The sequence below is a fragment of the Acanthopagrus latus genome, chromosome 15 (assembly GCF_904848185.1).
Source record: "Acanthopagrus latus isolate v.2019 chromosome 15, fAcaLat1.1, whole genome shotgun sequence".
In the NCBI taxonomy this organism is placed as follows: Eukaryota; Metazoa; Chordata; class Actinopteri; order Spariformes; family Sparidae; genus Acanthopagrus; species Acanthopagrus latus.
In genome coordinates, this window is record NC_051053.1 from 26535810 (window position 1) to 27019542 (window position 483733).

The 483733-nt window shown below is 41.8% G+C and overlaps 1 protein-coding gene and 5 long non-coding RNA genes across 8 annotated transcripts; 3 read left to right on the forward strand and 3 right to left on the reverse strand.

Annotated features, from left to right (window-relative positions):
* Positions 1-27052: 27052 nt before the first annotated feature.
* Positions 27053-32687, forward strand: LOC119033713. Of its 3 annotated transcripts, none has more exons than XR_005079354.1 (5): positions 27053-27202; positions 28371-28520; positions 29236-29326; positions 31288-31496; positions 31844-32687. It is a non-coding gene; the product is annotated as an uncharacterized LOC119033713 (long non-coding RNA). The 3 variants fall into 3 exon arrangements; XR_005079356.1 differs by having other exon boundaries at positions 31288-31333; XR_005079355.1 differs by lacking the exon at positions 29236-29326.
* A 15559-nt stretch (positions 32688-48246) lies between these two features.
* LOC119033068 lies at positions 48247-49982 on the reverse strand. The gene is made up of 2 exons (XR_005079133.1): positions 48651-49982; positions 48247-48313 (listed from the first exon to the last, which is right to left on the reverse strand). It is a non-coding gene; the product is annotated as an uncharacterized LOC119033068 (long non-coding RNA).
* A 5805-nt stretch (positions 49983-55787) lies between these two features.
* LOC119033828 (pro-neuregulin-3, membrane-bound isoform) lies at positions 55788-374516 on the reverse strand. The gene is made up of 9 exons (XM_037124389.1): positions 372037-374516; positions 178401-178530; positions 115235-115308; positions 89226-89249; positions 79505-79607; positions 73872-73998; positions 66642-66757; positions 64058-64243; positions 55788-57760 (listed from the first exon to the last, which is right to left on the reverse strand). Exons 1-9 carry the CDS (start codon positions 372758-372760, stop codon positions 57079-57081), a joined length of 2166 nt encoding a protein of 721 aa, XP_036980284.1. The 5' UTR covers positions 372761-374516; the 3' UTR covers positions 55788-57078.
* LOC119033829 lies at positions 61143-64197 on the forward strand. The gene is made up of 3 exons (XR_005079381.1): positions 61143-61660; positions 63020-63096; positions 64074-64197. It is a non-coding gene; the product is annotated as an uncharacterized LOC119033829 (long non-coding RNA).
* Positions 374517-390087: 15571 nt separating the features above from the next.
* Positions 390088-404839, reverse strand: LOC119033883. The gene is made up of 3 exons (XR_005079413.1): positions 404723-404839; positions 400973-401058; positions 390088-390217 (listed from the first exon to the last, which is right to left on the reverse strand). It is a non-coding gene; the product is annotated as an uncharacterized LOC119033883 (long non-coding RNA).
* A 13871-nt stretch (positions 404840-418710) lies between these two features.
* Positions 418711-429482, forward strand: LOC119033777. The gene is made up of 2 exons (XR_005079368.1): positions 418711-419406; positions 429216-429482. It is a non-coding gene; the product is annotated as an uncharacterized LOC119033777 (long non-coding RNA).
* Positions 429483-483733: the final 54251 nt, after the last annotated feature.

Consider the following 483733-nt stretch of genomic DNA (forward strand, 5'->3'; position numbering starts at 1 on the left):
GTCTCTTTATCACTCCTCATTTTGCAAGACTTCACTAAAGTTACATCAGGCACGCAAACTTTTTCAAGCGTTAACCCTCCCAGAGTTTCTCAAGGACGCATTATGAAATCTTCATGCAAGTCTAATGAATTGTTAATTAAAGACACAAGACTTACACTGAGTAGTGTACTGCTGGCCTGACTGACACCAGAACGGGAGCCCTGGTGAATTTTGCGAAAAAGAAAATGAAGCGAGACAACTTTAGCTTTGTTTGTTTGTTTTTGTGGTTAAAGTTGTCTTAACAGAGTCAGCAGATCACTTTGTTATCAGCCAAATAACAACTGTGATGTCGACTGCTCATATCACGGTATGAATAAACACCATTATTTATTTTATTTGCATTTTGTATTTACTGCTGCATTATTTCTGCTACTTTCTGTATATCGATGTTGAGGACGAAGTCATATCTGCATTTCTGAAGCCAAGTATGTTACAGTGTCCTCTGTGGTCTGGTTAACAACAACAAGTCCAGCTACACTTTGACCACTGTAAGTTTTAGGACAAGATAATGATTACAACATCCTTTAAACACTAGCTTCACTAATACCCTGGTTGCTTGGGTGACAGAGACCTACGACTGAACCACCATAACCACCAAGATCTACTCACATGATCTTCTAGTAGTTCGACAGGTCTATAAGACGCTTTAATAAGGCTGTACATGCCTACACATGACAGCTTTGTCGACATTATTGGGAACAAATCTGCTCCCTCCGAGCCTCTGTGTTATGTTCAGAGTCAGAGATATGACTTTGTAATCAAATAATAATTTCTACTGCAAAAAAAAAAAAAAAAAAAGAAAAGTTTCAGTCTAGTGGTGCTGAACTTCGTGTTCTGTTGTCGAGCCCAGTCAGCCTCAATCATAATAAGTGGAGAGAAGGGGGTCGGCTCACTGGACTGTATCTATAAATTGCCGATGTGGGAATTATCACAAGCAGCTGAAAACAATTTTTAAAAGCTAACCCAATATGGCAGGAGAAATGAATAAAAATAAGTGGGGCAATAAACCCCCCGGTTCAGACTCAAACAAATGAACCCTGTGAAAACTGTTCCCCGTGGGGGGTTTGTTATCGTCCCCCTCTGCTCCCCCACTGTGCTGAGCTTTAACTGTTCGCTTGCGGGGGAGTGACGAGCTCCAAGCCAAGATAACAGATACTATATCAACTCTGTATGTGTTCAGTTCGGTTATAAATCTGTTCCCCATGAGCTGGCTGAGTAAAAGGTACACATGTCAATATGTGTTTGTTTGTACGGCATGTTGTGCCCACCACAGAAGAAGAGACTGGAAGAGGAAATCGAGGAGCGAAGGATGAAAAAAGAATACTGTTTTCCTTATTTTTTGTGTTTGTCAGGGCGCTGCATCGTAAATTGAATTCACAAAGTGCACAATCATATGTTGTTTAAACGTGGTGTGGGGTTAAACATCTGCAGGGAATGATTATCAATGCCAGCAGCAACTTAAACTAATTGTTTATTTATTACAGAGTGGAGAAAAAAAAGGGAGAGGAAAACGGCAGACAGATGAGCATCTCTCCTGTGCACACAGAAATCTCACACAGAGATTAGAAAGCAAAGCCAACAGAGGCGCAGCAGATGCAGTAAACAGTCACACAAAAACAGAAGGGGCTTCACTCAAAGCCACGTTTCCTGTTATTATCATGGATTTATGAGTCCTCTATTTAAATGATTAAAAAAAAACAGTAAACCAACATCAACCAAGAAAAAGTTTTTAAGCTGTGAGTAGTTTCAATCGCTCCGACAACATTCAGTTTTTACCAACACAGCATGCTGTTATGCGAAAGGTTAATTATGCATAAATCCAGTTTCATGGTTTTATGAATGTGATTAAGAAATCCTTATTTACACAAACACACTGAAGAGGGGCAGAGAAGATTTGAAACTTTGACCTCAGCTTATAAAGCGACACTTCAGTCAGGAGAAAGTTAGCAAGTATTTACTGATATGTGCATATTTCATGTCAACATGAACATATTTTTAAAAATGTCTGCAAAACTATGTTTACAGGCTGTAGATATTTGTCTTGTTCATTCATTCTCTCTGCACGATATGGTTCCAGAGCTAGAAATGAGAATGAGCTGCCTCTCAGAGATAGATCAAGTTGATGATTTGTTATTTATACATTATTACTTTTATTGCAGTCTGAAGAATGTCACCATCTCAGGAATAAACATTCCTCGACTGCTCTGACATCTGAACAACCTGAATGTAGCAATACAAAATGAGTACGGTTGGAGTGCAGCCATGCTCGACTTTGAATTAAAAATCTCTTTTATTCGGTAGCAGACAAGCAGTTGACTTTGTGATCTGGCTAAAGATCTAAAATGGTTTACTATCTCTGTGTCATTTCTTCATGTACTTCAGCAGCTCCAGATGAACGTCAGGTCTCATGAGATGTAGGCATCATTTACCCACATGGGAGGATATGATCCATGTCACAAGTACCAGGTTTAACTTGACAAACGTCACTATCCACACCGAGGAACACCAGCGATGAGGCATAACTCCGGCTGTAACGTGTGGGCAGGCGCTAAATATAGGGGTGTTTTGCTAAAGAATCAGATCTGCATGAGCCGCGGACGAGGCCTGGTGTCAGCAAAATATTCCTGAGGTGAGAAACGCCTGCAGTGTGGCTGTCAGAGGTAATCTCAGCACCCGATGGTGGGAGGGCTCCGCTTCTGAACTGTCAAGGTGCTCAGAGTAAAGAGGGCTGCGGCTGAGGTGGATACGGTGTGAGACATATGGTCGTTGTCTTTCACTCCTACAGCCGAAGAGCTAACAGAGAATTAATATTCGCTGTTTTGTTTCATTCCACTCGCTATATCTGGAGACATCCTCACACCTGAATGACTGAATATCAGTGTTCACAAAACATTTTGACCAGTGTACCAGCGACAGGCGTCCCCACCCTCTGTTTGCTAACAAGTTACATTACGTACGTACTTTGTGTTTAACACTGGTCGATAACAGTGACCTGTAATAAGTATTACCGCAGCTAGAGGTCACCGCCTCCCAGCAAATGTCAGTGTGGGTCTTAATAAGCTGATTTCACAGTCAACTGTCATTTCAACAACATTTCAAAGAGCAAACACATTTGCAAACCACTGGTTTAGCAAAGCAGGAACAGTGCTGACTTGATTTGTCAGCCTAGTTTTATTTTAAAATGAGTTTCATGGACTAATGGGTCTATGTGTTTTGAAGGCAATATACTCAACTCAAAACATCGACCTTGAAATAATGTGTTTTAAAAAAGGTTTTCTCACCAGTAATTGCTCGACTATTTATCTGTTTGTCTGCACTTGAAGTCAGCTTCTACTTTTGCTGCGTGGTAGCTGTAAACAGTTTTAAGTTTCTAATGACAACACTTCAATTCTTGCAGTGTCCCAACTGAACACTGCTATTTCTTAACGATTACTACAAAGCGATTAATTTCAGGATGTCCTTTCAGGGCTGGATTGAACAATAATTATGCCATAGCTCATACACAAAAGTAATTATACATCGTATTTCTGCTGAGCAAAACCCAACAATTAGTGCAAGGAATACAGAAACAATGATGTGTATGTAGCCCAAACTTTAAATTACTAAAAACAAATTACTGGAACAGACTGAGGAATGTTTCTGAACACTGTAATATAAAGACACAAATGCCTCATTATTATGCTTAAAGCAGAAAAAGTCGAGTTATAGGAGGAACATTTTTCAGAAAACCCCCCAGGATACAAAAAACAAAACAGATAACGATCAAAGATTATGGACGTGTGTAGGTCCATAATCCACCATCACATTCATTACCCACTAAACAGTCATGCACATTGTAACCCGGCTGATCCTCCTTGGATTTCATCATAAGCATGATCATTAGGCATTTTCCTCTATTGTTATGCATTATTCATAAAATGAACTGCGGCTGACGTAAGTTCCTACCACCGTTCTTAACATGATGAAGGCACGGATGACTTTTTATTCATCGTTCGTGTCGACAGCAAACAGATTATAGTTGGACGAGAGAGTGACCATACACCGCTTAACTGTGAACTGTCCCTTTAATCCATGATGACTTGATTCCTGTATTACCCAGATTCATTTACACCTGGAGGCGACGTCATGTTTGTCTCTGTTGATCTGATAAAACAGCATGTTTTTAAAACTATACCAGGATAATTCTTGTCTCTTTATGAAATCTATATGTTTAAATCAACTGATTGGAGTGAACTCACTGAACTCTGTCTCCCAGACTTTGAGTGTCTTAAATGTGGACCTGTAATCATGTTGAATGTTTTCCCATTGATTTGTGCAATTGGATCAGCTTTGAGAGACTCTCTTTCAAAATTGGCTGCACCAGTCGTGTGTGGTTATTCCTCACCCTCCTTGGCTTAATGGTTTCTTTTCTGTACTGTGTCATTAACAGCGCACCTCACTGCTTCAGTCTTCTCACGTGTGAAACATTTTCTTCTTTGTGAATCTCACCAGTACCATCAGGGTCAGTATTTCATCCCCTCGCTCCCTGCTTACATCATCTTGTGGCTTTTATAACTTCCTCGGTTCCATCCAGTGCATTTCCAGATCTTGCTGACGCCGTGGTTCTCATCTCCCTGGCCTCCTCGCATCATCTCCTTAAGAACCTTCTTGCAACACTTTCTCCCACTCAGCTGACCCGTGAATTTAGCTCTGTTCTGTTTTTCAGAATCCAATTGTTTTGGACAAAGGAATTCGTGTCTACAACCATGTTTCAGCCACGCGGCTCAGCAGGGGTGCTGCCCTTAACCAGCTTTTACATTTTTAACTTGTTGAGGATGCTGGTCGGTTACTCAGTTATCCCCACTGAGCTGGTACGTCTACAATCTCAACATAGTGTCTTGCTCAGTCCACACTGTGTTCTGTCTTCATATCTCTCTCGCATCAATGTGTATTCAACCGACTGTAAATCATATTTCTAACCAGGAATCAGGAATCCACCTGCTACAGCCTGTGAACCTTTATGGCCTTTTTTTAATAAGGAGTCAAAAGGGAGACATTGTGCCCCAATTTACTAAACAGTACGAGTGTTTTAACAACGTGAGAATAAATTGACTTGGAAGAAAAGATTTGACAACCTGTCTGAATCCACCTGTCATTTCAGCTTGTACTTATTAGTAAATGCTCAATAATAAACAAAAGACAACGTGTCTAATGGGTTGACATTTCCCCAACTTTACTCAGATAGCAAGACCTTTGCTGCTGTGGGTTTTTTTTTTACTGCGGGAGAGTAAATAACATTCCATGTGAGCTCAGAGAGAAAGCACACACACACACACACACACACACACACACACACACACACACACACACACACACACACACACACACACATACATACAAAGCTTGAAAACAGGGTCGAGGTGACACCTGAAGATCTCTGCAGGGTTTCTGGAGAGTTGAGTCAGGTTGGTATGATGATGTTTTTTTCACAGACTGTCTCCAGGGTCTGTTGAGACTCACACACACACACACACACACACACACACACACACACACACACACACACACACACACACGTACTTCTTGTTTGCGTTCCTGTTTATGGGTTTGCATGTATGTACAGAGATGTGCAGTATGTACAATATAATGCTGTGAAAAAGCACAACATACTGTATATCAATATATTGGACCTCAGCTACATCCATCGTGGAATATTTTCAGCCTGTTTCAGCTCCTGCCTCAGCAGCTCTAAGATGCTCATCCTGTCTCCAAGAAATGATATTCAAATGCTGCTAATTGCAACTAAACTAGGTTTTTATAGATTAGATGTCGAATCAACCTCACTTTCTTTGCTATCCTCTCGCCCACCATCCCTAAAAATTTTCCCTGGATAGAACACTGCACACAAACACAATCAGAGGCAAGTCAAGGTGAGTGACCATGGAAAATAATGCCTCTTCCTGTTGTGCAATAACTGTGGAAACTCCACATTGCAAAAGAAAAAGAAACACACTGATGGAGTGAATGGGTAGGCTTTCTTGGGGAAATTGGGATTTTTTAGGGGGGTTTGTTGCCAATCTGCAGGGAGCAGCCATGTTGCTAACTCTTTTTCAACAGTGTCAGCAACCATGACACTTCCGGGATATGCTTGGAGGAGGGAGCAGGTAGATATTGAAAAGTAAACATGTTCTGTCTTCTACTTCACTTATTCAATATTTAACTAAGATCATGATCCGTCCTGAACCTTGGCCAAGAGGTGAGATTACATAAAGAAATATGTTAATCCTGCTTTAACCGCTGCTAGTTCTAAGAGTGCTGCTTTGCATATGGACAGTAGGGACATGTCTCTACTAATATAAAGCGAGGACAGATTACCCCCGACCAATATGTGAGCAAACTCTTTGGCATTAGCTTTTGAGTGAATTGATATTAGATAATTCCTACGTGCCCTTCCAGAGGCGATGTCTCCGCGGTCAGCGAGAGAGAGCAGAGAGCTGTGTCTACACACCTCCCCCTCCTGGTTTGGACAGTCTTAATACATTCAAAAAATATATATAAAGCACGATTCTGGCACTACGTTATGTAAGCGCTCTGATAAATAAATGTATTCTTTGTTTTTTCAGACAGTAGCCTGAGGGCCTGCGACCATATAGCATTCTCTCTCAGTGCTCAGTGTTTCACTCCAGTGCTGCCCAGTGCTTTTTTTCTGCCAGACAGAAGAATAATATGGACAAAGAGCCTGAAATAATATTAGTTAGAATGATAACACACTAAAAGCCATGAAAACTAAACAGTGTGAAACAGATATGGAGTAGAATTAAAGCAACATTAAGCAGAAAATTATACATTTTATGTGATTTGGCTCCTCCTCCACAGTTTCCGAGTGCGAGTGTACAAAATCCCAGGTGTGTAATAATTTGTCAGATGTAGCGTAGGTGCTAACTACTGGCAGAACTCATTAGCTTGGTGAATAAAAAAACATTTTCTGGAATCAGGGAAACGCTTCGTCACTTTACGCTGTGAACAGGCTGTTGAAGCGAGGTCATAAAGATCGACTCTGGTGGGACTCAAACCCACAACCCTTGAATCATTTCTTCTGTACTTAATTAGAAGTAGAACAATCCATCCGTTGCACCACTGAGCCTCATGTTCCCTCCAGGTATCATGAAGAATTGTTGACCTCAGACTCATCGTAAAAGTACTGAGAACTGATGCTTATTTTGCAGCCACTTACTTGTTTGAACGTGATTTATGTTACAAATCACAGAGCTTTACTTCACAGGGACACGCTGTGAGGGAACAGTTCCTCTGAGGGACACTGGATAGATGGTGGATAAACATTTCTTGAAAAAGTGTCCAGACATGAAATGAAATTAAGAAATTCATAATAAAAAAAAAATGGAGCTTGCAGATGGAGGTAATGATGAACATATCTGTCATCACATTTCCACAACCACTTTGACAGTCAGTAGTCCTGCAAGACTTTTTCTGACGTGAAGACGTTTTTTTTTTTTTTTTTGGACGCTGACATCCATAAATGTTGTTCCAATGTTTTTTGTTGAGACCGATTTCAACACTGATTTATTGTTATTGTGTAACAGGAAGGTATAAACTTGCAGTAAAGATGGGGCTCATTATCTTTATCAAAATTGTCTAAAGTAACTAATGGAGTAAACGCCTTTTACATGGAGATATGGATGTTTAATAACTGTGCAGCTACCATCAGTTTTAAGAGGATTAAGAATCTCTTAAGACAGACAATAGAAAGAAAACAGGAAATGGTGAACTGCGTTTCCACAGCACTTTGCTTGCTGTGTCTTCTTGGAGATCCACATGACTCTCTGTGATGTTTGAGTCGTTCCTGTTAGATCACTTGGGACGTTGAATAATAAAAAAAAAAAGTATTAATGATCCTCTCAAGATGGATCGAGAGGCCGCAGTCAAACTACTCAGACTACATCTTCAAGTTGAGTGATTCAGCTCATTATCCATGTTTGTCACTCTGTTGCACACAAACACACTCAGAGGCAAGTTTTCTCTCTGTCAGCTGTTAGACACGTCCTCCACCAGTGGGACCGGCAGCCTTTATTTCCATGGTGACACTGAACCAAACAACATGTTGTGTATGAAAGAGACAGAAAAGAGCTGAAACACACACCATCGCTCTCACAACACACACGTACACATTTGTGTCCTTGTGCTTGCGTGAGGTTGTCTCTTTCTCCCACTCACTCACACACGAGCTCCAACACACATGCAAAACAAAACACACAGACACATTTTTAATTGCCTCTAATAGCCAGCATGTACACGCTTCCCTTGTTAGCTGCTGCCTGCGTGGTGTGTAGGGAGCTGCTTAATGATCATTACAAACGGAGGAGGAACATTGAGGTGAACAGGGAGCCAAGCAGCACGAGCTGAGCCTTGCACACATTGTACTATGGCAGTGCGCGCGCGTGTGTGTGTGTGTGTGTGTGTGTGTGTGTGTGTGTGTGTGTCTGTGTGTCTGTGTCTGTGTACATGTGGCAGAAGGGAGGTGAAAAGAAATGCACATGTATTATTTCTTTGAGCATTAGCATTATTGCAGGAGTGTGTGTGTGTGTGTGTGTGTGTGTGTGTGTGTGTGTGTGTGTGTGTACATGTATAATGGAACAGACAAGAAAGGAATGGACAGGAGTGTGTGTGTGTGTGTGTGTGTGTGTGTGTGTGTGTGTGTGTGAGAAACCAAACGTGTGACCTTTAGCTGTCTGTCTTGTTAGCCTTTCAAAGTCCTAATCCCACCGTAAGCCTGCTAATGGTGTACAATTGTGCGACAATTTGTCTGTTTTGTAAAAATCTCTCTGAATAAACATGAAATGATAATGACATACCTCGACAGGAGGTTTGCAAACAACCATGCACCACCAGCGTGCTGTTTGCTGTCTGTGACTGACTGTGGAATGAGCACAGTCAAAATAGAATAAGTCGGAACGCAGTCGTTTCTCACGGAACACTCAACAAATATATATATTTTTTTTATTGGCATGCCTGCTGTTTACTTACTCATTGTTAGCAATTACTCAGAAGTTCATTGACAGACCGGTTGTTAACTCATTTGGAGCAATTACACCTTTAGGTGCCTTTAGACAGCCAGCAGTTACTGCTGTTGTTTCAAACACATACACAACAGAAGCTCTGCTGCAGCAGTCAGTACAAAGAAGAGTGAAAACGACTACCACTCTTGTGTATGTACAGCCAGAGTCGCCCATGATGAACTTTTTCAAACCTGCCGTGTGAGCACGACACAAGATGTAATTTGTATAGTTTCTGAGCGTGAAGAATTATTTTCCCTAGCTGTGAACAAACATTTCAAGAAGTATTTCAGTGCTGGAAAGAGCTATGTCATCCTGCTGGGGTAATCTGATCGTACCTGCAGTGTTCACTGTTCTCTGGCTTTGTAGACGATACGAGCAGGAACAAATTATTTACACAATAGAAAAAAGAAGAGTAGAGCAGCACTCAGCCACGTTGGCATTTCAGCAGCAGTTCTTTAGTTGTTTGTCTCATGGATGTTGTTTTGGCGCTGTGGTAGAGCGACTGATGGAGGGCTAAAACTGAAGCTGCTGCTGCTGCTGCTGCTGCTGCTGCTGCTGTGTGTTTGCCGTGTGGAGTGTAACCCAAACGTCCTCTTCCTCAAGCTCCTCCTCAGGGGAACTTTAAGCTCTCCCAGGCCAACTGAGAGAAGGGACAGCAGCTTAGTACCAGGCCCCGTATGAATCCAAGCACATTTAAGTTCACCACTAATTCATTTCCAGTGAGAAGAAGAAGAAAAAATACCCTCAACACAGCTGCTTTAATCCTCAGTCTCATTTAAGGACACTGAAGAGAAATGAGATCATCGGTTCTTTTACCAAATGTCGCAGAATGACATGTTTACTTATTAGTGGACGTTGGAATTAGGACTTTTGTGGACTGGGAGCAAAGGAAGAAGTCAGGGGACTTTATGACATGAATCTACTATTGAGACCCAAGCTCCCAGGAGGAACACCGGGCTTTGGAAGACAGTTTTACATAGTGGTTCAACTGAATTTCATGTGATGCACAGAGGTCCAAAATGAAGTTCTCCCCATAAGCTTAATTTGAGCATCACAGCTTTTCCAGACAAAGTTAAGAATAGCAGCACAATGAAATAAGTCGTGTTAAAAGTAATCTTGGTGTAATTTTATAAATGGGAAGTCACAATTTTTTTTCCATTGACAGAAACGGGGCTCCACCTCTGATGCTGTATCCAGGTCTCATTATCCGTCCATGTTTAGTACCTGTCAGAGTGCCTGGATACTCAGGCATCATCGTCCTCTGTCATGACGTCCCTGGAGGCTGCCCAGCTCCTTTCCAGCTCTGGGGCCCATTTGGCCGCCACTCCCCACCAGCATTCCCTGCTGGAAAACCTTCTATTCCCATCGGTCCAAAAAGCTCTTGTGCTAGTGGTGTACCACCGTGAGTTCCCAGTCTCACTGACAGCTACAGTTAGCACCAGTTATTTTGGTACGAACTCCATAAATCCTAGAGTTGAGACAGAGCAGCCAGAGAGGAAACTAGAAAACATTTTGTCAATAAAATAGGACCAAAATACTTATTTCAACGTAAGCAGTGACCTTTCCCTGAACCTAGCTAAGTTCATTTGGTGCCTTGACCCTGGTGTCACTACAAACTAACTCTTGAATTGACTCTTTAATGTTCCTGTAAGTAATCTTGGGGATTCTGAGTGGACGTTCCTTCTTTCTCTCCAGGTGTTTCCACATTCCAGACACATGCTGCTGAGCTCGACCAGAAACCAAATCACCACAGAGGTCAGTGTCAATGTGTCTGACAGCGTGTTAGCGCTGCCATGTGGTCCATCTGGTTGTATTCTAAAGATAACCCAAACAAATGTCCCATCCAGACAGGTGACATTTACATGAATTAAGAAATATTTGCTCTGCTTAATCATCACCAAGCAACAATTTCATTCTCAAAGAGTCAAAGAAAAAAAAATAACTTTAAACAAAAGTGATCCCTCTAAACTTGGGGCATGCAGTGTCGAGTTTCTGTACCTTTTTTAAAAAAAACATTTTCTGGGACGTGCTCCAGCCCCGGTCCAGTCCACTGACCCTGGCTCAACCACAATGTCCGTCCTTTTGTCCAAAGCACTGAACCCTCACAAATATTAATTGACAACACCTGCAAGCTTGATGTGAATGCATGAGGGAGTTCACGAGGGTTAAAGGGTTCAAACACGCTGCATGAGGAAAGGGACGGCAGTTTACATCACAAAACATGTTGGAGCAGAGGAACGACTTTAGCCAGGAAAGTAATGAGGCTGAAACTGTAGGCTGTATGTAATTATGTAGTGCGTTTGTTATCCACTCCAAGTTTATGGGATAAATAGTCATTCTGCAGGGTCAAATCAGATACAAACACTTGTGAACGCACAGCTGCAAAATACACACAGTGCTGCTTAATGAGCCTTGTGCATGTAAACTCGTCCTTGCCAACTTCCAATGTCATCCTCGTTCCTGCACATGGAGTTAATGCAGTTTCGGGGCCTCAGTGAACGGCTGCAGGTTATTTCATGAAGGAGAACCCCTCGAACTCAGCGTGACAGCACTTATTTCTCTGAGTGGAAATGTGCTTATATGTGCACATTCGGACCAATCTCACTTGCAAGAGTTTATATCGGCGTGTCTGACGTGTTCTTGAGAATGTTCTCTACAGCAGAGGCTCTATAATTACCAGGTTCCCCGTTTTATAACTGATTTAAGTAAGAAATGAAAGCAGACAACCTTTCATTCCGGTTGTGTCCAGTTTAAACCCAAATGCAACAACCTGCCCTGTACTTATCTGTGTGTGCATGTAACTACTCTCTGTTGAATAGCATCATCACATAACCTCATTAGACTGTTAAATGCATCGCTGTGGTCGGGCAGGAGCCTTTGAGCAGCCAAACGAGCTTCAGCTTGATTGAACTTGGCTGATCAAAAAGGAATCACACACAGGCTTCACAAATCATGACCACTTTAAAAGGAGAAAAATGTTTTGTTATTTTTACTACCCTTCGATCACACGACTGAAGGTAAGTTCCAACAACATGAGCTGAAGCAGTTAGTTAATTGTGAAGTAAAGTTTAATCAATTAGGAAATGGCCTAAAACATTAACCTACACCCATAATAATAATCATGATAATCACCTGAATAAGATGCTGCCAAATTTTATTTTCAGATATTTTCAACTACCTCTCGGTGTAATATATGTCCAACTCAGACACCCTTGAAAATTACTGGACTGCATTAGTGATGAAAATGAAAGCACAAATCTAAGTGATCCATTTTTATGGCTTTCCCAGGTGATAGATGCACAAGTTCAGCTCTGTTAGGTATATTAGAGGAGGAAGAGCGCGAGCACTGGAAGGCATCAAACTGTTTTTCTTTCTAGATTAGCCTCCACAGCTCCTTCTTGCCAACGTGATGTATAACAGGAGCTTTGAGCACTTGGAAAAGCAAGAATATAATCCATTATCATGACCAGTGACATCTCATTATCAGATGTTCAGCTCATTGGATGTAGCGTAACGCTAACACCTTCAGCTGCCACACCGCTCAATTCCATTTCCACGGGGCCAACCCCGGCTTCAAATCTATTGCTTTCTCCACGCTGTGAGTCACTCTTGTTAATAGCATGTGCCAGATAGCGTTAGGTTAATGCCAGTAAACAGCTTTAAATAAGAGAACAAAAACAAGTTTATTGTTCCTCTAAATGACCACGAATTTCACCTCTCTCAGAGCATAGGAGGAAATCACGGCGAGGCAATCGACCATCAGACATTGATCCAATAATTGTTTCTGACTGTAAAGAGCCGGGCGAGGAGTCAGACAGAAATGTGCTCTTGGCAAAAACACTTGAATCTTGATCCAGGAGCTCTCAGCCCAACTCATCTGGCCACCCTGGAATCCCATCAACACTCCAAAATCCAGAAGAGACTCCTTTGGCTCACACGAGTGGGCCAGAAAAGAAGCTTGCTTGCGTGTGCTGTGTGTTATATGCATACATGAGAACCTCTATAATAACACTTCCTTCTTGTGTGGATGCCCATAATGTCTGAAAGAGATAAATGGAACTAATTACTGGCCCTTCACGAGTCTTTGTAGCTCCCGCTGTAGCCTCACGTCACTTTGACAGCAGCTCCACTCTGACACTTCACACCAACACAGATCTGGAATTAACTCGCTGAAAGTCATCTTACAGCGAGGATCGTCCTCATCCACTGGCTAACAGAGACGCCTGTAACTATTCTCTGGAGCTAATTGAAAAAGTCACGTTTCGTCTCTACATTTCGAGAAGAATAATGTTCTCAGGTCAGCTGATACCTCTGCGGTTGTTTTGCATCTGTGTGCAGTCGAGTCTTGTTCGGGGCTGTTTTAGGTTTTGTTTCTTGTATCTTTAAGGGCCGTCTTGCAGATGAAGCAGAACTAGGTGCTACTGAATGGGCTGCATTTATATAGTCCTTTTTTTAGTAGGCTACCTTAAAGGAACAGTTGACCCAAAAATGATTTAAGTCTTTAATCTTTAAGTCTTTATCCACACACCCCCGTGGCAATTCAAAGTCGGGTGAAGTCTTCTGGAGCGTAGCACTAAAACGGTATTGCAGCATTCTTGCTAAACAGCTGATGTGGACTTGTTTTAAAATATCTTGAACAGGCTCCATGCAGCTGGTTTGGTGTGATATCAGTCTCCAGAAGCCCAGAGATCTGAAACTGATTGAAAAAAGACATTATTTATTCCCTTCTTTAGTCGCAGTAGCTCATACACTAAAAGCGCTGCATGCACTCTATCTGAAGAGGGAGTGCACCAAACTGTATGAGGACATTTTTATCTATTCATTTTTTTGCTATTGTAAAACAGTCCATGGCTACTTCAGTTGTTTAGGAGAATGCTGCAACACTGTTTTGCTATAAAGCCCAAGAAATGTTTTGTGGACTTACAGCTTCGCTTGACTTTCCTTCGTTGGAGAAATGGGACATGCATGGTGCCGAGTAAATGATGCCTGCGTTTTCAATTCTGGGTGAATTTTCCTTTAAACAGGTAAAGTGCTTTAGAATATTGCCTCTCATTCAGCCAGCTCAGTAGTAAACACCATCTCATATGGATCACACCACTAACCCTGGGACAAATGGACGACCCACTCTACCTCTTGGCCACGACCCTCTGAACCATCTCACTTTCGTTTACTCTGGACAGTGAACCAAAAAAACTTCACTTCGTATCCTGCATCCCTCCTGAAACAGCCCTCTCTCTCATTCTCCTCCAACCCTTCATGGATCTCCTCAGTGTAAAATAAAGCACTCGAAGAGAAGAAAGAAAAATCTTAAAAAGTTTGCTCAAGGAAAAAGGCCAAAGAGTGAAGTTTTTTTTTTTTTCAAAGTACAAAAATCGCAAAGCTCCAAAGTGCAGCAGCTATGAAATGTGTAAATAAATCAGAAACTGTGCATCGATGGATAAAGGTTAATAGAGGTCATAAAATTGGATTCTTGAATGTCTTTTTTGACTCAGTGAGTGAAAAAAAAAACACTTTTTTTACTGTCAGCGAGCAGAGAGAAAGGAGTAAGACAGTGAGATAAAGAGAATAAAAAGAGAGTTACAGACAGATTGCCGCAGTCAATTACAACCCTGTCCTTCCTCGCAGCCTGTCCTGATTATCAGCTGCCCATCGGCGCTCTATCTAAATGATTCCACAAGCTGAGTAAATACAGACGTCTCTCTCCAGGAGGAAGTCTTGTAGTCTGCAGTGCTGACTATTGACCACTGGGGGTCTCTGTTTCAGCAAGAGATTAATAAAATATGCATCTGCATGTCTCCATGGCCTCCCTCTCTGTGATCTATAGCTTCCCTTTAGCTTTCCTGATAATATTAACACAGGAGTCTGTCTCAGGGGGGTGTAGGTGCCCCAGATATTTGACCATGATATAAAAAACAAAGCTGGCTTCTGCATCACACACACTTGAATCACAGTCACATTTAAAACCTCCATTCATCTGTTGTTGACGGCGTCTTTTTCAGCTACCAAAGCAAATATACTGCATCTTTCATTTTCTTAACGAATACATAAGAAACGTTTTGGTGTGAATGGTGGAAACATTGATGTTAATTTTTTTTAATGGCTTGTATAACTTTGAATTCACTGAGAAAAATGAAGCTACAAAATTGAATTTAATGGAATTATGAAAGTGTCAAATATGACAGCTCATTACAAAACAGTCATGCGACTAACTAGAGTTCTAAGGGTGCGAGTGACAGTGAAAATGAAAAGCGTGTTAACCAAAAGAAAAAATGTGGATAAAAATTGAGGCAATGCAACAATAGACCTTCACTCAAAGAAAGACACTGTCCTCCCACAAGAGGGACACCATCAGTCATTTCAACAAATGCCCCAATCGACATGTTTACATCCGAGTGACAGCCCTCTAGTCATACTTGCCAAAAACTCCAAAAGTTTTGTTTTTTTTTTCTTGTAGACTCCCGTTCTCTTCGCCCTCTCTTGGTTTTCACCCGGGTTCACAATTCTCCCATATTTCTCTCTATTTATGACACATTTTCACACTTTTCCCCCCAGTTATCATAACCTGTTTCTGGCACTGTTCGGTGTGTAGCCTGCTGCACTGTTGTGCCTCACTTTCCTTAGCAGTGAACAAAAAAAAAATTTAACAAATTTCAGATGCCCTGGAGAGAGGAATTGTCGTTTATTCCGTGAAGTTTTTAAGGAAAGGGGTTGTAAAATCTGCCACGTCAATTTTCCTGTCAATGACGGTGGCGCACCGCGTCGATCCCCACGGATAGACTGACAAACACAACCTAAAAATAGTGATGGAGAATGACATACATGTTTTTTCATTCTTTAAATGTCACCAGAATGAAGGAAACAGTCCTTGAAGCTCAATTTTCCTCCCTGTTTTAGACGTCTCAAGGTTTGCGAGCATGCCTCCAGTGACTCCTCCCATTTATTTTAAAAAACGTGAGCAGAATTGTTCTCTGAACTAATCGACCTCTTCAGTGCTTCAACCACGATCTTAACTCAACCCACGTTTTTTTTTCCTTGACCTAACAAACTCAGTCTTTTGCCTACACGTAACCAAACATTAGCTACATCATCGTCACATCATCAGCATACCATCATTCACAACAACATCGGATCGGCCTCCAGTGGATTCTAAACACTCATGGTGGTTGTTGACTGGATGAAGAGGATGGCTGAGAGCTTGATGCACATCAAGAGGATCTGGCTTCACTGAGCTCAGGTGTGCAGCGCTGGATGTGAGTGTTGCAGTAATTTGTACTAAAATGACAATCGACAGCAGCAGGGAGGAGAATGGATGTAAAGTTTGGCAGCAACAATATGAGATTGTACCATTTCTGCCTTTTGGTCTCAACAGTTGACCTGTTGAATGGCATTTCTTTCAAGCATCATAACCAATAAACACCAAAATCAAAGGGACATAAATAAACTCTTATGTTGCTTGTGGCAACAGCAGATTGATAGCTGATAGCCTCGTCTGATCGGATCAGTTTTTTTTTCTTCAGTAACTGGAATTCTTAATAATTTTATTGGATCTCTGACAAACAACTCCTTCCTGTCAATAGGAGTGTCAGATTGTGCTGAATGTGTCGTCCTGGAGGGCAATCGCAAATTCCATTTTTTTTTTTTTTTTCAGTTCAATTTGTACCGTCTGAGCGCCGTACTGTACCTCAAAACAAAACCAACTGTCATGGGAGGAAGAGTGAATCACAATAATAAAGAGTGACAGAGAAAACGGAATAGAGGGAGAGAGGCAAAAGGGGGTGACAAAAAGGTAATGGAACTGAGAGGAGAGAAGAAAGAAAGACTGACACTAGAGCTTTGGAGAGCTGCAGGAAATTGAAATGCAGATGGCTAGGTATTCTGTTAAGCTCCCATACCTCTCCCCCTATCCCGAAAGCACCGTCTCTAATTTCAGTCCCTTCACACTTCTCTTTACGTTTCTTTTTCATTTCCTTTCCCCCCATTCCCCTCTTTTATCTTTCCCCTCAGTTCCCTTTTATAGTCTATCTTGTACTCCATTCTGTGCAGCTCTATCTTTATCAGCCTTACTCTTTCCTCCCCGTTCTCGTCTATCTCTCAGATCCGAACAACACATGGCAATGAATTCTCCTCCCTGGCAATGAGCTATGAACCCTCAGGAGCAGCGGCGGCAATCTTTGGCCAGAAAGAAAGCAGATCTCTTTTCTAAGATCTTATTACACCTTCTGCCTTTGGTTATGACACTGTGGAGCAGGGTACTTACTGCACACTTGTGACAAAGAAGAGTACAGCAGGCATTGCCATGTCAGACACACACTGGAGGTGACTCTTGACACGAAGCAGTGTGCTTTCATCTTCTGCCAGCTCTCCACAGAGGTGTGTCCTCTCGCCACTTCTGCGTTGTATACAAATGAGTTTCCGTGTCGTTGCGAGGCCAGGCGTATCATCAAGTTTGCAGATGATTCCATTACTTTGTCCCTGCGCAGTCATGATGAGCCTAGATGAGTTTAGTGATTGGTGCGAATGCTCCATCTTAGACATAAATGTGTCTAAAACAAAGGACGTGATAAAAGACGGTTGGAAGAAGTCTCCTCCTACCAGTCCGGTTGCTATATATCACCAGGCTGTTAAAGTCATTCAGCTGTACAAAGTATCTGGAGACAGTAACTGGAGAAACGTTTACCTTTGAACCAAACATCGAGCTGGTTCTGCAAAAGCCAGAGGAACTTTTAATTTTGACTGCACCTTTACAAGAACCTTTATTTTTTTTCCTTTCAATGAATCTGTCGTTTATCGGGTCAGACCACTGACCCCAGGTCACCCTTTGTTCAAGTTGCTTCCATCTGTTTGTGTACGATCTTCCAAGAGGGAGAGCCAACAGATTGAAACACTCACTGGACCCCGGTGCTGTTCGGATGTTCAGTAATGTTATGTATTGCCTTTTTTTTTCCTTTCTCTTTGTTTTGTTTTTGTGTAAAATTGTTTGTGTGCTGATCAGTGAGATGATTTCATTACTGCTGGCGGTGCAACAAAGTGCCCCGCTGGAGGACAGTAAAAAACCTTGACATCAGCTATTTTGTGTGCAAACCAGTTTCTCTGGACTTCGGTGGCTTTGGGTTCTGTTGCCTTTGGGTCTGTTGTGATGCAGGGTCATGCAGATTGCAACAAACTGCAACACCACTTATCTCACCTTCCCCTATAGTAGCTGCTTAACTTTATCTACAATCCCCCCCGGTAGATTAAACAAAGCTCATTCTAAAGTCGCAAAAGCACACTCTCCGAAATGCTAAATCTTTCACACTGGAACTTACTGGTATTATAATAAAGAAACATCTTCTATAGCTTTGTCTGCTAACATCAATTCACGAAAATTTTGAAAAAAAAAAAACTTTTAGAAATGATGTGTGGCTAAACATTGAGAACGATATTATTGAGAAATACAAGAAGCAAATGTCAAGGTTCATGACTGAACATCTTAGCAAACACACAATAAAATGCTGTATGCAGTAATGTGCTGCTGATGGAAACTATTTTCCCTCAAAGCAATTCACAGTGGAAATGTATGAGCTGCTCAAGGCTGGATGGATGTGGTCGATTGCTCTGGAGATGGAGTAGTTTATACATTTGCAACTGACAGCAGAGTCTAAAGTAGAAACATATTTGAAATCTGTCACATTAGATATTTTTGATTTTGGACAAATATCTGACTGGTATTCAAAAAAATGTCTATTTAAACACGTTTGTGTTTTGTTTGTTTTTTTCTGATACTGACTCTTACAATTCAGACCCTCTATGTATTGAATATATATACGCTAAATATTAATTATGCAGATATGGACAATGATCGTAGGAAGCTTATTGTAGTGTTGCACTCATTGTAAGCTCTCGTAATTAAATCTAACAATAACAAGTGTGGTTGCAGCCCTCCAACAATAACCCTGCTGTAGTGGCGACATGATGTGGTGAATATTTCCTCTGAAGCTTCAATTGAACCCAACACAATTCATTGTCTGCCTCTATTTTCCGTACAAAGCAGCCATTATTCCGTAGCCATAGGCCATCTGATTAGCTAGTCCTTGGAGGACTTGACCAAGCTGTGTGCAAGGTGATGCTGATAACTTCTACAAAAGAATGCAGCGCTTTGCTCTCTGCAGAAAGATCCACTGCTAATAATAAATACAAATTGACTCATGAGAATTTTTCACTGATATGTTTTGGAAGTTGGGAGACATTTGGTCGTTTATCTGAAACTTGGGAGGTACGAAGAAAATCCAGATGTGGCTCAAAAGAGAAAGTTATTAAGCTCAGAGCATTTATGAGGCTGCGAATACGGCCCGGGTGGTTTCTCTAATGATGACTCCTCTTTGCTATCTTCATTTTGTGTTTCAGTGGATCACTGTCTTGAAGTCTATAATCTCGTCTGTGTTACAGTGTGCCTGTAGTTCTACTGATTAGTTCTCTACTTATGTGCTCTCTGTTTGCTTCTTTGTCTTCACAGAGACAGACAGAGGCATCCCTTATTCCCTCCTCATGCATGAAGGCCAGCTTTTTATCAGTCACCCCCGTGGAGAGAGAGAAACAGAAAGACATAGATGAGGGCGGGAAGTTATATAGAGGGTGTAATGGGTACAAAAAAAAACAGAAAGAAATAAAGTTAAGACAAGGGGCTTAAAATCTGTATGCAACACAGACAGAAAATGAGATGAAAAACATGCATGGCAGCATTTGGTCATGAGGCACAACACAGACTTCCTGAGGACTTCTTTATGTTTCATTTCATGGTTGGATCTGGGAAGTGGTCATTGGGATTTTGGCGGTAGATTAAAGTCAAACAAAGAGTTCATTTCTAATCCTGTGAGAACACAAAACACAGACTCTGGCAGGGTTAAAACCACAACCTGAAGTCCCTGAAGGTAATAATCGTTCCCTGAGAAGATTCTTTAGATAAGTAAGCATTGCACTCCAGGTAATATCAAGGAGTCAGAACACATTGCAACCCTTCTTTATTACTTCCCTCCTACACTCCAGCCAAGTCTGTCTGTCTGTTTGTTGCACCTTGGGATGAATTTATTAATCCTGGTCTGAAGTGTTGCTGAGGGAGCATGACCTCATACATCCAGGTCACGATCTTAGCTTTACACAGCTGCCGGTGGTCGGCCTTCTGACAGCAGTGGGAGTTTGAGCTCTCTTTGCCTTGAAATGACTCGGTCACCACTCGACAAGAAATGACTAGAAATAACACCCGCTGCTCCCAATTGCTAAGAATGACCCCAGAGGATAAGTTCATCCAAAAATGAGAATTCAGTCATTATCTACTCACCCCCATGCCAGTAGGAAAAGTTCCTCTAAACATGTCTGGAGCTAGACTAAAGAACAGCACTGCAGACTCATCCTGCAGAACTGAAGCTGACGGGGAAAATGTAGAAAAAACATCCCAAAGATTCTGACATGACCTCGATGGCCTGACTGGTAACTAAGGCCCAGAGCAAGTGGCTCTTTCTCACTGAATCATATACACTCTTATCCTCCACTTACTGTCATTCTTTCTGCATCACTAGTTTGGTCTCTGAAAGGCTTCCCCCTGCTCTGCTCTCTGACACGATCTGTCTGCGCTCACTGGGACACTGTCAGGCCGCTGCAGCTGACCCCTGATGGCTCTATCACGGGTCATTTTTGAAGCTTGTACCCGATGAGTTTAAACTCATTATAATACTGTACCTTTCGTGTCTGTTTGCAAAATACATCTGTGGATTCAAACATGTTTTTTTCAGCCATGTTCCCTCATCGCAAACACAGAGACGTGTCAGCTCCTGTTGGAAAACAAAATGCACTGACGTTTGTTTTCTACATGCTGTCGTGTTGACCGACCGTTGTTTGGATTTTGACCTCGCTGCAGCGTTTGTCAGTACAAATTTAGACTACATCCTGTACGTCGTGCCTGTGTAATTGTAACAGCTTGATTTCAGAGCGGAGGCAAGAACTCCAGGAAGTTCTGCTTCCATCCTTCAAGACTTTTTTTTTGTCTTATCTGTCACAGCTGGTTATACAGAGAAACAGGTGCTGGGCCCAAAGGCAGATGAGACAGAGGCAGCAGGATAACTTCAGTGATTTATTGAAGAAAAGCTTACATGAAAACAGGCAGGCTGGCAACAGAAACTCAATATACAAGCAGAGGGTGGCTAGAAGGGAGGACCAGCAGAGTGTGAGTGGGGATGGGCTGGTTAAATACCTGCAGGTCTGATGAGGGAACTGAGAACAGGTGTGTGAGTGGGTGTGGCAGTCAGGTGATCAGGTTAACATGCTGCCTGCTAATTTAATGTGTCAGCACAGCAGACCGGTCACACATTTTCCTTTCGCAACATTTTATTATGCAGGCTTAATCAAAAGATGCTTCATGTTTATTTTCAAAACCCAGTTAGCACTGATTCTGTATTTGCCTGGTAAAAAATATGACATCCAATCAGGACGCACTCCGCAGCTCCTCCCTCTCATCCAAATATGGTCATTTCTGCTCCAAAACAAAAACATGGCCACAGCTACAGTATGATGCTGAACTCACAAATCACTCGATGACATCACTGTGGATTAAGTCTAAATATAGCCAGCTTTTACTCTTCTTGACATCCTCTGACCTTCAAATTGCCAAAAACCGATCTTGCTGGACCCCCATCACCGCTAAATTGTAAGAGAAGTTCCAAACACAGAAGTTATTGACAGATAAGAAGTGAGTGACACGGCTCACTGGCTTATACCGCTGCCTGTGTGGGAGGTGGTGCGTGTTCCCAGCCAAGGCTACACGGGAACAGAAGTATCAAAATAATCCTCCTGTGTTCATAGAAGACTCTTAATCAAAATTATTTTCCTTTAAGATCAAGTAAGAGCAATAATTTGATTATTTTGCACAGTCCTTGTCTCTGAGCACTGAGCCATTCGGATGATTTATTTTGGTTTTGAATTATGTAGTTTTGTCCACGTTCCAAAATGAATTAGCTGCAATTTTTTCCCCCCCCAGCCGGCTGCATTTCTGTCCTTCACACATTTCCTCTCTCTTTGTCTCACAGGAGCTTTTAGCGTGCTTGTGGAGTTTTGTGAATAGTCAAAACACACAAACACTGGTTGGCCAGGCTAAGTGTGTGTGTGAATTTTTGTTGAAGATCATGTATTGGGAACACTTAAGAGAGATAGACAGAGACTGTGAGAGGGAGAGAGGGACTGAAAAAAAGAATAGAGGTTGATTGAGGCAAAGAGAATGGAGGGGCGAGCTGGCATTCGGGCTGAGCAGTGAAGATATATTCTAGGCAGCCTGTTTCTTTTCCGTCTATGGAGGCCAGCTCTTTATGTGCTGCCTCTGTGGGCAGACGGAGACAGGAAGAGAGACGGTTGCATGAGCGAGATGGAGGCAGACAGAGTTGCCTGTAACGACCTGGGAATGAGGATAAAAAAAAAACAAGAAAGAAGAGAGACTGAAAAGAGCAGCAGAATAAAATACAAAAAAAAAAAACCTTCAAAGGTAGGAGGGTTTTATATCCCCTGGATATGACAACAAAAAGTATAGGTTTACTGATACGTGTACAGTATATTACAAGGAAAACTACTGATTGCCTTAAAGCAAGGCTTTTGAAAGAAAGAACACGATCCTCCTTTTACAATCGAGAAGTTGAATTCATAAACAATAACAAAAACTTGCTTGATTCAACACACTCAGGTGTTTTACTGCTGCAGCCTAAATACAGTGTTTATTCCAGGTGCATGAAGACAGTTGATGTTAGTCTATATTTTTTTTATTTGTCTGGTCCAAATGCCTGAAGGTGTTTTTCCTCCACCAGTTTTTTTTACCGAGGACACTTTAGGAGTCGACTCGAGGTGATTTTCTGTTAACAAGTATTCCAGTACCGACCAGCGGCGATGCCTTATAGCAGCCAGACACACAACACAGAGTTCATGCTACAGCTGTAAGTGTCCCCAAACAATGTTCGGTGACTCTTCGCTGGATAAATTAGATTTCAGATATGAGTTGATTTATTCACATAGTGCTTGTTTTGATCCAACCTCGGAAAGGAAATGCAAGTCTATTTTTTTTTTTTTTATTAATGTTTCCTTCTATTGCCTGAGTTGAGTTTGGTCTTGCAACACCAGCCTCATCTCATGAGCTGTCCAGTCCACTGCAATCCAACGGATGCTACCCACAGAAGAACAGTCTTGATTTGGCTGAACGTGAAGCAGGCATATATATATATATATACATATATATAATTTTTAATTGAGGAGTCTGATTGATTTGTCAAGTCAACAGTTACGTAGAGGGACGATTACGTCTTGTTCGGCTGCGACCTCTAGAGGCAGCAGTTAGTTAATGTAAGGAAGGAAATGATAGAAACATACGAGACATGAGTTTATAATGCAAGTGATGGAAGATGTTTAATGGATATATTAATGACCATGATGATGTAAGAAAGGTTTGGAAAAAAATGTTATGAGACGACAAACGCACAACTCCTCAGTCTATGTCAGCTTCTTTATCCCATCCACACACACACACACACACACACACACACACACACACACACACACACTGTGAGCAAGAGAATAGTTTTGCAGTTATGACTCTTCATGAGATAATTACCAAGACCTCTGTAGTCTGAGCCTGTTTAAAGGGGATATAGTCTCACACACACACACACACACACACACACACAATCCTCAGAATTAGGAATGTGATAACAATGGCAGATCTGTTGGCATGCATGCTTGCTGTTGTTTGTGTGTGTGTGTGTGTGTGCGTGTGTGTGTGCGTGTGTGTCCTTGCGTCTTGTAGACTGTGACAGAATCTATTCGCCCACCTGCTCCTCTTCATTATCTCAATGCAGAGCTGTAGATGTAGGGCAGAATATCTTGCTGGTAAGGTTCCTCTCCTCTCTCTCCTCTCTTGTCTTCCTCTCTTTGTTCCTGCTCTTCTTTTTTTTTACATCTCCATCTGTTTCCCCTCCTGTTCCTCTCCCCATTCGCAGCTACCTTTTCCCCTTATCCTTCGGGTGGCACCTTATCATTTCCTTGTTTCCTCTACCCTCATTTCTCCTCCCCTCCTTTCGTTTTTTTTTTTTTTTTTTGGTTCCTTTTCTCTCTCAAATCTCATGTTTGTTCTTCTCCTTTCTTCGTTCTCTGTCTTTCCTCTTTCATCTCGTATCTCCTTTACTGTTCTCTCCTCCCCTTGTTCCCTTTCCTCTCCTCTTCTCCTCCCTCTCATATCCTCTCTTGTCTCCTTGTTCCCTTGTTCTCCCCTCTATTTGTTTTCCTTCCTCTCTTTCTTCTCCTCCTCTTGTCTCTTCTCGTTCATACCTCGGCATGCTCGACACGTATTCAATTACTCCGGACTTGATTACACGCTTAAAATGTGACATTGAAGGGCAACCAGCTACTTACTCTCCGAAGGAAATCTATCGGCGTCCTGCTTGCGATGCTGCGAGGTTTCTCCCAGCTTTGGTTTTGTTCACGTGCTTTCTGAGGCGGCTGTCCTACTTTGATGCCGGCAGGTGTGTTGTAGTGAGGAGAAAGAGGGGAGGGAGGTCCATTTCTCTGATGCAGTAGTCCCCCATCACACACACACACACACACACACACACACACACCTGCTGCAAAGGTCTCATCATATCTATTCATTACAGATAACACCTTGGCCCTCAGTTGGTTAAACTGCACTATTAAAGTTGGATAATACAAATCAGTGAGCATGCTCTCGGCTGAGTGGTGGAAACACTCCCAGGTGACCTCCTCTGAGGTTCCCATCACCTGCCTCTTTTCCTCATACACACACACACACACACACACACACACACACACACACACACACACACACACACATGTGCACACAGAAATCACGCTGCGTAGAAGGCAGGTGTATTGACAGAAAGAAAACAAATGTGTTTACTTCCTGCAAATTAGATTTAGTGTGATTATAGTTCGACAAATAAAGATGAATTGGTTTAAAAGTTCATAATAAGTAAGTTCATGTAAGTTCATGTATCCACCATGGCTGGAGACATTAAAAAATATTCCATCCTTAAAAAAGGTGTAACCGGAATGTGTAATTTCTAGAATATGGCCGGAATTTAAAAGTAGCTCCTAACACATAGAGGGCAGCGTATGACCAGAGCAACAAACAACCCGCTGCCATCCTTGGCTGTTGCTGGACACCATTAATAAGCTCATGGCTCAGTTAGCTGTTGAGCCGGTGGCCCGAGAGTTTGTCTAGACGGAGACATCAGATCACAGGGGGAGTAGCCACGGGCGACAGGGAACAGCTCAACTGGATTTGGCAGCCTAAGAGCGAACAAGGCTGGACACCAAACTGGGTCAGATCACAGCCTCTGAGACGGAGGTCAGTTTGAAGACAGGCGATACCTCGTGGAGGAAGTGTTACATTCTGTATCTTTAGGAGGCCAAAACTGTGGCTAAATCCGAAAGTGCTCCAAATTTTGACCGTCCAAATTCAGTGACCTTAAAAATTCAGACAGTGCTGTCGATGGGAGTTATACAACTTTCTGTCAACAAACACACAATGCAGTTCATCATATTTCATACACATCAAAAACACATAGAGAACATGTGTATCAGTAGGAGACCCTGTGTGTGTGTTGGACTTATAATGAAAACAAATGATCCAAATCTATAAAGTAGAACCAGAGATTTTTCTTTTATTAGACACATTCTTCTTCCTTTTCCAAACCCGAAGCCTTACCCACAATGCAACTTATCCCCTATGTGTCATCACTGTAGGCACTTTATCAAATTACATGCAGCTTCCTCTGGAGGCTTTATATTACTTTTCAACATATGCAGTAGAACTCCCCAAGACCTGTAAACACACTTTAATGTGTAAAATTGGTGGCGTTAGCCTTTAAAGTTTCATTCCCCGATGGGAGCTCATGCAGTGAGTTCTCGTACACACACACATACACACACACAAATATACAACCACACGCCTTTCTCCTGCTGTCAGAAAGATGTAGAGACCTCAGCAGAAAGGCTTTCAGCACAGTGAATGCTATATGGGCCAAACACACAAAGACAAGCACACACTCGCTGCTGTCCTTCAGTGAACGCAGAAGTGCTTCTTGACAATTACGCCTTTATTTCCTTATGACATGTTACAGTAGTGAACTCTTAATGTGAAACTCTCGGCAAAATGCAACCAAGGCTTTTTTTGTGAATGTATATGAAAACCTTTGTGTAAAAGCTTAATTACGACAAAAGAGGCACTTTTAAGATTTACCCTATTTTTCGTTTTCGGGTCAAGCTCAGTTTCTCTGTGCTATGGGCACTTTTACGATAGCAACAAAATCTCTATTTTTAAAACAGTAAGAAGTCTCGACACAACATGAAACTTTGCTTGTAGTATCACCAGGGTCTCTACACATGAACACCAGCATTGAGAACATTGTTTGCGTACACAGAGTTTACTGAAAAGAAAGTTTCTGAACAACTCATGTTAGCAGCAGCTTGTTCCGCTCGCTGCCGTCCTGCCAGTCGAGAAGTATCGATCTCAGAATGCGACGTAACCTGGAGGATGTCATGACTCTTGTTTTGTTTGTTCTTGTTTCTGGTTTTTTGGCTTCTTGTATTTGATTTACATATTTGTATCATGTCTTGTGTCTCGTTTTGCTTTCTCCATGTCTTGTGTCTCATGTTTTGATGTTCCATGACTTGTGTCTCATGTTTTGATGTTCCATGTCTTGTGTCTCATGTTTTGATGTTCCATGTCTTGTGTCTCATGTTTTGATGTTCCATGTCTTGTGTGTCATGTGTTTGATTTTCCATGCCCTCATGTGTCCTTTAAGTTCTCCTGTGTTCTCCCCTCTGGCTCCCTCTGTCTGTTGTCTTGTTCCCTCCTGGTCTGTTCTTCTGTGCTCCTCCCCCTCGTTATCTCACCTGGTTTCCTTCCTCCTCTCTCCTCACCTGTGCCTCGTCATGTCATTAGTGTCTGTGTATTTAGTCTCTGTGTTTCCCCTCACTCTTTGTCTGGTCATTGTATTCTGTCTTGTGAATTCTGTTTTTCTGTACCCTTGTTCCATGTTCCTGATTCTTGCTCCTGATCCTGCTCATGCTTCTGCCCCGTTTTGGTATGTTTTGATTTTGAATTTCCCATGTTTAAGTTGAACTTTGAATCTTTGGGTTGTACTTTGTCTGGATGTTTTCTGTTTGCGGTTCCATGCTCCATGTTCCATGTTCCTGTCCCGATTTGGTATGTTTTGGTTTCAAGATTTCCATGTCTTAGTTGAACTTTGATTTTTTCTTTTGAACTTTGTTGAACTGTTTATTTTGCTACTTTGTCCTCTTGGTTTTGTTTGCTACTTTGCCTGTTGAATGTTTGCCTGCTTTTGGTTTTTTTTTTTTTGTAATCAGCTTTTTTAATAAAGCTCGCCTTACGTTTGTTCCCATATCCTTGCCTACCGTGCGTACTGCGTTTGGGTCCTCTTTTCCCTTCTTTAGTTTTCCCCTAAACCCCAACGTGACAGAGGAGATTTACAGCCAACGTGTAAAGATGAATCTTTGGGTTTTCGAGTCAATAACGTGAACACGAACAACTCAAAAACAGCTGGGACAGCTGGGGGATTTTGTTTGTACTTTCTGACAGAGAGATGCTGTCAGGATGATTTATCGTCAGCTAAAGTGAAAATGACACACAGACAGTGTACATATCTGTACACAGATCTTATCTACTTCTTTGGTATCTCGTGCTGTTAAACCTTTTTTTTTTCTTCTGCTCCTTAAGTCATCCCATGTGTAAAATAATCCCTGATTAGATCACTGGAAGGAAAATCAGCAGGGCTCTGAATCCTGACAACCAGGATCAATAACTACCGATTTATATTCATACCTGCGTGCACACGCGCCTGCCTTGTTATACTTATTAGGACTCTCATTGATTACATGAATTCCCTCAGCTACTAACCCTAATGTTCACCCTTACCACTCAATGTCTCACCTTAATACCTGCTGTGATCTAAATGTAATCCTAATCAAACTTTAAAGGACCATGCTGGACGCTGCTTAGCCAATTAACTATGAACCACACACTTTTTTACATTACGGGAAACTGATTTGAGGAAGGATCAATTGCCATTCATGTCAGTGCAGGAGTTGAAAGCTGTTATGGTAGCTGATACATCTTAAAAACACTCTCTCAGACATGAGCACTGAGGTTCATTCTTGACCTCCTTGCACCCCCTAAAAAATCAATATACTTACAGATGCAGCTTCTTAAAACGTCCCGTTCCTCCGTGACAGGGCCCGGTACGTGACGGGTCCGTGCTTGGACCAGTGAGAGTCCGTGACTGGAATGAGGTCCCCCGCCATGACGTAGTGAACACGGGCCGAATCGCATGGAGACCAGTTGCAATGGTTCATCTATCCATCGGGGCAGGTTGATGATGGAAGGTGACCCCTGTTTGTAATTTCACTGAATCTGTCAAATGATCATGATTGCAACATTTTAGGGCTTTTGTGTATGATTTTTGATGACACAATGACTTAATGTCAGTGTTGTTTCAAGGTGAAAACTCTCATCTACTGGAGCACTGAGCATCTGTACAGCCAGATATTTTTCTTAGGACATGGTGCAGCTGAAAACAGAGCGGAAGAGAGTGAATATTAGTTTTACACTGGCTGTAGAACAGCAAATGGTTTGTGGACCCATTCGCCACATCAAATGTTTTTAATGATTTTTAAAAAGTCTTGCCTCCAAGGGACCAATGCAATAAATTGATGCAGGTCAAAGGATTCACTTTCTGCAAATGGCAAAAACTTCTTGTGATTCAGCATGATACCATCATGTAGTTGAGAGCTGAATCAGTTGGAGTCTTATCAACGTTCCTCCCCTCTAGTGTTTCCCTGTGGTATTAATGTTACAGCATTAGCAGCATGACTACCAGCAGTCTGTCCAAAACCCTGCTTGATACAGTAAGCAGGCAGGTTTTTTTGCTGCCTGATATAATAGAAGGAATGCTGATTTGTAAGCGTCTCAAGTCCCGGTCGTAAGAGGAAACCCATGTCACCAGAGTGCTCGCCATGCAGTGAATGCCCCGTCGAGTCTGTTCACTCTTGTTTCACTTCGGTTTTAATCACCCTTTCTTTTCACGGTCTTTGCCTCCAGCATCAGTGGCGTCTTCTTCTTGTTCCAGTTGTTCCATCTTTATGTGGAGATCGCGACCGAGGGAAACAGCCTCCTCCTGTTTTTATTTCAAGTACGACAAACATTAGAATCCTACTGGCTTGAGCTGTGAATCTAATGCATTTTAATTGTGCTTTAGATGATACAAAGATAAATCAATAAAAAAAATTGAGAAGGGTATATTTTTACCCATTTAATAGAACAACAGAACGACCCTCAGCAATTATCCAAGCAGCAATCGCTTGTATAACCACTGACATTCAGGCATCACGCAGCAATTCAGGGCTCAGTTATTGAATGTCACGATCATTCTGATCTCTTTCAGTTCTTGGAGCACGCACCCACATGCCCACACAAACAGTCAGCCTTGTAGAGGAAAAAAAAGTCCCAGTGCACGCATCGTCTTCCCACGGTCTTTATGCTTCACTTCCACAGCCTCTGAGAAGCCCGAGTGAATACGAAATAGACTAAAGTGACGACTAATGATCTGAGATATAATATAAGATAACAGGACTTTTCTTTGCATATCAAACAGACCGTGAGTGCAGATCTGCCTTCTCCCAGGATCCTTGCACTTGTAATGGCATACGAACATGTACTTACTCCGACGCGCTGGGGGGGTACATCAGGGTTAGATATTGCCGTGGAAACTCAGTGAAGTCAAGTTCACGATTAATCTTTCAATGCTATAGGAACCATCCTGTGGCAGAAGGGAAAGGAGTTAAAGTTCTTCTCTTTACCTCAGCACAGAACAGCCTCTGAACTGCTATGTGGGCGGCTTAACATACAGATAATCTTTAAAGTTTGCATACTGTTGTTAATGTCTCTAATCTTTAAATGTTGGGATTATTTGTTCAGAACTAGACTGTATGCACATGTGCTATACATTATTACATTGCACTCTTATCAGCCAAATTTCCAACAACAGCGGTGTACGCTGGGCAAAATGGCCGACAGTGATCGCAGCAGGGTACGATGTGGCAACTGATATTTCCACCGAGCAAACCAAAACAGAGCTCTTGGAATCATAATCTCCTTTGTTGTGTGGGAGAATAATAGGATGATAAATATAGAATCTATTTTACAGTTGAGCTGAAAAGAACAATGCCAATGTTAGATCCGATCCACAGACATATTGTGCACATATGCCTGCCCAAATATCAGTTTCTTTGTACTTTGTCACACGTGCTTGCATGAACTTAAACCAGCCAATTTAAACCAAAAATATGATACAACCCATCAATAAATCCTCAGTCAGCGAGTGACACAGAGCTAATATTTCATGTCAGTAAGACACAGTTGTGGGGGGCGTTGGGCCTCACTATTCACTGTACTGTACAAAAACTGAAATTCCCAATTTTATTCACTGATTTGGATGAAACTGGATCATATTTTTTGGAGACATGAATGTCGTCCAGTTGCTTTTCATGGGTTTAGCTGTTGTTGCTATTGGCTACTATGAGCACCAATCAGTGTCCCTCTCTGTCTTCCTGTTTCTGTTTTTGTCACAAATATTCTGATATTATGGCTAAAAAGTACACCAAAATATAGTCTTCATTCTATCTTGATTCATATTACATCAGCACGTACAGGTCCAAACCACTGGCAGACAGAGTGCTGTTAGCTGTGGTATACAGGTGTCATATATGAGGCTGAGCAGCTCAGTTAATCACGTATCTCGCCTGCAGACTGATATTAGCAGTGCAGAGTTGTCCAACAGAGCTCATCCTTTACCTCCACCTGAGTCACAGACACCAGCCCTCGGGTCCATCGCTCAGCTGTTGAGGATACTCTGAGACAACATGCACACCTCCAGTATTCAGCCTAGCATGCCCCTGTGCCCGGCCTAGCATCTCCCCTGACAGACTGCCCTTCAACCCAGAGACGGCTCCTCACACAGCCAGACAGAGCTGAAAGTGCTGTCCAGTGTCCATGTCGTCATGCCTATAACACTCGGCTGTCTGTCGGCTGGCTTGTTGCTTCCGTCTGTGCACTGACTTTTTTTAATGTATCTGCCTCCTCTTCTGTTCCAAGGTCTTCCTCCTCTGCTCTCGTCAGCTGGTTATCTTCCATTCCTGGGGTTTGTCCTCTCAGCCAGCCATGACATCAGCCTGTTACTACCTCCAGTTTGTCAGTGAAAAACAGATCTGTTAAACTCAGTGAAGCTGGAACAAGTGTGGGGTATCTTCTCATTACTGTAGCTCATACGGTACAATCACACCTGCAACCAATCAGAGGATCAGGTGAACAAATCTGAATCTCCCTCACGTCCGTTTGTCTTCACGGGGGGGGGGGTTAACTTTGGCTAAACTTTGATCTTTAAAAGGGTTTAAAACTAAAATCAATGATTTATCTAACGCATTAACAGTCTCAATCAAATGTGTCAGCTCAAATTTCCACTTTTATATATAACCATTATTCCATATTGCATTATTCTTAGTGTGGCTCGGTGATGCGTGGAATATCAAATATCTTCTTTAAAACTGAATTTTGGACGGAGCTTTGGGGGTAAAACAAGACAATATGGAGGAAATATGTGAAAATATGTGTGTGGCATCAGCTGACTCCGAGGACTTCCTCCTGCCCACAGATGCCTCCACAGCTATAGCTTGACCCCAGCCCAGGTGGATCTCCAGGGATCTCACTGGCTGTCACCTCCCATCTCATCACAACCTGGCTGGCCCATATGTTCCTGTGGCAGGTGTCCTCCTCTCTGTCACCTTTGTGCACCGCAACCCTACTCCGAACCTGGACACTCGAGTGTATTCCATACGGGACACACACTCCCAGCAGAGGAAGCGGCTATTTTTAAAGGACTGGCTGTTTGTGAAAGGAAAAAAAAAGGGGGGGTGGTCATATGTTTTTGTTTATTTAAGCACATTCAGAAAGATGTCACTGTGGAATATTTGTTGGCTTGGTGACCAGAAGAAAACACATTTCACATCAATTATTAACTATAAGTAAACCCATGTTTTATTGAAAACTAAATTAGATGTACAAGAACACTATGGAAGCTCACCTAAACAATATAGTGTATCACATACCTCCCATCACCTCTGCAGAGAACTGTGAGGGAAAATAACCGATTGCTAATTCACCGTGGTAGAATCCAGTCAAAGTCTCCACACCAACTACAGTTTCCTTCTTCCCTTTTCTGTTTCTGTCAGATGCGAGCTGTATCTTCATGCCTCCTTGGCATCGCTCCTCTCGCCTCTGTTTTTTGTTCTCGCCTTTGGTTGATGGATTGAAAGGTTGGTGAAGCCTGAGCCAAATGGATTTCTGTTCTAGACTGAGATGCCTTATTGAGTGGAATTTTCTACCTGCTGGGAAGCTGTCAATATGCCAAAACTTCGAAAGACTGCCTTTGATTCGTTACTCTCCTCCATTCAACCTGTTAGTGAAGAAAAGGTCACATATACGTGTGTGTGTGTGTGTGTGTGTGTGTGTGTGTGTGTGTGTGTTTGATGGTCATGCATTTGCAGCAGCAAAGACAGAAAAAAAGAACAAAAAACAGTTCTCAGTCCATCAATTCAGAAAAAAATAATGATGGCAACACTTCAAGGTTTTGAATATTGGCTGAATAATAAATGACTTCATTATTTATTTTTCTAAACAGTGTTCTCCTTTTGAAGAAAAGAAAAGCAAAGTTCCTGAAAAGTGGCTGTGTGACTCGACGGTATAATGCGTGACGGTCCACCGTCTTGGCATTTTGCGAGACCAAAAGGTGAAACAGAAGTTAAATGAGGAATTTTGAGTCCAGACGCGACACTGCTATCGATTACCCATGTGTGCCATTTAAGGTGAAAATGGTGAGGACAAAAGATTTCAAAGGCTTTCGCTGAATCCTGCAGAAGGTTGATGGTCCAATCAGCTATAGAATATAATAGAATAGAACACATAAACTTTGTTGTTCATCCCAACAGTGACAGAAATTGTCCTTTGTTGGTACGTTTTGTTTTTGATTTTTTGTCTTCATTCTTTCCTTTTCATATTTCCTGAGCAGTGCTGCCTGGTCCAATAAAGTTTAGGACTAGTTTAGAATCTTTGTAAAGGCATTTGTTTGTATTTCAGTCGATAGCGCCCCGGTAGATTCAGTCATTTATTCTTTGTCCTTGACAAAACTGTCCTAATCTTCAGGGTATTTCTTCAGATCTGCACTAGTCATTGTGTCATTGTTTCACTAACTGTCATCATTTCTCCTCTGCTTTCCATTTAGTTTTTGAGTTTTTGCCCACTCCGTGCTCCATGTTCTTTTTATTGGTTGTTTTTGTCTCCCTCTTTGCAAACTTTGTGCAAAAAATTGCCCTCTTTATGAAATATGTTATACAAACACATTTGCATTGCTTTACACTGGAACAATGGTGCATGTGTAAGAATGGAGCAACACTCAAAGGACCGATAGAGATACTCAGAATAAAAGAATGAAAAAAGAGAGAAAACAACAGAGATCTGCTTAACTAAAAAAAACAAAAAGGAGACGAAGAAAGGAAACTACAATGGCGGTGATCCCTCCATCAATTTCTGTGATCCAACGAAACCAGTGATTGTGAATCCTTTACGACGGGAAACATCGGCTGGCGTAATGAATCGTGGCTCCAGTTATTTCACACTGATGGGAACACTGGGGAAATGGATTCACACACAGAATGGTGCTCTGAGGCTTTTTTAATCACAGCAGGAGTTTTTTTTTTTTTTTTTTTAAGTCTCCACATTTATTTTATTTTCTGCTCATGCCAACAAAACCTGACCTGCCAGTTGGGTTGAAGGCACAAAAAGTTCTGCACAGTAGTTCTATTTTTTTTTTATTTTAAGAGCGCAGAAAGTTCAGATTGAAAATCCAATCTGTGTTGACTTTCAGAGTTGCCATGGTGATACAGCCTGGGTAAAAGAAGGCCACCTTCGTGACACGGAGGACTCTGGCTTTGGGGTAAACACACCTCGTTAACCATTAATCTCGCTTTCTTTTACCCCCTCTGGTTCAAACCAGACAATTAGACCTGATTCAGTGATGTCATCAGACACAGAGCTCCCTCACCGGCCGCGGCGTGACGCTTCGCCACTTAACGAGCAGCCGCACGTGACATTTCTTCTCTTGCCCTTTGCAGTGTGCACTCTGTGTCTGCTTCAGAGGAACACATTTTTCACATGAGGAGACCTGAGACATGTGGACTCCCTCCATATAGATAGATGTGCAGTCTAAATGGATCAGTGCATCAGAAACATTAGAAACATCCTATATGGAAGCACACAATCACAATATTGCAGGAACAGATATCAATATTCAAATGGTATTCATTAAATAAAGCATGTAAAGCCGGCACATCAGAGCATGTGTAGGAACAAACGGAGATGCGAGCCGACACATTGTACTGTATGCAGCATAGAGACTTAATAATGAGGTGAAAAACACAGTACTGTGCCATTTTTTCATGCTTTGAGCACCAAACCACATTCAAAAGATTAATGTTGGCAATGAAACATAAACTCTCTTTATGTTGTAGCTTTACGTTTCTTGCAGTTCAGTTATCAGTTTAATGTTTCGACATTGCTGTGCTCATGCTCTGGTTAGGTTTGGAGACAAAGACCCCATGGTTAAACTTAAAAAAAAGATTATGTGTTGACTCAAAACACCTGCTTTTTGTCAGTGTCACGCCTGTAAACTCAACTGAAACTCAAATTTTGACACAAGTTTTGATTTGCTGTTTCTTTATTACACAACCATGTTTTCAGCTTTTTACCTAAGCAGTTATTTTGTCTGCAGTATATGAGATTAGAAAGTGTTGGAACAGAGATGATGGAGATGCTGATCATCCCTTCTGTATGTTGGAGTCTCTGCAGCTGTACTGATGGTGTATACTCACTGTTAGAGACTAGAACTGAGGGCTGTTCAGTCTCAGTAATAGATTTTAGGGGACCGAGAAATCAAAACCATTTGTCAACATCGACAGTTGTGCAGTAAAAAGCGGGGAACCTCCCGACACGCGGGACTGACTTATGAGCTTTGGGGCCTTTTGGGGAAGACAAAAAAACTCTAATTTCTCCAACTTGTTCCTAAAAATCTCTGACTATTTTTAACCTCTTCCTGCTCAGACATCGACTCTGCAACATCAGAGTTTTTTTCACAATGAAAATGTTAAGTCTGAAGTGAGATAATTGCCTAGTATTAACTTTTCTTTTCAATTACAGACAAGCTGATTAGTAACATTAATCTACTTTAGGATGGTTTCACACCTGTGTGCTTCACTTCATCTGGACCAAAGAGAATAATGATCCACATGAGGAAGTCAAACTCCCAATTAGGCAGCGCTGTAATGACTCTGATGTGTACGTATGTTCTTTGATGTCACAAATTACTAATATCATCAGACTGCAAACTGGCTGCATGTTATTGATAACATGTAGAGACAGGAAGAGAAGAGGCTTGTGTTGTGATGATTCTGGGATAATTAATCTGGGACTTTAAAGAACTGCACAGCACTAACTTCTCTGCTGATGCTGTAAAAGTTGTCTATTGCCGGTTTAACTGAGGTCAAAACAGCCAAATGTATAGCTCGCAATCAAGCACCACTTTTAGAGAGAGCAGGAAGCCACAGAAGTGAGGTGAGATTAGTCCAGCTGGCGACTGGAAAAGGAAGGAAGTTGTTAAAGTGATGCAGCTTGAAATAAGAGACAGACGGGCGTGCAGCGCAGGAAGGACATTACAGAATTACACAGGAAGGAGAGTGTTTGAAGTCTGGTCCCACTCCGCTGAAACCATCTACAATTAGATGAGCTGATGTTACGTCTAACATGATTAATATTAACATTCAAATAACCAATTGACATATGACCACGATGGAGTGAGCATCAGTGTACTGTTAGGAAAAATATTTTCTAATCACGCTGCCAAATACAGTCTGCTGCGCTCTTCGTATTTGATTTGAAGGTTATGAGGCAGCCAGCAGGGTGCCAGAGATCGTTTTCACACCAGAAGGTTAATTGTGTGTGTGTGTGTGTGTGTGTGTGTGTGTGTGTGTGTGTGTGTGTGTGTGTGTGTGTGTGTGTGTGATAATGTAAAGAGTTGGTTGGCAATGCGTCACGTTTTGGTTTCCGGGTAACTGTCTTCAAAATGTGACTCTAATCAAAGGAGTGTGTCAAGGTTGACCCTCCTCTTCACCTCCTCGTCACCTCCTCGTCACCTCCTCACACATCATGTGTGCCGTGTTACCTTTTTATCTCTCAATATACAATTACACCTGTTGGCAATCACTGATACAGAAAGCGAAAGAGCCTGAACACTGTCCTGATCTCCGAGGCAGCTTGAGTTGAAGATTAACAGCGGCTGAACTTCTGCAGAGGTGCTTTCAAATATTGATTATTCGACGCTCGATCATTTCTAAAGCACTTGTGTGCACTCTTATGAACCACACTGTTAGATGTGCTGTCTCCTGGAGCTAACTGCCATTCCTTAGGGGTACTACTGCCTCTGTAGCACAGCAGATAACAAGGTGCCCTTAACAGCATGCAGGCCGGATGGAAACTGTGTGGTCCGGCTGCTGTGTCACACCTGCTTGAAGTAGGTGCATGAAAGACTCCTTATCACTGCGATGTGATGTGCAAATTATAATCAATGCCATTCATGAGTTTAACAGTAAAGAGAAACTGATTCACAGTATTCAAGTAATTTATTTACATACAACACATTTACAGTATAGTGAGTACATATTGTTAGTCAACGTCATCTGGCGAGGTGCAAGTAAAATGTTCACTCCAAAGGGAGAGAAGAGACTTGGTCACGCTGATTGATTTGCAGCACGGAATGTAATTTCTGCCTCTCGATCCAAACAGAAGAAGATACACAATTAACACCGGATCATGGGATTTGTTGTCTCCATTGCTGAACAACCACCACGGCTAATACAAATCTATCTACGTGACTCAGACTGGAATGTTCAGAAATGAAGGACATTTTTTTGATTGTTATATTATGTTTGGTCATGATCACTGACTTCCTTCCTCTCTCTGAGAAGTGACTGGGAAAATCACAGGCTTCTATAGGTTTGAACAATTTAAACACACAAAGACATGTTTAATGCGGAGATGTTACAAGTTTAATAATGGTGGTGGTCTGATTTTGTTGGAGGAGCTAACAGATGCTAATGCTCGAAGGTCTGTGCAGCCCAACAACGACGCTGCAGCGACGCTCAAGTACAGAACAGAGAAAGAAATCCCGCTCTGTGAAAGGTGATGACATCATTAACTCGGTGCTCTGCAGAGAGGCAAATTGGTTTCACACTCTTAACACGGTGGAGCCTTTTGACTTCAGTGAAGAAGCACATTTTATTTTAGCTGGATGGATGCCAGACGTGCACATTCTGTACTTTGATCTTTGTGACTTTATAATGCATCCGTCCTCCTCAGGTTTCATATGTTACAAAAATGAAATTTCTTGGTGATGAATGCACTGAAAGATGAATGACATTTATATCTACCAGGACAGAAGATGCAGCATTTCAATATCGTACTTCAAACATTTTCTTCACTAAAATATACAGATCATTAAATCAGTGCTCGATGGGAAACTTGATGGGGAAACAGTTTTGGTTGATGAAGGTTCTGAGTCATCAAAAAACTGAAACAGGTCCAGCACGAGTCCAATTTCTGCTTTGATTTCCTCCCTTTTTGTTTTTCCTTTCGGCTTTACACGTCAGATTTCCTTGAACTGGTTGCTGGATGCCGGACATGCTTGAAAGCGCTCACATCTTGAAATATGTGAGTTGGTTCCATCTTACATCACTTCATTAATGCTTCAAAGCAAACAGGAGCGGATCCAAACACCAGTGCATTTATTATTAAATGTGGGTGTATATTTGAACACCAGCTTAAACACGGGAAAATCTCATTAACTCTGTTGGGAAATATTTGTGTGATCTCATGAAGCGCAGTTTGAACCCGTCGCGCTGTGATGTCCATGTGATGTCGCACCGCTGACTCAGAGGATCTCACTTGTGTCTACATCTCCTGACGAGTCCTGCTTCTGGGCAGTGAGAGTCATCTTCTCTAAAGTGGACGTCTCCTGTCGTCCACCCGCCACGCTGACAGACCGGCTCTGTGGCATGTTTATGCCACGGGAGCTGTTGGCGTCGCAAAGCTGTCACTGACATCTCTGCCACCGTCTCCCGCCTCGGTTTGGACTTCTTAATGATGCTGCAAGAACAAAAAAAAAAAAAAAAAAAAAAAAGCATAGACAAACAAAGTCCTCACAGCACAAAGCCGCCACGCTGTGCTAACCACGCATCATGTGCGCTGATCTAAGCGGTTGTGTCTACACATGTGTGGTCACTGTCATTTATCTTAACGTCTAAGCAGCAGGACTGTTTGGAAAAACAATGAAGTGAGACCAGAACATGTTTCAGTCCACTGAGCCGCCCTCACTGCTTATAGATATGAACAGTGTTCCAGGTACTGATAACAATCCAGTGCATTCTTATGACCTGTGGGCTCTGTGGGTGTGAACACCTTGAACAAATGTTCTTAAGAATACATATTTCTAAGAATATATATACTTATAGAATATAAAGGCCTTTTATAAAGTGACTAAAGTGAATCGTATTACTTCTTGGAGGGACAGCTGGTAGATTTTCATGACTTTGTTTGACCTTTTTCACAGTTGTTTGTTTAATCGTTGTGTCAGGCTCCCGGCGGAACATTTTTTTTATTTTTTTTTTATGGATAGGTTAATATAAAACACCAAGAGGGTGACATACAGAGGAGCAAAGAAGACAAACCTTCAGCCAGGGAGTGAAGCTGCTGAGCATTCAATTGCATGTTTTTGTGTGAGAGAGAGAGAAAAAAACTAATGAAAAAGGAGAAATGTTTAACGTGAGGGAAGAAAGGGACTTGAATAATCATTAGAGAATGGCTCAAGAAGTGCTTTTGACTCACTTCAATAGTTTCTTTTATTGAAACTTTAAGAACTTGGCCTGCAGCAGAGTTTCTCCTTTAAACTACAGTATCATTGCTCGACTAAACATTGAGAGTTTCTATCAGAGCGTCATGTTTAGCCTGTTGGTGCAAATTGCATCTCCAGCCGGTAATAACATTGATTTTTTTTTCCCCTATGCCCCATCAACCTCAAGTTTCTCGCAATGATTGAGGATTTCCCAGCCTCCTTTGGAACATCCTGGCCCATAACAAAGCGTCCTCTGACTGTTATTAGCCTGGTGTTCCTGCATTTTCAAATCCACCCTGTGGCTGCTTCAGCAATGGAAACCGTGTCTTCCGCTTTATGAGAAATGATGCTTTATGTGATTTTATAAGCCGCCGAGAAGCACCACTAGTCCCTGAGCGCTATGCCGTGCAACGAGAAGGAGAGGAGAGGGGAAACTTTCAAGAGAGGTGAACGGAGGATGTGAGGGAATAGGGTGAACACAGGGGAGTGAAAGGGAGGATGTGGAGAGGAGGGGAGAACAAGGCGATAGGAGGGAAAAGGAGAACACAAGAAAAGAGATCGATAAGCTGTGAGGAGGAGGGAAAGGCGAGTGGAGGAAAAGAGGAATCAAAGACACACAAGAGGTCACGATGCTAATCCGCTAAGATCCTTGGAGACTCCCACCAATGTCACCATCAGAGCACCCGGGGAGAGCAGAGGCTTCATGTGGAGCTGTAAAAAGAGGAAGCACAATGGAGACAGCCACAAGCTGAAGGACTGACTGATATATTATAAACCAAGTGCAAGTAGAACCTTGATTTTGTTACTCGAAAAACACAATAGTGGATTAAGTGGAGCAGACGCTCCATTTATAAGGATTCAAAGAAAATAAAAGAAAGTCTCTTTGAATCACTCGGCTTCTCAAACAACAAGCAAATCACAATGAATCAGGAATCCTAATTATGAATAATGTCCTGAATAAAACAAACTCAATGAAACTGAGAAACTCAGTTTAAACTTCTGAGGAATAACCACTCTGATGGATTCAGTGATCGTAATGATCCATCTGCCCCGTCAACATTCTGTTGATAGAGACAAACAAGGCACAATGAATGGATTGATTGAAGCGTCCTTTCGCTTCTGGCTTCGCTTCAGCGCTCCTAACAGCACCGGCGCTGGCGCTAGGTGGCTGTGATGGTCTGAGCACAACAATGAAAGAGAGGAAGAGGTGGGAAGAGGAGCAGGACTCAGCTCCTCAAAGCCCAGCAGACTCTTTACTTCCATGATTTGAGGGCAGGACATGAATCTCCTCTGGGGTTAGAGATGCTCCCACATAGACTGCTGCTCTGAGAGAGGGTAAGAATATAGCTTAGTGTGTGTGTGTGTGTGTGTGTGTGTGTGTGTGTGTGTGTGTGTGTGTGTGTGTGTGTGTGTGTGTGTGTGTGGATGCATGCATTTACTTACGGCACAGCTCCTGTGTATCTGGGGACCAGCTTTAAATTCACCACGACTCCTCTGTGCCTGAGGACTTTAAGTATGCTGAATACAGCGTTTCACTTGAAGCTGCACACATTTCCTGAGCAAAATAAAGACATACTCATTATTATTCACGTGTATGTGTGGCGAGTGGCGAACACAAACTCAGCAGCAAAAGCCCCGTCCGCAAAGATCGCCATGTCCTGCTTCTGAAGTGTTGGCATCTCGTGTGATAGCTCAGCTCAGTCTAATGTCAAAGCGTAAGGACGGACCAGCTGATCCATTAGAGGACAGGATGTGAGTGCCGTTGCCTCAGCTAGGTGCTAAAAGTACTTGTCTACAGACGTGCAGTACCAGCAAGGAGTGATCGTGATGCAAAGGACAAAAGTGACCTTCATCAACGAGGCCAGGGTTTGAATTCCATGTGAAGTCGATAGTCAGAAAAGAAAATGTTGGCTGCAAAAATGTATTACATAATAACTTCTTTCTTTTTTACAATAGAATAGAACATTCTTTAGAGACTACCTTTTATGATTTTTTCATTATTTATTTGATAAGAGAAATGACCGAAAAATAAGGGAAGAGAGATGCAACAATGGGCGTCAGACAGATTCATAATGCAGACGTCGTGGTTCATGGTTAAGAATTCATTGCTGGTGACTCAACCTCCAAGCCACGGCGGCACTCTGCTGCAATCAATTCAGATGATTCAAAAAGTCCTACACTCCAATAATAACAGCCGCCACTTGTTTTCTGACAGCTTGAAAATAATATTCAGCGCTTTAATAGGACTGGGAGAAAGCAGACAGAAAGCAGAATCAACACTAGTTAAATTCTTCTCAAATTTTATGCATCTCACATCTTGAAAATACAGACAACAAGAAATGTCTAAAAAAAATCATCTCCAGCCAGGTGTATGGCGACCAAAGCCAGTATTTAAAGGGATATTCCGGCGTAAGTTTAATGGATGGTCTGACACACCGTGACATCGAGTAAGACCCCCCCTCAAGAGATCAAGTTCTCCGCTAGCTCACGTAGTTTTAGCAACCTCAGTAAGGACCGCGCTATAACAATACACTGCAGTCTATGTCTCCAACCAAGAAACCGCCATCATACCACCACATAGTTCGAGGCATCAGACATCTGCTGGCTTTGCTAAAAATGGACGGTGCAACATAAAGAAATCTGAAGTTTCAACATATCCTTTCATTGCCGTCTATTCTGGAGATTTGGTTGCGTGGAACACTGAGCAAATAAATCCTGTGATTGTCATTTTCTCAGAAGCTTACAGACACTGTGACTTCTTTTTGAAACCAGCGGAGTCCGCCCCGTGCCGGCAATGCAGGTTTGATGGGACTTCACTTTTCAAACCGTCCATATTTTATACAGCTGGTGGAGAAACAGCTGCTGCACAAAGGAAACCAGACAGGAGTTCATACAGTATATCCAACACCTGGTAACATGTTTGGTTGACGTGTCAGTGACGGTGCCATCTCAGCAGCGTATGATTCAATTATGGAATCTATAGCCAACTACTTTCAGACACATAGTGAAGAGTAATGTTATAATTTCTGATTGATGTCAAAAACACTGGTTATATTTGAGGGCTGTGGAAACAGATAAATATATCCACTTGAAGATGTTACGTGGGCGAAGGTGACAGACGAACATTAAGAAAAGAACACATCATTTCCTCATATAGGTTTTTTATTTATGTCTCAGCTCGCCATAAAGGGATGATGAAAAACACGCTTTGACAATGTATTCTTCTTCCTGTCACAGCATGAGGTGTTTTCCCGCATCAAGTGAAATAACACATTGTTTTCTATTTCAGGGCAGATGATTTAAATATCATTCGGCTGTGTGCAGTTCACAAAAAAAAAATAATGTTCAACTTATTCCTGGGTTCTTAAGTTCATGCTTTTATAATGATGCCAAGCTGCCGAGGCGCTCAATTTTCTTTTGCAGCGTTTAACATAAATAGGAGGTATCTTTGTGTCACTGCTGTGCAGAAATGTCTGGTCTTTCACTGCAGTCTCATTAACTGGCGTAAGAAAAAGCGGTGCAGAGAGAAGGGAAATCCAGGTGAGACACTTCTGTTTCAACTCTCATTGAGCTTGAGCTGAAAAGTTTAAACCGTCATCATCAGGAATTATTTCAGTGTCTTTTGGAAACCAGGCCGGGTTGGAGATATGGATTAATTCCTAAGCAAGTGTTCCATGAATTATATCAAAATACTGCGTGGTTATTTGGATTCACACAAACAAAACGTCCGCTGCATGTTCATGTGTGTTTGAAAAACCCTGAGGGAAAGTTGATGAAGTGATTTTCTTATAGGTGGCACACAAGGAGCACCGTCTGCCTGAAGGCGTCTGGTAGGTGATGGGATTCTCCAACCATTAGACTCACTTGCCCAAGAATATTATTATTGATTTTGATCTTGAGCTACGGCTTATTGAATGCACCGACTTGTTTTTTCAACTGCAAACAGCAGTAGTGGGAGCTATCGTTCAGTGCTAATGACATCATTTTGCAAGGATGCCTTCTCTCTCCTGAATGGGCGCTGTAAATATATTTATTTATCTCTTTCACAGGCAAGTTCGAGGGGGGAGAGGAGATTACCTGTCGAGATTATGCCTGATGATTAATGTTTGTTTGGGCAGCGCAAGATAATGCACATTTGATTTAATGACTAAAATGAATCGCTTCTTTGCAACTTGCAACTTGAAATAGCTTTTTGGGGAGGCGAGGGAGGCTGGGGCGACGAAAAATCTCTGAATTTCTAAACACTGGGAAGATTAAAAGACAGAAACGGGCTAAATAGGCCTATACCTCATGTAATCTTGACAGTAATGTCTTGTTCACGCCCATGAAAAAAAGATATGAATGTGACTCATGCATTATAAAGAGAAGGACATGTGCATCAGTCATATATGTTGTTAAGGGTACAATTTATGCATGTGAACATGCATGTTTGGCTGAAACATTACATTAACTTCTAAGAAACGATGCTATATCCAGGTAATATCACGTCACATGACGTCTATATGAGAGCAGACATGAGTTGACAGCTGCACATTTTGCAGCACGATTGCTAGCTGAGACAGCATCAGTATTCAGATGTCTGTTTGTCTGTGGACATCACAACCCATCACAAAGGTGTTAAGTTGTTAAGTTCAAATTAAGTCCAATTCAGAAGATGAGCAAAGACTAAGCAACCTCTGCTTAGATAAGGAGGGAGGTCTGGCCAGACTTTATAGGTGCACATTGTCGGGTGTTGCGGTCAGCGTGATCGCTGGATTTTCTAAGACCATAAAATTGCAAAAACCACAAGATATTGATGCAAAAATAAGCTGTGGAGACAGATAGCTCCCGTCACCAGGTGGAAAATACTGTTGCTTTGGGTTGGTACGTGGGCCGGCCAGCAACCTGGAGCATCAACACTCAACCGCTGATTGTCTTCCAGATTGCATCTTTCAGTGCGTCTCTCAGATAAACCTGTTAATGGAGATCCAGGATGTCTCATGTTGAGATAACAACCACCTTCTATCTTACACGTTTCACCAGAAGACACAAGTGCTACAAAACAAACAAGAAAATCCCAAACTACTCTCACCACGTACTCTTGGGAGGAAATATAATAATATAAAGGAAAAGTGACTGTGGTCAGTTTGATGTCACAACATGCCTGACATTGTTTCAATGGCATGAATAGGTTTAAAGCACTCGTGCAAGGCAAGGCCAGTCCGACTGATCCTGCGGCACATTTCAAACACAGAAGTATCTAAAAGTGGTGCGCAGAGAAACATTTTGAGGGAAATAAAATCAATTAGGAGGAGATTAAATATCATCCACGTCTTCACCTTCCATCTCTATGATCATTATGTTAGAGACATGAGCAGTCGGTTAACATTTGATGTTGTGTTTATTGCATTGACTAAAAAGTGGGATACCTTTAAGATCATGGAATTGACCAGCTGATGGATTGATATTCAGTCATTGCTTCCACACCACAGGGAATGTCTGCAGCCTGTCTTGAGACTTGCACCATAAGGGGTTTGCCGCAAAATCCGAAGGAAAGGAGGTGAGTTTATGAGTGTTTTGGTCCTGCAGCAGAGCCTGAAGCTAATTTCCATCAGTACTCCCATGTTCTCACAACTGTTTCCTCTGTGGTGCGTTCCTGCCACATTAGCAGCATTTATATTAAGTGAGCCAAGAGTCTGGAGTGAGCTCAGACAACCAGAAGTGATGGACCACAGCCCCGCATCAGGCCTGCAGTTAGTTTGCCCCTTGAGAGGGAAACTACTAATAAATGAGTCACTCCAGCTGGTTTGCTCCATGCTGGCTGTAAAGTAGAGAGTTGAAGAGCATGAACCATCGCAACACCAACAAATCTGTTCTCATTAATGTGACGTTTCCTTTCCGTAATCAAATGTTTATTTTTATTTCTCTCATATGCTTCAGGTTCATGTGTGTATGGAACATCCCGCCAGTCCAATTATTTCCTACAACATACCACACAGATCATTCATGTCATAGTATAATAAGATACATCTCTTTAATACGTGAAAACACACTGAAGGTCAACCAACTCACTGTGTCAAGAAGTATGTAGTCTTTACCTTGTCCTTTCAGGTAAATTGGTTATATTTGTTTTGTATGACTCTGAATCAGAAATTGTCCTACAGCAAGGTCGTTTTTAACTCTAAAGTGTGACGTTGTTCTCTCCGTTCTCTGACAAAGCCAGCTGGACTCGAGGTGGGCTGAGTCGTCCAGGACTGACCAGCTACTGGATAAAAAGGAAGACCATTTTGAATTAGAGTTACATTTGTCTCTCGGCAACATTTTCTCCAAAAAAATGCAAAAGAGAAAGATGCAGTGCTGCTGGGTGACACTTAGATGCCACGCTCAGAGTGGGAAAATCAACTGTCGCACTGCATTATGTAGATTGTTGGATAAAGTGCTGGATGCTTATTTACACAATGTTTTGCAAATTAGTATGCTAATCACCATCCATCCGTCCATTATCTGTAATCGCTTATCCTTTTCAATGTCACAGGAGGGTTGCTGGAGCCGATCCCAGCTGACACTGGGCGATGGCAGGTTACACCCTGGATAACTCGCTAGTTCATCACACGGCTACACTAATCATCAGGTTATGAATATTAACACGATCATAACACCAGGCACAAAGACGTAGAGGCACTGTCAAGTAAATGTGCTGCTTCCGGTGGGTCTTCTCTCTGAGGCGGTGCATCATTCCAACTTTCACATGTCTTTGTTTGCACTTCTGAGCTTGTTAAAAATAGGTTTCTCGGCATCCGTGCTGCCCATTAGTGGGTTTTGATTTGCACATATTAAATCTTGTCACACCTGCTGTGAACAGTTGGCATGAAGAAAACCTACGTGTCCTCACCCCTCTCTTCTTTTGCATGTTTTTAATTTTTTACCACCTCCCACCTTCAGCACATATGTGGATAATTGGATGTTAGCATAACTCGGCAGAGCCCAGGGGTCAACACAAGCTAAAAAAGGAAACAGTGGAGCATCCTGCAGGTGGAACGTTAAGATTGATGCCAGCGCTAATATTTCCATCACAACACGTTTTCAAAGATTCACTCTATCTGCCCACCTCCTTACTAAAAATGTGCACGACACCAGCAGCCCAGTGGCTGAGCTAATGTTTTATTACCAAGCCTGCCCAAGTGAATAAGCTAAATGTGTTAAATGAGACTGTTTGTTGCTCTCGGGGAGCCGTGGGTTTATTTTATTATCATGCAGAGGATGTTAATGGAGAAATCTGCAAAATTGTGAAGATTTGAGTGCACCCCAGAGCACAGAGGGTGTTTTGCAGTTGCTGTATTAGAGGTTGTCCTTTAAAATGTCTTTAGAAATGTACATTTTCAGCCATTAAACACTTCATTAGGTCTACACTCTTAAATTAAAAAGACATGATAGGAACTTAACATCCTAATTCTATCATTTTTAAATCCCTTTACATATCTTACCTTTTATAAAAGGCACATCAAACATCCCTGATTCCTGATTATTTTCAAATCTAATACACCAGTGCTATAAGAAACTGTAATTTGACTGCATGTGAATGAACTTCAAATGTCATTAGCCTATAAATAGACCTACACTGAGAAATCGACAGACCAATCAAGGCATAGGAGAAGTTGTCAATCCATCATTACTGTCACTCACAGTACATTTTCATACAGCAGGGATGGATCTGCTGCACACACATGACCTTTTCAGCATATGTGGCCTTGTAGCTGTGGCAATATTAGATTTTTCAAATCTCATCTCACAAGGCCTCTGCCCCTGTAGAGGCTGTGAGGCTCTCAGAGCTGTTTCTAAATATACTGGTGAACAAATATGTCTTAACTTTGATTCGTCTTCTTTTTTCCACACAGCAGAGCTCAGCAACCGCCCCGCTCAATATGTTTTGGAACAGAAGAGTAAATGTCAAGGTCTTCTACTGTTGGCCCGTACTGAGCAGCTCAAGGATAAGTGCAATTGTATTCTTTACACTTTTTCAGAGGTTTTTCAGGTGGAATTCAAGTTTTTATTTAGCATGAGATGAGGGTAACAAGGAGTAAAGTTTGCAGGGGGAGGACAGTTCCCTGAGATGGGCTTATTATCACCTGTAGCTCAATAATATCGAAAACCATACATGATATCAAAAGGTGGGAATGTGCAGAGCCTGTATAGCAGCACAGTGTGAACTAAAAGCAGAACAAATTAGGACATCAGCTACAATCTGAGAGTCAGTGCTGCCAGTTTGGGCTGTACGGTGGACGGTACCTCCTTCACCTTTCACGAGACACTTTTTGAAGCAGGACTTGCCACAGAAGCTACTTTGAGTTTGTCAGCTCTGTTTGCAACAGGTTTCAGTTTGGGTGTCGCCCAGACAGTTCCTCTGGAGGCGGGAGGGTAGGTTAATTTCTTTTTAATTCCCTCAGATTAATTTAACATTGTCATTATAATGAGCAAAGATTGCCATCATCATCATCATCACAGAAAAATTATATTGTAATGAATAGCAAACGATGCTTGTCAAGTACAGATTACAAAATAATTAGTATTTGATGACAAACACGCTGCTTCATATCAATCAGAAGATGTGGCAACATTTAAGAATTTATTTCTTCTATATCTAATTTAGTGGAAAGTGGAACTTTTGAGTGATGCTGGATTTGTGCTTGTTTACAGTCACTGCAGACTTTTAATTGGCTTCAATCAAAATGTCCCAGCGTTCGGAGGTGGGGATTGACCGATCTGAGAATTACTGCAGCTCTTCAGCTCTACTTATGTGTGAATCTGTCAGCCCCCCATGTATTTATTCTGCTTTCAATAAAACTGGAAAAAAAAACAAAAACCTCTCAGTTATTACACTAAAAAGGAGAATGTGCCGTCTGCTTTCCCTGCCAACCGAGACATTTCATGCTCCTCTGTTTTGAAGCTCCTTCGCATCTGAAAGAAAACTGTATCTCCCATGGAAATCCTGTCTAGCCCTCTGGTTGTTATTCCAATTAAACACACAAAAAAAAAAAAAAAACAAGAAAACACAACAGATCATTGGAACAGATGGTCAAAATATGTAATCAATCATTAATTGTTACTTGGCTTCTGGTTCTCTTATTTTGAAAATGTTGTTCTCTAATCTCCCTGAAAAAAAAAGAAAAAATGAAAAGAATTCAGATTTGCCCACAGCAATCACAGACCCACAGTGTCTCCACGCTCCTTACTGAGCTCAAGTTTTTCCTGTTAGTAGCTATATTTTATTAATAATAAGCACAAACTTTGCACATTCTCAGTCAGGTTTCAGAGCGCTGCACATCGGCTGCCCTCTTTAAAGCCGAGACATTTCTTTCCTCCTTCCTGCTGCTGCTAATACTTTTAGTCTCAGGGCGCCATTTTACACCACAGAGCATGGAATTCGACTTAATGTCGTGAACAGTGATTTGTTGCCACATACATCGGTCTCAAATGGTTCAGATCGTACCTTGCTGGCGGGTCACTTTGTGTTGTTGCAGGGACTCCATCATCCTCTGCAGTCAGTGTGAGGTTCTCCCTGCAGGCTGGTCCTCACACTCCACCTGCTCGCCTATTCTATGGAGTGTTTGACTTGATAGTAAATAAAAGCACTGAAGTACTTGCAGCCTTAAATGCTGATGCTTTAAACAGATTTTGAGGCCATTTGTAGTCAAAATGCTTTTTCGGAAGTTAAATGAATTCATCGTGTGGCTCTAGACTTTCTATGTTATAGGACTGAATGGGGTCACATTATGGTAGTGAAAGTCATTTTGAGGAGAGTGGGACAAAGTGTTTTCAGCATCACAATGCTAGTGACTGTTTGTACTTGGTGTTTTTTAGGACCCAAAAGTGGACACCAAGACAGGGAGATGGTTAGAGGAATTTATTTTCAATGGAGGGAGGCAGTAGAAGTGGCTCAGGCTCAAGCTCAGGCAGGTGGTACAGCAAGTGGCTCAGGGTTGTGGCGGGGACTCACACTGGCATCAGCTGAGGTATAGAGCGAGGCTCTGGAGGGAGTAACACCAGGGATCCACAGTGGAGTGAAGGCAGGTTGCAGAGGTGCAGGCAAGCTGAAACTTGGATGTTAGCGAGGCAACAAACACACTGACACAAGCGACTTGAATCACAGGAGACAGCGCTATCACAGAGGCTGTGTACCACACCACCAAGACAAAATAATCCAGCAGTGAACAGAGAGCAGAGTATCTGAGCTGGCACTGATGATCAAATGTGCTGCAGGTGTGTGAGACTCCAGCCAGCAGGGAAGCCACGCCCAGCCTCTGCAGAGCAAAACTAAAAACACACAAAACAGACACAACAAAAGTCCGCTGTTGTAGCTGCTGCTGGTGATCGCATAACTAGCTGGAGGAGGATAGTGAGTGAGGTCGTGTTGTTGATCCAGGAGAGCTACATCAGCTGATTTCCCTCCAGAATCAGGCTTCCTGATGTGAAACAGGCCAGTGTAGTTAACACAGCCGGACATCGCCCTCACACTTCTCCCTTCTTAGCTGGTTAGCCCAGTAGGTTTTCTTTCTGCTCGATGATGATGTCTCTGTGCACCGGCAGCTCTCATACTAAGAAAACAAGATGTCAAACTGTCTCTAGGAATTCATGTGGGTGAGCCTCACAGCAACTCCGATTTGAACATCACCATAATGTTGTCTTGATTCTGCTCATCGATGGGGGAAGTTCTGATTGGAGATCAGCAGCTGTGTCAGGAGGTGGAGGCAGGCCGGCTGCACAGCTGCAGCTAACTACACGGATACAGAGGCGGCTGATTAGTAATTTGCACTCATTTGGTTAAGGGAGAAGGGCTTTTAGGGCTACTTGATTGGAGGTTGTGAACCAGAAGGGAGTTTCCTCCGAGACTTTAAATTTAAAGGTTAATGAAGGGAAGCAGGAGAATAAATGAATGGACAGAAGCCAAGGGGTGTGGCATCAAGGGCATAATGAATGAAGAAATAGAGGGGCAATAATAAAGCGGTTCTCCTGATTAAACTTTTGCTTAGCTCCATTTATTTTGTTATGTGGCGGACACACAGGATATACGAGCATAAAAACAGCAGCGCTGGCAGCTGAACTCATCTAAATGAATGCTTTACACAAATAATGAGATAGACGAAGCTTAAAGCTCGGAAATTTAACTTTTTTTCTTATTTGGCTCACAGAACACAATTAGCCTGGTTCAGCACAAGCTCGGTAAACTGTATTCTGCTGGAAATGATGATCTGAAACCCACTTTATATGTAAATACACCTGATTAATTCTGTCGATACATACTGATAAAGCAATGCATTGCTTTAGATTGTGCTGACCTGAAGAAAGTTAACCTTCTTTCATCAAATTGTGTTCAGACAAATCTCCTGTGATTCATATGTCAAAATCATTTTTTGTGACACATGATTACGCTTGTTTGAGTGCTTATTATAGATGTGTTTGCAGATGTTTCTACATTACGAGTCTAATGGTTTGTTCAAAGTAATTTTCAATCATTGTAGCTTGTAACTCTAGTTTTCCAGAGTAAGTCTCGGGTGTTGTTCAGCGCCGGTGCAGCAGCGTTGGCAGTGTCACCAAATTTAAGTGACGCAAATTTGCCTAATCAGAGCATCAGACCCACCCAATTACGGAGAAATTAACCCAACTGGACTGTTGTGGTGAGGAAGGCGCTGGGCCTGAAGGCAACGTTATTTGGGGTAATTGGCCTTGCATGGCCCCTGCTGCTATCTGTGTGTGTGAATATGGGAATGGTGAGAGGCTAAAACACGATGTAAGTGTTCATTTAGAGACAGGATGAGCAGCCTGGCCAACTTTGAGTCTGTGTTTGCTTGTCTGGCTATATCTGTTCTGAACAGGAAACAGTGATACAGATTTAATACCATGTTGTTGTTTTTTTTTCATGTATTTAAAGAATGATATGTCTCTTTTTAAATCATGCATGTGCTAGCCAGCTGAAGATCTTCATGATGTGTCGATGGAAACATGGACAAAAAAAAAAATGGTCCTTGTGTCCTTGTGTTTTGAAGAATGTAGATTTACAGTGAGATTTTCCTCACTTGTGAAATGTGATATTTAGCACTGTGATAAAGGGCAGGATTTCTGAAAATGTATGAGGCGTATAGCACGATATGACAGAGAAAACTGTTCTTCATTAATTGATTTATGTCCGTTACATTGTTAGCTCCTGTTTGAGAACAACATAATCGGATCAATTCTTCCAACGTGAGCTTCCAACACATTTAAAAACACATGAAAGTGGGTTTCTTGTAGTGATTTCTGCAGCTCCAGTTTCATCATGACATACTTTCCTTCCTCACTGGGACGAAACAGAATGAACCCTGCTGGAGGGCTGTGTTTCATATTGTCCTGCACATTTTTTCACGAAGAGTTCCAAAAAAAATGCTTTTTGTGCAAGTTTGATGTGAAACACTTTTTTTCAGGGGACAAATTTTAAAAAATGGATTTGGGTCAAACATACAAGGAACTCACGTGATAACATTTAATTGGCCACCTGAGGGGGAAAAATAAGCCCTTACACACTGTAATTCATGTAAAAGGTTGAAACTGAATACTCTGACCCGCTGACACGTGTTGCCTCCCACTCCTGATGCCACACACATGCTCTCATTTAAACATTATCCAAGCGTGTTCACCAGTATCTACCCCGCAACCACTCATTATGGGCTGCTGTGCTCTTGAAACCGTGTGAAGATTAGTGGCTCTGCAGATGCAGATGGATTTGCTCCTGGCTGATCCTGACACCAGCAAATTTTGTCTGCAAATTAAAGCAAAACAGGGAACAGTCCGTCTTGAATGACAGGCTAATCTTAGCGCTCTGTGCTTGTTGGTGGGTGTTGGAATCTGTTTATGTCTTGTCCTTTTTTCTTTTTTTTTCCCCTGACAGATTTTGATGTTGTGTTATTGATGTTGTGCAATAACCCATCCACCGCGACAACTTAAAATAATTTCAGAGATTTTCAGTGTAAAGTTTCCTGAATATAAAAGAAAGAGTCTGTATGGGGGACGCTGGCAGGTGGAACATATTGTTAAAGAGGACAAAAGAAGTCTACCTGTGGCGGACAGTCTGAGGTAAACATACACACAAACACACAATTTGGCATGTGAATCCAAAGGCCCGTTATCTCTGAAAGGGATTAGCGTTTCTTTCACACTCCAGACTCCTGCTTTTTCAAAAGGAAATCGCCTGAATTACCACCATGCTGACAGTTTTCATCCCCCCTCTCTTTATCTGTCTCTGTACCTTTCTCAGACTTGTTCCAGTTCAAACCACCTTTGAAAGCAAAGCATCGCTGCATTTTATCTGTGTGTTTGTTATCTATATGTGTAGCTGATCAAGTTATTTTGGGTGGTGGTGGGGGGGGAGGGGTTGGATAAAACAGGAGGACAATCGAGCAAATAAAGACATCTAGACATACAAGCATGCACGCACACAAGTGTAGAAAACACACACAGATGCTCACAGTATCTGGGCTCTGAGCTGGCGTGTGGTTCAGATGAGGTCTGATGGGGTTGCCTGGTCTGGCAGTCCTGCGCTTTTGGAGGATCAAGCTGTAGCTCTTATCTCTCTGGCCTGATGGTGTAACCTCTATTCCCTGCCATCAGTCTTTCACACACTCTCTCTCTAACACAGAAACACACACACACACACACACACACACACACACACACACACACACTGGACTGATGGTCTTCTCACTTTTTGCCATCTGACTGACTGGACTGCAGTTTAGGCCATAAATCTGTGCTTTGGGAAGAGAAGGGGGGAAGTGAGAGCGCAGGCAGTCGGATGTTGGAATAGTGTTAGAAACTGCACAACTGCATACCTCCACACACCCCTACACACACCACTTAGGGCTAATTGCTTTAGTTTTTTTTTTTCCTTGTTCATCAAACTTTTATCAGCTTTAAAAAGGCAAAAGAATGAGCAGTTTTCATCCAGGCTGTGTCCCTGTTTACCCACCAAATGTTATAGTGTCCTCTTTCTGCTGCAAGACGACTATAAATGCGAGGTTTGGTCACGTTTAGGAAAAGATCATATACTGGGTTAAAATAACGGTTCAATCAAGTAACGAAGTTAATGGAAGTTCTGTAACCGACATGTTGTGTCACATGACAGCAAGTAAGTAAGTCAATCGACAATGTCAATGAATTTAGTTGCATCATCTGCGTACATAATGTAACGTCAGTCTGGAATGACTCACTCTTTACTCTTGGTCATAATCAGGATGCAAACCCCGCTCTCTGGAAGGACGGTCCATCCAGCCTGACAATCCCCTGATGTAGATGTCATTATACTACTGCTACAGAGCGGCGGTTCAAAAAGTGTATTTGATGCATCGGGAGTGAGAATGGTCGATGACAATAAATGGTTAAACTGGAGTGTTTGCTATGTTAAAGTCTTGTTTACGTCTCAAAATCTGCAGCGTATTAATAATCAAAATAATTCCCAATTTAATGACTTTGAAGACTGTAATGAATAAAGACAGATGCGCTCTCGAAAACTGTGTCTGATATGAGGAGAAGCCAATGAGGAATACACAACTTAATTTCTCTTCTTGTGCTGCTGCGATTTTAAACAAATGGGATGTGAAAGTATGTAGGGAGCAATGTTCAATTACTGTCACGTGAAACCATTTAAACAGTTCAGAGTGGAAAGCAGAGATGGCTGCATTAAATGAGTTTTTCTTCCCCTTTGTTGTATAATTGCTTGTGCTCAGATGTACATTGTGCTGAAGTACCTGCATGTCAGAAGTAATTGCAGTTTTCTCAAGGTGCAGTAATAACACTTAGAGGAATGTCAATTAAAGGAAAATGGAAATGCCTGTTTGACATTTGGCGTCGACTCATGTTCTCTGTGAGCCTCCAGAGTTGTGTTGAAAACATGCGGTTGATGAATATTTGCGAGGCCCATCTCAGGTAAGAAAACAAATCCAGACAACGCTTGCAGACTTTTATCTGTTAAAAGCTCATACACTGATTACAGTTGGTCAAACGAACAAATTCACATTGTTTTTTTTGCACTGTGTCTGTGCACAGAAGCACACCAACCTCCATAAGTCACCAGTGTTTGTTCTGGTGTGGACATTATGGGTCTCATGGTCATCAGTATCAAATAACCCAAAACTGAGTTGAAAATTGATATAGAAAAGCTTTGTAAGCAAAACTAAATAATGATAAAAAAAGAGGATGAAAGAATTGAAGAAAGAAAGCAGGTGAGCTCTGGGCAGATTTTGTGTAGCCTCACCATTCAGGCCTGGATGAATAAAGCTGAATATTGAATGTTTCCCTGGATCGGCCATTGTGAGCGGTTTGAAGAGAGAGAATATGTGAACTCATCCAGGGTGCTGAATGTTTTAAGTGACCTTTGTGAACAGAGGTGCGTCGATCACACACGGTGAGGTGCGACAGAAAGGACCGTGTTGAGGACAGAAGACGGTAACATGCTGACTGAGAGTTAACAGGATGCCACAAAGCCTGAACGAGGTCTGATTTGAGTGTTTATGTCAGACTCATTTCATTTCAAATACATAAAATGTCCAATGGTTTCCAGGGATAAACCTTGGAGAACAAAGCTAGCACATTTTCAGTGACTGTGATGAGAATTAAAAGAAAAAAAATAATGGTGCTACTTCTGCTTATTGTAGAAGGCTGAAGCTTTCACTCACCTTTTTGTTGGATTATTTTTTCAAATCAAAAATCTTTTAACCAAAAGCAGCTATTTGACTAGCAGGGATTTCAACTGATACTAAAAACAGATGGTGCACTTTTCTGCCTGAAAAACTAACTCATTGTTAAATTTTTCCTGCCAGTGATGTGCGATGCAGTTGAATTGTTATTATAACCACCATAAACTATAATCACAAGCAAGGCCAGCTTTTCTCTTAAAGGGCAACTCTGCCAAGTGTACATATTCAAATTTGTGTCCAGGTCTTGGAGAGTGTTACCGCTGATGTGAAACAAGCAGAATAAAGTCTTGTGTGGTTGCAGAAGAAGCTCTGCATGTAATCTTATAAACTCACTCCAGTTGTGACACTGAGTGGCTGAGTTGCATTGTGGGTAAAAGGCACCAGGTTCTGTAAGGCAGTCCACTGGTCTCCTATTGGACTGTTGGACTCATTATGGACAATTTAAAAACAAATTATCAAAACTGATACAGCAGAACCAGAGATATGGCCTTTCAAAACCCTGTGCCTAAATTACCCACAGTGCACTACTACCCTTTTGTTTACGTAAAGAAATCAAAAAGTACCAGATAATGTTTAAAAATGTATCACGTTGTAAGGAACACTTGTGCTCTGGAGATTCTGATGTGCAGGTATCAAGATGTTTTCATATTTGGATGTACAACCTTCATTCATCACTGATTTCTGTATTTTTGCGCAACTTGGTGAAAAGAGGGAACAACCGGTTTCTTTCATGTGTGAGACAAAAAACTTTAGACCAGCTAATCTGTGAAAAGGTCAGAGGATATTGGCGTAAACTGGACTTATGACCAGCATGCACGTTTGGACAAGGAGTCAAAATGTCTTCCAAACAATCCACCCAAACAACCATTATTTTGAAAAATCTTTACCAGAATTGCAACCATTTTTTTTTTTTTTTTTTTTACTTTTTCCACCAGAAACATTTGGCTGTAACTTCATACAGAGATTCAAAAGCTTCCAATTCATAGGATACAACATAGAGACATTTATTTCTTGTTTCAAGACCCAAACCATGTGGTTCTCCCTCCCATCAACCCCAGAAAGCAGCATTGTTCATCGATAACCAAAAAACTGAAAATAAAACAAACTAAAAAAAATGTCACATTAGCTTCTGTGGTAATCCTTAGCCCTCTGTCCGTCCTTTGTCCCTCGGTCTGTCTTTTGTCCCTCTGTCCATTCAACCATCCAACAGAAAAATAATGCACAGGTGAATGTGTGTGTGCATATGTGTGTGAAAATATCATTTGTAACAAAAACAAAAATAATCTAGACTGGTTGGAAACACTGGCCCAAAGGTGAGTCAGCATCCGGGCTGTCTGTGACAATCTGCCCTCCCAAATCTGACCGATTGTAGAGGGAGCTGTTTCCTGTTTTTTTTCTTCTTCTGCTCCCGCTCGTTCCTCGATGCACCACAGCACACACACGCACACACACACATAGCCAGGGAGTTTTTATGTTTTGTGTCGTAAATCCTCAAAGTGTTGTTGGTAACCACATCGGGCTGTGCTGTATTTCTTGGCTGCGTAAGAAAGCTTTTCAAAAAGGCAAAGAGGGGGTGAAACACGCGTGAAGGCTCCTTCCCTCGCTGGCCATTTTAGGATTCTGTGCAGGCTCGCAGAGTCAGACTCGCGGCTCGCAGACGTGCAGCGGGATGGTAATGAAGTTCTTTTCGTTAGAAGTGAGCGATAACCAAAATGTGACAGAGTTAATACAAAAAAGGGAGAAAGAAAAAAAAAGAGAAAGAAAAATAGTTACATCATTCCTGTGTTCTTCAACTTTGTACTTGGTCACTTTTTGAATTCCATATATTTATATCCATATATATTTATATATATATTTATATATTCTTTTTACAATTAAAAACACCATGGATTTGACAGACTATTTGGTTTCTTTTTGCCTAAGTGTTTCTCTTGTTTTGTAAATAAATGCATGTAAATATTTTTTTCTCTTTTTCCATACTGTCAGTCAGTGTAAAGGCAGCCACTCCAGAAGTGTTTGTATGTTCGTATCCACACGGTATGCATATCATCAGCACAGTTTCAGAATATCCATGATATAACATTTTTTTTTTTTTTTTTAATCCGGCATTTCCATTTGTGTCCCACAGATGCAGAACACCACAGTCTGTCAAACGCTGTCAAACGGAAAGTGAATGTCCTAAACCGTCTCCTTTCATTGGCTGTTTGGGACCAGGTCTCTGTGTGATTGACTGGGGCTGAGTAACTGGGTCTGCGTGGGTCCATTACAGCTCAGCGCCCCAGTGACTCCTCCATTAAGGTTCAGGAAGCAAACAGTTTCTCTGGCCTCCACCAGCGCAGATGTAGAGCCACCGCAGAAGAGCCCACCGTCTTCCTGCTTCCTGTGAGCCAACGCCAATGCCCTGAGCTGCTCCTGCGCCTCCTCCAGCAGCAGCGCCACCTCATCCTGCTGCTGGCCGATGGCGGACGAGCAGGAGGAAGAAGACAGCGTGGCGTGTGCTGACTTCTCTCTCCTCTCCTCCTTGCAGGGCGTGGATCCACAGGTAACTGACATCGCTGCGGCTGCCGGGGTGACATTCGTTTGCATGCAAGACACCTCGTTGTCATGGTGACATTGGACGGAGGGGATGATGGGGATGGAGCAGGAGCGAAATGGTGGCGGCGGGGAACGGCTGGGGCGGCGTCCAGGCCTGCGCAGGCTGCGGGTGGTGGGGTTGGGATCGCTGTGCTCAGGTGGAGCGCACAGGCCTGAACCCACCTCCATGCGGCCACTCCAAGGAGATGACGATGTTGTCTCCATGGAAACGGGAGTTTGCATATGTAGGAAGGCATCTCGTCTGGGGTCACCACATTGCTTCTCTCCCTGCATCTGGAAACTAAAAAGACGAGAGACACAAAGAAAAGGACAAGATAATCAATATCAATAACAGGATGGTATCATATTTCAGTTAAAATCAGACATCCAGATTAATCACAGAATTACATGTCCTGCCATCTTGGTCCCCTTTCATAAAACCTAACTAACTCTTTAGCTAACTGAGTAAAATATTTTTATCTACCAATAATTTGTAAAGTCATTGATTTCACCCTGGTTAAATAATTATGATGCACTCTTGTCTGTTTGTTGTCAAAACCTCCATAAAACTCAACTCAAAATTTTGCCGTCAGGCTTAAAACCAAGTCCAGCAGAACAGAACAAATCTCACTTGTTTTAAAATCACTCGATTTGCTCAACGACCACCTTAGAATAGATTAAAAAGTGGAATGATCCCTTGAGAGGCTCCTAGAAGGCTTCTCACTGTACTCTAGCTATCTTTGGCTGAAGCTAGCTGCCTTTAGCTAATGCTCAGCCTTTCTGACAGGGGCTTAGCTCAACCAGGCTCAGCCACGTCTCAGTGCACGCAGCAGGACACCAGACTGGGACTGAACACTGTGTCATAGAGACCAATACAAAGTGGCACTATGAGAAAGGATGGAATGGGGCTAGCTGGTTAGCATGCTAACTTCAGTAGACATCTGTCCAACACAGTTCACAGACGCCTTTGACAGAACATCCACACTGTTGTTGCTTCACATTTGGCTGATATTTATCCAAAACTGTGGCCACATCTTACAGACTCCAGATATATATTATAAGCAGGATTGTTCAGCTGTTGATAAGAACTTCCTCACTTCACCTGGAAAAAAAAGTCACAGTGTCTGAGGGATTTAAACTTCATGGTCTTTTCAAACTCCCACGCTGCAACCCAGGGGGAATACACAGAGGGACAGCTCTCTGGCCTTCGCCATCTCACCGGCTAACCGAGGATGCTCAGAGGGAAAAGGATGAGTCTGACATCTTTCTTTCATCTCTTTATAACTGAGTCTGCACGCACACACACACAAAATCCAAAAACCTGACCTTCCTTTAATAAGTTGAGAGGTAACAGAGAGTTCACTTTTTTTCAAATTTAACTAGCAATTTAATGTCTTGAAGTATGCTGAAAATGAGATCTGTTGTTTTAAAGTCGAAGCGATGTGCTTCAGTCAAGGAGAGCTGAAGCAATCAGCCGTCATGTGCAGTCATTTATATCGATTTCTCTCTTTTTTTTTTCCCCTTTTCAGACGTTCCACTTTTAGGTCAAGGCCATCTGATTTGTTTGAGAATCCGTTCTGAGTCACTGTCTCTCTCAGAGATTGTATAACTGTACCGGTTCAACTTCTGATAGATAGATCTTGTCATGTTTTAAGTGTTTAATATGTGCTCTCAGTCTTACCTTTGCCTTTTGTATTGCAGCATGTTTAATGTTTTCTTGATCTGACCACCCGTGTTACCGAGCCTCTCTATCAGACCTTTTCAATATGTTGTCCTGTTGTTTGGTTTCTCTCAAATCGAATTATCAACTGATCCCCATTCGTGCCTCCTGCCTGTCTGTCCCTGTTAGTCTAATCCTGTCTGTCGGCTGTTCCTCTGCCAAACGCAATACATTTAACTTTAACTGTTTAATCTGTTGCTTGTTCGCTATTGGAAATTATGATATTTACAACACACAAGAAACCGGGTTACATTAATTGGTATATGTGTATTGACATTAATCAGACTTCCCTCCTAGCTGCAACCGTCATCCACAGTTTCCCTTACAGACGGGATATATCTGAATGTTAGTGTGAACAGAAAGTGACTTACTCAGACTAACAGAAGCTACTCCTTTAGATGGATCTAATTATTCTGGATGCCACGATGCCATGCTGTGAGTAATCATGGATTCCTGCACCCTGCTGCACTGCTCCCACAGCACCTGCGTTAAGCTTTTGTTTTACACATGCTATATTTAAAAGAACCTCATTAGAAACTTTGTTACATGTTTCAACTCCACAGAAAATCGTCAGCAGTCAATGATTCTGCAAACTTTTCAAAATAAGCTCATTTGGAAATCAGAATCAACTGCGGCCCAGATTTGTCAAATATGAAACACAACTTTTAGAGATGTTCACGTGACTAAGACATTTTGGTTTCTTGAGCAGAAATGGAACAAAAGACACAGAGTAGTCCTGTTTCAAACACATCACTGATGCAGAGAGTGGTCACAAACCTGATACCTCACAATTCCCCTGAATACCCTGTTAAGCACTACTCTGCTTTCCAGGGTGCTGATTCTGAAGATGTGTGTGGGAGGGTTCTCCGACATTTGAAAAAGTTTTGGGTACGGATGGCAAAATACTTTGCCTGGATAATCACTTGCCTTATCTGTTAAGCTCACTACCTTCTTGTTCCATATCCTTGTTGTTAAGTCTTAGAGATGCAGACTGCAAGCTTCCCGGTCTGTTGTGACTTTATATAAAGCCACTGAGTCTCTGTTCTGCATGCGGGTCTTGACCTAATTTAACTAAGTCCAGACATAATCTCTTTCTCCCTCCTTGTAAGACTGACCATGCCCTTCACTGTTATCAGTGTCTAAATCTAGAGGCATTCCAGACCGGAGGAGCCTCATTTGTGTAATAATTTATAATCCTCTGCAAAGACTAGCTTTTTCCACCATGTCAGAATCCAACTTTGACTCCCTCTCCCTTGTAATACCCCATCACACACACTTATGCTCTCCATCAAGACGTGCTAAGATAGTGGTGGGAGGAGAAGGTGCTTTCAGACTCAAAGGAAATCACGTCGTCCTTTTATCGCCGCAGTATTTTTCAGAGACATGAAACCCTCACCAAAAACCACAGCGGAGATTTAGCGGGGTCCACAGAGAGGATCCCGCGAGCGATAAGAAAGGATGATGCGAGGGTGCTAATTCCCAAGATAACATTCAGAGACAAATCTCTCTTTTGATGTGTTGAAACACAATCAGATTGCAAAAATCTATGAAGCAGAGTTCAAATATAGACCTCGGAGTAACGAGGGAGCAGCTAGAGGGGTATTACAGAGAGATTGTGTGCAAGTGAGGTGAGATAAGTGAGTGGGCTTTTATCTTTTACGGGAGCTCATTACATGTACGAGTGTTAACAGTCATTTTCATTAATCCATCCCCCTACTGATAAATATATCTCATCTGTTTGCTAAAAAAGTGAAATCTGTGTGTGGTGTGATGCAGTGACCTTGTAACAGCGGGAAATGTTTGCAGAGCAGCAACATACAAACATTAATACATGCATGTAGGTGTGTACGCCCACACACAAGCTCTGCACATTCAACTGAAGGTTGTGTGTGTATGTGTGTGACAAACTCCGACAGCGAGGGAGAAATCGGCGTGTTAAAATACTGCACACGGGGGACAAAAATACAAAAATGCGTGCAGTCTCTCCGTCAGCCATTTTGAAGACAGCTTTATCTTAAAATAGTAGTAACAACACAGGACATTCTGTCTCCCTGTCAGCCATTTTGTTGAGATAACACTAGGCTTCCCTAACAGGCATGGAATAGACTGGGCACCCTTTCTTTAAAGCATTTTCTAACTGTCACATGCTATCTGCACACTCCTCTATCACATCCTTTTACTCCCCTGCTGCTGTTTTTTTCTTCCTTTGCTATATTTCTGAACGCTTCTCCGTCTGTGTCAGAATGGATTCAAACCGGCTGTCTCTCTATTTCTGTGTCTGTCTCTGCAACTCTGCCTCAGTCCCTATGCAGTCCTGGTCAAATGTCTCCATGGCAACCCAGACTATCATACTATGGGAAAGGGAGTTGGTCGTCCGTCCGTCCATCTGCTGTTAAGTGGAATCGTACATTAGAGAGTGAATGAGTGAGTAGGTGGGCGAGTATCTCAGTCGGCATGTGGTCTGATTGAATGCTCGTATAGGTGAGTGAGCACAGCCTGTTTATCTGTATGCCCCAAACTACGTCTGATGGTCATGGAGTCGGCAGTTTCGTGCATGAGAATGTTTTTCATGGATCGGGAGTTGTTTCGTTCTGGGCAGTAGCATGAACAGATGCTCTACGGGACGGGCACAAATAACAAAAGGGGCCTGAGCAGAGCAGCATTCTGGCAGCATAGCGGAGTTACAGTGATCCGAAGACATTTTCTGCCGGCCAGGGAACACTTGAGTGACATTTTGGCTGACCAGGGGACACTTAGGAGGGCCAGATGACTCATGGACTGACCAGAGGATCATTTCCACAAAACAAAGTTCAGTTCAGCTTACCAGAGGGTAGTTGCGTGAGCCAGACGGGCAATTTGGTTAATCGTTTGAAACCTGAAGTTGTTTTGGCCAACCAAAACACATTCTGGCCAACCAGAGATCACTTTCATCCGTGGACTGACTCGCTGGCTGTACACTGTGGGTATAACCCTGCCGTTGTCCTCCATTTTCATGGAACATTCTCCTTTCTTCCACTTTCTCTGTTCTAGATACCTACACAGTGAAAATAGCACCTAACACTTACCTGGTGGCTAACAATAAGAACCTAACCAGGCTAACAGCTGATAGCTTTTCTTTGACAGGGAATTAGGAATTTTAATTCAAGGGCTTGTCCCCGATGTGCTTAACAAGTTTTCACTTGAGACGTTCCACCGCCCATGACAATTGTGATTGGTTTAGAGAACAATGAATGCAGCAGCCAGACCTTCCCCCAGTGCTGCAGCACTGTGGAGATTAGTCTGGCCATGCTGGACTACTCAATCAGAGGACATCTAGTCAAAGACACTGCAGCTACCAGGGGAGGATCAGACTGCCAGGTAACAGTTGGGTTAAACAAAATATCCCTTGGTAGACAGGACGATAGAATGCAACACCTGACGTGCACAGAGGGCACTCAGGATCACCAACAGACAACTAAGGTGATCACACAGGCACTTTCGGGCCACTTGGGCCAACCCAAAGACACTTCTGTGACCCGACAGTCACTCGGGGTTGCATGTTCGGTGACAGCAGGGGGACCTGAGCGCCACTTGGGCAGATGACAAGGGCACTTGTGCTGAGGAGAAGTATACTTTAGCAGTTCAAGAGTCAATCTATAGTGACATTTGGGGAAAAATGACCCTTTTTCTTAAATAAGGATTAAAACAAAAAGGAACATAAGCGCTCTGGGTATAAAGGTGACATGCGGTCACCACTCTGTACCTCCCTATGCACACCACTGAATTTACTGTACACTAGCGATTTTTGTGAACATGTGTTCTCACTGTATGTGTGCGCGTGTCTATCTCGTTTTCTATTAGTATGCATGTAGGTCATGTGGAGCTTTATCCTGAGCCTGGACCGCTGGGACCCGAACGCCTGAAGTGAGCCTCGCCAGGTGGGTAAAGCACTGACTCATGACCCACCAAAAATGGGTCGAAGTGCCTTTCAGCCTGAATACATTTCTTGCTAATCATTGGCGCTGATCATTTGCATACCCCCCGGCTGCTATGCACATGCAGTTTCGCCTGAGCAGCGTAACCCTACTCTATTACTTTTGAATTAGGATTTAATTGTTGGTGCACCTGCTAATCCATTGCAGAAAAAACAGGGCTGAGAATCAGGATTTAGTGCAGGCATGAAAAGATGGCAGCAGGGGAAAGAGAGGGTAAAGAATCTGGATGTGCAGCCTGTATCACACACTTAAAAGCACAAACACCCAGCGAAGCTTTTCCTTTCAACTCACGCCACTGGACTGCAGACCACAACATAACATGACCTTGTTATTTTTATCATTGCTCTGCAGATTGGAAAACAAAGGGATGGAGGGGTGTGGGGGGGATTAAACAAAAGAAATGCAGTCTTTTAAAAAGAAAAAAAAGAGAAGGAAAAAGAAATCATGGAATTGGCTTTGAAATCACCACTCTTGAAATGAAATCCAAAGCTTCGTCTGTGGCAGGCTCTATGTTTCAGCTAGTGGCTTTCGTTGAAATGACTCAGCACATGGAGGATACAGCAAAGAAGTACAGCAGTGACAGAAAGAGGCAAGAGAGTGAGGATAAAACCCTTAAATACTCTACATCTCTAAGCTCTCATTACACCAGCCTTTATCGGTCGGCATAATAAGAGCCTATAAAAACAGAATATTTCTGTGAGACATTATAGGAGGGGGGACAAACCACTCATAACATTTTCAATAGAGAAGTCTGTCACATCAGAGATGGCGGATACACAACCTTCCCCCACAAACACCAACACTCATTTATAACATTCAATCCGAGAAACATACCAGCCATCATGTTGAGCTTCACAACAGTCTCAAGTGATTCTATACATGCCCTTCTCTACATCCTCCTTACCCCCTTTGTGCTTCAGCCTCCCTCTCAGAGGAGTCTACTTCTTGAAGATGTTGGTAGGCGGGGCCCGAATACTTGGACCCTCCAATCGGATTTAGCCTTCCCCTGGGTATTGGCGGGGTCCTGCGTGGGGCTGACCAATGGGCTGTCCGGGTTCTCTGATCCGGGATGTGAGACAAGGAACCACTTCTGCCGGCAAAAAAAATAAAGTTATTATTGTTAGTCATAGTGGCTGCTGGAATACACTGTTATATTTGCAACCACTGGATTTATGGCTGGTGTAAGGGGTAATCATCTTCTCAACCAAAATACACTTTGACTGTGTCAGAGTCTCAATACTTGAGTAGATTGGAGTGGACTCACTGGCAGCTCTTCATCATCACCTCAGGAAGAAGATCTATTTGCTGAGGTGAAGCTGACAGAGTAAACTGATCGTGATTGCTGCTATTTGTGTGCTTGTCAATTTGTGGTGCATTATGCCACTGCAACTCTTCTGCAGACTCTGTCAGGTCTGACTGTCCACTACTATTTGGCTGGGTCTAAATCTCCACTGGTTTCTCTGGATCAGGTCTTGCAGGCCGCACACATAGTGTTCGAGTAAAGTCGAGTAAAGTTGAATGATCTAACAACTGAAATCTATATCAACATATGACACCAGTTTAAAGGCTTTATGGAACTGAATTTATTTCAAAATAACCAGCAGATTAAACGATTGCCCTTTTTAAGCTAATAGATCTGGAAACCAAGCAGCCAAAACAATAACATCAGGAAGACAGTCTGTATCCCATAACCCTTTGGGACATTTCTGCCTTGAGTGGAGAAACAATTATTTGCATGAAATAAGACAGAGAGGAGAATGAAATTGGAATAGAAATACCCTCCTAAGTGTAGCCTAGTTCCAAAGTTCACAAAAAGGTTAATGGAAACGTCCTGCAGTTGGAGAGGGCTACAAGTTCAGAGTGAACTTCTGGTTAATTACAAATCATTTAAGAAGAACAGCTGATTTGTATCTCTTTGGTAAATCAGTCGTACTACAGTAATTAGAAAGCACAGTTCTTCATTCACATATCCTCTTTGCTCACATCCAATCTCTCAAAAGAGATTTTGAAGGCAGAAAAATCTTAAGTACATTTGGACTTAACTTACAGAAGTAGCAAATGTTCACTCTAGGCCCTCATTCATATTTAACTCTGCGGTTTTGAGGGATAGATTTGCCTCTAAAAATGTGCTTCTTAGCCATAACAAGCGGAAGCTGTGCTCACAGCCAGGCTCTCAACAGTGTTGGGTAAGTTTTGTACAAAGACATTCAAATGAGATATTTCGGAGTCACAGATTTAGCCTTGGCCAGTTTCTTTCTAGCTATTTTAGAGTGTGGTATCCAAACATACTCCGCTATTCTGACAATGGCGTGCAAGTCTCTGTCTAAGCTGATGCAATTGCAAGCAAATAAACCCTGATCGGCCACTCTGAATGCCATATGTGGTGAGAGAAACCGACAAACGCCCAAACAATCAACTCAATTCTTCATTGACAGAGCATGAAATAGAGAGAAAAGGAGATAAAAAAAAAAGGTCTTGGAGGAGTTTATCAAGAAGAGAAGTGGACTTTCGTGGTTTGAAGGTTGTCTGATCACATGTCCAGCTTTACTGGGAAAATCTCCTCTCAACTACCGCCTGGATCCCCTTGAAAAAAGGCGATTAGCCCCCAGCTGTTACAGTGGAGTGTCTTAACAGTTAGCGGTAGAAAACCATGGCTGCACTGAGAGGCTCTCAGGTGTGAGTGGTTGTAACTGAACAGTGATCACCGAGAGTAAAGTTTAAGAAAAAAATAGCAAAAATGAGCCAACGAAAGCTTCCATTTCATGTTAGATCACAATGCTGCCATTTCACTCTTTCTCCTCAACATAGGAACACAAAACCAGGGGCAGAGGTTTTATTATTAGTCACTAACTATATTACTGAAAACTTTCCTCAACTGAACAGAAAGTGAACGAGTGGTCTGACGCACAAACTGGATCTGCAGGAGTTCCCCTCTCTTTGGCTCAGCTCTGTCAGTGTGTTTGTCAGCATGTGTGCTGTAACAGAAAATCCAGCCTTGGCAAATATTTGAATCCTAGCACTGTCAGGAGTAGGCACTGAAGTGTGTGTTGGAGTGTGTTGATGCTGCTGATGAACACGCCAAAGCCCAGACAGCTCTAACACACCACTGAGCAGCGCGACGGAAAACAAAAAGCTTACTGGAATTTACACATTTCCGCTGGCTCATGAACCCCCATGCATCCCCGTGCTTTTCCCATCTTATCTCTGTCGCATCTCCTCTGTTTTCATGACTATTATAGATATGCTTATTAACATGTTTATAGCTTTAATTATAATTACTATCATTCTTCGGTAAATCAGCAATTAGCTTTGTGGATAATTCAATTTCTCTCTTCACTGGGCTGATTATAGCGAGGGACACTGAAGTTGTCTATTGTTGGTATAATTTGCATTATTGCCGTTTCCTGCAGTGAACAGAGGGGACAGCTGCATCTCTAGTGTAGCGTTACACCTGTATGTGTCCGCGTGTGTGCAATTAAATATTATACCTGTGATGTTTTGCTGTTCCCCTGGAGTTGTTGGATGCTGCAGTGGAGATGTTGCAGTGTGCAAAGCTGGACTCACAAACGTTTCCTTGGCGGGGCTGCGAGGACCGTTTGCAGTACTGCAGATACAAACAAGAACAATGAAAGAAACTTTTTTTTGTGTGGGGGGGAGGCAGTTATGAGGAATCCATCAGACAAATTCATATTAATGATGTTGAAGACATTTTGTTTATTTAATATCATGTGATCCAAAGTGTTCCCACTCAGAGTAAAAGTTCTCCTTCTTCTAAAGCCAGTTATATCGACGTTTTTTACATCTCTTCCATTAACTCCCCCAGCTCACACTCTGAAAGCCTCGGGATGTGGAGTTCCTACTGTCTTGATTCAAGGAGCTGACTGTCAGAGTCAAATGGAGTCAAGTTACATCTATTTCTGACTTCTTCCACCTTCCCCGACGTCATTCTCGGCTTTTCAGGGATTGAAGTAAATTGAGCCGTGCGACGATGTGAAGGAGGCCTCTGACAGCCTGATGGAATCAGAAGCATTAAGGCTTCTGGTTGTATCACAAACCATCTCGCAGCAGCGAAAGGTGAGAAGTTCACTCTTGTCAAATATGTCTGAATATTTGGCTGCTGGGCAGGAACAAGGTGACAACATATCTTGTCTTCACATGTCTGAACTGTGGATGTATCTGTGCATCCACTATTTATTTAAACTTACAGGTTAGCTTGATAGTTTCCAATCCAATATCTGTTTTTATGAAAACAGAGAAAGTTTAGCTCAGTCCTATTTCCAATTTTAACCCCTACCCCTCATTTCAAAGTGCCCCCTTGCCCTTAAGAGCAGACTTTCAAAGGGTAGTGTTTGAAATCTCCCCAACGAAATGGGACAACCCTTCTAGACCCCCACGTGTCATCAGTCGTCGATGGGATTTACGTAGATACGGACATTTACAACATGCCGTCCTCAGCTGTGGTGATTACTGTTGCTTTACTGTGGCAATCCTGACATCATCACACAGCCATTTGTCTGATGGAGACAGAAAAGCAGAATAGATGCTGGCAATTTGTTCATGCTACCAAACATCATAAAAACGACCACTGCATCATTACCTGGTCACTAACTGTGCTCGCTAACATTTGGAACCCGTGTTCCTACTCTGTCAGTCTGAACTGACATTAGAGGAGTGGTACCAAGAACAACCAACTATTTGCAGGATTAAATTAATTACATTTCTGGTGTCATGTGACATCAAATATGTCAAAATGTTGGGACTCTCATGCACAAGTCATCAAAAGCAATGTAATGTAAGCCAGACAGCTGGTTAGCTACTGAGACTCTAGCACAATATTTGAAACTCATCTTCTTATTTCTATAGGAGAACAATCAGCTGCTCACACTTTACTCAAGAGTGTTGGATATATTACACATGTCAGAGCCCTAAATTATTTCAAATAGACGCTCTGGTAGAAGCACTCACTGCAGTGTAAAAAATGCACACCCTTTGTATATCCACCCAGCTCTCTGTTCTCATCCAATAAGGCAGAAATACCAAGATCTTAATAATTAATAAGCCCCTTTCAAAGCCTGGATTTACCACAGTGGGGAAGTTGATTATTAAATCTATGCAATTAAGCCCCTCGGTGATTCTGTTGAGTGGAAAATCAAGAAATATTACATTAGAATGGATTGAATATGTAGAGAGATGGAGAAGTAAGTGTCACAAAAACAGACATTATATGTTATATAGACAGATATCCTTCATGCTTCATGGGTATCTCTTTCCTGCAAGAAAAAAAAAAAAAAACTCTCATTTTGGCTCCTAACATCACATGTTTGTCTTCTATCCTTCATTTTACTTGGAAATGCATTCATCTTGTAATAATCTCTTTATTGCTTTCCATCGCTTTTGAAAGTCTTCTCACTGACGTTGATCCTTTTGCTTGCCCTTTCCCTCCAGTAGCCGCAATGACAGGAGATCTAAATCAGCACTATTGTAAGTCCCAGGTTCTCCCTTTCAACTTTCTGCATGTTACTCCCCATCTCTGGAGCGACAAATATGCAGTGAAACAAAATAGTTCTTTGTTCAGCACTTCACAATACGGTTGACAAGGCAGACTCAGCTGTACAGCAGCAGAGATCTGCTGTGAACTATTCAAAAGAACACAGGACAACACAAGAAAGTGTTTTAGGCTTTAAACTGTAAAGGCCTCAGAGATGTAAGGGGAGTGGTGCCGGTTTGATTTCTTATCTGCACCACAAACCTATCTGTGGTTCGCATCTATCTCACAGTGACAGTTTCCTCGCCTCAGCATTATCTTAGACAGCATCGTCTAGACTTTTGTAAAATAAGCTAAGAAGAGACTATTTTTTGCTCAAAAGTACATTTATGTATTTTTTTTAAAGTTGAGTTTGATGTCTGACTAACAAGGTTGTCACTGAGGCGATCCCCTCTGCAGGACACCAGCCTCATTAGCGTCACACATGCTGCCATCGTTATGTGACCATTCAGACATTTGAAGACTGATTTGTACTTATGAAACCATGAAATACTTTCTTTCTGAACTTCATTTGATACTAGACTACCATCCTCACTAAAGACAGAACTGGCAGCAGGTTAATTAAAAACTCCTGTGAAACACGTCAAGCCTGAACTTCGACATGTTACTTTAAAGTCTTCGTGGTGTATCTCATGCGTTCAGATGCTGCTCGTCCTGTTCGAATCAGTCCATGTTGTGCTGTCAAATACGGCATCACTGATTTTGCATCTGTACAAATGTAATACTGGCCAAATGTTTTAAATGATTTAAGATGTCTTTCCCTGATCAATTCAGGTAATCCTGTTGCAACTTCCACGACAATCTACACAGACGCTTCCGGTGAGCAGTCGATTCTTTCTCAGCTTGGGATAAAACAGCAAATAAGAAGTTTTACGAAAGGGAAATTACACTAGAAAGTGGGCTCCAATTATTCAAACAGAGAGGGAAGGTTAAGACTTGCATGTGCTGTTAAATAATTCATGATTAAGAAGAAATGGATGGCAGTATAATCGCCCCTGCTAGTCGTAACTAAAGGAATGTCCAGGTTCAATGATTTAACAATGCTTTGCTTTTACAGTTAAGGCAGAAAAAGTCTCACGTTTAACTTATTTATCTGTTACAGACTAATAAAGAGCTCTGCCGAACGGCTCAAAGAGATAAGTGCCTCCAATCAGTTAACGCTGACACTGTGCGGTTCAGCGTCCATTTTGTTTCGGTTTGAAAATAGATTAAGGCCTTCAGGGAGACTGCTTGAGGGAAAAAAACAAAAAACAAAACAGTAACTGTGTGCATGTGTCATACAGCAATACTGACTGTTTATAGAGGTCATCAATTTAAATGTAATGTTTTCTCACACAGCTGCAGGCAAACGAAACTCTCCAGCTCCGTAAATGACACACAGATACAACTGGCAAAAGTAATCATTGCTTTGACAGTGACTTCATGCTGATTCCAGACATCTGTGGTGCAAAGGGAGCATGTAATGACACATATTAATGGATATATGTGTGTGTATGTGTGGACATTGTAATGGATGTTTTAATCTCTGAGATAGGGACCGTATGCCTGCTGGCACTGAGGTTTTTTAACACTGACAGACTATCCGGAGGGAGCCAGCAGATGATTTTTATGATTTGTGCAGAGATGCTGGCATCAGTAACAGCTTAACAGCATTAAACACACGCACACACACATATACAACTGTGTACTCTCAGACCTGAGCTTAGCAGAGCACGCTCAGGGTAGTCCTGATCATGATAGAGACAGTTTCAATTATGCAGCAATGACAGAGAGACTCTGTGGAAAACCTGTAGAATGCATGATAGGGTGGTAAAACTGATTGATAGAGAAAGACCGGCTCAGTCAGAGAAGCTCTTTAGTTCACTGCTTAATCAAATACTTCCAACAAATGGCCCTGCGGTGCTAATCAGAGGCGCTCATTCCCTATAACAGGCCGCTGTTGGATAGTTCTGCTGCCTTCCTCGTGACCTAGCCAACTTTGTGGGGTGTTTGTTTACATGTGCAAGTGTTTAAACAAAACACAAAGTAAATCCCCCAATGGAATCAGATTAGAGAAAGAAACAGGGATTAATCGGTGGCGAAGACACACAAAAGAAGAAAGAAAGAGAAACGTAGAATAACATCTGGCTGTGTTTGTGTAAGTGCACGCTCCTCAAACACAGCTGACCTCGCGCTTGTTGCTATGTGATCTGAAATTTGGGTAACTGCGAATCGCCTGCAGACAGAAATCAATGCAGTTTTGGGTGTGTGGGCACAAAATAAACAAATACAATTCATTTGCATGTAAGTTTCCCTACGGCCCTTCTAGACAAAATCAATTTAATAAAGCGAGATTTAAAAGCAATGTTTACACAGAAAGGTTTCGGCTTAGTTTTTCTCAACAACACACATTTGTATAGTCAGTAAACAATAATCAGTAATTCATGAACTGGTGCTAATACAGCAATTAGTTGTTATGAAGCGTTACCTTCCCCTCTGCCATCACGTTTGACATAATACACGAAATACAATGTCTAATCAACCTTTCAAAATAATTAACATAGTGTGACATATTATAACTTTTGAACTGTCGCAGTTTGGTCACGTTTAGGGAAAGATCATACTTTGGATTGAAATAACTTCTTTTCAAGCTTGTATGTTACGTAAGTGTGGTGACGTACGCGATCTCTCTTACTTAACATAAGTCAAGTCCTCATGACTTATGTTAAGTAAGTCCTCAAGCCACACCTTATCTGATTTAGACTATTCTCGCTCGTTATACTACTGCACTATATGGACACTTTAAGAAGGGATGCCAGAGGGGTAAGTACAGCGTTAAACTTGACCACATTGCTGTATTTGATGCATTATGAGTGAGAATGGGCTGCGATTTAGTCACAGCAAATTCAACAACTAGCTTTGCAAGCACTGTTTATGTTGCAAAGCTTCGAGCACAGCCCATGGTCTGTATAGATTTTATTCTTAACAGACAATTACATACAAAAGTTTAATTACTGTATATTCACCTTTCATTAATGATTGTTATTATAAAGTATACTAAAGGAACTAAAGCAAGAAAATATATGAATGCAACAAAGTTAGTATTCGTTTCTGCCTTGAGTTAAAATGCAGTGAAGACTGACAGTGAACCTGAATCCATTTCAGGTCAAACCAAAAAGCATAACCCCTGTCCGCTGGAAGTTTTCAGTTTAAGGAAGCATGAATGGACATTTTTGTATTTAAAATGTTTAACTCGACCAGCTCTAGCTGACAAAATTCACGTCCATTATGAGGTCTCAAAAAATCTGAAAGCCGCCTGAAACTCAAACTTCTCCAATTTCTCAGAAAGTATGAAAAGGTATCACAAAGCTGAAATGAGCTGATAAAGTGCAGTGACCCATTTTAACTTTGAATGAAGTTCCCCCTCTGAAAGACGAAAAAGGAATGAGTTTAAAGAGCTGGAGGTTTGAACATTCCTATTGATTTACATAAGGAAAAAAGATCATGAAAAATATGTAAAAGAAAAGTGAAAAATAACAGTATTAATGTCCTAAAAAGGCAAAACATTTGATGATTTAAATAGAGATTCAGGCTGCACATGTTCGAGTTCAGTGCCAAGGACGAATGAATGGTGAATGAATGATAAAAAAAACAAGGAGAATACAGCTGCCACTGATCTTGTACATAAGACAGACATCCTGATAAATTACTGATCATTTTTTGAGTTGATTGTTGAGAAATATATGATTATACATGAATCCATTTGCAACAAAACCAGTGAAGTTTAATTCCCTCTTTATTAAGCGTGTGGTATACATGATCTAAATTCATGTGGAAGGCCGAGTGATGCCATTCCCTGGATCTCCATGTAACTTTTTTATTTTGTGTTTGTTTGTCCTCGGCAGAGCGCTCAGCTTGAGGGTAATGTGAGGAGACACACCTGACACGTCATCTTCGCCATCTCCAGATTTTACAGATTACTTTAAAGCATTGGTTAGCCCTGCCTCCTAGCTGTAGCTTAGACATCTGAACCCTTTGTGAACCGAATCTCAAGATCTGCAGGCAACAACACCCTCATGTTTTAAAGTCTATTAGCTCAAGATTGAAGTCGACGGGGCCCGTGCGGTCCTGCGCCGTTCAAACACTTTTTATGTCTTTGAACCATTGACTCAAGTTAGGCAGTGAATAGTTATATAAAGCATTTTGTCACCCCACTGCCTGTATTTCACATGCATATCATGACATCATTTGTGGTGCATTATGGGGGCATCAGTGTATTATAATGTGTAATGCTTGCCTTCATGCAAGCTGGATCTCACATACAGGATATAAAATTCTGTGCTTCTCCCACACAGTAATTTATCCATCTTGTGTATATTAATGTGTTTATGATGCATACAGTACATGCACCTTGGTTCATTTTAAATCTAAATTGTGCCTTTGGAGGAGACATATAATTCATCCAATACAGCTGTGGAAATGAGATCGCTGACTTACAGGATAAATATGTAAAAACGATTAGAGCTAATTTATGCCCAATGGTGCACAAATACATACAAGCACACACTCCCCCAAGGCTGTGGAAGATGTGGATATGATTGACGTACAAATTAAGGTAATGTTCTCCATAGCAGCTACTCCTCAACGCACACGCGGGAAGAGATGTGATGAAGAAGAGCGCTGGGAAGATGATGAATGATGTTGCTGGCCAAAGCACCGTGCTCCCAAACCACCCAACGATTGCTCACTCAAAGACCTGTGAGCCCCATGCAAGTGGCCAGGTGGAGATGGGAATACATACTGATGCATCTGCAGCTAAAAACTGCAGGAGGTGATGAATTTTATGGCCGATGCTAATACTCTGAGGTGTTCTATTTGCACTGCATATGTCCGATTTGTGATAATCTCTTCAGGGGCACTTCTGCCACATATTTTTGAATACATTTTGAATGTAAGCAACAGACTCATTTTAATTTCTGCTGATGGCAACTATTGGAACATATATTGAATGCTGAAAAAAATTACTGATAAAGAAAAGGTGTTGCGGTTCTTTATCATTATGCTGGTTTATGCAATAAACTGGAGATACATTCTTCAAGTTAATGTTACTCAAGTCGTAATCTGCTGAATGTATTTGTAAGTCTTGTAAGAAAGTCAAGGCGGATGATGAAAACAGAAAAAAAGCAGCAGTCACCTCATGCATTTGCAGGTTGTTGTTAGAGGCTCTCATCTTGGCATCCAGGGCATTATGGGAATTCGCAGTGTAGTTTTTCAGACTGCGACTCTCCTTCAGGTGGGCCTGCAGCTTCTCTCTGCGCCTCCTGAAGAGAAGGGAAAAAGAAAGTTATTACGCATGGGTGCAATTCATTTCAGTTGGGATTCGACCACTTTCAAATGAATTACTCTGTTTCTTGCATTAACACTCGCTTTGAGCTGCAACGCTTTACATAAGTATGAAGCATCTGCTTGTCAAAGTTCAACAAACGCCTTTTAACCATCCTCTGATGCTTTCACCTAAGAGGCCGCATCCATCGATACATCCCTAGCAACTCCAAATGGCTTCTAATGAATATGTTTCGAGTTCCTTAGTGTCATAATTATGTTCTGCAATCAACATTCCCACCAAGTCCCCCTGAAACACATCTCTTAGTTTGGTCTAATTAATTCAAAACAGGAGCCTAGTGATAGTTGCAGTTGGATTTACAAAGAAATGAAGATGACACCAGTTTGATGTCATCCCCACAGAACCAGCCAGTCCTCATCTGAAAAATTACTATAGGTCGAAAGTGAAAGCAGTTTATCACAACCAATATTTATATTTGTTACGTGTGTTTAGCTGTAGTAATTATCACAGCTGCAAATGAATGCAAATGAAGGGAGAAGCACTATAAAGAGCAACAGGTATTAAAAGGGGAAGGTTCAGCATGGACGCTCAGGTTAAGAACATTCATTTACTTCAGTAATGTGGGTTTATATATTTTTTTTTCTTTGAGGGATTTTTACCCAAATTACGATGTTTTCCAACCAAGTAGTTATACTAACCAAACTGTGACCATAGAGAAGGTCGGGTATGTGTGATACTGCTGTTTTGGGACTGTTTACCTATATTATTGTTTTTTTTTCTGGAGACATTGACCTATTTCGCTGTTTAGTTGTGGTGTCGTGACTTTTAATGATAAACATGTTTCTTAAAGCTACGTCATCCCGACATGTCACTCTCGAAGTCTCCTTTTATATGACCAACACATTACAGTTTCTTCATCACAATACACGTTAGGGTCATGATTCTCCTGGCTCCTTCTATAGTTTTGATAGTAATGCCAATAGTTTCAACAAAAACTTTCACCTTACAGTAGTCCATTCAAAACTCACAAGGCAAGCTTCAGAAACACACCAATTAAGGTTTGTTTTCCATACAAGTCCAAATTATGAACAACCAAGTCCACAGACTAAATTTAGAAAAGTAAAGTAGTATAAAATATTTACAAATATCTCTTATATCCTGTGACATTCTTTTGGAGGACACTGTAGCATATTTACACGATTTTCTTTCCAAGTTTTAGACTCATCCATGGAAATCTTTAATAAATATGAGTCATTGCTCAAGGAGACTTTTGCATTCTACCAGTTTCATGCCCTTGAGGAGGGAGGAAAAGAAGAAAGTGGGCTATTGACCAAACAGAAGCTTTCTATCTGTACCTCTCTTTCTCTCTTCTTTTGAGTGTAATAAGAAATACTTCAAACAAACTAATATTCCTGTTGAGGTGACACACCTTGACTCTCTATATACTATCATTTCAAGATGTTCTGAGTCTAGACTTTGTTTTCTCAGATGCGTTTTTTTAATCAACCGGCTGATTCAGAGTGTTTTGTTATATGTATTGCAAAGACACTGAAGGACTGAAGTCACTGACTGGGAAACTAATTAGCTTGAGTCTGATCTTGCATAGACGCAGACTTGAGTCATGGCGAAGGGGTCTGTAGATAATCACGTTAGAGGAAGTGGAATAATTAGACCTTGTGGAGCAGGGGGTCATTATCAGATTTTTTTCCCCCCATTCATCTCAAAGAAGCTCTTCTGGTTTGTTTTTTTCAGAGCAGTGTACATTACATGCTCTTATTATCACGACAGTAGTTCCCAAAGTTTGTGCAATTACACTGACCGGATGGGAATGCAATAAACCCTTTTATCCCAACTTCATTCTGTTGTATAACAGAGGTATGCTCATTATCAGACACAGCTGATGAGGCCACTACAGCTTCTGTTTCGGCTATCTGCTGAATGACAGCGATGTAATGATGTGTTTACCAACAGCCTCATGGTACGCTCCACTTCTATAGCACTTTAATTATATTTTCTTAGACCAAGGCTGTCTCGTTTGGTACACACAGCTTTTGGAAAAAAAAGTCTTCGCTTAGTATGAAAATGTCCCTTATCACCTCTAAAGCCTTGACAAAACCTGCTTATTTATTTGATGCTTGCTCTTTATGAGTGAAGAGCTGTTGATGCACAAACATGAAATCTGACATGTTTGAATAATGTCAGGTAGCCTCAAACATCACCGCGTGTATGTTGTCAACCTGTGACTCCATCTGATTAGTTAAACCTGTTTATTAATTAAAAGTGAGTTTTGTGTTTACATCATCCCAAACAAAGTTCACACACAGATAAATCTGTAGCTCTGTTCAAGGTAATTGTACGATTCATTATGTCGACTGTCACCTTCAGTTTCTGAGAGTCTGACAGGGAGGGAGGACAAGCGGTAACTCTCAAACGTTACCTCGTCTGTGAACATTACTGCCTGAGTCACGTCAGAGATTTCCTTGTTTGTTTTGATTCAGAGACCCCTGGCAGCTGCAATGACATAGTGTGTGTTTAATAATGCTACTGAATATAATGTTAGCAACAATTATATGCTTTTATTAGACAGCAGTGAAGAGAAAAGAAATACGGGAGTGAAAAATACGACACAGGTCAGACCTTTATTTCTTCATGTAGTGAGGCTGATTGGTCGGGTGTGTAGCGAGCTCAACTAGCATTTACGTTTGTATGAATTGCAACCGTGATTGTTCCCTGATCTTCTCCAAGTGTTGTGTTGGACGACACTTTATCCACAATAGGGGGTGATAGTTTTCACATAACTGATCTCTGTGTTAATGCACCGACATAACCGTTTTTAATGTGTGAAATTAAAGCAGAATTGGTTATAATTCTACTAATTAGTAGACAAACGTGCTAATAATAACATAGAGTGATGTAGAGTGAATAATTACATGGAATATGTAGATTGTAGTCTTTATTTGCAAAATGGCTCATTTGCCATTTGTTTTCCCTGTACTCTGAATGATATTGGACTCCATGTTAAACCGCAACTATGAGGTTAAAAAAATCGATCGTCAGGTTAAATTGTAGCGTGATTACACCCATGTCAGATGAACTGTGACCGTTTTAGAAGACAGAGTCTAATTAGACATTTTAACAAAAGATGTAACATCTAATTGAACCGACATGTTCTCACTCCCAATGTGTAGCGGTTTGGTTGGGTTTTTCCAAAATCAGTTGGTTCGGATTAGGGAAAGATTTTGTTGGGGTAAAACAACTGAGTTCCCTCTCGTAACTAATATGTTCTGGAACATACAGAAGTCATGTAGCCCACATCATGTAACATAGTGAAATAGTATCTCATTTACATCTTCCCCAACATTTATGTTATCCCCTGGTCTTTAGAAGGAAAGTGTGTGTCCAGAGTGTAGCTCCGTCCGTCCATTTGTCCAGCAAGAAGTGACAATGAAGGCGTACCTACGGCGTAACATTTAGAAGAATAGTGCCACTGGCCAGGCTGCTGTATTTGACATGCTGGGAGTGACGGTGATGTTCTGTCAGGTCTGTACTACAGTTGTTCTCCTTCAGTTGGGTCTTCAAATGGATTGAGATTAAATTACTTTGACGGTTGGAAGCATTCAGCAGCTTGGCCCTAGACCTCTTTGGTTTCCTTGATCTGGATCACTGTCTTGCTGCTGTGGGGACTTGATGAGCCACCAAACATGGATGTAAACACCCGTAAACACACTTAAATTCAGCACTTTGACCTTACTGTCAGTGTTTGGCAGAGAGACAAAAATGAGAAAAACCTTTGCTCTCCAAACACACTGCGCTTAAGGTTGCCCTTTAAAGAGCAGTGACGACAGCGTGACTTGAAGAATCAATCGTCTTTCATTTAGCTGTATTTTAATCAGGCTCTTTTTTTTTTCAGTGTGAAAAGACCTTTGACTTTATCTTTATTTAGATTACTCAGATTTGGATGAAGACTTCCTCCTGATCTGTATGCATCCTTGCCATTGAACAAGTTAGTTCCCTGACTCGATTAGGGATTCACTGAAAGCACTTGTCCATCATGCCTTTATCCGATTATCATGTTGTCAGGCTGTTCACTCACTCACATCATTATATTACAGAGGGAAGCCTATGGAATTACAGTGCCATCAATCACAGCCACCTCCACGGTCCATGTACTCTGAATGACAGACTGACGTTACATAACGGATGTTTGACCCATCCTATTGAGAATATCGAATATCTCCAGGAAAAGCAATTCTCACACCAAGAAATGGAAGGTTGGCCATTCAAATGCCAATTAATATGCACACAGACAGCATGCACTGCAGTTATATGCATATAAGCAGCGAGACAGTGCAGGAGCTAGATGACCTTTGAGTTATAATGGGCTATGAATATGTGTGTGCACATAATGAGATTTACAAATTGTTGCAAATGCCCAGTCTGGGACTTCGTTCAAGATGTTTGATGCCTCAACATGTTCAACCGGCCTTCTCTAAATGAACAAAATGTCTCCATGGGCAATTTATCTGCCCACACCCAACTGGGCTTATCACCAAATACCATAACATTTTGCTTACTTAAGGACTCAGATTTTGCCAAAAATGTGATCGTCAAAGTAAGTTTGGAAGTTTGAAAGTCATCGGAGCAACTTTCAGTTCAAGTGAAAGCAAGAAAATGATGGTTGGGATGAAATTACACGTCGCTGTGGCTAATTTACCTGTCGATATATTCATGAGAAATCCCACATGCAGCATTTGCGCATGACTGGAAAAATGAAATCAATGTAAGAGTTGGGTGAAAATGCCCAATTACAGTCCTTGAACTCACTTGCAGTTAAAGTCTATTTGCATAATAGATACAACCTTAGGCCTAACCCAAACTAGTCTGTGACAGGTAACCATGACCTGATCTCAGCCCCTAAGGCCATCCATGAAGGGCAGTGCTGCGGGGGAATATTCTGACAAGGTTCTTGTTCACTATGTTTATTTGTGTGGCCGTATAATGTTATTGTAAATAGAAATATTGTTTTATTTATTATTTATTTATTTAGTTTTGGTTTAGGAAAAGATCACGGTTCTGTAAAAATAAGTATGCTAACTCAGGTTATGTTGCTTACCTCATGTAAGTAAAGTGCATTACATCATTTTAATACAAGGCAGTTTCCTGGATGACAGTCTGGGTGTGTTTGAACCATCTATCCACCCCATCTCCTCCATCTGCACTATCACTTCTCTTTTGCTCCTGTCATATTCCTATCACCACTAGATGTTATCACCTTATAATAAACCTAATTATGGGTCACCGGCTGATTGTCTAATTGATTATGACGTAACACATTTGTCTTTAAAATAAGCTTGTTGAGGAGAATGTCAGGAAAGCAGCCAAGTGTGTCTGTACAAGGTCGACTGTGACTTTACATAAACTGACATATGTACCGGGGTCCTGACGTATATCAGTAAGTGTGATTTGTGTGTTTAACTTCTCACTTGTTGCGGCAGTAGAGGGCCATACACAGGGTCCCCAGGAGGCTGATTGCCATGGCGATGGAAGTGATTGACAGCACCTGTCTCTTGTACACCTCTTTGCTCTCTGTAGGGAAACAAAAACAAAGAAAGGAACCACATTAATATCCACACAACCCTTTTTTGGCACAAAGCCATAGATCACATTCATATCCATCGGTGTCAGTGTGTTAGAGACATAGAAGAAAGAAGAAGCGGGATTCTGAGAATCTGTGAGTGTGTGTGTGAATCTGCAGAGATCCCACAGTCAATATTCACAGAGCCAGAATTAATACTAAATTAATACGATGCAGTAATCTTCCCATAACACAGAATTAAACATGGTTTTGAGGTTTGTAGTTATCCACTTTTAATTTCTAATATCGTTGTTTACAGCACCCAAACAGCCATTTCAAATCATCAAACAACCAGTTGCAGTGCAACAGCTCTCTGGGGCTTTCTTGTATCTGCCTTGCAGATTCATTCCTGTATAAGTGTAATTACTTTTGTTCTGAATAAAACTGAAATACAATAACAACTCTAAACTCATTTGCAATACACCGACAAGCGTTTACAATTCTCCAGTAACACCTGCTATTCTTAGTTACCACACAGCCCTTCAGCTCATTTTATCAGCTCTACCACATCAAGTAATGGTCCAACAGACGCAGACTGCTTTTGAAATGGATGCCACATGTAATGGAGCTTGAATATATGGAGACAAGAAGAGTTATGGCACGGACGGACGCCATTAGTGGAGAAAAATGGAAGCTGTCTTGTTTGCTACGAACAAGTAAATCATAGTTGCCTTCAGATACATTAATAGGCGATCAATCAGGTTTTATTTAGCAAGGCTCAGACCTTGGAAAAGCACAGAGATGACACAAGGTGTTGAGGTTTTACATTGAGGTGATTGAGACAAATTTTTACTGCGGATGGGTTTGAATGGCCACTTTAGTACAAAAAAGATAAAGTTCTTTACAGCTGCATCCTCAGAAAATCACTGCTGGAAGCTGGAGAATACAATCACAACCTCCTCAGGTACACAGCAACACAACTGCAGCCACTGCATCTTGCTCAAGGGCATTCTTACAGCAGGCAATGAAGGTGAGTGTTACTAATTCACGAGCACATCAAGATTTTCACCCCTGTCTGGGAATTCAAACCAGGTATCTCTCAGCACAAACTTACCACTGTAGCCTTTAAACTACTGATGCCCACACAGATATTGCATAACCTAATCATACATGCAGTATGTCAAACATAATCCCTGAAATAACTGATGCCACAGACATCATTAGTGCATCGTGAGGGCATCTTTCCTCTTTATCCTGTGGCTGTTTGTCTCTCCCTCCTTCTATGTCTGAGTTATGTTTTGGGTCAGCGTTGTTTTGATGCCGTTAATCAGCCTGAGTCATCACATTGGCTCATTGGCTATAATTATATCATTAGAGGGAGCTGGGGGATGTCCTTTGGGACCACGCTGAGGTCGGTTGCAGGGAAAGCAGAGAGTCAGAGAGGGTGAGAAGACAGAGAGAGGGTTGGGGAAATATAGAGGAGAAACGAGGATGAATGTGGAATGTGGAGGGAAGCTGGACTACGTAGAGATGCAGAAATCCCTCTGTCTCTCTCCTGATGCATATTTATTTATTTTCATTTCTGGGTATTTGCTGAAGGGGTGATTACAGATAACTGTTCTTACAGTATAAAGTATTTTGCAATTTCCTTTATTAGCTCAAGAACCAGATAGCTTCTTAAGAAATACTTCAGTTTAAAAATAGTCTGGGACGTGTCAAGCCCCCAAATCTTTTCTTGTTATCTAATTATGAGTATTTTTCATTGAACTGTCTTAGCTGATAAATGCCTGCATGTTTCAAACTGTGCACCCCACAGTTTTGTCTAAGACTCCAAGCTCAAGCAGATATAACCCCTAACCCACCAGGGTTCGTTTCGCAGACTTGCTGAGCTCTTTCCACAGGACACAATATACATCTGCTTAGCATCATGTTCCTATTTGGCACATAGAAGTAGTATTTAGAATAATCTTTAATCTTAACATCCATCAGTCTTCATCAGAGTTTACCATCATTGTGTTGTCATGTGTCTGAAGTTCAACAGTACCCAGGTCAGTTTCAGCAAACATGCTGTATCATCAAGACCTTTTGACACGCGGCACTGTTGCTTGCTTTCTGTTTGCAAGCTACACTCAAGGTTCATTTCTTTTTAACCACCGACATTTTTCCCTCTTGGGTAAAGCCAAACCACAAAATGTAATAGTGTGTCATATCAGAAATGGCTTCAGTGATTTGTAGTGCTTTTGGAAGACACTGATAAATGGTGAATCCTGCCAGCAGGGATGCTTATATGTTTGGTTCTAGGCGGCACTTCACAAACAATGACTTATTGTGAATTATTGATGAATTGGGCACACTTGCATCAGAGTGGTGCTCGAGTTTAAGGGGGGCAGTGATAGAGGAAAAGGTTGGAGGAGTAGAGTACAAGGTTTTCATCCACAGTCCAACTTTCAATTGTGCTTAAAAAAAAAACAAAAACCAGGCAAGCAAACAAAAAATACAAACAATAATTTGTTTTTACAGTTGGCTCAGGTTTGAACGTTGCTGCTTTGACATTATGAACAAAAGGAGATGGAAGATAAGATAACGCCGGGGATTTAGATGGAAGACTGAGGCAAAAACTGAAGTTTGAACTTTGGATGACTGCATCTTGTTCTGCCGCCACTAATAATCCAAGTCAGATTGTATGAAAACACACCGATATATGTGTGACCTTACCTGCGCACAAACGAGAACAGAAGTTTTGGGCAAAAAGTTAACGAATACTCAGACTAACATGTTATGTATGCAGCATGCTTGGAGTGAGGCCAGTCAAAAATATGTGGCCAAGGTCGATAAATACTTCAACTTGCCTGCAACCCTCCCACGTCCTTGTTTGGACACACCTACTGTATGCACAGACACACTCATGATGTGAATAAATCATACGGCTCGAGAGAGCGAAAGCATGTACGTGTTCCATCTGTGGGGTCGCGAGGTCACATCTTCTATTTATTTCCGCTTCAACCCTCAGTGTTCTGCACTGCAGCCCGGCTGGTCGTTTATTTACAGCAACATTATAGAAAATATGATTAATATTTTACATTGACGCTGGCAGCAGCAACGCCGCGGACGTGCTCGTGTAACCTTTAGGTATGTATGAAATCATACGCATTCAGAATGTGTTTGCAGCAGCCATGTTTCCATACAGGTGAACTGGCTAGAGAGAAAGAAATCAATAAGTGGTGAAATACCATCGCCTTATATACAACAAAGATTACAGCCTTTAGCCTATATTGCTTTTACTATGCTATTTATGACTTGTTACGCTTGATATACTTCCCAAGCCCTTACCTGCTGAGGTGCTTATACATACCATGCACAAGCCTTTCCTCTTATGTCTCTAATCCATATATCACTGATAAGAAGAGAGCAAATAAATCTCTATGTCTGAAAAGAGAGCTGCATCTATCCACATGCCGAACTGCGTGAATGTGTCAGCTCAACAAAACCTTGCAGATATTTTTTGGTTTTATTCAGTTACGCGGGATTATATTTGAACCTGAGACATGGCCGTTTCCTCTACATTTTACTGAAGATTGACAGTAACTGTGTTGGAATGACAGTGAAGCTCTGATAACCATACTCACATACTGGTTTGTTACACACAATAATCTGGGAAGCTCAAAGCTTCGAAGCTTGAAGCCTGGTGAGATGGATATGTGACATCACAGGATGTCATGATCTTACAAATCCTGCTGCCCAACGAGGTCCAACTCTGAGACAGATATCTCAAAGTCTTCCAGAAAAAAAAAAAAAAAAAAAAAACTCTCTGCCTGGCAAGATATATTTTGGGTGATCTTACCCTTTAAACTACTATCTACTTTTCCCAATGTCTACTGTTTTGGAAGGAGGTTGTAGAGCAATTTACTTACTTACTTTCTTATAATACAGTCAAATAGTTGGTGACAGCACAGACACAGACACCAACACACAGACGTAAACAGAGGTGACTAAAGTCTGGCGACAGGCTGAGGTGGCATTTTGACAGCGAGTCTCTGAGGCACGCTGACTCTGAGCCCTGCTGAGAGGGCTTAAGTCTACATGGTGCGAGCTCATGACATAAACAGAGACAGAGGACATAACATGTGCTTGGCAGAGCTCCAGCACGACAGTATCCATCATTATCAGACTTTAAAGCATCTGTGTTCATCATAATCTTAAATATCATATTCCAAAAGGAAATTAGATAAGATAAGATTTGTGATATCTTGCCGTTATTTAATGTGCAGGCAGTGATGGGTTTGTGAGTAATTCAAGGATTTTAGCTAATGTTTTGGACATATGGACGAGTTGGACTGCTGGCAGACACTGACGCCGTCAAGGTCTGTTACAGATATTAGGTTAAGGTTTATTGAATTGTGTTGCATTTGTACAATTATGAATTTAACAGTTGCCTCCAGTTGAGGGCAGTAAAATTTAATGTCTAGTGGCAGAACACTGGAATCGGTTCAAGGTTGACACAGTGGCAGAATTCGGATGAATGATGGTAAAGGACTCGTAAGGTCAGCGCTGGCTGACTGCTACACAAACACACACGGTGGCATACAAACCACTGATGGTAAGATCCTTAATCACAGGGACGCATAATGTTTTTCTCAGATCAATAAATTCTCAAGTTCTATTCAGATCTGCAGCCTCCAGACGGATCAGATTTCATCAGCTCATTGCAACTCGAAAAGTTAATTTTCATGAACTTAAACATATATTAATGTATGTGTGTTCAAAGAAGAAATTGAATCAGTCGAATGTGTGGCTGGGTCTGTATCTTCAGAGGCCCTCCCCTCTGCATTTTCTTATTTTCTTAGTATTTCCCAATGATGTTTCAGTAAAATGCACGCAAAAAAACAGCAGATCTCATGGTCAAACTGTGCCACATCTGGATCTGAAGATGCCTGGACTGTTCTAACAGTGAACCAGTGTGAATGTGGGGGGTCCAACAGCAGCTTTGCTCTGTACATCATATCACCCTGTCTGTACCAAGAGCAGCCGAGACTGACATGGATAAATGAATGAGAGGAATGACATAACAAGTGTGAGGTGAGATCAGAGGATGCAGACGGAGGGGAATGGGATTCTCCAACCTCAACGCCCTCAGCATTACACTTTTCATGTGCCGCACAGACTGCTGATGGAGGATAAAACCTTTATTTATTCAGGCCTGCCGTGCTAGAGTAAGCATGCGCTCTTTGCTGGTCACGGTCCTTCTCCTCTATTACTTGGATGGCTTTATTCCCCCATTTACATACTGAATATATTTAGGTGACTGGGGCTACTGTTTCAGCTCGTAATTATATTCCGTTTTCATCTTTCTTTCCTTTATTCTCTTACATACTGTCTCTCGCCTGTGGTCTGGAAGAGGTCATCCACACATTTCTTTTTGAGACCATTATGAATGATATGTTGGTATCAGACTGACACAGTGCTGTTGCTAGGAATATTGCCCTTGTGCTGACTCATGGGAGCGTTTAAACCCTTTGAATCTCCTGCAGGCTTCTGTACATCTGATGTAATCTGAGCTAAAGCTTTTGCCTTTTCTGAGGTCTAGGCTCAAACACAGAGGGTATTGAGACTTGAGTGTCACAGCCACTAGACTGTGCGACCACTCCCTTCCTACTATTGGGTCTAGTGTTGTCAAAAATATCACAGTTTCAATACATATTGATTCTGAATATTTGGAACGATTTTAATATCCATTTTCCATGAGGGTCCAGTTGGTTTGGTCTGACAAAAGAAAAAGCAGGAGTGCTGTAAATGCTCGCTGCTACAAGCAATGCCACAGATCGATACCAACAGAAGATAATAATACACTAAGTTCAGCAAAGCAAGCTGACACGCTCCACTCCACTCATTAAATGATTCTGATTAGTTGGTGACAGCTTCCATTTTCAACATCACCAAAGTATTAAACATTTGTTATTCATTTGTTATTCTCAAAGCTACGCTTAGACCGCACAGTTTAGTACTCATGCCTTATTATACTTTTATTTTTTATTTTATAAGCAATCTTAAACCCTCAATGCGTTCTCCAATGTTCCCTGTGGTATTGAAAATTATATTGAATATCAATACTGTTTAAGATATTGCCAGTTAGAAATGTTATTGTGACAAAACAAATTAGGATTATGCTGGCAATGAAAGTTTTAAATGCCATATTTGATTTTTGTATTTATTTTTTTTTATGGGGGGGGGCACAGATTTACCCTTTTACTTCCCAGTTTGTTTTATTTTAATGTGTGACTTGTCCTTACATGCAATATTTCATCAATTCATCATTTTATACACTGCAAATAATTAAAAATGTGATGTAAATTTTACCTTATTTTATCAAAACAATATGACTGATAGGAAAGTTAATCCTTAAAAACTGGTGTTTCTGAACGGTGAACCATTTATTCTACATCATTTTCTTTATGATTATGTTATGCAAATCCATTTTAAAAACGATGCTACATCTCCAGGAATTTAAAAATGCTGTTTGATTGAGAAGCAATCTCTCGCATGACACCAGAGTGATCGCTGCTTCCCACTCTGCATTACGTCTGTCCACGTGTCTGTCTTCTCCCCTGTTACTCATCTCCTTTCTCTACTTTGACATTGAGCAACGCAGGCCTAATATCATGCTGTCACGATGCATTTCAGTCCCTAAGTTGCCAAAGTCGAGCAGTGTGAAAAGGAAAACTTTTTTTTTTTCTACCTGCTCTCCACATGTAAGAGACAACTCAATGACATAATTGTAACTAACTCCTATCGATGCTGTCAAGACACATCTGAACGTGTCCGGCTAGTTCTTCTTCAGTTCTTTTCTTCCAGCACAAAACACACCTTAAACCCTGTGGATGGAAATTGAAAATCAACATGACTTAAAATCCGCCCCACCCAACCCTCAAATAGCTGCCTGTAACACTTTACTCCAACATTGATTTACAACCAGGAGGAACATTTTCCAGTCAGAGCTCAGTGATCTCTGATGGAAAGGAAATATTGATGCTCACATGAGTGACTGACTGACTAGATACAGTGGAAAAAGTCTCCCCTTTTTGCCAAGCAACATAAAAAAATGTAGTAATAGGCAGAGAGGATCCAAGAGTTCTTGAATACATTCTCTGTTTCATTAAACCTTGGGTAGGTGGTGTCCAGGGTGGAGAGAGCTCAACCTTCAGACACTTCTTGTCTAATTTTAACCTCAGGAACTGACTCTGTTGGAGGAGGGGAGCTCAATCTCTATAAAATATGCATAGGCATATGGGTTGTCTGTGGAAAATAATGACCATGGAATTAGACTGAGTATTTTGTTTGAATCCAACATCCTGTGCACATGCAGCACATCTCAGTATCTCCGTCGGTAGTTGCAACGCCTGTGCAGACTGGATTAGCAAATGTTTTATAACTAGCTTGGCTTACTAACTCTGGAGTTATTTTTGTGCTAACTATCGATACAACCTGAGCAATCTACAGCCACACAGACTTACAAACTGATGGATCCACATTAATGTAGCGGTTGTGATGTTTTATCAGTGATGGTAACATTTTATTTTGCAGAAGCAACTTCTTAGATCTGGGAACACTAACACCCCACCCTATTAAACTCACCCTACAAAGTGTCTCACACTTCCAAGTCTTGGGAAATCTGCCATTTGTTTTTGAGCACTGAGCACATGGAATAATCTACAGCAGAATCTCAAGTTCAACATTCTCACCACACATTTTGAGATGATACTCCCTAAACACAACTCAGAGTGCAGTTGTTTATTTTTGTGTATCTTGGCATCATGGCGAATGAGGAAAACTACAATGACTCTGGAGGTTTAAACAAAAGTTTAAATGAATGAATGCATGAATGACTTTGGAGAGAAAATCCGACCCATGTAATGCGTGCACTTGGTCCAATTGCAGAAGTTCACCATGTGCGCACAACTAAAGCAACTACAATGGACCACAGTAAAACCTGAAAAGCAGTCTGTAAGCTGTAACTGGAGCTTCTTTTTGTCTTTGCTTCTTTGTTTTGTTTAGTTTTTTTTATTCTCACTGTGGCTTCAATTCTTGAGAGCTCTCTTGAAGAGCAGAATCTTTCCCACTGATCTTACTAAATTACCAACCATAAATAGTCTGTTCTGTTCTTGACTGAAATAAAATCAATCTGTGGATGAAAAGGGTTCCTCCAAAATGAAAAAAAAAAAAACTTTGAAAAAAGGAACATAAGACACACTCTTCATCCAGCCTCCAAAATAAGCCTTTTTTTTCTAAGTAACCCACTTTGTACAGTATGTGTTGACTTAATTGTACCAATATCCCAACAAAATCTGTACCAGATAGGTTTTAGTGGATTGGTATGTAAGCCTTTCTTCCTCAGGAGAAACAGCTTCCAAAGCCACAGACATTGACAAACCAGGGTCGAGTGTGGGCGGTGCTTATCTATCTGAGCGCTGCTTAACACAATGCTGGGGAAGACATTGGCAGGATGTTAGCTAGGCAAAGAAAATGTGGCAGCCTGAACAATGTTGCCGAGGCATAAAACCTCTCACTGAATATAAATCCTGCAAAACCTGCAAGATGGCTCCCTGGAACAGATCATCTGTCACTGCCAAGTTTGCATAGTCTCAGCAAGTTTCCTGAAAAAAAGCAGTGGATGTGCCGCAGAAAGAGAAGCGTGGTTCTGCTTGTTCTTCTGAAACTTTACTTTGAGAAGAAGAAGCAGGACTGTCAAGCCTGGGGGAGGCCACTCGATCCACTGCTTTTCAAACCCGCTGCAGTGGAAAGTGCCAAAATCATAACAACTGAGAGAGTGAGGGATTCTAGTTAACAACAAGCTTCCACGTCGTTAACTAGCGTTCCTCAGCTGTGATACGCAACACAGAGCCTGCGAGGAGAGCCAAGAACAGGAGAGGGGAGCTTGGCAAAGCAGAGGAGGAGCCGCTGGCATCCACCCGGCACAGCCTCGCAGGCATGTACATGGGAAACACACAATCGTTGGATGAATCTCATCTAACTCACATAAGTAATAATTAAGGACTTCAGAAACACACTTCTGAACATGTGCCATGCATGAGCACACATACACACAAGTGCTAATGAGCAGCACATTTGCTAACAGTGCCAACATCATAAAAAACTCCCTCACTGTACCCTGCCTGCCTCTCTGTTCTCACTGTTTCCAAGGAGACTGCAGCACATTGGTATTCTGAAGGGACACTTCATAAGCAATTGTGAGAGAAAGAAGGAGAGGCAGAGCAGGAGAGAGAAAGAAAGAAGGCATAAAGCTAGAGATGGTGCAGAAAGTAAATACATATGTGTAGAGAGAACAGAGATTTAAAGACCGTGGCTAATATTTCAGAGAAATGGTGTGCAGGATGTGCTCGGAATGAGGTTGTGAATATGTGAATGTACATTCATACATTTGCCGTCACCACAGCTTTGCTGTCTCCATTGCAAATAATGCAATGACGCCATGATGTGATTAGACGGCACTATGAACAATGCATGGACTGTATGTAAGCAGTTACACAGAGGAAGGTTGATCCAATATGAAGCCCTGTGATGTCAACAGTCGTGACTCATGCAGGTTGAGGACAAGACAAGAAAAGCTTCCTTACCCATAAACTCGATGCCCAAGTGATCTGTTGTTTCAGGCAGCAGGGAGGAGAGGGGGAGGGGAGAGAGAGAAAGGGAGAGAACATACAGTTATTAATAAGAATAGTGCATGTTAGCATTGTGTCACAGCGTATATCCAGATCATCGCTGACTTGTTGTTCTTTCATGTAAGTTGCTGTATCGGTATTTCATCCGATGTCACATGGAGTTAGAATGCACATGCTGGTAAAGTTACAACAAATGACACATGGAGACGTGCTTGCGCTTCTGGATTTGCGAGGACCCACATTGATGATAACCTCTGCACTGACCTAAATCCTAACCTCAACAGCCCTGAACACTCACGTTTCAGATCAGCTTCCCACAACAAGCAACAGAGTTAATTCCCACGAGAGATTTTTCAAAAGGTCGATGTCACGTACTGAAGCATTGGCAACATTTGCATGAAAATCGGATGACAGTTGCGGGGTTGTTTTCTCATGCTGTGAGGCCACTGTCAGTCAAGTCTGATCTAACCACACCCACACAGTCCTGTTGGTCCTGCTGAATCACATTCACTGAGTGATAAATACATACCAACGATCTTTAATTTGTTACTTTCTTCACTTTAACCATTTAATGTTCTAAAGAAAAACAATACATAAAAGAGTACGTGACACTTGATGCTTCCTTTTCCTGCCACACCATGTATGTATATGTACACCTATCTCAACTGGCTTTTCTGGCTCTCCTGTTTGGAATGGTTGTAGGTGGTTATTTTAAGGGAATGGAAATCCTCATCTCCTCCGTGTTATAGAAAACAGTTGGCTCATATGATTTCCTGCATAACTTTGGAAGAGAAAAGTATGCAGAGATTCAGGGACCCCTGGGAATTATATCAGAGGCCGGGTGTCTAAATAATGCATCTACTCTTGTCTGTGTCTTGAGAAACACTGTCCCCCACACACTTACTCTTACTATCTGCACTAGACAGACTGTAGGTGTGGGTCCCTGTCGGTCACTGTGCGTGGTTTCTGCTGGTTCCTAACAACTCTGCTGGACATTCGGTGTCAGTGACAGTGAGGACCGACTTTGGTAAGCATATATAATTTCCTCACACTGGTCTGATGGACCTCATACTGCATGTTCTGGCATTTTTGGGGGGCTGGATGGTGAGGATTAAGGTCTGTGTTTAGTTTTTCCCTCTCTTTTATTTCTTTAATGTTGCAGCTTTCTGACTTGGTTAAGGTTAGGAGAACGTAATGTTTTGGCTTACAGCAGGGGTCACCAACACGGTGCCCACGGGCACCAAGTAGCCCCCAAGGACCACATGAGTAGCCCTCAGGCCTGTTCTAAAAATGTAAATTGAATATTGATATTATCTGTTTCCCACCTTGTTAAGTCATTAACATAATAAGTGACTTCACATTGATGAGTATCATTAAGAATCATATTTAACTAAAGCCAAAGTGAGCAAATTTGTTATTTCAGAAGAGTGTATCAAACTGTTAGCCCTTCGTATGACTCAGTACCCATGAAATAGCTCTCAGTTTCAAAAAGGTTGGTGACCCCTGGCTTACAGTAAAACACATATTTTTGGGTATCGTGAACATAGCTGGAAATATCCACACCACAAACATGGCTGCAAACCATGTAGCCTTTCACATGTACACATTTGAACATATTTCGTTTGCAGAAACAGCAGCTGCAAACGTTTCTCCTGCCGACTGGGCTCAACTGTTACCGGCAGTCCCACAGCTCTACAGGACTGGAAACATCCTTTGCCCTGACTGTTAGAAAATAATCTGAAGGAAGTGCTGAAGTGCTGAAGTGCTGTCTGCGTGTTACCACAGGCATTTACCACAGTGACGGTGACTTTATCTGCTGAGTGGCCCTGCCCTATATCTTAGAGTGGGCGAGCGGGTCTTTCTAATGCGAAAAGCTCTGTCCAATCTGCCCCCAATCTTTTGGGGCACTGTTAGCACGGATGTAAGCGGATCATTTTTCACTTTACCAATGACCCAGAGACCTCTCTGCTGCCTTCTTGATTCCTCCTTTCAAAAATCCCTGTGATGGTGGACGGTCGGAGGTGATCAAGATAACTGCCACAGAGGAGAAATCTATATACAGGTTTGAAAAGTATTTTTCAACCATACGGTTTCTTTACAATTCTCAAAGAAAGTCTGCATGGATGTGTATTTCCAGAAGATAAGCAGCAACTGAGGACAGAGCAGGAATGGAGTGATCCAACATTTTGTAAAGCAAACCAACAAAACTGAGTCGAACATCAACAAGACTTAAAACACTGTATAGTCATTTGATATGAAGCTACATAAATACTGTAAGTGTTATGACCATCTGTTCTCTTCTTTATTTCGAATTCTTAATAACAACATGAATGCATCTGATGCTTTTAACCTCACTGACCTCTGCAGAGTCAAAAGGAAACGCAGGAGTGTGATCTGTCCTTTAAGAGTCTGCAGTTTTGCAGCCCTTTGTGTCGAGCTATAAGCGCTGCTACTGCTAGGGTTGGAAACTCAATTTCCCATGGAGCTCAATGAGAAGAGCCTTGCACTAAAGCTGCCAAGGTTAGGGATTTCATTTTCTGTGTAGCTTGGTGGGTAGAGCATATATCAGCACCAGCACTGTCAGGATATGAGCTTTAGTTCCCATTGGGGCCACCCATACTAAAGATGTATGCACTCCTGCTCCTGTAAACCACTTATGATGAAGGACCCACAAAGTGTCACATGTTAAATATGCTCTGTGGGAGCTGATGGCCCTTGAATTATTAGATCGGCCAAGAGACACCACTGAAGAAGCCACATCGGAACTCATAACTGTCTGGACACAATTTTGAGATGTTTTCACCGCAATAAAAAAAAATTAAAAAAAAAAAAAAAAAAATATATATATATATATATATATATATATATATATATATATATATATATATATATATATATATATACTGTGGATAGTTTTTCTATCAAAAAGGTTTCCCAAAGGACGACTCAAAATGGGAACGCTAGATTGTTTTTAAGATCGTTGTCTTGGGCCTTATTAGCCTTATTTTGATAGGGTTGGCAAATAATGACAGAGAGGAAGATAACATGCAGCAAAGGACCGAGAGTCAGAGTCAAACGCCAAATAGAAATGACAGAAAGAAAAGTACAGGCATTATGTTAGAGTGAAAGACAGGCATTAGCATTGGCCTCTGATGACTGTGACTAGGCTCAGCGTGAAGGTTTTACTTCAAACTCTAGTAGAAGAAGAATATTTAATAAAAATACCCAATATTTCCAAACATACCAGATATGTTCAGTTCAATATTTCATGGCTATTATTATAATATGATGCACAACACATGTAGAATGTGTACTGACAAAAGCATGGAGTCTTGCACTTTGTTTTAACATCATGATATAACATATCTCTGATAAAGAGCAAGAATGTAATAAGTACATTTGGAATAACACAATGTTCTCAAACCTAAAGTTATGTCAGTCTTTTTATTATCATTATTATTATGTAATAAAATTAAATTGTCCTTGAAATGTCTCTAATCTTTCATTCATTTGCAATCTTCTTTGAGAATAAACCAAACATCATTCAGGATGAAAGAAATTAAGCAAACCAATGTCGCATTTTATATGAAACTGGATACTCCCCACTGTGTGTGTGTGTGTGTGTGTGTGTTGTACAGTTTGAAATAGAGGCAGGTGTGGGTGGCAGGGCGTCTGTAGCGTGTCGTCCTACTTCCGCTCCCTGTGGACCCAAACATGGTGAAGGAGATATGCTGGATATCTGTGTGTGCATGTGTGTGTGTGTGCACATGTGCGTGTGTGTGTGGGTGTGTGTGCTTCCTGCATACTTTCACATCTAGAGTGAGCCTCATACTGTAAGACAGATTAGCTGACCTCCAGTGGGACAAACACCCTGGTGATTTACAGACTACTCTCATTTAAAAATGTTACTGTGTGTCTTATTTAGCTATGAATATATTATCATGAGATTAGCAGCAGTGACATAACATAATGCGTGATAAATAAAAAAACAGCAGCCCTCCTGTGCTTTATTCTTTCATGTAACTCATTCTGGGGCTTATCTAAATTGCCTGGTTAATCTTGCAAAAATTCTGTTTTTTCAATTTCGAAATTGAGGTTTGCATGAAGAAACTACATTTAATTCCTGACTGAAGCATCAATGCGGTAAGCTTAGCCAGCCGGATATCAAATAATAATATTCAAAATATACCCATATTTAATCAAAGCAGTAAATCTCAGAGATAGGAAGGAAAAAAAAAACAAAAAAAAAACATGGCAGCTTTTGAGTTAAAAGAGAAAAATGAATGTGAATATTATATACGAACCCTTTCAGGGTTACGGATCATCATCTGATGGATGCAGACTGAAAGCACTAATGCTGTCTGACTGAACCACAGTCATCAACACAATTGATTATATAACGCTAGTTGACAGATTGAGGCTGCTATATGTAGGACAACCCTGAGCTAATTCACATATAATCCATCAATCAGACTCAACCCATGCTGCTGATTATGTTTTGTTAGCGTAATTAATTACATGTGGAGTGCCACAGGACTTACTTCTCTGCCTCATGATATTTTGCTGCAGAATTTAGTCTTTTCGTTGTTTCCAGCTGATACAGGTTTATTCAACTGCAAATAAACTGCTGCAGTGATGAAACAGCAACATTTAAACGTGTCTTGAAATGTCTGAAAAAGTGCAGCTGACAGAAACAAGAAGAACTATTTTAGAATATTATTTGGAAGGGGTCAGATTACATTTTTGTGTCCAGACATCACCAACCATCACCAAGCATGAGTTGCTGCTGTAACAATGTGGACATCAGTAGCTCTGAATGCTAGCAACATGGAATCGTTAGAAATGGAGATCCATCATTTCACTTTCCACAGACAATATATTTCAGTGTGACCGTCCACAGACTGCTGCCTGTGTTGCGGTTCAGACCACTCTGCTAGCAGCAGCATGGATTCTGTTTAGTCACTCTGATGCATCATTGTGACTCTGGACTTGATGTTGTTGTTGTGTGCCTCACTGCAAAAGAACAAAAAAAAATAAAAAAATATGACACTTTGAAATCCGATTAATGGCTACTGTATCCGGCACCAAACCACATTCAAATCTGGCTTAGATGTGCAAAAGCATTCCCCAATTACTCAAATACACCAAAAGAGGAGTTTTCCTACAATAGCTGTTCATTTCAAATGCTACATATGATACAACATTTTAATAGGTAACTTTTAAAAACGTACAAAACATTATGAAAGTATTTAGATACAGCACGCAGGTAGTTTTATTGCAGTGTTGCTTTGCAGTTGATGCTGTCTGTTATTTCTAAAGTTGCGATGATTCATTGCTGTCCTGTTCTATCAGTTAATATAATTATGTTTTCACTTGACTATAACAAAACTGATACTAAAATTCTCTTGTGATGGTAGGTTTATTGTTTGTCATGCTTCACTATGTTTTATTTTACGCAATAGACTCTGAAGCTAAAACTTTTCCACTTCAATTTGTTGTCAATAAGATGTTTCTCATACAGATATTCCCCCAAGTTATGCACATGATGTTTGTGTTTTTTTTTTCTAAATATACTGCAACACACATACACATACATAATCTTCAGCTCCTTTCCTTCCTTCTGTCAGATAGAAAATAAATTATTCTAGCGATGGATGGGCATGAGGGAGAGATTGCATCATGTTCACATCTGAGTCTGACGGATAGCTTCGCTCTCCATGTGTGCAGCACACAGACTAGGCTACATGCTATTTCCAATTAGAGCCCGGCACTCTTTAGAGAATGGGAAATAAATTGATATTTTGGCATGGTGGCTCTGGAGGAGCAGAGGGGAAACTAAATGATCGCATCACACTGTCCAGTGTTCGGGCTTGATGAAACTCAGGATGGATAAGTCACACAACCATGTGATGCAACAGAGAGTCCCGGTTTCTCACTTTGTCTTGGTCTTGCTCTGTATTACACAATATTTTGTTATTGATGGGATTTTGCAGGTGCATGTACCGGAATTACAGATTGTTTTTTTTTTGCAGTATATAAATAAAAAAGGATGGAGGTATTTCTTATAATAAGTAGTAATGTTTTACTATTGTCAGACCATTTGTATTATTCACAAAACATCCCCCAAACGCTGCTGTGTGTATGCTAAAAGAAAGCAAAACAACATATTTGAACATTTATCTCGTCCCACTGAAAAAGCAGCAGTCACTGCTGCCTCGAGGTTCGCACCCTGTGGATAATATATTTAAATCAACCCTCACACTTTTACAAATATTATTCCCAAACCTTCACAACACACACACAAAAAAAGAATGACATGCAAAATGCTTGTGAAACATAGCATTGTCAGCAGCTGAGAAAATTATAGCATTCAGCCCAAAAGTGGTTTAGTTGTTTTTCAAATTGCTCTCCTGCATTTTTTCAGGTCACATGTCTGTAAGCTGAGAGGAGCGTCCTGTATCACGCTGCAGTCTGACAGATTAATAGCTGCGTGTGCAGAAATATGTGTTTAAAAATCCCCAAACAATCTATTTGCTGAATGCCAGTCCCAGTCATTGTTGAATTTGAATGTCATCCTTCACTAAACTGTTTCATCATTTGTTCTCTCTCGCTCGTATCCCCCCTTTTTCTTGTTTTTGCCCGCAGCAGTTGCTATGGCAACAAGGTATCTGTATCTTCTGACCTGACAGAAACTCTTTCATCTGAGCTGTCTGCTCTGCATCCATAAATCAGAGCGGTCCAAACAGCAGGCCGGGCAGGATGATCTGCTAACGGTTTACCTTACTACCTGAGCCCGCTCCAAGTAACACTACATGAATGAGCAAGAAAAACAGACTCTGGAGTCATTTTCATTATGCAGGATAGAGGAACTTGCAGAGAGAGAGAGAGAGAGAGAGAGAGAGACAGAGAGAGAGACAGAGAGAGAGACAGAGAGAGAGACAGAGAGAGAGAGAGACAGAGAGAGAGAGAGAGACAGAGAGAGAGAGAGAGACAGAGAGAGAGAGAGAGAAAAAAAAAGCTTTTAAGCTCCACGAACCAACTTTTCTATATTAACAATGATTCGACTGACTACGTGTGAAGTGAAAGGGAGAATTATCACCAACTCGGCAGTTCCACAAAGCTTTTGAGCCTCCTTTAGTTGATTGGTTTGTGACACATTTACTGTACAGTTTAGTCGCGGCGCTCTCATCAACCTTGTTTCCTGCAGCAGCAGACAGCTGCGTTCAGCAAACAAATACTGATAAACACACTGTAAGCTGCCCATTCAGCACCAAACGGCAGACATAAAAAGTCAGTGACTAGCAAGTAAAGAAAGTTGAACATTTAGCAGGTGATAAACAGACGCTGTGAGATATCATAGAGTGAAGTAGAGTCACTGCACTGAAACACCAGTTTCATACTGACGTGTTGCAGGACGCCACTGGTGTCGCTCATGAACTTTGTAGAAGACCAGTTTGTTTAAGGCCAGCGCTGTAGAGGCTTCCTGACCGACCTGCATGTGCTAAGGGGACTAATGGCTGCTGCACAGTGAGCTAGCTGACAGGTGAGCTAGCTACCTAATTACTTTTCAAGTGTTGGAAACCAGTTCCAGCTACTTATCTTTCTTCCCTCAGTGTCTTTCCTTACTCATACACTCTAGATTAGGATTAGTATTAAGTGGACACGTGACGCCAAAAATCACACCTCCTCTGACATTGTAATAAAATACATTATGTTCTTGGTGAAAGTTTGATTCTTTGTGGCTTCTTGATGACACTACAGCCTGACCATGTGATTCCACTGGTTGCATGTGTGTTGCAGAGCAGCTCTGCTTCAGTTTTGCTCCGTGCTCCCGGAGTCTGTCAACACCGGCCAGTTCTGTTTTGAGTGCAGCACGGCGTGGCACTGCTGTGGTAATTACAGATTATACACATATGTGTTATAAACACAACACCAAACAGACAAAAAGTTAGTGTTCCTGACTGAAGGATTAGAAGATCGGTGGACCTGCTTGGATTGGTCTCCTCTTTGAGATTTTTGTGCTGGCAGCAACACACAGTGTTTTATTCTGAAACTGAATCAGATGTTTGATTGTTGTTGTTCTGTCTGTATTCCATTAATTTAGCTGTTTTCACCTCAATCCGGCCGACTGAAATGGGAGTTACTGGAAGCTACTTTTATTGCAAGTGAGTCTGATATAAACATCTAAATAAGATATATAAAAGATAAATAAAATATCAGACAGCAAAGTGAAGTGCATGATGCAGAAGGTTTAACAAGTCAATTTAACCTTCAGTACCAAAAGAGGAAACACTATATGAGCCGTTAGTGCCTGGAAGAAATAGTGAAGTGAGTGCAGCAAAACACTTGCGACTTAATTTGACAATAATGTGAAAGGAGTTTGGTTGAAAATACACAACATAATCATAAATTAAAACTGTTTTTTGTTTGTTGCTTTTGCTTATTGCCCTGTAGACTGACTCTATTTCCATTCAGCTTTTGTCCTAATTGCTTTCTTTACATGCCTCTTTTGCTATAAACTGCCTAATTTTCAAGTTCTCAGTGTTGTTCTCGCTCTCTCTCTCTCTCAACCGCTTCATTCTGCTCATATTCTTAATGTGGAAACCTGGAGATTAACTACAGTTCAAGGAAATGGCGGCAGATCGAGTTTTATTCAATTCTTCACGCCCTTTCATCCATCACACTCGCTCAAATTACCATCTATGGATGCAAATGCGTCTCGGAGACAACAAATAAAACCAACATAAAACATCCACCGAGTCTAAAGTCAACTAAATTGAGTACAATTTGCTTAAATCATGTTTAAAATGTCACTTTTCTACAAACTTTTGTTCACAGAGAAAGATTCACGAAGCCTTACGGGACGGAGTTTGACGTAATAATGACTTTAAGAAAACACAGTTTAACCCCCATCACGTCATTACAACCTTAACTACCCACACCGAGCATTATGACCATTCATTCTCTGGGAGCCAGGTGGGTGTTCAGGCCATTACACGTCAGCGAATGCACAGAGACACGCACACACACACACACACACACACACACACTCAAGATAACTCACTGCTCTCAGTGTGTTTGCTGAAGAAAATGCAGTCTTCACCTCCAGCCGACAGAAACCTCCCTCACATTATTTCCTGCCGACTGCACAGCATTAAGGCAAAGTGACACAAAATAAAACGGAGAGGTCTAACCGAACCAGACTACTTTTCACTGATTTTTTGCTTTTGTTTGGTGTGACAGGGTTGAAATCATTTTCACTCTCAAATAAAACCTAGTGAACCTGTCGGCGCTGCACAAGGACACATTTTACATTAGCAATGTTTTTAGGAGCCTTCAAGCTAAATTTGCCTGAGGAGTATTAATAAGTATGGTTTGTTTATGAAAACTGAAAAGAAAAGAACGACTTCAATGTCGAATGGCAATGGTTCATCCCACGTTTGAACATTTGGACTGAAATGGGGATTCGGTATCAAGCTCCATTTTTGCAGGATTTTGGCGTTTATAATCCATCCTGTTTAACAGCGAGGGAAAAAAAATGCAGAAATAATAGTCGCTGACAACTTCTGAGTCACTGTGGGAATGCCTACAGGGAGCTGTCAATCATCATCAAGGTCGCATCTTTGAAAACAAGTCTTCCTCTTTGGCTAAAACCTACACACACACACCCACACAGACACACTAACACACACTTTACATTTTAGGAGGCTTTCTATTTACCTCTTTTTTCATTCCTTAACACCTTCTAGCCTTTTTGTATTTCTATATTTTACTGTTACATGTTATTTGCCTGTGATGTTCAGTGTCTTCTGGGAGTCATGTTGAGAAGTCTTGTGATTTATCTACTTGATGCTCCCACTTTTCTTTACATGCCTCGTCTACTTCCACTTAACCGTGTGCTTTTTTCACAATATACTCCCAGAAATTAACAAACAACCCCAGTAATGAAAGTTATAGCAACATTTATGCACAGGACAGAGACTAAGATGCCCTTCTAGGTGTTGAACTGGATTGCTTTGTCTTGTGTTGCTTTCACCCCAATCACCAGAGTAAATGTTAGCCATGTACGCTTCTACAAACCAGTTATGTTGAAACTTTTCTTTTCTAGGTTCACGTTCACTGTCGACCTCGTTCTGTTCCGTGTTTCGCATTTGTGATGACAAACATGAAACACAAACACAGGCAGGGAAACTCGTCTTCCTGGCAGTGGGGGAGGAGTATTTGAGCTTCAGAAGGATCCTGACTCGAGTCTCTTATTCAAACAAATGAACAAATTTCATTATGGTGCATTGCAGCCCCTGTTGGCTCCGTCTGCTTCTTAATGGATTTCTTTCTGTGTGAATATTGAAAGTCACGGCATAATGGAGCTTGATCTCTTTTAGCTCAACTCTGACTCAGACACCTACGTCTACCATTCAATGTCTAACGTGGTTGAACGCTGTTCTGCTGCCAAACTTTTATTCAAGCTGGAGTGTCTGTCTGTCTGGCTCGGTGGGTCGGCTGTACAATGAGCGATGTAGACAAAGAAGCTGCAGGGCTGCGATTAGGGATCAAATTCTCTGTGGCATCGAGTTCAGACGAACAGAACTGCAGCTAACCTCACCGAGCAGGTTTTCAGACACAGACACAGAAGTCGTGGGGTACCTCGAAGCTGCATGTGTTCCTTTATCAAAGCCTTTTGTGGGCAAATTAAAATTTTGCTCTCGTTTCATCGGCTTCCAGGGTAATGAAAATGATCTGTCAGAGAGATTAATTTCATTTTGATATGATATTTTATGCCCATTAGTCACCATGTAAATTCCAGCTCCCTAATTACTCTGTAATACATCATTATTATACATCGCAAAATGTTACAATTTTGTATCACGGAGGACTCAAATGAACTCTTATCCCTTGGAAACAGTGAAAACTGAATTTATAGGCTAATGATGATGGCTTAAATAAACCATCCTTAAAGAAATCAATCCATTTGATGATGACTATTACAATAAAATAACATACCTAATAATGATTAGTGCATGTAAGAACTTAATCAGCATTATCAAGTCATGAGATCAAAGTCTATATTTTAAAAGCTATCTTATCCGGCTCTATAGGACGGATCAGATGACAATTACAGAAATGTAAAGGAGAAATTGAGCCAGCCAGCCTTTAGAAGTAGCAGAGGAAGGTCAGCCAGTGAATCACTGATGCCTCTGGGGCTTTTGGAAACCAGGAGGATGGAGAGAGACAGAGAGGAGGGTGGCTCGCTGACAGGCTTTGCAAGGATGAATGAGTAAGAGAGGAGGAGGTAGGGGAGAATAAACTGTTCCCAAAAGCAATGAAATGAAGAAGGAGGCAGGGGTGAGGAGGGGAGAGAGAGAGAGAGAGAGAGAGAGAGAGAGGCAGCACATGTCAAAAGAGAGTTTGGGTAGTTCTGGTAAGTGATAAGAGAGTTTTAGTAAGCAGCGCCTGAAGGGCATGGAGACCTGACGGAGAGCATGGAAAGAGAGCTGGATGGAGAGCGACAGAGGGCAACCCATGATTCAGCAGGGCAGAGCACATGTCATGTACTTAAATCACAGAGAGTTCGAGACTGTCATTCCTCCTCCTTCATTCCGCCCATCCTTCCTTTCACTCTCAATTTCATTACCCAGGCTAAACTCAAGAATGCCAGATAAATAACCAGTCCCACTGCTCTCGACTCAGACGTCTCACTGGTGAGCTGATCCATCCGACATGAGAGCCAACTCACGCGGGGCAGAGGAGGCTTGGATCAGAGTTGAGACCGCTAGTTGTGGATATTCACACTTGAGAATGTGAATTTAATGTAACCAGCTTACAAACTGTTACTCTGCCACACTGTATGTTATTTAATATTCATGAGTCTGAGGTTGTGACTCGTGGACTGCTGCTGTCTGATCGAACAGCTAACACAATGTCAGATGTGTAGGTGGAATTCAAAGTGCAGGTGGGTTCACTGCAGCTGCACAGCTCGCTGTAAATCAACAAGTCTTAAACACATCTTTGATTGACATAGAGAAGGTTAAAGACACAACATGTAACACTTCTGCACTGAAATGTCTGAAAACCACTAGACCTCTGTCAAACAGCTTCGTTGAGTTGCATCTCTACGCTATCCACAATGTTTTCACAATGTTTAACCCCAGAGAAATCTGCTAGTTTAAGAAAGGTAATAACTTTGTTAAAGCTTCTTGGAAAACATCCACAGACACTGCAAAATGTGAATAAAGGTAATGTGAGTAAAACTTGAAAACGTTCTCTCGTCCTGAGTCACATCAGATAGATTTTTATAAGCAAGTATGGTTGTTCAACATTGACAACAGAAACAGGTTTTGTGCTTAAAACTAACCAAACGGCTATTTAACAATGTTGGTAAAGGTCCAGCAGTCATAATATATCCTAATATTGTCTGTGTAGCACACGTGACTTTTACTGTTGAAACCCTGTGAGCCTGAACCAGCTCCAGCCTCTCTGCTCCATTTACACACATTTACATTGTGTTAACTTTTGATCTCAACCTTGAACTTTGAGCCATTTATGCTGACGGTAAAATCTCTCCTTTCACGGGTCAACAAATCTGGTTTTAAGCCAGTCCAAGAGAGCGGGGGCGGTGAAAGGTAATCTGAGGATAGCTGGAGTTATTTTTATCTCACCAGCTATAAAGGACCAGTGTTCCTCTTAGTCCAGCACAGTTTAATATGGCCACACAACCCGAGCAGTGATCCTTGATGAGTTCTCTTGTTCTTGGACGTTTAATGACTACAGGCCCTGGAGCACAGCCACGTCGAGGTGGAGCAAAGGCAAAGCAGCGTATCTGAATGTACCCTGGACACCAGTCTTCATTCAGGCTGAGCTACAGGGGTGGAAAGATACATGGTGTGATGAGTTCAGTCTTATAAAGTAAAAGAAAGAGAGGGGACAGAAGAAACAAGGGCGAGATGGTAACTGTTCTTACTTCGTCTTATTGTTGCAGTTTTATAAGAATACTTTGTACATTGTTATTATTCATTTAAATGATGTTTTTTTTTTTTTTATTTTGCTTTTGTGTGTTAAGTGGCTGTTGAATGTATTGCAGGATTTAATGGATAAAGGTGTACAGATGTGACTTCTTTAAAGATAAACTTGAAAATGAAGGCTTATATTCACTTATAATTAATAATCAAAAGGTGGTTTCACTATAGCTCTTTTTATTATTATTCTCAGGGTTCAAACTCCCTTTATTCTCTCTTTCATATCACAAACACAGAAGTTTAATTGGGCTTAGTTGAGCTTTTATTATCATTAATAAATGATTCAAGCCGTCTCTGGCCCACAAAGAGACTTCTGGGTTGCACAATGTGAACTGCAGTTAGATATATTTCATGCTATTGATGAAACATTAAATCTAGAGAGAAAATATGAATCTAACGGCAGTGAGAGGATGAGAAGATGAGAGAGTAGACATGACGGAGGGACAGAGAGACAGAAACGATATCACTGGACAGCTTTCAACAAAGATTGTACTCACTTCACTGTCTTCTCATTGATGGAGAGCGGCAGTGCTCTCAGTTGTCAACTGGTATGGCTTGAGAAAAGCATTAAAAGGCCATTTGAAGAGGGCAATTCTGAGTCACTTTGCTCCACCATCGCTCCGAGTGGCCCATCACAGAGGTCGGCTGGCCATTAGCACGTTTTCCACCTGAACTCATGGCGAATTGTCATAATCGGTTAACTCACTTGGGGGCTGGCATTAGGAGGGCTGTCACTGGATGAGACAGTTGTTCAAATCGGTTAAGTTGTGCACACACACACACACACAACTCTATGTGTGCAGTTGGTCTGTCGGTTCCTGGGACACTGGTGCCATAATGGCTCAAAAAGCTAAAATAAAAACACTCTGTCACAACGTAGTAATTCAGTTGTAGGTTCAAGACCGGATCAGATGACATCAGAGTCCGGACCCCGACACCAGTCTGCCCATCAGTCAACAAGAGGGACGCACGTTTGATCATTTTGCTATCGAAAATCAAATAAAAAGTAAAATATAGACAGGTTGGTCGATAATATTGGCCCGATGATAAATCTGTTGGGCCCTAGTCTGAACATTTAATCCACTAATGTTTGCTCACTCATAAACACTGCTGTCATTATCCAAGTTTTGTCAAGTGACACATTAACTGGTCACACCTATCCAATAGCACAGTGACACACCTACTGTGTTGAGTCTAATCTGTTGCTGCTGTCTCTTTAAATAGAATTCTCCATCTGCCTTTAGTTCATTCATGCTGCTGTTCTGCACAGCCCTCTTCTCCACCTCCCCATCACCACCCGCTCTTTTGCAGATTCACCAGCTCATCATTTCATCAGCCTATCAGTCTCAGCAGAGTCCTCAGCCACCACCACCACCATTACCAGTGTCTGAACTCCATCAGGGGGATTTTGCTTGCTAAAATCTCCCTGCAGAGCTGAAGCACAAAAGCCTTTCTGAGACAGAAAGACTCAAATATCACATATCATCTGCTGAAATAAACACAGCATAATTTGCTTTGTTTCTTGTGATTGAGCGAGATGTTCATAGCACATAAACTTGAACTTCAGGGACAACAACTTACTTCTCACAGTTAGATGCCTCTCTTTGCAGCAACACTTGTCAAGTCAGGTCAGTTTTATTTATATTGCCCCAAAATAACAAAACCCTCTGTCATTTCAGCAAACTCACAATGTGTTCAAACGGCTGCATCATTAATTATTTCAATTAATTCTGAATTATTCTTATTCGGTATTAATGATTTTTTTTTTTAAATATATCTGTGTAGAGCAATGGTACATTTATGGGCAAATATTAACTCCAAGCCAGACTATGAAGCTGCTTCTGTCCTCCGCCTGTGAGACTCCTCAACACTGCACTGTGTGATTTTTCCTTTGTAACACAAAGAAAACTTGGAGGAGGACAATTAAATGAACCTTTGAACCTTCTATAAAGTTGCAATAGAAAGAATCCTGAGGGAAAAATCATTTAATCTGATGCAGCAACAGACTACAAGCAGTGTTTCTCTGCTTAGTGATAAATACGTGAACGAAAAGGAACAGAGGACACAAGCTTTGAGGATCAGATGGAGAGAAAAGAACAAAGAGTGAGAAAAATCATGGAAAGTGGACAGAGCGAGAGAGAAGGGAATCGAGGACTGTGCTACAGTGAGACGAGGCAGGAGAATTGCCTCTCCTTGTCTCCCACACTTTGCCCAGTTATTAATGACCTGTGACTGCAGGGTGGGTGCAAGCAGCGGGCACACCAGCCTGCACTGCACTGAGATAATCTGCATCCCACTGCCATATTCTTCACTAAGCACCAGCTGACAAGACCCATACTTCACTATAAATTGGGCTTTCCAGATCCATCACCGTCCGTATGTGGCCACAACCAAAAGTCTCGATCGGATGCTTGATGGAAATCAGAACAACAAATGAAGAACTATGTGACAGAGTGTTTTTTTTAATATTCAGTACGGTTTTTAACAAAGCTAAGTCACACAGGAGTGCGTACCAGATGAATTGCTGCAATCAATATGAGTTCTTCACTCTCCCGCTCTCTTTTCTGATTGCTTACTATTCCTGTCTATAGCAATAGGCGGGAGGAAGGTAAATTGGCCTCAGCAATCAGTATCCATTAAACTCTATTGAAATAGTCAATTTTGTGTTTGCCACTGAGTTCACTGGCAGAGGGAGGGGTATCATTTTCAAAAGGACAATAAAGCTTCATGCTTTAAAAAAAAAGAAAGATGGACGCAGAACACATTCTGTCAAAGAAAAATATAGAAAAGTAGACAAATAAGCTATTACCGACACCACTAACGCTGCTCAGGAAGCAGCCAGATTTAGCCTCAAGCAAAAATCTAATATTTTCAGCGGCGTAAATCTTTTAGCATTCTCAATTCAATTCATTTAATTGTGTTTGATGATAAGCTCACAGAGATGACAGAAATGTGATCCACATGTGGCCACACATGCGCAGCCAGCAGCACTTTGTGTGTCAGTGTGTAATCTCGTCTTCACCTTCACCAGCTGCAGCCCACAGGAGCAGCAGCCATGATAATGCCGTTCAGTTATACGTCTGATTCTTGAAGGCAGTTAAACAGGCTGTGTGCTCTAATCTTCTGTGTCGCTGTGGTGAGCTGGACGGAGACTGAGCGTAGTTTGGAATGCGAGCGAGCCAGGAAGTGCCCAGCTGGTCAGTGAGACACACCTGCAGCTAATTAACCTCTGCCTATACGTGTGTTTCGGGAGAAGCTGACAGGGGAGGGGTATCGGTAGCAATTTGCCAAAGCCCTGTTGTGCACCAAGAGCCTGGAAAAGCCGGGTGTAAATGACGCTGCCACTTTAGCTCTGAAAGAATACAATTAGCCTGTGGACAGATGAATGGCTCCAAAAAAGGGCTGATGCTGATTCTAGCAGTCTCTCAGCAGTCATGCGGAGCTCAAAAAAATATATGCACAAAGAGAACACACCTTTCTTCATGGGTTATAGTCTGAACCACAGTGAAAGTAAAATGGATATAAAAACACATGTTGGGAACATGAAATTTCCATTGGCAACAGCCCTGCATCACACCGCCTGCCTGCAGAGAAGTCAGTTTGTCATGCAGCAGGCATCAGACAGTGTGTGAAACTTGGAAGCTCAGGCTGAGAGCTGAACTTTCATGAGAATCTGCTGCCACCATCTGCAGCAGCAATATTTTACTGTCTGCCCATCCTCTCTGTGACTCTCGCTACCACAAAAGTTCAAGCGAGGAAGTGCAACCAAGACATGGAGAATGTGATCTTGTACCTGTTGGACATGTGCAGCACTTTAAGGGTGCACTCGTGTTATAAACTGTGACACTGTGATCATGCTTTGGTCACTGAAGATCCCAGCAAAGTCACTAGTGCTTTAGTCCAGTCGCTAAAACGTGTTGGCATTTTATCTTCTCTGCAAACTGCGGATATGTTACATTTGGTGGAGGGGGTGGCAGTTGTGTGTCAGTTTGGCAAAATGGCTGCTAAGAGACCAATGATCAATACATTTTTTAAAAACATTTTTTAAGCAGGGAAACAGCAGATATTTTCCCACTGTGTTAGTGGCAAATAAAACCTGATACATCCTGAAAATATGCAGCCCAAACTCAGCATTGTTTAACAAGATGTCGGAACCATCTCTAGGGTTAGGGTTAGACACAAAATTAAAAATTTAACACAAGGACATGAAACATTTGAAAAGCTGCAACATAAAGACACGTTGCCAACATTCATTCTTGCGTTTGGGTTGGATATTCACATCTACACTTACACCAACAAACTAAACTCTGAGAGCCCCACAAAGACATGTAGACACCAAAATAAGACATTTTTCAGAGGCGTTTCCTGTCTCCACTGCTCCTGATTCTCTCAATTTCAGTATCTGCTCTATGCATCACAGTGTGGATCCATTAACCCCTCCCTGTGGTGTATGTATGTATCTGGTAAGCTGCTCTAACCCCCTGCCGAGGGGCTACACCAGCCCCTCCTGCTCCTGCTTTATGTTTCAGTCATGACATTGAAAATTGAAGCCTTCTTTCACAGCAGACATTTTGATTTGTTATGGCAGGAAACCATGACATGGAACCATCACTGCAGATAACATAACACCGTCTCGTTAAGCCAATCTTCCGAGCTAACACTTTGCATAATTTTGACAATAGTTGTTATGAAGTACACCGCTGCTTTTGATTGCATTGGCATGCCTAAAAACATTTAAGTTAAGTAGCTGCTTATGTTTCAGCTGCAGCTTAAGCTGTTGCTAGCAATATCAACAGGTCCACCTGACAAGATAATGCAATATATAAATAATTTAAGCATTCATTTTTCAGTGCCATGCTAATGTGAAGTTAGGTAAACTTTAACTTTACCACATGATCAGATTAGAATATTTGAAATTTCTGTTTCATTATTTTACACATCAGGTTTCATTCTTGAAACACAAATCATGAAGTATAACCCATTTAGTTGGAATATTAAAAGCAGAAAAACACCTTAAATGTCCTGTAAGTTAGCGACACATTCGGTATCTCCTTTGTTTACTGTTTTTTGTACATGAAAGCTTGGACAACAACATCCACTGAGGGACGGGATGAATAACAATATTAATGTGTGAGGCTGATTCTTTTCATCTGGTTTCAAAGAGACCTGCTGTCAAATAGAGGCTTCTTTTGTTGTTTTTAATGGGTAGTCTTGCAATTTACTTCACCCCCGACACACACCAATTAAACTCAAAGCAGTCTGTGCCTCTTCGGCTGGAGCTTCACACAAAGCAAGCGATATTATTTCTAACATTTTCGAACAAAATCTTGATCTGGTTTCACTCTGCCCCCGGTGATTGTTAGGCATTAAAGAAACTCACATCTTTCACATCTGAAGAGCCAGACTAGATCAGAACCCCTCTGGCTTTGGTATCGTAAGGATGTCAAGCCAAAGACTTGACAGTTCTTTATCCATATCCTGGTAGGTTGGATTTGCCTTGCCAAAATAAGTCAGTATAAGAAGGAGGGCTGAAACCAGAGCTGATGCTAGAGACATCGAGTACTTCTGAGCGTTAAGCCAGCCCTTTTCCTCCTCGTCTTTCAGATGGTGAGAATTCAACAAGATGCCTCCTGAGACGCTGCTTCTCTCTTCCCAACACTGTGTGGGAACGTCAGCATGGAGACAGAACCGTGCAGAAATACAAATGCAAAAATGTAGAGCACAGAACCAGCACACATTTCTGCACACACACACACACACAACTACAAACGTGCACTTATGGAAATGTGCCAGTATGACTTGTGGAAGCTGAACGAGTGTCTAGTACTAAGGGTTTAAAAATCAGGACAAAAGTTATTTCAAATCAACAATCATTATCCTTTTGTGTAAGATTTCAAAATGCTGTAGGTATTTGGAGATTGCACAAAAATGTATTTTGAGTCTTTCAGGTCTGAATGCTGCCAACAAACAGCAACTTGTAATCTATTTGAGCCTGTATTCATCCATGACTTGCTAAATGATAAAGCAATATACTGATACATCAACAGTTATGTGTCTGCTTGATTCCCAAATAGTTTAAAGGTTCAGGGTCATCTATAGAGCTCATATATGTTCACTGGTCTGCCCAAGGACACTTAATTCATACTATGGGTACTAACACCAATGATTTCCTATACCTGTAGTAATATGATTGATATTTTGTTGTGAGCATTGCTCAAGCAAAAAATGTCTTTACAGTTGTGTATCACATGCTTAGCAGAGCACTGTCGTAACAACCCAAGGTGACTTGCATTGCATTTGCCACAACAGTTGGTGGGAGATAAAAACATAAAGCTTAAAGCAATCACACATTTTATGCTACCTTTATATCACAGGGATCCAAATGAGCATACAACCTGAAGTCTAGGGCTGTATTCTCTGGGAAATTGGACTTGCATGATTACTGCAATGTTATCATCTGTGCTGCACACAAACCTGCCAAGCATGAAATCAGATCTCATAAAGATAGTGTGAATTAAATTTGTCTTCAGATTTAAATCTCTAAATCTCACTCTGTGTGTCTACGGGGTGTGATACGATGTATGTACTGTACTGTAGATGAGGATATGCTGATTCTAGACTCTGCCTTGCAGCATTGTAAAACTAGACTGTGGCCTTTGATTCTGGGGGCTTAAGCATGTTTTTTCCAATGTGTTCAAGACAATGATTGCGGAAGGGCTGTGTCGATGCTAAAAGTAGTGAAGAAAGAGATTGAGGTAGAGCAGAAAGGAGAGGGAACGCTATTCAAAGAGAATACATTTAGCTCCTGAATACTGTATTACCCTGTGAAGGTTCCTGAGAATGGGTAGTGCCAATCAGCAACCTCCCAGTTTGAACAACAAAAGATGTCTTGACAATAAAAAGCAGCTTGAACTGCCTTTCTTCCTCTGACATACTGTATGTAAGGATGACAACAAAAAGCCTTTGTTACTCTCTGACAGACTAAGAGGAAACCTAAACAAATCTTTGATCTCAAACACACCCCATCAAGTGAGTTGGGTGACGAACTGTGTGTGTGGAGCTCTGTTAGCATTTTGACAACTAAATGTATGAGTCATGTGCAAGGCCCGAGATACTGTGTTCTGGTCTGAAGTTAGCTTTTACATGTGAGAGTTTTAAAGCTTTTGTTTTCGACCTGGTTAGTTCTGAGCTACATCACAGCCTGTTTCCTGTTTCACATTGAACACCTAAAACCTTTTCTTGATTCAAATGTTTTGACCGTCAACTTTGTTGTTTACCTGACAACAACCTTAAAGTTGAAAGTTCTTTGTGTCTTTGGAGCTTGAAAAAGCCATGTACTGGCAACCTCTCGTTTGTCCTTAGGATGCTGCTGGATGAGAACACTACCTTACACCTGTCCAGCTTCTTTGCCTTGAATCATTCAACCTGTGAGATCCTTCTCATGCTGTATTCAAAACAAAAAGTTGAAAAGGTCGTTGCTCCTTCAGGATTTCATTTTTTGTTGCACCTTGTAAGAGCAGCCTGGGTCTGTTATACTGTTAAAACCATTGTGTGAGGTGGCTGTAAATCAATAAATGTTTTGTCTATATTAGTCTGAAATACATTTTTATTTATTTTTTATATAAATAATTAGTTTTCCTTCTTTGTCCACTGAATGTGACTTAAAATGTCATTTTATACAGTTTTCCCCAATTTTAGCCCGACATATTTGATGTTTCTGGCACTAGAATCTAAAATAAAGCTTTTGGATGAACAATACAAAGAACACGTTTCTAAGTGACTTGCTTTTTACAGTACAGATGGTGAAAATGATGGTAGAGTGTTGTTACTGTAGGTAAAGGAAAGTTAGGGATGGATTATTACCAGCTCCCTGCGAACACAGCTGGACCAGGATGGCACAACACAGCCTCCCTGAAAAAAAGAGGCTGGTTTGTTGAGAAGGAACGCCGTACTGAGGTGGTTTTCTAGCTTGGGTTTGGCACCTCTCCCCTTGGGTCCGTGTCAGCAAAAAGGACCTCAAGCTGCGAGCTAACGACCTAACGGAAGCTTCATTAACAACATTTACTGGTTACTTAAGCAAGAAAGCTACCAGTAAATGTCCATCAAGAATCTCCATGAATCACCTTGATGCTGTAACTGGCCTCAAGTCATTACATCCAGTATTGTATTGGTATTTTTTTTTTTTTTTGTCACGTTTGAAGTTTTAATTAACCCCCTAGCATCTGTTATTGGAGCGCCTGTCTAGCACAGCAGTATAAAGAGTGAGAAAAGAAAGAATCATGGATTGGTGGGGGGTTGGATGAATGTATTTATTTTACCCCGTACCATATTTTCCTTCACCATATGAAGTAGACACTAGAGGGGCAGGTAGAGCATCAGAGTTTGGAGCGTTAGACCGCTGAGCAGGCTGCCTCATTTGACGAGTTGGGATTGGGAACTTGTCGATCATTGTGAGCTGCACATCTTCGGGTTGTGGAGACATCGGAAAGCTTTTCCTCTCAGAACGTGTGATAGACAGCTTCCACTAGTTGCTGCCTTATTTCATAGAATTTTCCTTCCTCCCTTTTGAATTTGTCTGTTAAATGTTTTACATGCAGTAACCCTGTCTGGCAGTCATTCATGTCTCTGGTTTCATTATTGATCTTGGAGCTTTTTATTTAGTACCATAGTGTGGTTTCAAATACCCTTTCTTTCCAAACCATGTTCTAAATAATTCAAACTGCAGTGCTGCTTGTTATGTTTAGAAGACAAGCGTGTCTCTCTCTCTCTGTCTGTCTTGTCTTGTAACTCAGTGAGTTTGTAAAGCTGCTGGAGTCATGACTCTCCCTTCGTCCTCTGAGACCCTGAGACAGTGTGATAGCCTAACCCAGAAGATGCCTCCACTTTCATCCAGCATCTCTCCTCCTCGCTTGTGCCCTTTGCGTCCTTCCCTTCCGTCGAGACTGCAGTGTGCCAGAGGTCCTTGGCATCATTTGTCTGCCCTGCTGGTGAACCTTTTTAGCTGGCACAATTCAAGCCTCGGTCCATCTGAGGCCTGTGCCACTTAGTGTTAGGAGATGAGTTGGACAGAGAACTGTAGGCTTGGGAGAAGGGATGAGGTCTGACGCTTGGACAAGATGCGTGTCGAGGAAAGGATGGCACGGAGGAGGTTAGCAAGAGACAGATGGGGGCGAAAGGGGGCCGTCAGTAGGGAAATTTGGAAGAGGGAACAAGGATGTCAACACTGAGGCAAGCTCGAACACGAGACACAAAGGTAACCCGGGAAATTAGGATTTGATGAGCTGCGAGCAAAGGAGTCAAAGAGTGATGCTGTGACAAGATTATCTGAGGGGTGAGGAAAGAAGAGGGTGGTCACAATCTGCCACTCTTCTTTTCCAATTTTGCACTTACCAACTTTTTGAAGCAGGAAGAAGTAAAATGGGAAGAAAAGGAAGAAAGACAAAGATGGTGTTACTAAAGAAAAAAAAAAAATCCATAGGCTATATGTCATTGTATGTGTAGTAGAGAACAGACACAAGGACCTGTCAGAAATAAAGAGGGGGGGCAGAGAGAGGGATCGAAGCCAGTGAGAAGAATGACCTATAAGGAGGCTGATCAATCCCGACCATCGGGAAATGAATTGAGGATAGAGATTTGGTGGAGAGTTGGAGAAAGTGGCAGAGAATAGATGAATGAGATCAGAACTGAAAGGGAGGAAAGTGGTGTGAGCTAAAGCTGATACAAACAGAAAGGATTCAAGGGTTCAGCCGAAAGCCAAAAAGTGACTTTATTGTCTATTTTACCCCTTTACTCCCCCTCCCCCCTCATTCCTCTGTGATGCCTTGGTAACTTCAAGACAATTTATATGGAAATTCACCTGAAAGAGTCAAGGATTATTAGATTAATAATAAGTATGTCATTTAGGCGAGAAAACCAATTTGAAGTTATGCTTGAGATTGGTTTGCGAGAGAACAACTTTGTTTCTTGTTGACAAACCTCAATTCTCTTCAGCCCTTTAAGGTGTTCCAAGCAGATCCTTGAGCCTCAATTTATAAAACACAAGGAGGATTTGCTTGGGACTAGGAAGAGACCTGGAGTGATTTAGGAATTACCTCCCCACCTCCGTGTTTCATGCGGGGCAAGAGATAAGCAAAGCCTGTATCTGAATCTAATTCACTGACATCCCCCCCCAGATATGATGTCAAGGCTCCGCCTAACACAGATGTTTCAGAAGTGAAGTCTACTTTCTGCATGTGTTATAAGCATAAATACACATTGGCAGCTCATTTAAATCAAAGAGCAGATCCTTTGTGGCTGTACAGTTAGATCACAACCTTTTGTTGCTCCTGAGCTGCTCTGTCATCAGTGTAAAAACATAATCATAGCCAGTCTTAGAGGAAACTTTGACTGCTGTTCAAATTTCATACTCATTCCGTCGTCTGTCAACAGAAAACAAATGAGCCAAAATCACAGAGATGCTGATTTGCACATGCATCTTTTTACAATCACAACTCTACAATACAGCTGAAACGCATATTGGACACACAATAATCATTTCACAGGCCATAATTTCATGGGTTAGTAGAAAGAGCTGGATTTACTTTGTCATGTTGTGTTTATCAACTGTTTTGGTACCCATCTGTTAAAGGAACATTCCTCTAAATTTACAGTGATGTTCAGTATTCTTTCTTTGGAATTGACGGTATCCATAAAAAAGTCATACACTGGGAAACTATCAAAAGAAAGCTTTGCCACAGATTAATTTTCTAAAAGCAGATTTGATTGTTTTTACTCTTCTTAATGCTTGTTAAAACTCTGAGTGGGATCAGATGCAAACAAAATCAGCCCCGTCAGCAGAATAAAATGTTAGCAGTTAACAATTCTGCACATCAAGTGTCAATATTGACATTTCAACATTATCTGTCATATCATGTTGAAATTACATGTTAATGGCCAGACGTTCACAACATGATCTGGGGAGGACAGCAGTACAGTCACAGGCATGCGTCTGCAGCTCAGGACTGAGTTTCAACATTTGAAACTGAACTGAACACTGGATTTTTGACGAGATTTTAGGACAATTCCAATCCATGTTCGGTGACAGAAAACAGTTATTTTCAGCATGGAAATTTTAACCTAAAGATATAAAAAAAAGATGCCTAAGTGTCTCCTTATCAGTGGTTTGCAGATTTGTACCCTGTCAACAATAACGCTGGCAGTTGATTAAATGTTGAGCTGATAACACTTCTGGCTTATGTTGACTCAGCAGGTCAAAGCTCTGAAGGAATTAAAATTCCACAGAGAAGATATAGGAGCTCTTAAACATGTTCAACAGATATAAAAGCAACGCAATTAACAACTATTTCATATGACATTTGACAAATTGTTAGAGTGATGATAGTGGTAACGGTTCTTAGCCACCAATACGTTCGGGTCAGCAGGTTTGGTGTACAAACAAAGCGAAGGGTGTCACTTCAGTGAACACAAATGTTGTTCTAACAAGGACAATTACCCTAATACTTGCTTGGAATTAAAAACCTCATTACCAAGACTTAATTAATGATCTGGAAAGTAAAGGATATTAACAAAGAGCAAATGATAACGGTGTTGTTGCATTTGCCACTTTTAATTTACATGTCTCATTTATGGCACATTTATTCCTCACAATCAAGCTTTGCATTTCATTTATTTCATTAATAATCAGTGAGTTGGATTTCATCATGTTACCACAGAGGGGGATTTTTGATGCTGGACAATTATGAGGTAAAAACCAAAAAGTCCTTTTACAGGAAATAGTTATATTGCAGCATGCTCCTTGTTAGTGCCCCGGTGACAAGGTTGCATATTGTTTCGCAATGAGCTGAGAGGAAATGAGAAATTAATACAGCATAGATAGCGAGCATTGAGGATAATTTGCGTTCCTCCCTCAGCTAAATGACAATGAGATAGGTGACATTAGAATGAGTAGGGTATTTGAGGTAGCAGGGGATAAAAGAGGAAACAAAAAGGTAACATGAGGAGAAATTATAAAATAAAAAGGGGAGGGGGAGAATATAAAAAACAAGAGAAAAAAAAGCTACAGCTGAAATGCTGTGAAATCATAATCATAACTTTAACATTAAAGAGAACTTGAAAACTTTTTTTTTAAGTATTATGCAATAATTTCAGCTTCCTTGCTTCATGTTCACTGTTTTCATTTGCACACAAGAAATAATCAATCAAAATGACATCACCTGATAATAATCTGCAGCAGTTCTGTTTCACTGTGTGTATCAGCGCATGTAACATCCATTGGTTTTCAGAAATAAACCCACATCCCTGCTGTTTTAATCAGGGACTGAGTCTCACCTGGTGAATGCAATTAGTTTAACTGAATTCATCTAAATGATTTAAATAAAAGAGCAGAACTCTGGTCTCTGAGGATCTGCATTAAAACCCACTGATATGAGATATGCATACTGGACATGTAGATGCAACATGCACAAAGAAACGAGACATTTGGAGCACTAATAAAATGTAATGTCCTCTCTAACATGCAGTAAGAGAAGAAACAAACATTTGCTGCATTTCTAAAGAAATAAAACAGATATTTCAAGGGAGATCTGCAGCAAAGTACAATGTCAGGTGTGAAAATATTTGCTTTAAGTTCTCCTGGAATTGCCACCAAGCTAATATCATAAATTACTCTTTTAGGATGTCTGCGCTGCAGAGTTGAGAACTTGGTAGCTTGGAAACGTTCAGTACAGCAAACACTGATGTATGAAAACTTAACATTTTCTCCAGTGCCTTATTAATGTGCATCAGCAGAGTCGGAGTTCAGTTCCAGTTGAACCTCATCAGAGTGAACTCAGAAATATGACCCTCTTTGTTTCCCCTCATGTTTCCCTTCACATGTTCAGATTTGATTGATGGTCCACTGATAGCTGTTAAAATAAACAGAAAAAAAAAAACTGAACTAATGTGGAATCTTACTTGGGTCAGAAAGGATGGAGTCTGTCTTGGGCAGAAACTGGTCACAGCGGATTCCCTGGTAGCCTTCTCGACACCTGGTGGAGAAACAAGACGAAGAGATTTAAAACATTAAGCGAGGGAATGAATCCAAAGACAGCTGAAGTAAACGTCCTCCACATGTTCAGAGACACATGTAGGTGAGGCTCAGTCCTCCTGCAAGAAAGTGCAAAGTAAGGCAAGCTGACAGGAAAACATGAATCGTGGGGTGATCTTTACAAAATCCTTTTCTTGAAGAGGACATCTGTCCTTTCAGCAAAAATCCCAAATTGGGGCTGCAGCAGAAAAAAGGAACTTCCAATCCCCATTAAGTGAGACCCCGTGACCTTTCTCTGTGTGAAGCTAAATGAGCTTCAGGTTAAAATGAAATCTTCACAGAACACATCCGAGGATGAATCAAAATGTACAACTTTCCCCCATAAAAAAGTAAGCAGTGAGAGCTGTGTGAGCAGAACTTGCCAGCGACATAAATCTGCTGTGATTTTATTTTTTTGTTCCTTCCTCGGTGCTCTTAACCCCTACGAGCCAGCGAGAGAAAGAAGTCCTGATGAAGAGTGCTCAATTAATCTAAGACTCATTCAATGGCTTTTTGGATAGTCCTCAAACTTTACAGAAACTGTTGAATTTGATTGGCACATTTGTGAGAGCGCCATTTGAGAGGCAATGATCATTAAGCAGCTAATGAATTCTGAAATGTGTTCAGGCTGTTCTTCAGCTAATGCCCTAGGAAAAAAGGCTTTGCATTACGAGGATGTGTTTTTAATTAATTTCAGCTCAATAAATATATCCTTATCAACATATTTGAGTGTAAGCATGTCTTGCGGAGCACAGATACAGCATGGAGGCTTAAATGCCAGTATGCGGTGTGAGGCCTAATTGGATGCCTCGCTCGGTGTCGATATCAATCTTTGCCTCCGGCCAGTTGTACCTTGCTCGCTGCTGAGTTCCTCTTGAGGAAAATGCAAGTCTCATACATGCAAATAGAACAGAAACTTCAGCAGCAGAGGTAGTTTGTGCTGCCTCTCCAGATCAGACCATGTCTATTCAATCTATCATTTGGTCACTTTTTCAACTATTCTGTTTCACTAAGTCTCAGTTTTTGTTTTTTGTTTCTCTTCCACCCAGCCCGCATCCAAATTCCTCCCCTGTTTACCCCTGTGGCTTTGTTTCATTGACACTCCTGGAATTAATCTCTATCTGCTCTGACACGTTGACAGCAGAGCAAGTATACTTATTCTAGCGGGCCCTGCTTTTGGAAGCACCCAGCTGAGATAACATCTACGTCCACGCAGACGAAACACCAAAAGCTTTGCATAGCCATCGAGCTTCCCGACAAATGTAGTGTGACATATCATAGATTTAACTCCATGCAGAATGACAAACGCTGCCTTCTTTTTGTCTTTTATCTACGGTGAGTGAATTTTAATTATTAAATGAGCTGCAGTGGGCGGGGCGGGGGGGGCAAATGACTGTGTGAGCCAGTGATTTTGCCGTTGAGAGGGACGCTTGTCGTGAGATGTGTGCGAGAGTCTGTGACATAAACAAAAAGTGACAGTTTTTCTTATCAACTTAAATTGAAGCGTTGAACTGAAGAGCTTGCTGTGTGCATAATGCAAAACGCTGGATTTTTGAGTGTGTTTTGGTTCAAAGTATTGTCCCACATTGCAATGCACGGAGGAGGATGACGGATGTGCTCACAGCTGCAGCACATTAAAATAAATTGCAGTGCTGAGACAGATCCAGATATATGGTAAAACAAACAAAGTAAGTGCATCTTTGCAAACACATGTTCTGTTTATTGGCAGTGGCATTTGCAATTTGCAAACTGACTGACATTGACACACATACTGTATTGCCTCTTTTCCTGTAAAATAATAAGAACAGTACACTATGACAATGGGTGTTTCTACGTGCAAGGAGTTTACCACAAGCCAGCTTGAGTTAAAGGGATGTTCCGGTGTAAGTTGAATCCATGGTCTAAGACACCGTGACATCGAGTAAGACCCCCCCTCGATAGATCAAGTTTGCAGACCGCTAGCTTGTGTAGTTTTAGCAACCTTAGAAATGACCACACGATGACAATACAGACACCTCCAGCAAGAAACCGCCATCAAAAAGCCACAAATAATGCTGAGAACGGCACTGAACTTAACTAACAGGACAAATAGGGTCGCAGGACATAGTTTGAGGCATCAAACCTCTGCTAGCTTAGCCGGATTGCTATTGTAAAGTTAAAACAACTCACCACTCTCTTGCAGCAGCTTCCTTACAAGTTGATTACCGTGTACAGTTAAAAAATGCTCAGTTTTGTTCTTTTATCTGTCAGCTCTGGATAATAACTGTTATAAACTGGTAAGCAAGGCACATATGAACTTTGATTGCATTTCCATGGAGTAATAATCATACACTTTCATCCCTGAGCTGCAGAAATCTACTGCGCTCCGTAATCAAATTGTCAGGGCTTCCCCACAATAGGAAGCTGCTGCAGGAGAGTGGTGAGCTGTGTTCACTTTACAATAGCAATCCGGCTAAGCCAGCGGAGGTTTGATGCTTCGAGCTATGTGCTGCAACTCTATTTGTACTGCTGCTTAAGTTTGGTGCTGTTCTGAGCATTATTTGTGGATTTCTGATGGCGGTTTCTTGTTGGAGGCGTATCCTGCAGTGTATTGTTATCATGTGGTCATCTCTGAGGTTGCTAAAACTATGAAAGCTAGCAGTTGGAAAACTTGATCTCCCGAGGGCGGTCTTACTCGTGTCATGGTGTGTTTGACCATGGCTCGAACTTGATTGCATTTCAGAGAATATTGACAGTACATCACCCATTTTCTGTATGAAAGGCTGTGTATACCAACAAATAAAGAATACAAGTGGAGGACTGGTCTATTTTTGCACTTACAGAGTGGATCTATGTGACACGTGCACACCACTTATGCATGGCTCTCACACGCGGTGTAGCCAGCTTCATTGATTACAGTGGAAGGGCAGTGATGCATCAACTGCTCCTCGAATGATCTGCGTACATCACGTGTTTTACCGCGGTGCTATGACTGAAAATGAGAATCTGTGAACACATTTTGTTCCTCCTTTGTTTTTTTTTTATGAAATGTCAAAATGTCTTCTCTTCCTCCATTGACTGTGTCTCTGTCAGGGCAAATGAGGGAACTTGAATTTTACACAACAGACATTCGTTATCGCTAAAGTTAACATAAACACCTCTGCACTCAGTTCATATGTCTGCTGTGGAAAGCTTTGAGTATGTTTACAACCATTCTGCAGCTGGAGCAGCACTACAAGTGAATAATAATGAGTGTTCATTGATAACCTGACACAACTGAGTCACTCAAATGCAATGTGAACGCAAATTGGATCTCAAAGCCAACTTTCAACATCGTTTTCAGTTGAGTAACCTGAGAGCCCATTTTCATTTTGTCAAGTGTGTGGTTTAGAAAAACAACTGCACGACGCGCTTACTGAATGTATCTCAGCTTCTTTTAGTCACATTCATCAGATTCACCGTATCACCTCGCTGCTGTACAGAAGCCTCCACAGTGTCATCATTTCTAACGGCATCCGTACTGCTGGCTGTCCTTCAGGTTTGTTGTTCTCAGCTTTTACTGTTTCCACGTCTGATGCCAAATATGTGCTGTGTGGGAGCAGGAGAACAAAACACACGCAAACAAACAGCCGTCTTGTTCTAAAGACACGATCGGAGTCAAAACTCCTGTGAAAGTGGTTTAAATGTTGTCAGTCTTCAGGTTTCTTTTCAGATGCTTTAATTCAGCATCAAAATCCGGCGGGTCACACACGGACCCTTCTCTGTGCTAAATGTGTAGTCAGTTAACAGCTCCCCGTGACACTGTGACCTAAGCTGACTAAACTTCGACAGGGGGAGACCTTTGTAACACCAAGTGGAGGAGAAGAAGATAATTAAAAGAACGAAGGCTTAACGTGGTGACATTGTCTGTGTGTCGTGCTCATTAGGGGGGACTGTGGCAGAGAGGAGCACACGGCTAAACTGAACTGTGGCAACACGAAATACTTCAAGGCAACAGGGATCACAATTCAATTATGCACAAATGGGAGGACATACTGCTCTTGTTGTGTGGCCGTGGGTGACATGGAAACTGCTGTAATATCCTCCTTTATCATGTCTCGCACTGTGCAGTATATACAGCTGTATCCTCCAAAAAAAATGCTCCTTTTCTTTAGCCTGCGTGTTTCCAGCTGAGATCAAAACACTTCAGAATGTGCTTGAGAAAGCTCCGAGGAGAGAAGCTGAGAATGGATGAGAGACAGTCGGAGGGTATTGAAGAGTTGCATGCATTCTAATTAGCACCATAGTCATTAATTAAAAGAAAATAGGAAGAGACAGCATGCATGCATGTGAGTGAGCACGCATATGTGTGAATCTCTCACCGTTGCACAAAGCAACGCGGGGCATGGGATAAATATAAACATGCTGCCTGGAGGATGATGAATTCCTGCAAATGGAAGTGTGAAAAGGTGCTGGTGCACACAGACACACATACATATGCATCACAATATGTGGAGGGAAAGAGCAGATCCTATTGGAGCAGCTCAGAAGTTATCCATGACTGTGGTAGAACACAACATTTTTTATCCTGTGATGTAAACTTAATAACATTTTAATTTAGTGATATTTTGACCCACTTTTAGTGTTGATGTGCACAAAATGGTTCAGAATGTTACTACTGGTTCAGATCACAATCATGAAATATCACCAACCATCACCAATCATATACCACGTAAACTACAGTGGCATTCAGAAGAGTGCATACCTCTGCCAAGGACCCCACAGTCCCCTTTACCTGCAACTGTATTCATTCAGATCTGAGTCACCTGAACATGCCACATTTTTCAATGTGTTATTCCTTCTTGGCTGAGCCCCATCCTCCGTCACACTGTCGTAGACCATGTTCAGTATTATCCTGATGACAAATCAACCAACAAAGACGTGGACACGCATGAAAAAACATAACCTACTTGGCAGAGGTCCGTCACTCACTTTCAGGAAATGTTAAGGTAATCTTCTAGCTGAAGTTGCGTCCATGACTAATACATCTAATATGTCCAGATTGTTTCTCTAAAAAAATATATAATATTCAAACTGAATCTGAAATATATTTTTAAGATGTAGGCAACAGGAACAAGAGCCCACATGTGGATTTTTCTTTTCCTTTTTTGTTTTAGCCTTGCTCTCTTTCTCGGGACATTACACAGTAACATTCACACTTTGAAACTGCACAGCGGCACTGCGGCAGCTCCAGTTGAGGTTACAAGTGCTTTGCTAAAGGGCGCCTCAGGGATTTCTCCTGCAAATGCTGGATTTGAACTTTCTTTAGGCTGCAAATTATGCATGCTACAATCTCTAACTTGCAAAGCATTGTTTAAAGTTTGATGAAATGTGTGATAAAACTTCTACACTGGTTAAAACTTCTCACAATATTTATATTAGATATTTTCTGGAAGTCTTGGAACAAGAAGAACTGACAGAAGTCATCGTCTGGACGCTGTGTCCCCGTCACATGTCATGTACAGTCCTCTTGTTCACAGTTTTTTCCACAACCGAGAACCAAAAAAAATGGCAAATGAAGATAGATTTGTGAAATGTTCTTGTCTGGAATGTGTTTTTTTTTTTTTTTTTTTTTGTTTCTCTTTCTCTGTTGATGCAAGACAAGAAGAATGCATTGTGTCTGCTGATTCCCCTCTCAGATACTAAAGATGTGTGACAAATAAAATAATGAGGTGATTTGCAGTGTCAAGACATCAACAGAAATACTGGGCGATACAAACAACCGCTTCTCTCTCCTTGGCAGGGTGGCCATTTAAACCAATTCAGTACAGTGCAGCCACACAGCAGCTTCTGGCTCAATGCTCTATTAAAAGAAAATATGCTATAGTGTATTGGTCAGACTGTGACAGGTTCCTTCAATGATCTTCACATTGTGGGCCATTTTCTCAGCATGAAATTCATTTTCGAGGCCGATACGCTCCCGGTAAACTGGTCGACAAATAACAGGAAATATCCGCGGAAAAGTGTTGTTTCTGTCACGGTTGGAGTCTGACTTCACAACAGTCTGCTGAGTGAGGAATCCACAAAGTTAAAACCACAAAGGCAGCCACGTATCTTTTAAATTAAAATGGTTCATGCATCCCAATCTTAATTTAGAAGCTTCAACATTTTTGCATAATGTTTGTTTATTCTTATCTACGATCTTCAGATTATCCTAAAGAGTAATTAAATGTTTCAAGAGTGGAACTGTGTTTACACAATCCTCTCCTCACATGCATTAACCAGACATAAGAATGATCTAATATGCATCCAACGTTGTATAATTACAACATTAAAATGGCACCAACTCCTTCCTGATACGTTCACATTCGTACGTGTTGTTGGCTACGTACCGTATTGACATGTCAACAGAACTCCATCATATTCTGTGGCGTATTTTCTTTTAATAGAGCATTGAGCCAGGCGCTGCTGTGTGGCTGCACTGTACTGAATTGGTCTAAATGGCCACCCTGCCAAGGAGAGAGAAGCAGTTCTTCTGTATCTTCAGTATTTCTTTGGATGTTAGACACTGCAAATCACCTCGTTATTTTATTCGTCACACATCTTTAGTTCAAGACTGCACTTTAACATTGTGTTAAGTGCAAAACCACAGGAAAACTTTAATGAGAACAAGTTTTTTAAAGCCACAGCAAAAGTTTTTGTCCCTAAACCTAACAAGACCATTTGCACATTGTGACAACACAGAAACTGAAAATGGAACCTTCTCTCATCAAGAAATCCAGAATATATGAAAACACTTGTGTATGCTGATTATTGGGCCACGATTGGCTTCCATACTGTTGGTGATGTCACAGATCATGCTCGGAGGGCTGCTTCTTAAAATCTTACTAAGTGCAGACAGGATTTTTGATTTACAAAGGCCGTGTCATCGGTAAATTCATTCGCACGCTCAGAGAATTCCTCACCAAGTTTTGTGTGCAATGAAAATGAAATGAATGAAAAACAAAAACACGGAGCCTCATGTGCAACCGGCAGGAGCAGCTGTAACAGATATTGTTTCATTGTGTTTGCTGTAATTAGGTTTTCAGACAGTTTGATGAAGAAGAAAACTGTTTGTTACTCTGGATACTCAATGAAATCATATCGTTTGATGTATCAAATCCTAATGTAATCCAATATGTCTGTTAGGCTTAAACAGCAACTTGCTGCTCGGAGGTTTGTTTAATCAGACCCGCAGACGACCAAATACAATTGACAGCCCAGACTTCAAAGGAAGCCTGGGATGATTACTTTTCTACTTTAATGACATTACATATCTCTCACCCGTATGTGTTTCCAATCATGTCTCTCTCTTTTTTTGATGGGACAGAAAATTGAAATGAAAATCTAGCTTTGCTGGGTATCAAGGGAAGCCGTTCCCAGACAGGGTGACTGAAATGCATCTGGGGCGCCGCGTCGCAGCCTGACAGTTTATGAGAGATAAGCAAGGTGTGAACTGATGTTATGCAGGTGTTAGTATGTGCGTATGTCTTGTATAAAAAAAGAGAGTGGTCTTTCTTGGGAGTTCTTGTATATGTACATAACCAAGTGTGTATGGGTGTGTGTGTGTGTGGTAAGCAGCACAATCCAACTGTAAAATATGGAAAAATATTTGCCTGCTATTTACTCATGAGTGATAATTCTTGGTACATTTCAATAAAATATGAATGAATGAATGAATGAATGAATGAATGAATGAATGAATAAATAAATAAATAATTCGGATCTCTGGAGAACAGTATTCCTTTATCATATAGCCTGCAGCAGAGAGATGAGACGAAACAAGAAGACAGGGTGAAGGCAAGTGACTTTGGAAAGGTCCCTGCTCGGACATGAAGCGTGGACATTGCAGTTTCTGGTCAGCGCCTCGACCCTTAAGCCAGCGTGCCCCGACAAGACAAGTTAATTGGCAGAGTGGACGGCTCAATGCGATGGCTCCGCCGGCCAGCAAGCATAACAGATTATTCTGACTTCTAGGATGCAATCAATTTAGGAATTAAGATGTCTTGGTGGAAGCAAGTTTTTTTTTGTTTTTTTGGACATCCAGCCTCTGGACATGCTCTACAGAACACCCATCCTGTTTTTCTTTTTTTTTTCCAGCCCTCAGTCCTTCCCCATTCCATTGGCACACTACTTCACAACTGCATGTAAACCAAAAGGGAGAATAAGGACAGAAAACAACTGTGTGGAGACCAGAGGAAGATGTCTGGCAGCGCATAATGTACACACCAGTGAACCACCATGTGAAATCTCTCCGTTTGAACAATCCAATCCCTTTTGTTTTTGTTGGTGATCATTTGGATTCAGTGGATGAGGGTGTCTTCAAACTCTTAAAACTAGTACTCTCAAAGTGTAGATGGACTTTTCTTTCTCTTAGTTTGGATTGAATTCTTCTTTATTGATCCCTCAAAGAACGGCTACACATTACATACGCCTACATGAACAAATACACATTCTGGAAACACAGATAGAGACAAAAACTTTCAGAAAGTAACTACAGATTGAACATGAACAGGGACATTTTTAAAAAAAAAAAATTTTTTCCAGGACTTTGCGAGGACTCAGGTTCTTTTGTTGTGGTCTAATTGTGAGCCAATATAATTACAGTTTAATTTCTGTAAATGGCCTCTGTGGAGGTATAATAACTTAAATAACTTTCTGAAGAAGAAGATGTTCCATTTGCAGCAATTTGAGACTTGGTCCAAGTTCCCTGAGTTCTGTTAAAGTGTAGGCAGGACTCCTGTTTTAGCACGAATGTAAGAGAAAACCTCATGACGTTAATGTTTCTCCGTGTTCACAGTCATCTCCAACATTTTCTTCCTCTTTTCTCTTCTGGCTGTTTCCAGCTGTCAGGCACAACTGACCGCTGAGCCGCTCTTGTATTTGAATAAAACATGGCACATCCCTGAATGTTGCATACATGTCACGGTGTTTCCAAATGTGTGCCCTTTCCTCCGTCTCACCATGAGTCCTGTGAGTCCTCACCTCCACCTCGCAACCCTTTCAACAGCCACAGGAAGTCACTCAATAATTTACAGCTCCACCCAGCCGCTGATCCCAGAATTAAAACAAAAATACATTCCCTGATGTGTTCCCTGATACTTTATTCCATTCTTTAACCCTCATATTTTACCCCAGTTCCCTGTTCTATCTTCTGTCCATCTGCCTCTCCTTCACATATTCCCTATTCTAGTTAAACTGAAGGAGATTTCCATTTCGAAAATGTGGTTCAGTATACAAAGCTCCAGACTTTAACAACAAAGACCTGCTTTTCTCTGTTCTGTGTACATGTGTAGGTTACTATAGAGAAGATTAATCAACTAGTCTTTGATTCATCCAACTACGCTGTTTACTGTTTGCCTAAATTATAGTTCTACAATATGATCTACGATTCAAGAGGATAAAATGGAAATAAATGATCAGAAAGTCATTATCAACCACTCAAATGTTGTAACTACTGTAGTATTATCCATATTCTACAATCTTTGCTCAGTGTTTCCACCAGAAATGGCCGAATACACAGCTTCTATTTGATGCGAGCGATGTCAGCTGTCACAGGCGACTGCAACGTCCTCAGCTCTTTGTGAATGACACGAGGTAACAGAAGCTCAGGTCGCCAGTGGAATTTATCAAAGCTGACTGTACCCGCCGTCCTCCATGAGGAAGCAGATTTAGGAACTTGGGCTATTTATTTCACAATGAACACAAACCTCTTTTCTAGCCAACCGTGTTACCATGATAACAGCTGTGTGACACGGCAAGAACAACAGAGACGACGGCAAGAAACAGAAAATGACTAGAATAGACTGCGGACGGACTCAGAGAGCACCATGATCAAGTGGATTTTCTGTCTGCTTAATAAAGTCCTCCCTGCACACTTCAGCTTGTCTCTCTAGTTCAGTAGGAGTCACCTAAGTACCTCTCATACTGTATACTGTAGACGACTACCATGTCACACTCTATAAATACGTTCCTCGTGTCTTATGCAGCGATCTTGATATCGGCTGGAAATACAATTAACGGTGAGATAACGCTAAAATCCAAATCCTTATCTCTTCTTCATCCTGCCCCCTCTCCTCATTCCTTTCCCTTTTTTTCTGACTTTCTCTCCTTATGAATATTAACACTTTATCACTTAGACCACTTATCTCTGTGCTCAATAATTCCCTCCCTCTAAGTCACTTTGATTAGACGGTTTGTTCATTCTGTCGACGGTGGCACCCGCAAACTATCTCTTCATTGCATCTGAATGTTAAAAGGGGGGTGCTGAGGTACTTAGATCGATTAAATTAGCTGTTATCTCTGCTGGCGACAAGCAACGAGTTTTTTATTTTTTTTACTCCAACTCTCCCCACTCAGCATTAGCATCAGGTACAGTATGCATAGACATCCATACACGTAAAACATGAGGGATGGGATAATGAGATGCACGTCTCCATGTTTCAAAGCTTATTCATGCAACAGAAAAGTGACTGTGGCATCTTCCACTGGGCCGTAATCACATCGAGATAACATTTCACATTATTTACTTTCTAATCCTTAGTAAATAACTTTAATTTGTTTTGACTGTATTGATTGTCTTTGAAACACATTTTGTGACATTACCAACTTTTTTCAGACATTCTCTGGCAGAAAAGCACTGGCAGGTTGCAGGAGAGTGATGGGAAGACACATGTGGGATGACAGAAAAAAAGAAAAGAAACTCTGCATATTGGTTTGGATTGACATAAGTTACCTCGCCATCTTAAAACTACGCTAATAGAAGGATGACTACACAGCTAACAACAAGCACTGTGAAAAAAACTCAACTAACCTCCAAAGATCTTTCCCGTCAGCCTCATCTGACACATTTTGATGACTCTGAATATTGTCAACAAGACAGACATTTTTGCCAAACATCACCTGATCAACCTCACCCTCTTTCTTTGTGGCAGAAGGGGACTGGGGAAGAAAATCCTGCAGCCAAGCTGTAAAATGCTGGTGGAAATCAGGAACCAGAGGAGCTGGGGTCGTTACAGCAGCAGATTAATGGCCACAGTTTCGGAACGACATGTTCAGCAATCACATGTAGTTAGTCATGCAGGTTTGAAAAACTGATGAGGAGCGTTCGGAACAGTTCGTCTTCCACCTGACAAAAACTCATATGACCCACACAGATACAGTATGTTTACTATAACTCTTAAACTGCATATTCTCTGACCGCCTCCTGTTATAATTTGTAGTGCTGAGTGTCGTGCAACCTGTTTTACTTGTTTTCTGCTTTATATTCACTTTTGGCCTTTAGCAGTGGAAACAATGGAGACAGTGGACGTGCCTGAATAAGGTTCAACTGGGGTGGCAGCTTTATCACTTCCTGCTTTCAGAAAGTATACCCCCAAAAAAAAAAAAAACACCCAAATGCCAGAGGAGGATTTATGCAGGAGAGCGTGCAGTTTGTGCTGAAAAACAATGGCCTCATGAAAGCTTTGACCTTTGGATAAAATTAAGCGGCAGGAAAGTCCGTCAGGGTAATCAGATAATTAAACTACCCCCCTTTGGCTTCTGTTTGGATTATTTTGGGTCCCTTCGGAAACATTTTCTCGCTGTGAAAGTGTCACTTGCACGCTGCTGATCCTGTTAGAGGGCACGGCTCGGAAGGCATTTGGTAAGGATAATACTCCACAAAGGAATTTTAAGTCATAAAACCTTCTGGAAAAAAAAAAAAAAAAAAAAAAAAATTACAGCTGCCTCTTCATCTCCCAAATGTCGATGGTGGGATTTAAATTCTTATACATGTAAAACTGAGATTTCACCGATGGACTGATGTACTATCACTGAGCGGAAACATCAGTGCTGTTAGTGAACCAACTGTAAAGACAGCTGATATGAGATTAGAAGTGTTTGAAGGTGGGAAAACTGCACTGATAAGACAAACTCATGCCTTCACGGGAAAGTTGGGCAAACTTTGTATCTATAAATACCGAATAATTGACATTTACAGTGTTTTTGCTGTGATTCAGTTCAACTTTCACTGTGCTGAAAGATGATAAAATAATCAGCACTCATCACATGTTTCAATCAATCCATTAATACAGTGATTTAATGATCCAGACATTGTTGTGGACCTGCAGCACAAAGCAGCTCTCTGCCCTTCTGTTTGTGGATAAAACAAAAGCCCAAGAAAGAACACAGAAACAAGCCACAGGATCTATTTTTGTCATTATCTCTGACCTGAAGCACTCGAGTGCACAACCAGCTGAATTCAAAGCTTCAACATTAGAAGAAGCTGCTTATATGGAGCACTTGTAAGCAGCATCTCACACACTGCAAGCCAATTATTTTTTAGAGAGGAAGAAGTGGTCCACATGGAACACAGGAAATGGCAAAGCAAACGCTGGCAAGACAAAACAGATGCTGCAATGTTTTACCGAGTAAACACTGTTCCTGTCAGAGAATTGAAAAAAAAAAGTGAGTGGGTTTAAATTTGGAAATGTTTTTGGAATACACGTTCCTGAATAGATTAAAATAAGCACAGTTCCTGGAAGATATCAGGGCATCTTCCTGGAAACTGTCATTTATCTTCTGGAAACTTCTGAGACAATTTCAATGTTTTGATCTATCAGACAGTTTGTGGTAGTTTTATGTTGCAGTGAGATATCAGCTAGTACCTGTTAGATTGTTGTAATCAATCATAAAAATATATGAAACATGTTCAGCATGTTAAATTCATATCATGTGCGTATATGAAGCCTCGTTACCTCCAGGTGTTATGGTAGAATTTCGATTTAATCAAAACACAACCTGAGGGTAGAGCAGGGGATTATGACAGGACATGGCCAATTTTTAGAGGATTATAACCCCGCAGTGATGATTAGGGACTCTGACATATATATATCCCCTTGAGCCTGAGAGATAGATGTCTAAATCATGATAAAAACAATGATTATCAAAGCAAAAGTCCACCCAGCTCCTCAGATATCGCTCCTGACAGGTGCTCGTTTCAACTGCTGGCTTTAGTTAAACTCCACAGCTCACACTGATTTAAAGGAATGAAAAATATCTCTCTGAGAAGAAGACCTGTTTTTAATTTTTTTTTTTCCAACAGTGGTTACACTCACTAATTATTAATTACAAAGTAAAGCACACAAGCCAAGAAGTTATGCATATGAAGTGGGAGAGGAACCTTCATCAGAATATCAGCTAACAGATGATCATGCATGGGGATGTTAAATCGTTTCCGCCCTCGAGTGAACTCCCAAACAAAGCAGAACTGCTTTCATGGACAGAGATGTTTGATGAAAGTGTCAAGTATTTCCCTCCCATCGTCTGTCAGTCTTTAGAAGTGTTGATCACACCAAGAACTGCTGCGTTTCATCTCCCTCTCAAAGAAATATTTTGCTGGTTAATCCGTTTGACAAAACTCAGTCAAATCATCGACTGATGGCAGTATTGATAAAAAAATAAATAAATAAAATAAAAAAAAATAGCAGCTTTATGTCCACTGAGTATGAATGTGTCCAGGTGTCAGTTATTCATTCTTATCCGTTCTTATAAAACAGCTTATTCTGAGTAGTGAAAGGAGATTTGGGACAAATGAGTCACTGTCACTTCAGGAAAAATCACAGGCTTTGTGTTGTGTAACTGTAATGTCATAATGTGCGTGTTTAGCGAAGGACAATCATTGTCTTCAGAGCACTCTTCTGCAAACAGTGATGCATGCCATGGACAATACTTTTATTATGCCATAATTTACACAGCTTTAGATGACTGAAGTGAATTGGTCGTCCACTTATCGGACGATTGGTGGTTCAGTCTACAGCCTCTGCACTCTGTTTGTCGGAGCGTCATTTGGAAGTCCTGGTGGCTTTTGGTGTGTGAGTACGAATGGTTATTGCTCAGATGTATGCTAATCTCTGCTACAGGTGCTATGAAGTGCTTTGTGGTCTGCAAGACCAGAAAAAAAGTGTCATATAAATGCACATAAAGCTCACAACAGTGCTTTGGAAGACGCAATCTGAAGGTGTTTCACAGCACTTCATCCTGTTATTAATGGTTTTAGGAGAGAGCTTAACGTAAATTAATGCTTTTCACAGGAGCTCTCATGTCGAGAAGCTGGTGAGACTCTTGACATGCCTAACCCAACCCACATGACATGAAAAGTTGAATATCCATGCTCATGTCTTGACTAATTCTACTCTTTAGACAGACTCTGTGATACAAATTTCCAATTATGTTATCATGGCGAAGGATGTCAACTAGTCTTAATTGGAAAAAGGATGAGAAAACGATGAACAGATGAAAAAAATGTCAGGTCTTAAATGAGGTTGGCCTCGTGTGAGAGCTACTCCACGTAAAGCAATCAACCTCTTCTCTCATGAAACAAGCAACAATGACTGGAGCAAGATGAGAAGACATCTTTGCTAAATTGGTGGAACGCCTTCTATCCTCATCAATTCTAATCTTGAACAACAATACATTACACTTGCAAAAGATTGCAGACAATAAAGAAGACAGTAAGTGGAAGAAAATAGCTGCAACAACAGAAGCAAAAGTGAACCTCCCAAAAATCTGTTGTCAACAGCATTCTTCAGAGGAGGGGAGGGGGACAAAAAAAAAAAAAAAAAAAAAAAAAGCTTTGTTATGAGGACAAGAGAGAGGCGAGAGGAAATAATTATTACATTACAGGAGAAGCCGTTTACACAAGGCTTCCGTCGTGCCGCAGGACTGGCAACATGTAGCGGCTTATGTGACCCAGAAAGACCCGAGAAACAGCCTGACTACAGATTCATCCTTTTTTTGGTAAGAGGAAAGAAATGAGAGCAAGGCTGAGTCTGTTTTGTTCAACCTCACCCTCGAGCAAAGCGAAGAGTCTAGTCTTTTTTTTATGATGAACTTTGAGAAAGAGCGATGGAGTAATAAAGTGGAGGAACACGGCTCCAAACAACAGACAGATGTGACTTTCACATGACTTCAAATGCGTGTGAGTACTTGTGAACAAATTCTGGCGATCACAAATTCATCTTCTTGCACTGTTTCGCATTTCATACAAAGACACATTACCTGGTAACGTGAGGGGTTAACAGATGCAGTCTTCAGCCTCCTGAGCTGCTCACAGACTCTTCAGGACCGTCCCAATAACATAAACATGTTTGATATTTAACCAACGACGTCCCAGTGCAGCCAGGACACGGTGGACATTCGTACCCTTCAGGCTAATGTGAGCTAGCAAACTACTGCTGACAGAAACTCGAACTCACCTCCGGTTTCTCACTAAAGTACATGAAACTAGTGTAGACTGTGTCACCTTACTCATCCACTTCACTCATTTACTCAATCTTCTGCATTTTACTGGAATGATACTTGTATGAGGTACAATATCAGTTATCAGATGTGCAATTCAGTTGAGTACTTGCTCGACTGACATATGAATATCGAGTTTTTCAAGGTAGGTTTTATGTGGGTTTGAAATTCAGTGCCTCACTTACATTATGAGCATTCTCACTGCTCTCGGTGTATCGTGTCAATTGTTTGACAGGGGGCTCATATCATATCACGTATTATCTCAGATATAAGGAGACAATACGTGATATGAACTCATGAGCACAGATCGCCTTCCTGGAATTGTGCGCATGTGTGTGTGTGCACATTTGTGGTTGTGTCTGAGTGTATGAGGGAGAAGAAGTGAGCAGGGGTGGCAGCTGTAGTATTAATTAGGCAGGTGAGATGAGTGGACTGCAGCATCATTACATTGGCAATTAGAGTGTAGTCTATTTGCCCAGCATGCCCCTGGCTCAGAGAGAGAGAGAGGGAGGGAGGGAGAGAGAGAGAGATGCAGAGGTAGTTGGCAGACTGAGTGAGAGGGAGAGGTGAGGTATAAAGAAAGAAGATTGAGAAAAGCAGGTGAGAAAGAGATATAAAGGCAGAGGGGATGTTATGTAGACGCTATTCATGAAAAAGGATTTATCGCTAATCCCTCGAGTGATAGTCAGCTTCCGTGATCTCCAGCACCATGCCAGTCAATCACGGAACAATGTGATATGTTAATGGCGTGCAGTCGTTACGACACGCTTCCTGGATATTTCTTTTCTCGCAGTGCATGGGTGTCGTCTCACAGTCGGGTGATGGATGACTTAAACTCCTACAGAAATGAGCGAATGCCTTCGGATGCAACGCCACGTCTCAGTGTGTCGCCATTCTTTTTCCTTCTCCGTTGTGCACAAACACACACACACACACACACACACACACACACACACACAAACACTCTATATGAAAGACTTATAAGATTGAGAATTCCTTTATACTTCAGCTCCAAGAAAGAAGAAAGACGTCGAAGACGAATAATCCAAAAAAAGTAGGCCAAGAGACTTTTGCAGGGTTGACACAAACTACATGATAAATTTTAATCCAGCATGCATTCTATCTAAACAGAAGAACACATCGGCATACAGAAAAGACTTCATAGTCTGAACGTGACCCCTGAAAATGACGCATATCACTGTTCCTAAAACACTGTGGCAGCCGTACTGGACCTCTAACCATGACGTTGGTTTGTGTTATTTTTTTACCTTTCTTTTCCCTTCGGACACACACAGTCAGCCTCTCATCCTGACCAACTATTAGTATTCAGTAACTATTTCAGCTCTCTTCCCTCCTTCCTTCTATGATAATCACTCTTGCCACTAGAAGTTGCCGCCTAACAGCGGCGTGTGTTCATATCTTGATAAGCTGCTTCACAGTCATCCCCCAGGCTGAGGAAGAACTATAGTATATGACAGCAAACGTCAGTGTAATTAAAATTTCTGGACAGTTGAATTCTCTGTTTTACTGGAAATTGCCGGATCCATCCAGACACAGACTTTCACTGTCACTGTGTTGCAGTTTGGGGGTGTTTGCTCAAAATGACTTTACTACTTTTTGTGTAAGTTGAATGAAACTCTTTGTTGTTTTCAGCTGAACATTGTTTTGTGAGGCTACATGTTGGCCAACGGCACAAGAAGCAGGAGTTTCAAGGAAATGTGTTGTGACTGCTATTAAAAGTGATGATAGTTCATCCTGATGTACACAACTCACAAAATCTCTGAAGACGCCTGAAGACCCACCGGACGTGTTCGTGGAACACAGACATTGTCGGGTATTATCCCTTCCTTATTTTGTTTTGAACTCCATTTTTAGTGTCAGAGCGTTTAAAGAGAGCAGAGACTCAGCAGGCAACCCATTGGGAAAACTGTTGGTGGAGACAGAACAAGCTGTTTGGCAATCATTCAGATGCATGTCAGTCCCTCAGAAATATGTTGCTGGGGCCTGAACAAGCTCTGGTCCTCGAGGGATTCGCGATTTGGATGAACCGGGCTGTGCTGTGGTGTCAGCGCTGGGCAGGCAGAGCAGGGAGCAGGACAGAAAGCTGGAGGGAGCTGGCCGAGATGACTTTGGCTCTGTCACACCAAGGTCTCCACTCTAACTCCACTATAATGAGCCTGTCAGCACGGTGTGAGCCATAGGAGATAGGCTGCCCCCCATCAACCTAGTTTCACAGTCAAGCATGAGTAGCTCTGCGTGTGGATTGGTGCAGTGTGTGTGTGTGTGTGTGTGTGTGTGTGTGTGCTGGAATAGTTTATTGCCAGACTTTTTTTTCTTGGCATTTCTAACAAACCTGTTGTCGTCTTTGCTGGTGAAGAGTGGACTGAAGTGCTTTTATCTTTACAAAGGGCTGATTGTCTCCCGCCTTTATCCAGACCGAGTCTTATCAAGCAAACACTCGACTTTGGTTTCAACAGCCCAGTTGCAAAAAAAAAAATAATAATAATAATAATAAACTGCTGAGTTTTTATCTTTTGCAAACCACACTTATGTTCATTATGTTTCAAATGTAGCATATCTCATGTCATCAAGTAACTCCTAAGGTCCTAGCTACTTTTACTCCCACTGGAACATATTACATAAATCATAATGAAAAATGAAAATTACATTTGCAATGTTTCATATTCGAGCATGTTTGTTGTGAGCTCTCAGCCATTTTGGACAGAAAGTTCTGCAAGAGCCTGAAGAGCCTCCGAACAGATTTCAAATTGAGCAGTATTGGAAAAAAAACCCTCCAAACATTCAGGTGTGTGTGTGTTTGTGTGTGTCTGGGCTCGTGCGTGTGTGTTTTGCTATAAAGCCTCCCTGATCCAGTGTTAACTGCTCTCATAAACAAGCACCTGCCAGATGTGAGCCTCTGCCCACAGAGGACGACTAGCGTCTGGCTGTGAGTGGAATCCATAACCAGACGTGTCCTCTGCTCGCTGCATCCTATTGTCTCAGAGAGATAAGGCGAAGTCTAAAGCCAAATACAACTGACCTTCTGCTAAAGCTCAAGCTTTACTGTCCACAACACAAATATTTCACCACCTCTGGAACAACAGACATAAAGACAGACACAAAGACAGACAGATATACAGACGGAGAGAGAAATGTTGTGAGTTTAAACAACAGTGGTAGAAAGTGGACATGGCGTAAAAGCCAATATACATTTTCTAAAGTGCTGTTTGGAAAGTTTGAAAGTGAAGAAAATAATAAATAAAATCCAAATGGTCAACACAGTATATGTTTCTCAAACACATTTCTGAATATCAAGGAAACTGACAGCCACCACCTCCTCCTGACAGGTGTCCACATGTGTAAAAAGGTCCAAACTTTGATTTCCCTTTGGTATTCCTCCCTCTAGCATTTCTTACATCTTTACTTCTGGAGCGGTCCATGTTACTGGCTGGACTGCAGCTGCAGACCGCCACCTTTAAGTTGGCAGTGATGGAGGTAGGCTGCATGTTGAGATATAGGAGGAGCTGGACTGAACTCTGCATCGCCTCATGAATAAAAGCCTCGACAAAACAGGCAGATTCTCCGTGTCTCTGACTTCAGGTTTCTCACTCAGAATGCCCCAGTTGGTATTCAGATCATACCTGTAAATGCAGCTGAATGTAGTGCAATAACTTCTTTTTTCTGCAGCCTGTTCATCGGTGTCTTTTACCAAACTACTGTACGTGCAGTCGGAGAGTGGATGTAGCAGTTTTATCACGACTATCATGACGATCCTCCTGCTCTGCATTCAAGAGTCATCACTCCAAGAAAACATTGCACAAGTCAGCTTTTCAGACACAGTGAATGACACAACAATCATCCTTATTCCTGCACAACATGCAGGACCCTGGTACCTTTTCTCTCCTCTTGAAGATGCATTTAAACCTTTAAGCGAGGTAACTCCACCTCCATCCTCTCAGTGTCCCGGCATTGAGAAATGTTAACGGCAAACATTTTATTCTGGGAACTGGAACAAAATGTCCATTTATTGGTTGAGATCTTCCACTTTGCAAGCTAAATGAACTATTTAAAACCGTGGTGGAGTTTTGAAGGAGTGCACTGTCACCAAGATAGAAACAGAGTTTTTGTTTTTTTTTTTTTTATCCTCACAATATGAAAAGTTGATACTTCTGAGACATTGGATATTTATGTGTTATGTCTGTGTATTGGGACTGACAGGATCTTGAAATTCCGCATCATGCAACCAGTTTGATTAACAGCAGAGATCTGGGTCAGAGAGACTAAGCCAAAACTGACATCTGAGAATAAATACTATAACTTTGAAGCTGATGAGCCTGTTGTCACTCAGGTGTCTCCCTAAATAATCTGAATGTTTAATCACACCAACAGCACTAGCAGCATTACGCTCTCTCACCTCAGTTATTGCTCCGCTACTATTGTGACAATTTCCCTTCGCGTCTGACTTATACTGGGGACTAAAATGACAACTGGGACACGTGAACGTTCCTACGTACTCTTTAGCTTCGGTAGTCAATGACAATTTTCTCTGAGTTGCTGGGGACGCAGGCTGTCAGCGTCTCCTTCAGTGTGACACTGTTACAAAGACGTGTAATTTCAAGTTATTTCAGTGACAGCGAGGAAACAGTGAGAGTATGAAATGGAGGGCAGTGACACATCTGTCGTTACGCAGAGCACGCCACCCACACGTGAGCACGAAACGCACACATGATCACACACACTCACATAGGGAGGAGAACAATACGCACACCTTCGCCTACAATATGTCTTATCGAGCGTGATGTGTAGTGGGAGGATCTACTGAAATGTGCCACAGTGCAGCGTTAGTTTGGTAATTCAGTCAGTTCAAGTCTGCAAAAAGTGCACATGACTCTAAACGCTGCGCTGCACGCTGTCATGACAACACACCCAGTAAAACGCTATCCCTGTACTGTTATGCAGCTTCTGTGGGCTGTTTATGAAACGTTCACAGCTATTTATGACCCTTTGAAAGGCAAGTCACGGCTAATTTAGGGCAGAACGCCCCGCACTCATTGGTTGTAAATGTGTTATTGTGGCACGCATGGAGAGATATTCTAATATAATAGGCTGGTTGGTGGAAGGATGCCAGAGTTGCATGGCGGCTGGGTAAAGTATTCTGGCGGAGCAAATTAGCTTCTCTGTCACATAGCAGCCAGGCAAGTTGTGTTTGAAAAAGGCCTGGCGTGAGTGTTTGCTGCTGTTATGAAACACACGTACCCACAATGCTCTGGAGCGAGTCAGTGCTCCGAGTGGAGCGGAGAGAGGGATCATCCCGCAGTTAGATGGATTAGTTTGTCTACGTGTGTGTAAGCTGGACAAAGACAGATGAATGTGAGACGGAAATGAGAGAAAGAATGATGGAACAAGACCGGTGTTCGTGTTCCAGCTTTTCCTGAGTGATTGGCACTAAGTAGCATTTCCTAATGAGGCCAATAGACTGGTCTTCATCAGCCTCCATCCAGGCCTCGGGACCTACGCGACACAGTTTACTCCGTGTCGATAATCCATCCCCAGGTCGAGTATCTTGTCCTTCAGTGTCACAGTTTCAAGTCAGCACCGAGAGGAAAGACAGGGAGGGAGTGGGAGATCGAGAGAGGACCTAGTTTTAGTTCCACATTGTCTTCAGGTTTAATTATGCCTTTGGCAGAAGCAGTGCAGTCATTATTGTTGTGGATGCCAGCGCAGACTTAGGGAGGATTTTCTCTTCCAAATATTCTTGACGCTCGACTCAACTTCTGACCCAGCCTGCCGGTAATTGGACTGCTTATCAGCGCAGATGTCATGTCAAGGTGCTTCCAAGCTCAAGGAGGATGCTAACATTCAGTTAGTGTGTGAAAATAATCATTTTAATTGCAACCAGTGCGGATGAATGTGTTAGTAGTCATTCGCTTTTAGGTATTAATACAAACGTGTCTTGAATTTTTGCAGCATGTGTACTGATGTCTCTGCACTGAAAAGTTAAGTAGAGTTCAAAGCTGGTAAAAGTTCATGAATAGGCTGAGGATGGTTTTATAAGCTATTTATTCACTGTACTTTACAATAGATACATAGAATCCTACATGTTGGTTAGGATACATAAGATAATATTGTTGACATGCAGGAGAGTCTGTGGTGACAAACATCTTCTCTTTCTCTGCCGCTCGCTTCTGGACGGTGAGAGCAGCGTTAAATCTCTCTGCTTCCGTTTCTTTCCCTTGACTTTTAACCTCAATGGACGCACAATTACAAACAACTCCTCCGCTTGAAGCCTTGGTGTTGCTGTTGATTCATCTGTCTTTACAGCCACATATCAAGGCCACCGCCAACACTACGCTGCCTCTACCCACCTGGGCAGAGTTGCAACAGATATCCTTATTCACTAATCCACACTGTGTCATATAATATCCAACAAGAAATGACAGAAATATGTTTCTAGTCCCTTTAATAGAAAAACAAATCACAATTGTTTCCATGGAAACTAAAGTGAGACGTCACCTTGTTCCTCTTCATTAAGGCACATCTACAGTGCAGGTGTCAATAGCTGCCTCTGTGTGTATCTGTGTGTGTGTGTGTGTGTGTGTGATTTCATTATTCAACATTCTCCGTTCATACAACATTCGATGGCCAGAGAAAATCAATAGCACACAAGTATATTAACATTTCTATTGTTGTCACCATCAAAAGGCTGCAGCTCTGGAAACTCTCTTGATTTTATTACGTGCTGGATGTGCAACAACAAATATTGCGTTGCCGTTGCCGAGCTGTGGTTATTTCTGTCTTAGGGAGCGCTTCCCAATCTGCTCACGGAGCATAGATCACTTAAGCCCTGTTCAGAAATGGCACTGCAATCCTTCTGAGACATTCCCAATAGATCTTTCCCAGTGTCTTCAGTTTAATGAGTAGAAGCCATTGACAAAAGCCAATCAGGGTGCTTGAGCTGGAGGCCCAGCATGGTGCTGTAATTAGGATTTGTGGTTTCAGAATAAGACAAAATGATGAAACAAGAAAACAGTTTGTCTTTATTTGCTGATTTAAATGTTGCTTATACCTTCCTCTCTCTGTCCGTCTCTTTGCTCGTGTCAGTGTGTCTCTCTCCTTTGAAATAACCTCCATGGCTAATGATCTGCCGTGACCCCGGCAATCTTTAATTGAATAATAAATGAGCAGATCTTATCCCGGGCTCATCTCCAGCAGACTGAAGAACACACAAGACACAACAGCCGCACAAACACCAACTCACACAATGAAAACTCCAAGGTCATACATTGCCAACAGAATACTGCCTTGGTGACTTATTCCCAAAAAATGTCCATCTGCATATCACATACTGTATGTGCCACACAGTACATGCCAGCTATAGCTCCAACAATCAATATTTGCACATTCAAACCCCAAATGTCTTGTGTCAAAAGGGGGAGCTTTTTAGTCACTTTTAACTATCATTTTATTTTTTGTTGTTGTATGACCTATGTCCACTTACCAGGCTCCAGTAATGCCACAGTCCTAGCTCTTACTCTAACCCCAACCCTGACTTTTCTCTGGTTTTGAAACCTTAACACTTGTATCTTAGCAACTACAGAGCTCAATCCAGATCGACAGGAAGAGCAAATATTGGAACTACAAGCATCGGGCCTGACACAGACACAACTCCAACTGAATGCTAATGCTGCTGCTGGATGTGTAAACAGGCTGGTGTTAACATGCTACACATAACTTAATGAGGTGATAATATATCTGGATTGCATATCTTAGATCTATTAACAGTTCATATATTTAGTGACAGGACACCAGACGTGGCAGCAGGGTGATGCATCAGAAACTAATGAGCAGCAGCTCTCTGTCTTGATAATTATGACACATTACTGATCAGAGCTGATAGCCAGTCCACTTGGATCCCTCAGGTAGGAGACATTTTGACACAAACTCCTCATGACCCTCTTCCACTGAGTGTAATTTGGTCCTGGACACTTATACAGTATCTACATAGACCCATGAAGACCTCTAGTGGGTCTGTCAAGTTGTACTGGAGTTCTCCTGCTCCTGCCACTCACACTGGTGAAAAAAAGGTTAATTAAGGGAGATTTGAAGTGTTTCTCCCTCGTTAATATTTAACTGCCTAAACATGGCTCAAGCTAAAAAGCTCAAGTGTTAGCACATGTTTGTGCATACTGCTTACTTAAACAATTTCTGAAATCACAAACCCTTGGTAATAAGTGGTAATAAGTGAAATGTGGAGTGTGATCCAGTTGGCAAAGAGATGATAACATCACTGACTGCCAAAAGCAGGCCTCTTTGGATGTCAGGCAAGAAAGGAAACATTAGTCACTCCAAATCAAAATCCACCAACTTGAATCATTTCGTGATGCAGGAGAAATTGTTATTAAATTGTGGGATTTATGTGTGAAACAGAAGCTTGCCACCCCGTTGCGAAACGGTCTCATGCAGTGTGCGAATACAGAGGGTGATTGAGTGGAGCTATTTGGGTGCACGGCGGTCCTCGGTGGGCGTGTTTGCTCTGCAACTTGATTTACATACATTTCTCAGTAAGTAAGATGGAGGCCGTGCTATTAACTCAAGCAACTGAGGAGCAAAGAAATCCCCACAAAGAGCAATCTTACTTAGCATCAAGGTCAGAACATCACTGGAGGTGGTGTGTAGGTTTGTTTAATGTGGGAGAGAGAGAGAGAGAGAGAGAGAGCGAGCGAGAGCGAGAGCGAGAGCGAGCGAGAGAGAGAGCGAGAGGGGGGGGGAGAGAGAGAGCGAGAGGGGGGGGGGGAGAGAGCGAGCGAGAGCGAGAGAGAGAGAGAGAGAGAGCGAGAGAGAGAGAGAGAGAGAGAGAGAGAGAGAGAGAGAGAGAGAGAGACTGGCCAGACCAGCACTTGGATGCAGTGGCTTGTTGGGAGGAAGCTGTTTTTTATCAGAGCTGTTCAGAGCTCACATTACAGCCCCATAACCATACTTCCACTCCCTGATCAACTTAATGGGCAGACTGGGGCTTTAGGCCCTTTGCCATCCTCCTGCACCTCCACACATGCATGGTCACACATGCATGCACGAGTACGGACAGGGTATGTAAACATAACTGAATTAAGCAACTGGGAGGCAAAGATATCACAGAAGGCCAAGCAAATAGAATGAGAGCGAGAGGTCTGATAGAATAGAGGGAGATCATGAAACATAGAGAGAGACGAGAAGAGGGAGAGAGTGAGTGTGTGTGTGTGTGTGTGTGTGTGTGTGTGTGTGTGTGTGTGTGTGTGTGTGTGATTTGGATGGTTAGAATGGGAGCCGCCAGCTGCTGGGAGGTTTGGCATTGATATGACAGAGTGAGGCTCGCCACGGGGCGTGACAGCATCGACACCAAGTCCTACAAACAAGTACACACACACACCCACACACACACACACACACACAAACACACACACAGAGAGACACACAAACACATAACTGCCAAACACTAGGCATGCTCCTTCACTCACTACACTTCGAGTGCTAACTGGCCTGCATTTATTGTGTGTGTGTGTGTGTGTGTGTGTGTGTGTGTGTGTGTGTGTGTGTGTGTGTGTGTGTGTGTGTGTGTGTGTGTGTGTGCGCGCACATTGCTGTTTGAACAAGTGTTGGAGAAGCTTCCCTGAAAAATGCAGCAAGCTAAGCTACCCGTTACTTTGCACTGTTACAAGCTACGACTTCTAGAATGAGTTGAGCTACTATTAAAAGTAGTTTCTCACATGAAGCTTCTAATTAAGAAAACACACTTAAACACTGACTGAAAGTGTCACAACTTTTCACTGGTTTGTCTTCATTTAGAAATGTTTTTTGCTTCAGCAGACAGCCAGCAAATCTTGAGTTTAAAGCTTATAACTGTGATAGACTTAAAATGATCCCTGCGCTCCAGGTTCAAACCATCTGTAAGTTACATTCATTCTGAATGGAGTGAGGTGAAACTACAGTCGTACAGTTTCACCAGTGAGTGACACTGGTATGTACGGTATAAACTGCACAGTCGTTCTTTAACAGTGATTTCAGTGCACGTGGCTTCTCTGTGATCTCTAAGGCTTTAGTCCTTCCACAGATGCCACATCAGTCCCCGGCTGTGCTGTAAGCACAAACGCCTGACGCAGCACCAGAAGTCAAACGCACTGTATATTTTCATTGAACTGGATCCAACTAATCATCCATCAAGGTTAGATTCAATGGCAGCTAGCAGTAAACTCCCACAGTAATTGGACCATTCAACCTCTCCTTGGTGTTTTCATTTCTAATGGCTTTTCAATTCACAGGTTTCCACCATTCAGGCAGTGGGCCTTGGAATAAATCACTTCCCTTTATAATTCAGTGTCTTTTCTCCCACATCAGCAATTTAGATTTGGTCTGATTTATTAGTGTTTTTGCTTCATTCTTGCTTTTGCTTCTTGCTTTCTTGGTTTCTACGTTGAGAAATACAAGGTCTTCGGGGAGCTGGATTTTTTTTTTTTCTTCCACACTCTCTCACACTGTCTCTGCCTCTCTCTACAGTGCAGTAAAACTCCCCGGCCACCTTCACGTGGTTGCCATAGTAACCACCTACCCACCCTCACTTCGTACGTGAGCGTGTGATCGCGTCTGTACGCTCGGGATGTGCGTGAGTAAGAGTGCGTGTGCGTTGAGGGACGTGACATATTGGAAAAGCGTCCGCTGGTTGCTTGTCTCACCACCTTGAGGCTTTTCCCTTATCAGAGGCTGCCTGCGTTACAGAAAACTACACACACATACGCAACCACACACTAGCTCACATACAAGCACACACTCACACTCGAGAGGCTTCCTATGTACTTAAATCTTATGTGCTGTAACTGTGGTGGCTGAATTTGATTGCAAACTTGATTGTGAGTTAATTTCAATTGTAGCTTCTGTCAGACATTTAGTTCTCATTTATGCTTGTTTGCAACAAAAAAAAGATTTTCTAACTTTAAGTTTGACATTAATGTCATCACAGTTTCATTACAACACAAGCAAAATGTTTGGAAATATGTTTACTCTGACTAACAGTCATGTAAACAATTGTGTCATATAATAAATAGGTACCGGTAATGATGAATCCAGTTTCAGTCAGAAAACCTTCCACTGAGAATCGGCACAGGTGAGGTGTTCAGTGCCAGTGTGTTGAATCAGAAACCACATGCACAGTGAGGCGCGTCTGCAGTATCATTTTAAATGTCAGCATATCATTCAACCAGTGATTCCTGTAAGCTGCAACCTCCTATTATGCTACTTATCACTGTCAGGCAAACCACTGGCCTCAGTACCATCACTGAACAACAGATAGGACATAAAGAGCTGTAATAGTTGCATTTGTATTGTGTTGTTACCTGAAATAATATGTTCAAATTGGAAGGATGGCGCAAAGGCCGAGGGGAACACGCACACTGTTTACAATCAAAGATAATCACCTTGGCACTGTGAGACCGTCGCACATTATTTCAGATGTGTGGATGTTTTGCATAACAAAGAGCCGGAACTATAAATGCATATCTAGTTCAGTGGGAGCTTAAAGAGTGATCAGAGATCTATAATGTAAAAAAGGCTCATCCAAAAGGGGAGATCCACGAGAGAGAGGGAGGATCAAGTATATGCATGTCATTTCAGCAGTATGACTTCTGTAACATGGGACGAACAAATTCAAAGAAAAACATCCTCCTTTTGCTGTTTATCAGCTGCTTCTGCTTAAATGTTTAATATGTACTCTTCCCTGCGAGCAGCAACAGGCTTGAAAGTGCCACTAAAAAGAAAGATCTCCTAAATAAACAGGTAAATAAATCTGTTCTTTTCATTAAACCGTCGATCGCCCACTCGATCGCCAGAATAACTGTCGGCATTGTACGTTTCTGCAAATCACGGATATGTTGAAACTTTGCATTTCTTTAGGCAGTGAATGTATATCTGCTGTACTATCCCTCACCATTAATCCAGGAATTGTTTTAGCATAACAATTAATACAAGACTGAGTAAAAAAAAAAAATTGTTCATGGCCTCGAGATCAAGAATGAAGGGTATTTTGCTCATAAAGGAATTTCTTTGAAGCGTTCTGAATACATTAGGAGTCAGAAAGCATATGGCAAGACATTATATTCACAAAGCAAAACGTTCTGAGGGTTCACAGCTTGTTTTCCCACGAGCCCCATATTTCTTAAATCTTCCTATCTCCATTGATGAACTGTGCCGATCCCGAAGCAAAATGCTTTTGGGCACCGTGGCTCAGAGAGGAGACGCGCTTTATTATTTATATGGACAAATGTTAAAGGAGTGTCTCTCTGGGTGTTAATGCTAAAATTGTGCTCTTGAGCTATTCGGCTTAGGGCTGAAAATCAAAGAAAGAGTTTAAGGCCTTTGACTTGCAGATGAAACACCCATTTACGAGGCAAATTACCTCGTTGTTTTCACTCTTGTTCTGCGACTCTCAACAGTGCTTTGAGCTTAATTTTAAACCTCGTTTTTTTGCATGAATCTCTATTTCTTACACATGCAGATTGTGTTTCATGTGGTGCTGTATTAGCTTGCATCATACAGACTGAGGCAGACCAGAAGCAGCTAAGCGAGAAATATGAATTAAACAATGTTTTATTTGTTTAAAATTGTAAGTGATCCGTTCCACCATTGCACCCGAACTTTTCCCCTCAGGGAGTTACTATAGAGAAGTAAGAGAAGGAAAGAAAGAGAGGGCAACCAAACACATGTAAAACAAGAATAATTTACCATCCACTAGTTCCCTACATGGTTGTTTGTTGATAATCTTTTCCTGATTTCTGTTGTAAATTAAAATTTGCTAAGTTTGTTGTTTGGCTGTTGCAGAGTTCCATCGACAGACCTTCATCCTACAGCTGCACTGTGCTTTGGTTCCGGCGCAAAAACCACTTGGATAGGTTTTGAAAATACAATGGTGGCTCGGATCAAAATGATGTTGCTTATGTAACTTAATTTACTTACTACAAGTGTATGCAACATGCATAACTTGAGCCTGATAACGTATGTGACACAGGCTAACTACGTTCCTCGATTCCTTTCTCCAGTAAAAGTCCTGTTTGTGTAATCTAGCTCTCCATGAACCTACGTGGACTGTGTCACTCGTATTACCAATCTGGTTCCTAATAAACTGCAAAGATCATTTTACTCATCCTGTTCTAGTTTAAGTTGGTGTATTGATGTTGTATAATACATGCACTCATGAAATCATGTGCAGTCACACATACAAATAAATGTCTATAAAACAGTCAGCCTGCTCTTCAATCGACCCACTTATGAGCCTCACATACTGGTGAACAATGACAGCTTGTGAATGAGTTCATATATCTTTGGTTGTTAAATGACCCTAACCTCTCCACCTCTGTGAAAGGATCGAGTTCAATCTCGTACAGTTTAACTTTCAGTGGGAATCACAGGTCTACAGAGGCTACTGATTTTTTGATGTTTGATTTGTTTCTATTATAGACTTTTCACTCATCTGAATTCTTGTTTGACGAGCTGGTCCGAGGTCAATGATACTGTAGCGCACTGAATCCATGTGATTCACTACACAAATTTGATGAAAAAACACTTGATTCGGTTTTGTGTGCTCTGTTTTATTCTGCAGGTTCCGTTTTCCTCTTTGCTTTGTTGTATTTAATCTAGCCTCTTGAAGGCCTTGACCAGGGGTACTGGAGATGAATTAAACCAGTTTAACTCATATATTATCATGTGTTTAAATGATCTGCACTATCTCTTCCTACATAAACTAGGCCAGGAATAAGCCTCTCACTGACCTGTTTATTTAACTACGTCGACGTTGTGCTTTTGCACCTTGGCCCCAGAGAGGATTGACATTTTATGCACATGTACATGGATGAAAACAATCTGAGCTTGACCAGCATTGACAGAAACAAGGCACATCAAGCCGTCCCGATACATGGTGTTAGCACTGATGTAATATCATAGGCCTTATCGTATGATGCAGCCATGACCACATCACCTCAGCATCTGCTTTATCCCATTATCACATCACACATGCATTCATACTACATGTGCATATGTCAGTGGCTCAATTCTGTATCATCGACATAGAGGAGCATATCTGCCAGTGGCTTCGTCTCTTATCCTGACACGCAGATGAGAAACATTAGAGGACTTCACTGATCGGGCCCTGGGAGGCTACAAACAACCAGCCAACGGGGTGATCAATGCAGCATCACGTGACATGGGCAAAGGGATCATGTTACAGAGATGCAGATCGTGTTAAATCCGTCCTCTGTGTGTTTGTGTTCATGTGTGTGCATGATGTGTGTTTTGAAAATCCTCTCAGTAGAAGGGGATTAAACCATACAACCGGGGGGGTTATGTGCAAGCGTCAGGTGGGGTATGTGCATGCAAATGGCAGAGAGACGGGCCACGGCATCGACCCACAAACTTTCCCCTGTTCTCTTCAGTTACTCTGCTCATGAACTGTCACAACCACGAGGCAAAACATACATTTATCTGTTTGAATGTATGGATGTGTGCCTACCTGATAATCCCCCCCAAAAAATGTGTAGGGATGCATCCCGGGGGGGATTGTTGCTGCATACATACCTAAAGCTTGTGTTTATGTATAGGCTTCTGTCACATAATATAATCGTGTGTCCTATAATATACATGAGCTCCATTTTTTTCTGCCCTCAGTTAGTGTGTCAATCCTGTATTATGTAACAATCTCAAATGTGCCAGCCCCAATTATCCAGGTCAAATGCCTTCTGCATCTGCTGTATCCCACTTGGCAAACTAAAGGTTTTCTGTTTCTCCCGCTCAGTGCTCTAATCCAATTCATAAACAGTGATATGTCTGCTGGAAATGATGCTCGCATGCTGAATTTTTATAGTTTCCTTGGTTTAAATGGTGTGGCCTCCAAAGCTGGCCAAGTCGCTTTTAAATAAAACATCATGATTTCTCTGAGGAAAAACAAATTGTGTGTTTTCTTTGTTTTGTTGGGGTGCACGGGTTTCTTCAGTATAAGGCTGTTCAATTCCAAAACTGTAAATGGCTGTAACCTTTCTCATCAAGTTGTTTGGAAGCTTTTGGTGAAGAGAGTTACATTTCATTTTTTTTTTTTGTCTGTGGTCTTCCATTGACAACTCTCGGGGCCCAGATACACCAAACTGAGATCAAAGAAGAGGGTGTTGAAGGCCGAATGTTGTCCTCAATAACACCCGGGAGGATGTAGTCTGTGTTCATAATTCAGAAAGGGAAACTGAGACTCAGGAGTGTGAATATAAAAACTCTTGCTATGATAAAGCCGTGGTTCCCATCACATCCAACCACTGCTGCATATAACAGCTTCGTATCAAGAAGATGTGTGATAACAAAGTTGTAAATGTCACTGTCGTTTGGTCGTGAAAGGAGAAAGGGAACAGAGGTGAATACTAAGGAGTGACCGCACAGGGTGAAGTTAACATTGGCCGTCATACAAAAGTTGTATCTATTTATTTATTTTCTGGCGAGGACAGCCTCAATAAATGTTATACGGTTAGCTCACACTACCAAACTAGTTACCGCTCTGTGAGTTTCAGTTGCAGCGAGTGATCTTGATGAACACACAGATGTTAAAGTCAATACCGGCTTGACAGATTGACACGCAGCAGTTAACTTTATGAAGTAATATAAATGAGTAACGATTTTCAGATGTTCTTTTATAATAAGAGTTAACCTTTTACAGTGCGTATCGACGGACTTTTCATTAATGTGCAAATGAATATGTATTGACTGGAGTCACTGATGTCGGGCCCTATGATCTCACACTAATCCAACACATCAGGAGTCAGCAGGATAATCTTGGTTATGTGATGTGTGATATGTTGTCAATACATGTGTGATGCACACGTGTGAATACTTTTCTTCAGAGGAAGTAGCACATTTACATACTGCGCACACTGTATACAGCAGTGATCACTGTGAACAACACGATTAGGTAATTGTTTGATTAAAGTGTTTACATGGCTCACTAACCTGATTTCCCAAATTTTACATGATGTGTGTGATAATCTGGTTAGTGTGAAGTGGGATGGGAGGCAGCCTGCAGGAGTCTGATTAGCATCACAAACTAAGAGGGAGGAAGTGGAGGGACTTTGTTCATGTTGAGTTTAAGTGCACTGATGAATCTTCTTCATTTTCTGCAGTGATGCGGTTGATAATTTACAGAACACTCGATTGGGTCACTAAAAATCAGAGTAACTGTTAATGAACCAATGTAATTCAAAACAAGTGATCTAAGGGTGTTGAGCGGGTCGTGTTTTCTCTCATTTCAAACTTCATCTACAATCTCTTGTTCAGTCTGTTTACAAAACAATTCTATTTAATTATTAGTCTTCATGTAAACACGATGAATGTCAACCAATCAACGTGCTGATCACCATCATCGGCCTGGTTGCAGTTAAAAAAAGATCGGTTCCACAAACAGTAAGTGGGCCAACCGAGTCAAAACAATTAACTGCAATTAACAACCCCTCTGAAATGAATCAGTGGCTCAGGTTAAATGAAGTTGATGAATATTAGGGCGAGAACATAAACTGCCAGAAACAGAATCACCACAGCTGCTCATTTCTCCGGTTTGCGTTTTTTTGCGATCAATGAGTATTTTTATTCTTATCAAATAATCATCACAACAAACATAAAGCGTGGAAACAAAACAATGGAGACAAAACATGGAGCTCTGAGCACAGTGCACCACAGAGCAAGAGGCACTGGAAACTAAGATAAATGCTAAAAATACAAATGTATAGAAAAGTAAGTGTGTTACATTATTCCTTACAACCTCTTTACAGCCCTAAATGTTGAGATTCAATGTGCGTTTGTGTTTTTTCTCTGCCTGTTTTGAGTTTTGGAGCCTGTTTTAGGAACGTATTTCTGAGGACATGAACACATCACAGGCTGCTCACACAGTGAACATAATCTACACATTGAGCCTGTGAGAGCCACACTGACTACACAAGTGAATCTATAAAACATATGAAATGCCTACATTACATGTTGGAACATGTCGTACACAGTATGGCAACAAATCATACACACCAAAGGGCAGGAGTGCACTTCTATTGTGGAGGAAAGGTGCTTGTGATAAAATGCACCACTTAAGAATATATACGCTTGCACTGTATGTAATCTCAATGTGTTGACTTTGGCTGCGAGCACTTTCTGACACAAGAGAAAGGAATTAGCATATAGAGGCCATGAATCATTAATAAGGAGATTAATTGATGTTTCCATTCATTAATGAGGCAGGGACGACGAACAAGGCTTGACACGTCAGAGTGCCGTGGCATGAAAGTGGATTAGTCTTGTTTAAGAAGCCAGGACGCCATTATTCTGTGTACTAAGTCCCATTTAATACTGAGGGAAACACACAGGCTTAACAGAGCGTGTATGTGTGTTTGACTTTGTGGATTTGCGTGTGTGGCCGTGTGTGTGTGGCCGTGTGTGTGGTTCATGTTGGGTTGAGGTCTTTGGCTGGGCATGAACAATCTTCCCCTCTGTGGGGACAGCAGGAACCTCTCAGTGAGTTCAATCACAGACCAGTAGAGGGCATCACAACAAACACAAGATAGAACGATTTAAAGGGAAGCTCCACATATTTTACACATTACAGTGTGTTTACAGGTCTTTGGAAGTACTGCTGCATATGTGAAATAAATACAATACCCATCATGCAACTTAGCCACATGAGGCACATTAAGCTTCCTTCCTCTATTTCACTTTGTCAAAAATGCAATCGTGTCCCTTAGACCTGTAAACACACTGTAATGTGTCAGACTGTGGATATATATCCTCCTTTAAGTGGTCATTGTGAATCCCACTGTTTTGATGATACGATCACATACAGAGAACAATAAAGGCACTGTATGGGTATATACAGTCATGTGTACCTGGTTATATTATGCCACCTTTATGTTTATGAATAACACAACAATTCTAGTGGTTGCTAATGACCAACATGATAATCACTGAATATTTAACGAATCCTTCCTCATTAACTGTGAACTTTATGTTGAGGACTGAATTGTTTTTCTAAGTTTTTTTTTTTTTTTTTTCACAAGATGATTATATTTAAAAATCTTGCAGAAGCAACTTCATATAAATTCATATTAATTGAATTATTTTTGCTCTGGTCTTATTCTTTACATTGCCTTTGCTGGCATCGCATTGCTTTCTAAAGTTACCTTCACAGTGACTCTTACCAGACCTTTCCACCCGTCTCAAACCATCTGTCCTCTTCGTCTAAGACATCTGCATTCAGTCGCTCAAAGCCGTGTTTTCTGCTGTGTTAATGTCATTGCATTTCAGTCACATAGCCAGTGCTCTTGGTTATCTGGATTGACTCATAACGGTGGAATGAGATTGAACTCTTAAATAGCCAATGATCCAGGTAAACACACTTCTTGAGCCCTTTTCTGTTTGTCAGGATAAGCTGCAGAAGGCAATGGCAGCAGGTTCCTGTGAGGATAATTCTCATGCATTGCCGGTCACCCTCCCTCCTCCTCCACAGGAGGGGACGGCACACTCAGGTGCAACCTGTAGTCCTGTAGTCTTTCAGTGTTTCAAGGTTTCAGAGAGAGGATAAGGATGTGACCGCTGAGGTCATGCTTTTCACGTTTCCCTGGCAGACTTCTGTCTCTAACCTCTATCTGCTTTGTCTCTCTCTTCCTCACCATCTATTTTTTTCTCAGCCATCCTTCTCTCCTGTCAGACATGCCCAGTTGCATAATTCAAGACGGGGAGCAACCTCTGATCAGACAAAAGAAGAGACCAAAATGAGAAGATTTTTTTTTTTTTCAAAGAGGCGATAAATATTTAAAGCAGGGGAAAGGGACATTCCTGTGTGTCCTGAATTTCATTTTGTCATTTTTTGGCCACAGTAAGTGGGAGAATTCTTTCCCCTCAAACAAAACCTTTGCTAACACGGTCTTCCCCTCTTCTCTCCCCAGTTCCGTTGGACTTCATTAATAATATTATGTCTCATCAGTGGGAAGTCTCAGTGCACAGCTTGACACATGCAAAAAATGAGGCTGAGGCTTTTGAAGAGTGCAGATGTACAGTGACGACGGAGCAAACTCCCAAGTTCATACTCAGATCCTGTTTACATGGATTCAAAGGCAAATCCATGTAGGAAAATAAAATATTAGACTCACAATGTCATTAAATAATGTGCTTTATGTTCACATTATGTTCAACAGGGGCTGAACACTGTACTTTAACTTTGTGGCATTACCTTTGAATAAAGAGGAGAACACCAAATTCAAAATGTCAATGTCCCTTTGACATTTAATATGACGATGATAGGTTTGGAAAGGCCTGGTTCACATACAAAATTGTATTGCAGAACAGAAAAATGGCCTCCCAAATGTAATTCTTGACAATTGAAACCATCCGGTAATGCACTGACAGCAGTTCACCCGCTCTCCTACACGTTACTTCTATATGCAACTATTCTGCACCGCTGAGATACACTGAGTGGCAAAGTTCAATCCAGCTGAAGAGGGATCTGATGTTCATGTAGAATGTGTTCAGGACTGATTTCATATGCACATATTTTAAAGAAATAACCACTGTTATGGGAACTGTGAAAATAACGACCTACTGACAATTCACATGTTTTGTCTCCAGCCCTAAAAAATGTGATTCACAGGTAAAACGAGCCGAACCAAACCCACCAGGACCTGCTGGGCCACCTTCAGAAACAAACAAACAAACAAACAAACAAACAAACAAACAAACAAATAAAGTCTCAAATCGGGTCAGCTTCAGTCACCTGAAGTTACGCTTGTTTTTTTTTCAAGTTTTTGAGTGAAAATAAAGTATAAAAAAGACTAATTTGACATCGTGCTTTCATGTTCATGTGAAAAAAAACAAATGAAAATAAATCAATGACTTGGCATTAATTGATTAGATGGCATTAAATTACCCTCCTTAACTTTCCTGTAATGTCTTATCTCACCAGCTGGACAGTCTGTGTCTGTCTGCCTCGTACTTACAGTCCATGTTTGTCTTGTTGATTAGAATAATATCAACCCTCTGCTGAATATCTGTTTGATTGTCGTAACACAAACACATGAGCATCCAAGCTTTTTGTCTCCCTCTTTCTCTCTTTCTCCCTCGTGTTTCCTCCTTGTCCTCTCTTCTCCTCCCTGGGACCTCTCTCTTTCTCTCATTCTCTCTCTTGGTGCCTCCTTCCAGATGTTTTGGATCTGGATCTTTGTCCTTCTGGAGATTCTTCCTGCTCCACAGTCTCTCTCTCTCTCTCCCTCCCTTGTGTGCATGTTGTCCTTGTCTTTCTCTCCCTCCGTGTGCTCTCGTTTCCTTCCTCCTCTCTGTGTAACTGATGTGCTGCAGCCATGTCTCCTGTGTTTTTGTGTGCTCTGTCTTCTGTCCAGGTCTCTGTGGACGTTTGGCTCGGGTCTTATCTTCTGCCAACATCTGAAGTTGCTTGGATACATCTTCTATACAATCAATATATCATTTCATCATGTTTCATCTGTTGCTCTTCTACAAGTGTTCTTCCATTTTTTATTTATTTTTTTTAATTTCTGCAAAAGGTTTCTTTTTTTTTCCTTTTCTTCTTTATGTCTTTTCCTTATCAGAATAGAGGAATACAGGTGCACAGTAAGCTGTACAGATTCTCAAGACATCCAGAAATGTTTAAACCACTCTTGAGTTGTGCATTTACTGAAATGTTCTTATTTGAATGACATGCATGATTTCCATCTTAAGCAAATAATCAATCAATCAGTAAGCCCAAAACATGTAAGATGATGATTGACAGAAAGTTATCTGATGCCGGATAATTCCAAGCAGCACCCATGCGAGGCACAACACCATAACGTCTGCTTTTTCTATTTCATAGGTAGTCGAGCTGTCGGGGCAGATGTGGTCAGAGCTCAAATCTTCCTGAGATGACATTCTGCGGAGATCAGCTGCAGTGAGAGTCCTCATCAATTAACTGATATGAATATTCAGCATTACTTTGCATCTCTCGACAGAAATCCGTCTCAACAGCTCCCCTCCCAGAGCATCTTCACAATTCTCCTTTGACTCGGTATCTAATTACGAAGCATTCCCGCTCCAGAGATTTCCGCGGCAGACCTCTTTCTACCGATGGCACACAACTGTTCGCTCCCCGCAACGGAGACGCCATCAGCAAAGCTCAACCGTGGCTTGATGTCAATCTGGATAAAATTGATTTGTGTTGAATGTTGAATTTATTATGCATGAAAAAAAACAAAACAAAACAAAAAAAAAACCACTGCATGTCTATCAATGAGGTGGTGCGATGAGCTCACGCTGGGGCAAAAGCCTCGGGGAGGTTTGGACGAGAGGCAGCACATTAGAGCTGAGCTAGGCCAATCTCCCTCCCAGCTGGAGTCCTATTACATGGCCTTTCGCTTCTTTCTCTCTATATGTGTGTCTATGTAACAGCTTTTACACAGCTGCATAAAAACCCGATCACAACCTATCCCCCCCATTCACTTTTGCATAAATCAGTCCATGCTCACTTGACATAGCGAATTACAGATGACAGCATGGCTTGCAGGGAGAAGCCAGAGCAGAAAAAAAAGGAATCAAAGCTGGTAAATGTCATCATATAGATGAGACAATTCTGCTTGAGTCATGGTTTTGTCACTGTTTATGTTTTCAAGCCTGCCTTAGACACAGATAGATCAAACTGTTACCCCGCAGCAATGTGACTAACAACGTGTTTATTTCAGACAGCATATGATCCAAATTTAGAGACAATTCTATAGATCTGTTGGTTTGATATTCACACAAGAGCAGCGCTGTAACCGCTCCATCATCCAGCCTGACATCTCCTGCTTGGTTTCCATTTTATGTGAGGGGAGGGGATGTGAGTTCGCCTTAATATGATGCTGCAGTCGGCTTTTGCACAATTCTCGGTGCTAGCGTTAACCAGGAAACAGTTTGCATACGTTAAAGCTCCACTAATCACAATCAAGTTTTATTAATATTAAATGTCTCACATGCCCAAATTGCACCACTTCCACACTGCGCTTGACAACATCGCGTTAATCTCCAAACTAATAGCCAAATGATGATTGTAACTTTTGGCAAGTCAGAGAAGATAAGTTATTCCTCTTTGCACAAAACTTGTCCAGTGAAAGCCAAATTTTGTGTCTCAGAAATGTCTTTTCACATGTTAGGAAAAGGAGCCCCGCTGTGATAATGAATTTTCACATAATCCTGTGGGTTTTTTAAATGGTCCATTTATCTTAAGAAGTAGGATAATTAACTCAACTCCAAAAAGGGAAACTTAATCCTTCAGTCAATTTGAATATATAATTTTGAATGTGCAACAGTCTTTTGTCTGTTACAAAAATAGGGTGCGGTTGTGCTAAAACAATAAACAAAGGAAATAAGAAAAATAAGAAAATAAGAGCTCTCCAGCTCCACTGGCTGTTTTTTTTTTTATATATTAAGTAACCTCCTGCATGAACAGCACATGAAGAGGCACCCAATCTATCCAAGTTCTGCAATATGAAATATGACCTTGATCTTAAACCTGTCAGACGCAGCTGCCCTACAGCTACTCAAGCTGATCTGTTGGAGATTGGCCTGATCTCAATGGTCATGAAAGTCAATACTCATCAGGTACGACGCGTCACGGTATATGTGTGCAGAGATAGGTCAGCTCTTCAGAAGTGGGCTCACAGACTGTGACGGTAATCATATCTTATTAATTGGCTGTGCTGGTGCGCTGTGCATGCCGCCCACCCGCGTACAACTTCTTCCTCCTGCTCTCTAAGTTTCACCTCGCTGCCTGTGTGACCGCAGTTTCTCCGTGAACCATGACCTCACCACCCGTGAGGGCGTTCATCGGGTCAGTCAGCTGAGATTTGATTTATTGACCGCTCGGAAGCTATCAAATGCTCTCTGTATAGGCTTCAAGATCGGGGTCAACTCAGTCGGTTGGCTGGGGAGATTGGGCTTATCAAAGAGGCTAACGATTAGGATGGGGTCACATTGGGCCTCCCACACAGCCTGTGCACCACCGCTGGTGATGGTGCTGTGACACTGTGAGGGTATCTTCTATAGGGGTCTGTGAGGTGTAAAAAGCAGCTCATATATTTTGCTACAGGCAATCACTGCAATATGACTAGTGTGATTGCACCACTACGAGGAACATGCAACACAAATAAAATGTCACAATGACAGGCAGATGTTGGGACGGATAAGCATGTTGCACAACTGCATAGATTGATTTCTGAGGAATTTATTGGGGCCATTATTTTGCAAACAACCTTGGATGCTCTAAATGAAATTGTAAATCCATGGTAATCTGTGGGTCATGCATAGCAGTTGACATTTCAGGGCTATGTAGATCACCTTGAAATGGTTGGATTGTTATAAGTGGGGCGTAAGCCTGTGATTTTGTAAAAGCTACACTGCCTGCAGCTTTCAATCTCATAAAAATGGTTAGGACCCAGTTCCATTTCTGCTCTCTGGGCTTTTCCTGGTTTTTAATGGCCGTGGCAGTGAACCCGCCTGTTTAACAGAACTGCCATGTATTTTTTTTTTATTTTTTTGTCTTTGACCAAGCAGCTATTGAACTGTCAATGTATGAGGTGTGTTTGAAATATGTAATTCTTACGTTTTGTCCAGAGGCATCACTTCACACGTATCAAGTGCAAAATACCTATTTAACACACATACTTTTGTCTCGACTTTCTTTGTTATACGACACAGCGACAGCCCGGCTAAATGGCCCCTTTCAGAGCCTTGTCATATACAGTCAGAGGTGAGCTGGTGTGTGCAGTCGTTCCTCCTTTCCTGTGTGTCAGCGGTTAAGTCGCAGGTTATGAGGGAGCAGTCGGGGGAACGCTTAGCAACAACTGTAGGTGAACAGTAATCTAATCAATGAGTGTCAGAACAAATCAGAAGCCTGCTAGATACATTACATAAAACAGCCTGTGTTGAATAAAAACCTGGACTTGTTGTGTGAGCTGCCTGGTAGCTCAGTTTTTCTCTCTCATGTCACATTGTGTAATATGTAATAAAATAGATATAAAAAAGGTCCTTTCAGTCCCTGGTCTTTACAACTGAGCTGGAGCTGTGAATGGATAATAGCTGGCACTTGTGATACGTGAAATAACATCTCCCGACTGGTGACACACACCTCTGGTCTGCACTCTCTGGCAATGGTTTAGCCGAGCCATGCAATACTGAGATAAGATGTGGGAAAGTGGAATCATGGCCCTCAATCCCTTCATTTCTGAGGGCATCCATTCATTCGTATCAAGGTTTTGTGGAGAAATGATTTTGCCTAATACAAAATAAGATAGCAAAGCAAATGAGGCCTACTGCTCGAAGAAAAAGACAAATCCTCAGCCAAGAATGGAACATTTTTAATAATTCAAAATGCTCTCTGTTTTCATTGCCTACCGAGTTCTCCAAAAATATCTCTCACAGGCAGAATAATGAGAATTTAAACGGCAAAAGATGAGTATGCGGTGAATAAGTGGAAGAGGGAAGATCTGAGAGAGAATGGCAAATAAAAAATGATGACAACATTTGTCAGATTTGCTCATAATGTGGAGATGAAACTAATATACTGGGGTTGCAGTTAGTTTAGCGAGAAAGATACGGTGACACAACGACCGCAAGAGAGAGAGAGAGAGAGGAAATACTGCACTGATAAGATGCAGTAAATGTCTTGTTCTCGTCCTGCCAATAAAGAATATTCAAATTTGAAAGCAGGGGAGGAGGAGGAGGAGGAGGAAGAGAGCGGTGCTGCATACAGAAACTACCTCTGTTTGCGAGCCATTATATCATAAACTACTTCTGCATCCAGGAAGCTCTGTAGACACAAATACCACAGAGGAAAAAAATATATATATAAAAATACATCGACACAAAGCTGGGAATCACGCACATGCGACACAAAGACACACACAGGGACAGATCTGCACTAAGGGCTCAGTTTATACCACTAAACAGGAGGAGAGCGACAGCGAGCCAGAGTGTATAATTGCAGACAAAGATAAAGTGTTTCATGAGCAGGGTGATAAAGTGCATATTAAATTAGCCTTAGCTCTATCGATCGCTGCACTGCAGCAGAAATGGATGCCTTGCATATCAGAGAGATTCAATTATACTCATATAATCAGCTTCAATTCCTAACGGAGCAGGAGTCGGACAGGAGGAAAGGTTGAAGGGAGAGGAGGAGGTGAAGAAGCAGGAGCGAGGGAATAATTTGTATGGTCTGCATGGAATATAGCTACTTATAGTCTGACAGTGGAATAAATCATGCAGCATGGAAATGAAAAAAAATATTCATTGGTTTCAAAAAGAACTGTAAAACAATAGAAGAAACACTTTGAACCTCGTGATACAATACTTTTCTCCTTTCCTACAATCCTTCCTCTTTCCCTCCTCGCTCTCGTTTCCTCCCCGCTGTGCTTAGCAGTCATTCCTTCACTCCCCCTCCCCGTATTCCTCCTTTCAGAACCCATTTCCCCTCATTACTAATTCACTGGTCATATTTATTGAAGGGGCTCACTCTGAGGGGGGATCAATGTCTTATTTACACATTTAGACAGTCTATGGACTGAGCTGCGATTAACTGGCCTATAAAACCTTTACCAATACCGCCATAAATCTGCCATCGGGGACATTTGCCTCTGATAATGTGCATCTCTATGAAAACAAACACAGAAAAAAGCCTCAGTGGAACAAGAAAAATGGAGGTATTGCTCTATATATGCAACAGGGGTGCATTTTATGAGGCAATTATCCAGCAGAGCTACATTTCATATTGTAAAGAACTTGCAAATATACCACATATATTGGATTTATATAAGGGAATGTTACATCTCGTGCCCCTCTGCTCAGTCAACTGTGTGACTGTGGCTGATTTTCTCGTAATTTTTGTAGTTTGATATTGTTTGAGTTGATTTAGCTTTTAATGAATTAAAAAGTAATTTAAAAAAGGTTACCAGATCAAAAGTGTTGCAGTTCGATGCTTTGCTTGTGCAGACAACTACAGAAAATGCTTTTTAAAAATTGGATATTTGTAGCTTCTCATAAAGAAGCTCTTGCAGGATGTTCACAGAGAGACATCTTGTATTTATATTTCACTCTTGTTGTTACTGTATTACAAAATGGCTGCCATGTGATTGGATCTCTGCCACGACTGATTAAATCTAACATGTTGTGATTCTGAGTCACTCATAAGTTATTTCACTTTTGCATCCATTCGTTGTGTTGCACGAAACATTAACTCAGACTAACTGTTCTGTCACACATCTGTGCAATCAGCTCAGATCACACGGGACAATCACAGTGTCATTTCCACTCAGACTGCTCGGCAACAAACAAAATGGCAGTGTGGCATCGCTATGACGTGCTGTGTTGCAGTCATGTTAAACACATATGGTGGGAAACATTTGCATCATCTAGGCTCATTGTCATTTGCGTTGCAGTCTTTTATGTCCTGATTCAGTTACTGTTTAAATTCAAAATAATGAAAAGACAACTGGAAGCTACTACTGATTTCATGTCTGTTTTTTTTTTTTTGTCCCCATCCTTTCTCTTGGCTCTGCAACAGAATTCAATTACTCTCATACTCCCATATAATCACTTTTCATCCCCAAGGCTTGACAGTTTCCCTGGTCTGACAGAAAAAAGCCTAATTACTCTCTGACCTTGACTCTGTCTCCCTCATTTTCCCTCTCATGCTCTCCGTCTCATTCCTCCTGAACGACCGGTCTGTCTGTCTCACCTCTATTTCGGAAAACACACAAACACCTGTCCAAACGTGTGAACCCCGTTCAATCTGACAATCTGACATGTACACATTTGCACTTCTGGCATGCAGGCCCGCTGCCACAGTGGCACAAACACTGGTACACAAACGTGAAACTAATTTCATTCTAGCAGTTGTGATATCTCTGGCCAGCCTCACCATAAAGGCTTTTCACTTCTGGTCTTAATTTCCTTCAATTTCATACCACAGATACAGACGCTCTTATAGTAATTTAAGTCTTTCATGGTCTCGGGCAGTATAAGTGGCTCATCTTTTTTTAAAGGAGACCACACATTCAACCTTGTTGCTGGATCTCTCCGGCTTCTCTCTTACAACATGTTGGAGGACAATGTGTGAAAGTAGAGAAATAATTCAAACAGTGTTGTCAGCGTGGCGTTACCTCCTGTTCCTCTTAATCTGCTTTTTCCATGTCAGGCTAAATGCAGAGCAGAGAGCTTGGTGAAGCGTTGATTGGTTGTAGAAAGAAAGACACCTTTGTAGTTGGTGTTGTTGTTCGGCATTAACACTGTGATGAGCATACATACACATACCTCTAGTGTGTCGGCACAAGAGGGAAATGCAAATGTTTGGCTTTGATAAATATCTCAACTACAGTAAAAAGCTCCAGCAATATGTAGGAAAGTCTTGAAAATTGCATTTTGCTTCAAATGATTAGTATTTTACGCTTTTCACCTGGAATGTTCCCAAATAAAGAGGATAAATTGAAGGATGTTACAAAGCAGGCATTAGTTTAATTACAAATATTCAAAATAAAGTAATGGGAAGATGAAAGAATATGTGTAGCTTAGTTTCCAGCACATTTGCCAAAAGCTGGGCGGAGCTGACCTTTATGGCTGGTGATGGCGGGGATGGTGGTGAGTGAGAAGGCTGCCAAGCCACAGATCGAGATTGGCATTGGAAATTTGTCACTGTGAAGCCACCGGATATTTTCAACGAGTTGTCAGGACATTTCCAGCTGTGTGTGGTGATGAAACCAGATATTTTAACCTAAAGCTTGATCTTTTCTAACCCAAACCAAGCATTTTTACTTCCTAAACCATGGGCTTGTAAAGGTGCAACATATTGGTGGTTTGCAGAAACATACACTGAGATTGAGTTGTGGCTATTCATCCTCAAAATTAAACTAAGATGCAAAGCATTTAACATCTGTTTCAAACCTGGAAGTCACTGTTTTCTTCATTAGGCACATGTCACATGCTTGAAGGCGTTTCAGTACGTAAGCACGGACGCAGACATCCGAGCAGAAAGGTTTATCATTCTGCAAAAGCAGAGAAGTGACCCACTCACCGACCAGTGTGCTGTGAATATCACTGCACAGCCAAACATGGTTCAGCAGATATATACATACACACACACACACACACACACACACACACACACACACACACACACACACACTCTTTGATGTCACCTTTGAAGACACTGTATTGGCTTCCATTTATCCCTTAGAGGCTTAACCCTGTAATTTGCAACACACACTCACACGCTGCACCATGTAGCATTCTGTGAATTTATGGCTGCCATTTCACACCTGCTGCACACAGGTGATGAGCCAACAGACATGACAAATAGTTAAGTCACAGTTGTCAGAACGTGTTGATCCTGAGAGGAGGCTGCCCCAGAAAAGGCTGGGTTCTTATGTAACATGCTCATGTTTTAGTAAAGTGATAGATAGAATGTTTTTTTTTTGTGGTTTGAATCATGAATGGTGAGTGTGTCGGTTCAAAATAAAATCTACTTATCATGATTATATTAACAGTATGGGTTAGAGTTAGGGTTAGCTGCCTTCCAATGGCACCCCTAGTGGCCTGGCCCCAGAAAGCCTTTTGTCTTTGGAGTTAATTCATTACATTTTCTATACACCACTGAGGGCTCACAGTCCCCACATTGTGACTGTGCATACCACACTTTATTTACACCTAAAATACATGTCTATGCCACCTATATCCACCCTGCAGACCTGAGCTAAACCCCTTAACATCAAGTCTTTCCCCTGTATTGCGATCATGTCCCCAAAACATAGGTCGGTTTAGGTTTTGTAATATTTTAGGTTCCAGATAGACATTTTCCTTCCTAATTCATCTTAACTCTAAACATTTAGATGCAAGGAATGGAAACCAGTAGTAGCATGTGCACCATTTCCTAAAGGCAGAGCGGGCTCACAATTATCTAACCATAATCTCGGGAGAGGATGAAGGGGAAAAAAAAAAATAGCCCTCTGCCTCAATCAGAGGAGACCAACTTCGATGGGCCTGCTTCAGTGCGTTCACAGAGGGCAGGGAAGTCAGTTGTGCCTCTGATCTCACTTCAGGCAATTTGCTTTGAGTCATGTAAACTTGCTTCCTTGCATGTTTTGCATATTCTTTTATTTTTTTTTGCAAACGGCTCCTTTAAGTTTGCAACGTGCACTAATAATTGATGGTTGCACTACAGCAAACCTGCCCTTTAAAAACCAACCGCGCAACATTAATGGACTAAATATCTGAACACGTCTACAACTTCTGCTAATAGCACTCAGTTTACATCAGTTTGATGTGAACTTCAGATGGTATCAAAGACGAGCATGTTCCATGATGTCCTAAAATACTAACATGCTCTGTACACACAAAACAAAAAAAAATAAATATAAACTACACAGTGATTGGCTAACAGACATTTTTATCACTGCAACACTTTCACCCTCTTGTTAAAAAAAAACACAGAACCTTGTTTATTGTGAAATATCCTCACATACATTTGCAGTGATTGTGAGAAAATAACATGTATATCCTTCAACAAAAGTCCTGTTCTGTCCCCTGAGTGCTGAACTTGGCCGAGGGTTTTATTCTTTAATTAGCTTCCCGGGAGTGACCGGCTGACCTGATGTAGGTTTTATTCACTCAGTTTCTCCTCCACACACACACACACACACACACACACACACACACACACACACACACACACACACACACACACACACACACACACACACACACACACACACACACACACACACACACACACACACACACACACACACACACACACACACACACACACAGATACCATACTAACTGTCTCTGCTGGTCTATACTGTATTCAATACTAACATGACCCAGGTGTCAGACTCACTCCACTCCAGTCTCTGCACATATTTACCCATAAGAATACATATTTATGATTCCCTGGTCTGAACACTGAGTTTGCATGTATATGACTGACATTTCCATCAAACACTATGGAAGCAACTGCAGGTTCACACTGTAATGTAATGTGAATGTTATGTTAGAAAAACACTTTACTCTCACTTGTCAGGATGATTATGGCTGTAGACATGGATGTATCTGGTCAAATAGGTCATGTTAGAACAGTACATCCACCAATATATAATGACACATAGTAACTCATGGTTGTTGGCTGCAAAACAAAACTAAATAATTCAGAAAACACACAAAAAAACTGAAATAGAACAAATATATATATATACATACACATACAACTAAGATCCTGGTTATGTTTCATTTACTATCCCTATAGGCGGCTGGCCACTACTATAGCTTTGATGATGATGAAAAAAAAACCTTGAAAATATATCATTACCTCATATATTTCCATGCTTTCTAACTTTCTACACCACAGACATATAATTAAACAACATCAAAGCTATATGTCATATATACGGATGCATAATTAGCCCACTGAAGGCGTGCAGAGCATCTGCAGTTGCACAAGAAACTGAAAGAGGAAACAATGCAACCATAGGCTTTTCTTCTTTTTCTCCAAATAACATCAAATATGATCGTTTGAATCTCGCCTCCAGGGAAACTGACAACACATGCTCTTAATCATCTGAGAACATTTTTTATAGAAATACTCTATACTGTGCATATTCAGTGTTTTAAAATGATGGTTTCGGGCCCTGGCCGTTTAAGGGTCAATATACCGTCATTTTGTGTGAGCATGTGTGTCGTTATAACATTATTTGGCCAAACAGATTTTAGATGATCACACTAGGAGACATTAACAGCCACCCTCGTGTGCTCTCCAGACGCTAACAGCTGATTTATAACACATATCAAAGCTAATTCCACTGTCTTCCGCCTCGCCGCTCTATCTGCAATGCTGATCGATCTGCCCTTTGTATCTCCATAAGCCAGTCTGCCGTACACTAATAGAAGAGGTATAAAGTTACTTTGTGACCTTAATAAAACCTTCACTTTGTACTTTAGCTGGCTGCCGCCTCCTAAATCAAGTGGCCCAGTGGCACATCAACATGAAAGCAACAATCGCAACCGGCTCTGGACACTTTTAATCTGTTCAACATCCTGATCCACTCCTTCAATCCTTCCTGCTGTCACATTCTGTTGGCTGTGCATGCTGCTGTGACACCAGTTGTCACATAAAAACGCCGGACGTCTTCTATCTCAGGACTGTCACAGAGAGGGTGAGAAAGTCGGGGGAGGAAATCATTAAGTGTGTTCAAAAAAAAAAAAAAAAAGAGGGGTATGTTTGGGAGGTTGAAAGGATTCACTTAAACATTTACCAGTTGGTCCAGCGGTCCAAAACCGAACCCGAAGGTCATTTGTTTCAACAGTGGAATTTCTCAGTATGGCAAATCACAGGGAGCATCCAGACAGGCTTGAGTAAAGCTTTCTGAACTGTTGCAAGGCCTAATATTTACTGACATTTTTGAAAATTTTGTAATTAGGGAGTCCCACCACTGGGCCCTTCAAATGAAAGAGGAAAAAAAGGCCATAACAATAAATTTCAGGCAATGTTTCTTTGGCATGTCCCTCGTTCCCAGAGCACAACAACATATTTAGGTTCTATTCACAGCTGACTTTTGGGAGGGCTTTGTTATCGCGCTTTCACAATGCAAAGCCAGGACTGTGGCTCCATTTGAGAAAGAGTTTTTTTTTACAACACTCTCTCTTCCTTTACAAATTATGCACAACAGTCCCACTGCACAAATATGGTATCACAATCAGGATGTAGCGGTGCAGTGCAGCTAATCAATTCCAGAGTGTGAATCTCATGTGTGTTCGTGTGTTCACAGGAGCCGGCTGGACATTTGTTTAGCAACTCCATCACACTGAACAAGAACCTAGAATAGAAATCTGCTTGTACACCACAAAATCTATATCAATCAATTTTGGATTTGAGCTCATAATTAATGACCAGAGTGCTTTTTAGATTTCATATCCCTCTGGTTTGAATGTGAATTGGTAGTGTAAAAGGAGAGTTCACAGCGGTGATGTAGTAGTGTAAGCAGTGCAGCAGGATTTGCCGTGGTGGTACTAAAAATACTAAAAATGTCAGTGGCCATATATTAGCTGTATGCTTAACATCATTGCGTTCTTCCCGACTGCTCCCATTGCCAGATTGTGAAAGACTGACATTTTGTCAAGTCCCTCTGACCACAGGTGAAGTTTGGGTTGGCTCACTGAATTTGGCCATGGCTGTGCATTTAGGGACTGCATTTGTATTTTTTTTTATCATCTAAGTTTTAAATACAGCACAAACCTAACACTGCATAGATCTAAACTAATAAAGGGTAAAGTAATGATGTGCCTGCGACAGAGGAAACTGTCCAGAGGAAACTGAGAATAGACGTCTCTGATGGAGCTCAGACTTTATCAGGAGGACGGCTGGTTTACTTTAACACATGGACCTGAACTGTGTGTGTGACTTTTGGATGTGTTTAAAGAAAATATAAATTAACATTAGATCTTGTCCAATCCTGTTGGCATGTCAGTCATCAGTGAGGATAAGCTGCTGTGTCTGGCAGGATTGGGGCAAACACTTACTTTTTTTTCTGCCGCCTGAGGAATCGCAGCAGGTAATGTAATATTTGACACAATGTAATGTTGCATTATTGCACCTGCCCGCAATACATATCCTTTTAATCAGAGCATTAATTTATATGACCCGGCCCACATAATCCGCGGATTATCAACAATGCCCATGGGTGTAACTGCAATTAGGAATGGCATTTATGTGATTGAAGTATTGTTTAGACCTTTAATTAGATAACTGTGATAAATATGATTTATGCATGGGTTTAAATGAAGGTTTGGTTTATGTTGCAGTTATCTCTATGACTCTGTGTTATTCTATCTGCTGTCTCTGTGCCTTATAGTTTTAAACCGATTTCTTATCAGTTTTTGGAAATCACTTTATGTACAGTAGGGTTTCTTTGGATAAAGTCTTAAAGCTGGGCTCCGTCTCTGGTTCACTGTCAGGTAATGACCTGCTGGCATCCCTCTTTATTAACTTTCATGCAAGCACAGTTCCTCAAGGCTTTTTCAAATTAATTAATACTTTTATTTTTTCTTTCAACCCCCAACCTTAGATTTAGAGCTCTGCCCATGCCCTCGGCCTCATACAGCTGTAGGAGGAACCCTCACCCTCTGTATGAGATGCACCGAGCTTTTAACTCAGTCATGACAGTCAGGTGTGAGTTCATAACTTAGCTCACGTACACAATGAAACTTAAAAAAAAAACGCTTGAAAACGTATTTCAAGCCAAACCTAACTGGCATCTATCTTTGCCTGAACCTAACCAAACTGCAACCATTTAATAACCTTAAAACAATGTGTAACAACAGCCTGTTGGTTTCTGGCAGTATCATACAGGTACAAGGGGGATCTCGTCTATCTGTATGAGATACAGAAGATCGTGACAAAATGTCTTTTTGTGAAATATAAGGACTGAGGATGGGTTGTGTCTTCAGTTTCTTTATATTTGATAAAATAAAAAAAATAAAAAATAAAAAAACACTTGAAAAATGTTCCAATCATGAGCCCCCAAAAAAATGTATGCTTGTGATAGCCAATTAGGTCACTGCAGCAGAAAGAGAAACACTGTGCATGTGAAGAAAACTCAGGGTGGAACAAATCTTAATAGGCTAGTTTTTGGCTCCATACAGCTTATAAACACACAGAGACACAGAAAAGAACACAGACTTATTAAACGGACCCAGCGGGATGTTTTCTGGCAGCTGTGTCCCAATTAAATACTACACATTTATTCTATCTGGGTTTTCAGTTTGTCGTGTATTCAAACTGGGAAAAAAAGTCACTCAAAGCTGTCAGCTCGCCGATGGAATTTGCTTCAGTTTTTGAAAGCGGAGTTGATGGACACTTTTGTCCCCACAATTCTATGCACAACAGAAATGGGGAAGCTAAAATTAAAAGCAATTACGGATGATGGATAAGACAAGAATAACGGATGATTTGGTCGGAATAAAAATAATGTTCTTTTTGTTTGTGCAATTTTCAGATTTTTCACTGGAAGCTCGCCTCCCAAAAATCGGTTGACTGAACAAGTACTTTAATTTCTTGCTTTCTGATTTCTAGAATGAAGATAAGAAATTAGCGATTGTGTTTGCATAAAGTGTGGAACTGGGGTGTAGTTAATGAGAATGAGTTGATGGCATTGTGGGTAAAACAAGAATGAAAAAGGCTTTTATGGTCAATACAATACGTACTATAGTCTCTTACACATGGTTTGGAGAACTGTTAACTGGTGATTGAGCTGGAGGAAGTGTGTGTATTGGGTTTTTTGTATTTGTGTCTTTGCAAACATAAACGTTTGGAAAATGAATCCATGTCGGCCAATCCTCTCCTGTCAAGTTAATTCGGAGGGGTTAATATGTGGTTTTAGGGTAGGAGCTGGAATTGGACTTAGATTAGGGTTGGGATGAGACCGGAGCTTAATTGTTGTCGTAAATCACCACGACTGTTAACAGCATTAAAAGAAAAGGCACTTAGTCAGTGGATCTCATTTGTGTGTAGGGGCTTTTTTGTCAAGTGTCCTTTGGTGCTATTGTGTGTGTGCTTGTGGCTACTTTTCTGTAAGCAAATGTTTACAGTTTGTGCGTTTGTGGATCGCCTGCATATGTGTGTTTGTACTGTCAGTTAGCTTGTGTGTGCCGTGCATGTGTGTGTGTGCGTGTGTGTGTCAGGTTGAGCTCCAGCGACACGAGAAGAGCAAGAGTTTGACACAGAAGCTTGTCGGCTTCCATCAGGATCACATCACCTCCTCACTGCCTCCCGCCCATGCACCTCTTCTCTTCTCTTCTTTGATCTGAATGTATTACTTCCACTCACATTTGAGAGATGTGCAAAGGACTGCAGGCGGACTCACATGTTTCTCCCTGCATCTACCATCCTCGCGCTCCTCTCCTCTCTCAGTAACAAGCTGACAACAGACAGTTGGATGTCAGTCAAAGCTACAGTCCATCATGACATCTCCTGTCAGAGGCTGGATTTAACCTATGGCCAACATGACCACAGCACGGAAGATGGAAGGACTCCTATATGCTTCCGTCTCAGCCCGGAGCAAAGCATTGTGGGTCTGCAACCCTGAAATAGTTTCTCCACTCTTGACCGGGCACAAACAGCCCCGCAGTAAACCGAAAAAAGAAAAATAATGGCTCCATTATTGGCTGTGTTTCTGCAGCACATGATTATCTTTTTTATAGCCAGCAGTGTTTATGTACACACAGAAACACCACCACCCACGCTCACACTTACACTCTCATCCACACACACACACATTCTTATAAACCATTATATGCAATAAGAAACATATCATATGGAAATCATGGAGCCCTGTTAGAATCAATAGAACGTCTGTTTAACTAATCGATTGAATTGAGACAAATGATTTCAGCATTTTTCATCATTTCCTGCCAGTGATATTAATAAATGAAGCCTGGAGGTTTCACTTCTCCGTCAGTTCATTTGGTTTTCATGACTCAAATACAATACTAAACAAGTTATTACTAGGCAGCATGATTCATACTTCATATTTATTATTCTTTTCCCTATAAAAGCAAACAAAAATAAAGGATAGGATGTTGTGCAGCTATTAATGTGTGTCGGGACTGAATCCCATCGTCTCAGTGCATTTTGAGTCAGCTACAGGGATTGTATTCCATGAATCAACTAATTAATTACACTGTGTGCATTTACTGAGGTTATCTTTAGTGTATTCAGTGACACTATGTGCTCAGTCTTGTTTGCATTGGTGACCAGCAGAGTCAGAACTGTGTAATTACAAAGTAATTGCAGTATAATTGCATTGCTATGTCCAAAAGACCTTGAAGTCAGGCATCTTCAGTCAGCCTCATTATCGAAACTAGTAGCCACGGAACTGCAGCAATTTCTGCACATAATGGGAAAATCATACCTTACGGCTGGTGCGACGTAATCGATTGTGTAAAATGTTTTTTTATTAGGTAATATAGATTTAAAATATAAAAGACTGCTGTGACATTATTGTCACGTGTGCATTTTGCCAACGATGTTGTCAGAATAAACTGAAACTCACTGCTGCTCACCGAACAACTTAAGGCTCACTGGTGGGAATTAATTGTCAGTAATTGGAAAAAAGGCAGCGTAATGGGACAATTAGATGGCCTCTACTTGAAGATGTCAAAATGGCCATTCATCGAGTGTCAGCGTGACAGTAACCTTGACCACAATTTGAAAGGGGAAAGCATTAAATATTCATGAACACCTAAGGGAAGAGGAGGCGCTCCAGGGAGCCGCTGTATGCAGAGATTGTGTGCAAGTCCTTTTACTTGTCATGGTTTGTGGAACATCCGTATGCGGGTGCCTGACTATAGGGCACATACAGTATATGTGGGCTGACATGCAATCAAGCCCCACTCCAAACATTGAGTAGAGGCAGCTTCTTGTTAGTCAGAGTGGAAGACAGACATGTCTGGACTCGAGGCACCGCTGGCATTTCAGAGTGAAGTGCACCACAGTGAAAACATACATCAGCAGGCTGGTATAGCTCCCAGGTAGCTCCGGAATTCCAGACCCACTTTATATTGCAGACACAGCTCGTCTTCAGTTATTCTCTCTTTTCTATTTCCCCTCTCTGTCTCATTCAATCTCTCTCCATGTGTTTCTTCTCTTCTTGTCTCAGCAATCCTTTATGTAAATATATCTTTTTACTCTGCATCTTTCTCTTGTGACTGTCACGTTAGTTTTCCGTCCCTTTCTTCATGCGTGCCGAAATGCACCTCTGTGCCACAGTTGAGTCGCTGGGGAAATATCCCCTGAGGTAGGCATGTCTTTGTGGCCAGCTTAGAAATTTCTCCCCCCTTTTTTTCTGCCCTTAAAATCAATAGTTCTTCTATCTTCTTGTATTTATTCAGAGTTTCCATCCTGCAAGGAGGGGGCACTGCAAACTCAGTCAGACTTTTGGGGGGAAAAGGAGGGTTCATTTGCATACATTAGCATCCCATTAACACATCAAACCTGCTGACTTGAAAGGGATGCCTTGATTAGGAACACCACCAAATTACTGTATGTCTACTTCCTCACTCCTCTCTTCCCCTTGTCCTCTCACTATCTCCGTGGCTTGTACTCCTCTGCCTCGCTGAGCATTGTTACAGTACGGTACACAACATGTGTGTGTGTTTGTGTGTATTTGTGCATCATTATAGAGGATAATGGTGGAATATCCCTCAACCTTTGATGTGCCAAACACTTCCTATAACCCATCTCTGTCTCTTGCCGTCTTTATGTTTCTTCCTCAGGCGTTTTTCTTTCCCCATAAGATCTTTCCCTGCTTCCTCACAGCGTCACTGACATGTTTGGCAGCCTGATCTAACATTTCAAATCCATGTTTTCACATGTGTGTTATGTCACCGAGCACACTACAAATTGCTTTTACACATGACCAAATGTACTGCACTATAACATGCTACGAGCCCTCTAAAGATGAGCTGACTGCGTGGGTGTCGGAATATAAATGTGCTTCCATATCGCCGTTCGCTGATTTAAATCACTGACTTATGTAATGGGATACTTCTTGACTGTCACTCACAGCAGGGAGTGAAATGACTTCTACTACCTCTGCTTTTACTGTAGCATCGTCGATACCATGATAATATGCCTGTTTTGTTGGACTGTTGGACGGTCTGTGTTAGCCGCTCCCAGCTGGATGAAACTGAGGACAGATAAAACCAAAATCAGACCGAACATGTACAATGATTTGTCTTCTCACTGTATCCTGTCGTATGCTTTGATATTCTTTATTAAACCATCTTTAAAAACCTGCAGTTGGCATCGTCAGGGTCCAGCTGCCACATGCTGTGAGGGTTATTCACAGGAAAACGTCATCGTGATTAATGATCGTAATTAGTTTAAGTACTTCTCCTCGTAAAAGTGTTGATTTTGACAATTATTCAAAGCTTTTAAGGGTTTCTGTCTGCGGTGCATATCCCAATTCTCTATGCGGTGTCACTTCCTGTCAAAATCATACCATGTATGCTGTTACACCTACATAACAATGCAGTATCCAGCAAAAAAAATACAGCTCCTCTTCATATAATCTAAGTAATCACGATGGCTTTGACAGTTTCAGCCACAGCATTACTTTTCCCAAATGAGCATATTGACAATGTTATGTTTGGCATAAGTGGATTGAGCATTCTTCCAGACAGACGCAAGCACGCAAACACTGTATATGTGTATGTTTGTGAAAAGAGCCCTAATTGGATACTCTGTGCTGTTTACCAGTCTGAGTGAGCTAATGCAATTGCACAATTAAACTTGTTAAATCTTGCTAATTAAATCCAACAAAGACGTCAATAGCGATCAATTACAAGTTGGGAAGTTGGAGAGTCTCAGGAAACTGTTTTGAGAGGGTGGCTTGAGAAAATTCACAATTACAAGACATTTGACACTAATGAGATATAAAAAGTACTTCAGCACACGGATGTACACAGACATACATCCATACATACAGTTACTCTAAAAGGTTGAAATTTGTCAAATGTGTTTCAGACTAATCACAAATTCACACCTACAATCATTAATTATTGCTATTGTGAGTCATAGTAATAGTAAACAAACATTTTAACTCACAGCAGGAAATAGAAAAACTAGCACTGAAGCTGTTTCTCCATCTGTTGATTGAAACTCAGGGCTCACCTGCGGTTCTGGTTTGGTTTCCTTCAACTCTTGAAATAAATATGTGGAGCTGCTGTACTTCACCAACTAACCCTGCTTAGCTCTCTTCTGCACTGGACTACAATTACCATCTTATTACAAGTATTACTAATGAGATTTAAACCTCGTCTCCCTACATTTGTGTTTGGTATTTACACAGGATGAGCAAGGCAACTAGCAACACATTTCCCGACTTTATGCACGTGCTACCAGCATTAAAAGGAAAAAAGATGCCTTGCGGCTGAACATTAATATAACACACTTTGGTTGCCCCTAACCTTTTTCTGTCATCACTCTCAAAAGTCAGCGTTACCAATCCCACAGCACAGCTGTTGGCTGCTGTTGAACATGTAATGAGCACGATCAAATCCCTCAGTTCAGTTGTCTGACAGCATGAAAACAGATGTTTAAAAAGGATTCCAACCCCAAATGACCACCATGCTGATCTGCATGAGACTAATATTATCACATGAACTCTGAAAATATGGGAGGTAATCAATATGTCGTCACTCAAAACTCGTCAAATTCAGCAGCTTGGTTAAGGATCTCAAAATGTGACGCTGCAATAACACGTTGAATGGTACATTTGGTCACACCTACAGAGTACAGCTGATATCATGACTTTTGAATCTTTAGTTGGCCATTTAGTTGTCACACGGTTGAGGTTTGGTTATGTTTAGAAAAACTACTTTTGGGTTGAAATAACTGCCGTAATTCTTGTATCTTACAGCAATTTATGTGCTGTAACTCGTCATTTGCATACATCAACTTCTCATTTACGTACGCAGCATAATTTGAAAGCAATTCCCTCTCGACATTTCGTCACAAATGGAACATGACCTCCAGTGTCAGGAGGGAAAGTCCAGTGTGAAACACATCCAACCACCCCAGTCATCCCCTACCTTGGACTTTGCTCCCTCTTTATTCCTCTGCACTGGAGGGACGCTTCAAGAAGTGATGCTGGAGGGGTAACTACATCGTTAAACTTGGAAATCTAGCACTGCTGACCAGGCTGCTATATTTGACGCATTGCGAGTGATAACAAGCTGTAGGAAATATGTAGTGGAATTATCATTTTACAAATTATAGACATTTTGCATGGGATTTTTGTCGCTCTGATATTTGGTCACAGGCGGGCAGTGTTTAGTAGGTTCACTTGGACATGTTTGCTGAAAACAGCTGCTTGCTGCAGTTTAATGAGATTAACCAAAACAGTGAATGTGCTGTAAAGCAAAACAGGGGGCTAAAACGTCTCTGTGGGTTTGGGAAGTCATTAGACACATGGTTAATCCATACATGTATCATGATTTGGTAAGCAATTAAAACACAATATCCTTTTAAGAGAACAGTCAACAACGATGCTGATTGGTGGATTCCTCTGTATTGCATTGACCCCATTAACATTCTGATTGAGCTGACAAGATCATTACGTCTTGATTGCCTGCTAAGTAAATCAGCATAAAGAGACGTACTGACGTTTGGCTGCCATCGCTCACACTCTCAACATCGCTCAAGGAAAAAAAAAAAGCTTGTTACGTGTTTCCTGGTTTATATTAGTCTTCCTCCCATCTTGGCTCACTCCCAGCTTCTGTTTTCCGTTCCCAGTCACGCTGAGAGCTCCTCTTGGCATCTTAGAGGATTCACTCACCTAAAAACACTGCGTTCTAGCCACAATATGCGGCCTCTTATCTGTTTAATTTTCTCCCACCTCGAAAGCATGCCACGGCATCATCCTTGTTTATTACTGTCAGAGAGACACCAGTCGAACTCCCACTGGTGTGCCATTATTATCGCACAGATGGCGATGAGGGTTGAGAGAGAAAGACCGAGCACAGACATGAGGAGAGAGAAAACTGAGCGAGGGAGGGCAGGGTGAGAAAAAAAAAAAAAAACAGGAAGACGGAGAGAAATTGAGTGGTGTTTTCCATTTAAACAGCAACCAGATGGTTTTCTGAATGTAGGCAGGAGTAGATCGCATGTTTTTATCCTGCAGTGACAATACACCTTTATACAGCTCCGTTCACAGGGGCACACACACAAACATGCACTTCAGCATATACAGTGAGCACGCCTTTGACACGCCTTTATCCCAGAGGCTTTCTCCTGTCAAGGTAAATCCCTGCTGTCAGAAACAGTATCGCACAAAATGCAGTGACCCCTTCCTATGTTCCTTGACTCTTGGTGTGCTTGTTATTCAGATGTCAGGGGTCTTTTGGGGGTTGCAGAGTCTCACATGTGCTTTTATGTCCCTTGATGCATGTGTCAATTTACATTTCATTCTCACCAAGGGAAAACTACTCCGCAGTGATTTTCGTAATATGAAGTCAAAAGATATTGAGATGTCAAGGTGAAAGCTGGCTGAAGTTTGGTTGAAATGCACAAGCTTTTAGATGTAGATTACTTACTAGGTGGGAGGTCGGTTAAAGCCAGCTCAAACAGCACAGCACATACATGTTGTGAGCCGAAGGATAAAAGATATTGGCGTTCCTAGCACAAATATACAGGCAGATAAATCTGAAATAATCCATCAATAAATAAGATAAGGGCCATCAAATGGAGACTGCATTTAATGGACAAAATCCACTTGGACAATGTTACGATAGTCACTCGGTCACGGTGACTTTACAGTCCTGCTTATTTGACGTGTTTAGCACCAAAGCAGTGGTTGCACCCTACAAAGAGTGGTCTCTCAGATCAGCTGTTACGCCTCAGAGTCAGCACGAGTCTACACAAGACCACCGGACCCTCCCAGTGGGCACATTAAACTGTATTGCTGATTTTATTATTATCACGAGAGGGCAGGGGGTCATTGTGCAAGCGCGCATGAAGGGGCGTGTTGGATGGTTTTCTGTCTATCTGCCTGTTATGGAGATAATGGAAGAACGTCTGTAACTCAACAACATAACAGTAATGAGATTACATTAATGTCTTACTTTGTAACAATGACACAGCAACAATATGTAACCTGTGAAAATCTTAACTTTAACCTTTGAATCAGCAGAAACTTTATATTTGGTGTTTTGTTTTTGTTTTTTTGTATCACTCTGTAGCCTCCCAGTAGTATTACGTATACACCTAAATTCCAGATTGCGATCAGTACAATAAACATGATTTAGAGTTCAAAAAATGTGTCCTGATGTAGGTCTTTGTCTCCTCAGCCCGCCTACTGTGCCTCTCCCATGTGACTTAAGAACTACAGTGTGTGTTTGAACATGGCACACACACACACACACACACACACACACACACACACAGATTCAGGGCTGGCCAGTGGCCACACAGAGTGAACAGGATGAAGTATATGCTTCGGCTGAATTCACACGAAATCTGGCAATGTGGGATATTATGTTTCTGATTCATTGCTTTGTCTCCCTCTCCTCATTCACCGAGCATCTCACTCGACCACTGCTGCTCCGTCTCCCTTGTTGATCTGGGGAGTAGGTGCCAACTTCTAATAGCGTTCTGATAAACAACAACCGACATACCATGTACATTATGCCTCTAAATTAAGGTTTAATGGTAATTAACAAGCATCATCTACCTCCTCCCAAGCTCACACCTGCCAAGCTATCTCGTCATGCTTCCATTGTCAGAGAGTGGGGAGGAAGGGAGGACATCAGCTCTGTAACCTACGTCACTAACTCTGCTGACGGCTGAGTGGGAGTGTCCACTTTAAAAAAAAACAAATGAGAACAAGGAGGGATCCGCTCTTTAAATGTAGCAAATGTCCACTAGACACGTTATCAGTGATACGTTATATAGCACTAGGACCTGGTCTTCCACCCCCAGATGCCTCCCAGGTGCCTGCTCTTGTTTAAATCTCCTTGTTTACTGGCAGCTTAGATGTGTGTTATTGTTGCTATGTTTTCAATTTCATGCATGCTTCTTGTTAATTGGCTTGCCAGGGTGTGTATGTGTGCAGGAGGGGAAGGTGATGTTATGTATTCCACCAAGCAGCCGCTCTCTGCACCTATGAGGCCCAAGTCAATCCGGTAGCACCGGTCCGTGGCTGAACGCTTTGGAAAAGCCTGAGGTCACCCAGGAAAGGAAAGGATGGAGTCCAGAGAGACGGGAGGGGGGATGATGGGGATTGTGAGCGAGGGAAGGAGGATTACATGCCAGAGAGAAGTCGTTTGTCTGCTGAACAACGTTCCCCCTCCTGGCTCGTTCTTTACCTTGTGCCAACAGGAACAATTGTTCTCATGTAGAGTATTATTCACAAATGATACGCTTCTTAACATCCTTTTTTTGAGGTTCAAATCTTTACTTCTTCCGACTGGATCCTTTTTTCTGGTGATGTGTTCTTCAACTTTGTTCTCCTTTATTTGTGGTGAAATAAATAAATAAAAATGAATCTGTTTCTAGAAGTCCTCTAACTGACCTTCATTCACACACGTGTCTGTCACAGAAATTAGCTGGGTGGCAGTGGAATGTGAAGATGTCACAGCTAATGATTTGAGATTTGTTAAGGTCATTTGTGTTTTTCTCGCTATTTAACCCTCAAAAGACCTCGACAGCAGCCGGTGGCAGTAGTTTCCATGGCGAATATAATTTTGCCATCACGTTCTGCAGAATTCATTTGTCAAGGAAACCCTCATAGTTTTGTTCTCTGGGCTAACAGGCACGTGTTGCTGCCAGGAGAATGTCATTGTTCATTTTCAATGGATAATGGACTGAAAAACAGTCGCTTTTCTGTCACTGGCCTAAAAACTGTATTCCCTGAGCTTTTTTTGGACACATCGACACGGTCAGTAAATTAAATGAAGGATTACCCCTGGATGATATCATTATAAATGCATGTAACGTGCTTAGGGATGGTAAGTTGTAGACAAAAAATATGATATTGATGTCTACAACATCCATGTGAATCTATAAAAATGAAACAAATAAACAAAAAATCGAGGAGGATCTATCTGAGTTGACACTTGTGGCACTGGAACAGGGTCTGTTAAAATCATGTCATGTCTGTGGTAAGAGCCGAGCCAGGAGACAATATGTTTTCTGAAGTGTTATATTCGCAGGTGGAATGAAGTGATGGAATACTGTAGATGGATGACGTAAAAGACTAGCAGGGGACTGGAGAGGCGAACAATGCGCCTGCATGAGGACAGCAGTGCTTTTCATCCGAAGCCTCCACTGACGCTCTCAGTTTTCTTGAAGAAAACGAAGCAGCGGAGAGAGAAATAATATTTCTTACATTGAAATGCATTACGTGTTGAACAGTTATCCTTGAGTTGTATGCAGCTAATTGAGTCAATTCAGGATCTGTGTGCAAAGAACATCCCTCACATTGCGCCTCACAGCAGACATTATTCCTTTATCACTTGATGTTTTAGAAAATATCTGCGCTGAAACGACAAGTGGATTTTTCAATTTCTCCCTGAAAAAGATCCTTGAGTTCAGCTCTGCAACCCGCAACAAAGTCTGGACCGACATCTCAGCTTCCAGCGCACAAAATGCGCCACGTTTGTGTCTCTCCCCTCTACAGACTGTCTGTGTCAGACCCTGGTCTCATTGGTTGGGGCTTTACAGGGATCTCTCCCAAAACCTCCATACCTCCACCTGCCAGGTGAGATTGCCTTTCTATTGCTCTGGAATAGCCTCGCGACAGGGGGCAATGAGATGGGCTTAGCTAGCCCGCGTTGCTAACTAGACTGAGGGAAACCCTTTTCTGCCCAGTCACACCAGCAGGAGGAAATAAATTCTTAACACAGCAGAAATTGAATCCATCACACCCTCTGAAGACAGAATAAATAAACAGTGTCCAGAAAAAGAAGAGAGAAAAAAGAGGCAGAGTGAAATCCCTCGTTTCTTTGGCTCAACACAGTGACTCAGAAAATTAGACTTTGTTATTCGAGAGCCCCCCAAAAAAACCTAGAGTATTAAAGTAAAGAGAAAATGGGAAATACTAAAAGTACATAGACAAAAGGGAAGGGAAGAATATTTAAATAGACGGTACTCGAACAAGTCATTTACACTAATACTATAATAAGAGTTTTTGTTCTGTTGGGAAAATCCTGCTAAGCTGAGAAATAAGTTAATCAAATTCAACATCACATACTTCTTTAACCGAACGCCTTGGCCTCTTGCCATGTTCTGAAATTATTATCTTAGTGTACTGACTAATTTACTGGTTAGCTGAGCACTAATGATTGAATGCCTGAACATGTTGCCCCGAGCAGTGTGTGTGTGTGTGTGTGTGTGTGTGTGTGTGTGTGTGTGTGTGTGTGTGTGTGTGTGTGTCTGCATGTCGTTGTGTCTCTGGGTGCGGGAGAGAACAAGCAGGCCTCATGACTCACGCTTGAATCCCTCCCCTCTCCACATCCCGTCCCTGTGGGTTGACAAACACAGCCGTCGCACACTGACAGCACTAAACAGCGCTCTGGGGGACAGTCGGCGCTTATTTTACAACTGGTCGGGAGTGGCACTTGATGCTTGAGTTATGATTCTTTGGAGAAAAATCATTGCAAAAAGGATCAAGTTTCATCTGGCAAATAAAAATGATTAATACCGTGACAAATAACGCCACAAAAAAAACTGGCCTGATTCATCCCCATTAAACGTCCCAATTGATCTCGCTATTACAACCTGATTTGTCTCAATTTGTTGTAAACACAAATTGAATCAGATTACACATTGATCCTGTGCCCTGGGTGAAATTTGTCATTCTTTTGTAGATGAGGATAAATTAATCTCTAGCAGCACGCCAATTGAGGCGCGGTGTATCATCTTTTTTTTTTTCTTTCATGGTGAATTTTAGTAAACACAGCATCCACTTTCTGTCTTGAGTCACTGAAGAGCCTCCCTCGTGCATCCAAGCAGGAAGTATTCATACAAAGGGTTTGATTTCTTAATTATCACTGTAGTTTAATTCAGAAATACAAAGGTATAAAAAAAAGGGGTTGGGGTTAGCAAAGCACAAATATGTTTTATTGAATTATCCGACCGACTGATACTCAAATCAAGAGCGGACGCCACGTTGTTTGATCGCACCTTTAGAAAGCTCAATGCCACATGACTAAGCAGTATAGATCAACTCGGTGCATAATTTCCTGTCTTCTGTTTCTCAACACAAACATTTACATGCACAGACAGTGTGCTCCAGGCCATCCCAGTGTACGTTGCAAACCTTTGCTCTTTAACAGCTACGCTTGTCCACAGATTATGCTGTCATAGCAACGGAGGCGAGCATGCTGCCCTCCCCCACGCCCGACTCCTCGTACGCCCACACCTACGCCTTCCTCTCCTGCTCTCCCTCTGTTTTCTGCCTTTTACCCTGCTTCCATGTTCTCTTTTAACTATCATGGCTTTTTTTTTTACATAAAAGTAAAAAGACAGAAACATTATGTTGAGGACTGGATTAGGACGTGCACGATATACTGCAAGCTGCAGCGGACAGACTAACATGGAGAAACTCTTTCTGTGCACTCACTTCAGCAGCCAGTCCTGATTTCTTACATGTCACATTAACAATATCATGCAACACTTAAGCAAGAAGCAGATTTCTTTTTCAACCAGCTTTGTACCAATACGATGTCGAGATGCAACTGAATGATGGTAATGAGTGAACAACATGCATCTACAACAGCACCGTCCACGTCCGGGTGTATTTTAAGGACTTTTAAGGTTGTGCCGGTCTGTGCGCAGTGTGCATGTTGCACTACTCCAGAGTCACGCATGTGTTTACTTTATGATGTAATGTGTGTTTACATGCATGCACTTTGTTGCATTTGCAAGCACACACACACACACGATTGTGCACACACATGAATGTTCTCGTACCCCACAGGAGGCAAAACAGGCTCTTTTGAAAACAGGTCGGGTGGAAGTCCTGCGGTTAGACTTTGGAAGAAGTTGTTCTGGGAGTTAATTAGTAAAGGGCCCACATTAGAACGGGCTAAGTGCCCATGAGCTCTACTCTCAAATCTGGGACAACTAAGGCAGTTACACACATAAGATGGTGATACCCGTGTGTTACAACATACAGCTGCGAAGAGAATCAGCTACAGAAAATCTATCCATCCAGTTTATCAAAGAGTATTTTCAGAATGGGCTGCTCCTTCAGATATCTACCACAGCAAATGAAAGAAGTACTTCACACAGTAAATCCATTAGTATTGAACACTCAAAAGTGTGTGCTTGAGACACGACTCTGACAAATTATAGCAAGAATTCACAGCAGTAACTATGGATTCTCACAATGACAGATTCATGGTGAGATTGATTGATGAGTTTCTCTGCCATGTTCTGTTGGTTCAAAACAAGAATGTATCCACCAAAACATTCTGCTTCTAACCAGGTTTTAGGACACAGTGGCAGTAGCAAAAGATGTACAAACAAATAAATAAATGATGTATCATTTTGACTGGTTGAACATACAGATTACTGGCTGAGAGAGGAGTTTCAGTACGTTCAGTGTGATGTTTTATCTGCCATGACTTGGACTCCTAACAGTTAGGAACACGAGCGAAGTGAAGCGAAGTAATTGGAACATAAAATATACAGGAACCCACAAACTAATACACATCTCACGACTAAAAATACAAACTACAAAATCATATTGTATTCTTCCTGGCCGTTCCTCAGAAATAATAAATAACTGCCACAGATGGTGCGCATCGTATACAACGACCTTTTGTCTGATCACACAGCAAAAATCACACACTTCATCAGTCACATCATTAAATTTATACAAGCCGGGTGTTTTCTGACTGAATAATCAGACTCAGACAACATCAGGTCAAAGTGTCCCACAATGTCAACACCCTGAATGTTATCTTAGAAAGAAGAGGAAGAGGAAGAGGAAGAAGAAGCAGAAGAAGAAGCAGAAGCAGAAGCAGAAGAAGAAGCAGAAGCAGAAGAAGAAGCAGAAGAAGAAGCAGAAGCAGAAGAAGAAGAAGCAGAAGAAGAAGAAGAAGAAGAAGAAGAAGAAGAAGAAGGAAGGGGCACAGAAGAGCAGGAGGGGGCATCTGAATAATAACAGCTGGTCAGTCACTTACTTGCAGTGCTTGTGTGGCCCACTAAGCGTCTCGATGACGAAGCATTCACCTCCATTCAGGCAGTACGCCAGGTCCTTCTCGTGGCAGGGTTTGAAATGCTCCGAGTGCAGCGGAGGGACCGTTGGAGACGCTGCAGGACAAACAAAGAAACTCTTGTTAGTCATAAAAACAAAACAGATGTGTGTTTTTCATGAATGCATTCGGACTCTAACAATCAGGCTCAGTGACAGTGTTTATTCATCTCGCTGTCTCCTGGCAGCCCGTTTCTCCTCAAACTTCATTAGTCTCTTTCTTCAGTACAATTCTGCAAATAAATCATCATATCATCCTGAATTGCGGCTGAAAAAAACTCTCACTCTCCATCCGGGGATCCATAACGAGTGCGTGCCACTGCATCACAACGCGCTGCTTGTTGTGGACAATACCAAACACACAATTGTTTGTTTAGACCCTGCGATGTCACCAGCGTAAGATGGATGGAGGATGGGTAATAATCTGTCCTGCTGTGATTAATACACTGTGGTCACACTCATGCTGTTGGAGAGCTTGACTTCTCCCCAGCGATTTATCACAACATGCACGGCTGATTGTGGACAGCGTGCACTTGTGAGGGAATCTGCTCAGCGCGCCTTAATGGATGATCTTATCATTGAAATTAATAAGTGAGGCACCAGTTGCTTAAGAGGAAATATGGAAATGCTACATTGACCTGATCTTAAAAAACTGTGAAACCGTGGCGCAATTAATGGCATTCTGGGGCGTATTTGCGCTCGTTCAGGATAATTTGTAGAACAGAAAAGATGAATGAAAATGTGGAGCTTTCAGAGGGTTCATGGGCAGTCATCCATCAGCAGTGTTTTGAAAGCCTGAGACGCAGTCGGTCGGGGCACGGCTTTCAGACGTGCGGAGAAATCAGATCTGCAGCACAGTTGATGTTCTTATTAACACCGGACTGCTGACTGTCTCCTTTGTGCTTACAAATGAAAACTGCGCCTGCTGAAGGCTCTCATCAGCAGAAGCTCAGCCATGTTTGTTTAAGTGGCAGGATGAACAGTGATGAGACAGAACTGCATGCTTCAGTGATTGGAAATCATGTTGTACTCACAGGAAGCTGTTATCACCACTAGTATACTGATTACTGCGCCGGCATGTCCTTTAATGGTGTGTGGAGGATACATCCAGATGTAGTGAAGATTTCTCAATCACCAGATAATAAGAGATTAATAATAAGCATAATGAGCAGTGTTTGGGGTGAGGGTGACTGGGTGACATATAGTGAGTAATTTCAGTGTAGCACCAGATCCCTTAATCAGCAGTGTGAGGTGTATGTGGAGGGGGGGTTGGTTGGTTGGTTGGTTGGTGGCTGGGTGAAATTATGAGATGCCGTGTGGTGATAGAGCTCCAGGGAACTTTAATAACTCTTGGTAATTGGCTGTATGGGGACTAGTTTCCATCTGAGTGGGGAACAGGTTGAATTGTGTCAGCAGTTAAGATGTGATTTTATTAGATTAGGTCGTCAACGGGTTGCAAAAGAAAGAGGGTCTCAATCAAAGTGGTAGCATGTTTAAAAAAAAAAAAAAAGGATCTTCATCAACGCTCCAAAATCCAAAAAAGACGACAACATTTGCAGCACATTACAGGGAAACAACACTGATTTTACCAGCCTGTCGTTTCACTCTAAATCTAAAATCTGTTTGCCACTGATGCAAAAACGGTCTAAAATATTAAATTAATCCAACATTCATTGCTTTGCTTTGCACGCTTGTCTCTCTGGCTGCAGGCGCTGCTTTTCAACAGGCAGGACTGAAGGTCAACCGCCTTGAGACTGAGAGGGTTTATTTTCATTAAGGTGACCTTGAGCCTGACAGTGAAGCTCCAACCTGCTTCCAAGATTGTATGAACCCTATAGAAGCTTGATGGAGGTGCAGACTTTATATAAAATGAAATACATTAACATTTATTTGGAGCTGGTGAGCGACAGGCAGGGAGTGTGCTCTGTGTGACAGGCTGCCTGACATCATTCTGGTTTCACAGTCTTTATTGTTGCAAACTTGTTTACAACTGTGTCAAAGTGGCAATTTGTAATTTTCGTGAGAAAAAACTGTCTTGTTTTCAACACACTGCAACAACCAGTGACAGGATATAAATACGAGTGCTGGGGATGGACGTGTTGTGCGTCCAGGTGTCATGTGACTGGAGTTGGTCAAGTAATGTTGTTTTCAACAGTAACCTCTCCAACCTTAACTAAGCCATGTGCATTTTTACACAATCATATCAACAATTTTCTGGCAATTGTGTTGAACTCATATTATAACTTGATTTATCTTAAGCAGATATGCAAGTACGTATAACGCTCACTTGATGGGAATTATAAAGTCAGCCTAGCATGAACAGCATGAACAGCATGAACAGCATGAACAGCATGAACAGCATGAACAGCATGAACATGGATCCATGCAACCATCAACTGGCACCTCAAATCAACGGTTCTCTTCTTTCCTCTGCAGTTCCTTTGCAGTGGATTCATGAGGACATAATGAGATTAAATTCATTTTGAAGAATGGATTCTCTCCCTAAGTGCAGCTGTCAGCTAGAAAAGAAAAAGTGGAAGAAAACTCATAATAGGCTAAGTGGGAATTCATAATATAACAATGCCATTTGGTATGTCATGACATGATTCCTTTGGCTTACAGTGCCACACATTCTGCACACACTGACTCTCACAAACAAAGCCTAGAATCACAAAGCACTGCTGTGTCTCTCTGAGCATTTGCTCTGCAACACTACTAGAATTCTTCAAACAGGAAAGGATTTCCCTCCAGACACGATTTCATGCTTGGACTGGGCTGAGCTGTTTCGTTAGTCTCGGCGATAAGTGACAGAGACGCCGTTTGTCGTCCTCTCCCTTTGTTTTTTTGTTGACGGAGTTGTCACAATGCACTGTAGGTTGTTTAGCTTAACACTCGTCACCTGTCAGCTCAGATGCGGCGCGCACTCAAAGAATCGTGTCATTTAGGAGAGAACGCCAGAGCAAAAAAATCATTTCTGTCTGCCGAAAATATCAGTGCAAGTTTGAAAACACTGCTCGCAGAAGGCAGACGTCAATCATTGCAGAAGAAAACAGTGCAATTTACTCCACCCTGCTGTGAAGAGAGAAAGAGGGAGAGGCGGCGCAAAGATCAATAAACCATTGGGCGCTGGATAACACAACCCCCCCGCTTCAATGTCTCTTTTCCTTCATTTGACTTCATCACTCCCTCTCTGAGCCTGCTGGAAGAACATGAGCAGGGAAATAAGGAATCTGTTCATTTTGCATCGTGGCACCGTTTGGTTGTAGTGGAGAAAAGGCAGCAGGCATTTATGTAAGACTTTATAATTGAATAAAAAAAACAACATCACTCGGAGCCCCTTACTGGACTTCTATCAGCGATGTCTTCAGGAGACTCTCAAAGAGCTGAATATGCAAAGGAGATCAACACGGATATGAATCCAATCACTTGTGGGTGCAGGTGATGAAGTATTCATGATTTAATTATTGTTCTTCCGTTTTGTAAATCTGGATCAGCGGGGGAATATACAGGCTGAATTTGAGCATTCACCAACTCACATTCGAAGACACGACGACCCTGCTGGAAAATGGGTTTTCATACTTCAATGTTCCCATCACCAAATATCTTTTGGAGGAGAGCAGGACACTGGCAGTGGAGATCGGGGCTGGAATCCTTTTCAAATGTGTTTTTAAAACACTTGGTTTATGTTCAGTACTGTGTGCTGTTAGTGTCTTAACTCTGACACTATGGGGGCACCATATTGACTTTTACTTACTAATTTTTGTTTGAAGACCTATAAGATGCCAGTCACTGTCAGAGGTTTCTTGGCAGACACAAGCAGTGTATTTTTCCTTTTCCCTTTGAGCCATAAGTCAGTAAATACTCTATCAGGCAAGTCAAATATTTTCCCACAAAAAAAAAAAAATCTAGGAGAGGAATCCAGAATATTGGCTCATGGTTTGCGGTATCCCTTCAACACACACTCATCTACCTCTGATCCACTATGGAAGACATGCAAAAAGTAAAGACTATGTTCAACTGAACTCACTGAGTTTGCATGAGTAACTAAATGGATTTCTGATGAGATATTTTCACAGATATTTGTGCAAGTTTCCATTTTCCAGGCTCATTTCCCCATTACTGTTTATCGAGCTTAAAGTGAGCCACAAAGCAAAGAACATTTTATCTCTTGCTTTTCTAAAACTAACCTTCCCCCGTGCTTTTTCACAGAGAATTTGATTAAATGCATGTTTAAAGATGCTCAGTTGAGGGAAATTTTGCAGTTGCTTCGCAAAATGTTAATTCATTTTGCAGTCTAGCCAAAACATAGTGTCCACAAAGGGAAAAACGCAAAGCTTTTCTTTGCTGGCATCGCAGTTTTTTTCTTTCTAAATGAATCAGGGCCACTTCAGCAAAATGTGCCTGAGCATAATTCGCATCATATGTTATCAAAACTAACAATTACCAAGAAAACACTGATTCTGCAAGAACTGATGAAACGTGGATGTGGTAAACATGTTGTGTTGATACAAAAGTCAGAGGTTAAAGTGCACACAGGGCTGAACGCACTGAGAAAAATGTTACAGCATTTGCATGATAATCACAGATTTCAGTCTCGTTTCTTTCCTCCGCTCTTTCCACCGAGTACATGTGTGTACACTTGTACACAGATGTGTTTGTGGGGGTGAAAGCATGGCAGTCCCATGGGCTAGCCTGTAATGGCGTCCTTCACGGATGATATTCTCCTGCAGTGGCAGACCGACAAGAAACTAGCCAGCCTGTGTGCTAGCCAGCCAGGAAGCTATGCTAACTGATTGCAAAGGTCTCTGGCAGGCTACACCGAGCCCGCCTGTTTATTGATTGGCCCTCAGAGCAGGAATAAAGATCAGAGGCACAGCTACTAGAGAAGAAATTAAATACAATACAAGCAAGACGGGGAAACAGTGTTTCTGGTGTAAAAAAGAAGACTTGTAGCGTGTGTGAGCTGGTAGATGTTTAGAGACGTAAGCAGTGGTGTAGTCAGGTGGCAGCACACAAAAAGGGGAGAGAGCCATTTAACCCAGGTGAAGGTGGCAGAGCTGCTTCAAACATGAAGCATGCACTCTCTAACAGCTTCCCCATTCAGTGCAAGTGCAGTCCAAAGGAATAACATCAGCCATTTAACACAAGCAGTACATGAATCAATACAAACAGTAAGCCAGAATAATTAAAAAGATAATTAAAGGTGTCTCAGGCTGGTCAGATTCACCCACGCAGCACTTGGAGAAACCTCACGCCCCTATGGACCTCACTTTGTGTGTGCACAGGGTTACTGTCATGATGAAACCAGAACGGGCCTCCTCATGTCCTCAAAGTAAATATCACATGTGCGCAAGCTTTCGATTCATTGGAGCTAAGGGGTTTAGCACCAACAGAAAACAGCAGTCCTACATCAAAGGTATGTGAGGGTACTCCCCTCTGGCCACAGGATGCAGCACGCTGAAGCCCCAGAAGACATCCTGACACTTTACTGGCTGCACAGCTCATTTGTTGTGCGGCTGTCCAATTACATTTCTTACATTTCTGACGTCCGTTCTTCCCTTCAGTGCATCATGGGAAACGGCTGACCTCACATGACAGCAGATGTAGATAAAGCACTTTAATTAGATATTTACTCCGTCTTCATGGAGTAAAAGTTTCTCTCTGATTAACGCACTGGTCGGCCGTGCAGCTGCTCTCATTCAGACTGCTGCTACTGTCATGGATACGTGATGGAGTTAATGGAGAGAGACAAATGAGTTATATGAAATTATTGGAGGTGACATATCTGCCTGTGTCCTCATAAGATTACACGCATGCTGGTGCTATATGTGCCTTTAATGGAGCCATGAAATCCACTGGTACAGGAACAGGCAGATTTAAGTTTAAACCAGCCCCTTATAACGGTGTTTTCATCCAGACATTTCAACTTTTTGGCGTATTTCTACCAAATGAATATATGAAGGAGTACCCAATCGTGGTTCTAGTTCGAATTGATCCACATACAGTGAGCAGTGTCCTGAGTGGTGAGCTGCATCTGTGAGAAGAGAGTCTAAACAACATCTTGTATCATCAATCAACGCTCATGGACTTCAGAGAATGGTCATAATGCCAACGTGCACTCTCTCTCACACCTGTGTGACCTCTACTGTCTTTATATTCTCCGCCAATCGTATTTTCCAGCTTACTTTTAATCCTGCAAGAAGTCAAGAGAGATTTCTGCTATTTCTGAATGCATTTTAAACCAACAACACATGTTATAAAACATAAAAAAGCAGCATTCATCGGAGGGATAGAACTGAGCCGGTTGGGGAACACCCGAGTGCTTTCTGACGAAGCGAAGAATTTAATAGAGTTATATCTGCTTTCATGAAGGATGATGCTGTGTTTCCTCAGAGAACAGAGATAGGAAAGCGAACCCTGAAGCGTCTTTCCTTAGCATTTAAAGAATTCTACAAGCTTTTATCAAGGCTGCCAGTTAGATACTTCTGGGTCAGTTCACTCAGTTTCGAGCCTTCATAATCAAAAAAGACTTTTCGAACACACCCCGGGCATACTCAGCATACAATCCCTCAGTAAACAAAGGTCAAAAAAACACATATCCCTTCTCCACTGGTCCATCTCTTTTTCATCCCCTTCTTATTTGTGCCACCACTTACTGCTCCAGTCTTGTTTTCTGTCTATTTGTCCGTCTGCAGCCCACCAACAGCAGGGATGCTAGCAATTTCCTTGCTGTCTAAGCAAAAGTACCTCTTCATCCTTCCCCGTCAATGAACCTAAACACATGTGAAGACGTCTACTGATGCAACACTGGCGTATACCCGACTAGCTTCTGTATCTATAGTGCACTGTACATCTAAGGCAGAGCCTCCAGAACTGGGACCAGAATACTGCTGCCATAAGGTCAGCAAGGAAATGTTGTAAAATCATATTCATGTTTGGTTTAAGTCCAAAACAACGACAATAGAATTATTAGTGTGATTTTTAGACACGCTATTGCTGAAATGTTACATGTGATGATATCTCTAATTCAGTGCAGTGACATTTATCTTATATATCAGGTGTTTTATCTAGTTTTTAATCAGGCAGTCTTGCAGGGAATTCTTAACCTGAAAGTCTTATCCTTCCAGGAGTGCTTTGATTTAATGAGGATGGCCTGAAATGTCCTCAGACTGCAGAAATGACCTCACAACACACACTCGCACACACAAGCAGCTTATTATCTGACTTCCTGTCACACTGTCATTCATCCTAATTCCCAAATTCTATTTCTCGCCCCTCTCAGAGAAGCCACGGCACATTTCGCAGACTACCCTGTGTGGCTGCAATGTCAGACACATGGTGGTTATATTGGTGTGAGGATATCATTATTGCACAGCATGATCCAATAAAGATAACAGCACACCTCTCTCTCTCTCTCTCTGTCTCTCTCTCGCTCATCCGCACTCTTATACAGCTGTCCGATAAATATCCACCAAATCACATCCATAGATAAGAAGGCTCTTGAGATAAGAGAACGAGTCTGCGATGTGCTCTGCGTCTAAAAATCCCTTGGAACACTTCACTAGCAAGTTCTTTTGATTGAATTTCACGTGTCTGTGTGGCGGCCAAACACAAAAGATATGAAAATTTTAAGAATTTAAGGAATTGTCCAGTAGCTGCGAGGTTTGACCATGAACATTTTATCAAAATTGTGCTGCGCAGGTTCTGAAGATTAGAAGTCGTGAGATGGAAAAAAAAAAAAAAAAAAAAGATCCAACTTGCAGGGAGGCCGTCTGCCCGTCCACTTTTAGCAACATGTCTCCGCTCGTACACCATGCCGGGAGACGTGTCTCTCCCATCCAACTCTATATTCAGATCAATGGGAGACAGACAGTGTGGCCAAGCAGGTCAATAGAGCGAGGGATGAGTAGGCGAGAGAAAGAAAAGCAAAGAGGGCGGCAAGGTTGGGAGGGTTAGGGAGAGAAGATGAGACAGAGGAGATGGGATTTACGGGAACGATCCAGCCTTTAAGCAAAGGTGCAGCAGCCGTCCAATTCAATCCAATCTGTGTGTGTGTGTGTGTGTTTCTTTTTTTTTCCTGCATTTATGTGTGTGGATATGCATGTGGGCGTCTGTATGCGTGTGCATTTCAATCTGTCTGTGTGGACTCAGAGGTGTTTCACAGAGGCAGCAGAGCTCAGTAATGGCAGCCACTGCATTGCAGATACTTGGCCCGGTGTGGCACGGCACACAGAGACGTGTGTGAACAGGCCGCGGCGCTCCGACTGTACGGCCAAACAAAAACTAAATGTCAGTGTGTCAAGATAGCTCTGCGGTCAACAACAGGCTAATCATGGAAATCTGATACAACCTGTTCTCTCCTGCTCTATCTCTCTCTTTCTAACCCTCTCTCTCTTTCTGTGCCTTGGACACCCACAGACACCAACACACAAACACACACACAGACACACACACACACACACACATAAACACACTCCAGTGGCTCGTTTAAAGCGCACCTGCTCGGTGCAGATAGGCCCGCCACCACCGCTAATCTGTCAGTGTGTCAGTCAGCCCAGCCTGGCCCATAAAGTGCTCCACACTTCCCGTTCCCGGCTCGGCTCGTTCTGCGGGACACCTCCTGGGTTCGTCAAATAAATAGCGCAAAGTATCAGGCCTCGTCCCATCCCCTGGCCATCTGGCTCCACAGTGGAGAAATTCATTACTCTCCAGGTGATGGCTCCAGCACACTCTCGCTGGATTGGCTTTGTATCCCTGCAGGCTCCATTCTGACACTGGAGATTATAATCACAAACTGGCTGCTAATGTGAATGTGAATGTGGATGTGAATGCGGCTGTCGCTGCTGCTGCTGCTCATACTAATATTCCCCGTCCTGCTAAAATTTTAACCACCATTTACAGCTCCTGCAACAAATACTCACTCTGCCTTTACTGCAGTACAGTGCTGATGAAAATACTGGTGGTTTCTGAATATTAAGTCCAAAATCCAATCTGTGTGTCAGATCTGAATCTTGTTGGATCCCTTTGGATCATTGTTTCAGTTCAAAGTTGTAGACAGAAGTGAATAACTTATGGTAACTGAAATTGAATGAGTGTTGAGTACTTTTACGATTTATCTAAATTACTTTTCCCCTTTATTTTTTCTCTTTGATAAAAGGGTAAAAAAAATATTGATAACAGATGTTTGTATTGATATTTGATCCAAGATGGAAAATGCTCAACCATATAACTCTTCTTCTTCTGATACAACTCCAGTTTTCTTTACCTTGTTCTTGATCTTCTAATGTTACATTTTGTGGCTCGTATCCTTTGTGTTAATAATCTTACATATTGGGGTGATGACAATTCCACACTGCTGGTGAGTGAATGAGACAGAGAAGCCTCACACCAGATTGGATCGATGTGATTGTATTCAGGTCAAGTGACTTTCGAGCGTTAGTTGATTTTGCAGAAGAAGGCACTTTTAAAATCACACAGGACTGTGTTGTGCATTATTCTGGATCTTTTTTTTCCACATGTTCCTCTCCTGTGTGTTGCAGCTGTGCCGGCTTCCAATCACTCTCAAACTACTTCATTTATTTAACTTTAGTATTCAGCCGTAACACAAGTTAGAAATGTACAAGCCCCGATCTTCAGAAAACTGCGTGAAACTCGAGTTCTGTCATGCAGTCTGCTAATTTGGCTCGCCCATATACCATCAGAGAAATAATTGCCTGCAGTAATAATGTGGGCACTTAATGGAAACGGCTGTAATTATCCCTGTTTGTTCTCGCTTCCCTCCTGCAGTCACTCCTTCTCTTCCCATGTCAACAAAGTGCTCAGGTTCAGGCTGCGCTCCTTCATTGAAATATATTCAAATATCTACAATATCCAGATGAATTCAATGTTAGCAAGTCACACTGCAATACAAAGAAGTCAAAATGAACGTTACCAACATGTAGTCTGGTGATGTGGTTGCACAGTTTTCCTAACAGAGCCCAAACATGTCTACATCTGTATGTTCCCGATCACGAGGAACATTCGATCGCTCTTCTGTTAAGTAAAAGCACTCAATACATAAATGTGACCTTGCTTCCACAGCAACAACACAAAGTAATGAGGAAGACAGAGGAGAAACATTTTCACTCCCACCTTTTAAATTCCCCCATTCATCAAACTGATATCTCCTAAAGAACCATCACGGCCAGAGTCTGCTGGGAAAATCGAATATAGACTGGCAATATTCATACAGTCTGAAACCACATCAGATTCTTACTTGACACTCACGGGGAGATTTAACGGGATCCTCAATCAAGTTGTAGTTTAAAACCAACAAGCGTTCAAATTTCTTATTTGATTTCAGATATTCTAACCACCGAGCTGACAAAAGGAAACGGAGGCGGCCATGTACAGAAAATCCAATTATCGATCTTCTTATGGCGTCTGTATGTATGTGCAGCTCATAAACTAGGGGAATACATAGTTATGATTCAACATGCAAACATGGAAGGAAAAATAATTCGATTAATAGTGTTCGATCACTGTTAGCTAATGGCTCAGCTACATCAGGCAGTGCGAACCTTACGAGGCCCCTTTAATTCAAACTTGTGCTCTGGTCAGGTTGGCACAACACCCACCTGGTTAGGATCAGATAAAACATCAGGTTTTGGCTTAAATACCCGTTTTTCTCACCACAGATTAGACTAGATGTGACTCCCAACCATCACAATCTTACTCTCTACAAACACGGAATCACACTTACAGCATGTCATTACCTCAAATACGGTGCACATACAAATGACACGTCCAAATGTGAACTGTCAACAGTTCATCCTGGTGATGAGACCGCTTTGAGTAAACTATTTAACATGAAGCTGCTGCAGTACAGCCAGCAACTCAGAACACTGACACTGGACAGCTTAAGGATACGTTTGTCTGATTCTGAGCAGCATTGCTCTGAAACATTTTCAGGATTCTTCTCTTTCAACGGCAAACCCTTTACTTATCTTTTTCTTCTGCTGTATCCTTTCTAGGCTGTAGAAATTCTTTGTGTGTTTAAAACTCGTACTTCAGTAGTGAGATCGTCTCCGGGGATGAAGACATGGGTGTTATTTTCTGTTGTGAGTGGAAGAGTAAGCATAAGTTTTGAGAATCCCATTTTTCATCTTATAATCATTCTATTTATCTTTTCTTTTTTTTTCTTCACGAGCTCATTGGGCAGAGCTCCAGACAAAGTTATGTCCGCTGAATGTCACATTACTAAAAACATCTCTTCAGCTCGCTTTTCCAGCAATTTACAGAGAATGACACGGCAGCTCAACGCGCAAGAACCCAAAAAGCATGTTCTCGTCACGAGATGAAGCAGAACATTTACAAGACATTTTAAATCTGTAATCAACAAACGGCAAGACGCAGATTAATGTGCGCTCCACCACACGTGTACCCACACACACACACACACACACACACACACTCTGAACCACAGTGTGATCAGTTTGTTGGCACCCCACAACCTTGCTTACACGGAATGCAGAGTGAGTTTCTTAATTAAGTCGAGAAGAAGCTATTACTTTTGGGACAGACTTGATTGTCCTCGCTCTGTGGCACCAATGGCTCTGGGCCTCTAATCACATCAGAGAGAGAGAGAAAGAGAGAGAAAGAGAGAGAGATGAAGCTTGACTACTTGTCTGACAACAATTAACCCCCTCTCTAAGACTTCCTACAGTGACTGTGGTCTTTGAGGAGAGGTTATTTCAGAGTGTGGAGAGTCCTTAATATTTCCTGTAATCTGTCGGTGCAATTACATTACGCTGGCACTGGAGAGCACAGACAACATATGAGGCAATAGAGGCATTGTACAACACTAGAGATGATTATTCCAGCTTTGAAATTCCCTCAGTGAGATACCAAGACCTGACCTCATGTTAATCCATCAAGAAAAAGTTATTTAAAATTTGAAACTACCCTAACTTGAGCACAAGTACTGGCATGAGGCTGTAATACTATTGAAATGACTCAAATAATAGTAAGTCCACACAGATTAGTTCTCAGAGTCCAGGGTGCTTAACACACAGATCAAAATAGCTCAGCTTTCATCAGAAAGGCTTCACACTTCTTCTCTTTTCAGATTGTCGCTACATGTTTATGACCTGACAGTCATGACAGGTGGTGGAGGGGACGGTAGTGGAGTCATCAGTAGGCGAGGAGGCTGCCAAGCTGGTGGCTGCTGCTCGAGACTGTATTTCAACATCTGTAAATGTGAAACCATGCGATATTTCTGAGAGGACTGGTAGAATCTCCAGGTTCAGTTTGTGTGGACAAAAACAGGTTTGAGTGTTTTTTATGCCTAAACCGAACAAGACAACAACCACAACATTGTCACAACATGATGTTTAAAATCAAACTGAATCTAAAATTACATTAATTTGCAATGTAAAGATGTGTGAAGTTTCAACAGATCCATGGTTTGCATACAGTGCTGACATTTGTTCTCACCATAGCGTTGCGCTGAGAGACCACCACGTTATAAAAGTGTTGGAGGAACAGAGGATATTAACGAGCTCATTTAGAGTCAATCAACAGTAAATAAGCAATATTCATAACATCTGTTCACCGTGACTGTAGCATCCTCTCAGGCTGAGCTCCGCACAATGCAAGTGTTAAAACAAACATGACAGCGCGTAAATCTGTTTTCCATGGAGTCCAAATTCTATTAGATGCCCCACATAGAGTCTCAAACACAGCAGCTGCATAATGTTGCAGCCTGAGGGCCGAAGAAAGGATAGTAACGCAGAGTGAAATGAACATCTACGCCTGCCGTTCTGTTCTCACAGAGCTTCTACCTGAAAGCCCCGCATCATTTCTCAGATAAGGAAAAAGTTTGAAAGTTCTCATACTTCCCGACTTTTATTTCTCTTCATCTCTTGCTTTTCCTCTTTTTTGTCTACTTCTTTCCTTTATCTCACCCTTGTGCTCTCTGTCCATCTATCATTCATTTGCTCTTTATATTTACTCTTCTTCCTGCGCCTCTCTCTCTCAAAGAACAGAATTATAAATCAAAAAAAGGAGAGGAGCCCAGGGCGCACACACACACACACACACACACACACACACACACACACACACACACACACAATCAATACAAACAACTCCACTGCCAGTGAAGAAGCAGCGTGATACACCGGCACAGACTTGTATGTGAGCATACAGAACAAACAGACACATATTTGCTTGCTCTCTGAAGCTGCAGTGATTCTCGTGTCCTCAACCAAGCTAAACTTCTGACAGCGCAGTCAGATTTTTGACTTTTTGAGGTGGCTGCTTTTGCTCAAGCTGCTACAAAACAGGACAGAGGACACAAAGATGCACATCGCCGAGACAAAACCAAATGAACTTTCAATCTGAACACTAGGGAAGTATGCATCAACAATCATGATTGGGATGCAAAGCCTCTCCAGAGGGAAAGTCTGTAGTATAACCCATCCAACAAAACCCCGCCCATCCCCCAAATTCAGACCTATCTCACTCTTTCTACTGTGTTTAAAGCGTCTAAAAATGCTGCGATTTGCCAAATAAAACCAAAAAAAAAGAAGCTGGAGTGGACTGTTGCCCTGTCAGCTCTATTATCCACGCAGTTCAGAGCAGATTTTGAACACATCAGCTGGAGCTAAACCTATATTTCAGTTTCCGAGATGTATTTTCCATCTTCTAAATGCACTGGTAACTTTCTGAAAGGGGGACAAATGCATTATCCTAATACGGTCTATAAAATTCAATGAAGCCATAACTCACAATCGCTCACCAACGACAGACAGAAGGCGTTTTAAGCACGCTGTACAGGAAGTAGGTCAAACAGCACAGTTGCAGTATAATGCTTTGTTTTATGTCTTCCAAAGCGAGTTCAGTTTATTGTAAATGAGGTCTGGGAGGTTCAGAGAGTTGTTATCATCTAAACTTCTGCTGATTGGTCCCTTATGTATGGACATGTTCAAAACCTTCAGTCAGGTGCAGATTACAGCGGCCTGAGATACAGTATGATGACGTCTGTGCCATGAAAGAAGATGTCAAACGGTCTTCACGTCTCTCTCTCTCTCTTCATCTCACTCCTTCACTCTGTCTGTTACTGTTTGTACCTCTCTGTCTCTCTGTCTCTGTCAGTCTCCTGATGCCTCTGTCTCTCTCTGTCTCTGTCTCACCCTTTTACCCCTCTGTCAGTTTGTCAATACATCTTCTCTTTCACCAGTCACTCTTGGCAACTGCTCCGCTTTTCGACGTCTCGCTTTAACTTCCGTTCCCATTTTTTTTCCAGTCGTGCTTGCAAATAAATTGAATGTCAGATAATCCATATGGACCTCTCCAGAAGCCATAACTTCTCCTCCATCACACAAAAACACAAAATGATTTAATTATTAATCTATGCAGAATCAGCGTGTGCACATATCCACCCTGTGCTCCCTCTCTTGCCTTTCTTCCACTCCTCTTCACCTCCTTCACTTCCAGTCCCTTTTTTTGCTTCAGTCTTTATACTCCTGCACCAAGTACACACACCTTGTCTTTGCTCCCAGCCAGCAAAGGGAGGTGCCAGGTGGAGGAGATCAATCACGGTGACAGAGGCGTAGTGCTGCAGCCAGCAGAACAGCCATGTGTGGCTTTGTCTGTGCCTTTGGAGACGACCTTGTCAGTCAGTCATTCACACTGGGTCTATTAACATATGGTGATCACACGAGGCAGATTCACACTATTCACAGCCACAAATAAGCAAAACAGTTAAGTGCATTTTGGTTAAAACATCTTGTCGATTAAATGAAATGAAAAGTTGTTCCTTTTGGTTTGTTATCCTAAAGACTTCCTTTCTTCCTTTATCCATCGGAGTGTTTTAGATCAGATTACTTGTAAATAATTGACCTGTTATGACTCTGGAAAGGTTAATGAGATGATTCAACATTCAGCAGGTTCGGTGCTGAGGCACGTCAACGTGTAGCAAGTTGAGAGACTTTCTTTATCCCGACCTGAGGCGATGAATGTCCGACAGATTCATCAGGTCCCAAAGATGGCGTGAAGATACACGTATCAGCTTGGCGAGGGAGCGCGGTGCACGGATTAGATTCATGCTGCATCCACTGGGCCCCTCCTGCTATCAGCTGATTCCACCTTTTTTCCCTCTCTCTTTTCACCTCTCCCTGTCATCAGCTGAGGTGGCTGAAGTGACCTCAATCTCTCACACACTAAAACACATGCGGCTGGTGAAATCCTCTACGAGAAGCCTCTGCTGGACAAACCCACTGGAGCTCTGGAATTAATTTGTCCGCATGAGGAGAGTCCAAGGATAGAGAAAGCCAGACCGTGAGGCGTAAAAGGGGGACAGCTGGAGGGGGGGAAGCCCGATGATTCCTGTTCTCTGCCCTGATTGAAGTCCAATGACTTTAAATTCATGAATTTTGAAGAGACGGGGGCGCGAGCGATTTTCTGGATATATAGTCACCAGATGTCTTTGATAATAACTTTAATCCACTAAAGAGGCAGTGTTCACAGGTGACATGAGTAAAAGGTTGTAACAGAAACCAGAGTAATGTAAGTGCATGAGAGCAAAGGCTTACTCTCTCTGGGACAAAGCTGACGTCTTGACAAGTGTCTGTCACAGAGAAACGTACACCAGAGGGTTGAGAGGACACCGGGTTTCTGCTCAACACATCCAAACCCACATGAACAAATGATCCCATATCTATGTCAAATGTCTCTATTTTATCTATACATACCAGGATGCCTTCATACAAGAACGTCTAGCTTTGATGAGCCATTCTGCAGTAGACATCCATAATGAAATCCATTCAGGTGTGTTTAATTTGCATGCCACGGAAGCAGCTTCACTGTCTGAAGATTGTGGGAATCATTTCAGAGGCCACTGCTCGCTGGTGTGGAAAATCACTGTTAGAAATTCCGCATCGAGAAGCAAAATAAACACGCGGGCATCAATCCATTACTTCTTCTTTGGGGGATTTTTCCCCCCTCTCGCTCTCTTTCAGTGACAAAATGGAGGTATCATTTTTCATAGCATGAGCGAACTCGTATTTTTTCCGTCGCATATCACGCCTTTGGAACGCATCTGATTTCTGATGGGAATTTGTGTCCCATCTCTCTCTCGCTGTCTGCCTGTGTCTCGCAGGATCTCTCTCCTCTATCTTCCTAAATAAATGAGAGATGAAGGCAATGATTGCTATAAATTGTTGAAGGAGATCTGCTGAAGGCTGGATCGGCGACAAATGAAATATTATCATAACAATGACATGAAGAGACTAACAAGAAAGTAGCCAAGTACAACATAAGATGGACTTGTCGAATGTTGAATAGTGTATTGTGTGAGAATATCCGATGCAGCCTGATGGCTCACCTGGTGCGGCCCGGGTCCTGTCTGCAGAGACCACGTCCTTGCTGGTGGCTCAGGTTTGATTCCAGCCTGTGGCCTCTTTTGTTTCATTTGTTCCCTTCTCTCTCTCTTTTTTGCTGTCTGACTCTCTGAACCTCACTCGCTTTTCCTATCTCAATAAAGGCCAACAGCCCAAAATAAAATAATAACTTGACCAGGATTAGAAATGCTATTTAGGACACCGAGGTCATTTTTTTTTTTTCCGCATGTCTTCATCTTGCACAGAGATGTACTTTTGTAGGGGGCAAAGGAACAGACATTCATCTTTGCTGAAGTGCAACAAACTTTCCCAGATCTGTATTACACAGGGATAACAAAAGCCCTTTAAAACAGCCTGTATGATCTACTGGGTCCAGCACGGTACACTGGTACTAATGTACAAGTACTGGTGCCTTTTTATATAGATCATACATATATAATGAGAAGAATTAATCAAAATTCTGCATGTGATCTGCAACACCAAGCAGCACACACTTCACGTCACAGAACGTCGCAGACTGAGGTCACACAGTTTGTCCTATTGAGTGTTGCACGATCATGCCAAGACATCATACAACAGCTGAGGTGGAATAATGTGGCTACGTCGATTACTGAGACTAGAAGTGGAAGCCATATTTAATTAATAACAAACAAAACTGAGGTCTGTTGCACCATCATATCAGGTGAGGGGTCGTTGCTGTGCGGTTACTACAACTGCAAAACCACAACAATCCTGTTTTAATACCCGTCTTCACCAGCACACAGCTCTGCACACACATGCTCACATGCATACATGCTGCCATGGTTACCAAAGGATCCTCCATTTATTCTAAGATTAGCAGAAAAAAAATCACAATCATGTGTTTGTTCCTTGCACTCACACTACAAACTGCGCTGCACTGGAGTTTGCTTGGAAATGGACCAAATACATTACGTATGAAAGTGCGTTTGAGATAAAAAGCATATAAAGGTTACAGCATTAACTGATTTGTGTTATTATTACTAAGCTAACAGTGAAAGAATGGATGAAAAGAGCTCAGTCATTAAAACTACATTTAGAATTCACTTTGAGGAACGGAGGAGAAATGAAACGAGATACAAAATATATATTTAGCAACGGAAAAAATGTCCATGTGCAAAACTGTGCATGCATTGTCCCGGGCGGCGACATCCACCAGAGCCGCTACATCACCAGCTGATAATAATAGATTTTTAATGAGCCCTTCCTGCAGGCGTCTGAAAGGCACATTATGATGAGACATTATCAATAAGTGTCTCTTATGGTACAAAGGCCTGTGTCAGATATTCATATGTACCAGCTCAAACCCTGCCACACATACACATGCAGGGAGAAACGTGGACACACAAAAACACACACACACACACACACACACACACAAGTTAACACAAAAGGAAAGCTCTCTGATAAGATTTAATTGAATATTCTCTCCCATGCTGTCTCCTGCAGAACATGAGAAGCTCTATCTCTGTGTCTGGTATCACACTTGTCATCTTCCTCAGTAGTGATGCCACCACTCACACACAGTTTGTCCTTCTGTACTTGTGTGGATGCTCGCTGATATCACAACTTCTCCAGTCCCCAAACCAGCCCTCACCTTAACCTCATGCTAACATTCATTTGAGTTACTGTTTATTGTGCAACCCGGCCGGCAGGATAAATGATGGCAAGGTATATTTCTGCAAAACCCACAGATGCGTTTAAACTTTGAACTGTAGTTGGCACAGACGCTGCAGGAGTTGTCCCAAGGTATCTTGATAAATACCCAAACTATCCCAAAGTCTCCTCAAACATGTCCAGCGGTTTCACACTTAGAAATTCGGAAACACAGACTGAAACTGCGGTCATCACCATCGTCCCCTCCACCTCAAGATCAGGGAATATCAAATATCATTACGGTACGTAGCCGATGACACGTACAGATCTAGACGTATCTGTGGTGATCAGCTGTGTATCAGTCATTTTTGATTTGATTGACTAATCAATGAATGACCAACAGTTCAAATATATCAATATAAACAGAGAAAGACTAAAAAGCATAACAACCTCATGTTTCACAGTTTTGTTGTGCCAATCAACTAAAATACTAATTGTTTCAGGATTGGTTAGCCACAACTAAACTTCCAAACAGCCTGAAAATATTGAAAATGTCCTCACACTCACACACACACACACACACACTAAAGAGACCATGGACAGAGGGAGGTTTGACTTCTCTGCAGCAGGATGACACATGAAAGCTGCCCCCCCCACAAGCACGCAACATAAAACACACACTCCCACTCACAAACACACAAACTATTATAATTCCCACCATTCATCTCCAAAGCTATTCAAAAGCCAGCCACACTTGGATGAGTGCCCCTGTTGTCTTTCGAGCAGGAGAGCTCATTTGATGTTTTGTTTATTCAGTTTCACTTATCATAATTAAAGGTTACCAGCTGATTCAACAGAGTGGTGGCTTTTTTTTTTTTTTTTTTTTTCCTAAATGGCCATGATTGATTTCCTCTATCTGGCCTCCTCTGGCTGGGACAAAAATTAATTTGACTTAGGACGACAGAGGAATGGATGGATAGAAGTGCAAAAGAGAGCAACAGAAGACTATAAAGAGATAGGGGGGGAGCGTTCAGCCATGGCTGACATGTGAAAGAAAAGCAGTCACTCTGACAGACCCTGAAAGCCACATACGTGTCTGATGAAGCTGACATGTGCAGGAGTGCGGAAGAGAGGATCGAGGGGGGGAAACAGAGGTGTGGGAGTGAATCATGTTGTGCTTTTCTCAGAAGCCAAAGGCCCCTGAGCTGGCTGGAATGGGCGGTCAATGGCTATTGGCGGTGTGGGGAAATGGATCTAAAATTAATTGTGACCGTCCGAAGCTTCCTTAACGTATCCGGTCTGACTCCAGAAAGCTGCGCGTGCAAGTGTGTCACTTTTCAAGATCAATGATCAACGGCCTGCGATATGGCCGCTGTATTCCGTCGCTACATTTGCCGGTCAGGCTTTTCATAAATCCAAACCAATTCATCCATCCAATCATCGAAAGTCTATTCCACGTGCATATGCAGGAGCAGTAAATCAGTGACTAATAAAATTGGAAAGGTATTTGTGACTCATCATTAGCCTAATTGTAATGGGAGACGGGGGGTTATGGATGTTTCAGGAAAAGCCTGCACAAGGTTGCGGCTGAGTTGACAGGTGCAAGATCTTTAGCTTGCTTGAGTCAGCACCACTCCACTCTGAATGATTTCCCTTTCAGCCGATAACAGAATTCATTTCTTCTGAGTGAACGGGAAGCAAAACAGGATTTTGCATTTTGCTTGAGAGGAGAGAAGGGAAGAGAAGAGTGCAACATCTATTACAAAAATATAAAGCCAAAGAAACTAGAACCAAAATGTGCCTAACAAAGTGATTAGACACCTCTGTCGTGTCTCACATAGTCTTATTAAGCCTCCCTCACAACACTTTTGCTAAATAACTGATACTGATATCGTGACAAACAGGAATTTCTACATCGTCTCTTTGAGTGACCGAGCTGATGAATAGTTGTACGCCTCCAGGTGAACATAAAGTGTATTCACGAAGAGTTCTCACCCTACATCTTTCAGATTCGGCGGCACAAATGTCAATCACGGCTCTTACAGCTGTTCTTAAAGTGACACTCCGCTGATTTCACACGTCGAGTGATCAGCCGCAATGAGGAGATCTACTCAGCTGGTGAAAACATCTACATGGCAGTGAAGGGAGGCTTCTTGAGGTCTGAACAGATAATGTCATCAGTTTTATTTAGCACTGAGACTTAACAACACGCTTGCATTTCATCCTGGGTGTGTGGGGGTTTGGGGATCATCATTTCCATCACACAGAGCTTCCGGCTTGAAGGTGTTTAACTGATGACAAGCTCATGTTGAAGAGTAGTCAGACGAGCAGCTGTAAAAACTTCTCCTCCTTGCAATATTATGGAAGAATAGTCACTAACGCCTTTAATTTCTTATGAAATCTTCACATAATAGTCCCCCATTATGCAGTTATTTAAATGTTTTAATTGAGAAGCAGCATGATGAGCAACTCGCCACTGAACCACCTGAAAGGAACATGATGAAACAGTGAAATAAAGCAGAAAGCACAAACAGGGAGAGAAACTAAACTTCAGACCACAGAGATTCGCCTCAAAAGTGCTGAGAGCTGAACACAGAGACTTTTGAAAACAAGTTTCTGTCTGGTCTGCAGCACAGATATGAGCCTCGCAAATGCAATACAAGCTTGTTTGAAGGAGAGAAGGGGTCGCTGAGATGTCACCACAGCCCGCTTGGAGCATGGGGCGGGCCGGCATTTGGCCTCACTCTGGAAAGGCTCCATGTGGGATGTTGTTGGCTCAACTCTGCACGTAAATGCAGTCGGCCCATGGAAAAAACCAAGTCAAGTCCTAAGGCGTGTCAAAGAAAGTCTCTGGTCATGTCTGCATATCAAAGCTGGATTAAACATGTCACTGCAGTCCCCAAAATGTATATGCACATCAAAATGTCCCATTCCTGACCACCAACAAAAAGCAATACTGCCAACAACATTACAGGGTGACATACATACATAAAGTATTTAAGCTAGTCTTTCCAGAACACATTTCGCTGCTGCTAACGCACTGGAAAAAGGATTTTTCTCCGCATGCTAAACACCAAACATTCCATAGATACATAAGCCACCCGCATAGTTTAGAAGCTTTGAACGTCTGCTGCCAACTGCGCTCTGTATATTGAAAAAGTGCATCTTTAAAGCTCAAAAGCCCTGCAGAAAGAGAGGAAACAGCAATGCATTATTCATCTATGTTGTCCCTCATACACCAGAGGGAGATCTCGAGAGCACATGGCATGTTACCATATCGAACAAACCCAGCACAGGCATGTGCTCTATAGGCTGCAATTTAATATTCTGTGTTTGGTGTAGTGATCCAGGTTCTTATGTTATAGTACATGTTTACAGTTTCCAAGCGGGATGGGCCTCTGCGGAGGCCTGTATGTGCTGTCTCTTATTCTAACACCAATCTATTTTACAGCATCGTATCAACCAACGGACATGTGTAAAAATGGCATATGCTGCCAAATAACAACCCGGCAGGCTAAAGAAAATCAAAAATGAACCCAGAGTCAATGGAAAACGGTCAGTATGCAGCTCGACATCCAACTGAACAGCTAACTCCGGCCATTCATTGTCTGGTTTTAATACAATAGATTATATTCTTTAGAGTTAGACTGATAGACATAGAGTTCTCATTCTCAGGAGTGTAAATGCAACATTTTTCTCTTGAATTCCCAAAATAAAAAAAATAAAAAATACTAAAAAGTGCTTCATCCAGCACTTTTAAGGATGTATGACAGTGCTCTGTGCTCTAAAGCGAGACGGGAACTGAGAGGAGAAAAACACACATCACAGCGGGAGACAGGATTTGAACCCATGCATACGACAAGTATACTCTGCTTCCAGCACAGCATCCAATGACAGCTAAGCCCACAAGGGAAAGACCTTGAAAGCATCTGTAGATACTTGTGATGCTCCGGTTTGAAAGTAAAAAGCTTTGATACCCCAAATCCCTCCCAAAATATGAACAAATAACCAAAAGTTGAATTTGTAACATGGGCATTTAGATTAACTTTAACCCAGAAAATGGAACAGTCTGCTACACCCAGGGAAAAACTCTTTATTTACTGTGTTTGCTATAATACTGCTTCAAAGAAGTACAAAGAAAGACATGAAAAAAGACAACAGTTGTTCCTCAATTACCTCGTTTCACAGGCTTTGCTTTGGGGTTTTCCAGAAGAGGGAAATGTTTCAACATTCCTCATCACTTCAAACATGTAGCAGGATTTCACAGTCTGCTACTGTGGATTGTTAACTACTTGCTATATTTATTAAGAACATAAGCATCTTTGAGCTCATTGTGTCTGTGTCTCACTGATATTGTTCCCAGCAGGAGCATGCATGCATTTTTTTAAAGGGGGATTGCAATATATTTTCATCTTGAGGACTTCTGGCTACAAAAAAAAAAAATGTTTATCAGGTAAAGATCTGAGAAAGGTAGATAAAGATCTAAATTACAGTGAATATCAGATCATTTTCCATCAGTTGGAAAAACACACAGCACCAAAACAATGCTAACGTTGCCTCTGCTGCATGTGTCAGGAGTGAACTGTTTACTTACATTGGCATTTGGTGGATCGGTAGACCTGTAAGGTTTTAATGTTGTTTCCCGCCTGTCTCATAAAACCTGCCATCATTTAATGCAGTTTTAACAGACCATTGATGAGAATGTAATATAATATTTGAAGTGGTGACACTGAAAGCTTTTTTCGAATATGGACATTGTGTACATGTTCTGAAAATAAAGATGCAGCTCAAAACGGTTTACACTTGATGAGGTACTTGTTCGTACCCAGCAGCTCGGCTAAGAGAGGTGATGTTCAGCTGAAACTGACTCCTCCATGTGATCAATTAAACAAACACAGCAGTGCACGCACCAACGCCCATTACAAACACTATCACAATGTCACCCTGTGTCTTTTCCAGCCAAGCAAACTGTTCAGTCAACTGTGAACCCAAATCAAAATTCATCTCCCAATTAAGTATTTAATGCTTCCCAGGGTTTCCAGTCACACCCATCCTCATGAAACAAAGACAGAAGCTTTTTTTTTACGTTCATGATTATGAATTCTCAACTGCTATATCATGGAAGGGAGTTGCAGGCTTTAAACCTGGTGTGGGAGTGTCCTCACATATTTGCCTTGACTCTGTAAGGACACTCCCACACTGGGTCTGAAGCCTGCAATTGCCTACGATACAGCACTTAGAATTACCATGACCTGGATGACTGAGAACCTCCATCAACATGAATTCTCAACCCTTCACACATTAATTCACAATTATAATCACAATGCCGTTTCTTTGTGCAGGTTTTCAGGCAAGATCTGTCATCATGCTGCCTCTCTAAACCTGTTGTAGGTCCAATCACAACAGCTCCAAATTCAATTTCAACAGTAGGTTATGTCTAATCCTTTAAAAATGTACTCTGACTGCTGAAGCTGGTGCAGATAGGTTGTGAGTAGGTGTAGTTTCCAGCTCAGCTCAACTGATGTACCTTTCATTAGTTTGAATAACGTGGCCTCCAGCTTTGCTCTTGTCTTGCTGATATCAGAGGGAAATTTCAGTATCTGCACTGTTTCTCTATTTCATTTTCACCTAATTCTTTCCTTTCTCCCAATCTTTTCTCGAACATTTCATTAAGGTTGATGAATCTAAATGAAACCCTTCGAGGACTTAAAGGAACTAAATGAATGTTATTATCTTGGTAATGGCTATTAATTTAGTCTTGTAAGTAAGTGAAAAGCTATGAAGCAATGCATCACTGTGACACACAACAGACAACAGCAGATACAAGTATTGCCTTGACCCTCGCTGCTTCTGTGCACTGAGAGCAGAAGGATATGTAACCTTTTCAAAAACTTTAAAGTATAAAGATCATAGGCAAGACTTATATAAGCATTTCATTTTCATGCAAAACATGAAATACAAGGAGACTTAATGTTTCTGTATTATGCAACAGTCCCCAAAAGTTACAGAGCAACAACAAACTGTCATCATTCTTCTTCAGTCGAGTTGTCTTCATTTATTTTTCCGTTCCTTTGTTTTGGGTTTATTTTTCATGTCTGCAGACTCTTCGTACGTTGCTCGCCTCTGACTCAAATTACAATTTATTTGCCAACCGCTCTTTTTTCATCAATCTTTGACTCCATTAATTCCTATTTACGTGCAGCTCATTCATCCTTCGCTGCTTAAAAATAGACATCATCCTTTTATCTGGCAACCATCAAACCGTCCGCAATCTCATCTGTCTTCTTACCATCGTTCCCCTCGTTCAGAAAACAAGCTATTCTCTTCTCTTATCTTGCTTTCTTTCCTTTCTTTGTTTTGTCTTCTTTTATGAGTCACTATATCTCTGGGGTATCCCCATCTTTCTCCTGTGATCCATCTTGGGAGTCTTTCTTTTGCCACCACCTATCTCAAAATGAGACACATATCCTTATCATTCTGTTACTTCAATCTATTTTGGTTGATCCAGTACCCTTCCAATTTGCTCTTCCCCTCCCAAAATGCACTGAAAAACAAATTATTTATAACAATTTATTTTACTTAATTACAATGTGCTGCAGCAGTAAACATCACTGGCCCCCTGCTGACAAGTGTCATTTTATGTTTCTCAAAAAAAATGATGGTATTCAAAATTGTTTTCTGAACTCACTTGGTCTCAGATGACAGCCTGAAACAGCATGTTATAAACTCTGTCTCCATTAACAAATAGCTGGACCTGATGCTGTGACACATTACATGTTTTTCGGGTTTCTGGCCAGCTGTGTAATGCAGCAAGACACAAAAAAAAGAATCAAGATAAATAAGCCACTGGCTCCTTAAAAACACAGTATGATACCAGAGAGGAAAGCTTGTTATTCCACATGATGGGTGCAGGAATACTTTCAGTTCATTCAGTCCTATACCTTGGTGTTTTTAGCATGATCCAGTTCTATGTCTCAAGCTGCTGATTAACAAAGGGCTAATATTGGTATCATATTAATACATTTACCTTTATATGTTTTACAGCAACGTAAAATGCCAACATGTGACTCTTTCGACCGTGGAAAATGTATATTTGACCTCATGCCCTCTAATGTCGACCTTATACTTAAAGCATTTTTATCAAAAAGTAATGCAGGGAACATTCACTTCAATTTGTTGCATCGTACTCAATCCAGTGGAAGTGTCTGGGATTTCACGTCAGCTGCTACATGTCTGGACAGACACACTGATGTATGTTATGTGCGTGTCTGTGAACTGCAGCATTGCATCTTTTTTTTGCTGCCATCGCTGCCTCGCTCAATCTCTCGTGCCACACATGGCAGCAGTCAGAATGAAATTATCCTTCACCACAGTGTTGGCACGTGGAAAGATAACCTTCAGCCGGGGTGACAATTAATCACATCATTTCCAAAACCTCTCTGCCGATCTGTTATCAAAACAAATTGATCCTCACAATGGAATGGGACTCTCAAATATGGATGCATACGCAAGCAAATTCTGTAATCTAGTATCAAGACTGCAGCTACAGCTGCTACCCACTGCTTCAAGCCTCCAACACTCAATTTGAATTTTGACAGGCATGTAACAATACACACACCAAACCCTCTGAAACAGATTGTGGAGTACGAATAGGTTTGTGTGGTGCTGTAAAGCTCGTGGAAATGTTTTGCTATGTTTTCTCTAAATATTCAGCTGTTCTACTTCTTCATTTTTAGTCAACACAGGTGTTAGAATAAATGTTGGTAAAGTGTGCTTCTTTCAAACTTTTTTATGTTTCCTGAGGTTCAAGTTTCCTCTGTCACGATGCGGTACTTATTCTCTGGTTAGGTTTATGCGCACCTGGTTAGAGTTGGGAAACCATCATGTTTTGGCTTTAAATACCTGGTTTTGTTGCCTCAAACACGGCTGAAAAATTGTCTCGAGGTCTCCTTAAAAATACAAAGTGGTTTTGGCTGTAACCCCACCACTGTTCCCTCCACCTGACAACATTAAAGTCCTGTAATAAACATCTAACGCTGACGGGAAATGACACATAAATGACACGCTGCCATTTTATCCTGGCAGCTGAGCCGTTAAGTTCAAAGTGTAGTTATATTTACTTCCCCATCTTATTGCTCACTCATGCAAAGGACTCAGCATCAACACACATGTGGACATTTGCACTTTCTAAAAGCTCGCTCAAGTGAATGAAGCAGGATTGTGAATATTGATTTGTTTGTATACAGTCACTGGACTTCTGTAACTGTAACTCTTCTGTATATACAGACCCCGAATGCATCTTTCATTTATTTCAAGATTTATTTACACTGTAAACAAAGATATACAATTGCTTTCTCGTGTTTGTGGTGACTTAAAGAAACATAAAGTTACAATATAAAGAACTTAAAGTTTCAACTTGTCAAAATGTATTCTGCTGCTTTTGTATCAACAATCAATAAATGTAAATGATTTGCAGTCATTCCCAACATGAAGATGGTTGTGTGACTCCAGATTAGGTAGTGATAGGATTAAATAAAACAGCATATTGATCACATTTGGGTTTAATCCATTGAATAACAGTGTCAGACTGATGTGCAGCAGCCGTCTGTGGCGGGTTTGGAAGCACTTGCACACCATTAAGAGTCGAGCTGGATATAAGCGAGCTTTTAGAAATACGCCATTTCCCCATCATAATTACAACTTGTGGACGCATGACGGAAGCGCGCAATTATAATAATTACAGTGTGACATCAAAGCATAATTAGTCGTTCACTACCTTTTTCATCTGGTTAATCCCACATTTCCACTCGCTAATTTAGAAAACTTCCTCCATCGTTCGCTGACCCACTTCCTCCCTGTCTCACCTGTATAGAGTCTACGTACAGTCTGTGCTGTGATCCTGCCGGCTAAAAGTCTGCTGCTCCTCACCGCCATTCAGCTCCTCTTCACATTCACCACACTCTCTATCTGACTGTGTCAGCTTGTCCTTCCCTCCCCGTAAGGTTGTCTTTGCTTCCTTCCTACCTTTGTGATTCTACCCACACCTTCAACCGTCTGCTATTTTTGACCCCATCTGACAATTTGTTGTCTTTTCCGTCAAGGTGCATTTTTTTCCGTCCTCTTGACATTTATCTTTTTCATTATTTTTAACCACACAAGATTTGCAGTCCAATTTATTTTGTAATCGATCCACTCCAAATTGCATCCCTTTTAGTTTCTCAACAATTACTTGATGTGTAAACAGTGGAATTTGTAATTCCGCTCTCTGTCAGCACAACACTGGAAAAAGTGAATTGAGGACAAATGGCAGAGTATAGAACATATTAATTTTTGTTTGAGTGTTTGCAGATTTGTGGCAAATTAACAGCTTGTCAGAAGGATTCAGTTGAGGACACAGAACAGAGGCAGAGATGTGGAGGACGGAGATGAACGGGCTGCTGAGGCACACAACACCAGACGGATCAGCGACTCTTTTGCACTCAAGCATCTCTGAGCCACAATGAAAAGATCACATGACTCTGACACACCCATCCTTGAACTGCTCACACACACTGTTGGCACAACATCACTGTGATGGGATGCCAAAGTGCATGACACACACTCAAACACCCCCCTGAGCAAGACGACCTGCAGGAATCTCAACTCTGTCACTGTGGATTTAAACTGAGGCTGATCTCTGAGGTCACATCTACATTACAGAAAAAAGCAAACGCAAGAGTTTCTCACTCTTCGAGAAGACAAAGTTCACCCCTGGTTTTCTATCCTCCTCCTTCCATCCTTACTCAGTATTATTTTGTTATTTTCTATCCTCTCATTTCTTCCTTTTCTTCTCTATCCTATCCTCTTCCTCTTTTCATCACTTGTTCCCTTCCTATGACTTTTCCTTTCCTATTTTCACCACATTTCCTCTTCTCCACTCTTCTTTTATACTTACTCTCCTTCTGCTAACCCCACATTTTTTTTGTTTTTTTGTTTCGTATGTTTCTGCTTTTGTCTCTCTCCTTGCTCTCGTCCTGCTTCACTCCCTACCAATTCTCCTCCCTCCTTGTCTCGTCTCATCACTTCTCCTCTCCTCGCTTCAGATAAACAGTTACAGTTCTCTCCTGCTGGCTATATAACCAGGGTCATGTCTGCTGCCCTCAACTGTCATCCTCTGGACTGACAATCACAGCTGCCACTTCCAGCCTCTCTCTTTCTCTCTCCGGTGCATGCATGTCCGTGCCGTATCTCTCTGTTCATTTGAATGCATGACACAGAAGGAGAATCCAGCTTCTGTCCATCAACCTCACTTAGCATTAATCTCCAGCTATGACCACCGGCCACACACACACATACACGCATGAACAAATGCACACAACCGCACACACATACACACAGAAACAACTTCCTGTCACAATTTCACTGGTGGTCGGAGAGGCCACCACCATGACCCAGACGTTGAAGGGATAATTCAATCTATCAGACACACACTCACACACACTCTCACACACACTTCCCCACTCATTCCTCTTCCTCTCCTCCTCCGTCACCTGCATTACCTTCCTTGTTTCTCACTATCCACTCTTCCCTTTTTTATATTCCACCCTCAGCTTCACTTCAAGTGTCACATTCTGATTTCCATTCCCTCTCTCGCTCACTTCTTTCCAACCCTTCGCCCACCTTTTTTCTACTCCCACCTCTTACAAGAAAATATACTTGATCTTACTAAAATGTCTCATATCTGATATTTATTCACTGTGTGGTGTTTATCCATACATTAAATCTTTTTTCACTGTGTGCATATAGTGATTAACTAGCTTAGCTTCATCTTTGATATGCAAAAATATGCACTGAGAGACAAAAGGTGAAAGTGTTGTGGGAGCTGTTGGGGAAGGAGCACATTTTCAGAAAGGGTACAAATCATTTCCTCTTCTAGTTTTTTTGTTCACTTCTATTCACTTCTTATATCGCCTCCTCCTGCAGAGGACAGTAGGCCAGACAAGAGCTGCAGAATACAGAAAAGAGAAGGTGAGAGTCGAGGTCAGAAAACAGACAGTTCCTACTAAGACCGTTAATCGCATTCTTCATGCTGCTGCAGGCCAGCGGGGAGTATGCAACTAAGGGCCATTTCTCTATTTTTCAGCCTGAAAGCAAAGTGAGGAATTTAGTCTTTGACCCTGACCGCCAAAGTGTACTCATCTCCTCTCGTGGTGACCAACGAGCACTGTTCCCATAGCAATAACCAGCTGCAGCTCCTTGATCAAGTGCATAACAGCCTTTTTCTACATCAGCTTTTATCATCTGTCTGTTTTCTTTGTTTGTTTTTTTGTATTTAATCACATGCATCAAGGTGACATTACAGACAGAAAAGAGGGTTAAGGAAATGGAGAATAAATAAATAAATCTGAGTAAGGTCAGAGAAAAGTGAGAGTGGGAGGCTTGTTTCATAGCTCAGACATGAAGAGACATTTCAGTCAGGTGGACAGGCATGAAGAAACTAGCTACACACAGTTTTTGCTCATCCACCTTGTTCTGCAGCCATGCAGGTAAATGATTTTCTTTACAACACTGTTTCACTTGTTCTTATTGTGACATGCAAGGCAAATCGTTTGGAAAGACAAGCTCTCGGCAGCATGAATGCAGCATGTTTACTCCACAACTGCAGTTTATGTGGGGCTGTGATTTGTATGCGACCAGCATGCATGACAGCAGTTGTTTTTCTTTGCCTGGTAAATCTCTCCAGCAGACATACAGCGATTCACCCTCATAAACACCGACATCAATGACAAACTAATGACATCATGACTGAAAAACAAGGTCAAGGGTTTCTATACCGCACAGTGTGAACACAAGGTTTAAACAACCTGTATCATGTTTAATTGTTGGAATTATACAGTTGGATTGTTGGCATCATGTCTCATGTTGAGACTTCAAGAGGATTTCCTCGTCTTTCTCCAGTAACCAGCCGGTGGGTTGGATGTCAGAGGTATGTTACATACTCTGATCTATTTGGCAGTGGTGTCTGACCTTTTTTAAATAATAAAAATAAGGTTATAGGCCTCAATGATTTGCTCAATCTCTATCACAGCGGTTTTGGAGTACACCTCCAAAGCAATGAGGGACTTGTACAAGGCATATCAAAAATCAAGTTGTGATATCCTGCTATAACAGCTTTTGTGGAACTCTCCCCATCTGTTTTCTGTTGAAAAGTCAAGATTACATCAATGACAGCACTGAGATTAGTTTGTCAAACTGGACAAACAACAAAGGACACTGTAAAGCAACTTCACAGGATGTGTAGTTATACGAATGACTGATACATTGACTGTGATACTGAGTCGCAGGAGTGCAGAAAAATACAACTTGAGTATTGTAGGAGGACTATAGATGTATACTTTCACATGACTCTGAGTGAGCCATTGATAAAAGGTTCCAGTTTGAAGAGAGTAGTCTCCTGAAACTGATTCCTTCTCAAGGGGTTGAAGAGACGAGATGTGTATTCAGCTTTCACGGTCACTCTGTGTTGAATGAAGACTGGACGAGGACATGTGGTGACTGGAAACCAACCAGTGATCACTGACAATCACAAGCACACAGTTCACAGGTCATCCAGATGCTGCTTTCAAGCTCTCACCATTGGATTTGGAAATTATAAACATACATCCTCACTGAACAAGAAAATAATTTAAAATCTTGTGCAATCACCACCATGTTGCACAATCCACAACGGCAGGAGAAGCGTCCGTGTGTGGTCGGCTGGCATTTATTTGTATTTATTTCCACCCACAAGCTAAATCTGGTTGTTTCCAACCGTATCCTGGTTCACACTGGCAGCCACTGAGAGTCTCCATGTCGGTGTACCAGGATATTCTGCTGCTTCCACAGGCATCTGGGTATGTTTTTTAAAGCTGAACAAAGTTGCAGAATTTGAAGAGGTTCTGGGGAACCTCCTCTCGAGGTTTAGGAAACACTACTCTAGGTTAGTCTGCTGTTGTAGCAAGTTAGCCTGAGATATCAACAGTAAGTGGATAAAAAGACAGAGGGGATGTTGTGCTTAAACAAACGGTTGGTAAAGTGTAAATATCCTTTAGTTACACTGTCCAGTTTTAAGTATGTTTGAACCCTTCACCCCATGTTGCCTGTCATGCATGTCATGTGTTAATCATTTACCCTCCACTACATCTCATATGTAACAAAATCATGAGTTTCAATGCAAAATCTTAAAAGTTGCATACACTCAAAAGAGTCCACCACAACAGACTGGAGATGTGTTAGCAACATGTCACTTCTGATGAGAGCGTGAGGCTGAAAACAATGAGATTTAGACTTTTTTAATTTACGTGTTAGGTGGTTTGTGATCAGGACTGTAATCTGGACATGTCGGACTGGGAGGACAGCCTACGGTAGATCCATAAAAAAAACTAGAGGGACCACATATCCCACCTGAACTGTAAATGCCTCGGGGTCTCCCAGGAGCTTGAGGAGAGAAAAAAAAACAACATCATGACTAGTTAACTCCACTCGATGCCGCTGTGACCCAGATATGGGAGTGGAATGCGGATGGAGGGAAAGTGGACCACTTACAGGTCCTGTGAAATAAAAGTTAAAATCATGCATGGTCAAAGATACTCTCCTTGCCTGTCTACCTTAAAAGTAACACCTGACTTGAATCCTGTGCCCTGTCTTTCCATTTCACTTCCAGCTTCCCTCCACCTGACTCCTGCAGAGGCTGTAATGTCTGCTTGGGTTAGGTGATTCTCAGCGTGTTGCTGCAGCTAGTTTGCCATCTTAAACGTGAGCTGACAGCGCAGAGCGGTTTTCATATCACACTGTTTCATTTGGAGAAGGAGCGATGGAGATATTCTGTGCCCTGCTCATTAACTCACTGTGACCGTGACGTTTCCCGACTGCTCCTTGCGCCTCTGTGGAATTAGGGTCCATGTTTTATAGATGTCATATCTCTTTGTAATTAGAGTCTCTGCATTATGGATGCATCATGTTTGTATAAGCTTGTGTACGGTAAGATGTGATGAGAGTTATGCACTTTTGTTTTTCGGGACAAAATGGAGGATGCGTCTGCAGAGCAGTGGGGGCCTCGACTTGCTCTAGTTAGGCCTGCAGCAATGCATTATTGAGTGTGGCTCTCTGCAGGAGGTACAACACACCCCCTCAAACCCATTCTGAGAGATAGGGAGCGAGGCCTTGGCAGCCAGGGGTGCGTCTCGTCTGGTGTGCTGCTGGTGCTTAATAAATGAGTCTGACATCAGTGGAAGCAGAGAGTAAAAGGGGATGAACTGAGGGAGTAACACACGGAGACAAATATAGTTGCCACTTTTGCATTTCTGTGATCCTTCGATCACAACAAAATCATGCTCACTTTCTTAATAACTGGTACAGCGCCGGTTCAGGGTGTGTTGTTCAGAGAGTTTGCTCTGTGGTACGGCTGCGTGCAGCTTACGAGAAAAGTTCAATAAAACAAAATTACACCGGTGCTTCCTTACTGAGAAATACACCCGCCATGACACGTTTACATCTGCTAGCAGTGCTTCCTTGTGTGAACCATTTGGGTTTAAAAGGTCACATGGACATGGCATCAATGAAGTCAGCGCCTGATGCAGTGTGTATGGAGTTCCAATAGCGCTGTTCATGTCATCTGTCCAGGCAGCCCATTGAATCCAGGAAAGTGAGAAAGAGCTCATGACTAACGATATAAAGTGAACTGCAGCAAATGAGCGGTGGTTAAAGGCGCTCTGTGGACAAGCTGGGCTCAAGCTGCGGGAGCTTAGGCCCAATTTAATCCCAATTCAGCTCTCCCGACAATCAGAGGAGAAAATTATTAATATCTAAAGTGCCGCTTGTTGAAATTGCACCAAATGCAATACAACTTTTCTTTGAGTCCTCAGTAAAAAGCCCGCCAAGTTTGATATAGATCCAATTAACAGTTCCAGAGATAGTCGAAGGACATATGGACAGACGGACGGACAGGAAGAGACAGACAGAGACTCCTTGTTTACAACGATATAATTGCTGACATCCTCCAGACGGCTGCTCAGCAGCCATTAGTGGAAAAGTGCAGACGCACTGATGAATGAGGTGAGTTCCAGCTCTACACGAGTATTACATAAGAGAGAGAGAAGACTGTGGATTAGTTTACATTCCACATTGCTTAACCAGTCATGTAATAAGGCTCACCAAACAATGTGAATTCATTTCCTACCTCCTAACATTTGCAAAGTTGTCATTTTGCATATTACATTGTTGACTCATTAACCCTTGTGTTGTCCTCAGGGTCAAAAATGACCCGCCACTATGTTTAAGGGCACACATATTTCTGACACGTCCACTGGGTGCCAAAGTAGAGAAGCTACATAAAATGTTTGTTCAAAATAAACAAAGGTTGTTCTATTAAATGTTCTCAAAGTCTTAAAACGTAGTGTAGTGTAGACTCAGGGAGAGAACTTCTGCAGTACTACTACTACTACTACAACCTAAAACACACATTAGTATTTACAGACTGTTACGGTAGAATCCCTCCAGGAGAGGCCCAGATACAAAAACCAAGAACATTTTTATTTGCATCCTCTAGTTCAACCTTCAAGTTTAAATCTCTGTTCCTATTTCTCCTTAGCCAGTTTCCTCTCTTCCGCATCCTCCTACCCCCCACCTATCCTTCATTACCCCCCTCCTCTTTCCAATTAACTTCCACTTGTGCTGTACCTGCTACCTCCATTTGTTCTGTGTCTTTTCCTCAACCTTATTTCCTCCTATCAGTCCTCCAATCAATCCGCCTTCAATCGCCACACCAGGTGAAGATATTCCAACCACCCATCCACCCTAAAATCATTGACACGAGTGAAGCAAGCTGCGCCCAACATCCGCTGATAGCAATCTCTTCCTCTGCCTCTGTAGTGCCACTTGTTCTGCCTCTCACACTGAGGTATAATACAGACACAACACATACAGCACGATCTCTCTCTCTCTCACACACATGCGCACACACACACACACACACGCACACACACACACACACGCACACACACTCTTTTGCATGTCATCAGCCCTAATCATTGTGACCTGAATAGAAATGAGCACAGAATAAATGCACCTGCTCAACGGATCAGAGTGGGGTGGGGCTTCTTTTGAAAGGAGAAATGACGACCAGCCAATAAGACGGGACGAGACACTGGCTGAATGAATCTCATTACGTTCGCCTGCTGTCTGACATTACGGGCAATATGGAGCGGCTCTTTTGCCTCAGTAACGCTGATCAATATTGCTCTGTACTGAACGCAACAATTACACCTGAGCCTTTTAAAACGCTTAGCTGGCTATTCTACAGTGAGGAGGGAAAAAGAAATCGATATGTGACCAGGTGGGCCAAGATTTCTACTTCGCTATTAAGGCCATTTAATTTATTAATGCAACTGATACATTGCTTTTTTTTTCCCCCTCTCTTTAGTCTTTACTGTGCATGGGCCTGTGTGTTAAACAAGTGTCTGCCTGGTCAGTGTAGTCTTCTCATCCACACTGCTCTCCCATCAGCTCTGCCACTGGCCTAATTTCAAAACAGCTGACATGCAAGCACACATCTGGACCATGCTACATGTCCCTGGACGTCTGTGATAGTAAAAACCTTGTCAGAAACCTTGTTTTACATACATAGTTCAAGGAATGTAATACAGGCGATGAAAAAGAAAATGGGAGGCTTTTACATGTTTGTTTGATTTTTGACCACATCTGACGATTTGTGGAGATTAGACCAATTAGAAGAAGATTTTCTGAAAAGCTTTGAGAAGCGCTGTAACTGTGCCGCTGCACAGTATTGTGTGGTGCTTGAATGGATGTTGAAAAGAAGACCTGCAGAGGTGGAGAGGGAGAAAACATCAGAAGGGCAATCTGATTGTCTTTGAAGTACCGACAATCTGTTGAGTCTTTTTCCTCACGAGCACTACACACCGATCAGCCGGAACATCAATAGCTCATTACAATGCAATGTTCTGCTGGGAAACCTTGGGTCCGGACATTTGTATGGATGCCACTTTGACACGCACCATCCACTCAAACACCGTTGGAGGCCGAGTACACCCCGTCATGAGAGCAACACTCCCATGATAATGGCACCCATGAACAACAACAAGAACAACAATTCAAACACAGCGGGCTCTCAAGAGAACAACCACATACTTTCCTTATCATCTTAATAACGATGCCCTTCAAGATATACGTATATATGTATATATACATATTTTAGATCTCTTTGCAAGTTATTCAACAACACAGGGTGCTTTGTACCGTATGAAAAAGCAGTTTCCCCCAGAACTGTCAATACCTGGAGCATTAGTTGTAATAGTAACCACCAGCATGAGTACGGCTGGTCAGCTTAGCTAGAGAACTGTGCAGAGTAAAGATGCACGTTGCATGAGTACATACAGTGGCTGCACTTACTAGTGGGATACATTGTTTAAACATGGATAATAATAATATAAATTCCTGCAGAAATCACTGAAGGTCACATACCTTCAATGTGCTTGATTCAGCAGTCCGTCTGACATTTTAGGGTTTAAGAATCCGTAAAGAATTTGATGTTACATGACATTCTGTTGTACTTGTGGTTCAAAAGTCTGCTGGCAATGACCAGTGCTTATACAGACATCCCAAAAGTTGCTGTGGTCATAAGTCTTGTTCTAAACCAGGACATATCAGGCCAATCAGAGATGATCAGTTCTCAAAAAAGCTCCTGAAAAGAGAAAAAAGTGCCACCAGTGTTCGGCTGCAGACTTTTCAGTTACAGGATCTTCTTTGTTTCTCCTCTTCATCATCTCTCTTCTAGTAAAGTCTCTCTTTTAGTAATGGTGAGATGGACGCGACATAGGCACAACCGAACACAGAACACAAACCTGAGCACATACTGAGTGATTGTGGATGAGAGTTAAAAGGGGACGAAAGTGAGAAAGACACAGAGAGGCAGCAGAGACACGCTGAGCAGTGAGTCTGTTACACTGCATGCTGCTGTCCAAATAAAAGCCTAATGGAACATCCCAACACTTTGGCTAGAAGGGTCTGAGCAGATCTGACAGCATGGGGAAGCAGCACCTTGTCTGCAAACTCATGCACACGCCTCGCTGTCTCACTCAGTGAAACACACATCTTGTGGCGTGCAAACACACACACACACACACACACACACACACACACACACGGAGATGCAGCTCAATGCGGCGAGTTCAGTAATTCTAATAAAGAAATCTGCGGAGGCGACCTGAAAGGTTAAAGTCTTGTTCGGAACATGCGTCAGAATCTGAATTGATTTTTTTTTTTGCCTCCGAATCAACAATGAAAAGTCATTTTTCTTGCTGACATATTGGACACATGCAACCTTTAATCCAAATAACGGCCAAGAAAGGTTAGGACAGGGTTAATGGACTTGAGATGTAGCCAGAGGCCGGAAATAGCCGAGATGCAAAGTGATCATGTAAATTTTCAATCACTAGCAAAAGGAACTAATGACGCCTGTCTGATATCGTTCCACCTGATTAAAACCATCAGGTTTGTTTGTAATTATGTGTTTTAACATCCCTTTACCCTTCTTTAGACTCTATATAGATTGAGAAGAGTGTAAAAGTTCAACGATGACACTTTCAGACCTAATTAGTTAAAGTATCACCCTCATCATTAAGAATGTTTGTGTTGGGATAACTTTTTGAGGCAGTGATGGTTAAAGTATGTGTGCACTATATGTGTGTGTGTGTTTAATTGTGTCCACTGGGAGTTCCGGTTTTAATTCACAACTGAATTCTCCAATAATCAAACTCCCAGAGGCACCGGTGTCTGGTCTGTAGGCCTCGCATGCCCCCATCTAACACACACACACAAACACACCTCTTACTTCCCCTGACATACACAGACTTGCCTATTCACATTCCTTAGAGCAATCCCCAAGTCTATATTTTTGCGTTTATCCAGGCCAGCCATATTGTGTAAGCTCTTTTCAGTGCAACCTTCTGTACAGATACTCTGTCATTGCTTTTCACATTCACACCCAAAGTGCACTTGAGCTTCATTGCAAGCTGCTTAGTTCAGGAAATGTAACACAAAAAAAAGAGGCACACATTTATTCAAGGCAATGAAAGCAACACACAACATCAAAATGAAACTGCAAAAGCTTCTATTCAGCACCGCGGAGACTGCAAGCTTACAGAGGCGCTGAACATTTCAGCACCAAGGACAGCGACACTGCAATGACTCATTAAAATGAGCCTCTTCATACAGTAGAGCGACAGAGGAGAGGCTCTGGTCATCTGAGATCAGGTGGTAGATCTAGTTTCTTTATATTTTACTAAAATAAATAACCACAGAGGAACTTTTTTTTAAAAAAAGAGAGGAATAGTTTAAAAAGTGAAACATAAAGGAGGACGTCATTACTTAAACTAGGAGCTGCTGATTGAATAAAAACTATTTTGGAAATGCAAGCTCGAACCAGAGTTTCTCTTTGGAATGTCCCGGTCTCTAGAGTTTTTTTTCTATTGACGACGACATCTCATGAATGTGGTGCCTAAAGGGTCAGTTCACCTAATCTCAAAAGTATTTCCTCACTCACCTCAGGTCGTATGCAGCTAGCAGAGAGTTTTGCAACACTGTTGCCAGAAAAGAATATTGACATTGTAGGTTTCTGTGAACAACAGATACATTAAAATTGCACATTTCATGTGTATCATATAAATATTTTAGAAACATATATTATATTATTTTGAAAATGGATCCATGAACCAACCTTCTAGTCAGAAATAGGAGGTAAGTATTTTTGGGGCAACAAAAGTGGGTGTTTCAAGGAGACACTGAGTGATTTTCGGGTATTTTGAGCCACAACAGGATCCTTTACTAACCCTAGACAAGTGGTTTATTTGCATCAACATGACCAGACATGGGGTCAAGTATTTAAGTTATTTGCAAAAATGCACAATGCTAATACTTTTTCTAGCCATTTGGGTTGAGTTTTGGCATCACGTTCAGGTTCAGATCAAGATTGTTGACACTTCTGCCTTATAACTGGCCAGATACAATTCAGGGTGAAATCTGTATGTGAAGTAAGTCTCTACAGAGTCCCCATGTGGCCACACACACACACACACACACACACACATATATATATACATGGACATAAACACACAACTGTGACAATCAATTAGCTACACAGGCACACAGGCAAACACACACGTCAAGTGGCTTGTTGCAGAAACGTCAGAACACATCCTTCACTCTGCTTCTAAAACCGTAAAGGTAGCTCTGACCTCCCACTATAGCTTTTTTCTCCTCCTTCATCTCCCTCTCATCCCCTCCCTCTCTGTGGTTTCCTTCCCCTTCCCCTCCTGATGACTGCGATGGAATTTCAAACAGGAGCTGTGATCTCTGTCGATGACAGTCACCAGGTTTTTTTTTTTTTTTTTTTAAACAAAGAGGGTTATGTTAAGCACATACAGACTCTGAGAGGAGAAATTTCACAGTGCCATCCTCTACGTTCCCGGGCTTTGGCTGCCTCTCTCTCTGCCTGTAATTGCTGCATACTCTTTGACCACAAAGACGACTGTACCCTATGCAGCTCCCCAGAGACTCTGTCAATCTCTTTAGTTACAGTCACCTCAGGAACGCAGCCATGAATCATAAGGTATGTCAGTGACGTTTAGTCCACAGCTAAATATAACAAAAACACGGCCGAGCACAGAGAGTCATGCTCATTATGATTTTGTGAAGGTTTGTTTTTCCACTTCACGTTAAACCATATCACTGAATGATAAAAAAAAAGCACCTGCTTGCATTTCTTAAGCTGCATATCACATTCTGAATAACCTCCTACTCAATAGCTTCAGTATGCCTTGTATGAAACACACTGTACTGTACATGGTGTTGTGTTACCACTAGCTTCATGTGGGAATCGAGAATAAACTATTTTTATTTCTCACACTTGTCATGTGGCTCCCAGTAGGGCACAGAGCAGACAGATGTTGATTCTCATTAAAAAACGTCTCTTGCCTCTTGGGTGGAGTAAATTTAGCCATGAGTCTATCACTTGGAACAGTTGTTTATTAATACAGTCTGAGTACTTAAAGTTTGGTTGATTTTGTTCTCTGCCAGTTGACATTTTCTGTCTGCAAAGTTTGTTGAAATTCAAATGTCCTTGTTCATGGTGCAAGTGTAGGTGGCGTGTTGCATATAAAACTGTTGGCCTGGTGTGTGTTTTTATAATTGTTGGATTTGGAAAAATAAAAAAAAAAATGCACGGCAGCTGAGAGCAGCAAAACAGGAGTGGGCTGAGCGTGTGCATGAAAATTAAAGTGTGTTTATGCTACATGACAGTTGTTGGTCAGTGGAGCTACATAAGGCATTGTTCACTGAGATTAGAGGACATTTACACTGAGTGAGAGAATGCTAATACTGTGATTGCACATCCAACGGAAGCGGCAGGGGAAAATGCTAATGGTCCGTTAGCCTGCCCATTTAGATTAGCTGATAACAATACTGAGTCCAGAGAAAGCGAGGCTGGTGAATGTGAATGTGGAAAATTACCCTGCTAATATCATGTCTGTTTAATGTGACTGTCAGAAAGGCTTTCAGACTAATAGTTAATTTTCTGTAATATCCTGACAGGGACTACCACCGATTCTGTGATTTAAAATGCTTGTACATCAGCATTAACTCAATAGGATCCGGTAACCTCCATGTTACTGTTATTCAAAACACTTTGAGGTTTATGAGTGCAAAGCGTTCAGACGGGGATTAGATTGGAGTTTAATATGTAATCTGTGCTTCATGGATATTAAACATAGCTGACATTCAACTCTGAAGTAGGGGGTTATATAGGAGGTATATACGAAGAAAAAGAAGGAACTGTATGCATTTGAGGCAGGGGTGAAGGATTTAAGAGCTTAGCTTGCGAAATTATTTATTCAAATATGATGTTTTCAATGTTTGTTTTCTTATAGTGATTGTTTATGAGACGTGAGCCAATAGCTTTGCTTGTTTGCTGCTTGAATTTCACAGTTTTGTTAAACAGTGCAAGTGCCACAATCTCAGAAGCATATGCAAATCACATTGTTTCAGAATGTGAGATGCGTAGCTTGTTTTATGCTGCCTCGGCGGTGAGTGAAGTTTGTGATTTACATTATAAAACAGCGAGCCATAAGCTTTGAGTAATTAGTGTATGTGTGGTATATCGTAGCAATTCATGACAGACTTTCAGTGTGATGCATGTTCAGTGTTAACAGTGTTAACATTCTACATACCGAGTTCAAACTACCAAATCTGTCTTCTGATTATGTTCATGCAGCTTTATGTTCAGCACAGTGCAGTGAAATGCAAATTTATTTCAGATAGCATTGTTCTGTCTGTAGTTCTGTTATATTTAGAATGATATACACACACACTACATATTCTCCTTCCTCCCGTAACACCACCTAAAACACTCCTTTTCAGTACTTCTATTGTATAGAATGGCTGAATTGTACACAGACACTTAGCTGGTCCACAACCAATCCTCAACCCACAGACTGTTGGTGTCTGTATTAAGTTGGCACGTTGATTCACTTCCAATGTTTCAATTTTTCCATCAAAACTGAAACCAGAGACGTAGAGAAGAACAAAGTGGCAGCTGTATCATCCTACTAACTATTTGTGTATGTTTCCAAAGATAACACATGCGGACGTGAAAAATCTGAAATCATCAGTTCCTTCCATACCAAGTTTTAGTACATAGATTTGATGTTGGGTAGTTCAGATTCTACATGTCTGTCTTCATCCAGCAGGCTACAGGTGTTGCTGAATGAAGACATTCTGTGACTGTGTTTGGAAATTCACTTCCTGTCCCTCGTTTACCTTTGGATGAATTCCATCCAGTCCCATTTTCAGGTTCACCAGCCAATCGCGGCATGTTTTCTTAACGGTTCGGCAGTCCTGCTTCCAACAGTTTTCTGGTACACTAACCATGTTTTTATTTCCTGTTTTTCTTCCACACATTTCAGTCTCAACTGCCACGGTTTCCCACAAACTGAATAAGAAAACACGTAGAAGCGACACGTGAAGTAGTCCTCTGAGCTGAAAAGGTTACACGACCACAACTACTGTAAATCACTTCATGTGACATTTAATCTAGCGATATTCCTTTTACGTGGTACGATTCATTTTTATTGCCAGGCTGGGCCGTTTTTAATGGTCATACATGCAGTTCATACATGCACACTGATAAAACAGCAACTTTTTTTTCTGAAAGACCAGGTTTAGAAACGCATTAACAACCTTAGAACAATGACTTTTTAAGGTCAAACTCACTGACAGCAACACTGAAAGAGACACAGTCGTAATAGTAGCAGCAGATCTAAGAGGATATACTGTGATGTAACAATCAAAAACAACATACAAATCCACTGGTGGCCATCTTTAATTTTCAGCATAGCCTTTCAAGCCAGAGATGTAATTACTGTCAGAGAGGGGACGGAGGAAGAAGAGAGGGGAAAAAAACAGAAAAAAAACAAGACTACTACTACTACCAACCATTAAACCATGCCCCGGCGTGATGAGAAACACCCGCTCACAGCCGTGCACCCATCTTATTTGATGATGAAATGGATGAGTCACACCATCTGATGGGGGTCTGGAGCCAACTACAAGCTGCCGTTCCACTGAGAGGGGTTGAACGGAGGACAGCTGAACTGAGCAGTTACCTGCTGCCAGCCAGGATCGTGACACATCTCAGCCGGGAATTTAAGTGGAAAGCGACGAGAGTTCACTTAGTGCTACCACATTTACACTCTTCAGTGATTGGTGACAGTAACCAGTTATTAATCCAATATTTAGCATCTCTAAATGCACATGTATATTTACTGTACGTACACGAACAAACACAAATGGGACCACAGCCTTGCATGCACAATTGCAATCACAGCCACACTAAATCCTCACAGCTACTTCCCCACAACCACCAACCACCACACATCTTCTCCATGCACATCCACAGTTCATCCCCAAATTTCTAATTCCTCTATCTGAATAAATGACTGACATCATCGTTTCCCTTCACATTTACTGACCTTGAATTTGAATTGGAGAAACTGGTAAACACAACTTTAATGTTGTGTTTGCGACAGTGTTCTCTTTGACCCCCGGCTGTTTAAGCTGGATAAAACATTTGGGAGAACATTTTGCAGATATTTGTTTTGGTTGCTCTGGCAGATATCGAGGTCACTGTCACATGCACTGGCACGATTCCTTCAGGAACTTTGATATTTCACATGCCGCGGTGGAAGGCCAAACAAACACTTCTGCACAACAGCCTTCCAAAGCAATTCTCCCGGTGCCCTCTGAGCTCTCTGTGTACCTTGTCTTTCAATTTTAAGGAGACCGATGAGGTTTTATCACAGCGCTTTGGCAGCAACAGTGAACAGAGGAAAGTGTGTCTGAGATTGAGGATAACGTTGAAGAGGGCAATGATTATGACGCATCGTCGTGCGATGAGAACACAATCCTTGCAGTTGCCCTTTGTCTCTCAGCCACCAGCACATTCTGTTCTCTGCCCTCTTGACACTTGAATGGTACACTGAGCGCTTCCTCTTCTTCTTTGGCAACTATGTAACTTTGTTTATTGTCTCTTGCATTCATATTTTTTGCCTCTGAATAATAAAAACCTCTACATAGAAACAATAACATATTCAGTCTTTTTGTTATAGAGGACTTAAGAAACCTGAAAATATTCACATTTAGGAAGGTGAAATTAGAGAATTGTAATGATTAGTTGACTGTCAGAATAGTCAGTTATACAACTAATCAATTAAATGATTAGTCGATTAATAATTGCAGCTCTATACTGGACTATGGACTACTGGATTTCATTTTCACCATGCAAATGGATATTTTATTTGAAAGCAGGCTATTCTCTCTTTTTTATCCGTGAGATTCAACTTTTGAGTTTTCATTCTGAATTGTAAATTGAGTAAAATTGCTGGTGCAACTGCATAATAATCTTACCCACCGTGCTTGGCTAAAATATTCAGGGTACATTTGATGAGCCATAACTTCTGACTTAATTTTCTAAACGTCACCATGACCTTCTCATCTCTTTCATGACTTTCTGCCTCTTGCCATGTTTGAATGACACAGAGCGCGGTGCTCGAGCACAAATTTCCATGTTTCAAATGCCCTCTGTTACACTGTGAACTGTAGAAAATTACATTTTTTTTTTACGTAATCCGTATTGCCAGTAGCATTCCTCTCATGTCGACATTAAGTCACAAGAAAAAGTAAGTGTTGGCCAGCATGAGAGGAGAAGATTCCAGGAGAGAATAAAACAATTTCACTATTAAAAGAAACTTAGTCAGTTAATTCAGAGAGACAATACTTTGTGTGTCTGAGCAGCATTTTACTCGACACACACTGCATTACCATGGGGCCATAATGCCACATTAATGCTGATGCTCCAATGACTGTAATGGTGCTTTGTGGTTTAAATGAGAGAATATCAGATTTGGAGGAGATCCAACAGCCTGCTGGAGTGACTGAGAGCAGCTGAGCCAGTTTCTTTATATAATCTGCTTTTTTTTCTTTTTTTTTAACATTGGTGTTGATGAGATTGTTTCGTTTCTGTCTTAAAGCTTTAGGTTTTTCATTAGGCGGTAAAGCGTTTTCGACTGCACTAACCTGTCACGACGGCTTCTTCACAAATCGAGTTTGATACGGACACAGAGAGGACGACATGCAAACACTGACACCGAGCAGGTAAATCATTCCCTGCTTTGACGAGAAATACAAATATTCCCGTATTCACATGCTCATCACTGCAGGAGCAAACTATAATCAGCATAAAAAGGTCCATTAGATGAACCAGAAAAAGCTGCCTCATCCCCAGAAAATCCATTTATTCTGGATGCAGTCAGAGTTTTTCTATCTGTTCTCCTTGAGTGCACAGCAGAATGTGCTGCAGCAGGTTGCGGCGGTGGTCAACACATCAACACCTGTCTCTGTTCACCTGCTCGCGGTCGGATTCATTCTTTGCTGTGTACGAAGTTTTCAGTGTCAGGGGCCATCACTAATTCTTCTAAACCTCTCCTATCTTTTTTGTGTTAAACACCGCTGGTTAGATCCGCCACTCAATAGAGGGGATGTGTTGAGATGATTGCGATACTTTCTGTCTTCCGTGGATGTCTTGTTTCTGCAGAGGATGTCTCAAAAGAAATCTATAAAATGTGCTTCATGATTGCTTTCTCTCTGTGTGTGTCTGTCTCTCTGAACTGGATAGAAATGAAGGGATGGAGTTAATAGCCAAAGGGGTAATTTCATGCCACCACCCTCAACTACAGTAGGGACGGATAAGAGCATCTTGCATCTAAGTGATAGACTGTAATCAGCCAGCTTCTTCTTCAATAGCTGGGGAATATTACTGGCTCTTTATCCATTTCTTTGAAGAGTAGTCCAAAGCTAGAACACCATGAAGCAGTACAGAGTCCAGCTGTTGGGTACAGCCTTTTGAAAAGGCACACTAGACCCGACTCTACCCCGATATGTCCTGACATTAGAGAGGTTCTATTTTCAGACAAAGAAAATACTAGAAAGCGTTTTTGAAGACGCTAATAATAAACATGCATTTGCATAAAAAAAATCATTTTTATCTACTCCCATGTTGATAAGAATATTAGAAACCTGAACAATATTAAAAGTAAATCCAGATCAGATTCAAAAATGGGCGATTCATTTGCAAAATCTCAAGTTAACTATGGACAATCATTCGATTAATCGAGATTAAATACTTCACTTGACTGACAGCTGTGATTTAAGTAATTTACACACATTTAACGTGTATATGTTCAAAGTCAGCTACTATCAGAGGCTTTGAACGAAAGCGAAGTAAAGTCAAAATTCCAAAGCTCTGGAAACGTCAGCTTTAATTTACCTTCATCCCTGAAGAGGTCGTTTGCACTGCGGCTTTGAACTTCCACTTAAATACCGCCGTCTGCACGCATTTTTTTCCTAAATCGTTAAACTAAATCAGTTTGAGTGAAAGGTAATAATTAACCCATTTCTAACGTCAATCAAATTTTAAAAAGGAGCAAGGAGAATAACTAGAAGCCATATAGCAAATTAAATACAGACCCTGGAATTGAAGCGCGACATGTTTCCACAAGCTTAAAGCTCTCAGCCAGTAACAAACAGTGTGCTCTGGACGAGTCTTTCAGCCTGGAATCGTGTACCTGAGTACGTTCAGAGCTCGTTAGGACCATTATTAATCTTAGCTGTACATGTCGTAGCGCTGATGTTCTTGATTAATACATTGACATTTGAGATTATTACCTGTTTAGTTGGTGTATTTATTCCTGTCAAACAAGAGTTCTTGCTCCTCAGTGTGTTGTTTTCCACTGTAAGTAACAGTTGGTAGTAATAACTGTAAATCAACTAACTGCAGAATTAATGACACGATGAGACTGACAGTAAAACATATAAGTGACATGATTCTTTATCACCATGAGCGAGTACAACGTCCTGCAGCTGAAAACACCAGAGCAGAACTGTCACGACTCATCCGTTTTCAGGTCATGCTTTTTTTTTTTTCCTTGTCTTTTACTTCTGTTTCCTGTTTTATTTTGGTGTGTAATGCTGCGACTGTCCACTCCTCCCTGACATATTACACCTGTGCCTTGTTATCCCCTCGTCCTGTCCTGTGTGGATATAGTCTGCCTGCTCTCTGTCTTCTGTGCCGGTTTGTCTTTGTCTCACCCCCCCGTCGCAAGTATTCCAGCATCCCTCCTGGTGATAGTCTTTTCTAGTATTTGACCCCATTTTTGATCCTGACTTTGTGCCTGTGCCGGATCTCTTTGTCTCTGTTTGTTCTGCTGACAAGCAGTAAACAGTGGTTAAACATGCTGTGACAACATTGTAGTTGCCATTTACATTTACATCTAGTTGATTTAGGGTTACTACCCTGCTCCTCCTCCTGCTCCTCCTCCTCCTTCTCCTCCTCCATCTCTTTTAACTGTGCTAATCTGTCAAAGCACCTGCAGTAGGTCATCAGTAGATGCTTGCTAGATTTGACATACAAACATCAGTTTACTGCCGACATCCATGAACAGAATCTGATAACCCACTCAGAACTATCGACTTCTGACTTGCAATGGATTGCAACATAAAAGGTTCTGCACTGAGTTCTGTGGACGGGGTACAAAAGTCTAAAAGTACTGAGAGACAAAATAAGATGCTTTTAGTGTTTTCGTGTCCTTTTCCTCTATAAAGTCAACCAGAGAGACATGAGTACTGTTCACAAATCCATTATGCAGACAGGAAGCAATACTCAGTAATTGAGGTGGAAGTTTGTGGTCTGCATTCACAGCTTAATGGTCATCATTGTGTAGGAAGACATTAACCATAAAACCAGCAGTGCGTATTAGAGAAGTAGTTCAGTCATGTTTTACTTGGCAGTGGTTTGATCTCTGACTCATGAAAATGATTTATTCCTAAAGCAGCGCAGATACAAACGTAATGTTAAATTGGAAATGAAAACATTTGGATTTGCATCTCTTTGGATTTATTGCATTGCAGTGGCTGCAATTTTCAGACATGAAGGGGATTTTCTAGTTGAATACAGTGTATATTGACACCGCTACACACTTCATAACAAAGTTGATACAGGAGCATTCCTAAATCCTGAGCCAGTGTAATAGAAAAGCATCAATAACAACAATGGCGGAGGGGAACCCTTTTATGAACTGATCGATCTTTGAGCCTTTTACCAACACAAACAGGAAGAGGAGTTGAAAATGCTCATGAAAAATCTGCTCACTAAAGGACAAAGCACAAGAGGAATATGGCAGTGTAGCCAAAAAGAGGAGAAAAAGATGATCAAATTGGAAGTTAGAAAAAATCATCTGTAGCGGGATTCACTGAGGGAAGTAAAACCTGCTGTGTGTGCAGGAAAGTGCAGTGTTTCCTCCTGGTCAACATCATGCAGCCCCCCAAGCAGCCTCATGGTGCCTGGTGATTGTACCATCTTGGCTGAAAAAAATAAAAATCATGAACTCAGTGTCTTCCGGAGAGATGCAGCAGTGACGAAGTGTGATGAAGTCTTCGACTTGACAGCTGAGAACTCTAAGCTCTAATATTAGAACGATATCACTGCATGAATCGAAAAAAGCTCAATAGAGCTTATTACAGCAGGGATTGTTCGGAGCGATGCCTTTAGGTCCGCGTGTTGTTAATCAATCTAACTATCCAGCACTTAATGGGTCGGACCACAGAGCATCTCTTTATGTTATTAGTCACGCTATGTGCGCTTCTTCATCCATATTTTACAGAAACCATTTGTTGACAGTTCCCGTCCCCATACTGTCGCCGTAAGGCTCCTCCGCTGATCGAGATTTTCGATTTGTCCTTTACGGCACAACTGGCCCCAGCAAATGTCTCCAAACAGCAGCAAGACTATGAGGAGGTGCCAACACTTTGAGTTGTAGACATCGATAAAGAATGAAGGGTCATCGATATGTATCTGACCATAAATGGATTATCAGGACCATTATCGCTACAAACAAATTGAATATTATTGTGAATAGATAAATAAACATGACTTGGATACTGTGAGATTGTATGCTGCTCATTAGCTCTTAAGTAACACTTTAACACCTGCATATAAGTATTTTGTAATTTCCTTGATTACAGCCACGTCTGTTGTGTCTTCCAGAACATGTCAGGCTTGATTTCGTTTTGCCGCATCCCGGCGATGCCTTGACCGCCTCTCACTGTGATGTCAACCATGACATTCAGAGATGGGTTTAGACATGATCCGTCCCTAAAGGGGGCTCAGATTTGGACAATATTGGAGCAGGGGGCTGGGTGGTGGGTGGTGGGTGTTGGGTTGGGGATGGAGGGGGATTAGAGAGCCAACGGATTGAGATTTAAGCTAAAGGGCAAAAACAGCAGAGCACACTGATGCTTCTCAGACGTAAGCAAACAACTGTGCCTGAAATTTGAAAAGTCTTACTCTTTTCTTCATCCTCCTTTGTGGCCACCTCTCCAGCTCGGGGGAGATGTCTGTGCATGTGATTCTGTTTTTCTATTTCATCTGCCACTCCCTTGATGCTGGCGGTCCCAAAAGAAATGCTGTGTGCTCGCCTCTTAAATAGAGCTTTCAGGGTCTCTCATCATCACCACGCCCTCGGAGTGCAACCCCCGACACAAAACATACACACAGCCACATGTGTAGTATGTGTACTGTTTACAAATGTGTACACCTGCAGGAACATGTGCAGAACATGTAAGCACCCAGCAGCTCACATGCAAACACACAGTGTTGTGCACATCCCATATCACCCCATGAAAGAGCTGCAGCACTGCTGTATAATTCAGAGCCAGATGTGCTGAAGGCAGAAATGGAAGAAAGGAAGTGAAGAGAAAAATGACAGACATGTGAGACAGAGAGATGTGCGCAACATAACATTACTGTCAGAATCTGTAAGGGTAAGACTGAAATGTGAAAAGTTTCAAGATTCGACAGGTTAAGAGGTTGAATTTCACCGTCTGCAGTAACAGTGACAGCAGAAACATGTTTGGTCTAGTGTTTGAAATACAGCCCACAGCGCTCCATTTGGTTTCTGTGGTCTGGTAAGGACAGAGCACTCTCCTGGTCATGGATCAACATAGAGCTGCTCAACTTCCTTAAAAACTTTTCTTTTTTGTTTTCAGAAAATGACATTTTCTTTAAGCTGTAACTGTTGTATGATACGCTTTGTTTGATACTTTTGAAAGGGAAAAAAAAGATATGAAAATCAGTTTTCCTTACAACACCATGTATTCACGGACTGCAGAGACTTATCTAAATGTCTTTCAAGTGATTAGAGCTCAGCTATCTAAAAGAACAAACCCTTTTAATGAAAACCGGGTGTAAGAGATTCAGGCTTGAAACATTGTGAAGCTATTGTTGTAGACACGAACACAAAAACTGCAAACTTCTGTAACTCCAATCCTTTCTTTTTTTTTTTTTTTTTTGAGACCACAAAGTCCCATTTACAATTTGAGATATGAAGACTCTGAAAATGAAAATGAGTCAGAAAATTCAACAAAAAGGCTCCCATGATATTTTCAATGTCAATTTATTTTGGATTTAGTGTCACACTTCCATAAAGTTAAAAGATTTACGCTCCGCTGGCTGTGCAGCATCCCTCATGGGACGTAAACTAATCACAACGTCTAAATTCAGTGCTGTGCCCCTTTAAGGCTTCGTCGTCCCTACCACAAAGTAATATTCACAATCTCTTTTAATTTTCATTTTGGGTGAAGCTAACCTCCACAGAGAGTGTGTGTGTGTGTGTGTGTGTGTGTGTGTGTGGGGGGTGGGGGGGTAGAAAGATGAAAAGAGGAGGAAGAGGTGGTACCGAAGAGGGACTTTCATCAGGGTTGAAGAGTGAAGATTAATCTTGTTGTCAGGGATGGGTGGCAATGTGAGGCACACAACGCTTCCATCTATCTCTGCTCTGACTGCTCTGTTCGGTCCTGATACCCCGTCTCCCACACAGAGGGAGAGAGAGGGAGATCGAAATAGAAAGCTTACAGGTAGATTTCCCAGGCTGTGATCTCCACCTGCAGAGTTTGATCAGAACGGGGCAACACTGTCTGCTTTTCCAACGATGGAGACATCCAGAGAACACAGCAGAGATAAGAGAGGGACGGTGTGATATCTGATGGTCACCCACATTACGTATCCAGATGTCTCCACAACTTCTTTGGCCGCCATTGAGAATGAAAAAAAAATAAATCTCCCTCTTCATCCTGTCTCCAATCTCTTCTCTTCATTCCCCCTCCTTCCACTTCAACCTATCGGACCTTTTCCAACTAGCAATCACTCTTTTCTTTTCTCGTCCTCTGCCTCTCCAGTTCTCTGTCTTCTCGTGTTTAATATTCATAGATTTTGGAGTGTGGTCAAGAAGAAATCCCCTGACACCCTTGTTAACTTGTCAATCTGAATAGTGATTTGCATTTATACCTATGGAGAGATAAATTTGATGTGCAGAGAAGCAGAGAAGCAAAACAGAAGCAAAACAGAAATACCAACAGAGATGGCCCCATTAACACTCTCCAAGACAGCAAACGCAACTCGTGCTGTGGCTCCTCAGGAAACTAGCGTAGCTGCTACAGCATCAGTTGTACCAGAACAGAAGAGCAACGCACAACATTTAAGGATGGAGAAGTTGTTTGTGCTCCTCTCTTGACTGACTTCAGTAAGCTTGATTGGCTAATTGTTTCCACTGGTGGTAGCACTGTGAAAGACAAATGGTTCGTCTAATTATCTGCAAGTATTTTTTTTTTGTAGAGCCCTTTCCCAAAAAGATTTGTGCCATAGCTTTTGGGCAAGTCAGGTAAGAGTTTTCTACCTTTAGCAATAGCTCTGATTGTTTGTTAATTTACATGTTGGTCATTAAAAAGTGCTTTCAAGGATACAGATTTTGAGATTGAAGTTGTAGCAGTACAGACGTGTCTCAGTATATTGTCCTGCCTTGGTGAGCTGTGTTTAAGTTGTCGGTTTAAACCATCGTTGGGTATGTGTGATCAGTCGGCCTTCACTGGTAATGTAACAAAGCATAACATTGCTTTTATGGCAGTCGGCCATTATTTATTTGAAATATCACGGTTGAAAGTGTTCACTGATGTCTCGTCATAAAGTTTCTACTGATACCCGCCAACCAAACAGAAGAAAGTACTTTGCGTCTGAGGTGCATTTCACTTGTATAAAAAATTAACTAGACTCTCTTTCTGTTGCTGCCGACACATTCAAAACACAAGTTTAAAGAAATGCTGCACAAAAGATGAAAATGCACGAGGTCATTTGCAGTATGCCCGACTGCCGTGTGGGAGTCCTGGTTGACTCAGTGAGCCTAATAAATGTTCCTCGTTCCTGTACATCGAAGATCTGATGATATACAAACTCAATAATCTACAGCAAATTCTCAAACCCATTCCTGATTTACGTCACTAAATCCATCTGATGTTCTCAAGTGTTCTCAAGTGTAGCCAGTCTAAAGGAGTCCTTGTTTACATCCAGCTAATCAAAGACTGTTCTGCTCCCTCCATCTTTGCATTGATCTCTCCTCTGAACATTTTTAATGGCAAGTGAGTTCTTTGAGAGATGACAAGCACCAATTCAGTCTTCAGCAGGGGTCTGTCAATGTTTTATATTAGCTTAATTACCTCAAGGTTAATTTAAGGATTTGGCATGACACTGAAATAAAGAATTTACATTGTGTGGATTAGCAGCCTGAAATGATAATATTATGTCATTTTGGAGTATGGATTCCATTTGTTGTCACCTTTGTTCTTTTGCGAACATTCTTACAGGTTTATGAAGTTCAACGGTCCCTTGAAATTACTCATATAGCTCCGCCAAGTTTTAATCTGAGTTCTACTTTGAATTACTGAAAATAGAAATCTAACACTTTCTTCTGCTGAAGACACGCTTTGCATTTAGTGTAGTCATAAAAAAAAAAGTTTTAAATTACTTGTAGAAGTTAGACGTTTCCTTTTTTCTTCTCACTTCCATATATTGTTGCTTGAAGTTGGCACAGAAGCCTTCTTTTTGTCCATCATACCGACATGCCACTGTTGCTTATCTAATTAATGACATTTTCATCACCTCCTCAATGGACACAAGAGTTCTCTCGTGGTGCAAACACCATCAGCGTGGAGATGGTGGAGATGGTGGAGGGCAGTGGGAGAAAATGACAGTCAGGGAGGAATATTTATCCATAACGGAAGAACTTTATGGGTTTGAACAGCAGGAGAAGAGGATCTAAGTATCCTTGATCAATTATCAAATGATGAGACTTCAGTCATCTTTCAGTCATTCCATGATGTTCATTTTGTTTCTAAACAATTCCTTTTTTCTCTGTAGAGATTGTGATGTCTCACCCCTGTACTGTTTTTGCATCCTTGTGCTGTAATTCCTCTTTATTCTCTTCTTCTTGCCCGTATTATTTCTCAATCTTCTCCCATCCCTTCATACTCCCTTCATGGCCATCACTCTTCATGACTCCTCAGCGAGCGAGGAGGAGCAGAAGTCGATGCACTACCCATCCATAAAGATGTCTCCCACAGCGAGGGAATGGGAAATGCCATTAGGCTGCTTCTCAGTCCTCCCACCACAGTGGACTTGCAAAGCCGAGGCTCTGCAGGCAATTGACTTGGGCTGCACACAAAACATGCTCACAGGGCATCACGCTGCAGCTTTCAGCAGGTGCACTGACACTCGTGGAGATATAAAACTTCGCCAGCAGATAGTCTGGAGTTGGAGAACATCATGCTCACAGTCGAAGGCACTCCTGAGTCATATGGCTTGAATTCTAAGTGGCAGCTTCTTGCTTGAGATTCGTGAGTCCTCTGGGATTTGGAAATGTAAAGAAATACCAAAGAAATCCTGGGTAGACCTGAGTTCAGTCCTAAAAATACAATCTGACTGTGTGACAACATCAGCAAGTTTTAAATTGGTATGCAACCATTTCATTTTCAAGTACTTTTAACTGAAACATCGTCTGAATGTTAACTCGGGGAGATGGTATCTGTGTGTGTGTACATGTGCGTACTGCTGTTGTGCTCGTATCTGATTTAGTCATTTGAAGCGGTTGAGATGTTGACAAAAAACACAGCACAAAAACAGAGCATTACCATAGCAGGGTGCAATTTCCAGCTCATCGGAGCTCAATGATGCCTTTCTGGGGCACAACAGACTGAAACCTTTGCTGCTATTTCGCCTGCTCATCTGCATGTTAACGTGACTCTTTCAACACCTTTCCACTGCGCTGCCTAACACTGTTATTGGCTGACAGTCCTTTTCCATTGTCACAAAATAACCTCAGCTCCATCTCACACACAAAAAAAGTAAGGCATCAGAAAGCAGCCAGAACAGCTCTTAAATGATGCAATGAGGACCTGTCAGTAAACTGCAATTAGAGTGTCAGTTCAAGGGATGTTGAAAACATGCTGATGGCTGTGTGTCAGCCAGAGGTTGAGGCAATGATGAAGCCTAAGAAAATGCTGTTGTGGTGGACTGTTGGGGAGCCAAGCAAACATTCAATGGTAAAAAAAAATCCAACAAATGGTTGTTTTCTCCTCCGTATTGTTTGTCTTCATTCATCCCAGTGTTGATATCTGGATTTATTTGTATACCATACCTTCTGTTCTGCCTTGTGAGGCAGCTACATTTCTAAGATCGTGAGATTTACAAATCCATCTTGTCAGGCTTTGCACTTGTGGCCAAACACACAGTCACACACCAGTCAGTCTCCTGTGAGGAACTACTGGAAACTAGAAATGACAGCTACATATACGGTTCTAGAAAGGTTAGCATTGCTGCCATCGCATCAGTTATATCAGAGCTGGAGAGTATATTTCATTGAAAGAAGAGCAGAGAGGGCCACTCATGTCCACTCATGTCAAGACTGGCTTCAGTTAGAGTCAGACTTACCAACAGGCTCTGCTGGCAGTAGCGCTCCCCTACTGATCTGATTGGGGGAAGTGAGTCTGTGATATAGGATGACAGTTCTTCACTTCAACTACCAAGTAGTTTTTGAAAATGCCAGATGTTTTTTTTTCAGTTTCTATTGGCTTCTCTCCAGATGCTTTTGTGAAACAGACCCAAACCATCTGGAGCATCAGGATCGACCCTCCTAACCCTCAAACTCTCCTATTCATGTGTGTTGCTCTCTGTTTCCTGTCTGCGATACTGTGCTGTTTGGTATGCAGGGAGAGTCCAGCAACAATTAAATGCACTGAAAAATAACATAATCAAAAGGTTCATCATTGCCTAATTCCTCAAAATGCCACCTGGCTGTTTAAAGTACGTTCTTACCTGTTGTCTCTACAGCTAAAATCTGTTTATTTAGAATAAAATCAAGGCAACTGAATCTGCAAGCTCCAGTGTCAAAATCACACTTACACAACCATCCACCATGAACTCCTCTTTAACATCACCCTGCCACTTTCACCTCGTCGACAGTTTCAACTACACGCTAAGCGAGATGGTGATTGCATGGCTGATGTGTGAAATTCTTTAAGTGCACAGAGTGTTTTGACTTGTTCCCTCGCTCTCGGTGTGAGGCACTGCTGTCCCCAACAATGTAGTTTCATACTATGTCAGTGACACATCTCGTGCAGAGTGTTACTCATCCTGACTCTGCAGAAAGTCAAGTTGCACTTCATATCAATCCAAATTGTAGCTGAGTGTTCACTGCCCTACATCTGTTGTCCCCGACTGTGCATTCAATAAAATAATAATGCCACTCTGTATCGGAAACTTCTGAAGGTCTTCTGATGCGTTATTTCTATTCATCCCTTTTAAAATACAACGCTGCGCTGGTGTCACGGAAATCTTACGACATTCAAAAACCTTCTTTTGATATGTCTATACACCCCCAAAACTTCTTTGGCAATCTGTCATCTTTTCTGTACTCTCTGACATTGTTTGATTTCCAACAACGATCAATGTGAGACATCATCCTTCATCCAGACAAATGCACTGATCCTCTCTATTTTTGACTGTTTGATCCTGTCTCTTTCTGCAAAAATGTCAGAGAATGCCTTAAATCCCCAGTCCTATGTTTGACAATATGTTTTTTGGTATATTTACAACTAAGATCCTGTCTTGTACATGGGAAATAAGCACTTTAAATGTTACAGAGCATTAATCTAGACATAAGTCAGAGTCATGTCAAACTTTCCTGGCTGCCTTTCCAGCTGTCACACATGGTTTGTCCTGCTTTTCAAATGGCCCTTTTCAATCAAACACGCCCAGAAACCAAAGAGTCCCAGAAAATAAATCTCCTTAAAGTCCCATTTTTGTGTTTCCTCCACATCGATTAGTCAGATTAGACCAAAAAGCGATTAATAAGCAGTGGCTTCGAACAATGAGCCAAGCAAGTTTTGCACCTAACAAAACAACGCAGATATCACAAGGTTCTAGCTAGTGTGTCATGTTGGAAAAGATTTAAAAAGAGATGTAAAATGACATGCAGGGGTTAGAAGGGAAACTAGTGCCTATTGGCAAAAGGGGGAACTAGCTACTAGCTACTATTAAGCAAATGCTGAGTAAATGCCAATAAACATTAACAGAATGTCCTCTCTCAAGCCCGATTACTGACCTGACTGGCAACTAATGCTTGAATATTTTGTGAATAAATACTTTACAGAAGTTGTAGCAACTGTAGCAAAATCCATCCCAATGACCTGCCCCCCAAAGCAACAAGAGATTTAGGGTTTGTGATTATTCAGAAAATTTCAACACCGTGGAAACATTTCCCTTGAGTTAAACACGAGATCCCATGGTACAAACAGACTTTCAGAATCTCTACCCTTTCACAGCACTAATGTTGTCATTATCTCCGCTCGGTATGCCGTCTTGGCCCCGTTGTGTATTTATCTATTGTGTTGTATTCATTCTGCCTGTTGTTACATAAAACTCTCCCATCTGCATACACTACATTGTTCTGCAGTCAAGGGGCAACAGCTCATATTTTCCCCTGAAATCACACAAGAGCTTTGCTGCTTTAACCCAAGGAAGGAGAAAATGAGAGCAGATGATATTCATGAGATGCATTAGTTTGCTGTTATACATGTACACAGATTTTAGGATATAACCTCAATATTTTTTTTCCCCCCATAATTCCAGGAATCCAGTGATGATAGTATATTTGACTGAAGTCTGCAGTTCTGATGAACTTTGGGAAAGTATACAAAGAATATGATGAATTCAAACCTTATATCTCAGCTTCTTCATCTCCATATGCTAATACCTTGGAATGCTCTATCCTCACGTGCCCCTGAAGGCTTCATATCACCCTGATATTATACATCCCACTTTGATTTTGCATTATTTATTCTTTTTCTGCGCTTAAGATCAGTCTGACATCACCCCTCATCATTTAAGGTAATGCTTTGCAGCTCAGCTGCACCATGCACAATCTTCTCTCCCAACTGGGTTCTTTGCAAAACAACTCCATGCCTCAGATTTGTGTAGAAAAGCTTCCCTTTCTGCTCACTTTTAAGCTTAGAGTAAAGGATTAGGTGTATAAGTCTGGAACTATAAGCGTGTGAAAATACTCTGGAAGCGTCTCTCCTTACGGATGAGACGCTCGTCAGCCAAATAAGGTCGCTACAACTCAGCGTCCCTAAAGCCACTTTAGCAAAGCTGTGAAAATAAACACTGTGAAACCAAAGATTTTCTGCTCCACATCAGTGACCACAGCTTCTGTTCAGCAGGATGTACAAGAGATCCATAACCTGTCCCTCTGTCTGATAACGCCCGAGTCCACAGCACTAAATAATACAGTGCAAGACAAGCACATCGCATCAGTCTATAAATATGATGTGATCAAACAAACTTACCTGTTGGGTAGTCAGGAGAAATACAGTGTTTGGAAAGAGGGGCACCATCCAACCACGGCCCGGGAGGCAGGAGGAGGAGAGAGAGACAGAAGAGAGAGAGAGAAAAGAGGAAAAATCAGTCAGGCAGAGCTAATACCTCTGGAAATAAATAATTGAAGACATTCTTTTTGCGTTTGAGCTCAACAAAGATGGCTCTTAAAATGCCATTTGGGCAGGAATATTGAAATGAAAGAAACACCTCTCAGTATAAATTATTGATGGGAGTGTGTGATTGTCTCAGCGGTGGTGAGGCCGAGCGGCGGGCCGAGGCTATCCTCCCTCACCCAGGCTGAATTGCCAAGCAGGAATTGGCTGCCACAGAGTTAGCAGCAGTGCTGAGGTGTGCGAGGAGTTCAGATGCTTCATTGCTTGAACACATGCAAAATCTGTCAAAAATATCGCTTCATTATGACCCCCGCGCAAGAACGAGATAGCGCCAGCCGCATGCAAAGTAGCTTGCTACAGTTGCATACATCAAGTTAACCAGCCATTCATTATGTATGCTGCTTTCTGGAGAGCTGGAAATACCTTTATATTCAGAGCTCTCTACTGTGCAAATGAGAAAGTGGGAACAGGCCAGTTACGCAAGTGGCAGCTTGGGTTAATGTCATTACTCTTTCATTAGCTAAACTTAATCACATTTCCTTTAACCAGTCCCATCGATGCTCATTCTCATTCTGCATGCCCCGACTGACAACCAGGTTCCGTTTCTGCTCCTGAACACTACACAAGTGTTGGACTGTCACATGAGACACTGTCGCAAAATCTTTCAAATTGGCTTCTAGGGTCACATGGTAGAAAAACAACAACAGATTCACAATTGTAGATATGTGCTTTGCGAATCACAATCCATATGCATATTTTTTGCCCTCTTTCGCTCTTCAGTGAATGGACCCACCATGCATTGACCAAGATGACCAAAACCACCCATATTTTTTTTTATGTTAAACTGTGGACTGAGTGGGTCTAGAGCAAACCCTGTGTGGTTCACGGTACAAGCATCCAATGTCCAGTTTACTCACTACCTTTTATTCTTTCCAGGCACAATATATGTATCCATCTATATAGATACATATATAATACCAGCATGCTTGATGTTAGTGTATATAGACTGAAGAGTGATTCAACTTGAGATAAAATTGTGAAAACATATCATTAAAATCGGCATATTGTTCTGGATTCTGAACTTCTATCCAACTGCATGATGATGGTTCATACATCTGTATCATGTCTTCTACCTGAGGAAGATCTGTGGACCAAAAGGTGTCAGTCATGAAGTAACAGATTTGAGACCGAGGGTGCTGCTGCTGGACTTTTGGTCCACCCGCAGTGAGTCAGTTAACCTTATGAGCAGTCGATTCAACTAAAGTCCAACAGCTAACACTGCGATCACAGAGCTTTTTTTTTTTTTTTTCCCTCGTAGATTAAAGGCCAAAGAGATATGCGGCAGTAGCTACGTCCAACCTATTCAGAAATGAAAGAGAGCTGGAGCCGGGCCTCGCCGTCTGAAAAGAGACTCCCACCTGCAAGACACATCATATATCTACACAGAACAGCCACAGCACAGGCCAAGTCTGTCTGTGCAGAGACAGACTGCACAACATTAACAGCATACACCCAGGACAACCTCATCAGCTCCGCCACATCTGAAGAAACACGCTCCACTTCTGAGGCGGGCACCTTGTTCGGCAGCGCTCCAGGCCACTGATCAATGAAAGTATGTCCAGTGCTGCTTTTTTTAGGGGACTTGAAGCAGCGCTGGTGATAGAAATCTGCACCTTACTCTCTCAGCAACAATAATTTATAAACCCCCGAGGCACATGGCCAGCCAAATAATCAGGGCAGACAGAATATATACGCCTCGAGTTATCTGATGCCGTGTCCGTATCAGGCAGCCCAAAGTTTTTGTCTGGACAAGATTACATTTGATAGAGGACCACAGGACAGCGCCAGAGATGCAATCAAACACACTGCAAGTTATCACCTATCATCTATTTACTCTGATTAAACAACTTTCCCTAACATCCCTGTAATTTTTCGTTTTGTAAAATTAAACCATTGGTTGTGATAACAAATTTTCTAAAATGATACTGATATTGCAAAATATTATGAAATGTTGCAACACTCCAGTGTTTTCAGAGGCAAATTGGATTGAAAATAAAATCTTGTGAATGAATTTAGGTCCTGTTTATTGTCGCTCTCACCGGATGTGAAGTCTCAGGCATGAAAGGCATTAGTCAACCGTTCTTAATTAAAACAAGTCGCATCTGCCTTTTAATTTAATTGTGTTCAGTTAAAAATACATATCACATTAGCAAATCTCTATGTGTCAAAACCTGCCTTCAGGCCAAAAAAAAAAGGAAAGGAGATAAGTTTGGCTTGCAGTTGGAAAGGCAATGAAGATTAAATAAAAAATAATAAAGAAAGAAAAATTATTCGGCTCACATGTCATCCTTGGCTTATCAAACTTTACTGACGTGTGTGTATGTGTGTGAAAAATCATCACATTGGGCCTCATCCCCACAGGCCTCGACCCACTCAAAGCTTTACAGAACTCCACCTGTGCAGCTGTCTTGTCTCTAGTAGTCCAATACTTACAGTATGTTGCTTACTGCCAGTGTGCTGTGCAGATTAACACTGTGCAGACATACATGCACCAGTCTGGAGTTGATGCAGGACCAACACACTCTATAAGAAATGTGCCAAAGGCCAAAATTCACAGTCTAAATGTTACTTTTGCTTTGAAATTATCAGGTGGACACCGGGCTGCTCACCTTCTGCAGGTGGTTCGGCGGGTGGGGGAGGGGTGTGTGTGTGGAAACAGGCCTGCAGACGGGCTCACTCAGTGTCACTAGCTTGCTAAACTCTTACCTGCACTGATTACATGTCGGTGAGAAACGACTGACTTGTAACTCATTTCACTGTCGTCCTGTCTGTCCTCTCTCCTGTCTGTCCTCTCTCCTGTCTGTCCTCTCTCCTGTCTGTCCTCTCTCCTGTCTGTCCTCTCTCCTGGCTCTCCTCCCCTCTCAGGTAGCATGCCGGCGGGTGTCCTGGCGGGTCTCTGTGCATCTCTTCCTGTATCTGCGGGCCTGCACCGCTGCTTTCAGGCAGGACCGTACCACGTCATCCAGATACAGGGGGGTGGTCTATGTGGATGTTTACTTTTTGCCAAGTAAAGACAAATTGAGTCTTAATTATATTACAAGATTTTAAATAAAATATGATATCAATTATGATGTGTTAGTAATCTAATGTTGTTTGTCATAGACCCTGAGAAAGTCCGGCCCCCATAGTAACTGCCATAAAATGGACCACTAATTATAATTAACCTTTCTCTGCCCTGCTGCTGCTGATTTGACAGCAGCCTGGTCAGCTGACCCATGCACCTCAAAGTTGATGCTGTATTTTTTCATCCAGCATGCTTTTCGGAAACTCCCCTGTAGCTTGGTAGAATAAAGAGCAACAAAAATAAAAAGAAATAAAAAAAATAAAAAAAACATAGTGAGAGGTCTTTCCTGTGTTTGACCAAATGTCAATGTGAATTTTGAACATGCTGTTTTACTCTGCACATCCATTATGTATCTCAGCATTTTCTGTTGTTTATTTGCCGATTTGCCAGTCCTGACAGTATGTTTGTGAGAGTGTCAGCAGTGATTGACGAGTGATTTTAGAAGTGTATTAATTATGAGCAAACTATAATATGCCAGAACTACTTCAAAAGCCAAGTGTTTGGAGAGAAGAGAATAAAAAGGATAATCCTATTCTCACCAGCGAGTCAAAAGTGAGTTTCAACAGAGCCGTTGCATGAGCTTTGAAAAATTCATAAATTCATGAACTGTTGGAGAATGGATTTTGTTGTGACTATTGCTGCTTTACTGCTCTTGAGAGTGATGGGGGTTGCTTCTGTGAGTGTGTGTCTGCCTGTGTGTGTGTGTGTGTGTGTGTGTGTGTGTGTGTGTGTGTGTGTGTGTGTGTGTGTGCATGTGTGTGTAAAGAAAGGGACTTGTTTACTCCATTTCATCACTTCTGTCCCTCCCACACTGATTGCCTCTTTAAATCGTTTCCTCTCATCTGCGCTCCCAGCTCATTTGCCAGTGTTTGGGGCAGACTTTGTGCGACCGTCGCACACAGATGGGGGCAATTGGCATGGAGAATATCCAATCACGATGCTCCTGCGGGTGAATACGCTTCACACCCGAAATAAACACAATGAACAGATCAGTTTCGCCCGCTGCCGCGGCTCATCTTTTAGTCAACTCGTCTGTCAGTCAGCCACTGAATCGTGCAACCAGCCAGCCAGTTAGACATTGTCTCTGCCAATCAGTCAGCCAGTCTGCCAGCTAGATTCTATTTCTGCCAGTCAGCCAGTGAATCAGCCAGTCACACACTCAATCTGTCTTGTTTATCCTTGCCCGGTGAGATATACAGACTTCAAGCTGTGTCCCTAATGCCTGTCGCAATGTATCTGAATCCAAAACAGTGAATGAAGATTGGATGAAATGGAATAAATAGGAGCGAGAAAAAGCAGCTCATTTCTTACATGTTTTCCCTCCCGAGGATAGCTAGTTAAGACCCTGGCATCATGTCTTCAATATTTTGGTAGATGTTGGGCTTTTCAGCAGCAACCTACAATATGTAACCTTTAGTTTCAAAGTGGGAGTTTAGCTCAGGTAAAAAAGATCATGTTTTGGCTGAAGATAACTGAATTGGTTGCCACAAACAGAGCTCAAGATGTCCCAGACAATCATCACTCTCACAGCTGGAAAGAGTCCCACTGTCCCTTAAAAATACCCAGCGGTATCACGCTTACAAATGTTGAAAGAGATGAAAATATAATACAAATAATGCACCTATGAATTTGATGATGCCAGTATAATTATGTCTTTCTGTTGCTGTTGCTTCTTTGTTTGTTGCTGTTTGTGTCTGGAGATGAGTTCTAATCTCTCAACATAACCAGACAAAAACACGTCTTGTACACAAAAAGCTGTACACAGGCCTCGATAAAACATGACCTCAATATTTCTGAAATCCGTGCTACAGTCTGCTTCCTCCTGCTGCTTTAATAACGGATTCAGATGAGTTTCTTTCTGAGGAGAACCGTAGCACTGAACATTAAACGGTTTGCTGTTATTCTTCCCCACCATCTGGTGAGACTTGTTCCTCTTTTCCTCTCCTCTCTCCTTTCTCAGTCATCTTATCATAGCCTAGTAATGGCCCATAAAACATTAATTTCATTATTCCAGCAATACGGCTGTTAGCTAGACACTGAGTGGGTGGTGCGGAGGGAGGGATGGGGTAGCAGATTAGTTGGACGGTAAAATCAACAGGCCGACTAGACGAGTACATCATCAGGCTTTCCAAACAAGGTTTCCTCTCATCAAACTAAAAGAGGATCAATTTATGCGGAGCTCATTGCTGATCACAAATCTATGATCTAATTTGATTTAAAAAAAAACAAAACTGTATCTTTCCATTTAGCCGGATACGCCTGACAAACAAAGTCTTCATCCCCTGGAAACACATGCTTCTGGAGGCTTAGATCAAAAGTACAATGATAGCACAGCAATCAAAGTGAATATCTAATGTGAATTTTACTTATTTTTCCTGTTAGCCTGTTTCATTAAACCTGATAAGGAATGAGTTTGTTCAAAGGGTCGGTCAGGACACATGATTGCAATGTAGCGATGTGAGATGGACGGTGCTGCTGCTGCTGCTGGTCCTGCTGCTGCTGCAGGGGAATTTTAGGAATTTTTAGGCTTTGCTTGGAAACTAGACTTCAAAGCTTCATGTTTAGTGCAGTGCAGGACGGAGAGCGCCTCAGCCGGTGCTGTGGAGAGACGAAGAGAGGAAGAAGGTTGCTCACATGTAGAGCACAAACAGGGCGAGCTAATTAGAGCTTACCTTGCTGTATAGGGCAGCCAGTTATCATGCACACACACACACACACACACACACAGACATTTCACATGGTGAGGAGAGGTGAGGAAGACTGCAGACGCTGCAAAACTAATTGTAGAAGTGTTATTTAAGGATTTATTGGTCGTCCTCATTCACATGCGTCAAACATAATGAGCAGTGGTGTATATGAACACATTTATTATGTAATTGTTATGTTTTTATAACCCTTTGATGAAGCAATGGTGCATTTAAGGTTTTGGTTTTGCTAGCTACTGTGTTGCCTTTTTGTTTTCTGTAGCATGTCAAAGTGTAAGATTGATGAATAAGAGCTAAATTTAGCGAACATCCATGGCATGACTGACACAACGCCCTCGACCGTTTACTTACTATACTAGGACAAGATAAAGCACCAGGATTTTCCGTGATTACAGGTGTAATTGGATCTCTAATAGGTTTTCTCTGCTCTCTCTATAGTTACACTTCACCACTTTAAACTCCCAAACTCATTTGCTCCTTTTAGCATCGGTGAATTAGCACGTCATTCTCTGACAGCCTCTGCAGCCACGATGCAAAACGCAGTGGCCAACGGTAAACATCAACGCGGCGCGCCAAATCGATGGTGTTCACAGTGAATCACACAAATGGATGCAGGCACTCATGTAAACAGACCCACGCACTCAAGCAAACATGTCTAACCAGGCTTTATAGAGGACACTAGGGAAGAAACACATGCACTGCCACAACGTGACAGAGGCTGGATAAGTAAATAAATGAATATGAGCATTATTTTGAAGGGGTATTGATGTAGCTGTTAGGATGCAGAGTTGATTACTGCACTGAGACGATGTCTGTCTGGCTACAGATAACAAAAAAAAATCAAAGTTTCAGTCTGGGCAGCCCAAGGAAATGATTGTTATTTCCAATACTGACATATTTTGAGAGGAAGTGTATTCAACATCGGCAAGGTTCTCCTCATGATAAAAACATACGTCTGTGTTTGTTGTACTGCACCGTTGTCCTTGTGCATATTGTTTGACGTTTTTAGTTTGACTGTTTGTTTACCTGCTTGAGTCTCGCTTTGCTGATGTATTTGAGTTCTTCAGATTTTGTACATGCAGCTGAAAATGTTAGTTGTGCTCAAAAGGGCTCGGTAAAAAATGGCACAATGCACAGTAACCAAGTAAAGTCAGTTAAACTAAAAGGGGGGTCATTTCTAAATACTTAATTTCAAATTGGTGTTTGTTCAGTTTGAGTTGCTCACCCTGCACTTTAGGTTAGATTAATATTGTGCATGTCCCTGGTTTCCTTCTGTTAGTGGCTTTTTACCAGGTACATCTTTAAAATGTAATGAAATCCAACACAACTGTCAGAGTGGTATCATACAGGCTGCAGTTTGCATTGGTGTTGAACTGGACTCATGTTCATAATGTAATGATCCAATTCTAATGTTTTGTGCTGTTTCATGATTGGAGTTTCTGGGGAAATATTGTAGGTTGCAGGTGATTTCTTTGTTCTTTACTTGCAGTATCATGTGGAACCACCGGGACACAATGGCAGTAAATCGGACTCGCCCTGATTGTGCAAGAGGTGGAAAAGAGTGGAAGGGAAAACAGTAAATAGATTAGTACAAGAGTCCACTTATGGATATAAGCAGTTGTATCCAAGCTGTGGGCTTCTGCTGTCCGTCTCTGAAGAAGGTTTCTGCATGACGTGATAAAGCCGCGGTACAAAGACGGCAGCCTCGGCCAAAAGCATACTCCTGGCAAAGATTTAAAGCCTTTCTGCTTCAATAACTTTGTCACCACTGTTACACAGCTTTCACTCTCTTTCACTCTGCGTGTGTGTTTGTGTGTGTATTCATTTGGCTGGTTATATTTTCTTCTCCCTCTTATTTTTTTTTTTTTTTGTAACCTTAGTACAGCACATTCCAATAACACACTCTTGTAAAGCCAGAGACTAGACTACGTTCAGTTCCTGCTCTGTACGGCGGTGGCTGCCCTTTCGCTTGTTTCTCAGCTCATATATCACAGGCAGCTAGGCCCCGCGACAAGCCAGAGCCCTGCATTTGAAAACACATTACTTTTTAAGACCCCCTGAGAAATTGTGAGAGGAGGAAGAGTAATAGAGCTTTCCCACTCTCTCTTGTAAAGCACCCGCCGTGCACATATGAGATTGTGTGTTGCAGTGTGTTTGGTGTGTGTGTCTAAGAGCGTCGGTGTGCGTTTGTGTTGTGTTGTGAGAGGATGTTTGGATTGGACGCTGCAAACAGACAATAATAACAAGCGGTGAAGTCAGTCAGGTCTGTATTGTTATATTCTGATTCCTGGACGCAGTGTGAGTTCAGCACTGTGAAATCCCCTCATCAGGTTTGTGAAATCAGCTCAGTGTAATAACGCACACTCACAACAAGTCACATTCTGATTATCGTTGCACTTTGGCATTTTTGGATGGATTTCTTCCTCGGTGGTCATTATTTTGGGATCTCATTAGACTTGTCAAGATTTCTCCAAGTGTAGTTTTATGTATGTTTCTTGGGACTGTGGTGAAAGCATCTAATCTGACTTTCATTATCCTGTGGAATCTGTAGAGTCACAAATGCTTCTAATCAAGAGAAATATTCATGAGCTCAAGTCTTGGAGCTTCAGACGATGAGCCGAGTGAACTGAACGCCCCACTGAGCATTCACTAAATTCATCAAATTAAGGCACTGGTGGCTAATCAGTATAATTCACACATGTGCAGTTTTCGGGGTAAAGCTCTTCAGGAACACTTATGTCTTCCACTTCAGGTTGGATGGTGATGGCTTGTTGCGTTTTTCTACGTGCTGTTTTTCAGAAAAGTCACACAGTGTTTTTCCTGATAATAACCATAATCAGACTTTAACTCCAGCCTGCGTTCAGAATGTATCCGCAATGTTTTACACTGTTATCTGTCAGAAAGAGTCTGTTAACTATACTGTGCATGAAGATCTCTTCCTGAAGCCCTTTGGTTGCAAATTGCAAGCAAATCTATCAGTTCTTGTTGATATACCTCACCAGTTTTGGCTGGATGAATTCTCTAAACATCTGAATTTGTGATTAAAGCATCTTTTGAGTTGTTCTGTGGGCACAGTAAGGATACAGATGTTACACTCGGGGATTTTCAGGTAAATAACAACAAGAAACTTGGAACTTTTGTTTTGTTAGTCCTGGCAGCTCCTGTGGACAGCAGCGGTGGAACGCATCACTGCCTCCCACGGTGACGCTCTTAGTCTTGCCAGATGTGTGTGCAGACAGCTATTGGTACGATGCATGACAATGATGTAATGTATGTATTTGTGGCTGTAATATGACGGCGGTGAAACTAAGTAAACGTTGTTTTAGTGCCATATCAGCAGACTACAGAGCAGCTTCTTTCTGTAGCATTTATTAAGAATAACTGTAACAACCACAGTTTATATCAATAGCCACATTTTTTGCTGATGGTCTGGTTTGCTTATGTAGGTCATGTAACAACAGCATGAGCATTGAATTGAGACAGTTTTATAAGCAGCTAACAGTCAGTCGAAACACCTCTGAGGCTTAGTTGATCAAATGAAGTTCAGTCATCGCAGTAAAACTCAGTCTGGAGTACAAACTGAACAAACCGCTCGTAGTTATCGATGTTTCACTGTGCATCTGCTTAAATTCTAGGCAAATATGACTTTACGAGGTATTTAGAGGTTGTTAGAAGTTTTACATTTCTGACACTGCTGGAAGGCGAGTGAACCTTGGGAGCAATATTATATAGCTCCCCCTATTGGCCCATAAGCATCTCGTTAACGCCTGTACTATCTTGTAAGCTCGCATCACACAGCTCGATTGGGGAACTATTCACATCAAATTGATATTTATAAAAATAATATCTGTTATTTTGTGGGTCTATCAAGTCTACTTAACAAGAGCTGACCGCACTGTAACAACACAGGTCTAAAGACGATCCCCAGTGTAAAGCCCCTCGTGATCACACTGAATGTTTTTGACAGATAAAGGTGATTTTTGTTCTCTCTCAGAGTTTTACACTCAGAGGGGAAGACACTGATCTTCTGGAGAGGCACCTCTGCTGCACCAGCAATTCTTTTTTTTACTTCCAGATCTGAGACACTGCGAGAGATCCCTACCGGATACATCTGTCTCTAGAGTCCTCTCTCTCACAAAAACACTCCCCCCCCCCGCTCTTAATGCTCTGTCTGTCCCTCCCTCCTTCCCTCTCTGTGTGTCTGCAAGGGACACGAGATAAGAATCATTAGTGTGGCTGGAGGAAATGCAGAGAGTGTGAGGAGACAGACTACAGCAGGGAGAGGAGGATGTCTGCAGGGGTGACTTGATGAATTGAAAGGCAAGGAGATGGGACAGACACTAAGCAGTACGCTGTCGTCCACTGATCATTTCTTTGCTGCTTTGCTTGAGATTTTTTTTTTTTGTTTTAGCACAGAGAATGTAACATTTCCTGCTGTGCTTAGAGGAAACATTTGAAGCTTTGCAGCAGAGATGCCCGGTCAGCGGTGCCAGCGCTACACTAACAAGGCAATGTTTGTTTTATTGTGAACATCATTTGAAACACCTGCCGGCTCTGCAAAGGTCAGAGACTGTTTTTGGCTTTGGACATTACTCATTGAACGTTCGGGTTAAATGTTTTGAACACACCCCACGGGGCAGTGTTAAATGTTTATCTGACAATTTCCCTCTTTTAAATGTTTCTAATTTTATTTCTGAAATGTTTTCTGTGTTAATGAACACTCAGAAGTCTGAACATGTGTTTAAAGGAGATGAAAATCTATTGTCTGAAACACGACATAACTTCATGGATTGTTATTTCAATAAAAATGTCTCTGAGTTTTGTCTCTCAGGCTTCTCCCATGAGTTGGCCAACAATCCCTCCATGATGCACACATCCACCGTCTTTACTAACACACTAACGTTTGAATAGACAAGCTTGTTAATGGTGATGCAAAGTCTCCAAGAGAGTTCTGCACAAAGTCTCCAAAAGTTTAAGTATCATTGCAATGATGTTACATATTCCCCCTTTAAACCTGGTCTACAGGTGGCTCCGGGAGAGGAAGGAAGGTGTGTAAAGTATTAACTACCCGTCCACCACAGCATCCTCCACAACCTCACTTCTTGCACACACACTCACTAACATACAATGTTAATGGTGAGTATCATTATAGATTTAATCAGCACTGCTGAAATGTCCTTTACAGAATGTACGAGGGGCTTTTACAGGGCGCAGAAAGAACTTTAATATGAAAGATCCCTCGTAGGCCTTGAAACCAGGTCCTTTAAAACAAACTGCTGGTGGCTGGTGAGTCATTAACACTCTGCCTACAGTGACACAAAAGTAAAGAGACCAATCTGCTGCAGTGGCGTAGATTATTAGTTTGAGGAGGACTGACTAAAGAAGCAGACGGTGTTGCTGCAGGGAGAGCACAGGTTAGAGAGGACAGAGACGAGCTCAGCCACTGTGGATAGAAGTCCAGAGGAAATGTCACCACCCCCCACTGAGGCGTACGCACGGCCTCAGTATAGTCCCACAAACATGCGCAGATGCACACGCTTGGGTATTGCAGTGATGATGGGGACTTGAAGAACCTGAAAGGTTAATTAGTCACCATGGGGGAAAACTCAAAGGGTGTCAGCTCAGCCTCCCTCCCTCATCAGTCTCTTGCTGTCTCCGGGCCTTCAGGTCCCTGCTGTGTTTTTTGATCCAAGGCTGAAGGAAAAGACCACTTGCGATCTAAATTAAGAAGTTGAATAAAAAAATAATGGGTTATCTCATTACTGAGAGAAAGCAGGAAAACTGACAGAAGCCTGGGACATAAAACCGGAGAGATTAAATCAGTCCTCTCTCTTACAGATCCATAAGAAGTGGATGTGCTCGCAGCATGGCAGCAGGTCTGAGGGCTTCGTTTGCACGTATATATCGCCACACACTGGACTATTTCACATGCTTTTAATGATGTATAGCACCACTTACTGAGCTTGAGCGCCAGTTCAGACTCTATTGAAGTACCAATTGGTTTCTCATCTCAGGGGTGTTTACCTTAAAAAAACAAAAAAAACAAAAAAAAAAACAAAAAACAGACTGGCCTGATCTGAGAGTTGAATGTGGACACACGTACTTTCAGATGGTGTTAAAAATACAAAGGATTTGTCCTTTAAGTTTGATGTGCTGGTTAGCTCTGGCATTTAAAGAATACAGCGATTGGTCTAATGGGGATGCTAATTAAAGGTCGAAGGCAAAAAGAAAAATCTCAAAGAGCACAGCAGCTACAACACTGTCACAGTTTCAGTGAAGCTTGAACAGACAGTGAGAGACTTTATGTTTATTTGTCACACATACATGGTAAAAAAATATGGCAGCACCCAATCACAGCAGCTTTACAGGTGTCAGTACTGAACTCTTGTTCAAACTGAGACATGGAGACGTCATTTAGTTCTAATGGCTGATAACTAAATGATAGTATTTGGCTTTAAATGTTAATTTCAGTCCCAGTCTCTAAACTCAATGTTTTTCTTTGATGCGAGCACAGTGTCTCTTTCTCTCCCATGTGATCTAAGATAATTGATTTAAATGCAGTAATTGGAGAGGTGCAACCAGAATGATAGCAGTTTAAAAATGAATTATCTTAATAATTGAATGATAATGTACTAATATGATTTGCTATGAGCTGTTAGAGTGTATGCTTTCATTCATCTATGTGTGTGTTTCAGAATGATCATTCATAGTTTAACAGCTGGGGCCATTTTTTTTTCTTTTTTTTTTTTTTTTAAATGGGGATGTTGTATCACATTAGATATAAGTCTGGACGACTGATAGTTGATCATAAAGATCTGTCCCCTTCAGACTCTGTTCAACAGTTGGCTGAGGTGAACCTACTATGAATCACTCATTAATAACGACTGAGAGAAACAGAAGATGCCACCAACTGTCCCCAATAATTATCCTGGCAGCCAAGTTAATATTAGCCAGCATCAAAGATGTTCCCAGAAATCCTTTTCTTAACCAAAGTCAGAACTCTGACAAGAAGACTGAGATAAAATGGCTTCAGATGTTGTATTCACAGTGTACTCTCTGCCTTGCATAAGAAAAAAAAAAACCTTCCTTTGGTCCGATGTGGCTCCGACTCAAGTGCGTTGCCACAAGGGATTAACGCAGGGATGCAGGATTTCCCATTTGTCTTATCTCACAGTCCCCACGGGATTGAAGGAGGCTTGGTTCCAATGAAATACAAATGCTGCAACAAATCACTGCGACTGGATTTTGAATCGGAAGAATCCTAACTCATACTACATAACTCACAACTCATACTAGCATAAAAGCTACCGAAAGGGCAGCGTCTTCGCTCTGGTGTCAGTCAGAGCCAAGAGCATTGCTTATGACTTTGTAAAGATGAAAACAGAACTGCAGTAATGGAATTCACTCTCAACACTCACAGAGGGGCTGAATACATGCCGGTAGATCAACAGTTTATTTCTCTAATGAACCAGTCCAGCTTAAATTCATTAAAAAGACCATGCAGCATCTCGCAACCTTCTTAAAAGAGAATTCCACCGAACATGCCACTATTTAAAACACGGATTTGATCAGTTGGTTTACTTCTCTCTACTTTCTCCTTATGCATTTTTTTTTATTCTTTTTATTTTTTTTCCTCTGTGTTTAAAGAAACTCTCTCCCAACAGTGCTCTGCTCTGCCTTTGATTATCAGAGAAGACAGAGCGTCTGAATTCAACCACCAGGCCATTAATCTGCGACTGGGTCTGGGAGATGAGGGAGCCTTCAGTGGCGACCCGCAGGGAATTATCTGCTCGCTTCGGCCCGCTGCAGAGACCCACTGCCGGGCTCAGACCACAGAAACACACTCGCCAGTGGCCACCTGGGGCAGCGGCTGTGGACACTGATGTGGAGAGAAACTCAACTGATGCAACACACAGCTTCTGAGATTTAAACCCCCTGTTTGTGTCATTGTTGGCTATTACCACACACACACACACACACACACACACACACACACACACACACGGCACATGAAGTTAACTTTAATAAGGAACAAATCTCATGGCAACATGTTTCACTGAAACAAGAAAGGGTTTGGAACAAAGACTAACAATGACTCATGATGTCACAGTAACAAATGAAATGAGCTGCTGAAACTTTTTGTTGAACTTTGTTTTAACTGTATTTTTTAAAGGGGAGTTTGTTGTTTTTACCTCATTTGATTATTTCTTTGACATTGTGTTCATTCTATGTATATAGTTTGTATATTTATTTTAATGTTTTGATCATAGATGCTTGATTTTGACCTGTGCATGCTTAAGAAAATCTACCTTTGGAGCTATTCCTTGAAAACTCGAAATGTAGTGTCTGATGTAATACGAGGTGGTTAAACACCTGATTGGACGCGTTGACCTGTTAGAGTTCAGCGATAAATGTTTCCCTCCCCGTCGTCTTGGTGTTAGGAGAGGTCCCTTGTCTCCTCGGCGCCTGCTGATCCATTACGGGCATCTCTCATTTGAAGCTACGCATCATTTTTCTTGATGTTTCCTCTTTTTTTCCCCTTTTTTCTTGTCCTTCCAGACTGAGCTGGGGTTGAATGAGGACTCTTGGCATTTGATAGATGAAGTCATCTCTGTCCTTACATGCACACAGGAAACCAGGCTGGGGGGGAATCAAGTAAAGGCAGAAATTCCCTACATTACAATAATCTGGTTACTGAAAATGCTGTGTTTACATGCAGCTGGGGTGCAATCAGACGTCTCTTATTTTGGATCCAAGGCTGGCGTGTATTTTTAGGATATAACATGACACTGCAGCTTGAGCACAGTTATTCACACTGTGTGTTTCTGTGCCAGAATTTATGTGTCAGAATGTCTGAACATCCTACGGTTACAGCTGTGGAAACTGACTCATTAAGACTTATTTCGGTTTCAATTTTAGTCAGACTTTTGGGCAGAATTATTTTAGACACAGCTGGGAGTAATGATCTTTTCTTTCATTCAGCTGCAATGCTACAAAAGTGATTTTGAAGACTCTCTCATGCACAAGTTCAGTTGTCACCACTGTTTTGTTTGCCTTTTGGTAAATGCTGGACGTCCTTTTGGCTGAAATCTTCAGCTTCCTGCATGTAGTTTCCATTTTCATGAGAGATGGTCATTCAGTTTTGTCTTTTAAAACAAACCTGGCAGAGTAGTTATGGAAGTCTGTTGTTTAGTTGAATTAAATATTGCACAATCTGAACCTTGCACCATGTAAGAGAGTGTGATAATACGGGGCTTGTGCTGTTGATTTTTGAGTGTGAAAACACAAATACGGCGGGCGACTCGTTACTTGTAGTCGAGCAGCTGTTTTGAACAGACTTTATTGGCCTCGTCAGCAGGGACAGGTGCAAAGGGCTAATCAACATTTGTGTTAGGTTTGGATTTAGTCCTATATGAGTCCTCTCGCCTCTCTTTTTTTGCAGGACTGTCTGCTTTAGTCTGCCAGCTTTTGTCCACAGTTTCTGTCTGTTTTTTTCTTTTTCCTTTTTTTATCCAGTCTACTTTTATCCAGTCTACTTTTATCTGGGTCTTCATCCTCCTGGAGACTCAGCCGGTGTTTACTGTCTCTTTGTTCGTAACTGTTTTAGCATCGTGTGTTTTCTATGAATCACAACAGCCACCTGCTCTCAGCACCTCTGCTCTCTTTCTTCTCTCTCTGTGTGAATGCTAGGCTGGAGTTTGCGTCTGTCTGTGCAACTCTTGTCATCTTTTCCTGGTTTTATGGTGGAGGCTGTAACAGCTCTTGATCACGACTGAGAGTTGCACAATATCTTATATATCAATCCAGGTAAGTCTCAACTCAACTTTAAACTATTTAACTTATGCCACTTAAAATTAATTTCCTTTAGTTGAAATGTTTCGGTTTGCTGACAGTATCTAAGAGATCCAAGCTCACAATGTTGGTACCTCGCAGTCGTTTATTGGATATTTAATTTATGTTTCTCTATATTGTAGGTCTACCATTGTTACTATATTGTACATGTTTCTCCATCCTGAAAGAGGACATCAAAAAGAGGGCGACATTAATCACACACAAATTGTGTCAAGCCCTTTGAGAGATATACCACTTACACAAGTTATGTATGCATTGTTCTAATACTAAACGATGCCATGTGCGGTCAGTGTAATTTCTGATTTTATAATCTGCAGCCAATCCAAAATCTATTCTTCACCGAAACAGAATATAAAAAAATACATTACAATCCAATTCTTTGGAAAAAAACAACAACAAAAAAAAAAACCTTTCAGATAATCTCCTTCCTGCGTGACAGCAGCTGGAGCAGGTTTACATGCAAAGCTTCGATTGGTGCGATGCGATGCAGTCAAGGAGGTTGTACACGGGCTCCTTCTCTTGGCATTTGATGGATGAAGCAATGTAAAAAAGAGGAAGGATAATAAAACACCACAACACCGAATATATATATATATATATATATATATATATATATATATATATATATATATATATATTTTTTTTTACTTCAATTTTGCATTCCAACGATTTGAAATTGTTTCCCTCCCCAGTGTGTCGATCTCTGCCACCCATTCGCCCGATGAGCGAGCACTATCTGAGGAGAGGATTCATGCCTGCATCATTTGGCAGTTTGTCTTTGTGATAGCACAGATATGAAAAATGTGTTGCTGCAAGAGAGCAATTTATAATTATTTCTCCAGTAGGGTTCCTGGAGGAGCACTCTGATGGAGGAGACAGAGGGAAATGGTAATTAGATATACAGAGATGTGTGACACGTTCAACACTCTCCCTCCTTCCCCTCTGCTGGGTCTTGGCTCCTTGCACTAATTCTGTCGTTAATCCAGAATGTTGTGCCGTCATGCACAAGTCGCCTGTATTTTAGGTGGATCTTAATGAGCCATGACAACCTCATGGTCAACAAACCTACCTATCTATCTGTTTTGCTCTCCCCTCTGAGCCCCTCCGCACTACATAATTAGTTTTCCTCTTTATCTGCCCTCCCTGAGATGCACATATATATTTTTTTCTTTTGGCCGTGGAGGTCAACATGCACAGTTGCTGTTTATGGGGGGCGGAGAGAGGGGTTCAGAGTCAAACTCAAGGACACCGAGGCGAGGATGGGCAAGTGCTGCTGTGAAACTCAAATACTTGGAAAATGTCTTCTATTTCCCCTCCCAGTCGTGGAGCTTAATTTCCCTCTCCTTGGCCTTGTCTGCAGCCCTTCATGGCAGGAGTGAGGCCCCAACTGCCAATGCAATATAATCCTGCTCCTCCCTCAGCAATTACAGAGCAGAAAAACACACATGGAGAGGGAGCGATAGAGAAACAATGGAATCTAATAGAATATGATATGAATTGTGAACTGTAGATCTCTGCACCACCGCGGCTGAGGCTTTGGGTGAATTCAGAATCACATTTGATGATGGGTGTTCGCCCTCTGAGATGGCTTTAGCTGTTATTATTTACCGACTGCATCATCTGTCCATCCATTCAACCAACCACACAGGTATCACCCCGAACTGTGTAATAAACCTGCCAGTCCACCCTTCAAAACCCTCTTAGACTGTCTAAATAAAACCGCAGACACTTCTTGGTTAGGTTAAGGAAAAGATAGTCTCAGAAGAACAGCGGCTTCACAGAGGACTCGTCTCCTCGTCACCTGGATGTAAGGATGATTTATCGAGATGTGGACAGTTCATCTGAGTTTTCTCCTTGTGTGTCTTCCATGATTTGATCTATGCATTCTGAGATGCAATCAGCCTATTGATTAATATTACTGAAATGCAGGTTTGAGTAATATATATCCAATATCTAATGAATAATAAATATTTTGTGAAGATGGCACCCGGCATCCAAACCGAACCAGACCTCGACAGGAGCACACACACACATCTCAGTAAGTGGTAGTAGAGTCTCTCAGGTTGAGTGTAAGCTTCAATAAGCTTCCCAATTAGACAAGTCATAAACTGACGGAGCTGCTGATGGCTGATATTTGTCTTGTGCTGCTGCTGCCGAGTGTTATTAATAAACTGTGATGAATTCGCTGAGAGTGCTGGTACAACTTCTTTCATTTCCAGCCTACTTGGTATGCCACACTCATGTCATATGAGATGCAGCTGCAAGGGGAAAAAAAACCAAAACAAAACAAGAAGATGTTTTGGTACCACAACTTTTAACCCACATCCAAAATCTATTTTTTTAAAAAAAATCATACATTTATAATGATTTCTAAGTTAGGTTGACTCTATTAGACTGGAAGGGATTCAATAATTCAGATGCCTTAAACGGGATTCATCTGTTTACTCATGTGTTTCTGATGATAAATGGGAGGTGGAGTCTATGAAAGTTCACATAATGTCCTATTTGTGATTAACACGAGCAGCAGAGGCTGTTCTCCCCCATCAACAGCTCCTAACAGTAAACCCAACATGACATGAATTAGACCTCAGTTACAGTATCATGATTCTACGGTATGTTACTGCATTAGCACTAATTATATCAACATGGAACGGGTTTACAGAGCAAGTATTTCTTTCTATCCTGAATTCCTGGCATTTATTTTACTCTAATGCACCATCTGGAATAAAAAAAAAATAATAATAAAAAAAAAAAGCTAAATAAAACATGTAGTAGCTGCACAGCGGCCTGCCCGGCTCAGGCTCCTGGTGACATCCTGGACGACCCGGCAGGACTGATGAGACTAAAATGTTCTAACACTTCTGCAGCTGTGGTGGAGGGAAATCAGTTAGACGCCAATAAAAAATGAGGCCGGTGTGTTTATTATGTGAAACTCTGAGGATTTTTTTTGTGTGTGTGTGTGCATTTGTGCGTGTGTGTGTGTGTGTTGGCTGGCTGTACCCGGCTCAGCCTCTCTGCCTGAGTCTCGTTCGCTTTACATCTGGACTGAGCTGGAACAAAAGGGCAGACGCTTACCCAACAGGCAGAGCGAGCATTAGCACACTGATTACCATCCCACGCACGGCCACACATGTCCACGCGCACACATGCACACGGATGCACACACGCGCGAATGCTAGCAGCCGAGCTACAAAGCACAGTGTCTTGATCGTGACTGGGATGTAGAGAGACGGAGGGAGAGCAGAGGAAAGATAGATCGAGACAGAGAGACCAGAGAGACACAGAGATAGAGAGGGAGGGAGAGAGATAGAGCGAGGCGAATGAAAAAAATGAAAGAGAAGTGGGGACGGCAGCTGGTGCTTCCCACCATCCTCCTGCTGTCTGATTTCTCTCCATGTCGTTCTCTCTCTTTATCTTGGTCTTTCACAGGCTCATTTCCACCCTCCATTGCCTCTGCACATTTGGACTTTCATTCACCATTACGCTTCTATCTATCTATATCTATCTATCTATCTATCTATCTATCTATCTATCTATCTATCTATCTATCTATCTATCTATCTATCTATCTATCTATCTATCTATCTATCTATCTATCTATCTATTTCAGCAAGTGGCAGAATGAAAGCAAAGCAGTCATACTTCTGTCAGAGTCTACTCTAAATTTAGTACTTGCTGCAGTTCAGGTGACAACCCCTAGCTAGCAGCATCACACTCACGCACACACACCCACACCTACACCTAGACACACACACACACACACACACACACACACACACACACACACACACACACACACACACACACACACACATAGCCTGGCCACCAGTGGAGTGAAAAGCAAGCATCCCAGCTGTTCCTGTAGCAAAATGAGGAGGCATTTTAATCTCCCCTCACCATGCCAGCCCATCTCACCTCCCTTTTTCCTCCTTCCTCTGCAAAAAGGTTACAGGTGCCATAAGACTCGAGAAAGAGCAGCCGACATGCTTCATTTCCTTTCAGACTTATCTTATTTACCGCTTGATGTTGTTCGCCTGTATGGATTTATGACATGGCCACATGCCCTTTGGGTAACGTGTTGAAATAAAGGGAAAAAATAAAGGGATTTTGTGCTTGGATTATTAATACAATATATTTTTATTGTGGCGCCACATCACCAGCCACCTTCGGGTATTTTTTTTTTTTGGAAGTACCCACCTCTCTGCTCCCTTCTCTTCATCCCTCTCCATTTCTCTTTGACTGTCACTGTGCCAGATTAGTGCCTGAAAAGGTACAATTTTCAGTGCTCACAAAGAGGAGGAGGTAAGAGGATCTGATTAATGCACATTCCCTCTTTATATATTCATGACTATTTCCTGGAGTCTATTAGAATGACATGACTTATTCAAGTGGAGGTTTTGATTGAAGTTCTCCCTGTCTGTGCAGCTGACTTTCCATCTTTCTTTCTTTTTCAATACTCCTCCCCCTCTCTATCTTTGTCTGTGGGTCTGTGATCTCTGTGCTCCATATTTCCCTCACTGTGTTCTTTAACCCAACCCTGCTATCCTTTCATTCTGGAGAGCTTCAATTGATTGGATGTGACAGATTATACCCATTCGGCTCCATTTAGTTCAGTCTGGTTGTACCAGTGTGAGGGTTTTGACCCTCTATGAACTGGTGATGAAGGATAGCTTGGTTGTGGCTGTCATCTATTATGGATCTGGAGGGGAATGGAGTTGTGAGGATTTTAGTCAAGTAGCCTCCCGCCTGCCCGCCTGTCTGCGAGCTACTCGTTATGCATTCACAGCACTGCAGGGCTATTTTAGGGAGCCAAACAGCTCTGCTCGGTTTGAGAAGTTATGATTCTGTGTGGTCAAGGAAGTGCTGTAATGTTATAGATCACATCAGTCCTGCTTTTTTTCCACCTTGCCCCCCTGACCAAGGCTTAGAAACAAACTATGATGCAGTGAGATTCAGTGATCACAGCTTCAAATGGACTCACCAAACTCTTAATGATTTTCGGATTAACTATCATATGGGAAGAAAATCATTTCACACAAGTCATGGTGCTTTCACTTCCGACACAACGCTTGTGTCAAAGTCAGTGCTCAACTGCTTCAGGGCAAGTCAAGTTACAAGCCTGCAAAAGCATACTTGAACTTAAAATCCAAGTCTTTTAAGGTCTCTGAGTGACTTCAGGGCGGCTAAGTGGGTGGAGGACCTGAAGCAGGCGTCATGGGAATGAAGGCAGCAGCAGCTCAGTCTGTCAGGACTCGGCCCCGAACCGGAGGGCGGCTGGTTCAAGTCCAGCATGGATCAGTCGGTACAAACTATTGACTGGGTGGCTTGAGGGGTCCCTCACAGTCAATACACTGCACTGATGTTAGCATGGCTAGCTAGCTAGTCAGCAACATACAGTTCTATCTATGAGTCTTGTCTTTGTTTTGTTCTCTCTGTGCACAGAATCAAAAAGCTTTCCACCAAAACAACAAAAAATATTTAAACTCACAATGTCTTGGGTGCTCCACTGAATCTATTGGTCGGCTGACTGATTGTATGTGCAGTGATATGATTCTACATGTTATATTTGATATACTTACATAAATCCAGAAGAGTCCTTGTTTCAAACTGAGAGTAAATATATTATCATGAGAGTTCACCACCGGCAAGGTCGAGAGGGATTAGAGCTGCTTTTTGAAACACCAGTAGGTCGAGGGGAAGTCCATAAAATGTCTTTTCTATATTAGTTTGCTTATGCACTGTGATGAGAGCTGTGCCCTAAACAAGCCTTCAGATGTGGTCTTTATTCGAATTCAGTTTAAAGGTAAGAAAGCCTTTGTATCAGCAAGCATCTAATGTGCCCTTGAGCAAAACACTGAATCTGTAATGTCTCTTGCGGGGCTCTGTTCTGCGGGCGAAATGAGAACGTTCCTCGGTAACAGATGCAGTCTCAGCCACCGGTTAGACTCTTGGTGCTCATCATCTTATAGGACTTGAACTAGACATGCAGCGTCTCTAAGGCCACCTCCTCCAGTGTGCATAAGAGGAATAACTTAGCCAGGGTCATCATCACTGCTGTCTCAATCTGATATCTTTTTCAAGAAAATGTGTAGTAAAGGTATAACCCACTGTCGGGAGAGCTTGCTAATAAGGATGATACATTTCTTTCTTCCCTGCAAACCTGCAGTGAAATTATCCTTTTTCCGGTGGACTTTGCCATCAGATTAAGATGAGATAGACTTAATTGCCACATTTCTTGGCAGCAAGGAGTCTTTTATCAGTGAGACTGTAACGCCTGGATTTTCTTAAGGATGTGCATCGTGATTTTCCATTAAGCTTACAGCCCGGAAGTGTCCTGGGAATTCTTTCAGACAAAGTGTATGAAGATCAGTTGGGGTCAGTGGGTCCATGTCAGGCTCCACTCTGAGATAACTTCGAGGTGGGGCTCAGGCCATCAGATAAGGTTACGCCCTCCTTCTTGAGACACACATTACATTAAAATTCAAACACATGAAGAGAAGTCCAGCCTACTTTCCCCAACTTTTTCCAAGGAACAAAGTTGGCTTTATCTGTCGCTAGCTGCCAGTGCTGCTGGGAGCCTTTAGGGACAGTCGACAGTCTGTGGGCAGCACAGGGAGGCAGATGGCCCTCAATCCTATTACACAGCTCCTTACACAATCTTTCTATTACACACTCTGTACTTGCACATGCACACACACTGAATGTGGCTATCCCTCTTTCCTCTCATAGCCAAAATTGAGGCTGCCCTCGACTGAATAACACAACAGTATTTGAACATTGAAAAGTTTTGTACTTTGTATTAGTTTACAGAAATACAGCACTGCAGTTCCCACCCTGTGCTCTACTAACTCTATTTTTTTTTTTTCCTTTTAAACTGTGACCACCTTGAAACAAGTTATTTAAGTTCCCCACTTAACCAGACTGTAACTGTAGGAGTAACAGTGGCAGACGTCGGGAAATTTTCCATCTATGAGGCAACAAAAACTGTCTGTTTTTAACAAGATGTCAGGAAATCTTTTGCCATGTTTGTACTAACAGTGCTAACTCAATTCAAGTCAAAACCTGATGTTTTTTCTTCCACTAACCGAATGATTTTGTCCCACAAATTTGTGCTTTGCGGGAATGTACATTGCCAGCAATCATCCTGGCAATCCAATTGAACATATGTTATTCTGCTCACTCAGCTTGAGAGCTGGATGTATGGTAAACAAGAGGGAGCTGCAGCGAGTTGCAATATTGATGGCTCCAGTCATCAGTGTGAGTGGAGGGTATACAGTAACAAAGAGCGCGATTGACTTCAGCAAAGAGAGGGTGTTTGTGACCATGTAGACTCAAGATGGCACAGCATTTGCTCCGCTCCGCTCACTGCCGAGAACACAGCTCAACAGCAACGTGCTCGGTGCTGACAGTAGTGGCTGGAAGCTATTCAATAATAGTACTCGTTTATAGCGTTTATCGTCTTCCATCTGGCTAGCTCCTATTTTCAGCTTTCGTCCCGTAACCAATTATACAAGTGCCTGAATAACCGATATGTTCAGGGTAGCATCCAAGTCCTATGAGGGTCCCAGAGTGAAGTCAGGTCATCCGTTGCCATACTTTGTCTTTCATCCCTCCTGCTGATATGTGTATTACTGTTCCTAGTGAAACTCGTAACTACAAACACTGAGGACACAGGACACAGCGCAATTACAGTGAGCCACGTATGGAACGAGTATGTACATGTCCTCGGCGCACAACTGTTTGACTCTGCTAGATGAGTGTTGGCCGTCAATTTGAGGAGAAGCGATATGTGTACACAGCTGTACTCGCACGATAGCCTCTTGTGCCTATGAGCCCCATAAGCTGGAGTACTTAGACACCCCCTCACACACACATTATGCTCAGGCAAGTAAACATGTAAATGGCTTCAAGCCTCTAAATGCAGTGAAATGCTCCCATTCAAACCTTCAGTGATTTAACCTTAAAGTCGTTTTGGTTCGTTTGTTTTACTTACATGAGAAATGGCAAAAAAAATAAAAAAAAATAAGATAAATTAAAAATGAAATACAAAACCCTGTTATGGTGGAATTGACTTTTCACTGTACCTGCAAGTTTTGGCCCTCAGCGTCAACAACAAAACACGCCACTTCACACAACAGAGAGCGATGCACCACGCACAATCAAAGGCTAAAGCTCACAGGCAGACGCACAACTGGAAAATGAAAAATAAGCGTGTGAACATGCAGGCAGAGATACAGCCTCACTTCTCATAGACGGCAGCTGCTAATCGGCTCATATACTGGACACATGCAAACACAGGCCAACATCCTGTATGTACCAAACTCCTCAGTGATCTCACTGTAAATAGCACCTGTGGATGGTATTCACCCTCTTCTTTCTTTCATCAACCATCTTTCTAATGTTCTCAGTCTTGTCTTTTTCTCACCCCACCTCTTTCCTCCTCCTCCTCTCGCTGCTCCATCCAAGACCAAGTGAGGACTCAGGGTGGTTAAAGACTGAGAAAGCACAGACTAATGGTTGCTTTACTTCTTGTTCCAACCGGGAAAAGGAGAAAAAAAAACACAGCTGGTACTAAGGGGGGAATTAATGAGCAGTAGAAGGTACAGCAAGTCCATTTCATTCCACCCACTCACAGACTGAGGACTCAGCTGTGGGAGATGGCGTCCAGAACCCCTGCTACTGCAGAGGCAACAGGAGGGCACTGGGTTATAATCACAGGGCTTCCAATGGATCAATTACAGTGCGAGACACAGAGGTGTAATGGCGTGCCGTAAAGCTTTATGTTCCATTAATGTTTCACCAGACCTGTCCATGAGGCGCGCAGTTTTTTGCTGTTATGTCAAGGAAAATGCTCAATGTTTAATAGCATATTTAGGAAAGTGAGGGCTCCAGTGTGCAGCTTTATCCTCTGGGTTAACTGGAAAAAAGCCCTTTTTTTATTGGATCCACACGATGGTGTGAATATATGAGTGTTGTGATTAGTGAAGTTAAACCCTGGAATATGCTACTTTTTTATTTATTTCTATGTTGTCTTTATATTTTTTGGGGAAAAAAGGCCAATTGTTATGTGAAATTAATTCAAGTCACGCAGAGATGCTCAGTTGACTGTTACATGATTGATGCAAACCTCACTAGAATGAAAAGGTCACATTAATAATCGTCCTAATGATGGAGCTGCCTGTTTCACAGTGAGGGGTACTCAGGAGTGTATCGTGGGCAAAAGTCTAATGGCACAACATCCAGCACAGATAGCGACACATACAGGACATGTAACTCATGATGCCATCTACATGAGCATGGCTGATTGCACACGAGTGTACAGACCGCAGTCGGCCATCCAGGGTCCGTCTGAAGTCTAACACCCTGACAGCATGACACACACTTAGCAATCACGCCATCACCACTGACCCACTTGTATGGTTCCTGGGGAAGTTGCCCATCCTCAAAACTACAGTGTGCCAATAATTTTGTTTGGCAGCTCTGCCACACAAAGTCTGCCCTATGCAGGAATGAAAATGTAAGCTTCATGACAGCAGGGAGCAGGGGGAGACTAGGGTTCATGCCCCTGTGATGGATACAATAACCCTGCTGACGGGGTCAGGAGACAAGTCATGACATGGGTACCGACTCCGTTCCAGCTCCTCAGGGGTAATTCTGCCGCTCTGGCTACACTCCGACCTTCATACAAGCCAAAAAAATTAGAAATCACCATTGGAAAATATGAATGTGATCGCTCTGTTACTTTTCCTATTCCATCATTTATGATTTTCCTGTTTTCTACCAACTTGAAGTTTCCTTCTGCACTTCACTCCGTATCCCTGCTGACTTGACTGCCGTCCTTGGGCTGCTGCAGCACGGCATGTGGTACGACCACGTATTTTCATTCAGCTACCGGATCTAACCCCAGTGCACCCTAACCAAATGATAGACTCCCTGTGACGTTCGTGTCGTTAAACTACTGCACTACAGGACTTCTGTAGAACTGAGGCTGTAGCACCTCCAAGGACCCAGTCAGACTCAGAAGCACAGGGCTTCTGACCAGGCTGCCGTGTTTCATGTGTTCAGAGTGAAAACAGGCTGTGAAGTCCTACTCACAAATCAGTCACTTCTGGGTGGACAGCCGGCAATATACAGTAAATCACGAGGGTCCAATATGGTGTTTCTACTGTGCTAATCTCATGTACTGTGTTTCTTTGCATATGTCCTTGATATCTTCCCAACAGCGACTTCTCAGACTAACTGCTGGTTTGAGCTGACCTCAAGCTGTCATCGTCTTTAGACAGATAAACTAGGGAGGTGTTAACACTTTGAAATAACATCACGGAAACAGATGATGTTGTATGTCTGATGAAGGGACGTCCCTTTTTTTTGTTTTGTCAAACCCCAAGTTTAGAGCCAATTCTCTTAATTTGACCTGGTGGAGTATCTTGGACATTATTGACCCAAAGACTGGTAAACATAACGCACGGAGGATTAGAACTTACTCACACACCAAACCAGATGAAAGCCTGATAAATGTGTATTTCCAGGGTTTCACCTGAACCAGCTCCTGACAGACTGATCCAGCAGTCCATTAGAGCCAGAATGATTCAGCACCTCTGCAACGTGTGTGGCCTCTGCTCAGTGTTGCTGCTCTGCTCGATGCAGTAGAGCTCAGAAAACAATAGCAGCCCTCCAACCCCTCCCCCTTTTATACCTTACAGTAAGAAATATGTGTGTATTGCTTATTCCTGAAAGAAGATCAAATCTTATAGCCTTCTTTGCCAGTGCATTTTCACATTTTAGAAAATTGGTGAGAAGGAATCCTTATTTTTAGGAGGGAGTTAGAGGGTGCAGAAGGCAGCAGGTGAGATCTGTTGATAGTCCGACACAAAGCAGACCGAGAAGCATTTTATATTTAAGTGGGCCAAGGTTGGTCAAAGCCTGTCACTGCAGCATGAGGTCAAAAGCTTTGCTCTTCAGTTCTCAGTGGTTTGTGTCTTGTCTTTCACAACATACACAGCTCAGAAAAACACACTTGCATGAAAGAACGTAGGTAGATGGGAGAGAGGCACAAACATAAATCGTCACAGGGATGGAGAGGAGGAAGGTATGTGGTGCATTCTGGGATGAATGCCTTATTCTGTTCTTGGTGTAACAGGATTTTTTTCATCATATTGTGCATCAGGAACACTGATACGGTTTTCCCAGGATGCCCTGTTCTTCAAAAACACACACACAATGCCCACATTGTTGAAACAATTTCCATTTTGAAAGGCTTAAGATAAATCCAAAAAGATCCAGAGGACATCAGTCAAAAGTAAAGCTGAGCATCACGGTTGAGCGACAATAACGATGATACTCGTGTTCTCTACAACTGCAGACGTCACCGATAGCCATCCCGGTACTACGCACACTCCCCTGGCCAGCATCGCACACATCAACACACACTGGAACACTCAAGCTCACTCGTTTCATTCTCTCCGAGCCTGTCTTTCTCCCTTTATTCGCATACTCCTCCTCTCCTCTTTCAGTTGCCTCTCTTGTGGGAGTTGAAGAACAATAGATGATGAATGAGAGGAGCCACGTAGGCTACGTGAATCAGACAGCTCAGTATTTATAGTGGCAACCCACTCTCTCCATCACCAGGTACTCCACGTTGGCTAGTGTGGTGAACGCTGTTTAGCCAGAGTGGTATTACACTGCCTCGAGCACATACAGGCGTTTTTTTGCGTTTGTTTTGTTTTTTATCCCATGAGGAGAGATTAAAAACTCAGAGGATGACTGTAAACTTTCAGCGTGGTGTTGATGAATGATTTCTCCTTGATGACTTGTCTGTGTGGCAGAAAGATGAAGTTGTGTGTCACACAGAGAGGAAGCTGAGCAAACTTTGTGTTATTTCATCCTGAAACTGGTTAATGGCTTCAGAGCAGTCTTGATTTTAGGAAGCTGGTATTTTAAATTAAACTCTATGAACTTCAAAGTCTTTGCCCTCTGGAGGGACTCTTATCTCAAACATCGATTCACAGGGCATTATCTTTTTGTCCGAGCCTTCCAAAACCTTTAAAAATCACTGTTGTAAAAGCCCGTTCTTATCTGACACTGCTATTGCCAGTGTTTGGGTGGATGAGCCCAATAAATGGGTGAAAACACTTTTCTCATAATGAAAGTTGCTTATAATGCATGTCAGATATTTTGACAATATCAGAAATCTTTTAACACAAAACATATTCCTATTATTCTTTTCAAAGCGTGTTATCTAGTGGGGAAGTTAATAAGAGTTAAGATTTAACTCCTCACCATTTTTCGTCTAAAAATTAGATAGATAGATAGATAGATAGACAGACAGATAGATAGATAGATAGACAGAATATCTCTCACACACATACTCACACACACATATAGTGGAAATGGAATGGGAACCTCAGGAGGATCAATTTCCCGGCAGAGAGTGTGACTGAGTGTTTCAGCTGGGCTGAGAAGGCCCATTACTGCAAGACGGGTGGAGCAGTCCAGCCGATTCAACCTGGCTTGTATATGTGTGTGTGTGTGTGTGTGTGTGTGTGTGTGTGTGTGTGTGTGTATGCAGTCCTGTTTTTAAAAGTCCTGTCATGCTCTTGACATGTCTGACAGACGTGCACACACACACAGACTCTCAGTCGTGTACACATCGAGGCCCGGGACCTGAGTTGAGTCACCGGATGAATTGGTTCTGTTAGGCTGCTACTGAGCCCAATCACCCAGCGGAGCCCGAGGAGTCAACTGGATTCACACCATCAAGCTTGATAGGAGCTGATTTCATGACCAAGTACTCCATGATGCAGTCAGTAAGTGATGATGTGTGGGTCTTGCTTAAATCCGGGGCGAGGAACGAGAGGCTGCGTGCATCCAAGAACTCCAGAAGAAGACGGACATGAGTGTCATTTCAAATTATTAAATTAAAACTGCAGTTTGATATGTCATAACTAAAACTTGGATATATGCATGACAGACTTATTTTACTCTCCTGTGTCAGAACCTGTGCACTGCGTCCTCTCTTGGCTCCGTCTCGTGAAAATCCTGTGAAATATAAATTATGGTCATGCCAAAAAACTCAGTCCTGTGCCAGCATGTTGCATTAAATTCTAGGTGCCCACACAGAACGGATTATATAATGCTTGTGAAATGGTGAGATGCAACAAAACAAAGGTATTGATACTCCTACAGAGTTAATCTTCTCTTGTACAATGGTGTCGGCCAAAACGCCAGTGTAATCCTTTAAGCGGTCTGATATTTTATACTCTGTATGGTGGTGGTCACTTCTGGTTAAAATTCAGTTGAGCCTTCTTGAACATGGTTTTTTATTACACAGTCACAGTAGCCTGGTGAAGCTGTCAAGATGACCAAGAGGTCAAAAGGCCCACATTTGCCCTCAATTTACTCAGAGATCAGATCAAAATAAGGATAAGAAGAAGATAAGATCAGTTATTATCCAGAACACGTAGATGGATGAAGATCACATCTTATTATCAGGTGTAAACAGGTTGTTAGATGACTGTGAGTGTTCACAAACCTGAGATATGTTTAAAATTTGAACTTCAGTATGTTCTTACAGTATTAATAAGAAGAAACAGAGGAAGAGAAGCTTCAGCGGCTTGTGGCAAATGAAACTCTTTCCTAGCGCTGATGAAAGTTAGCAAGCCGTCCTCAGAGTCGCTCAAAGTAGAAATGGAGTGACTTTTGTCCCCGTGTGCTGTGGCGAAGAAAAATGACAATATGAAACGTTCCTTCCAGGCAGACACTTCAGGGGCCTGACCTGCTACTGTTGCTCTAATTCCATGACCACAAGCTCCATGGCAAATTCTGCTTTAAAGCGGTTGCTGCTTTCTCTGGTGATTTGTGGATTTCATGCCGGTCCTACACTGGTGCTGAGTGCCGACACAATAGCTCCTCCAGCAAATCCTGTCAATAATATTTCATGACATGCTCTACCTGAATATTAAATCTTATTTCTACTGAAGCTGAGCACAGCCTCGCTTGCACTTTCTTAGACGCCACAGAGTACATACATTGCACTTGGCTTGTCTGGTGGAGATAACGGGGCTTTAAATGATCTAATTCCAGAAGTGACTTGGAAACTGCTCAAGTGTTGAAATCTTTTAAATGTAAAAATGAAATACCTATGCACTTTGGTGGCAAGATGTTCTGCACAACGATTACAGCGGCATGCAGACAGAACTTCATTAAGACCACATTGTAGATTGGTAACTGGTGTTTTTCAGGCAATTCTCCGTCCACTCACCAATCCATTCCTATAACCTGTGAAAGCCAAATTCCCCCAGAGGGGCTCTAGTCCCCGAGGCAGAGCACACGGTGCTCCAGAGACACAATCCATTTTTATCAGCCTGCCCAGACCCAGGGTTCATGAAAAAAGAATAAATAGGGCTGTTAAAACCTTATGGCTTTTCTCTTAAACTACAACAAATAGACAGAGCAATAAAAGGAGAGCTACTGAGAAATTGTGAAATGGCTCCAAAGCTTTGTGGCTACTTCTTTGCCATTACAGTTTTCTGGGGGCGAAGGACCTTCTGCTGATTGATAAAACACCATCTTGTTTTCTGCTTGTCAAACAGTCTCCTCACATCCACACACGTCTGTCTGCCTCTGTTTGCCTGTGGCTTTGCCGCCTCGCGTGAAATCACCCTCTCATGTCACCCTGCAAAGCGTTCATGTCTGCTTTTGCCGCCGTGTGAACATGTGCAGCAAACGCAGGAAGTCTTTAGTGGACAGGGCACGACTGATGGAACATTTCTGCCGCTGACCTCTCATCGATGAAGGGCTCTCCTGTGAGCCTCCAGCTCTTCCTCTCTGTCTTTGTCTTTCTTGCTCTGTCACAACACCCTCATCAGCCCCAGGACAGCAGTCACCACAACCTATTAAGGGGTTATTGTGACAGCATGGTGGCCTGTTGTGTGACAAGCATGATGTGGCATGAAAGGAATGATTCACAGCGTCCGGACAGTACAATCTTCTCGGTCGAAGTGTTTAACTAAACATTTTATGTGCCATATTTTGAAAAAAACTAAACAAAAAAACAATGATAATAGACACGCTGAGCACAGAAATGGATCGCAGTACTGGCTAAATCTTATCAGTCGGCATTGAGCGCTGCAGAGCAGAGCGGTGGAACGACAGATTGATTTTGAAAGCCACAGACTTCAGTTTCTCCTTTTTGTTCCTGCATATTCTGTCTTTCCCACGTACATAAAGAGTCAATAATATACCTCAAATAACTCCAGTTCAAGTTCTGTTGAAAGATGCATGGCACCTCGAGCCAATACGAATCCATTTGTCTTCTGAGATCGTCTACGTTAATGCTGCCTCTTAATACAGACTTGCATTATAAACTTGAGCTGCAGCCCTGAATAAGACATTTGCCGTTAAGTTCCTGCAAATCTCTGATATGTTCACATTTGCACAAATCATATTTATCATTCTAGAACACACATGACATTCACATTACATGTTTATGACCTGACTTTCATGGCAGGAGTTGGAGGGAATAGTGGTGGATTTAAGCGAGGAGGCTGCCAAGCAAGCGACCGAGGGATATTTTTGACGAGGGACCACGACATTCGAACATCTATAACCGCCGGCTTTCACCGGGTCTGTCACAGCTCGTTTCAGCAGCGTCCCAGAAGCGGCTTCCTCTCTCTCTCTGCTCCACAGGGAATACACGCCGAGTCTACTGTTGATGTGAGCAGACCGCAACCACATCAATCTGCACAAAGCAGATCGAGCCAGGCAGGAAGTCAGACAGCGGAAATGCACGGTGCACCCTGTCAATTTTCAAAATAAAACACCACTGCCGACTCCACAGCACAGCAGAGTTGGAAATATAAAAGATAAACACACTCAACACAGACGCATAACTTACAATTTCACTAAAGCCTACTCAACCACAGCAGAAGTACAAACATCAACGAGAAACGATGAAATAAACACAGTCAGCAACATCAAGCAGGCAAAACTCAAGCTGCTGAAACACTCCCGGTGGGACACGAAGCTGTGTGGAGGACGGAACAAAACAGCAGTGCAGGTGACCAGAGACATGCCCAGTGGAATCGAGGGGTAAGCCTGACATCTCTGAATGGTTTTAGGAGACTTTGAGACAATTTCTGAATCTTGTTTTAGGTGACAAAAAAAAAAAAAAAAGAAGTTGAACATCTCCACTCGCCATGTTCTTTTTGTGCCTTAACCTACCTAGAGCATAAACACAGGGTGGTCACAACATAACACTGATGACTGAACCTTAAAAATGTAAAGTTGCAACATGTCCGTGGTTTAAAGACTTCTTGACTGTAATATTCTCACAAATCATCAGACTCAACTCTGACTGTTATCACTGTAGGCAGCTGCCATCATCAGAATTTTATATATATATATATATATATATATATATATATATATATATATATATATATATATATATATATATATATATATATATATATATATATATATATATATAACCAAAACTGTTTAAAAATCAGATCAAGTGAAATCCTCTCATCTTTTTTCAGCAAACCGTTTTATTTTTCTGTGGGGGTCACAGGGGATGAAGCTCATCCCAGCATGCCGTGGGGTACGAGGCTCAGAGACGGCCCAGACAGGTCGGCAGTCCATCTCCAGGCTGCATTCACACACACTCACTTTCGCAGCGTGAAATGAAAGTATGAAATATTTATGAATACACTTGAGGATCATAAAATGCACGTTAGTCCAGAAGTCCCCAGAGGCCGCAAACAAAATATGTGTTTTGTTAATATTGCAAGGCACAGACTAAAATGCTGTGGTTTTCACTATCATCCATTTTTAAATTGCAGGCTGAGCTCAAGGTATTCACAATGAGCTTATCAATTCAGTTTCAACGCGCAAGTCTATCAGTGTGACTTGTTTCCAAAATGGCAATTTACTGCAGCGTCATTCTATTTTGAAATTAGGGCTCTTATTCACTGAAAGCCATTTTGAGATTACAATAATGGCAATTAAGTGCCAGATTTATGCATGCACCAAGAGCCGGCGGTCCCAGGGGAGCGATAATGAGCGAGGTGTGGCGAGGGAGGTAACATAACTCCACAGACCACCAGCACGCACATCGTTTGTCCTCTCTGAAAACTGGTGTCTGATGTACTGAAAAATATCATTGCACATTTCACTAAGTATAAAACTATACACAGATGCATGTATGCATAGTTCACAATGAGCTACGGAGGAGAGGACTGATATTCCCAGTTGCGAGCGAATCACTTTGCATTTCTAAAGCAGAGGGGAGGAGCTGACATAATTACAAAAATATGATAATGAAGAAATTAATCCTTATTATCATTTGTTTACTTCACAGCACATCCAGCTGCTAATGATTATTTACACTGAAAAGCAAGCCGAGCTTTACATTATGCATGTCGTGACTTACAGGAGAAGTTGAACGGCGATGGAGAAACACACAAACAGGAAACTCTGTGATAATGAGGGGGTGAGCTCTGGTGTGACAGCACTGAAAACTCTCTGTGTGTCTGTTAGTCTCTCCCACTGTGCAGTGTGCCTGTGAAACATCAACACTATGTCATCACGTTTTTGTTTTTTTTTTTGCAAGAGCTAGGATGGGGAAGACAGAGCAGATAAATAAAAAAAAAAGAAAAGAAAAATGTGAAGCACGAGGAGGAACGTGTAAGAGTTGCTGTTGCAGTGTGATACACGGCGGCCTCGTTAGCACTGACGATGCATTGTGTAGAAGTGTGTGTGTTCATCTGCTCGTCGGGGAGATTGTGGGCGTGATGCTATGAACTTGGAAGAGAGTTGAGCTGAGTTCGTCAGCAGATGTGTTGATGGATAACGCACGCAGAAATAAACCCAGATGAGCGGCAGATGTTAGCAAACGTGCGATGTGCGAAGAGAAACATCTTATGTTATCATTTGGTTATTTTCTTTCTTGACAAAACTAACAAACAAATGCAGAAAGTGAAGTTAACGTGTTTTGCACTTTCCTTGCGCGTGTGTGTGTGTGTGCATCTTTGTGTGTGTGGAGATGGGAGGCAGTATGAGCGACATCTGAGAGGAGGATAACGAGACAAAAGCTAATTTAATCACCGTGTGGGCAACTTTCAGCGCACTATCCCCCAACCTCTCTCTCTCTCTCTCTCTCTCTCTCTCTCTCTCTCTCTCTCTCTCACACACACACACACACACACACACACACAGACACACACACACAAAGAAAATGCACACACACGCAGACGCAAGCTTTTTCAAGTTGTCTCTCTGAGTCACATGGCCTTCTTTGCGTTGGCTCAGTCAGCACAGATAAAAGTATTGAGACAGCCTTTGTTCTGCTTGAATGTAAAATGAATTCAGTGTCAGAGGGTGAATGTGAGGTGAGAGAAGACGCTGTCAGATTTTTTTTACCAGATTTGTCTGCATCATTGTCTGCATTCATATCCTTCATATTATTATGCAGACACTTGCAAGACCGTCTTTGATTCACCCATTTAAAGATGCCAACATGTTCTCGTGGCTACGCAAGAAATAAATTGGTTTGTCAGTGGGTTTCAAACCAGCGTACAGTACACAGGTGTGTTCTGACATGCCAATCAAAACAATTGCATACACTGATTCTGGAGGAGTTTTGTAGTTTGGGCTTGAAATTGAAAACAAGACAAGGTGAAAAGCATTTCAAGCATTACATTCGGGTAAAAGTGTGAAGAAACAGACAATAGGCACGATATGAACTTGAGGATGAATGCTCTTTATAACAGCGACTGGAGCTTTAATATCTTTCTGCTAGACATTTAAAATAAAACATTAACATTGGCTGAATGAACTTAAGTAAGCAGCTAACAGTCTAGCTAACTTCATGGGCTAACATTACTGCAGGACTATTGCAGTGACTAACTTATTTAGTTTTTTATTTATTTTTTCTTATTGTCTCCTCTCAAACATTTACTGTCTGCCACACAAGCAGCAGGCTTAATCAATGGGTTTTGAATCAGCATTAGGTCACACGGGAAAAGCATACTGATGTGGGCTCTCACTATTGTCTCCCACTGATAGGATCGATAATGCATTTCTGCAAGTGTTACGGTCAATGTGTGTCAAATCGGACGAGCAAAACACATAACAAACGAGGACGTCAGCAGGATGTCAGACACACGGCATTTAAAACTCGTCGTATCGAGATTGTTGCAAACTGTCAAAAATGGATTAAAAGCTCCTGGAGACAAAACGAGAATAACAATCTTTTCCCCTCGTAGAGCAGCGCCGCTCACACTTACGTAAAAGGATTCATTCTCACTGGCAGAAACAAGATGCAAGACTTTCTGTTCCGAGCGACACAGGAAGAGAAACATAAAGCTGCCCCACAAGTGCTGTCAAGACAATTCCACAGCTCTACAGCCGCTGTGTTTCTGCATCTCCAGGGTAAACATGTACTGTATATTATGGTCTGCCTCTCCTGCGACCTGAGAGAAACAAATGGAGACAGGATGTAAGAGCTCCATGCTGAGACACACTTGAGTAAAAGTAAGCCTTGATCTTTAAATTCCTGCACAGCCTTGAAAAAAAAAACCCACAAAAAAATCGAGGTCACGACATCCAGAGTTTGTTTGCTATGAGACGGGCGATGGCGCCGCTAATGCTGTTTTGTTATGCAACGCGTGTAGGCGACCCTCCGTTTCCAGGGAGCCAGGAGCACATATTAAGAACACGGCCACAGGCACAGAGCAGCACTGGATGTGTTGAATCCAACATGGAATCCTCCCCAGTCATCTGCAGCTGATTGTGAATTTTTCATAAATAAAGTGGAAGAGCAGATTAGTTGCAGCTGTGAAATGATGTGTGTGTCTGCCCAATGTGTGTGTGTGTGTGTGTGTGTGTCAGAGAGAGAGAGAGAGAGAGAGAGAGAGAGAGAGAGAGAGAGAGAGAGACAGAGAGAGAGAGACGTACTCTAACTAACCAGAGCTCATTAACCTCTCCACTGTGCACAAAAAAACAACAACAAAAAAAAACCATAATGGATACACACAGAAATATAATAATCCCTCACTCAATCCCACAATCCCCCTCTCTCCCTCTATCTGCCTCCCTCCCCTCCGCTCTCACCCCTCTGCTGAGAGGGCTCATAAATAAAGCAGGGTAAGATTGCAGCGCCTGCAGCGATAAGGGATGTTGGCTGGGAAAGTGCGGGAACTATTCTACCACATAGAGAGAGGGCAGAGACGGGCTACGACTTTCTCCTTTGTGTGTATGTGTGTCTGTGTGTGTGTGTGTGTGTGTGTGTGTGTGTGTGTGTGTGTGCAGGTGTGGGTGGTAAGGTGCTTCAGAACCATGACACCTCTTAAGAATCGCTTTCTTGATAACAAACCAGCTGATTTGGAACATTTTATCTCTTTGGGGGAAAACAAAAATAAAGGAATTGTTGCCCAGATACACAGATCACGGCTCCCACGAACCTGAGTCAGCTGTAATAACCTGACACCACCTGCTGCTGTCGAGAGCAAAACAGATGATCAAGCCTAAACATAGATTAATCAAAGAATGAACACACACAGAATAAAGCTGGTGTAAGCTACCGAAACCTATAACCAGCTAAATCACATCCCTGAAATGAGGCGAGGAGGCATTCTGTGTGGCTCTGTCTCAACACATCCTCACACCTGCATGACAGAGTAGGTGGATTGCTAGTGATTCCCAAAATGACATAATGTCGCCGTGACTTGCCGCTCAGCGCCTCATGACTGTGGTTTGGGTTATTTTTTTATGCCGGCACCAACGAGGATCCCCTGGGTGAAAATCCTGCATTTGTTCGCCCCAACTCTTCAACAACATCCTCCTGCTCGTGCAGAGCTCGTCACTCACTCTCTTCCTCCTTTGCTGCCGTACCAATCACAGTCTCAGGTCGCCACATAAGAATAAACATGAATACGGGCAGTAATAAGCTTCTGTTGAGGACAGCTTGTCCTTGAGTGCATTCTGCTCATGATCTTTACTGTTACTTACATTTCAAATGCAGGATTTTGAACGAGGTATTTTTTTTTTTTTTTACATTGCGTTATTTGTACTTAATATCTTAAGTGAGTACTTAAGTGAAGTGATGAGGCTAAAAATGTTGTGAATGTACTTTAAAGGTTGCATGCTTTATCTTGGGTCAACAAGAACATTTTCTCCAGTGATGATAAGGATTTGCCAAGAACTGATCGCAGACCACTTGAATCTGCGAAGGTTTAGACAAATGAACAGACGGTACTGAGACTGCTGGAGTCAGACGTATCTCAAGGAGGGAAATCTGTGGGCTAAGATACGTTCAGGAGCCTGTATAAAAAGAATATAATTTGGAGCTGGTTAGACATAATACAGCTTGAATATATTAAATACTTTGTCCACCGCTGATTCGCTCAAAGTGAGAAAGAGATGACGAATGAATGTCAGGAAGAGGCAGGGCTTTCAGTCTGGTCGCAGTCAGACACACGGAATGAATCCATCTCGAGGCTGCAGGAGAAAGTCGTCTCTAAGCCGTCTACACATTTGCCTTTCATAAGGATAAACAAACAAATGAACAATGCATCTATAAAACAGCAACAGTGTGTCGGTGCCAGAAAGACAAATCCCTGTCTGTGTTGCAATCTCATTGAATTTTCATGCATGTTCTCTATCAGTCCGTCTGCCTCACAGGCTGTTATCTGATGGCGAGTGAAGATTTGATTTGTATTGTCCCTGATGAGTTCAGACTGTATTTCCTGTGATGAACCTCCTACAGTATAACCCCCCCCCCCCCGAAAAAAATCTAGTTAACTAGGAACTATGAATTTTTTAACAGCTGAGCTTCTGTACTTCATGTGTCCCCGCTGCGATAATGTTAGTCTCTAATCAGCGGCCATAAGCATAAAGTTACACCATGGCTCAAGCTGTGGCTGCTGTAGCTATGCACAGTCTTTAATGCTAATAATACCCCTTATGCATGAACTTTCTTACTAGTATAATATCATTCATATTCCCATTGTCATTACCAGGCAACAGCATGCTCTATAACAGGCTGGTGGGCAGGCTGAGGTGAGGAACAAGTAGCTCAGCTGTGATCTGAGCGCTTCTTTTCAATGCTTGCAGGAGGTATTTTGTACAGTACCACCAAAAGATCACTAGAATGAGGGAACTTAATAAATTAACCTCCAGCTGAAAGCATTTTCTTCACCACAGCACAGATATTATATATAGATAGATATATTATAAAGTACATGGTTCTATATAAGACACTTGTTTCACCAGAGTACTTGCTTTACTGAGTAAACCGGTTGTGTTTCTGTGAGGGACGCTGGGTGTAGAAGGTTAGGTAAAAAAAAAAAGAATCTGCAGAGATGTTCCAGCGAGGTTATTGATACTGTGTCATAACACAGTGAGTGTGGCGTCAGTCCAGCAGCTCAGTGGCCCAGTTTGCACAGCTGAAACTTTCTCTGTCAAATAAGATCAGCCCCTCGCTGTGCTATCCCAGTGGGCTCGCTCCCGAAGGGCAGCACAACCTTGACACCAGCCCTCTGTCCACAAAAAGGAGAGATCTCCTTCAAGAGTGTTACTGACACTCTTCTGCAAAGTCTGCTGCTTTCTCTCTCCTTTTCTATCTCTTTGCTCTCCCCCTTGCCCCTTCTGTGCTTCCAGTGAGGGATCCTCAGGGAGGCAAGATCTTCTAGAAATTTGCCCCGTAGCTATTTTGAAACCGTATCGGACCAGCTGGCTCGGCCACTGACTCATTTCCGTCTTGTAACTCCCTCATTATGTGACACAAATCAATTATGGATGAAAAAAGAAAAAAAAAAACCTGCAAAGATGCACAGAAACCCTTTCATGTGTCAAACCCCACGGCCCGACAGAAGAACACAAAGTAAAGATGAGGAAGAGAAGGAGAAAAAACAGGCAGGATGTGGAGGGTAAGAAGCAGGATTAGCAAGTTTGTGTGTGCTGCGTGTGTGTGTGCTCTACTCCTCAGTGGTTCGTCTTTCTGTCCCTTGAAGGAGTCCTTTAACACTTTTCAAAAAATACTCATGTTAGTGAGTAAAGTTAAGCCACAGTGCACGTCTGTGGTCTGTGTCTCTGGCCATAAAGAGGGTTGCCAGACAGCTGCAAAGACAAGTACAGGCATGATTTACCAAACCAATCCATCTCGTATCAAGAAATAGTTTCTGCACGTGACTCTCCCCGAAAACCACATTAACACTGGTTGAACAACTGACATACAAACAAATGAGCGATCTTCACAGGTGGTGGTTAGTGTAGATCAGCTAGCTGCTGGCTAGCTGTTTTCCTGCCCCCAGTCATTATGCTAATTTAGCTGAGCAAATTCAGATACTGCTCAACTCACATTTTATGTTGTAAGTATTCATCTCACATTCAAATAAAGTGAATATGCACTCCTAAACGCACCCAAAAAGGAAAGTTATTCCTTTAAAGCTTTGTATCTTCTCTCAGCCTCATCTTTGTACTGAATTCTCTCTCTCTCTCTCTCTCTCTCACTCTCACTCTTTCTCTCTCTTTCTCTCACACTCCTCCTTTTTTACATCTGCTCCGTCTCTGCTGAACTATTTTTGTCCTTCTCTCTCCTTCTGTCTGTGTTTCTCACTTCTCTTTTTTCGCACACACCCTTCTCTGTTACCCAATGTTCCCGGGCTCCATCCTCCCCCTCCATTTTCGCACATCTGCCCCTCCTGCTGGGCTGTGCCTATCTCTGTCTACTCGCTCTCCTTCACTCTTTGCACTCATTCACTCTAGAGTCACCGAGGTTAGGAATACTAAATTACTGTCGCCTGAAATTCTCCTTGAGGATGCCTCCTAACCTTTGCCGTCTGGCTCCGGTTCTGCTGATCTCATGCTCTGGCCTCTGCGGTGACATTTTTGCCAGTCGGGATGTTTATGTGTGTCTCCGAGCGGATATGCAAAATAATTAATTTCCGGTGCAGTGTGTGATGGCCTGCTGCTCTCTCTGTCTCTCCAAAGGATAAAATAAAAAAATGCTTTTCCTTCATCTTCCCTCACCACCTCTCTACATCCATTCCCCCTCACTCACTCCCCCCCATCACCTCAGAAGTTGTGATTGTATTCGGGGTAAAGTGGAGCAAGGGCAAGGCAAGGCCTCATCCTCTGAGGCAGCGGCTGCCGGCCATTTAGACAGCGTGGGGCATAAAACACACGGGCCTTGGCATATCGCAGGGTCCCTGCACGCTAGAGTAGCAACACCATCCATGCATTATTACACTGGCTGAACACAGTGCTGCAAGACTGAGCACAGATTTATGCTCAGTCAGAGGAGGGCAGAGTGTCCATGGGCAATGACCATGTAAGGATGCAAAAGACAGACAGACGGACAGACAGACACATAATCACTTACCTGCTCAGTAGTAAATATGATTCATGCAGCACCGGGAAGCAAAAGGAAGGAAAGAAAAGACAGCATTAGCAAAATATTACACCGTAATCAAATGTAAATAGCAGACTATAATGAAGGCTTGGCAACAAGGGTGAAATTACTGTCAGGATATATAAGAATATACTTCACACCCTGATATCACAGTAAATACAATGTAGGACATTTTCTTTCAAAGCCTGCCATCAGTTCTTAATCCAACATCCATTGTGACTGGAACCGTTTGATCTGAGGACATTTCTCCATTCTTTCCTTTCTACTGCAGTGGTAGCCAACATGTCAGAGAAGCAAGCCTCTGGTGGGAAGGTTGCTGGTTCAATCATCATCACCACTGGGACGCCCTTCTTCACTGCCCAGCCGATCGGACTGTGTGTTACTGAGAAGCTCCCAGGTGTGATTGTGTGTAACTGTGATCAAGGCAGTCCTGAAAATAGAGTCTTGCTCTCACTGAGTAAATACAAGTTAAATACAGAGCGTCAGAGACTGCAACATCCTGTGTGACTAACAGCCGACATTTACTGTGAGTTATAATAATAATATCCACGTAACAGTTAGGAGATCATTGACTAACATAACACAAAGAGATGATCAAGTTTGTGTCTGAAATATTGTGCAACTACCAACAAAGAGATTTAAACAATTGCATTTTGGGGATGTAATGCTTCTGTCTGTTGAGCCCTGTTTGGCTGACTCCTGTGTGAAAGCTTGGCTATAATCCCACTCTCTTTCTTTATGATACTTCCTGACCCTTCTACAACAGGGACGTGACAGCATGACAGCAATATAGTGAAGGAGAAAATGCCAGTAAATAGTTCGCAGCACTGAACGACTTGTTTGAAAAGACTGAAGCAGTGCGACTGGATACCAAAAGAGGCAAATGTTGGAGCAGTATTTTCATAATCAAATAATGAGGTGGATTTGAGATTAATTGATGCGCACAAATGAAGTATTGGCATTTCTAATCATGTTGTTCCGTTAATTGGATAACACTTGTGTGTACACGTTCGCACGCGCTCCAGCTTCTTTGTGCAGAACAGCAACGGGCGGAAATCATCAGGATTTAGGGTGGTGGAAGGATTAAACAAGGATTGTGTAGTTTTTGACGCTCAGTGTATTTGTGTGTGTGTGTGTGTGTGTGTGTGTGTGTGTGCGTGTGTGTTTGTGTGAGGAACTAAAGACTGCAAAAAAAAAAACAAAAAAAAAACTTAATACAACTTCCATCGTTACTGATTTAAACACTGTAGTGGTCGCATGTCTACTTGGCCGCTGTGGTGACGGACAGGAAGAGAGACGTAGTTACACGGACCCAGATATAGCAAGAAAGAACGAGAGACGAGAGAAAGAATCAGGCAGAGAGGAACTTTAGACAGTGTGAATTTGCATAATCTCTTCTTTGCACAGAGTCTAAGGGAGAAATAATAAGCTAGAGAAAGCTATCATCTGCCAACACAGTGTTGAGCCAAACCCACATGTGTGTAAGTGCAGCTTGCAAAGCAATACAGTAGCTTTTGGAAGTACTTTGCTCGATTGCATGATCGGTCTCTATGAGCTTGTGTGGGTGGGCGTCAGGTGTCCTTCATTTGATTTACCAACTGATGTAAATTAAAGAAAATAGCAGAATGACCAATTAAGCCCTAGCCTGAATATCAATTTCCTCCTGGCTCCTAGCCACTGTAATTTCAACTAAGTGAACATGAAGCGCCTCACTCACTCGCTGTTGAACTAACCTGCTAAATCAGCCTTACGTATTTGCATGTATGGAATATGAAAATTTTCCATCAAAATGTCCATCACATCGATGTTTCCCTGAGGAATGAGGGAAATCATTAGAGGCGCACACTGCTCTGCTCAGATTAATAACCGCCTTCAGTCTCTCCTGGGTGAATTTTCTTGTCTGGTCAGCAAGATTTTGAGAAGTAGGACATAAACTTTAAACTTAAATGTAGTGTGGGTAAATCTGGCAACAGGGAGGGGAAGCGCTAAAACACATACGCGCATTTTAGCTTCCTTTGGCTTTAATACCGTCACTATTGATGTTGACGCCGTGCACATTCCCAGCTGCAGGTTGGTTTCTGGGGCTCTTGGCAAAATCAACAAGATACACAAACAATGCTCTGAGAGTGTCTTAAAAGCACCCACGCATGTTTTCCTTCAGTGCCACAGCAGGAAGAAGCAGCACAGCACAGAGCCGTGTCCTATTGATTCTGATTGTGTCTCCTACCAGCATTAGATGTTGGCTTCCTTTGACTATGACCTTGATTTCACTCTTACCTTGTCCAAGACATTTTAGTTGTCTTTACATAAATAAACCTAAAAGAGAATATCAAAATGTACTTCCATGGCGATTGTTTGCGTGAGTGGCAGAGCTCTGTCTGCCTTCTCTTCACCTGTGGTGCTCAAAGTGCAAAAAAAAAAAGCATGTAGCGAACGTTAACTAGGCTATTTATGCTAGCTAACATTACAGATCAGCTGAGGACACCATATGTGTTTTACTAGGTAGTAGCAGACCCATTTAATTCCATTATTTTTTAGGAGACAGTAGATATTTCTATAGCTGATACATCTTAATCAACTCTAGCTGCAGCATATCACAACTGCTCATCATAAAAGGCTCATGGATCAGCTAAATAGACATGAGGACAATTCCACAGATTGCATGAGGAGTGAAAAATGGTTATCAAGTTGTGTTTGAGGTGTCCAAAAATTGTACTTCCAAGGCAATGTCTCCTTCACAGTTAGTAGAAGGAGAAACAGCCAACATCATCACAAGGCCTCAGTGATCTGCTGGTGATAACAGCTGCAGTAAGTCATGTTTGTGGGCGGGTGATTCAACATACAGACATCTAATGATGTTGAACTGGACCATGACTCCGTTGGGAGGCCAGTATAACAAAATCAAGAAAGCTTTGATATGAGACATTTTTTAGAGGATCTTGCCAAAGATTTGAACGGTCAAACGCAGGATCAAAAATCATTTTACCATGTTCAAAAGGCTGGTGTCAGTACAAGAGCTCTTATCTGCCCATCAGTGTAAGCCTGGATAGACATGAAGGGAGAAGCTCAACGTTTGATGAATTTCACTGAGGCACACCGCTGACCATCTTCTGAGATCAGCCCACCAGTCAGCAGGAAGGACCCCAAAGACAGAAAACACTGGACTGGACATGATGGACAAGGACAATTACAGCATGCACACTGTGTCACTAATTTGTGGGAAGTGGAAGGCTCATTAATTGTGATTGACTTGAGATGGACTGGATGAAAGGAGGAGAGGCCAGTTGAGTGATATTTAAAATTAGCTTGAGCTGTTGCCACATTTAACAGAAAGCCTGTGATGGAGATTAAGGCTCAGCCTTGTTTCTAGAGTTCAGTTCACTTGCTGATCTGTAATTCGGATGTCTTGTTCTGCACCCCGAGAGCCCCGAGGCAGAGCGGATGCTGCAATCCTTTGAAATCAACCGAAAAAAAGTGGAATGGAGTGATATCAGCCGCTCGTTGGTGTGCAGGGAGCGTATCCTAGTTTCCGTTTAGCAGGCGACAACCTGCTCTGCCCGGTTATCTGACAAATGTCGCACTCCATGAGCACAGTCTATGAACACAGTCACACACACACACACACACACACGGCCATATGACTCAGCATACAGTATGTGGACTTAGTGCTCACTCTCCAAACCATTATTTTAACAACTACAACTGCATATCTAACCCCAGACTTTTCCTCAACACATCTGTGGTGCTCAAACAAACTCCCAACCGCCCAAATGTCCTCCCTCTCTCTTTTCTTTACTGTGAGGACTTTCAGTAATTATGTTTACTAAAGAGCCTTATTTTCAACGCCTTTCACTTTTAACAGCTTCCCTAATATACATTTTGTCCTCAATATAATCATAATACACTCAGCCCCAAAGTCATTTCTCATTAAATTCTCATAATCCTGTGAGGTCTGCTGCTCTTACCGGATGGCTGGGTTTATCTAGAGGGTGGTGCAATATGATTGGCAGATTGAGTGGGTGTATCCATGTAGCCAATTGGTTCGGACCAGATTGCCCTGACTATTTAAAGCCCACAGTTGACTGTGACGGAGACTTCGCTTTCCAGCTCCCAATTCACAAGCCATGCATACCAATGTTTGTTTGTCACTATCTGCAGTCCAGGGATGCCACCGTGACTAAACCCTCACCGTAACACCAGAGCTCCATTGATTAACATGGATATTTTTGGCATTTGTTGACAGTGGATCAGTTTGAAATATTGCAAGGATCCAAACACGTTGCCAAATAGTTATTTTTGCTTTGACAACACCTTCTGCCACCATCTTGTGCATCAACTGTTCGTGTCACGTGACTTTTACCATTCAGTATTTACCATCAGATTGGGTTCCATTTACCAGTTTGTCATGCGTCATGCACAAAGGTCCTAATGGTAATATAATGTGTGTTTAGAGAGCACATTGGTGATTGTGAATGCTTCTAAACTGCTTTAGGGCTTCTGTGTATGATTCAACATTCATGTGCTCTGCTCTCTCTCAAAGCTCCAGTCTTCTTCTTTAATCATGTGCAGAGATCAGTGGTGCTGGAAATGCAGACGTTAGCAGGTTTATTCCCCAGACGGTACACACAAACACGCGGACAAAGGTGCATTCATGATGACAAATATACATACACAGATTGCAGTGTTTCCTGCACACATCACAAGCAAACACACACTCCCACACACAAATAAACATCTGAATCCCAAACCACAGTGAGGTCAGTGCATTCGTCTACGACAGTGAAGTAAATAAAGTTGTGCTCATTTTATCCCAGTCTCTTAGGTGACTCTCTCTGTGTGTGTGTGTGTGTGTGCGTGTGTGTGTGTTTCCTAAAGGAGAATGTTAATAGCCACTGTGCCTCCTCCAAAATCAAGGCAGTTCTTCACAATAAAGCACAACATACCGCAACATTCAATTCTACCTCAAACAGCTGCCACAGCCGTTTCGCAACACAACACATTATTTATGTTTTTACATCCCTTCAATCTAATCGTTGGTATTCATAGTAATTATTTTGGTATCTTGCCCACATTTTATCAGGCTGCTTCAGAAAGCACAACAACAAATTCATACAGACCTGCATCTTAATACAGACAGCAGACGGACTAATGATTCATCCACAGTGTAAATCGCTGTACTGTGACTTTATTGCTTCTTCATGATGCAGACTAAATGTAGGCAGGTACTATATGTTTAAGAATTACAAAAATGCATGATTAAAATACGCTCTCATGCTGGTGAAGCAGAGTGAAGTGTCTTACTGTAAAGTTATCTATCTGGGCTCAGGCTGAAGTGTGCTCCTGCAAAGATGCATGTAAATGTCACTGCACACCTAAAGAGGAGAGTTAAAGGTTCCTGTCGGGCGGCCAGTTTCAAACTGAGGAGAAAAACGATATTACTACATTATCAGCTGCAGGCTGTTGGTATAAGCTGAACTATTGCAGTCAACGTGCTCCTCCATATCGCCGTCTTCATGTTACCATTTTCAAATTCCCAGGCATAAAATGACAACAACCTCCAAGCTAGCAACGTGCTTGCTGAACATTACAAACCTATACAAGCTAACAGCTGTTACCTTTTACCTTTGCAGGTATTTAGACTTTTGAATACAGAGGTGTAGATGTCCCACCGAAACAACTTTCATTTTCATTTTGGAGTTTATTCAGTGTTACTATATGATATTGTTTGCGTGACTGGGAGTTGCATGAACACACGAACATACGAAAGCCTTCCAGTCTGGCTGTGATTGAAGATAAATGTCCTGAGAATCTGTGAGACTTTGAGTGCATTACTTACATTCCATTTTGTTCTATCTGTACATTTGTGTGTGTGTGTGTGTGTGTGTGTGTGTGTGTGTAGTGTATATATGTATGAACTTGTGCGCACACATGAACTATACACAGATTGGGACGGGGGATTACGTCCCTAAGAACTGCTCAGACAAGACCGTGTCACGGCATGGGGAGAATGTCACAGAGCTCATACTGTATGCAAACAGTACCAACATACGAACTGTGCAGAGAACACACACATGCTCTGACGAAACACACACCCGGACACTCTCACACACTCTCGTACACTCTCTAACACTCTCGCACACAGGACCAGATTGGTCTGTTTAGCTGCTCATCCCAGTTGAGTGGGCCTTTGATCACACATCAAACAGATAACAACCTGGGAGACAACACGCGCGTGTGAATTCACACGCACAGCAGAGAACGAGGATCCGTGTGCAGAACAGGTCGTTCCTCGGAAGGAGCGAGAAGAGGGGTAAGAGCAGATGGACTGAGAACATGCGAAGATGGACAGGAAGATGGGAAGAGAGGGCAAAAAAGAAATTGCAAAATGGCTGGAAGTGCAGGCCGGGTCTTCTAACCTCACATCATCAGGGCACTCTGGCCGTCATTTGCTCTGGTTTTGGTGGGATTTGATGCATCAATCCTGTACTAAGGGTTAATCGGATATGTTCCTTTGAAAAAAAAACAAAACAAAACATATGGGTATTTTTCAGTGGAAATTAACAAAATATGAAAATGATGAACCGTATATATTCCATAGAGGCATTCGGCTTTATTTTCCATCAGAGGCTTATGGCAGCGAGCTCCCACTGCAGCTGCCGAGCTCTCCCACACACAGATTTGAGCAGAGGAACTCGCTGTCACTACAACATGCCCATATTCAAAGGATTTTATTCATATCTGATTTGCATGAGCAAACACTTTCCCAAACACCAACAAACAAGCATGGACAAAGACATACTGTACATGCACATGCACATTAAGGATACAGAATTATGCACACATACACTCATGCAAATCAGCATGAAGGCACCCACAGACACACAAACACTCCAGAAACAGCCCTCTAATATGAAAGCATCTGAGTCTTTAATGAGCAGGATAATGTAGGCGGCTGTTTTGAAATTCCGCTTCTCGTCTGCACCAATCTTCAATTCCTCACCTCCCTCTCTACCTCCCTCTCTCCTTCTAAATCCCTTTCCTCAACATCCCCTCTCTCCTCCTCTGCCTCCTCCTCTGTCTAGCAGCAGCAATTCAGCTTTAATTGCTTTCTGAGTCACCTAATTCCTCTGAGGAGAGAGAGGGAGAGAGGGAGAGAGAGAATGTGAAAGAGAAAGATGGAGAAAGAGACAGAAAGATGTGGTATATTTAAACATTTGGACTGAGACACACCGTCTCCCCCTCCGCTCCCGTCTTCCCCCTCTCCTCCATCTTCCAAATGTCTGACTGCTCAAAACTTTCTTACAAAAAAATAATAATCCTCTCTTATGCTCAAAAGTCCAGAAGTGTTCAGGGCTTGAATTTTACATCCCACCACACCCCGTGTTTTTTCATGAATAAAAAAGAAAGACAAATGTTCTTTTATTTCATTTCTCTGCTGGATTCCAGTTGCTTTTAGAAGACCGTATAGTATAAAAAATAATTTAAAAAAAAAATCACAGTCCTTTCAAAAGCAAAAGACAGCGGCACCGTTCACAGCATTTGTTTGAACATTGTATTATGTAGTCCCAGAACAGTAGCTAATTAGCCAGTCACACACTGATTATGTCACTGATTGGCTGCTGTGTACAACAGCTCAGATTGAAAGCCTCATTTTGGCTGAGTAGGAATAATTCTTTCTAGTAAATTCTTCATCTTGGGGAAGAGGTAACAGTCTGCGGGTGTCAGATCAGGTGAACTCGGCGAGTATTGGACCAGTTAAAAATCTGCATTCCTGGACAGCAGCCAGCGTCACTGTGGACTTCTGGGCTTGTTCGTTTTCTCAGACAGTGCTGACTTGCAATTTTCCAATTACCCAAAACAGGAAAACCAAAAGAGTTGTTGTCTCCAAACTTTCTGCATATCACTCCAAGAGTTGATCTGAGCGTGCATGAAACGAGAGCCATAAATCTCATCGTCTTCTACCATAGGTTGCTAACTTATCAATCACCCCTCAGACAAACGAGAAAGAGCCACGTTGGACGAGCTGCAGACCAAGATGATCCAAAAACCCCTCAAATGAATGCATGTTCTTTTTTAGCATTGTGTACACTATATAAAAGAGCTTTGTCCACATCAGCAACATCAACTGTATGTACAGAGGAAAAGATGCAAACGAAAAAATGAACATTCAAAATGAATCTCTGTCTCTCTCTTTGAACCAGTATTTGAAGAGGCATTATCATCAGAATTACAAAAACTAAACTGAATTTCAGAAAATGCTTGACTTAAATGAAAAAAAAAAAAAAAAAATTAAGGACTCATATTGCATAGATGAAATAACTGCAAATTAAATCCGACCGACTGTGTTGGAAGCAGATTTAAAAACACTTCTCTGGATTCCTAGAACAGCAGGATGAGAATTAAATGTTACGCAGCACCACAGACAATAAACTGCATTCTGTGAAACTGACATTATGATCGAATGCATTAAACATGCGGACCAAGCGAAACCTGAAGACTGTGTTGATTTTATTTCAGATTCAGCATGAGTAGCATGAAGAACCGCGGCAGATAAGTCGATACTAAAAATACAAAGAAGAATAAAATATATATATAAAAAAAACACACACAAAAACTGGAGCATCCACATGAAAGAAGTTTCAAAGGTGAAAACTTAGTGATGTGTCTGATAAAAAAGAGGTCATAATGTGAAAAGGCGGATATACATTAAAGATAAGGTAAAACGCTCAGTAAAGCTGATGTGATCCTTTCAACTCTCCTTGACTGTTTCAGCCTCCGCTGCTTTCTCATTCAGGCTTTGAAGTTGAAATCAAGGTCCGGTGTTCATACAGCGGTGACCAGACAGAATTGATTTGGTGTTGATGAAAGCGGGGCCTTGAATTTGTCTGCGCACTGTCGGTATGTGCGTCCGTACCTTTGTCTCTCCAGTGATCCACCTAAAATCAATATGCAGGAATATATTTTCAACAAAGGTTTGAATCTTTTTTTCTTTTTTTTGTCAGATAATTTATTATTCAAAGTTACTCAGGAAGTCAAAGTCGTTCTCTTTCCCACCACCTGAATTGACGAGAAAGGCTCTGCGGTCAGGTTAGCATGAATATTTTATATGCTACGGCCAGTTAGACTTTCAAAATAAAAGTCTCTGTGTTCAAGTTATCAACAACAGATGATAAACTAAAACTATAAGCAAGACTTTCAAAATAAAGCGTACCGATGAGCAATTCACATGTTACATAATATGAATTTTGGAATATTATTATTGTCAGACGGCTGCAGTTTGGTTAAGTTTAGACCAGTTAGGTTCAGGAAAACATCTTGTGGTTAAAATAACTACATTGAGTCTTGTAACATAAGTCACGTCACTTGTGTAACGCACATGACACCAGTAATATAATTTACATGCTTAACTCGCTTACTTAATTTACATAAATTAAAAATGAATCACTCCTGTTCACAGACAGGAAGCAACCCCTAGATTTCTCACTCTCTTTATACTGCGGCACTAGAGGGGTAGTTACTATCTAGGGCCGCTGACCAGCTGCAGCATTACTGCACAACGCACTGCTTCATCAGCATTCATTGATAGTGACACGATGGTAAGAATTTAAACAAGAGGAGCCAATCATTAGAAGTTGTCCTTGTAATTGCACTTCAGCTCAAACAGTTCAACTCGTGCACCAAAGCCGAGACAGAGAAGGTTCTACTTTCTCGTCTTTTCATCTCTGAAGTCTGACACAAACAGCTTCATTGACTTTTTGCCCTTTAAACATTCATGCGATTACATCAGCAGCTCTCTTCTCTTCTTCTTCTACGGCATTGCTGCCTCACTTTTAGTCACCAGTCTTCCTCTCTCATGGTTTAAATAATGTTTCTGAACTTAAGCTATGTTTTTTTTGTTTTGTTTTGTTTTGTTGTTTCTGTGATTTCTGCGAGTGAATCTTTGTCAATATATCTGGTCTTTGTGTGTTTGTGCTGTCTCTTTAACAGCTGTGACTTTCAATTAAAAAAAACAAAAAAAAAACAAAAAAACACAACTTGAGTTTGGCTTTAAAACTTTGATCTCCAGAGAAGCTGAGAGCAACAAACAGCTCTGCCCTAAATTACTGACAGTCCTGGATGTTTTGCTGAGTCAGCCTGATGCTGTGTGTGTGTGTGTGTGTTTACGTGCACATGTTGGTGTGTCTGCTGGCAGCTGTTTAGTGGCCGAATGTGCTTGAGCGTGTGTCTATGAATATATTATAAGCAGCGCACACATGCGTGCCTCTCTGCGGCTGCCTTCAGACAGGCTCCATAATCTTTTATCAGCCATGAATTAAACATTTTCTCTCTGATCGACCAGATACACTCACCTCAAGAACCAATTAAGAAGCTATTGAGTAGAAATTTAGAAATGTCTGTTGTAACACTGCTGAATAACACTCTTACACTTCTAAATGTTTCATTTGAAAGTGTTGCACGGACGGCCAGATGGACGTCTGTCCATTTAAATATTAAGCTGGTTATGTCATCAGTGGACTTTTTTTTTGTCTCCCTCTGCCTCCTTCTTCCTCTCAATCAGCAATTTACTCCTTGAGTCTACTCCAGCTTCTCATTTTTGTTCTGTTCAGCTATTTTTGATTAGACGTCTTGTTTCCCCTTTGAACGATGGCTAAAGTTCATGTGTGTACATCAGCGTGTGATGGGGGGAAGCAGGGTACTGCAGGGCAGCCGGAGTGACGCAGACTGGTGCTTTCTCGTGCGCTACTAAAAGCTATTTTTACACCGACACATCAGATACCACTTCCAGCCTTCTCATAGTGCTTTTTATACTCTTGAACCCCGAGCATTATAAAGGGTACATTTGCAGTACTTTCAGGTGCTGAACTGGAAGTTGAAACGTATTCTGAGCCTAATGTGAAAATATCCAGTGGATTCACACTTAAAGATCTTGTAACGTTGTCTCAAACAGCGGTCTCTTGATTGGCTGCTGGAACGCCACCACCTCTCAACATGAAAGTTGAGTAATGAGAGAAAACGTATTGTACAAATGGGGGTTTTGTGTGTATGGCATGCAGCAATTTAAAGTATCCCCGGTGTGCAGAATCATAAAATGCTACTGTTTAATTCTGGTCCTGTCGTTTTAGTTTCATTGTGTGTGTGTTTTCTAGGATTTCTCTGGTGTCTTCTGCCTTGTTTTTAACTCTGCACCTGTCTTGTATGTGTTGAATGAGTCCAGCCCTGTTACCTGAGCTCTGCTCTCCCTCCACACCTGCACTGCATCTCCCTCATTAGCTCTTCCCTCCTTTCAGTGTTTGTCCAGTCCTCTGTTCAGTGTTCCTGGTCTTGCTGTTGTGTTGCCTGTTTCTCATGTCACCTTAATCCTGAATAATCTTCATCCAACAATCTTTGTATGTTTTAACCATGACATCTTATCAGTGATGTAATGCTGTGAAAGACATTGTTTTTGTAACTTCACTGAATTAAATAACAGCCTTATCTTAATCATAGTGATGATGTGTTCTAAGATAAAGCAGTTAGTGAGGTTTTTGTGAGCCTGAAACATGTGTGATTTGTCTCAACTTGTAAAGACACAGTCACGTTATCTGAAAACACAAAAAATCAGATAAAGACGTTCCACTCGTGAAATCCCTCCACAGGAAATAAGAAAAGATTTACTATCGCCACAAGATGCTGAATGGCATTTGGAGCATGCTGTTCTTCATCTGACTGATTAACCTCACACTAAGGCCTCCTTACATGAAGCCACAGGTGTGCTGTCACATGACCTCATCAACAAGAAACGATGGATCAACACCATCTGCCCCACACACCTTTGACAAATGACAAAACACAAGGTACCTAACTACCTCCACCTCCATATATGGGCACCGCACCATACAGCAAACACTTAACAGAGCAAACTGAGTCTGTGGCCAAAAGTGTTAGAGAACCTGCACTTTTCTCCTCCAAATGACGGTTAAATATCTTTGCACAAACCTATTCCTGCTAATATGCTGTTGTAATGCCACCCGCTCGACTGGGAGGGGTTTCCACCAGAGTCTGAAGCCAAGCTGCAGGGAGTCGCTCCCATCAGCAGCAGCAACATCAGAGAGGTCGGCGGCTGATGTTGGCTGATAAGACCTGGCTCGTCATCAGCGCTTCTGTTCAACCCAAAGGGATTGTGGTCGGGGCTGTGTTCTCTCCAGTCATGTTCCAAGCGCGGACTATGGTAGTGCTGTGATCTCAAAACAGGAAATGGTCTCCCCTAAACAATTGCCATCATGTTGGAAGAGCTGCAGACAAAATGGATACAAACCTCCCTCAGACTGTGACTGGTTATGTTGTTTAAGTGCTGGGCTGTGTACTGTGGACGTACACTTAAATGTACAGAGAAACCTTGAAGAGATGCAAACAATAAAAACAAACAAAAAACACATTCAAAATAAATCTCTCTCTCTCTCTGTCGCTCTCTTTGAACCGGTCTTTGAAGAATCTGTGTGATAATAGTCAGCGTGCCAGCAGCAGGGATTACTAAATGAATGCAAAGCTCTCCATGCATCTCTTCCCAATCCACACACAGGTGACTCGTCCAAAGGCGCAGAGAGCTCAGCAGCATATAGCTCGAGCCTCCCCGCTACCTTATCTCCTCTATCCTCACTCTGTTTGCTATCTCTGCAAACAACAGGGACCAGCCTAAAGGTCTGCAAAGCACCTTAAACTTTTCCCGTGTCATCATCCTAAATCAAATAACGGGGAGCGGCATCGATCAACAACATCATTTCTTTCTGCTTGAAGGGGAAGTAAGATGGAGGAGGCGCACAAAAGCACTGAATCTAATAGATTAAAAAAAAACCCAAACCAAGTCAGCAGAACTTAAATGACCGTAGCGCTGATGCAATTAGTGCTTAACGTTTCTGATTTCATTCGGGAGAATAAACACACTGATATACATTTCCGTCCAGAGCATTCCAGAAAGCCCTGCTTTTGTTTTTGTTTCATCTTACACATTTTCCTAATCTCCTTTGCATGGATGCAGATCAACAGAAATTTGGCTTTCAGGGATAATATAGATGAAATCCTCTTTCTCTCCCCTCTCTGGCTGCCTCCTCTCTCCCACTCTTCCCCTCCATCTGTTGACTTTAACATCTTTCCTCGCATCTACCCTCCTTCCTTTCTTTCGTTCCCTCCTCCTTGTCTTGCCTCCTCACCTTCCTCATGCTGTGTATTTTAGCAGGGACAGAAGTGAAGCAAAGAAAATGCATTTCAAAAGCAGAGTGAGTGGTTCGAAACATGGAGGCCGACCAACTGAGAGACTCCCACCCTGATTCTGACGCTCGGAAGTCATCGTTTATGACCTTCAGAGCTGAGTCACTGGAAAATATACCATTTTTTGGATGAATGTTGCAGATTTTGTTGGATTGTAACACACACAAAAAGAGATATGCAGCAACTTTATGATAAAAGTGAGCATTTTTTATGTCAGTCTTGGCTTTTTTGATTTCCAGAACCATGTTCTACAGCTCATCAGTCGAGGATGTTTACCATCTTTCTAAACTAAAAGGAATGTTTTCCTGCAGCTGCAAACACTTGGAGACATGGAATCCAAATGGAAACTTCACCGATAAGCCACCAGTTTTTGGGTGGTCAGTGTGTGTCAGCTTGCTTCCATCTGAGTTCCAGGACCCAAAGGTTTCCTAGCAGATCGACATGATGTAACAAGATGATCAGTGTTAATCACGGCACCGGTCAGCGCTTCTAATGTTGTAATTTTCATTGAAAAATTGGTATTTTTGTAAAAGAAAACAGGTCTGGTAGTACTGAACAATGAATGATGTCTCAGCAGCCCGTGCTGCTGGTTGGGTGAGCTGCAGCCTTCACTGGTTTGTTAAATTGTGTATTCACACATCCTGCATTACCATAAAGTAGAATACTACAGTGACTGCTTCAGTTCACTTCACTGAAGTGAGATGGGCTTTCAGCGGTGGGAGAGAACATTTGTGTGTGTGTGTGTATGTGTGTGTGTGTGTGTGTGTGTGTCAAATGACCCCACAATTGACTGTATATGTAAATTGTGACGCATGTGACGCCTCCTCGCTTCCCCAGAAAGAGTAGAGGGCAAAGAGGAGAGAAAGAGGGAGAGACGCAGAGAGAGAGAGCTGCACCTACACCTGTCAGGTGACTCTCGAACAGATGGTCAAATCCAAATACAGCACCACAGGCACCAAAGACAGCGGGCTGACGCTGTGAGTGTGTGTTCACATGCTCGTGTACTTTTGTTTTGTCTGTGTAAATGTGTGCGTGGATGAGGTTAGTGATGAGCTCAGAGGTGGAGCGCAGCCAGCAGCCCAGCGGCAGACAGCTGGCTGCAGGTTCGAGGCCTGAGGTCTGGCCCCTGCGGGTCCATGCATATGTCCATGTACTGTTAGCAGCAGACCTTACTTTATGCACTTTAAGGGGGCTGAAAATGTAAACACTGTGTTCTGTATGTTGCTTTTCTTTCAACTTTCTATTTCATCTTGTTACAGCGCTCTGGTTAGGTTAAGGGATGAAGAAACACTTGGGTTAGAGGTTAGAGATGCTGTGATACCTCGTCAGAATGATCCAATGCAAAGTCACAACATAATTTGTCACAATATAGAACTGAATCTTATTAAAGTAAAATTGAATTTTTTAAAGTCTCTGGTTTGCAGAAACTGAAATTGTCTTCATGTGTTCTGGCAACTGGGTTGTTAGAAACTCTCAGATAGCTGATCACTTGTTGTTACTATAAATTCAGTGAAAGCAGAAGTGATTGGAATGATGTTGAGAGGAAGGTTTGTCCTCTGCTGAGTCTAGGCTGAAATGTATCTGAACATTTAATCAAAATAACACAACTTCTCAAAATCCAGAACCTTCATTCTCCAAAATAACATTTTTGATATTTCTAAACTAGACATTTCTGTTTTCAAAGCTAACGCTAATCAATTAGTAGCTTTTGTTTTCATTGTGCTTGCTTGGCACATTAAACAGCAGACAGAGATATTTTTTTTATGAATAAAACCAGATTTTTGTAAATTGTACCATATGTCTGTCCTCAAGGGACACCCTGCCGACACAATCGCATGTTCCTCACAGTTAACATGTAAGATTCTCTCATTTTCTCTGCTGTGTCAGTTCGGAGTGCATTCTTGCAACTGTGTCACTATTTTCATCAGTATTTTTATGAAGATCCAGGTCAACTCACAGGACGCTTTGTGCCGTCTGAAAGTTGATTCTTTACAGCCGGCGGCTGAGTTTGACTCCAGCTATGAAGAAGACAAAAAAATAAATAAATAATACAGGCCCTCTGAAACAAGACAGCCTTTTTGTGTCAAAGCCTTGTTACGACAAGTACCTGACACTGTTCGGTAATTTGTACGGGCTGCTGAAGTTGTCAGTGCTGTAAATCCTGTGCATATCTGCCTCGGCTGCTGCAGTAGGCCGGGCACGCTGTGACAGTCGTGGCTGCGGTGCTGCTCATGATCACACGCTAATCCTGCACCGAATTTGTTCAAGGCACTTTCATACGGCAGTTTGAGCTAAAGCGCTCAAAGCATGAGGAGCTCTATGAAGGAGCATTTCCACGTTTGAAAGAGACCGAGATTGGGTGGATAAAAGTCTCTTTTTTAAAAACGGATCAAAGACGCAAGAGCTTGAATCAAAATCAGGATCAGTGATTGGTCAGATGATGTTTGCCCCCCCGAGTCTAAATGGAGGTTGTTCTGATTGGAGGAGTTGATGTATCACAACAATCTGAATAACTGATTCATCTTTTTAGGTGAGAATATTAAACATTTCCTGGTTTCTTGCCTCTCAGATGGGAGGATCTGATGCTTTTCATACATGGTTTTAACAGAACTGTAAAATCATTTTTCCCATGAATAATTTTAGAGGAACAATGTGAAACTTCCTGAAGAAAGACAGTTGATTGGTGAGATTGTCAGCACCCGAAACTACTTTCTACTGATTTATTTTATTTCTTGTTCTTTGACTTTTGCCCGACATTCATCCCCTCCTCACTGTGGACCTGGCAGCACTTGGCTCTGACACCTGTACTTCCTTTTCTGAAGACATTAGCAGCTCCTAGATGTGTCATGTGTCTTGCAGGAAAGTACACTCACATGATGTCTGAAACTAATGAGCTGTGATTCCTGAATAATGTTCATAACATTACTTTCATTTGCAATGTTCATTGTTTTACTGTCATCTAAAGTTCACTTTTCCAGCAGAGTGTATGCTATATGAAAAGCTCAGAAGAATGAGTTCATGGAATTAATTGACATTTCTGCATTGTATTACCGAGCACTGTCATTCTCTTTGTAACCTGCATTAATGACTCAACATGAATGAGCTGTGATGTGACTGTGCAGGTTATTATCTCATACATTGTTCTGTAAGTTCATGTGGTTTTATTCTGCTCACCGCTGAAAGGCTCCTGATGACGACACATCGTCTGCCCTTTAAAGCTGTGCTTTGAACATACGATCACTGTAAAGGTAATTTAACACGACTCAATGGTCATATAGCAGAAATGTGTGTACGTTCAGTATACTGTATATTCTCTGCAGCTTCCAGCATTCATTACTGCAATGTGCAATGTCATCAAATATATCCTGCCTAACAATCCTAATAGTTCCATTCAAATGATAACGCTTGGGCTCTTTGTGGTCATGCATATGCAAATGATATGTAGATTTCATTATTACCATACCAGCAATGCTGGCAAATCAACATGCAAATGAATTTGTTTCTGAATAAGACAAAAATTAGTACCAACTCTGCAAAATAAAACAAAGATTTTGATTATCTTCAATTTTGGATGAAATATCTGCTTTCATGTTTTATGCACTCGTTTCTTTATCCACCAGCGCAGATAGAATTTCCCCGAAGGCACATTAACGAAGCCAAAGCTCGGTCTTACAGTTCAGTCTTGTTGAATCTGGAACTGTACTCTTCCAGCCTCAGAGCTGCTGGTTCTCCTGTGGATAACAGCATGAAGACAAGCCAATGCTTCCAGCGCTGATGGCCCCCCATTTCACAGAATAAAGTGGTTTGGGATGTGCTCATTTTGGCCGTGTCCTTGCTTCCCACCTAACACTCTGATAAACAGCTCTTGGTTTTTTGGAAGCAAAACCTGTTTTTTGTGCTTTTTTTTCTTTCAATCTCAAAATCTCAAATGTACCTTTTAGCTGGCCCGCCATAACACACACACACACACACACACACACACACACACACACACACACACACACACACACACACACACACACACACACACACACACACACACACACACACACACACAGACAAAGGAGAACACACACACCAGTGGTCATTGACAAGTGTTCCTGTAGTTTCAGCTCAGCAGGGGACATTTTGTTCGCCATCATCACTGAGACAGTCTGCTAACATCAAAATAGCCTCACAAGCAACAACAAGCGCTGCGTCAAATGTATCAACTCCAATTAACAAACCGAGATGATGATGTACAGGACAAAAGGGAAACTTTCAGTAAGAGGAAAGTTACTGGTTAGTTTGTGCACAAAACTTTCTCGCAGATCAAAGTTTGGCCAGCTCTACTTGATTTTTCTTTTGAGTGTCAAGGATGACAGACGTTTGCCAAATCCGCTTGACAAGCTAACGGGCAGAGCTTGTTTTCATGTCAGACAGGACTTCCAGACTCCTCTCACTAACGACTCCAACCCCCCTCCTGCCTTTCACCTCCATCTCCATCTGTCTGAGAAAGGGAGTCACCCAACTTTTACAGCAAACAGCAGGTGGAACACAAAGGAGTCCACAGGTTTCTGATAAATGAGTTCAGAGAGAGGCCATTTATCTGTTTATTCAGTGCATTTTATTTTTCTGCATTTACTTCCCCACCGTGTGTGTAGTTTGTTATCCTCCCTTTCATCAGATATTCAGTGATTCAGCCTGAGAGATTTTCTGAATCTTGGTTGGAGAAAGAAAACTTCAAGATACAAGACATGGTAATGATCAGAGATTCACTCTCACAGTCTGTAATGACACAAACCATACTAACTGCCTTTTTTAGAGCTCATACATTTTTGAATAGAAACTTATTTTGAAATACCTTTGACTGAGACTTTTAACCCCCATCAGCCTACATTAACCACTAAGAGGCCACTTAAAGTAAATGTGTGGTACTTAGATATTCTTTTCTTCGAGGTAATTACATAATAATGGCTTTCTGACCTTTTGCACATCACCAACAAAGGTAGACAGTCATTAGTGGCTGAACTGATTTAATTAGTGTGATTCAAACTCAGTGAGTTACATTGCTGAGCTGGAATGGCTCTCGGTTAACTCAAAAGTCAATGATGATTCTGGCAGATAAATAATAAATATGGCAGAGATAAAAACACAGACACGTGTGACGGCAGCCTTTCCTTTCATTCGCTGCATCGAGAGGAAGAGACAAAAAAGACTGAGACCTAGAAAGAGAGCTTTTCAGGAAGCTTCAAAAAGCCAAGATGAAAGTACACATCGGATGAGACACACAAGGAGGGAGAGATTGTTGGACCAATTTGTCTTCATTTCCCTGCAGTGTCTGCAAAATAGACCACCCTGAAAGACTTGTGCGCTCCACGCTGTCATTATCTCCCCCTGAAAGGCAGAACAGGAGCTCTCAGTGTGACCTCCTCACTATAGTTCTCCACTCTCTCCACTTCCACTCCTCATCCCTGCGGATGCACACACAGACGCACAGATGGCCTTTTTTGGCTGTAAGTTTGAGGAGTGAGACTGCAGGGGGACATATATATAGACACAATTCACACGAAAGCTGTTTTGCTGCCTGTTACAACTAAAAGAGGAATGCAAAACTGTCAAAAGGAGTTGGGCTTGAGTTTGAGGGCGTGAGGCTTTAAAAAGGCTGAGTGCAATCTGTTCAGACCAGAGACAAGATGTGCATCTCAACAACTGTACTGTCTATCCAGTGTACTGCAGAGGAGGAGGAGGAGGAAATATATTTCAGAATAAAATGTCATGCGCTTATTTGGATTTCTGTGCCTGGTAGAATTAGTCGATATCGTCGTTGATAGACAAAGTCACTTATAGCAAATTTCACTTCCAGTTGCAGCAGCAACAAGATCCATCCCCATAGTTTATATAAGCTCATGTAGAAGGTACACTGAACCTCATCAACAATGGATGGCACCCTTTATAAATATCTATACATTTGACACAGGGACGAGCTTTGAATTAGACATGAGGCTTTTTTCTTCTTTTCATGTTACCTCAATTGAATGTGGCAAACATGATGTGTATTAATAAATGCGGTGCAGTCGAGTGTGTGACGTGTTTGTCGATGAGTTTGCTCAACAAATGGAGCAGAAACTGAGATAAAAATGTTGCACTCTGACTCTGTTCTTTATTAATTCATGATTACCATGCATATTATAATATTGCATATTATAATATTACATATTCTATGGCAGCTGTCACTCATTTGCTTTTAGTCTAATAGTTTCTGCTGCAGACTTTTTCCGAGGCAACCAAAAAAAACAAAATGCTTCTGTGAATCCCTCCAACCACTGTGGCTGTGCTGCAAAATAGTGTTTGCTACCGTTCAAATGTGTCTTCACATCGACTTTCCCAGCAGTGTTTTGATGAGAAAATATCCCTACTGCTTCATTAAACTGTGATAGTTTTAAAAAACATTTTCCTTTATTCAAATCGAGTCCTGCATTATCACACACAATCGTCGTAACACCCGGGGTCACTCGCTTGCCTCTGTTTACCTTAAGCTGTGCCTGATAATGTTTGAGTGCCCATTACGTACACTTTGCATGCACCAGCGCCTTTGTTGGCCCATTATTCATCATTACATCATTCATATGATTCACAGGATTTAATTGGACGAAAGCACAACACTCTCCCACATGAACAACAACAAAGCCCCGATCACTGGTCCACTGGACACCAGCTACTGTTGGACCTCTGCATATTATGTGTCCAGGTGTGTGAGTTGTGCATGCACAAGTGTGTGTGTGTGTGTGTGTGTGTGTGTTTGTGAGTGTGTATATTACTACGGAGACACGCTGTCACCTTCCGGAGCCCAGGTGTCCGGGGTCACATGAGTGCCGTATGCAGGCGAGCTGGTGTAGAGCGTCCATCTGGTCCCTTTATACACAGTGTGCATTTCTGTGTGTGTGTGTGCGTGTGTGAGTGTGTGTGTGTGTGTGTGTATGTATAAAAATGACCTTGCCTGCAGTGTTTAGAAGCTGTAACATCTCGGGCTCTCATTTTGATGAGGTGTCTGGGAGAAAAGTTTAATTATGCAAGAACAGATTGATCACAGCCAAAACACTGTCAGTCCAACAGGCTTCTTCTGTTCCATCTGCCTTTCTATGGATTCAGGGATTCAAATGAGGCAGCTGAGAGATGCGGTGAGAAACGTTGAGGTTTGTGGGCGATCGCTCCTATAACACACGCAGAGCTGAAATGCTATTCTTACATACACTGTCTCTTTAGTTTTAGAGACAGGAATCATCCCACTCTGTTCTTTTTGTCTGAATGCATTATTTCCTCTTTTCTTTACCTTTTCTAGAATTAACCGTTCTGATCCCTCCATGTGTTCTGAAAACCAGTGATACCATATTTAAACTCTTCCGCTGAATATCCTGTGAATATATCCTGTGAATATATTTTTGTGTCCTGTCTTTCCCCATCTATTCCTGATTTTTATTGGACCTCAGGCTTTGTCACTGCTAACTCAGACGTTGGCCTGAGGGCATTGATAGCCGTGTGCCTTCTCCATTTGGAGTCTGATGTTTCTTGTGACCTGCCTGCAAGGAACTTTAACAGGGGAGCGTGACACGGTGTCCCACGAGAGCCCCGCAATCCAGCTAGAGAGACACAATCTATCACTTGCCCTCCACAATGGTCGCAGTCAGTGGCATGGCACAGATGTTTGGGATCAATCTCATATAACATGCAGGTGACCGCACTGAAAAAAAAAACAAACAAACAAAAAAAAAAACAGTTTAAATGCATGTTCTGTGTTACGAAATCTAAATTCAAGTCTATTCTGTGACTAAATAAATACTTGAATAACTTGTTCACGGTTTCCATCAGTTTCTCCTGATTGAAATACCATTATATTGACTAAAAAGGCATCAATAAGTAATGTCTTCACTGTCTGACCTGAAAGATTTATTAGCTCAAGTGGAAACTAGATATTAAAAGGCTGAATATGTTAAAAAACGGTTTCTTCTTTTTGCTCGAACATGGCAGATTCCCCCTGTGCAGTGTTCTGTCAGCATGTATTGTACGTTAGTGGGCTGTTTACCTGTGGATATGTCAATATGTAGAGTCATACCAATGGCTATTCTCCAAACACAGAGGAGGCAGGGAAGCTTTCATTCTTTCATATGTAGGCATGTGTGTGTGTGCGGTTGTCTGTGTGTGTGTGTGTGTGTGTGTGTGTGTGTGTGTGTGTGCAAACTCGTCCTCATTTGAAAATATTTCTTCTTCTTCCACGGCACTCATCCATCTGTTTATATCACCGTCTATCTCGCCCCGAGCAATTCTCCCCAGAATCCCTTCATTTGTCAAACTTATGAGTGTCACTCTCCTCCTTCTCTATTTGTGCCTGTTGTGTGTGTCTATACACTATATGAGTGTTTGTGATTCATTTCACATATAACTCTTCATTCTCACCATGATTGTCTTTCCCTCCACTTCTGGGTTCAGAGTTTCTAAATAAGACCTAGCTCAGCTCTGCCACAGACGGAGCTACAGCAAGAGCTCATACTGTACTGGCACAAATGCAAAAACCAAAGGTACAGCAACCAAACTGGTCTCATTCAATCAAATCTAGCAAGGCAAAACCTTTCCGTTTCATTATTTGTAAGCGTGAAACTGTTGGATATTTGGAGACTGTGTCAATGGCATCAAAACCGGATGATGTCAGTGAGACCCCTGCACCCGTCCAGCTCTGTTTGTCACAGCTAAAGCAAGTATTTTAAACCAAAACATGATCTTTTGCGATCCCTAACCAAGTGGGTTTTGTGCCTGAACCTAACCAGAAAATCAGCTCAGCTTTATCACAACATAACACCGACAAATGTAAAGTTGCAACACAGATAAATGTAACGTTTCAACAGGATTGAGTTTGTACTGAAGTGCTTGCTACACCGCCCCCGCATAAGACTTTCACAAAAGCCAAATCCAATTCCTCTGCTGGCATTTCCCTGACATTATCTCTAAAACAGGTACCTAATCACCTCAAGCAGCCTCAGTATAATTCCAGCTGAGATGAAGTGCATGTGTGTCAGGAGGGCACTACCGAGCCGCTTCCATTTGGAGATGTTTTGCCTTTTATAGCAATGATTTGTTTGGATAACTTGTTGTGAAAAAAGTCAAATTATCTGTAAAGTAAATGGTGGATGCACGAGAGATGGGAGGGGGGCTGTGGGTCGAGGGCGGTGGCTGGTCGGCGGTCGGGGGGTGGGAGTCTGTGACAGACTGGGCTCCAGCATCATTAGCATTTGGCTGACGAGGACAGTATGGATTAGGGGTGGCCCTGGCTGCCCAGAAGTGCTGATGCAGAGGATAGAGCTCAACAGCTTGCTGATAAACACGTGAACATGAGGAGATGTTTTTCAGTGTGCTTTTACACACACAGGCTCACAGACAGACAGTCAGACAGACTTCAACACTGGATTTATCCAACGAGTCCTCCTTCCTGCACAAGCGACCCTGTTGAGTGAGCTGTGACATGACACTTCTCTGCTTACCGTCTGGGTATATATATATATATATATATACCCATATATAAAAAAAAAAAAATATATATATATATATATATATATATATATATATATTTATTTTTTATTATTATTTCTTACTTCAGCTGCAATGAAGGATTGTTAGCAGCTGACTGCCATTTTGTTTCCTGTTGCAGAATGGATGAGCCGGAAACCAAGCACCACCCATCATCACCCATCAGCAGGAGCATCAGTCGGCGCAGCGCAGCAGAGTGCTGTCTGCTTGTTGGAGGGTTTTCTACCTTTTTGAGTTCACAGCCCTATTTCCCTCGCTCCAGTGGTGACATAGTTTAAGTTTAAGTGTAGGCCACAGGAGCTGACAGAGTAGCAGCCTTAATGCCTTAATGGTTCTGCAGGCAATAATGTCATGCCACTTGTTCCTACTGAACACATTAATACCACCCTGTTGTCGTTCTGGAAAGAACATTATTTATTTTAATGATGTTAATGATCTGAGTTTGCTCCAGATGTTTTTTTTATCCATGTGAACTTTAAAAAGTCTTAACTTTCCTCCAGGTAGACCATTCCAGGTGTCTGTGTTTCTGTCTTCTCTCTGTTGTGTAGAGGGAAGACATGTTCCCTCCGTCTCTGTTGTATACTGCTTCCCTTTTTTGTTTTGTGTGTTTTTGTGTCTTCCTCTGATCACATGTGTTCCTCTGCAGGTCTGCTCCGGCCAATTACTGCCACTGTTCCTCTCTTCCCCTGTCTGTGGCTGTTCACGTACAGCCCGAGTCCACTGTGGCAGCACAACTGGCAATTACACCTCAGGAGAGGGAAACACACAGGCACGACAGCCACGTGAACACACACCCACACACACACACACACACACACACACACATACACACACACATGCATATACAAACAGTGACTTCGGGCCTCACTGACAGGTCGTCTAATTGTATCTCAAGAACTGATCATTAAGCTGGAAAAACTCCATGAAAGCTGTGTGTGAACACGTGCACATCTTCATTGTTCGTGTGCGCGTGCACAAAGCCCTGCGGCAAGGAAGTTTCATCAAATAATCAGACTGTAAAGTCCATCAAGTGTTTGTGAATATGAAACTATCACCGTCTGTGAGGCATCGCAGGCACGGGATTATCAAAACGTGTTTATATATTTATTCTCCAGGACAAAGCACTGAGGTTTGGAAACACAGCGGTGATATGGTGACTTTCCGTCTGTCGCTAGCTGGTCAAAAATGTCATTTATCCAGTGAAATATATATATATATATATATATATATATATATATATATATATATATATATATATATATATATATATATATATATACATATATATATATATATATATATATAGATATAGATATAGATATACTTTTTTATTATTATTCTAGCAAATGTTTTATTACAACTGCTAACATACTAAACAAAACATGAAACATTTTTAAAATCAGCATGATGAAACAAATAGTTCTAAGGAAATAGTAACGGATGAGGTATTTGTTTTCTCTGTGCCTCATTTTAAATATAACTGTAATCACATTTGCAGCACAGTGTCATGTAATATAATTAATATGCCTCCTTGTGATTAAAACAGATTAAGCTTGGAGCAACTTCATGGTAATGTATTTTTTTTTTTCTCACATGAGTCCTAAATCTTAATTTAGCACCATTAACCTGGTTTCCACTGACAAACCAAACAGAGGTATCCAGGGCGGATTCCTAATGGACGGCAATCAAAGTGAAATGTAGTGTTAAATGACTCTGTTAGCGTCTTTTCACCGGCAGAGATTTGTTCTGTGCTGTACCCACAGCTCCTGAGGTTCACACGCCATCTTTCCTGTTCGCAGCAGGATGACCCGTGTCATTGTTGGTCAACGTGCCGCCTCAGGCCGCCTGCTTTGTTTCACAGTAAGTTGTGCCGTTTGATCTGATATTGTAAATGTTTTATGTTGGTCTCGCTCCCACCTCAATCCTAAAGACTTTGTCCTGATAGCAGAGTTTACATTTAAGTCCACACTGTCATCAGACTACAGATTCTGGGAGTGCCTGAACAATTCACATGAACAGACATACTTGGAACATTCACGTGCACGTGCACATTATAAATGTCTCCAGCACTGAGCCCCGAGCCAGCTGAAATGTCACAGAGAGGCAGCCCGTTAAGGATGTGCTGGCTGTTCTGTTCCAGTCTCTTTGGTCCTGCCCGTTTCAGCTCCATCCGAGCAGCCAAGCTGCAGCTCTGGGGAAGAAGCAGCAGAGCCGGCTGTGAGCGTGGCCACGCTGTCTTTGTCGTCCTTAACAGAGGAGGAAATTGGTATTTTTCTCCTTGTTTTTTGTCAGTTGCTCTTGGATTCAGTGAACCAGGCTGAATTCTGATTTGCTCAACGAGAATTCTCCTCATGTTGAAAAAACATTTAGCTTTTACTGCCAATAAACAATGTTTTCATCCATGGATGATTTGAGTCAGAGACGAGCACATAAACCAGCATCCTAGTAATGTGCTGCTGGCTGGGTCGACTTGGTTGTATTTTACAGAAACTGAATCGGTGCCCGAGTGGTTTCGACACAAATTAGCTCATGTAGACGCTACGTGACATCCTCACTCAGTTATTTCCCTTTTAGTAACCATTGCATTAAACATTGAGAGGGAGCGGCTACATCTTCAGGCTGCGAGGGCCTTAACTAAACTGTGACTACATTTTTACAATTAACCAACAAGTTCATTCCCTTCCCTGCAAGATTTTGAGGCCATCATCTATCATAATAAACATCATATATTATAAATCCCTGCGGTTGGGTTCCTTAGTGAACTCCATCCTGAAATTCATTTGTCAAAAGCCATGTTAATTGGTGCACTCCATCTTGTCTTCCATGATAGTAAAAGCTAATCTATCACAGGGGGCAGCCCTTCCTCTAAAACTGCCAACTGAATAAAGTGCACGAACAGAGAATGAAAAAGCCGTTTCTAAAAAATGATTTTAGTTGAGTTTGCTCAGTTCTTTTTCACGTGTCACACACACACACAGTATCTCTGAAGTGTGTTGGTGCAGTGGGATTGTGTGAGCTGCTGTTTCTCCTGGTTGACAGTTTGAGGGTGAAAATTGAGATATACTGTACATGTCAAATGACACTGGTGGCCCCCCTCTCCCTCTCTCCCTCTCTCCATCCCTCCCTCTCTCGCTCACAAAGTCATCTGTCAGCAGTAAGTCCCATCAGTTGTCACAGCGACCTCTTTACAGCATCCAGGCTCCGAGGGACCTGCTTCACGCCAAGAATATTCATGCAGACACGAGACGAGCCACCACCGGCTCCAACAAACCACTCAATCAACTCCTCAAAGTGGACAAGAGTGAGAGACCAAACAACACGTCCTGGTACGCCGCGGTCTGCACAGAACAGAAGAATTAGTTCTTCTCTTGGTGTGGTCTCAAACTGCAAATCTATATTTATTTCAAGAAAAGACTGACGGTTCAATGAAATGGAGTCCTGTCACATGTCATCATACAGTGTGTCAGGATGTTACCAGGGGACATGCAGCCGAGCAGCACACAAAACACTTAGCCCCTTATTATTTTTTTATTTTAGGTTCATGCTTTAAAGTTTCATATCAAGAGGCCGAGGGGATATTGGCAGCATTACAGTCACGGAGGCTGACAAGCCAGTGACCCTGATTCAAGACTTGGCTTCAACATTTGCAAGTGTCACAAAGTAAAAAAAATAAAAAAAAGATTTAAAGTTGCAAGATTAGAAAATGTAAAGTTTCAGCGTAACCTTGTTGTGCAGAATCATATATTGCAAACATTAATGTTGACAGTAAGGTTGCATAAACACTGCAAAGGGAGGAAAAACATAAAATAAAAATAAAAACTCATCTCATAAATATTTGATAGTTTACGGGTTAGGGTTAGGGTTAGGCCTCTGTTTCAGTCAGAATCGCTCCATTCTCATCAGGAAATAAATGTGATGAGCTTCCAGAAGTGTTTAGTGAAAGACAACAGTTTAGGCATTTTCTGCAGCCTGGATCCATTTTGCCTACTGCTGACCTTTCCACAAAATCCCCACACGGATAAATGTAAAAGCACACTTTGTTTCAATCAATACTGCAGCAAGACTCTTTTTTTTTTACTTTTTCCTGACAGTGTTCCCTGTTCAACCCACATCTGCCCTGCAAATAGATTTCCATAAACTTTCTTTGTGTGCCATTTAGCTGTACTGCCTCCTACACTTGTTTGTTAAAGGTCACATCCCTAAAAGCCTTCAGCTCCCGACAGTCTCTTGTGCTGACACAATTCTGACTCTTTCACTCTGGAGATGATAGGGTTTCACCAGCGTACTTCCAGAGTCTGGTGTCTGAGTTTTTTGTTTTTTTCATGGCTTTTACACACTCTGCGTTGTGCACATTCAGTAGTGATGATGCCTGAGATGATTTTCGATGATTCTTTTCTTGCAGTTCTGCCTTTTGTTTGCTTGACAGACAGAGGCTCACTTGCATCTTTCTCATTTGGAAATTTTCTTCAGAGCTTGTTCTTAATTGTGTTTGCCCTGTGAAAGGCATTTCAAATACACATTTTTATGGCACGTCTCCATCCTCACGCCAGCCTGAAAGCCTCTGCAAACCCTCCCTAACCTATTTCTCTCACTCTCCCTATCAATCGGTCCCTTCCTTGTGTGACCAGAATGAAGGATTTGATGTATGCATATTTCCTCTTTATGTATTCATGACTATTTCCTGCAGTCTATTAGAAAGACATAACTTATTCAGGTGGGAGTTTTAATTGAAGTCCCTTCCATCTCTGCATCACAGCTGTCTGTCCATTCTCCAGATTTTCAACACACACCTCAGAGGGAAAGCCCTGAAATGGAGGCAGCACTATGTGGTCGGCAGTGGGATCACCCTCTGTGCTCTCTCCCTAATTAAAGCATTATTCAGGAAACCAATGCCAGGTCATGTACTGGCAAGAAGTTGGACAAGGTGAACCCTGGGGGAAATGGCTATAAGAGAGCAAATGAGTGCTTAGTTAGTGTGTGAGAGAGTTTAAGAAGTACAGTGAGGACCTAGGGGAAGGTTGATGTAGTGGAATACAGTCCTGCCGAGGAGAAAGCTGGAAAATTTATCTTTTTTAAAATGAAGCTGTAAAAAGGGAGAGCACAGGAAAGTTATTCTGGAACGATTCACGCGTTCTGTCTCACAGTGGAAGAGACAAAGCCTTATTTTACACCACTGGCTCTGAACCTCACCACATTCACAACAGAGTGAAATGTAAAAATAGACATTGAAGCAGCTTGTGTCCACAACCTCACTTGCGTGATTCTTCTTGGCTGGCTGCTTTCCAGTCGTCTGAGTTTGCCCTGAGGACGCGAACATCTTCACCACACTCGGCCAGCTAGCGCGAGCCCGCCCTGCCGTAGGAAACCTGTTCACTTGAAAAGATAACGGTGTGGCCGAGCAAACGGTCCCGGCTGCCATTTGCCGCGCTGCTATCTGCAAGGCCATCCCTTCCTGTAACGGCCACATTCATCCTCGCCGCTGATATCCCCCCTTTTGTTTGGCGGATTTGACGACATTAAGATTGTATCGGTCGCCTCGCCCAGCTCCCCGAAGACTGCCTTCATTATTCAGCAGTCAAAGCCAGACATTTTTCAGTAATAGGCCCAAACAGCTGGGGGGATTTAGCAGATCGCACTGTACACAGAAAACCTTCAATGTTGAGGCTGTGTGGCTGAAAGACTGACTAGACTTTCTGATTCATGCTTAAGTCTTTCAAAAGATTCATACATATTCTAATTGAGAGGGCCGTTAATCTTTTTATCTGCTGTTTATTTTGCCTATTTGGAGGAAAGACTGGGCCGGTCGCTTAGTCTCTATTCTGTGAGCAGCACACTGCACACAGATCGAGTTTATGTAACAGTAGACACCGACGCTGAGACAGAGATCATCACAAAATTGAAAGTGAAAAGGAAAGTGGTGGTAAGTAAAAGTGCATACACTTACATCTCTCGAGTTATGAGAGAAATGGAGACGGGGAAGAAGAAGCAAAAGTGAGAGGCTGAAAATGAAAACCAAAAAAGAAGAGAGACGGGTTCTAGAGTGAAACCTTTGTCAGATCAGTCGAGCTGTCTTTAAGTAAGAATTGACAACCACAAAAAACACAAACACACACGTGTAAATAAAAACTCATGGACACTCATGCAGTCCCGACGATGGCACAACCCTCAGTAGCTGCCTGAGGGTCTGGCTTCAGAAAATGCCATCGCAAATTGAGATCGCTAACAGTTTACCCCGCGCTGACATTTTCCAGCTGGCCGCTCACAAAGGTCAGGCTCCCCACCTGAAGGCAAAAGCAGAGGGAAATGGTAGTGTGGCTGTGGTCACTACTGAGATTTGGCAGGCTCAACAGTCAACTACCAGTGTATTATTAACTCAGAGTGTTGGGTGCTCAGGAAGCCGTGTTATGGGCTCAAAGTGAGGCAATTGGCAGCTTCACGCTCGCTAAGTGCCAAAGGAAATAGGTGGTGTTTGGCATCCAGATTGTCACTGAAGCAAATGTTTGTCTTGTAATTACGGCTGCTCACTGCTGCTCTTCACAAGGGTGATGGACTGTGTGACGTTTGAGCGAGGATCTCAAACTTTTGGCATCCCAATTAAAGCAACGATATGAAACATAAAGCTCACACAGATCCTCACGGTTAGAAGGAGTACAGATTTAAAATACCACTTTGTCATTTTGCAAGTTTTTAGAACTGTACCGCTTTGAAATAATATCAAATCCAATTTGGTAGACATCATATTTGAGGATATAGGTTGCAGAAATGTTTTGTTATTATAAAAAAGAAGTATACAAAATAGAATTAACAAACTACAACAGATCACAATATATGTATGCTCTAACAACTTACCAACACTGAGAAGATTCATTGGCAAGCACATAGCACAGACATTCTGGATCTCTCAGCAGTTCATCTTCAACGTGTGTAGGTGTGACACTATTTGATATTTTTATGGAGATGTCGGGACAATTTACAGCCATGTTTGTGTTGAAAGAAAGTGATATTTCTGACAGGAAGATGGAACATGTGCCTCGGTCTAACCAGACCATGACCACAGAGTTGTGACAACTTAAAATTGGTAATTGCACCAAAATAAATGTAAAGTCTGCACATAACCACTGTTCACCGACACACACGTAACGCACATTTATTCTGATGATTGGACAGGGAAATCTAAATCCAGCAGCCTTCCACAGGTGACAGAAACTACTGCACACACAGCCAGTCAGACCTGAGGATGCCTCATTTCCATGTTTAAAGCCAATCATGCTGAAGCCATAACTAATCTATTTAGCCTAAAATAATATCCGTTACATTCGTGCTCCACATGACACTTTCACTTCTGACCATGGAGACATGTGCTTGCTGTATGCTTATAGGCACGCGGGCACTGACCTGTCATGGCTGCTGCTCTTCTAGAGCAGCAGTAGCTGCTGTGCTGTGATTAAGTGTCACAGGTAATTTCCCTCTTACATACTGTAAATGTTACCTGATTAAAGAGGGCGGTCACATTTATAAACTGAATGCATACGTGCACGAGGACATGTTCTGTGCTAACACATCTGCATGCTACCATGCAGTGACATGTGCAGACACACACACACACCTGAACCCACCCACACACAGACACTGCTCCCCTGACAATAGACACACACACACACACACACACACAGGGTTGATGGTGTATAGCGTTTGAAGGGCATCACCGGTGTCTCTGTCTCTCAGGTATCAAGCAGATAGCGGGGTAGCTGGAATGTCATCTATCTCAGTGACAGGGACAAGCCTCTGTGACAGCAACAGTCAGCCGAGCAGCACAGCGGCAAGGCTCTCTCACAGTAATACCATACCAACTGCACACAACAGCAATCCATTACAACGAGCACACTGTAGCTCCATATATTGTATCACGGTATATAACAAAAAAGTCACTCAAGTCCAATATTTCTGTTATAAAGCCTTCAAGGCACGCACTGTCTTTCTTCTCAGTTTCCTGTCTCTCTGTCCTCTGTACTGTCCGATAAAGTGGTGGTGCCCCAATGAGAAGCTGCTGTGCCGTATCATAAAGCAGACAGGTCCATTCAAAGCGGCTATGAGTACTGCTTTGATAGGTTTTTTTTTTTTTTTTTTTCGCTTGGTCCTCCAAGTAAAGTACCCTTTTGTTTTCATCCCTGTGGAAGACGACCTACACTTTGAAAAGCCTGAGGGCAGCCTACAGAAGCTAGTCAGGTGTTATAGCCAAAAAGCTCTCACTTTTGGTAAAAGTCAACAGAGATCTTCTGTGATGTCGGAGGCTTTGTCCATGTCGCAGTCTGGGATAACTTGGAATTAGAGGTGTTGATTTCTTCACAATGACAATAGTTTGTTTGGTTCTGCTCCAGCTAATCACAGCATTATAGCACACAGGCCTATAAAACCTCCCCGCTCTCTTGTGCATGAACGTTTCGCCTGTTGTTTTTCTGTTATCTTCTGTCTTAATGGTTAGGGATCCTCTGAGAAATGCATGCCGCAGCAATATGGAAACGAAACACGAGCGCTTAAAAAGCGTTTCATTTGTTGCATGATTATGGACATCTTGGGGAAAGAGAGGGGCTGCTCCTCCGACGATCACGTAAAGGAAAGAAAGACAAGTCGACTCCCAAATCCCGCCTGTGGGATCTTCACTTGAGCAACAAGTTAGTGCTGGAAAAATGTTTTATTGTCCAAAAGTGTGTTGTTTTAATAGATTACATATGGGGAAGCGTTTGTGCTTTCTTTATATTAAGTCGTTTATGAAAGATGCAAAACAACTTTAATACTGATGAAGGCTTACACAGAAAATTGGTCTGAAGTATTGATAGCTGAGTAGATTATATTATTACATTTTCAATGAAACCGTAACCTTTGTTTACTGTCACTTTTTAATGCATTTATCAAAGTCATCTAAAAAAAACTGTCAAGTCTCTGTTGTGTTAACAGTACATGCTAGCTGTGAACGTGCATTGAGAGGTGTACAGGTGTTCGGAGAAGCAGGGCGGTGCAGAGGTGGTTATAATCAGCTTTCTCTCTGGGCACATTAAATCAGGATTACACTCTTTGTGCTGACCCTCACACTGATATGGCTGCTCTCCACCCGGCTCACCTGATGGAGTCGAGGCATTAGAGTGTGCGCATGTTTGAGCAAGTGTAACAAAAGAAGATGAGCAGGACTATTTTTTTTTAATTTTTTTACGATCAGATTTTCACAGACGGTGACACATGCAGAGATGTCAGTGCTGCAGGAAAAAAAACCCCAAAAAACTAAAAACTAAAATCCTGAGTTAAACATATACTTTAAATAAATTGCTTTTAAAGATGTAGATTTCGTGCTCAAAGTTATAATTTGTGTTTATTTTATTTTCTGTGTTCGTGCGACAGAGAAGCGGGAAAAGCGAGGATTTGGCTGACAGTCAAGGCAACCTCCACCTTTCCATCTGGCAGCTACATCTGTACTCCAACTCAGTAACTGCACTGCTAGGCCTTATGTAAGAGGCAACGATGAAGGGAAAAGAGGGAAAGGCAGATAAAAAAAAGAGATGGAGAAGAGCAGGGAGATGGAGAGAGGAAACAAAACTGAGAGTGAAGACGTTAAGAAGCAAGTTGTGATCCGGTAGAGACAACAAATCCAGTTCCATCCGGCAGTAATCACTGAGCCAGCGCCAGCACCATTTATCATTTCATCACCATGCCTTCATAGAGAATAAAAATAGAAATCACTAATAAACATTCCCGGCCTGTGGGAAATGGGTTTTACTTTGCTGTTGCGTTTGCGTTAATGAACTGACAGCCCGGCACTTTTCACCAAATGCTCGGATACTTCCACAAGACTGAGCAAACATCGCAAAACAATGTTCACTTTTGATTTATTCACAGAGATGTTCATTTCGGCCGGCGTGACAGAGCCGCAAACACCAATATCGGAGAAAAAAAAAGAAAAAAGAAAAACAATTTCCTTGTGATAATTGCATTTCATTATTCTGTGGGCTCGTCTCGAGGGAAAGTGGGACGAGAGTGGTGACAAATATATTTGCCTGAGTGGCTGTAAAATCAACACTTTAGCAATGCTTAGGACTTTACCTACAGCCTCTATCAAGAGGCTCTGCCCCGAGAGGTCTGAAGCATACATATATCAAGAAGAAGCCATTTGCTCTGCTTTTCAGTATGAACTGTAATCTACGTTCATCCCTCACGGGAGAAGAAAGGACAAAAGGAAGCGGGGGTTGCAGGGGAAAGACAGTGTGTCGGAGATAAAGCAAACATTCTATGCTGTTAAATAAAAGAATGAATAAGGGAGGCTGGGATTTCCTAAAACACAGTGAATAGAAGCAACTGTCAATCAGAAAGTACATTAGGTTGCTGTAAAGGCCATCTGGGATTACATAACAAGAGCTTCCCATCCCTGGTTAAGAGCTTGTTTCTGTCACGGTTCATCTCATCCAGGACGTAAATGAAACTTATGGAGCTCCGCGGCTTTGTCTTCTATTCAACAAAGCCAAGACTCATATGCTAAATTCCACTGCTGTACTTAAAAGGTACAGTGTGGGCACACGCACGTGACTATATGGATATTTTTAAAGCAAACATCATGCATGACTAGGCCTGAAGATCATATGTTATCTCGGCTCCGCAATTTGCTCATCAGATCCCTCGTTGAAAGAGGTTTCTTGGTGAAGCAGCTGGCTTTACGAGACAATGCGATCATACTTTCCTCGATATCCCCCTCAAAATATTTTTTGACAGTGCCTGCCCTTTTCCAAACAGCTTCTAGCGGCTCCTTTCCAAATGCTTGTGTGAAACAAACCTTTTCTTATGAAACAAACCATCTTCAGGTTATGAAAGAGGAGTTATTGTTTTGTTTTTTTTTGTTCTAACCAATTGTGAGTGACATATCATCTCTGCAACGTTGTCACTCAGTGTGTGGTAGAGACTGACATGCAACCAGATGCATCAGTGTCATCCACACGTACTGCTTGTTATCTGGTGCTGTTTATCACGATTGTAGCTAATCGGCTATAGCTAGCACATAGGAAGATATCCCGGGTCAGCAGCTACTATCAGTCAGCAGCCAGAGGTCTGAAAACATACTAACAATGATTCATCGTCACGCTGAAAACTTGCAGTGTAAATCCTAAATACATTCCAAAACATAACACCAACTGTTTGTAGTATCTGCTAATTTGTAATCTTTATGATGAAAGTAAGCCAGTGAAGGTTCAAGTGAGAAATAACCACTGACGGCTGTGTAGGGAACATTATGAACTGTCGTTGGACAGTGCAGCAGTGGATTTTCCTGCAGGATCGGTCTGTGAAGTTTAAATGGATACTTTGATCCTTTCTTAGTCATGAAAATGATTCCCCATCGGAGTCCATTGTCAGCGATTAGAAACCAAGCTGACTTCAGCTATCGTCTCCTGCTACAAATTTTTGAGCCACCTTTCAAGCCAACAGGCGGTGAGCGTTTGATGCTTAAAACAAGTTTTTTTTTTTTTTTTTTTGCTCGGTATTCCTTTGAACCAGCCAGGTCTCAGCGTACAGCTGTGCAAAGAGTAGATTCAGGGATCACACGGCAGCAGCAGCCTTTTGGAGAGCTGCTCCGGAATCAATGACAACTCAGCTGAAGCCTCACCAACAGCCACTCTGGCTATGCAAAAGAAATGCATATTTCTACTTTGCTTTGAACCTCGGATTTTTATGCGGTAGTGAAAGTCAAACAAGATCACAGAGAAATACATAAACTTTGCCAGTTGTGTTCGACAAATAAGGGAAATCCTGGCAAGAACAATGCACATGGCACAGTCTGCAGTACTTTACGTCAGTAAAGATCCAAAATGTTTGGGAGCACTCTGGAAAAAGAGTGAACACACTTGGTCAGTTCAAAACATAATTGGCACTGTGACAAATCCACAGAGGGTTTCTAATTCTGCTTTTCTTGACATGATCCATGTGATTGCCTGTGGCAAAGATGGGTGCAGAAATGATCTGCCGTTGCCACCGACTAAGATCCAAGGAAATGAAAATATAATTGATTTATGTGGGGAAAACGACATCTTTGCACAGCCGTTCACCTCTGGGACCGCTCTTTCCAAAAACCACAGTAAATTGTGCAGAATGAAAAGCTTGATCAGATATGAGCGTTCAAGATGGATGTTGCGGGGCGCCTATGGCGAGGACAGCGAGACAGAGACTGTGATACAGGGAATACTTTAACGATTAGATTCTACTGTGCAAAGAGAATACAAAATACCATGTGAGATGCATTCCTTTGTCACACCGATTTTGTCGTATTAAAACATGCAGAAAACAAGACAATAAAGCTGACAAAAAAATCAATAGTTTCATTAATATTCTCGATAACACTTCCAGCGTACAGTAGAACTGATGTCAATACGACAGAGCAGCTTTGACGAGGGGCTTCTGGCTGAACATGTCCTCTTGGCACTTGTAAACATGTCTTAGTCTGACGGTAATTTGTGTTTGATACCATCGCTTAGCTGCAGACTGACTGGTGTTTTCTCTTAATCCTCTGTTAAGCTAACGGGACACCGTTTAGAGGTTGATCTTAGCATGCAGGGTTTGAGGAGGAGCTGCACAGGGAATTCATGCTCGGAATAAATCTACATTGTATGTTTCTATCAGAGCAAACACATATCTGACATTTAAGGGGAAGTGAAACTATTATATTGTATAATTATATCTGAAGAAAAAGCACCATACATCCACAGAGCTGCTGAGGTCTTTTTCCTTTTTTTCCCCCACCAGGTGTTGAGGTGTCTGGACTTCAACACTCACAGTCTGGCCAGAATTCTCTGATGGTAAACTAAACTTCAGCCCGCCAACTGGAACATCGACATAACACCTGCTCCCATTTTTAGCAGGTCAGTGAGGATGATATCAAAGTCACTAAGCAGCACAGACGGAAAAGGTTTCATCTACAACATCACAACTTTTCTTCCTGCAGTTCCACTGTATGTTTGCATACAGCACTAACTAGTACACCTCCCTTTATCATCTGTTATATGTGTGCAACGTAAAGATGTTGCAAGCAAAGAAGTTGAGCCCTGAGTACGACATTGTCAGAGTTTTTGCTACTTTCACAGTGACCTGATGACAGTGAGTTGCCTTCCACCTGCCCGCTCTGTTTATTCACACCCAGGTGATCCAGCCTACAGCGGCTCCGACCAGACTTTGATCTGGATAACGTTTTTATGCCGAAAATATTTCCTGCTCTCCCTCTGATGTTTTCTGCCTGCTCTGCCTGAACTCCCTCTGAGTTCTCTAAAAAAATGAGTAGAAGTAAATGCTGCTAACTGTAACCTTGGCTGCAGGTAGCTTGTAAGGTCAGTCCTTTAGTGCTGCAAGTGTAACAGCTATCTGAGGCAGGAGTTTTGTAGCTATAGGACCGCTAGCCATTGCTTCTAACTGAACTAAAAAAGCTGCAGGTCTAACTGAGCTAACTTGCTAAACAATAAGTAGAGTGGCCAGGCTTTACTCACTGACTTATCCTCTCCATCAGAAGAAACTACATTTATTGGGAAGGGGCGTTTAAAGGTGAGGTGAGGGTGAACTTAAGAGCAGATGCGTGGAGCTATGGGTCAAGGAAGAGCGAATGGGAATTGGGAAAAATGGGTACAGGGATGAGGTCCATTGTGGGAAGTATATACTGTAAAGGAGTACAACCACAAAATTAAATATATTGAAAAAACAAAACAAAACAGAACATAAAACCGAGAGCACTGGACAGGATTTCACCGATGTGCAAAGATAAATTACCTTCCTTTCTTCTGCTGGATGGCAATCATATAATTATGCAAATACTTAAATTTATATTCCATAATATATTTCTCACACATTGCCTGCAGCTGTATTAAAGGGTCAACTAATTGTAAGTAGAGCACTTCGTATCAGAGCTATTCTCGTCTGACATCCCATTGAAATTTTAGCAATGTTATCAATTTCTCCTTAACTGGCATGTAATCCAACCACATTTTCAAGCTAGCAGGCACTTATCTCTCCTGGTCCTTATCCAAGCATCTGTGTTGTGCAGTATGTGGTCCCTTATGCATACTGCATGCACTATTGTAAAACTCTATCAACCTCTCCAGTTCAACCACAGAGTTACACAGAGGCCTAAGTGATCGCCGGAGTGTTACAAAGGCTCGTTAACTGTGATCTTACGGTCCATAATGAGATTCTTAGATGGTTGTTTCCACTGTTTTACTGGTTTTGGTGGAGAGCAGAGTGGAGAGCCAACAGTCCTGCAGGGTTGTTTACCTCCCAACTCGGTGACTCCCGTGCACTGCTCGAATCAGTATACATGAGATGCATAAACGTCTTTAGAAATGGAGTCCTTTTAATGAGAGACTGAGAGGGAGACAGCATACAAAATGAAAGCGCCAACACTGGCTTCCGTGTTCATGTAGCTGTGCCTGCTGTCTATGATGGACCCCAGGAGACCACAGGCTCTTAGAATTTGCATTGCAAATAAGCCACATATTTCACACACACACACACATATACACATATACACATATACACACACATATATATATATTTCTAATATACAGTTTAATTTATCCACAGCGTGCCTTTGAGTGGTTCTACAAAGGAGGTGGCACATGTCTGCAGAGCCAGATATGACCTTTATTCTCACTACTGTAGCTGACTCTCTGTCCAGGCATGTGTTTGCATGTGTGTGTCTGCATGTAGAAAACCTCAGCCATCAGTTAAACCGTAAAGCAGAGACGGGGGTAGGTTTCGGATGCATGATAATGCTTGTTTGTACCTTATTTTCTCAGGCAAGCTGCACAGAAATGTAACACTAAAAAAAAAAAAAAAAAAAAAATCCCCCATTTTTGTTTTCAGATCAGAAATCTAGAATCAGCCGCAGCAACAACAACAACATTACTGGGTAAAAAAAAAAAGAAAAGCTGCATCCTAGAGAGCTCTTGTTATGTTTATCACCAAACACTGTGCTTGTGTGGAAATAATTGCCCCAGTGCCGTCTGCTCGAGCGTGGCGTGAATGACGGGTCTGTGGAAACAGAGATAAGTCAGAGAGGGATCGGAACGGGGAACCTGTAATCATTTTCTGGAGGATCTCTCTTCAGGATCGGGGGCAGGTCAAGTCCATCCTACTGTCACCAAGAGACTCCCGCTGAGGTCTGTTTCAATTTACTGTCATATTTTTGTGGAAGAACAACAAATACGGTTACATTTAAAAAGCAATAAAAGATCCCAGGCTTGGTCTTTTTTACGTATATTTTGAAAACTTAACAGTAAAGCATTCCCCGATGTTCATTTATAAACATCATCATCATGTTTTCCTGTTTAAATACTGGATTACTTCTTCAGGAACTTTTTTCAGGAGTATTTTTTTAATGTATAGAACACATAATTTAACATATTCAAATGAACATGTTCATAAAACTTTCATCATTCCGTTCACTTGTGTTGTCTTTTTTTCCAACCGTTGCAAAAAGAAAAAGCTAATTAGGCTTCTTCTAATTTCTTGGTCCACTGATGTAGTGAGAAGTAATTGCATGAGTGTCCAACTGTAATATACCAGATTAATCAATCCCACAAACACCTCCAATAGGTTGGTAATGGCTGGGGAGCGTTCCTATTGGTTGATACATAGTGACACCACAGGGCCATTTCTTTTGGTCGTGACCTTGTGCTGAACGGGCTCGAAGCAGAGAGACTCGGTGTAAATTATTTCTCGACAAAGTGCTTTGGCAAACAATGGAGGTGTAATGGTGTGTTTCACAGAGACAAGACTAGCACCCCTTTTATTCACAGGGGTGAATGCACCGGACGCCATTTAGCGCTCATAAAAATGAGCTTTTGGCTGCTGGCACAAGTCTGCGCTCCTTCAGGATGAGACCCAGACATATGGAAGTATTTTAAATAAATGATTAAATATAAGCTTCCTGCTGCCATCTTTGAACCTCGCTGACAAAGATTTTCCTCCCGATATTCTCTCTATTTTAAGTCAGCTGTGCGATATTTTCTTCCAGTTCCATAACTGATTCACACAGCGGCTGCTTAGCTTTTCTGAACTCTTTACTGCTCAGGGTTCCAGTTGGAATTATCTTTCTTACCAGATCTATGACATAATTGGGATAATTCGTTGCAGGCTAAGTGGTAGAGAAAAAAACATGTGGAGGGGGATGATGGTGGAGGGAATTTATAAACAAGAGAAAAAGAGAGAAGGGAGAGGAGGAGAGAGAGGAAGAGGGAAGAGAGGAGCACAGATGCCAAAGTTTTCCAGTTCAGTGCACTGAAACATGAGCCAACACCACAATTAGGATGTCCGGGGAGATTGTTAAATAAGACATTTATCAGAGAAAACACTGGTGCCTGTATCCTTTCAGAAAACCTGCAAACTTTAATAAGATTCAGTTTTTATTGCATCTTTTATTGCATCTGTGTGCAGGGAACTGCTCCGTGAAAAAAAAAGAAAGAAAGAAAGAAAGAAAGCCGGCTTCTCAGCTCAGAGAGAACCACCCAGAGAGCTTCATGTGTTTGTAAATGCAAATGTTGACCGGCTACCATGTGACCAGGTAACCCTATCTGCACCCCGGCCCTGTGGAAATCAATTCCACATCTCTGCGTTACCTTGAACTGACCTTGTGCTTCACTCTGTGTGAGCTGTGCACAGATAGATGATAAGGAAACCTAAATGTATACATATAGTTACATCTTTAATCATGATTTTAACATATATTAACATGCCATACATTCATAATTAGTTTATTTACCTCGACTGCAGAAAGAAATGTTTGTTGTTTGAAGCAAGTGAGGAGCAGAGACGGTATAATTTAACTTCCCTTTTTAATGCTCTTCAGTTTGTTATTATTCATGTAAACTCAACACTTTGTCAATATTTAATTCTAGGCTCAATACATTTGGAATAATGTACCTCCCTGCATTACTTATTCCACCGAGGACAGCATCCATGTCCTGTATTTTTGTAAGTGTGAAACAGCTGCAGAAAACATTACGTTTTATTGACAGAAGCTTAACAGAAGGAAAGAACAGCAAGTGCAACAGTTTTATTGGCAAAGGTGTTTTGCACATTAGCAGCATTTGGATAATTTCATACTAATATGTTGCGGCAAAGATGTTTACATTATATTTGAAGAGAAGTCATATAAGGTATGAGACGGGACATCCAGGACGCAACGTTGATTTAAAATTAAAACCTGCTAGCTACCAAGCATCACCAGCATTTCTGCTGATTAACAAAAAGCAAGCTAACCCTGTCATCTATAGGCTAGCAGATTGCTAATAGCGTTCAAGATTAAACTTGCATCTTTAGATTATTAAAGACCTGGTCATTGTTTTAAAACGTTGGAGACTCTACAGAATATAATTACTTTTTTTTTTTTTACCTAAATGTTCTTTGTGGTGCTTGGTCACTGCTAAAGTTTTATACGTCAGCAAAATGTACAACTACCGAGCCAGCTGCTGTGTCCCTGGACAGGGATTTAAACATTGGACCTGAGGTGTCTCTGCCAGCATTACTGTAGCAACTGCAGGACTTGTGCTGTGTCGAAGTATCAATCCTCCTCCATCCCAGCATCCTCAGCTGCAAAAATAAAAGTCCTTGGCTTGACTGCTGCAGGGGCGACATTTGTAGGTTTCTTACTCTTGTTAGCTCGTTTACAGGCTTCTCCTCTGCAGTCGGAGGCGAGGGTTTGATGTTTGTGCAGTAAAGATGTCAGACCATCAGGGTCGTACATATGCGCTCTTTTTTAAACACATTTTTGTTGTCACTTTGCTCCGAGAGATGTACAGAGAGGCAACAGAGGACAAAGTGGAGGGAAGAGAGAGACAGATGAGATGCGAGTATCTCTTCCTCTCTCTTTTTTTTTTCTCGCTCCCTCCATCGCTTTACTCTTCATTTCAATTCATGTCAGAGGAGCATCCTGTCTCGACGGGAATTCACCATCTGGCACCCTGGATTTTGAGGCTCTATTAAATATATATATAAAAAATATATATATATATATATGTATATATATATGTGTATATATATATATGTATATGTATATATATATATATATACACTATATTACCAAAAGTATTCGCTCACCCATTCAAATGATCAGAATCAGGTGTTCTAATCACTTGGCCTGGCCCCAGGTGTATAAATTCAAGCACTCAGGCATGCAGACTGTGAAACAAGACATTTGTGAAAGAATGGGCCGCTCTCAGGAGCTCAGTGAATTCCAGCGTGGAACTGTCATAGGATGCCACTTGTGCAACAAATCCAGTCGTGAAATTTCCTCGCTCCTAAATATTCCACAGTCAACTGTCAGCTCTATTATAACAAAATGGAAGCGTTTGGGAACAACAGCAACTCAGCCACGAAGTGGTAGGCCACGTAAAGTGACGGAGAGGGGTCAGCGGATGCTGAAGCGCATAGTGCAAAGAGGTCGCCGACTTTCTGCACAGTCAATTGCTAGAGAGCTACAAACTTCATGTGACCTTCAGATTAGCCCAAGTACAGTACGCAGAGAGCTTCATGGAATGGGTTTCCATGGCCGAGCAGCTGCAGCCAAGCCACACATCACCAAGTGCAATGCAAGGCGTCGGATGCAATGGTGTAAAGCACGCCGTCACTGGCCTCTAGAGCAGTGGAGACGCGTTCTCTGGAGTGATGAATCACGCTTTTCCATCTGGCAATCTGATGGACGAGTCTGGGTTTGGAGGTTGCCAGGAGAACGGTACATTTCAGATTGCATTGTGCCAACTGTGAAATTTGGTGGAGGAGGAATTATGGTATGGGATTGTTTTTCAGGAGCTGGGCTTGGCCCCTTAGTTCCAGTGAAAGGAACATTGAATGCTTCAGGATACCAAAACATTTTGGACAATTCCATGCTCCCAACCTTGTGGGAACAGTTTGGAGCGGGCCCCTTCCTCTTCCAACATGACTGTGCACCAGTGCACAAAGCAAGGTCCATAAAGACGTGGATGACAGAGTCTGGTGTGGATGAACTTGACTGGCCTGCACAGAGTCCTGACCTGAACCCGATAGAACACCTTTGGGATGAATTAGAGCGGAGACTGAGAGCCAGGCCTTCTCGACCAACATCAGTGTGTGACCTCACCAATGCGCTTTTGGAAGAATGGTCAAAAATTCCTATAAACACTCTCCTCAACCTTGTGGACAGTCTTCCCAGAAGAGTTGAAGCTGTAATAGCTGCAAAAGGTGGACCGACATCATATTGAATTCTATGAGTTAGGAATGGGATGGCACTTCAGTTCATAGAATGAGTAAAGGCAGGTGAGCGAATACTTTTGGTAATATAGTGTATATATATATATATATATATATATATAGTCTCACGAATCACCGTTACACAGGATGCCATGTTGCATTTGTTAACCTACTTCACGTACTTCACGTCTTTTTTTTAAAACTGATATTACCATTTTACTGATTTATAAAATCTCAAAGCACACAGCTCTGTGTTTGAAATGTGTCGGGGGGGATTAAAATGGTCCTCAAAGAAGTTTCTGTGTTATTCAGGCATGAGAGGAGCCTCGGGTGAGAGCTGGAGGGCAAGTATGAGGAAGGGAGAAAGCAACATATAAACATATAATTGATTCCTTATCTAATGGTGAAACATTGGTTCTTCCTGGCTGTAATGGTTCTATCCATTAAGTCCCAGTCAAGCTTCCTCTTGCCTCTGCAGGAGTAATGGCCTGCAGTTACACATATCTCTTATCGAAATAGGTTTGTCGCTGCGCGTGTGTGTCTGTGTGTGTGTGTTTCTGTTTTCAAGCATGTGGGTTGACAAGTGTGTGTATTTATTAGCCTGTGTATTTGTGAAAGAGTGTGGGTGAGGTTTATTTTTCTCTGTTTTATTTATGTTGCATTTCCCTGTGCCTCCTCGCTTATTTGCAAAAGTAAAAAAATACAGTTCTCTTCTTCAAATGTACAGTATGCAGAGTATAGAGTCATGCAGAATCTCCCTCTCAATCATCATAACGTCAAACACAGTTTGGAGGAAAGAGCTAACACTGCTAACACTCCTTGTTTGCTAAAAGTAAAGATTATCAATTTGTATTTCTGATGCACTAGTGGGAAATATGAGAAAATAGAGCTCAACAGAGGGACAACAGGGTGGACGGTCCAAGATAAGTAAGACCTTCACAATCACTATCAAACAGTATCTCATTCACACTCTGTCTGGCAGCGTATCGGTGGCATCATGCTGAATTTAGATTGCAGACATGTCAGTAATCGGCAATTGTCTTATAAACACGCCAACACAGTCACACACATACGGTACGTTCACGTCCTCCTCTACATTGATAAGCATCCCATGTAAGTTGTACCAAACCAATATTTCTGAAAGTGCATATGCTGCATAACTTCATTTGACGGCTAAGTAATTAAACTCATCCAAGCACAGGCTGCATATCTAATGGCGAACTCTGCAAAACACATGGTGCGGCCCGAAATTAAATGAATTAAAAAGTGAATCTGCTCTGTGAGGGGTGCTCTCAAGCGAATCCTTCATGCACACCGGGGTTTTTTTTGGGAGCAGGCTGCATATGCAATATTAATATGGGTACAGCACAGACACAAGCAAATAAATGCACGTACACACACACACACCCTCTTTATACTGGAAATGCACATGATTCAGTGAGTGGCTTCGGCTGCCCACTGCGAGCCACTTGTGCTGCCACACATTCAGGCGCACACAGATGTGTTAGCTGAACAGGAAGCAGGGCCGCAGATGTGAAACTCACCAGCAGATCATGTTGGAAAATGGTGTCAAAGTTAGCAGCAGACAGACAGAGGAGGGAAGCGCTTTTGGATTTTAGTGTTGCCACCATGATGGTCAACTGAGATCATGTTAGAACATACTGTAAGTCTGCTAACATGTTATAATTCTCATCACCGATAAATAGTGATTTTTTTTTTCATTCATCTACTGTCAACAGTAAAATGCTTCATAAACCATTTGTTAAGCAAGTGATTAGTTCATGAAGTTTATAATGTTTATAATGAACCATTAATTAATGAAAGTATCACCAAATGTTTATTCACTCTACATAAATACTTCAGGTTTTCCCTGTATCCATCATTAAAATGCACCTTTTTAATTAATGCATTGATAATAACCATGACCCAATAATCCAAATGCATATATAATTACTTTACCATCTCCAAATTGGCACTTACACAATCTGTAATGTATCAAAAGACAAATAAATCCCGACCTTCCCAGACTAACTCCTTTGATTCATCTACTCTGTGGTTCAGTCCGACTGCTCTTATCACTGATTCCACACCAGCCGGCAGATTAGCTTCAGTGAACGAGCTTCAATAAAGCCACCAAATGGCAAACAGACGCGATTAGAAATCACCCGGTGAGGGACATTTAACATCAAGTAGTGCTCAAGATTACAGCCATCAGGTGGTAGACTCCATATTAATGACTAGAGTGCAACATGTTTATAATGTATGTGAACTAATACGTCCATTTTGTAGGTTTTGCAGCATCTTGTGAGGTTCATCTCCCTCAAATGGAGGCAAAACACGTAGTTTTTTTCATGGAGGTGTCGATGCCTTGCCTAAATAATTGATCTGAGAAGTTCAACCACTGACTTAATAGCCAAGTAGGAAAAAGGCATGTCTGATCCAGCTGTGCACACTCACAGGGAACATCCTCACCTTATATTCACTGCAGTTCTCCAGTCAGCTGCAGTTCAGATTGATCTGCTTAATTGCAGATGAAAACTGAGCTGAAGAACGACCTGCAGGGGGAGCATCTGGAGGCCTGCCTCAGGCTGTCCATCAGCGCCTCCCCAGCTGTGGAGTTCCCCGACCAGAGAGGCACAAAGCTCAGAACAGAACTGTGGGCTCAGACACCCAGCACCTGCTGCACAATACGCAACCGAGCGAACGTGGCCCGTGGCTGATTTGTCATTTGTGCTTTGCCTCTGTTTATTTTCCCATAGAAGCAGTCGAGTTGACATCACATCTAATAAATTCCCAGTCGGAATCATATTTCTTCATATGGCAATATTCTTCAGACTGACTGTTATTTGAATGAAAGCCGGTTTCGTCCCCACGCTGTCGTTCCCCCCCTCTGAGAAAGTCTTTGTGTTTCTTGACACTGCAATTAAAACGCTGGTTCTGTACATGTACTACTATATAAAAAGGAGAACGATACAACCCTTCTCCAGAACGAGAAACCTGTGATATGATTATGAGATGTAAAATCCGACTAATTGGCGATAAAGCTCTGACCCTTGTTCTGAATCAGAAGAAACTCTTTATAAAGACGTTCATGGTGAATTTCTGTGTTTTCTAATTGGTTGTGAAAGTCGTCTCTGGGTGTTGTTTTATTGAGCCTGGTACGACTCTGCTGAGAAACACCAAGAGTTATTCTCCTTTTTTAACTTTTGCTTAATTCTTTGACATCTTGCATTGTGAGTGCTGGTCTAATACAATTCCATCAACATCATGTCATCAAAATCCCTTCACACAAAGCATCAGACCATCTTCACACCACCTTTGAAACCGCGACCTGAAAGGATAGTTCACCTCATTATTCAGAGGTTAGTCTCATCCACCATCTCAAGCAGCAGCGCAAAGGTAACATGTCCTGAACTGATCTCTCCACAGTGTAAAGGTATAACATCCAGTAAGAAAGTGATCACACCAGTTGAACTATTCTATCCTTTATGTAAGAAGATGTTGGACAAAACTAGCCACAACCGACCAGGGGCCACCACTACCTGACATTGGCACCATAAATCCAGTGAAACGTGTTTCAGAAGGAGGCATAAAGATAAAAAAAAAAAATAAAGATGAATCACAAACTACACTGGACAAAACACACACGACTGTCTCACATGTTTGTCCCTTGTTGGAATCGATTTAATGAATCCACCTTTGAGGCTAAGACACCGTAGAGTCAGACCCTCAAAACATTAAGGGGATTCCCAAACATCTATTATTAATCTCCTCTCCCTGTGCCCTCTGTCATCTGTTCGTCTGAGTCATCCCATTCTCCCCTTCTGTTTTATGCCTCCTTTGCACTGTTGGGACATTGCAGCTGTCTCACTCGCCCACCCTTTACTCTGTGCTCTTTGCTTGTGTTCTGTGTCCCTCCATTTCCTCCCTATCTTGCTCCCTCAGTAAAACACACCACTCTTCCCATTTGCTCTCTCTCTCTCTCCCTCTTCTGCACAGCGCGCTCTGCTGTGCTTCCTCGTCCTCTTTATTCTCAGCGATGGCGGGGTGCAGTGAGGAGATATACGTGGGAAGCACATCTGGGTTACTCATGTGCAGCAGTGATAGCGGCGTCTTGTGTAGGCAGATGGGTGTCAGTGTGCGTTTTTTGCATGCATATGTTTGTGTTGTGATCCGTGTGTGTGTGTGTGTGTGGATACGTTTAAGTGGAGCAGCGATATGGGGTAGGAGCAGCCATTTGGGGCTTCAAATGAGCCTCCCCCTCCACATTGTCTTAAAGCTGCTTAGCGCTGCATCGCTCTGTGTTCTCGCTCTCCCCCTTCTCTTCCTCTCACTCTGTGTTGGTGTCTTTCGCTGGCTCATTGTTGCATGACCATTTCTCACCACCGCAGTTGTGAGAGAATTGGGAGAGATCCTACATCCTGGGGAGTTGAAGGCTGCATGTGTACTTGTTTGGAGAATATGGCAGCAGTCCGTCCGTCCTGCAGGCTTGTTTTTTTCATGTATCTGTGCGAGTGCGTGTGTGGGAGACAGAGGTAATCTATGTTTTGCAATTTGTTAGGACGTGTAAGGAGAGAGATATTGGTTTTAGGAGAAAATTGCTCCGAGCTGTACTACCTCATTAAGACGGGTCATACATATTTAAGGCTTTAAAGATTTAGGGCACATAGAGATCTGATTTGCAGCTTAGTAGGGATGCAAACTCATAAGGCAAGAACAAATATAAAACTATGGAGCGATGAGGTAGCTAACATGCTCAAATGTGAACAGAAAAACATCAAAATTGCCCCAGCTGCCTCTCCAGCACACAAGCTTTGTCTAAATAAGGCAGTATGCATTGTGTGCGACCTGAAATCAGTATAAAGCAGCTCAACAGCCAGCAACATGCAATAAGCAAGTCTCCTGGACATTCAAGAGCGGCAAGTGAGACTTGCGTTGGAATAGCAAGTGAACGGATGAGATATGTGGGTTTTCTGATGAGAAGGAATGAGATCAGTTGAAAGAGACGGCGGAAAAAAACACAGATTACACAGCATCACTTATCATAATGTCAACATGCAGAGAAAATGTGATTTATGTGTGTGGAAGCGTGAGGATCGCCGTGCCAAACTTTCTGTAGAGACTTGAAAGAACTGTTATCATCATATAAAAACACATCATTATCACTTGGCCCCTGTGTGACTTCTTTGGAGGGAGAAAAAAAACACAAAGTATTTCACGTTGTAGCTGTGTGCAGTACAGGTTAAAGCTTTAACTGACGTCTCCTTTATGAACAAAGAGAAAGATAAAAAACAAACAAAGTGATGTAATTAATTAACATAATAATGCAAAACAAACATACAATTGAATTGAATTTTTTCCTATAGGCATGTCGCGATGTCATGACAAGTTAATCTCTGGTTCAGTTGGCAGCAGTAGACAGCAGCTGTTATCGACGACGGGCTCTTGGGGGAAAGAACAAGGGATTGTTGCAACAACAACAAGCTTTGCATGACTCATACACTACACGGCAGCTTAAATGTAATGTATACTTTATATTTTACATCAAGGTTGCCACAGGAATCATCCAAACTAAATGTTCCTGTTAGATTCTCAGATTTTCTCAGGTGAACAAGCAAACTTCTTTGAGTTTATTGTCTTTGTCAGTCCATTCACAGGACAGTGACAGTGGGTCTAGTACTAGATAGTAGTTTTGAATTCAGACCTGGAGTGTCACAGTAAACGAGCCTTGTAGTTCGAGAAGCTTGTTAGTGCAATTTGAATCATCAACGAATGCTGATTACTCAAGCAGGAAACCAAACTGACAGGGGATTTCTTTGCAATGTGTGTTTTCCAGCCAGCATATCTGAGTTTGTCCATGTGATTGGCCTGTCTGTGGTCTGTTTGAAGTCCTGCAGCCCAGAGTGCACATGTGTGTCGGTATGTGAGCAGAGCCATGCAGAAAACTCTGGCTAGCTGATGTTGAGTGGGTGTGATTGGTCTCGGCAGGCTTTGTGTGCAGCTAGCGGGCTGCTGGGGTGGACGCTGCTGGCTGGTCAGCTAACAGGCTTTGGTGGAAGAAGTGAGTGTGGATTTGAGGAATAAAGACATGCATGTGGTCAGTTTGGGATCCTGTTAAGGTGTTCGGCGTGATAATAACTATGTTACATTTACAGTAGCTGTGGCTAAAAATGCTCACTGTACTCTGCAGAGCAATGTGATGTTTTGTCAGATTTAAGTCATCTCCTTTTTCATAACTGAATCATATAATAATAGTTTCTTCATCAGGTTCATCCACCACCTCAACACAAAACTGTTGTGAGTATTCAAGTTGTCTTGACACACACTGTATACACAGTTCCACATCAGGGAAGTGACATGAAACTAAACAGCGCCTGAAGGCATATAGATTACTTGTCTTCTTTAAAAGAAGGATTTGCAAGCCAAATCAAAGTCACAAGGTCTGTAAAGGCATGTGTGTCCTCTGTGAACATTTATATCAAATAAATATTCTGATTTTATTACATGTTACATTATCGCTCGGAGAGTATCGCTTCATGTAGCCCTTCAGCAATCTGTAAAAGCTTGAAGTCCACAGTCAACAACTATTATGTTGCTTCCGTTTAAGTATCACGAGAGAGCTAAGTCATTGGCATTCTGTTAAAACCTAATGAGAGCTGAAGTTGGCAAGTTCTGGAAAAATAAGAAACTCATGGACAGAAAAAAATTGCAGAGTCATGTTTCAACTTTTGAGAAGCACTAATGAAATACCCACTGTAGCCTATACGATGTGAAACAGATGAGAGAGGACGACATCGCTGAACGCTCTCACAGTTCTGGCACTGGCTCACGTTTTGTTCCGGTGTCTGGAAGTGTTCTTATGAATTCAAAATGTCCTCCGATCAATGTTCTGTCATGTGTGTGAGGCACCTTTCATCCTGACTGAAGCGCATGGTTGATGGATGTGGTTGCAGAGGGAGGATGAAAGTCAGGTTACAGCATAACACACACACACACACACACACACACACACACACACACACACACACACACACACACACACACACACACACACACACAAACCATGCACTTCCACATCCCAAAAAAAAGCACTTTTGAACAAACACAAGGTTGCATACACTCAGACACAAGTGTACAGCAGCACATTAAGGTCTGTAAACACATACAGCAGTGAGTGTCTGTCCTGGCCTTCAACCTCTAGTGTGGTGCATCATACCCAGGTGGCCAGCCTCTGCTCTCTGGCTGACTAATGGCCCCACTAGAGCAGCACGGGACTCCATCCATCACAGCCATGCTGCTGAGAACGTTACACAACCAGGTACATGCACACACAAATTCACGCCGATGCATGCGGGATGTACGTGTGATCACAATCATGACCTCAGCCAAAGGCGAATACATAATTCATGAAAGACTGTTTTTTGGAAGTTTCAGCACTGTTTGGGTAACAGGAAGAACAGGAAAAGTGGGTCACATTCGGGGAGAACACACAAGCTGCGTGTCATGTCAGTGTTTATCTGCTGTGATTGGTTCTATTCCTGGCCCTGTGCGTTCATTCGTCAGCTGGCATGGGAGTCATTTATTACCATTTGCCTTGTCAGTCAAGCCCCTGATCCCCCCCATCCATCTCCCAGGGCCGGCAGCGCTGTCTCCCTCCGTCTCCCCCACTCTTCCTGAGCCCTCACTGCCTGCATAACTCCATGTTCAGCATTCAAACCCGCAGCTGAGGAGACACACTCTGATAACTATTCAATAGGCGCCCCGACGCACCGTGAGCCAGGCTTGCATGATATGAGATGGACGCTGATAGAGAAACCGAGTGGGAGACTGTGAGGGAGAACTGGAAGTGAGAGCAGGGAGGGTTATCGGAAGGTGAGACAGATAACAGAAAGAGGAGAAGGGAGGGAGGAGCAAGATGAAAGATGAAAGATGAGAGAGATGAGGAGACGATGGAAGGGAAAAATTCCAACAGTGGAGAAAAATGGAATAGGGAAAGACTTAAAGAACAAGGCAGTGGAGGCTGGTGGAGAGCTAAACATAGTGAGACGGATAGAGCTGAAGTTGTCAAAAAACAACACTAATTGGAGAAAAGTCTGACATAAGGCAGACGCTTAAAATATGTGCATCTGCAGCTTGGCATTGTGTTGAGAGGTGCAGAGAGAAACTGGAGAGGAGGGATCAAACATGAAGGTGCAAGCTCAGCAGACATCACAGTGAAAACGTGTCCAGACAAAATCAACGTTTCTCTCACTGGCTTCTTCTGGGATCTTATTAGCAAAAACATCTTCCAGCAGCGTTTAGCTTTGATTTATCTTTGCAAAACGCCATCAAGTTGAAAGACATGATTTTTTTGAGGCATTGTGATTATTTGCCTGAGGTGATGGTTGATGTAAATTAGACTGGTACTGTTTCCTTCATTCAACTTTAACAAAGGACATCATCTACTTACAAATAGCATAAATACAGACTATTATGCTGAATTCATATTGAGTGAAGAACATTTCAAACATCAGATTATGTTTTTTAAATCTCCTGACTGAAGTTGGTTGATGGACATCATCACGGTAAGATTCATCTCTGTTCCTCTCTCGACAGAAACGAGTATAGCCGCTGAAAATAAACTACACATTCATCCAACAGGCCACCCATGCTGCCACATTTTTCTTTTATATGTCTATGCAGCATGACGGTTGTTTACCCTTTTCTTTTAATGGGCTCCCCATGCATGAAAATTGGCACCCTAAAATGTCCCCGATGGAGACCGATAAAGGTCTGTTGGATCCTATAAACTACTGGAACATGTGCATCGGCTCCCCCTGTGAGACAAACACTTAATTATTTGCCCAATCAAATGACCCGGGCCCTCAGAGAGCTCATTACCCGTTATGACTGCCATGCTAACGTTCCAAAAACAAACAAAAACAAAAAGGAGCGTAGCAGCAAAGCAACTGAAACACGTGCTTAGCAGTTGCAGAAGGTTAATTTGCCACAACTGTGTGCCACCTAGTTGCTGTTTGTGTTTGTGCTGCTCCTCTAGGAAGAGCGAGGCTGTGGGAATATTGCAGGACGAACAGAGGGGCTTTACTACCTGAAACTCATGAGTTCACACACACACGCACGCGCACACATAGGATACACTGCAATAACATGCACTACACTTTATTTGAGGGCTGAGTGCTAGTCATGCAATACCATCGGGTGAGAAATGATCCCAGAGTGAATCATGCTGAGAGGTAAGGCCAGGTGTTCAGGCTCTGCATCTCTCATCAGTAATTAAGACTGGAACCCTCGGGTCTTCGCACCCCATAGAGGAGAAGCTGGAGAGGGAAGGAGAGCGAGGGAGTGCAGACCCAGGCATGCTCCCGCTCGGCTGGAAGGGTTGTGAAGCGTGACTCACACCAGCCCCTTGTCCCATTTATACTTATCTCTGAAATGCATAGTCACTCACTTCTCTCTCGAGCTCCCCCCCCGAAATCTGTAACACTTACGTTTCCGAAAGTAACATCTGATACACTTTGGGATACGTCCTAGCACCGACTTCATTAGATCGCACAAAGGGACTCTATAATCACCTCTCCATGACCACCAATTTCTCTTGAATGTTGGCTGAACAATTGGAGTTTTCACACACTTTTAAAACCATTAGTTGTGGCATATAATGTGATTTCCTTGGCTGTCTTCAAGAATGACACATCAGTGTGTCAGGGCTGGAAGTGAATTCAGTGTTTGAGGTGTATTCTTAGATTTGGCAATATGCATGCAGCCATTTTCTGCAAATTCACTGAAAAAAAAAACAAAAAAAAACACTGTTCTCTGGAGCAGATGCCTCCTCGCCTGCCCAATTCTGCTTTGCTTTGTTATTGAGGTCCCTCGAGGGAAACATAAGTGTATGTGATGAAAAATCGAGCCAACGGAGGGGAGCGGTGCAGAACATGATGTGCACACCAGTGTCCATAGCATATGACTTTCTTGAAGCTTACACTTACTAGGAGCAGTAGTTTTTTATACTACTGCTTTAAAGTATGTTGTTCATTAATGCAAACAGAGATTGTGGAAAAGCAAATTGTATCATAACATCTCTAGATGACACACTTGTCCCCTTCACCTGCTTGTCAGTGTCAATACGGCACATAGCCTATGACGTTTACCACTGAGAGTTTATATGGTGGTCTTCAGAAACATTATGACAATCCTGCCAACTGAGCTGACTGCATTGTGTGAAAGACTAAAGAGTGGAAAAAAAAAACAGAAGTGAACAAACACATTCATGCACTTCCTAATTCTTCTCCCAGAGGACAGCGGTGCCTGGATCACCTCATGCAGATGGTGCACAGTCAAAACACTGTAAATCAACTCTAATACACATATGCTGGCATTTCACGTGTGTATTTACTCTGCTCGAATTTCGATTTTTAATAAACTCCCACCATCTTTCCAACTTAGTGATCTGTTTTCCACTTGATAAAGAGAGAAACCAAAGAGGATGGGCAGCGGAGACTCTCGCTGTCCATCTGCTAAGAGGTAATTATTAAATTATTGAGCCATTCAGGGTATTTAAACTTTCATGGCTGGCCATTAGCATCCAAGCCAGCAGAAGTAGCCTGGAAAAAAGGCAGCGTGTTGCACACTGGCTAGTGGATGAACAATATGGGGAGATGGGGGGACTGATCGCGAGGAAAGAGAGGAAGAGGCAGCGAGAGGAGGAGGCCAGCGAGGAGGAATACATGGATGACCTAGATAAACACGATCTGCATGACATTTTCTCTCCTCCTCCGCCTCCTCTTTCTTTACATCTGCGTGGTTTTCGTCATGTTGCCTCACCTCCTCCTCCTCATTGTCATCAGTGTTATACTTTTCCTCCCCCTGCTGCCCTCCCCACTTCCTCCTCCTCCTCATCCACCTCCTCATCCTCCTCCTCCTCCCCTGAATGAGTAAAAGTGAGCACCGCGTGGACTCACAGAATAGAATATAACATCAGCTCGGCTGCACGTGGCAGTGTTACACAGTACCTGCCTGCTCATGTTGCATGCCAGAACAAAGGCAGGGGGAAATGTGGAGGGATGGAGGTAGAGGGAAGAGTTTCAGGTGTGAGATGAATAGAATAACTGGTGATTCACGATGAACTGTGGGTGTGTGTGAAAGCAGTGCTTTATAGACGATGACTGTATATGTGTCAGGTGGCGTGCACCGTCCTCGACACGCGATTTCAGCCTGACTAAATGCTGATGCAGTATTAGGACTCTCCTTGTCATTATGTATAAAAAGTTACACGCACTGCATACACACCCGACTTCAAACCAAATTATCATTACAGGCCTATCCAAAGTTTCAACTTCTTCCTTCCTTCCCTCTTCATGTAATAATAATGGATTGTGTCAGAATTTTAAATCTAAGCTCAGTTTAGCTTTTCTACCCTCTGAGCCGCAGCTTTTTCTGGCTTTTTTTCTGGCACACGCTTTTTTACAGCCCATCAACCTACAGTCAGATTCACTTTATACTGACCGTTTCTCCTTATTCTACCGTTCAGCTCTGTTCAAAGTGTTGACCTTTCCAATGGTCGGTTTGTGCAATACACCACAGTTACTATAGCGCCCAAGTTAATATATTAATGCTGATTTTTGTGTGCAGGGGCCACGTTCCGTCACTCAGATGTGTGTTGGATGTTCAGGAAGAACAACCATGACCCCGATGTCAAAGGGCTGTAACCTCTTACGACATCAATCAGTGCAGATGTGACTTACTGTAGCTTAGGCTTAAGCTTTTGCCTTTCAGCTTAACACGTGTGATAATATTCTAGATGTCAGTTAGTCTTTCAGAATATTTCCACATGGTGGTGGTGGCATACCATCACCTCCGCTGTGAGCCTGGGACGTGCTGTATCATCCGATGGTGATTCACTAAAGTTCATTAAGATACACTTTAGGTTTTATGAGCAATGGATCTGAGTGATGACACTAAGCTTTACATGATACAGATAGTTAATAAGTTCAGATTGTTCGGGTGCATGAAGAAACTAGTGGAGTTTTCTGTAGGAGTTTTTTTCTTAACTTTATCTGGAAGTGCTTGGGAATCCATCAGGAATAAAAAGATTTGTAGATCGGTCTGCTCAACCTTCACCACAATCACTTTAGCCAAAACTAATGCCTGAAAATGTATCCAGCAGTTGGCTTACAGCAGTATCTTTCATTGGGTACGATCCAAAGCTTGAAGTGTAAAGTGATCGGCCCTTCCACATCACATAAAATCCCTCAAATAACATTGTTCACAATAAGGTCACGGGGTCAAAAACCTTTGGCCAGCCACAGCCAATCCAAAGAAAGTACAAAGTTTTTGAGAATTAATTTACAACTAGAATGTTCTTAGAATTATTAGCAAGGGGCCTATCGTGGTCTGGGTTACTACCAGACCAGAAAAAAAACAAAAAAAAAAAACAGAAGTGGAACAGTGATGAATTGAACAAGGCTGCTTTTTTATTTTTTAAAGTTATTATCATTTTGTCGTCGCCGGCTCAAGACTGATTGTTCTTAACCAACTGTGACAGAGTGAAGCATCAGGGAATAGCTTGCTCTGATTACTCTCAGTTTGAAAAAAGGAATGTAAAAAACACACACACACAAAAAAAATAAAAAATCAACAACATTAACATTTGTGATAGTACTAATACTCATGAGAGTAGGTTAATATAAGTAATACAGAATCAATACATAAGATTAAAATAAGACTGTCCAGTGGACGGCGGATCAGAGGGCTCTGACACTATCTGCAGCAATGCCTCTAACCTTTGACATTAATGATTGCACTGGTGTGATTTGCAGCGCCTCCCAGTTCAATTGCCCACAGATTACAGCCTATGTAATCTATAGCCGGTCCCTAGATTGCGTGACCTAAATCGTATTAGCGTGACTTGTTTTTGTAATCATCAGTGTTGTGAGCCGACAACAGTGAGCACCTTTAACCCGGTAATCTACAAAAAGAAAGGAGACTAACACAATTACTGAATGAAACATCACACCTCATCCATCATCCTTGTCCAGCAAAGTCACGTCTGGAAGAGTAACTCCAGGAATTTGCAAATAGAACTTACAGTATGCTCCCAGAAACAAACACATGGATATCCGCTGCCTATCGTAGCTGTATGCAATCTTTATAACTCTTCTGGTCCCTTGTGGTGGTTCAGGCAGGCTCAGAAGTCACTCCATACCAATATGTGATGCACACATGCACACAACTAATAGCAGTTTTATGACATGTCTGCATTTCCGTGTATATTAACTTGTGGATATTTCAGAGGGGGAGAAGAGTAAAATCTTGGTTCTTCATGCTGCAAATGAAATTGTGTGGTGTATGTGTGTGTTTCTGTGTGTGCAGTCGGATGTTTCTAGTATCCGTTTCCAGTGAGCTCGTAGCCTCCGCGACCGACAGCTCCTCGGCCGAGCTGCTATAGTAATTATTATTTACTGATTTGTAATTGCTTGTTGAGTCTCACAGGGCAGCTCATAATCACACTCATTCCACTATAAAGTAATTGTTTCTGTTCAAACTAGGGTTGTCTGCACTGGCTTACGGTTGTGTGGTGCTAGGAGGTCGTATCCTGTGTGCTGCACCACGCTGTGATGCGTGGAAAGGAACAATTATGTAAAACATTCAACATGAATATTCCCCAAATTCAGAAACGCTGCGTTCAGACTTTCACTCCAAATCCATTTTTGGTATAACCAGGCTTGATCCAGATTAAATTTAGGGAGTCTAGACAGCAGTTAAACCACATGAAATATTGTTTCTGCAGATCGGACCCAAGCTGCACGTAGAAGTGGTTTGAAATTTGATTCTAATCAGATTCTATGTGTCTCAGTCTGGAATCCTTCGTTGCTCATATCAGATTTCAAAGTGTTTTTTTTGTATCACAGAACAACATCGTCAAATCCAGAGTCACGCAAGTCCATCAGCAGAAAAGCAGCCGAGCAGAAGCCACGCTGCTACGAGCAGGACGCCATGGACAACGACACAGAGAACAGCAGTCGGTGGACAGTCGTGCTGAAATGAATCTTCCGCTCCGCCACTTGACAGCGTGTTTGTTTGTGGAGCGAGATGACTCTCCGTCAGCTCTCCTGCTCTCACTTCTCTATTTGGGAAGCTGCGTCAGGGTATGTAGAGACTGACGCCTACGTCATTACCACAACAACCCGTGTGGATTCATCCATCCATCCGATCTGATCACTTCCGATCAACAGTGTGGACACTCGGATCGGATCAGATTTGAGAAGCTTGGCTGATTATCCTGCAGGCTGAGCAAAGTGTTTTAGTGGCTATAGGTCGATAGCTGGAGACTTTATGCATCCAACACACTGTGGGATTTTGTCCTCTGTTCAATATGAGAACTCCCACTTCCTGGATTGGATTTTATTTTTCAGTATCAATATCCAGGCAGCAACTATGATTCAACCAAAATGTATTTGACAAATCATATCATTAGTATTCACTGTAAATGTATCTTGTATTATACATTTTTGTCTACTACTTTCCCCTGAGATGTGTTTCTCACCCCAAACTGCCCACACTCAGCAACAGCTGCTGTTGATAATTACTGGACTGTAGGTGTTAAGTAAGAGACAAAAGGAAAATGGATAGAGGAGTGAGAACAAAGAGAAAACAGCCAAAGAGAAAGAGAGAAAAATGCCTTATAATGGCCTGTCAGCAAATGCTAAAGGGTGGCTATTAGCGAAACACCACTTTGCAACTTCATCAATATTTCAGCGGCGTGTCAAAGGCTCAGCCACAACCTCCCTCTCTCCCACAACTCCTCTTTCTTCCTCTCCTCCTCCCTCACTTCCACTGGAGGGCTACGAGGAGTAAAATCTGACCGTGAGCGTAAACAGACGGGAGGATGCTTGGCCGAGTCTGTATTTTCACATGTATGGAAAGGTTTTCTATGCCCAAACAAACACATACGATCCAAAAAAAACAGTCATCCCCTTTTGCTGAACGCTCCCTCAGCATTGTTTAGCCTCAGGACAAACTCCCATGATTCACTCCTGACCAGCTCTCTGCTCTGTGCTGCATGTGCCCTTATCCAAAACCGTGCGCCTTTGTGCTGTAAACAAAACTGAATCCTCGCTGCTCCCTCACACTTCACTTTCAATACCTCATTTTTCTGACTTTGCTGTACACACACACGCACACACACACACACACACACGCGCACACACAGAGCAGCATCTCAGCCTAACTTTTTTCATTTATTTATTTTTTTATTATTGTCTCTTATATTCTTAATCCTTATCGATTTGCCTGCAGCCACTTTGGGACCGGGCTGCCCCAGAGTGAATGAGAGACATTACCTGCAACACTGAACAAATTAAACAGTCATTTGCTCCGAGCTGAAGCCAGGCTCAGCACAGCAACCAAGCAGCAAATCCAAATTTTCTGGTTAGCCCAGGATACAAGCTCTCCCCTCCCCTCCCATCTCTCTCTCTCTCTCTTTCTCGCCCCTCGGAGGACAGATAAGCACCCTCCATCGGCAGGCCTTAGCTGTATTTACGACGGCTTGTCTCGCAGGGATTGGGGATAAAAGCTCCAATCCACCCTAATTGGTCACACCTATGCTGAGGAGGACGTGGCAGGTATTATTCAATAGGCGAGGGGCCTCTCATCAAGTCAAATTATTGAATGGGCTGAGCTCAATCAGTGTGCCAGTGAAAGGAATGATGACTGTGGCTTTTGATGGGGATGAAATGGAAGCATGTGCACGTTATCACACACACACACACGCACACACACACACACACACACACACACACACACACACACACCCTCTCGCTTACAGAGTTGTACAAACATGACACACTCAGAGGTGCGTGCACACAAAATAACAATCACAGAGCAGCCAGATAAGTCGAGGATACCAAAATGGACAATCTACAAATATCAGCTTTTATTCGTTAAATCATCAGTTGCAAATGAGTTTATCATTGTAGGATATTTGTGTGAAAACAACAGGATAAAATACAGATGACAACAGTTCAACCACTTTAATTAAAGCTGCTGTGAGAATCGTCTTTGTTTCAGCTAACTTCCTGTCCGTCCGTGCATCTTGTAATCCCCTCTCTCCTCTCTACGTCACCACAGTTGCACAACGCCTTTTTATTTTTATTTGTTTTGAGGCAAATTTTTGTGTTTTTTCTTTTCCTCAAGTGTTTTTTTTTTTTCTTTCTTCACTTGGCGTGTTTGGTGGTGCAAGATGTCACCGTGAGCACTGGAATAACTTTCCCTGTTGTGCACTTGCCAGGACACAAGAGGATCCTGCTCTCTGTGCATCACAAGCAGGACAGGACCGATTTTTTGTGGAGTTGTCTGCCATGAGTGGATAAAGAACACACGGATGCCAGAATTTCTTTTTTTCTCTCTTTTACTGCATGAGCAGGGGTGGACATACATTCTATCACGGTGATTACTGATGGGATACAGAGCTATTTAACACTTTTTTTTAATAAGAACATATATTTTTACTTCAAATGTATTGTCAAGGCAGTGAATATCCATAGCTAATATATTTATTTGACTGTAGGCAAAAGAAAATATTCTCACTTGCGTTACATAAGGAAGATAAATCAAATTATATCCAACAGTAACAAGGAATTGTAATCTAGCATCTAATACAACATGTCAGATGTCTCACTAATTAATAGTTGAAACATTTCACTGCATTCTGTCGCGATGGGAAGAAGTCTGAGCTCTCATGATGATCCTCTACAAGTAATTTTTTCACAAAATAAACCAGTGTTAAACTTTTAAATAATCATGTCGTCAATTGCAGCGAAAGTCTAGAAGTTAGCTAAAAGAAAAGAAAAAAAAAAACACATTACAACAATGTCAACAGTGTTATTCTGCAAATATTTTAATATCCCATCAGATTACTGTCCTCTGCTTCCTCTGGAACAATAATACACAAGTAGACTTAGAGTCATTAAAACCAGACTTGAGATCACGTTCTGATTTTGAGACAGACATGCTCGGCAGCCAGACAGCTTTGTAAAAAACAAACAAAAAAAAACACTCAATATCAATTTATCCATAAAAAGGCAATATATAAATAATAGATACAAACTGCCTGGGTCAGATGCTGAGATTTGATTTACTAGAAGACTGTCTGTCTCTGTTCTCCTGCTTGCTGTTGTTGCTGCACAGCTCCTAAATTGGCCAACTACAGAAGAGCTAAAGTTCAGCACCACACTGTGTGGACAGCTCCCTCACATCATTACTCTTATTTCAGCTGAAACACGCAGCGAGAGCGAGCACAGCCGGCGAGGAGCACAGCCTCGCTTTCACTTCAGCACCGCACAAAGTGGACAGCTGCAGCGGACTTTAAGCGCTCTGGACAGCTCCCTAATGTTGTCGACCGCACCGCAGCTGTCCTGTCACTAATTACAGGGGACTGAAACGGCAATATTTTGGTAACACGCAAAAAAAGCTGCACAGATAAGACACTTAAACAAATTCGAGTCCAACCTTACAGAGCCAGCTGGACGTGTGGAGCTGCCATGAGACATGCAAACAGAGAAGAAGAACACACGGATGACCATGTGCGGCGCCTGATAGACTGACCCTGCAAACAGCCTCATGATGAAACGGATAACATATAAGATAAATCAGCCAGCTGACTTTGTGTGTTCCGCCTCTGGCGGCGGCGCCATTACTGCGGTGGAAAGCAATGTCTGCTGCTGCCTCCTGAGATGAATGCAGCATGAGCTGTTGGACAGCGTGAGACAAGTTACTCATGAAGGCACCTCGTACTGTTGGAAGACTTTACATTATTCAGATTCTACATATTAGCCTTCGGTTATGACAGCTGCCCAGAGAATAGAGAAAACAGACCACATGCAGGTGTACTAGCTAGCTAGCATGATAAATAAGACCTGCATCCCTTCATCACAAACCAGTGTTAAGTGTAGGCCAGTGGTTTTGAAACTTCTTGGACGTAGCCCCCCTTCAGTAAATGCAACAAGAAGTTGATGTTTTCATCTGGAAAGTGTCTGAAATGAGGCGTTCGTTCTGAGGGGAGCGTCAGTGCGCTCAGTCATTTTCAAGGCAATTTTGGTTGTTACAATCACATTTTTCCCGTTTGTAATTGGAAAGTTTGATTGTGCAGTTGAGCAACACTGCCAGCCGGAAAATTGCACAGCAAAAAATAATCAGTATTTCAACAAACGGACAGAATATTCAGACAACTAGGATCCCGATCCTCTGATCCTGACGGTTGCAGGTCATACATGTGAGCATTCGGCTTGGATCTTATACAGAGAACAGGCAAATATGAATCTGTCAAACACACTCACTTAGAAAACCTGATAAAACAAACATCCTCAGAAGACTCATAAGACAAAAGAGGGAGAGATAAAAGACAGAATCAAAATGGTAGAATAGGTGGAGAGCAATGAAGAGCTTTACAATCCCAGAAAGATGGGAATCGAGAAAGTGAAGGGGAGGGAGAGTTAGTCAGAGGAGATTTGTGCAGCGGTGGAGAGGTGTGTGCATGTGTGTGTGCGTGTGTGTGTGCATGTGCGTGTGTGTGCATGTGCATGTGTGCGTGCGTGTGTGTGTGCGTGTGGGGAAAGAACTCGACCTTGAGGAACTGTCAGGTGGTGCGGAAGGCTGGAGAGGGCCAGAGGACGGGCTGCGAGAGCTGTTTAATCGCCCATTGAAACAAGGCCTGCTCACCCTCTTGACAACGCTGCTCCGGGCCTCCCCCAGCTCACTAAGCACCCGCGGGACAGCTTATGCACACACCCGGCAGCTCCGGGCGATCTCACACTGACTATTTAGAAGTTTATATCTTCCTCCTCATCTCTCCTTATCTGGCCTGAGTAATGTTGGAGATGTTCCAGTACCACTAACAGTTCCAGCACTCTTAGTTCTGGGAAGAGGAATAAAGTGATAGTCCGAGCACATACTGTAGCTATAAAAGAACACCAGCTCTCTTTTTTTTTGAGAGAGAGAGAGAGAGAGAGAGAGAGAGAGAGAGAGAGAGAGAGAGAGAGAGAGCGAGAGAGAGAGATCAGCTTCTCAGAGAGCTAAACCAGTAATAGATGATAAAATTGTACTTGACAATGTGCCAAGAGTAGTTAAACATGCATGATTGCAAGTATAGGTGAGCATAAAAACCTGAGAGTGAAACAATTAAAAAGTCGTAGAGGCTATAAAGCCGTATGAGAAGCAGTTCTGAACAAAATGACGCAAAGTTGTGGCGGAGTTTGACAAAATGTACATTTAGACAGACATCAGATTGAATGGGGACGTGCATGTGGAAGTGTATGTGCATGTATGTTGTCAACTTCAGTTATGGCCTTCACTCAGGAGGAGATAAAGCACCCGTACTGTAACTTTGAAGTAACATTAGCTGCTATTGTTTTGGCCTGAACTGACTAGCCGGTGGTCCTTCCGTCATTTTTTTCATTATCATTAGTTATTCACAGCCTGCAAATATAAAATGTACCACTTAACCGACTAATTCAACCTCAAAAATAGAAATATCTGGTGCCTAAAGGTTCAGAAAGTACAGCTTGTAGGATTAAAACTCTCTTTTTTTTTATTTCAACCAGAGAGTGACCGTTGTTATTTGACAGCTTAGTCACTCATGTATAGACTTTCAATATACAGTGACAACAAACACACACATAAGAACACATACACACACACATACAAGCGTTGCATAATTATGTCCCACTGAGTAAATTGAGGAATTACATAAGCATTGGATTAACCTCCCCGCGCCACACTTGGCTCTCAGAAGAGAAAATCTGCTTGGTGTTTGTGTGACGACACACGGAGGCTTTCTGCTGTGAACTTGATGCTAAGTTTGTTAGCATTTCAAGCCGTCGGGGTTCAAAGTTCAGTGGCTTTTAAAAGTACTTGTAAGAAGAAATCCTTCATGCAAGCAAAGATTTTTCCCATCACACTCCTCATAACCCAGATAAAAAGTATTTATAGATGCAGAGTTAAACTCACGGTGCTGTCAGATGGTGCGTGGTTCCAGCACAGTAACAAGCCAGCAAACTTTCACCTCAGAGTTCAGTGTGTGATGAGCAGCGAATGAGACACTCCACCTCCTCTCCATCACACTCCCTCTCTCCCTCCGCCCGTCCGCCCGCCCTCCACTTCTCTCTGCAGCCGACGGCATGACATTTACCACTTCGTGCCACTGCAGTCACTCTCTGTGGATTGACCCGCTCCACTCTTAGTCCTTCTAAGTGCTTCCATTAACATTCTTCTTTCAATTACAAAGTGGGGAAAACATTCTCTGGTTGGAACAGACAGTGAAATGGATTCATGTGGGTGAAGATACATAAGGTTCCAGCTTTTTTTTTTTTTTTTTTTTTTTTAAGCTCTCAAGGAGTTTAACTTATCGCTCCTACAGCATTCTTTTTCCTTTTCTGTTTAGTGAATATTGTAAAAGTTTGGAAAGCTTGAAAAACCACCGACCTATCAAACCCAGACATGTTCCATCTCCGGGATATCCATCAGGACGCCCTCAAATTGTTTTCCTCACACCTTGAGTTCATTTTTGGCCCTCAGTGTTTCCCCCAAATGGTTTCTGTTTGTTCTGAAACAAACTGTTCCTCCTTGTCTTTTTGTCAGACTATCACACTCTGTCAGTCTCTGCGCATCCGTACTTCATTTCATCCATCACCAAGACAACCACTCAGTCCGTCTGTCTCACGTTCTCCTTCTTCCAGGAATAAAGTTCCTGAACATCAACAGAGGATGGCTGTTTCTTGTACACATCATCAGTCACATGAATAGATGCTGTGTATACAATCAAGGTTCCACTAACTATTGTTTCAGACAAACTGAATCAAATGAGCCACATATGTGTTTTTAACAAAATACTTAGATTGTATTGTGTTCTGGTGTTTTTGTGTATGGCTGAACTTCACTGTCAGTAGTTTAAGCTACAGTATTCTTATTATATTCTAAATGGACATCTCAATGCAATGCCTCTGAGTTATTCACACTTTACAGTGAAACATCTGATATTTTATATATACATATATATACACACATATATACATATACATATATATAAATAAAATAATGCTTGACTGAGGGCGAGGCTGAGCAACACGCACACACAGAAGGCAGAGCAGAGAGGAAAGCATGCACTTCTGTGTCATTTGCATTAAGTCGGGAACATTATTTATGCTTGTAGGAATGAATGCTGTGAAATTATCAGAAAATATTTAATTTGCTGAATTCACTGCTTTGTTTTCCAAAGCCTCTTTCTCTTTACCAACCTCTTTCTTTTTACCAACTTGATTTGCTCAGAGAGTCGCGGTGACCTCCTGGCTAACGTGTGTGATACCAGTTGAAGACATCCCTCTCCCCTCATCTCTCTCTGGTAGTACAAATAGAAAATAATATTCAGTATGGAGTCAATATTAAATATGTTCTGAGCTATAAATCATCATGTAAATACTCAGTATACTCGTAGAAAGCCAATGAAATGTGCTGCTGGATAAGTGCATTATTTCTGTTCCAACACAGCTCACTGTCTTACAAAGTCATGTTTCAAGATGCTGTCATTTTCTGGGAACAAATGGAATGTGAATATTAAATGTTTTCATCTCAACAGACGAATAATTCCTTTCAAGAAAAAAAAAAAAAAAATACCATCTTGTACAGCTTGAAATGAGACAAAAGAAGAAATATTGTTTTTCAAACTCAAAGGGCTGTAACTTCAAGTTGCCTGTTGAATTGTTCATCTAACAAGACCAGCAGCTTCATTAGCAGAGGATGATAAGAACGGCATGAAAAACTGAACTTACAAGCTTGTAGAACAAAACGAGAGAACACTTTCCTGAGCACCAGAAATCTAGCTTTAATTATCTTTTTTTTTAATTTCAAGTACTCTTCATGTGCAACCTGTTTGTGTGTGTTGCCAATCTCACTAATCAACAGGGGATATGTTGCTGCTGTGATGGAACATAAATGTAATTATCTTGTGTAACAATAAATGTAGAACTTCTGTATAAATTCATGTTAATCCACTTTTCTTCAGCTCAGTTCCGGTTGTAGTGTTGCTGTGTCGTTGCCAAATGTTTCTATAAAATCCTCACCAAAAGAAAGAAATCTTCTCACTCAGTGTTCCTCTGCGCTCGCTCACCACCAGTAAACAGAAGTATTCCTCCTGCCTGTTAGCACCGCGGGTAAACACTCTGACTATTGACTGTACTTCTTACCTCTTTGCAGTGTCTCACACCATCAGAAGGAGCTCCGGTGCTGCTGGGAGCACAGAGAGCTCTTTTTTTTTTACATCTTTCTCTGAAATTTCTATGGGCTGCTTTGCTTTTGGAGAGGCCTTGCCAAGGATGACGATGTATTAGTCACACACATGTTGCACTCACACACTTTTGAATTGATGCCCATGAGCCAACGAATAGCTCACAAAATACTGAGTGGAAGCTGAGGAGCAACTCGTCTTGTAGGAATGCAAGTGTGTGTGTGTGTGTGTGTGTGTGTGTGTGTGTGTGTGTGTGTGTGTGTGTGTGTGTGTGTGTGTGTGTGTGTGTGTGTGTGTGTGTGTGTGTGCGTGTTTCTCTCTGGCCTGATTTTATTTTATTTATTTATTTTCGTTTTAACTGCTTGTTTTGTTTCGCCAGTGCTAAATGCAAAGATTTGCCTTGCACAAGAAACACGGCGCGGTCGATGCAGTTCTGTTTGAAGTGATGGACTGAGTGCAAGTTGCATGTTGATTTTTGATCACCGCCAGTCTGCTATAAATCCCGACTCACACAGGTATTCAGGTGCTCCAGTTTTTTGCTTACGGCGTGTCCTCTTGTCTAACTTGCCTCCCAGACTCTCTAAACAGGGATGAGTGCTGACGAGTCGCGCAGCGCTCAGGGTGACTGCAGCTCGACGTTAACGCTGCCGTGTCCTGCGGTCACGCCTGCTTCAGCTAATTCATTTAGGAGGAGGATTGGCTCCGTGGTTAGCACTGTCACATCGCCACAAAATCCCCACAGTCGGCTGATTCAAGAGGTTAAATAAAGTTTACTTCCCCTCAGGACTGTAATTTATAATAATGAGCTAGATAGGCAGAATAAAAATGGATTGGATTGACTTGATTTGATTGTCCACCACTCTTAACTTCAGTTCCCTTCAGTCTCTCAGTGACTGAAATAAAAAATATACTTCTCACCATTATGGAATATGTTTAACAACAGTGTATTCTTCCTTTCCTGTAAAGGTGTGTCTGATTCATGAGTTCACAGCCTTTGGATTTGATTATTATTATTATTATTATTATTATTATTATTATTATTATTATTATTATTATTATTATTATTATTATTATTATTATTAGTAGTAGTAGTAGTAGTAGTAGTAGTAGTAGTAGTAGTAGTAGCACAAATCATCTATTCAGTGCTCAAAACTAAATTCTAAAACACAGGATTTACACAACATTGTGTTAAAATAGGGTTGGACCAGCATTTAAAGCTACCAGGTGCTGTTCTGTTATGTTGGCAGTGTCACGGGGTTAGCCTGCTGTGTGGATACTGAACAGAATGAAAGAAAAACAGAGAAAAGGAGCTCAATCAGAACGCTTTCAGAGTGAACCTCACTGGAAGAGTGTGTCTTCATTTCAGTGAAAGCAAAGGAACGATGATTATAGTCTTAATGGGGTGTTATTATCATAACGTGTGCACACGTGTGTTCACACCTACAGTAAACATGAATTCATGTTCACTCTGTGCTGCATGTTGGAGAGGAAAGGTGAACACAAATACAGAAGCAGCACAACAGCCACATAATCACTGCTGCAGTATCAGAACAGAAAATGACAAAACCCAGTGTGAGTGTGCAGATTTTTTGTAAAGAAATATCTGTGATTATTACTTGGTGCGTCGTCATATGGAATTTAATGACGCTTGATCAAGACCTCCACACACACCTGCACTAACCTGCACAGGTGTTTTCACTTTTGGCTGATTTGGCCTGATTCTGACCTGCTACTGTTCCTGCCCTCTGTTTAATTGAGACAGCTAATATATCTCTGATTCTTTTAAATTTATTTTAAAGCTCCAAAGAAGTTATATACACGACCTAACAGCAGAGAAACTAACACATTCTTAATTTTAAACATTTTTTGTAGATTTAATTTTCAGCACTTTTGCAGCTCCACGCCAGTGACTCTCAAACACACGATATGTCTCTACCTAACACCTTAACAGTGTTGAGGAATACTGAAAATCATTTGGAGAGCTGACATAAGACTGTTTGAGCAGGTTAACATGTTACAGCAAGAGCAAGTGAGTCTAAAATGGTCAGAAACTGCATGTTTGAGACAAAAGTACCACAGCAGGAAGTTATTATTGTACAGCAGACTACTTCTGTGTATTTTACAGTAACAATGAAAGCTATTTTGTTCGCCTGCTGCACAAGGTTTGGCACGAGCAGCATGCTTTAAAATGCAGGAGAAGCCACACCCACTACCGCTGCAGTTTTGGAGTGCAGCCATTTCTGAAACCTGCATTAAATACATAAGTTCACATTTTGCCTAAGCAGTTTTTTTTTTTTTTCAATCTTCTGCTGAAGCATTGCAATGTTTTCTTGGAGAGATGGAAAAAGATGGGGGACCTTCTGATCCAAATATTGCTTTGTAGCTGCAGCAGCAGTAAAACTCTTCAGTGCCAGCAGACTCTCAGCATGGCTCTGCACAACTGAAACCTGGCCTAATCAATAACTAGAAACACCTGTGTGGGAATCCAGGCACTTTACTTCAGACTGCACTCCTCAGGTAGCCACAGTTTAGGAACTGTTTCTCGGGTTCAGATCCTCCCAGCGTCACAGAAGCACACGCGAAATGCCAGTAGGCAGTTCTTCTAACCCTTCTACCCAAATCTGGCAGGAGTGATGTGCTGTAGAGCCCGCGGGATGTTTTACACCCCATAAATCCTGGATATTTGGACAGTTAGCCCACTACTGCATCCTGCAGGGAGGTGGGGAGATTTGTGTGTTGTGCTTCCTCACCCTGGGAGCCAAGAGACATGATAAATTGTCCCACTAGAACAAACTGAGCCCAAATACATCAAAAGGCTCCCTATCATGTGTGCACAGACTCAAAACACAGAAAAACACTCAGCTATGTAGGATACACATGACAGCAGGCATACTGTCACAGCCTGTGGCTGTAAATATAGGCGCTGGGGATAATATGATTGACATGCTCTGCTGTGACTGATGGAACTTTAAAACGCTCTTTGGGCATCATCAACAGAACCGGCCGTTTGGTTCATGAGACTAGTCTCTTAACACTCCTTGATTTGATTGATGAATCCACACCTGGCACGCTTCATCGCTGCTCAGTCGTCCACGTTACTATCAATCTCCATAGCAGACAGTTGTTAAGATAGCCACTGTCAGCTGCTGGACTGAGGCTGCACTGGAATTAAGTAAAGAAAACATTACGTCCGTGTTTCAGGGTCAGTGGACCCAAATTACAAAATATAAAATGAAAAGATAGATTTATGCATCAGGGTTTATGTAGAGCACGCTGCAGAACTGATGGGTGCTCACATGCAGAAGGACTGCCGTGGGTTGGATGCATGACTGGAGCGGTGCTGGAAAAAACACCATCTGTTAACACCTCAGTGTCATAGTACTACAGTGCTGTTAAACAGAAGAGAATCACTGAACAAAATGGTGTCCAAAACATGGGAATGCTAACTTCTGTTGTGATTTCACATCACTGGACTGTTTGTAATTATAAATGTGATATCAGATGTGGTTCAGGGGAACAAGGATTACGTTTCTTAATCGTGACAGTTTGGCAAAAAGTCCTTTATGTTGGATTGGATTTTTGTCTTTTTTTTTTCTCTTCTACTCATTGGCCCTGCAGGTAAATGTTTTATCACTTAGGTGATACCATTTTAAGATTTACATAATAATAATAAGGATAAGAACAAGAAATAAAGCATTTAAAGAGTCAGCGACTTACAGTTAAACACCTCGACAGCAGTCGGCTGTTTTATTGTCTTTAGTTCCCTGTTTGTTTACACTGAAACACAGCGTGTGTTCTGCTTTCTCTGCACGTCTTCTTTCCGCTGTTGGTTCATACATAAAGCTCCTGGGATTCAATGTGTCCTAAATAAGCCTAAGAGCCCAGAAGTTGTCATTATTATTTAATCTAAATATATATACCATGTTCCCCCGGCTATCCATGAAAGCATGTTGTGCCACAACACAAGAAGACAGTATATATTCTGTAGGCTTTCTAAGACGTGGTTAACATTGTGGATCTGTTAGGTTACGGAAAACATCATGGTTTGGGTTAAAATATCAGTTTTAGCTGTAACAAATACAGCTGGAGATGCTGATAGTATCAGCTTTTTGACAGCACTGACCTTTGACAGCAGAACACAAACGGTTTGGTTCCTGGTGAAAGTTCCGTGCTGTAACATCCATTCATCCTCCAGAATTTCTCGCTCTTCGCACTACTTCACTTGACTTGCTCTAATACATTTAGTGTGAATTAACGCACTCAATGGGTGGATGGTTTACATAAGAGTCAGCTCAAAGCCTGAAACAGCACCTCTTGCTCTTTTCAGTTTATGACGACCTGAATATTAGAACTTTGTGATTTTTTTATAGAGCAATAATTTATATCAGTTAGGACATCTTATGCAAAACGATCAATAAATAATCCTGATAAACATAAACACCGAGCGTATAATCACATCTACATTTCTGACGACTGAGTCCAGATATTATAAATGAGACACCGATCTGCACTTTCCCAGAGTTTGTCACCCTATGAAGATGTAGTTTTAAGTTTGATATATTTCGTATCCTCCACCTATAGAAAGACTTGAAAACAATCCTCTGTTTACCTTTTATTACTAAGCATGAGGACAGATGGTGAGAGGTTAAAAAGGTAACACCACATCTTGTCACCGGGAAATAAACTGAGAAAGTGAAGCGTGGACATGATTTTAGTGCTTCCATGGAGCTGTTAATTCTCATATTTGTTCACTGTAAGCAATACAGATTTTTTTTTGTTTGATGTCTTGCTTCTTTAAAGGGTTGAAAGAGGATTGAAGTAGGTGGAATGAGAGAGGAACGAAGAGACAACATGGAGTAGATGAGTGCACATGTGTCCATTAGAGTGTGTCATGTGGGATCTTACTCTGATGTCTGTATACTATACATTCACCGAAATGCTGCCTTCTGGCCCATGCAATCATTGTAGCACTGTAGCACTATGGTGTGTGTGTGTGTGTGTGTGTGTGTGTGTGTGTGTGTGTGCTGTAGTGTTTGATCTGCTGCAGCCTTATGTTGCCAGCTGTGAAGAGGTCGACACCTCTAGGGAGGACCGAGTTCTGATGTTACCGTAGGCCGGCACAATGTAACTGTAAACCGAGAGTGAAATCAATGGAAAGCCTGGAAAATGCTGCTCAGGGGTGAGGCGGTGAGTCAGACGTGAGATTTGTCTTTTTTTTTTTTTTTTTCTGTGCATCACATGTTTGTGTTTCCACCACCAACCCAATTGCCAGAATAAATGTTGGCAATGTAACCTTCTTCATTAACATGAATGAGGCAGCCTGCGTTTTTTTTTTCTCGCCATGCTGCCTGATTTGATCTGAATGTCGCCTCAGATCACACCAGGTCACGCAGGCATGAATGGGCTTAAGCTCCCCCAGTTCTCTCTGGAAAAAAATCAATGCTGTCAGAGCAATTTGTAAGATGCTATTAGCACGCAATGGAAAAAAAAAATAAAAAAAATAAGAACTACACATGGTGGCTGTGGGCAAGTTGCTTTGCTTCAGATGTTGAAGTGTCAGAACACGAGCTACTTGTAGACAGGTCGTGTTGAAAAGGCCTTTGGGTGGAACTTTGCTTTTAGAGCAGTGAATTAATTTCTCGCCCCATGAGACTTGCTCTACTGTAAGATTTTCCTCTGCATGCATATGGTCTGACGGTATGTGTGTTTGCCCCCGAAGGAGTACAGTGCAGATGTGAAGGGGGGGCAAGAGAGAGCGAGGGAAGAACAGATGTGCTGTGCCGTGGTGGAGACCTCCGTTCAGTCTGATCGGACTGAGGCAAGTGGCCGCTCATGTTAAGCCTCTTAGAGCTGATTCAAATGACACTGGGCAAGAGCTTCTGGCCTGGGTCACACAAAGATGTGCGTGTGTGTGTGTGTGTGTGTGTGCATCTGCATCTGTTTAGCTGTGAGCCAAAAGACTGAATCTGCACATGTTCATGCAAAGTGTGTGCGCATTTTTTAATTCATCTTAATATGTCTGCATCAGAAGCAATACACATGCATTAGGAGAGGTACAGTTTAGAACATTACCAGGCATATCCATACATCATCCCATATCAGCGCAATATGCTTTGAAACAGATGCTTACGATCAGGTAAGATGGATCAGAGCAGCACATGATCCGGCATCATCCACTGATGGTTTTGCTAATATGGATTAGCAGCCGGAGAGGTACAGGAGATGCGGCTCACCGTATGTGGATTTGGACAGAGATGGGATGTGATGATATAGTTATATAAGTCATGTTTAATTCAAGTGCTGACTGTTAGGCCTTAGAAACTGCTTAAGGAATCAATATAGAAGCAGAGGGAATGATCTGTAAAGTGATAGAGGATGAGGAAGAAACATTGTGTCCTCCACACCATGAATGATGTGTAAGACACAACAGAGACACAATCATTTTCATTTTCTACCTAAAGCGTTCTCTGAGGAAAAAAAAAATATATATATATATTTTGGACTGCAGATGTATTTTTAGCACATGTACACTTGTTTTCACCACACATTTGTGACATTTGTCAGCAACACTTGAGGAGGAATACTTTACTCTAGCAGGAATCAAATCTTTGCAGATTTAAAATCTTGGTGAAAGTCTGCTGCTCCTCTCAAAAGCCCTCAACACTTTCAGTGAAAGGCAAAAAAAAAGGCCTTTCATCACAGACTTACTGTCAGTCTATGATGCTTTTTTTATTTTTGGTTACTCTATTTCCTTCTTTCTATCTCTGTCCAGTTGTTTGGTGCCTGGTGCTCTGGTGCAGGTACATGTCCAGGGGATTTCAACAACTTTCTTTTGGTTATTTGTTGACTATGATAAATAGAATTACCAGGTACAGCACTGCACTGTATTTACAGACACTCACGTGCAGTCATGGCATCGCAGAGTGGGGTTAAACACTCATAGACTCAGTCAACTACACAATAACATCAGCACAAGAGCAAACATGTGACTGCACTCACACGACCACAAGCAAACACACAGTTAGAGCATGACTGTCTGGGTGAGAAAGATGTCGGATGGCTGTTCAGACGCCAATTTACTTCTCTTTGTCAGTTTGCTATTGTTCAGTCAGACACTCTCCAGCTGAGTCCCCTTCAGCCCCACTCGTCTGAGCGCTCTCCCCGCCCTTCTTAACAAACCTTTCACTCATTTATTTATTCCTTTCTTTTGCCGGCGGTGGATGCCAGCAACAAACTGCTGCTGTGCCCCTCGAACCTGACAGAGCGAAGGGGCAGATAACAAGGAGGAGGCAGCATGTAAGCACAGCAAAGGAAACAGGGAAAACTTATTGTCATGATGAGAGAGCTTTGACGGATCAGAGCCTCATTGTTGTGTTGCTTCACGTTGCATAGTATTTAAAAATACTGCGGATGTGTAACCAGAGTCACATGCTGATGATAAACTTGGGTAGAAATGATGCTATCAGTATCTACACAAAACTACCAACTTTTTCATTTTTCAGATGAACTGTTTAGTCTGTGAAACACGCACACACTGTGCTGAACACAATTTCCGAAAGCCAAAGGAGATGACTCCCGATTGATTTGCTGAACTTATGATCCAAAGCTGGAGCCAGTTGGTATTTAGCATTTTCTGATAGTGAAAATGATTGATGATCAAACTGTGGTGTTGTTTAATGAGCCAGTCAGGAAATCAATAGTGAAACTGAAAATGACAAAAATATCTATTTGTCAATATGTCAACAGCACCACTAGATTGTGTAATGACAGCTGATGACAGAAACGCTGGGATGTGTGCAGAACATATAGAGACTGCAATCATTTGTAACTGTGTTCCCATGTAGTAACACCCTTCATTCAATCGTGCGATTAATAAAGTGGTGAACATCGTCCCATCCTTGCTTGTGAATGACTGAGCCTTTCACACCCAACCATGAAACTATCACCTGTTACTCGGTGATAGTTTCCACAGCTTCCCAGTCATTTGCTGCCGATGTCCCGACCTGTTTAAAGCATATTGCCTGCGATGAAATCTAGAACAAAAATCAAAGAAGTTGATGACGTAAAACCTCAAATAAATTGTCTTCGTACTGTTTTGAATTGAGTACATGTCCAAAGGGATGAGCGGATGATCAGTCTGTTTTATGTTTTGCACAACATCCAAACTTTTTTTTCTTTTTTAGTCAGAGTTGTATAACTTTAATAAATAAATGATCTTTGCTCCATGCACATCATCTCATGTCTAGATTTTAAAGCCTCACTCAGAGCTCTCCTTTCAAATTACCACATCGATCTCCAGACCATAATTTTTGGCTTCCGTTGTTGTAGACTGACAGGGCTGATTTCGTTTACCAATTGCTTGGAAGAGGCATTTGAAGTAGGTTACATGATGCATACAAATGGACAGTCGTCTCGCTCAGTAAGACGTGATTCCTTCCTACACCTCACAAACACACCTGGCTGCTGTTGCTTTTATCCTCTGATTTTCAAACTGGACACTCAGTCCATCTTACTGCACCACCAAACTCTCCAAAATCATTTGAACTAATCTACCTATGACACTGTTTAAATTGTTTAGTAAAGGCTATATTTACTTTAGCCTTTTAGCTAACAGGACATTGAGGAAGATGTCAATACAAGCCTAGACTGGACACGCCCATGCAGTCTTGAGAAGAGGCACAATTTGCCAAAATAAGTGGAAACACCTGTCTTAGTGTGCCATGGATGTTCCCAGTAGATGCTTTCTTGCTTCCGCAAGCAAAATCCAAGATTGCACCATGTAGCCCGGTCTCTGGAGGCCGCGTAGCAGCTTCTAATTACAACCTTGCCAGACAGAACATCAGTGCTACAGAGAAAATTTCACTTTCATACCTCCAGACTCTGGTCTACCGGCTCTAGAGGCTTTCAGCTCGCTGAAATGTCAACGCCTACTTCTTTCTTCAAAATATCATTCTATTCCCCATGTCATATATTATTTATTTTAACCTACCAGGCACATAGGAACAAACGTTATCAGCATTATTGTTGATTTTACCAATAAGTTAGGGCTTAATTGTGAGAAAAGTACAATGTTTGATGGTCATACGCAGATGTTACAGCTGTCTGTCACATGCTGTGAGAGGTGAATAGGGCATTGACTCAAATCCTATACTTAAGAGCAAATGTAGGTAATTGTACGATAAGGAGGGAAATCACAAGCATACAGGATATTAAATAATAAAGTATCCCTTGTCAACCTCAGCAGGAATGTGATGGAAATTTACTTAAGTAGGTAGAAGTAGAGAATCCCCCCCGTGTGCTAGTTTAAAGAGTAATGAGGCTGTGCGGTTATTGTATGACGACTAAAAGCCTTAATGAAACCAACTGGGTGGATTTCAACAAATGCTTTATTGTAGATGTACACGTTGCTTTGTTGAGGCAGCGCAGCGATGCAGTGCGTAACTGTAGGATTATTGTGTATAAATAATGTGTTCCCTGTATACAGAACTGGATGTAAAAACCTCAAATGAATAAATAAAGAGGGTAAAGACGTTGACTGCACATATTTCATGTATGTTTTATTCATTTTTTCTCTCTTGCATGTTCCTTTTCTTCTCCATCAGAGTGATTCCTGGTGCACCATCTCCCCCCCGCCCGCCCACCCCACCTCTCCTGGCCTTCCACCTTGTAAATCAGCTCACTGCAGAGGCCCTCCCTGCTTTAGCCTGTCAGATTGAGACTTTACTCTGCCTGGCTAGGGGACTCCTTCCCTCTCCCTCTGCAAACACCGGGTTAGACTCATATCATGTTTCAAGCCATTACCAGTAAAGCCGAGCCCCGGGAAGGCAATGAGAGGAGAGCGGTCAGGGAATGGAAAGGAGAGGGCGAGAGAAACGGCCATCCATCACTCTCTGGCCTCCCGGTCCTCTCACTGCCACTCCACTGAAACACTCACCAATACGGCTGAGATGGAGGCGGAAGTCTGCCACGCCCAGGTGGGGGTCAGAGCAACCAGACAGAGGAATGGATGAATGAGAAGATCGAATGAAAGAGTGCAAGTCTAGTGGTTTTCTCCACCAGAAACAGCATGTGATGCTGTTGATGGAGGAGAGCGACAGCAGAAGAGACAGCAAATTACAGAACATTTAGAAAAGCACAAGAAAAAACCAAGAGTCAGACCATCAGTCGTCTTCAACATCATCAGTTTTAGATTTTCCTCAGGACTCACATAGCACCGCATTGATTGTTGTCTGTATACGTACAGTTAAAGCGCAATCAGGAACTGCTAGGAGCTAATGACCTGAGAAGACATTGATTTGCCATTTGGCATTGATGGCATTGACATGCATCTTATTCACTGACACCAGGGCAACATTCTTGTTTTCACTTCTCAAAGCACCGCTGAACTGTAGCGTCACTACATAAAAGACGACGTTTCAAGTACAAATAATGAGGAAAAATTAATCAGTGGCAAAAATCTCAGACGTTTAATGCTGATAAACATCACGAGGTTTGATGGAAAGCTTCAGAATGGCCACAGAAAAGAGCTCTGGGCGAACTCCATGTTCATGTGAAGATCAAGTGACATGACAGAGAGCCAAAGGGCAGCTACTAAATGGTCCTCAAGGTGATACTGTTCGTCATCTGGTGTGAAGCTGTGTCTTATAACACCATTACTTTTAAAATAGGCTCCAGATATGTAAAAAAACATGTTGGAGATGTGATGCCTGACACTCATCCACAGTCTATTTCTGTGCATTAGTGATGTTTGGATATGCATGCAAAAAATGTATCTATCTTAAATGTTCAAAATATGTATCAGTTGTACATGCATTTATAGTGCCACTCTGATGCCAAATAACAGCATACCTCAGGATCCAGAAACCTGTACGTGAAGCGGCTGAAAAACAAGCAAAAACAGCCAGAATCAAAGGGTAAAGTAGACGGAGAGACTGGCAGTCAGACGGAGGGAAAATCGTTGCAAACACTGAGTATGATGCTAGCTGAAATGTTTGCCAAACATCCAGCAGTGACAGCATATGAAGAAACAGAGTTGCTCACAGTGACAGGGACACACAGCAGTGCATTAGTGAGATATGTGACGGAAAATCAGAAGTACTCCACAAACACCCGGCACATTCTTCACTCTCAAATTCAAAGACAGCTAGCATGCATACAACCTGTTGTTGTAATTAAATCCTCATTCCTTCAGGCGAGATGACAATTTACTCTTGTAAATAGGTTGTACGTACAGTAGTATTTTAAGACAGTGAGAGTTCTTTGCTAAATTGCTTCTGACATATCTTGAAGGGATTTGCCGAGGCAGCCTGTTAATTGGTCCCATTCAATCACAGCCTGAATGAAACACGACCAGTACAAACAATAAGTTTGAAACTGAGGAGCATTTATCTCCTCCGGGGGTGGAGCTTAGCTCTCATTATAACTGCCGCAAGAAATGATAATAGACCTGCAAAGAGCACAGAATGACTCTCATGATAGTCACACATGGACTAAATCCTTCAGGAAGCTGAAGAAAGAACGTAAATCATTTGAAATGTTTCATCAGATGTGAAATATAAATATAGTGGAGGGACAGACATCTTCTTAACAGCACTGCACTAATTCATCCATATTTGAAAGCAACCTGATTGCATTAATTGACTTGTCTGAACGTTTGGGTGTTTTGAGTAAACCTGTAGATGAGACATAATTTTTCCACTGGGGTTTCACAGATTTGTACAGCCTGCAGGAAAGACAGTCTTTGAGACTCGTTTTCTACAACTGACGGAGTGAAAAAGACGGCCAGCTAAGGATGTATTTAATTCTTCCTGTAATCCTTATACATTTCTAAGACTTGACTTCAATGAGTTTCTCTTCCTGACTGTCACAGGAGCGTGACTTCACCAGGACTCATTGTAGCTTTGCTTATAATCCACCTGGGGCTTAAAACCAGATATCTCAAAAGTCTTGCCTCTTTTCGCCCTGGAATCCCAATTCTTTATAAAAATAAAAATAAATAAATAAAAAAAATAAGGCCCAGGTCCAATTAACCTGCTGCCCCTTCTACTGAGCTCCAAACCTCAGCTCTGCACATTCACACCGAGGGGCAAGATGTCCTGATTCTTGTTGGGATGGAGCTGGTGGGGTGACGTGCTGAGAGCTACAGGGCCTCCTAGGGGCTGATGTGCAGAGTCAAACTGAGTCAAGCCGAGACAGAATGGGAAAGCCTGATTACTTTTCACTCTCTGGACCAAATCTAGGGACTGGGTTTCTCTTGTGTAGCAGCTCACTCAACACACTTCATGCCTGACTACAGTCATACTAGCGTACACTTTTCTGTGGCTTCGACGATGTGCTGGTGCGTCTCTCACACACCGGGACAGACTCACTTCACACAACAAATCTGCTGGACTCCGTCAGACCATCTGTGAAGACGTGGCCAGTAATATACAGTAAATTCAAGTAGGTAGATGTTGCCAACGCACTATGACCATAATCCCTGGCATATGTTACCACTTTGTGGCATGATACCTGACAGTGAGGGAGCGAATTTCCCTTCCTTCTGATGCCGTTGTTGACGTATTTCTATGTTGCATCCTCCTTGTTTCATAAGGGAAATATCAACCACCACCCGTTGCCATGCATTGGACACACCTGTAAATTAGAGCTGCATCTTTAACTGCAGTGTAATGAAGTTGGACTGAGCTGAAGTGGGTTTTGGTGCGGTTAAAGCAGCCGAGCTAAAACATACAATCAATAAGGTGCCAGCACATCTTGCAGGGATGAAAGACAAATATTAGCTGTCTCAGAGAAGAACTGCCCACATGTCCCTGCAATCTGTAGCCCCAAACTGGAAAATGAAGATAGAGAGCAAATATTAGCAGAACACACCCTGAAGTGTTGTGCACCACAGAGATTAACACCTGTCTCTTCAACTTTCTTTTACTTTCTTTAAATGTTTGCAAAACTCCTCTCATACACGCCTGTATATCTCCATAAATCAAGGTAACCTCATTGTTTATTAATGCAGAGCCGCAGAGGACCGACTGCGATGTAATTTCTCTGACCCACTTCGTCGCAGAGGAGCAATAAGTGCCAAAACTGGACCAGTCTTCACATGCAGAGCCATACATCAGCACAGCTGCTGCCCAAAATCCCCCAAACGATCCTATCTGGTGCCAAACAGGATGTGGAGGAGCGATAGTGAGGGGCTTGATCCAGCAAATTAAACTCTCGGCAAGAAAGAGAAGGAGAGGAGAGAAGGAGCGGAGTGAGCTGAGGGAGGGGAAAAAAACGCGTTTCTCTAAAGGTTAATGTGTGTTTGGATGTTGGTTGCCGGAGGGTATCTAGCACTAATGAGCGTGAGAGAAAGTTCCAGAAGCAAGATGGCATTTGCCCTTATTTCTAATGGCAGATGAAAGAAGGACTGGTGGCTGAACAGCAGGAAGGAAAGACGGAGGTAAATGAATAGATTTTTATACTGCTGTCAATGTAGACGCAAGATTTGCCTCAACTATTATTAGACTCTAAACACAACATACTCCACCTACACTGGCATTCACTTATGAGTGATATTCACAGACAAATACTGCCATTTGTCCGTCCATCTCCTTTGTTTGGATACAAAAGTATTTTCGTTGCAATTAAAGTTTTCTTTTTTCCACTTTGTTCATCATATTTAATGAATCTAATCAGGATGATGGGAAGAGAGTTAAACCACAGTCGCTGTGCAGGTGACACACTTTGTCCTAGAAAAATATCCATCACACACGATCTGGAAACCTTTTTGTGTCATGAAATGAGTCCAATCCAAATCATAGGTTTACAAATCATGCCCTTTGCTGTATGCGTGCTCTGACACTTCTGGCACAGCCTCAGAGGAACTCTAATACTCAGGTTCTGTTGACCCAAAAACATGCAGAAGCTTGGCAAGCTTTTTGTGCCCGATGAGCATTTATTTATTGATGGATTTGTTCAAAAAAGGGCTCAGCAACGTTAATGCTGTTAAAAAAATTATACAGATGCCATCTTGAAATATTACATGAAACACAATTTTGCGCTGAGACACGTCAGTATTGATCATTTATAGATAAATAATTGGATTTGGGTGAATGTTCAGAGCTTTTACATCATGTACACACAGCGGACCAACATGCTGTCATGGTTTGGGTTTTTGGTTTAGTTGTACATCATGTTTTACATTCCACTTCCTGTCTTTGTGTTTTGTGTGTGTGTGTGTGTGTGTGTGTGTGTGTTGTTTCACCTGTCTCTCTTCATATGTCTTTCCTCCCTTATGAATCTAAGTGTGTGTCTTTCTGTCTCTCTTTGTCCTTACATCAGTCCTGCATCCGTTCCCCATCCTGTTTTTGCTCCTCTTCGCTTTCTGTTTTTTTCTTTGTTTTTGCGTTTATGTTTTGTTTCATGGATTCTCCTTTGGTGCCTTTTGTCACCAGCCATTCATTGCCTGCATTTTGATTTTTAAATACATCTCTCCTTTGTTTCCAAGCTGCCTGCCCCACAGTTTCTGCATTTAGGTTCCTCACATTCTGCAAACCGTAACACAAACTGCATGTATTACACTACAGACTGTTGGTGGTTTTTGGGTGAAGTCAGCTGTGGAATTTGTAGAATATATTTTTCAGTATAAGGCTGAATATCAGTTTGTGTTTGCGTTAGTTTCATACTTCATTTTTAAATTGATGTTGTGACGATAAAGACAACACATCAGGACCTGTGAATGTTCCTCCACATTCTTATAATCGCAGCATTACTGCATACACTTTCCTGTTCACGTCAGAATGGAAGACAATTAAAGCCATTACCCTAAACAGTAGCAATTAGCCTTATGTGACTCAGAGTCTCACATCCATGCCAATCAGCCTGCTGTTTCAAATTGCAGGCATAGCTGTGATTAAATGGCTACAATCCATGTGTGGTAATAACAAAGACAGACAATACACCGGTTCAACATCTCACTGAGAGGTATGAAGTTGTTAGCTCATATTTTACATTAGTAACAATTTATTTGTAGTAATGTATTCAGAAAATGTTTTACAGTATATGTTAATGAGAACCTTTTATCCTCTTACATAAACAGGTCTCTCAGCATTGAGTAGTGAACTAACACATGGTGGTAAGTGAAAGGGAAACCACAATGGTTGCACATAGTGTGTGATGAATAATAAGAGGCCTGAGTCAAAGGACAACACTTTGGCATGAAATCTGGTTTCAATTTGTGCTCTTAAAGAAACGTATAACGGTAAACACACAAGACACAAGATGCCTGTAGGTGAAGCAAATGAATCCCCGGAGTGTCACTGATGAGGTAGTGGAAAGCCCTCCGTGACAGGGAGCAAACATCTGTAACATGTCGTATTTCTCATGATTAAACAGCTGAGAGGAAGGCTTAATGGTGAGTTTTGTTGTCACTGAGAGCATAAGGAGGGGGAGGGGCGAGAGAGAGAGAGAGAGAGAGAGAGAGAACAGGGTCAGTAGTGAAATCACATTAATCCCATTGAAGCCCTGTTCAGGAGGTTAATGGTCTCTCTGTGCAGTGTGACGTCTGTATGAGTCTGTAGGCGTTTAAAGACTACGATACCGGACCAAACCTGATCCGGCTGACACTCAAACCCAGTGACGTTTCGCTTGCTTTACGTACGGCTTATTTGGGGATGACACGTAATATCTCTGGCTCTCAAACAAACATACACAAAGACACACATGCAGTCCCTCACACAAACACGCACAAGCAAAACCTCCGGACATCAATCGATCATTGATTTTTTCATTTAGGATTTTAAATGACAATAAATATGGAGAGTGCATTTAGGCGAGTGTTTGAAACTGATAGATTGTCACAGAAATCATAGAAATAAATGCTAGAATAAATGTCAACAACACCACAGATGCAGAGGACAAAACCTCAACATTTCTTTATGTTGCAAATTAAGTTTTCCTTATATTCAGATGCTAAAATTTGCTTGTCACTAGTTGTGCTTATGCTCTGGGAAGGAAAATATGTTTCGGCTGATAAAAAAAAACAACCTGTTGTGGCCGATGGAAACCCGACTGCAGAGGTTCTAACTTTGCATCAACAATTTGTTGTAATTGTCTCCACAAATTTCACTTGGAAATCATCACAAGATCTCCATGAGAGACATCCAATGGTGTCATGTTTTACAAAATCCCGAGATGAAAAGTCGGATCATAAACAGTGAAAATGATCTGACATGTTTTGACACATGCAATTTCCAACATGTCTGAGGTTTGCAAAAAAACATCAACTGCTTGCATTTTATCCTGGCGACCATGCTGGGAAGACAGGAAACAAAAAAACCTTTATCATGCGTGGATCTACACATGTACACTGTGTGAGTAATATGTAATCGGAGCACGTTTAACACCCGTATAAACACGTCCACAACCGCGAGAGAGAATTATTCACAGCAAAATAGACCACAGGTCAAACCTTTAATGTCAATTCCCCATTTAAGACAGTACAACCATCTAATGGTGCACAGTGTCAGCATACAGAATGAATGTCTTCACAGATGAGTGGGAAGGTTGTCATGTGTGTTCTCCACACCAGCGTAACCACACAGAACATTCCTGGTGTGTAGCTCCTCTTACAGTGCACTGACATCGACTTACAGACCTTTCGCTTCACACTTTAAAGGAGCAGGATATTTATTATTAATGTTGTGGTGTCATTGTAGAATTTGATAGGCATGTAGGTAAGTTTGCTTAAAGTACTCTCCCGTAGATAACATCTAATATGTAGGAGAACACAGTAGTGTATGTAGTACTGCAGCGACACGAGCTGCAGCACTACATACACTGACAGAGATGTGCTAATAGGAGTGAGACTGACACAAGACATGTAGGTCAGTCATGGTTCAGCTGAACCTCAGTGTCTTACACATTTCAGAGGGAGAGCGACAGAAAGAGAGACGTGGCTGATGGAATCCAAAGCATTGAGATGAATCATGTGAATTTTTATTGTTTTAAAAATTAGCATAGCCATTTTTAGAGACAATTATTTATGGCCTTGCATATTCTACCATCCTCTATGACTGTCAGGATACGAGGTAACACAGTTGTGACCTTTTTGTTCTACAAAGAGAGAAAACTGAAGCATTTCTTTAAATCCCACTCCATCTATTAAACTTTCCTTCTCTTTCCAGTTAATGTTGTTCGGGCAATCAGGCAGTAACATTAACTTATTCTTACTTAACTGTTCATAGTAACTGACATGAAAACTAAACACATTTTCCAACACATCTTCCGTCCTAAACAACTGAATACATCGAATAGCATCTCCCAAAACAGCATGACTGCTGCAGATTAACAGCGACACATATGGAGCCTTTGTCGTTTTGTCGCAGTTTGGATACTTTTTGGTGGGCAGAGTACTTGATTACATGGTTAGGCTGTTTGGGTAAAATTCACAATGTTAATTTCCTAACAGCAAAGTAACTCACATTATATTATGTACGTGACACTGACTTTTGGTTTCACACTGCAGAGTCCTGCTCTTGTTTGACCCGACTGGCCAGCCTTAGTACTGAAAACTAAACTTTCAAAAACTGGATTTATTTTAAAACGGTCTCAGTCCATGCTACTCGAGACATTTTCCTCTGACCTGCCTGGGTTACAAAGTTTTGCTTCCTGTTACTGTACATACAGAACTTTTTTTTTCTGCTCTCAATAAAGTGGGACAGGAGGAGTGAAACTTTTTCCTCATGTCAGTGTCATTACTGGTTTGTTTCACAGGAAGCAGGATGTACTGAAGATACACTGCTGGAACCGATTGTTCGAGGCAGGGAAGGTGCCACTTCTCGAGATAACTACTTAGTTTTCTGATTCCACAAATGTAAAATGTATCTCAGTCTGTCCACCAGTAGATTTTGCCTACTACCGCTGGGCAGTGGATTTTTTTTTTCACAGAACACAAAAAGTGGTATTAAGGTATTCTGAGAAATTTGACAGATTTTGGCTATTGTAATTATGAAGCAAATAATCTATCTACTGTCAGGCCATGGTCGATCAAATATTTCTCCACTGAATCAAACTTTGATTAAACTCCACAGTGACTTCAAACAAGCCACTCTTACTTTATTCCACGTCGCCTCTAGCCTGACCAGCAGTTCACAGCCTGATTAGGATGATTGACTTGTGCTGAGATAATTATCATCCGATCTAATTGGAGCTGAGTTGACGCTTCACATGTGGTTCATTATTTGAAGTGAGAAGCCGACTTCATGTTCCTGCGTCCTCACTGACAGCTCCTGCCTGTCCATCTTCCTCTGTGTCTCAGGGCTCCGAGCCAGGAGAGTGACGCCCCAGCTGTCAGTGTGTGGGAGGCAGTGTGTGTGTGTGTGTGTATGTGTTGTGCGTACGCATGTATGTGGTGGTTTGCATGTGTTGCCGTCAGTGTGTGTTTGTGATGTGTAAAAACAGAGAGAACAGGAGAGCGAGCAAGAGAGAGAGAGTGACAGAGAGAGAGAGAGAGAGAGAGAGAGAGCGGGCGTTGGACATCAGTCACTGCTGACAAGTGTCGGATGGGGTGTTGACAGCTCATGAGTCTGACGTGTTAATCTCCACAGGACTGAAGGGCATCTGAGCTAGATAACACAATTAGCGTCTAATGGGATAAAAACAGTAGTATTTAAAAAAACAACAACAAGAAAAACCCACAGTAATCATGACGATGATGATGATGATGATGACGATGAACATTTGCAGTTTTGCAGCTAATCACCGGAGCCCTGCATCACTTCAAGTGGTAAATGTTTATTCATGCTTCTCTATCTGTGGCTCATCCATCAGCTAAAATTAACACACATGTTCAGGATCTTGAAATGCGGGTACAACGACAACAGGCATGAACAGTTGGTAGCGTTGGATCATATACTTCATCCAGAAGACGTCTGCAGAGCTGACAGTGGAAGTGGCTGAGAGTTTCACATGCACAGATCAGATACTGACATGGAGGCCAGTGAGGATGTCACAGTGGTTACTTTTTTGTATCTTTTACTGCTCTCTCTTATTCAGACTCTGACTGAACAACATTATAGTGCTGCTGCATGATAGAGGGTTGTAAAACTACTTATGCACTTATGTCCTTAACTTCAAGGCGCATCATAGTATTATGCCAGGAAATGGGCAGAAGTCAGCGTGTCCACCTCTGCACAATGTTTCCATCACAGCGGACTGGAGCTGCTGTACTGCAGTGACACGACAACGAATGACAATTGTTCACTGACCCGTTAAAGACAAAAGCCAGATGCCAGTGAGGTTTTGTTCTGTCCAGTGTGACGGGGATAATGTTCGTAATGGTGCACAGAACGGACTAATAACCTGAAAAGCAACACACACGCAGCATTCACATCTTGCAGCATTGTGTTAGTTATTGTCAGTATCAGCAGTCCATACCATGCAGGCAGCAGATACAATCAGCGCTCAATGCAATGATGTTCAGTGACTGTGGTCTGATTGATGCCTCTCTGAATCATCCTGCATTGACCAGCATCATCGTGCAATGACATACATTTCAGCACCACCAGTGTGCAATTACACTGAAATTGGATGATTACACATTGAATGCATAAGACAAGAGGCAGTGTACCATATACACTGTGAGGCAGGACAAACAGTTGTGGGGGCCAGTGAATGCAACTCAGTGACAGTTCAGTGACAAACCTGTCGCTGTTAGCATTCAGTTTGGCAATAGTCGATTTTAACAGACGATACTGTCCTTGACGTTAATGTATCTGACTGAACGGCTGTTTGTTGTTTAGTCCTGAGTGTGAAATAAACCCAGCTGCTCTACAGAGTGATGGACTTTGTGTCCTCGCCTCACTTTTCTACTGTTTCCTTGTATTAACACATTCTTGCACTCTCTCTGCGGTACTGTCACACTGCATCTCCCACAGTCCTTTGTCTTCATTTACTTGCCACATACAGATGTGCATGTCTGTGTGTGTGTGTGTGTGTACAGGTTGTGTTTTCTGATATAAACGGTATTCTACACACATTGACAGGAAGGGATTTAGGTTGTTGTACCTGATGAGCAGTATCGAACCACTCTACAAGCTGACTGCTCAGAGTTTGGGATTTGTGTTTGACCAGTAGCCTATGAAATGTGTTAGTTTGAGCAGCAGATATGTTGGTGCACTAACCAAAATCAATCAAGTCTAATCCAATATGAAACTCAATAGCCATGCACTACTCTAAATTATACATTTGATTTCTTTTCATCGACATCTATAGGTTATTATTATTAGCGGAGAAGTGAACAAACAACAACAATCCTGTTTTGTAGAGATTCCTTTGTTTTTTTGTTTGACGGCTGAAGTGCAACGATAAAATCAAAATGAACCATGCAGGAACAATGTGTTGCATTTTTCTGAGCAGTGCTTTGAGGGAGATCAGAGGGATTTTATTTTATTTTATTTTTTTTTATTTTTTAGCATGAATGGCCATCTGGTATGACACACAAAAGCCCTTTTCTGACAGCATTGGTTTCAACAGGGTAGGTTAGGTCATTTGTGTGTGTCACAGATGCAGCCAGTGATATTAATCCTGCCCGGATCATTCCTGTCTGGCTTCCAACTCTGTGCATATTACAGACCGAGAGCTGTTTTTCATCAGACTGTAGGAGGAAAAACAACAATCATTTATGGCTGTTATCAGATAATATACTATGTTCTGATAATTTTCAAAATGATAACATGTCAAAGCTTTTTGTCGTTCAAGGATTCAGTCCTGTCTGTTTCCAGGTAGAAGGGATATAAAACTTCCCTCTGTTAAACTAACACAGATTGAATTGAGCATCAGGAAAAAGTCGCAGGAGAGAAACAACTGCAGGCTGTTCTGTTACATCGTCAAACTTCTGTTGGATGTGCTAACTAGCTAGTTACTGTGACAAGCAGCAGGCATTAAACCCTCATATCCCATAAATAAATGTGCCACCGCTGCAGCTAGCAATTTGGTTGCTAACGAGCAAACCATATTGTATCCGACTGCGCTCGCCACTTTGCAAACAGCTGACACTGCTAACCCCCTGAGCCCTTTTCTATAAACAGCATCAGAACCTTGCCATCCATCACTCGCCACCAAATCAACTCCAGCTGGGTGTAATGTAAATGTAAATGAACTGAGTGGGCAGAGAAGAGAAGATGGAGGCAGAATGAAGGGAGAGTTCAGTGTTGCTAGATGGATGAGAGAGGCTAGTTTCCTTTTCCCCTCATCTCGCCCAGTGAAAAGGTTTTCCTATGACCGATTCTCCCCCTGCCTCCCACTGCATTCCTCCATCCTTATCATTCCGTTTTTGCTTTCCCTACCGTCCATTGTTGTCTCCACTCATTCCTTCCTCAACTTTTTGCTTCCCACTCAAACCTCACAATTCCATCTCCCTCCCACTCTGTTTTTTTTTTTTTTTGGTTTCTTATATCTCCCTTTGTCCACCAAATCCTGACTCACACAGCCTGCAGGGAGAACGCAAGGAGTCCACCTGCCATCAGTAGATCTGTGTCTCTTTCAATAACCCACATGCAGACAGACAACCCACCAGTTCACCCGACTTGTCAAAGAAAGTCTCTCTCAGACAGCTGTCAGGTATGTCCCGAGGTGATAAAGAAAAAGCAAGAAACAGATGAAGAGGGAACATTTAGAGAGTGATGAAGAACATTAGTGCTGAACCAACACACCTGAATGACAGAAAACTAATCAGAGACTATTTTGGTAATCATTGAAGTCCTCCATCACACTAAGATGAACTTTTTACTGGTTCAAGTTTGTCGAAACTTGACGACGTGAAGGTGAAGGTTTGCTTCTCTTCCCTATCTGACGTCATTGCAATTTAAATATATCCTCTGCCATTTTTAGCTCAGAGAATTAATCAAATTATCAAAACAGTACTGCCAAATATTTCAATAAATAAATAAAACATTGATGAGCAACCTGAGAAAGACAAGAATTAGGGAAATAAAAACAAGGAGAGACAGAGGGAAACGGTCAAACATGTTGACGGAATAATCAACGCTGAGCTTTTCTACGGATAAATGATAAATACTGATACTGTCTAGACACAGATACACGAACACATGCTCCATGTCAGACTCCAAAAGGGAAATGATGTAACCATCTGCCCCAAGGACAAAGCTGAGAGGACCAACGTCTAGCTTATGACACCCAATACCAGCGTTGTGTGTCCGTGTGTGTGTGTGTGTGATTGAGGTGTGTTTTCAATCAAGGTGAAAGTGACCTTCTGGAAAGGCTCCTGCTTCCTCTGGAAAGCTCCTGCGTGGTAACATAATAAGTAATGTGCGGTTAAACAGCTCTGATTTCTTGGAAAACCAACCTCCTACATCTTTAGACTCACACCATCGAGGCCTCCGATTGCTGTTACTTAGCATAATAAGAGACAGTGGAACGGCAGCACAACACAACACAACACAGGAAGTCATTTTTCACTGGGCTTAACGTCTTAAATCCTCCCTAACTGTAATGTTTCCAAAATAAGACCATCTTCCACTGACACTAAAGTCGCCGTCTCGCCTGTCTCCTCTGTGCTTCTTTGTTCTATTTCCTCCAGCGTTGTCAGCTCCAAGGCCTCCACCAGAAAAGCCAGCTCCACACAGCCTCCCAGAGAGAAGCTGGCAACAATCTTTGAAGCTAAAAATAACCGCAGCAAAATGCAGCGAGCTCGGGATAATCAGAACCCACGCCCATATGCAGGCCCGCTCGCTCACTCACAGGGCCGCCTGCTAAACTGCTGAGTGGCAAAAGACCTGGATACAATCACACTGGGATCAATATCTCTTACTGGGCAGAGAGGATGGCTGAGGTGGCTCATATAATGTGCATGAACAATATGCCACCAGACAACGACACACCCACATACGAAGGATCATTATGTACAGCTAACCAAGAGGGAGGATCTCTTGCTGGTACTGATGTCAAAATTAATGACCAGGAAAACAGATTCATTAGAAGAGCTTGAGGTGGTTTTCAGTCAGGTCCTCATTCCAAAATATCACTTTCACAAACAATAGTCTTAAAACACCCTCTGGGTCAGTGCTGCAATAATAGAAGTCCTATACATAATATTATATTACTTTTTTTTTCAGCTAACCTATTTAATGTATTTGTATTCTGTCTCCACATCATCACTCATCATGTTGGAGATGCACTGAAGCCAGCGTGTGTTTGTGGCTGACGTGGAGATGAAAATGTTTCTGCAAACTGCCGATACGTTCGCATTTGTTGGTGTCATTGGCTCTGCAGGTTTCAGACGACAACAACTGGTGAGAAGAACCTACGTTTGTAAACATAAACATAACCAGACAGTAAACACAGCGTCACAACATGAAACTGAATGTAGAGAAACGTAAACTCACAACAAAAAACACAGTTTCAGCATATTCATGGCTTGTTTGTGATTCTCAGGGGCAGAAACATTTACAATGTGAGCACACTCATGCATACATGACACATGCTGGAAGCTAAACAATATCATTATCACGCAACCTTGAGTGTGTCACCTGAAAAGCATAAGGCCACACATGTGCTGGCTGCAGCCGGAGTGTTGCAGACTGCATTTGCTAACGCAACAAATGCATGAAACAACTGGAGAGAGCTGACCACAACCACAGCTTATCGGTCTGATAAAGAAAAAACTCTGGTACCTGTGTTGGAAAAAGTAACCCCTGCACAGAATGGGCTCACTCTGCTGTTATGAGTTTATTTATATTTTTGTGTTTTGTGTTACTAATGCATGAACACTGAGAAAACAAAAATCCTCATATTTCAAAGTTGGCATTTATAGAACATCTTGTATTATAAAAGTATCATATATCCTTGTACATGGTCATATAGAGTTACATAAAGAGCCACTGATATCTCTGAACAGGAGGTGTTCATTTCACTTTTACTCATTTTGAATTTATAACTTCACATTCTTTTTGTTGGACTAAGTTTTGTGAGTTCTTGTGTATACTACAACTCTTAATGACACTCCGGCGAGTCCAGTCAACATCAGCAGAGTAGCGGTAATATGAATCAGACGAGCTGACCTTGAGAGACATGAGGGGAGAGAGAGGGAGGGACGGCTCTGCAGCGGAGGAAACAATTCAATCATACTGCTCAGCCCATGAAATAAACCATATCAGACTAAAACTGGTTCAGGCCTGAATTGTTGGGCTCCCTGCTAGCTCAGTGTACACTGAGGTTAAATAATCACTGTCTAAGCATTTTATCTTCGTTAATAGCATTGTTTACTGCCAGGTGCCAACAGCATAATGAGCAGAAGGCAGGGGGAGAGGCTTTTCTTCACACCGATGCATCACCAACACATTTTTAATGCTCAAAGCATAAAAGTGAGGGAGGTCAAACTGAGTCATTTGGATTATATGACCTACAGCTGATGTCTACATATGCCAGTTGATATATTATGCATGGTATATTACAAAATCTGTCTTCCTAAAGGATTGTTGGAAGAAATGACACACAGATGAGCATGGAAATTCTGCAGATGTACTTGTGGTGTTGTGACAGAATATGTACCATGCTTAATGAGTCTTTCAGATCAAATATAGCAATAAAATCGGGCCGAGGACCTTTGAAATATTTATGTCAAGGCACTGCCTTTAAAGTTCTTCCCTTACCAAGTACACTTCAGCTCATGAACTTAACTTGAATGAAATACTGTACATATTAATTGCTGATCTGTGAATATGTTTGCTTGATTTGGATAAGATAAGCCTATATAGCTTAGGTCAAGGTACTGCACATGACAGCTGACCCAGAATGTATGACTGTTTCAAAAACATCACATAGTATGAGTGGTTATTCAACCCAATCTCCAGAATCTCAGTGTACATGACAACCATGGACACGTTGCAAATTTACATTTTCTAAGTGTTCAAACATCCACTGATTGGGTGGATAGTTTGAGTTTCCTGCCAAAACAGAGAAACGAGCAGCAAAACTAGCTGTTGGCTACAGTTGAACTCAGTCTGATATTTATTTGCTTACTTGTGTTAAACGGTTTGCTGCTGAGGGCCAGCTGACAGATTTAATAAGAGAGGGAGCCGAGGGCGGGCTGTGGGGAAAGAGGGTGAGGATTATTGCCTCTGTGGAAACCTCTTTTATTTAATTACCCAAAAAAAAAAAAAAAAAAAAAAAAAAATCAATGCGTTTCTTAGGTGCTCTGCGATGTATTATATCACATCTGGAAACAAATAATAGGTATTAGGCTAAATGTACATCCTGTTTTATTTGAATTTTACAAGTAAGTACAAGTGAATATAAGAAAACCATAAAATTAGAATGTCAAGAAAACCTTGGTACCAACTGAAAGTTTGCAACGGACCCTCAACTTTTTTCATACCTGATGAGACGATTAATTTATGAATTTAATAATCTTTAACAACAAGAAACAAGAAGAAACCCCAACTTGTTAAACAGTATTAGTGCTGGTGGAATGGAAACATTAAGGATTAGGTATTTAATCTTTTGATGACGGGGATGTAGCTGCTGCTACTTGGCTGAGCTGTTACTAGTGCTGTCACTGTTAAGGCAAATGAATCTTTATTGTCTCATCAAGAGCCTGAGACGTTATTTCCCATTAGCAGTCAGAGGTAAACACCTCAGAGAGTTTGCAGAGTTGAGCAGTTGGCTAGCAGGTGGCAGCCTGCTCTGGAGAGGTGGCGCAGGGCAGGTGAGTCCCAGGAAAGGAATGAACTGTTCTTACATCGTGTCAGCTGCTACCTCTCTCGCCACTGGCTCCAATAAACTGGAGGAAGCTTCATCGAATGAACATAGCATGAACCTGAGTTCATTATTAAAGGCTCCCCTGAAGTTAGCAGTTGCATTTAACAACTTTGTACCTCATCATCATCTGGACCAGGATGATCGATGTGTGCTCAGGAGGGTAGGGCGGCTGGAGAGGGTAGATGAGAGAAGAGAGGGAGATGGAGAATGTTCACCTTCATGAAATCACAGAGTAATTTTCTTAAAAATCTCAAACAATTAACTCTCTTTTCACCAACAAGAAAAATCCCCTTCAGCGTGGGGAATGAAAGGAGGCCTGAACACCTCATTCACTCAAGATGTATGCATGTACCGGGAATTGCTCGGCGTGGGATAATTCGTCAAAGGGCCATCTTCAATTATTTACACGTTCCTCTACATATTGAACATGTTTCTCTTTCGCATCATTAATAATTCATCACTCATCCTCCTGCAAGACATTTCATCAGAATGAATCAAAGTGACACTGAACTTCATTCTCATGGCTTCTCTGCTGAATTAAAACTCTAATCGGGATGGTATGACGGGTTGTTGATGCATTTGGTTTGTGGCACCAGCTGCATCACACATACACCAAACTTAACTTCCAAATGCATGCCCTGATCTTTTAGGATCAACTCCTGTCATCAGTCATATGACACCATGGCAACTAAATAAATTGGAACACGAAGAGAGTGTGGACATATTTATCATTTAGATGCATGCAATACAGTTGTTAGGTTCACAGATGTGATGTTTATGAGACCCTTGAGATGGGAAGATGTTTTTTCGGCTTAGCTGTGTTTGGAATTTATTTCAGAGCCATAACTGCACATCATTTACCTCATAATGTCAGCGCTGGTCAGAAAATCGAAAGAGAAGAAAACATTGTAATGAAACAGCAGTTGCAAAAACTCACTCGGCCTATTAAGAAGCTCTACAATTATGGACAATGGAATTGTTTTACTTTTAGTATTGCGTATTCCCAAACAGACTTTCAGGGCACCTGGATGGGACCAGGGACGCTGCCTCTCTGCCACCTGTTGGTAACAACCTGAACTATCCAGCCCAGTCACCCGACTAAAATGTTGGCAGTCAACATCTCTCCAAACCGCTGATATGTGCAGGATTGTATGTGTCATCCATACCATATTAACATTTCTACAACACGTGCCACTTCACGTTCGCATTACATATAAATGAATTGGATTCCATGTTGGGAGTTGACGGAGATGGGTGTGGACGCTGCAGATCACATGTTGAGATGGTGTTACAACATTTGTAAGTGTGATAACACTGGATATGCTGAAGGAGGATAGGAGACAATTTCCAGCTGTGTGTTTGGTGACTAAATCAAGTAATCTACAATAAAATATGATAGTCCCCTTACCTTAACTCAGGGTAGTAACCCCTCTTCGCAGCCACTTTGCAGACTTTGATGGGTGATATAATCCCAGAATATACTGACAAAGTACTGTATAAAAAATGTGCACTATGGTTTTCGTACATGTTGCGATTCAGTCACCACTGATCTGATATTATTGTTTCCTTGAAAGCTGTAATTATGTCCTAAGGAGCTCTTTCAGCTGCATGGAAGCAATCAGACTTCAAGGATGCTGCTGATTTCAGTTCTCAGACACACAACAGGTCACGGCTGGGTCACACTAATTGAAAGCATATAGACACATACATATGCTGATGTGGACACAAGTGTGTGTATATATGTGCAAGCATGCGGGTGGGCAGTGTGCGCAAACACACACATACATGCATAGAAAAAGCCCATAGGGAACCTGTTACTAAGCAGCTTATAGAGAATTAATCCAAGTGTAAAGATTGTGAGCCCCACAATCTTGTTTAAAACCTAAAATCTGGTTTAAAACCTAAAATCTCTCACTATGAGATGACCAGCGCAACACAAACATGTAAACTGATGCCCTCTGTGTTGGCCAGCAGCGATGGAAGTTCATTTCTCGCTCATTTGGAGGCATTTCCTGTGTGGCAGATTAGCTGAAATGACGAAGAACTAAGGACATGTTTTAAATTTGCATCAATTAAGCGTATTATTTTGCTTTTGAAAGTACATCTACTGTAGTTGGATAGAAAACCACCAAAATGATGCCAGGACACAACATTACACAGAATATCTGTTTTGCCAGTTGGCCACATTTGGTGATCATGGCCGAGATGTAGCTGAGAGCAACTCATCAAATACTGCAGTCTGGTCAGTGGCCCTGCACTTCAGAGTCTGATGCTGTTTCCCTCTGGAATCACTTCATGAAGAACTCCTCTGGTGCAAGAGTTTAAAGAGCAAGAAAAGTCCATGTTGCTCTGTAAGCAAGTTAGCATGTACAACTTACGTCCGCTACGTTCCGTGAGTTACAAGAGTGAACTTAGATATTTCATCCCTAAGTTTCATCTTTGCCCATCTGCAACTGCTTGATGTTATTATCAGTCCCGAGGTCATAATGTCATATGTGAACTGTTGTAACCACATATTGCATATTTTGTAATATTGCTAACTTGATCCTTTATGTGCACAACTGAAGGTAGAGGAGTTGTTAGAGAGTCATAGTTTGAAGCCTAAGGCCACAGACCAAGCTGCCATATTTGATGAGCTGGGAGTGAGAATGTGTTGCGGGGAGACATGTTGGACAACATGTTGAGACCAATCCAAACACAGTTTGCATTATTTCACAACCTGCATTGCCGTGCAAATGTGACTGGATGGGCAGACAAACTAGGCAAGAGAAGTGCTTGAGTTGTGTTTACTTATCATGCATCATACAAAACACTGGATAAAACATGTCATACCAAACACACTCATAATATTGCAAAAAAAAAAGTTAGTTTTGTCTTAAATTCCTTTACTTGTCTCCACATACATAGATGAAGAACACCTGATGTCTCATCAAAAATATCCCACTTTGTCGCCATAAATGAAGCTTGAAATCAACCAAGGTCTCCTTAAAGATATCCAGTGATGTCATGCTGTTGAAAAGCACTCTTGAATTAGTGTCACTGACTTGGCAGCCTTCTCGCCCAGCTGTTCACTCTACCACCACCCCCTCTACCTTTCAACATGAGGTAATGTGAATGTGATATGACATGTAGTGTGGAGATATCAATAAGGTATATGTATGACATTTACACGCTTCAACGTCTTGGTGGCTTGCATATACGATAACTGCCAACATTATATTTTGCCAGCCGAGCTGAGAAAATAACCGATCTTTTGAGCTGACTAAGTATATATAGATATATATTGCAATATGTATGTATGTATGTATGTATGTATGTATGTATGTATGTATGTATGTAAAACAAAACCTGGCTTGCTGGAAACTACATGTTTATGTCAGTGAAAGGTTGGTGCATGGTTCAGCATAATATACCATAAATACTGAGATACAGCTTCCCTCCACTATACTGTCACAAAAACCAGCAATAAGGACCACTTTATTGTGTGTGATTTTCTTTCTTTTTTTTTTTTTTAAATGCATCTAAACCATTTCCTCGGGCCTCTCCAACATCCCCTTGAGGGATCCTGAAACACAGCCTAGAAAAAATGTTCCCTCAAATGTGTCACCTCAGAAAAAAAACATCCCGCTACGGACCATCTATCAAAACAATCCTTCAGCAGTCAGCCTGCTTGTAAGCCCATGTAGAGTGCCTGTGACTGATAGGTGGGCTAATGTAATTCTGTTGCTTCCACAGTCATGGTGATGGGCTGTTAATCTGGATTTAGGTTTCAGGGCCGCTGTCTGACTGAAACCTAATCTCACTGAGTGGCTCAGCACGGAGACAAAGACCTCAGAGTGCACCAGGACGTCTTCTGAAGCTCGGACATGACAATCATGTCATAATCTACAATCACAGACCAGTATCCACTGACATCCTGTGCTTCTTTGTTTTTTCTCCTCTGTAATTTGGATATCCTATTGTACAAATGTAGTCCGAGTGCCTTGTCGTTATTGAATAAACCTTTGTAGGGATTTACTCATCATAACATTGACTCATCTGGTCTTATTTACTAACATTAATAATTCCCTTTTTGTGATCCCTCTGCATGCTTATGACCTATTTCAATAACTTGCCAATAACTAGACTATCTGCTTAGTAAGGCAGCAATAAGTAATTCAATTGGAATGATGTGAACACTTATAAAACCCCAGGACAAACATTTCTAATCTATTTCCCCAGCTGAAGCATCAATGGATTACCAGTCCTAACTTGTAATCTTAAAAGGTGATGAATAAGGGCACATATTTCCACTTAGCTTGATTCAAGAGGTATTATCGCTGAGACATCACCTGACATTTTGGCCTGTGGTGCAGAGGTCACCTGGCTTCTCTATAACGATATCATCTCTCCTGGGTCCGTCTGCCTCATTCTTCAGTTTATAGCACAGGGATGGCTTAAGATTTTGTGAGGGTCCAACAGATTTAAATGTCAATCATGCTTTCAAAGTGACATTTGTGAGGAGTAAGACGTCTCGACTATTATATTGCTATAGTTGTCAGATCTTGACTTTTTGATAGTTAGACAAGCTAGAATGTCACCAAATACCACCAACGTTAAACTGCAACAGGAGTTCTGGAGGCATAAGTGCAGCAGACTAGCAGCTGGGACACTTCTGAGCCACGGATCGCTGTGAAGGTTGAGTCACCAGGAGAAAGGATCTTTATAAAGATCAAGCTGAGGACGGTAACGTAGACAGAAATGTTAGGAGGGAGGTCAACAACAACTTCCAGAGTACACTTTATCAAAAAGCATCCATTCACAACGCTAAAAATACCCACTGGCCGCTGCTAATGGAAAACTAAAGCTAAACATACATACAGCGGTTAGCATGAAGTAACTTTGGTTCAACCGGTGGCTCATCCCACTTAGGAACTCTATTTCCTGAAGCAGACCGGTGAGAACACCATAGTGAGATACAATCTTTAGTCCATCTCTATTTTGTGACCCACAAAGATATGGATAGCATCAATAAGAGCACACAGATGGCCTGCTCTACTTCAACTAATAGAAATGTCTTCATTTCTGAGTGCAAGCCAACACAGGCAATTCACTGATACCACATAACACATTCACACATAATGGATAGTTAATGTGAAAATGATGGCCTTCTCCAATCAAAGCAGCATGTGGGTGGTGGAATGGAAGGGGTGGGAGGGTGAAGGGTGTTTAGGATTATCGAGGCAGTCGGCTGTTCTGTAGTGGCAGAACTTTCTCAGGAAAGCCGGAGAGGGAGTGACATTTCCCATTGGATATCCATCAACGGGGCTTAATGGTTTTCATGAGCACTTGCTGGAGAAATGACATTCTTTCTGTTAATGGTTAATTAATAAATGAAAGGATGGTGATGAATGGGCCCCATTTTTGCTTCTGGTAATGAAATGATACACATTTTTTTCCCCCTGTGTTTCTAATTATCGGAGGGAACATTCTCTTGTGTAATCTGTGGACATTTTCATTATCATGGACACAAAAGCAGCAACCACACCTTTTGCATTCAAGCAGGCAGAAGCCACGGCAGGTGCAATGGAGTGATTTAGTTTATCAATTATATAATAAATGGCTGCTGTTGTGTAATTATGAATCATGGGCTTCAGTGCAACACACACTAAAATGGCTCACCAAGGTGGACATGGTGTAATATTAAAGATTAAAAAGCGATACCCAAGCTTAAATGTCATGGCCATTCAGGTTAATGCAGATTAATTCATATCATACTCTATATAATATGAACTGACAGATCATGTCATTAAGTAATGCAAACTGCAGGAAGAGAATGACCGGTTGCACCTGAAATGCCCTTTTCCACCTGTTTTCAGCAACATCTACTGACATGTGAGCATTTTTTTTTTTCTTTTTTTCCACTGCAGACAGAAGGAAGAGCACGAGGTCACACCGTTAATAATATAACCCACTCCTGTCTGTACAGGGCAAGCCAGGATCAGAGCCACAGACATTGTAGGCAGAGGGAAGTCCAGCACATAGAGTGACACCATTTTGAGAAACAGAAAGATTTGTCATGGAGGAAGCTGTGTGAGGTGTGTGTATGTGTGTGCGTGTGTGTCATTGATTACTTTAAAAAAAAAAAAGGAAGAAAAATCCCTCCTGCAGCAACAATCAATAGCATGTGCTGCACGGCATCACTCGAGTCAAGGGCAGAGATGGTGCACACAAATGGATTAGAATACACTTATTCACCAACAAATCTGTTGCTGTCAGTTATTCACCACTTTAACATTTAATTAAGAACTGCGTTATAAACCATGTGCACTTTCTCACACTCTTCCCTTGTGTCTAATTCACAGTACAGGAATCATATTGCACAATGAACCTGTAAAAAATGTACATGAGTGACTCTTTATACCAACCTCTATCCACTTTATGTGATGCTACTATGAACCTACTCAGTATCAACAAATATCATCCAAACATTCACTGCTGTATGCACCACCATTTTAAAGTCAAGCCATGGTGCTGGAAACGGACGTCTGCTGCCTCCCGTCCCTCCAGCACATGATGCAGCAAAGAAAAGTCGAACCACTCACAACAGAGAGATTGAGCATAGAGTCCTGCAACAGTGTTACATGTACAATATCCACAACAGGAGTGTAGCAGCCAGAACCAGTGGAGAACCTTTCACACACATCAGCCAGTACAAGGGCAACACACTTGTTTGGTGCCATATGTGAATGTGAATGAATCTGTTCAACCATGCCAAGCCTCAGTCAATTCAACGTCAAGACTTTCCTTCAAAGATCATTGAAGTTGACCTCCTCTTTTCATTTTTCAAATTATAAAACAAAAATAAAACAAACACCGAAAAGAATCGCCTTTAGTGATGTAAGTGACTCACGTGTTTTGCGGTGGCTGTGCGTACGCGTGGAGAGCGTGGTAGAGACCGCCTCAGTAGTAGTATGCTCGGGGGTCCACATCTGCGTAGAGTCATGGAGTACAGTTGGATTGGATGGTGAGGGGCTAGATGTTGCTGCTCCAATGATGAAGGTCGTCCGTGGCCCTGGAGTGGTCGTAGTAAAACCCGAAGGTCCACGTCCGTTACGATGTACAGGATTCCGTGGGGTAACTTGGCTACCAGAGGCTCCATTCCCTCGAGGGTTTATAGTCGTGGTAGTAGCAGTGGAACGAGTTCTACCTTTTGCAACAGTTACTGTTCTAGGCGTCGGGTTCCCACCATCGACTGTAGGAGTAGTTGTGGTGGTGGTGGTATCAGGACTTTTGGGAATCCCGCTTGGCTTAGAGAGGAAGATAGGATCCTGGCCTATCCGATTAGCATCCACTAGGTCTGTTGGCACGTAATCCCGTACTGTGCCGACGACAATCCATTTCAGTAGCATCAGGCTCAATCCAAGGCCAATGAAACCAATAAGTAAAGGGACCACACACAGCCATGTCTGCTGGCGAGGCCATACTGCACAGCGAAGGGGACCCTGATCCTGGGCCTGGCCCTCTCCACGCCCTGCTGTAGCCCCTGAACCCTCAGGTTCCTCCAGGATCACCGCCCCGGAGACAGCTGCCCCAGAACACTCACTCATCCTTCCCTGCCGTCCTTTATGGCTCATTGAGGGTTAACCCTGTGATAGGCATCAGTAGCTTATTACAGAAAGGTTCCCTACAATGCCGGACAATCAGAAGAAACAAAATGAAAGGTGAAGAAATGGACACAAACAAACTTCACGGGAATCGGATGCTTAGAAACACGTACACAAAGATGTAATCCAAGGGTAGAGACAAGGGGAAGGGTGCAGGAGATACATGCATACACACCACCACAAACACACAAGCACACACACTCACACTCGGAGACACCCAGTGAGAAATGGAGGAGCTGGCGTAGACGGATAATCGAACGATTAGTCCGCGTTTAGTCCTGCCCAGCTCCCGATGTCCAACTGAAGCAACAGCAAACTTCAAGAATGTTCACAGCAGGGTAAGCCAGAGGAAGAAGACTAAGAAGTGACGCTTTTAACAGGGAGGAAGAGGGACAAAGAGAGATATGGGAGGGAGAGATGGGTGGGAAGGAACAGCTTTACATCTGTGCATGTGAGCTATCTGTGGCATCAATGTCCGGATGCCACTGCAGCAAAAATCCACAGCAATTTCTACTTCACATGCATGTATGTCCCCTCCATGTACAATCCACAGTGGGTCAGTATTGTCTAATCAGGGGAGTGAAACTTGCAGGGTGGGTCTCGATGCTTCCCCACCCTATGCAAGACCAAAAAAATGAAAGATGCTTCCCAATGCAGCCTGTTCCGACAGCTTTAGCAGAGTCAGCGTCCCTTAGCTTCCAAAATGTGTCTCTTTCGTAACTGAAAGAGAGCGAGAGCAAAAAGATCTGTCGTTTATGCCTCTTCCAAACAATCCCCTCGGATTAATCACTATCTCTGTTTGCCCGTTGCTTTTCAATCAGCCTCTCCCTTTTTGAGGATTTTTTTTTCTATCACTCCTTGGATCCAAACCCACTTTTCTTCTTTTGTGTGTGCTCTAAATTCCAGTGCAGCTAAAAATAAAGCAGTAGACTCCAATTAATTTTCCAGGTCCAGTCGAAATGCAAGTTGAGTACAGAGAGAGGTAGAGGGAAGGAAAAAAAAAGACTGAGGGGTGTTGTCGCGCAGTGGTATCACAGGGCGGATAAATCTGCAACTGCGACGCGTGATCCCGCTCCTTCTCCAGCCGGCTGTGGATCAGATTTCCCCAAGCTGTCCGCTCAGCGCCCTGCTGTCTCAGTGTACTGTCCGTTATTACTGCAGCAAACACTCAGAAAGCCTCTTCTCATCTATTTGAAGGAAACATTCCACCACAGAGGAATAAAATGAGAGAGCAAGCGGATGGGAATCAGGGAGTGGATGAAATGACTGAAGCAGAATGAGCAGAAAGCGAGAGATAGGAGGAAAAACACAAACAGGAGGTCACAGTGTTTAAAAATATCCCACTGATTCGCTCTTTCCAAGAGGTGTTTTTTCCTCAGTCCCTCAAAGCCTGTGCTCTTTCCAGTCAGCCTGTGATTTGTTGGTCGAGTTGCTGGGATCCTCTGCTCGTCCTTCCCTTCAGGATGATTTCTTAAAGATGATTAGGAATGTGAGCCCCGCGCTGGGATGAGAACTTGCAACTGCAGCAGCGAATGCTCCCCAACCCCCCGTGGGGTTCGCAACATCCGACGACGCAGCTGTCTTTACCTGTGGCAATTGTGATGCAGACGCACATACAGCTGCCTCCCCCGAGCTGCCGCTGCTGAGAGACAGGGAACGACTGAGAAGGGGGAAAAAAATGCAGGCACAGACAGAGCAGAGTGTGCACACTGATAGAGCAAGGGAACAGAGAGAGAGAGAGAGAGAGAGAGAGAGCAAGAGAGAGGGAGGGAGGGAGGGAGAGAGAGAAAGAGGCTGCACCTGCTAGATGCACCAGCACTGGGAAGCTTGCCCACCTCCGTTAGCAGGGAGGGGAGTGAGCAAAGATGCAGAATGCATACAGAAAAGTGGAAGAAAAAAGGGAAAGAGTGGTGGAGATGTGTGTACAGATTAAGATAATGAGAGCGGATGGCAGGAGAGGGGGGAGAGTGCTCTGCAGCGGCAGATGAGGCTGTTACCAGCGAGAAGCCTGCGTCCCAGACGGATCAGAGCAGAGGCACAATGCAGGAGCCGTCACTCACTCCGTCGGCCCCGCCCACCGCTCGGCATCAGAGGGGAGGCTGGAGAAAAGGAAGGAAGGGGCGGTGGATTTGAACAGTTAATGTATTGAATGCCATCCTTAATATTTATGTGGACATACAGGAACAGTTACAGGCAAAAAAACAAAAAAAAACAAACAAAAAAAACAACTGCTATTCATTTTATTTTATATTTTTGTTCAGTATTTCAGTGGAGGCATCTACCCAGTTGACAGTGGATACCTCTTACCCTGGTTTTCCTGCATTGCTATTGTTTATCCTGCTCTGTTAATTAGATTCAATTAAAGGAAACAGAAGTAAAGTGAGTGAAACTAAGGACAAACAGAGAAGGAAAATTAAATAATAAATAGACCCGTGACTCAAGAGGAAATTCTGTGGAGGCAAAACAGAGCGAAGACAAAAGACGAAAGACGTTTTCAGTTTCACATCAATGCGTACTCTCTTATTTTAATCAGTCAGTTTGAATGGCTGAGCCTCAGTGAATCCAGCCTGGGTTCAAATCAATTTAACAGTGTAGAGCACCGTGTAAAACAACCTGAGAGGTTCTTATTGTAAAGCAGTGCGCTCTTTTGTATTGTGACTTTATCTTTGTGGGCATGAGCGTTTGCAAACGATAACACCATGAGAAAGACTCGCACATAAAGTCATGCAGATAGCATCTGCCAGGAGTAGTATCCTTCAGTTGGTCCCGCGGGGAAACTCAAGGGATGCTGTAGGTTTTCACACGTCTTTCAATCTTCTGAAGCACAAGTGTGTCGTCGGACACGTCTGCTGAAGCAGCCTGGATGACACTGTGGTGGTTTCGAAGAACCGTCAATAATCACACTGGCAAACAGCCAGGCACAGATTAAGTGATAACCCATCTGCACTTCCTCTTGATGAAGAAAACACTCTTGGTAACATCAAAAATACATCCATGACAGTAAAGCAGAACAAAACAGAGGATGTCAGAAGTCAGAAAGATGATCTGCAGTATTCAAATTCAGAGTGCAAATAGACCTGCAAGGTATGTAAAAATACTTTTGTCAGATAGGCCTTCCTCTAAAGTAGAACAGTCAGTAACTGACTACAGAAAAATGTGCCAACAAGACAAACCTTAACTGTGTGTAATTATACCATATCATGACCTGTTCTGAATGAAGGATTAATTACATGTCCTCACCTACAGCTAGAGAAGTGTGTGTGCAGCACGTCCAATGGTCCATATGTGTTTGCCACAGACTCATGTTGGATTTGTCTTCATCATTATGTCATTATATCCAAACAGGACCCTATCAAACAATCAGATGTTGGAGGTAAATGTTTCCTGCAAACCACTGATAAGATCAGATGTTGTACTTGTCTTATGCACGAAGTCAAGTCATGTCATATGTACACATTACATGTTTATTACCTGATTTTCATGCCTGGAGGTGGAGGGGATGGTGGTGGAGTTACAAGTGAGACACCATCTACCAATGGCATTTTTATTCCTACAGAACATTGTATATAAGCTAGTATTATGCTAAGTGTTATGTTTCAGTGTGTATGATAATCCTGCTGTCAGTTTAAATTGTCAGTCCCAGCGTGGTGTCTATATTTAGACTCTGCTCACAGTTTTATTTTAAAGCTTTTGCCCGACAATCGTTTATAGATGTAAATATCACATTCAGCTCTGCTGTTCTCGACTTCCCCCTGCCATCTGTTGTTTACCATCGAGCTATCATATATCAGAAAATAGTGTTAGATTATAGGGGTGTGTTTGTTTAGTATACTGTATGACCATTACCAGTTTAACATTGAATATTCTACATCTCCAAACACTAAGAAAATACGTATTTTTCATCTTCCAGTGGCCCTGAGGAAGTTTTCAGTTATTTTATGCACAAATTACAGGTTAGACTCTCTTTCTCTTACAATCTGCCCAGTAGTTATCCACTCTCAAACTGTTCCAAACTAGTAAATAACTAAACAGTGAAACCATTTAAAGGGTTTTCACTGTCTTTACCTACCCAACACTTGTTATTCTAACATAAAGAAACAATTGTCAAGCTCTCATCTGAGGATCGCAACTGCTATTTGTCAAAGATTCTTTGAGTGCATAAGTGCTGTGATTGAAGTGTTAACAGTACCAACACACATGTGCATACATTTTTTGGGGTGGGTTGGGGAGTCATGCTATGCAGGGTCGAGGTGAAGACAAATGATTCTTGAGTATTATTGAGTATTGAGAATATTAACAAAGGCTTGTCAATGACTGATGTTTTGGGATGGTGACCGTCCTGACCTGTGATCCCAAATTGTTGGTATTTGAAGAGTTAGAAATAAGATGAGAGAGAAAGGAAGATTATGGATGGATGGTACTTCTTTCCAACCCTCAGTGATAAAGCATATTTGTTACTGCAGTCTACTTCCTGTTCCATTAAGAGTGTTGGGAAAACCTCTCATCATCTTCTGGTTCAGCAGACAAGGATGTGGGCTATTATCTTGATGTTAGAGCTGCTCGAATATTTGTATATCTCTGATTTAAGAGGCATCAAGATGCCATTCAGGAAATTACTCATAGACCGGCTTTAGGAAAGCTGCAGGTCCATTTACCCACACAAAAGCATCCATGTACACAGAGCAAAACCAAGGACAGTATAAACAAGGGCACTGTTGCACAGGGCCTATAGACAGTGAGAAGGGGATGAGTGCACAAGACAACCCTCACCTGAAAATAAAAAAAAAGACTCTGCTGATGCCTGCAAGGTATTTTGATGATCTTTGTTTTGATGGTATCATCCGCATGACCAGGCCTCTCAAACTGCAACCTGCTTTTTAATTAAAGGGCAAACAAATGTATTTCCCTCAACACGACAACAATCAGCCCTTTTTCCAAAAGGTCAAAGTTGTAGTTATTTGTCCAGAGCAATAATATGTGCATGAGAGCAAGAACTCAGTTTAATCAGTCCCTCCAGGAGTCTCACAAGGCATTTGTGATTGCAAAATTCAGTCAATATCTGCATTAATTACAACAGCTTGCTTTAAACAGGTCAAAACAGGTTGAATTAGCAGAGTCCTTGTTCATTTGTGAGGATATAGTTTGGCATTAATATAATTCAATATTCAAAGCAAAAATCAATCCTGAGAAAACATGCAAAACCTCATTCCGGTGGGTTTTGATCTCCTCGGCAGCTCTTGTTCCCATCTTTGCATTCCTCCTACCCAGTTCAAGAAACACATTTGCATCATTTTTCAGTATGATTGAAGTAAATGAATTTAACTGAATCAGATTGGCAGTGTAATAACAAAATACTCAACAGCAAGTTGGGTTAGGGTTACCAACACAAACATGTACACACTGCAGCTGAATAGAGTACATTTTAGGAAATGTTGTCATTTTGTAATCACAGTTTCATGGTGAATTCTACATTCCCTGTGCTTACTTCATGTATTTTACAACTATTAATATCCAGATGGGATACCATGAGCAACAACATTCTGTGGTTATTAATATGACACTGACAGATGTTAAGCAAATGGTTTAACTTTCTGTGTTCATGATTATCTACATGTTATCTTACTACTACACATTTCACTGCCTAATTTTGACCTAATATCCCTTTATGAAGGAATAATGAAGTCATTATCTATCTATCTATCTATCTATCTATCTATCTATCTATCTATCTATCTATCTATCTATCTATCTATCTATCTATCTATCTATCTATCTATCTATCTATGCTTAAAGGTGTATGTAAGCATCCTTAGTGAGAGCAGCTAAAGACAGTTATACACAGATCTTTAAGAGATAAACAACAGAAAAAGCTCAGAGATTCTCTTTGACTGTGCTGAGGTCAGTGGCTGACTGGTCTCAGATCAGATAGATTCTAATATATTGTGTGCATCCGCGCTTGAGAATTAGGCAGCCATGAAATGTTTCATCCAGTGTCATCGCTCGTACAGTTGTGCCCTCTGGGTCAGGCTGGGTCAGGTGCTCGGGGTTCAGAGGGGAGTCCCATGAGTCACACACACACACACACACACACACACACACACACACACACACACACACACACACACACACACACACACACACACACACACACCTATGCATCCACGCAGTGATTTGTCACCTCTGATGTCCTCACAGCTTCTGAAGCGTGTGCATAGTATTAACTCTCATGATTTATGGAGGCTGGTTAAATTACTGTGAGTGCTCCCCCTAGTGCTGAGGTCTGTTTTTGTCCCATTGTGTAGAAAATGTACGCTTTGTTTGCTGAAACACTAAAACAAAACAGGAGACCAAAATAATGCTCCATTACATTTGGGGTTTGGTTCTGCAGTGTTAGTTTTCAAATAGAAAATCAGCTTTGAGTGACACTAAACAAAAATATGCAAAACATATTTTACTGCACCAAACCAATGTGACATTTATTGTAAATAATGTCTGTAACTGTATAATGTTCACCGGTGGCTTGACTGTTTTATAATTAGAAAATCAATGGCCTGAAACTCACCTTTTAGCCCCCATTCATCCATTCTACTTAAACTACTGGCGAAAGCAGTTTCCTCAATTACCGCTCCAGCATCAAATGGAAATTTCTGCTGAATCAATGCAAATACAGCCTTTGTCAGAGCTCACACCCTGGAGACCTAATGATAAGCCCCAGAGGGCAGCCTACGCACATTGACTCCAAGATGGAACCGTAGGGTCAAAGGTCGTTGCGTATCTCTTGCCATTTGTGTAACAATAAATCAATTATAATGAAAGGGGTTGAAGTGAGGAACCAACAGAGAAATGTCCCCAATAAAGCAAACAAGGTCAGATGAACCCGTTCACATGTTCAGCAACAACAAAACAAAACAACAATGACAAAGTTATTGACTAGATGGATGAAATAAATAAAGAAATGTTGATCTGTGATGTGTTATGAAACCCTGTCAGTGGTCAAAAAAATGAAAAGCATCTCTTAAGGTGTGATTGCAGATGGCAACCGACTAAATAAACCATGTCTCATCCTACATTATGGTGAATGCTCAAAACTATTTTTAAAAAATGCAAAAGAGCCACAAAACCAACATTAAAGAGTAGCAGGGATGGAGCAGATATGGAACTACCAGTGCCTAAGGTACAGAAAGACATAAATAATAAAATGAATGATAATAAAAACTATAATTGTTATATTCCATGTATGCCCCTAGATCATACACACTGGACCTTTCAGGGATACCGCTTATTTCCTGGTTTCATCTTTATTATTTTACATCACTAACCTTCGTGTCTCTTTGTCATGAATTTATGATGCTGATAGAATTTTCTTCTGAGCCATTAGGGCCATGGATGGGTCTTTCAAATCAACAAAGGGTTGTGAAATATGGGAGGAATGGTTTCCTGGGAGTCTCAACACAAATAAACCCAGAAACATTTCCTGAACCGGCTCCCCCTCGGTGAGCCTCATTAGCGAGGGCGAGGCAGCTGTCAACAGTGACAGGCTTATTGAAGGCTTCTCTAACAAAATCTATTCACAGGGGTCTGATGTCGTACATGAATCAATGAACAAATGAATGATGAGGTGCATCTCATGGTTGAATTAGTGTAAGTGTTATATAATGTTAAGAACATTTCATTTAGTTCAGGAGATCTCTAACTGAAAAAATGGCTGTACGGTTGGTCCAGGGGGGTTTTCAGGGTCTGGACATGTGCAGGGTCATGATTTTCTTGTCCTCACGAGCTTGTTTAATTGCCAGTCAGAGCTCTAAGCCTCTTCTGTGAAACCTTGATCATTATCAAACATGTTCAGTAGTTTCACCAGCAGCCTTGTGGAATGAGCGATCGAAGAAGCCCGACCCAAATGACTGACAGGTAAACTAAGACGTCCATAGATGAAGCTGAATCTGGCCTAGTTGCAATTAATCTCATCTGCATTTTACATTGTACGACATGTCACTTTCTCAGACATTATGCTGATTTTTAGGCTATAAAGGCTTGCCAAACGTATTATGTCCATGATCACGCTGCTAGGATCTTCTCCAAAGACAGACAGTTTAATTCAGAGCTCTGTCGCTTGTTCCACTGCACAAATAAAATAACAAGTCTGTAATCCTCTTCTTCATTTGGCTTCTTTACCGATTCGTAACAGCTTCTAGTCAGGACAGTCTGACAGTGTGAAAAAAGTTGAGTTGACTCAGAGGGAAGAGTATAGCAACATCCTCTCTCTCAACCCAACTGCCAACAACAATGCAAACCACAGATGTATTTACATCTCAACTATACATTTCTTTTTAGGTTCAACTTTCAATCTATGATGCGACAACGCTGTTCTTATGGTCCGGTTAGGTTAAGATCCTGTTTTGGCTTCCCTGATTTTGTCAGCTCAAACACAGATGGAAATTGTCCTGATTATGACCCATATGTGTCTTGTTGGACGCTGACCTCTAGCCGCCATAGTAAGGAAGAAGTCAGGTAAAGTATTATAAAGTACAGCACAGTCTGCATAAGAAGAGGACGGTCAGGTTAAACCAGCACAAGTGTTCCAGGAGACAGCTGTTCAAGTCCCCTGTGAAACCAAACGTCAATGGTTCAGTTCGGCTCAGTTCAGTAATTTTTTTATTATCCCTGATGGGAAACTAGATTTGCAGTCAGGGCAAGCACAAAAACAAACAGCGCAAAAATGTGTCCCGAACACTGGAAAACTCTAAAATACTTCATTACACGTGCAGATTAAGCAGGGTTACTGCAGCCTGAGGGAAGAGTTTCAAACTCAAAGTATAGAGGGTGAGTTTGTGACCTGGTCCTCAGGTGGTCTGCAGGACACCCATCACCTTACCAGCCACCTTCACCATATGGCTCAGGTGGTGTTTGTCACTGATGTTTAGGGCAGCACACCAGCCAATCATAGAAAAACTAAGAACATATTCAATAATTTACTAAGATATTTGACATTTGGAATTTTTTGACACAAATTAGAGAAATGTTTATTATCATAGGTTGGAAACATCTCCAAAAATGTTTTGTTAATCAGCCATTATCATAAACTAAAATTATTATGAAGCATGGTATTAAGAGCAGCATCTATTTTATAGGTTTTAAAAGTGCTCATCACAACTTAGCATAATCATTTGCATGCATATGTTTGCTTATTCATTGGCAAGGAAGTGGATGAAGTTTTGTTCTAATTTCATTAGATTTTTTTCACTGTGAAGCACATCTGAACCCTCATCAAGCCAAACAGTTGCTTATTTACCCATTACTGATTACTGATTACTGATCTGAATCCAGTGTTCAGTCTCCTTTCAGCTTTTCTGGGCTCTGCACTTTTCTTCGGAAAATGTGTGTTTCCTCTAATCCACTTTGGTTCTCATCTAGCTGCTGCGTGTCTGCTGTTTGATGCTGGGCAGTGCAGTCAGTTCATCAGAGCCTCATCACTGTGTGTTGACAGCAGTGAGATTAAAACAAACAGCAAAGTGAAAACCAACCAATGAGCTGAGAGTCGCTAAGACCCTCTGCACTGTACGACTATTCCCCGGGAGTAAACATCATGTGTGTTCGTCTGACAAAGTTTAACATGAAGCTGATTTTCTGTTGAGTGATGTTCTGTTTTTTCTCTGGTAGCTGGTCGTTTGTTTGAGAATACAAACTTTCTTTTTGTTTTCATATTTTATTTTACCAACTCTTCAGAGTTAGTAAACTTGGCAGCATAATCAGTTTCGTTTCCATGACAGCCACTGATGAGGAGGGGGTCACTGTAATGGTGGCAGGTAATGACAGTAACAAAGACATTCAGAGAGACTGTCTGAGACAGACGTCTGGAAATAAAACATCTTGACTTAAAATGACACACACCTGCTTTGCACCTTAGATGTTTTTTTTGGTTTTGAATAAGACAAAAGAAACCTGTCAGCGTCCGGCATCCATCCTGCATGCAGTGTATGTGACTCACAACGCGTCTCCACATCGGTCAAAAGGCAGCCCACGTCCTGAAACATGGCTTATTGTTGATTATGCAAACAGATCAACCTCAGAATGAATTTCCTTTGCCCTCATTTTATTTGTTTGTTTATGCCTCCCATCTCTGCTGTTTCCTCTCCTCCAAAAATTGGTGTTGTTTGTGTATAGATCCTGTGTTCTCTCATTAAGCCCTCCAAACACTCGAGCTGCCTGAAGCTTCCATTATTCTTTTTATCTCTGATTAGGGATTCTATTAAAAAAGTAAATGAGGTCTGTGGGGTCCGTGTTTTTGCCACTGTTTTTTTTTTTTTTTTCCATAACAGTAAATGCTTGTCGTGACCACGTGTCTTCTGTAAATGTACATTGATTTAGAGAGGTTCATTTAACTGAATGGAACCATTAGCAGCTAAAGGCTTTTCATATCAATTGTCATTTAACAGTTAGACTGGTGAGTCATTGCAAGCAATCATGGCTCGAGCAATTTTCACAGCCATGCAGTGAGCAGCTGTATGAGCTCAACTGGAATATGGATGTGAGGATATTTTATACAATCCAAGTATGAAAGCTATATAATAAGCCTGGCTCGCCTCCGTTATTTACCAGCGTGGCTGCGACAAAACAGAATAACATTAAAGGAAGACACTTCAGGTGAAAATGACATTTTACCAGTCAGTTTCAGGACTATAACAAGTCCTCTTTCAGATGCTTTTAAGTGTTTATTTTAGTTCAGATCTCTGTCCTGAACATTTATGCAGATCAGATAACCTGATATGCATTTTTGAGCATAATTATCAGAAAACTTGCAATACAAAATCATCTATAATTAAAGTAATTACAACTTACTGTAAGCAATCAGCTGGGAGAGTTTCACAGTGATATCTTTTACTTTTACCCTAATCACCTGCGATGTCTCCATATGTTTGCACTGAGGCGAAGACTCAGAGCAGCAGTGTGAGAGTGATGCGTGGGCTAAAATGAGTCTGCAACACACAGAGCTCTTACAGAAAAATTACAGGCATTAACAGCAGTCGAGATGAGTTACAATGAGGCTGATCAAACCTACAATATACTACACAGCACCTATGGAAAGTATAACTAAGCACAATATAGCTCATCCTGTGGTTGGACTATAAATCGCTTTGGACTGCTACAATGGCAATTTTCTGCACAGCTGAGAAGAATTTTCTTTTTTTTTTCAACTTTCATCAGCATAAAAGTGAATATGAGCAACATCAGGGAGGATATCGTTGTTCTTCTTATATCCATTTGGGGCGTGTTTGGCAAATTTATGGTCAAACATGTTGCAACTCAAGGTGAGATCAGGGATGTGAGCCCTGTGGCGCAGGACTACTAACTGTAAAACAGTGGTCACTGTCAGCTTGATTTCAAACGGTCAAGTCATTCACACAAACAATTGTTGTACATTTGCTATGATCACTGTAAAAGCCTTGTTTTTGTTAGAAACCCTGTTTATTTCAAAGGGCCGCTGCTACGACAGTGATAAAAGTATTAATTAAACATTGCTTGGAACATGAGAGGAGGTTTGGCAGTTCAATTATCAAAGACTGCAGAAAATTACAGATGTGAAGTGACAAGTTAATGACCTGGGCTGATATCCACACACAAACGATGTCATGAAACTTTCAGCTACAGGCTACAGATACAAGTGGAGACACTACATGTAGTGGATAGCTTTCTCTGGAACAGGGTTCTTGAAAGTCCAGTGTACTTAGTGCTACATAGCAGTGTGATGCTATACACCTGCCAGCTTACCTTCCTACAGTGGCTGCAAACAATGTGAAAAAAGCATCTTTCTGGAGCCAGAGCCACCGCAGAACAACCATGGAAGAGGACACACTCCCTCTGTGGATACAAAGGGCTCAATATGAGGAATATATTCAATTCCTGCCAATATATCCACCCCAAGTCCTACATACTGGAACTCAAAGTCCTTTTTTGAGGCAGATTAGGAGATTGAGAAGAACTGTTCTGTACCCATTTAAAGGTCAACATCATAAACAATATCTGTGCTTTATGAGAGCAAGAAAATCCAAGCGATGTCACAAGTTTGTGTCTCAAAACTAAAGCCGTCAGATCTATACGTGACATGACGGCTGACGACCGCGTCACAGTGAGCCACACACTGAGATCTATTGCTCATGTCTGTAATATTGCATTTCAATCAATTTGGAATCAGGCACTGATTCTTCTGTTTCCCTATTAACAGCCACCAAAGCTTCAGATCAATACGACCAAAGAAAACGTGTGGGCTGGTTAACGAGAGATAATCACCCACTCACACACACACACATACACACACACACACAGGCGACACACAGACCTCACAGACTGGGGATCCTCTCTTTTCGTTCTCATGCGATACAGCCGCTGCGACTGTTCTGTGGTGGTTGCCATGGTTTCCTCTCATGTTGCGGTTTTACTAATGAAGGGAGGAAACAGTCGGGGTCTGTTCATTGACGTGGATATTTTGCCTACTTAATTACCCATAGGGATGACCGAAAGCTCTTTTTTATCAAGAGGTTATAGACGGAGATCTGGTTTGTAAAGGAGGAGGTGGAGTTGTGTCTCAGGCTTTCAGGAGATAAAAACTGAAAGAGGGGTGAGATTGGGTGTTAGTGGAGGTGGTGAGAAAGATAAATAGAAACACTTCAAGAGGAGTGAATGCGGAGGAAACAGGAAGAGATACAGAATGAGAAAAGGTCAGAGAGGCAACAAGAGAAGAAAGGCGACTTAAGCAGAGTAGAGATGCCACAGCGACTCAGCGCTGACATTTTATATTAACACCTGAACAAGAGTGCGTTGCCTCTTGATATTTGAGAAGAAAAGGCTTTTCTTTAAGCTTATCTTTATCACCTTTCAACTTGATTCTGAGCCGTGCTTTATACTGAAAGCTGATCCCACCAATTATAATAGAAAGAAGTGAGGAGCAGCCGTGGCACACCAGCTCAGAGCAGGCACAGCTATGTGTTATCCCCCCACCCGCACCAGATATCCACTCCTGTTTCGAAATGCACTCCAGCATGGAGTTCATTTCAATGAAAACTCTTTTAAGTCACGCCAGTCTATGTGGCAAATTAAGAAAATGGAGTATTCCATCAAACACATTTACCCACTTTGATCTTCCTGACAGCTTTCGGCAGCAGTGTAAGAGATAGTGGGGCTGTGTGTCTGGAGTGTGTGTGTGTGTTTGAAAGAAACCAAGATGACGGGGAGTGTTCAGAGAGGATCAACAGCAGAGGATTTCCTGTGCAACTTCTCCGAACATTCATGAAAAATCATGTTTAGAAATGGATTTCTGCTGACACGTGGACAGATATTTCTGTTGTGTTTTCCTCTCTCTGCTTTGTGCTGCCGTCTCCTCGTTTCACCTGAAAACGAGGAAACTCGTGCACATCTCACAGCGACGCATCGTCTCGCCTCCCGCTGTCCTCCCTTCCTCCTCTTCTTTCATCCGTCTCTGTCCCTCCTTCATCTCCTCGCCCTCCTGTCTCCCTCTGGTTCATTAAGCGGTGAGCGGTGTAAATCTTTAATGAGGCGCCCTCTGCAGAAAGTGTTGGCTGTAACATGAAGGGACAGTCTAGATGGGCCAAAAAGTGAGGTGCACTGTGACTGTAAAAGCATGGAGAGTGATACTGACACCTGCCCTGAGGAGTAAGTACTTGCAGGTGTTTACTTATGTATGTCTGTGCACATCAGCCCATCACCCAGTCTATCACAACCTTTTCATATTAGAACATATATTAACCAAGGACTTAGCATCAATGGCAAGCACATTTAATGTATGTATGGCTTCTTCATTGAGGCTAATAGCCTCAGACTTTATCCAAATGTAAAAATGGTATGAAAATACAAGCTTACAGGTTAACTCAACCATGTTAAAAAAGTCTGTTTTATGACTTTGGGAATCCTACAAATCCTTCTGTGGCTCTGGAGAAAGCTGCATATAATCTGATCAATTGCCCTCATCAATGTCAATAAGTGGCTAATTTGCATTGTGGGTATTAGTGGTGATGCTGGTCTAGTTTTGCACCATCACCCTTTTTATTCCACCCCACCAGCCTGATTCTCATGCTGCTTCATTCTGATGTATTTAAAGGAGGTGCTGTGGTCTGGGGACACCGCTTTATTGCTCCGGGGCAAAGTTGGAGCTAACATCATGGTTAACTTCATCACTGCTGGTAAACAAAACTCAGGAACTGTGCCTGGCTCCATTACAGCTCCACCATTTGCATTGTTACAAACCTGTCATTCACAGCTTACCGCAAGCTCGACTCCACGGCGACAGCTCGCACAGATGGCTCCCCGAGCACAGCCACTCTGTGTTCCTCTCTCCTGCACACTGTCACCGAGCTGACCCTCCTCTCTGACCTCCACACCACCGTTATCTGACAGCATGTCCATTTAGCTTCCTGTTGCCCGTAAGCCACAAACTGTATGACACCGTATGTTTGTTTCTATCTGGATTAAACTGAAAGTATAGTTCCACCAATTAAAACTGATATGCTAGAAATATAACTATGTAAATGTTTGACCCACTTTACACATTAGCTCTATACATGCATGCAAATGTATGTATTAAGTCACTGTTGCTTATACTTTTGAAACTCAGTACTTTTAATTCAGACCTACAGTCAAGTACTGTTTGCATGGGTGACTTTTACCTTTACCACAAAATAGTTAAACACCTTCATTTTACTTCTACACCAATCAGAATAATATGTGTGTATAGTTTGACACTAAAAGGCTCCTTTAATCTGCTAAAAAAAGTCTCCCTGTGCTCACCCTAAATTTCAGTTGAACACCTGTACCTGCAGGCATGATTTATAGGTCTGTTGTCCAATGTGTGACCTGTGTGTGATGTGGAAACACACACTGACAACTGACTTAATGGTGAAATGGGGGAATTGAGATATTGAATCAAAAAAACATTTATTAAGAATGATTTTAAATTAAATTAAATTAAAAACAGATCACTGAACCATTCAGTGGAGTAGAAAATCATCCAAAATCAATTTTTTTATAAAAGAGAAAAAAAAAAGATCAGATTATGGCAGCCACAAGGATAACAATGAGTTCATCAGTGAAGAAGCAACACTTAAGTGGATTCGGAGCTTGAATGTATCGTAGCTCTCAGCAGCAAGTAGCAAAAACAGCTCTGACTGAGATCGTGGCAACCAGCAACACACTGTGACCCAAAGCCAGGAGAAGAAATAATGAGACATTGTGAATCAATGCTACAGAAATCTATTAAGCTGGTAAGTAACTGCATTGTGCTGATTTAAGCACAAGGATGCAATTTTCAAACTACTGCTAAAGCCACTTCAACTGTACAAGAGGTTAATGGGATACTCTGACAGTGTACCACAGTGGAGATACTGTACGTTACCCACTTGAACTCAAGATGATGTCCTGGTAAGTTTGAATAATCCACTGCTGGCAGTGATGTGATCAGCAGCCTCAAGGGTGAAAGTCTTGTCTTTGTTTAGTCCACCCATCCTCCCTCTCATCCTCTCTCCCTTCTTGTGACTTCCTCCTATGCTGCCATAATAATTACGACAGCCTTTAGAGGTCACCACAGAACAATAAGCAATAAGCATAAATATAGGCTGCACTGATAGTCAAACTCTACAGTACGCCTGTTTTCTGATGAGGACTGTCCTACATCCTTTTTCCGACAAAACGGTATGTGTGTGAAAAGCTGCTAGGTTCTGTGTGTTATCTGTAAAGCTCTGATGAAGACTGTTCAAGCCAGATATGGGGGATACCAATCTGAAGATCTGACAACCAGCTCTATTCGGCTGCTGGTCTTTTAGGATCACTGGTAGTAGCAATAGCAGCGTCTGAACAGTGAAGATTGAACCGAGAAGATTGAACAGTGAGGACTGAAGATTGAACATGTCTTTGCTGGCTGTAATCAAAGGGATATTCTTGTGTAACTTAAATCCATGGTCTAACACACTGTGACACAGAGTAACACGCCCCCTCGAGAGATCAAGTTTTCTGACCGCTAGCTTATGTAGATTTAGCAACCTCAAAAAAGACTGCATGATAAAGATACACTGCAGTATACGCCTCCAACCAAGACACCGCCATCAAAAAGCCACTCATTGCCACAAATAATGCTCACAACAGCACCAAACTTCAGCAAATAGCGTCCCAGCACATAGTTCAAGGCATCAAACATCTGTTAGCTTATCGAGTGCAGTTAGAAATGCTCAATTTTGTTCTTTTCCCTGTCAGCTCTGGATGATAACTGTTACAAACTGGTAGGCAAGACACACATGTACTTTGATTGCATTTCCATGGAGTAATAATCATACATTTTCATCCTTGAGCTGCGGAACTCTACTGTGCTCGGTAATCGACTCGTCAGGGCTTCCCCACAACAGGAAGCTGTGCAGGAGAGTGGTGAGTTGTGTTCACTTTACAATAGAAATCCGGCAAAGCTTGCAGGTGTTTGATGCCTCAAACTATGTGCTGGGACTCTATTTGTACTGTTGCTGAAGTAGACCAAGGATTAAACTTATGCCAGAATGTCCCTTTAACATGTTAACCGACAATTTAAATGTTGTGCACAAAGTGCTGGGATCATTGCTCAGACAGCTCATGTTATTCAAAGGCTTCACTGATCAGTCATTGTTTCAAGAGGAACCAAAGTAGGTAGCTCAGCTGTTCTGTAATGAATCCAGACATACGCCATCTTTGATATTAGCAGCATGCAGGATTTATGTTGATTGAAGTGATGTGATGCCAACGCCTCGCTTTTACAGGAGTGGATCAGGAGCTGAGTTATATTTGTGTGGGTCACAATTGTGGCTTTAAAACGTGGCAAACAGCACTTTGTGAGCGGATAAAAAACACAAATAAAACCTACAGACATAAAATACACACATTACAAAGTGTAAGTCAAATACTGAGTGGAATTGCACTTTCAGTTGTGGAAAGCAGCTAACAGTGTGTATATGATCTTCTCTGGAGGACTGGACTTTCCAGATTCACTGCACAAGATTTAGAGATATTAAGAACTTAAGCTTATCCTCTCTGTTTTTTATTTATTTATTTATTTATTTTCAGTTGATAATATTATCTGAAAAGATTTTGTCTGTGTGTCAAATGCATAAGAATATAACAGTTAGGAGATTGTTTTTTGACTTCGAGGCGGAGTGATCAAGCTCTTGACCTGGATATCTAAATCTGGACATCCAACACTGGATTTGTGTTAGATATCCCACTTCAAGATCAAGAGATAAAAATTAAAAATGAGATAAAAATGATGTGACTTACATTAGCTGAACTCCGACCAAAATAGATCAAGAGCTGCTGTCTAGTTTCACGTAACCTTCTCCCCTTCTGCAGTCCAGACAGACTTCCTCTAATGAGTCATCAGGTGTGTAACAGAAGAGCTCAGCAGCCCTTTGGAAAAAGGTGTTTAATTATTTCGTGGATGGAAAGAAAAAGAGATAAAGAGCAAGGGAATACACACACACACACACACTCACACACGCACACACACACACACACACACACACACACACACACTGGCGGTCAAACAAACAAAGTTAAAGCCACTTGTGTATCAGGGCTCTTGAAGTAAATGCTGAAACAATGAGGCAAAGTTGGATCGTGATAAATGACACTGGAGTTGGAGTGGACACATGCTAACAGAGCGTGATAAATCCGAATGCACGAAAACGCATGAATGTTTTCCTGCTATTATTGAGGGCGGTTATTTTCCCAGTCACACGTGACCTGCTGTCACATGTGACGGGACCCGTGACTGTGAACGGATGTTTCCATGAGCATCCGTTCACCGAGAACCTATTTTTTTGCCAGAAAAATAGCTTCTTTTAATAATTAGCTTTCAGACACAATTCGAAATGAAGTGATTCAACAGTTCGACGAGTCTGTCCAGGCAGAAATTGTGTCCCATGCTGTGAAGTGCTCATTTCACAGACAAGCTGCTGATGCACTAACTCGTGTCTGTATAATGGAGCCATTTTCATGGAATACAAAGATAAACCATTATTTACTTGTATTTTACAGTGACAGTAGTAAATAAAAATCTCAAAATTCAATATATCCAGTGATACTTTGAGAAGTTCCATCTACAGATGGAAGAATTTCTGTCTCTCAGTCATTTGACCTCATTTCAACTCCCAGTGCACCAAATACGGCAGCTTGGTTTCTGACCTTAAGCTTCAAACTACGACACTCTACCTGCCCCTCTAGACTCAGTGTTGTATGCCAAGGGCACAAGCGTCGCCTTGAAAGTCAGTGGATAATGAATCCAAACCCTTTTATCTGAGTTGCCAGGGGCTATTATTTTAACTTTGCTTTTTATACTGCAACTTGTCAATCAAACCATTACATGTATGCACATGGCAATTATAAAGTCATAGAGTGTATTCTTATTGTCACACAAGTCAAGTTTGATTTTGTCATAATTTCAATAAAGTTTATTTAAAGAGTCCAATATCAAGGAGAGCATGAAGAAAAAAATAATAAAAAAGGTTAGAGTGCAGTCACATGTCAGTCCATAATGAAATAAATGCCCTGAAAAGTAGGGAAAGATAGCTTAATTTAAGAAGAAAAAAATAAATAAATAATGAGCACGTTGACTTTGGTTTATGCAGCACCACTGTGTTGTATTTATTCCAAGGTATCAGCCTGTTCCTGGATATTAGCAGAAACTTTTGAAGAAACTGAAGAAACTATTCTTCAGGCATATTGTAGGACTTGTTTTTTGTTTTTTTTTTTACATTTTTTGGCTGAATTTCAGAATCTCTCTGGGATGATTGCAGTGGACTCAGATCACCTGTGCATGGTGGGGAGACTGGCTCCTAATTAATGAGTGAAAGCAGCTTGGGACATTCTCCTCCTCGTCAGTCAGGGTGTGACGGCACCCTTTGTGAAAGCTTTAGAGAGGTGGGAGCTCCAGGCACTCTGGTCTGTCTAGGCCTTGTTGAGATTTCTTTGCTGTCTTTGTTCTCTTTAGTTTTTTGGACTTGTGTGCATTCTACAACCCAATTGAGTGACCATCAAATGTCACCAGTCCACTAGACTACCTTATTTCGGGCCATGCTTAATTGTGCAGGCGTGTTGCTTGCATTTCGATAGTTTGAAACCTGCAGGTTTGCACACACATCTGGGGAAAAAAGCCATTGATGAGCAGAAATATAGTTAGACTGAATTTGATTCCTGCAACATGTTTCATAGAAGTTGGGAAGTGCTTATGAGGTGGTCAGGTTCAAGCACAAAATCACTTTGGAAAAGGTCACGTTTGGGGTCAAAATACCTGTTTTAGACACTACAAATATGGCTGGTGATGTCCTGATGTCTTGTCAATATACCCGGTTTTGTCACCACAGACACAGCTGGTTATGTTGCTGGTCAAGCACAGTTTGTTTGCAAATGATTATATTCTGTCTTTAATTACATTTTAGACAGCGTTCTTTGTTTCTTCGCTGTCCCGGCCCGCTGCGCAGTCAGTTGTGTCATCTGCCCTGTATCATTTCCAATATCTCTCCAGAGACGCTTTCTTTCCACTAAAAAAACAAAAAGAAATCAATGAAATGTGAATGTGCTGCAGTTTTCTGTTGACTGCCCCGACTCTTCACCATACTTGAGACACTGGCATAATTGCATTTCTCTAAATCCTCTATAGAACAATAAGAATTAGTCTGATACTTATAGAGTCATAATCTTGTTTTTCAAGAGAAGATGTGTCAGGAAACACCATGCATTGTGGTTAATTGGTGAGTGTAATCCATTATGTTAATGACTGATACGTTATATCATTACAATTACTGGGCTTGCATTTGTATCCAAAGTATTTCACTGGAGCCAGAACTGAATCTGAGGACATCACTCAAAGTCAAGCTGGTCTTTTGAATCACAGCGGTGTCAAAGAAAAGAATGTTTCATTAACTGTGGTAATTAGCTGCCTAATACACGCGTGTTAAAAGATCTATTGCCATCACATTCTGTTTAACAGCCGCAGTATTATGTATAACGATAGTAAAAGGAACATAAACTGCTAATTATATGGACTCTTCTGTGCTGGTCACCTGTACTGCCCATGAAGGCAATAACTGCATTGGACCATTCATATCACACACTCCAAGCCTCTTTCAGGTCCTGTTAATCACCTGCAAAGGAATCCTTTAACTCCCACAGCTCCCAGGCAGCAAGGGCAATCTTACAATCTTACTCAAGCACTTGCTCTCTGCTCACAAATACATTTATATTTTTTTTTCAATATTTTCTCTACATGTCTGAAGCTCTCCTGTTCCCAGAAAACATACAGAATTGTATTCCGTATCAGACAAGGTCAGAGCAAAGGAGTAGACAGCTCATACAATGAAATCTCATTTAAATTATTCAAAAGAGTTGAGATTCATATTTAGACAATGAGAATCTCAGAGCAGTGTCAGCAAACTTAGCAGTCAGCAGTGTGTACTGTAGCTCAACGAATCATCCCTCCAATCTCAACGCAATCAGTTCTGTCAACTTGAAATAATGTGTAATGTAGAGAGAAAGATCGACGCTGTCCTATCAGAAAGCATCAGTGTGTCGTATTTAACCAGTATGCATTTAAAAACACACTTGTAAGTGTCTGAAGCAACACATCAACTGAATCCAGGACTCGGTCAAGAGTTTTCAAATCAAACACTGTGATGCATCAGCTGTGTTGGATAAGAGGTTTTAAAGCTGATGTGTATGTGCAACCTGCTGGAGAGATGGAGATTTTTTATTTCTCTCTTTTGAACAGTGTGTTTGTTAAAATGTGTTCTTTCAGCAAAGATGCAGCACCCCAACATATTTTTTTTGGGTTTAAGTCACATTGATGTCTATTTGTACCACCCTTAACATGTTGAATTCAGCAGCCTTAATTGCCATACGTGTTTATTTTGATACTGTAGTTAGAAACTTAGAGGTGTCTCATGAAGAGTTTGAGACGTGGGGAGGTCGGGATGGTTGGACGGGTCAGATGCTGGACTCTCCTTACAAAGACTGGCTAAAATAAAAACACAAAGTCATGATGCAATTATCTGGACAGCTTTCAAAGTTAAAAAGCTTTCAGTTCACTCTGGAAAAGAGAAACTTTTTAAACCTTATCTGAGTGTTTCAGAGGACTAGTGCTAACGTCTGGTACAACCAGACCTCAGAGCGTTCTGTGCAAACAAACCTCCTACAGTACAACATCTCCTCAGTCTGAGGACATGTAATTTTGAATTCTAAATTGTTTCATTTTTTTTGGAGTACAGGTTTGCTTGAAGGTGGCACCTCTCTTGACAGTGTGACTATAATAACTGCACATCACAGACTGATGGCTAGCTTGTTGAAAACAGCACAAAATTGACAAGCTTCTCAACTTCACCCACCACAATCCTGACTGGTACCCGATGTAGCTACATAACTGTGTGTGCACATGAAACACACACACACCCTGACACATACTCACACAATGCATGACAACAGCAGTTGGTCCAGTTGTGATTGGCAGATCATCCAGAGGCGACACAAAGCCTTTCTTCCACTCTCAAACTGAGCTGTCATTCAAATCGAAGCAGGGCAGCAACGCGATATGGGAGCTGAAAATAGCCGTTACTCACCCCGAGCCCTTCAGGGCACACACTGGAAACATAGTGTTTAAGGCAGCCAGAAGTGAGAGGCCACATTCACCTGCACAGCTGGTGGTAATGTGGGATAAAACTGACGGGGTTGGTGCTCCGAAGGTGCAAAATTTAAAAAGCTGCAGGTGTGACTTTTGTTCAGATCCTTTTAACGCCACTATCTCACACATTTCTAGATCGGTGCTTCTTGGCTATCAAAGGACCACTTCACAGGCTGAACCTTCATTCATATAAAACATTTAGTTTCCGATGTTAAGCTTCCTTCAAGTTATTGCTATAATTGTGACCTTTGAATAACTATGTGACTGATTTAATGGTGACTGGACATGCAAACTTCTGTTTGAGTCTTTATTTTGTACGTATTTTTAAATTAAACCCTGTGATGAACTGGTGACTTATCCAGGGTGATCCTGGCCATCGCCCAGTGTCGACTGGGATCGGCTCCATGCCATGATATACCATAGCTACATCCAAAATCTAAGACAATACCTAGTCTCACATCACAATGTTATAATTAGACTGTATATATTTACAAGCTCTACTTTTATGTCTTACATTTACTGTATGTTATTGTTTCAAGTGATGGAACTGCCTCTGATATCTTGATAGGTTCAACCTCTTTAATGTTCAAACATGTCAGCGCATTTCATCCTACGTTCATTAAAATCCTCTATTTTTAAAACGATAATGATGTCGATTGATCTTAAAATGCACTGTACAGTGCGTAATTAAACCAGGCCAAGATCAAATACCACCAGTATAAGGGGATTATAATCAAAAGCAGAGCTGAACACTAACAAGGTAACTCTGGCACAGGGAGCAGCCTCTCGTGCTGTTTACCAGGAATCTGTGTCACTGTAAAAGCTGTTTGTGTGCTGACCTCTGGCCTCCATCAGGAACATCTGCTTCACACCAAGAGGCCATTAGTGTTTTTCACTGCAAATTCATCTTACTGCTTCTGAACTAATGCTTATTTTTCTTATTTCTCTAATTCCGTTGGTCTGTGTATTTCTCTTCCAGTCCATCTCCTGTTCATTTTCCCTCTCACCTGCAGTGATCCTGTGTTTCGTTAAGTGTGGGTCGCTGTTCAAGACAACCGCTGCTGAAAGAAATCCCTTTTGAAGCGCAACAGAACAGAAAATGCACTCCCATCACTGCTTTGTAGGAAAAAAAATACACTTCAAATTAACATTACAAGCCTGCGTTATTTTCACACAACACTGCTGTTACCGGATGTCATGTAATGCCAGTGTGGCCCGCCTGCCCTTCCTGGTTATTTGTTATGAAAATGAAAGCGCTTCGGTTCAGAGTTCTCTTTCATATATTAATGTGTGGATAAGTGCTCCTTCTGCCCATTTATCTTCCCAAGTGTTTGAAAAGCTTAGTTGCTTTTCATCCTTTTTCTGCCAGTCATCTCTTTCAGTACTGGAATATAAAAAAAAAAAAAATAAAAAATAAAAAAAAATCATGGAAACATTTGATGCTTGTTTGCAGTTTCTTTACAGCAAATCAAAGGAAGCGCACACACTGCACACCGGATTGTGCTCATATTCTCTCAAGTCCATACTGCCATGCAGATTCACAAACACATATGTGGGATAAATAAATGTTGAGTGTCCTTTTTAATTGCCATCTGCCATGTGTTCTCCATGTAGACATATGGGATGCCTTGCCATGATGTATCTGTACTGTAAGAGTACATGCTGAGATGACAGAAATGTTTCCACCAGTATAGATTTTGCTTCAACTTTATTTGACTTTATTTGCAGTCAGCAATCACTTGTTGAGGTCACAGACAAAAAAAAAAAAGTTGTGAACTTGTCAAAGCCTCGACGATGCAAGTTGGATATAGCATGCATGATAAGGTCTTATAGTCAGAACACATCCACACAAGCTTTTCAGTATTTGGAACCGTGTCCTCCCTGCGGAACCGCAACACGAGCAGGCAGTTAAACATGTTCGGTGCTGACATAATCCTCGCTGCCCACGCATCCTAATCCATTCTCTCACACATTCTTTTCTTTTTACGCCCTGTTTTTTTTTTTTTTCTTTTGCAAATCAGCGCACTGCTGGAGCTGTGTTATTCCCGTGTCACATCTTATGTGTGTGATCTTATGATGTGTGACTCCCTGTTGCTGATGAGTCATGTAGTGTGGAAATCGAGAAGACTGCAAGACTCCCAATTACAAGACACCAAGTTGCGTAGTGTGAACAGTTCAGTTCATCTGACGACTCTGAAAGTTGTGTCGCGTGACCGAGGCATAATGAGGGAGGGCCGAGTGTCGCTCAGCTCCTTTCACTCTGCAGATACACCCGTTAATTCTGCAGGTCTACAGACTGCTTTGTGTCTTTTGTTAGAATTACAGGTTTGTTGCATCAGTGTGATAAATCACCTTGAATTTTCACACATTTTATTCACTGAATAACAACTACAGGAGGGGGAAATCTCTTATCTGTATCTCATAATTATGACTTGGTATCTCATAATTACAAGATCTTTATCGCATGATTACAGAATACAGATTTTATAATTACAAGATCTCTGCTGAAGAGTGGCTGTAGGAACTGATGTTTCAGGTTGGTGTGGTAGTCAGGTCAATTTAAGAAAGGGCACGGTGAGTTTTAACCGAATGCTGACAGTGACTCATAGTAAGATAATTACCACAGTAACACTGGGAAATAGTTGTAATTTTGAAAAAATAAATAAATATATAAATATAAATATAAATATAAATATAAATATATATATATATATATATATATATATATATATATATATATATATATATATATATTTATATATTTATATATATATAAATATAAATGTTGCACTTTATCTATAAATACTCATTTTGGCAGGCGCACTGCTTGATTTATTCATACTAGTTTGAACTTCATGGGGTATCTCACTTCCTTGATTGAAAAAGTACCTTGTTAAATCATTGAGTTCATGTATCATTTTTTTTTAAATTACATTAATTGACCACACGCAGTTTGAAAAGCTTTTATTTGTCTCTGAAATGTCTAACAGTACCACAGTATATGACTGTTTGGTATTCTTGTAATTTGCAGTTAGCAGCGTTTCTTGATACCCATCAGATGTTCCATAGAGGCTCGTAAAGGTTTTGCAAAACTGAATTGGGTATAATTATGGCCCTATAAATATAACACAGATTCCCTTCACAGTAACAATGTTCAGAGCAGCCACACTTGGGCGAGCATTGCTGTAAATGTCACTTGGATGATGCAGTGCAAAGGAAGAGAACATGGAAAGCATTTCATTTCAAGTAAATAAACTTTAACAGGCGACCAATATGGATTGGTAATTGCACATTTTTCTACTTTTCATATCTCACTGGGTACAGGATTTCTTTTCGCCTCTGTGTGGAGGAGGTAAAAGGAGGAGGAGGAAGGCGACTTTCAGCGTGGAGCAGGAAAACTGCAGATCACATCATCTGGACCACAGCAGCCAGAGTTGATTCAAATTTGAATGTAATTTGTCCGCAGTGCAATTTTCAATCATGAGCTACAAACATTCATTTGTTTGCTGCGTCCGCAGGCAACATCTCCCGTTCTACTGGCGGGAACTTTGCTCCTGTTTTGCCAAAAGGCTCCTGTGAGGGCTGAAACAATTAAACTGTATTCGCAGCTAAGATCTGTTTTGGTTTGTTCCATCGCTGCATTTCGAGTTAGCAATAATAACAAATGGCACACATCTGTGCTGATTTTGCATGTTGAGTTTTAGTGTCTTCAGCATCGCTCCATGTCAGTGGCTCCCCGATGACTTCATATCAATTTGTTCATTGTTTGAAAACCAATATCATCACAGGATCCTTTTACCAGCTGTGAAATATATTAATTTGTGTTGGTTTAGTGCTCTGTCCACTTTACACCCTGTCTACCCCCCTTAGCCCATTCATGTGTGATGATGTCAGAAATTAGTATTTTATATGTCGTGTTTGCTCTCTTTATTTTATGTGGCTATTTGCACTGTGTCTGTCTATTCGATAGACGAAGAGAAAGAAAGAAAGAGAGAGTTGGGCTTGTCAGGTTGCTCTGCATATAATACTCTTTGAACACATACATAGCTTGTGGTAATTGCACCTAAACACAGCATCAGATTTGCGTTACCAGCTGTGAGAGTTCTCTCAAGGTCCCCCACACACCGCCCAGACTCAAACCAACAGCCAGCTGCCTTCATCCGACCACTCCGTTGCCTCTGCTCAGACCCGTTCGGCAGAAAATTTGCAATGAAACATACCGCTTTGACGTGCTGCCAACTCAACAGTATCATACACGTTCTGATACAATAAGCCTCCTTAACATCAGGTGGCGCTAGTCTCGTGCCATTTCTCCAAAACGGGAAATGACGGAACGAAGTGCATAGAAAAACACAGTGCACGCAGAATTCCACCCCTGCAACACACCATGCTGATTCGCTAGCACACCACTAATCAGAAAGTTCATACAGTTAGCACACAGCCAATCAGAGATTCCAATGGCTCAGACGACCGACAGCCGACCTTATCAGACTTTGCATGTTGAATCAGAGCAGACGCTGTTCGCATGGTTCCAAAAGTTTCCAACGCAGCTGAACACACTGAACAGATTTGTTCCCGAACTCATCCGAGTCTCCCCAAACGCTTCAGATGGCCAACGGTTGGCCTGCTGTGTTTCAGGCTTTAAATGCAGACGAGGTTGTCATCCGTAGCTTTGGACGGTAACTCCTTTTACTGTTCAATTGTATAAGTATGCAACATTTACTGTACATTACTGCCAGGTTGACAACATAAAACAAACTTTTCCTCTGCTCTACTGTTTCACTGTCTCTTTTCTACTACACACTCTCGTTGTGCACACAGCAGGAAAGCACACCTGAGATTGTTAACAGGAACAAAGTTTTGCTTGAGAAAAGGCTGAAGTTTGGGAAATTCTAAATGCAAATTCAAAAATAGCCAGTCCCATGTGAAACAAACTGAACTGAACTGAGCCTGGACAGCTTAGTGGAGAACTTCTCGAAAGTGAGATCATTTTACATGTTAACACAAGTTAAAAAGGTGAGAGAAAACCCTTCAGGATATGTTAAATCATCTGGCCCAAGAAATCACATGTCTGGGTCTGAGCAAACCGGTCTCCACCGCATTAATGTAAAGGTTCAGTAAATCCATGATTTGAGGAAATGCACATTGTCAGCATTAACTTATACTTTTCTTTATATTACAGCTTTGTTTTGTCACACCGCGGTGAGGGATGTCCTGTCTTGGGTTTTTGTCTTGTGAATTTCATGTTTTATTTTGAAAAGTAACTCTCCTCTCGTTTCAGGTCACTTGCCCTTCCTCTCGTGTCCCCGGTCTGACGTCATCCCTGATCCTTGATTGTTTTCACCTGTGTTCCCCTTCCTGGTGTGTGTATAAAGTCTTTGTCTTCCCCTGTCTGCGTCGCAGAAGTATTTCATCGTTTGTCGTATACGGAAGTCTTGTCTTGAAAACCATAGCTAAGTATTGTCAAGTTTTATTTTCTGAAATTGTTTCTCTTGGGTTGATTGATCTTTGTTTCTAAAGTTCTGGTTAGAGTTTTGATTTTCAGTTTAGAAATTTTTGATAGCCTTTTGTTTCCTCCGTGTGGAGCGCCTTTTGTTGTACCTTTTGTATTATTCCGTATAGATAATTTTCATAGCCTGTGTGCTGACCTCTTCGGAGTGATTTTGTTTTCCATTTAAAGTTTTATAGTCAAGTATTTAGATCAGTGTAGATTCCTCCTTCGGGATCGCTTTTCGTTTTGCATGTTCTATGTCTTGTCTGTCTTCATAGATTTTTCATAGCAATTGATTTATCAATTCATACCGAAGAAGTTGCAATTCAGCAAAATAAAACCTGTCATTACACCTGTTATTCTGCATCTGAGTCCTCTCTCCTTGTCTGAGTCTGACATGTTTCTTCAGGTTCAATTTTCCATTTCATGTTTTTTTGACAATGCATTGCTCTGTTGTGTTCTGTTGTGTTTAGGCACAAACTCAAACTTGCCACAAACATAACAGGAGATATCCTAACCTTTTATCGTACTGTATCTGTTCGTTGTCACCAATTACCCAAAAGTCTCATGAGATTGCTTTCTAAACATGGGTGAATGTGTTGGTGGTCTGTGGAAAGTTAACTGTCAACATTTATTCCTGACCAATGGGCTGAATGAAGCTAGTGGTCCACTCTGTCACTTTGCACTTCTCCATTTGATTTTAATACTTGAAATGATTAAAAGGAGATGTGATCAGATGCAGGTGTAATCGTGCATGATGATTTAAACACTAATGCTCCTTTCTGATTTGTGCCCATTGTATAAACTTGGGCAAATCAAACTGGAAGCATGTACATTTAACAGCTGTTTTGGCTCTCTAGATGAAGTTCACTCCACTGAGGTCTTTATCCTCAATCCATTCTCTGCATTACAACATGTTTTTGAGGCATTATTTGACATTAATTTCCGCTGCAGCGTATGTTACATTAGCATCACCAACCAGCGTAAGTGGACAAATTACCTGATCAGTGGCAGATGGCAGACAGATGGATCCATTCCCCAGGAATTGGTCGATGGTGTCACCGCTTCACGGTTTCCTGTTTTGTACTTTGGGAAAACAAGAGAATGACTGTTGGTGTTGACACCTACATTAAAGTGATCTAATCTACAACCTATTCAGTGAAAGTGTTGGTGTTAAGTGATAAATGGAAACACTTTCCCTGGGGTCATTTTGTGAATGTCAGTTCAATAAAGGAATATGAATGTACGCTCACTCAGTTTGGGCTAAATGCAATTTCGCTGACATTGTTTACATGAATCTGAAGAAGTCTAAATGATCTAATATCCTCCCAAATTGACAATAAATTCAAAAAGGAAAATTAAGTACCAAATACTAAATGTGCCTTTGACTTTGCAGCATACTTTGAGTTGTGACACTTTTTTTTATAACTGATTATATTACAGGCCTTAGGGGCACTTTTCTCTGATGAGCAGGTTCTATAGCACACTGTAGAGTTGTATAAATGTACCCAAAGTCCCACTTCAGTAAAAGTAAAGATATCATATTGAAATATTACTTTGGATAAACTCAATGTCTCCCCTATGAATATAGAGTAATGGGAACAAAAAGTGTCTTAAAACATCTTGTATGAAATTATAAAAAGTTGTTTCTGACAATAAATGTAGCAACTGGACATATTTTTAAATAAATCACAAACATATAGTGGTTGCTCTGGTTATCGGCTGCCCACAAACTGTTGTGACTGTAGCTGCTGCTAGCTTGTTAGCTCATTTAGCCATGCAGCTAGTGTTCGGAGCACAGAGGGAGTGTGATTGTTGTTTGCTCTGAATGGCAGGGTGGCATTTTTTTACAAGTGCTGAAGGACCATAGAGGTCATGAACATCTTTGGCATATTTTCAAACACTTATTTCTTCACATTCTGTAGTTAAACGTATTTGATTTTCGAATGTTTATGAACCATTTGTTTTGACACACATACACACACATACTGTATACTGTAGGTTTTGATTTGTTAAGTAGACATCCTGTGTCTCCCGTCAGACTCTCCCAGACATCTACTCCCCAACCGTCACGATCGTACCTAATGCAATGACGCACATCAACACAGTCAACAAATGGCACTGCTCGGTTTCAAAAGCGCCGAGCAGATGGCTTTTACATTGAACTCCAGAAGGGTTTACTTGAAGGGAACCCAGCACTGTCAAACTGCCTGGATTCGACAACAGCTTTCACACAAACTTTTAAGGCTAACAGCTTGAGATCTGGAAAAAAAAAGAAGGAAACACTGTCAAATCAGCTCAAGAGTAAACACAACCTTAAAGGAAACTTGGCATTTCTCACTCCACCTACCCTAACTAGAGCTTAATGCATCAGCCATTTCTGGAGGAAGCCTGGGTGTGTGTGAGGCAATGTTCTGTCAAGGATTTTCTTTGTAGGAGGGATGAATCACTTTACTGTCACCAAGTGGGAGGGGTCCCATGGGTGTAGTCATCCTATCTAAAGTGGATTTTCTTTATGCATGATTGTGTTCAGACCTAAACATGTGTCAAGTGGATAAATTGATACAATGACTTGCTCGAATAACTACTGTTGAATGATCCGCTAATATTGGCTTACCTGCATAACTACTGAGCCACATCTTGAGTCGGTACATCTGTAAGCAGGTGCTACAGATGGATCGTCGAATTACTGTAATCATCAGTACCTATTGTCATGTGTGACAAAGCTTTACGTTTCATCTTTGATGTTTCTGTGATGGAACCACTCCAGGCTCCTGAAGCGTTGGGCATGTTTTTGTGTAGCTGATCCGTCTTTATGTGGATGACAATGACATGTTCAACAACTGAAAGGCATCCAGTGGCTCTGATGTCCCTGCCATGTAATGAAGAAGACTGTTTTGGATTATGCTTTACCAAAACTTACTGAAAGACTTTTTGACTAAAATATGTCAGCTTTCATTAACTACACAAGTCGGATCTGTTTAAAGTTCTCATGAAGCCGTTGGTGGAGCACTACTTGCCCCAGCAAAGAGGTGAGTCAGGAAATCGGTTGTTACCTCCGCCAGCTGTGCAGCTCAGTTTGCTGTCCTAACGGCAGGTAGTTAGCAGTTTAGCTAACAAACTTTAGCAATAGATTTCACTCAAATCCATAAAGGGTTTATAAAAATGTATATTTGCCCCCTTCAGCAGGATGAGTCATTATTTTTTTCTTTACTGTTATCTGGGAAACATCGATAGGTATACCCAAAAAAAAAAAAAACTTTTTACCATTGTTGGTCCTGATATCAGTGAGTAGGTAAGATATACTGCAAGACATATGTGATAAAAATCACTTTAAATTGAACAATATCTGGGATAACAAGCCAGTGTTACTGTATACAGTTTCCAGGTTTCATTTGAAATTCAGCTAAAGTTCCCATAATTGGCTGCCATCAAACACAGCAGACGATCAGTTTGTTTTTCTTGCAAACAGCAAAAAATGAGACTACTTGCTTTTTATACTGATAAATAATTCAGCGTATTTGCTGTGCATTACTTTTGTTGATGTAAAATAATACAGCTGATGGCCGCACATTCTATCCTGGGGGTACACCAGAACACAAACAGCAGGTCACCGGAGTTTGATGTTGATGCCAGCATCAGGCACGTCTGAGTGCAAATTAAAGTTTCTCTCAGGTAAAATATGGGGGTCAGGAAATGATGACCGAAGGAAGTAACAAGATGATAATGGGATCACACAGAAATACAAATGTATGCCTAAAAAAGCCACTGTTATTTCTTCAGGATCTTCAAGTTAAACAACTTGAGAAAGAGGTAGTACTCCTACACTGAACTGCTCATAGTTTATGTCCAAACAACACATGATGACAGGGGTCACATGTGCTTACTGTGCTCATATCACAAGTCAAGGAATTAGATGAATTAGCTTCTCTTCAGTCTTTGAGACTTTGTTCATACACTCTTTTACATAAACACCTACCTGAACCAACGCTCTGCTCACTCCACCATGGATCTTGGCTTTTTGTCCACATAGAAGTTGACTGCAGTGTCTCCCCCCCCCTTGTCGCTTCTTTCTCATGTCAGTTTTTTTTTTTTTTTTTCCGTCCTACTTGTCAAGTTGTAATCTGGTTGGTAGCCAGATGGCTCAAAAGGCACAGAGGGAGTGCAGGGTTTTGATCAGGTCACACAGTGTTGTGGGATTAAAGATGCTGAAGATTGTGGCTTTAGCTAGTTGACAACATCACATGTCATGAGAGCATCAAAGTGGTTTCTGAGGTCAATATTGCTGCCACCGCTGCTGCTCCTCTTTTTTATGCATCAGCTTCAAATAATGATTACGCTAGTTAAAGCTGGCATGCAGCTTCCTCTCAGTGGTTAGCAGCAGGAAACCACTGCCCTGTTTTTTAAAAGAGATGAGGCTGGTGACCTACCACACCACAACCAGCTGTGATGAGTTGATCTAAGAGATAAAGGAAGGAAGCATGCTGCTAAGCAGCATGTGTTATTAAAAAAAATGACAGAATTCTGATATCACAGATTTGAGGACTACAGATGTCTTCGCAGTGGGAAGTGAGGATCACTGGGGGAAACTGGGACTGTGCTCTGGGTAAAGCCGAGGTCAAACAAGTAAGAGGACCGACACAGACAGGACAATGTTGTTGAGAAGAGGACTGAAACCAGACTTGGAGAGAGAGAAAAGAAATTTCTCCTATAAAGAAAAAGGCTGTGTCATCTTTTGTGAAATACTGACCTACTGTGCTGCAGTGTTGAGCCTCCTTCCCCAGGAGAGCTCCTCTTCAAGTCCAAAAGGAGATTTCACAAATGGCTGTTCAGCTCTAGAGATGGCCTGCAAGAATCCATCTCGAGCTGATGATGGAAGATGGAAGTCGTCTCAGGAGCTGTTAACATGCAGTTAAATAATAATATCTTGACAAGAATAATTTACTCTTCAGTAACCCGCCATCAATATTTCACCCTGACAAGAATAACAACACTACACCAAATCTCACAGAAACTTCAAACAGCAATTTTCTTACATATTTTAATGATTAAACTTATTCAACAGTCTCACCGCTTTTCACTCAAGTGGAGTAAAAATGTAGTCTGTATGGAAATGTCACAGTCTCTAAGGCTGTCATGAGAGAAGACCGCCTTGTTTTAGTCATTTTATATTTTAATAAGTGATTTGAGGATGGCATCATTAAATCTAAATGGTGCCAGAGACATGAGTGAGGGTTTTTACTTTTATGAGCCACTCAAAATAAAAGACAAGAGGGTCTGGGGACCCATTCTGATGAAACTAATGCGGTAGATTGGCAAAAGAACTGGTAGGGTGCTGTGGGGGGGAAGCCAGAATAGACGTGTGATTGCCAACACTGCTGTTTTTGTGCTTTTGTTATTGTTGTGAATGATGTAAAAAAAAAAACAAAAAAAAAACAAAAACATGCAGATTCAAGTATAGTTTAAAATGAGATGAAATGTAATCTGTACCTGTAACCACACCTACCAGTGATGTCACAGTGACCTCAGGCACTGAAGAGCAATCTGAGATGATAATCCACTGAATGTCAGCAAAATCAGCGTTTCAGGAGCCCTAATGGCAGACGAGGGTGACATCATCTTCTCCTAATGCAAACAGAACGGAGGTGAAGGATTAACAGCCAACACACATGATTTTCAGATTGGTAGTAATGTTTTTCAAAGCCACAATTGTTTCTCGCCATTTGTGTCAAATACAAAGTTAGTTAGCATAACGTAGGCTAACTTCGAGGTGTTACCAACTGACTCACCTTTATTTCAACCTGCTTGCACTGTTTTTTTTTTTTTGTTTTTTTTTATAGCTCTACCTGAGTTTGATCCAAAGGGTTATTTAATCAAATTCAAGAAGGCTGCAGAGGAGTAGATTACTGAGGTGACATCTTAAAATATCAGAGTGCCTTGTGATGGTTACTGGTTGGAGACAGAGAAAGCGTTGACAGAATATATCCTAAGCAACCAAAATAGCAAGAAGAGCGATTCCCTAAGTATTTGCATAAGAATGGGCTGATCACTTAGCATCTCTGCAGAGTCCATGTTCTGAAATACACTATTTCAATAACATCACATCGCCCTTTCATTCTTTGGTGCATGCAGTCCCTCAACCAGTGTTATGCTCAAGTTTGAATGGTGAACTGGTTGTATTGTAACATATAGTTGTATGGGAAATGTTTTATAATGTCTAATCAAAGCATTGGTGGGCGACACTGTGTACCCTGATGAAACAGAGTGTGAGACAGACACACTTAACCTGCATGCTAATAATCACGCTAACAGCAATAACACTCTGCTGACAGCACAGAAAATGGATGGATAATGTAAGAAACTCAGCATTTGATTTTATTACTCTGGATCTTTTGACGATGTCTTGGAAAAGACAAAATAAATACTTACTTACAGCACACGACGGAGCTGGCCAGGTCATAAGTGAGTTATTTTTGTTTTCTCGAGACTTGCTGAACCGATGGATAATCTCTTCTGTTGCTTAGTTATAAGGACACGTGACTAAAACCTGCCTGGTATCATTTTGAAATGGGTTCTGTCTGTTCTGTTTAAAGGTTTCATTTCTTTATCTGTAACAACTTGTATGCAATGTTAGAATTAAATAGATTTGATGTTGCAGAGAGGGTTTCCATTTCATTTGTTAATTGCACAATTTCATACTTTCTCCTTCTTGTTTCTACTGAACAGGAAAAGCCACAATGGCAATATTGACTCATGCTGATCTACAATTCTGATATTTCTTTGTTTTTGTCCCCTGGGAGAACTGACGGCACGAGTGAGAAAGATGGAGAAGGAGAAGGAGAATGAGAAAGAATCAGTCTGCGAACACCGCCTGCTCTCCTCAGGGGACAGAGGACATTCAGTCTCGCAAACATTCAGGCAGATCAATTTGACGAGGAGAATGGAAAACAGTGGAGAGGCACGTAGTCACAGCTGGAAAAATCACACAGCATCCACTGCATACTGTAAGTACGTACATACGTACGCAGGCGCACGCACACACACACACACACACACACACCTTCTACCCACTCACTCTCCTATTGCAGATTAACAAGCACACTGAGACATAAACAAAACTGAACTTTTCAAGCTGGAACAAGAATAGTTGCATATCTGCAAAAGGACAGAGTTTCCCTCATTATATTGGTAGAAACACGTGTGAATCTACAGTACATACGCACAAGCAGCCATATATCTGATGAAGTTACTCACAGTAACAAGCTACGTTTCAGTATATGAAAGGAAACAGCAAATGTCCCTCATTTTTCAGTGCTATACAGTTTTATTTAGAACATTATGATGTGTCTCGCCTGATCCACGGACTGAGAATCATGAACACACAGCAGCAGTGCTCCTCCTCAGTTAAATATCAGTAATTATTTTCTTATGCAGTCTAACAGAGTTGTTTAGATGGATGATTGTGCGGGGCAGAGGCCAAGGCTGAGGACCAAATCTCGAGTGCTACTGTTGTAAACTTATTAGGAAAGTTTATCATGGATATTTCAAGTAAAATGCACATCTCACATACTGCTGCTGAGTTCTCCCATCTTACACACTAATCCTCCACTCACCTTTTTTTTCTTAAATGTATGTGTTAATAAGACCCTGCTCCATGGTGCAAATTAAACTGTCCTCTCTCACACCTGGGTGAATATGATGAAGAGACACCTCTTTTAACAATTTCAGTCTACTGCACTTCGTGACACAGCCCTTCAAAGGGAGGTATGCGGCAGACACTTCCTGTCAGTGCCGCCAAGCGTTCACTGGAATTGAATTCAGTTCCATTTAATTGTGCCACATAAAGGTGTTCACATAATTTCCCAGCGTTTATCAATTGGGGCTATGATTACCTGTTCTCTGACACGTTTGCCGGTCTCTTCCATCCAGCTTCAGCTCATCCCTTTGCATTTGTTGTGCTAGTTATAGAAAAAGCTGATAAGACCTGATCTCAGGCTAGCAAAGAAAATTATTTTACCCGTCTCCTTTTCGAACAGACGCCGGCAGCCATCTCACCTGCAACATGCATGTACATCTCTGCCTCAGCAAGACAAAAAGAGAACCTATAGTCAGAATTCTATAGAAAAAAGACGAATGAAAGAGGAAAAGCAAAGTAGACTCAAACCATGTTCACATCACGTGTTGTGTTATTACATCTTGGAATCGTTCTATGCAGAGCTCACCCGTGCATCGCCTGTCAATGCAGTGATTTCTATATTTGTATTAAGTGATTAAAATCACTGAAGCCAATCAATTAGCCACAGAATCTGCAGATGATGGTCAACCACAAGATGCTAAGAGTCACCCAGGAATTCTTCATGCACAGATGTGTCTCATTCACTGTATTAATCAAGCAGACGCACCGGGCTGGGTCACAGTTTACATGTAATGTGCGAGTGTGTTGAAAGCCGGCCCTCTTGCCTCACTGCACGAGCATTTAGGGGAGGATTACACAATTAAGAGGAGGAGACATGTTCACAGAGGTTAATTATGTATTGCATGGGATTTACTGCAGTCATGTGATCTGCAAATGTCAGTTCTGCGGGGAAAAATTGTCAGAAGCATCTGAAAAAGAAGGCATAAACACAGTGCAGATGGGATGTTAAAGAGCCACAACAAACACTGTGATGGGGAAAGAAACATGGATTACATATTACATATAGGCTTGTGAGAACAAGAAAAATGAAAATAAAAGTGATTATTGTGGACGGATGTTGTCCTTGTCAGCCAGTGAATGGGGAAAATCCCAACAGGCTACAGCTACTTACTTTCAGTGTACTTTTACCTCTGAATTAACATCCATATCAGCAAAGGCACATTTGTGCAAGGCCATTTTCTGAGTAAATCTGGCTCTCGAAGCCAGCCAATAAACAATCTTGATTTGACAGTGTTTTAGAGTGTTTTGGACCCTTTCTGCTGTTAATAAAGGATCTCACCTCTCTCCTTCACCCTCCATTTCTCACCCTCTACCCAGCAGCTGTCTTGTTCTGCAGCATGTTGCTCTGCACACAGACTCGGCATTCACCTCATGTTCTACCTGTGACGGCTGACTGACGGTCCACAGCCTCTTCCTGGGAGTCAACGATTTAGCGAACATGCACGAGATGGAAAAGTACCAAACCAAACCTACACGGGCGTACATGGAAACACACGTGAGCATTCAAATAAAAAAAAAAGGATAACACACTGTATTATGGCCAGTGAGGTGGTGAGTATACAGTACAATGAATGTAATAATACAGAATTTTCTCCAGCTGACATCCATCTGCAGCTGAAGGCGTCATAGTGTCCACCACCTTTTGAATGTCATATAATTTTGATGATGAGAGATTTGCCTGCTGACCCACAGAAGACGGCATCAGCCAAATGAATTCAAAGAGAAAGCAGTTGTGCTGTTATCTGCCGAGGTGATTGCACGCCTGCTGTGACTACCTTGGTCACTTTCTGCAGCCGTCACTGATTGGAAATACAAACGGAGGTTTTGACGGACAGTAACAATATTGTAAAGTCAGTCACGGCGCCTCGTGTCATTATTTGGCGCCAGCTGTCTGCAGACTTATGACCTTTGACGTCTCTGCTATCCACTCTGACAGAATGTTTCAGGGATGAGATTGGCCTCTTGTCTTCACTGCTGACATGTCATGAACCTCCTATAAGTTGCGTTGCGTGTGTGTTTTCCCCCTCTTTTGTAGTGTTGTGGCTCTGTGATACATACCTGTCACCTTGTGCTTGCTTAGCTGACAGGTTCGATCCATAAGTCTATCTCGTGGGTTCAAGTTTTGAATCAAAGACTATGTTTCAGGTGGAAGACCTCACAGTTGGGAAACCAGAAAAGCACCGAGCACATCATTTTCAGAATCAATAGTCATTATTATACAGTCTCTACCTGCCTGATGCTCACAGTTACACACCTATCCTGGTCAACTGAGTCCTAAATTCCTCCTACTCCAACATTTACAGTTCCTGAATCAGCCCTCCAATATATAAACCAGCTTTTTCCACCTCCAGATCATTTTTCTGTTCCTCACTACGCAGTCCAGGTATTTTACCTGCCTGCCTGTTGGCGCCCGACACCGTGGCTAATCTGAAGATCCTTGATGGGATCATAAATGGAGAATCAGAGAACATTCATCCCTGCTAGCTTTCACAATGTCTTCTTCCATGTCAGCACCCATAACATAAGGATAAGGCAGTCGGGGATCACCTGCACATAGCCAAGAAAAATCGAGTCGGCTCTTGCTCCTTATCTGTGATGGGAATTATGAGATGTATAGTTGGCTTACTTCACTGAACAGCTGGCCGGCTCTGTCGTAGGGAGCAAGGATTTAGTTTTGTTGATGAACGGTCCTTGTTGCCAGGGTCGCCCCAGCCTGCGGAAAGTGGATGGCCTTATCATCTGTGTCCTATGGGAAGAAAATCTCTTTATATTTTTAGATAAGATAGCTCGCTACCTTTTAGTGTGTGTGTGTGTGTGTTTGTGTGTTCAGAGCCAGCTAGCGTAGTTAATATGTCCAGCCAGGGAAATTTTCAAGTGCCAACTATCAGATGTACATCCTGGTCCACAGCAGTGAGACTGTATCAGTTCCAAGTTCTCCTTCCATCAATAATCGTATCATAAAAATCTAATTATTAAATCTATACCTGGTGGTGGTGAAAACAAAACGTCAAATATCCGAGATTTCAGAGGAAATAAAACCCTAAGAGCCAATTTCATTTCAAATCATGTGAGAGTTTCTTTTGGCATTCTGACATGAATGCTGTTTCCTGTCTTTCCAGAAAGGTTTTGATTCCTTTTTGTACAATACTCGGATCTGCTTTTCCTCCGTCCTGACCTTTTTTTTCTTTGCCTTCTGTCAGATGAAAAGTGAAAGCACTTTGAGTAACTACATTTTAGACCTGAGAAAGATTTTACAGTCAATCCACATCATTTGGTGCTTTGAATAGGTCATTCATCAGCTGGAAGAACACTCTACCTCGGGGGTAAGAAGAACACCTCTCAGCTTTAGAGTCATGTCACGAAGCTGAAACACTCTTTTTCCTGCACGCTCCATTAAGAGGACGATATACACAGTATATAGATGAATAAGCCAAGTGCACTTCAGAGTGTTAAAATCTCATCAGGATCTTCCCTTTGCTTCGACTCCTCCACTGAGTATTCTTCTCATCCTCCTTTGTGTTTCGGTAAAAAAATCCTGAAGCACATCCACCGCTAACCTAAAAAAACGGATGACGGGATGCTATCAGGTATTAAAGGCTTTTAAAGGACAGGCAGACAGTCGTCGCCTTGCGCTGTCAGAGGATTTGTTGATAACCTTTTACCCTGAAGACTTCCAAATGCACTAATATCGCTGCAGAAGAAATGGGGACAAGCTTTATCTGGCCCGTGGCTACACTCACACCCAGTCCTCACACATTTATTTTTTATATTTTTTCAATCACAGCACATGTGAGAATGGATTCAAAGCCTGCCCCTGACCCAAAAGAAGAGGTTTTGGGTGTTGACGTCAGTGCGAGTGTTTTGAGAGGCAGAGAGCGAGAGAACAAGCCATTTCAAATACTCTTGCTTTCTCCCAGGCATGTAACACATACTCCACAGAGAAACAGTAAGACAATATAATGAAGGCACTGGCCTGATTCAGCACAGGTGACTCACAAGGGTCTTAGTCACTGTGATGCATCATACCGCCGGTGTATTCTTGTAGTAATGTTCTCTTTGGTAGATCATACTTTGCTTGAGCTACTAAACCGTGTAATCTGTGTCAGCGCTGGTAAAATGTTTGACCGCACTGGTTGTTTTCTGATACAGAAGAAAAAGATGATTTCTTTAAACCAATCCCTATCAAGCTAAACTTGGCTTGCAGCGAGGGTGCCACTGTAAGATAATGTTGAGGTGACTTGTTTTTGTGTGTTGGGAGGCGAGTCTTGGCATTAGGATGGCTAAATACCTGCCAAAGTAAAGGTGAGAGCTGAGAGCATGCTCACATTTGTAGGTGTCCAATGGCAAACACGCGCCAACATCTGCTGACAACTGGACCTGGACCTCCCCGCAATACTTCACTTGTCATACTGTTCCACCTTTTTTCCATGTCCCCTCTCGATAGCACAGCTGGACATACTATGATGTAAAATAAAGTTGTATTTTGGAGCATATAATACTACAGAATACAGCTCCAACCCTTAAAACAGAATGCAATGATCTGCACACTCATTTCAACCTAAATTCAGTGACAGTTTTTTTTCTCTAGCCTCTCCAATTAGTTTTAGTTGTAGAAGTGGCAGACGATAACGCTGAGGAGTCATTCGTTGAACACTCATTCGGGTTACTTTGGAAGAACTGACATCCAAATCACCTAATTTGTCACTTCGGAATAAGGGCTGTGTTGGAATGAGAGTTCAAATGAGGGAATCGTGAAGAGACTCTCCACCAAGTCAAACTCACTCAAATTGCTGTCAGAGGCACTCAGCTTCCTGTTATAAACTTTACAGCTTTAGCTTTACCGTATAAGCTTCCAGTGATAATTTATCATACTCCCAAAGGTGTCAAAAACATGTTTTTAATTATGATGATGGACTGAGTGTTTTTCATTATTTTCTCCTCAGACGGATGTATGTTTGCGTCACAGTGAGCATTTCTTTCTCACCTTTTTCATTGACTCACATATTTCCATTGACTTTGCTTCTACATTCAGAAAACAGACCCTGAATAGACTGAAAATGATCAGTGGGCACCGGAACCACAGGTGTGAGAACGCTGTGTGCAGCCAGATCGCAGGTGGCTTTGTCCTATAATTATCCACGTCACCTGACCCCCGTGTCCACACATACGGCACATGTAACTGGGTGCATAACTCTTGATTGCAATAGAGAGCTGCCCTTTTTATGTTTAATGTGATGATGATGATTGTGTCGCAAAGGTTAAAATATGTCACGTCTGTAAATAAAAAGGTCGGCGCCGGCTCATGGGGTTGGGCTGCTCGGAACTGGAGCTGTGGCTCTGTTACCCAAATCTGATGTACATAAACTAATAAAGGCCCATTCTGAAAGTGACCTCGGGCTAATTACACCCATTTCAACCTGAGCCAAAGGACAGTGGAGCAATTAAGTCTGACCCAATTACACCAAACTGTTGTGAATAAGAGAGATAAATGATGAAGCTGTAAGAAGGGATAAAGATGACATAAAGCTCGACCTCCTGCCGGGCGCTGTGCACCACCTGTCACCAGTAGATTATTACTTACTGCACCATGCTGATGGGTGAATCACATTATCAATTAGACCATCAACAACACTTCAGTTTAATATCACATTAGAAAAATCTCCTTCATTCTCCTCCATTTGAAGTCATCAGAAGACCACAAATCAAATTAATCAGGAAGCAGTTTCATCCTCACGGAATATGTAGTTGTGTTTTTTTGTTGTTTTTTTTAACTATACTTTGCAGGCTACCTGCTCGTCACGTGATCTGACAGCTGTTACAGAAGAAATAGCTGTATTCCCACCTGAGCAAGGAAGTATCAAGCTTTGTAACAGCTCATGTGGGGTTGTCGGACTTTGCAGAATGGACACACAGGCGCGACTTGATTCAAGACGAATGTTTTTGGTTAACAGAACTTCACAGGATGGTTAAGGCGTTTGGTAAATAATGTGAACACGGTGCGTCACAGACAAATCATTTCTTCTGCCACAGTGCAGAACAGGGCTGCTAGAGTGCCTTTGTGATGTAAAACAGGAGATGAATACTCATTGAAGATGTAATTAAACACTCATTAATTAAGAGATAAATAGAAAGGACAGCGCAGATCACTGATATTGGTCTGGGTAAAACCACAAACTAAGATAAAAAGAACATGAACCATTAAAAAATTACATCACTGCTCCTACAATACTTAAATACTCTTCAGGAAACTTTAATCAAATCATCACCAGAATCATCAAATAAACACTCAAATGCTTTTTAAATCTGTTCTACCATCTCTTTACACTGCCGCTGCAAGAATTCCAAACACAACTGCGTTTATCCACGTCTGCTGCTGCTGCTGTGTTTCACATATAAATGGAGCCTAACGAGTGAACTGCTGGTTGTAATTCTCCTCATTCTAAATAGGATCTGAGAACTCATCAGTTCATTTGGTTTAAGGTTATTTATTTGACCTTTAAAATCAAAGTTTTAGTCTCAACAGGCATCAAGAAAAAGACAAATGTCAGCTCATGAAAAGACAAATATACAAACTATTATTTTGAGGCATGAAAGGCTGTGTTTCAGTGATGTTCCAAGACAAATCTCCCATGGGACAAATAAATGAATCTTGAATCTTGCCAAAAAAAACACACTGAAATTACCTTCCGAGCACTGTGGCTTACACTGCCAGGAGCTGAAATAAGTCTGGCACATCCAGACTGACAGCAAAACCAGACAAGGTTGTCTCGGGGAACAGAGACTTTACTGCATCACACATCAATGTTGTGCAAGTCAAGAGAAAAGAAATAAAAGAGTCCCTTCAAAAGTCTAGTGACAGTGTGAGAAGAGAGAGAGGTTTTGAGTCCAAGCAGCTCACAAAACTATTAGAATATCAAAACAGTTAAAATCCAAGAGCTGTGAAGAACGGGGCAGCAGACGCCTTATAGGCTTCTGGATCAGCGCTTAAAAAAGGTTCAGTGTATCATTTCATGTTCTTGAAAACATTTTTGTGTGAGTGCTCAAATTTGCAGTGGTTCTGCAGCACTCAGGATGAGCACTTCAGTCTGTGTGCTCCTGATTGCACCTCATTTCTCAAATGCACCGCAGCTGCGGTTTGTATTCCCTAAGAAATTACCAGAACTCAGTTCCACTTACCGCGTGCAACTGACTCACCGAGAGTTCAACAGCATGCTTACACAGTTTAAATATCATTTCATAAACAGTATCTTAGAAAAACAAGTCTTGATCGGACCACTTGTGATCGTCAAAATACAAATTCTCTTCCCAGCCTGTTCTCGTTCACATCTTGTCAAACCCAGCAGTGTGAGGGAAGGCTAAACACAGGTGGGAGCCATGATACTAATTAAGGTTCTGGTCCCTTCAGGTCAGAGTCAAGGTGCTGCTGGTGTGGATGTTAGCTCGCTAGAAAATCTATGCTACACTTCATTAGTTGTCATTAATTAAACCTGATTGCTTTCTATTTAATGTCAATATGGCTGCTGTGAAGAAGGTCTATTAGCGACCCTATACTCTCTCTATTTTAGTCTGAGTAAGACTAGTTATCCTCAGTGTCACCTCTTACGGCGCTCTGCTAGTGCCGTAGCATAAACAGAGAGAAAAGTCCAACTCAGACGGCTGTCTGGGTGGAAGGGTCATGTCCTAGACTTCCCTCCAGGAGAATGGAAATCACATCCTCTATATCCAAGAGACTGATTAGTTTAGTTTGTTCCTAAGTAAGATAATTTGCATGAAAAAATGTGAATGACGTGACTGAACCCAACCAATAACAGCACAGAAATAATAAAATCACATAAAATGTGACATGTTTGTTTCTATTTTGAAAGTCTAACCAGACACAGTGATTCTATTCTGGCTGACTCGTCTGCACGACACTTCATATGCAAAACTGAGTCAGGTAGAGCAGGTAGCACATCACTGTTTGAAGCTTAAGGCCACTGACCAAGCTGCTGTATTTAAGATGAGAGTGAGAACTTGTACTTTCCGTATGAATGTCATCTTCTCAAGCCTTCCACTTGGCAAAAGTCTGTCAGACTGTTTTTTGAGAGAGAGAGACCCAAAAGAATCCAAGTGCACCTAAAAAGCAATTTCTGTGTCTTCATTCTTGTTTGTTGAAATGTTGAGGGGATTTGATTTGTTCGGTCATATCTGCCAGGATCAAACAAATCAGGATGCTGTTTCATTGCTTTGTTATAAGATCGTGCACATGTGCAGGACTCTGGACCTTGTTGCTTGACAGCAAATTCAAGGATAACCTACGTATTCAATCTCAGTGTGTTGCTCAGCTGTGGGAATAACAAATGTTCTGTCAGAGTCATCATACATGCTAGATTTTCAACATAATTCATCTTTTTAAATGTGATTTATTTGCATTTGTGTGTGTGCACTGATTGTTGCAGAGCAGGTATGATAATAAAATAAACATTATCACACATAACATTTAAATGCAGGTTAACCAGATAAAACATTTACAGAAAGGGGAATGAAACAAAGGAAGAAATAAAAAAAAATGTACATATATCATACATAAAGGCATGAATGCATATATTATTGAAAATGTACTTGATAAATCAATAACGTTCTGCGAATACAAATTGTATTCGTCCCAACAGGAAACAAACAGTTTCATTTATAATGTTTCTCTCCAATCTGCTCAATGTATGTTGAACAGATTGGAGAGTGTCTCCCTCATCCTCTGAGTGTTTTAATTGACATTTTATGCAGACACTCTTCAGAGGGAGGCCGTGTGTGTGTGTGTGTGTGTGTGTGTGTGTGTGTGTGTGTGTGTGTGTGTGTGTGTGTGTGTGTGTTATACTTCCTATCTATCCTATATCAATCAGTGAGTGATGTGCAGTATGTGGGGCTGATTCTGTGCCTCTATCCAGACTCCAGTAAAACTGCATTTAGTTTAGTTTTAGCCGGTGTCATTAAAAAGTTTATCAGAAACGTCCATCCAATCTCTGCACACACACACACACACACACACACACACACACACACACACACGGTGCAGCAGTGGGTCAGTTGGAGTGAGCTGGTTGAATGGAAATGACCTCTCTGGATCCTGCTGTTACCCAGGGTCCTTTGGGTCGCACCAGCATGCCCTGCGGCAGCAGAGTTAATGGGATAGCAGCAGGACTGCTGATCAAGCACACTGGTGGAACACACTACGCTACACACACACACACACACACACACACACGCGCACACACAGCAACACCAGCAAGCCAGCATATTCAACTACACATTCCCAGAGACACACCTACACAAAAACCCCACATACAGCCATCATCATTAAAGGGAGACAGACACAAAAGACACACACACTCACACACACTCTCTCACTAAAAGTTCCACACCTCCCTCAGGACCTTTCAGTACAGGTCTGTCCTACAAGCTTCTGCCTCGCTGGTTTTACTACACACAGCATACAACGCTTGCATCAGTGCACTTGAGCAGACATTTCCACCTCAGCAGTGAGAGATTGACACTACGATTGTAGCATCCAGAATCAACACCCACAGAGCGCAGCGCGGCGACGATGGATGGATATATCACTGCTTCTTAACCCATGAATCAGTAATGACCCCAACCGTCTCCTTAAGCATTGGAAAAGTAAAAGCTGTCTGTGCTAACGAAATTGGAAAGTTGTTTTTTGGGGGGTTTTGTTTTTGTGTTTTCTTCTGCTTGAGCGGGAAAATGTGAGTGGGTTAATTGTGCTTTGTGTTAACGATAGTTAACATGAAGATTAAAAGCTTTTGAAATGGAAATGCCTGTAGTGGAAAGCACAACTAGGTTCCAGCTTTCAAAAGCACTCATAGCATCGACAAAAAGAGCAGTTCTGGCTTAATAAAATACACTGAGGTGTGGCTGGGAGAAGGAAGTGTAATGGAAACTTTGTCTCTGTGACGGAAGAATTTCATCTGTGTGTGATGGAGCATAAGTCAGCCATGTTCTTTGATTACTTCTGCTCGTGAGACTTGGTAATATAGATCTGTATGCCTGGTAAAAGACAAATCGCAGGTCAACATGACAGTAACTCCGTCCAGTAGATGTTCTTGTCTGATAAACGGTCGGACGGACAAACCTTTTATTAAGACTATAGAGGGATTGAGGGAAACCGCCCCACTGATCTGATAAACTTTAAGATTCTGTGACCAAAGCACCTAAAATGTTCCTCAGAAACTTTTATCATAAATGTATTCACTGCAAATCATGCAGCGCTTAAATCTCAGAACATCAGCAGGAGTGTTTATTGGTCCGGTGCTGCACTGTGCATTCTGGTTGTTTTTAGGTTTTCCACAGGCAAAAGGGAAAACCACGGCCTTGTTTCTGTGTTGTCTCTGGTCACTGATTCACAATAAGAAATCTTTGCCTCTCTTCTGCAGCCCACTTTAATGCACAGCTCCAGGTGCTTGACTGAACATGAGCTGCTCTTCTCACTTCATAGGTTGGATTTGATTCCTGAAGGAAGTGCTTCATTACTGTGCAGTGTGCGAACGAGTGCTTTAACACGTGTCTGGAGCATTTGTTGTTCTGCTTGGGTACATTGTGTCAGTATAGTCTGTCACCGGTGGCTTGTGTATCTGGTTACGTTTGTGTGGTGGAATAAAAACAGCAGCTTATGTTAAACAGACGCTTCTCTGCTTTCTACAGAGCTGGAGGAGCTCTTTGTGAATGTCCTCAGACAAATTCTTTTTTGGCACCATTTCTGTTTGTCTGCGACTCTTTATCTCACTCACTTGTTTTCCTACAGTCTGTAGGCATATCTATTGCTGTGTGTACCTTTTTTCTATATATATACACGCATACATTATGTAAATATGCTCTTCACTCACTGGGTAATGATACAAAACCTCATGTTTTGATTATAATTAAATCCATATTTTTTTTTCCTCTCCTTGCTTCTTCTTTCTCCTTTATTAGGGACAGTCCGGATGATGTAACAGGGCTTTTTTTTTTTTTTTTTTTTTTTTTTATCATCTCCAGTTGCTCTTTAAGTATATTCTGAAATTCCAATTTTCTCTTTTGCTGTCTTAGCCCCGAGTTTTTACAATTCCCTGCCTGAAGAGCTTAGGATGGTAAAATCATTTTAATCTGTTGAATCACTTCTTTAAAGCACATTTTTACAGTAAGGCCTTAAAAACTTGAGTTTACTCCTTCCATTTTCATTATCCCCTGTCTTATTAGTATGTATACTCCCATTTTCACTTCCAGATCTGTGCATTTGTTATGCATTATCTGTGTACATTAACTGGAGTCGGTACACTTATAGAGACAGTGTAATTGAAGCATTTGTATTGTTTTCAGAGGAAGTAGCTCTGGTGCTCATAAACAACATGGTTGTTTTGTGACTGGTTTCCAAACCCCCTGGCTGACTGTTCCAAAAATGACTCAGAGTTTTCTGTCAGGGTGACAACGGCTCTCTCCGTCTGCAGCCTCAGATTTTCTTTTTCTCCCACAGAGTTCCACACCTTGCCAATTACCTGACCCTTCCTACATGCACACCTGTTCCTCATCCCCTCATCTACCCACACCTGTTCCTCATCAAGCCCCTTCTCCTACTCCCAGGAAGCCAGATTGACAAGATTGCTTTTTTCACCATAGTTTCCAGCCATTTCCTGACCATCCTTGTTTGATGTTTTTCAACCTTTTTGCCAGTGTGTCTGGGTTTGGATCCTTTATTATTCTGTTGTCAGGTACCTATGACTGTTAGTTTTCGCTGCTAGAATCTAATCTTTATCAAGTTTGCAAATGGTTCAGCACGAAATGCCTTCATGGTCAAAAGGAAAGTGCGTGAGCTGAGAGTAGTCCATCAGGATGTCGGGAGAGATTCTGTAGCTCATCAAACAAGTTTCAGGCGAAGGAAGCAAGTAACACATTCATTTAATGGAAAACACAAATATGACTATGGTCTGATCCACTTTCGCCCTCATGATGTTGCAGCGATATTATAAACCCAGTAATTTACACATTCACACAGTCTGGGAGTTTTTTGTCAGCTGTCCATTCATTTGGCAGCTTCAGCTTTATCACCTTTAGCCTGGAATATGTGTTTAACTTCTGTTTCTCTTTTTTTTTCCAATATTAGTTTGCCGTTTGTTCATGAAATATTCTCTCTGCTGTCTCGTCCATGTTTGCAGCTGGTCACATGCTGCTAAGGGAAGCGTTTTAACATGGCTAGATGTGGAAAAACCTGGACTGACTTTGCCCTTGTGTGACCACTTAGTATGGTTGTGATTGCCTTACTGTATCACAGAAATATTCCCTGGGTGTGTTGAACTTTCCTTACAACACAAACCCCTGGATGGTGTTTTGTCCGAAACATTACAGAAGACTCTGTGTGGACGAGGTTGGAGCGTAAAGTGGTTTTCTTCTGGTAATCACTTCTCTGTGTGCGCTTCAGCTTTCAGGACATTTTTATTTATTTTTTTTATTTAATTACTAAGATGCCAAAAGGTACCAACAGATGAACACATTTTCGTCTGATATAAAAGTAGCTAATTCCTTTTAGTCTGCTAAAGCTCATCTCACTGCAGTTTGTGGTTTCTGAAGGTGGTAAATAAAAAGCACGCTGCCTGCCAAGCTCAACACAGATTACCTTGGAACCACAGCACAGTGGAAATGTGTTTGCATAAAATGTGCTCTTGAAGACAATAGAGTCAGACTCAGTCGCCTCAGCAAACGCAGCTCTATTTACTAATTATATTTCCAAAGCAGGTGACTTGTTTTTAATTATTCATCATGCAAACTTTTTCACCTCGAAACTTGCATTTATATAAACCTGTTTCTCTCTCCTTTTGGATGTCTGCCTTAACAAGCTCTCTGAAATACAATATAATGTAATATTTAAGCCAGAGCAACAACAGGCTCATGGCCACTGTCAAGTCTGCCACATTATAGCAGTTTACATAATTGGTTTGGAGGAGACGTCTTCTCTCTCAGTGCTGTGAACATTCAGGCTCTGCTGCTGATTCAAACGTGTCCTGACATTTGGAGCCGAGCTGCATTGGATGAAATATAAATCAATTTGAAGCCGGCAGATGTGCGAACCAAAATGAGATGAGATGTAACATTCTTACTTTCTGAAAGTCTTTATGAAAGTGTGCCCGGGAAAAAAAAAGACACTGAAAAAACCCAAACGGCTCAGTCCCCGTTGTTATTAGCCCGCTGGATCTCAAACTTTTTCCCGGCAGAAAGCCAAAAAAAGTTGAAGTACTAAGCGAGGATCCAAGTGTAGATATCTACATTTCAACAATACGTGTCATGTTCACGTCACATGAATATCAGCTGACATTCATGCAACCCAAATCACCAGAATGAATGTTTTAAAGTGTATTTCTGCAGAGCCACAAATGAGTTTAACCTCAGCTGTTTCTTTTTGTGTCAGCTTTACCTTTCTTCAGGGTCAATTTACATTTCATTACCCTCGTCACAACGCTGTGCTTATGGTCTGGTTAGAGGGGATTGTGCTGGAGCTGCAAAGCCAGTAAATAGATTTCAACGCTGTTATTCTCAGCAACAAACCACTGGGATGTATTTACACACTGTGGTACATCCACAGCTGTGTGTGGCAGCGTACCTAACCCTAACCAGACCCTAAGTTCTGCATTGTCACAATATAAACAAAAAAAAATTAACCTAAAGATGCGTAACGCTGCAACATAAAGACGTGAAAGGTTTCAACACATCCTTGGTTCCTAACATTTATTTACCATTGGGTATGAATTGTAATAAAATAGAGGTCAGCACATTAACATCTGCAGATTGTCTGTTATTTCCTTCCCAATACACAAATCAATCCAGCTAAGTTTCTGATTTTCCTCTGGTCATCCACGTCTACACACTCCGCAGCGGTTCGGTGCCACCTCGGGGGGGTTTGGCTCCCGTTTGGAGAAGCACTGCATTAGCCAGCGACGGGGTATAAAAGGCTCTCTCACGCTGGCTGGAGTGACAAACTATTAGTTCTTCTCTTCTCGCCTGCTGTCATCAGAGCCCATATCACTTCACACATCCACGTCTGTCTGATATTGTCCAGCCTTGCTTCAATTCCCCAGGTGCCACAGAGAGAGATAGGCAATCGCATAATGGATTTAGAAAAAAAAATGAGCTGAAAAATAGGCAGGGTAGGATTTGGACTGTTGATAACGCTTTAATTGAGGGAACTAATGCAGATTTAGTCATTTTCCCTCTGCCGAAAAAGCTTAAAGGGACACTTCACAGATTTTAGTTGAATAGTGACTATTATTCAGCCTGCGATACAGTTGTATAATATCTTCCATGGCTCTAGAATAAAACAATCCAGACTTCACGAGGGGTCATTCAGGTTTTATATCAGAAAGCCTGTTTCAGAACCTGCACGGGTGTTTACCAACCAGAGATGAGGAAGATCCAGTATGTTTGATGTTTGACCCATTCTGGCAAATTTTCCCGCCTTCGCTGCTTAAATTTTCACTATTTGCGTCATTCTTCTTCTGATGTTTGAGGACAACCCTGCACCACAGAGGACGCATACCGTACTTGAATGGGAATATGGATCATCAGTTTAAACTTGAGACGCTTTTCTGAGACAGGAAATTCCTTTTGCTTGTGCGTTCATGCTTGAATTGCAGCACCAACCACCACTTACACTCATCACAACACACCTCATTAAGGTTTTGGAAAACCACGCTTTAACTTGTTTCCCACCCGCCCGCCGGCGGGCGATTTCAGATAACTGACTGTTTTCTACACTCGCTTCAACTTTCATCATTACGGACATACTATACGTCGTTGGAAAGGGTAGAATCTCAGCAATTCATTCATCCAGTTGATTTTGCAGAAATCATGAGCACTAAACCATAAATAATTGATATTTACCAGCATGGTAAACGTGAGATACAAGAAACGCACGGCGACTCCCTACCTTTGACGCGGCCATAAAGCCGTAATCTGTGTCCGATCCTCAATTATTTATATTCCAGTTGTCCGTAAGAATCCACTGATCAAAAGCATCACAATGGTTTTTCATAAAATTATTCCAGCTTGTGAATATCGTCCTGTAAAGTCCATTTGTTTACCGTCTACCGACTTTGTTTGTCAAATAAAATCCAGACTTCGCCGGCCGTATGTTTATTTTCTCTAGTTCCTGTATTGTGTTGTTGGGTGTGCTTGTTTTCATCACTTTGCTGGCTACAAAATAAAAGTGTCCCCATCTTTCTCTGTTCAGTTTTCACCCCAGCACAGCCGGTGAAGTACATGGAGCGCTCCTTGTTTAAAGGGCCAATCGGCTTTGTCTATTGTTTTTTGCCGCCTTAGTACAGGGATAGCGTTTTGGCTATCAACATGTCAATCACTCAGGCTTCTAGCCAATTATTTTACCTTTCCAACGATGGTGGGCGTGCCCAGGTCCGTGTTGTACAAGCCGAGGACTATCGCTGCGTCTGGCAGCTAGCGGGCTAACTTTGCGCAGCAGACGCACTGGCACCGGACATTTAAATTTTAATGGACGGCAGTTTTCACAGTTTACAATGGCGAAATCCACAAAAAACACTAAATATGTCCGAGAAGAAGACCTGGAATGGATCATGGCATCATCTGATGAAACTGAAGACAGTGAGTAGGACTCTGAGAGAGAGGAAATGTTTGCTAAGGGCCTCGACGACATCTTAGATCGGTGAGTAACGTTATCATTGATGATGTTTGATTTATTTATTTAGCCATGAGTGAGATTTGAATGAAAGTTAGTGGGAAGGGGTTCTTATGCTTACAGTGAAGAGTACAGTATACATTAGCATTTCATAAATGACGCTAAATGTTTAGGGCCCCAGGGGCTAATTAGCCTAGCTAGCTAGCCTCAACTACTCACCCAAAGCTATGTAATCCTTGTAATTCTGTTCTATGATGTAATTCTCTTTGAGCCTCTAATTCCTTTTTATTTAGATTTTTTTATCAAGCTTGTAAACAAATTGAATTAGATCTTTTTCACTGACCAGACACTGGGAATATTCCCCCAATTCAATTATTCTGTTTATGTACGGTTACTTTTCCTGATGTTTTTGTGTAATATGTAATATCATATATCTGTGTTTATTTATTTCCTATGTAAATAGCACCCTATTGAATTGCATTTATATATTTTTTCATTATATTTGGTAACATTTGTGCATTGCATTGTGTTTTGTAGGTCACAGTCTGAAGACAGTGACGTGGATTGGGAGCCTGAAAGTGAGGCAGTCAGACGCCCAACCCCCTCTCCTGCTGAAGACGGTCATCAGAAGTGCCAACGATCCTCCTCTGCATCCACCAGTGCTACCTCCCCCGCTGCGCACATACAGTATTAGTATATTGAAAGATAATAAAATCCTTGTTTGAAATTCACTTCAGTATGTCATTTTTGTATAATGGTTACTATTCTGTAGTGTCTTGTCGCATGACAATATCTCAATATGGCCACCTAGAAGTGTGTGGAAACCCCTCCGACCACCCATCAAATGAATGTGTGAAAACATTATGTTTTGAATCATGGAGGAAGGCTTTATAGTCACCAAAATGCTTCAGTAATGTTTCCAGTGTCACAGAAGTGAGAAAAAGCATTTGGCACAATTTGGCCATTTGGAGACGTTTTGGAGAGGTTTGTGGACGCCAGTGACACCACAAACTAAAAACTCCATAACTCCCATAAGGTTAGGCCTAGAAGTCTGAAATTTCATCCAGGTGTAGTTGACAAGATGTAGAAGGTATGTGGTATATTGCCATATGCCTTACCTAAAGCACATCTGAGTTATTGTTATTCAAAAATGACCTATTTTTTTTCGAAGAAAAAAAAAATGTTTTAGAGCCATGTTTGAACTGATGTCATTTAGGTTGTGTGTATGGTACATGCTAGGTAAGCACATTGTCAGAAACTAGAGGTTCTCAGCTTTCAGTGAAGTATCATACATCCATCTGGGACTAGTAGTTGTTGTGTTATAAGCTTTTCCATTTCGGTATGCTAATTAGGCGAAAATTACCAACAAAGGTGGGTGCGAAGGGGTTAAACACAACATGCATCAAAAAAAAACAAAAAGGCAAACGCTAAGCCAGCTGCAGTCACACTGTCGAGCGAGTGATTCGGTTTGTTGGAACACAGCAGCCACACAAAGCTACTCTGAGCTACGCACTCCCACGGCAAAGTACTTCGTGACAAATTTGTGAAACAGCTTGTGAATTTCTAATTGCCACTTGATCAGCAGGAATTTTTTGAATCAGTGCCTTAATCTGCCTCTGCACACGTGTCATGTCTGCCAGATCCCATGTACCCCCTCTTCTCTGACAGCGTGGTACACGGGATATAACGTGATTAGACGTGACCCTGAACAGTATGTAATGACATTAGTGGATGGCAGAGGATACGGCACAGGTGGGGCTGACAGGTCGGATTGAGGGAGTGTGTTGTGTATTCTTCATATCATGGCTGCATGCTGGAGGCGTAAAAGTTGATCTGCTCCAAACGTGTGATGTACACCATCAAAAGACTTTTTACACCTGCCCTTGTATCGACATTTCTTCTGCATCTCATGTAAATCTGTCACGAAGCAGCAAAAGTAGGAATGTAAAACTTGTCAGCAGTGATTCTCTGTGAGACGAGCATTTCAAACTGACCTTTCAGACTTGTGAATTGTTTGGGAAGAGGCAGAGATGCATTAGACTCCTTTTTTTTTTTTTTTGTAACAGACAGGGTCATAAAAATTCTATCATCTGGTTTACTCAGTACCGGGCACTTCTCCAAAGTGCCAGAGGCCGGCGAAGGCGACCATATATAACAGGCTGCAGTCAGGTCAAGTGTGTGATGAGCATGAAGACACAGATGAGCTTCTGTCAGACAGTTTCTGATAATTCTTTGTGTGTCTGGGTGGCCGGTCCCAGATGATCTTCCAGGTGAAGAAGCTGGCTCTAAAGGTGCTGGGATGATGTGGTTAAACATTGTCTGTGAGGCCGGTCAGATGTATTGACAAATTCTGGGAAATAACCTTCCAATTCATCATTTCTGGACATTCCTGCAGTCTGTGCATGCTCCCTAAACACCTGTAACTCCTGTGCTATTGTGTTGTTTGATAAAAGTGCACATTTTAAAGTGGCTCTGTTTCCCCCCCACACCACTCCGAAGCACACCTGTGCTCTAATCATGCTGTTTAACCAGCCGATGTGCCACACTTGTCAGGTGGATGGATTATCTTGGCAGAGGGGAAGTCAACACTAACACAGATCTTAACAAATGTGAGCTCAAAAACTCAGAGATATGATTTTTTTTTGCCATGAAAATAAGTCATAAATCGTTCACTCACTGACCAGCACAGCAGCTGACAGGTTATTAAACTGTTTAAATAAATATAGACGGCATATTACACTGTGTTGGTGTCTACAGTGAAATAGAATAAACAGGGGATTTTTTGAAATCTTATAAAACAACCATGTAATCCATCTAAACCAAGGTAGTTTAGGAGCGCCTTTCAGTTCTCCTGCCTACTCATATATTGTTTTGACTTGGCACGATGCAGAGCTGGAGAGGAGAGCATGCCTGCTGAAACAAGACACCCATCAAACTGTAATTATCACAGAGAGATTGCATGTGTACACACCAGCTGACACAATTAAGGTGACAGAGGGACTAAAAAAATAAAGAAAGAAAGAATATCAGCATTTAATAATCTTTTTGAGCTAATGTTTATTTCCATCATGTTCCTCATTTTCTTGGTGCAAAAGCAATTTTGAATTCAAGGGAAGATCGAAGAGATACAGAAGCCTTACAGCACCAGCTGTGTGCTACACTGTACAGGATGTGTGTATGAGCAAGCTGTGTGTGTGTTCTTGTGCATCCATAGTGGCTCATTTACACGTATCCCTACCAACAGTTACCAGTTGAAAAAAGAAAAAGCCCAGCTGAACTGCCATGTCATCAATTAAGTCAACGCTGAGTCTCCGTCCCTGAACACACAGGCGGTAATAATATACATTAAGAACTGCCTGTCTGGGATGAGAGCATTAGCGTCCCCACCCGGCTCGGTGGCATTAGCATTAGCATAGTTGGGAGGGCTCGGTTCCACGGAGCAGACCCTGCAACGAGAAGATAAGGATTGTACAGACGGCACACAGTAAAGGTCTGCACAGTCCTCCCTCCACACATGCTAATATTTCCGCCTCCTTCCATCCTGCTGACTCTGAAACATCCAGCTGGCCCGGGGAGAGGAGGCATTAAAAATATCTCTACCATTACAAGCAATATAAAACATGCACATGGGGGCACTTGCACATGCACAAACACATTTTTTAAATGTGTGTCTGCATCCACACGCGCTCTCCCAAACACCATTACTCTGCATAATGACTGTGAATCGATTGGAGGAAAAGTGGCTGCAGGAATCTCTGTCTTAATAGAGCTTATTTCTGCGATGCTTGATAGTCTGTGGGGCTCGTAGTTTTACAGTTGTGGCATCATATCTTCATTAGCTGATCTGCTGTTACAAGGACCTGCCGTTGTTAATTGTCTGACTAATCACAGGTCTTATTTCTATGGCTTTTCTTATAGGCATTTTGTCATCGTAGGTGTAATTCAGTCAACATTTTTTTTTTGTTTTTTCGCAAGATTTACCAACCCAATCACCAGAATAGATGTTAGCTAAGTACATTTCTGCAAACCCCAGATAAGTGGATTTGTTTTTGTATGTGTTCAGTTTTCTATTACATGTTAGGATGATGCTGTGCTTAAAATCTGGTGAGGTTTAGGCACAAAAGCTCTTTGTTAGGGTGAGGTTTTGGATGATAACACCTGTGTTGGTTGCCACAATGATGGCTGGACATTTCTCAGAGGTCTCCTGAAAAAATACCCAGTGATGATCTACTTACAAATGTTGAAATGGAGTCTCGAACTGCCGTCAGTGTTTCTCTCCTGTAACTCCACCACCATCTCCTCCCTCTCCCAATATGAGAAGTTTTGCATGAATCTCAATGTTGTACTTTGACATTAATAATGCCATGGTTGCCCCGTGTACAAAGCAACTTCACTGTGGCCCCTTATTGAGTTCCTGGTTTGATCACAGTGCTGTTTTATATCTGGGGAAAATAAAGAAGTGAGACCAGATTTTTTTGGTAGGGTCATAAAACACACTGTCCTTCCTAAGTGTGTCATTCACACAACCAAACGCAGCCACAGAGACAGACAGGCAGCCATTAAACTACAGCCATGGGATTTTTATATTTTCTAACGTCATGTAAATTACAGCTTTTATCCTTCTGACTGACACTAGTGATCATCTCAAGTTTTGTCTGACACTTGACTGACATGAAGAACGGCTCTCACATCCGTCTGGTCCTGTACCACATATCTGACCCACCGAAAGGCTCCATTCAAAGACTTTCTGTTCCTTTTGCTCGCGGTGCCTCTGAGCTACGACACTGTGAGCCTGAACATGATTTCAACACTGAGAGAGGGGTTGTGGATGCAGATTTGTCTGTGAAGGTTAAGAAACGGTTTCAGTTGACATTATTGTTGCATTCACACACACTGGACTGTTTTTTTGTTTGTTTTTTTGTCCCACCAGGTATTACTTAGAATCTAATTAGACCGCAGCAGGAGGGAAAAAGGCATTTAAATGAGCTAATCTGAGCTTTTTCAGGGTCCACTGTACAAACATCAGACCCGGTCGTGTCTAATGCACCTGCAATAAAATGAATTAGTATTCAAAATCAGAACTGTAATGAATCTTTAGTCCTAGTTTTGTATTACACCAATTAATATTGTCTATTTTGTGTCTTCCTTCTGTCATCAACCTGATCTTTCTCTGTATCTGTGTTGTACATTATTGCTACCCATTCATTTCTACATCATAGGTAACAGGGAGTGACGCATTCTCGCTTTGCAAAAATTAAAGTATGATTGAACGAGATGGGGGACAGAACTCGCCTCTCGATCAAGCAATATTGTTTGTTTAAATCTCTCGTTTCCTGTGAGAGAGTGCAGTAAAATGCTTCATAAAACAATGTATAATCCCCAGCACACTTAGCAGCTGGGTTATTTTTAATTTATGCTCGTAGCCCTTCCCACGCTATTTCCTGTCCCCTTCGCTTTTTGGCACAAAATGTGAGAGGATTTCACCAGGTAGAAGCACATGTGCACATGTTCTATATTGTCTTTGCATAATTTTGGAACAATGAGCTTTTCCTTGAATTTCTTTGTAGCTGATTCAGTTCCATAGGCTTTTCATGGCTCTCGTCATGATTTGATTGTTTATCTGCACTGATTTTTTATTTATTTATTTATTTATTTATTTATTTACGTGAGGAGCTCAGGTGGCTCTGTGAAAAAAAATCAGGTGTACTAGGAGGATAAAAAGGACAGTGTTCTGCAAACCCATTTACTTTATGTAGGTAGCCTTGCCCACCACATTAAGTAGAAAAGGGATCCTTGGCTGTATGAGGCCATGAGAGGACGGAGAACACGGCAGTCTGTAGAAAAAGCTCCTCATAATTTTTCTTTTTTTCCTTTTTTCAGAGCACTTTTGCCGCAGCTGCTCCGAGCTCTTCTCATCGAAACTCTCTGCACATTTCAAAAAAGTCGCTGGAGTCGTCACCGAGGAGAAGCTTGTTGTAGCTCGTCTGTCCCGAGCTTTAACTAGCATAACAGAGACAGCAAAGCATTGTGAGAGAGCAGATCGTCCAGACGCTGAATGTTGTGTTCCTATCAGCCGACACATTGTAAGCTTGTTGGTAGCTGTCTAACCGGCATCCAGAAAATATCAAATATAACAAAAATATCCAACCTATCGTCTGCCGAGTCTTAATTTAAATCTCGATAAAATGAAACACTTATTATGTTTTCATCACCTCCTGTATGTTCCATTCTTGCATGGAGGATTTTGCATGGAAGTTCAGCTATTTTTGATTGAAACCATAAATACCATAAATACAGTTCACCATGACAACTTCTAAGGCATTTGATAATTAATAAAATATTCCTCATTCTCTCCCACTCGGTGTTTTTGGATTTAAGGAGACACTTTTGATATGTGTAGTTTATTTGGCTTTGATCCGGTGTTTGTGTTTAGTCTGACTACAGACGGATGCTGCTGTGGTCAGATAGGGGTGTTAAGGGATTGTCTGTGCCCTGAAGTGTGCTTAATCTGTGTCTGTTGTATTGTAATTTGTGCTCCTGTCAAATGTGCAAATGTGATCTCTCTCAACGTAAATCTCCCAGATGAGTCCCATCTTTGGCCTACCGCTACCACATCGGATCCTCCCGCATGCTGTGTTAAAACAAGTTGGTGCAAATGAACTACTTTGTAGTCAAGGTACAACAATGGCAGGCAGGCTGCCAGTCTCGAGTTCAGACCCTGCGAGAAGAAAAAATCTCACATGTGCCTGTACCATAACCAGAATGTGCTTCCAACAGTAAACAACCGCTGCTCGCACAAAGAATGACAAAACGGCTGGCAACGAGACCCGAACACTCTGCAGGGAGCTGAGAGAGCTTTGTGAAGAGTGAGGTTAATTTCATCACACCTGTTTATCTGCACATAATCTGCCTAATAACAAATAATACTCTAACTCAATTTGTTTTCTGCTTCCTTTTGTAGCAGGTTAATCCAACCACGGCCTTAATCAAAACTATAATTCTAACATTGCAACACGAGTCCACCATTTAAGATGTTGCCTCCCTTGAGGTGTAATTATTTGCCATGGTGCTTCCAGACACATACATGTCAGGTTGTACATCCAACCGTAGCCTGGCAAAACCATCTCAGCATCCATCATGATGAGAGAAGAAGCCCGGAACAGCACACACTTCCTCTGTAATCAGTCCCTGGGCTCTTAAAGTCTGGAAGGTGCTGTGGCTGAGAAAATAGCTACAAAGCCACCAGCACCTGCTGGCCTGGATGAGAGGTTCTGCTTTTCCAGTTAATGGTGACTCATAGAGTCACCTGTGGAATAATTGACAGTGTAGAACACAGATCATCCTCACCACCAAAATTACTTTGTTTGTCCGGTAACCGTTTCCTGTCTCAATGCCGCATTTTCATTTCAAGGAGTGTAGAGGTCAGTGTTTTGGAAGAGAACCAGTAATTATTAATAGTGCACACGGTTCACCATCTGATGTCTGATGTCTCACAGTTTTGCCCTAATTAGCTTTTAAAGTTATTTACTAACCAACAGGTCTGGTTTTACTGTAGCAAATGTGCTCAGAGGCATGTAGATAACATGTTATTGATCCCTTCCTTCCTTCCTTCCTTCCTTCCTTCCTTCCTTGACTCAGTTATATCACATACAGTTCATGTGAGTAAGAGGCAGATGCTGATGGAGGGTGTATAAGGATGAGTGACATCACATTAAGCCTTTGTAAGTCTCTGCCTGTTAAATTAATCCTATCACATGAAAGAAAAGTGTGTCTTGTTAATGAGAAGTAAGAAGTTCGGGGGCTATTAACGAACACGGAGTGAAAAGAATATGTGAAAGTGATTCTCTCATCCAGCTGTTTCTCTGCAGGCTTCACTTTCTCCTGCTGAAGGAATCAGCTCCTCCACTCAGGATCACACGCTGTGACACAAATGGACGAGAGACGTCTACAGGTAAACACACGCACCTGCTCGCTTCGAATGAGTCAGTCTGGATGAGAGATGGAACTTACAGGGGTCACTTAAATAGCCTTCCTGATGGCTGCTGCAGGAAATACTACCTACAGCAGAGGTTCCCATCTGGTTGGTTTATGTGGGTCGGATTCCTCCCACTTTCTGGGATAGCACAGAGTGACCGAAGTGTGTCTGCTTGTCATTTACTTCGATCGTGTCACCGTCATTTTGCATAACTTCCCGAAGCCAGCAGGGATAGGAAATTACTTCTTCGTCTTTTAATCCTTAAAATGGAAGTCCAGTATTTCTGAACCTGGGCTCCATGTGGACCAAAAGTCATGGAGATGGGCCCGTAAAGTGCCTCCGCTGGCAAAGCTGCAAGAGCTGCAACATAATCATAAAAAATGATGGTGGAAATGTGCGTCAGAGCTCAAGAGAGTAGCTCAGAGTTCACCCAGAGAAACTGCCAGCAAGAATATTTCCAAAGATGGCTGAATATTTAGCTGATTTTGACATTTTGACAGAGCGAGACTTCTTGAACGAGACTATTATAATTACAGAAAGGGTTTTAATCTTGATCAGAGAGATTTATCCCTGTAGGATTTCTGTAATGTTGTCAGACAAAATAACAACCTCCATCTGTGAGATGACATAGTTTTAACAGTTGATATGAAGGATAATGTTGCAGCTGTTGTTTTGTTTTTTTTACTTAGATTTAGGAAAAATATCTGGGTTTGGGTAAAATCTTGTTACTTCTTTGACGTCTAACAAACCTACTTAAGTTGTGTCGTGATGTGCTTCACCCTCTAAAAGAACCAACTGTTGCCTTCTGGTTCCCCACTGGACTCAAACAGCGTTCTCCTGAATGAAAGTCCTGCGCTGTGTTTTTACCCGACCATCCTCCCCCAACTGTCTGGACTTCCAACTGTTCAACAGTCCCCCCTCACTTCCTCCTTTACTGCTGTAATAATAACTACAGGCGCTAGATGTCACCACCTTACAACAAGCATAAAGCTGTTTTCACTCTCTACCTACAAGGTCTTTTTTTCCCGATGAGGGAAAGCTCTGTGGTTCCCATGAAGACACACACAAACACATGGCAGCAGGAAGGGAGGAGTCAGTCCTACACATGCTATTAAACAGTAGCATATAATGATTGTTTATGTGCCCCAGTAAGACAGCTGGGAAAAAAGAAAAAACATGTTGAAGGCTTGTGAGGGGAAAAAAAAAAAGAAGACTGAATCCCAAATGAGTGTTTAAACTTCAAACAGAAGCACAGGGATGAGGCTGAGTGCTGACAGCCAGAGGAAGAGAACAGTGGCTATCCAGTAAACATCAAAGCCAGGAAAATCTCCCGGTGTGTGTGGGAGTGTGGCTACATGTGTGGGCATGTGTGCTGTAAAGAGCGTGGGCACTGCTTCGTATGAATGTGCAGGTCACCTCGGTGTACCACTTGTTAATTAGCAGAACACACACACACACACACACACACACACACACACACACACACACACACACACACAGCTCTTTATCCTCCCTGCTTGAGGCACAACGGTGCACACTCATTAACAAAGATACGCATAGATTTGTTGTGATACGCACTGCGATTTGCTTTCTCTTTAAGATCAGAGATTTTCTGGTTCCCAAAGATCATTAGTCAGCCTCCGTGTCCGGTGTGTATCCTCACTAACGGATGTGAAAAACAGGAAGCTTTTGGAGCTGTTCCTGTCCTCTCTATGACCTGCTGGTTACATGGAAATGATGGGTGAGGTCTAATGTTCTGTGATGACAAATCACTCTCTCGTAGCCTGGTAGAGTTCCTATCAGTGTGTGTGTGTGTGTGTGTGTGTTTATTCAAGTCAGTCCTCCCTCGGTTTCACTGTGAAAAATCTCTTTTTTTATCAGCGCTCTGAAGAGAGAGGATTGTTTAGCCTCTTCATTCCCTCATTTCCTTGTGTGGTTCGGTTTTTACTCCTCATCATCCGCATATCCACAAAACAGGAGGCAGCTGTCATCTGCAAACTCTGATAAACCCACTGTACATGAGCCTACCTGCCTGGCACCAACTGGCAGACCAAATTAGCAACTAGCTAATGAAGAGAATAATAAAAACATCTAGAACTGTCCAGAGTCATGAGGATGTAGAGACCAAAACAGAGCTAAACATGGAATCTAATATTGGTTGTTCCAGGGATATACACGAGCAACTAGAGACACAAAATCATCAAACTGTTTCCTAACATTAGCCTCTTCTTCCTCTATTATTGAATGTTATTTTGGCCTTAAAGGTTGTGGGACACTCAACAAAAGAAAAAAAAAATTGTACAGATGGTGTCATCTGGACAGATAATAACTCAGCATGCAATCACACTACCATGCTCTGCTTGGAATAAAACACTGACATATGCTAAGTTTTCTACATTTTATATGCGCCATGACAACAATGTATCACATGACGGTCGGATAATTTAAATGTGAGCTGACTTTTATGTCAGGAGGCGGAGAGGATGGCAGCAGCATGACAGCGAGGCGCGAAGGCTGCAAAGCAAGAAACCACTTGTTAAGATGGTGCTTCATCACGTTTAAGTCTGAAACCAGTTGGTATTTTTAGTGGGCCAGCCGACATTCCTGTGGTTGCTGTAGTCACACGGTGAGCTGTCGCTGCTGCGAGCTGATGAAGTTAAACCACAATAAGCAATCATGAGCAGCAGGTTCACTCTCTGCTGATCCAATAGCTTGTTTTATTGTTGCTAACTTGTTAATACTTAGTAATTACAGTGTTCAGGTGGAAGCTACTTTAATGCAGACACACTGGCACATGTTTGAGAGAAAATTGACCTTTAAATGCTGTAATTACCTCAACATTTAAATCATTGTTGGAGAAAATGAAATAATTATACAGAAAGCTAAATCAAGCAATCGGAACACAAGCCAGAAACTTGTTTTTTTATTCATTTTTTTTCTAATGTTTGTAATGTCAGTTGATAAGAGGTGAGATGCAGCGGTTGGCTTATACGTTCCCCTAATGCATCACAGTGTGAGGTGTTAACACCTAATTACCATCCACAGCCACAAAAGGGAGGAAAAAAAATAATAATAAAACAAGCAAGCGTTTGCCAGTCTGAGAGGCTTAAGGGATAACAGTTGCTAAGAATGGAGACCATTGATATTCAAATTTTTAATAAAAAGTGACCTATGCATTCTACAAAAGAGGATCTGAAATGACCTGTAGCACAGACAGGAAGACCTTTTCAAGCTGCTGTAATTCTACATCACTGAATGGCCATACTTCATCATTTGCCAGCTTTACGTTGACCAGACATTTATAACCCTCGACTGTAGTGTGTAAAATGTTGTTCTGGTGGGCTAATAATGGGACCCTGCATCATCCTGTGTATTGGGCGCTAAAGGCCTTTTCAAGTCGAGAACAATATACGATAACTAGAAATGAAAAATGATTCATTGTTGCTCAACGTTCACAATAAAAGTGTCGTCTGTCCTGAGCCCCGAACAATGAGGCGCTTCCGCTTCTTTCATAGAACTTTAATGGGTTACAGTTTATTCTGCATCAAACACAATGAGACTGCTGCTTTTAGATTGCAAATCACGTGGTTGTATTTCTCGATATGATTAGCATGCAAATGGTTTAGCTCTCGACCATGTAGCTGACTGATGACACACATGTTCAGCGTCTTGTTTCTCAATTTGAAAATGTGCATTTCAAACACAGGATGAAGAGCACGAGGTACATCAACCAGTTCACCTTCGAGTTATCGCTCAACAAAGAAATAGACAAGCAAACAGCCCAACATCAACACTAGTGTTTTTGGTTGTGTGAAGCCTCAAAAGTCTTGTACACGCTCAAGTCTCCCCTTTTGATTAGATTATTTTTTTCTGGGACTGAAGAAAACATTAGTGGCAAGTGAGAGGAGGCACACAGCATCCTTGAATCACTGCAGAACTGTAGAGTCAGTATGGGTTGAGCTCCCCGAGGAGCAACACTGGCATGTTGTTGTTTCTCTTATTGCTTTGAAGAAATTAGGGTGTTCTACTTTTCAAAAAAAAAGGCCTTACCAATTACTAGTGACTTGTGCCTGATGAAGCGAATATTTAATGAACAGAAGAAAGAACAATCAGCTGACATGTGCGGCAGCCAGATGTGTAATTGCAAATAAGTTGTGTGTCAGCAGCAGCAGCAGCAGAGAACACATTTGCTGATATTCAGATGTGTAAAAAAAAAAAAAGCAGAGGTCAACTTGTGTAGTTTGTTAAATTATGCATGTCCTGATTCATCACTGGCTCGGACAAAACAGTGTGATTATTCCCAGAATGTATGAATCTCCTGAAGTATAATAATCAGGCAAAATAAATAAGCCCGACTGGCTTCCCACCATCACAGCGAGCCGCCTTCTGGGTCGTAAAGAGGCGTTATTTGGTCTCATCACTGGAGCAATGAACATGATGCATAGCAGCGACATCTGTCTTGGCATGCTATTCAAAACCTGTAAGGTCAGAACTGTACGTCGTCGTGACAACCCAGCCTCTGATGCACTTACAGTCGCTGCCCCCTCCTTCCTCCAGGTTCCTCTGCATCTCTGTGTCGCTCACCTATTCACCAGCCTGCCTGGGTGAAGAGCTGCAGCGGCTGCTGAGCGAAATGATAATGAAGACGGGCTAAGAGTCGCCTCTCTGTCTCCCCGATACGCGCTCTCACTCTTACACTTATTCACTTCCTCTCCCGACTACTATCCCCAGTTCTCCCCCCGCTACCACCACCTTTTCTCAGTAAATCTGTCCAAACACTCCAGCTGTAACCTTCGGACGCTCAAGAACACTGACTCAATCTGTATACATGAATCCCTCATTGTTACCAAGAAATCAAATCATTCTGCTGGCTGCTGACAGGAAAATTGCCACCTTGAAAGATACACAGACACACACAGACACACACAGACACACACACACACACACACACACACACACACACACACACACACACACACACACACACACACTCTACCTCCTCCACAATCCTTTCATTCCCTCGATTCTTCTTCTTTGTCTCTCACCAGCTATTCAGGTAATCATTTTTAATAAAGACTTATCGAGGAAGAGAAAGCGCTAATGTAATGTAGCCCACTCACCTTCTTGTGCCTCACATTAATATGTTTGAATTTGTCCAAGGTCAAATGACTCAGCCAGCTGACAAACTGACAAACACACCAGCATACTGACAGGCAAGTATGACAACCCATCATTATGACTCATATTTCCAAACAGAATCAGATTTATTTTCTGCGCAAAAAATATATATATTTATCACAGTCAGTCTGGACAACGCATGTAGACCATCATGCATTTCATGACATCTGCTAGGACATCTTTGCATTAATAAGAGGAGTCATATCTTCAGAGCAGAGCATTCATCAGGTATGAGTGGTATTCTTCTGGAGAAGGCCGTTTCCAGAGATTTGTTGGAGGACAAGCAGCAGATGTTGGCAGCATATTCAGACATGCACTCTACATACTGTATAAATGTCCTCTGATGGTCACATATTGTATCAGCAGCTGAATTACTTTCACATCATGTCTTGAGTGACCTGACCAGAAGTGGTGACATTTAAGTGTGGCTGTTATATATGGATTTCATTAGATTCTACGTTTTTCCATGTCAATAAATTGCATGTGTATCATCCATAAACACTGCAGTCGTTCACACTCGAGACAGCTCAAAGGACAGGGATTAACTGAGGTCGTATGTTGCAACTTTACATGTTATAGGATACATAAATGTTTCTCTTTCCACAGTGCTTTTGGTCTTGTTTGTCAGACTGAAGACAACATCATGTTTTTGCTTATAATAACATGTTTTGGAGATGTCCCAACTTCCTGTCCAAAATATCAGTTTTGTGTTTTTTCCACAGACACAATGATCGTCTCACTAAGCCAAGGCCTGGATGAGTATCAGTCCAGTTTGGCTGATTATATAAGCAGCTGCATTTGTTCTTTGTGAGAAGGTCAAAGGTACAGTCTTGTTTAAATGCAAACTTCCAGCTCAGACTCAAATTCTAAGACAGGAATTCTGGAGGAAGTTTAATGTCGCTGATCTTAAAATTCAGATAAAAGGAAGCGACAAACTTCTGTAAACCTGCTTCAATATTTGGCTCTATGACATGAATTCAGCCCCACAGTGTTGTGTGTTGTCCCCAGTGCAACCATGAAGCATTCGTGGTGGGATCTTCACCATGTCAAAGGCCCGTGAGCATGATGGGTATTATGTAGTAACATTTAGTTGTCTCTTTAGCACTGCAGAATAAAGGCACAGAAATGCGCTTTGTTCATTTTAATTCAAGAGAATAACGTGGACAATTTGCAATTGCTGCTTCCATGGTGGACCAGCAGGAGGATTTAAAACCTGATCATCTGCAGCTGGCTGCCAACAGGTGCAGAGGTCGTGGATTGGTTTTTAACTTCTGGGATTATAAACTGGATTTATCTTCTCATGGCATTTATCATGGCACTGTCTCTATAAGTTATAGTTCAGTCTTTATGATTTAAGCAATTCCTGTCAGTTAATACCATTTTGTTGAGATGTAAATAAGCACAGGTAATAAGATTTCATCAGCACGAAACCTTCCAGGAGATTCCAGTGTTTTTATGTTGAATGAAACTGAGGTTGTCCTTAAGAGAAGGCTCTCAGATGCAACAATACAATAAGGGATGCTACTGTATACTACTATGCTATGCTAGTCTGACCATCACATCTTGACAATATTGACTTGACTCCTTCAAAACGTATTTTTCATGAAATGTGTGTACAGAGCCACAGCAGCACCTGAGGCAGTGCCGTGGCCTGGAGAGAGCACAGAAATGGTCATGGCTGAGCTATCATTCCACAGCGACCCAGCATGTCACAGCTTGCACAAAACAAGGGAGAGCAAATGTCACATATAAAAGTCATAACAAACGCTCGAGCTACTGGATGTGCTGCTCAGCTGCCTTTGACAAACTCAGAGTGGTCGCAGCTGCCGCTCTCCTCAGAGGACCGAGCCGGGGTCAGGTGCAGGCGGCTCGCTGTCATGTGATCTGTGTTCATGTCGCAGCCCCTGCGACGGATGAACGCTGTCCGTGGTCCTGAAAGGTGTTCGCACTGTCACCTCACAAAGTTCAGGGAGTGGCACGCATACAGCAGAAGTCAGCTTGGATTACACTGACAAGGCTGATACACTTAATGCTGCTGCTTATTATGTGACATGCACAAAAAAATTACTTCTGATAAAAGATTGTGTTTTACTGTAGCTTTTAATGAGCGCAAAATCCAGTTGAATGGCTTAGTGGTGCGTTTAAAAAAAAAGAAAAGAAAAAACAAAAAGTCTTGTATTGGGTTTGTGTTGTTTCTTAAATAAAATGCTTAATAAGCTTCACATATTTCCTCAGGCTTGTTGTTAAGAGTTCTGACTGCAAAAGTTGTTTTTTTTTTTTATATTATTATTATTATTTTACTTTTAGACCTAAAAATAGACTAAAGTGTTGATCTGAAGACGTTTTGATGTTGGAGTTTGCAAAAATACACAAGTGTTGAGTCATCTGCCTACAAGTGAATTCTGTTGAGTAATCAATTGAAATTAGAGATCTTTAAAATCCACATGGGAGCTGCACAGATCATCATCTCATTAATGAACAGTAATTTCTAAGCATGAAATTAAAGTAATGGCAGGTCATTTACTGCAGAAACTGCATTCTAGCAGCCATAATTACCAACAAGATAACTCCTCCTTCAGAAAGAGACGAGTATTTGATTCCTGATCAGCTTTATTGACTATAATTTATTATTTACAGTCTGTGTTTGACCGGAGATTCATATCGAGAGGTGGAGGGGATGGTGGAGGGTTAGGATGACCCTTACAGGTTACAGTGACCGCAGACTGCATTTTAACATTTGTAGGTGTTACACTGATGGAGATATTTAAGGAGACATCAGACAGTTTCCGGCCACGGTGGTGCTGACACAACCGGGTGTTGTGACGAGACCTTGGGACATTTCCTGCCATGTTTGTAAAATCAAGAATTTTAGACCAAAATACGATGTTTCCCGATCGCTGGGTTGGGGGAAGATGCAGCGAACCAGGTGTTTCTCTTTAACTGTCTAAAGAACCTCAAGAGTGCCGGGACATTGTTGTAAAAAGGAATCTATAAAAAGATCGGAGGGATGGTTTCAGCGGTTTTTAAGTGACTTGCACTGTTCGAGCTGTACATCTGTCTGGCGGTTGGAACAGTGACTCTGTATGAGCGGCTGGAGGTGTCTGACAGCTGATTTAGAGGCCGGGCCGTAGCAAATGAAGCGTGGCACTAATGGTCCTTCCTGCCACAGCTTTAATGGACATACCCGCAGAGCACTGGGCACAGAGCATGAGCCTGCCAACATGCTGAGGGGTAGGATGTGGGAGGGAGGTGAGGAGACGCGGTGACGGCGGAAACAAAAGGACAAGATGCAAAAATGCGTGGAGAAGTGAATCAGGAGAGCAGAGTTCGGTGAGTCCTGTGGTTTTTCTGGCAATCGTCTTATTTGGTGAAGATGCCAACAAACAGAGGGAAGTCCGTCTCTTTGCACAAGCAGGAGAATAAAGTCAAATATCAGTTTTACTCGCCTCACACATCAAGTTACCTCACCGTCGTTCAGTCTCCCTCTCCGTCATGACCGCCTCCCTCCTCCTCCCTCCATCTCATTCCCCCTGATCACTGGTGACCTCTAGGAAAACATTTTCAGCACCCAGGAGATTTTTCCTTTTGACAGAAACCATTAATCGTCTCTCAGGATTTAATTCAAGTCAACTCTCTGAATCTCCCCTTCAGAAGCAGGTGCTTTCCCAGTTTTAATTAATGATTACTAATTGAAGTTCGATTACTGCTGATTGCACGAGGTGGTCGGGATTCCTTGAAAAAACACTCAAGGCTTCTATTTTAGCTATTTTAGTTCTGAAAATAAATCCAAATATGTTTCACATGCAACTCACAAACACAACATGATGCTTGAATAAAAGAGTTTGATTAAAAAGGGGGAATAAAAGTTGTTCTGCGAGCTTCACTGACAGGATCATTTTTAAGAGAGTAATTGGACCTTATGCTCAGAATATTTTGTCAAACTGTATTTTCAGTATTTCTATGATAAGTTTTCAGTTTTTTCTTTGCTTTGAAATATTTTATTCATTGTGGCTCTGTAGCAGTCAGAGAGGGCAAAAAAACAAAACACATTTTCACTTGGACAGTAATGATTCTCTACAACACGTTGTGACAGATCGGAGCTGCAGGCTCGCTGGGTATAGCTCCATTTCCATCCTTGTTAACACGTGTGTAGCCGTTGCTAATGATGCCCAGTGTTTGTTTGTCTGTGGCTTTTGTTTTGTAGCCCAAAGTGCAACATTCAAAGGGATTCTGTGGATGTAATGCTTCCGCTTTAATGCCTCTGGGGCCCGTCGGACTGTTTGGGTGGCTTGTGCTAATTACAATTCAAATGCTGTCTCTCTGCCTGTCTGGTTGAGTTGCACTCAGCTGCTCTCAGGAGTTGTTTGCTCGTGTCTGTGTGTATGTGTGTGTGCATGTGCATGTGCATGTGCATGTGCATGTGCATGTACGTGTGCATGCCATCCTGCCCCAGGAACACCCTGACCCACCTCTGATGCTCCCATCATTCATGTACATTTTGCAGGCAGAAGCCAGCGACTTTCCTGAGAGGAATGTGAATTTCTGAGGTATGTGACCACATTCTGCCTGAAATAAAATTACTTTCAATGAAGTCACCCTAAAAGTAATTTATTCCAACAATGTCAAGCTCAAAGTTATTAAAATTAACATGAAATGATAACAGTATCCCCATCTTCCATTCCTCTGCGCCTTCCAACTAGTTTTGAAAGATCCAACAGAAAAGAGATGACACTCAGGTCTTAAGTTAGCCGAGCGAAGATGTTTATCCTGCAGTCGTTTCACTTTCAACCTCAAAGACTAATAGATTAGATTGTCATGAAATATGGTGTTCGCACAATGAATCTTAATAACACTGGTTATCCCTCGTCTTTCCCTCTAGCGCCACCACGAGTTTTAAAAAATAAGGTAAAAATACCCATTTGTCAGATTCTTGCAAAATCAGTCAACATTTGCTGGCTGAGATTTCATTTTCTACATCTTTGCTTAAACATTGTTGCTGCGCTGCTGCAGATCACATGTGTCTGTGGGTCCACACAGACAGTGTTGGTGCTGCAGTTCTGCTACATGTAGTTTCACCTCATTAATGTGGAGGATGATTAAAAAGTTTGAGGGAGGTGACATGATAAGCAATGTAGTGTCTGTGCTGCTGACACATCCTGAGTTATGATTTAACTGTGACAGGACAGGATGCTTCCCTTTAGGCGAGTGTGGGACTGTGGCGATGTTTGGGTTTGTCCAGCCGTTAATCAGCTCTGTGGGTGCGTCAAAGGTTAACTCATGGAAGAGACCCACACAGAGGTCTGAACTGAGGTCAGCTCTCACAGCAAAGGTTCAGAGCTGACTTAATGTATACATTTTCATCTAAGTATAGAGAGACCATCCAGTCCACTTTTGGTGACATCAGTAGAGTCAAGTAACACACAGAAGATGAGTTATTTCACAGAGGGTGTGAGGTAGACCAATCCTTCATTGGATAGATGGACCCTCAATCCACCAAAGTGTCCAATTAGAAGAAGTAGGTAGGTGCAGGGAAAGGGACTGTAAAAAGGCCTGCACAGGCAGAGAAAGCAGGGTGGTAATTGGTAGATTTTCCAAGATCGAAGGCTCGAGAGGATTTTTGATAGAGCAGAGAGCAAAGCATTGGGCAAAACTTTGCCATAGATTTGTGAACACCAGAGAGCAGCCACACTGGTTCGGACGCAGGCTTAAGATGTGTTTCAATAAAGATTGCTCTACCATTCCACCCAGCTCTGTCTCCCCAGATTCTTTTATTAACAAACTACACGCCGACACCTTTGATGAAAACAGGAACAACAGCAATCAACACATTGTTTTTATTTTTACCCAGGAAATGAAAGCAGCCAAACGCTTTACCATAGAGACGCTTAATTACTTATATATTTTAGACGAACTCTTTTTCAGTGAAATTAAATAAGCAACAAGGACTTAAACGTGCAACATTCCTGAATTTGGATTAATGAGGAAAGAGAATGTGGAGCCATTTGAATATCCAATTTGCCTCGCTGCGACACATTAAAGCCTTTGAAAAGGTTTGCTACCTCCTATTTCCCATGAGGTGTCAGAGTGCCTGCTCATGTGTGAACACATGGGGCGTGTGTGATGTTTTTCTGTGTCAGTGTGGTTGTAGTGTGCCGACAACTTTAGCATTCATGAATTATGCATTCAGCCAACCTGACTAATTAATGTTGTGCAACATGCTCTTCTCCCAGCTTCTTTTAGAACTGCTGCATGTTAACAGTGTGCAGATTTCACCAAAGAGATACAGTTTCATCTATAAAAGCCTTTTTAACAGAAACCCAAGATAAATAAGCAGTCAATATGCCGTGTTGATAGATGCTGGCAGCTCAGCAGGCGGGCAGATGGAAATGGGAACAAATGTTCTGTAAAGGGAGACACAGAGCACATCATCGGCCTCGTTGAATACAGGTAAGAGGAAGATCTGCCTTGTGTATTCTACTATCCACAATGGCTGCTCTGCTCTTGCTTAATTTATAAATTCACTCTTAGTTTGTGTTTATTTGCAGTAACACTGAGAATCAAACTTGCGGCGCAGACTGGGAGACTGTCAAACTTGTACTGCTCACATTAACGGGATCAATACACTTGGATGTTTCGTCTCGTTCAAGGAGAAGTCTCGCTCTGAGATCTTAAGAGGTGAGCTGTTATAATCGTTCCCTCGGACTTAAATTGTCCAAATCAGTTAAACACCTCGGCCATGACTTCGGAAATAAATCTTTGCTGGCAGTTTCTTTCGGTAAATTTCAACCCCCTCTCTTTCCACCGTCACCTACCCACTGGGTTACATTGCAGCGGTGTCTTGACTGCCAGCTGAGACGATCTACTGGATGGATTTCTAGAATAATTTACGCAACAAAACATGTAAATAAAGGGTTCAGGTTTAAAAAATACCACAATTTCCCTTTAACACCATTGCAATTTTGGAGGTGGATAGTGAGTTGCAGGCAGTGGAGTCAAGGGTCTGACCCTTCACACACTGTGATAATGACTCAGCTGCACTCATATTGGTAGCCTCATAGCTTAGATCAATACTGTTCATACTGTGCTGTAGAAAGACTGACACAAGAAAGACTGAGGTCGGCCCCAGATAAAAATATAATTCCTGATTATTTTTTTTCTCTACCACACCTCAGTGTTCTCAACCCAATCCAGTGTCTTTAGTATGGGATGAACACCTCATTGTCCAACATCAATCGTGCTCTTGTAGCTGAATGGAAGAAAAACCCTGCAGGCAGGATCCACAATCACTTAGAAACACTCCCCGAAAGAGTGGAGGCTGTGACTGTGTCATTTTCAGGTGGCCGAGCCGGTCCTCATCAGAAAAACTACCGCAGTTCATCATGACCCATATTTCAGTGTCTGTTTCGGCAGTGACCTCTCGTGGCTGTAGTGATTATCGGGGCTCTTAAAGAGGAAGTGAGGAGCAGTAGAATGAGGAGGGCACAGTCCAGAGATGGAAGATTTCAAGGATGGGCGGTCGGGTTAGAAAAGACCAGGACTTTCATTCAGGAGACCATTGTTCTGGTCTTATGTGAAAAAAAAAAAACAAAAAAAAAAACCTTAATGACAGTTATGTAACACCAAGTAGATTATGTAACATAGCTGTTGGAATTTTATCCCCAATCACCAACTCAAATGTAAAAAAAAAATGCAATGTTTTGTGCTCAGAGACCTAAAGCAAAACAACATGAATCAAGGCAACAGCATTGACATATAATACTGCTATGGCCTTTCCAGCATTCAGCTTTTGTTGTGTGTTTTTTTTTTTTTTTTGCTCTCTTCCACTGTAGGTATGTATCTGCATTGTCAGAACATCTGTTGTCAGCACCATGGCCTTGATAACATGTCTTCCTCCAGCGGTACGTTTATGTTAATGTTAAGGTTTTTATAACAACTTGGTTTTGAGTTCTGTAAGACGACAGTATTATTACTGTTAGCTTCCGTTTTCTCTTTTTCTAAACTCCAACTGTTATTGTTACTTCAGCCGACTCAAACACTTTCAGTTTTTCTAGTTTAGCTTATTTAACTGTTATGAACTTGCATGGAAGACCTGAAGGAAGGGAAACAAAATGCGCTGGAATGACTGTAACAGGGCCTCAGAATGCTGAGAGCATTTACAGCAGTTTATTCCGGCCAAACAGATCGTTAGTCCACCCAGAGGGATGCCAAAAATCTCAGAGTAGGAATGGACCATATTTATAGATGCCAGCTGGAACATCCCATTAAAATGTGTAACCAAGGGACTTGGAAGGCTCAACAGTTGTCCTTAATATGAATCTTTAATGTGTTCCAGATAACATATTGTTTGTTATAACACCTGTATGCATGTTGAAATATATATAATTTGCTTAGTTCCATTTTGTACAAAATTCCAGTTGCACTTTAAGTAGTTACATGAATAAGATGTGTCAGAATTTCTTTGACTTCTTGCTTGCAGTGCCAGTTCTTCCCATTACTTCTGATGGTCTCTATTATTTTGACTGCCGAGCTCTCGAAAACTTCTGCAAAGCATGTTGTGTATTACATGTCATGATATATGAATGCTCTTCGTGTGCAAATCTGACCATAGAGGGGTCGATAGATCGTCAGGAGGCTGCTGACCAAGCTGTCTTACTTGACGAGTTGAGCGTTCGAACATGTTGCTCAAACGACGGCCTCTCAGTCAGGAGCCATCACCCTGCTATCACGCCACCACCTCCGTCTCCTGATATAGATGTAATCCGGCCATGATATTATAAGACACGTACGGTAGAAATGCTATATCACGTATGGAAGGCACAAATTGGTTTGCAGAGAAATATGATGCCACTCCAATCTGACGACTGGACTGATCTTTGCAAAGTCCCACATGTTGAGACTACAGCAGACTTCATTTCTAGTCAGTAATACCGTAAATATCATTAGTAATGACTTGGAAATGCTTCACTTGGAGAACTTATTATTACATTCCCACACTGGCTACCTCAAGTAGCAGCTGAACAGCAGCTGAATGAATAATACGGCCAGTTTGTCGGTATCGCATTTCATTTTGAATATCTACCTTGTGGAAAATAGGACACATAAGACAGTAAAATTTCAAATTTGATCATGTCCACAGCTTTATTGTCTCCGTTTCTCTCTACTTTTAAGCACTATTAGACACACAAGTACAAACAGATCCCTCTATGATTGCACAAAGTGTGGCCGGAGCGCATTATTCTTCCCTTCCCCCACTTGTTGCAGTGGATTAATGAAATTATTTCACTTTGTCAGTGTAGTAATAAGATTTGTATTGACGGAACCTCTCAGTCCAGAGTAGCAATGCACGGCCCGCTATTCAAAAATCAATACCTGGCAGCAGGATAATCACCAAGCTACAGGCTGCAGCCAAAAAACTGAGAGCTGGTGGCTTCCCTCAATCCAACCTGTACTGTCTGCGGATGAGAGTGAGTTTCATGTGTGCAGCAGCGCAGTACATGTGTTCTGTCGAGTGCAGAAAGGCTTCTCACTGTGGTGTATCTGACATAATCCGGAGTCTGCACAGCTTGTAAAATGAAACATAAATTACACTGAGGCAGTGTATTCCTCAAGAACCTTCCAGCCCTTCTTCTACATCCTGCTGCTGAGACATCTCAACAGCATCAGGTGTTCAGACAGTTTGAGACCGTATGTTGGTCTTCAGGGGGAAAGTAGTGAAACGTCTTTTATTTTTGCAGTGGAATATCGAAAGGAGAAGTGCGGGATGGATGGTGTTTGTTTTGGAGACCAGAGACTTTAGGGTTAATGTTGCATCTCTTACTCTTGAGTCGATAAGACTATCCTCGTCTAACCTTAATTATAGCAATTCAAGATGTCGAAATCCAATCACAGTTTAATTATAAGGGTTAGGTGAGGAGCCGCTCACATGAGTAAATGTTTGGATGCTTTGTCACTTGGTTTGAGTACTTTGCTAAAATGTTCATGTTACCAAATAAAAGGGGGAACTCTTTAAAATGCTGACTAAATAAAGCCGTGATAGCTTCAAATAACAGACGTTCAGCTGCGTTATGTGTTTCTCTGATGACGTTAGACTACAAGGAGGCACAGGCTGATATTGTAAACATATTCAATACCTAATGTATGTATATCTTTTTAGTTATTGAAATTCCTGCATTTTTCCTAAATACATACATACATGTACATACAACATGAACAATAAATGGTGCATAAATGTGTGATTTTGTTGTACTATTGTCCATCTTTGTTTGATTTATATTCTGTTTTTAAGAAGAAATAAGTGCTGGCAATCCTAATAACGCTTGTTTTGTTCTATGGCATCTATGTTACTCTTCAGTAGCTGTGCTACTGTATTTTCTCAGCACTACTTTCATTTTATATACTGCATTAAGGAGCTCAGGGAGATGCTCGGTTGTTTCATTATTTTGCACAATAATAAAAACAAAGACTTGATATATTGTTTGCTCTCTCTCGTCTTCTATACTGTTTTTGTCCGTGTTGTTGTGTTTCTTGATGGGTTCTGCCACAATAGTGTCAGCAGTCTTGTGTATGCAAGTGAGAATGAGAACAAGATATGAACCACATCAGGACCCACATCTAAATATGTTGCTAAACAAAGCTATAAGTGCACAAAACTGACTGCTTAACTTTTGTTAAATTGGCTAAAAACGCAACTACTGAATCGCATGCAGTCGAATGGAATCTGATACAGTGGCAGTGTTCAGCACAAGGCAGTTCTCCTCTGTACAGGGTTTTCTATGTTCCCGGTCCCTCTGTGCAATCCCGTTTGTCTTTTTCTAAACAACCTCTGAGACACCAGATACGTACGTATCACTTCTACCAATACAAGTGACAAATACAGTTGTTGTGTTACAGAATAACTCAGGGCAAGCTACCACAACAGCCTGTCCAGCCCTTCAAGTTCAGCTCCCCCAAACATTTCATTAGATGAACGATTCCCTTGCACCGCTTTAGAGGAGCAGTTTGTAGCACCTGGCCAAGGTGAGAGCAGGCACTGGATTTATAGTGGAATGCGCATAACCTCAAGGTGAACTAGCTGGTAATGACACTATCTCTGCGCTCAGAGACTCTCTCTCTCTCATCTTCACACCGCCTATAAAACCAAAATATGTCCAGAATCAAGGATCCTGCCAGCTCCTGCCACTGTGTTCTGGCAGTGTTTTCCATCCAAATAAGAGCTGGTCTTTTTCAGACGTCCCCGTTCACACTGAAGGGCCTGTGCTGTTGTTGTTGAATCATTCTGCGAGTCTTTTTCAGACGTCTTGTGCGGATGCCTTTAAATCTCGCTGAGGGGGAAGCGAGCCTGCAGCATTTGGGGACGTAATGAGGTTGAGTTATTGATAAGACAGAATCACATAAAGTGGACAGATGACTGGTCATCAAAACTGCGCTGAAAGATAAAGTGGAGCATAAAATAGATTTTGTGGATTATAGGACACAAGCTTCAAGTTGTTTGTAAAGTTGTGTGTGTGTTCGTCTGACTGAATGTGACTGTCTCTTAGACTCTCTTAGTGCATATTTATGCCCATTGTGTGTGATCATGTAGCTGATATGAGTGGTGATATGCAAGACTTGAAGAGTGAAGAGAATATATTATATATATATATATATATATATATATATATATATATATATATATATATATATTCACATCATTAGATGTAGACCAGCCTGTCCTACCTTAACTTTTCAATGCGATAGTTCGAGGGAGTACATCACAACAAACCTCAGTTTAAGGTCAACGTACTGTCTGGAGTCTGATTCTCTGATGGCTTTATCAGGACAGCTTCAGTATTTATCCGCTCGTTTATTTACTCCAATTTTTGTCCATCTCCACCACAGGCCTTTACTCCGAGTATAAAACAATCGCCTCTCGTAGGCCAGAATGGTGACCTTTCATAAAAGCTTGCTACTTTGTGGAGGAATGAGTCAATCGAGTCAGCTTAGATTCACTGCAGTTACAGCACAGAGAGTCCAGAGTCGACCTGGAGTCACAGCAAAATGTCCACCAAAACACGAGAACTATATTCCCCTTGTTGCCATCCATATATTGATATGTTGAGGGCAGCTGTTTATTTCCAAACATTCTGCAGTAAAGCCCAAAATGTTGCCGTGTATTGAGCCTAATATGTTGTTGTGCCCAAACAGCTGAGCTGGGTCAACTTTCAGTGACTGGACCTCCGTCAACTGGTTGAGAAGCCATCACAGTTCGGTTAGGTACAGGCTCAAAAAACGATTTTATTAGGTTTGGCGAAAGGTTTGGGTAAAGTAAGTGTGGTCCCTTAGGAGCATAAAAGATTAATTACAGTTTAAGTGTGTAAGTCAAAACTAATCACCGCTGGCTTTTGGTTTTGCAAGGGACACACAAATCAGCCTGCGCTTGTTTGTCCCCCATCTACCTCCTTGTGCCGACTTTGTTGCTGTCATACATCAGCTCATTTTGTCCTTCGCTCCACTCGTAATTACTACGGCCACAAGAGATCACGCCTAATAACACGTGTAAATACAGGTCACACTAAACTAATAACAAAAATGACCTTAACATCTATTTTTTCTGGTGAGTCATGAGCAAATTAAGTATTAGATAAATACAAAAAATGAACATCTTTCCCATGTCCTGCACTCTCTAAGCTGACCTATCAAATAAAGGCTGCCTACACCTGGTCAGTGGAAGCTTCACTCAGCACAGGAAGCTTCCAGGCATCAGGTCATAAATACCAAACATTTGATATGATCAGAGCTGGTTTTATCTGTCAGTCAGTCTATCACTGTGGTTAGATAACTCTTAGAAACCCTCCATTACCAGATAATCTGTGCAGCCCATCAGCCCAGACTGAGATCAGGATCTGGGGACTCCCTCTCAGTTGTCAGATGTCCAAATATGTTGTTAATTGTACCGATAAGCCTCTAGAGTGGCCTCCCTTTCCTGACACACAAGGCAGTGCCAGAGCACTCATTTTCGCAGCACCCTGGTTCATGTTTGGAATGTGTGCTGCACATTTTCAGCAGGCATGTGCATCCGACATGCTCATGTTGTGTGGAGTGCAACCAAAGCATGAATTGCGATACATACCAGAGAAGATGAGACTTAATGTGTATGTGAAATGGAAACTAAATAATCAGCTTTAGGAGAGAACTTATCAGGGCATTGGAAACTAATCAAATTGAAGAATGGAGCTATTCAAGTCTAGGAACAAAGCAGTCAGTCTCCCAGAGAGGATGCAAAGAAGACATATTAAAGAATCAGAGTGACTGCAATAACAGACAGACAGACAGCCACACCCAGTCAGTGTGTTGTATTATTTACAGTGGAGTCCACAGACTGCTGTCACTGCCAGGCAGTATTCTTTTTTGTAATACATAGACACATATTTAAATTCATCACAGTACTGATCTGCCATCACTCTTAACCACACTGTGAAGTCGCAAGTCCTTCACAATAAAACGGGCTATAGACGCGGTGATGATCTTGGACCTCGCCGAGTTGTGGCTGGATGTTGATGTTGTTGTCTTGCATGTTCTTGCTCATGCTAGCTGTAACATTACTCACATTAGCATCCACAGACTCCTTGTCGCCTGCGTAGTTTTCTCCATGCTGTCTCACCAGGTGAGTTTTCAGATTTGTCTTGCTACCGCTGTACTTAATAACTGTTCTACAGACTTTACATATGGCCAAACTTCCAAATGTTCCTCCTTCTTATAAAATCCAAATCTCTCCCAAACTTTAGATTTCAGATTAGCTGGTGCATTGTAAACAGTGTCAGAGTTGTTGCTCTTTTGTTTTTCCCTCGGATACACTCATGTTGGTCTTGTGAGAATATTGCCTTGACCTTTAACCTTTTACAAGAGTTGAGAGAGAAGAATGCAGAATTAGGAGCAAAGCTTCCGTCAACCGATACATAACTTTAGAATTGGGCCATCGACCGGTTAATGGTAAATGTATATCGATATTGGCGTCCACGTTTGGATGTAGTTGCATCTTTTAGGTTAATAAAAGATACTGATGTGTGTCGGTGAATCTTTATGCCCCTAATCAACAGCACTGATGGTTTTGTGGAATAAGTTTGTCCTTTTTCAATCTAAGTTGCATTGTTGCAAGAACTGGAAGGTTATGAGAACAATAACCTCACTCGTCTGTGACTCAAATGTTTGTTCTCCTCCAATGACGCCCTCCAATGTGACATTAAATGTGTTGTTTCAGTAGCTGCAGAGATATGACATTAACTACGGCCTGTATTTCCATATTTCTTGTGGTTGTGCTGACAAGAGAGGGCTGAGATCTCAAATCGCAGCAGTAAGAATTTTTTTTATTTTTTTTTTCTGGTCCCAAAGTATTTACAAGTGGTGACCAAATATCCCTCTGGATTCTTACTTTGGAGTGTGAGAACTGTTGATCCTTGACCTGAAACATCACTAGTTAAGTTGATTTTATACAGCAAGCATCACATTCAGCGTCTCAGGGGCCTAAAAGCCACCAGTGGCTTGCAACTCAGGCCAGCGTCTGAGAAAACAAGATAAAACCTCCATACAACTTTAGAATACTTGACAAAATGGAGTGAAACCTCAGGAGAGACTTCTCAGACAGTATTCTGTCTGTATTCTCAGACAGCTCAGGTTTGGTAGTCGGACAATTAGTTAGATCGAACTCGATGGTTTTGTTCTGTAGAAATACAAAGTACAACAAGGGAGTTATAACCCAACAAAAAGACCAAAATAATGCTGATAATCGAAATAATCAATATCAAAGTTATGCATGTGTCATTAAAAGTTTCCATTCTAACATAAACTTCTCAATTTTTAAATTTTCCTAATACATAAAAGAAAACTGGCAGCTACTATTATCTTAGATCTGCTCAAACACAAGAAAGTGTAAAGCTGTGTTAACTTCATGGAGTCATACTAATATTATGACTAATATTATACTAAGTGTTTTTCACAAAATGCAAAAATATCTTCTTAAGCATTTTTGGATTTGCATAGCAACGACAGGCAAGGCTTATTGGATTCATAATCCTGCCTCTAAACTTGTTCTGCTATCTCGTTAGCTTGCTATAATAAACTCTAAAAAAAAACCAACCTGCTTAAATATTAAAAGCTGTAATTACACTACAATGTAGAGCGATGGCTACTCTGGACATTTTAAATGGCTGTCGAAAACAATGAAGCAGTGCTTAAAACTTGGTTGGTCACATTTCAGACTTGAAAATGGTTGTGTGGTGTTTTCACGTCTCATTGTGCGATGGCTGCAGCTCAGGAGGTAGAGAGGGTTGGCTCAATTTCCAGGGTGAAAGTATCCTTGAGTGAGATGTTGAACCCCAGATTTCTCCTCATGAGCATCAGTGCATGACACAAGCATCAGTGTCTGGATCTCTGTGTGAAAGAGTCTTGTAAAGCTGTAATCAGAGGTCCATGCAGAACGTGGATGTCATGAATTCCTGACAATGGACATGTCGTTGGGCCTCATCACATACATCGAAATCATGCAAATTTTGAAGCCAGACTTAACTTTCTACACAATTACAGTAAATGCACATAACTCCCAGTCTGAGGGCTTAGCACAGCGTGAAAACAGCATGATGTCGTCCCTCCAACACAACAAAAAACCCAGAGAACATCTGTGAGACATTATTTAGTTTTTCCCTTCATACAATTGGATCCCATTATGAATAAAAGCCACTGCTGCGTCCACCTCAGGATGAACCAGAACGATTCTAAAACTTCCTGTCAGTTTCTATAATCTCTTTTTTTAACAGTCTGCTATGGAGGGCTTCCGACTGTGTTCCCTGAGCATTCCAGTGACAGCAGTAATAAATGGTCTTTTTATACGCTGGCTGTTTAATACCCATATAAAGCACCCCCACCACCACCTCCCCTTCCAGATCTAATTTTGTGTGTGAGTGCAAGTATGGGCCGCGGCTGCCAAAAGAGCAAACATAAAAATTTGTGAGTGACTTGATAAAAGCGAGATAGCTGAAGGTAATGAGAGGAGAAATTCATTAAATCGGAGGCATTTCTCACCCAAATGGAGAGGCAGAACAACGGCTCCCATTCTTATCGTCACAGAACATCAGAAGAAAGAGCTTTTTGTGCTTTAGCGCCTGATTTGCTATTTGCATTTCTCTTCTATTTCTAAACACTGTTGACACTTTGCACAACTCCTACAATGGTGATAAGAGGCAAACAATTACAACTCCTGCACTTTCCCTTAAGGCTCATACACACACACACACACACACACACACACACACACACACACACACACACACACACACACACACACACACACACACACACACACTCATATAGAAACAATTTCTGCAGTTTCTATACACAAACACTCAGCTCAGTTACAGACGTATGAGTTATGAGATGGAGGTATGGAAGAAAATGGTCCATATTTGGATTTATGGATTGTTTGCATTTTGATAAGAGGGGGAATTAGAAAGATGAGGAGAGAGAAAGTGAAAGGTGTGTGTGCTTGCGTGTGTGTGTGTGTGTGCTTCGTGTCTGCAGCAATGGTGTAGCAGAGCAGAGTGACAATGAAGGGGAGAAAAAGAGAACATGATTGAGTGGGACATTTTGTCAGCGGCAGACGTGAGCTGGAGCCCGGATTGTGTGTGTGTGTGTGTGTGCGTGTGTGTGGGTGTGTGTGTGTGCGTGTGTGTGTGCAGCTATAGGTGGTGGACCAAAGTCTGAGTCACCCTGGACCTGTTCTTTACTTCTTTATTGGCATTCTAAAGCAGCCACCTCTCTGCTAACCTGAGCAGTGTCGCGGCTGTTGATAGGACTGCCGCTGCCCGTGTCCCTACTGATTGTGTGTGTGTGTGTGTGTGTGTGTGTGTGTGTGTGTGTGTGTGTGTGTGTGTGTGTGTGTGTGTGTGTAGTTCTGTGTGTGTTTGTGTAGTTCTGTGTGTGTGTGCCGTTCTGAGTGTGTTTTTGTGTTTGAACTTTGCCACAGTTGGGGGACACATTTTTGGAGTGGAACCACCTGATAAGAGCTAGCATCTATTTGTGCACATAATTAATATACATCGAGTTTGATTTCACTGCGTCATGCGGAGGCTAGTTACAGACGCATGTCGCATTAACATTATTTCAGATTTGTTTTCTCGTAGATTATCATAATTGTCAGCTTTAGGTAATCAGTCTTAACGCTTCAGAGGGAAAGAGATGATTTTAAAAGGTTGAGAGAGAAAGAAAAACATCTTCAACACAAAAAATCTTATCAGAGTTTTGGAGTATCACATCTACATCGTAACTTCGCTGAATCTCAGCTGTTAATAATGTTAGGAACTTATTTTTAAAATAGAAAATGTTGAGTTGTTGGTTCTCTCATCAGTATCAGCTGTGAGAAGCAGGTAATTATCAGTTATCAGTATCAGATGGAAATAAATCCACACCGTGCATTCCCACTGAAGTTGTATGACTGTTCATACATTTAATTAGGTGCTGTAATTGTGCTATGTGACAGTAATAAAAGATTTGTAAACCAATAATCTTAAAATAGCGAGCTAGCTCCCAGTAGCCTGGAGCACCACAACTTTCCTGTCTGCCAAAGGAAAAAGCAACTAGTACAAAGAGTACAAAGTGGACGACGAACTAGAGTAAACTGATAACACCGCCAGAGGTTTTTATTGATTTGTTCATTTGATGGTTTCAGGACGAAGTTTGGGAAAAATGAGACAAAGTGAAATTCTAACTATTGTTGTTTTTTGTCGAGTCGTTGGAGGCGAGTACTTTGTGTTGAACAGTGGAATCTTTGTTTTTGGCGACTGTTATTTGAACCTGCCATCAGAACAACGTCACGCTGCTGTTGTGAACATAATAATTTGAAAATGTTAACGACTGATTCAGGATGGACAAGCAAGAAAACACACCAGCTCAGTGATGTCATTGTTCTGACTTTCTGACTGAGGGTGCAGAAAGAGTTTGAAGTCTTTCATATTCTCATCGACTTTAACTCAATGGACAGTCCTCACAACAAATACACTGATCTAAGCGTGCTGGATAGCTTGTGATGTTGGCATTCAAAGAGAAGTGGACGTAAACCAATGGCTAATTTAATGGTGTTTGTGTGAGACAAAGCCGACTTTTCTTCTAAATGGTGCCACTTAGGCCCCAGAATCAAAAGGATTACAGAATGAAAGGGATTAAAGGCCTTTTGTGACAACAAATTAAACTTCACGCATGAATGTTGGAACACAACTTTTATCCCCACACACACACACACACACGAGACACATACGAGGCATGAGGAGTGAACTGCACAGCTGCAGCACAGCGTCTGAGGAAACAGACTGGTTTTCTTTCAGAGGACAGATGGCTGTCAGGAATGCACAGCCCTTGAAATCAATGACGTAATTTTTAATTAATCTCTCTAACAGCGTGACTGGACTCACTCCCCAGGCTTTAGCACTGTACTTCGGTTGATTCGGTGGCAGGAACACGTGGTTCTGACTTGTGGAGCGCCTCTTCTATCTCGAGAGGAGAAAGTAGTCCAGTTTAACGTGAATGGCGGCAGTGACTTCAGGCTGCGGTATGAATTTCTTGGCAACTGAAAAGAAGAAGACGTTAAAACAAGCTGACAGACGCACACACACCCTTAAACACAGTTGAACAACAGGACAAAGTGCGACAATAGCAGTTGGGGAAGTGTTTCTTCTTGTCGCCACCAAAAAAAGTTTTTTTTTATCTTTGAAATGTTTTACTTTCTTCACCAGCTGGCACCTTTGTGTGCTGCTACAGTTTGCCTGTCAGAGCTTGTTTGCTGAAAACAAATACTGCTCAGGTTCATGCACAGTACAGTGCAAGCCAAGGAACTAAACTGTGAACCAAGAAGTTCGGTTCAGACTGCAGACAGAGATATATCTTTGTCTTAAATTAGACATTTAAGACAGACTGTGCACGCTATTATTTGGATGTGATCAGATTGTATTTTTGTGTCCAGACATCATCAAACTACCAGCATGAGTCGCTTCGATGCAGCTTTATTGGAAGTATTAGAAATGTAGAGCCATCGTCTCTCAAACAAAGACACTTTCAAGTCCAGGAACAGAACATTTGTTTCAGCTTGACTGTTGTTCTCTGTGTTGTCTTTCATACCATTTTCTTAACAGCATAGATTCTTCACAGCCGCTCTGATGCACTTCTATGACTCTGGACTTGTCGCTGCTGTTGTGTGTCACTGTGTGAGTAACACAGAAGTCACTTGGAAGTCTTATGAGTGTCCACAATGAGACACATGTAGAAATCTGATTTTAAATGCTTTTCAAACTGCCTCCAAATGTGGTTAGGATCCAATTTGGAAAACCTGCATTTATGTATATTTTCTTTTTGCTGTCCAGTGTTCTTGAAATAAATCTGGATATAATCTCAATATTTCATTTGGGTCCAAACTGAATGTTAAGAGACCAAGATAAGGGACTTCTGGCTAAATTAACTGGATTTTGCTACTTGTCAAACGTAATGCCAAGAAGGAGATGAAGAGGAAAGATAGCATATATTATCCCTGGGCTCTAATGTTTAAATAAAATACATTAGCATACTGTATGTTGCAATAGAAGTAGAAGCTGTTAGAACATTTCCATTTTCCGTGGAATATACCAGGATTTTCTTCCTTTTTTCTGAGTGAATTGAAGGCTGAAGCCAAATCACATGGTAGAGGTTTCTGTTGTAAATGCGTGAGAGGATATTACAGAGTCGAACAAGAGAGCTGGGAGCCATTTACTCAGTGTTGAAATCCAACTAGACAAGCGTATGTGGCCTTGTTTCCTCTCCTCACTCCTCCTCTCTCTTCATCCCTGAGCATCTGTTTGCATCCCCTCTCCCAGGCATCCTGTCTCTCCCTCCATCTCTTTTTTGTTCTGTTCCCTGGTTACCATGTGGGCACAGTGTGAGATGTATTTGTTTGTCTCCTTCGGCAATCTCTTTCCCAGACCGAGAAACTGGAGACGGGCACACACACACAAACACTGAGAAACACACATTTGGGCACACACACACACACACGCACTATCGAGAGTGTGTCGGTGTTAAAGACGCCTAGAGTTTCTGAGAGAGGATTGATATTAAAATCTCAGGTTTGGAGACAGAATAGAAAATAAGGTCGGTGAGAGAAGGTTGCTGGTGGCGTTGCACGTCATGAGCGCACACACACACACACACGCACACACGAGTTAGCTCTGTTGGGAAGACGTACTTCATATCCAGGCAACATTGTACATCTGACGTGTGCAAATGCTAAAGACGTTCATGCTGTTTCCATGTGCACAGCTTCAGTATGGGCAGGTGTGAAGTTGTTCATTATCTTCCATAGTGTGAAGAGCACTTAAAACACAAAGACAAACACAACCAACCATTTATTTTAGACTGACTGAAAGATGTTATGTTTCTTTTCTCTCATTCAACATGTGTAAAAGGGGAAATTATTTAAACTCTGTCACAGCACAGTTGTCACCCACTGATGCTAAATGGGAGATTTAATACTAAAAAGAATGAACACAATGACAGTGGTGAAATATACACATACCAAATTTGTGTCAAGGTGTTTTACAATCTGCATCTAAAGCCTTTAACTTTAAGACCCTCGTTTTAGACAAGTAAACCCACAGGAACCCCAAGAAGAGCAACAGATGAAGGATCCTCTGTTGAAACAAAAGTGTAAAGCAACACCTCCTTATAACTGAACAACATGAGTGTTGCAGTGCGGCAGGCAGACTTTGTCTCCATTTGGTTCTGTTTAGACACTGAAGCAGCTTGGTGAGGTTGAAGAAAACATTGTGTTTTGGGTTAAACTAACCAGATCACAATGATCCAATCCAATATTGGTTTCAGGTTCAGTGTGCAAGCAGTAGAGTTACCCTTAAACCCTAATGCATATAGTTTTTTTGAAAACAGTGCTAGAAGTATACTTTCAGCTTCAGGCTGAGAAGATTCTCTGATTTTAAAAACTGAATCAAAAGCAATTTGATGTGTTCAAAAATGTTTCTGGGAGCAAGTGAAAATCAAGTTGAGTAGATGTTTCGGTGACACAAAGGTGACGGTGTGTTAGTATATCTGTGAGACTGTAAAGGTCCAAAACAAAAGTGGAGATGCCCCCGAGTAGGAGCGAGTCTGGGAAAGATGCACAAGGAGCGTTTTCACCTCCCACACGCCTGACCTTTCCAAATGTTGTGATTTATTCTCAGAGAACTTCTTCAAGACATAGCTTCCATTAGATTCACTCTTAGCAAAAACATTCGTCAACTTTAACATTTTCCAAGTGTTACGTTCCAACATGACCTGGCATGATGCGTTTATTCTGATTGTTTGTTTGCTGATGACTCAGAGGGCAAATCCATCGAACATCTGTGTCAGACTGCGTGATAATAATGCAACAGGACATCAAATTACCCTGCATGCAACAGCAGTACATTGTAAACACATTAACCTACATGTGTTTTGAATAAACATCAACACATGCACTTTGAATACAGTAAAACAATCATGCGCTTCTGCATTCAGCGCAGCACAGACCTTTTTTATATTTCAGTTTAGTTCATAGGAGATAATGGAATGTCATGTGCAGGGATGTGACAGAAAGGCTTAATCTTATAAACCTTTTCTCAATGCACGATGAAGTATCTCTTGAAACGGTACCAGCTGTTCTAATAGGATGCTTTTTTTATATACTTTTTCTAATCATGGCAGGAAAGCTCCAACCCTAACATCACTGTGATGAGAATGTAATGAGAAAAAGAAAAAAAAACCCACAGCATTGCAAATGTCAGATTAGATTTAAAGCAGTCTTGCATATCTCATCAGAATAAGAAAAGAAAAAAAAGGTACGGTGTCAGAAAAATAAATAAAGATAAATGCAGTTTTGATCAGCCGACGTTGCAGCTTCATTATGTAAAGCAGATAAACTGTCACTCGTGTTGTATGGCAGGACTTTCTGCTCCTGATGAGATGTATGTGCTGCTGTGAGAGCAGATGGGAGAGGGGCTGTGAACATGTGTGTAGTTATGTCTTTGTTTTTCAGACCAGTGAAAAAGAACATTGAGACTGAGAGCGAAAGAATTCAACAAAAAGCCTCAAAACGTTAAATTCAGGTTAGAGTAGCTGCCACTGCATGGTTTTATAACGCAGCACAGGTGAAGATCACACACAGATGTGAAAAATATGTTCATATATCCGTACTTGTCCCAAAAATTAACACACGTGGAACTTTACACTCCTACCTCAACCTGAATCTAAACTCTTCAACCCTGAAACCAAGTCCGAACCCTCAAAGCGTCTCGATCAGCACCCACACTTCTGATGTGATCAGTGATTCAAATAAGTGTAGGCAGAATTAATAAGCAACATTTTTCCCCACACCACTACTTTGCTTTATATGTAAAAAATAGTAACAGAACATTGGCCACAAAAATAGAATCGAACATGGAGGCGATGAACAAGGGTGCACAGGTTGTGGGAACTTGAATTATCATGAATAAAAATACCTGAATGTATTATACTATTAAACTTTTCACCTGCCTTCATTTTCAAATGGTATTTTTGTTGCCAGAGCCACAAAGACAACTAGATTGCCAAGAGTAGCTGCCAGAGAAACCAACACTAATGTTAGTTTTTCTTTGTTTTCTGGCTTCCTCGCAGTTTGTGGTTTATTTTCTGGGATTAGCTTCCCGGCTACTGTCCAATGCAAGACACAACCATAACATTCACAATATGAAGCAAACGCCTGATCTCAGTGCTGCGATAAAGGCAGAGTCAAATGTCCACTTGTATTAATTCATAGGCGGGTTTGGTGGAAAGAAACGCAAACTGAAAATCAACTTTGAACAATCTCAAGTCACCAGTTTGTCTCTCCCTGTTTGCCTTTTGCTCTCCATTACAATAGGATTACCCATTTGATGGCGTCTTTAACCAATGACATGCTTGTCTTGTTGGTGCAGCCTGACACAGCCGGGCACGTGGAAAATGAACAAAATTAACTACACAAAAATAAACTAATCATTTAAACTGGTAATCCACATCAGCAAGGCATGAGCTTGAGACTGTTTACAGTCTTTCACAGCAACCAAAGAGGGCTGCTATGAAAAAAAAACCTGCTCAAACTGCACAAATGCATCCATTGCTTAAACACACACACGCACGCACACACACACACACACACACACACACACACACACACACACACACACACACACACACACACACACACACACACACACACACACACACACACACACACACACACAATGTGATGAGTGATTGATTACAGCTCTAATCAGCAGATGAGTCGCAGCTGCTTCCCTGGTTTTAGGAGCTAGCAGACAGATGTTAAAAGAGCGATAGGGTATTAGGCTCTGACTCTCTCTCCATCCATCTCTCCTAACCCGCTCTTTTGTCCTCACTTCTTCTTCCCCCCCACCCTTCTTTTTTTTCCCCTCCCTACAGTTGACTCACCTTCATGTAACCTCTCCTTAATAAGATTTGCCCTGCTGTTCAGGAACGAGGTGATTCTCGTTATTCAACATTTTCCGTAAAGGTGCTCTATTCACACGGCATGAAACATGGCTTCTCTCTCCAGGCCAGATATTCCAGCTCCTCCCGGCTCATCAGACGCCGTCAGTGTCTCTTCTACTGCTCAAATAAAAGATAAAATGTTTCTTAACATGTGCTATTAAACATACTTGTTAATATTATTATATTTGTTGTTTTACTCATTTTCCTCACATGATTGGAATATGAATGTTTGTTTTATGGTTCGGCATGGATTGTAAAAGCAGTGTGTGAATAAAGTGGTATTGAAATGGCTCTTAAAGGTTCCAGGCTGCACAGTTTGTGATTCAAACCAATAAAATTACCTGTGATTTGCTGATTATGATCACTGCTGTTCTATTCAGTGAACCCATCTTACCCGAGCTGGAGCTGGGTTGAAAAGACAAATCTCATGAGCGTGAGGCCTGACAGCACGAGTCTGAGAGCAGACGTTTTTTTGTTTGTTTGTTTGTTTTTTTCTTGTGTGAACATGTAAATCAAGCGTAAAATGTTTGAGCAAAACACTTCCGACAGACTTGAAATGTGTTTTTGTTTTGTTTTTTTTGCGTCGTCAGGACATTTGACTTTCAGATTCACGTTGAAGCCATCTGTGAATGTGTCTGTGTGCTTCAGACCGCTGTCCGACCCAAATCATTCGACTTGTTCTCCCCCTGCTCAAAACAGTTAAATACTGCCATGCCTACTGTACCAGTGGGGATGGTGTTATTAGAGGGTTAGAGTTAGTTATCTTAGTTTTATTGTATGTTGTTTTTTTTGTGTGTCTTTTCTCTTTTTTCCTCCACTGTTCTGTTGCTCCCTCTGGTTTCCTCACCAGCCTGATTTTCCCTCCACACCTGTCTGGTATCTGTTTAATGAGCCCAGCCCTGTTACCTGAGTTCATCACCAGGCTGCTCTCCCTCCACACCTGCACTGCATCTCCCTCATTAGCCCTTCACTCTGTGTGTTCTCCAGCTTTTTCAAGTCAATCAGCCCCCCGACCTGTTTCTAGTGTTTCTCCATTACTTTTCCTCACCTGTGCTTCTCCACCTCACCCAAACCTGCAGCTCATCCCCTCGTTAGTTTAGTTGTATTTAAGTCCAGTCTTTGGTTCAGTCATCTCCGTTTTCCTGCTGTCAAGTTTCCCTGCTGTTGACAGCATTTGATTCCACCTTCTCTATCTTACGGTGACAAAAACACAACCTTTTCTTAACATTCACCAAGTGGTTTTTGTGCCTAAACCCTATCAGACCATAAGTGCAGAGTGTTCACCACTTAAAATTATTAACTGAACCTAAACAAACGTAGAGCTGCAACATGAAGGAATGAGATATGTATGATATGTTATTCCTTCAGACATTCAGCCCTCACACAATTGAAAATGGAGAGAAAGAAAAGATGACAAACACAAAACAACAGAATTTATACTTCTGACAGATGTGATATAAACTGAATATGAATTTTCCTTGACCAACTTTTTAATTTATTTACTAAATGAGAAAATAAAAAAACATCTTTGACATGCAAGGTTAGACCAGTGGTGTCAGCATCCAAACTCAGTCCTTTTGTGACAGAACATAATTTGAAAAAAATTCAATGTGGCTTTGAATTCTTCCTGGAGGCACTTATACAACATGTTCAGTTGTCAGGACAACGCAGGAGGCGATAAGCTACTTAACTCGGCCGACCATCTTTCTGAGGAAATTGGTTCAATCAAAAATGAACCTCTCCGGGGGGTCATCAGATACCTTCTCATGTGCGCTACAGCAGCATGCATTCACGGATTGTTAAGATTTCGCACCTCAGCGCACATTTGAGAGTGTGCAGGTATGAATGAAACCTCAGGGTGTCGGGGGTGCGTGCCTTCATGTTACCTTCCCATCTTTCCGTGGCTCAGTGCGTGTTTCTGGTTTGATAATGCTCATGAATAAACACACATCCAGCCTCTTGGTTTAAATGAAGATGGAATCATGTTTTATCCAGAGACACATACAGTTCCCTCATATGTCATCAGTATTCTACCTTTTTCTGTTTCTCCCTCACATGCTACATTTCCCTGTAGTGCAACTGCTTATAGACTTCATGAAAGCTTTTTTTTTATTTACTTCAAGAAAACTAATGCAGAAAGTCCCTTACAAGATGCTATTTATGTCCATGGTCATAGCACTTCTAAATGGATGTGTGAATGTGCACATATGTTCTGTGCAAACCTTTGCAATCCACTGTTTCTTTCTAAAATCTGGCGTTTAAAGCTAGTTTAGAAAAGTAAGGTTTAGTCACTTGCCTGTTCGCTCTGACTTGTCCTCTTCTTATCCCTGACAAAATAAAGCTTTAAAAATATAAAATACATTGAGGTGTTAGATGTTCCACTTTCTTCACTAGTTGTTAATGTTGCCTGTCTGCCATTTTGGTGCTGCGCAGGTAGTTTGCGGTGCATTTATTAGAGCTGATTAGAGTTTGCTGGGAACCTTCCTGCTGTTTCTGAGTTAATGAAAATCGTGAGACTGAACCAAACGCTTGATGTGATTAAAAGGAGGCAACAAGAGGCTAAATAATTTCTTGAAGCTGCATTATTGGGTGATAAAATATGCAAACACTGCAGGATGCAACATAAATACTGAAATTAAACTGCTTCAGAATAAAGATCCACTCCAGGATACGGAGCACTGTTCTGTACCATGCAATGCTCCTTTCAATGCAGCATACTGCTCTTTAAATGCTCTCAAGAGGATCATAATAACTTCAACAAACAACCTCATCCATGCTGTGATTTAAAGACACATATGAAAAAAATGACAATATATTACTGCTAGATGAATCCTTAATCACGGCTACATTGACTATATTGACACACATGCTGACAGAGGAGACTGAAAGCACAAACAACAAACCTTATGTTTAGTTTGTACTCTGCAGAGTGAAACAATGTTTTGAGATATTTGCGTCTTTTTCATCCTCTAAGCTCTTTACCTGCATCCTGATCAGAACTTTTTTGTGCTACATATTTGCACATCATTATATATTTTGTTGGAACTCGTGTTTTTGTCATGACTACTTTCACACACAAAAAACGAAACTGAAAGCAATATGTCTTAGAATAAGGAGGATTATTCAGAGCTTTCGCATTGCAGATTAATGCACCAACACATCAGTTTGTGTAGAAACAGATGTCGTGTCATAACTTCAACTGACAATGGAAGTGCGTCTACCTGATGTTGTGCCAGCTGTGGCTGTCGGTGATCTCAATCCTTTATTGGGAGTCTGTATAGGAAGATGAGATCATGTTTGACGGACACACTGTCTACTGAAATAACTCCAAATTATCATCTCTGCTAATATTAACATTAATTTCGATGTGAAGTATCTGCGGGTGTTTTGTTGCGTAAAGACCTTTTTTAATATAAGTCTACAAACATGTCACCAAGAAAAATCAACTCTGCTCAGTCTTCGTATAAGTTCTTTTAATGGTAAAAAAAAAAAACAAGAGAAAGAAAATTAATCCTACAAGAAAAACACATTCTAAGATGTTGAATGGAGGATGTATATTTACATATCTATGATTAATATCAATATCAATCACACAGATGACAGATGTTACGTAAACTGGGTTAACAGATAACATGTTCATATGAAGCAGAGCTAAAGTTCAGTTACACAAGCTCTCCCTCATCTTCTGCAGCTCATTCTCCGCTTCAACCAATTACGACCTGTCACGTCGTCCTCCAGCCAATCATTTGTAGGCTGTCAAATTAAAAGTGCTCCCTCTCTCTGCTGTCATTCAGCATTGCAAAGGCGTTGTGACACACCTCCTTCCCTTCGCCATCTCCACTGCAGAATCCAGGACCATCACCAGTCAACCCTTCAATCACCCTTCACACAAGAGCTTCATTACTCACCACTACCACCAGTGTCCAGGCTCCAGGGGAAAGTCTCCTTTATACTGGAAACATTTAATTTGTCAGACTGCTTCCCATGGAGACCAACTTCCTGCCAGAGTCTAAGCACCAAAGTGTATTCCCTCTGTACACAATAAAAAAAAAAAAATGAAGAAATGTTCAGTTCATGAACAATCATTTCATAACATTTGAATGGAGCTGCTAATAAGGGAGATAAACTGTAAGCTAACAGTGGGACCATATACATAATTTAATACATTAAACACATATTTCATTTTAAATATTCTCTGGCAGCTCTTCAGAGTCGGTGGTGGGCGGCTGCCAACCAGAGCCAGAGCTTCACAGAGACACAAGCTATTGATCGAATTCTTTGTATATGTCATGCTCTGCCTTGAGTTTCTTTTTTTTTTTTTTTAACGATTTCTCTCTATAATAAACAGGATCATTTTGTATTGATCAACTTGCAAACTGCCAATTATAAGAGGTCCACTGTTATTAAGTTTGTTCCATTACTTCCATAAGTGACTTTAACTGTGAGTGAAATCTTGCACATTTTGCATGTGGCCCTTTTCTAATTGTCTGTTTCTGCACGAGCAGAGAGATAACGCTGAATTCACTCTTATGTAAATAAGACTAGTTAACTGAAGAATTGGTTAAATGACCGCAGGCAGCTCAACTGTCATTGAGGGGTCAAATGTGTCTTGTGGGCTTGGAATGAGAATCAGTGCTGTTCACATTCAGCAGCAATACTGAGATCTGTGCAACAAAGCCCTGCTGCATATTCATATAAAGAGCATGAATGATTTGAGGAGTGAGAGGAAAAAGTTCTTCCCCCCAAGGCTTACAGAATAACTACACCAATTTCATAAAGCGTTTGTAGGTCTTCAGGAGTACTAGCGCATATGTGAAAAAAAGTAGAATAAAGCCTTTTGCGGATCCAGAAGAAGCTGCATGTAATCTGATAAATTGCTTCCAGTGTGACTCAGTGTCTGAATTGCATTTTGCATAACACGGACATAAAATTCGGAAGAGCAGTCTGCTGGTCAGGCATCGCACTCCTACAACATGATGATGGACTCATTACGGACAGATAGAGAAAAAAAAAAAGTCAGAATTGTGACAGCAGAACAAGAGATTTAGCTCTGTAATTCTGTGTGGATGTTGCACATGTACATACGTATATACATACATATACAGCTTGATCCAGGTTGTTGTGCTGGAGATGATTCCCTGTAAAGATGTCGGTACAATCGCCTCTAACGTCCTGTCGCGTCCCATTTGTTCATTTCTTCTTTTTTCCTGCTACCAGACACTTTAAATCCAAGCTGGATTAGCATGCTTCTTATCCAGGCTCTCTCCTCTCTCCTCCCTGAGGCGGTCTGGCTGGCCAGGTTGGTTGGTCCCAAAATGCTGTGAGCAGTGACCCTCTGAAAGTCCAAAGCTCTTTATCCAAACCCACTCTTCCTTGTCCAGTGCCGATAAATGTATTCCTGACAAAGTATTATGTGGATCAGGATACAGCTTAAAATATACATTCTAAAAACAAAATGTAGCAATGTTCAAAAAGCTGGCTGCCCTAACGGTGACAGGGAAAAGCTGCTGCCCAGTAAAGCGTTAAACCAAGCTAACTCCTGATAGTCTGCTCGGAAACCACGTGTCCAAGATAAACCACTTTGTCCTAAACACTACAGAAACCAACAAAAGCTACAGAAGGGACCCTTACAAGGGAAAAATCAGCTTCAGCTCCAAATACGAACGGAAGCATGTCAGTGCACAACATGAATTTGTAGCAGAGTCTCTCGTTTTATCTATTTTTATTGCATGGATAAAAAAAAATGGATAATTCGATGGATAATTAACACCGAGCTTGTTCTCAGAGTGAGCTGAGTGTGATACATCACGATGTGTCTGTATCCGCTTCTATGAACATGTGGGCGGATTTGTTGCATGTGTCGCTATTTTTGAAGCAAAGGATTTTTCGAACTCATCGTCACCTCCATGCTCTGATGAAAAAAGATCAACATGCATGGCCTGATGTTGGAAGACTTGAGTGTGATTCTTAAAGTAAATTTACCAAAGGGTGAAAACAAACCTGTGTTAGCAAAATATTCCACCAATTTGATATGCTGTTAGTTTTCCAAACACAAAAGGGGACAAAGGAAACAAATAATAGATTTTTTTTTTTTTTTTAATTCTAAACAATTTTGAAGACGGAACAAATCAAATAACAATCACATATCCAATGTTTCCTGCGTCTCTACTTTTCACAGCGGGAGAAGAAACCAGCCTGTTGTTGTGATCAGTCTGAGAGGAAACGATGTTCGCAGCATTATTTTTCTTACGCTATTTTTTTCGTTTGCTAAAGAAAAATTGAAGCTCCTGCATTCAAATACTGATGAATACATTGATGAACAGACATGAGGGCAGTATCAGCTCGGAGCTCCTCTCGTGTGGCGGAGGTACAAAGCATGACAGACGCTGCGTGCCACCTTAAAGGGCTCAAGCAGGTACTTCACATGATGGAGGACGACCGGTCTGAGCTGGAGGCGGGTGATAACGTGTGCATCTGCCCGGGCGATTGCGTCAGACTCAGGAACCCATGCGTTCGATCAGAAATTTACATTCTGTTGATGCACACAGTCCTCAGCACACACTCGTCTTCTCCCCTCAGAGTTTTCTAGAGAGTTATGTCTTCGTATCACCGAGCCTTTTGACTCAAACGAACTGAGATTTCTCCTGACAGACGGCTGCTGCTGCTGCTGCTGAGAGAAAGAGAAAGGTCAGCTCACGTGGAATGCATTATCATTCGATTCAGCCCCCATCCTCTTCTCCCTCCCAACATCCAGACCTCTAGCCTTGGATAAAGAGATGCACCCTAACTGAGGTGGTGTGTGGCTATTAAAAAAACACAACCATCATTGTTCATTTTATTCATTACCATTTTGATAACGCAAGGCTAGTCCCCCTGTGTCCCTAGTTCCCTTATGTGTGTGATGGATGGGGGGTTGGTGTGTTGTGTGGTTAACCTCATTCTGTCTCTGTCTCTTTGTCCCTCTTCCTTTCTCTTCTCTGTGTAAACCACAGACTGACAGTCGAAGCGCACAAAGTTTATCTTTTTCCTTCTTTACGCCTCGGCTAATGAGACACTGCCTGAAAAGTTTTTCAGGGTGTTCATGTTGGAATTCTCTACCGCTTCCCACTTTCCTGAAGCATGTCAGGGGCCCTGCAACCAGACTCTAAATTCCTTAAAGTGATCATTAGAATTTTCTGAAATGCCATAATGTTAGGATTTCGCTGGTAGTGGTATCGATACGCGGACACATAATTGGAGGTCTTCCAGCCGGCTGGTGTCACAGGAGCAAACTGGGTCGAGCAAAACAAAGAATTTAAATCACAATGCAGCAGAAAAAGTTTCAACAAAAGAGAAAGACATCTTTTATTCTTTTAACCAGAAAGCACTGATTTGATGATTCATAGATCAAGGTAAACCTCAACTTCTGGGTTCAAACTTTGCTAACTTTTACTGACTTTCTTCAGTGTAACACAAGTCCAAATCACTCAGTTTAAAACAGTGTAATGGAAATGTTTTAACAGCATCATGTAACACAGATTCTCCTGATATCGCTTTGTACCACTAGAGGCCCCTATAGTTGCAGCTGGGAGATGTAAAAGTGTATAGTTAGCTACTTAGTCTAGTAACTTAAAATAAAACTTAATAAAAATGTCAAAATGTGAAGAAAAGGAAATATTTTTACATCTATTTTCTTCAGGGCACATAAACAAATTAAAACTCACAAAACACTGTTGTCTTTCCACAATCACCTCTGATTTAGTCAGACTTAATTTTCTCTTCACACATCAAAATGTGAAATTATTCCAGTTTGGCATTTTTGCCTGCTGATAATGCAGCAAAACTCTCTCGCTCCTCTGTTGTTTTGCCTTCCTCCTCTCCCTGCCCGCTGCGTCTTCTTGTCCACGAAGTCACAGTCTTGAACGGAGCTCCTGTAAATCACCTCATGCTGTATCGCCGATCTTCAGACTGACCTCGATCTTGGAGGCAGTATTAGGTCCCAGTCTGGTGTCCACCTGACTTAGTCAGCTAATTAGCATGCAGCTCAGTTAGCCGTGGAGCTAACGACAGCTAGTCGCTTCAGCAAAAAATAGCTACTGCAAAGAATATCGGTATCAGCAGTAAGCAGTTAAACTGCCCCCTATAGTTTTGTAGCTGCCATACATCATATCCTCTGCTCAGTTTTGCCTGCAGTACTTTCTTTCAGCCTCCCTTTGAAGACATGACTTATTGTAGGTGAAGACACAATTTGTTCCATAATGACTTCCTTCACACCCTGCAGTACAACAGAGCCAATTAACTCCAGAGAAGGAAAAAAAAAGAATACGTAACATTTGTTGAGAGAGGATGGGCTGCAGGAGAAGGTGTTTCTCATGATGTGACTTGTGATGTCTGTATCTCAGCAGTCTTTGTAGAAAAGCCATTGATGGAGCTATTTCTGTCTGAGCAGATGGCAATGTTAGGAAGCGCAAACATACTGTAGGTATGAGAAATAACATGGGGGTGTTTCACTGTTATGACATTTCATCTTTCTAATGACGATTAAAACTGTGTGTGTCCAGCACATTTGAATATATAAACTCACTCGGAAGGAAAACAGTCCTGAAATAGAAGCGATTACTCATGTTCACATACACAAAATATATAATACAGACCGAAACATGAGATGAAACATATAACTCCTTGCAGGAACATAGCTGTATATGCTACATAGCAGAAACAGATCTTACAGGATGTGGTGCTCCTCTTAAATGTTCCTCACAGAACAGCAGCTTTTACATCGTGACTCCAAGTGCCATATCGTAGGCAACTGGACATGTTTCAGTTTGTTGAAGACATTTCACCTCTAATCCAAGAGGCTTTTTCAGTTCTAACAAACTGGAGGGGAGGTGGAGGCTTTTAAAGTCTGTGTGGGAGTGCACATCAGGGGAGCACTTAAAACCTGTGGCTACCCAAACTGGACCTTTGTCATAATCTCTAAAAGATCCAGAGCAGAGAGGAGGAGACGGACAAACATAACAACATCATCATTCCTTATGCCGCAGGAATATCTGAGCTGAACTAAGGACAAAACACCCAGGCATAAACAGAGTAATGTAGTTCATGCTGCTCTATGCAGCCAGGACTGCACAGATTTGTACAAAAACAACATAAACGAAGGACACAACACAGGAGGGCTGAATCCACGGGTCAAGACTCTGCTGTCCACATACATCTGGAGGAGCAAAATCATTCCTTTGTGGACAATAGAGGTGTATGAATCGTGACTCATCCCAGGTCAATAACCCGTGAGTGGTGAATCTCTAGTGTCATTAACTCAAATCAATTGAGTCCTACTATAATCAAATCTAAAATTATGAATAGCTTCATGCAGAGCCGTATACATAGCAAGCTCGTTGCCCACTAGCCGGCGAGTCGACACCTGAAACGCTCGTCATGGTAGCTCACGAGCCTGCGCCGAAAACACAGCAGCAGACTCTGAGCTCATATCTGCAACAAGTGAACCCACAGAACTTCCTACTATGTTAGTGGTTAAGAGACAATCAGCTAGACGAGTAAAATGATCCATCTATGTCAGACTGGAGCGACTGTCTTTGAACAGAGGTGGTGGCCTGTGACATCACCCTACAACACGGTAATGAGTTCCCTCCCCGGACAGCTTAACAACCATTCACACCTGGGCTCACCTTGCCACAACAACCCACATGAAAGCCAGTTGAGTCGACAACCCACAAGTGGCCCTAACGACTCTGAAACTCAGAGCTCACAAGGGTCCTTTACGACTCTGTAAGGACACTCCCACGCAGAGTTTAAAAGCCTGCAACTCCCATCCAGTTAGTTAGAACTAACGAAGCCTCGTGGAAGAGAAACTGAAACACGTGAAGATCTTGACCTGGATGACTGAGAACCTTCATCAACATATTATACACTGTGACCTTATCTTCCTGAATCATTGCTACTCGTGTATCTTTGTGAATCTGTGTTTTTCTGCCATTAAATGTTGTTTTAACATAATATTAAATCAGTGTCAGGTATCAGCAGTTGGTCTCAGTGCCCACTTAAAGGATGTTATTAATGCAGGGACATCATAACATGGAGACAATAACACAGACTACATTCTAAATACAGAAATGGCCGAATGCAATGATGCTTATAGACAACTGTTAAACTACATATGAGGTAAATTAAATTGTAAGTAACCATAGCAACCAGTTGACAGTGTAGGTGAAACAGAACAGACCCTTCACAGGTGGATATAAATACATAAATAGACCATCTGATATGACAGTGAGAAAAAGACAATCAGGCCTCTACTTTTTTTTTGTTTCTTTCACTGACATGATGGGTGGCAACAGTGTTCGACGCTGCAAAATTAACATAGATCAACAAAAAAAGCAATACTTTCTTTAGACATGGATTGTTACAAATGCTTTGCTGAAGACTGTCTCGGACTTCGGGTTAATTTCTCCTGGGGCAGGGCGCTCGGTCTGAAGCCATCTGTAAAAATTCAAGAAGCTTAACAGGCCCTTGTGATTTTACCTCTAAAGGAAGGCAAGAAAAAACACCACTGTAATGAGCAGGCTGCTCAGTTTAATAATCACTGACTAAGGAATCATTTTCATGATGAAGGACACTTAAGCAGAATTCAACAAAGTGCTTCTCATGAGGTAAAACATTCTGGAGGGTTGTAGAAACGATAGTGAGACTGACTGTAAAATGAAAGAAGAAAAAAGATGAAAACTAAAAGCCCCGCCTCAGAGTCATGGCTTCAAAACGTGGAGCATCTCAGCTCGGTGTTTTGTTGTCTGCAGGAGGTTTGACAGTGAATTTGTCCGAGTGCGAGTTTGGGCAGTCTGCTGTGACTTATTTGGGAAAAGTGGAGGAGGGCGTACAGGTCCGCCATGTTCAGGCTACAGTGGAGAGCATCACCTCCCAAACTGGGTCATTATTTGGTGATGGTTGATTATTATCAAGGCTACTATGAGAGGTGTTCTGCTTTGGCCTCTCCTTTTGACTGACCCACTGAGTCTAAAGGTGAGATTCGAGTGGTCAGTGCCTTTCAGCCGGCGCCTGTCCTTGCTGCACCTGGTTATGACCCGCCATTTAAGTTAGCTGACGATCCAAGTGAAACTGGTGAGGGTGCTGTCTTCCTCCAGAGGGATTCTAATGGGGTGGAGCATCCCACATCTTACTTTCTGATGAAACTAAATTGTCACCAGAAATGGTATCCAACCATTGAAAGTTTAGATCTGGTCTTCTAGTGTTCCTGTGATCGTTAATACGGATCATGAATCCCCTCGTCAATCTGCAGACTAAATGTTTTATCTTTTAGTGCAGGTGATGGAAATACAAGACAGAATGTCAAATAAGGAAAGAAACTGTGGGCAGGCAATCAGTGTCACTGTTGACATAATGATGATGGTGTTTCCTCAAGCTCTAAAACATTTATGAAAGTGGACAGCTTTGGGTTTCATCACAAGGCCTGTTTGTTACCAGGACTTGCAGACTTTGGATGTGTGTCCTCTGACTAGCTGTAAGCATGAATATATTTGCAATAGTAACATTTGCAGATGTCATTATAAACTGATACGAACTGAGGCTGAATGGCTGGAGTGACCTTGTCGACACCGGTCCAGTCTCAAATTATATCACTGAACACACCTTGGTGCATTTTTGGTTAGAGAAATGTGTCATACAACATATGCTTTAAGTTAAAGTCAAATCTGTCTGGCAAAGAAGTTTTTAAAGATTCCTGTTAACCGTGTTCAGGGTCTGTTTACTTAAGCGTGAGACGTCAGGAGTACCATGCCCTTCAGTTAGAAAAATAAACTCACAGCTCTGCGACGAAAAATGAGATGCTGACATGGTGCTGGTAATAACTGGTCTGCTATTTAATACTGTCTGACAACTTTCTACAGCTGAGCAGTCCTGTCACAGTGTGTCCTGCTTTTCCGGAATTTTATGGGATTGTCAAAGAAGGAACCATCTGCACCAACTGCCAGCACATTTTCAAATGTGTTAAACTGCCGTACAGCTTGCGGCTGCAGTTTCCACATGGGTAGAGGTGTGGATGGGCATCATTGAGCTGTGTCATTTCTGATCAGCATTCATACAGCTTGAATATGCATGATTCTGCTGTGACCCAATGCGACACTGTGTGCCCTCTGTTCTGGTGACAAGTGTTGACTCAGTCAGACAGCCTGCTGAGGAATGCTGTGGAAGTCAACCCTTTATTTAACCCTGCTAAATAAATAGCTGCACCATGTGAAATCACCACCATGTGGACTGTGTATCATGACTATATCAATGTGAGATATCCTTCCCTTAACTTGGAGTCAACCAGTTGTGTTCAGGAGGGAAAAATAATTGCAGTAGTAATCTGACCCTAAGTAAATCTTATAGAAACAGTTCACCAAGATATGAAAATTGAGTCATTATCTACACATCCTCATGCTGATGGAAATGCATTCAACTACACACCTGAAGTAGCTTGGGACTTGTTGTAAAACATAAAAAGCAGAGATTAAAATTTAATGGCAATAAATCAATTCCTTAATTTGCCATCCATTGGCCGCGCTGCTATCATGGCTTCAGATGACAATGACGAAGATAAACGATGGATGTTGACAGGAAAGACATTTACTAAACGCTGTTAGAGAAGGCCAAAGACACTGTTTACTTCAAAATTCATGGTTGCCGGTAGACTGACAGGGTGCTGGCAGTTTAACAGATATCTGCAGCTCCTTACTGGTCAGGGGAAAAGAAGAAAGTAGACCAGAACCCGCCTGGGGACAAGTAAAAGCCACTCTTGATAAATGCCTACCCATTGCTCATAACAGTCCACAAAACCAATTTGAAACCCCCAGCATGGTGCCATGATACATCAGGGTAATTTGACGTAACCAATTTAAAGTGTCATTGTGGCGGAGTGATGAATGGCACCCATCTTGACATGGTGGGTGAAAACGGTGAAATACACACGTCGTTTGTCTCACCTACCTGCCGAGGACCGACCTGCCCTTCGTGACGGGGAAAACTCCCCAGTTGAGCAAAGGTGAAGACGTTACATGTCAAAGAGACGCTGGACAGATAACCTCAGCATATCTGTATGAATCTGGTCCGTTGGGTGTTATTTAGTTCATGCTTACCTGATGTGTGTTGTTCATTTCATGATGATTTGGATTTAGGTGATTTGCAGCCAATAGAATTAACAGATTTTGTGTATTAACTGTTTGGACAATGAAAAAGACAGAAATGCATAAACGAAAATATTTGTGGTTAATGTCTGTTAAAATGTGTAAATCAATTGTAATTGTTCATGTCATTATTTATCATTGTGTAATATATTGTTGATCTGCATTCTTGCTGTCTCAGACACTTGATAAGCTGGTGTTTTAAGAGGTCATGTGTGAAGTATCTAAGCTTTACTTTTAGAAAATTGACTTTCTGTCTCGTTAATCCCAACTCCTATATGTTCCAAGAGTCTTAAGTGTGAGCAAACTTGTTTTCTTTAAATGAGGGTCTATTTAACAGGACTGAATTACCTAGATAATCACTTGCAGTGTTTACCTGCTTCATTAACAGTCACTTCAGTTGCAAAACTTCTTTGTTGTTCTGGTCATTACAGGGGTTTGTACCTCGCTTTAATGCCCTTAATTTTTACAGGGTCACTCTTATACAATATTTATAATTTATTCATTGCCCCCATTATGAGGATAACTTCATCTGGCACCAGTGTGTCTCTAACTCAGCCTCAGTTCGAGGCGACCTGCCACTTTAAAATGGTGCCTTAATTAAACTTACAGTACACAACACCGATTTTCCCAACTATCATTGAGAAACTGGCAGAACCAGAAACTTTGAAATCATTTGATACGTGATTAGACTTCTTACTGGCTTTGAAGAGGACGTTCAAAAGTTAACCACACAGGGAGAAAGCACTCCTCTCCTGTTTGAATGTGCCAGTTTTTTTTTTTTTTTTCATCTACACAGCGTTCTCTAAAGATCTGAGCAGACCTTCATTATCTCCAAGATAATGACTGCCACAGTGACTGACAGTCATTTTCTCCTAGACGGGCTGACAATAGCATCTTTTTTTCTGCAGTTCAGACAATAAGTGTTGTTTTTTTATTTTTTTATTTTAGAACTACTAGAACTTCAGCCTACACAATGATTTAACTGACAACCTGACTGTCAGAAGAGAAGAGAGGAGGGGACAGAAAGTAAGTGGGTGAGCCATGAAGAAAAAAGACACAACAAATGGTTCACTTTAAGACAATGTCTTAACTTGCACTGTTAAGCCCACTAGTAAATAATATCCTCTCGTATTTTCATACATGAAATTTCATCTTGCACTCATCCTGCAACATTGATGCAGACTGCCTGCTCCCTCCTGCATTAGAGGAAATATATCCCACCCCCGCCATATTAGCTTTGCCTCCTGCAGGATCGACTTCAGCCCTGTAGTCCAGACCTTTCAGCCTGAGGCCAAACCCTAACCAGCCTCTGCTGAAGGCTTGGCACTTAAAAAGGCCTTTTGTGGTGTCTGTCTGTCTGGCAGCCTTTGGTTGATGCTGCTGGATTTCTTATTTATGCAAAATGATCATGTTTTATTAGTAACAAGTGTGTTAATTAGAGTACTTTTACACACACACAATCGCACAAACACCTATACTGAGCGTACAGTTACTACCAGTCATGCCTTCCATCATCATTTCCCATCTCCATTGTGTATTTGCAGCCCGCTTGCTGCAATTTATGTTCTCATTTCTTTATTTGGATCCCCGTTAGCTGATCCCTTAATGACCATTAATATCCTCAGTACTCAGAGCAAATGTTAATTCTGAAGGAAGTATATAAGAGACGGCACATCATTAATGAATCAACACTGCGTTCACAAGTGAGTCATTAAAAAAACAAAGCATACCATTTTAGGAAGATCTGTAATAAAGACAATATCTAAAGGTTCCAGGTGGATGAAAAGAAGTTTATACCAGTCGCATCAACAGTGTCTTTCTTTGTGTCTCTTTCAGCTGAAATGTTTCCTCTTTTTAAACCTTGAGCTTCACCTTACATAATGATTTCTCAGCCTCATGGAGATCTATAAGCATCCCAGATGCAGAAGGACAGCAGCAAACAAAATAGAGGAAGACATCAAAACAGAGGAATCGATCCGATCTCAAAGCTGTCGCGACCAGTCTGAGAAAGTTGCAATGCAATTAACTGCAAGGCTGCCTGGGATGCCACTCTGAGTGTGGCTTGAAGGCCTATTTCTCCTCACCTATACTGAACAATAAAAAGTTTTTACTTTCCTTTGCAGAGACAATGTCCTGGTTACTTGTGATAATCCACAGGCCTTGCTGTCACACTTTTAATAGGATTTTATAGATATATTTATTCCCAGTACCACTGAAATAAAATCTTCTCATTAAGATTTTTGTTGTCGATGTTTGTCGGAGGAATATCATGGAGGCATGTTAACTAAAGAGACGGGACACGATAGCAACAAGATCTTTGATTAGAAAGCAACTCTGTCTTTGCACATATTCATTTAACTGTGAGTCTTTTTCACAATATGTTAACACATTCTGAATAATCCCCATTTTATATGTATTTAACCACAGTCTGCATGTACTGTCTACTGTATCCCCAACTCTTATGTCTTCTGCCACCAATTCTCAAAGTGAAATCCTGTCAGTGCCTTCACTGGTGTTGTTTGCTTATTTATGCAATCACCAGTTTCCAACAGATCATTTTGCATAGTTATTAATCAAACTCAGTGTTGCTGAAACTCATTGTGTTTATGTCCTTCAACTAATCCTTGCATCATTTCATTTAATTCTCCAGCTGAAGTAAAGATATTTATTCTCCCACTCGCCTGCCGCCCTCAACGAACAGCCAATGTCAGCACCTATTACAAATCCCCACAAAGCCTTTACCACAGGAAAGGTGATTAATTAAAGCAATTAAGGCAATGACGGTTTCAATTAAGGCAGTTATGAGCTCCGAGTTGAGTGGTGCAAGAAGGGCCTTTGGGCGAGATAGAGGTGGCACAATGAGAGAATATGACCAGCCGAAAATAATGAACAAATGAGGAGGGCTACCTGATGGAAAGTAGAGAGATAGAGAAGGAGGGCGACAGGGAGCGATTCAGGAAAAACTGAGAAATTAATTGCTTTGTAGTTCATCTGTTTCCTTCTTCCTGCAGCTGTGATTGTGATCATTCTATAAAGCAACATATTCATTCCAGCCATAGAGACTGTGTGTGTGTGTGTGTGTGTGTGTGTGTGTGTGTGTGTGTGTGTGTGTGTGTGTGTGTGTCCATGTTCATCTGCAGTTGTGTGTTTCAGTGAGTGTAGGTGCTCGACATAATCCATTGTCTGTCCTGACGTTGAAGAGGGTTTGTTTTTGTGAAACTAGCGTCTGATTCTGACGGAGGAGGACGATAATGTAATAGTTGCCACCAAGATGACTGAGTTAACAGTCTGATGAAAGCACTTGCATGATTGATTGAATTGACACCTCCCCATGATAATTAAGTTTGGATTAATTAAGGATAGTACCTATTCTAATTATCCTGAAAGAGAGGGCGACAGGGCACAAACTAAAATCGTCCTGCTTTTTTTGAAATATCATATCTATTTATTAATTTTCCTCCCAGCAGGTTGGGGTGAGTTGCTGCACCAAGTGAAGGAGTTTAATTATCTCCGCGTCTTTTATAACTGAAAGACCGAGATCCTGGATAGAAGCTGCTGAAATGAGCTCCCTCTGTGGGGTGACTGCGTTCAGAGATGGGCTAAGAGCTCAGACTCAGAGGGAGCTCGGAAGAGTAGCTCCTTTGCGTCCAAAAGAGGCAGTTGAGATGGTTCGGGCACCTGATTTGGATGTCCTCCAGGGCACCATTCTTGGGAGGTTATCCAGGGACGTCCAAATGGGAGAAGACCCAGAACTACTGGGAGGGATTTCATATCTGATCTGGCTTGGCAACAGCTCAATATGCTCTTTGAGAAGCTGGAGAATGTTGCTGTGGAGAGACTTCAGAAATATCCTTCTTAGCCTTCTATTCCTGTGGACACGTGAAACAAAATGGAAAGATTTGTCTTGAATGTATTCATGCTGACCTGGGATTAAGATTTGTTGTCATGGTTTGAGTTTGTGGTTCAGTAATTTCCTGTCGTATCTTGAAGTCCTACCTCGTGTGTCTTGTTTCACTTTCCACTATCTCCCTTTTTCTGTGATCCCGATCTTCTAATGTGTTCACCTGTTTGCCATCAGTGTAAAACTGTAAAACAGTGTGAATGTTTGGTAGAAGCTTATTTACGTTTCATATTCAGTATTCTTGCTTAAGTTCTTTAAAAGATGATAATAAAAGTTACATTTTTTTTTTAGAATTCAATGAAAGACTGATTGGTTAAAATGTCTGTTGTTGCCAGTTTTTCTATTTGTTCCTTGAGGAGGACAGCAGACCTGGACCGGCTCCCAGCTACAAAATCAACAACTTGGAGACAGAAGTGCAGTCTCTGTGCGACGGCCCGCTCTAAAAACCAGACTTTGAATGTATCACAGAAACCATTGCCATCTATGAAAGCAATTATCTTGTCTGCTACCACTTTTCTTTGGTCAGAATGGGAATTTGAAAATTGGAGAAACGTAATAAAGTATCTGTCTGGACCCAAACATCTTACAGCAGTTACAGGCTTAATTCTGTAAACTCTCTTGATGATTTCACTCTAACTGTTGGTACATCACTGTGCAGAGACACAATCCAAGGCTTCAGAGGCAGCTTTTTGAAACTAAGGACTGCTGGGAGTACCTGACTTGATTGAAGGGGACTTTTTTTTCTGTGTCCAGTACATGTCCATGATGTCACTCTCCATGCTTGTGTACTCCTGATGAATTATCCTTTGTATATTCTGAAGCTGTAACACAACCATCCAGATTATTGTGCTCAGAAAGTGTTTGTGTGCTCATGTTGTAAGAGCCTGGTGGTGCTTTCATGAGATTTAATCAGAGTTCCCACTTTGTATGAGGTGCACATAGTTGCACTTAAAACACCCTCTACATACATCAGATTAAAGGCAGCAAAGGGACTACTTATACTGCACTGTACCATTTACGCCCTGTCCTGCTGCCTGCAGATGGATTCAAGGTTTTCTGAAACAGAAATAGTCCACAAGCAGCTGTGAATGTCGGCTCTTGATAAGGTGATATTAACCTTTTACCCAAGTACACGTGCTTAACTCTTGGGTGTTAATGTAATTCAAATCAGAGCACATATGTATATATGTAAATATTATGTGTAAAGACAAAAAAAATCCTACTTAATACATGCACATGGCATTAACTTGTTTCAAAGTGTTAATACCTGTCTGTCCGCGGAACATACCGGCCTGCGTGCATCTGTTCACAGCTACTTATGCATTAATGTGACTGTCAGGCAAGGCGAGAAAAAATGTATGCTGTGAGTTCACACATTTTCTACAATTGTTCACGTGGAAATGTTAAGCACAGTACAACATTAGCCTGGGTTTGATAATGTGTTTGTCTTTCTGTGCGTGTTGGCACCGTGAAGACAGGACGACTGCTGGTACGTCCTCAAACCTCACGCGCCTCTTCATGTGTAAAAGATTGATTATTTGACCAAGGAAGCAACTAAAAAATACCCATGAGTTGGTGTTTTATAGTGTGTGCATGGAATGGTGCAGATTGTTGTGTTGTGCAGCAAACAAACTAAAACAACAGTGTAGGTTGAGGAGGATGGAGAGAGAGTGAGAGCAGCTGCCTGGATACGGTCTTATTTATACTTGTTTGCAGCCCAGATGTAACTGAACAGACTTCACAAGTTTGAAACATAAAAACAAAATAATCCACTCAACTTTCCTAACATCTTGCAAGAGAAAAATGCATGTTTACTTGCTATGTCTTCGACATAGAGTCCGACACTAATGGAGGAAGTTGGCAAATGTGCTAATTGATTTCAGGCTCATTTGTGTTTCGCTCCCAAAAGTGAGATCACGTGCATTAACATTTGTACTCAAGTTCTCTTTTCCCCGCTCCTCTCTGAAACGCTACATTCAGAGAGCTTCAGTCATAGGTCAACATTGGACCACATGAACAAAGGACAAAGATACGTCACCTCTGTTGATTGCAGCTGTTGTCAGGTTGATGAATGGGAGTAAAGACACAATCCATTTTTAATAACAAAAGTAAAGGAAAAAGGAATCTCTGAGTTCTGGTCATGTTGGAGAACCCCCAGCAGCAGAAAGAACATATTGTGTGTTTAAAGTCGAGACCTATTCTATCCAGACAATGTATAAATTCTTCCGAGGCTTGTTGGATGTTGTCATTCAGTGTGTTTTAAACATTGTGGAGACACAAACCGGCTGCACATACAGTTATTGTATTGATTCAGGTCTCTTCAGGAAAAACTGCTATTGACGATGGAATCAGAGGTGAATAGTTGTATAACAAAAGGTCATGGATCTGGGTTGCTAGTATGTGGGCAAAATCCAAATACCCATCACTCATTTACTCTTTGCAGCAGTACTGTATGCCACACAACCTCAAGATGTGAAGAGATGTGTTGGCATAAAATATATATCAACTAATTAATAAAAGTTGCTTATGAACACGATTAATAGCAGACTAGTTTGGCATGCTTGTGTGAATCTGTGCATGTGTCATGCTGAGATACTAAGGGAAAGCAGTGCTACAGTGAGGTGCAGATTTCCGTGACATCCGAATCTGTCTCGTTGATAATGGATGTGGGGTTGAATGTCTTAAAATACCCTCAGCTGGGACAGTCGGCAGAGTTATTAGTGCTGTCTTTGACTGGCCTGAGAAATACAGGAGTTATAATTCCCTCACACCAGCTGGCGACCAGGCTCCCCAGAGTGCTCATAGTCACACATGCAATGTCAGGAGGAGAGGAAACCAGTCACACACACACACACACACACTCACACACACCCATCCTTACACTTACATAAGTGGAAACCAAGAGAATGTATACATGCCCACGCATCGACCATCTGTGAAGCGTTCAATGTCTTCTAGCCCTCTCAAATGATGCTCTGACAGATTTAGTCCTAGTTTGTGCAGATTTATTTATTATTTTTTTTAATCTATTTTTAATTTTTTGCCTGCGTCACTTCTGGTCTACAATTTGGGAAGTGACATCACATGTTGGTGGGTGAATGAGAAATGCTCTCATTACCATGGCAATGCAGAGGTGAAACCATAACACCAATTATAGCTGAGAGTCCTGCAATTAAGATGCAGCAAACTTTGATTGGTTGGAGGGAGGTACACAAAACAGGAGATGGAGTGTTGTGATGCATGGCAGGACAGACAAGGACGTGCACAGTGTTTGAAATGCGCGGCTCTGTAAGTTGGGCTTGAATAAGGTTTATAACAGGTTTGAAATAGCCTCTTAATTAGATCCAACAGCTGGCTCATGGAGCAAAGCAAGGTAAATGCATCACCATTATGAAACATAGCTTCTGCATGTCCTCTATGCAATATGCTCTGCAACTCATACGACTAATAGGTGCTATAATGTGCCACTTGCACATTCAAATTTGAGACAAAATCAAAACACAACCTGCCAGGTGTAATGTTTCAAGCATCAGCAGTGTTGCTGTTACATGTAGGTGCTGTGTAATCCCTCATTAAAGGGAAATTTTACATGGGTGATTCACAATCACAGCATGCCGTGAACAGCTTGTCTGACTGCAAATTCAGCTGCACTCCTTGTGGAAAATAAGGCAATAATGACATTCATTATACTGCAGCTAGGAAGATGTGGGGTGCAGGCTGCTAAATCGATGCCTGCTCAGTAGGAGAGTGTTAGGTGTGACACATAAGAACACAGGGCAGGTTTTTAAAGCTTCTCTAAGATTAAACATAATGTGAGACTGCGGCCCCCTGGCTCCTGTGGTTGCCTGTTACGAGAATGGAGCCTCTGTAGAGCTTTATACTGTACATGTAAGAGCATAATTCTAACTATTCTTCTATAGCTCAGAAGTTATGGTTATATATCACAATTACTACTGCTGCTAAGGAAACTGTTACTCTGATTGTGTCCATACTGTTTTTTCCCGCCCAAATAAAGTGCAGGATTTATACATTCTCCCGTAAAATAAAGGAATAATGGAAATTCTGATCTGAAAAGATGTGGTAAATGTAAGCACCAGCTGTGAAAATTGATTTTCTGAAGCATCTACAGATTATTTACTCGCAAAGCCTCCAACACCTCAAATTCCATCCTACAGACTAACAGATTAAAGACAGCGACCGTGCACGTGCTCACATATCTGCCTCAGGGCTCAGTTGCCAGCATTGCAAGGTTTTAAGACACATATCCCACAATGAATCAAAGAAAAAGGTAAAAAGATAGATATTTACGTTGAGCAGAGCCTGATGCCTGCCCACAGATACTGTTACAATAGTTTCCACTGGGCTCTGACCTGCCATTGTATCCAGCTGTGCCACATAGAAAGTCTGACATGAGGACATTGTTAGAAGAGAAAGCAACTCAGTTCAAGCCTCCACTGATCAAATTTGACAAAGTATGGCTGCCACGCACTCATAATCTTTCATAACTACAGCCTTGAGACATTTACGTAAAGTTGGAACTGTAGAGAAACACAAAATGTCATTTGTCAGCTTGTCAGCCGTGACAGCTGAATAGACAGCGAGCCGCGAACTGCCGAATTGTGGGAAATACATTACCGATGCTTTAACGCGACTGCAGTATGTTGTTCACTCTGCACCGAGGCTTAGTGCACACACACACACACACACACACACACACTTCTGCCACTTGCGAGGTGATGTGTCCATTGAGTTATTTCCCTTCAGTTAACTTAATTCCATCCTTAAATTCAAAAAGCAGGCTGGAACCATTAAAAGCAAAGCACTGGTGCTGAAAACAGACATTACGGCTTACAGCTCAGAGAAAATTGACTCACAATCAAGCCGCACCTAATCCATTTTGAACCGTCAAGGGTTAGCATTCTTATCGCCTAGCAGAGACGAGAGCAGCCCCTTTTGGGATTGGATGGATGTATGAGTGTCCTGCATCACAGCGTGCGCACACATTTTTACATGCCTTGTTTCCGCGTGCATGTGTGCGACTGAATTACTCAAGGTATCCAGTTGTAGCATGTGACCTTTTCAGGCAAAGCACCAAGTCTGATGGATATCGCAGCAGGAAAAAATACCCAAGTCAGTCACTGTATCTTTATCATCCATTTTACTTTCTTTCCCTAATCCCATCCTGCATATCTTCTCCCTATCGATCTCCTCCTGCCCATCAGTCCCTCTCCTCTTTTTCTCTTCATTTGTTTCCTCACTTCCCTATTCCCCATCCACCCCTTTCAACCTCCACATCGCCTTATCATTATTTCGTCTCTCTCTCTCTCTCTCTCTCCCCCCTCCACCGTCTCCGCCTGCTTGACTGACAGTGCAGACATGCCGAGGTAAATTGGGATGTAGCCGCAATGACAGGCCCTTTGTATTGATTTGTTCATCTTCATCATCCATCATGGTGTCCACGCAGGGCTCAAACGCACACTTACAAACACATGTGCACTCACACACACAAACACACAGCGCTCGCAGCAAGAGGAAGCCTGTCCAGGTCCCAGGCCTAGTAAACTAATCACATTACCTTGATGGAGTGGACCAGTGAACCTCGCAAGGCCGCAGTGCTGGAGAGAAAATGAGAGAATAGCTTCTGTTTCTGTCACTGCTTGGGCTGGTGTTGAAACAATAAACAAGATGAACAGGCATAAAGCAGGTTCAGCTGCTCAGTGAGCAATGGAGATGTGCATTGCTTCCTCCGTCTTACTTTCTCTGTTTATCGGTGGTAACTGGTTATTGTTACGGCTGTGGTTGCAGGCATTGTTCTTCATCTTCTTTGTTCACGTCTTATTGCTCTAAATGCATACTAAAACACTGATTCAGTCAGCTTACAGGCTTGAACCTTACTTCTAGTGTGAGTGATATACATATTTATGAAGAGATGAACTTACCTACTAAAATACAATCTGCTGACACGAGGTTAATCTCATTTTAGAATGGTTCAACAAACAATCTTTTTAGGGCTCAGAGGCACACAATGATAATTGAAACTTTCAGACGTACCCCATTTGAATTCTGCCTTTGCAGGTGGAAGTGCATATGAACCACAAGCTGCATAAATCAACAAATCCTCACAGCTTAACAACTGCATAGATACATTGTTAACCACTTGCAAAACAAAATGCCTGGACATACAATGACAGAATAGGGGTAAGGGTTCCTGCCAAAGAATTCACATATGATTTCTGTGGTTGGGTTCAGGCATCAAAACGACTTGGTTACAGTTGGGAACTAAAACCACTCCAACATGTGTTTGAATCCAGATGTCACTGAACATCATGTAGCCCCTTTCATTCGCTCCTTCCATGTGACCTTAGCAGCTCCCTTCTCAGCGATCAGTCGTCACCGGTCAGTTTGTTACATGTGTTACATACAACCTTTCTGCACAAACCACTGGTCAGTTTGACATTTCTACACGTGTATTCAAGCTGTAGCTGCCACCCTGCAGGAGCCACTGATGTGAACAAGAGAGTAAGGTTTGAACTTTATGTTCTTCTAAAGTCTGCTCCATATTCTACTGTTATCCTTATTTTAGATATAGAGCTGGGAATGGTTTGAGGTTTGTTTTTTTTGTTTT

Excerpts from the sequence above, each read along its gene's own strand:
- LOC119033828 (XM_037124389.1), bottom strand. The coding sequence starts at position 372,760 with ATGAGCCATAAAGGACGGCAGGGAAGGATGAGTGAGTGTTCTGGGGCA. Across the intron at positions 178,531-372,036 it reads GCACAGCCACCGCAAAACAC|CGTCTCCAACGGTCCCTCCG; the intron begins GTGAGTCACTTA and ends TTTGTCCTGCAG. Across the intron at positions 73,999-79,504 it reads GCCCTCTACTGCCGCAACAA|GAGGCGCAGAGAGAAGCTGC; the intron begins GTGAGAAGTTAA and ends CCTTCTCTTCAG.